Source organism: Mobula birostris, chromosome 5 (assembly GCF_030028105.1).
Source record: "Mobula birostris isolate sMobBir1 chromosome 5, sMobBir1.hap1, whole genome shotgun sequence".
Lineage (NCBI taxonomy): Eukaryota > Metazoa > Chordata > Chondrichthyes > Myliobatiformes > Myliobatidae > Mobula > Mobula birostris.
The window spans coordinates 10473647-10952055 of NC_092374.1; the positions used below are offsets into that span (position 1 = coordinate 10473647).

The following is a 478409-nucleotide window of genomic DNA, read 5'->3' on the forward strand; positions in this document are numbered from 1 at the left end:
ACCATGGAAGGAGAGTATCTCACATAATTTAGACTGTATACTGGCAAGATCATCGGGAAGTAAATTGTGAGGCCAAGAGTCCATCTCTTGAACAGACTTCTTGTATGATAAAATGAACTCCTGGCCTTACAAGCTAGCTCCTAATGATCTTGAATTTGTGCTTTTTCAGAGGCTTTTACAGATTATTTTATTATTGTTTTATCTTATTCTATCACAATGCACTGTGCAATGATTTGATCTGTATAAACAATATGCTTTCTTAATACAGGTGACAATCGTAGACCAATACCAATAAATATTCTAATCCTCCTCTGGCTTTGTAGAGAGATTTTGAGATTGTTTCTGTTGACAGCCATTACTTGATCTGGCCAAACTCTAGGTACCAAACTATTCTAGCACAGCCCTGTTTGGCGTCAGCTCTGGACATCAGTGGAACAGTGGAAGAACAGAAAGCAATCACTTTGCTGGCTGGAATTGCAATTGTCACATGTAACGAGGTGCAGTGAAAAACATGCCTTGCAAACTGTTCATACAGATCAATTCATTACAGCAGCACATTGAGGCAGTACAGGGGAAAACAATCACAGAATGCAGATTAAAGTGTCACGGTTACAGAGAAAGTGCAGTGCAGTCAGACGATAAGGTAAAAGTTCATAACAAGGTACGTGGAAAGTTAAGTGTCCATCTTATCATACTAGGAGATCATTAAATAATGGTGGGGTAGAGAGAGCTTCAAAAAGAGCACTAATCTTTACGCTGTTGATGAAAAATCTGATCATGATGAAAGTGCTACAGGACTTGGCAGCATTAAGATTTACACTGTGAAAACAAACAATAGACAAGCACTATGGCTTACACCAGAAGTGGATGGCAAATTAGTCAAAATGGAATTGGACACAGTCTCAGCTGTTTCAGTCATTCCACAAAATGAGTTTGTATGGCATTTCAGAGATACTGAACTAAAGCCTGCAGATATTCAGTGGTTGCAAAACCAGGACTTGTGATATGCACCAGCTCCTGATGCAAAATCCACCAACTGCACCCATGGCTTCACATCACTCTGATTGGAGGTGAAGCAGGTGCTATTCCTTGCCCAAGGGTGACCTTCAGGCTGGTAGACGGAAGGAGTGCCTTACACCTCCTTTGGTAGAGACGTTATCTCCACCCTATCACCCTGTCTGTGGATTGCCATGTAAATGTGGAGCATGACATAATCTGTTGAAGAAAAGCAATGGTTCAGGCAGCATCTGTGGGAGCAGAGGGTAATTGATGTTTTCCATAAAACACGGGTGCAGAATTAGACCATTTGGCCCGTCAAGTCTGCTCTGCCTTTCTATCAAGGCTGATTTATCTTCCTTCTCAACCCCGTTCTCCTGCCTTCTCCCCGTAACCTTTGATACCCTTACTAATCAAGAACCTATCAACCACTGCTTTGAATATACTCACTGACTTGGTCGACAAAGCTGTCTCTGGCAATGAATTTCACAGATTTGCCACCCTCCGGCTAAAGAAATTCCTCTTCACCTCTGCTCCAAAAGGGACGTCCTTGATTTCTGAATCTGTACCCTGTGGTCCTAGACTGCCCCAGTATAGGAAATGTCCACTTTATCTAGGCCTTCAATATTCGATAGTTATCAATGAGATCTCAACCCCCCCCCCCCACCACCACCGTTCTTTTAAATTCCAGTGTGAACAGACACAAAGCCATGAGATGCTCCTCATACATTAATCATTTCATTCACAGGAGCATTCTCTCCTCTGGACTGTCACGCCTTTTCTCAGACATGGGGCCTAACACTGCTCAGAATCAGTCTAGACAGTGCATCAGAACTGAATGTGCGGAAGGAAGGCAGCCAGTACAGATGAGCCCTGTATTATGGCTGTTCCGGTCATGGAAATTCACCTTTACAGAATTTCCAAAACACCGCACAGAAATATGGGACACGGAATAAAATTTCTCTGATCGAATTTATGTGAAAAATAAGTAAATAAATCAACACAATTTTTATCCAACTCTGTTTCTCATCGAACGTGCAGATGACAAGGTTTCATATTACGGAAAATCACAGTTGGGGCATTTTTCTAGGAGCTCTTTCTGGAGTTGTCTGTGCATAGAATCAGAGGGCGGGGTGCAAGGGAGACTAAATGGTGATTGGTGGGACAAGGTGAGGGAGACGATGGGCAGATGGAAATAAGTGGAGGGGGGAGATAGTGACAGCTTGGTAATTGGTAGAACCAGGTATGTGTGTGTGTGTAGCCTTGAGGTGGAGATTGGTTGGTGGAGCAGGTTGAGCAGGTTGTTGGGGGGGGGAGGTTTGAGACATGGGGTGGGTGGTGACTGGTGGAGCAGGTGAGAGGGGAAGTAGTGTGGAGACAGGGATTGCTATTTGATTGGTGAAACCAGTTACGAGATGGATGAGGTTAGCGGAACCAGTTGGAAAAATCTGGAACAAAATATCAACGGACTTGCCCCCCGCAGACGCTGCCTGACACGTGTTGAGATAGGGTCAGATAGGTGAGGCGGTGGAGGTGTCGTGTGGAGATTGGTGGGGCAGATCAGGGAGAGGGAGGAATTGATGGATAACCTGAGGGGAGGGTAGTGTGCAAGCAGGTGATTGGTGGAGAGTTGAGGGGAGGAGTTGTGTAGAGTCAGAGACTGGGAGGTGATTGGTGGAGCAGATGAGGGGAGGAGGAGTATTGAGAAAGGGACTGGTAGGTGGTTGATGCACCAGATAAAGGGCAAATGGGGCAGAATGAGGATTCTAGCGGGAGAGGTTGGAATTAAAGGTTGACGGAGTTTGCTGCCTGATGCGAGTTCGTTCACCAGTTTACACTTTGCCCTGGGTTCCTGTGTCTGCCCTGCTTTGATATGGAGTTATGTGTGTATTTAACGAATCCATTGGATTGATCTACCAGCTAGCTGTTTTCCACCAGCACCGGTTTCTCACCCCCGACTGAGGGATTTGCCGCCGTCCCTGTGGCTAAGACCCGCGACCGGCAGCCTCGCACACACGGGCGGGGGTAACCTCACTCACCAGGCCGGCCTCGCAGAGGGCAGCGTCCCATCGCAGCGGCGCGACGGTGGCAGAGAGACCGCTCCGCTTTCAAGCTGGGCGAGAGAAACTGTCAGTGAGTCATTGTTTGGTACTGTATTGAGGAAGAGCCGAGAGAGAGAGAGCGCTGGATTAAAGTCAGCAGTCACCTCGAGGACTTCAACTCGATTGCCTGTCCCCTGAAACTAATCGCCTTCCTCTAGGAATTTTGCTCGGGTATGAAAACGCTTGAATTGTTTAACTTACTTTTAGAAATGGAGTTGGATGGGGTTAAATCGGATTACTTGGGGTTGTAAAACCCCTGATGTGTGTGAGTTGAGCCTACACTCGGTGTGAGTGACCCTCGCTACGAGTGGAAAGAGAGCTCATTGCAGGCACGTGTGAGAGTTAGAGTGGGGAGAGGGACTCGGTATTCCCCATTCACCGGGTAAATTTTCGTCCAAGTCTTACTGGTTGCTTTGGCCGACGGCCTTCTGGGTGGGACTTCTACCCCGAACGGTACTTGAGGTGTTTGGCGCCCGAAGAGTGGGGAGGGAGACCGCTGAGAGCAGAGGACATTCAGAAGGTCGAGCACCTAGTGCTTTGGACTTGCGTTCATAGTTTCCGGTGCTGGTAGACTTTATTTTTCGGGTTTGCAGCGGGCGGCAAGTGTCAGTCTATTGTAAGAAAAACGCTTTTGCAGACCTTGCCTTCCATCAAGGTCCACCTCTCAGATCTGCAGTTGTCACTTCAAGGTTTCGTCTTCCCCATGAGAGGGGCCGGGGGCCGCTGCGTTTATTACACTGCCTGGGTTTTTGTGCTTATAAACCCAAGAGGTTCTGCCGGTGCTGGAAGTCCAGAGCAACACACACAAAATGCTGGGGGCTAGAGAGAGAATAAACAGTCTACGCTTCGGGCCGAGACCTTTCAAACGTTGACTGTTCCTTTCCATAGATGTTGCCTGACCTGCTGAGTTCCTCCAGCATTTTGTGTGTGAGTGTGTGTGTGTGTGTGTGTGTTTTGTTTGTATTCCAAGCGTGTCCGATCCAATAGACTCCAGAGGTGTACATATAAAATGGAGGTGGATAGGTTTTTGTTTAGTAAGGGTGTCAAAGGTGACAGGGAGAAGACAAGAGAACGGGCTTGAGAGGGATAATAAATCAGCCATGATGTTGTGGCAGAGCAGACTCGATAGGCCGAATTAGATAATTCTGAGCCCGAGTTTTTATGGTCTAAATCTAATCCTAAAGCCCTGACTCAGATCGAAGTGCCAATTACCATTGAGGTTAATGGTCTCTAGTGATAACAATTACAGCCACAAGGAAAGATCTAAAGGGAATATAAAACAGTCCAGAACAGGCCCTTCAGCCCATCTGTCTGTACTGAGCTTTCCGCCAAATAAAGCTACTCTCTGATGATCATGGGTGGCAAAGTGGAGATATGTACCTACCAAAGGAGGTGTGAGGTGCTCCTTCCTTCCACTAGCCTGCGGGTCACCCTTGGGCAAAGAGCAACACCTTCTTAGCCTTCCCCTCCCCGATCAGGGTCATGGGGTCACGGGCACAAGTGGTGGATGGTCGTATGAGCAGCTGGTGCATATCACAAGTCATGGTTGTGCGACCACTGATGCCAGGCAATCTCTGAGGAGTATTGATAATGGCTGGGGTCACCTGTCTTGTAAAGACACTGCCCAGAAGAAGGCAATGGCAAACCACTTCTGCAGAAAAGGTTGCCAAGAACAATCATGGTCATGAGAGCATGATTGTGCAAGTCACAGGACATGGCAGGTGATCATGATCATCATCATATTCCCTATCCTGTCATTCTCTGGATACTTGCATGTCTAACACAGGTCAGGTCACTTGTCTGAGTGCTACTGGTGCCATGTAACCCAGTACTACCTGTCGCATGGTCGGCGACTAAACCGGCTCCCCCACCAGGCTTGCCTGGTGAGGAGGGTGGCTAGACACCCTGCAGGACAAAAAGCAAGACCTGTCAAAGGGCGGATGAACCCTCTCGTAGGGTCAACGGCCATCTAGCGAACACGTGCTGTGAAGCACGGAAAGGGCATCCCTTGCATCGAAGCTTGGTCTGGCCATTCACTGCAACAGAACTTCCCCCAGCCGTCTTGGACCCCACCACGCCGCTGGATCCGGGAGGGGATGTCGAGAGGGTGGGTCTGGACCTGTGCAACCCACTACTCAACTAAAATCCACTCACGCACATGCTGTTCCTTTCTGAGGAGTGGGGTCAACCCCACTATCTGACTGAAAGGAACCATCATCATCCTATGGGATGGATAGCCAGAGAGAGAGAGAGAGAGAGAGAGCATGTCTAACTAGTGGCTTCTTAAGCACTGCTATTGTATCATAAGAACAAGATTTTGCAGATGCTGGAAATCCAGAGCAACACACACAAAATGCTGGAGGAACTCAGCAGGTCAAGCAGCTTCTACAGAGGAGTAAACGGTCAAAATTTTAGGCGGAGATCGTCCATCAGGACTGGAAAGGAAAGGGACAGAAGCCAGAATATGATGAGGAGGAGGAGCAGTAGTATAAGCTGGCCTGGTTTCACCTCTCACATACAAAACGTTTCGGGCCAAGAAATGTCTTGGGGTGAGAAATGAAGAGTGGCAGGCCAAGACATCAACTGTTTATTCCCCTCCATAAATGCTGCCATATCTGCTGAGCTCTGCCAGTATATCGTATCTGATTCCACCACTTCCCCAGACAATCACCGCTCTTTGTGTAGATCGAAAACAAAAGTTGCCTGGCACATCTTCTCTAAACTTTTCCCCTTTGACCTTAAATGCCCTCTAGTATTTGCTATTTCTAGCCCATGGTGAAAAATTCTGTCGACCCTTTCTATACCTCTTTTATAAACTGAGAATAGATTTATAGGGATATGGGCCAAACAAAGGGTAAATGGCAACTAGGTTGGCATGGGCAAGTTGGGCAAATGGCCTTTTTCATGCTTAGATTTGGAGTGCTGTGCCAGGTGCTGATTGACATATTAATACAGTCCAACCTGGCCTCCCTTATCAGTCACAGAGATGTCGACCAGGAACTGGCCCTTCAGGCCACTCCCCATTTACATTAATCCCAATTTTAAAAAAACTTCAGCCACTATAATTTGCCCTTAAAGTAATTTACCCTCACCTCTCCCTCGAGATTACCACTCACCCGTACCTTAAGGGTACATTGGTGTGGCCAAGTAACCTGCCAATCCATATCCTTTGGAGGAAAGTGGAGCTACTGAGATCTCCTGTCCATGATCCACACAGTTGATAGAGGTCCACAAGATGACAAGAGGCATAGGTGGAGTGGACAGCCAGAGCCTTTTCCCCAGAGTGGAAAAAGCTAATGGGTATAATTTTAAGGTGATTGGAGGAAAGTATAAGGGGTGTCAGAGGTAGAGTTTTTTGAAGAGGGGTGAGTGTGTGGAGCACTTTGTCAGCGGTAGTGGTAGTGCCAGGGACATTTACGAGACTCTTGGGTAGGCATGTAGATGATAGGAAAATGGAGGGCCAAGTGGAAAGGAAGGATTAGATTGATCTTGGAGTAGGGTAAAGGGCTAGCACAGCATCATGGGCTGAAGGGCCTGTCCTGTTCTGATTCCCTCCTTAAAATGTTCTCCCTCCTCTTTAAAACTTTGTCAGTTATGACTTCTACTTGTATGGCCTTGGTGGAATGTTTTATATGGAGGGGACGCTCTGGGTAAAGAACATTCCCTCTATACTCTCCTTCAGTCACCTTAAAATTATGACCCCTAGTACTAGCCATAAATTTGCTTAATAGTGCGGCTGTAAAGCACTTAAAAACACTCAGCCAGATTTATGGCACTTCTGTAAATGGATATTGTCTGGGTATCGATCCCATCATCGTAACCGTTTGGAATTGGTTTATTACTGTTACATGTGCCAAGATACAGTGAAAAGCTTGTCTTGCTTATTATTCATACAGATCAGATCATTGCATAGTGCACTGAGATAGAACAAGGTAACACAATAACTATGCAGAGTAAAGAATTGGTCAATGAACCAATTTACCCTCTTTTATAAAATGTATTTCTTATTATAATTTATAGCCTGTTTTGTGTATTTCTCTGTACTGTCACTGCAAACCAACAATTGTCATAGCGTGCATCACTGATAAACCTGATTCTGATTTAATGGTTCAATTTAATATCAGAAAGTGTATACAGTATACAGCCTGAAATTTTTGCTCTTCACAGACATCCACAAAACAGAATAACCCCAAAGAATGAATGACAGGCAGAAAAATGTTAGGACCCCCAAAGCCCCCCTCGCCCTCATCATCCTTCCCCTCCCCTCCCCTCACCTTCTAAAAGCTACAGAGACAGTGCAGTGCAAGTGAACGTTACACTGTAAGATCATAATGAGCTAGATTGTGAGCCCAAGAGTCTATCTCGTCATACAGGAGGTCCATTCCAGAGCCTGATAACTAGGATGGAAGCTGTCCCCGAGCCAGGTGATATGTGCTTTCAAGCTTTTGTATCTTCTGCCTGATGAGAGAGGGGTGAAGAGAGAATGGGTGCGTGGGGTCTTTGATTACGCTGGTTGCTTTACTGAGACAGTGAGCTGTGTAGACCGTCCATGGAGGGGATTATTACCACTCCACCATCAGGCTCTTGAACCAAAGGGGGATACCTTCACTGCCCCATTATTGAAATATTCCCTCAACCTATGGACACAGTTTTAAGGACTCAGCATCTCATGTTCTCGATATTTATGCTTATTTATCTATTATTTTTTTCCTTTTTGTATTTGTACAGTGTGTTGTCTTTTGCACACTGGTTAAATGCTCAAGTTGATGTGATCTTTCATTGATTCTGTTATGGTTATTATTCTGTAGATTTATTGAGTATGCCTGCAAGAAAATGAATCATCTTTTGTATATGGTGACATGTTTGTACTTTGATAGTAAACTTACCTTGAAATAGAGGCATTCTTGGAGAGACAGCGCAGAAAAAGCCTTCTTGCCCACTTTCATAGTAATCCTATTTTATACCCCCCATCCCCTCCCCACACTCAAGTCAATTTGCCCAGGTTCTCTCTTGCCTATGCATAATGGACTATTTACGGCAGCCTATTAGAGATTTGTTTCAAAGATTATTTTTACTTGTCACATGTACACTGGAATGCGTGGTTTGTGTCAACAACCAACACAGTCTGAGGATGTGCTGGGGGCAGCCAGCAAGTGTTGCCGGGCTTTCAGCACCAACAAAGCATGCCCATCGCTTATTAGCCCCAACACTTTCTTTTTATTAAGTTTCAAAATTAAACATAACAATAATAGTAATGATACTTAGAGATTGGGATTACAATAATAACAATTAACAAGCACAAATTCCAAGTAGCAAATATAGTTTAGCCTCCCAATCTCACAGTAATTGACCATGAAAAAGATATTTTATAAAGAGAGAAAAAGAAAACTCCCTAAACTAAAAAGAAACTAAAACTAAAAAAGAACAAACAAAGCTTGGGCTGTCATATTACTTTGGCTAAAATTATTTGTCGTTAACTCCGCTCCTCTATACATGAACAAAAGAAAATTACTACAAAGGATTCAGAAAGTGTCAACTTGCATCATGAAAATATTGAATAAATGGCCTCCAAGTTTCTTCAAATTTAACCGAAGGATCCATAGTACCGCTCCTAATTTTTTTTCCAAGTTTAGGCATGCTATCGTTTGGGAAAACCATTGAAATGTAGTGGGGGAATTAGAATCTTTTCAATATTAGCCCTAATGCTAACCCACACATCTTTGGAACGTACATTTTGGGAACTTGCAAACTCTTGTCGGCAGCAGGGGGAATTGAATCCCCACCGGTCGTCGCTGACACTGTAAAGCTAGGTGACTGTAGCCAACCAACCCCGTCAACCCACATATTTTTGGGGTGTTGGAGGAAACTGGAGCACTCGGCGAAAGCTATGTGACTACAGGAACATAAACATAGAATAGTACAGCACAGTACAGGCCCTTCGGCCCACAATGTTGTGTCGACCCTCAAACCCTGCCTCCCATATAAGCCCCCACCTTAGATTCCTAAATATACCTGTCTAGTAGTCTCTTAAACTTCACTAGTGTATCTGCCTCCACCACTGACTCAGGAAGAATGTGCAATCTCCACACAGACAGCACCCAAGGTTCAATTTGAACCTGTGTCTCTAGTGTTGAGTGATTGGTACCACTGTGTCCCTCTTGTGTCCTTCCTCCTCCTCCTCAAACATATCGAATCTGTGTTTCTGTTTGCCTGTGCATGTCATTATCCTTGGGTTTTTAAGTATTTGAAATCGTGTAGCTACAACATCATTAATTCTCTGTAAAATGTCTTTGTCTCTTACTGATAAGTGGTGTAGAAAGAGCATTTATTTTATCGAAATCTCTCCTCTTCACGCCAGTTGGAAGCTCTTTTTTTGCATGTTAGTCCTGAGTTTATATAATCAAGGCTGGTTTGCCAAGTAAGGCAGCCTACAATACTGATAGCTTATCTGTTGCTATATAAATATTCACTCCCCCACCCTCCCTCCCTAGCTGCCATAGGGTATACCATTCTCCAAATTGCACTGCAGCAAGTCGCCAACTTCAGAGTTCAAAGTAAATTTATTATCAAAGTATGTACATCACCAAGTACCACCCTGAGATTAATTTTCTTGCTGGCATTTGCAGGAAAGCAAAGAAATACGATAGAATCGATGAGAAATGATACACAGAGACTGGCAAACAACCAATGCCTTAGGCAGCACCTCTCAAACCCATGATCTCCCATTCCCCAAGAAGGTCAATGGCACTGGTGCACTCAATTCAAAGTAAATTTATTGAAGTATGTACATGTTGCCTTGTACTCCATTGAGATTCATTTTCTTGCAAATTTCAAAGGGGCTGAGGAAAATACTTTATAGTCTCCAAACAATAGATACTAGAGCGTACAATCATCACAGTGATACTTGATGAAATGGCAGAGCAGGCCTGATGGGCCGAATGGCCTAATTATACTCCTAGATCGAACAGTCTTAAATTCATTCAAGTGTGCATGTGTCACCTTTGAGATTAATTTTCTTGGGATATTCACAGCAGGTACAAAAAAGCACAATAAGTATTGACAATAGAGCACGGCAATGCAATACAGTCAGTGAAAAACTACACACAAAGAAAGACGGGAGGTCCATTTTATTGAACTGGAAGGAGACCAATCCTCCTGCTACATTTCAATGGTTTTCTCAAACTATATCATGTTTAAATTTAGAAAAAAATCTGAAGTGTCATTTTTGATCCTTTGGTTAAATTTGAAGAGACTTGGAAGCCATTTATTCAACATTTTCATATGATGTAGTTTGACCTTTTCCAAATCCTTTTTATTAACTTAGAATATATGAATAGAGGAGCGGAGTTGACGACATTAATGAATGTATTCGATTTAATATATTGGTTCAACCCTGTTTTGTTCTGTCTGTTTTTTTGGGGGGTTTTCTTTGTGATTTTTAAAATTTTTTTTTCTCTTCATGATTAATTATATCAAGAGTTTGGAAGTTCATTACACTTGTACTATTTGTAGTTTCTCTTGTATATGCTTATTATCAATAATGTAATTCCAATCTCGTTATATCACTGTTGTTTCTTTATATCACTATTGTTATTATGTTTATGAACTTGAAAACTAATAAAAAGATTGAAAAAGAAAGAAAGGAAGACGGGCAAATAACCAAGGCAATCTGTCCAAGTACAACTAATAATAATTAACACTGAGAAAATGAGTTGTAGGGTCTGTGAAAGTGAGTCTGTAGGTTGTGGAATCAGTTTAGAGTTGGGGTGAATGAAGCTATCCACGCTGGTTCAGGAGCCTGATGGTTGTCAGGTAATCACCAGGAAATGTACCTCTGTTTTCTTTTCCTTATTGTTAGGATCAAATTCCTGAGCTCCGCTCTTGTCGGAAATGGTGCAGTACTTTCTGCTGGTTAGAGAGAGCAGCTCTCCACTTCCCCCTTGGCATGTTTGGACAGTAGTAAATATTGGACTTCCCAGCAATGGCTGCATTCTGTTGATGAACAAAAAGCCAGCAGTCAGGAGGAAAGAGTCTTATTTCTGTGGCTCGGGATATCCTCACAGTGAAGTATTTTGGTCAAAATGGAGGCATGGTATCCAGTTTTTATACAACAAGCTCCACAAGCTGATAACAACTAGGTGATTAGCCTTTGATCTGATGGGTAGGGAGTGTATTTTGGCCAGAATACTGTACAATGACTTCTCTGTGATTAATACCATAAACAGGCTGTTCAGCAAACTGTCTGCTGAATACAATGCTGAATTAATCTAAATCACTTCTGCCTATACATGTCCCTCATTCTGTGTGTATTCACATATCTGGCTAACAGCCTCTTAAATGAGCCCCCCCCCCCCAAATCAGGGTCACACAAAGTCATGGGAGCAGGAGGTAGCTGGTTGTATGAGCAGTTAGTGCACATCACAAGTCCTGGTTATGTGACCACTGACACCAGGCAGACAGTCTCTGAAGATATTGATAATAGCTGGGATCTATGGCAACCCACATCTGTAGCAAAATTTGCCAAGAACAATAATGGTCATGGAGGCCATGATCATCCGTGGCACACGATGTCGATGATGATTGTATCTGCGTCCACGAGTACCCCGGCAGACTGTCCCAGACTCTACGTACCTACATACTCTTTAAGCAACCGCTTGCCATCAACACGTGTCCTCTATATGTGACATTTTGCCCTGAGGAGAAAGTTTCTGAATGTCTCCTCTATCTATTATGCTGGCCGGTGGTGTAGTGACATCAGCACCGGACTTCGAGGCGGGTGGTCCCGGGTTTGAATCCGGCCGGCACCTCGCACCTCGCACCTCGCACCTTGCTGGGCTTAGCATCGAGCTAACAACTCAGCCTTGTCTATATTGGAAAAAACAAATTGCTAAAGAAATGGCAAAGTTGCTCCCTGATGTGCCACAAGGTGTGGAGAGAACTAATAACGCTATCTATTCCCCTCATAATGTTATAATCTTCTATCAGTCTTCCTCAGCCTCTCTCTCTCTCCAGAGAAAACAACCCAAGTTTGTCCAAGCGCTCCTTATAGTTCATACTCTCTACTCCAGACAGCATCCTGGTGACCCTCTCCAAAGCCCCCACATCCTTCCTGTAATGGGGCACCCAGAATTGCAGACAGTGGGGTCTTTACATCTTACACTTACATTTCACTGTATGTTTCAACGTATATGTGATAAATAAATCTGAACTTGAAATGTGGCTTGATCATTCCTGAGACTTTACACAGTGCTTGGGTAAGCCTATTGTCTCTCCCTGCTCCTGCCTCACCGAACTCATGTCCTCATACCTCAACTCCGTTCAGTCCCTTCTCATGTTCTCGATCTCAGTAGCTTTCAATTCCCTGGCCCTGACCATCTCACTTTCACCATGGGTGTTCAGTCCCTATACATTTCTATCCCCCACCAAGAAGGCCTTAAAGCTCTCTGCTTCTTTCTCAATAAAAGAACCAACCAGTTCCCTTTCAGCACCACCCTCTTCCACTTGGCAGAACTGGTCCTCGCCCTCAACAATTTTTCCTTCTGCTTCTCCCACTTCCTCCAGACTCCGGGTAGCCATGGGCACCTGCGTGGGCCCCAGTTTTGCCTGCTTCTTCATTGGCTACGTAGAACAGTCCATGTTCCAAGCCCTCCCTGATAATGTTCCCCAACTGTTCCTCCGCTACATTAATGACTGCACTGGTGCTGCTTCATGCACCCATGCTGAGCTCGTCAGTTTCATCAACTTTGCCTCTAACTTCCACCCTGCCCTTGCTGGGTCTGTTTCTGACATCTTCCTTCCCTATTTTGATTTCTCTGTCACTCTTTCTAGACAAACTGTCAACCACTGTCAACTGTCAACTGTCAATCTCTTATAAACCTACCGATTCCCTCAGTTGCCTTGACGATACCTCGTCCCACCCTATCTCTTGTAAAAATGCTATTCCCCCTTCTTAGTTCTTTGCCTCTGTCATCACTATTCCCAGGATGTGGTTTTCCTTTCCAGAAAATCAGAGATGTCTTCCTTCTTCAAAGAACTGGGTTTCTCTTCCTCCACTGTTGACATTGCCCTCATCAACATCTGGTCTACTTCCTGAATACCTGTGCTCACCCCATCTTCCCACCACCTTAATAATACCACCCCAAGAGCCCCCCACATCCAACGTATTGTACTCCGCAACTTCCACCAGCTCCAAAGGGACTTACTGCTTCCCAACCTCCCCTCTCCCCCCGCCACACACTTTCCACAGGAATCGTTCCTTCTGTGATTCCTTTGTCCCTCCCTACTAATCTCAATCCTGGCACTTATCCCTGCAAGTAACCTAACTGCTACGCCTGCCCTCCCCCCCCCCCCCCCCCCCACACCTCCATTCAGGGCCCCAAACAGTCCTTCCGGGTGAGGCAACACTTCACCTGCAATCCATTGTATCCAGTGCTCCCGAAGCAGTCTCCTCTACGTTGGTGGGACCTGTCGTAAATTGGGGGACCGGTTCGTCAGGTGCATTTGCTCCATCCGCCAAAAGTGGAACTTCTCGGTGGCCAAACAGTTTAATTTCCATTCCCAATTCCATTCCAACATGTTGGTCCATGATGATGTGGCCACCCTTCTGTCTGGGTAGCCTCCAACTTGGGGGTGTGAAAATCGATTTCTCTTTCTAGTTTAAAAAAAAAGATCCCTCCCACTCTAGCCCTTTACCTGTTCTCATCTGCCTATCATCTCCCCCTGGGTCCCCTCTTCCTTCCCTCTCCCATCAGGTCCCTCCTTCTCCAACCCATTATCTTTCCCACCCACCTGGCTTCACCTGTCACCTTCGAGCTATCCTCCTTCCTCCCTCCCGACGCCTTTCTTATTCTGGCATCTCCCCCCCTCCCTTTCAGTCCTGAAGAAGGGTCTTGGCCCAAAACAGCGACTGTCTATTCATTTCCGTAGATGCTGCCTGACCTACTGAGTTCCTCCAGCATTTTGTGTGTGTTATTTTATATCATATTATATTGTGTGTTATTTTATACAGGGTATTGTATGTGCTGCCTTTGAAGTGATATGAATAGTGGTGTTGTTGTGCAATATTATCAGTTAGAACATGCTCTTCCTCATTCCTTTGCTTGTGACCAGTCTAAGTGTTCTTCCTTGGTTTTGGAGATTGGTGTTGATGCAGTCTGAGATTTCCAGGTTGTGGTCTGACACACTTATTACTGAACTGAGAGATGAGCTTACTCATTTAGACCTCCAGACCCAACGGGCCAGTCAATGTATTTACTAACTTGTGTTCCAAAACCTCTCATTGAAAATCATCCTCGTCCCCACTCAAATAATGTTCCCATCTAGCTTCTTTGTGGACGTTGTTTCCAATAGTGCGATTGTCCAGGACCAGAGTAGAAGGACACCCCTTTAGAACGGACATGTGGAGGAATTTCTTTAGCCAGAGGGTGGTGAATCTGTGGAATTCATTGCCATAGGTGGCTGTGGAGGTCGAGTCAGTATATTTAAAGCAGAAGTTAATAGATTCTCTATTAGTACGGGAAGAAGAATTGGGTTCTTCTTCCGATAAGAATCTGATAGGAGAGGACAGTTCTGCCCCTCCTCATTCCCTTTCTCCCATGGTCCATTGTTCTAGTTTTAATGAAGATTGCTTAGTTTGAAACACTGACTACCTCTCCCTGCTGTTGTCTGACCTGCTGAGTGCTTTCTGCTGGATTTTCTTGAACATGAACTGGCTGGAGAATTGGGCTGGCAGGGATAAGGGCGGCTAGGGAAGGAGATTCTCTCGCATCCCTGCCTTTTCCTCAGGATAGTGGCCAACTGGAAGTGTCTTCACTCTGGTCCATTTGGTTTTCAAAATTCAAAGGTTATTTTTTTATATCTAAGTATGTATGCAGAATACAACTTTGATACTTATCTTCTCCAGATAGCCATGAAATACAGAAAGACCATGGAAGTCGTTAGGGGGAGAAAAAGGACATCAAACTCCACCCTCCCCTCACATGAAATGAAAAAGAAACAAAAACTCACAAATATAGTTCAAAGTAAATATATAAGCAAAATATGTATATGTCACCTGGAGATTTACTGTCTTGTAGGCATTCACAGGAAAATAAAGAAATACAGCTATACATAAAGTATGACAAATACCCAACATGCAAAAGGCAACTTGTACAAATAAAAAAAAAACTAAATAAATAATACTGAGATTATGAGTTGTAAAGCCCTTGAAAGTGAGCCTATAGGTTTGTTGCGTCAGTGAGGTGAGTGAAGTTATCCACTCTGGTTCAGGAGGCTGATGGTTGTAGGGTAATAACTGTTTCTGAATGTGTGGGACCCAAGTTCCCCTGCAGGTGTCTGCATTAAGTTCTGAGCTGCTGCTTGAGTTCCTTAAATTATAGTAAAGGGGATGATTTGGCCCATCGTGTCTCTACTATGCTGTGAACAAGCAGTACATGCTCAATCTCTTTGTAACTCTGCGAGTTCCCTCACCGTCAATGTTATTTATGGACTGTGTTTCCATCATGGATTTGGTCTGGATGTTCATGTTGTGACAACCTTGAGTGAAAGATATACTAGCTGTGAAGTATTGAAACCCTTTTACGTGAGGACTAACAGAAAAAAAGAAGGCACAAAGGATTCAGGAAGAAAAAATCAACAGGAAACATGGGCTGCTCTTTATTTAAGAGTGCACCTGTTATCTTTTACCCATGGAAAGTGAAATCTCTCTCCGGCACTCTGCTCAAAGCTCAAAGTACATTTCTTATCAAAGTACATATACATTATACAACCTTGAGATTTGTCTCCTTACAGGCAGACACAAAACAAAGAATCACAAAAGAACCTGTTTTTAAAAAAAACTGTCAAACACCCAATATGCAGAGAGGGGAAATAAAAGCAAATAAAATTAAGCAAATAGCACTCAGAGCAAAAGCGAGTCCATGGACACAAAGCCTCAGTTCAGCACAGAGCTGAGTAAGTGTTGTGGAGCAGTGAGTAGAACTGGCCTGACACCCTGCCTTTTCAATCCACCAGCCTGGTGTTTAAATTGTCCAAGCATTGAGTTGTTCTTTGCCCTGGGACCTGGGGCCTGGTACATCAGTACACTCTAGGCCTCAACCCTGCTGCCACATTTTGGCCCATATCTGACCTTTTGCAATCAGCCTGGTGCTTAGGCTGATCAAACTTTGCTCTCGGTTTAGGTGGATGTGCCACGAATGTGCTTCCCCTGTGCTACGACTTTGTTCCGCTCGCCCCAACTTTGCCTAAAATATGTCTCGACTTCGCCTTGCGCTCACATGCTTCGACCCTGGACTTCTCTTGCCTCTCCATTGTGTGTGGTGTTTGTTTACCATAAATTTTACAAGAAAAAGTATTTAGTTGTATTCTTAGTTTTGTTTGCTGCCAGTAAGTCGTCACTGGGCTTCACCAGTGCCATCTTAAACCACCAGTCCAATGTTGGTATCACTCATTGTGGGCTTCCGTGGAATAACCTCAATCCTCAGGCTCTTGAGCCAGAGGAGATAACTTCACTCACCCCAACACTGAACTGGTTCCACAACCTGTGGTCACTAATAACGACTCTGCAACTCTTGTTCTTGGTATATATTGCTTATCATTTTTATTATTGATCTTTATTTCACAGTTTCACCTTTACACATTGGTTATTCGTCCATCTCTGCCATATGAGGTTTTTCATGGATTCTATTGTGTTTCTTCATATTTACTGTGAATGTGCACAAGAAAATGCATGTTAGAGTAGTATACGGTGACAGATATGTACTTCGAGAATAAATTTACTTTGAACTTTTAATGGTTGTTTCATGTTAAATTTGATTAAAAAGAGTTGCTTTTAATGCAGATACTTTCAAAATTTCAGAATACACCAAAGTGTGTTGTTCCTGAGTTAATGTAGCATTTGTGTAAAGCAGGCAGCTGTGAGGTAGAAAATGGAATATTAAGTCAGCGGTGATAATTAAAAACAAAAGTAAAGTCAAAGTCGAGGTTATTGTCATATGCACAAGTGCAATGCAAAAACTTGCAGAAGTACCAAAGACAGACAAGCATCATATAAACAGCATTCGCAAATATTCCATTCCAGATCCCAGATATTTGTTTTCAAACTCATTCCAATTTTTTAAAATTTTGCACTGGAACAGAAGGGCAGCAGGGTGGAGATGCGTCTCTACCAAAGGAAGTATAAGACACCCCTTCCCATCACTAGCCTGCAGGTCACCTTGTGTTTCTCTCCCGCCCTCCCCCCAACTTTTAAATCTACTCCTCAGCTTTTTCTCTCCGAAAATGTTGACTGTACTCTTTTCCATTGATGCTGCCTGGCCTGCTGAGTTCCTCCAGCATTTTGTATGTGGCGCTCGGATTTCGATCTTTCTGTTGTTTGTCCTTGGACTGTGGTTCGTTGACGCAAAGGATGCGTTTCACAGTTTCGATGTACGTGTGACAAATAAAGCTAACCTTTATTTTAAAGGTGACCTTGTTAATCAGAGCCAGGTTCATTATCACCTGCATTAGGGGCATGTATGTACAGGTTGAATTCAAAGCATCTTGCAGCAGCATCACAGGGACAAAGCGTCAGACACACAACATTCACAAGAAATACCTAAATTAAGCAAATTACTGTACATGCTTTTTACAAGAAAACACACAATTCGAACATTAAAAAAATGAAGTCCACTTTAGTGCAAAGTGATCAAATTGTCAGTGTTGCTATACTGAAGTGATTTGTTAGAATGGCCCAGTGCACCATTAGTCATCAAGGTTTGTATGATAGTGCAATACAGCACTCTGCATTGGTGAGTGCTGGAGAGCCATGTTAATTGAAAGCACCTCCATTCATGTGGAACTTTTTGCATCCTGTCCCACCGTATCGTTATTCATGAAATGAGATTGGTGTTCTTCTGAATGGCAGCCTCTTTGCACAGGAATATCCCACCAGTTGTGAGTGAGTCTGCTGATCACACCATACTGCTCTTTAAAATCTGACGTGCTGCCATGGGTTTGACAGTGTGATAGTGCTCTTCCAAAGATGAGGCCCATTGAAGGTGCTGGATCCTGATCCCGAATGAGGCATAAAACTTGTCGCTAACGATAGTTTTACTCAGTGTTACAAGAGCAGAAAATGAACATGAAAGTCGAGATAAAGAATAAAAAAAAGGAAAAAAGTTGTGGTTGCCTCATACTCAGACTAGAGATAATGCAAATGGCAGTGATAACAGTTGGCCTATAAAATGGCCAGATTTAAGTGGCTTAAAACCTAAAAATTAAGTTTCTAAAAACAATACAGAAATAATTATACCATAATACTGAAATTCACTGAATAATTACATGTATTATGATTATATAAAACCACAAATTATATAAAACCACAATTATATTAATTATATAAAACCACAAATAAGCAAGGGAAAGTTAAATTACAAGAAAAATACAATAACATTTATTTATTTAGTGATACAGCGTGGAGTAGCCCTTTGGTCCTTAGCCACGCTGCCCCAACAACCCCAATTAATCCCAACTTAATCATGGGGCAATTTACAATGACCAGTTAGCCTACCTGCTACGTCTTTGGACTGTGGGAGGAAACCTACGCATTCCACCGGAAGGACGTACAGAGACACATTACAAAACAGTACCAGAGCTGAACACTGAACTCCGGACTGGCCAGCTGGTAATAGCATTTATACTCTAATCCCACAAAGGGAAAAGTGAAAGCATATGAATCCTTAGAACTCTCTTTCTTGAAGGACCGTGGAAGAAGACTCTGAAGATCTTTGCTTCCTTAGGAGGTTTGGCTTGGCACTGAACACTAACAAACCTTTACAGATGTACTGCTGAAGTATCTTGCCTGGTTATATAATGATCTGCTATGGCAACTTGAAGTCCTACACCACCAGCTATATCCCATCAACCATTTGTTTTTTGAACCAACCGGCAAAACCCTAATCACTATAATTTAGCTGACCCAATTTCCCATGTGGGCAGGGTCTTTGATTATGTTGGCTGTACTTCTGAGACAGTGAGAATATAGACCAGGGGTTCCTAACCTTTTTATTAATGCCATGGACCAATGCTATTAAGCAAGGGGTCCATGGACCCAGGGTTGGGAACCCCTGGTATAGCCAGTATATGGAGAGCAATGGAGAGTAAAGAAAGTTTTGTATCACTGATGTTCATGTGTTCTGTTAAAGATTCACCTCAAGGGTGCCTAAGGTTCCATCACATAGAACCTTTTCAATGTTTTAAATTTATTCTTGTAGTCTGAAGCGCTGTGTATGTTTGCTGGCAGACTGCTTTGCTATTTACAAATGTTGACTGGGTCATTTGAAATACTGATGGGACCTTGTGCTTTTCGGTGCGTACAGGTTTCGGTAGCTGAGGTCCCTGTCCTCTTAAACGCTTCTGAGAACTGGCATGCCTATAGTAGGTTCCTCAAGGTACTGAAGAAATGCCACCATTCCCTGCAAAATCCTCCCAGTTCACTGGAAGGATGCAGGAGCTCGCATTGTGTGCAGCCCCAGACCAGCATCTTGTGTGTTTGGGGTTCTGGTTGCACTCAACACCACCAGGCAGATCGCATCCTTTGCAGGCTGACACCAGGTTCAAGTCGATTGTCCTAGGCACTCGTACGCAGGGTACAAAGGGTGTGAAAATTGACTTCTTGCAGCATTTGTACATTACAAGCTTAAAGGTGAGACAGTAACAAATAACCATACGTTACAACAATGGTTTGCAGAAGAGCATCTCTGAACACACATTGAGCCTTGAGGTGGATGGTCTACAGCAGCAAGAGACTACAAACATATACTCAGTGGCCACTATTAAGTAGAGGAGGTGCCTAATAAAGTGAACACTGAGTGTGTGCCCTCAGCAATGAAGGCAAATGCCAGGGATATAGACTCAGTGGACCCCCCAGTCAGAACACATTTTTCAGCTGAAAGTTATTGGACCAAGAAAGGCTTCACCACAAGTGGCTTTCCACTTCCTTTCTTAAGACAGAATCAGAATCGGGTTTATTATCACGTGTCATGAAATTTGTTGTTTTATGGCAGCAGTACAGTGCAAAAGACAAAAAAGCTCCAAGTTACAATAACAATGTATCTGAAAAGTAATGCAAAAAGAGAACAAAATAGTGAACTGGGGTTCAGAAAAGTTCTAAACATAAACCAGGAATTTATAGACCAGTGAACCTGATATCAGTTGTGGCAAAGTTATTGGAAGATATTCTAAGGGGCCGGGTATATGAGTATTTGGATAGACATGGACATTAGGGATAGTCAGCATGGATTCATACGTGCTAGGTAGCATTGAACCAATCTTAGAGTTTTTTGAGGAAGTTACCAGGAAAGTTGATGAAGGTTAGGCAATGACATGGACTTTAGCAAAGCATTTGACAATGTCCTGCATGGGAGGCTGTCAAGAGGTTTGGTCGCTCTGTATTCAAGATGAGGCAGTAAATTCAATCAGACATTGGCTGTGTGGGAGAAGCCAGGTAGTGGTAGTAAATGGTTGCCTCTCTGACTGGAGGCCTGTGACTCGTGGAGTGCTGCAAGGATCCATTCTGGAACTATTGTTGTTTGCCGTCTATATCAATGATCTGGATGATAATATGGTTTACTGGATCAGCACATTTGAGGATGGCACCAAGATTGGGGGTGTAGTGGAAAGTGAGGAAGACGATCATGGTTTGGGATGGGATCTTACACAGTGAACAGTAGGGCACTGAGGAGAGTGGTAGAACAAAAGGATCTGGGGATGCAGGTCCATAATTCATTGAAAGTGGTGTCACAAGTAGACAGGGTCATAAAGGAAGCTTTTGGCACGTTGGCCTTCATAAATCAACGTATTGAGTACAGGAGATGGGATGTCATGTTGAAGTTGTATAAGGTGTTGGTGAGGCCTAATTTGGAGTATTGTGCGCAGTTTTGATCACCTACCAACAGGAAAGATGTAAATAAGGTTAAAAGAGTACAGAAAAAATTTACAAGGATGTTGCTGGGACTGGAGGACCTGAGTTATAAGGGAAGATTGAATAGGTTTGGACTTTATTCCTTGGAATAAAGAAGATTGAGGGGAGATTTGATAGAGGTACACAAAATTATGAAGTGTATAGTCAGGGTAAATGCAAAGGCTTTTTCCACCGAGGTTGGGTGGGACTACAACTAGAGGCCATGGATTAAGGGTGAAAGGTGAAATATTTAATGGGAACATGAGTGGAAACTTCTTAACTCAGAAGGTCATGACTGTTGGGTGAGCTGCCAGCACAAATGGTGCATGCAAGCTTGATTTCAATGTTTAAAAGAAGTTTGGATAGGTACATGGATGGTAGGGGTATGGAGGGCTATGGTCTGGGTGCAGGTCAGTGGGAGTAGGCAGTTTAAATGGTTCAGCATGGACTAGATGGGCTGAAGGACATGTTTCGGTGCTGTAATTTTCTATGACTCTACATCTGATAGTGGATGGGAAGAATATGTTTCTAAAGAGCTGTGTGTGTCTTCAGGCTCCTGATTAATGACAGTAATGAGGCCATGTCTCGGATGTTGAGGGTTTGTGATGGATGCTGCCTTCTTGAGTTGAAGTTGTCCTGAAGGATCGGGCTGGCTGAGTCTATAACCTTCTGTAGTGTCTCCTAATTATGTGCATTGGCGTCCTGATGCCTGATGGTGAGGCAATCAGATGCTCTTCACGGTACACCTGTAGAAATTTGCTACAGATCTTCAAATCTGTAGATCTGTGGATATGCCAGATCTGCTCAAACTCCTAATGAAATAAAGCTGCTGGCATGCCTTCTTCATGACTGCATCAAAATGTTGGGCCCAGTGTAGATCTTCAGAGATGTTGACTCCCAGGACCTTGAAGCTACTCACTGCTGATCCCTCGATGAGAACTGGTGTGTGTTCTCCTGATTTCATCATCCTGAAACCCCTAGTCAATTCCTTGGACTTGCTGATGTTGAGTGCAAGGTTGATGTTATGACACCACTCAGTTAACTGATCTATCTGTCTCCTGTACACCTTGCCACCATCTGAGGACGATGCTGAGGGTGTTCTACAAGAAGGGTCAGAGCCGTCTCTATTTCCTGAGGAGACTGAGGTCCCTTAACATCTGCCGGATGATGCTGAGGATGTTCTGCGAGTCTGTGGTGGCCAGTGCTATCACATTTGCTGTTGTGTGTTGGGGCAGCAGGCTGAGGGTAGCAGACACCAACAGAATCAACAAACTCATTCGTAAGGCCAGTGATGTTGTGGGGATGGAACTGGATTCTCTGACGGTGGTGTCTGAAAAGAGGATGCTGTCTAAGTTGCATGCCATCTTGGACAATGTCTCCCATCCACTACATAATGTACTGGTTAGGCACAGGAGTACATTCAGCCAGAGACTCATTCCACCAAGATGCAACACAGAGCATCGTAGGAAGTCATTCCTGTCTGTGGCCATCAAACTTTACAACTCCTCCCTTGGAGGGTCAGACACCCTGAGCCAATAGGCTGGTCCTGGACTTATTTCCTGGCATAACTTACATATTACTATTTAACTATTTATGGTTTTATTATTATTTATGGTGCAACTGTAATGAAAACCAATTTCCCCCGGGATCAATAAAGTATGACTATGACTATGACTACTATGAGATTCTGACAACAAAAGTTGTGTCATCAATGAACTTTGAGATGGTGTTTGAGCTGTGCCTAGCCACACAGTCATGAAAGTAGAGCAGTTAGCATCTTCAGTTTCTTGAGCTGTTAGAACATTGCGAAGTTGTGAAGGTGCGAATTTAAATGCACTTTCTTTTTTGATTCTTCATCTCCAGTAATATTTACGGGAACTTGGTGGACTCTTTGGCCTGACTGATTAAAAGTGAAACATCCCGAACTAACAACTTCTGTATTTACGCATTAGGGGCACATAATGGAAACAGTACTGAATGGAGATGGTATGGCTGTAGAGGTTTCCCACCTGAGGTCTAGGCGCCAGTGGGGAGATCTTTGCTGGGGGGGGTGCAGGGTGCTGTGGGAAAATGGAGGTGTGAATCTGTGAGAAGGGGAAGTGGGCAGAGACTGGGCCGGAGCTGAGTTTATGAGAAGGAAACTGAAGTAAGAAGGCCTCTGATTCTGTCAGTAGCTACTAGTAATTAACAGAGAAAAATTGTATCGGATACTGATGGCTGTGCTCACAGAATACTGTACAGCTGAAGTACTAGGTTACAATGGGACATTGGTGGGATGAAGAGGTGGGCTGAGAAGGGTCAAATGTAAAAGATTTAGCTTTAGTAGAATCAGTTTTTGTGTTACCAGCATATGTTGTGAAATTTGTTGTCCTACAGCAGCAGTACATCACAATACAGAATGAAAAATTCAAATTATCATAAGGAGTATGTTCGAAAATTTCAATTAAATAGTGCAGAAATTGGGGGAAAATACTGAGAAGTGTTGATCATTTCATTATCCATTCAGAGATCTGATGAGAGGAGAAAACATTGAGAGTGTGTCTTCAGGCTCCTGTATCACTTCCTTGATGGTAAGAATGAGAAGAGGACATGTTCTGGGTATTAGGGGTCCTTAATGATGGGCAAAATATCTAATTCTGCTGCTCTTGTCTTGAGGTCTAACTTCACTCACTCCACTTGCCCCGTCATTGAAATGTTCCCACAACCTATGGATTTACTCTCAAGGACTCTTCATCTCATGTTCTTGCGATTTACTGCTTATTTATTATTTTTCTTTTTGGATTTGCACAGTTTGTCGTCTTTTGCACTCTGATTGAACACCCAAGTTGGTGCGGTCTTTCCTTGATTTTGTTATAGTTATTATTCTATTATGGATTTACTGAGTTTGTCTGCAAGAAAATTAATCTCACAGTTGTACATGGTAACGTATGTGTATTGATAATAAATTTACTTTGAACTTTGCAAAGTATAGGAGGGAAATGTCCAACGTAGGTTTTTTTACAGTGGTGGGTACATGGAATGCACTGCCAGGGTTGGTGGTAGAGGCAGATAACTTGGGGAATCATGGTAGCCGCAAGAAGACAGCGTGGCCTGGATGGTGCTGACCTTTTGGATATTGCCTTCTTGAGGCTTTGCCTCTTGTGGGAGCTGTTCCTGTGATGTATTGGACAGAGTCTGTTGCTCTCTGCTGCTTCAAATGTTCCTGTGCATTCATATTGCCTCGTTATTTATTTATATTTTAGTGATACAGTGCAGAACTGGCCCTTCCAGCCCAGTGAGCCACACTGCCCAGCAACCCACCCAACGCTCACCTAATCACAGGACAATTTACTATGGCCAATTAACCTACTAACCCGTATGTCTTTGGACTGTGGGAGGAAACCAGAGTATCTGGGGAAAACCTACATACTCCTGGGAAGGACGTACAAACTTCTTACAGACGGGCCGGACTAGAACTCCAAATTCTGATGCCCTAAGCTGTAAAAGGTTTGCGTTACTATGGTGCCTGTGTGCTTTGAAATGATCCGGATGGCATGCAAAACAGTTTTTCACTGTGTCAATAGTAAACCACATACCAAGTATTTAGTTCATTCTCAGTACAAATCAGACTAGGGAGTAGCACGTATTCAGAGCTGGAGCTACTTACTGTATTGTTGTCGCTGTCTCAACATGGTAACTAACCTGTATGGATTTGCTTAAACTGCAACTGTAGGATTTGTACTCCTGTTTAGAGGTCAATTAATACAAGAGATTCTGCAGATGCTGGAAATTCAGAACAACCTTAAATACATAAGATCAAAAGACATAGGAACAGCATGCGGCCATTCGGCCCATCCAGTCTGCACTGCTCTGCTTTCTCTCTTTAGCCTTTGATGCCCTAACTATTTAAGTATCTATCGACCTCTACTTTAAATATATCCAATGACTGCAGTCCATGGCAATGAATTCCACAGATTCATCACCCTCTGGCTAAAGAAATTCCTCACCTCTCTTCTGAGGTTGTGCTATCTGCTCCTAGGCTTCCCCACTATAGGAAGACTCCTCTTCACGTCCATCCCATCTAGACCTTTCAATATTTGGTATGTTTCAGAGACATTCCCCCCTCATTCTTCTAAACTCCAATGAGTACAGGTTCCTTAAATGCACCTCGTATGTTAACCCTTTCATTCTTGGGATAATTCTCATGAACTGCCTCTGGACCCCCTCCAATGCCAGCACATCTTTTGTTTCTGATACAGGGCTAAAACTGCTCATGATACTCCAAATGTTGTCCGCCCAATGTCTTATAAAGCCTCAGCGTTACATCCTTGCTTCTATGTTCTAGTCCCTGCGAAGTGAATCCAGACGCACCATGGCTTGATGGAATGCTCTGTCTGTGACCACCAGAAACTGCAGAGAGTTGTGGACACTGCTCAGCCCATCATGGAAGCCGGCCTCCCCTCTCCATATTCAGTCTGTATGTCTTGTTGCCTCAGTAAATCAGCCAGTATAATCAAAAACCCCTCGCACCCCAGACAATCTCTGTTCTCCCATTTCTACCTCCTTCTCCCCACCGGGCAGAAGATACCAAAGCTAGAAAGCCTGTACCATCAGGCTTAAGGACAGCTTAGAAACATAGAAAACCTACAGCACAATACAGGCCCTTCAGCCCACAATGCTGTGCCGAACATGTCCTTACTTTAGAAATTACTTGGGGTTACTCATAACCTATGTTCCCTTAAGCTGTGCACATGTGAGCGCGCACACATGTTTTTCAACCAGTGCACAAAGGAAATTAATGTGCACACAAAAGGTTAGTTACCTAAAATAATGTAGTAATTAATAATTATACTTATTGAAAATAATCTTTTAGCTAAATGTTTCTGTTAACTAGTTAGTCGGTTTTTCAAATACCACAATGCACGTCACTAATTCACGTCACCTCACCTTTCTTGTTCTGGTTTATACAGCTGCATCACGGTGGCAGCCATCTTTGGCGGACAGTGTTCATATTGTAAAGTTTACAAAGATCTGTTTCAAATCCTGTAGATAGCTTACTAAGTTTTTATTGGAAAAAGATATTGATTCACTATGTCGAATTCAAAAGAAGCGAAGGGCGTGAAGTGCAAAAGAACTTCACAGGTTTTAAGTAACACACATCAAAGTTGCTGGTGAACGCAGCAGGCCAGGCAGCATCTCTAGGAAGAGGTACAGTCGACGTTTCAGGCCGAGACCCTTCGTCAGGATGTTTTCCAGCATCTGCATGTGTGTTGCTTGAATTTCCAGCACCTGCAGAATTCCTCGTGTTTGCGTTTACAGGTTTTAAGTGATGTCTTTGATGAACTGGCTGCACTGTGCAAGATTCTGCAAAAGAGTGGCCTGACACCGATTGATTCACTTCATTTTGCCCGAGGCAAAATTAACAAGATAAGAAAGCAGTATCTGGGAGACAATGTTTTGTGGAGTGACAAAGTTAAAGTTTTGCTAAGCCAACAACGTGAAGAAAACGTCACAGTAGATACAAGTTTGCTGTTGGCTTTTATAAATTGTCTTTGTGTTCATTTAGAAGAAAGGTTTCCTGAAGATGAGGTACAAGAATGGTCAGCTTTTGATTTCTCCGCAATTGCAGATTGTGACTTGGGTTTTAGCCTAATGAATGAAATCAAAAACAAGCTGAGAAACTATTTAGGTGAATGTCATTTGGATATGTTAATGAGAATCAAAAGCTATCAATTGGATGGAAGTTCTCTTAGTGTAGGTAGAGTTTACAAAGAATGGGTAAATGCCAAAGACGGGAGAGAGAAAAAATAGTTGAGTGACTTAAGTATGTAAGTTATTTTGTTGTTGTTCTGTGCAGTTTTATGTCAAATATTTTGTAAACCTACATAAACTGTGCCACGCGTGCATTCAGTGCACACATACTTTTGTCACCGGGAAAAAATTTGCACAACATAAGATTTTTGCACACACTGACTACTAAAAATTAGAGGGAAGATTGCTCATAGGCCTCTTTTCTAAGCTCCATGTACCAGTTTCTAACACTAAGATAATTAATAACTCCTTATTGTGATAAGATGGGCTCTTGACCTCATAATTTACCTCATTATGATCTTCCACTTTATAGTCTACCTACTCTGCACCTTCTCTGTACTTGTTACACTTTATTCTGCATTCTGCTGTTGTTTTATCTTGCACTGCTTCAATGAACGGTGTAATGAATTGATCTGTGTGTGCAGTATGCTAGACAAAGTTTTCATTACACCTCAGTACATGGAACATTAACGAACCTATTCCAACATGTCTAAGGACTGAAAAGCTTACACAAAGTGGATACAGCCCAACCCATCGCAGGTGAAGCCCTTCCCACAGTTGAGCACATCTATAAGGAGCAATGCCTGCGAAAGGTGGCATCCATCTTTAAGGACCCCCATCACCCAGGACATGCCCTCTTCTCATTGCTACCATCAGGAAGGAGTTACAGGAGCCTGAAGGTACACACTCAATGATTCAGGAACAGCTTCTTCCCCTTTGCTGACATTGAACCCATGAATACTACCTCACCTCTTTTTTCCACTTTTTACATTATTTATTTAATTTAACTTTTTAATATATACTTTATTTTACAGTTTTACTATGTGTTGCAATGTACTGCTTCCACATAACAACAAATTTCACGATTCATGCCAGTGATATTAAACCTGATCCTGATCGATCATCAAGGATTCCACTGTCCAGGCTATTCTCTCTTCTTGCTGCTGTCATTGGGATAAAGAGCACAGGAGCGTTAAGTCCCACACCATCAGGTTCAGGAACAGTTATTATCCTTCAGGCTCCTGAACCAGTATGGATAACTTCACTCACCTCAGTACTGAACTGATCCCTCAACCTGTGCACTCACTTTCAAGGACTGTACAACTCATGTTCTCAGTATTTATTTATTATTGTTATTTTGTATTTGTACAGATTGTCTTTTTGCACATTGGTTGTTTGTCAGGGCTGGTGTACAGTTTTTCATTGATTTGATTGTATTTTTGTGTCTTACCATGAATGCCTGCAAGAAATTGAATCTCAGGGCAGTAGAAGGTGACATGCTTTGATAATAAAATTACTTTGAACTTTTCTGCTGCCTGTAAGATTTTACATTGCGCTGTGCATATGTGTACTACTGTACAGGATGATAAACCTGACCTTGCCTTTAGCATCTGATGAGCATTTGCTCGTCTCCTCCTCCCACAGCAGCTGTGGGACAGGAAATGTTATTTATAATTTGGGTTTGAACTTAAAAGCGTAGGAGGATTGAAAAGGCTATATATATAGAAATCTGTCAACGGTCCTGCACTGACACCTTCTCAGAGACAAGAACGTGGGAGCCCCCAGAGGCCATTTGGCCCATTAACACTTTTTCTTCACTCATCAGTCTCTAAATCTGCATTGATCTTCATCTTGGAACCCATTGCTGCCCCTTGTAGCCAGGTTACTCTTCGAGGAAGGCACAGGAGACTGCAGCTGCTGGAATCTGGAGCAACAAATAATCTGCTGGAGGAACTCAGTGGGTGAATCAGCTGCTGTGGAGGCAATAGTTTCTTGGATGATTCCTCTCCCCATTCCCACAGAGACTGCAGAGAGCTCAGCACATCACAGAAACCAGCCCCTCCACCACGGACTCTGTCTACACTTCTTGCTGCCCTAGTAAAGCAGCCAGCGTAAAGACCCTATCCATCCTGGATGTTCCCTCTTCTTCCCCTGCCTCCTCCACCACATCAATTGGATCATCATCTTCGTCATTATGCGCCGTGTCGTATGATGTGGGTGATTGTGGTCCCATGACCATGATTGTTCTTGGCAAGTTTTTCGACAGAAGTGGTTTGTTATTGCCACCATCTGGACAGTGTTTTTCCAAGACGGGTGACCCCAGCCGTTACCAAAGTTCTTCAGAGATTGTTTGCCTGGTGTCAGTGGTCGCATAACTATCCACCCCCTGCTCCCCTGGCTAGATGTGACCCTGAATGGGGTCGAAGCAGGTACTACACCTTGCCCAAGGGTGACCTGCAGGCCAGCTCCTTCCCTCTGTGCCTTGCACCTCCCTTGGTAGAGATGTATCTCCACCCCGCCACCCAACTGGATTTTCAGTAGGACAAAAGATACAAAAGCCTGCAGCTACCACCAGGCTCAAGGACAGCTTCTACCCCACTATACAAGATTATTAACTGGTTTCCTGGTAGTGTTGGCACGTGGCCCAAGTGGTTAAGGTGTTGGTCTAGTGATCTGAAGGTCGCTAGTTTGAGCCTCAGCTGAGGCAGCGTGTTGTGTCCTTGAGTAAGGCACTTAAGCACACATTGCTCTGCGACGACACCGGTGCCAAGCTGTATCGGCCCCAGTGCCCTTCCCTTGGACAACATCGGTGGCGTGGAGAGGGGAGACTTGCAGCATGGGCAACTGCCGGTCTTCCATACAACCTTGCCCAGGCCTGCACCCTGGAAACCTTCCAAGGCGCAAATCCATTGACTCACGAGACTAACGGATGCCAATTTTTCCTGGTATAATAAGGTGGACTGTTAAGCCCAATTTATACTTCTGCGTCAAATGTGCACCGTAGGGTGACGTGCACCTCCCCAAAAATGTAACTCACATGTCGCAGTGACGCAGACCGCAACAACTGTGATTGGTCGGCTTGGCAGCATCGCATTTCCTCCTACGCATTTCAGTTTGCTTTTCTCCGCCATGTCCGTACACTGATGCGAAATAAACGGTTGGAGACGATCGTCGAATCTACCTGCCAACATCTGAAAATATTTGAAGTGCATTTCCTCGTCCATGCCTCTCACGAAGAAACTCAACACAGTGGCATAGAAACCCCATCGCCAACTAGCGTTTTGGCAGTGAATTGCAGAGCGACACAGACACAACTACGTATGCTCGCTGCGGCGTAGGGCTATGCAAAAGTATAAATCAGGCTTAAGGCGTAGCCCGATTGCACAAGTATAAATCAGCCTTCAGTCTCCCAACTGCCTCATCATGGCCCTTGTACAGTAACCATGACATTTCGTTCTGCGTTCTGTTATTGATTTCTCATGGAATTAGGTTTGTTATCACTGACTTGCAGGTGTTACTTCATGACAGCAGTACATAAAATGGAAATCATAGAACTGGAGGAGTGTTGACAAAAATTGACATGAGTGTAATTACTTCTAAGGTACACTTTATCCCCCACCCCAAACAAAATGGTGGCGTTTTGTGTGTGTGTGTGTGTATATATATATATATATATATATATATATAAAAATTCCGCCCCCAAATCGTAACACGTAACATACACGGTTATCTCAACCCTTAACACTCTGGGTGAATTCAGCCTAATGAAATTAAGGAGTCTCTACAAAACCATGAAATAAAACTATACTGATGGACTGAAATGATCTATATGCATTGCATGCAAAATGCAAAATGACAATAATAAACAAATTTACCAGTCAGCAATGAATGTACTGAATGGTGGATCTGGTTTGATGGGCTGAGTGGCCTCCTGCTGCTCTTATGAACGTTGGATTGGACTGTTTAATTGTTATTTTCCTTGTTTAACTTTTATGCTTGTTTGTTTATTTTATATAACTGTGTACTTGTAATTTTTCAGTGTGTTTTTAGCATATATCACATTGTAATCGTTCAATGTGTTCTTTAGGGGGGTATCACGTGAATAGGGGCTACCTTATTAGTTAATTCAAGCAACTAAGACTCCATTGCTTCTCTCCAATAGAGGCGTTGAGGACAAGAGCAGAGGGCGAGTGGGTGTTCGGTGCCGTCTGCCTGCATTTGACCAATCTTCCTTTCCCTTTCGCTAGCTGCTGTTGGAGGAAAGTGCAGGATTGGGTTCCGTGCTGCATGGATTGACCGGCGAGGCTGTGGACGCGTTTTAAGGGACTTTGAGGTTCGTGGTGCATGTATTTTTGGATTCTGATTACACTTTTTTTTGCTGTTTTTGAGTTGTTTGATCGGGCTGATATATACGGAGGGGGGGGGGGGGGGCGCTTCAGTGAAGACTGGCTTTGCGTGCAGCCTGCAGTGAGCTAGTAGTGTGGCACTGAACTGAACTAAGTTGACCGCCAGACCACGTTGAACCGGTTTCTTTCTCTCCTCTCTCTTCCCCACCCTCACCACCTTCCCTTCCCTCCCCTCCCCCTCTCTCTCTCTACCCTCTTCCCCCTACCCTCTTCCCTCCTCTACCCTCTTGCCCCCCACCCTCTTCTCCCCATCCTTTACCCTCTTCCCCCCCCTCTACCCTCTTCCCCCCCTCCTCTACCCTCTTCCCCCCCCTACCCTCTACCCCACTTCTCTACTAGACTCTGCTGTCATTACTTTTATTCTTTTGTTGTTTTAGTTTGTAATAAAAATGGCCGTAAGCGACAAGTTTTCTTGACTTCTGAAGAACCTTGGATCAAAACCTTCAGGCTCCAATGTGTAGGACCTGTGTCAAGAGCTCTATGTGAACTCTTTACTGGCACATCTCCATTATCTCTGGCTGCACACTGACTTATGGCACTTCCCTGTTTAGTCACTCTTTGTACCCTGATTTCAGTTCTCCATGATCTTCTGCTTCTTTGAGCTCAATGTGAGTTCGTACAGTTTGAGAGGAATCTGAGGGCAGTCTGCAAGTGGTGTTCAGAGGAATTGAGATATTCCAGTGCACAAAGCACAAACAGTTGGAAGGCACATCGAACAAGAAGCTAAGGCAAATGGCATACTGGCCTCATTGGAAAAGGATTGGAATTTAAAAAATATCAGAATCAGGTTTAATATCACCGACATAAGTCTTGAAATTTGTTGTTTTACAGTGCAATGCATAAGAAAACTGTGTTACATAAATAACTCGTGCAAAAAGGGTGTAAAATAGTGAGGTTGTGTTGTGGGTTCATGGACCATTCAGAAGTCTGATGACTGAGGGGAACGTAAGAACATAAGAAATAGGAGCAGGAGTCAGCCATCTGACCCGTCGAGCCTGCTCTGCCTTTCAATACGATCATGGTTGATCTGACCATGGACTCATCTCCACCTACCTGCCTTTTCCCCATAACCCTTAATTCCAACCTAGTCTTAAATATATTTACTGAGGTAGCCTCCACTGCTTCAATGGGCAGAGAATTCCACACATTCACCACTCTCTGGGAAAAGCAGTTCCTTCTCATCTTGGTCCTAAATTTACTCCCCCAAATCTTGAGGCTATATCCCCTAGTTCTAGTCTCACTTACCAGTGGAAACAACGTTGCTGCCTCTATCTTATCTATCCCTTTCATAATTTCTGTGTTTCTATAAGGTCTCCTATCATTCTTCTGAATTCCAGTGAGTACAGTCCCAAGCAACTCAATCTCTCCTCATAGTCTAACCTCCTCATCTCTGGAATCAACCTGGTGAACCTCCTCTGCACTGCCTCCAAAGCCAGTATATCCTTCCTCAAGTAAGGAGACCAGAACTGCACACAGTACTCCAGGAGCGCCCTCACCAGTACCCTGTACAGTTGCAGCCTAACCTCCCTACTCTTAAATCCAATCCCTCTAACAATAAAAAGACAGATAGATAGACATACTTTATTGATCCCGAGGGAAATTGGGTTTCGTTACAGCTGCACCAACCAAGAATAGAGTGTAAATATAGCAATACGAAAACCACAAGCAATCAAACAACAATATGCAAACTATGCCAGATGGAAATAAGTCCAGGACCAGCTTATTGGCTCAGGGTGTCTGACCCTCCACGGGAGGAGCTGCAAAGTTCGATGGCCACAGGCAGGAACAACCTCCCATGATGCCCAGTGTTGTATCTTGGTGGAATATGGCCAGAGTTCAACAGCAAGAAGTTCAATATCTGGGCTACAAACACGTTCCTCAATCGTAATATGACCAGGATTGCACCATCCGTTGTTAACCAGAACAGCAAGCCCCCAACTCCTTTACGCTTACCGCTCTCAGTGCACTTCCGGTCAGCCCGAACGGTCTGGAAACCGTCCATGGAAAAGTTTTGGTCGGGTATGTCCTCGTGCAGCCCTCGAAGGCCAACATCCCATTTGCCTTCTTGATAGCCCACTGCATCTGCAAACCAACCTTTTGTGATTCATGCACAAGCACTCCCAATTCCCTCTGCATAGCAGCATGCTGCAATTTTTTACCATTTAAATAATGACCTGCTCTTCCATTTTTTCTTCCAAAGTGGATGACCTCGCATTTACCAACATTGTACTCCATCTGCCAGACCCGTGCTCACTCACCTAACCTACCTATTTCTCTCTGCAGACTTTCCATGTCCTCTGCACAATTTACTTTTCCAATCAATTTAGTGTCATCGGCAAACTTAGATACTTTACACTTGCTCCCCTCTTCCAAATTGTTAATTTATATCGTGAACAGTTGCAGGCCCAGCACTGACCCCTGTGGCACACCGCTCACCATTGATTGCCAACCAGAGTAACACCCATGTATCTCAACTCTCTGCTATCTATTAGTTAACCAATCCTCTATCCATGCTAATACATCACCCCCAACTCTATGCATCCTTGTGGATAAGTCTTTTATGTGGCAGCTTATTGAACGCCTTCTGGAAATCCAAATAAATAATGTCCATCTGTTCCCCTCTATCCACTGCACTTGTTATATCCTCAAAGAACTGCAGTGAGTTTGTCAAACAGGATCTGCCTTTGCTGAATCCATGCTGCATCTGCCTGATGGATCTATTTCTTTCCAGATGCCTAAACAGAAGAAACTATTCCTAAAATGTTGAGTGTAGTCCTTTAAGCTCCTGTACCTTCTCCCTGATGGTAGCAATAGGAAGAGTGTGTGTCCTGGGTGATGGGGGTCCTCAACAATGGATCCTTCAAGACAGGGATTCCCACCTTTTTTTATGCCACGGAGCCTTCCCATTTACCGACAGGTCCATGGATCCCAGTTGGGAACGCCTGCTCGAAGAGGACCAACAAGCTTGTCGTAGTTTGGAAGCTTGCATGCCTCATTGATCTGGAGAGGTACAGGATGTTGGCTGGAGTCAGGGCTTCATGCTTTGGTTCTTGGTAGGGTTACCTGTGCCAAACAGGTCAAAGGGTAGTGACCAGATTAAGGGTGGTCCACCAGGTCCGGGGGCTCAGCTCAGGGCCATCAACCCTGACTGGTAAAACAAAATTGTTACAGAAACAGCGACGAAGAATCCTTCATCTGAGTGTGACAGTATTCCTGAGTCTCCACCCGGGAGTAGTGAAAACCGAGCTACTGACACAATGAAGGATGCCCTGACCACCATCAGAGATGGAGGACCTTCACAGCACCCCTTAACAACAGTGGCATAGTGGGCAGTAAGAAAGCAATGATGGATGCCACCTTTTTCTGGGGCACTGCCTCTTGAATATCCCCTCGATGATGGCAGTTTGGAATGATGTTCCTTGGAGTAAAGAAAAATGAGGTGCGACCTTATTCAAACGTACAAGGTCCTAAAGGGATGTGATGGAGTGGATGTTTTTATGAGCGGGAGAGACAAAAGGGGCATAGCCACGAAATGTGGAGCAGTCGTTGAAAGCTGAAGTGTGAATCAGAATTGGGTTTTTTTTTATCACTGGTGTAGGTTGAGGGAGGAAACCCACATGGTCATGGGAAGAATGTACACACTCCTTGCAGGCGGCGGAGAGAAGTGAATCCAGGTCACTAGGACTGTGAAGTGCTAACCACTCTGCTACCGTGCTGCCTCGCCTTTTGAAGATGTCCCGGATGTTGGGGATGCTGGTGCCCATGACAGAGCTTTCTACAGTTTTGTAGCAGCCTCTCCGTACCAGACAGTCATGTAACCAGTTTGAATGTTCTCCGTGGTACATCTGTAGGAATTTGAGAGAGTCTTTGGTGACACACCAAATCTCCTCAAACTCCTAATGAAATATAGCCACTTTTGTGCCGCCTTTGTAATTGCATCAATATGTTGGTGAAAATTTCTTCCCTCAGTGGGTGATGAATCTCTGGAATTCTCCGGCCCAGAGGTTAGTGATTGGATCATTAGCGACATACAAGATGGAGGTGAATACATATTAGAAAGACTGGCAGTAATTGGGAACTAGCACAGAGGAGGAATTCAGGCCCGTATAGCTCAGCCATGATCATAGTGAATGCCAGGAAAGGCCTGAAGGGCTGAATGGACTTCTCCTACCTTCTTGTGCTATCTATGGTCCTAACTCTAGATGGTACAATAGCAAAAATTGGATTGGACTTCTGGTAAGATGGCGGTGCTTGCAAATGCAACAGCCTCTCAAAGGCCAACCAAAGGTGCCTTTTTCTTTGTAAAACGTGTTTTTTATGATCCAGAGACAATTCCACTCCAAGAACCTTGAGTACTACAGGGCTACTTAATTAGTGAGCTGTTCGTTGATCGGAGAAACTAGACCGGTGTTGAGAGGGTTGGCTCAGGCGTTGGAGGAGCCGGCCTTGGTACAGAGGAACTGGCCGTGTTGCTGCCTGCTACTTGGAAGCATTGCAGTTGGTGCGGGAGATTGTCTCGAACATGTCACTTGCGATCACAAGATTCTGTTGGATAGGGATGATGTAAGTTGCTGCAGGCATGTTACCCTTGTCTGGTGGAGGAGCAGTGGACATGGGAGCTGTGTAGCTTCGGTTGCAGCGAGAATTAGGCCTCAAGCCTCAGGCTTGCCTGCGGCTGCAGACAAGATGAGAGACGTAGAAGCGCTACAGCGTGGTTGAGCTCGACTGGGGCCTGGCCTGGCCTCGCCCATCGGTGCTGCCTTCCTGTGTTTGAGCAGTGGAATGACAGGCAGAATTGCTTGTGTCTATACACTGCCAGGAGACTGCACCATCGATTGCTGGACATTGTCACTCAGGTTCTTGGGCTATATATGTTTTATTTGAGTGAATATGCTTCTTTGCTCATTATTTTGAATTACATTACTTGCTATTTTTGAATGCTTGCTTGCTATTCTGAATGTTTTGCACCTTGGCCCTGGAGAAACAACTGAACACTGTTTTGTTCAGCTGAAAGATAATTAAACTTGATCTGATAGCAGTTAGCATAACGCCAGTGATCTGGCTTCAATTTCTCCGCTCTCTGTAAAGAGATCGTACATTCTCCCCATGACCACATGGGTTTCCTCTGGATGCTCGAGTTTCCACCCACATCTCAAAAATATACAGGGCAGGTTAATTGGTCACATGCGTGTAATTGGGCAGTGTCGGCTTGTTGGGCTGATAGGGCCTGTTACTGTGCTGTATCTCTAAATGAAATGCTTGTACCTTGAGTTGCCAACTCCCTCATAGCTAGGATTCACTCCTACTCCAGACTTTTAATCTTCCCAATTTCTCTAGGTATGTGTACCCTTCCACAATCCTCACAATAGGTTCCGACTGTAAAGAAAACAAGGCACCAATTTACAAATCAGGTCCACAGCACCGATGGGACAATGTCCAGATAATTAGGACGCCGCTTGAATTAAAGAGCATGCCTTGTGAAGATAGGATGAGTGAGCTGGGACTTTTTGGATTGAAGGAGGATGAGGTGACTTTATAGAGGTGTATAAGATGATAAAGGGCATAGATTGAGAGGGCAGCCAGAGGCTTTTTCGTAGAGCAGAAATAGAAGGGGCATCATTTTAAGGTGATTGGAGGAAAGTATGGGGAGGGGGAATGGAGGGCTATGGGGGAGGGAGGGGTTACTGATTTTGGAGTAGATTAGAAGGTCAGCATAACATTGTGGGCCAAAGGGCCTGTACTGTTCTGTACTAGTGACTTTGGATGAGGAAGATTTACAGCTCTGGGCTGCATTGAATGTAGATCAGTCTTCAGAAACTCCATGGTCCACTTCTGGTGCTTCTCCTCATTAAATCAAATACTGACAATTACCTGAGGTTTGATGAGTGAGGAACAACTAATTGGTGGAGCGGTGACCACAGGCACAAAAAAAAAATCAGTGGAGGTACGAAAAAGTACTTCTTGGGTTCCCCCTCGGTTAGTGGTAGAGGTCTATGGCATAAAAAAGGCTGGGAACCCTGTCTCTAGATTTTACAGAGAATGGTGCGAAAAATGAAAAAACATCCCATGAATGGCAGTTCTGTGGGTGAAAATGCATTGTTAATGAGGGAATCAGAGGAGAATGGCCAGACTGGTTCAAACTGACAGAAAGGCGACAGTAACTCAAATAACCACACGTTCCAACAGTGGTGTGCAGAAGATCATCTCGAACACACAACATGCCAAATCTTGAAGTGAATGGGCAGCTGAAGACCACGAACATACACGAGTGGTTACTTTATTCGGTTATGGGAGGTACCTAATAAACTAGCCACTGAGTGTATGTGTGAGGAAGGTTAGATGTAGTCAGCATGTTATGCTTAACTCTCTTCATATTGGCATGGAAAGACACTGGCCTACACGGTTCCAGGATATGCTGAGGGAAGCCCTTAAGTGTCACCATGTTCCTGATGCCAACGTAGCATGACCACAGCTTAATAACCCTAACTTGTACGTCTTTGGAACGTTGGAGGAAACTGGAGCACACGGAGGAAACCCATGCAGTCATGGGGAGAATGTACAAACTTGTAGACGACAGAGGAAATGAGTGCCCTTAAGCTCACAAACTTTGACCTATAAAGCCTAATTCAGTAGGCACATGTTATTAAATGTTCGCACAAAGCTTTAACCCAGTTACTGGATTTCACAATGGCACGGAGGTGAATTTTGAAGCCTGGTGGTCCCGGGGTGGTGGGGGGGGGGGGTGGGGGGGAGCTTTTACTGTAGTTGGTGGTGCAGTGATTGTTCAATCCTGCTTGGGGGCATCATTGATGTAACGGATAGTCAATCATTTTACTTGTGTTTTTGTTCCAGTACCATGGCCATGAATGTCGAAGAACAGTGGCCGGTGCCGATGCGGGCAATCGGCGCTCAGAACCTCCTTACCATGCCCGGAGGAATAACGCTGTCTGGCTACCTTCATAAGAAAGGGGGTTCCCAGTGGAAGATCATGAAGTGTAAGTTGACCCTTTTTGCCACCTTGTTCCCTGGGTGTCAGGTCTAGAGCCTCATACTTTCCAGCTACAGTCAGCTTTTCAAAATCCTGACTTCTCGTTCCGTTGGCTCCGTCTGCACTTCCACCTGGTTCAGGAAAGCAGCCAACATAATCAAGGACCCCTTCTACCCCAGTCATTCTCTCTTCTCCCCACTCCCATCAGGCTGGATACACAAGTTTGAGAATACATACCTTATGCTCTCCATTCTAAATGCGGCCTCACTGACTCCAACATAACATCACAAGTTCTATACTCGATGCCCTGACTGCTGAAGGCCAGAATGCCAAAAGCCTACTTCACTACCCTGTCTACATGCAACCCCTTACTTTCAGGAATCCATGTACTTGTACTCCTAGGTCCCCCTGTTCCACAACACTCCCGAGGGCCCTGCCGTTCACTATGAATTCCCTTCCCTCATTTGTCTTCCCAAATGCAACACCTCACATTTATCTGAATTAAACTCCATTTGCCATTCCTTGGCCCACTTACCCAGCTTATCAGTAAATCCTGATAATGTCAACGACAGCACCTATCATTTACAGACTTACCCACCATGGCTTATAATATTCTCATCTAATTACTGATATAGACGATGAATAGCAATGGGTCTGAGGATTTTTGTTTGAAAAGTTAGCTTTATTTGTCACATGTAAATTAAACTATACAGTGAAATAACCAACATAGTCTAAGGATTGGGCTGAGTGCAGCCCACAAGTGTCTATGCTTCTGGCACCAACGTAACATGTCCACTACTCACTAACCCTGACGATAACTGGATGTCTTATGAATGTGGGAGGAGCACCTGGAGGTCACGGCGAGAGTGTACAAACTCCTTACAGACAGTGGTGGGAATTGAACCCTGATCGGTGATTGCTGGCACTGTAGAATTATGCGAACTGCGCAGCCCTCAATAAACTTTGGAACAGTGATATCAGAAGGAACAGCAAGCACAGAGCCCTGGGGAGCACCACGCATCACAGGCCTTCAGCCAATAAACAATCTTCCACTGTCACCTTCTGCTTCCTACCTTCAAGCCAACTGTGTATCCAATAAACTTCTCTCCCTGGATCCCATGTGACCCGATCTTTCAGGGAGGCCTACTATGTGGAACCTTCAAAGTTCAAAGTATATTTATTATCAAAGTATGTATACTATATGCAACCTTGAGATTTGTCTCCTTACAGGCAGCCACAAAACAAAGAAACCCAAAAGAACCCATTGGAAAGATCATCAAACACCCATTGTGTAGGGGGAAAAAAAACAAATTGTGCAAACAATAGATGAAAGCAAATAACATTCAAAACTGAAGTTCACAAAGTTGAGTCCACAGCCACAAAGCCAGTCATCACTGCAGTTGATTCAAGAGACTGTTAGTTGCAAACCACAGCCTCAGTCCAGTGCAGATTCGAGTAAATCTCACAGAAGAGTGAGCTGAACAGTGGCCTGGCCCTGACACCCTGACCTTTTCAATCTGGCCCCGGGCCATTCCACCTTAACTCTGCTCGCCTCCATTCTGCTGCATCGAATCGCCTCCAAGTCTGCTCCAGCAATAGCCCTTGGCATTGGCTCTTTCCCCGCTCTCGAGCCAGGCCCTGCTACCTCAATTCAGCCCATACGACCCATGTTGCAACCATCCCGCACCTTCAAGATTTCAGTTCACACCGCAAAAATGCTAGGCTGTATAGGTGATTCTGAAGCTCAACTCCAGATGGGAAATTTCAGGCTATACACTGCAGTGATTGTATCTGAGGAAAAAGTGTGATTAATACAGTAATTTATAGTTTTGTTTGCTACCAGCAAATCATCAATGTGCTTCACCAACGCCACCTTAAACCTTATCAAAAGCCTTACTGGTGCCCATATTAATCACATCTATCACCCCATTGACTTTCTTGATTGCTTCTTCAAAAAAACTCAATTAGGTTTATGGGACGTGATCTCCCACACTCAAGCTGTGCTGACCATCTCTACTCGTACTTCTAGTTTCCTCTGTTCCACAACTCATCTTCCGCCCCCCCCCCCCCACCATCCCCGAGCCCTAAAGAGATAAAAACTCATCTGCTCCGTTAATGGAATACAAACATCTGCAGAATCTTTTGTTTTCATGCTCCATTAAAGCCCGTTCTGGTCTGGTCTGGTCTCCCCATGGCTCCAGAACACACAAGTGTGGAGATACAAGAGACAGCAGATGCTGGAATCTGCAGCAACAAAGCATACCACTATTACTGTGCCAGCAATGGTTCCATTTAATATCAGAATGTATATAGCATACAACCTGAAATTCTTACTCTTCACAGAGATGTCCACAAGCAAGAAACCCCAAAGAATGAATGATAATATCAGAACCCTAAACCCCATGTACAAGCAGGATCAGAAGATCTTGATCTAGAGTCCATCAAAAACCACAGTTCATAACCCAGTGCTTCGATATCTTAGACATGCTCTCGAGGGAGAGAGACATTTCTCCTGCAACAACAACAGCGGGAGACCAGCAGCTCGCTGCTTCAATATTACAATCTTCTGCTTCGCTTCTCCAAGACCCCCAACTCGGGGACTGATGAGCTCTCACTTTCCATCTCTAGAGAGAGGGGTATCGCTTGAGGACAGGGGCCTTCTTCTGACACCTGTGCACACCGCCTGCTGTCTCGATGTTTCTCGATGTCGCGACGTTAAAATCGGCGAAATCAGCAAAGAATTGGGGTGTCTTTGGCCGCTACCCCAAGGACACATGTCTTCCAGGCCGCTCCTGGAGATAGTGAAATGCCAGGGCGCACGGCTGGAGTGAAAACTCTCCAGTTGTGGAGAACAAGTGTTTGAACTGTAGATCACCGGTTCCGACAGAATCCCAGGTGCATAGAAACACAGAAACATAGAAAACCTACAGCACAATACAGGCCCTTCGGCCCACAAAGCTGTGCCAAACATGTACTTACTTTAGAAATTACCTAGGCTTACCCATAGCCCTCTATTTTTCTAAGCTCCATCTACCCATCCAAGAGTCTCTTAAAAGACCCGATTGTATCCGCTTCCACCACCGCTGACATCTCCTCTGTACCGACTTCCAAGCACCTTAAACCTGTTCCCTCTCGTGCTAGCCATTTCAGCCCTGGGAAAAAGAAGACATACAAGTAAGCTGTTTCATGAATGATCTGGAAGAAGTCACCTCGGTCTAGAGAAACCCCTTTGGGTGTTTAATTCCCACCACTGTCTGTAAGAAGTTTGTACATTCTCCCTATGACTGCATGAGTTTCTTCCAGGTGCTCTGGTTTCCTCCTACAGTCCAAAGACGGACGAGTTAGTAGGTTGATTCATCACTAGAGTGTAATTGGGTATTAATTGGGCTTAATTAGGAAGGGGAAAAAAGATTATGAGAGAAAACTGGCAGGGAACATAAAAACGGACTGTAAAAGCTTTTATAGATATGTAAAAAGGAAAAGACTGGTAAAGACAAATGTAGGTCCCCTGCAGACAGAAACAGGTGAATTGATTATGGGGAGCAAGGACATGGCAGACCAATTGAATAATTACTTTGGTTCTGTCTTCACTAAGGAGGACATAAATAATCTTCCAGAAATAGTAGGGGACAGAGGGTCCAGTGAGATGGAGGAACTGAGTGAAATACATGTTAGTAGGGAAGTGGTGTTAGGTAAATTGAAGGGATTGAAGGCAGATAAATCCCCAGGGCCAGATGGTCTGCATCCTAGAGTGCTTAAGGAAGTAGCCCAAGAAATAGTGGATGCATTAGTGATAATTTTTCAAAACTCGTTAGATTCTGGACTAGTTCCTGAGGATTGGAGGGTGGCTAATGTAACTCCACTTTTTAAAAAAGGAGGGAGAGAGAAACCGGGGAATTATAGACCGGTTAGCCTAACGTCGGTGGTGGGGAAACTGCTGGAGTCAGTTATCAAGGATGTGATAACAGCACATTTGGAAAGTGGTGAAATGATCGGCCAAAGTCAGCATGGATTTGTGAAAGGAAAATCATGTCTGACGAATCTCATAGAATTTTTTGAGGGTGTAACTAGTAGAGTGGATAGGGGAGAACTAGTGGATGTGGTATATTTGGATTTTCAAAAGGCTTTTGACAAGGTCCCACACAGGAGATTAGTGTGCAAACTTAAAGCACACGGTATTGGGGGTAAGGTATTGGTGTGGGTGGAGAATTGGTTAGCAGACAGGAAGCAAAGAGTGGGAATAAACGGGACCTTTTCAGAATGGCAGGCAGTGACTAGTGGGGTACCGCAAGGCTCAGTGCTGGGACCCCAGTTGTTTACAATATATATTAATGACTTGGATGAGGGAATTAAATGCAGCATCTCCAAGTTTGCGGATGACACGAAGCTGGGTGGCAGTGTTAGCTGTGAGGAGGATGCTAAGAGGATGCAGGGTGACTTGGATAGGTTGGGTGAGTGGGCAAATTCATGGCAGATGCAATTTAATGTGGATAAATGTGAAGTTATCCACTTTGGTGGCAAAAATAGGAAAACAGATTATTATCTGAATGGTGGCCGATTAGGAAAAGGGGAGGTGCAATGAGACCTGGGTGTCATTATACACCAGTCATTGAAAATGGGCATGCAGGTACAGCAGGTGGTGAAAAAGGCGAATGGTATGCTGGCATTTATAGCGAGAGGATTCGAGTACAGGAGCAGGGAGGTACTACTGCAGTTGTACAAGGCCTTGGTGAGACCACACCTGGAGTATTGTGTGCAGTTTTGGTCCCCTAATCTGAGGAAAGACATCCTTGCCATAGAGTGAGTACAAAGAAGGTTCACCAGATTGATTCCTGGGATGGCAGGACTTTCATATGAAGAAAGACTGGATGAACTGGGCTTGTACTCGTTGGAATTTAGAAGATTGAGGGGGGATCTGATTGAAACGTATAAAATCCTAAAGGGATTGGACAGGCTAGATGCAGGAAGATTGTTCCCAATGTTGGGGAAGTCCAGAACGAGGGGCCACAGTTTGAGGATAGAAGGGAAGCCTTTTAGGACTGAGATTAGGAAAAACTTCTTCACACAGAGAGTGGTGAGTCTGTGAAATTCTCTGCCACAGGAAACAGTTGAGGCCAGATCATTGGCTATATTTAAGAGGGAGTTAGATATGGCCCTTGTGGCTACGGGGGTCAGGGGGTATGGAGGGAAAGCTGGGGCGGGGTTCTGAGTTGGATGATCAGCCATGATCATAATAAATGGCGGTGCAGGCTCGAAGGGCCGAATGGCCTACTCCTGCACCTATTTTCTATGTTTCTATGTTTCTATTATTGTGCCAGAAGGGCCTTTTACTGTGCTGTATCTCTAAATAAGAGAGTGAAAAATAATCAGCTTAGTTTGAAGTATGATCAAGCCGCATCTATGGAGGGAAACATGCCACCGATGTTTACTGTCGAGACCCTTCACCTGGACTGGGTGAAGCAACAGCGGTGTGGCTGAGTCCTAATTGTACAACAACATTGCCTGACTAGTCCCTTTAATCAATGGAGAGTTAGGGAGTGTCAAAAAAGATTAGCTTTTTTTGCCAAACATACATAAAAATATCAAAGCATACAGTGAAATTGCAATGTGCTGAGGACAGTCTGCAAGTGTCACCATGCTTACAGCACCAACACAGCATGCCCTGGATTTACTAATCCATACGTCTTTGAACCCCCATCGCTGGCACTATAAAATGTTATGCTTGTCACTAATGCTATCGTGCTGTCCATGGGTTCAAATAAACTTATTGTAGATTCTCAGGGGTCTGCGTCGGCGTGTAGCGTCATGTTCCATGGTCGGGTTAAATCAGTTCAGTGTGAGGGATAGGTGGGTATAGTGTAGTAACAGACCCTTCCACCCCAATGAGCCCACACTGCCCAATTACACCTTGTGACCAATTAACCTGTACGTCTTTGGAGTGTTGGAGACCCGGAAGAAACCCATGCGGTCCTGGGAAGAACACACAAACTCCTTACTGACAGCAGCACGAATTGAACCCTGATCTTCTGATCGCTGGTGCTGTAAAACACTATTCTACTGTTCCGTCCTCAATCAATATTGAGAGGTGATGTAGGGGTTCACAACCTGGAGTTCATGGACCTCTCGGTTAGTCACAGGGGTCCACGGACCCCTCGGTTAATGGTAGGGGTTCATGGGAACCCTTCCACAGAAGAAACAGAAAGATAGGATGTTATTTTTAATTTATACAGCTTTTCTCTTTGACTCTCACTGTTCACCCAGCTCCTGTATTTCTGCTCTAACACTGACCCTGTTTTACAATTCCAGGGCCTCTACGATACGTGATCATTCACAGGGGCTGCCTATACTACTTCAAATCCAGCACGGCTGCCAACCCGCAGGGGGCTTTCTCCTTGAATGGCTACAACAGGTCAGTACCCAGAAACTACATCTTCATTATGTACTGTGTCATATGATGTAGCAATCATGGTCTCATGACCATGATTGTTCTTGGCAAATTTTTCTACAGAAGTGGTTTGCCATTGCTTTCTTCTGGGCAGTGTCTTTACAAGACGGGTGACCCCAGCCATTATCTTCAGAGATTGTCTGCCTGACGTCAATGGTCATATAACCAGGACTTGTGATGTGCACCATCTGTTCATACGACCATCCAATACCTGCTCCCATGGCATCATGCGACCCTGATCGGGGGGGGCTAACAGGTTCAATGTCTTGCCGAAGGGTGATCCGCAGGCTAGTGGAGAGAAAGAGAGCCTTTAGTGGAGACGTATCTCCACCCCATCACCCTAGCAACATCTGTTGTACCAGACTTTTGGAGAGTGTATGGGGATATCTGTAAGTCTGTTCTGATAGTGGAGACACAGTTGGATTTTTGTTTAGAGTTTCAGAACAGTAACAGGCTCTTCCAGCCCAATGAGCCCATGTGACCAAGTAACCTCCTAACCAAAACAACTTTGGAATGTGGGAAGAAACCAGAGCACCCGGAGGAAACCCACGTGGTCATGGGGAGAGTGTGCAAGCTCCTTAAGATACTGGTGCTGTGGTAGGGTTACGCCAACCGCTATGCTATACAGTAGAGACATAGACACAAGAGGTTCTGCAGATGCTAGAAATCCAAAGTAACACACACACATATACACACACACACACACACACACACACACACACACACACACACACACACACACACACACACACACACACGAAGTTGGAGGAACTCAGCAGGTCAGGCAGCTTCTATGGAAATGAATGACAGTCGACATTTCGGGCTGAGACCCTTCATCAGGACACATAAGTCTGGATCGGCACTCTAGTCCCCCATTCCAACTGTGCTATTGGGACAGCACAGTAACACGACTGTTGTGTTCAGCTTCGCTCACCCTGCTCAATCCCAAGGGAGGATAGTAGAACGGAATGGCTGAGGAGTACAGGTAGATGATTCCCTGAAAGTGGTGACAGTGGCAGATGGAGTGGTGAAGAGGACATTTGACATGCTGACCTTCAAAGTTGAATAATACCAAAGCTGAAATGTTCTGTTGCATTTGTAGGTATACGAAATTATCAGAAGTATAGATCGGGTAAATGTAAGCAGGCTTTTTCCACTAAGGTTGGGTAAGACCACAACTAGAGGTCATAGCTTCAGCGTGAAAGGTGAAATGCTTAAGGGGGAAGCTGAGGGTGAACTACTTCGCTAGTAGTGGTGAGAGTGTGCAATGTGCTGCCAGAGGAAGTGGCGGATGTGGGTCTGAATGCAATACATAAGGGAAGTTTGAATAAGTACATGGATGGGACTCTCCCATCAAAGGAAACATCCTCCCTATAACCATTCTGCTGAGGCCTTTCGGTGTCCGGCAGGTTTCAAAGGGCTCCTCCCTCAATCTTCTGAACTCCAGTGGTTACAGGCCCAGAGGCATCAAATACTCCTTGTACTTTAAGGATCATTCTCGTAAACATCCTCTGGTCCCTCTCCCATGCCAGCACATCTATCCTTAGATGTGGGATCCAAAATTGCTGACAATATTCCAAATGTTGTCTGACCAATGCCTTATTAAACCTCGGCAATACATCCTTGTGTGTTTTTTTTTCTTCAGGTCCTCTCCAAATAAATGCACTTGCCTTTTTTTAATGCTGATGATGTGCGGGTTATATATGTGGTCCATAGGATAATTCAACTCTCAAATAAGAACAGTCTGTTGAGCTTCAGAATTGTACTGGATTCTCCAGGAATTTAGTCAATCATCTCTGCTAGTGTAGTGGTGAAGTAATTGGACTGGTGTTCGGGGCCATGAGTGTGGTTTCCACAAATCAGGAGTTAAAGCTATTATTAATAATAGTAACCTCATTCTGCCTCGCTGTCTGCCTGCACTGCACTTTCTCTGTAGCTGTAACACTTTGTTCTGCATTCCAAAGTTGAAAGTAAACTTATTACCAAAATCCCTATCTACAACTCTGAGATTCATTTTCTTGCAGGCATATTCAATAAACCTATAGAAAAATGACCATAACAGAATCAATGAAAGACTGCCTAACTTGGGTGTTCTACCAGAATGTAGAAGGCAACAATCTGCAAATACAAAAAGAAAGAAATAATATTAAGAACATGAGACAAAGAGTCCTTGAAAGTGAGTCCATAGGTTGTGAGAACATTTCAGTGATGGGGCAAATGAAGTTGAGTGAAGTTATCCCCACTGGTTCAACAGCCTGATGGTGAGGTGTAGGTTGACATCCTGAACCTGGTGGTGTGAGTCCCAAAGCTCCTGTACCATCTTCCTGATGGCAGCAGCAAGAAGAGAGCACATCCTGGATGGTGGGGTTCCTCGATGATGGATGCTGCTTTCCTGCGACCACGTTTTGTGTAGACGTGCTCCATGTTGGGAGGGTTTTACCTGTGATGGACTCCCTTGTACAACCTCAATGTAATGAAAAACAGGTTCTCACTGTACTTTGGTGCATGTGACAATAATAAATTTAGTGACTATGCAAGTACCAGGAAAAGAAGCCTCACACAAGGAAATCTACAGATGCTGGAATTTCAAGCAACACACATAAAAGTTACTGGTGAACACAGCAGCCCAGCAGCATCTCTAGGAAGAGGTACAAAAGCTTGTCAGTTTTACACAATCTGGCCTCTGACTTCAAACCCGATGATACAGTTGAATGGCAAAATAAAGTGGAGGCCAGAGAATGATGGGTTTGCTAGTGTCGACCAAAGTTCAAAGTAAATTTTATTATCAGAGTTCATGTATGTCACCATATACAGCCCTAAGATTCATTTTCCTGAGGGCATACTCAGCAAATCTGTAGAATAGTAACTATAACAGGATCAATGAAAGATCAGCTAGAGTGGAGAAGACAACAAACTCTGCAAATGCAAAAATAAATGAATAGCAACAAATAATGAGAATATGAAATAACAAAATAAAGAGTCCTTAAAGTGAGATCATTGGTTGTGGGAACATCTCAATGAATGGAGCAAGTGAGTGTAGTTATCCCCTTTTTTTTTAAAGAGTCTGATGGTTGTGGGGTATAACCTGGTGGTGTGAGTCCTGAGGCTCCTGTACCTTCTAGCTGCTGGCATCAGCAAGAGGAGAGCATGGCCTGGGTGTGTAGATCTCTGATGATGGATGCTGCTTTCCTATGATGCGTTTCATGTAGATGTGCTCAATGGTTGGGAGGCTTTACCCACAATGTACTGGGCCGAATCCACTACCTTTTGTATGACTTTCTGTTCAAAGGCATTGGTGTTTTCCGTATCAGGCCATGTTGCAGCCAGACAATATATTCTCCACTGCACATCTATTTAGGTTTGTCAACCACATCCTGCAAAAAATAAAAGACATAATAATTTAAAAAAACATATTTTTAAACCATTTTATTTATCAGGTATTATTTGGAGGTAGGTTCAAAATGGCTGCATGACTAAAGATCATGACTAAAGATTAAATTGGATCATTATGTGAACTTAAGCAACACATGCAAAATACCAGACAAATTCAACAGATCAGGTTGTACCAATGCAGGGAAACAGAGTCAAGATTTTGGGCTGAGCCCTTCATCAGGACTGGAAACGGAAGCCAGAATAAGAAGGTGGAGGGAGACAGGTTTGGAGTACAAAGTGGCAGGGTGAGGGGGAAGGTGGGTGGTTTGGATGAAGTTAAGAGCTGGAAGGTGATAGGTGGAAGAGATAAAGGGCTGAAAAAGAAGGAATCTAGTAGGACAGGACAGTAGATCCGGAACGAGAAGCAGTCAATTGAACGCATGGACGTGAGATCCTCACCTGGTCCAAACTTCAAGGACTGGAATTGTAGCTGGAAACCACGAGGAACAGGATGACGGTGGAGACAAGTTCCCAGGAAGGACATGTGGCTGTGTTGTGTCAAGTCTGGGTGAACATGTGGTCAAAAACTACCTGGTTTGCAAGTGGCAGTGAGAAGGCATCACATCACAGAGATAGATGCCTTTAACCTTGAAAGGGAAGCACTTGGCTCTGACTTCTAGGAAGTGTTCAGCCAAAGATGTGCCTCGTGTGGTTAAGGGTAGGTGGTGAAAATCTTTTTCCCATGATTTGACAGTGATGAAATGCTTTGAGAGGTTAACTCCTGCCTCAGCAAGGACCTGGACCCATTGCAATTTGCCGATAGTCACAATAGGTCAATGGTAGATGCAATCCCAATGGCTCTCCACATGGCTTTAGACCACCTGGACAACGTAAACACCTATGTCAGGATGCTCAAGCAACACACATCAAAGTTGCTGGTGAACGCAGCAGGCCAAGGCAGCATCTCTAGGAAGAGGTACAGTTGACGTTTCGGGCCGAGACCCTTCATCGGGACTAACTGAAGGAAGAGCTAGTAAGAGATTTGAGAGGGGGAGGGGGAGATCCAAAATGATAGGAGAAGACAGGAGGGGGAGGGATGGAGCCAAGAGCTGGACAGGTGATTGGCAAAGGTGATATGAGAGGATCATGGGACAGGAGGTCCGGGGAGAAGGAAAGGGGCGGGGGGGAGAAAAAAAACCTAGAGGATGAGTTGATGGATGCAGATACTCAAGATACCAAGTGTTCTGCCCATGACAGCAAGAAACTGTAGGAAGTTGTGGACACATCTCAGCACATCACAGAAACCAGCCTCTCCTCTATGGACTTTTTCTACCCTTCTCCTGACATAGACTGGCATTTGTTAGAGGTAAAAAGGAAAGAAAGATATGAAACAGATTTGGTAAATGCATTTAACTGTCATGTGATGGAAAAGTATAGTGATTATACTCACATTTATACGGATGGTGCGAAGGAACCTGAAACAGGAGTGACAGGGTTTGGGGTGGTCATACCAGCAAAAGAAATTGGAATCAGCAGAAGAACATCTAATAAGTTAGGGGTGTTTACAGTGGAGATGCTGACGGTGTTGGTTGCGTTGCAATGGGTGCAGAAAGGCAGACAAGCCAAAGCATTGATATGTTCAGATTCATCCTCAGTTCTAGCAAGTTTAAGGTCTTTTCACACAAACAGTCGGCAAGATGTACTTTATGAAGTCCTTCAGTTAGTTACAAGAATTGCAAATCAGGGAGGTCAGGTAAAATTTCTATGGGTTCCAGCACAGGTAGGGGTGAAGGGGAATGAGAGGGTGGATGAGTTGGCAAAGAGGGTGTTAAAGAAAGAAAATGTGGAAATGCACATTAGTATCAGTAAAGCAGAGGTTAAGTGTGTAATCTGGGAAAAAGTCAACCGAATGTGGCAAGAAAGATGGGACAGGGAGGGGAAAGGGAGGCATTTATATCAAATACAAAAGAGTGTTGCAGTTACTAGGGTAGGTAGTGGAAACAGAAGAGAGGAAATTGTGTGGACTAGGTTAAGGCTACGGCATTGTGCATTAAACAAAACATTGAAAATGATAGGGAAACACCAGACAGGATTGTGTGAGGAATGTCAGGAAGAGGAGTCAGCAGAACATGTAGTTTTGTGTTGCAGGAAGTATGGGATACAGAGAGAGATAATGAGAAATAAATTAAGGGAGTTGGGGATACAGGAATTCACATTAAAAGGGTTGCTGGGCATGGGTGAGAGAGCACAAGTCCAGGAATTTTTAGCGTTTTTAAGGGGTACAGGGGTTTTTTATAGAATATGACGAATAAACAGGAATAGGATACTAGGATGGTCAAAGATGGGGGGGTGAAGTGTAGGTTTGTATGTGTGTGTGTGTGTGTGTGTGTGTGTGTGTGTGTGTGTGTATATGATATGTGTGTGTGTATATATATATGATATGTGTGTGTGTGTGTGTATATATATATATGATGTGTGTGTGTGTATATATATATATATATGATATGTGTGTGTATATATATATGATGTGTGTGTGTATATATATATGATACGTGTGTGTGTGTATATATATATATGATATGTGTGTGTGTATATATATATGATATGTGTGTGTGTGTATATATATATGATATGTGTGTGTGTATATATATATATATATGATGTGTGTGTGTGTATATATATGTGTGTGTACGTGTGTGTGTATATATATATGTGTGTACGTGTGTGTGTATATATATATGTGTGCGTGTGTGTATATATATATGTGTGCGTGTGTGTATATATATATATGATGTGTGTGTGTGTATATATATATATGATGTGTGTGTGTATATATATATATGATGTGTGTGTATATATATATATATGATGTGTGTGTGTATATATGATGTGTGTGTGTGTGTATATATATGATATGTGTGTGTGTGTGTGTATATATGATATGTGTGTGTGTGTGTATATATAATATGTGTGTGTATGTATATGTGTGTGTGCGCGCGCATATGCGCGCGCGATTGGGTGAAGGAATTTAGAATGTATGTCTAGTGCACATTCTGGAGCAGAGGGTGGCAGTAATGCACCATTAAGCTGGATGCCAACCGCCGTAAAACAAGATACAAACAGACAAGTCCAACTGCTGGTGAGTCAGTATCCTGGCAAAACTAACACCATGAAGACAAAAGAACACTCCATGCAACTCTGTGAAAAGGTTATTGAAAAGCACGACAGGAGACAGAAGCAAGAACACTTCCATGTCAGTGGCTCACAAATAGAGAAATCTTGGAGCCAGCGTGAGAGGGAGGATAGGCAGGTGATACAGAAGGGACGCACTCAGACCAGTGGTTTGAGATGTGTCTATTTTAATGCAATGAGTATTATGAACAAAGCGGATGAGCTTAGAGCGTGGATCAGTACTTGGAGCTATGATGTTGTGGCCATTACAGGGACTTGGATGGCTCAGGGGCAGGAATGGTTACTTAGAGTGCCAGGCTTTAGATGTTTCAGAAAGGACAGGGAGGGAGGCAAAAGAGGTGGGCACGTGGCACTGTTGATCAGAGATAGTGTCACGGCTGCAGAAAAGGGGGAAGTCATAGAAGAATTTTCTATGGAGTCTCTGTGGGTGGACATTAGGAACAGGAAGGGGCCAATAACTCTACTGAGGGTTTTTTATAGACCACCCAATAATAACAGGGACATCGAGGAGCAAACGGGGAGACAGATTCTGGAAAGGTGTAATAATAACAGGGTTGTTATGGTGGGAGATTTTAATTTCCCAAATATTGATTGGCATCTCCCTAGAGCAAGGGGATTAGATGGGGTGGAGTTTGTTAGGTGTGTTCAGGACAGTTTCTTGACATAGTATGTAGATAAGCCTACAAGAGGAGAGGCTGTACTTGATCTGGTATTGGGAAATGAACCTGGTCAGGTGTCAGATCTCTCAGTGGGAGAACATTTTGGAGATAGTGATCACAATTCGATCTCCTTTACCATAGCATTGGAGAGGGATAAGAACAGACAAGTTAGGAAAGTGTTTAATTGGAGTAAGGGAAAATATGAGGCTATCAGGCAGGAACTTGGAAGCATAAATTGGAAACAGATGTTCTCAGAGAAACCTATGGAAGAAATGTGGAAATTTTCAGGGGATATTTACATGGTGTTCTGCATAGGCATGTTCCAATAAGACAGGGAAGGGATGGTAAGGTACAGGAACTGTGGTGTACAAAGTCTGTTGTCAATCTAGTCAAGAAGAAAAGAAGAGCTTATGAAAGTTTCAAAAAACTACGTAATGATAGAGATCTAGAAGATTATAAGGCTATCAGGAAAGAGCTTAAGAATGAAATTAGGAGAGCCAGAAGGGGCCATGAGAGGGCCTTGGCAGACAGGATTAAGGAAACCCCAAGGCATTCTACAAGTACAGTATGTGACAAGCAAGAGGATAAGACATGAGAGAATGGAACCAATCAAGTGTGACAGTGGAAAAGTGTGTGTGGAACCGGCGGAGATAGCAGAGGTACTTAATGAATACTTCAGTATTCACTACGGAAAAAGACCTTGGCGATTGTAGGGATGACTTGCAGTGGACTGAAAAGCTTGAGCATGTAGATATTAAGGAAGAGGATGTGCTGGAGCTTTTGGAAAGCATCTAGTTAGATAAGTCTCTGGGAATGGATGAGATGTATCCCAGGCTATTGTGGGAGGTGAGGGAGGAGGTTGCTGAGTCTCCGGCAATGCTCATTGCATCATCAGTGGGGACAGGAGAGGTTCCGGGGGATTGGAGGGTTGTGGATGTTGTTCCCTTATTCAAGAAAGTGAGTAGAGATAGCCCAGGAAATTATAGACTAGTGAGTGTCACTTCAGTGGTTGGTAAGCTGTTGGAGAACATACTGAGAGGCAGGATTTATGAACATTTAGAGAGGTATAATATGATAAGGAATAGTCAGCCTGGCTTTGTCAAAGGCAGGTTGTGCCTTACGAGCCTGATTGAATTTTTTGAGGATGTGATTAAACAAACACTGATGAAGGTAGAGTTGTACAAGTAGTGTATATGGATTTCAGCAAGGCATTTGAAAAGGTACCCTATGCCAGGCTTATTGAGAAAGTAAGGAGGCATGGGATCCAAGGGGACATTGCTTTGTCGATCCAGAGCTGGCTTGCCCACAGAAGGCAAAGAGTGGTTGTAGACACGTCATATTCAGCATGTAGGTCAGTGACCAGTGGTATGCCTCAGGTATCTGTTCTGGGACCCTTACTCTTTGAGATTTTTATAAATGACCTGGATGAGGAAGTGGAAGGATGGGTCAGTAAATTTGCTGATGACACAAAGGTTGGGGGTGTGTGGTGTTATGTACCCCGTAACTGGGTTGCCAAACCAGCAGAAATGGACCACTCGTTGGAGTCTGGATTACTAGGAACTAATAAAGTTTTATTAAAGAAATAAGTAACACAGTACTCTAATCGTAAGGATATAAATGCAACAGGTTAGCAATGATAATACATGTACACAGAACTAGGGTACTAGGAATCAAACCAAGCTCTATCGCAGTCTAGGGGTAAAATGATCAGTCTTAAGTGACACAGAGTTCAGTTCAGCTTAGTACAGTTCGCAGTAATATCTGTTATGCCGTTTGGGGGGGGGGGCGGATTGCAGTTTGATTCAGGCAAACATTTGATGTCTTCGCAGTTGGTTTTCGGGCGGACCCTTTTATGTCTTCTATCCCGCTGTGGTCACCGACTGTGACCCCTCGGTTCCGGATACGACCATTCTTCCGCGGTGAACCTGGCACCCAGGCAAGGGCGGACACACACACCAGGTTCCCATTGATCGTACCTTTACACCCTGTGAGTCTATGGTCGGTTCCCGCGAACCGGGCCTCCAAACTCTCACCAACTTGTGGGGGCACACTGCTCTTCCAGGGTCTCGTTATCTCGTGATCTCGTGGGGTATAGTGCCTTAGCGAACCTGCTCTTTTTATCCCCCTGCTGGGGTATCGCCTGTCCATCAAACTTCAAACAGTTCAGGTTCAAAGCAACCGGTCTGTCAATATCTTGAATTGTGTCTCTTTTCCGTTAAACTCTCTCTCGCCTCTCTCATTAATATTTTGAACGTTTCTCCATTGTCTCCCTTATCTCTCTCATTAGCATCAATCGTCTGATAACTTGACTTGACGTCACATTGGATAGTGTGGAGAGCTGTCAGAGGTTACAGTGGGACATAGATAGGATGCAAAACTGGGCTGAGAAGTGGCAGGTGGAGTTCAACCCAGATAAGTGTGAGGTGGTTCATTTTGGTAGGTCAAATATGATGGCAGAATGTAGTATTAATGGTAAGACTCTTGGCAGTGTGGAGGATCAGAGGGATCTTGGGGTCTGAGTCCATAGGACACTCAAAGCTGCTGTGCAGGTTCACCCTGTGGATAAGAAGTCATACGGTACATTGGTCTTCATCAACCATGGGATTGAGTTTAAGAGCCGAGAGGAAATGTTATAGCTATATAGGACCCTGATCAGACCCCACTTGGAGTACTGTGCTCAGTTCTGGTCACCTCACTACAAGAAGGATGTGGAAAGTATAGAAAGGGTGCAAAGGAGATTTACAAGTACGTTGCCTGGATTGGGGAGCATGCCTTATGAGAATAGGTTGAGTGAACTTGGCCTTTTCTCCTTGGAGCGATGGAGGATGAGAGGTGGCCTGATAGAGGTGTACAAGATGATGAGAGGCATTGATTGTGTGGATAGTCAGAGACTTTTTCCCAGGGCTGAAATGGCGAGCACGAGAGGGCACAGTTTTAAGTGCTTGGAAGTCTGTACAGAGGAGACGTCAGGGGTATGTTTTTTACGCAGAGAGTGGTGAGTGCGTGGAATGGGCTGCCAGCATCTTTTAAGAGACTCCTGGACAGGTACATGAAGCTTAGAAAAAAATAGTGTGTACAACAGGACAGTCAAAATAACATAAAAATACAATTGTATCAGCGTGAATTGATCAGTCTGATGGCCCGTTCGTCCTGGTTTTCATGCTGCGATGCTATGTCCCAGATGGTAGCAGCTGGGACAGTTTGTGGCTGGGGTGACTCAGATCCCCAATGATCCTTTGGGTCTTTTTTACACACCTGTCTCTGCAAGTGTCCTGAATAGTGGGACGTTCACACACACAGATGAGCTGGGCTGTCCGCACCACTCTCTGCAGAGTCCTGCGATTGAGGGAAGTACAGTTCCCATACCAGGCAGTGATGCAGCCAGTCAGGATGCTCTCATTTGTGCTCTTGTTGAAACTCGTTAGCATTTGGGGACTCATGCCAAACTTCTCCAACTGTCTGAGGTGAAAGAGACGCTGTAGTTCTTTTTTCACCACACAGCCGGTGTGTACAGACCACGTGAGATCCTCGGTGATGAACTTAAAGCTGATCACCCTCTCAACCCCAGATTCATTGATGTCAATAGGGTTGAGCCTGTCTCCATTTCTCCTGTAGTCCACAACCAGCTCCTTTGTTTTTGTGACATTGAGGGAGGGGTTGTTTTCTTGACACCACTGTGTTAGGGTGATGACTTCTCTGTCGGTTGACTTGTTATTATTTGAGATGAGGCCAATCAATGTAGTGTTGTCAGCAAATTTAATTAGCAGATTGGATCTGCAACTTGGGTGTAGATTTGTTTTCTAGCAAGTTAATGACCCCAAGCATAAAGCCAAAGCTACATAGGAATGGCTTAAAAATAACAGAGTGAATGTCCTGGAGTGACCAAGTCACAGTCTAAACCTCAATCCAATTGAGAATTTGTGGCTGGATGTGAAAAGGGCAGAGCTTGAGAAGAATGGGGGGAAAATTGCAGTGTCCAGATGTGCAAAGCTGATTAAGAGACCTATCCCCACTTGCTCCCTAAGGTACACCTACTAAATACTGACATGAAAGGGGTGAAGACTTGTACAATCAACTATTTTGTGTTTTATATTTGTAATTAATTTAGATGACTTTGTAGAGATCTGTTTTCACTTTAAAACAAAAGTCTTTTTCTGTTGATCAGTGTTTAAAAAAAAGCCAAATTAAATCCACTGTGATTCAATGTTGGAAAACAATAAAACATGAAAACTTGGGGGGGGGGGGGTGAATACTTCTTATAGGCACTGTATGGGCATTGGATAGACACAGACTGGTTATGGATAGTCAGCATAGGTTTGCACCTGGTAAGTCATGTCCAGTCAATCTTATGGAGTTTTTCCACGAAGACACCTGGAAAGTTGATGAAGGCAAGACAGTGGATATTGTCTACAGGAACTTTAGCAAGGCCTTTGACAAGGACCCACATGGGAGGTTAGTCAAGAAGGTTCAGTTGCTCGGCATTCAAGATGAGGTAATGAATTGGATTAGACATTGACTTTGTGGAAGAAGCCAGAGAGTGGTTGTAGATGGTTGCTTCTCTGATTGGAGGCCAGTGTCCGGTGGTGTGCCGAAAGGATTGTTGCTGGTTTCATTGTTGTTTGTCATCTGTATCAATGATCTGAATGATAATGTGGTTAACTGGATCAGCAAATTTGTGAATGACACCAAGATAAGGGCGTAGTGGACACTGAGGAAGAATATCAAAGCTTGCAGAGGGATCTGGATCAGCTGGAAAAATGGGCTGAAAAATTGCAGATGGAATTTAATGCAGACAAATGTGAGGTGTGAGTGGGAGGGCCAACCAGGAAAGACAACTGAATGGTAGGCCACTGAAGAGTGCGGTAGAACACAGGGATTTGGGAAAACAGGTCCATAATTCTTTGAAACTGGTGTTATAGGTAGATAGTGTTATAAAGAAAGTTTTTGGCACATTGGCCTTCATAGATCAGTGTATTGAGTACAGGAGTTGGGATGTTATGTTGAAATTGTATCAGATGTTGGTGAGGCTTAACTTGGAGTATTGTGTTCAGTTTTGGTCATTTACTTACAGGAAGGATATAAATAAAATTGAAAGTGCAGAGAAAATTTACAAGGATGTTGTCAGCATCTGATTAGATTAGATTATGAGGACACGCAGTCCTGTTTTATTGTCATTTAGTAATGCATGCATTAAGAAATGATACAATGAGGACCTGAGTTAGAGGGAAAGGTTGAATACAGTCCCAATTCTAGGGACATTCTCCACTGAGGTTGGGTGAGACTATAATTAGAAGTCATGGGTTAAGGGTGAAAGGTGAAATGTTTAAGGGGAACATGAGGGGGAACTTCACTCGAGTACAAATGGTGGATGTGGGGTCTATTTCAACATTTAAAATAAATATGAATAGGTATATGGATGAAAAAGGAATGGAAGGCTATGGCCCAGGTGCTGATCATTAGGATTTGGCCATTTAATGGTTCTGCATGGAATAGATGGGCTGAAGGGCTTATTCCTGTGCTGTAATTCTATGACTCTATGGAAGAAATTCTCACTCCATTTAAGCATCGTCCAAAGGGCCGTAAACTCCAGGACTACAGAGTAGTTTTAATGGCTGCTGTGGACACAATGAGCTGAATGGCCTTCTGTAGCTTGGGTAGCTACAGTGTAGGGGCATTAGATGGGCTTAGATCTGTGGGCTTGGTGTGGTTGGAGGGGAAGCTGTGGTTTGGACACGAAGGAAATCTCTGGACAGTTCCCTGAAAGCCATGGCCCGACAGATGAGACGTGACTATTTCTGAGGGAATGTACTGACTGAGGCTGCCATGACGCTGTTCCTGTGGTATTGGGGGAAAAGTTACATTCTAAAGTTAGCATGTTTTTAATAGAAGCAAAACTGTGGCTTCCCCTTTGTACCTCATCTCCAGATCACATTGAATTCAGAGCACGACTCTCACAAGCTGCAGGACACAAGGCTGAGGGTAAGAGCGACCATATTAAACCCATCACGTCATGTAATTTTAGCAACAGTGACTACATCTTCACCCACCTGCTTTGGGTAAAAATTCCATTCCACTCTCCATCTCCATTCAGCCTCTTCTTATGATGAATCTTTCTGTGCTTCTGAAACATGTTCCTTTTTCCTTAATCGTGGTTTCCCTTCCAGCAATCTCATCTGCTCTGTCGTCTCCTTTTCCACCCTCCTCCTGGACAAGGCAACTTGAAATGCACTTGTACATCACAATCTCAAAAGTCTTAAGGTGGATAAGTCACCTGGACCAGAGACCTGAGAAGAGATAACAGATGCATTGGTCCTGATCTTTCAAGAATCACTTGATACTGGCATGCTCCCAGAGGACTGGAAGATTACAAATGTCACGCCACACTTTAAGAAGGGAGAAAGGCAAAAGAAGGGAAATTATAGGCCAGTTAGCCTAACCTCAGTGGTTGGGAAAGTGTTGGAGTCTATTATTAAGGATGACGTTTTGGGATACGTAGAGACTAATGATTAAATAAAGTCAGCATGGTTTCTGTAAGGGGATAGCTTGCTTGACAAATATGTTAGAGTTCTTCAAGAAAGTAGCAAGCAGGGTGGATAAAGGAGAGACAGTGGATGTTATTACTTGGATTTTCAGAAGGCATTTGATAAGGAGCCACACCTGAGGCTGCTTAACAAGATAAAATCCTATGGCATTACAGGAAAGTTACTGACATGGATAGAGGAATGGCTGATAGGTAGGAGGCAGCGAGTGGGAATTAAAAGTGACCTTTTTTGGTTGGTAGCCAGTGACTAGTTGTGTTCCTCAGAAGTCAGTATTGGGACCAGTACTTTTCACATCGTTTGTCAATAATTTGGATAATGGAATTGATGACTTTGTGGCAAAGTTTGCATATGATACAAAGGTATGTGGAGGGGTAGTGCTGAGGAAGCAATGCAATTGCAGCGGGACTTCAACAAGTTGGAAGAATGGGCAAAAAAGTGGCAAATTTTGGGAAATGTACGATAATGCATTTTGGTAAAAGGAACAATGGTGTGGACTATTATCTAAGTGGGGAGAATGTTCAAACATCAGAGGTACAGAGGGACTTAGGATCCTTCTGCAAAACTCCCAGAAGGTAACTTACGGGGTGAGTCTGTGGTAAAGAAGGCAAATGCAATATTGGCATTTATTTTAAGGGGAATAGGATATAAAAGCAAGGAGATAATGCTGAGGCTTTATAAGATACTAGTCAGGCCACACTTGGAGTATTGTCAACCGTTTTGGGCCCCGTATCTCAAAGGATATGTGGTAATTAGAGAGAGTCCAGAGGAAGTTCACGAGAATGATTCCAGGAATGAAGGGGTTAAGATTTAACATATGAGGAGGGTATGGCAGCTTTGGGCCTGTACTCACTGGACTTTAGAAGAATGCTGGTGGTGGGGTGGGGGGGCTCATTGAAACCTAAGGACTAGATAGGGTGGATGTGAAGAGGATGTTTCCTATGGTGGGCTAGCAAGTGATAGAGAAAGCACTCTCTGTGAATAGGTATATTAATCATTTATTTACAGAAGTAAAAATTCAACCAAACATTCATGTTCCCCAAGTTACAGACACGACAAAGCCAAATACTCAACAGACATCCATACACTCAACAAACATACTTAGTTAAAAGTGCTCGTAGAGCAGACTTTCCCAATGGTCATATCTCAAACATAGACAGCAAGTCCCTTCTACGTGTTATGTACCCCAGGATATTTGGAACTGAACACCAGGCATCTATCCAATGGGAAAAGCAGCTGCATCTTCTAAACTAACTAATCACAACGGAAGCGGCTTTCGATAATCAGAATAAGGCACACCCCCACAGGACCCCACAGCACTCTAAAGTTGTGAATGTGATGATGCAACCCTCAGACTTGTATGACTCCACAAACTCCCAACTAAGTTATACATAAAACACAAAGTACAACACCCAGTCCTGTAAAGCCAGTGGTCACCTCCCAGTATACTATAGTAGTCCACCAGCCTCCCTGTGCCCCAAAAGCCCACTGGCATAGCCAATGAGCTGGTCCTCCACTTAATCTTATACACTGACCCTCGGGTGTGATCAGCCAGGTGAATGATGTCACCTGACCCGTCATGAATGTGGATGCAGCATTCTTAACCAATAACAGTACAAGTGCCACCTTCCTTTGTGAGCAGGTAGTCCAAGGCCATCAAAATCAGTTCCTGGGACAGTCTGGCTGTACCATGCTGAGAAAGGCTATCATTCAAAAAATCCTTCCTTTGTAATAGCCCTGTTACTGACCAGCATGGACTAGGCACTCGTCCAGGGCACTGGGCTGGCATACATACAGCACCACAGATCAACTGCACCACCCTGTGGGAACAATGGCTAAGCCTAGGAGCTACAGCAAGTGCCATTCAGCTTCCCACAGATGCCCAGCCTCACAACACCATTTGGCATAGACTCTGCCATCCCTGGATACTGCTCCTGCTCACACTTGACATCCAACATATACCTCGTACCTGTGCTCAACATACCACCTACACCAATACTGTCAGGTGGGGAAATCACTAGGAGTCGGGACTTTCCAATTATACAAATAGTACGTAGGGAAATACCAGCCCTTAAAGCACTTACTCCACTAGGGCTAGTTAGGCTCAAGTCCTTTAAGGCTGTTACTGTACTGTAGACTAAGGTCGGCTGAAATAGATACTCCCTCCCAGCTCCGCCAAAACAGAAAGCTAAAACCCAAGAACCCAGTTGATTTCCCCCAATGGTCTTTTATTTGTTGTCAAAGGGATCGATATCAGTTGCATCCCTTCTGTGATGTAGTAAGGCGTCTTCATACAAATTCTGTTGGTCGAGTGCAAACTCAAATGCCATCGATGTATGTCAATGACTTGGATTATGGATTAAATGGTTTTGTGGCCAAGTTTGCGGATGACACCAAGATACGTGGAGGAGCAGGAAATGTTGAAGAAACTGAAAGGTTGCAGAGAGACTTAGTCAGTTTAGGAGAGTGGGCAAAGAAATGGCAGAAGAGATACAACGTTGACAAATGTACGGTTGTACATTTAGGAAAAAGAAATAATCGGGCAGATTATTATTTAGATGGGGAGAAAATTCAAAAATCGGAAGTGCAAAGGGACTTGGGGGTCCTCGTGCAGGATACCCTAAAGGTTAACCACCAAGTTGGATTGGCGGTAAGGAAAGCGAATGCTATGTTGGCGTTCATTTCAAGAGGAATATTGTATAAGAGTAAGGAGGTGTTGATGAGGCTGTATGGGGCATTAGTGAGACCTCATTTGGAATACTGTGCAGTTTTGGGCCCCCTATCTTAGAAAGGATATACTGATGTTGGACAGAGTTCAGAGAAGATTTACGAGGATGATTCCTGGAATGCAGGGGCTAACATATGAGGAGCGTCTGTCGGCTCTTGGATTGTATTCATTAGAGTATAGAAGAATGAGAGGGGATCTCATAGAAACGTTTCGAATGTTGAAAGGGCTGGACAGAGTAGATGTGGAAAGATTGTTTCCCTTGGTGGGTGAGTCCAGGACAAGAGGCCATAGTCTTAGAATTAGAGGGTACCCAGTTAAAACAGAGATGAGGAGAAATTTTTTTAGCCAGAGGGTCGTGGATTTGTGGAATTCGTTGCCACATATGGCTGTGGAGGCCCAATCATTGCGGGTGTTTAAGGAGGAGATTGACAGGTATCTAATTAGTCAGGGTATCAAGGGATATGGGGAAAAAGCCGGAAATTGGAACTAGATGGGTGAATAGTTTAGCTCATGGGGGAGCTGCGGAGCAGACTCAATGGGCCGAATGGCCTACTTCTGCTCCTTTGTCTTGTGATCTTGTGATCATCCCCAGGAATGTACAACAGGATCTCCCACCACAAATTAGCATCCACCACTTTGTCATTCTGTAATGCAGTGACCTGAAGGTTGTGAGTTCGAGCTTCAGCCGAGGCAACATGTGTTGTGTCCTTGAGCAAGGCACTTAATCACACATTGCTCTGCGACGACACTGGTGCCAAGCTGTATGGGTCCTAATGCCCTTCCCTTGGACAACATTGGTGTCGTGGAGAGGGGAGACTTGCAGCATGGGCAACTGCTGGTCTTCCATACAACCTTGCCCAGGCCTGCGCCCTGGAGAGCGAAAGCTTTCCAGGCGCAGATCCATGCTGTCGCAAGACTAACGGATGCCTTTATTTAATGTAGGGAGATACAAATGCACTCGTTCCTGATTCGTCACTGGATATTTGGAAAACACAAAAAGTATAGAACTACTGGAATTGCTTCCCAAATGCTCAATTCCCTCTGAAATATGGGCATCTCATATCTGGAATATAGTTGCCCAATTTTTACTCAAATTTCATATGGCCACTATGAAAAATGAGTCATCCCTAAAACCAATTATAAAAACCATTGGGAAAGAAGTAACAAAGTAGCAGATTAAGACACAATAAACACGTAACAGATTTTAAACACGAGAAGCAAAAGTAACAAATTAGAACACAAATCACATCACAAAGCCTGGGATGTAGAGAGAAACATAGAAAACCTACAGCACAATACAGACCCTTTGGCCCACAATGCCGTGCTGAACATGTACTTAATTTAGAAATTACCTAGGGTTACCCAGAGCCCTCTATTTTTCTAAGCTCCATGTACTTATCCAGGAGTCTCTTAAAAGACCCTGTCGTATCCCTCCACCACCGTTGCCAGCAGCCCATTCCACGCACGCACCACTTTCTGCGTAAAAAAAAAACAATTAACCTCTAGTATCTCCTCTCTACCTACTTCCAAGCACCTTAAAACTCTGCCCTCTCCTATTAGCCATTTCAGCCCTGGGAAAAAGCCTCTGACTATCCACACGATCAATACCTCTCATCATTTTATACACCTCTATGAGGTCACCTCTCATCATCTGCCATTCGAAGAAGAAAAGATCGAGTTCACTCAACATATTCTCATAAGGCATGCTCCCCAATCCAGGCAACATCCTTGTATATCTCCTCTGCAGCCTTTCTATAGTTTCCATATTCTTACTGTAGTGAGGTGACCAGATCTGAGCACAGTACTCCAGGTGGGGTCTGACCAGATTCCTATATAGCTGTAACATTACCTCTCGGCTCTTAAACTCAATCCCATAGTTGAAAAAGTATGCATTGTATGCCTTCTTAACCACAAAGTCAACCTGCGCTGCATCTTTGAGTGCCCTATGGACTCAGACCCCAAGATCCCTCTGATCCTCCACACTGCCAAGAGTCTTGGCCATTAATACTATATTCTGCCATCATATTTGACCTACCAAAATGAACCACCTCACACTTATCTGGGTTGAACTCCATCTGCCACTTCTCAACCCAGTTTTGCAGTTGTGCATATTGATGTACTACTCCAAAACTACCCATGGAACTGCAAACTATTTAAAGCAGTTAATTTCTCACAGAAACGAACAACTGATAAGGAAAAAGCAACTGGGCAGGACCTAACACATTCACAGTCTCTTAAAGGCCTCACTCACACACAAAAGCAAACTGGTACGTGTGGCCACACCTTATCACCACACATTTCTCCACATTCTAATCATTCACACTCTATTTACAGGGAAAATGGTTGCAGGGCGAATGATCCCCTCCCTACAACAATGAGGGGTGAATGTACTAAACCCCCCCACCACCCCACTAATACCCTCAACTGGCGAATTTCCACTGATATCCTTTACAGGGAGCCCTGAATGGAATGTGAGGAATCTGGCATAGGACAAAAGGAACCCTTTTTCTGCAGAGGACTTGAAAAATGACCCTCCCTCCTCAGCAGTCTCCCATTTTTGCTCTTCCTGACGGTATTTCCACATTGCATAGAGGGTGAGGGGTTGGAACCCCACTTACCAGCTCCCCCAGAACCCCTGCTTTAAGCAACTCTAAAAGCATTTCTTTAGGTGATATGCAGGATCTTGCATACTTGACTACACAAACTTCTGACAGCCCTCCACACTATCCACAACACCCCTAACCTTTGTGTCATCAGCAAATTTACTAACCCTTCACTTCCTCATCCAGGTCATTTATAAAAATCATTACCTAGCTTTTTAAACCTTTCATAAGCATATACCCAGAATATTTGAAGCTGGGTGTTGGCGCGTGGCCAAGTGGTTAAGGCATTGGTCTAGTGATCTGAAGGTCACTAGTTCGAGCCTCAGCTGAGGCAGCGTGTTGTGTCCTTGAGCAAGGCACTCAACCACACATTGCTCTGCGGCGACACCGGTGCCAAGCTTTATCGGCCCTAATGCCCTTCCCTTGGACAACATCGGTGGCGTGGAGAAGGGAAACTTGCAGCATGGGCAACTGCCGGTCTTCCATACAACCTTGTCTAGGCCTGAGCCCTGGAAACCTTCCAAGGCACAAATCCATGGTCTCACGAGACTAACCGATGCCTAAAATAAATAATAATTTGAAGCTGGACACCAGGCATCTATCCAATGGGAAAAGCAGCTGCACCTTCTAAATTAACCAATCACAACTAAAGCAGCTTTTGACAATCAGAATAAGGCAAGCCCCCACAGGACAGGTATCCAGAACTAGAGGGCACAGCCTCAAAATTGAGGAGCGACCTTTTAGAACAGAGGTAAGGTGGAATTTTTTTTTAGTCAGAGTAGCGAATCTGTGGAATGTCCTGCCACAAACTGTGGTGGAGGCCAAGTCTGTGGGTATATTTACGGTGGAAGTTGATTTGATAGTTTCCTGATTGGTCAGAGCATCAAAGGATATATGGCGAGAAGTCAGGTGTATGGGATTGTGTGGAGTCCAGGATCAGCCATAATGAAATGGCAAAGCAGACTTGATGGGCTGAATGGCCTTAATTCTGCTCCTGTGTCTCATGGTCTTGTAGTTCTTCCCCAGTTCTGATATAGGGTCTGTGACCAGCAGTACTAACTCTGTTTCCCTTTCCCCATATACTGCCTGCCCTGTGTGTTTACAGCATTTTCTGCTTTTATTTCCATCTATTTTAGTTCTAGAATCATGAAACAAGGCAGCAAGGACTCAGGCCCTTCATTACATCCAGTCAGAAGTAGGGTTTTGTTTTACAGAGTGGTGGGGATGTGGATCGTGCTGATGGGTTGGTGGTAGAGGCCGATGCATTCGTTTGTTCACTATGTGCCATGTCGTATGACGTGGGCGATTGTGACCATGGTTATTCTTAGCAAATTTTTCTACAAAAGTGGTTTGCCATTGCTGTCTCCTGGGCGGTGTCTTTACAAGACGGGTGACCCCAGCCATTATCAATACTCTTCAGAGATTGTCTGCCCGGTGTCAGTGGTCACATAACCAGGACTTGTGATATACACTGGCTGCTCATACGACCATCCACCACCTGCTCCCATGGCTTCTCGTGGCCCTGATTGGGGTGGAGGGGGGTGGGGGGTAAGCAGGTATTGCACCTCGCTCAAGCGTGACCTGCGGGCTAGTGGAGGGAAGAAGTGCCTTATACCTCCTTTAGCAGAGACATATCTCCACCTCACCGACCTTGAAGTGTTAAGTGTTACAGACCCAGATCAATTGAGATCCCACTGAATGGTGGAAGAAGCGCACAAAGGGTTAAAATTACTGCCTCCTACTCGGATGTTCCTACTTTCTTCTGTTCTGCATGCACACTGTTGTTACCAGGGAAGTGTTGTGTAGGGAACTGTTCTGACTAACTCACTGGAATGCTGAGAGGAACATGCTAAGGCTATTTCCACACTAGACCGGATAATTTTGAAAACACCGGTTTTGTGTAAAAACGATAATAACCAGGCGATTTTCAAAATATCTCCATCTACATTGGAACGGATATTTGGGCGAATCTCCTCCTACTGGGCATGCGCAGGACACACAGAAAACAAGCAGAGAGGAAACGGTATACTTGGTGCGCGTTTGTCCAGTTACAGACTAGAAAAACTTCAAAGGAATTGCTGTTGGCTCTTAAAACTAAAATTAAAACTAAAAAACTACAAATACTGGAGCGTATGGAGGCAACTGACAGGGAGGTCACGGACAGTATGACCCGGCTGATGACGAACATTGAAAAACTGACTAACTCTGTTGCATTAATAAAGCACTTTGTTAAATGTATAAAACATGTCTGCATCAGAGTTATCTTGTATTTCCATACAATGTTACATTAGGCTGTTACACATCTACTGTCAGAGAAGAACTTGCATAAATAGGTAAACCACCTGCATACAAGCAAGGACAGAAAACAGGGCAAAGTGAATATACTTATTTATTCAGTATTTGGTCAAAGTATTTGGTGAGTACATTTCTAACTCTTCTGGCTTCAGTCTTGTTGTCGTCTGTTCTGAAATTGTTAGGTTGTGTGGGGGGTTGCGTTCAAGAAAACAATGAAATGCCATGCTGCTGCCATCTGTTTGGGCACATCGTGAGAGCGTTTTTAAAAATATCTGTTTACCCCATCCACTCTGCTCTGCACAATCAGCATTTTCAAATTTACACACTCTGGAGTGCATTTTAGAAAATCTCCATTTTCGGGGGAGGAAAACACTGTTTCAGTGTGGACGGAGGGTCAAAACGAAGAGAAAAATCTTCGGTTACGGATTTATCCGGTCTAGAGTGGACGTAGCCTTAGTTCCGCAGATACTGCTTGCCAAGGAGTCACACGGTTTGTGCAATGCACAACAACTGGTCCAGCCCACTGACTCTTGCTGGCATATATGTTTTACTGGACCTTCATGAATCCTTTGATTAAGGGTTCTATTGGAAGAATTTATAATTTATTATTACAATGGGATAAGCATCCTTTATCTAAGATTAAACAGGATTGGGAAAAGGAACCTAATTTGACTTTTATGACGGAGGATTGGATGCGGATATTGAAGTTGGTTAACTCTTCTTCAATTTGTGCTAGCCACTCATTGATTCAATTTAAAATTGTACATCATTATCATTTGACAAAGGAGAGACTTTCTAAAATCTTTTCTAATGTTGATAGTCATTGTGATAGATGTAAAACTGAGATAGCTACACTGGCACATACGTTTTGGTCTTGTTCTATATTGGAACAGTTCTGGAAGTCGGTTTTTTCAACAATTACTAAAGCACTTAAAATTAGTTTACAACCTAATAAATTAACTGTGCTTTTTGGAATAATTCCTCAAAATATTCATGGTATTTCTGTGTCTGACCAACATGTTATTGCATTTGTTACATTGATAGCTAGGAGGGCCATTTTGTTGAAGTGGAAGGATACATCAGCTCCCACTTTGTCACAATGGTTCTCTCAAGTGATGCTATGTCTTAGTTTGGAGAAAATTAGAAGTCGAACCTTTGAACCTTTTTTTGATTTTGAGAAAAGATGGGGCTCATTTGCTCGTTATTATCATTTGAGTTAATTGATATAATTTTTCCACAATCTAATTGTAAATTTTTTAGTATATTTTCTTTTCTTACTGGCGGTTTGATGTTTATTTTTAGAAGCTTTTTGTATGACGCATGGCTCCGGGGTTGTACGCCTAATGGGTTCTTTTTTTTTCTCTTACTTTTCTGCTTAGTAGGTTTTTTGTTATCACAAAATTTTTTTTCAATCTTTAAGATAATGGTTTTTTTGAGGCATTGTAAGTGTTGTTACTTCAATGTACTCATGTTATTTTTCCTGTATAATATAACAATAAAAAGATTTGAAAAGAAAGATATTTTACTGGACCTTCTGTCTTTCATACTGTCACATCAATTCCTCCAACTTCCAGTAATTTCTTCTTCCCCACAACCGCCTTTCTTTTTCCATTCCACATTCTGGTTCCCCGCTCACTCCTTTTCTCCCACTGCATCCCCTCCTCCTTCCTGCATTTCGCTCATGGCTCACTCTCCCCTCCTATTGGATTTCTTCTTCTTCACCCTTCACTTCTTCACTTACATCCCAGTTTGTTACTTCATCCCACCTTCCCCTTCAGCTGGTCTCACCTATCACCTGCCAGCTTGTCCTCCTTCCCCTCCCCACCTTCTTATTCTAGCTCTGCCCCTTTCCGTTCCAATCCTGGTAAAGGGTCTTGGCCTGAAACATCGACTGTTTATTCCCCTCCATGTATGCTGCCGACCTTGATGAGTTCCTTCTGCATTTTGTGTGTGTTACAGTGGACATCTCGGTCAGTACTGTCATTCATGCCTCAGGTTAAACACATCTCTATTATTTACCTCAACTACTTCCTGTGGTAGGTTGTTCTCCATTCTCTGCATACAGAAGGTTCTTAGAACATAGAACATAGAATAGTACAGCACAGTACAGGCCCTTTGGCCCACAATGTTGTGCCGACCCTCAAACCCTGCCTCCCATATAACCCCCCACCTTAAATTCCTCCATATACCTGTCTAGTAGTCTCTTAAACTTCACTAGTGTATCTGCCTCCACCACTGACTCAGGCAGTGCATTCCACGCACCAACCACTCTCTGAGTAAAAAAACCTTCCTCTAATATCCCCCTTGAACTTCCCACCCCTTACCTTAAAGCCATGTCCTCTTGTATTGAGCAGTGGTGCCCTGGGGAAGAGGCGCTGGCTATCCACTCTATCTATTCCTCTTATTATCTTGTATACCTCTATCATGTCTCCTCTCATCCTCCTTCTCTCCAAAGAGTAAAGCCCTAGCTCCCTTAATCTCTGATCATAATGCATACTTTCTAAATCAGGCAGCATCCTGGTAAATCTCCTCTGTACCCTTTCCAATGCTTCCACATGCTTTCTCTGTAACTATCTTGTACTGACTGTATCAACTTTTCCCTGCTTTGGAGCTGGAGACCTCTTCTGTGTTAAAGCCTTTCACTGTGTCATTGGGGTCTAGTGGCATTACGGATAAGTTTTTCTGGATACATGATCTAATGAATCAGGAGAATGATAAAGGATCTGGTGCTTTCCTGGCGTATCTGACAAATAAACTCTTCTCAGGCTTCCAGCTGGGTACAGGTATTCATTTTAACCAATGTTTCAATGACAAACTCTGCTATCTTCATCAGGAATGATGCCAAGGCAAGTCTAGTCTGGTGGTGTATATATACCCCTGTTGTCCATCCCTCTTGATTGGTTAGTCCTCATCCAATCAGGTTTCTGCTGTCCCTCCTTGTTTACAATCATATTCTAGTTCTTTTCCCTGAGTTTTATTTCAATGGCTTCCTTCACGAGTCTGTCCCAAAAACCAGGAGGCTTATTTCAGATCCAACCGCAACAGCAGGGAAATATAAATCCATGGTGGTACATAATTGACTTATTATTGTCACATATGCTGAGATACAGCGAAAAGCTTTTGTTTGCGTGCCATCCGGACAGATCATTCCATATATCAGTGTATTGGTACAGAATATAGTATTACAGCTGATGTATGAGGAGCATTTGATAGTTCTGGGTCTGTACTCACTGGCGGTCAGAAGAATGTGTGGGTGGGTCTCATTGAAACCTATGAAAGGCCTAGATAAAGTGGGTGTGGAGAGGACGTTTCCTATAGTGAGGAGTCCAAGACCAGAGGGTACAGCCTTAGAATGGTAGGACATCCCTTTAGAGCAAAGATGAAGAGGAATTTCTTTAGCTAGAAGGTGGTGAATCTGTGGAATTCATTGCCACCAACGCCTGTGATGGCCAAGTCATTGGATATATTTAAAGCAGAAGCTGTTAGGTTCTTGGTTAGTCAGGGTGTCAAAGAGAAGGGAGGAGAATGGGGATGAGAGGGATAATTAATCAGCCATGATAGAATGATGGATCAGCCTTGATGGGCCAAATAGCCTAATTCTTTCCTGTGTCCTTGCGGAGAAAGTGCATAGCAGGCAGACAGATAATGAGCAGGGGCGAGGACAAGGTGTATTAATAGTGTTTATCATAACATGGTTAGTCTTCGTCATACAAGAAGTCTGTTCAAGAGTCCATGAGACATAGGAGCTGAATGAGGCTCATCAAATCTGCTTCACCATTGACACAAGTGATGCATTTCATTGTATTTGCCAATGTACATATGATAAATAATGTTAATCTTTAATCTTTTAATCTGAATTTCCCAGTCTAAGCATCATAGCCAGTGAGTCCCACAGGCCAGTCCCACGTTTCCCCATCCACGCTCAAACTATTTGTGACCACTTTGTGTTCATATCCTCCTCATCTGCTCTCTTCTACAGACAGAACTGTCTTCTCCATCTGTACCTAACCCAAGCTGCTCATGACCTCTTGTTAGAGCAAATTTACCTTTTGGTAAATTCCTCACTTTACAGAATCTGCAGCAGGGTGTTCAGCCCACCACATCCGTACTGACAATAGTAACCCACTTTTCTAGCATGGCTCTACCCACGACACCTTTGCAATTCAACCCCTTGTTAAAGTATCTCTTAGCTTTACTTACTTTATTTAGAGACACAGACCCTTCTGGCCCAACGAGCCGTGCCTCCTACTATCACTAGCCCAATCACAGGACAATTTACAATGACCAATTAACCTACAAACCAATATGTCTTTTTGGACTGTGGGAGGAAATTGGAGCACCGGAGGAAACCCACATGCTCACAGGGTGAATGGTCAAGCTCCCTACTGGCAACTGAGGGTCTGCCTACACTTCTGTCACAGACAGTGCATTCTACATTCCAGCCTCCCTCTGGGTTTATGATCCCCACTAAACCTTTTGCCCTGATGCTAAACCTATTCTGCAATTTTCTGTTGCCTTTTCTTTGGACTAGCCTGATATCCCTGTGTTTTAAAATTATCTGACTGGATGGTAAAGCTTTTCACTTTATGTGACAATAATAAACCAATATTTACTGATTGAGATACCTCTGCCATGAGTGAAAGTTTCATAAGACATAGGAGCAGAATTAGGCCGTTCAGTCTGCTCCACCATTTCATCACGGCTAATCTACTTTCATCTCTACCCCATTCTCCTGCCTTCTTCCCGCTCTTACTCATCAAGAACCTATCAACCTCCACTTTAAATACACACAGTGATCTGGCCTCCATAGCTGCCTGTGGCAATGAATTCCACAGATTCAGCACCCTCTTGCTAAATAAATTCCTCCTCATCTCCATTCTAAATGGATGTCCCTCTATTCCAGGGGTTCCTAACCTTTTTTATGCCGTGGACCAATACCATTAAGCAAGAGTCCTGAACACCCCAGGCTGGGAACCCCGGCTCTATTCTAAGGCTGTGCCCTCTGATTCTAGACTTCCCCACCATAGGAAACATACTCTTCATATCCACTCTATCTAGGCCTTCCAACATTTGATATGTTTCAATGAGATTCCGCCCACCCCCCCACTCATCTAAGCTCCAGCGATTAAAGGCCCAGAGCCATCAATCACTCCTCATATGATAAGCCTTTCATTCCTGGAATCATTCTCGTGAACCTCCTCTGTTCTCCACCCCCCCCCACCCCCCATGTCAGCAAATCCTTTCTTAAATGAAGGACACAAAACTGCTCACAATACTCCAAGTGAGGCCTCACCAGTGCCTTATAAAGCCTCAGCATTACATCCTTGCTATCTTTCTATCTACCCCATCCATGCCCTTTGTACATTTATACACCCTGTCTGCCCAATCAAAGAAAGCCAGCCTCTCCGTTCTCTCTTCATGAAACCAGGCAATATCCAGAAGTGTCTCCTCTGTGCCCTCTCCGGTATGATTACATTCCATTGTGTGATGTTTGGAACTGGGTGCAACTCCAGCTGTGGCCTAACCAATATTTTAGGAAGTCGTACCTTAACTTCATGGAACATACAACACTACCGCACAGTACATAAGAGAGCAAACCTACTCTGTGATCAATCTAACCCTTCCCTCCAACAAGGCCCCCATTTTTCTATCATCCATGTGCCTATCTAAGAGACTCTTAAATGCCCCAATGCATCTGCCTCTACCACCACCCCTGGCAGAATGTTACACTCTCTGTGTAAAATCTTACCTCTGACATCCCTCTATACTTTCTCCCAGTCACTTTAAAATCATGCCCTCTCGTATTAGCCATTGCCACTCTGGGGAGAAAGGCTGTCCGCTCTATACCTATGCCTCCCTTGGCTAATGAAAGCTAGCATCCCCAAATGTCTTCTTCATCACTTTATCTTTTTCCGCTGGCACCTTGATCCAAAGAAAAGATGAAAGATTACCTTTTGAAACATATAGGAAACACGACATTTTGGTCAGTAGTCAACACAGTCCAAGGATGTGCTGGAGGCAGTCCACAAGGGTCACCACACTTCCAGCACCAAAGTAGCCTGTCTACAATTCACTAACCCTGCCCTCCCCTACCTGCAGATCGTTAGAATGTGGGAGCATCCAGAAGAAACCCACATGGTTAAAGGAGAATGTACAGCCTCCTGACAGCCAGCAGCGGGAGTTGAACCCGGATCACTGGAAAGTGTGGCCCTAACCGCTATGCTACAAGGCTGCCCGTTTGTTCCTCAATACTCCTTTAAAACCCCACTTATTGTGTAAGAATCCCTATCAGACCTCCCAAAGCCACCATCTGCCTTTGTTCTGCCCATCACTCTGGTTACTTCTCCAGTGTTTCCAAAATTGTAAACGTCAACATTTTGTGCATTTTAATTGAGGTTCTGCAAATTTTTTGCAACCTTGCCAACTTTCAGCCCTGTTTGGGTGAACACAGGTGACCCCGGTTCAACCTTGGCCTCTGGAGCTGTGTGAGGGGAGAGGGTTCCCTGTGACTGTGAGGGTTTCCCCTGGACAGAGTTTCCTGTGAATCCCAGCCGTGTGTGGCACGGCGCGGCCCAGGCCCGAGGGTGGAAACAGAACGATGCTCAGCTGACTTAAGGGCCAACTCAGATTTTAAAAATTAAGGTGTCGAAGCTGATGGCGGAGGACAAACCGGTGTTCAGCTCCCTACTCCGTGTCAGCCAGGATCCCCCCCACCTGAGCCCATCCCGTCTGCCTGCGTCTCACCCGTCTCCCTGTCTTCTCACTGCTCCCATTGGGTGCAAGGTGCAGGGGTCTTGACCAGCTGCACTCACATCAGCGCTGAACTGGCTTCGTGGCTGTGGACTCAGTTGCGACATTTACTATTGAGCGCATTTACATGGAGCTCTGCCACAGGAAAGCAGCATCCATCGTCAAAAATCCCCACCATCCATGCCATGCTCTTTTCTCACCACTACCATCAGGCAGGAAGTGTTTAGGTCCCACACCACCTAGGTCAGCAGCAGTTATTACCTTACAACTCTCAGGCTTTGAACCGGTGTGAATAACTTGATTCACCACTGCTCTGAACTGATTCCACAACTGATAGGCTCACTTTCAAGGTTTCTATAATTAGATTATGATAACACTCAGTCCTCTTTTATTGTCATTTAGAAATGCATACATGCATTAAGAAATGATACAATGTTTCTCCAGTGTGATATCACAGAAAACAAGACAGACCAAAGACTAACACTGACAAAATCACATAATTATACCATATAGTTACAGCAGTGCAAAGCAATACCATAATTTGATGAAGAACAGTCCATAGGCACAGTAAAAAAAAGTCTCGAAGTCCCCGAGTTGATCGACTCCCGAGTCCCCGACAGCGGCGGCAAAAGGGAGAAACTCCCTGCCATAAACCTCCAGGCACCGTCAACTTGCCGATACCTTGGAAGCAGCTGACCCTGAGTCCATCCGTCCAAAAACTCCGAGCTTCTGAGCAGCCTCTCCGATACAGCCTCCCGAGCGCCATCCTCTGCCGAGCGCCTTCGACCTCTCCCCAGCCGCTGAAAAACGCGAAGCCAAGGATTTCGAGGCCTACAGCTCTGGAGATTCCGGTTACCACACAGCAGCAGCGGTAGCAAAGCAGACATTTCAGAAGTTTTCCAGATGTTCTGCTATGCACTCATGTCTGTCTCCATCAAATCAGGAATTGTGCACGGTCCCCTACTTGACAGATAACAGATATTCATCACCGGAGAGGCTGCACACGCGCTGTCGTCGCGCTGCCATCTTCTCCCGATAATTCATGTTCTCGGTATTAATTATTTACCTTTTATTTCAACAATTTATCTTTTGCAAATTGGTTGTTGGTCAGTCTTTGTTTATGTATTGTTTTCATAAATTATATCGTATTTCTTTATTTTCCTGTAAATGCCTGCATGAAAATGAATTTCAAGGTAGTGTACACTCAGTGGCCACTTTATTAGATACAGGAGTGTACCTAATAAAGTGACTATAGGAATGAGACCTGGTATGGTCTTCTGCTGTTGTAGACCATCCATTTCAAACTTCTTCTGCACCATCACTGTTGTAACACGTGATTATTTGAATTAATGTCACCTACCTGTCAGCTTGAACCAGTCTGGCCATTCTCCTCTGACCTCTCTCATTAACAAGGTGTTTTCACCTGAACTGCCACAGAGCTGCTCCTCACTGCATGTTTTTAGTTTCTCACACCATTCTCTGTAAACTCTAGAGATGGTTGTGCGTGAAAATCCCAGGAGATCTACAGTTTCTGAGATACTCAAACTGCTCCATCTGGCACCAATAGTCATTTCACGGTCAAAGTCACTTAGGTCACATTTCTTCCCCATTCTCATGTTTGGTCTGAACAGATGAACCTCTTGACCATGTCTGCATGCTTTTATGCATTGAGTTGCTGCCACCTGATTGGCTGATTAAATATTTGTATTAATGAGCAGGTGTACCTAATAAAGTGGCCACTGCTTGTAATGTGGCACTTTGATAATAAATTTACTTTGACTTTGAAAATGCTGGACGTGTGAAATGAGCAGAGATTGCAGACTGCAGCATTAGCTGTTTCAGCTACGTAAGAGGCTATGACTTGGACACTGGCAGCCTGAATGAAGCCGAAGCCACAGGTTGCCTCTTTTCAGAGAATTTGCGTGTATGTGGTTATGAGCTGGAGGCCATCGGAGGACATACTTAGCACCCACTATGCAGAAACAGGATGTGTTAGTGCACAGGATCCTTGCAGAGTTCTGATAGGGGAACACAGTACCCTACTGACCCTGGCCTGTGCACTTTGCAGCTCATGTTCTGTGGATTATTTGTTTACTTTTTTATTATTTGCACGTTTTGTCCTCTTTTTATCTGACTTTCCTGTTCCAAGATGGCGACGCGTTCAGACGCAGCACCACTTAATCTCCAGGTGTAAAAGTTCACCCATGTCCTGTAAGTCTTGATGATCGGAAAATGCTGCTGGCTTTTAAATATTCTGTGCACAGCAATTCCACTCTGCTAGTGAACTGTTGGAGTACAGAGGAGCTCCACAGCTCGGCTTGTTGCACACCGCTCCCCGATACAGATCTCCGTGTGGTGCACAAGGAAACAAAAAAGGAGAAAAGGTGCTGGAATCTGGGAACAACTTGGGCCGAAGCCCTTCAGGCTGACTCTCCCCTTGTTCTTACTGGCAAATGACTCTTCACTTTAAGTCAAGTCAAGCCACTTTTTATTGTCATTTCGACCATAACTGCTGGTACAGTACACAGTAAAAATGAGACAATGTTTTTCAGGACCATGGTGCTACATGAAACAATACAGAAACTACACTGAAATACGTAAAACAACACAAAAACTACACTAGACTACAGACCTACCCAGGACTGCATAAGGTGCACAACACAGTGCAGGCATTACAATAAATAATAAACAAGACAATAGGCACAGTAGAGGGCAGTAAGTTGGTGTCAGTCTAGGCTCTGGGTATTAAGGAGTCTGATGGCTTGGGGGAAGAAACTGTCACATAGTCTGGTCGTGAGAGCCCGAATGCTTTGGTGCCTTTTGCCAGATGGCAGGAGGGAGAAGAGTTTGTATGAGGAGTGTGTGGGGTCCTTCATGGTGCTGTTTGCTTTGCGGATGCAGCGTGTGGTGTAAATGTCTGTAATGGCGGGAAGAGAGACCCCGATGATCTTCTCAGCTGACCTCACTATCCGCTGCAGGGTCTTGCGATCCGAGATGGTGCAATTTCTGAACCAGGCAGTGATGCAGCTGCTCAGGATGCTCTCAATACAACCTCTGTAGAATGTGGTGAGGATGGGGAGTGGGAGATGGACTTTTCTCAGCCTTCGCAGAAAGTAGAGACACTGCTGGGCTTTCTTTGCTATGGAGCTGGTGTTGAGGGACCAGGTGAGATTCTCCGCCAGGTGAACACCAAGAAATTTGGTGCCCTTAACGATCTCTATGGAGGAGTCGTCGATGTTCAGCAGAGAGTGGTCACTCCGCGTCCTCCTGAAGTCAACAACCATCTCTTTTGTTTTGTTCACATTCAGAGACAGGTTGTTGGCTCTGCACCTCCTCTCTGTATGCTGACTCATCATTCTTGCTGATGAGACCCATCACGGTGGTGTCATCGGCGAACTTGATGATGTGGTTCGAGCTGCATGTTGCAGCACAATCGTGAAAACAAATTGGACTATCTATGCCTGAGGCTGAACCAGCAAGAGAAAAACATCTTTGCACTAATTCTCGCAGAATTATAGCTTCATGGATCCATCTCAGACGCTGCCATCTAGTTGGAGGGTTTCCGTGAGCTTCAGGCTGACAGGAATCAGGCAAGTGGCAGTATCTGTAACAGATGCTTTAGCAGTGGCATCCATTGTTCACCGATAATTGAGTTCATTTTTGTGAAGTGCAGACTGTTTTATATACCGGGGAGTTCACTACAGTTGGTAGCTGTATATCCCGCCCAGCCCGCCCCCCTGCTAATGACGACAAGGCATTGCGTGAGCTCTACAGTGCCATCAGTGACTTTCAAACCAAACACCCTGATGGTATCTTCATTATGGCAGGCAGTTTTATCCATTTTGAGCTTAAAGACAGTCTTGCCTAAATTCCACCAACATGTTGATTTTGCTACCAGAGATGAAAATACACTGGGCCTGGTTTACACTAACATACCAGGTGCCTATAAAGCAGTCGCTTGGCTCTACATTGGACTCTCAGATCACTTATCTGCAATGTTAATTCCAGCATACAAACCAGTAATCAAACAGGTCAAACCAGTTCTAAACCAGGTCAACCAGTTTGTGATTGGATTACTACACTACAAAGTCGCTTCCAGGAATGCCTACCCTGCAGACTGTGAGAACCAGGCATCTACCTCAGAGAGTGTGGAAAGTTCAGATGAAGACGTGGAAGACTTGGAAAATTATTATGATTATTACTAGATTATGAAAGTATGGAAAACAAAGTATGGAAAGCAGTCTTTGATTAAATATATTCATTTTACAACCAAATGGGGCCAGGTTATGGCCATGTGGAACCCCACATTTGAATCATTGTACTGTAATTCTATATGCTATGACAGAAGCTTAAGATTGTTTAGATTTGATACAACAATATGGAAAATATGATGACATTGATAAAACTCCAGAAATCTCTCCAGATGAGGTTATTTACCTTTTGGAGGGTGGGGGGGGGGGGTAACATTTTCTGCTGTACTGATGTTAATATGGAATAAATATAAAAAGTGATTACTTATTTGAAGTAATAAAGCTACCACTGGTGCAATGCTATCACATATTTCCTAACTCTAGAGAGTAGAAAATCACTTGCCAAAAATCACTATGAGCATTATTCCCCTCAGAGGGTACAGACATACCCTACTGGCTCATGGACTAATAGCAGTAGCAACAAGGTATTTTTAAAACGAACCCGAGACCAACTTGTTGAAGTGCAGTGAGACGTTCAAACTAAAAAAAAGTGCAATGAATAGATGGTCGAGTTTAAAAAAAAGCAGCACAGCACATGTTCTTCAGAAGGGAAGATGCAATCGAGTGTTTTTTAAGTAAGGGGCAGTGAATGGAAGAATTCAGGGTTCATAAAGAATGAGTACTGGGTGATAATAATCATTAATATAAACAGAAATGGCTGACTACATTGGAAAGATAGATACATTTGATTACACCACAGGTAAATGGATTTTATACACTGACCAAACTGAACAATCTTTTGAAGCAAATGAAATAGCCAATAAGAATTGAATACCAATTTTGCTGAGTGCATCTAGGTTTAAAGACATGCAGTTTGTTTTGAAGTTTGACTGCTACAACCAAGCTGGCAGAAATGAGCTTTGCTGATATTGTAAAAGTAATGCAGAAACATTTAGAACTGAACCCATTGTTAATTGCAGAATGCTTTAGGTTCCATAAGCGAAATCAAGAAAAATGGGAGTCCATTTCAGTGTACGTGGCTGAATTGAAGAGCTTGTCTGAGCATTGTCAATTCACACTGAGAGACCGTTTAGTTTGTGGAATCTTACAAGGGAACATTCAAAAATGGCTCCTAATGGAAACACCAACTTGCATTTAAAAGAGCAGTTGAAATCACTGTTCCAGTGGAAACCACAGACAGAGACACAATTGAGTTGCAGTCAGGATTGAAAGTGAGCATGAACAAAATTGCAATGTCTAAACAGAAACCGGCCTGGCCAAATAAACTGTGTTACCATTGTGGCAGGGGTTCACATCCACCAGATCAATATAGATTTAAAAGCGAAACTTTCAGAAATGGCAACCAAGTAGAATACATGCAAAGCATATGTCAAGCAGACAAAAATATATTGACTGCACAAAGAAGAGAAAAAAATTAAAAGGTCAAAGTAGCAGTTTCAAAAAGAGCACTAATCTGAAAAATATTGATGAAAAATCTGATAATGATGAGAGCGATGCAAGACTTTGTAGCCTTGTGATTTACGATAGACAAGTAGTATGGTTTACACCAGAAGTGAACAGCAAATTAATTAAAATGGAATTGGACACTGGTTCAGCTGCTTCAGTCATTCCACAAAATGGGTTTGAATGGCATAGATACTAAACTGAAGGTTGCAGATATCCAGCTAAGAACTTATATTGGAGGGACAGAAGGTCCCAGAACTGAGATTGTTTCACAGTCACCAGTCTCACCCACCAAGCAGAGTGGACCCCACCCCCCTTGTCTGGTAGGATGTTATCCCACAAGGATAAAAAAAATCACAGCGATTAAATCTTTAGTAACTCACACAAAAGGCTGGAGGGACTCAGCAGGCCAGGAAGCATCTATGGAAAAAAGTACAGTCAATGCTTCAGGCATCCTGCTGAAAGTTCTTGGCCCAAAATGTTGACTGTACTCTTTTCCACAGATGCTGCCTGACCTGAGTTTCTCCAACATTTTCTGCATGTTAACAGTAAAATAAGCCCCTTTCCCATCCACCCAGCCAACCACACACCTACACACCCAGGCATCCAAGCCCGGGGCAGGCTACCTCCGGGCCTCCATCTTCAGATTTCGCCCCACGACTCATCAGTCAAGTGTTTGACCTTTGGGCCTCGACTTCTAGACTGGCATGGACCTTCAGTCCGCATGACCGGGCTATTGTAACTCCGTCAGGCCTCTACTGTAGGTTCTCAACATTTAGGCTTCTACCTCCAGACTTGCTTTATTCTGGGCTCCGACTTTCAGCTTTGCCCTCCAGTATTTGCTGATATCTGGATACCTTCCTGAGGATTTGCTATTCACTAGTTTGAACTACGGGCCTAGATCCTAGGACTTGACAGTCACAAGTTTCACTGTAACAGCCATAATACCTTGTAGCAAAGAACCAGAAGTCAAACAGTGCTGGAGGACTGAGTCTCTTAAGCTTTAATCTTGATTTGCAGACATCATGGAAAGTCCATGTGTTTCCTGTTCATCCCAAGTTCCCCAAAAACAGAACAGCTTCATCAGCAACTTTGAGGAGTAATTATGAGTCAGCCCCATAAGGCAGGAAACAGAAGTTGTATAAATAAAGCTGACTAAATTTGAAGGTACTAAGCTTGTAAAATAATATCTAATGTTTTAGTTTAGATTAGTGACAGGTTCACTTTTATAAATGAACCATAAAATGAAAATTTTTTTTAAAAACCTGAAGAAATGGAAATCTCAGTATCTCAGATGCACATTAGTCACTCTGCTTCATTAGGAGGTTGAAGAGATTTTGGTATTTTGCCAAAGATACTTGAAAATGTCTAAAGATGTATCATGGAAAGCATTCTAACTGATATGGAGGCTTCAATGTGCAAGATTGAAAGAGGCTGCAGAGGACTGTAAACTCAGCCAGCTCCATCACAGGAAAGCCCTCCCCACCCATCAAGGACATCTGTAAGAGGCAGAGTCTCAAGAAGGCAGCATCCATCATTAAAGACCATCCAGGACATACACTCTTCTCGGTTATAAACTTAGTCAGCTCCATCATGGGCACTAGCCTCCCCATCATCAAGGACATCTCAAAAAGTGATGCCTCAGAAAAGATGGCATCCATGATTAAGGACCCTCATCACCCAGGACATATCCCCTTCTCATTGCTGCCATCAGGGAGGAGGTACAGGAGCCTGGAGACTCGTATTCTATATTTTAGAAACAGCTTCTTCCCCTTCTGCCATTAAATTTCTGAACAGCTCGTGAACCCATGAACACTACTTCAATATCTTGCTCTCTTCCTGCACTATTTATTTACTTGGTATCGTAACTTACATTATTTCTGATGTATTGCACTATACTGCCGCCACAAAACAACAAATTTCATGACAAATGTCAGTGGTGATAAATCTGATTCTGATTCTGAAATGAGTTAGCCACACATGGGGATGGGGGGGCGGGAACGGTAGTGTAGCAGTTGGTGTAATCGCCTTACAGCAGTAGCAATCATGGAGAGGGTTCAATTCTGGCCGTTGTCTGAAAGGAGTTTGTACTTTCTCCCTGTTACCACGTGATGTAGTCTCCTCCTACATTCCAAAGCCCTTTGGTTGGGGTTAGTAAGTTGTGGGCATGGTATGTTGGCGCCAGAGGTATGCTAACACTTGCAGGCTGCCCCAGAACAAACCTCACTAGTTCGATTTGACGCAGACAATACATTTCACTGTATGTTTTGGAAAAGCGTACAGTCGACAATTCAAGCCGATTCAGCTGTACGCATTTCCATAGATGCTGCCTGGCCTGCTGAGTTCCTCCAGCATTTTGTGTGTGTTGCTTGGATTTCCAGCATCTGCAGATTTTCTCTTGTTTATCACTGTATGCTTTGATGTTTTTTATATACTGTACAATTGACAAATAAAACTGATATTTAGTTTTTATTTAATAGTTATTTTCCATGTGTACTGCTGATAAAAAAACTGACCTGAACCCTAACACAACTTTAAATTATATTTCTTTCCAGTCTCTTTCAGCTTTCAATAATGTTATATTTAATTTCCAAACATTCGTGTTAAGTTTATATCTTATGTCAGTAATATATGGTGCTGCTGCCCAAAAAGCTATTTTTTATGCTATTTATGACATGAAAATAAATAATTAAAGCAAATGCAATGTCAACGTTCATTTCAAGAGGACTAGAATATAGGAACAAGAATGTGATGCAAAGGTTTTACAAGGTATTGGTCTGACTGTACTTGAAGTATTGTTAGCAATTTTGGGCCCCTCATATCAGAAAAGATGTGTTCACGTTGGAGAGGGTCCAAAGGATGTTTATGAGAATAATTACAGAAATGAAAGGGTTAATATATGAGGAGCATTCAATAGCTCTGCGCCTGTACTCGCTGGAGTTTAGAAGAATGAGGGGGAGATCTCATTGAAACCTGTCGAATACTGAGAGGCCAAGATAGACTGGATGTGGAAAGGATGTATTCTATAATGGCTGAGTCTAGGACCACAGGTCACAGCCATAGAATAGAGGGCCATCTATTCAGGACAGAGGTAGCAGGAATTTCTTTAACCAGAGTCAATAGCTCAAAAATTCCATTTAATATCAGAGAAATGTATACAAAAACTTCCTGAAATTCTTCTTTGCAGCCATCCACAAAAATAGAAGAGTGCCCCAAAAATGACTGGCAGTTATAATGTTAGAACTTGATGCCCCCCATTCTCCCCTGCCATGCACAAGTAGCAGCAAAACAATGACATCCTCCCACCCACTAAGCAAGCAATAACAATGCCCCCAAGAAAGACCATGATCTGCAGTCCAACAAACTAATCATTCACCCATCAATTCGACATACCACAGGCTCTCTCTCTCTTCCTAATAAAGGGAAAAGAGTGATGTCCCCTTTCACTGCGAGAGGGGAGATACAACAAAACATAATGAAGAGGCTGGTGAATCTATGGAATTCAGTGCCATGGACAGCTGTGGAGGCCAAGTCATTGAGTATACTTAAAATGGAAGTTGACAGGTACTTGGTAAGTCAGGGTGTTAAAGGTTACGGGGAGAAGGCAGGAGAGTGGGGTTGAGAGGGATAATAAAGGGCAGCAGACACCAACAGAATCAACAAACTCATTCGTAAGGCCAGTGATGTTGTGGGGATGGAACTGGACTCTGTCACGGTGGTGTCTGAAAAGAGGATGCTGTCTAAGTTGCATGCCATCTTGGTCCATGTCTCCCATCCACTACATAATGTACTGGGTGGGCACAGGAGTACATTCAGCCAGAGACTCATTCCACCAAGATGCAGCACAGAGCGTCATAGGAAGTCATTCCTGCCTGTGGCCATCAAACTTTACAACTCCTCCCTTGGAGGGTCAGACACCCTGAGCCGATAGGCTGGTCCTGGGCTTATTTCATAATTTACTGGCATAATTTACATATTACTATTTAACTATTTATGGTTCTATTACTATTTATTATTTTTGGTGCAACTGTAACAAAAACCAATTTCCCCCGGGATCAATAAAGTATGACTATGACTAAATCAGTCGTGATGGAATAGTGGAGCAGACTTGATGACCTTAGTAACCTAATTCTGCTCCTATGTCTTAAGGTCCTATTTCCTGGGCTTGTATTCTTATGACAATGAACTTAAACTTGATGTCGGGCTGAAGACAAAAGGGACTGCAGACACTGGAATTTCGAACAAAAACAGAACAGATGGATGGAGAAATGAGGGTCTTACCCCGAAACATTGACTGTCTGTTCCCTCCACAGACGCTGCCTGTCTCACTGAGTTCCTCCACCAACGTGTGTGATGTTCTGCTTTTGAAGTTTGCTAACCTTGTATGAGAGCAAAGGGAAAGAGAGGGATTGACTAATGGAGAAGATCAGTTTTATTTGTCACGTACATGAAAACATACTGTGAAATGCGTCGGTTTTGCATCGATGACCAACAGAGTCTGAGAATTTTCTGGGGGCAGCCCACAAGTGTTACTATGCTTCTGACGCCAACATAGTGTGCCCCCAACTTACTAACCTGTATGTCTTTGCAACGCGGGAGGAAAGACGAGCACCTGGAGGAAACCCACGTCGTCACAGGGAGGATGTACCAACTCCTTAGGAATACTGGCTGGAATTGAACCCAGGTCACTGGCACTGTGAAGCATTATGCTAACTGCTATGCCGCTGTGCTGTCTTGGTACACCTGTATTGGGAATATAGATTTAAATACTGTCATGATTGATTTGTAAATTACTGCTGAGTAACCTGCTTATTTAACACTGCCGATAATCCTCTACCCAAGATGCTGAAAATCTAGAGCAACACACAGAAGATGCTGGAGGAACTCAGTAGGTCATGCGGCATCTATGGAAAGCAGTATTGGGCCGAGGTCCTTCTACAGGACCTGTGTTTGTTGCTCTGATAATCCTCTTGTATTTGAAGTTACTTGGTACCACAAGTAACTTGACTTTGCACTCTTTTATCCCTCAGGGTTATGAGGTCGACGGAGGAGACAACATCAAGCAATGTATTCCCCTTCAAAATCATCCACGTTAACAAGAAACACAGGACCTGGTTCTTTTCAGCTGCCTGCGAGGAGGAGAGAAAGGTGAAGCCGGTGTTCTGTTTGTTTGGCTGTTCATTTAGCGTGGTGGGGGAGGGGTGTGGGGAACCACTCTGTCCTGATGCCCTTCAATGAAATCCTCAAATTCAGATTTATTTATCACACATTGAAATGCACACACCTAAGCATGCCTACAATGTTCAGCAAAAGAGCACAGAACACAACAAGGCAGAACAAACAACAGTGAAGCAAGCCCCTTTCTTCCCTCCCACCCACGCATGGACAGTTCTCTAGCTCCAGGGCAAGCCTCTACTCTCCAATCACTGGGCTTTGATTTCCAGATTTCTGATCGATCTCCAGGGTGCTGCTTACATTGAACGTGCTTCAAGCATGCAAGAAAAACCTTAAGGTCATAGAGCATTACAGCACAGAAACAGGCCCTTCAGCCCATCTGGTCCTTGCCAAACTATATTCTACCTAGTCACATCAGCCCAGACGTGGACTATAGCCCTCCATACCTCTCCCATCCATGTACTTGTCTAAACTTCCTTTAAATGTTGCAGTCAACCCCGCATATACCACTTCTTTGAAAAGAACTCTACAAAAGTTTCTAATTAATTTAATGGCCAATCAATGGTCTCCACTGGTCAGAGTCAACTATGAATGTTGCATCCCAGCTGTTGATGTTATACACAAGCCAGGGCAATACAATATGGAGAGAAAGCTGTTGCCCATGTAGCTGTCTCCCCCTCTCCATGCAGCTGATGAATCCAAAAGTGCGGCAGAAACGGCTACAGTTTGGCACGAGTGGTGTCACAGAGGTTGCCAGTCAGGTTGAACTCAACATAGGACTGTATTAGAGACTCCATCTCTGAATCTTCCTTGTGCCTTACTCCCATGAGTAGGTATAGCTGCAAGAGTAAGGTTTGAGATCAGAGTTTTCCTTCTCCTGGATGAGCCACCAACCACAGCTGACGAGCCCCATCATTGGCTACTGCAAAACTCCAATAATCCAGCATTGTTGGGAGTTTGTTAGTGCCGGATGAGCAGATTTTCTGCACAATTGCAGGTTAGTTCCCAACAAGCTTCCATTTTGTTTACAGAATATGGAACAGTACTACATAGTACGGGCTCTTCAGCCAACCTATGTAAACCTTCTCCACGATCAATCTAATCCTTCCATCTGTCTTACATTGATGTGCTTATCAAAGAGAATTTTACATGTTCCTATTATATCAGCCCCTACTACCGCCCCATGCGGTGTGTTCCAGCTTATTTTACACGTTGGACTGTTTAATAATAAACTTCTCTGTAACTACATAAGTTTAAAGGGAATGGAAAACAGAGATCGGTGTCATAGAGAAGTACAGCACAGGAACAGGCCCTTTGGCCCATCTAGTCCATGCTGAACAATTTAAACTGTCTAATCCCATCGACCAGCACCAGGACCATAGTCTTCCATACCCCTACTATCCATGTACCTATCCAAACTTCGCTTAAACGTTGAAATCAAGCTTGCATGCATGACTTGTGCTGGCAGCTCATTCCACACTTTCACACCGTCTGAATGAAGAAGTTTCCCCTCATGATCCCCTTAAACTTTTCACCTTTCACCCTTAACCCATGACCTCTGGTTGTAGTCCCACCCATCTCAGTGGAAAAAGCTTTTTGCATTTACCCTATCCATACCCCTCATAATTTTGTATACCTCTCTTGTTTTTAAAGGGAGTGGGAAACTGTCCTGATGAGTCTAAACTGAGCAGGTAATTGAATCTCAGTGAGTTTACAGGTAACTGTGTCCCCATGTTTTAAAGAGACACAGGTAACTGAGTCTAAGTGAGTTTAAAGGGATCCGGAAGCAGTCTTGGCGAGTTTAGAAGGAGTGGGAAACTGTCCTGATGAGTTTAAACTGAGCGGGTAAAGGTCTCCATGAGTTTAAAGGGAGTAGTAACTGAGTCATAGTGAGCTTAAAGGCAGTGGGAACTGTGTCCCTATGAGTTTAAAGAGGCGTGGGTAACCTGCTGGGGTGGGACTTCAGCCATCTGTACCTCCTGCCTGATGGTAGTAGCCCGTTTCTGGGAGCCTCAGTTCTCTCCTGGTGCTGGCTGAGTGAGGCTGATCAGTATTTAATGCTCTTCCTTTCAGATGTGGATGATGAGTTTACGAAAGGAAATTGATCGTTACCATGAGAAAGCAGACTCACCAGGAAGCCTGAGGTACCCTCACTATGAATTTTTCATGTTATAGAGAAAGATTACTTATATAGAGATTCATTACATTTTTACAGCATCTCTCTCTCTGGCTTAAACGCCTGATTTGGTCTGAGCGATCTCCTGGCTGTGGTGAGATGGGCAAATAGTCAATAAAGTCTAGTGATCTGCAGCAGAAGTAACATTTTCACTGTGTGTTATGTTCCAGATTAATTTCCTTTAACGTTGTGTGTACTGGAGTGTAATGAAGCTTTGCCACATATTGCTCATAGAGTAAACAGTGTACATGGTAACAATACAATAAACAGAGCAGCAAGCACCAGACAACAGGATATTGCAAACTGAAGTATGGCTAGAAGAAATGCTACAATGACAACACAATTACTGAAAGAGTTGGAGTTAATAGTTCCAGAAAGTGGCAGCACCACCGGAAAGGGGTTGTGGAAGAGATTCTTCTTCTTTTGCCCATATTGCCGCTGGCATTTTGGGCAGCAATGAAGGTCCTCCATCTCTGGCAGCATTCACGGCTTCTGTCGTCATGTCAATAGCTTCTCCTCAGTTTACTGTCAGTTATGCAAGTCCCTGGATGGAGACTCAGGAATATCGTCGCACACAGATGTAGAAGGATTCTTCATTGCTGTTTCAGTAACAGTTTTGTTTGACCAGTCAGGGTTGTTAGCCCTGAGCTGAACCCCCGAACATGGAGGACCGGTGGATTACTCTTAGCCTGGCCTCTACCCTTTGACCTTTTTGGCATGGGTGACCTTACCAAGAGCCAAAGCACAAGTCCCTGACTCCAGCCGATATAGCTCTCAGGCCATTGAGGCACGCAAGCCTCCAAACCATAACAAGGTTGTGGTCCTCTTGGAGGTGGGGAGAGATAGTCACAGAGAACTACATCACAGAAACAGGTCTATTCTGCCTCATCCAATTGACCCACTCCCTCCATACCTCTCCCATACGTGTACTTAATCAAACTTCCCCTATGTGTCGAAATTGAATCCACGTCCACTGGCAGCTCATTCCACTCTCTCTCCAGCCTCTGAGTGTAGAAGTTCCCCCCACAGGTTCCCCTTAAATCTGGGTTCCAAACATTTTTTTTATGCCATGGACCCCGGGTCTTAAATATTTCACCTTTTACTCTCGACCTATGACCCCTAGTTGTAGTCTCACCCAACTTCGGTGAAAAAAAGCCTGCTTGCATTTACCGTGTCTATACCCCTTGTAATTTTGTATACCACCATCAGTCTCCTCGGCTCAAGGGAATAAAATCCTAACATATTCAACCTTTCCCTATAACTCAGTTATGGTAATAGCCTTGTACGTTTTTTCTGCACCCTTTCAATCTTATTGATTTCTTGGTAGGTGACCAGAAGTGCACACAATACTCCGAATTTTGCCTTGCCAGTATACAGCATCAACATGACATCCCAACTCTTGTACTCAATACTTTGATTAATGGAGGCCGATGGGACAAAACCTCTTTTAGTGAACCTATCTATCACTTTCAAGGAATTATGGATCTGTATGATTGGTTCAGGAGTATGATGGCAGTGGGGAAGAAGCTGTTCTTTCAAGCTGCTGTATATTTGTCCAGAAGGAGGAAAAGGGAAGAGAGAATGGCCTGGATGGTCAGCATCCTTGATGATCCTTGACCGGAACACCAGTGGAGGTTGCCCTAATTGTCCTCTTTTGAGCAAGTGAGGTATGAGCCCAACTTGTAGAGGTTCCCCAGTGAGGAGCATGAAGTTCAGCCTTGTCTCCAATTCCATCCACAAATGAACAGGCTAGATATTCACAGTGAAGTGGGTGTCTTTTGAGCATCTCAGGAACTGCGCTGTCTGGGATAATATTCACCAAGTCAGGACCATAAGAAGAGGAAGGAGTCTTTGTCATAGTATCCCGAGCACTACAGCACAGGAGCAAGCCTTTCAGCCCTTACATGATGATGGTGAAGTGTTAGGGAAAGAGGAAATGAATACGATTTAATTACAGGTGCAAGGTCAATGCTACAGTGTAGTGTTGATGCAAAAGTGACCTACTAGCTTACGGGCAGAATTATGTATAATTTCAGGAGAACCTCATAACACTTTGCAGTCATAAAATCGTACAGGATGGGAACAAGCCTTTCAGCCCACCAAGTTTGTGTTAACTAGCAAGGGCCCAGTTACTAATTTTGTTTTATTCTCTCCACATTGCCCTCAGTGTACCCCAGATTTTACTGGCCATTTACACGAGGCACTATTTACAGCAGGCAATTAGCCCATAAACCCACACGTCTTTGGGATGTGGGAGGAAACTCGAGCACCCAGTGGAAACCCACGTGGTCACAGGGAGAGTGTACACACTCCTTACAGACAACGCTGGAATTGAACCCTGATCACTGGCACTGTAAAGCTATGCTACCATGCTGTACTATAGAATATAAAATTACAGTGTAACACACAAAGTGCTGGAGGAACTCAGCAGGTCAGGGAGCATCTGTGGAAAGGAATAAAGAGTCGATGTTCTGGGCTAAGGTCCTTCATTAGGACTCACCCCAAAATGTCGACTCTTTATTGATTTCCGTAGATGCTGCCTGAACTGCTGAGTTCCTCCAGCATTTTGGGCCTATCACTCTGGATTTCCAGTGTCTGCAGAATCTCTTGTGTTTATTACAGTTACGGAGAAGCTTCAGGTAGACAAATAAAGTGCAAAGACCTCCAACCGCCACCAGCTAGATTGGGAAGTCAGGAAATTTTAGCATGTACCAAGTCTGCTCAAGGGACTGATAGCAGTTGGGTAGAAGCCTTGAGCCGGATTGTATGTGTTCTCAAACTATTATACTTTCTATTCAACGGAGTGGGGAGGAAGAGAAGAGTGGCTGGGGTGAGTTATTGAACGTGCTGCACATGTGGGGAGAGAAATAGCCAGGCTTCCATCAGAGCCTCTCATCAAATTCATTTGTTTTCCTCTCAGTGACTGCTCGGACACGGAGAGTTTTTATGGTTCAGTTGAACGCCCTGTGGCGATAAACTACAATTTAACAGAACCAGAAACTGGAGGTGAGTAGTTTGCATTTTTTCCTATATTTCTGGGGATTGCGTTTTAACTACCAATGAGGGATTCAACTCACTGGGTTTCATTTCCAATCACATTGCTAATCATGTAAATCTACAAGCCTGTCACCTCCTTATTTCTGTTACATCCAATATGAATGTCCAAAATTCACCACATCCAGTATTCTTCCTGAAAATCAGTTACATCCAATGTTCTTGTCCTTAGAAAAAAAGAGTTTCCTAAGGTTGTTAAACCCTGGCGGGAGTGGGCAGAAGTACATAAAACGTAGAAAATCAACAGCACAATACAGGCCCTTCGGCCCATGAAGTTGTGCCGAACATGTCCCTACCTTAGAAATTACTAGGCTTACCTATAGCCCTCTATTTTACTAAGCTCCATGTACCTATCTAATTGTCTCTTAAAAGACCCTACTGTATCCGATAAACTCCCACTACTTATTAAATGGCGTCCCAAATAGCCGCTGACAACCAAGTCCAGCTACCGGCCTTCATGTGTGTCTTAGTTACTAAGCCCAGTGGAACCATTTCTACTGACAGAAGGGGCAAAGGTGGGTTAATGGTGCTTTAAAACCAGTTGCTCATCAGTCATGGTTGGCAGCTCATCTAGGGGAAGGGAAACTCTGTCCTTGACCCTCTGCTGTCTTGTGGTTCTACCCGCTCATGGGGAAAGCTTTGGGAGTAAACTCCGAGGAAAAATCCAGAGGTGAAGAACCTAAGGCAGACCTACGTTGAGCTCAACACTGACCTGACAATTCCTGTGCCAAACTGTATCGGTCATTGCCGTTCCTTTGGATTCATCAGTTGCGTGGAGAAAGGGAGCCTGCTGCATGGGCAACAGCTTGCTCTCTATAATGTACTGCCTTGGCTTATGTATCAGCTTCGACGCAGACAGCTAGGACACAATATCCATGGTCAACTCTGATCGATGGAGGGCCTACATAAGAAGGATGATCAATTATCAAGTATCAGGCCTTTTCTGGGCAGAGGATTAGGTTAGTGCTAGCTGGGTATAGAGTAGGTGTGAAACATGAGGTCAGAAACTTAATGAGGAAGGAGTCACAAGGCAGAAATGTCTTCATTCAATCATTCACTTCCTTCCACTTTCCCACCATCTTTGTTCAATAACAATTTCCAAAAGTCTTGTTGGCATCGGTAATTGATTTATTATTGTGACAATGGAAAACTTCTGTTTGCATACCATCCAGGCAGATCATTCCATCCGTAAGTACATCAAGGGCAGTAAAAAGAAAACAGAATTCAGAATCTAGTGTTACAGTTACAGACAGAGTGCAGTGCAGGTAGACAAACAAAGTGCCAGAGCCACAGGACTGGGAGATCAAGAGTTCATCTTTTAGCATATGAGGTTTTTTTTCAATAGTGGGATAGAAGCTGTTCTTTGAGTCTGGAGGTTTGTGCTCTCAAATATATTTTCTGTCCAACTGGGGTGGGGAGAAAAGAGAAGAACTAGGGTGTGAGGTTGCCTGCTTTCCTGAGGTAGCAGGAAGTGTAGACCGAGTCAGTGAAGGGGAGGTCAGTTTATGTGACGGACTGGGCTGTATCCACATCATCATTATGTGCTGTGTTGTATGACAAGGGTGATCAGGGTCTTCTCCAGAAGTGGTTTGCCATTGCCTTTCTTCTGAACAGTGTCTTTACTGGACAGGTGACCCCAGCCATTATCAATACACCTCAGAGACTGGCTGCCTGGCATCAGTGGTTGCATAGCCAGGATTTGTGATATGCTCCAGCTGCTCATACGACCATCCAGCACCTGCTCCCAAGGGTGATCTGTCGACTAGCAGAGGGAGGGAGTGCCTGGCAACCCCTTTAGTAGAGATGTATCTCCACCCCGCCATCCACAATTTCTTGAGGTTCTTGGCAGAGCAGTTGCCGTACCTAGCTGTGACGCATCTTGACAGGATGAGATGGTATTGGTGTAGATACAAATGTTTTGGGGCCTGGTGAGCTGACTATTTTTTCCCGATGTTATAATGGAGCATACAGCCAGGAAAAAAATGTATTGATGGAAATTGTAGAGTTCAGTGAATTATTCTTAGTCCCCACGATGGCTGAGTTGTAGAAGTCTTGAATATACTGTATGTCTACTGAATAGTTCAGGTCACATTACCAATACAACAATAAAATGAATAGAGAAGGGGAATATAAAGAGGATGAGTGAATGGGTGTACATATGTCAGATGGTGTGTAATATGAAAAAAAAAAGACTCAAAAGAGTTTGGGTTAGTGCAGTATAATGACACAGCGCTGGAAGATCACCCAAGATCCTGCTGAATGGCAGAGCAGGCACATGGGGCTTTGTTATTCATCTTTTGTACTACTTATTTATTTGTGTAACTCACAATAATTTTTACATATTGCACTGTACTGCTGCTGCAAAATTAGGAGCAGGAGTAGGGCTGCTCTCTCATTCAATAGAATCATGGCTGATTGATTTTGTGTTCAGCTTTGCTTTGTTGTCTGTTCCTCACAACTATTGACTCTCTCTGCAAAACAAAACATTTGTCTACTTCAAATCGATTCATTGATAGAACTTCCACAGCTCCCTGGAGCAAGAGATTTCCAAGAACACATAATCTTCTGGGAGAAGAAACTGGAAGTCGGCATTCTGGGTTGAGACCCTTCACCTGGACTGAAAGATTCAGGTTCATTTATTTATCACTTGTACATTGAAACACACATCTGCATTAAGGATCACCACAACCTCAGCATGTGCTGTGGGCAGCCCACAAGTGTTGCCACACATTCCAGCACCAGTTACTCCTTCATTTGAATTCATTGTGGGACTGGGTGTTACTTAGTATATGGAACAGTAGAGCACAGGAACAAGCCCTTCAGCCCACAATGACTGTGCTGAGCATGACACAAAATTAAACTGAATCTCTTTTGCCTGCATATAATCCATACTCCCCCATTCCCAGCATATTCACATGCTTAACCAAAAGCTTCCAGCACTGCCTCTGGCAGCCCGTTACAGACTCCTGTGTAAAAACAAAACCCTTGTCCCACATATCTTCCTGTTCTGAAATCATTTGGAACCAAGGTCCAAATTTCCCTTCTTACCACAACCAGCCACCTCAAAATCTTATTCTGACATCAGATGTCATTCTGTAAACTCCAGTGAATTTTGACAAACTATTAAACTTTCAAAACTTTCTTTGAACAAACAAACCAGGGGAATCTTTCTCAAACTTCGACTATCTGCTCCTCCTCTGTCCCTTGCCCTTTTTTCTGTCTCCTCCTGTTCCCATTGAGCCCCATCTACCTATCACCGACACGCAGTGGTTACCCTTCCCACCTCCCTCTCTGTCTTCCATGCTTAATTTCCTCTTCTATCAGATTCCATCCTGTTTGGCCATAAGTTCAAAGCAAACTTCTTATCAAAATACATATATGTCACCATATACAACCTTGAGATTTATTTTCTTGGGGGCATTTACACTAAATACAGATAAACCAAAAAAAAAGCAAAATAGAAATAAATAAGCAATAAATATTGAGAACATAAGATGAAGAGTCCATCAGTTGTGGGAATAGATTAGTGTTGGGGTGAGTGACGTTATCCCCTTTCTTCAAGAGTCTGATGGTTGAGGGGTAGTAACTGTTCCTGAACCTGGTGGTGTGGGTCCTGAGGCTCCTGTACCTTCTTCCTGGTGGCAGCGGTGAGAAGAGAGCATGGCCTGGATGGTGGGGACCTTTGATGATGCATGCTGCTTCCCTGAGACAGCGCTCCATCTAGATGTGCTCAATGGTGGGGAGGTCTTTACCTGTGATGACCATAAGGGTTAGAAGCAGAATTAAGTCATTTGGCCCATTGAGCCTGCTCCACTATTCCATTTGGGCTGATTTATTATCACTTTCCACCTTATTCTCCTGCCTTCTCCCCATAACCCTGATTAATCAAGAACCTATCAAACCATTATCATTCCCACTCTCCCCCCTCCCTCACCTACCTATCACCCTCATCACCAGGATCTGCCTACCTCCTGCCACTCCTTCACTCTCTGTCTCTGCACTGGCTGTCTCCTCCCCTCTCTTCTTTCTTTGAAGCCTGAAGGTCGAACCAAAGTTAGCTAGCCCGGAGGTCAGGGCCTGATGCACGAAGCCCCTGGGTCAGTATCTGGAAGTTAAGGGCCTGATGTCTGCAGTAGTGGGGCCAAAGACTCCGGAGGTGGCTTTGACCTAGGTTTTGGAGTCCTGTCTGTGTGTGAGTAGACGGGTGGATGGGAGTAAAGGGGGAAGTTTGCTGTTGCTTTGTTTTGTTGCTGTTTTTGTTGTGGTGTTGTTGTTGCTTGTGTTATTCAGCTGAACATTGTGGACATGCCATGTTGGTGGCAGAATGTGTGGTGACACTTATGGTCTGCCCCCAGCAAGTCCTTAGATACAGCACTGAATAGCCCCTACCAGCCCTTTGAGCACCGCTGCTGCACCAACTCCTGATAACCCTGATTTGATCCTAACCTAAAAACAGGACAATTTACAATGACCAATTAACCTAGCTGGTATGTCTTTGGACTGTCGGAGGAAACTGGAACACCCAGGGAAAACCCACACATTCCGTGAGGAGAACATACAGAGGACGCTGGGATTAAATTCCGAACTCCAAATCACCGGGCTGTAATAGTGCCACACTAACCACTGCACTACTGTGGTCAGTCGGTTTCATTGTTATCACAAGCAACGTATTTCACCATGTGCTTCAGCGTAGATGTGATAACTAAATCTAAATCTGAATCTTTCAGTCTAGGTGAAAAATCTTGACCAGAAACATCCACTGTCCATTTCCTTCCACAGATGCTGCCTGACCTGTTGAGTTTCTGCAGCTCCTTTGCGTGTTGCCGCAGAGGAATCTTTACTCTGTGTGTTGTTTATTCTTACAAACTTTATTGTCTTTTGCAGATTATGTAGAAGACGATGAGGATGATGAAGATGATTACTTGCAACCAGATAGGCTGCAGGAAAGCCCAGGGCCAGAAGGTAGTAAACTATGCCATCCATTTTATTTTGAGTGCCCTTTCACAGGAGGTCAATGAAACTGAATGAAGAATGCTCCAAGGAGAATTGCCCAGTGATAGTTACCAGTGCATGGACATTGCCACATTGACTAAGCTGGAGTGGAATGTCTCTGAAAGCTGCCACATTCATATATATCCTGGCTTTTCAATTAACTAACTGGCTACAGATTCAGCTTCACTTATTTATCACACGCACATGGAAACAGACTGTGAAATGCTAACAACCAACACAGCATTTTGGGCACCAGGGTAGCTTAGCAGTTAGTGCGACACTATTACAGTTCCAGAGTTCAGAGCTCAATTCTGACACCATTCTGTAAGGAGTGTGGAATATGTGGGCTTCCTTCGGGTGGTTCGAGTTTCTCCCGCAGTCCAAAGATGTACCATGATCATTGTAAATTGTTCTGTGATTAGATTTGGGTTAATTAGGGTGTAGTCAGGGTTTGCTGGGGTGACTTGGCTTGAAGGACTGGAAGGACCTATTCTGCACTGTATTGCTAAAATGTTTAAAAAAAGCAAGTTAAGGATGTGCTGGTCATTATAGCACCGACATAGCATGCCCACTGTGTTCAGCATAGGCAACAGCAACTACACAAGTCCATTTCCTCCCTCCCACCCACTCCTACATTTATACACAATTCAAGCATCAAGTTGGGAATGGACAACCCGGGAGATGGAAATGTGAGGCCATCTCTGGGAAGGATAATCAGTTTATTATTGTCACATGGACCAAGGTACAGCTGTAAACTTTGTTCTGCTTGCTGTCCTTACGGATCATTTCATCACTTCATTACATTGAAGGAAGAGTAATACCACAATGCAGAATTAAGTGGTACAGTAGTAAAGAGAGTGTAGTGTATGGAGATTGTGAGGTTAAGAGTGTATTTTACCGCACAAGATGATTGTTCAGTAGTATAACAGCAGGGTAGAAGCTGTCCTTAAGCTTGGAAGTACGTGCTTTGAGGCATTTGATTCTTCTGTCCAACTGGAAGTGGGAGAAGAGAAAATGACCCAGATAGGTGGGGTCTTTGGTTTAAGTCAGGGCATGAGAGCTCATCATTTGGCGTGATGAGTTCCAGGAGGAAGTACTTAAAGCACTGAGCCCTGTGGTTCATCCCTTCACTCAGCTGTAATGGAACGGAAGCATTGTTCATCATAAGACCTGATCAAGGGTCTCAGATCACTCCCCTCCATAGGTGGTGCCTGACCTACTGAGTTCCTCAAGCATTTTGTGTGTATCAAAATGTTCATCATGAACGTGTTGCAGAGTTTGCTGCATGCTAAATGGATGCCTTAATTCATATTTTAAAATGAGTTTAGAAATTGTATATCCTATATAAACTGTGAGCACAATTGTGTTAAAAAGTCATCAAGTACACAGTTACATTCAAAATCCTTCGCAAGAGATGATGTTAGCTATCTATAAAACCATAATAATCAGAAGCAGAATTAGGCCATTCAGCCCATCAAGTCTGCTCCATCATTCAGTTATGGCTCATTTTTCTTCAACCTGATTCTCCTGCCTTCTCCCCATAACCCTTAATTCCATTAACACTCAGTGTGCTATGTGCTATTGTCAGGAATAGAAGAGGCCGCTTTTATAATATAACAAAAAGACTAAGAGAAGGGCGGGATGGAATCTCCCTGTTAGATATTAGTCAAATGAATAGGAGAAAACTTACTTCTTCCTTTATCTGACACAAGAACACAAGGAGTCAGCCACCAGGCTCCATAAGCCTGCTCCACCATTCAATATAATCATGGTTGATCTGTCCCATGTCTTATCTCCTCTCCTCTGTCAGGTTCCTGTAACCCTCAATTCCTCAATATTTCCGATATTTATCTCTCTACGGCTTCAATAATGTTGAATGAACCGACCTCCACCACCCTCTGGGGCAGAGAATTCCATTAATTCACAGCCCTCTGAGTGAAGAAATTTCTATACACCTCAGTTTTAAGTGATGCTCTCATACTGGGATGGCATGGTATCATAGCAGTTAATGCCACATCTTGCAGTACCACCTATTAGACTGGGTTTTGATTTGTGCCTCTGTAAGGAGTTGAAACATTCTCTCTGTGACCACATGGGTTTCCTCCAGGTGCTCTGGTTTCCTCCCACATTCCAAAGACATACAGGTTAGGGTTGGTAAGTTGTGCGCATGCTATGTTGGTACTGAAAGTATGGCCACACTTGTGGGCTGCCCTCAGCAAGTCCTCAGAGTGTGATGGTCATTGATGAAACAATGCATTTCACTGTATTGTAAATCATTTGGAAAATGTGTAGCTCAAGGTGGTGGATGGTTGGGTTGTGTTGTTCTCCGATCTTGGCAATGTTTCGTCACCATATGAAACGTCATCACTGACAATATCTTCTCATATGGTGACGAAATATTTGCAAGTAAATCGCCAAGATTGGAAAACAACTCAACCCAACCATTTCACTGTTTCAATGTACATGTGACAAATAAACAGAATCTTTAAATCAGATCTTTAATCATATTTTATAGCACTGTCCCTTGTTCATGATTCTCCCACTAGTGTAAACATCCTAACCTCTATAACACTTCATCATGGCTGATTTACGGTCTCTCTCAACTCATTTCTCCTGCTATCTCCCTGTAACATTTGACATCCTTGGTAATCAAGAATCTATTAACCTCCACTTTAAGTATATCTAATAACTTGGCCTCCCCATCCATCTGTGGTAATGAATTACACAGAATCACCACCATTTGGCTAAAAAAATTCCTCCTCATCTCCATTCTAAAGGGATGCTCTTCTTTTCAGAGCCTGTGCCATCTGGTCCTAGATTCCTCCACTCTAGAAAATATCCTCTTTGAGTCCACTCTATCTAGGCCTTTCAATATTTGATAGATTTCATTGAGGTCATCCTTTATTCTTCAAAATTCCAGCCAGTACAGGCCCTGAGCCATCAAACTCTCCTTGTACATTAACTTTGACATTGCCAGGATCATTGTCATGATCCTACTCTGCACGCTCTCCAGTGCATTGCACTGGACAGTTTTCAGGGTGGTGGAGAAGACTTGATGGGCCAAATAGCATTTTCTACTCCTATGTCTTATGGTCTTATGAAGCCAGCTTAAGATCTCACAGGCTTGAGTAAGGTTATCCCTCATACTCCAGAACTTCACAGAATCTAGATCTATCCTGTTCAGAGAACTACTCTATCATCCCGGGAATTTGTATGGTGAATCTATATCGCACTGCTTCCAAAGGCATTATGTCCTTTTTTTCAGTAAAAGATGAAATCTGTGTACAGTATTCTGGTCGTGATCTCACTAATACCATGTACAACCGTAGCAAATCGTCCCTATTCTTAAACTCCAGTACCTTCAGAATAAAACCAATATGCCGTTTCTTACTTACTTGCCTGTTAACATTTTGTGATTCACATACCAGAACACCTAGATTCCTGAACTTCTTTTAGTTGCAGTCCCTCTCTAATTAGATAATAATGGCATTTTGATTCCTCTTACCAACGTGTATCAGCTCAAACTTCCCCACGTTATAGCCATAGATCACTACAGCACAGCATCAGGTCTTTTAGCACATCTATCTCGTCCACCAAACTCTCATTTTGCCTAGCTCCATCGACCCATATTGGGACCATTGCCCTCCATACCCCTCCCAACCTTTCGTTTATCCAAAATTCTCTTAAATGTTGTAATTGAACCTGCATCCACCTCTTCTGCTGGCAGCTCATTCCACACTTGCACAACTCTCTGAGTGAAGAAGTTACCCCTCCGGTTCCCGTAAATATTTCACCTTTCACCCATAACCTATGTCTTCTGGTTCTAGTCTCACACAACTTCTGGAAAAGGCCTGCTTGTATTTAACCAAACTATACTCATAATTTTGTATACCACAATAAGATCTACCCTCATTCTCCTACATTCCAGGGAAAAAGTCCTAACCTATTCAACCTTTCCCTATAACTCAGGTCCTCAAGTCCCAGCTACATAATTTTCTCTGTTAAACTCTATTTGCTAGATGTTCAACTTACCTCTCAATCTATCTATAATCCATTGCAGAATTACAACATGTTCAGCACAATAAGCTGATTCCATTTAATTTTGTATATTTTAATGGTTGCATGTTTTATATTAAAAAAACTAATTGGTTTCAACAAGAGATTCTGCAGCTGCTGGAAATCCAAGTAACATCACACACATATTGCTGGTGGAACTCAGCAGATCAGAAAGCATCCACTGAAAGGAATAAAGATTTGATGTTTTGGGCTGAGACCCTTCATCAGGATTCCTGATAAAACTTGTAGAAACCCCAAGTGCTGGTGTTCTGATTAAGGATCTCGGCCTGAAATGTCGACTATTTATTCCTTTCCGTAGATGCTACTCAAAGTATGTGCATGACACCACATACATCCCTAAGAAACACAAAATGCTGGAGGAACTCAGCAGGTCAGGCAGCATTTATGGAAATGAATAATCAGTTGACGTTTCAGGCCCAGACCCTTCTTCAGGACTGGAAAGGAAGGGGGAGGATGCCAGAATAAAAAGGTCTGGGGAGGGGAAAGAGGCAGCTGGAAGATGATAAGTGAAGCCAGGTGGGTAGGCAAGGTAAAAGGCTGGAGAAGAAGTAGTCCAGTAGGAGAGGGGAGCGGACCATTTGAGAAAAGGAAGAAGGAGGGAAACCAGGGGAAAGTGATAGGCAGGTGACTACCCAGGTTGGTGGCTACCCAGACGATTATGTGGTGTTGATCCTCTAACCTGAGAGTGGCCTCATTGTGGCAAAAGAAAAAGCACGGACTGACACTACCCTGAGATTCATTTTCTTGCAGGCATTCCAATAAATCAAAGAAATACAACAGAATCAATGAAAAATTACACACAAAGACTAAAAATCAATGTGCAAAAGAAGACAAACTGTGCAAGTAAAAACAATAATTAAGTAAATATTTATAATTATATCATAAGTAAATACTTATATAATTTTTAAGGGGACTGGACTTGTCAACATTTTGTGGTGAAATGTCAACGACTCCTTTGTCCTGATCCAGGGATTTGTAGACATTTCAGGTCAAAATTTCAACCTGAAACATTGACTATGCCTCCCACCCCTCCACCCCCACCACACAGACTCACACGCTGCTCGACCCACTGAGTTTCTCCACCAACACACACAAAATGATGGAGTATCTCAGAAAGTTGGGCGCATCCAAAGGGGAATAACAGTTGACGTTTTGGGCTTCATCAAGACTGGAAAGGAAGGGGGTAGAAGCTAGAATAAGAAGGTGGATGGAGTAGATTGATACTCTAGATCTGCAGTCTTTATATAACCCTGTTTAATTATATAGTGTAATAATTTGGCTGCTTCACAGTATGTATTTTTTCTCTCTTCCCTGGGTCTAGATTTCCATCCAGTCCAGCCAACAAGAAAGGGTGTGAAGTCATTACCTCCTCTGCCACCTCCCGTTCAGAAGTCAGCACCTCCTCTGCCACCTGCTGTTCAGAAACTTGGGTTAGCGGCTAGGAAAGAGGACTCACAGGACTGTTTGCCGCAGCCCCTACATGATAATAATGCATTTTGCAGACTTGCCTCATGTTGCCCAACCCCTCCTCCAGCTCATTCAAAACCCAAGGCGGAGCCACATCAGAAACTTGTAGAAGCCCTAAAAGCTGGTGTCAAAAGCAAAGACAACTTTGCATTGGACTTAAATAAACGTCTTCAGCAGGCAATTGGAAACACAGAAGCACTCAATGTTCAATCTCCTCAATCGTCTTTGCAGAAAGGAACTACTGCTGGACTCCCTCCGGTGCCTTTACATAAAGGATCTAGTAGTGGAGCTCCTCGAGTGCATCCTCACAAAGGATCTGGTGATGGACCCTCTCCATTGCCTTCACACAAAGGGCCTCCTCCAATGCCTCCCGCTAAAGGATCTACTGGTGGACCTCCTCCACTGCCTTTCCACAAAGGATCTGGTGATGGACCCTCTCTATTGCCTTCACACAAAGGGCCTCCTCCAATGCCTCCCGCTAAAGGATCTACTGGTGGACCTCCTCCACTGCCTTTCCACAAAGGATCTGGACCTCCTCCAGTGCCATCCAACAAAGGATCTGGGCCTCCTTCAGTGCCATCCAAAGGATCTAGGCCTCCTCCAGTGCCACCCAACAAAGGATCTGGTGGTGGACCCTCGCCAGTGCAATCTCACAAAGGATCCAGCCCTTCAGTGCCTGCCAACAAACCAACATTGTCACAAGTTCCAACTCAGACTGAAGAGATCAAACCTAAACTATATAAACCAGAGCCATTACCAAAATCAGCTTCCAAATTTCCAACACCACCACCTGCTTCTGCTAAGCCTAAGACTGAAAAGCACAACACACTTCCCTTGCAGTAAGTACAGTGACTGTGATGGAGGTGTACTTCATACACTATGTTTTTTCATAAGTGAGCTGGCTGTTCTCTCAACAGCCTGCACTGGTATTTATCTTCTGTATAAACGGATCCTTCCATTTACTCTTCCTGTTGTTATAAGCTTTCAAAATATCCATTTACCAAAACCTCGAAACTAAACTTCACATCCTTATAATTTTCTTTATACAAGAAACTCTGTTTGCACCCTGTAATAAATCTCATAATTAATCTTACATTTATGGACATTTGTACTCAGTGGACATTTGATTAGGTACAGTAGTGTGGCCCAGTGTGGTTTTCTGCTGTTTTAGCCCATCCACTTCAAGGTTCAACATGCAGTGCGTTCAGAGATACTCTTCTGCACATCACTGTTATGTGGTTACTGTTGCCTTTCTCTCAGCTGGAACTAATCTGGAAATTCTCCACTGACCTCTCATTAACAAGGCATTTTTGCCACAGAACTGCCATTCACTGGATGTTTTCTGGTTTTCGCACCAGTCTCTGTCAACTCTAGAGACTGTTGTGTGTGAAAATCCCAGGAGATCAGCAGTTTCTGAGATACCCAAACCATCCTGTCTGACACCAACAAACATTCCACAGATAAAGTCACTTAAATCACATTTCTTCCCCATTCTGATATTTGGTCTGAAAAACAACTGAACCTCTTGATCATGTCTGCATGCTTTTATGCATTGAGTGGCTACCACATGATTGACTGATTAAATATTTGTATTAACAAACAGGTGTACCTCATAAAGTGGCCACTGAGTGTATATAATTGATCCCGCATTTTTTCACTTTATATTACTTCATACTAGACCCCCCCAACCAGTGAATTGTCAACATAAACTTTTCAACTTTAATCATTTTATTTGAATTTAATATTTCACAAATTTCTGTACGTGATGTCATACTAAGGTCTAAATTTCTAAGATAAAAAAGGGAAATTCCATTGGTTTAATTAATAATAACCATGTATTCTCTGCACCCCCTCTCTACTTTGACAAAGCACTGAGTTGAATGAAGATAGAGTCATAGAGCTGTACAGTATAGAAAATGGCCCTTTAGCCCATATGTGTAAATGCTGAGCCAGATGTATATTAAAGCTAACCCCATTTCCCAGCACTTGGCACATAACCCCCAAAAATTTTGTCATCCATATACCTGTATGCATACATCTTAGATGTATCTAATGTACCTGCTTCAACCATTTCTTCTGGAATTTGGTTTCATACATCTGCCACCTGCTGTTTGTGGGGTGGCACAATAGCGTAGCCATTAGCGCATCGGTTTACAGTGTCAGTTATAATATCTGGATTCAATTTCTGTAAGGAGTTTGTACGTTCTCCCTGTGACCACGTGGATTTCCTCTGGGTGCTCTGGTCCCCTCCTGCATTCCAAAGGCGTATGGGTTAGGGTTAGGGAGTTGTGGGCGTGCTACTGGTGCTGGATGTATGGTGACAGTTCTGGGCTGGCCCCCAGCACTTCCTCACTGATTTAGTTTGACATAACAACACATTTCACTGTACGTTCCAATTACATGTGACAAACAGTCAGTTTATTATTAAATCTTTCACCTCTAACCTAAAAGCTAAGTCCTCTAGTTTACAGTTCCCCAATCCAGAGAAAAAGACAGCTCATTCTCTCTATGTCTATTATGACTGGCCATCCCTAGTCCAGAGCTCTGTTCAGTTTCTTGCAGTCTTATGCAGAGCAGTTGCATACCAATCCACTATGCATCCAGACAGAATGCTTTCTATGGCACATCAATAAAAATTGGTAGGAGTTGACAGGGACATGGTGAATTTCTTTAGCCTTCTGAGGATGTAGAGCTCTCACCACAATCCAATATAATAGTAGGTCTCACACCAGATCAAGTAAATCAACATTGTGTCTCTTAGTGACATAGTTTTGGGAATTGAAAGCAATGTTGTTGACTGGAAGAATGTGGAGGCTTTAGAGAGAATGTTGCATGCATTGGAGAGTATTGCCTATAAGGAAAAGTTAGGCAAATTTGGGTTGATTTCCCTGGAGCACTGGAGGCTGAGGGATGACCTGATATAGTTAAATAAAATTATGAAACATATAAGAGTTTATAATCAGTCTTTTTGAAATGTCAAATACTAGATGACAAAGCTTTAAGGTGAGAGGGAGAACATTGGAAAATTTATGAGGTAAATCATAAACACAAGTGATTCTGCAGATGTTGTAAATACAGAGCAACACACACAATGCTGGAGGAGCTCAGCAGTTCAGGCAGCATCTGTGGAAAGGAATAAACAATTTGAGTTTTGGGCTGAGACCCTTCACAGACTTATGAGGCAATCTTTTTTATATACAGAAATCAGTAGGTGCCTGGAAGGTGCTGCTGGGGAGGTGGTGAAAGGAGATAGATGGTCTTAATTTTTAATAGGTTCCACTGGGTTTAATGGTTTTCTTTGTTTTGTGGCTGCCAGTAAGGAGACAAATTACAAGGTAGTATATAGTATACATACTTTGATGATAAATGTACTTTGAACTTTAACAACAATAAAGAGACATTTAGACAGGCACATGAACAAACTGGGATGGAAGGATGTAGACCATGTATAGGCAGATGAGATTAATACAGATTAGAATCATGATCGCACAGACATCATGGGCTGCTTCTGTGTTATATTGTTCTACATTTGACTGCAAATCCTTGAATTCACATTTAGATGGGTCAATGAACAATCTATTGAAGGAATTCAGTGGGTCGGGCAGCATCTGTGGAAGGAAAGGGACTGTCAATGTTTTGGATTCCTGCTTGACCTGCTGATTTCCTCCAGTAGATAGTTAGTTGCTCCAGATTGCACCACGTGCAGTCTCTTGTGTTTCACATTTAGCTGGGTGTATGATGAATCGATGTTGTCACCCAATTCTCACTTTATTAGTGTTGTACACATTATTTCTACACCACAATGAATTCTTCATGTGCTGACTTTCTCTCCCCCAAAAGTTTATACCCTGAGGCATGCAAGCACAGGTAATTTGTGTAATTTTGACAAAAGATCATGCATTAGCAATTAAGATACAGTAAATTGTGGTTAGTACATAATAAAAATCCATTAACCATTGTTTTGTGTAGCCGTTCATCTCCCGACGGACAAAGCTTTCGCTCTGCTACAACTGAAAAACCACCCACTCGACCTCGGTCTCAATCCCAGCCAGCAGAGCTGATTCACCAGTCTGATGATGATGATGATGACTATGAGAATGTAAGAGCTTTTTTCAATGCATTCTATCCTGTCATTGGTGTTACTCATGATTTGAGAGATAAGATTTATAGCCTAACTCAAACATTGTTTGAAAACACTGTTAATATTTATAATCATGTCTCATGTTGTAGTTTGTGCAGAAAATGAAATATTTCACTCTTTTGTTTAATCTCTGTGAATCAAACTATTGTTTTTGAAAATTCAGACAGTGGTGTAGAGAAATATGGCCTTATATTTGAAAGTGTCATATTGTCAAAATCAGAGATTTTTGCAATGAATTATGTTGTTCTCACTTGGAAACAGTGCTGAGATGAAGAGCAGTTGTGATGACAATAGCAGAGACAGGAATGAGGCAAAAGCTGCTGGGAAAATAGTAAAATAGCCTCTGGAAGAGTGAGGTGTGATCTCTGTTTAAACTCTTCGACTGAGTTGATATTTTGTTGGCATTACCTCCTCTTCATTTTCACGATACGATATAGGAACAGAACTAGGCTATTTGGTCTATTGAATCTGCTCCACCATTCCATTGTTGCTGTACGTTCATTAAAGCCCATTTTCCCACCTTCTTCCCATAACCCTTAACCAATCAAGAATCTATCAATTTCTGCCTTAAATACACCCAATGTCTTGGCTTCCATAGATTCCTCCTCCTTATGTCTGTTATGAAGGGATGTTCCTTTTTCTGAGGCTGTGCACTTGGATCCAACTAATGGAAACAGTCTCTCCACATCCACTCTATTCAGGCCTTTCAGTATTCAGTAAGTTTTAATAAGATCTCCCCTCATCCTTCTGAACTCCATTAAATACAGGCCCAGACCCAGAGATATCTAAATGTTCTTATGTTGATATCAAGCTTCACATTAGTTATTACAGTCCTTGTGTCCCATCACCCATTAGAATTTTAAAATTCAAAAATATGCATAATTTATAAAATACAATACCATTGGGATGGCTTTCTTTATATGAGTTGTAAAACAAAATCAGTACATACTGTTGTAGAGCATCAATGGTATGGCATGGGACTGCCTGTTACACCATTGGCGTTTTTGGCGGCAATGAAGGTCCTCCATCTCTGGCGGTGTGGGTAAGGGCTTCCTTCGTCATGTCAGTAGCTTCCCCTCAGTTTTCACTACTGTCAGTTATCTAAGTCCCGAGTTGGAGACTCAGGAATACTGTCGTACTCAGATGTAGGAGAATTCTTCATTGCTGTTTCCATAACAGTTTTATTTTACCAGTCAGGGTTGTTAGCCTTGAGCTGAACCCCTGAACCTGGAGGACCAGTAAAGATCACTCTTAGTCTGTCCTTTACCCTTTGACCTGTTTGACATGGGTGACCTTACCAACAGCCAAAACATAAATCCCTGACTACAACCAACATAGCTCTCGGGGTCATTGAGGCACACAAGCCTCCAAAACCATGACAAGGTTGTGGTCCTCTTGGAGCAAAGCATGAATGCCATCTATCTATTCACCTTAAACAGTAGAAGTGTCAAATGTTTAAAAAGCTAAGCCAATATAATATTCTAGCACCTTGAGCTCTGTTGACATCCTCTGCAATTTTAAGTACAGATGAAATAAATTAAGAAAAGTAAGAAAACTAGAAATCTGAATGGTATATAAAAGTACCAGAAGCTGTAAACACCTGGTTTTGGGAATGATGAGTGGACAGCATTTGTAAGGAGTGGATGATTGGGTGAGATCTGTTTTGGAGAAAAATGGTTGTCTGATGGTTCAGTGTCCAATGATAAACACTGCCCTCTTGTGGAATTATAGAGCAATAACAAGGAACCTAAAGTCAGCAAATTCAGGCAGAGGAGGGAGAGGTATCAGTCAATGTTGAGTAATGATATGAGGACCAATATTCTGTTTATCTGCCTATTTATTGATACAGCATGGAACGGGCCTGGCAATTGTCCTGGTTTACAGGAAGTTAACAAATACATTGATCACAAACTAAGCAAAACCACAAAGCTACGATGAGATCTGGAATGCATTGGCCATATTTTCATTGTAATCAATAATTTTTAACAAAGCAAATGCTGGAAACACTCAGTAGGTCAGACAGAATCTGTGAGAGAGAAACAGTTAACATTTAAGGTTATTAATGTTAACTCTGCTTCTCTCTCTACAGCTGGGTCTTACAATAGTTTTCTGGTTATATTGTAGTTGTTATTTAATCTAGCAGCACAACAGCAGACTATTTGGCCTACTTACCAGCTGTTTGAAAGAACTATCCAAATAATCTTCATAATTTGCCTTTCCTATACTTCTGTCTTTTCTGGTCTCTATTGAAAATTAATCTATAACTGTTATTTTTTCAGGACATACATGGTAGAAATTATATGTACTGCATGAAATAATATCTTCCTGGGTTGTTCTTAATTATTTTGCCTCCGGTAATAATGCCAGTGATCACTTTTAATAGAAATACTCAATAAGTCAGGCAGCATCTGCGGAGAGACAAAAAGAGATAATGTTTTCAGTTCATGAATGAATACTTCAGAAATTTTATTTTAGACATACAGTATCTAGAGTTAGATTACACATGCTTCTTTAATGGCCTTTTCAACATCTTGCTGCTTTCAGAGATTTAAGATATTACGGCACAGTACAGGCCCTATGGCCAATGATGTTGTGCCAACCTTAGAACGTACCTTAAGATCAATCTGACACTTTATAATAGCCCTCCATTTTTCTATCATCCATGTGCCTACCTAAGAGTTTCTTAGATTCCCCTAATGTATCAGCCTCTACCATCGCCACTGGCAGGACATTCCATGCACTCAGCACTCCCTGTGTACAAAGAACTTACCTCTGATATCTCCCCATTCCTTCCTCTAATCACTTTAAAATTGAAACACTGATTTCAATTTTCATCATCTTTTTGATTCTGATGCCTCTGCTGATTCTTCCTGTCAAAGTGTGTTACTACAACTTCCTTTATTAAAATATAGCTGCCACATGTCTGACCAATTTAGCATCTCTTAATGCTGTCTTGTTATCATACATATAACTCACCACTTCCCTCTGACCTGTAAACTGAAATTGTGTAATGAATGACCAGATTCACATCATTGGTGTATAATATACAGTCATCCAAATACTAATTCTGTAAGAACTCTTGTTCAAGACCGCAAAATAATACTTTAACTTCCCCAGTCCAACTTTGTATGGATGTTGTCACTGTTCCTTTAATTAATCCCAGTGGCCACACATTTTAATTCCACATCCCATTCCCATTCTGATATGTCTATCCACGGCTTCCTCTACTGTAAAGATGAAGCCACTCTCAGGTTGGAGGAACAACACCTTATATTCCGCCTGGGTAGCCTCCAACCTGATGGCATGAACATTGACTTCTCTAACTTCTGCTAATGCCCCACCTCCCCCTCGTACCCCATCCGTTATTTATTTTTATACACACATTCTTTCTCTCACTCTCCTTTTTCTCCCTCTGTCCCTCTGACTATACCACTTGCCCATCCTCTGGGCTCCCCCACCCTCCCGTCTTTCTCCCTGGGCCTCCTGTCCCATGATCCTCTCATATCCCTTTTGCCAATCAACTGTCCAGCTCTTGGCTCCATCCCTCCCCCTCCTGTCTTCCCCTATCATTTTGGATCTCCCCCTCCCCCTCCCACTTTCAAATCTCTTACTAACTCTTCCTTCAGTTAGTCCTGACAAAGGGTCTCGGCCCAAAACGTCGACTGTACCTCTTCCTAGAGATGCTGCCTGGCCTGCTGCGTTCACCAGCAACTTTGATGTGTGTTGCTTTAATTAATCTGATGGTATTTAAATTTGTTTACAAGTGTACCATGTGATACTTAGATTAGATTAGATTAGATTATGAGGACACGCAGTCCTCTTTTATTGTCATTTAGTAATGCATGCATTAAGAAATGATACAATATTCCTCCGGTGTGATATCACAGAAACACAGGACAGACCAAGACTGAAAAACTGACAAAAACCACATAATTATAACATATAGTTATAACAGTGCAATACCGTAACTTGATGAAGAACAGGCCATTTAGCACGGTAAAATGTTCAAAGTCTCTGGAAAGTCCCACATCTCACGCAGACGGGAGAAGGAAGAAAACTCTCCCTCCCATGCCTGACCACAGTCCGACTCTGAGTCATCCGAAAACTTCGAGCTCCGGTCAGCCCTCCAGCACCGAGCACCATCTCTACCGAACGTTTCGACCCCAACCCCGGCTGCCAGCAGCAGGCAAAGCCGAGAATTTTGGGGCCTTCCCTCCGGAGATTCTCAATAGCACAGTAGCAGCGGCAGCGAACCGGGCATTTCAGAAATTTCTCCAGGTGTTCCTCCGTGCTCTGACGGCTGTCTCCATCAAATCAGAATTGTGCACGGTACCCTATTTAACAAATACGATATAATTTCACCAGAGACCTGCGCATGCTGCGTCACACCGCCATCTTCTCCTCCCACCTTAAAGAATTCATTGTGAAATTCTATACATGCATCAACACGATTACTGATCAAGAACCTATCGACACCTGCTTTAAATATTATCCAATGATGGCCTCCACAGCCATCAATGGCAATGAATTCCACAGATTCCCCACCCTCTGGCTAAAGAAATTCTTTCTCATGTCAGTTCTGAAGGGGTGTCCTTGTATTCTGCGTCTGTTTCCTCTGGTCCTCGACTCCCTCACGATATGAAACATACATTTTTATTGACAAAGTTTTGGGAATGATCCATGAGATGAAAGGAGTTGGTTAAGTTTTCACTTGATTATCAGTGCCAATCATTGCCAGTTCCAGGGTTGGACAACCCTTCTCCCTCTCTCCCTGAGCACAGGGAGAAGTTCCTGCTGAATGAGAGAGGTGGCAATGTATATATCATTGATGTTCAGAAAGAAAACTCTCATGTCTATTTCCCGCATTTTCTTACGACAGTGAAGGAGGCTACTTGGCCCATTGAGTCTGTGTAGGCTATCAGACCAATCTCATCATCCCTTGCCCCACTTCCCTGTAACCTATTCAATAGTAGGTGAATAGGCCATTCAGCCTCTAAAACCTGCCCCTCCGTTCAACTTTAATCATGGCTGATATGTATCATTCTAAAGGAATTACTATCCTCTCTCATATGCCCATCATCTTCCTCCAGATTTCTCAGCACCTCCCTACTCTACAGGTAAATTACAGCGACTAGTGCATTTTGAGGATGTGGAAGGAAACCAGAAAACTGGGGGAATATTCACGTGATTTCCCAATAATCTCACCTGAGGTCAGAATTGAACTTGAGCACCACTATGATGCACCACTGTGTCACCTTTGACATACCAAAGCAGGGCTTTACTGTCATTTTGCAAATGTAGGAACACTGAATATTCACGTGACGATGAGCAGATTATTGGTTTTATTGCTACTAGAAGGATAAGTATGAACTAGCTCCCTCAGGAGAAGTCATAACCTGTCCCTCCTCCAAGTTCAAGTTTATTGTTATTCAGCAGTACACACGTATGCAGCTAAACATCATTCCTCTGGAACCGATGTGCAAAACGCAGCGCATATAGTCCAGCAAAAACAGTCACCAAATAATATAAACACAAGTTCCTGAGTGGCAGGGCTTGAAGATTTTATCAGGTCCTCTCAGGTCCTTTGAATAAAATATTGCACCCCCACCACCAGCCTCCAATCACCCAGTTTTTTTTCTCCACCCCACCTCATCACCATCCTCTCTTCCACTGTGTGCTTAACAGATGCTGAGACTTTATAAGGCACTGGTGAGGCCCTACCTTGAGTATGTGAACAGTTTTGGGCCCCTCATCTTAGAAAAGATGTACTGGCATTGGAGAAGGCCCAGAGGAAGTTCAAAGGATGATTCCAGGAATGAAAGGGTTATCATACGAGGAACGTTTGATGGCTCTGGGTCTGTACTCGCTGGAATTCAGAAGGATGAGGGGGGATCTTATCGAAACCTTTTGAATATTGAAAGGCCTAGACAGAGTAGATGTGGAAAGGATGTTTCCCATGGTGGGAGAGTCAAGGACAAGAGGTCACAGCCTCAGGATAGAGGGGGGCCCTTTCAAAACAGAGATGCGGAGAAATTGCTTTAGCCAGAAAGTGGTGAATTTGTGGAATTTGTTACCACATGCAGCTGTAGAGGCCAGGTTGTTGGGTGTACCTTTCCATCACCCCACCCTACCTGCATCCACTAATTGCTTTCCAGCTTGTGCTCCAATCCCTACCCCTGACCTCTTTATGCTGACTGATTTTCCTCTAAAATCCCATAAAAAGTAGTGGATGCCGCCCAGTCCGTTATAGGCAAAGCCCTCCCAACCACTGAGCACAGCCACACAGAGCACTGTCAGAGAAGAGCAGCATCCATCAGCAGGGACCCCATCACCTATGTCATGCTCTCCTCTCGCTGCTGCCATCGGAAAGAAGGTACAGGAGCCTCAGGACTCACACTACCAGGTTCAGGAACAGTTATTACCCCTCCACCATCAGCCTCTTGAACCAGTGGAGATGACTTCACTCAATTTCATTCGCCCCATCACGGAACTGTTCTCACAACCTATGGACTCATTTTTAAGGACTCTTCGTCTCATGTCCCTGATACTAGTTAGTTGATTGCTCGATTATATATTTGTTTGTTTCTTAATTATTTCTTTGTTCTTTTTGTATTTGCACAGTTTATTGTCTTGTTCACATTGGTCGTTTGTCTGCCCTGTTGGGTGTGGTCTTTCATTGATTGTATTGTGGCTTTTGGATTCACTGAGTATGCTCACAAGAAAAAAAATTGTCAGGGTTGTATATGGTGACATTTATGTACTTTGATAATAACTTTATTTCGAACTTTGAAATTTATTCTTGCAGTCCAGGTATAACGTTGATATCCACTTCCCTCCACAGATGCTGTTTGACCTTACCTCTCTTCTCCTCACCTGCCAATCACCTCCTTATGGTTCCCCTCCTCCTTCCCTTTTTCTCATGGTCCACTTTCTTCTCCTATCAGATTCCTTCTTCAGCCCTTTATCTTTTCTGTCCATCATCTCCCAGTTTCTCACTTCATCTCCCTTCTCCCAACCATCTGCCTTCCCCCTCACCTGGCTTCACCTATCGACTTCCAGGTTGTACTCCTTCCCCAACCCCATCTTCTTATTTATCCTGGCTTCTTCCCCATTCCTTTCCAGTCCTGATGAGCATCCTCAGCCCAAAGTGTCGACTGTTTGTCCCCCCTCAACCCCCCCATGATGCTACCTGACCTGCTGAGTTCCTCCAGCATTTTGTATGTGTTACTCTGGACTACCAGCATCTACAGAATTTCTTGTGTTTACGATTTGCTGCTTGACCTCATGAGTTCCTCTGGCAATTGTTTTATGCGCCAAATTCCAGCACCTGCAGTCTCTTGTCTCTCAGATATTGGCTTTTCTTCAAAATAGTCTGCTTGTGAGAACAGGCAAGGCCTTAGTCTAATAATATTGACCCCCTTGACAGTGTGGCTGAATTCATAGCATTAAGTTTATTAAATTGAACAATTTGATGATAAAATAACAATAGCTCAAAATGCTTGGCAATCAACATACTGAAATGTTAACTCCATTTTGGATGCTGCACGACTTGCTAAGATTTTCAGCGATCTCTGTTTTTATTTTAGGGTTCTATCATCTGCAGTATTCCATTTTCACAGCGTCCCAATTTTAAGTAAGTTACTTATTTCAGTGAACAGGCCTGCCAAGCATTTTGAGAAAATTGTTTTCTTATCATCTGTTTTATATATTATAATAGTCATTGTTTTATAATAGTCAGTGTTTTATATATTATTATAGTCATTATTTCAGTCATGAGGGAGTCTCCATGGAAACATCTTTTAATTGTAACTATTGCCTGTTGGATTAATGACATTATTTTATTGTTATCTGGTTTCATTGTAGGTAGAGCTACCAGCCTCTGTGTTTATCAATACAACAGAATCCAATGATGTTGAGAGGTACTTATTCATTACACTGTTAGATATTTCACACTTCCTTATTGTACAGGAGGAGGCCATTTGGCTCATCAGGCCCATGCTGCTTCCCAGAGCTGACAATGATAGAGAATTGGAGCAGGAGTGGGCCTATGATCAATATTATCATGACTTATCATCCAAATTCAGTCCCCTGTTCCTGCTTTCTCTATCTACCCTTTCCTCTCTTTAGCCATTAGGACATATCTAACTCCTTGAATATATTCAATGACTTAGTCTCAGCTGTCTAGAATCGAGAACTAGAGGGTTTCAAAGGTACATTTAATGTCAGAGAAATGTATACAATATACATCCTGAAATTATTTTTCTTAAGAAGAGTGCCCCAAAGAATGAATGACAGTTAAATGTTTGAACCCCAAAGCCTCCCCTAGCTCCCCCCCCCACGCATAAGCAGCAGCAACGTGACAACCCCCTTCCCCCAACAGCAAAAAAGCATTGGCGGCACCCCACCGCCCACGCTGAGCACTCAAGTGTGCAGCAAGCATCAATAAAGACACAGACTTGCAGTACCCCAACGACTACTCGTTCAGCTGGTAATTCAACATAACCACAGGCTCTCTCTCTCTCTAGTGAGGGAAAAAGAGGTGTCCACATTTCACGGCAAGAGGGGAGACATAACAAAAAACTCACTGATTTACGATGTTAAAAGTCTGTTGCGTCACTTTTTCCATACTCTGTGCCCAAAGAACTTGGTTCTCTGGGTACACAGCCAACAGCCAGCTTGCTACTTTTGATTTTCCATGGACTCCAAACGACACACCAGTTTCCTGCGGAGGCAGCGACCTCGAGCCATGGAGTCCCAGAACCCTGAAGGCACACTAGTCTTCTAGGCCACGTCCTTGGTACGTCGAATAGCGGCCAGTCATGAGACCCAAAGAGCGGGTCCCATTCCCACAAAGAGCCAAAGTCAGTGTGTAACTCAAGGTCAGGGTCTTCAAAAGAACCCTGAAAGGGAAAAATAGAGATACTAAAGATAGAAATAGAGCTCCTTCCAAAGATGCACGCAAAGGAATCGCCATTAGGGCACAGACTTAATGAGAGAGGGGAGAAATGTAAAGATGATCTGAGGGGTAAGTATCTCACACAGAGGGTTCAATGAGCTCTCAGGGGATTTGGTAGAGGCAGATGAAATTACAACAATTTAAAAAGCATTTGAACAGGAAAAGTGTAGAGGGGTACAGACACAATACAAGCAAGTGGGATGAGTATGATGAGGCATCATGGTTGGCATTAACAAGGTGGGCTGAAGATTCATTTTCTCTGCTGTATGGTTATGAATTCTATAGGTTCACCTATCTTTGGGTGAAGGAATTTCTGTCTCAGTCCTGCTCACTATCCTTTGGCTGTGACTCTGGCCATGGACCTCTCCACCATTGTACCCCTGGTCTGCCCATTCCCCTCAGTGTTTTATATATTATAATAAGGATACCTCTTATTCTTCTAAACTGTAGATGAACACTGTCTACTGAATCAACACTGCAGTAAAGATTTTAATGGGAGCATTGAAATAGTGATGAGTGCCCACCAGCTATGAAGCATTTGTAAGATTATGCTCAGGGTCAATTTGGATGATTTTTGTGCTGTAAAACTCAATGACAAGCTGAGACAGCTGAAATATGATATATAGTTCAAGTGAATATTTAACAATAATACTCCCTAGGAGAGGAGGAATAGGCCATTTGGCTCCTTAATGTGATCTGCCTCAATACTCCAATCCCATCACATTTTCACTCCTTGTGTTTCAAATTCTGTCTTCCTCTGTCTTAAACTTAGTCAAAGACACTGCTTCCATTGACCTTTTAAATCAAGGGTTCCCAACCTTTTTTATGCCATGGATTCCTCCCATTAACTGAAGGGTCCGTGGACCCCAGGTTGGAAACCCCTGGTTTAAGTCCTTTCCCTCTCATTTTAAACCGATTCCCTCTAATTTTGCACTCCCCTGCTTTTGAAAAAAAAACTGTAGCTATTCACCTTAGCTATGGCCCTCACAATTTTATAAATCTCTAAGTTCATCCTTCAGCTTCCTTCGCTCTGGGAAAAAGACCCAATCTATCCAGTTTCTCCTTATAACTCACACCCTGCAGTCCTCAAAGAACAACAGACCTATATATCCACAATTCTGTATAGAATTTAATGATTTTGAATTTTTTTTATCAAAGCATGCAGATTAATTAAACAATAATATACAAATCTTTTCTTGTCTACCCATGAAGATTGTTCATATCTACAAGTCCTGGCAACAAACCTCAGCATGGGTTGTACGGCATTAGGAATTCTTCAAAGTCTGGAAAGGTATCAGTATAATAACAAGTCAATGTTTACAATTTGCTACAGTATTAGTAATTTCATCACAGAGAAATGTCAATCTATTTTTTCTCTTTTGCAAAAGGTTTTAGTTGTATGGGACGACATAGAGAAGAAAGTGAGGAACTACAGAATATTTGAAAAGGTCAGTAAATATTTTCAAAGTTTTGCAAGAATATACCTATAGTCATATAGTCTGAAAACAGGCCCTTCTGCCCTTCAATTCAGTACTGACTGTAAAGTCAAGTCAAGTCAAGTTTATTGTCATTTCGACCATAAGCTGCTGGTACAGTACACAGTAAAAACGAAACAATGTTCCTCCAGTGCTACGTGACAGAGATGGTAAGAATTGGAGGAGATGGCAGTTGAATGCGTGGCTGAGGAGTTGGTGCAGGGAGCAGGGTTTTAGATTTTTGGATCATTGGGATCTCTTCTGGGGAAGGTGGGACCTGTACAGATTGGATGGGTTGCACCTGAACTCGAGGGGGAGCAATATCCTTGCAGGTAGGTTTGCTAGCATGGTTCGGGAGGGTTTAAACTAATTTGTAACGGGGATGGGACCCAGACCGATAGAGCAATGGAAGAAGTGCATGGAGCAAAGCCAGATATAACATATAGAGAGGCTTTGAGGAAAGAGAAGCAGAATAAACGGTGTAAAGACAGTAAGGTAGAAGGGCTGAAATGTGTGTACCTCAATGCAAGAAGCATCAGGAACAAAGGTATGTATTCAACTGAGAGCTTGAATACATACATGGAATTATGCTGTAGTGGCCATTACAGAGACTTGGCTGGCACCAGGGCAGGAACGGATTCTCAATATTCCTGGATTTCAGTGCTTTAAAAGGGATAGAGAGGGCGGAAAAAGGGGAGGAGGGGTGGCATTACTGGTCAGGGATACTATTACAGTTGCAGAAGGGGTGGGTAATGTAGCAGGATCCTCTTTTGAGTCAGTATGGGTGGAAGTCAGGAACAGGAAGGGAGCAGTTACTCTATTGGGGGTATTCTATAGGCCCCCTGGTAACAGCAGAGATACAGAGGAGCAGATTGGGAGGCAGATTTTGGAAAGGTGCAAAAATAACAGGGTTGTTATCATGGGTGACTTTAACTTCCCTAATATTGATTGGCATCTGATTAGTTCCAAGGGTTTAGATGGGGCAGAGTTTGTTACGTGTGTCCAGGACGGATTCCTGTCACAATATGTGGACAGGCTGACCAGGGGGAATGCCATACTAGATCTAGTACTAGGTAATGAACCGAGTCAGGTCACAGATCTCTCAGTGGGTGAGCATCTGGGGGACAGTGACCACCACTCCCTGGCCTTTAGCATTATCATGGAAAAGGATAGAATCAGAGAGGACAGGAAAATTTTTAATTGGGGAAGGGCAAATTATGAGGCTATAAGGCTAGAACTTGCGGGTGTGAATTGGGATAATGTTTTTGCAGGGAAATGTACTATGGACATGTGGTCGATGTTTAGAGATCTCTTGCAAAATGTTAGGGATAAATTTTTCCCGGTGAGGAAGATAAAGAATGGTAGGGTGAAGGATCCATGGGTGACAAGTGAGGTGGAAAATCTAGTCAGGTGGAAGAAGGCAGCATACATGAGGTTTAGGAAGCAAGGATCAGTTGGGTCTATTGAGGAATATAGGGAAGCAAGAAAGGAGCTTAAGAAGGGGCTGAGAAGAGCAAGAAGGGGGCATGAGAAGGCCTTGGCGAGTAGGGTAAAGGAAAACCCCAAGGCATTCTTCAATTATGTGAAGAAAAAAAAGGATGACAGGAGTGAAGGTAGGACTGATTAGAGATAAAGGTGGGAAGATGTGCCTGGAGGCTATGGAAGTGAGTGAGGTCCTCAATGAATACTCCTCTTTGGTATTCACCAATGAGAGGGAACTTGATGATGGTGAGGACAATATGAGTGAGGTTGATGTTCTGGAGCATGTTGATATTAAGGGAGAGGTGGTGTTGGAGTTGTTGAAATACATTAGGACAGATAAGTCCCCGGGGCCTGACGGAATATTCCCCAGGCTGCTCCACGAGGCGAGGAAGAGATTGCTGAGCCTCTGGCCAGGATCTTCATGTCCTCGTTGTCCACGGGAATGGTACTGGAGGATTGGAGGGAGGTGAATGTTGTCCCCTTGTTCAAAAAAAGGTAGTAGGGATAGTCCGGGTAATTATAGACCAGTGAGCCTTACGTCTGTGGTAGGAAAGCTGTTGGAAAAGATTCTTAGAGGTAGGATCTCTGGGCATTCAGAGAATTATGGTCTGATCAGGGACAGTCAGCATGGCTTTGTGAAGGGCAGATCGTGTCTAACAAGCCTGCTAGAGTTCGTTGAGGAGGTGACCAGGCATATAGATGAGGGTAGTGCAGTGGATGTGATCTATATGGATTTTAGTAAGGCATTTGACAAGGTTTCACACGGTAGGCTTATTCAGAAAGTCAGAAGGCATGGGATCCAGGGAAGTTTGGCCAGGTGAATTCAGAATTGGCTTACCTGCAGAAGGCAGAGGGTCGTGGTGGAGGGAGTACATTTGGATTGGTGGGTTTTGACTAGTGGTGTCCCACAAGGATCTGTTCTGGGACCTCTACTTTTCGTTATTTTTATTAACAACCTGGATGTGGGGGTAGAAGGGTGGGTTGGCAAGTTTGCAGATGACACAAAGGTTGGTGGTGTTGTAGATAGTGTAGACGATTGTCAAAGATTGCAGAGAGACATTGATAGGATGCAGAAGTGGGCTGAGAAGTGGCAGATGGAGTTCAACCCGGAGAAGTGTGAGGTGGTACACTTTGGAAGGACAAACTCCAAGGCAGAGTACAAAGTAAATGGCAGGATACTTGGTAGTGTGGAGGAGTAGAGGGATCTGGGGGTACATGTCCACAGATCCCTGAAAGTTGCCTCACAGGTGGATAGGGTAGTTAAGAAAGCTTATGGGGTGTTAGCTTTCATAAGTCGAGGGATAGAGTTTAAGAGTCGCGATGTAATGATGCAGCTCTATAAAACTCTGGTTAGGCCACACTTGGAGTACTGTGTCCATTTCTGGTCGCCTCACTAAGGAAGGATGTGGAAGCATTGGAAAGGGTACAGAGGAGATTTACCAGGATGCTGCCTGGTTTAGAGAGTATGCATTATGATCAGAGATTAAGGGAGCTAGGGCTTTACTCTTTGGAGAGAAGGAGGATGAGAGGAGACATGATAGAGGTGTACAAGATGATAAGAGGAATAGATAGAGTGGATAGCCAGCGCCTCTTCCCCAGGGCACCACTGCTCAATACAAGAAGAAAATGGCTTTAAGGTAAAGGGTGGGAAGTTCAAGGGGGATATTAGAGGAAAGTTTTTCACTCAGAGAGTGGTTGGTGCGTGGAATGCGCTGCCTGAGTCAGTGGTGGAGGCAGATACACTAGTGAAGTTTAAGAGACTACTAGACAGGTATATGGAGAAATTTAAGGTGGGGGCTTATATGGGAGGCAGGGTTTGAGGGTCGGCACAACATTGTGGGCCGAAGGGCCTGTACTGTGCTGTACTATTCTATGTTCTATGTTTTAGGACCCTGGTGCTACATGAAACAACACAAAACTACACTAGACTATGTGAGACAACACAAGGCTACATCAGACTATGTAAAACAAACATAAAAACTGTACTAGACTACAGCCCTGCACAGGACTACATAAAGTGCACAAAGCAGTGCAGGGCAGTGCAATAATTAATAAACTAGAGAATAGGCACAGTAGAGGGCAAATTACAATATAATAATAATTGATGTAGATGTCAGTCTAGACTCTGAGTATTGAGGAGTCTGATGGCTTGGGGGAAGAAACTGTTACATAGTCTGGTCGTAAGAGCCCGAATGCTTTGGTGCCTTTTGCCAGATGGCAGGAGAGAGAAGAGTTTGTATGAGGGGTGCTTGGGGTCCTTCACAATACTGTTAGCTTTGCAGATGCAGCGTGTGGTGTAAATGTCTGTAATGGCGGGAAGAGAGACCCCGATAATCTTCTCAGCTGACCTCACTATCCGCTGCAGGGTCCTACGGTCCGAGATGGTGCAATTTCCAAACCAGGCAGTGATGCAGCTGCTCAGGATGCTCTCAATACAACCTCTGTAGAATGTGGTGAGGATGGGGGGTGGGAGATGGACTTTTCTCAGCCTACGCAGAAAGTAGAGACGCTGCTGGGCTTTCTTGGCTATGGAGCTAGTGTTGAGGGACCAGGTGAGATTCTTCGCCAGGTGAGCACCAAGAAATTTGGTGCTCTTAACGATCTCAGCAGAGGAGCCATCAATGTTCAGCAGAGAGCAGCCCTTTTAGACTAATCCTATTTTATTCTCCCCACACTTATCAACTATCCCAATTCATCCAATCACCTCACACTTGAACCAGTGTATAGTGGCCAATTACCCAGCAATGTGCACCTTGTTGGAATATGGGAGGGAACCAGAGCATCTGGGAGAAACCATACAGCCGTGGGGAGAACATGCAAACTCCACACAGCACACATTTTTGGACCTCTGTCCCTGGAGTTAGAGACAGCAGCTTTACCACTTCTTTGTTTAGTGAGCCATATTTATACTGCTTTAAATCCCTGAACAGCTCTGTGCAATGCTGTAGCCGCTCGCCGTAGACAGGTAGTGGGACAAAGATAAGTATCAAAGTTCCAAGTAAATTTATTATCAAAGTACATGAATGTCACCATATACAACCCTGAGATTCATTTTCTTGTGGACACTCACAGTTAATCCAAGAAACACAATAGAATCAATGAAAGACCGCACCCAACAAGACCGACAAACAACTAATGTGAAAAAGACAACACACTGTGCAAACACAAAATAAATATCAAGAACAAGAGATGAGTATCAGTAACAGCATAATTTTTTTTAAATCTCTAACTTATATGTTTTATGGCAGTAGTACAATACTGACATAAAATTGCTATAAATTACAAAACAAGAAAGTGGTAAAAATGAAGACTGGACCATATGGGCCATCTGTTTGCAGTATTATTACTCATTCAGAAAAAAACGTGAGTAAAATCATTAGATGAAAAGCACCATGTGTGTGTTTTTTTAACCATATGTTGTGCATGCTTTAATTCCTTGGTTACCGATTATTAGTTAGGCGCTAAAATTATGTGTAAAAATACCAACCCACAAAAACAGCAGCAAAATCCATTTAGGTACGGGAGCTGTACTCGTGGTCACCTAAGGCAACTGAGATTTGATGGAGTGGATGTGGATTTTAATGATCGAAACAGAAAATATGGAAACACTCAGCAGATCAGGAGGCATCAGTGTAATGAGACTTTATGACCGAATCAGCTAGGATCAGATTAACACCTTTGTCATTGTAATATGTTGCCAGTGGCAAGGCCCAGCTGGCCAGAATATGTGAACAACAGAGACAAAGTAAAAAGTCTAAACAATGAGAAATCACATTTCTGTTACATGAAGTCATCGATTCTCATTCTATAGAAACATTTTTCTTTTTTCTACCCACTCCTATATTCCCAGCTCCCTTAAAAATAGTTTGCTTTCTCTTGTTCCCATTCTGTTGAAGGGTCCCAGACCTGAAATGTTGATTATTTCTCAGTCTACAGATGCTGCCAGACCTGCTGAGTTTTTCCAGTAGTTTATGTTTTTATTTCGGGTTTCTAGCATCTGCAATTTTTTTCATGGATTTTAACAAGGTGCTTCACAAAATCTCATATGGTAGATTGATCATAAAGGTTTAAACCTATGGGATCCAGCAGAAATTGACAATTCTCTTTAAAAATTAGTTCAGTGACAGAAGGCAAAGAGATAAGATTGGATGTGGTGGTGAAAGCAGACACAAATGTTTGAGGTCAGCTGGAAAGGCTGCTAGAGTAAAGCTTTAAACTGAAGCAAAGTTGTGCCAAACCTAAAGTAGCGTACATAGTTCTGGTCGTGAGGTTACGGGAAAGATGTGATAACACCAAAGAGGATGCAGGAGGATGTGCTGGTCAGAGCTGGGGAATTATAGACAGACTGTCCAGCATAAGGTTGTTTTTTAAATAAAGGAGATTGAGAGGAGACTTAATTACATATATACAATTATATAATTCAATTAAACAGAATGGAGTAATTTCTCTTGGCAGAGAAATGAATAAACAATGGACATGAATTTAAATTGGGAAGACAAAAGCTTCATTTAGTGAATGCTGGGGCCCCAGGATTCACTGTCCTGAAAGGGCGGTGAAGGTGGAAACTCCAGCACGAGTACCTGAATGTCCCTTGAAGAGTCATGAACAGGAGGGATTTGAGATTAATCCAATTTTCCTTTAAATTCTGTTTTTCTCCAAAAGTTTCTTTTCCTTCTTTTCTGGTCTCAATTTGACCAGGGCCATAGTGGTGTAATTATAATAAAGAACAGCAGTAAAACACAGGTACAGAACTAACCACAGTAACTCTCTGATGTATTGTTACTTAGGATGATTTAAGTGTAAACTTAATCCAGGATTGTCAAAATACATGATTTTGATGAGTATTTAGAGACTTAAGGCAATGCTTTTGTATAACTGTCAAAACATAGGAGTATATCGGCAAGAACATTCACAAGATGAGGCCAAACACAAAATGGAGGAGCAACACCTCATATTCCATTTGTAGCCTCCAATCTGCTGGTATGAACGTAGAGTTTTCAAACTTCTGGTAATTTCTTCCCACTCCCTCCACTTCACTTTTTTCCACTCTTCATTCTGATCACCCTCTTGCCCCCTCTTCTCTTTAACAGCCCATATATCCCTCTGGTTCCCCTCCTCTATCCCTTGCTTTCATGATCCACTGTCCTCTCCTATCAGATTTCTTCTTCAACACTTTACCTCTTCCATCTATTACTTCTCAGCTTATTTCATCCTCCCTTCCCTACCCACCCACCTTCCACCTCATCAATCACTTGTAATCCTTGCAGGCGTTTTCTTCATTTTGGCTTCTTCCCCCTTCTTATCCAGTTCTGATTAAAGGTCCTGGCCTGAAATATTGGCTGTTTATTCCCTGCCATAAATGCTGCTTGATTTGCTGAGTTCCTCCAGCATTTTGTCGGTGTTGCTCAGGAACAAAAATAGACCACCTGGCCCCTCAAACCTGCCCTTCCATTCGATATGATCATGGCCTCAACACTGTGCCAGTTCTCCACAGTGCAAAATTCCTCAGTCTTTCAAAAATCTATTTACCTAGAAGTTAGTTATGAGGTAGGTGCTTATTATTCTCTTATTTTCTCTTGTGTGTGGAACAGTACAGATGTTAGTTTGCCTCCCGCATCCACGACATCCTGAAGTGGGAAGGTGAACAGCCAGAGGTCATGGTACATATTGGTACCAACGACATAGGTAGGAAAGGGGAGGAGGTCCTGAAAACAGAATACAGGGAGTTAGGAAGGAAGTTGAGAAGCAGGACCTCATAGGTAGTAATCTCAGGATTACATCCTGTGCCACACGATAGTGAGTATAGGAATAGAGTGAGGTGGAGGATAAATACATGGCTGAGGGATTGGAGCAGGGGGCAGGGATTCAGATTTCTGGATTACTGGGACCTCTTTTGGTGTAGGCATCACCTGTACTAAAAGGAGGGGTTGCACTTGAATCCAAGGGAGACCAATATCTTGGCAAGGAGGTTTGATAAGGCTATTGGGAAGAGTTTAAACTAGAATTGCTGGTAGGTGGGAACCGAACTGAAGAGATGGAGGAAGGGAGGAGCTGTTGGCTCACAAATAGGGAAAGCTTGGAGACAGTGTGAGAGGGAGGATAGGCAGGTGATAGAGAAGGGATGCGCTCAGACCGATGGTTTGAGCTGTGTCTATTATAATGCAAGAAGCATCATGAACAAAGCAGATGAGCTTAGAGAGTGGATCAATGGCCATTACAGAGACTTGGATGGTTCAGGGGCAGGAATAGTTACTTAGAATGCCAGGCTATAGATCATTCAGAAAGGACAGGGAGGGAGGCAAAAGAGGTGGGGGAATGGTACTGCTAATCAGAGATAGTGTCATGGCTGCAGAAAAGGTCGAAGTCATGGAGGGATTGTCTACTAAGTCTCTGTGGGTGGAAGTTAGAAACAGGAAGGGGTCAATAACTCGACTGGGTGTTTTTTATAGACCACCCAATAGTAACAAGGACATAGAGGAGCAGCTAGGGGGACTGATTCTGTAAAGGTGTAATAATAACAGGGTTGTCGTGGTGGGAGATTTTAATTTCCCAAATATTGATTGGCATCTCCCTAGAGGAAGGATTTTAGATGGGGTGGAGTTTGTTAGGTGTGTTCAGGAAGGTTTCCTGACACAATATGTAGATAAGCCTACAAGAGCAGAGGCTGTACTTGATCTGGTATTGGGAAATGAACGTGGACAGTGATCACAATTCTATCTCCTTTACCATAGCATTGGAGAGGGATAGGAACAGACAAGTTAGGAAAGCATTTAATTGGAGTAAGGGGAAATATGATGCCATCAGGCAGGAACTTGGAAGCATAAATTGGGAACAGATGTTCTCAGGGAAATGTACAGCAAAAATGTGGCAAATGTTCAGGGGATATTTGCGTGGTGTTCTGCATAGGTATGTTCCAATGAGACAGGGAAAGGATGGCAGGATACAGGAGCCGTGGTGTACAAATGCTGTTGAAAATCTAGTAAAGAAGAAAAGAAAACCTTACGAAAGGTTCAAAAAAACTAGGTGATGATAGAGATCTAGAAGATTATAAGCTAGCAGGAAGGAGCTTAGGAATGAAATTAGGAGAGCCAGAAGGGGCCATGAGAAGGACTTGGACAGCAGGATCAAGGAAAACCCTATTCTACAAGTATGTGAAGAGCAAGAGGATAAGACATGAGAGATTAGGACAAATCAAGTGTGACAGTGGAAAAGTGTGTATGGAACTAGAGGAGATAGCAGAGATACTTAATGAATACTTTGCTTCAGTATTCATTATGGAAAAGGATCTTGGTGATTGTAGGGATGACTTACAGCGGATTGAAAAGCTTGAGCATATAGACATTAAGAAAGAGGATGTGCTGGAGCTTTTGGAAAGCATCAAGTTGGTTAAGTCTCCGAGACTGGATGAGATGTACCCCAGGCTACTGTGGGATGCGAGGGAGGAGATTGCTGAGCCTCTGGCAATAATCTTTGCATCATCAATGAGGACAGGAGAGGTTCCGGAGGATTGGAGGGTTGTAGATGTTGTTCCCTTATTCAAGAAAGGGAGTAGAGATAGCCCAGGAAATTATAGACCAGTGAGTCTTACTTCAGTGGTTGGTAAGTTGTTGGAGAAGATCCTGAGAGGCAGGATTTATGAACATTTGGAGAGACATAATAGGATTAGGAATAGTCAGCATGGCTTTGTCAAAGGCAGGTCGTGCCTTACGAACATGATTGAATTTTTTGAGGATGTGACAAAACACATTGATGAAGGTAGAGCGGTAGGTGTAGTGTGTGTTGGTGCGTGGCCAAGTGGTTAAGGCGTCTGTCTAGTGATCTGAAGGTCGCTAGTTCGAGCCTCAGCTGAGGCAGCGTGTTGTGTCCTTGAGCAAGGCACTTAACCACACATTGCTCTGCGACGACATCAGTGCCAAGCTGTATCGGCCCTAGTGCCCTTCCCTTGGACAACATCGGTGGCATGGAGAGGGGAAACTTGCAGCATGGGCAACTGCTGGTCTTCCATACAACCTTGCCCAGGCCTGCGCCCTGGAAGCCTTCCAAGGCGCAAATCCATGGACTCAAGAGACTAACGGATGCCTATAAAGATGTAGTGTATATGGATTTCAGCAACGCATCTGATAAGGTACCCTATGCAAGGCTTATTGAGAAAGTAAGGAGGCATGGGATCCAAGAGGACCCTGCTTTGTGGGTCCAGAATTGGCTTGCTCACAGTAGGTAAAGAGTGGTTGTAAACAGGTCATATTCTACATAGAGGTCAGTGGCCAGTGGTGTGCCTCAGGGATCTGTTCTGGGACCACCTCTCTTCGCGATGTTTACAAATGACCTGGATGAGGAAGTGGAGGGATGGGTTAGTAAATTTGCTGATGACACAAAGGTTGGGGATGTTGTGGATAGTGTGGAGGGTTGTCAGAGGTTACAGCGGGACACTGATAGGATGCAAAACTGGGCTGAGAAGTGGCAGATGGAGTTCAACCCAGATAAGATTCTCAAGATAATGAGAGGCTTTGATCATGTGGATAGTCAGAGGCTTTTTCCCACGGCTGAAATGGCTAGCACAAGAGGGCATAGTTTTAAGGTGCTTGGAAGTAGGTACAGAGGTGATGTCAGGGTTAAGTTTTTTACGCAGAGAGTGGTGAGTGCGTGGAATGGGCTGCCGGCGGCACTGGTGGCGGCGGAAACAATAGGGTCTTTGAAGAGACTCCTGGATGGATACATGGAGCTTAGAAAAATAGAGGGCTATGGGTAAGCCTAGGTAGTTCTAAGGTAAGGGCATGTTCAGCAAAGCTTTGTGAGCCGAAGGGCCTGTATTGTGCTGTAGGTTTTCTATTTTCTATGTTCTAAGTGTGAGGTGGTTCATTTTGGTAGGTCAAATATGATGGCAGAATATAGTATTAATGGTAAGACTCTTGGGAGTGTGGAGGATCAGAGGGATCTTGGGGTCTGAGTCCATAGGACACTCAAAGCTGCTGTGCAGGTTCACTCTGTGGATAAGAAGTCATACGGTACATTGGCCTTCATCAACCATGGGATTGAGTTTAAGAGCCGAGAGGTAATGTTATAGCTATATAGGACCCTGATCAGACCCCACCTGGAGTACTGTGCTCAGTTCTGGTCACCTCACTACAAGAAGGATGTGGAAACTATAGAAAGGGTGCAAAGGAAATTTACAAGTACGTTGCCTGGATTGGGGAGCATGCCTTATGAGAATAGGTTGAGTAAATTTGGCCTTTTCTCCTTGGAGTGGCGGAGGATGAGAGGTGACCTGATAGAGGTGTATAAGATGATGAGAGGCAGTGATCGTGTGGATAGACAGAGGCTTTTTCCCAGGGCTGAAATGGCTAGCACGAGAGGGCACAGTTTTAAGTTGTTTGGAAGTAGGTACAGAGGATATGTCAGGGGTAAGTTTTTTACGCAGAGAGTAGTGAGTGCGTGGAATGGGCTGGCGGTGATGGTGGTGGAGGCGAATACGATAGGGTCTGGAGAGGTACATGGAGCTTAGAAAAATAGAACAATAGAGGGCTATGGGTAACGTTAGGTAATTTCTAAGTAAGTACATGTTCTGCACAGCATTGTGGGCCAAAGGTTCTGTATTGTGCTGTAGGTTTTCTATGTTTCTGTGATCTAAGTGCCATGTAAAATTTTTTTTCTTGCAGGAATCCAAGTTATTTTTAGAAAGCGAGATAAAGTTCATGAACCTCCCAAGCATGGTTGAATATTATTATGCCAACACGCTCCCGACCCATGAGAATCTATATCTTAAGGTACCTTACAGCTCCTGGAACTTGTCCTGACACCATCACATCAGCTTGGGTGTACACAAAGGAGACATCTGTTGACTTGAAACAAAGTGAAGTGGCTGATGAGAGAATTTAAAAGCTGCACATTCAAAGATTGGAAACTCTTTGACATTTACAAGAAGGGAACAGTAACACATTGCGTTCCTGAAGAGATCTCATTTCATTATTGACACTGATCTATACACTCTAGGTAATCCTTCCCTTTTGTTGTGAAGGACATGATTTCTAATCAACTCAATGATGACTCAACTGAAATAGCTACAAGAGGAATGGGTCAAGCATCCACTTTAGATTATAAAGTAATATTAAGCTGTATCTACCTTAAATTAATTTAAGAGAACTATATCATGGAATAATGTGTAAATATACATATAGATAATTATTTAGAAGATGTACATAGATTGTTTTTTTATGGAAATAGACTATTTTTGAGAAGCACTTGTCTGAAAAAACTTTGTTTATAGTGGTAAATGTATAATTTGTCAAGCACTGAGGATGAAGATCATCGATCCCCCCGGTCAAGGGCTGAGGTTGGCAAGCCCTAAGGTTTAAACTCCATCAGATGCACCTTAGCCCATTTCACCAACACTCAGTGAGACCCAGGGCAGATCAACTATGGTGGAGCAGCCCTGGTAGATTAAGTGGTTCACTCATCATCATCAGGTAATGTTTCCCTCCTTATGAAAGGAAAGCAAACAAAAATGGGACCCTCAGCTAATGTTTCCTTCACATATCCAAAACATTAGGGACAGCATCTGCTACCAAACAGAATTATATCAGGAATCCTGTCTACCTCAGTAGCTAAAAGATCTTCAGAAGAGGCTTTTGTTGTTAGAGATAAAGAGTAATATAGAATGGAACCAGGCCTTTCAGCCCAACTCATCCATGCTAATTATGACGTTTGTCCTATTTGCCTGCATTTGACCCATGTCCCTCTCAACCTTTTCTGTCCATGTAGCTGTTCTAGTGTCTTTAAATGTCATTGGACCTGTCTCAACCTCAATCTGGCAGCTCAATTTATAAATGCACCACCTTCTGTATGAAGTTGCCTTTCTCACCTTAGACCTATGTCCTCCGGTTTTTAATAAGTTAGAAACTCAGACACCAATTAAACCCATGTCCCTGAATCTGTTAAACTGCAGACTCTTAAAGACCATGATCTATAGAGCAGAATCAGGCCATTAGGCCCATCAAGACTGCTCTGCCATCTGATCATGGCTAAAATTATTATCCCTATAAACCCCATTTTCCTGCCTTCCTGTAGTCTTCGATGCCCTTACCAATCAAAAACTTATCGACCTCTGCTTTAATTAAACCCAGTGACTTGACCTCCACAGCTGTCTGTGGCACTGAATTCCATAGATTTACCATCCTCTTGCTTAAGAAATTCCTGCACATCTCCATCTTTCTATGTTGAGGCTGTGCCTTCTGGTCCTAGACTCTCCCACTATTGGAAACGTCCTCTCCACATCCACTCAAACTAGACCTTTCAATATTTGATATGTCCTGGATTAGTTAGGGGCTGTGTCCCTTCTTATTTTTGGTAATCCCTTAAGACTGGGGATGACTTGCTGCTACTCCAGTTCTCTGGGTTCTAACATGGCTGAAGAGACCAAACTTTGATTCTCCTCACTCTGTCACTGGTGAGTTCCTTCAGGATGTAATCCTGATTAAAATAATTCAGGTTCTCACTGTTATCCTGGATGCCCCTTCACTATTCTAACTGGCCACGTACTGTGGATTCCTTTTGTAAAGAAATGTTGATGTGTTTCCTCTGTCTATCTGTTAATCTCTTATGACAAGATCTCAGCCCCTTCCATTATTTATGAAATTCAGTTGTAATTACAACTTCAATCTCAGGGCAGATTGGTCTGAAAGTAGATGCTGAAATTGGTTCATTAAACCTCATTTAACGTTTCAAAGGACTTTGTGAAGTCAGCATCTTTCCTGCCTTTGAACTACCTGTTGTTGGCAATCTGTGTCTGTGCTGGTATGGGAACTGTACTTCCCTCAATCACAGGACTCTGCCGAGTGGTGCGGACAGCCCAGTGCATCTGTAGACATGAACTTCCCACTATTCAAGACATTTACAAGGACAGGTGTGTAAAAAGGGCCCTAAGGATCACTGGGCCCCAATTCACCCCAACCACAAACTGTTTCAGCTGCTACCATCTGGGAAACGTTACCGCAGCATAAAAGCCAGGACCAACAGGCTCCGGGACAGCTTCTTCCACCAGGCCATCAGACTGATTAATTCATGCTGACACAACTGTATTTCTATGATATATTGACTGTCCTGTTGTATATACTATTTATTATAAATTACTATTAATTGCACATTGCACATTTAGACAGAGACGTAATGTAAAGATTTTTACTCGTGTATATGAAGGATGTAAGTAATAAAGTCAATTCATTTCAATTCCCTCAGTATTCTTCAGTGCCGCAGAGAGACCAAGTGCAAATTGGTAGAACGACACCTGAATTCCATTTAGATAGCTCACAACCCAGTGATACAACTGGTGATTTTTCCACACCCCTGGTGTTCTCCACCTACGCACACACACACACCTGCCCACCTAGTTTTCTTCTCTTTCTGTTCACCTCTCCCTCCCCCTGCCCATCCCCCCTCTCTGGTTCCACCTATCACCTACCAGACCCTGTCCCATCTCCATCCACTACCTCATTCTATCTGCCCATCCCCCCCACCTTCTATATGGTTCCTTCTACCGTCTATCAGCCCCTATCCCATCTCCTGCCCCACATGGTTCATTCTGCCTGTCACCCCCAACTATCTATCTTCACCTCTCACCTACTGTCCTATCCCTTAATACACCAGTTTCCATCTGCCCATCACCCCTCCCTCTCAGCCTCTGTTCTCCCTCCCCCAACCCCAGGGCATTCCTTTCATTCCTCTTCCCTCTCAGTTCTGACATGAAACATTGACGCCTTCTGCCTCCAAAGATGCTGCTTGACCCACTGAGTTCTTCCAACATCTGCTTTTCGAGCTGTAGTATTGCTATTCCTGCGCTCATTTTCTCTGGATTTTCAGAGGACAGTTATCAGACTCAGTCTTCATTTCCTGTTTTCAACAAGCCAGGATTCCAACTGTGGTTTTGTGTGGATTTAGGACGTTTAAAAAAATAGAAAAAAATATTCGGCTGTCCCTGCAATTCATTGCTGAACCAGACACCCGCCTGCAGATAGCAATATTTCTTTTGTTAAAACAACAGCATATTGCCAATGGAAAACTTTAATGAAAGGGCTGCCTATTAGCACTGAAAAATACACTGAATGACCACAGGAAATATTGAAAGTGCACAATGATTTAGCTCATAATGGAAAAAGAGATGCGCCAGCATTTGAGAAGGGTTAAAGCTGGGTTGGGACTTCCATTAAAGCATTGAAAAGATTGCTGCAATTCACTGTTGGCGTGATACCATTTCATTCAGCATTTATCTTTAATTTTCACCAAAAACAGTATTTTCATTCTCAGCAAATCGCAGCATTGTACTAAAACTTTTTCTTATCAGAGTCTCTGCTTATTAATTTACAAAGCTCTAAACGAGTGGTTGATATTTTTGTTGAAACTAGCACTGTTTTCCTGACTAATATTGCATGGAATATTAAGTTCGTTCCAATCCTGATCTTGGGCCGTGAGATGCAATACTTGAGGGAACATGTCTGCCTTTTAATCAGTGAAAAAGCCATCAAGGTAAATGCCTTCTGCCTTAATACTTTTATGAGGAATAAGGACAAGTGCAGCTAGATCAACACCCAAGAAGCTTAACAACATCCAGAACAAAGCAGTTCATCTCATCCACTCTCATTTCTTTCACTCCCAGCCCTGGACATTCTTTCTCCCACTCTCATCAGCAGGAGATACAAAAGCCTGAAAGCACACACCACCAGGCACAGTATCTACCCCGCCGATATAAAACTATTGAATGGTTCCCTAGTGTGATAATATGGATTCTTGACGTCGTGATCTGCACTGCACTTTGTAACTGCCACAGTTTTTTTCTGCATTCTGCTATTGTTTTTAATCTTGAACTACCTCAATGTACTGTTGTAATAAAATGGATAGTGTGCAAGACAAGTTTATCAAAGTGCCTTAGTGACAATATTCGACCAATTTACCAATCTACAGGGATGGCATGGTAACCCAGCAGTTAGTGTTACGTTCTTACAGAGCCAGCTACCTGGGTGTAATTCCACCGCTGTTTGTAAGAAGCTTGTACGCTCTCCCCATGACCGATTGGGTTTCATCCAGGTCCTCCAGTTTTCTCCATATTCCAAAGATGGATAGGCTTGTAGGTTAATTGGTCACAGGGGCGTAATTGGGCAGCGTGGACTCATTACACCGGAATGACTTGTTACCATACTATATTTCTAAATTAAAATAAAATACACTATCTGCAATGTGTATCATTTATGAAATGCTCTACATCTACTTCCCGGGTTACTCATACATCTTGACTTGGAAATATATCACCAAGTTGCTCACTAGAGAAGCTGTGCCTTAAATTCCCTGCTTGTATTATGTGCCCTGGCCAAAGAAAGCAAGCAGGGATTTCCAACCTTTTTAATGCCATGGATCCCTACCATTAACCAAAGGGTCCATGGACCCCAGGTTGGGAACCCACGAATGCAATTATCTCATTGCCTTCATCAGTGCTTTACCCACCTGTGCTGCCATCTACAGGAAAACTTTTTATCAAGTTGCATCCATGTTTCTCAATTCTCTGCCCCAGCCATTGAAGGTAGGTATCCTGTATGGCTAGATAAGCTATCTTTGATGATGCCACTATTAATTTTAGTTCCTCGGGTCAAATTAGCACCCTCACAATTTATATCTTGGTCATAATTTTAAATCCAAATTAGTCAAAGTAAAATTTGTCAAAGTATGTATTTTCATTTTGTTGGAAGCATTTACAGGAAAATAGAGAAATACAATAGAGTTAACAAAAAAATCTATACATAAAGACTGACAAACAACAAATGTGAAAGACAAATTCTGCAATAAATAAACAAACAAATAATACTAAGAAAATGAGTTGTGAAGAGTCTTTGAAGGTGAGATTCTAGATTGTAGCGTAATAACTGTTCCCTAACCTGGTGGTGTGAGACCTAAAGCTTCTGTATTTCCTGCCCAATGGTCATAGTGAGAAGAGAGCATGGCCTGGATGGTGGGTGTCTTTGGTGATGGATGTTACTTTCTTGTGGCAGCACTCCATGTAGTGTGCTCAGTGGTAAATGTCCCATTTAGCCGCAACTAGTCACGGGGATGTACCGGTGATCCATCACACAGATGCTGATTTCAAACCTATTACTATAGCAATAAAGAACATGGGAAAGTCTCTACAGGAATGTAGGAACTATCAGAGTTTTGAAAGGACAGCTGCAAATCTGGCTTTAATAGTGCTTCTTACTTTGTTATTTTTTGTTGGCCATCAACAGGAGGTTCAGCAGCATGTTATTCCGACTCATGGGTCAGCTTTGCATAGCTGCAGAGAAGCCCAACACATCTGGCGCTACATGTCTGCCAAGAGCCAAAGGTGAAGTGGATACAGCCCACATCTGGCCCTGTGCCGCAATATGAGTAATGTTAATTTACAGAGATGAAGCCTTACAGCTATTTCTTAGGAGCACCCCTTCTCGCTCTATACTACACAACAGTTAAAAGTATTTCTGAGCTACATTTGTAAAATGCTGCCGTTAGGTAATTGATCATTCTATCGCATTAGAGCTTCCATTTTCTTATCATTTCATGGACAATTTCCAGGACAAGCACAATGGAACTGCAGGATCTTTTCCTGGAATAGATTTTAAAGAAAAGATTTGACAAAACTAAATCAGAGTTCATCTTCTAATTTGAGTGGAACTACCATTTAAAATATCAAATGGAAATAAGTACTGTACTGTGGCAAATAACTATAATGAAATTGTGTAGCCTTTCTTTGACTCAAGCTAGGAGCAAGAGAAATGCAAGGGGTCAATCCAGACATAAACTGATCAAATAACATTGTTTCTTTAATTGAAGGAGTTTGCTTTTAAATCCTGTTATTAGTCAAGGACATTGAAAGGCTTGAATTTCCTGCACTACCCTGAAAAAAAAAGCAAGTAGGTCAAGTCAAGTTTATAGTCATTTAACTGAATAAATGTATATAACGTGTATAACTATTTAATGTATATAGAAACTAGACGTTTCTCGGAACCAGGGTATAAAGCATAGTAGTACACATAACGCACATTACACACAATAACTTATGAAGGAAAGGATAAAATCTACATGCGTTAATAACAAACTAAAGTGTTTAAATTAAATATTGTAAGACATGGAACAGATTACCAGTGGCACTTTGAATACGATGGTGCAGGGAGTTCAGAAGCCTAATGGCCTGAGGGAAGAAGCTGTTTCCCATCTTGACCACTCTTGTTTTTATGCATCAGAGTCTCCTGCTTGATGGTAGAAAGTCAAAGAGGATGCTGGATGGATGGGTGGGATCCTTGAAAATACTAAGGGCCCTGTGTACGCAATGCTCTCCGATGGATGGTTGGGAGACCCCTATGATCCTTTCAGCAATTCTCTTGAGTTATTATAGCACTCACACTATGAGTGCATGCTATGTTGGCAGTGGAACCATGGCAGCACTTGCAGGCTGCTCCCAGTACAATTGTCAATGCGTAATGGTTGTTGATGCGATACAATGAATTTCATTGTATTTTTTAATGTATATGTGACAAATAAAGCTAATCGTTCTCTTTAGGCCCTAGTTGGGAGAAAGAAAATAGCTTTACCAAAAAATAAATTACTGACAGCTTCTCTTTGATTTAATGAAGAGACTTCAGAGGGACAGCAGGTAGTGCAGCTGCCTCATAGCTCATGTGTTTGGTTCTGATCTCCGTGACCAGCTTTGCTTCTGCTGGTGTTCCAGTTTCCTCCCACATCCCCAAAGATGTAAGTTAATCAGCTGCTGTAAATTGCGCCACAGTGTTTTGGTTAATGGAAGGAAAAATCTGGGCAAAGGGGTTGAGAATGAACATGTGCAAAAGAATAGGTTGCAGGGTAATAGATTGTACGGAGAGTCAGCAAGGGGTTAGATTCATATTCAGATTCATGTATTTATCATCATTGTCATCTATATCAATGATCTGGATGATAATGTGGTAAATTGGATCAGCAAATTTGCTGATGATACAAAGATTGGAGGTGTAGTAGACAGTGAGGAAGGTTTTCAGAGCCTGCAAAGGGACTTGGACCAGCTGGCAAAATGGGCTGAAAAATGGCAGATGGAGTTTAATACAGACAAGTGTGAGTATGGTTATACATCGATAACCATACCAAGTTGATAGTCCTGTGTTAACTGTGCCCAGAAATTTAAGAGATGTAATGGAATTTCCATAAGGAATCTGTTTTATCAGCTTAAAAGCTCATACATTGAATACTTTGGTGGGTTGCTTTTTTGGTTGATGAAGGGCCCTGGCAGAGATATTTAAAATGTCGCTGTCTACAGGTGAGGTGCCGGAGGATTGGAGAGTGGCTCATGTTGTTCCATTGTTTAAAAAAGGATCGAAAAGTAATCCGGGAAATTATAGACTAGTAAGTTTCATGTCGGTAGTAGGTAAGTTATTGGAGGGAATACTAAGAGACGGAATCTACAAGCATTTGGATAGACAGGGACTTATTAGGGAGAGTCAACACGGCTTTGTGCGTGGTAGATCATGTTTGACTAATCTATTGGAGTTTTTCGAGGAGGTTACCAGGAAAGTGGATGAAGGGAAGGCAGTGGATATTGTCTACATGGACTTCAGTAAGGCCTTTGACAAGGTCCCGCATGGGAGGTTAGTTAGGAAGATTCAGTCGCTAGGTATACATGGAGAGGTGGTAAATTGGATTAGACATTGGCTCAATGGAAGAAGCCAAAGGGTGGTAGTAGAGAATTGCTTCTCCGAGTGGAGGCCTGTGACTAGTGGTGTGCCACAGGGATCAGTGCTGGGTCCATTGTTACTTGTCATCTATATCAATGATCTGGATGATAATGTGGTAAATTGGATCAGCAAATTTGCTGATGATACAAAGATTGGAGGTGTAGTAGACAGTGAGGAAGGTTTTCAGAGCCTGCAAAGGGACTTGGACCAGCTGGCAAAATGGGCTGAAAAATGGCAGATGGAGTTTAATACAGACAAGTGTGAGGTATTGCACGTTGGAAGGACAAACCAAGGTAGAACATACAGGGTTAATGGTAAGGCACTGAGGAGTGCAGTCGAACAGAGGGATCTGGGAATACAGATACAACATTCTCTAAAAGTGGCGTCACAGGTAGATAGGGTCGTAAAGAGAGCTTTTGGTACATTGGCCTTTATTAATCAAAGTATTGAGTATAAGAGCTGGAATGTTATGATGAGGTTGTATAAGGCATTGGTGAGGCGGAATCTGGAGTATTGTGTTCAGTTTTGGTCACCAAATTACAGGAAGGATATAAATAAGGTTGAAAGAGTACAGAGAAGGTTTACAAGGATGTTGCCAGGACTTGAGAAACTCAGTTACAGATAAAGGTTGAATAGGTTAGGACTTTATTCCCTGGAGCATAGAAGAATGAGGGGAGATTTGATAGAGGTATATAAAATTATGATGGGTATAGATAGAGTGAATGCAAGCAGGCTTTTTCCACTGAGCCAAGGGGAGAACAAAACCAGAGGACATGGTTTAAGGGTGAGGGGGGAAAGTTTAAAGGGAACATTTGGGGGGGGCTTCTTCACACAGAGAGTGGTGGGAGTATGGAATGAGCTGCCAGACGAGGTGGTAAATGCGGGTTCTTTTTTAACATTTAAGAATAAATTGGACAGATACATGGATGGGAGGTGTATGGAGGGATATGGTCCATGTGCAGGTCAGTGGGACTAGGCAGAAAATGGTTCAGCACAGCCAGGAAGGGCCAAAAGGCCTGTTTCTGTGCTGTAGTTTTTCTATGGTTTCTATGGTTTTCTATGGAATGTGTGCAAGTTATTGCTTTTCTTTGGATTGAATTTTAAAGTTCAAAGTAAACTTATCATCTAAGGAGTTAATCGACTAAGGGGCTTTCTAAATGTGTTGCGAGCAGTATCCATCGATAAAACACTGGAACCGCCTTTTTGGGTGAAAAGTGTAAAGAGCTGCAAGAAATTTCTCTTGCATCCTTTAGAAATGGTGTGGGTATTTAACAACACAGCCAGGGCTGCCAATGTTATCATTAGCCCACTGCACATGGGGATTCAGCTATAAAGCATTCGAATCACCACACAGATAATATAGAACAGACTTTGAAGTGCTTTGATAGAAGTTAGGCTGATCAAAGTCTAGCCTACAGATACTTCATTCTCTTTTGTAAATATCGACACACTCCCATGGACTTCTTGGCCCAAGGCTGAGATAGTTGTACAAAAGAAAGGCAATCATTTAAGGAAATGTTTATTTTGTTTATTAGACTGTGGAAGTGAAGAAGACCCAAGAGACTGTAGATGTTGGAATATGTAGCACAAATAACAAACTGCTGGAGTTATTCAGCAGGTCAGGCAGCATCTATGGAACAAGGATATATGGATATATATCGATGCATTAACGCAGAAGGCACTCCAGTTGTAATAATTCATTAGGAGTTTGAGGAGGTATGTCATCAAAGGCTCTAGCAAATTTCTGAATTGTTGCATCACTGTTTGGTAAGGAGGTAGCAATGTACAGGATCAAAAAATGCTGCAAATAGTTGTAAACTCAGCCAGCTCCATCATGGACACTAGCCTCACCACCATCAAGGGCATCTTCAAAAGGCGATGCCCAAGGAGGTGGCATCCATCATTAAGGATACCCACCATCCAGGATATACCCTCTTCTCATTGCTACCATCAGGCTGGAGATAGAAGAGTCTGAACACAGAGACTCAATATTCCTCTGGCATCAGATTTCTTAACATTCCATGAACCCATTCTTTTGCACTATTTATATTTTCTATTTCTTACTGTAACTTATAGTGATTTTTTTGTGTATTGCGTCATACTGTTGCCACAAAACAACAAATTACCTGACTTACATCAGTGATAACAAATCAGATTCTGATTCTGAAGGCAAAGCAATGGTTGACATTTTGGGTCAGGTCCAAACCGACGAACGTGTAAATGAAAAGCTTAGGTAAAATTGGTGGAGCAAGTTAAGATTCCTCACAAGTAAAATGATTATTTAGCTAAATAACCAAATCTTGAAATTTCTTAGCTATTCTTTATATAAGGCAATGCAACCCTCTTACTCAAATTATTTGATGTGCACAAAATAATTAAAAAGGGAGCAAAATAGTTACTAACTCTGCCATGGACAGTCCCATGTCTGGCTGCAAAAGGAGGAGGGTTGGGCACAGTGCTAGCAATCCCCATCCCGCAAAAACTTTGAGCTGCAGAAACATCAACAGAAGCTGCAAGGACCTCATCCCTAGGAGAGGAAGGATCTTTGTAGATGGGCTACATCTGCAGACAATGAAAAACTAGCCCAGAATAGAGGACTCTGGTGAGCGGCCTATGCCCTAGTAAGGGTAAGGGCTTAAAAGAAAAGTAAGCAAAATAGTCACTAAGCCTTCTTAGATCCTCTAACACCATGCAAAAGTGTATATTGGAAATGGCTCATACTTCTGAAGCGCTGAAGAAAATGTCTGGACTCCAGCCACAGAATGTTTCTCTTGGTACAGGTTATCTCTCACCACCCTCCCAGCATGACTTCCCTCCAAGTGAGCTATTCATAGAGGTCTGAGTAAATCTTACTGAGCCTATCATCCTACAATTTCCTCACTGCACTACGAGCAGGAAATGCTGCTTAGCAGTAAAGAGACAGAAGTCTGAGAGGCAAAGACATCAGCTTTGCTGTCTGGACACAATCCAGTCTATATCTGCACAATGAAACATTGCAACATTTCTGAGTTTTATATCACCTGCAGAGTTTGGAACTACATGCTATGATTACATCCATGTATTTCCTATGTGATAAAAAGGACAGCGGTCCTGATGTTGAGCTATGGGGAAGAACCAATGGCTAAGATATACTGTAGGTATTCACTGTCAGCCTTTAATATCTGTTCTTAATTTCTTGTAATCACTATTACTCCCTTTTAATCCCAAGGCAACATTTTCCCAATTTTTGTTTTTAAGTTTTTTGTCAATTTCCTTTTGCAAACTCAACGTACAACATCCACTACAATATTTGCCCTCTCATTTACTCTTGTTTACACTAATCTTGTATTAACTCTGTTTCTTTTCTGTACTCTACAAATTTAACTAATTTCCTCCAGATTCCAACACTCAGCTACACACTAGGGACAATTTACAGTGGCAATTGACCTATGGACCTACATGTTTTTGGAATATAGTAGGAAACGCACATGCAAACCTCACACAAGCAGCACCCAAGGCCTCTGGCACTAAGGCAACAGCTCTATTACTGATACTAAATTGGAACACCGCTTGTCAAGCACTTCTGCTTCATCCGCCAAAAGTAGAACAACCCGGTGGCACATGTTCATTCCCATTCCCATTCCCATTCTGATATGCCAGTCCACGGCCTCCTTTTGTGCCATGATGAAGCCACCCTCAGGGTGGAGGAGCAACACCTTATGTGTGTCTGGACAGTGTCCAACCTGATGGCATGAATATTGATTTCTCAATCCACTAAAAAAATTTCCTTACCACTCCCCTCTTCTTCTGTAAACCACTCTGTTCTCTTACCACTTCTCACAAGTCTATCACATTCCGCTGATGCTCCTACTTCTCCCTTTTCTCCTATAGTCCACTCTCCTTTCCTACCAAATTTCTTCCCTTCCAGCTCTTTATCTTTCCCACACACCTGGCTTCACCTATCACCATCCAGCTATCCTTCTTCCCCTCCCCTCACCTTTTTATTCTGGCGTCTTCTCCCTTTCCAGTCCTGAAGAAGTGTCTCCGCCTGAAACGTCGACCATTAATTTATTTCCATGGACGCTGCCTGACCTGCTGAGTTCATCCAGCATTTTGTGCAGGTTGCTTAACAGCTCAATTAGCTGCTCAGAGCATCCTAGCGATCAGAAACTCAGCCATATAAAAAGAGGCTACTGTGGTAAACCATATATATGTTGTAACTGGGTTAACTGTCTGGACACGCCCCTCTGCTGACTGCCCCTGTGGCTCCTCCCACAGATTCCTTGCCCCTCCCCCTCAGTCCGGGGGCAGACACTCACCATGGAGGTCGTATTGTACAGCAAATAAAAGCCTTTCGGTATTTTAGCTAACCTCAGTCTTTTGGAGTTATTGAAGGTGCTTCAGTTACAAAAGGAGGTTAGAGTCCAGGTATACTGCAGTGAGTGACTCATCTCCTTCCTCACCTCCTTCATGCTGCAAAACTGCAGCATGAAATTTCTTCAAAATGCTCTGCAGTTATTTGTCCAGACTCGTGGTCCCAAACCTGCCACCTACACCAAAAAACAATAAGGGTGGAAAGTGCATGGGAATATCACCACCTACAGGTTACCCTCCAAATTACACAACAGCCTCATCCGGAATGGAGCAAATTCAAAAAAAACTTTAGATATGAAAGATCTGAAATAAAAACAGAAAATATTGCGAATGCTGGCAGATTAGACAACATCTGTAGAAAGAGAAACAAAGTTAATGTTTCAGGCTTAGCTAGCTGTCAACATTCTTAGAAGAATATTAAGTATCAAAAACTTTGAAAACCATTAAAAACATTTTTAAAAAGTTAATTAATGATGCTCTGGTTTTCATTAATTTGCTTTTTTAAGACAAAGCCCCTCATAGTATGAATTATGATGACACATGTCCTTTGTAGTGAGGCACCATGGGAAGCAGTTATAGATATAGGAGACCATGGGAGCAGTTATAGATATAGGAGACATCTTGTGCCTTGCCTTTGGTGATCACTTAGTCTTTGGAGGACTTAAAAATGAAATATGGAAACATTATTATTTGAGGAGGACAAGAAAAGAAAGATTATACATTAGTATTCTTTGTCACATGAACATCTGAACATCGAAAGGTACTGTGAAAGGTACTGTGAATGGATTTGTGAAAGGAAAATCATGTCTGACGAATCTCATAGAATTTTTTGAGGATGTAACTAGTAGAGTGGATAGGGGAGAACCAGTGGATGTGGTATATTTGGATTTTCAGAAGGCTTTTGACAAGGTCCCACACAGGAGATTAGTGTGCAAACTTAAAGCACACGGTATTGCAGGTAAGGTATTGGTGTGGGTGGAGAGTTGGTTAGCAGACAGGAAGCAAAGAGTGGGAATAAACGGGACCTTTTCAGAATGGCAGGCGGTGACTAGTGGGGTACCGCAGGGCTCAGTGCTGGGACCTCAGTTGTTTACAATATATATTAATGACTTGGATGAGGGAATTAAATGCAGCATCTCCAAGTTTGCGGATGACACGAAGCTGGGTGGCAGTGTTAGCTGTGAGGAGGGTGCTAAGAGGATGCAGGGTGACTTGGATAGGTTGGGTGAGTGGGCAAATTCATGGCAGATGCAATTTAATGTGGATAAATGTGAAGTTGTCCACTTTGGTGGCAAAAATAGGAAAACAGATTATTATCTGAATGGTGGCCGATTAGGAAAAGGGGAGGTGCAACGTGACCTGGGTGTCATTATACACCAGTCATTGAAAGTGGGCATGCAGGTACAGCAGGCGGTGAAAAAGGCGAATGGTATGCTGGCATTTATAGCGAGAGGATTTGAGTACAGGAGCAGGGAGGTACTACTGCAGTTGTACAAGGCCTTGGTGAGACCACACCTGGAGTATTGTGTGCAGTTTTGGTCCCCTAATCTGAGGAAAGACATCCTTGCCATAGAGGGAGTACAGAGAAGGTTCACCAGATTGATTCCTGGGATGGCAGGACTTTCATATGAAGAAAGAGTGGATGAACTGGGCTTGTACTCGTTGGAATTTAGAAGATTGAGGGGGGATCTGATTGAAACGTATAAGATCCTAAAGGGATTGGACAGGCTAGATGCAGGAAGATTGTTCCCGATGTTGGGGAAGTCCAGAACGAGGGGTCACAGTTTGAGGATAGAGGGGAAGCCTTTTAGGACCGAGATTAGAAAAAACTTCTTCACACAGAGAGTGGTGAACCTGTGGAATTCTCTGCCACAGGAAACAGTTGAGGCCAGTTCATTGGCTATATTTAAGATGGAGTTAGATATGGCCCTTGTGGCTACGGGGGTCAGGGGGTATGGAGGGAAGGCTGGGGCGGTGTTCTGAGTTGGATGATCAGCCATGATCATAATAAATGGCGGTGCAGGCTCGAAGGGCCGAATGGCCTACTCCTGCACCTATTTTCTATGTTTCTATGTATGAAATATTGTTTTGCATCAATGACCAACACAATCTGTGGATTGTGCAGGAGCAGTCCACGAGTGTCGCTGTGCTTCCAGCACCAACATAGCGTGCCTACAACACACTAACCTGGAAACCAGAGCACCCTGAGGAAAGCCACGTGGTCATGGGGAGAACATACAAACTTCTTAGAGACAGTGGTAGGAATCAAACCCAATCAGCGATCACTAATACTGTAAAATGCTAACCGCTATGCGGCAGTATTTGTTATATTTGATCTCCCTCGAAGTAACAGTTCGTGTGTCCCATAACTGGGTCAGAATCTCAAGAACGTTAAACTGATACTTTCATGTCCTTTTCACTTATTTGTTCAAATACTCAGTCCCACATGAAGAGTGTGGTGCAATGGTGTTGATGTGCTAAGGCAGTTGGCAGCAAGTGTTTCACAGTCTTTCTGCTGGCTGCTTCTCTCCTCTAAAGACCAGATTCAGGACGGTAGCCATAGGCCCAATTGGAGTAAAGTGTGTGTTGACACCTAACTAGGCAGCTTCACTGAGGGAGAGAGACAAGGTAGCGGCCAATGTTCCCTCCTAGGCATGCTGGTGTGCACGCGCATTCATCTTTTGCTACTAGTGCACAAAGGAATTTAAACTGCGCACAAAAAGTTGTCACCCTCTACTTCATTGGCATACTAAGTATATTTCATGATCATACGTAATCACATTTCCTTTTCTGGTTTCTGATGCGAATGGTGTTGACAACATGGATATGTCTGCAGATTTTAGAACTGGCTTATTTATATTGTTTATATTATTTACTCAGCTCTGCGCTCTATGAGGCAGCAGCCCAATGCATCAGCCATAACAGCAGGATCCACCAAGACTGGTTTGATGATAACTCAGACACCATCCACAACTTGCTAAAGGACATGCACAAAGCACACCGGGCAACTTTAGATGACCCGCCATCCACCAGCATCAGACAGCACTGGCAGGCAGCTCGGAGGGAAGTGCAAAAGGCAATACGGGCCATACAAAATGAGTGGTGGACTGAAAAGGCACGTGACATCCAGTCCTTTGCCGATAATAATGACATGTATAATTTTTACAATGCTGTCAAAACCATCTATGGCCCGATAAATCGATGAGTTACTCCCTGAAAACAGCAGATGATCTAACACTTCTGAAGAATCAGAATACCATTCTGCTGAGGTGGGCTGAGCATTTTAACACCCTGCTTATATCAGGACTCTGACGCAGACCCCACCATCCCGGATGAACTGCCTGAACTTCCTCCTGTCCACGACCTCAGTCTACCACCAACCTTCCAGGAGGTTCTATCAGCTGTCCAATCCCTTAAGAACAACAAGTCCCCTGGCACTGACAATATCCCCGCTGAGTTACTGAAGAACGGAGGGTACATGTGTATGCGCACCCTCTACCAGTACATCACCAAGGCCTGGACTGATGAGAACATCCCACAGCAATGGAGAAATTCAAACACTGTTGTCATTTATAAGAACAAGGGTGACAAGGCCATCTGCGGCAATAGTAGGGGCATATCACTCCTTTCTGTTGCTGGAAAGTCCTGGCTAATGTGATGCTTCAGAGACTGATTAGCAAAATCACCGAGTCAATGCTGCCTGAATCGCAGTGTGGATTTAGGAAGAACAGGAGCATGATCAACATGATCTTTACAGCCCAGCAGCTTCAGGAAAAGTGCCGGGAGCAACATCAGGACCTGTTTATGGCCTTTGCTGACCTCTCCAAAGCATTCGACACCGTGCAAAGAGAGCTCTTATGGGATGTCCTCCTTAGGTTTGGCTGTCCCAATAAATTGTTAACATCCTCCGCCAGTTCCACAATGGAATGACTGCTCGGGTGACCATAGGAGGACAAGAGTCCGAGCCCTTCCTTGTATGCACAGGGGTGAGGCAGGGGTGTGTGTACTAGCACCTGTGCTCTTTAACATCTTCCTCTTGTGTGTTACCAAGCTTCTCCACAACGAGATTGAAGACAGCAGCGGTGTGGCAGTGGACGACAGATTAGATGGCAACCTCTTTGACATCAGGAGGCTTCACGCAGCCAGCAAACTCGATAGAGAGCGGGTCCTGGAGCTGCAGTATGCAGGCGACTGTGCTCTGTGGCCCATACTCCGGAGGATCTTCAGACTGTCCTTGCCGTGGCGGTGAGAGCGTACAGCAGGATGGGGCCAACTGTCAATGCCACTAAGACAGAAGTGGTTTGCCAATGGAGTACCAGTGTCCCACCCACTCCACCTGTCTTCACTGTTGGTGATGAAAAGCTGTCAGTAGTGCCATTTTTCAAATATCTGGGGAGCATTCTCTCTGAGAATAGCAGCATTGACAACGACATCCAGAGCTGCATTAAACAGGCATCAGCTGCCTTTGGGAGACTTTGGCGTAGGGTCTTTCAGAACAGGAGCCTTCGTCCCTCCGCAAAGGTCGCCGTATACCAAGCAGTCTGTGTCACCACCCTCCTTTATAGCTGTGAAGCTTGGGTAACCTACAGCCATCACATCAAGTCCTTGGAGCACTTCCACATAAGCTGCCTCCAGCGCATCCTGGGAATTGCCTGGCGTGAGCGGGTGCCTCACACTGAAATACTTGTAAAGACCAACTGCAGAAGTATTGAGGCCATGATCACCCAGCGTCAGCTGCAGTGGCTGGGGTACGTGATATATATGACCCACCTGCAATAGAGCTTGCGGGTCCAGGATAGGACTGTATAGTCATCAAAGATCTCACCGTTAAAGGAGTGGACATCATCATCAGATTTCAATGGACAACCAAAGAAGAGATTTATATTGTTTTTATTGAAGAAATGACTCAGTGTGCACATGTTGTTGTCACTGGGCAAAAAATTGCACAGTAGATTTTTGCACACACTGGCCATTACAAATTAGGGGGAACATTGGTAGCAGCACTTAGATATGATCAATCACAAAGCACCAGAGGAGACTGGATCACTCCCTGCATGGAGGAAATGGGAAGTCAGTTTGCTGATGCTGGTGAACGGATGGGGGCAGAGAAGAAGGAGATCAGCAGCTGGGAGCAACAACATCAGGATTGGGGAATGAAGCTGGAAACAACAGCATAGTGAAGAATGTGGATGAAATGCATACTAGGAAGGTGGGCCAGAAATGGGAGGGATGAGGGGACTACCAATCAGTGAGAGGCAGCAGACAACAAAGTTCCCACTTTAACAGCAATTTTCTCAGGTCAGTGTTTTAAATTAAGAGGCTCAATTCCCATGGCAAAATGACCTCCAAATTCCCTTGTAAGACCTGAGGAGAGTGGAATAAGGAATGACATCATCATGTCAAGGTTGCAAGATGGCTCATAACTGGAAATAATTAAACTTCTGGACTGGCATAGTTTCACTTGGAGCTGGTCTCTAAACAAACTCACCTCTGCTTAAATTGATTTTTTTAAATTAAAGAAAACAGTATCATGTGATTGAATTTCTAAGCAACTGTACATAAGAACTCACATGTACAATTATGTTCCGTTATGTGCCCGAGTGTGTTGAATGTGAATGAAGTTCACAGTTAGCCTCAGAGCCCATAATCAAATGACAAGTTTTATTTTTAAAGTTTTACTTCAGCGATACAGTGCAGAGTAGACCCTACTGGCCCTTTCAGCCACGCCACCCAGCAACCCCCGGATTTAATCCTAGCGTCATCACAGGACCAATTCACCTACCAACCGGTATGTCTTTGGACTATGAGAGGAAACCGGAACACCCGGAGGAAACCCACTCAGTCACCGGGGGGGGGGGGGGGGAGCGGGGAACATATCAAATATTTATAATGATATCCTTCTACAACTACCTTATATGCTAATCACATAAATGGAAACAATCATAAGTTAGAGAGGTTATTTTACACTCCAGGTTCAATAACGACTCAGAAATCTGAAATGTTCGAATCAGTCATACTTCGGAAAGTATTTAAAGACAACTAGTTAAAACTAAATTTTCCAACAGTGTTTGACAGATTTGAAGTGGAAACAAAATCTTTTAGAAAGAGAATTAACTAAATGTAGTCTGCTGATTCTCCCATTTCAGTTTTTGCCTAAGTAGTAGTAACAATCAGACTACTTTGCATTCTTCCACTAATTAAAGCCTTTAGCTGACAGCCTGTTCTAGCCTTACAAAGTAAGTGGAATCATGACTTCCTTTCTGACCCACTCCTTCACGACCCCTTACAGGAAACAAAAGAATGAAACCAAGGGAGTCTGTATCCCCTAACAACTGAGAGTGCAGGAGCAATAAATCCATTATTTCACTCAGCCATATAAGGAAGCACTGTTCAAGCTTGTTATTCAAAATGTAATTAAAATGTGTTAGTGTCTTACTGCTACGGAGGAGACATTAACATATCAGATTTACATCTTGTATGTAAGATTTAATGAAGTGGGGCTTAATATTTCAGGTTAATAATCTTGCATCAGAACACCACAAGTTAGAAATCAAACACGTAAGATGTAGAGAAGTAGGGGAGGAGAATGGTGGTGGATGGAGAGAACTAGGAATGTCTCCATTCATGAAGAAGGGAAACTTGATAACACAAATGGTGGTTGTGGTAATACCTGCTGAGAGAGGGGGGGGTGAAGGTTTGTAAATCTCAGCTAAAGTGTCTAGAGGAGATGTAAGTCAAAGGAAATGAAGTAAAGAAAAAAATAAGACAGTGTTGGAATTGTCCGCTACAAAACACTGCAGATGCTGGAAATCTGAAATAAAAGTATACACAACATGTCAAGCAGCATCTGTGGAGAGAACAAAAAGTTTCAGGATGAAGATGTTAAATCAAACCATGTGCCAATCACTTTAATTTTCTATCCCAGTCCAACACCTGTATTTTCAATCATATTCTACATAAATTTTCTCCAGATGGATTAACAAGCCGTCACTACCCTCAAAGCCGACACCACCAACGCCTCTGCATTACCATAGGCATTCCTTTCCCTTCCCCTTTCAAGTTAAAACATGTATAAGATGATGAGAGGCATTGATCGTGTGGATAGTCAGAGGCTTTTTCCCAGGGCAGAAATGGCTAGCACGAGAGGGCACAGTTTTAAAATGCTTGGAAGTAGGTATAGAGGAGATATCAGCAGTGTTTTTTTTATGCAGAGAGTGGTGAGTGCGTGGAATGGGCTGCCGGCGAAGGTGGTGGAGGCAGATACGATAGGGTCTTTTAAGAGGCTCCTGGACAGGTACATGGAGCTCAGAAAAATAGAGGGCTATGGGTAACCTTAGGTAATTTTTCAGGTTCGGCACAGCTTTGTGGGCCAAAGGGCCTGTATTGTGCTGTAGGTTTTCTATGTTTCTATGTTCAATTTCCATTTTTTCCTAGTCTGATAAAAGGTTATTGATCTGAAACATTAAACCATGAGACCATAAGGTATAGGAATAGAATTAGGCCGTTTAGCCCACCGAGTCTCCCCCGCCATTTCATCATTTTCACTCTTAGCTCTAATCTCCAGCCTTCTCCTGTATCCTTTCATACCCTGGCTAATCAAGAATCTTATCAATCTCCACCTTAAATGAACCCAATGACTTGGTTTGCACCAATGCATGTGGCAAAAATTCCACAGATTCACCTCTCTCTGATTAAAGAAATTCCTCTCATCTCTATTCTAAAAGAACACCCCTCTTTTCTGAAGTTATGTCCTCTGGTCTTAGACACCCCCACCATAGGAAACATATTCTCCACATCCACTCTATCAAGGCCTTCCAACATTCGGTAGGTTTCAATGTGGTCACCCCTCATTCTTCTAAACTCCAGTGAGTACAAATGCTCCTCATATGACAAGCCTTTCAATTCTGGAATCACTTTTGTGAACATTCTTTGAACCCATTAACTATGTTCCTCTTTCCACGCTGTCTGACCCATTATTCACAGTGTCAGAAACAAAAAAAACATAGAAAGTAGTAGAAATAGACCACTTGGCCCTTCGATCTTATTCCATCATTCTACTTAGACATGGCTGATCATCCAGCCTCAGGATCCAATCCAGCTTTCTTTTCATATCCTCCTGATTCCTCCATCCCTATGAATAATACCTAACTCCTTTTTAAACATATCTAATGAGTTACGTTTTAATTGCTTTATATGTGAAAGAGTTCCACAGGTTTACCACCTCTGGGGGAAGAAATGTCTCTTTGTCTCAGTCATAAATAGCTTACTCCCTTTTTTTAGAATATGACCTCAGGTCCTGAACTCTCTCACCATCAGGAACGTCCTTCCTGCATTGAATCTATCAGTCCTGTTAGTATCCTGAAGGTCCCCATCCCAGTCTTCTAAACTCCAGTGAATATAGGCCTAATTGGCCCAGTCTCTCCTCAGCTATCAGTCCTTCCTTCTTTTCTATGAATCAGTCTGGCTCAGCAATCATTCCCTAGATCTACTTCAGATTTCCAACAACTCTCAAGAAGCTCAACAGGTCAAAGCAGCCCACCTGATTAAACCACATTAATCACTCTAATCATTCACACCTTCCACCACCATCTAGAAAATGCACTGTAGCTGCTCACGCAGGCTAATCTGACAGGACCTCCCAAGCCTGTAAAGTCCACCACCAAGAAGGAAAGGGAAGCAATGGGAACACCACCAACTGATTACTCTTTGCCAAGTAACACACCATCTTGATTTGGAAAGAAATCACCAGCCATTCTAGGTCTAAATCCTGTAACTCCCTCTGTTGTTACTGCTACCATCAGGCGGTTGGTGCAGGAGTCTTGGGTCCATGCCACCAGGTTCAGAGGTAGTTGTTGCCCTGCAGCTGTTGGGTTCCTGGACCAGCTTCACCCACCTCAGTGCAGAACGGATGCTGTCAGCTGTGGCCTACAGCCGTCAGGCTCCTGAACTGGCTTCACTCATCTCAGCACTGAACAGGCAGCTTCGTGGCTGTGGACTTAATTGTGGGTACTCTTCCATTCATACTCTGTGTATTTTTGTTTACTTTTATTGTTTGTATGATTTGTTCTTTTTGCATATTAGATTATGAGGACACTCAGTCCTCGTTTATTGTCATTTAGAAATGCATATTGGATGTATGTCAATCTTTGTGGTGTGTGTTTTTTTTTGTGGATTCTATTGTGTTTCTTTGTTTTGTGGTTGCCAGCAAGAAGATGAATCTCAGGGCTGCATTTGGCATACATACTTTGATCATAAATTTACTTTGAATTTTGAACAGCTCTCTGGAAGTACCTGCACAGAAGGACTACAGTGGTCCAAGCAGGAAGCTCACCATCATCTTCTCAAAGTCAATTAAGGATGGACATTAACTACTGGCCTCTTCAGTGTGCCCATATACTGAAAATGAATTTGAAACAGTTGGTCAGCACAATGCACAAGACACACTAGAGGTTTCTGCTGGAACATCTTAAGCCCGTTAGTTTAGTTACCTCTAGGCAGTAAACAGATGGGAACACCACTAGTTTCAAATCCTCTCTCAATTCACACTGTGGGAATATCTTTACCTCAAAGAACACATTTTTTCAGAAGTGACCTTGTTAGCATTAATTATAGAGATGCAATAAATATTGATTGTACACATTTTAATTAATATTTTCAAAAAATTTCTGAAAAAATGCACCTTGAAAATAAAGTTTTGGCTGACAGTTTCTTCTGAAGTGCTGACACTGATACTTTTTAGAGCCACACCCAGATGTGTAATCCTTTCAATGACCTGCCCGCAACTACAATCCACATTAATGAACAGTGTTGGAACTCTTATCCAGCCAGAAGAATATGTTCAGACTCTGTTCAATTGAAGTTCTACCATTTTCTTGTGGATTTATTCCACAAATAGGGCTTGGCTCATTCTCTTGAGTATGAAGTATTATCCAATTTGTATACATACAGCCATACAGCACAGAAATAGATGCTCTCCCACTGACACTTTTTTGAAAACTGATCACACATAAATATATTTTAAAAATTTCTCCACAACCCTTTGATGTCCCTGAAGACCCTATCACTTGCCTCTACTCCATGGGTTGGTTTACCAACCCACACATCTTGAAAGGTTATAATGTTGACCTCATCCTGATAGTCATAGTCATACTTTATTGATCCCAGGGGAAATTGGTTTTCGTTACAGTTGCACCATAAATAATAGATAGTAATAGAACCAAAAATAGTTAACTAGTAATATGTAAATTATGCCAGGAAATTATGAAATAAATCCAGGACCAGCCTATTGGCTCAGGGTGTCTGACCCTCCAAGGGAGGAGTTGTAAAGTCTGATGGCCACAGGCAGGAATGACTTCCTATGATGCTCTGTGCTGCATCTCGGTGGAATGAGTCTCTGGCTGAATGTACTCCTGTGCCCACCCAGTACATTATGTAGTGGATGCGAGACATTGACCAAGATGGCATGCAACTTATACAGCATCCTCTTTTCAGACACCACCGTGAGAGAGTCCAGTTCCATCCCCACAACATCACAGGCCTTATGAATGAGTTTGTTGATTCTGTTGGTGTCTGCTACCATCAGCCTGCTGCCCCAGCACACAACAGCAAACATGATAACCCAAGCATGATGGCCACTTTTGTATGGCTATATCAGTTCATGTGTGGGCCAAATGTGTATAACTAAGTCCTCAATACTAATACAGCACCAGTGATCCAGGTTCAATTCTGCCAAAGTCTGTAAGGAGTATGTATGTTCTCTCCATGACCACATGGATTTCCTCCTGGTGACCTGATGTCTCTCACATCCACAAAAAAAAGTTATATGGGTTAGTAGGTTAATTGGTCACATGGTTGTAATTGGACAGTGTGAACTCACTGGGGCCATTAGAGCCTGTTATTGTGCTGTATCTCTAAATAAAAGTACTGTGAAAGTATGCCTGGGAGTGGACATTGACAGTTTGATTATCCATCCATTGAAAGTGAAATATTATGCAGACGTAGTATTGGTGAAGGATTATCTGTTTAGATTGTAATGTCTGGTAGTTTTTCAATAGCTTGAGGTACCAATTACAGACAATCCTGATCTCAGAAGCATATCAGGGATCACTGCAGCCAATCGATCATAATATTCAGAACTAACAGAAAACTCTACAACCTACTCTCCAGAAATGATGAATGTACCCAAATTACATTAGCAACTATTTAGCAGAATGCAGCTGGTTTGCATTCAATTATTGGCAATGTCTTCTTTCCACAGGATTTTTGTAATCCCAAGAAAATCAGACAGAAACACTAAGTAACAAAGGTTTCATGTTACATCACTGGATAGCCCATTATTTACTCTACAATTGGTTGTTCACTGACAAATAGGCTTTGTAACAGGCCCTTAGAAATGGAGTCAAATTCCACCCTTGCAATTATGTCATCACGAAGGAAATATGTGAGTGTTCTCTTTTGTAGGACTGGATAAATAAAAACAGATTTAAAAAGCAGAGCCATAAATGCACATACACACACACACACACACACACACACACACACACACACACACACACACACACACACACACACAGAGGCACAATCATGCAAAAACACACAAACACATACTCAACAGGCACCAGACTGTTATCAGGTCAAGCAAGTTATTTGTCCTCTTAAACACATTCCAGCTGTCACAGGAAATCCCAACTTCCTGTTGAACTCATTATTGATAACTCAACTAAATTTTATAAAGACCATAACAAAATATAGTATAATGTATTTGAAATGGTTATTATGAAAATCATCATTTTGATTAAGTGACATCAACTTCTGATTTTTGTTTAAATTTGAATCAGAAAATGAGAACACTGTAAATGAATTTCAGTACCACAGTCAGAGACAAAATTTAACTAATGTTAGAGTTAGATAATACTGACTAAAACAATGACCGCAGCTCATACCTTCATCCCAGTTATTTGCTTGAGGTCCTGACTAAATTTCATATCAATCAACACCATCCCTTTAACCCCTACCATTAGACAGAATGTACCATTGCATTAGGACAAGAATTGTTAGGATAGGAAACCATTTTCCCCCAGGCTGTGAAATTACTGAACTCCCTGCCACCTCCGAGGTCTCACCATGTATGAATCATCAGTACTGTTATACTGTCCATTTTTTTTTAAACTTGTGTGTTGTAAATGCACCTTATTATTTGTGGTAATACTACCTTATGGGTTTTGTGTGAGTTATATGTACTGTGTTGTGTACCATGGTCTGGAGGAACATCGTTTTGTTTATACACATACAGTTGAAATGACAATGCACTTGAACTTGAACCATATTCTCCAACATGCTGTGTAAAGATCACAATATATACTCCACAAATTAATTCTTCATTTTCAAAAGGATTGGATAAAATTCCACATAAAAGATGACTGCACAAAGTAAATTAGTGCATAAGAAGTAGAAGCAGGAATAGGCCAGTAGACTCCTCATGCCTGGTATGCCATTCAATAAGATAATGGGGGACCTTTCTGCACTAATCCACATGCCTTGATTCATAGTCATAGTCATACTTCATTAATCCCGGGGGAAATTGGTTTTCGTTACAGTTGCTCCATAAATAATAAATAGTAATAGAACCATAAATAGTTAAATAGTAATATGTAAATTATGCCAGTAAATTATGAAATAAGTCCAGAACCAGCCTATTGGCTCAGGGTGTCTGACCCTCCAAGGGAGGAGTTGTAAAGTTTGATGGCCACAGGCAGGAATGATTTCCTATGACGCTCTGTGTTGCATCTCGGTGGAATGAGCCTCTGGCTGAATGTACTCCTGTGCCCACCCAGTACATTATGTAGTGGATGGGAGACATTGACCAAGATGGCATGCAACTTGGACAGCATCCCCTTTTCAGACACCACCGTGAGAGAGTCCAGTTCCATCCCCACAACATCACTGGCCTTATGAATGAGTTTGTTGTTTCTGTTGGTGTCTGCCACCCTCAGCCTGCTGCCCCAGCACACAACAGCAAACATGATCGCACTGGCCACCACAGACTCGTAGAACATCCTCAGCATCGTCCGGCAGATGTTAAAGGACCTCAGTCTCCTCAGGAAATACAGACAGTTCTGACCCTTCTTGTAGACAGCCTCAGTGTTCTTTGACCAGTCCAGTTTATTGTCAATTCGTATCCCCAGGTATTTGTAATCCTCCACCATGTCCACACTGACGCCCTGGATGGAAACAGGGGTCACCGGTACCTTAGCTCTCCTTAGGTCTACCACCAGCTCCTTAGTCTTTTTCACATTAAGCTGCAGATAATTCTGCTCACACCATGTGACAAAGTTTCCTACCGTAGCCCTGTACTCAGCCTCATCTCCCTTGCTGATGCATCCAACTATGGCAGAGTCATCCGAAAACTTCTGAAGATGACAAGACTCTGTGCAGTAGTTGAAGTCTGAGGTGTAAATAGTGAAGAGAAAGGGAGACAAGACAGTCCCCTGTGGAGCCCCAGTGCTGCTGATCACTCTTTCGGACACACAGTGTTGCAAGCACACGTACTGTGGTCTGCCGGTCAGGTAATCAAGAATCCATGATACCAGGGAAGCATCCACCTGCATCACTGTCAGCTTCTCCCCCCAGCAGAGCAGGGCGGATGGTGTTGAATGCACTGGAGAAGTCAAAAAACATGACCCTCACAGCGCTCGCTGGCTTGTCCAAGTGGGCGTAGACACGGTTCAGCAGGAAGACGATGGCATCTCAACTCCTAGTCGGGGCTGGTAGGCGAACTGGAGGGGATCTAAGTGTGGCCTGACCATAGGCCGGAGCAGCTCCAGAACAAGTCTCTCCAGGGTCTTCATGATGTGGGAGGTCAGTGGCACCGGTCTGTAGTCATTGAGGCCACTGGGGCGCGGCGTCTTCGGAACAAGGACGAGGCAGGACATCTTCCACAGTACAGGAACCCTCCGGAGCCTCAGGCTCAGGTTGAATACATGGCGAAGTACTCCACATAGCTGAGGGGCACAGGCTTTGAGCACCCTGGTACTGACACCATCCGGTCCTGCAGCCTTGCTTGGGTTGAGACGTTTCAGCTGTCTTCTCACCTGTTGAGCTGTGAAGCCCACCATGGTGGTTTCGTGTGGGGAAGGGGTATAGTCATGAGAGCAGGGTGGGGGACTGTGAGGAGGGGTAGGAGGGGAGAGTGGAATATGTGTTGGTTGGGGGCCAACAACAGATGGCTCATGTGGGGGATGGGCAGGTGTCACAATGTCAAATCTGTTAAAGAACAGGTTAAGTTCATTGGCCCTGTCCACACTGCCTTCCGCTCCTCTGTTGCTAGTTTGCCAGAACCCAGTGAAGGTCCTCATCCCCCTCCAGACCTCTCTCATGTTGTTCTACTGGAGTTTCCACTCTAGCTTCCTCCTGTACCTGTCTTTAGCCTCCCTAATCCTGGCTTTCAGGTCACTCTGTATTGCCCTCAGCTCCTCCCTATTTCTATCTCTAAACGCCCTCTTTTTAGCGTTCAGGATGTCCTTAATGTCCTTTGTCACCCATGGCTTGTTATTTGAATAACAAAGGACAGTTCTTGTCGGAACATTGCAGTCCACACAGAAGTTGATGTAATCAGTGATGCACTCTGTGAGCCCATCAATATCCTCTCCATGTGGCTCCCTGAATTAACTCTACCCTGAATATGCTCACCAATTGAAATTCCACAGTCCTCTTAGGTAAATAAATTCCAAAGATTCACTACGTTCTGTGTGAAGAAATTTATCACTATCCTGAAAGGCCAAGCATCTGTTTTAATATGGATCATAGAACAGTACAGCTCAGTGCAGGCTCTTCAGCCCACAATGATCGACCTACCCTACGATTAATCTAATCCTTCCCTTTTACATAGCCTATAACCCTCCATTTTTCTTTCATCCATGTGCCTATCTAAGTGGTTTTTAAATGTCCCCAATGTATCTGCCTCTACCACCACTCCTAACAGTGTATTCCAAGCCCTTACCACTTTGTGTAAAATACCTATCTCTGATTTAACTCCTAAACACTCCTCCATTCCACTTAAAAGCATGTCTTCTACTATTAGCCTTTGCTGCCATAGGTAATCATATACACCTGCTTCCAGTCATCTTTCATTCTCCTTTGCTCCAAAGAGAAAAGCCATAGCAACACACATAAAAGTTGCTGGCGAACGCAGCAGGCCAGGCAGCATCTCTAGGAAGAGGTACAGTCGACGTTTCAGGCCGAGACCCTTCGTCAGGACCCTTCGCCTGCTGCGTTCACCAGCAACTTTGATGTGTGTTGCTTGAATTTCCAGCATCTGCAGAATTCCTGTTGTTTGAGAAAAGCCATAGCTCACTTAACCTTTCCACATAAGACAAGTTTTCTACTCCAGGCAGCATCCTGATAAATCTCCTCTGTACACACTCTCTTAAGATTCCACATCCTTCCTATGATGAGGTGTCCAGAAATGAACAAAATACTCCAAGTGTGGTCTAACCAGGGTTTTATAGAGCTGGACCATTACCTCATGACTCTTGAAAGCAATTCCATCATTAATGAAGGCCAACACACCATACACCTTAACCATTAAATCAAATTGTGCAGCAACTTTGAGGGATTCAGTGGCTCTTTGTGTCCTTATGGTGATGCCTGAGGAAACATTAACATCTCATCCACCTGATCAAGACCCTGTAAGACTTTCATATGCTTTAATCATCACTATTCTAAACAGATTCTAGGATTAACTGACTCATTTTCAAGGACTCTTTACATGTTATATTCTCAGTATTATATTTTATTTGCATGGTTTGTTTTGAACTTTGGTGCTTGTCAGTCTTTGTTTATGTATTTTTTTTGAAAATTTTATTGTAATTCTTTTTTTCCCTGTAAATTTTGGAAGAAAATGAATCTCAAGGTAATAAATGGCAATATTCACACGTGGCCACTTTACTAGCTACCTCCTGTACCTAATAAAGTAGCCACAGAGTGTATGTTTGTGGCCCTCTGCTGCTGTAGCCCATCCAGTTCAAGGTTGGACATGTTGTGCGTTCAGAAATGCTCTTCTGCACACTACAGCTGTAACATGTGGTTGTCTGAATCACTATTGCCTACCCATCAGCTTGCAGCAGTCTGGCCATTCTCGCCCGCCCTCTGTCAATAACAAGGCCTTTTCACTCATAGAACTGCTGCTCTCTGGATGCATTTTGTTTTTTGCACCATTCTTGGTAAACTCTAGAGATGGTTCTGCCTGAAAATAGCCTGCAGATCAGCAGTTTCTGAGATATTCAAACCACCCCGTCTGACACCAACAATCATTCCAAGGTCAAAATCACTTAGATTACATTTCTTCTCCATTCTGATGTTTGGTCTGAACAACAACTGAACTTCGACCACGCCTGCATGTTTTTATGCATCGAGTTGCTATCGCATGTTTCACCAACTAGATATTTGCATTAACGAGCCGGTGTACTGGTGTACCTTATTAAGTGGCCATGGAGTGTTTATGTACTTTGTCAATAAACTTATTTTGAACTTTGCTACCTCCGACTTCCAGAAACAAAGGAACAATGCTGGCTATTTGCCAGCCCTCTGGGACTTTGCCTGCGGTTAAAGTAGATACAATAATCACTATCAAGGCCCCAACACCAGTGCTATATATGTGGTGATGCACGTTCTCCCTGTAATTGCACGGATCTTCCTAAGTGTTGCAATTTCCATCCACATGCCAGAGACATACTGGTTGGTAGAATAATTAGCTGGTAAATTGCCGCTAATGTAGATGGGTGCAGAAGAATTGTAGAGGGGGTTGATAGAGGTGCAAGAAGAAAAAAATATTAATGTAGATGGATGGTTAATGGTTAGTGCTGATATGGTGGGTCCAATCGTCTGTTCAGTGATGTTTGATTCTATGACTAAATCCATCACATTAAATGCCAATACACTCATTGCCTTCCTCATAAATTTCTTAACTAGCACATTAGTTTTCAGAGATTTGTATAAAAGGACATTCAGGTCTCTGAAAACACCAAAACCATTCAGTTGATAACATTTAAAAATATTCTATTTTTTTCTATACAAGTGCATGACATCCATTTTTCCACATTATGCACATGCATGTCCTTGGCTAGTTACTTAGAACATTCAAAATGGAACCAAACAGTCCCTTCAGCCCATAATTTCTGTGCTAACCACAGTACCATCTGTCTGCAATGATCTACATCCCTCCATTCCTTGCCTGTTCACATGCCTGTCTAAAGGCTTTTTAAATGTTGCTGTCATATCTGCTTCCTCCACTTTCTGTGGCAGCACACTCCAGGCACTGTGTCAAATCTTTGCTCAGAAATCTTCTCTCAAACTTGCTCTCTCTTATCTTAAAACTATGCCCTCTAGTATTTGACATATCCAATATGAGAAAAAAGACTCCGGTTAGCTATGCCATCTCTTACAATTTATAATCTCAAAGTTCAAAGTACATATGTGTCTCCATATACAACCCTAAGATTAATTTTCTTGCTAGCATTCACAGTAAATACAAAGAACAGAAAAGAATCAATGAAAAACTCCACACAAGACGGTCAAACAACCAATGTGCAAAAGACAACAAACTGTGCAAATACAAAAAAAACAAACAAAATAATAATAAATAAATATTGAGAACATGAGATGAAGATTCCTTGAAAGTGACTTGCGGAAACAATTCAGGGTTGGGGTGAGTGAACGTTATCTCCTCTGGTTAAAGCGCCTGATGGTTGATAGATAATAACTGTTCCTGAACCTGGTGGTGTAGGTCCTGAGACTCCTATACTTCCCTCCTGATGGTAGTAGTGAGAAGAGAGCATGGCCTAGATGGTGGAGATCTTTGATATGGATACTGCTTTTCTGCAACAGCATGGCCTGGATGATGGAGATCTTTCATATAGATTAGATTAGATTATGAGGACCCGCAGTCCTCTTTTATTGTCATTTAGTAATGCATGCATTAAGAAGTGGTACAATGTTCCTCCAGTGTGATATCACAGAAACACAAGACAGACCAAGACTGAAAAACTGACAAAAAACACATAATTATAACATATAGTTACAACAGTGCAAGCATTACCGTAATTTGATAGAAGAACAGACCATGGACACAGTAAAAAAAGTCTCAAAGTCTCTCGAGAGTCCCAATATCTCACGCAGATGATAGAAGGAAGAAAACTCTCCCTGCCATGAGCTTCCAGCGCTGCAAACTTGCCGATGCAGCATCCTGGAAGCACCCAACCACAGTCCGACTCTCAGTCCGTCCGAAAACTTCGAGCCTCCGACCAGCCCTCCAACACCAAGCACCGAACACCATTTCTGCCGAGTGCTTCGACCCCAGCCCCGGCCGCCAGCAACAGGCAAAGCCGGGGATTTGGGGCCTTCCCTCCGGCAATTCTCGATCGCACAATAGCAGTGGCAGCGAACCGGGCATTTCAGAAGTTTCTCCAGATGTTCCTCCATGCTTCTCACGTCCGTCTCCATCAAATCAGGATTGTGCACGGCCCCTATTTAACAATTACGATAACAGCACATATGAAATTATAAATCTCATTCTTTTATATACTTATATGAGGTCATCCCTCAGCCTCCGATCTTCCAGAGGGAACAATCCTTTCTCTATAGCTAATACTCTTTAACCCAGGCATCATTCTGGTGAACCTCTTCTGTAGCATCTACAAGGCCTTCAGATCCTTCCTATAATGCAGCAACCAGAATCTCACACAATACCCTAAATGTGGTCTGACTGAAGTTTTATACAACTGCAATATGATTTCCCAACTTTTATCCTCAAACTTGCACTGACTCAGACTGATGAAGGAAAATATGTTGTATGTCTTCTTTGCCACATTATCTATTTAGCTGTAATTTTCAAGGAGCTATGGACCTATATCCCAAGATCCCTCTGTACATCAGTGCTCCTAATGGCCTTGCTATTTATTGTATATTTTCCTCTTACATCTGACCTCCCAAAGTGCAATACTTCTGTCATTTCTCTGCCCATATTTCCAACTGGTTTATACTCTGATGAATCCTTTGAGACCTGTACTTCCCATACAATAACATCAATTTGTGTGTTGTAGGAAATTTTCACACCTTTCACTAATCTTCATGTCCTTCTCCTTTCTGAATAGTGATGCAAAGAGGTAATTTAGTATCTTACCCACTTCCTCTGACTTCTGGTCCTATCCTCTACATAGCTGCCTTTACATTTTTAATGTATATATAAAATACCTTAGGATTCTCCTTAATCCAGCCATCAAAGACACTTCATAGTCCCTTTCAGCCCTCCTGATTCTCTCCTGCTTCCTTTATATTCCATTGTGTTCATTAACCTGGTCCTGCCTATCCTTCTTTTCAGATATAGCCTGTCTATATCCTTCTAATACCCTCTACATCTTCAAGCCTTTTAGCACCATTTGTATCATCAACAACTTTGATAGATTATACTTGCTCCCTCGTACAAATCACTGATACAGACTGTGAATAGTGGGGCTCCAGCTCCAGTCCACATGTTATCCCACGAGTCACAGCCTCCCAACCAAAAAATAATGAATTTACTCCTATTCTTCTTTTTCAACTATAAACTAATTCTCATATAAGTAAGCAGGTACAGCAAGCAAATCAGAGACAAAATAGTCAATTTAGGTATATTCCACCTGGTATAGCCTCCTCTACTGCTACAATTCAAGTGTTCAACAAACAGATCAAGACTGAGATTGGAGCAGGAAAAAACTTCTGGTAACTATATTCTCCTGTAAAACTTAACCAAGGCTTAACAAAATGCATGAATATACTATACTCAAAGAATAATTAAAGGCTTAAGGCAATGCTGTGTCATAACATTAGGAGCAAAATCACCGCCATGATGAGGCCAAACTCAAGTTGGAGGAGCAGCACCTCATATTCTATCTGGTTAGCCTCCAACCTGATTGCATGAATATTGATTTCTCTAACTTCCTGTAATTTCTTCCCCTTCCCTCTTTTTCATTTCTATTCCGGTTCGCTTCTCACACCTTCTCTTCTCATCTGCCCATCATTTCCCTCTGGTTTCCCTCCCCTATTCCTTTCTTCCATGGTTCACTGTCCTCGCCTATCGATTTCATACTTCAACCCTTTACCTCTTCCATCTATCACCTCCCAGCTTCATACTTCATACCCTCTCCCACCCACCCACCCACCTTCCCTCTCACTTGGTTTCATCTATCACCTACCATGTACACTCCTTCTCCTCCCCACCTTCATATTCCTACTTTTCCCCCTTCCTTTCCAGTCTTGTAGAAAAGTTTCAGTCCAAAACATCAACTGTTTATTCCTCTCTATAGATGTTGCCTGGTCTGCTGAGTTCCTGCAGCACTTTCTTTGTGATACAACATGGATTGCTCTTTATTGTTACGCAGTATGGAAGTGTTGCTGCAGAGCAGGAATAATTAACACATGCTTAGTGGCTAAGAGATGGTTTGAAGCCAATTTTGTACCTAAGTGGGATGAGTGTAAAGTATTGAATGTAAATATAGTAAAAGATTAGTGGCTTAGTGGGTTTGAAAGTGGATAAGTCACCAACCCTGGGCAATGTATATAACTAGACTGTAAAAAAAAACAAAGAACGGAATTAGGAATGATGTGCTGCAATTTTTGCAGAAGAGATTTCCCAAAAAATTAGTCTGAGGTAAAGGAATATAGATAGTAGCATGTATTTTAATAGGAAAAAAAAATTAGAAAATGTTAGAGAGGTAATACTAATAAAAGAACTAGACTCAGGATCTGTCTTGACCAAACTAGTCTTGCTTGACCAAACCTCTTCCGTAATCATGGTTATGCATAGAGTTATAGATTTTTAATAAATAGTGAAGTTGAGGATTACAAATACTTTAAATAGTTGGTGAAGCATATGTATATATTTTTTGTGCAAGTTCTGCAATGACAACTGAGGAAACTTGCGTGGACTCTTGGATGTCTTAGATATTTATTTCCAGAATACATATGGTCATCTAACATCTGCAAGAAATTAATATTCAGTCTTTAGTGCCAATAGGAAAAAAAGTGTGTTGACAGTCTCTAGGGTGAATTTGCAAAAATTAGAGATAGTCACTGTTCATGATTAAAATGTTTTTAGAGTTTGTTAACTTACTGTGATTACACAGTTTTTACGCACAAGTGGAGGGGAGGGGTATGGTTGAAGGAGAGTGGTGTTGATGATTAATATCTCATAGAAATGCAAGAGACTGAAGATGATGAAATCCGCAGCAAAAGTTCAAACTGCTGGTGACTTCACCGTGTTGATGTTTCAGGCTGAGATGCTGTATCAGAACTTGATGTAGGATGTCTACAGAAAAGTTGACCATTCTTTGGGCTCCAAAGATGCTTGACTTACTGAGTTTTCCCAGCGTTTTGTTTTGCATTATAATCTCCCAAGTCACTCGCCTATACTGAAATTGCTGGTTGCCAATAGCTTTCAATTTTACTTGCTGCCCTGAGAAGATGCATGCCATTTGAGATGCACTAGGGACCAATGAACTAAAGCAATGAAAACCAAGAAACATGGTAAAGCCATGGGACCTGATGGAATTTCAGTGGAAATGATACAAGCCCTAGAAGATCTGGGCATAGATATTCTTTTTGAACTGTTTAATGGCATATATTAGTCTAGTGTATTGCCTGATGATCTCTTGAAATCAGTATTTATAACTCTGCCAAAAATTTCTGGAACTATTGACTGCGAAAATTATGAAACAATCAACCTTATGAGTCACATAACAAAGATTTTGTTGAGAGTTGTTCTGAGTCGAATTAAAAACAAGCTAAGACCAGAAACTTCTAAACTGCAATATGGGTTTATTGAGGATAGAGGAACTACAAACGCAATTTTCATACTACGAATTCTTTCAAAAAGGGCAATTGAATATGTTATGTTTTTATGTTTTCAACAGGAATTCTGCAGATGCTGGAAATTCAAGCAACACACATAAAAGTTGCTGGTGAACGCAGCAGGCCAGGCAGCATCTCTAGGAAGAGGTGCAGTCGACGTTTCAGGCCGAGACCCTTCGTCAGGACTAACATCCCTTACTCACTCTTCCTTCAGTTAGTCCTGACGGAGGGTCTTGGCCCAAAACATCGACTGCACCTCTTCCTAGGCCTGCTGCGTTCACCAGCAACTTTTATCTTTTTATGTTTTATTGATTTTACTAAAGCATTCGACAAAGCACAACATGAAAAATTATTTCAAATTCTCGCTAAACTAAACATTGACGCAAGGGACCAATAACTGCTTCAAAATTTATATTGGAATCAAACGGCAGCAGTAAAAATTGATGATAATATGAAGCAGTTGGACTAAAATTCAAAGAGTTGTTAGACAGGGATGAATTGCCTCACCGGAATTATTTAATATCTATAGTGAAATGATTCTCAGAGAAATAGAAGACCTAGATGGGATAAAAATTGGAGGTGTTAACATCAACAATATAAGATGTGCAGACAATACCAAGTGCTGCAGAAGACCTACAAATACTCCTAGACAAAGTGGTACAAACAAGTGCAAATTTTGGTCTAACCATCAACTATAAAAAAAAAACAAATGTATGGTAATATCAAAACAGCAGGATACTCCCAACTACCAATTGTACATCAGTAACCAAGAGATTGAACAAAAGACCAGCTTTAATTACCTTGGTAGCTTTATAATCACAAGATGTGAGAAGTAAAGTAGAAATAAAAAGAAGAATTGCCATTGCCAAAACCAACTTCCAAAAAATGAAACTCATTTTTACCAACAGACACATTTCTATGACAACAAGGCTTAGGCTACTAAAATGTTACTGTATCTTGCTGTATGCTTCCGAAACATGGACTACAACACCAGAACTCCAAAGAAGCTCAGAAGCAACAGAAATCTGGTTTCTTAGAAGAATACTGAAAATATCATACGGTATAGGGATAGGGTAACTAATGAGACAGTACTCCAACGTGCCCATATAAAAAGATCTTTAATGAGAACATTAAATCAGAGGAAACTTAAATTTCTGGGCCATGTCATCAGAAAGGGAGAAATAGAATGACATACATTACAAGGCTGTATGCCTGGGAAATGCGGAAGAGGAAGGAAAAGAAGAAAATATATAGACACTGTGAAAGAACTAACAGATCTAAGTGTGCGAGATATCATTGACGCTACGAGGGATCGTTTGATGTGGAGAGCCATGATCGCCCAAGTGTGTAACGTGCAAGGCACATGAAGAAGAAGAAGAGGCCAATGGGTCTAATATTTAAATTGTGAATATCACTGAAACATGACCTCATATTTTGCTGGGAGGCCTTGAGTAAATCACAGTCACATTCACAAAGTAGAAGAGGTTCAAAGTTCAAAGTAAATTTATTGTCAAAATATTTATACCATATAAAATCTTGAGATTCATTTTGTTGCAGGCACATACAGAAAAACAGAACCTATGTGTAGTCATCAGGACCTACCAGCACTGGTTTGACTATCCAGGCCTCGAGTGGTGTAAACACCACCCTCATGGTATTATAAGCTATACTTCTCTGTACTGTCCTAGAACACCATTATGTCATATCTAAGAACATTTTCTATTGGGATGGCTCAATCAGAGCATGGTGAGCATAGTCCTGTCTCAATGTAATTTGTTAAGAATTAAGTTCACATGTTGGCACGTGGCCAAGTGGTTAAGGCATTTGACTAGCGATCTGAAGGTTATGAGTTCGAGCCCCAGCCAAGGCAGTGCGTTGTGTCTTTGAGCAAGGCACTTAATCACACATTGCTCTGCGACGACACTGGTGCCAAGCTGTATGAGTCCTAATGCCCTTCCCTTGGACAACATCAGTGTCATGGAGAGGGGAGACTTGCAGCACGGGCAACTGCTAGTCTTCATACAACCTTGCCCAGGCCTGCGCACTGGAGAGCGAAGACTTTCCAGATGCAGATCCATGGTCTTGCAAGACTAACAGATGCCTATATATAAGTTCACATAGAACTCATAGAAAGTTATTATTTACAATTAAGCATCTGTTTCCATTTATTATTGACTCACAGATAAGACCATAAGATATAGGAGCAGAAGTAGGTCATTCAGCCCATTGAGTCTGCTCTGCCATTCAGTCATGGGCCGATCCAATTCTTCCAGTCATCCCCACTCCCCTGCCTTCTCCCATACCCTTTGATGCCCTGGTGAATCAAGAACCCATCTATCTCTGCCTTAAATACACCCAATGACTTGGCCTCCACAGCCACTTGTGGCAACAAATTCCACAGATTTACCACCCTCTGACTAAAGTAATTTCTCTGCATCTCTTCTAAATGGACGTACTTCAATCCTGAAGTCGTGCCCTCTTGTCCCAGACTTCCATATCATGGGAAATAACTTTGCCACATCTAACCTGTTCAGACCTTTTAACATTCGGAATGTTTCTATGAGATCCCCCCTCGTTCTCCTGAACTCCAGGGAACACAGCCCAAGAGCTGCCAGATGTTCCTGATTCCTGGAATCATTCTCATGAACCTTCTCTGAACCCTCTCTAATGTCAGTATATCCCTTCTAAAATAGGGAGCCAAAAACTGCACACAATACGCCAAGTGTGATCTCACAAGTACCTTTTAGGCCCTCAACATCACATCCCTGCACTTATATTTTCTTCCTATAGAAATAAATGCCAACATTGCATTCACCTTCTTCACCATGGACTCAACCTGCAGATTAACCTTTAGGATATCCTGCACAAGGACTTGCAAGTCCCTTTGCATCTCTGCATTTTGAATTCTCTCTCCATCTAAATAATAATCTGTCCGTCTATTTCTTCCACCAAAGTGCATGACCACACACTTTCCAACATTGTATTTAATTTGCCACTTCTTTGCCCATTCCCCTAAACTATCTATGTCTCTCTGTAGGCTGTTTCCTCAACACTACCCACTCCTCCACAAATCTATTAATCCCATCGTAAAAAAGCAGCGGTCCCAACACCGGCCCCTGTGGAACTCCACTAGTAACCGACAGCCAGCCAGAATAGGATCCCTTTATTCCCACTCTCTGCTGTCGATCAGCTGATGCTCCACCCATGCGTGTAACTTCCCTGTAATTCCATCGGCTTTTATTGTGCTAAGCAGCCTCATGTGCAGCACCTTGTTAAAGGCCTTCTGAAAATCCAAGTAAACCACATCTACTACATCTCCTTTGTCCACATTTTGTAGCAGGTGCTGAGATGGTGAGACTGTTGCAAATTATGTGATTAGATAAGGCGGGAGGAGAAGATGGCAGCGCGCCTGTGTGTGCGTAGCCCTCCGGTGAAAAGTGATATTGTATCTGTTAAATAGGGGCGGTGGACAATTCTGATTTGAAGGAGAATGGACGTGAAAGCACAGAGGAACATCTGGAGAAATTTCTGAAACGCCTGTCCGCTGCTGTCGTTACTGTGTGGTCAGGAATCTTTCAGAGGGTAGGCCTCAAAATCCCCGGCCTTGCCTGCTTTTGGTGACCGAGAAGGAGGTCAAATCGTTCCGACAGAGATGGCGCTCAGGACTAGGTGTCAGAGAGCTGATCAGAGCTCGAAGTTTTCAGATGACTCAGAGTCGGATTGTGGTCGGGATGGCAGGGAGAGCTTTTCTTCCTTCTCCCGTCTGCGTGAGATGTGGGACATTTGAGAAACTTTGAACTTTACTGTGCTCACGGACTTCTTCGTCAAGTTATGATATCGTTACACTGTTTGTAACTATATGTTAAAAGTATGTGGTTTTGTCACTTTTTTCAGTCTTGGTTTGTCCTGTGTTTTGTGATATCACACCAGAGGAAATAATGTATCATTTCTTAATGCATGCATTACTAAATAACAATAAAAGAGGACTACGTGTCTTCATAATCATAGATCCAATTAGGCAGAACAACAGCCGTAGTTGAGTACTCTTTAATAAAGTTTCTTTTGTTTTTCAAACTTTAGGAGGAAGCTCAGAGTTGTTTGATTGTTTAAAAATCAACAGAAAATGATGGTCACAGCAGCACATGCTGCGTAGCCTGCTGAGCATTTTGTATTGCTCCAGCACCAGGTCAAACATCCATGGAGGCAGATTTAACAGTTCCGGTCAAAGATAGCAGCATCTGCATTTTAAAGTGTATTTTCACCTTTTGATTGAACATTACAAATTTGTACAAACCTGGTCAGACAGGATAAAAAAATTCTCTCCATACCAATTCAAGTTCAAATTCAAGTTTATTGTCCTTTAACCAAACACATGTATACTACCAAATGAAACGACGTTACTCTGGACCAAGGTGCACAGCACAGTACATATAACTCACACACAACACATAAGGTAGTATTACGACAAATAAATTAACAAATAATTGAATATTGACATTTAGCATAAGGTGTGTTTATGACACAAGTTAAGTAAACAGTATAACACGACTGGCACTTCACGTGTGATGAGAGCTGGGTAGTAGCAGGGAGTTCAGTAGTCTGACATGTGAAAAAAGGAGTTCTTTCCCACAAAGTTCCTTCCCCACCCCCCACCCCCAGCACTTGTTGTTATATTTATGGCACTTTCTCAGGATTACTGCTGATTTTATGCTGAAATTATTGGGTATGTGACAGAAAATTCAAACCAAAAGTCGGCAGGAAAACTACTCTCATGTGTGGTCTTGTCTTCTTAGGTAAACAAACCCTCCCTGCTGAGTAAGCCATCTCATTATTGAAACGGGCATCTTCTTTTCTCCAGCAGAGTACAAGCTAGCATTATTCTCACTGCTGGCTGCAAGATGGTGCATTCCTTCACAACGTAGCACAAATACTTTTGGAACACTTTCCTAATAAAGTTGGAACAAATGATGTTCAATTTCGGCCTGCCAAGTGGGAAAGTACCAATTAGTTTTGACCATTCTTACAATATGAATAGAAACTCCTCTTCCATCTTGTACTGTTTTGGCACTGCTACTAAATGTAAGGCAAGAGGAGAAAGCAGACAACACAAAATGTGCAGAGAAATTAGTAGTACTTCCATGTTCGATACAGGGCAAAAATGATGCAAACCCACAGATAGTAAAGGTTCAAACAAATGGAAGGAGGTCTTATGTTTTACTGTGTCTATGTCAGGTCTTGAGAAGATCTTTTACTCTCAATAGAAATAGGGAAAAGACATTTGGCCCTTCAGTGTTAAAGATTTATTGTCACATACACAGGTGTCAATTGGGTCAGCCTATTTGCAGGGAAAGGAATGAACAGCAAGTGGGAAGCTCTTAACTGTGCGAGATGGAGTCCTGGAGTAGTATGTTTCTATTAGAGTGTTTGATAAACTGGTAAGTTTAAGGAACCTTGGAGATATTGAGGTTCAAGGAGAAGGAGGTAGTATACATTGGGTTTAGGAGGTTGGGAATGGATCAATCTCTAGATGATATAAAATGATTAACTACATTCTTAAGAGAGAAATCAAGAGGGCAAAGAAACAGTGTATAATGGATCTCCATCACTCCATCAAGGCCTTTCACCATTCGATAGCTTTCAATGAGGTCACCTCTGATTCTTCTGAATTCCAGTGAATATAAGCCCAGAGCCATCAAATGCTCTTCATATAACAAGCCATTTAATCCTGGAATCGTGACCATTCTTTGAACCCTCTCCAGTTTCAGCACATCCTTTCTAAGGAGCCCAAAACGGCTCACAGTACTCCAAGTGAGACCTCATCAGTGGTTTATTAAGTCTCAATAGGACATCCTAGCTTTTATATTCTAGCCCTCTTGAAATGAATGCTAACATTGCATTTGCCTTCTTCACCACTGAATCAACCTGCAAATTAACTTTTAAGGAATCCTGGGCAAGGACTCCCAAGTCCCTTTGTGTCTCAGTTTTTTGTATTTTCTCTCCATTTAGAAAATAGTGAACCCTTTTATTTCTTCTACCAAAATGCATGACCGTACACTTCCCACCACTGTATTCCATCTGCAATTTCTTTGTTCATTCTCCTGATCTGTCTAAATCCTTCTGTTTTATCCATTAACAAGAGAAAATCTGCAGGTGCTGGAAATCCAAGCAATACAGACAAGCAGACCAGACCAAGTAATACACACAACTCGGCAGACCAGGGAGCACCAATGAAAAAGAGCACAGTCAGAGCTCTGGGCTGAGACTCTTTATCAGGACTGGAGAAAAAAAGATGAGTGTAGGAGTTAGGTGGGGGGAGAGGAGGAAGAAACACAGGTGATAGATGAAACTGAGGCGGGAGAGGTGAAGTAAAGAGCTAGGAAGTTGATTGGTGAAAAGATAAAGGGCTGGAGAAAGGGGAATCTGATAGGAGAGGACAGAAGCAATGGAAGAAAGAACAGGGGGAGGAGCACCAGTTGGAGGTGATAGTCAGAAAGGAGGTAAGGTGAGAGAAGGAAATGGGAATGGGTAATGGTCAAATTGGTGGGGGGGTGGGGAATAATAGCGGAAGTTTGAGAAATCGATGTGCATGCCATCAGATTGGAGGCTACCCAGACCATATATAAGGTGTTGCTCCTCCAACCTGAGTGTGGCTTCATTGTGACAGTAGAGGAGACCATGGAGTGACATGTCAGAGTGGGAATGGGAAGTCTGGGAGACTCTGCTATTTCTGGGAGACTCTGCTTTTTCTGGGTGCACGGTGAAATGGTTTCCCAACCTACGTCGGATCTCACCGATATACAGTGGACCACACCAGGAGCAGCAGATACAGTAGATGACCATAACAGACTCACAGTGAAGTGTCACCTCACCTGGAAGGACTGCTTGGGGATCTGAATGGCAGTGAGCGAGGACGTAGGGAGGTGTAGCACTTGTTCCGCTTGCAAGGATGAGGGCCAGGAGGGAGATCACTGGGGAGGGACGAATGAACAAGGGAGTCACATAGGAAGTGATCCCTGCAGAAAGTGGAGGGGAGGGGAGAGAAAGATGTGCTTGGTGATGGGATCCCTCAGGAGATGGCAGAAGTTAAGGAGAATTATGTGCTGTGGTGGAGGCTGGTGGGGTGGTCCAGGCGACTTATCTACCTTCAGACCTTTCAATTTCCCAAGAATCTTCTGTTTAGCTATTGTAACTTCACACACTTCATGCCCCCGACACCTGGAACTTCCACCATACTGCTAGTGTCTTCCACAGTGAAGACTGATGCAAAATACTTACTCAATTTGTCCGCTATTTAGTTGTCCCCCATTACTACCTCTCCAGCATTGTTTTCCAGTGGTCCGATATCCACTCTCGCCTTGCTTTTACACTTTATGTATCTGAAGAAACTTTTGATATCCTCTTTAATATTATTGGTTAGCTTACTTTCATATTCCATCTTTACCTTAATGACTTTTTTAGTTGCCTTCTATTGGTTTTCAAAAGTTTCCCAATCCTTTAACTTCCCACTAATCTTTGTTCTATATGCCCTCTTTTTGGCTTTTATGTTGGCGTTGACTTTTCTTGTTAGCCATGGTTGTGCCTTCTTCCTCTTTGGAATGTATATATATGTAACCCTCAGGCTCAGTCAGCACGTGTTCATCTAGGGGAAAACAACTTCTGGCCCCCTAAACTGAGAAACCTTGTTTGTGTGGATGCTATGTGATGTGTTGCCGGTTACAAATCTGCACTGCAAAATATCAGACCAGTACACCATATGCAATTAAATGACTGAACTTTATAAATCTTAATCTGGATAGAAGGTTAGTCAAGAAAATAAAAAGTAGAAGAGCCCATTTTAAGGAAAAAGTCTATTGAGCATCGTTGGAGCTCACAGTTCGTTCATTTGTTCCCGTCGACCTCCAAGCGTAGCCAGCCCTCGGACCCTCGCTCCTCAGTTCACTCCATCTGGTGGTCTTCCGACTCTCTCCATTCACGTCCTCTCTCTCTCCATCGCTCCCCGACGAAAGACTACAGAAAACCCGGCTTAGCTAACCCCTGTATTCCAAAGCCTTGTTATCTCTAGCCATAACCCAAACATTGCTGCTACAGAGAAACCATTACATTAGCAGTGAAACATTACATAGAAGCCATTACATTAGCATAATTTTGCATATGGCAAAGACACAGTGGGCCTGTTCCTCTGTTGTACTATTCTAAGGATCATCATGTCATGGTGGAGAGGCTTGTAAGTTCCTGAGATCACGAGAGCAGTGCCGTCTGGAGTTTAACCAAATGGCACTTAGCTCCTGATAGGCTCACCCGTGGCAGTAAGGTCAAGAGAGAGGCTACAGACAAAGAGCGATCCAACCAAGACCTCAGAGGTGGAGCAGGTGGAAGATGATGACAAATCACAATGGTAGTGAAGATGGAGGAAGGCACAGCAGTGACAGGTCCTCAGTAGTTTTGCATTTCAAGCCATTTGACCCTGACCCCGATCTGTCAAGGACCATGTGGTGCTGCCCGTTCATCAGCCTCCCCATGTTAAACAAAGTCATACACAGGCATTCTCTATTAAGAGAATCCACCCAAACATCACAGATCCAATAGGCAACCTCTTAAGAATGATTGTACTACTTGTCTATGGTCTTGCTAGCTTAAAGATTAACATAATAACATAGAGCAATACATGATGTAATGTATTACCTGGTGAAATGCTTCTGTCTGGCAAACTGTGAACATCTGTACTATATTTAATGGCCCCGGTATGAAATGTCATTCAACAACTGCTGCTGCAGATATGTCAAGGTGGGCAAGCTCATCTGGAGTCCTGTGTGGTCCCCATGCATATAATTTCCAGATACATCCAGACACTTGGATAATGTGAACTCTAAGTACTGGAGAGGAAGCACATCCCAAAAAGCAGGCTTGGCAATAAATTATATTCAAATGTGTCTCAATTTGAAGGTAGGTGCTTGTCGGTTCAAAGTCACATCTTGATTATAAAATTCAGGTAGGTCTAGCAGAAAGAAGCACATTGCTGCTAGTGATGTCATATATTGGATGAGGTGCTGAACCAGATACCCCTGTACTGCACTTTCTGAAGTTGGAGTATTTGGCATGTCACCACAGAATTGCAAATTTCTACACATGTACAGTGGAGAGCATTCTGACTTTGCATTACAACCTTATATGGAAGCTCTAATGCACAGGATTGCAAGATGGTTGTAGATTCAGTCAGTGCCATCACAGGCACAACCCTTCCCACCATTGAGGCAATCTTCAAGAAGTGGTGTCCCAAGAATATGGCATCCATCATTCTGAAGAAAGGTCTCACCCCGAATCATCGACTGTTTATTCATTTCCATAGATGCAGCTGCAGAATCTCTTGTTTTCATCCATCGTTAAAGTCCTTCACTATACAGAACATAACAATATCAAGGTGGATAGAAAAAGCTTTTTCAAGTACATTAAAAATAAAAGAGAGATGACAGTAGACATTGGACTGCTGTAAAATGATGCTGGAGAAATCTTAACGGGGGACAAGGAGATGGCAGATGAACTAAATGAATATTGTGCATCAGTCTTCACTGTGGAAGACACTAGCAGTGTGCCAGATGTTGAAGGGTGTGAGAGAAGAGAAGTGAGTGCAATTACTTTTATAAGGGAGAAGGTGCTCAAAAAGCTGAAAGACCTAGGGGTATATAAGTCACCCAGACCAGATGAACTGCACTCTAGGGTTCTGAAAGAGATAGCGATAGAGATTGTGGAAGCATTAGTAATGATCTTTCAAGAATCATTGGATTCTGGCATGGTTCTGGAGGACCGGAAAATTGCGAATGTCATTTCACTCTTTAAGAAAGGAGGAAAACAGCAGAAAGGAAATTATATACCAGTTAGCCTGACCTCAGTGGTTGGGAAAATGTTGAAGTCAATTGTTAAGAATAAGGTTATGGAGTTCTTGGTGACACAGGATAAGGTAGGACAAAGTCAGCATGGTTTCCTTCAGGAAAAATCTTGCCCAAAGAACCCTGTTGGAATTCTTTGAGGAGATTTCAAGTAGGATTGATAAAGGGGATGCAGTGGATGTTGTATATTTGGATTTTCAGAATACCGTTGACAAGGTGCCACACGAGGCTGCTTACCAAGATAAGAGCCCATGGTATTATAGGAAAGTTACTCGCACGGTGAGAACATTTGGCAGATTGCTAGGAGGCAGTGAATGGGAATAAAAGGATCCTTTTCTGGTTGGCTGCCAGTAACTAGTGGTGTTCCGCAGGGGTCGGTGTGGGACCGCTTTTCTTTTATGCTGTTTATCGATGATTCAGATGATGAAGTAGATGGCTTTGTTGCCAAGTTTGCAGATAATATGAAGATTGGTGGAGGGAAAGGTAGTGTTGAGGAAACAGGAAGGCTGCAGAAAGATAGACAGATGAGGAGAATGGGCAAGAAAGTGGCAAATGAAATACAATGTTGAAAAATGCATGGTCATATACTTCGGTAGATTAAATAAAAGTGTAGACTATTTTCTAAATGGAGAGAAAATCCAAAGATCTGAGATGCAAAGGGACTTGGGAGTACTTGTGCAGAACATCTTAAAAGTTATCTTGCAGGTTGAGTCGTAGTGAGGAAAGCAAATATAATGTTTGCATTCATTTCAAGAGAACTAGAATATAAAAGCAGGGATGTGATGCTGAGGCTTTATAAGGCACTGGTGAGGCCTCACCTTGAGTATTGTGAACGGTTTTGGGCTCCTCATCTAAGGGAAGATGCACTGGCATTGGAGAAGGTTCAGAGGAGGTTCACAAGGATGATTATGAGGAATGTTTGATGGTTCTGGGCCTGTCCTCACTGGAATGTTTGGGGGGGGGAAATCTTATTGAAACCTTCAAATGTTGAAAGGCCTAAACAGAGTAGGTGTGGAAACGATGTTTCCCATAGTGGAGGAGTCTAGGACAAGAGGGCGCAGCCTCAGAAAAGAGGGGTGTCCATTTAAAACAGAGATGTGGAGAAATTTCTTTAGCCAGAGGGTGGTGAATTTGTGGAATTTGTTACCACAGGCAACTGTGGAAGCCAGGTCATTGGTTGTGTTTAAGGCAGAGATGGATAGGTTTTTGATCGGACATGGCATCAAAGTTTACAGGGAAAAGGCCGTGGAGTGGGGCTGTGGAGGGGAAAAAAGGATCAGCTATGATAGAATGGCAGTCAGACTTGATGGGCCAAATGGCCTGATTGTATTACTATGACTTATGGTCTATGCCCTCTTCTTGGTTCTTGATCCTCCAAAGTATTTAAACTGGAGGTGGTGGAAGGTGGGCTTAAGAAGGAGATTTTTGAAAGAGAAAAGCTGCCTTAAATTTAATTGGGTTTGGTTGTGTGACTGTGGTAGGATGAAGATTATTCTATGCTTTAATGGTGCGGGGGAAAAATGATCCTTATTACCATTACGTAGGACGTTCAGGAGTCTGAAGACCCACAGTCAATGTCTTAGGACCAGCTTCTTCCCGTCTGACACTACTTATTTATCTGTTTACTTCTTATCTATTGCACTGTACATCTGCCACAAAACGAACAAATTTCACGACATATGTCAATATTCAACCTGATTATCATTCTATTTTGAAAAGGGGCATACAAGTTTCCTTGGTGCCCTGGGAAATATTAACATTTTAAATGAATATCATATTAATTGAGCATTAGCCGGGCTAAACAAATGGTCCAAACTTTCCTACCGTTTCTTCCCAGTGAAACCAAGGCAATTTTAAGAGCGCCAAATGCAAATTTAAACCCTGAACGGCGCGTGCCCGATGGCCGGCAATGCGGAGCACGCGCCCGATGGCTCGGGACGGCGATGCGCGTGCGCAATAGCGCGTCGTAGCCGGTCCCGCGCGCGCGGATGGAGGGTTGGGTCCTCCGCCCGTCCCTGCCGCGGCCAATGACGCTGGCGCATCAGCCCATTCCCCCTCCCGCCTGCCTTTACTGGTCCAATGAGAGAGCCCTATGCTGCCACGGGCCGTCGTCGCTGCATTTGCCGTCCGCCTAGCTTCTTCGGCTGGAGCCGCGGTGGATGCCGCACCCATGTCATCTTGTGTGTATTAGATAGGCGGGGTTAGAGGAGGAGGGGAGCGAGAGGGTGGAAAAATAATAACCCCACCGCCTTCCTCTATCACCCCATTTAAAACAAAATACGCGCTCACCGGTCACCTCAGATCACGGCGATTTTCACGATAGAAGGTAAGGAGATGCTCCGAGGCCCGAAGGAAGCGAGCGGTCTAAATCTGGCGGTTATTGCACAGGGCTGGTGGCTCCTGCAGATGAGAATATCGGTGTGTTGTTATCGTGACGGCTGTATTTTTCCCTGATCGTGCTTTTATTTGGAGCTTGGTCCTGCTTTATTTTAATTACTCTGCACTGTTGCCATCCATCTTCCCTTCCCCTCCTACTAACGCCGTTTTTCTCCATTGCTCCCACCTTCTGCATTTAGCAGCTCCGCGGTTGCAAGACTCGGTGCCAAAATACATCAATTTTATTTCGTTAAGTTCGTCTCTGTCCTGGACGAATACAACAACCCCAATGCTGTAACCTGGCCGAGTCTTTGTAATGTAGGCGTGTGTCAGTAAATTGGATTACTGCAATGTGAAACATAGCAATGTGTGTTTTATAGATAAACATATCTATGTTTTTTTTTGCAATTGAAGAGAAAAATGGTATCACAGCCATGTCGTTTTATGGTATTTATGAATAGCTAATTAATAGAATGAGCCAGGATGTAGAAAAGTCGAAGTGTCCTTGCATGGTGTTTTACAATGTTGCGATCGGCTTTATTCTGTTTTTGAAGTAGTCATCTGCCCGTGGCAGCTCGTTTGTACGATACGTTTGCCCATGTGATGTATTTCCAGTTAGATATTAAATAAATTCTATTCTTTTTAAACTGAAGATCTCGGTCAATATAACTTGCTGCGTTAGCGCGTGTGTTATAAAGGCTCCCGAGATGAGCATTTTTGTATTTTGTTTTTCATTGCTGAGTTACAGTCCTGACTGGCATTAGACATTGTTAACAATATTAAGAAAATGGGTGGGGACCCACATTTAGGAAGCCTACAGAGTATTTCAAGTGGATGAATCTTTACTAGCCATGAATAATCAGAATGTTTAGTCAAACGTGTGTGAAGTTACGATCAGAGCAACCTGCAATTGAGAAACTAGCCTGTCAGTACTTCTGTAACTTTTCCAATCTGCATTCCTTAATATCTGTAATTCTCTAAAAAAAAAACTTGCTACTCTTTCCATATAAACAACCACAGCTTTGCATCCCACAATAAGTTAACTTGGAGGGCGGGGGGGGGGGAGGGGGAGGGGGTTCATACAGCGTGGAAACGGGGCCTTCGGCCCATCTGGTCTATACGGACAAGTTTCATTCCATTTGCCTGCTCTTTTTGTCTCCTCTCCGCAGTTTTGAAGACAGATACGTGGATAGGAAAGGTTTGGAGAAATTTGGAGCAAACATGGACAAATGAGACATCTACTAATTTACTTAGTCTTGAAATCTAGATTTATTTTGGACTTGTGTTACAGGTCAACTGTTTTTCATTCCACCCACTATCCATAAAATTATGGTTTTTTATATGCTTAATATTGGGTTTCACAATGAAGATTTGTAATAGTTGGCAAGTTGCTTAAGGTATCATTTCAACAGCTCTTATAAGTAGATTGGTAGGTGGTTTGAATTGTTCTACATTGTAAAGGTTAGTCATAAGCCAAAGAGGAGTTTGATATTGTTTGAGATGTGGTCTATATGTAAGTACTGGCTGATAGTTTTTTTTTCTTCCCCCCCCCCCAACCTTCTAGGCATTGCTCCAATTTTCAGTCTTACAAATGGACACCCAATAATCACTTATTCCTTTTGCTGAAACTTTATTCGCAGCATTTCAAATGACTAGATGAATGTCATAGTCACAGATTTGTAAAGCAGAGATACAAGCCTTTGGCCTGACACATGCATTCTGATCATCAAGTACCTAAAATGTATATTAACCACCTTTTTACCACCTTCTATGCCTTGCTAGTCTAAGTGCTCATCTAGATACTTCATAAATGTTGTGAGAGTATATGTTTCCACTACCCATCAAGGCAATATGGTCCAGATTCCACTCAGTCTCCTGGTGAAAATGTTTCCCCACAGATTTTCTCTCCCCTCTCCCTGAAAATGCTTGCCCCTTATCATAAACCTATGTTCTCTACTTTTAAATATCTCTGCTATGGGAAAATTATTGCTGCTGCTACTATGTATTACAATATGTTTCAATGTTATTTCATGTGCAGACTATTTCAACTTTTTCATTCCCTTTTGCCTTTTCCCTGTTCATTAATTTCTCCAGCTTCAAAGAAATTGACCATGTTAATGCATCTGTTGTAATAATAGAACTCTGCTGTAACAAAATTGTTGCTATTACTTTAAATGCTAAAATTGTGAAGTATGTTCAAACTATAAAATCCAAAAGTCCTTGCTTTCAAATGTTGAAAATAATTGATCTATTTTTTAATGACTGAAATTAGGGTAGAGTTACAGTTGCACCCTTGCAGATAATCAAATGATTCAGTCAGTGGTTGACTTTAACAGATGGCTGTTTGGAGTTTTGGGCTTAATCTTTTTAGCTCGGTCAGCCAGAGAATACAGGCTTGTTTAGATTTGCTTCAGATCTCTGCTATTGCCTGCTGCCAAGTTGCCTATCTAACTATTATGTCGTCTGCCCATATAGAATTAATAACTTTTCAAAATATTGGCAAAGATATTTTTGATCTAAATTGATGTTCATGGGCTATGATTATGTTATTTTTATATACAAGGCGTTCGTTATTCTGTAGATTGCTTCATTCATCACCACACCTTGTATCTCTCTGCATTTCCCTGATGGATGGACTTATTACTCCAGCTGTCCTAATATTCTTGCCTTCTCTTTTGTTTATTGCTTTTTTATTGAGTTACACTTTGTTGTACATTGGCCATTTTAAAAATTGAGTATTCTTTTACTTTATCGAGGTTATGACTCATTGTGGGGTTGAAGGGTTTAATACCTAGGGAATGTTGTGAATGATAAAGGTCGAAATTGAAGCTAGGAACTAATGTTGTTACTACTGAATACAAGTTTATCTATGTTTTGGATCTTGCTTTGGATAAAAGTTGTCCTTAAATATTCTCAGATAACTTAACTAAGCAATGAAAATATAGGTATTGATTCCCTTGGCTGCATCCTTAATTGCCAACTATAGCTGAATTCCAGAATATCTCAAAAATCTTTCAGACAGACCTCATTTTATGACTTACTCAGGCTTTAGGGTAAACAATTCCTCTGCTCATTTCATTTTGATTTTTTTGTATCAAAAAGTCCAATTCCTACAATAATTGAATAAGACTTTAAAGCATTGTTTGTTTCCATACTGAGATGGGGAATGTTCAATGCATTGGAAAGAAAGTTTTAATTAAATTGCAGTCAGTAGGGTCGTTCTGTGACTTGACCATCATTTTCTAAAATTGCAAATTATTCCTTCAGGAACTTGGAATGCAAAAACAATATTGGCCTTCTTCCTTTACTAAAGACATGACCATTACAGTGGTCCACAAGCATCTGAGGAATTTTTGGACTTTAAGCTAAGATTGAGTTTATGTTGCTTGCTGTTTCCTCCAGCTTTCAACCGTTGTCAAATTATTCTTGCTTTCTGATCTCCATCTTGCATTCTGTTACACTGATGTCCATGGGACCCACCTCCTGCTATTTTGACCTTGTATCTACTAAACTGCTGACCATGCAGTTTTTTTTTTCTTGGCATTTACATAAGCCAGTGGTCTTTCTCTTGGTTAATGCTGCCCGGCAAAAATTCACAGTCACAACCACTCTTATTTAAGAATTACCATGCCTTCTCTTTCAATGGTATCTTAACTATATTGTTTCTAAAAGGTTGTGGGGGTGGATATTGTGCAAGGGATGACAAAGATTGTTTTCACTTTTCTTCTGCGTGCTCAGTTTCCGAAGATAATCTGAAAACAGCTTGTGTTGTGTGCTGATGCTGTTTAGGTTTACTCATTCTATTTCAATTGACAAAGCTCCATGTAGATTACTAATCAAAATAATAACAGCTCATTGTATCCAAGAAAATATAGCAAATTGAATCAAAATTATCTCAGTGGCAGCAAAGAGTGGTTGAAAGACATCCTCGGGTTTTGGTAGTTAGTCCCTTGCTTTTGGTAATCTATTATAAATTGCACTTAAGTTTAGGGAGTATGATGTTTCAAAGTTCAAAGTAAAATTTATTATCAAAATACATGTCACCATACATAGCCCTGAGTTTCATTTTCTTGCAGGCATACACAGTAAATTCAAGAAACATAATGGAATCGATGAAAGACCACACCCAGCTGGACGGACAAACAATCAATGTGCAAAGACAAAAAACATGCAAATTAAAAATATATATTAAATAAGCAATAAATATCAAGACATGAGATGAAGAGTCCTTGAAAGTGAGTCCATAGGTTGTGGAGTAGTTCAGTAATGGGCGAGTGAAGTTATCCCCACTGGTTCAAGAGCCTGATGGTTGAGGGATAATAACTGTTCCTGAGTCTGGTGGTGTGTGTCCTGAGGCTCATGCACCTTTTTTCCTGATGGCAGCAAGAATAGAAGTGAGAGGTTATGTTGGAATTGAATACCATGCTAGTTAGGTCACAACTTGAGAATGTGTACAGTTCTTATCCCAGAGGAAAAGTGTAATTGCATTGGAAAGGATGCAGGGGAAATTTAGAGATGTGACTAGAGCTGAAACATTTTGTAATCACTTGTGGAAAGATTAGATGAGCTAGGGTAGAATAAAGGAGACTGAGGCAATTGAGGTGTTTCGAACCTAGATCAGTGGGAAGGTCCTACTTGAACTCTTCTGCTGAGGAGAGTACACTTTAATAATTGATAGAAGGAATATTGGGGTTGGTCAGCGATTTGGGGGGGGGGTGGAAATTGTGGTTATAGCAGTAACCCTTGTTTTTTAAAAAGTTCTTAGATATATACCGGAAGAGCTTTCAGAGATCCAGGATTTACTAAGTTCTGCAATATAAGATAAGGGCAGAATTTTTTATTTTGAGCTGGCGCAGACATAATGGGTAAATGATCTTGGTACTTATTTTTAATGATTTGGTTCTTTGTCTAAAATAAGTTGTCACCAACTTATTACAAGTAAGACAACAGCTACTGGCTTTGATACAGTCACAAATTTCATTTCCTTACCCATTGAGACTATTTCTCATCTGTGCAATATTTGAAACTAGAATTTACTTCCGTTTTGGTCTTCAGATCCAGGCTATTACTAAAACCACCTGTTACCATTGTTTTGGTTGCTGAAACACTCATTCATTAGCTCTAAAAGCTTAAAACTTTTCTGAAGCACAGCTGACTGGGCATCCTTTTACTCTTCATTAGCCAAACCTTTGCTTAGGTCCTATTTGGTGCTGTAATTTTCACCCAGTATGTTTACTTTTCACTGACCTACAGTCTCATGGTTAAGTAACAACTTGGTTTTAAAATCTCTCGAAGTCCTGCCTGTACCAATTTCTGCAGTTTACTCCAGCACATAAAACTTGGATATCAATATTCATTTTTGCCCTGTGACACATAACTGAATGTAACAAACTAAGCAAGCAGTAAGTGCAATTGCTTTACAGCACTAGCTATTGCCAATCAGCGTTCAATTCCTGTCGCTGTCTGTAAGGAGTTTGTATGTTCTCCCTGTGACTGTGAGTTTCCTTTGGGTGCTCTGGTTTCCTCCCACATTCTAAACATGTACATTTAGGGTTAGTGACTGTGGGCATGCTATGTCGGTGCCAGAAGTGTGGTGACATACAGCTCCCCTGCCATCTCCTCTCACCAGCACAATTTGACATAAGCAATGAATTTCATTCTGTACATGTGACAAATTACACTAATCTTTATAAATGGGCAATGGGATGTAACTATTTGAGTGCTCTAGGGATTGGTACTTGGCCATTATTTGTTTTATATTAATAACCAGGAGGAAGGAATGAAATAAGGTTTCCAAGTTTGCTGAAGATATGAAAAAAATGTGAAAGGGATAATGTGATAAGGGCATTGTGATAGTATAGTGTAGATTGAGTGAATGTACTAAAATCTGGCAAATGGAGTTTAATCTGGAGAAGTGAGGTTATGCATTTTGGAAAAGAATCAAAGTGAATTATTATCTAACTGGAGAGCGCCTGTAAATTAGCGAGGTTAAAAGGGCTCCAGGTGCACGATTGCAGGAATCACACAAAATTAGCAGGTTAATTTCTGCAGTGATAATGTTGTCTTGTCAAAGAGAATAGACAGTTTGGTCTGAATTCTTTGAAGTTGATAAGAATGAGTGTTGACCTCATTCAAAACGTGTAAGATCTTATATGAACTAGGCAGGGTAGATGTTGAGATGTTTTCATTACTGGGAAAGTCACAAACAAGGAGACGTAGCTACTAAATAAAGCAACAGTCATTTAAAACACTTCAAGTTCAATCGTCATTCAGTCATACATGAATACAGCTGGATGAAACAGTGTTACTTTGGGGCTAAAGTGCAAAACACAGCACAAGGTACATGTAGCACGTATAGCGGTAAAATACAACCACACAAAAAAGGATAGTCTATGAATGTTGTAGCAGTCTGCAGTCAAACTGAATGCAGCTTATCTTCTGCCAAGTGAACACTAAGGGCAGCACCGATCCCAGCATAGATGCTGCGCCACGCCATCTCCGGCACTCTGGTGGAGTGCCTAACTCCGACACCTCCTGTGCAAGCAGGCAACAGCACAGCATGAGGCCCAGTCCTCGCTATGACAGAGGCCACACAGCTCCCCTGCCACCCGCTCTCACCATTCACCAATAAAGTGGACTTGTAGCATTCCACACCACCAATATCCAACAGGGTCTTGCGATCACAAGGAAAGCAACACAGATGATCACTCACTGTTAGATTGCGCACCTCCTTCGTGCACTGACACCTCTGTTGCAAGCAGCAGCATGGGCTAATTCCAGCTCCTCCAGTTTTTCTGCCAGTGAGCAACTTGCTGATGGGCTGGACCTATAGTACTTTAAGGTCTTAAAGTACAGCAAGGTCTTGTGATCGTAAAATAATGTGTTTAAAAGAAAAATACTTTTGGTTGACTCCATAGAAGCCTCTGCATCCAAGTGCACTGGACTGCCACAGTAGCGTAGCAGTTAGCGTGATGCTATTACTGTGTGGGCATGGAAGTTCAATTCTGGTGTCCTCTGTACGAAAGCTTGTATGCTCTTCCTGTGAGTGTATAGGATTCTTCTATGTGCTCAGGTTTCCTCCCACAGTCCAAAGATTTACCAGTTAGTCGGTTAATTGGTCATTGTAAGTTGTCCTGTGATTAAGCTAGGGTTCAATGGGCGTGTTGCTCGAAGGATCTGCTCTACATTCTGCGCTGTGTCTTTAAATAAAAACAAATAAACTGAGGTGGCTTGAAATTTCTTTGAGGGTAGTAAATATCTGGAATTCACTGCCCTCGAGTATTTTGGAGACCTAAATATTTCTTATTCAAGTGGAGATAGGCATTTTAAAGATTACGGAACTGAGGATTTTGGAGAACTGGAATAGAAGAGTTTTAAGGCCAGCAAACTTTTTTAATTTAAAAAAAATACTTCTGATCAAGCTTGTGGGCATCTGCTTTGATTTTGAGCTCATTCATTTGAAGATGCCACTTGGGTGTGCTTGCTATGTGGAAGTTTTTGTTGATCAAATGTTATGTAGGCATTTCTAAAATAAAAATTTAATGACAAAGATTTATAGCTTTGAAAATGGTGTTTGTTTATTTTAATTTGTTTTTAATCAGTGGGTTATAAAGAAATCAAGACTGCTAGAAGAATTAACATTTTTTCCAGACACTGATGCGTTTTATATCATTGGTTTACTGAACTGGAATACAGATTGAATAATTCACTTTAGAATTTAAAAAAAATTCTGCCTTAACCTCATCATCAAAGATACTAAATATTTGTGTATTAGATTGAACATTTTTAAAATTTTGGATTGAGAGTTTAGATGTGTTTTTGAAACTTAAATCCGGATACTCGAGTTTGCCTATCAATTAAGTGTAATATAGAATTGATGAAAATCAGTGACCTGTTCAGCAGAGTTTCCATTGCTTAGTAATGAATAGATTATTTGTCCTTCAAGTTGAAATGCCCTTGTGTACAGTTTTGTTTTCTGCAAGCTGAAAATTCAGTCGTAAAAGCCTTATTTTACTCAACCTCATTGTCTTGTATTGAAGTATGTTCAGTAAATCTAGAAATGAGAATGGAGAAAGTACATAATATTCATATAGGATTGCAGAAACATTGCCTAACATGAGCAGGCAAATGGGATTAGTTTAATTTGTCATCATGTCCAGCATAAATGCATGGGCCAGAGGGCTTGCTCTTACACTGCACTTTTCAATATTTGTATGTGATTTATACTGTGCAGCTGTTTTTGGAAGAAGAATAATAATGGGTGGTGTCACTTTAAGTTTCACTCTTTAAGTGTAACTAGAAATTTTTATTTGTCTGAAACACGAGTTAAAAACTTTTTAAGTAACTATTTCCATAATGTTATTGGTTGTATCAAATAAATAGAAAACAGGATTTGGGCCTTTGTGCTCAGTGTCATTCTGTATCATCAAGGATGTTCTTTTACACCAGACCTACTTTCTTATACACACTTTAGAGTTCTTTGATATCTGTTGATCTCTGCTGTGAGGGACTTGGAAGTCCTTGTGCAGCATTCCCTAAAGGTTAACTTGCAGGTAAGGAAAGCAAGTACAATGTTAGCATTCAGTTTGAGAAGACTGGAATAAGGACACAGACTCAGAATAGAGGGACATCCGTTTAGAATGAAGATGAGGAATTTCTTCAGCCAAAGAAGGGTAAATCTGGAACTTGTTGCCACAGGCAGCTGTGGAGGCCTAGTCATTTGGGTATATTTAAGGCAGAGGTTGGTAGATTTTTGATTAGTCAAGCATCAAGGGATATGGCGAGAAGGCAGGAGATTGGGGCTGAGAGGGAAATGGATTAGCCATGATGAAATAGTGGAGCAGACTCGCTGGGCCAAATGGTTTTATGGTCTTGTGTAATGTTGAAGCTTTATAAGGCATTAGTTAGATCACACTTGGAGGATTGTGAGCAGTTTTGGCCCCCTTATCTAAGAGAGAATGTTTTGGCGTTGGAGAGAGTCCAGAGGAGGTTCACGAGAATGATCACAGAAATGAAAGGGTTAACATATGGGGTGTGCTTGATGGCTTTGGGCCTGTTAAGGCATCTGTTAGTCTTGCGAGACCATGGATCTGTGCCTGGAAAGTCTTCACTCTCTCAAGGTTGTATGGAAGACCAGCAGTTGCCATGCTGCAAGTCTCCCCTCTCCATAACACTGATGTGGTCCAAGGGAAGGGCATTAGGACCCATACAGCTTGGCACCAGTGTCGTTGCAGAGCAATGTGTGATTAAGTGCCTTGCTCAAGGACACAACGCGTTCCCTTGGCTGGAGCTGGAACTCACGACCTTCAGGTCGCTAGGCCAATGCCTTAATCACTTGGCCACGTGCTCACATTTGGGCCTGTACTCACTGGCATTTAGAAGAATGGTGAGGGGGAGAGGGTTTCATTGAAACCTATCAAATATTGTAAAGTTTGGGTAGAGTAGACCTGGAGAGGGTGTTTCCTATAGTTGGGGAGTCTAGAACCAGAGGGCACAGCCTCAGAATTGAGGGACATCAATTTAGAACAGAGAATGAGGAAAAGTCTCTTTAGCCTGAGGGTGGTGAAATTGTGTAATTCTTTGCCATGGATAGGCGTCCAAGCCAAGTAATTGGGTATATTTAAGGTGAGGTTGGTGGTTCTTGATTCATTCGGGTGTCAGAGATTATGGGGATAAAACAAAAAGGGGTTGAGAGGAATAATAAATCCTCTAATAATGGAATGGTAGAGCAGACTGGATGGGCTGAATGGCCTAATTCTGCTTCTAGGTCTCCTGGTCTAAAATAGTCCATAACTGAATGTATACAATTTTCCTGGGTAGTGTTTTCTAAAGTTAAATCCCAAGCATCCAATGATCTCCATCTCAAAGCTTTACAAAGGTGGCTATATTGATGATGGATATTATTTTTTCCTTTCTTCAGATAGAAAAGTAGCAAATAAAAGGAAGGAGAGAGAAAACATGTTAGTATGACCCATTACTCTAAAGCAAATAAAAGGTGAAAAGGTGAAATATGAAGATTATATAAAAAAACAGCATTGAGAGAATGATAATAGAACTGAGCAGAGTCAGCATAAATTAATGAAAGGGCAATCATGTGTGATTAATTTTCCTCTGGTTCACCATTACTGGACTTCTGGTAAAATCTTGGTGTGTTTGAACACAGACTCTCAGGGCCAATCAAAAGTGCACTTTTCTTTTTAAAATGTATTTTTTATGATCGTAAGACTATTCTGGACTCCAAGAACAATGGGTACATCAGGTCTACTGCATCAGTGATATGTTCATTGTTCAGAGCAGTCACCTGGGGTGTTGACAGATGGGCCGGGAGGGTTCGGAGGAGCTGACCTGAGCGCAGGCTGTCTTTGACACCTGCTACTCGAAGACATAAGAGTTAGTGTGTGAAAATAATGTGCAATGTAACCGTGAGTGACTGTTTTGGACCTTTCTTTTGTGATAATGTAACATGCTGCAGGCCTGTTTCCCTTGTTTGGTGATGAGTCAGGCAACGAGGCAGCAGTGTGGCCTTGGTTGTGATGAAGCCTCAAGCCACAGGCTTGCCTGCTGCTGGAGTCCGGGTGAGAAGACACTTGAGGGACTTGGACCATACATGTGCTTTCTCGCTTAACAATGTGTGTGCTTTTTCTTGCTATTTTGAATGTATGTTATGTATCTTTGCCCCGGAGGAATGCTGTCGTATTTAACTGTGTCCATGTACGGTTTGAATAATAATTAAACTTGATTTGATTGGGTGAGGATGGGTCATAGCCTGAAAAATTAACTCTGTTCCGTTCTCCACAGCTGCATGCTGAATCTTTTGAGTTTTTCTTGTATTTTCTGGTTATTTTGTTCAGATTTGCAGCATCTGCAGCTGTTTTATTTTATTAGCATAAATTTCTACAGATATACTGTGGAGAGCATTTTAACTAGTTGTATCACTGTCTGGCATGGAGGGGCCACAGGACAAGATCGGAAAAAGCTGCAGAAAGTTGTAAATTCATGGGCACTAGCCTCCCCAGCATAGAGGACACCTTCAAGAGGCAATCCCTCAAAAAGGAGGCATCCATCGTTAAGGACCCCCATCACCCAGAACATGCCTTCCTCTTATGGCAATCATCAAGGAGAAGGTATAAGAGCCTTCAGGAACGGCTTCTTTCCCTCCACCATTAGAATTCTAAATGGACTATGAACCCATGAACACTACCTCATTATTTTTCCTTTTTTCCCCCCACTACTTTTTAAATTTAATTGTGTTTGTTTTTGTGTGTGTGTGTGTGTGTGTATGTATGTGTATGTGTGTGTGTGTATATATATATATAATATGTGTGTGTGTTATTGTTTATTGCAATGTACTGCTGCCAAAAAACATCAAATTTCATGACACATGCTAATGTTAAATCTCATTCTGATTGTGATATCTGTGCTTGGCGTTTCATTCTCGAACAATATCTCAATAGTATGTTTGAATTTATGCTTATGACAATGTTTAGATCACATGTGGAAGGAATTTTAAATGCTTGGGTCAGGTTTGGATCCGCTATAATCAGATTTGCATATCTAAAATGTTACATCTGGTCAATCTTGCTGTATGCTTCCAAAACATGGACTGTAACACCAGAACTCCAAAGAAACTTAGAAGCAACAGAAATGTGGTTTCTTAGAAGAATGCTGAAAATATCATATAGAGATAGGGTAACTAATGAGACAGTACTCCAATGTGCCCATACAAAAACACACACAAAATGCTGGTGAACGCAGCAGGCCAGACAGCACCCATAGGAAGAAGCACAGTCGACGTTTCGGGCCGAGACCCTTCGTCAGGACTAACTGAAAGAGGAGATCGTAAGAGATTTGAGAGGGGGAGGGGGAGATCTGAAATGATAGGAGAAGACAGGAGGGGGAGGGATAGAGCTAAGAGCTGGAAAGTTGATTGGCAAAAGGATACAAGGCTGGAGAAGGAAGAGGGTCATGGGACAGGAGGCCTAGGGAGAAAGAAAGGGGGAGGGGAGCACCAGAGGAAAATGGAGAGCAGGCAAGGAGTTATTGTGAGAGGGACAGAGAGAGAGAAAAAAAAGAGGGAAAAAAAGGGAAAAAATAAAAAAAATGAAAAATAATAAATAAGGGATGGGGTAAGAACAGGAGGAGGGGCATTAACAGAAGTTACAGAAAGCAATGTTCATGCCATCAGGTTGGAGGCTACCCAGATGGAATATAAGGTGTTGTTCCTCCAACCTGAATGTGGCTTCATCTTGACAGTAGAGGAGGCCATGGATAGACATATCAGAATGGGACGTGGAATTAAAATGTGTGGCCACTGTGATCCTGCTTTCTCTGGCCGACAGAGCGTAGGTGTTCAGAGAAACGGTCTCCCAGTCTGCGTGGGGTCTCGCCAACAAATAGAAGGCTGCATCGGACGCAGTATATCACATCAGCCGACTCACAGGTGAAGTGTTGCCTCACCTGGAAGGACGGTCTGGGACCCTGAATGGTGGTGAGGGAGGAAGTGTAAGGGCATGTGTAGCACTTGTTCCGCTTAGAAGGATAAGTGCTGGGAGGGAGATTGGTGGGAAAGGATGAGAGGGACGAATGGACAAGGGAGTTATGTAGGGAGCAGTCCCTTCGGAAAGCAGAAAGGGGTTGAGGGAAAAATGTGCTTGGTGGTGGGATCCCGTTGGAGGTGGCGGAAGTTATGGAGATTTATATGTTGGACCCGGAGGCTGCTGGGGTGGTAGGTGAGGACAAGGGGAGCCCTATCCCTAGTGGGGTGGTGGGAGGATGGGGTGAGAGCAGATGTGCGTGAAATGGGAGAGATGCGTTTGAGAGCAGAGTTGATGGTGGAGGAAGAGAAGCCCCTTTCTTTAAAAAAGGAAGACATCTCTTTCCGCTTACAAGGATAAATGCCGGGAGGTAAAATCATTACCTAGCTTTTTAAAACTTTCATAAGCATATAGCCAGGATATTTGAAGCTGGACACCAGGCATCTATCCAATGGGAAAAGCAGCTGCACCTTCTAAATTAACCAATCACAACTGAAGAAGCTTTTGACAATCAGAATAAGGCAAGCCCCCACAGGACAGGTATCCAGAACTAGAGGGCACAGCCTCAAAATTGAGGAGCGACCTTTTAGAACAGAGGTAAGGTGGAATTTTTTTTTAGTCAGAGTAGCAAATCTGTGGAATGTCCTGCCACAAACTGCAGTGGAGGCCAAGTCTATGGGTATATTTACGGCGGAAGTTGATTTGATAGTTTCCTGATCGGTCAGAGCATCAAAGGATATATGGCGAGAAGTCAGGTGTATGGGGTTGAGTGGAGTCCAGGATCCCCCTCCCACTTTCAAATCTCTTACTATCACTTCTTTCAGTTAGTCCTGACGAAGGGTCTCGGCCCGAAATGTCGACTGTGCTTCTTCCTATGGATGCTGTCTGGCCTGCTGCGTTCCACCAGCATTTTGTGTGTGTTGCTTGAATTCCCAGCATCTGCAGATTTTCTCGTGTTTGTGTTCTTGAAAATGTTAGGTATCAGAGTTTTCAATCTGAATTTATGGTATTTGTGTAAAACCACTTCTTTCTAACTGAATTTGTAGTTTTGAGATTTTTAGGTAATAATTTGGATTTTTCGAATAGCATTGGAGTTTCTTAGTTTAAGAGCATCGAAAGGTAAAATTTATAATTGTAATAAGACATTCTTACATCCTTGGATGATCAGGAGTTGTGCTTTACTGGTAGGTTTTCCAAGCTTTTGGATGGTTTTCCAATAGTACTCCGAACATATTCTGGATTTCTAAACCAATCTCCATTGATCCTTCACCAACTCTACCCCTTGTAAGCTATTTAAGGTTGAACCAGACGGTTTGCAAACTTGGCATTGACCCTGAGAGAATGGATGCTATTGAGATCTCATTATAAGATTACTTGTCCAATGCTATTCAAGCAAGTTTCTAGCGCTTTAAACTCTGTTTAGAGAAAATAAGAAGTCGGACATTTGATACATCCTTTAAATTTGAGCAAATCTGGCGACCTTTTATCCAATATTTTAATTTAATTTGATTTATAACCATATAACAGCTACAGCACGGAAATAGACTATCTAGTCCCTTCTAGTCCATGCCGAACGCTTACTGTCACTTAGTCCCATCTACCTGCACTCAGCCCATAACCCTCCATTCCTTTCCTGTCCATATAACTATCCAATTTTTTAAAATGACAAATTTATTACTCTTATTTAAATTTATTACTTTTTCAAATCTTTTTTTTTGAAGTTTTAGATTTGATCAGAAAGTCTTCCTTTTTTTTGGTTGTATCCTCAAAATGGATTGCCCAGTCCCTTTTATTTTTTTATATATATAGTGTAGTGGAGTTTTTTCCCTTTCATTTAAAACTCAATGTTTCTTCTTTTCTCCATAAACTGATAAAAGGACAATTGCTGTTTTCATCTTTTATTATACTAGTTTAACAATACCTATGATTTTGACAATGTCTATCTTAATCTCGGTTTGTATTGTTACTGATTTTTTTATATATATATATAAAATTTATTTATTTGAGATAATTCTCCTCTTGATTGTATTTATGCTTTTAAATCAATAAAAAGATTAATAAAGAAAGAAAACTCTGTTAACCCATGGTTAACCACAATTCGTTCATGGGTGTGTCAGAAATGTAAGAAGCAGAGTAGGCTGGTTGACACCCCTTCACCCCACCTTTCAGTATGGTCATGGCTGATGTAATAATTTTCCTGCACTCTCCCCATTCCACCGACACCCTTGTAGTTTAAATGTTTATCAGCCTGTACCTTGAATATATTCACCAACTTTGCTTCAATAGATGTCTGGATTAAAGAATTCCAAAGAGGGGCATAAAGTTCTTCTTCTGAATCTGAGATAACAGGCCCCTGGTTCCGGATACTCTCAATTGGGCAAGCACTTGTCAGCATCTATCTTGTGAATCCCCCTCAAATCCTGTATGTTTCAATTAAGATCACATCTCATTTTTTTCCCAATAGGCCGAACAAATTTTCACAGAAACAAACTCGGATCAAATTCCAGCAAATTTTGTCCATTCTAGACTCCATGGTGTCCTTCCTGACTTACATTAGCTTTGAGTGAATTAGTACTTCAATGTTAAAATTTTCAACCTTGTTTTCGAATGGTCCATGGTATGCCCACTCCATATTAATATGACTTCTGTGATACTTCTGGTCTTTTATTTCAGAAGGCCTTTGACAAGGTGCCACATATGAGTCTGCTTGCCAAGTTAAGAACCCATGGTATTACAGGAAAGTTATTAATATGGTTAGAGCATTGGCTGATAGGAGGCAGCGAGTGGGAATAGAATGATCCTTTTCTGGTTGGCTGCCAATGACTAGTGGTGTTCCGCAGGGATCAGTGTTGGGACCACTTCTTTTTATGTTGTATATAAATGATTTAGAGGACAGAATAGATGGCTTTGTTGCCAAGTTTGCAGATGATACGAAGATTGGTGGAGAGGCAGGTAGTGTTGAGGAAACGGGTAGGATGCTGAAGGACTTAGACAGATTAGGAGAATGGGCAAAAAAAGCAAACAAAATACAATGTTGGAAAATGCATGGTCATGCACTTTGGTAGTAGAAATAAATGTGCAGATTATTTTTTAAAGGGGGAGAAAATACAGGAATCTGAGATGCAAAGGGAATTGGGAGTCCTTATGCAGAACACCCTGAATGTTAACTTGCAGGTTGAGTCAGTGGTGAGGAAGGCAAATGCCATGTTAGCATTGATTTCAAGAGGTCTAGAATACAAGAGCAGGGATGTGATGCTGAGGCTTTATAAGGCACTGGTGAGCCCCCCCCCCCCCCCCTTGAGTATTGCGAACAGTTTTGGAGTCCTCATCTAAGAAAAGTTGTGCTGGCATTGGAGAGGTCCAGAGGAGGTTCACAAGGATGATTATGGGAATGAAAGGGTTATCATATGAGAAACTTTTGATGGCTCTGGGCCTGTACTCACTGGAATTCAGAAGGATGAGGGGGGATCTCATTGAAACCTTTGGAATGTTGAAAGGCCTAGATGGAGTAGATGTGGAAAGGATGTTTCCCATGGTGGAAGAGTCGAGGACAAGAGGGCACAGCCTCAGGATAGAGGGGGTCCCTTTCAAAACAGATGTGAAGAAATTTCTTTAGCCAGGGGGTGGTGAATTTGTGGAAATTGTTGCCACATGCAGCTGTGGAGGCCAGGTCATTGGGTGTATTTAAGAGATTGATAGGTTCTTGATTGGACATGGCATCAAAGTCTACAGGGAGAAGGCCGGGAACTAGGGTTGAGGAGGAGATTTTTTTAAAAATCTGCCATGTTTGAATGGCGGAGCAGACTCAATGGGCCAGATGGCCTAATTCTGCTCCTATGTTTTATGGTCTTATTATGGCCATCTGAACATCTCTAAATACTTGCTAATATGGCTGTGCTGTCTGCTACTTAATCTATGGAACTTGCTCCCAAAATTTTTTTTCCTCATAAGATGCTATTTGATATCTTCTTGTTTGACTAAGCTTTTTTCAACTGCTCAAGTATCTTATGTGGGGCATATATCAGGTGCAAAATTTTAATGTTTTAAGTTCAAAGTGTATCAGTTTACCCTATAATAAAAGGCTTAGGAGCTTGGTCATTTATTGTGAATTTATTGACACATTTCTGCATGGTATAATGTACAATTCCGTCAGTTTTGTTTTACTATTCCATTTTCTTTTAACTTCCTGATTCTGTGTAAATATTAGTTAGATGAGAAAATGTAAATTGTATACTCCCAGGAGTGGAAAATCCTACAAAAAGTAGTGGAGATATATAAAGATATTTGATAATAAATTTACCGAACTTTGGTTTTCTAAATATGAATGCTTGTATCGGTATGGTGTATTTTGATGCCTTTTTGTGAAGGAAATTTGTAGGTTGTCAGGTAAAGTAACAGTGCCATAGTGAATGTATAAATGAGTAATATGTAAGTTAATAGTTTCACTTTAGGGCTTTTTGGCTAAATAATTGGAACAGAGCCTAAAATATGAACAGTTAGCTTAGGACATATAATTCCATAACCCCACATTTAACTGCTAGAAAACTTACTATTTTAAAAAATATTTTAAATGTGAGATTGTATTATTTACAACCTGTTTATTTTAGTGAATATAATCTTTAGGTGAGTTCTACTTGTTAGAATCAATTTAAACTTTATTTGTGATGTTCTTTTTTAAGTAAGCATTTGGGAACTTTATTAGCTTTTCTTTTGTAACCACTGAATTTTATTTTACCTTGGCAATTTAACTTGAAATTTAACTTTTGAATTCTTTGAAGGGTCAGCTTTATATGGAACTTAATTTTTTTCTACATAATAAATATTACAGCTTTTTAATTATGAATAACAGGTGTGGAAAATGCTGCCAGTAAAGTCTGTTGCTAAGTTTATGCACACGTATTTGTTAATTTATTCTTTTCTGGGATATTCTTGCCAAAACGTATGTGCTGTGGATTGTTTAAATTGTTGTTTGGGTCTGTGTTTCTTTCAGTCGTAAAATAGTATTTTTACAAATGGGTGTAAAACATCCACAGTAGTAAGCTGCTATTTAGTATCTCAGTTATAGTAACTGATTTCAAGGCATTTGAATTTGATACGAATGTAGGAAGTTTCCAATGAGGAGAGCAACTATAATCAGCTATTTTTGGATATTGGATGATTCTGGGAGGAATAGACAAGGATGATAGACAAGTTAATAAGTGGCGGTGGTGGGGGGGGTGGTGGTCAGCCATCCTATGACTGAAATTATGAATTCCAGTCTCTAAACAATTTTGGACATGAGCAATAAATTAGGAAAGGTGAGGCATGACATTTGTATATTCAGTCAGAAACTTTAGATATGTAATATAGGTAAGTTAGTGCTCAAATAAATGATCAGCCATGATGTTGTTGAATGTTGGAGATGCATATGGTAATATTATTTCTTGTATTCTTTTATTTTCTTAAGTGGTAAATTAGGCTTGAGAGATGATGCATCATCTTACTCCTATAGCTTTATGGTTAGAGCTACAGTGGTGCTAGGAAGTTTGTGAACCCTGTAGAAAGAGAAAATTCTGTATAAATAGACCTAAAGTGCGACCAGATCTTCACTCAAGTCCTAAAACTAGATAAAGAAAACCTAATTATATAAATAACACAAAACATTATACTTGTTAATTTATTTATTGAGAAAAATGATCCAATATTTTGTGTTTGTTGGAAAATGTATGTGAACCTCTGGAGTCATGCCTTTCTACAAAAGCTGTTTGGAGTCGAATGTTCCAAACAATGAGATGAAATTGGTGGTGTGGGTTGTAGAGGCACCCTGCCTGATTCTTATAAAAGACACACAGTCAGGTTATTGACAGAGCCTGCTCTTCTCAAGAAAGATTTGTTTATGTGCACCATATGTCAATCAAAACAACTTTCAGAGGACCTTAGAAGAAGACTTGTAGATTTGCATGACACTGGAAAAGGCTACAAAAGCATTTCTAGAACCCTGAGTGTTCATCAGTCCACAGTAAGAGAAATTGCCTACAAATGGAGGAAATTCGGTACTGTTGCTACTCTCCCTAGAAGTGGGCACCCTGCAAAGATCACACCAAGAGCTCAACGTGCGTTGCTGAAGGGGGTGTAAAAGAAGCCAAAGGTAACAGCAAAAGACCTGCAGAAATCTCTAGAACTTGCTAAAGTCTCGGTTTGTGTATCCATTATAAGAAAAACTGAACAAGAATGGTGTTCATGGAAAGACACCACGGAGGAAACAATTGCTCTCCAAAAAGAGAAAACATTGCTGCACGTTTCAAGTTTGCAAAAGACCACCTGGATGTTCTACAACACTTCTGGGACAATGTTCTGTGGAGAGATAAGACAGAAGTTGAATATTTTGGCAGAAATGCCCATTGCTGTGTTTTGAGGTAAAAAGGCACTGCACACCAACACCAAAACCTCATTCTAGCTGTGAAGCATGGTGGAAGGAGTATCATGGTTTTGGGCAGCTTTGCTGCCTCAGGGCCTGGACGGCTTGCAATCATGGAGGGAACAATAAATTCAAAGTTGTATCAGAACATTTTACAGGAGAATGTCAGGGTAATAGCGGTCACTTGAAGCTTATTAGAAGTTGGATAATGCAACATGTCAGTGATACGAAAGACAAGAGTAAATCATCCATGGTTTTAAAAAAGAAAATCTGTGTTTTAGAATGGCCAAGTCAAGGTCTTGACAATCCTATGAACTGTTGTGAAAGGACCTGCAAGGAATCCCATCAACATCCTAGAGTTGAAGCAGTTTTGTAAGGAGGAGTGGCCTAAAATTTCTCCAAACTGACGCGCAGGACTAGAAACGTTTGGTTGAAGTTAGTACTGTATAAGGGGGTCACACCAGTTAGTTTTTCCAACAAATGTGTGTAATATTGGATTATTTTTCTCAAGAAATAAATGAACAAGTATAATGTTTTTCGTTATTTAATTGGGTGTTCTATCAAGTTTTAGAACTTGCGTGAAGATCTGATCACATTTTAGCTCGGAGATATTCTACAGGGTTCAGAAACTTTATAGCACCAATGTAAATGGTTCCAAATTTGAAATTTTTGACTGCATTAGACTGAGTAGGCTAATTCTAGAAAGTAGATGTTGCATAACATCTAAGAGTATATACAAAGCTTTTCTCTTAATTCCTGATTTATATTTTTTATTAATGCATGACTTTCTGATGGTTTGTAGACTGTCTCTACTGTATCTTTTTAATTTGCATTTTTTCTGCAGCTAGTTTCATGGGATATGAAAGGAAGTCTGAGGAGGAACTCTTGTGTATTTATACAGAGGATGTATGTGAGAAAGTAGAGGCTTCCTTCCTAATATATAGGGCTAAGGTAAAATGAAACCCAGTTTCACCCAGCCCTGGTATATATTCAATGCTTTTAATCCTTATAAACATTAAGTGTAATTTTTTTTTTACTTTCTCTCTCCTTATTCAATTTGATTCCTCTTCGCTCAGCAAAATGTACCAAAAATTATAGAAATGGACATGCAAAGCACTTTACTGTGTCCATTTCTAAAGTGTGTGTGTTCACACTATTGATCTCGGCCCCTCAAAATTGTATGTACCTTTAATTAAACTACTTTTCGGTCTCCTTTATTCTACCTTAATCCATCTAACCTTTCCATGGTCCTAAAAATGGTTTGGCTCTAGCAACATCTCTGAAATTTCCCCTGCATCCTTTCCAGTGCAATCACACTTTTCCTGTGGGATAAGTAAGCACTCAAGTTATGATGCAACTAGTGAGGCATTCAGTTCCAACGTAACCTCCGACTCTTCTATTGTATGCTTCATCTAATGTAGGAAAGCAACCTATAGGCCAATTTACCAACCTTATTAATCTGTCTTGTCATCATCCATTGAAAGCATTCCAAAATCTACAAGCTGTTCAATACCTTATGTTTATCAGACATTCATTCTTTGAAGATTGAAGTGCCCTATCCTATGGTTCTCAGTTAATTTTCATTTGCTGCTTGTGTGTACTATTGACCAGACCATCTTCATCTTGCTGTGTAATTTTTTTTGCTTCATTATCAACTACATGGCAAACTTCTGTTCCATCTACAAACATTATACTCCCAACTTAAGTGTGTTATTAACAGATTTTTATTAAAAGCAGCTAAGAAAAACTAAAGACTAACTACCAAACCTGAGAATTTCTTCCAACCCTGAGAAAATTTTCCATCCATTCTTTGCTGTCACTAAGACAATTTTGATTCAATTTGCTGTATTTCCTTGGATACTGTGAGTTGATTAGCCATCTACCTGGAGCTTTGTCAAAAGCCGCCTTAAGGATCAATTGAAATCGAATGAGTAAACCTGAGTAGCATCAGCGCAGATTTATAAGCTGTTGTCAGATTATGCTTTGGAAATTTGGCATGCAGAAGAGAAATAAAAACAATCTTTGTCATCCCCAACACAATCTCCCCACTCTCGACAGGAAGCTCAGGGACCTCGGCCTTGACCCTGCCTTGTGCAGCTGGATCTTGGACTTCCTGTCAGATCACCAGCAGGTGGTAAAAGTGGGCTCCCTCACCTCCACCCCTGACTTTTAACACAGGAGTCCCTCAGGGCTGTGTACTCCTTTACTCCCTGTACACCCATGACTGTGCCGTCACCCATAGCTCTAATCTGCTAATTAAATTTGCCAATGATGCTACATTGATTGGCCTAATCTCAAACAATAACAAGATGGCCTACAGGGAAGAAGTCATCTCTCTGACATAGTGAAGAAAATAACCTCTCCCTCAAAGTTGCAAAAACGAAGGAGCTGGTTGTGGATTACAGGAGGGATGGAGACAGCCTAACCCCGATTGACATCAGTGTATCTGGGGTTGAGAAGGTAAACAGCTTTAAGTTCATGGAAACATAGAAAACCTACAGCACAATACACGCCTTTCAGCCCACAATGTTGTGCCGAACATGTACTTTAGAAATTACCTAGGTTTTCCCATAGCCCTCTTTTCTAAGCTCCATGTACCTATCTACACACAAGCAGCAAATGAAAATTAACTGAGAACTCATTATCGTCATCATCGTCTTCGTCTTGTTTTATGGCGGTTGACACCCAGCTTAATGGTGCATTACCGCCACCCTCTGCTCCGGAGTAAGTGATAGACTTACATTCTAAATCCCTTCACCCAATCTCTCTCACACACACACACACACACACACACACACACACACACACACACACACACACACCCACACACACACACACACACACACACCCACACACACACCACACACACACACACACACACACCACACACACACACCACACACACACACACACACACACACACACACACACACACACACACACACACACACACCCTAACCTACACTTTATCCTCCCATCTTTGGCCTTCCTAGGATATTCCTGCCTATCCATCATATCCTATTTAAAAAAAACCCATATCCCTTAAAAACACTAAAAATACCCTGACCTGTGCTCTCTCACCCATGCTCAGCAACCCTTTTAATGTGAATTCCTGCACCCCCAATTCCCTTAGATTAACTCTCATCAACTCTGTATCCCATACTTCCTGCAACTCAGAACTACATGTTCTACTGACTCCCCTTCCTGACGTTCCTCATACAATCCCATCTGGTGTTTCCCTATCATTTTCAATGTTTTGTTTAATGCACAGTGCCCAGCCTTAACCTAGTCCATATAGTTTCCTCTCTTCTGTATCCACTACCTACCCTAGTACCTGCCACACTCTTTTGTATTTGATATAAATGCCTCCCTTTCCCCTCCCTGTCCCATCTTTCTTGCCACATTTCCTTGATTTTTCCCCTAATTACACACTTAACCTCTGCTTTACTGATACTAACGTGCATTTCTATATTTTCTTTCTTTAACGCCCTCTTTGCCAACTCATCCACCCTCTCATTCCCCTTCACCCTGACATGTGCTGGAACCCAGAGAAATTTTACCTGACCTCCCTGATTTGCAATTCTTGTGACTGACTGAAGGACTTCACAAAGTACATCTTGCTGACTATTTGAGTGAAAAGACCTTAAACTTTCTCACCCTGCAAAAGGAGTGTTGCAAGAGTGCTGGGAAAATGGGAGGTTTCAGAGGGATAACTTTAGTCGGGTGGGGAATGATATTGCTAAAGAATGTGGAATGTTTGATCTAAGGATAAGTCCTTCAGTAGTTTATCTGGTTGTAGCTCCATGGAAGATTGTATGGCCTGACATAGACTGGCATATGTTAGAGGTAAAAAGGAAGAGAAAATATAAAACTGATTTGGTAAGTGCATTTAACTGTCATGTGATGGAAAAGTATAGTGATTATACTCAGATTTATATGGATGGTGCTAAGGATCCTGAAACAGGAGTGACAGGGTTTGGGGTGGTTATACCAGCAAAAGAAATTGGAATCAGTAGAAGAACGTCTAATAAGTTAGGGGTGTACACAGTGGAGATGCTGGCAGTGTTAGTTGCGTTGCGATGAGTGGAGAAAGCTAGGCAAATTAAAGTGTTGATATGTTCAGATTCGTCCTCAGTTCGAGTAAGTTTAAGGTCTTTTCACTCAAACAGTCGGCAAGATATCCAGGAGTCTCTTAAAAGACCCTATGTTATCTGCCTCCACCACCGTCGCCGGCAGCCCATTCTACGCACTCACCACTCTCTGCGTATATTAAAAAAAAATCTTGCCTCTGACATCTCCTCTGTACCTACTTCCAAGTACCTTGAACTGTGCCCTCTCGTGTTAGCCATTTCAGCCCTGGGGGAAAAAGCCTCTGACTATCAACACGATGAATGCCTCTCCTCATCTTGTACATAAGTTCCTTGGCATCCACATCACAGAGGACCTCATGTGGTTTGTACACCCCAGCTGTGTGGTGAAAAAGGCACAGTAACGCCTCTTTCACCTCAGACGGTTGAGGAAGTTTGGTATGGGCCCCCAAATCCAAATCCAAATCCTAAGAACTTTCTACAGGGGCACAATTGAGAGCATCCTGACTGACTGCATCACTGCCTGGTATGGGAACTGTGCCTCTCTTAATCGCAGGATTCTGTAGAGAGCTATGTCATCTTCCCATGATTCAGAACATTTACAAAGGCAGGTGTGAAAAAGGGCCCGAAGGATCATTGGGGACCCAAGTCACCCCAACCACAATCTATTACAGCTACTTCCATTCGGGAAACGGTACCATAGCATAAAAGCCAGTACCAACAGACTCTGGGACAGCTACTTCCACCAGGCCATCAGACTGATTAACTCACGCTGATTTGAGTGTATTTCTATGTTACATTGACTGTTCTATTTATTATAAATTACTATAATTGCACATATAGACAGAAACATAATGTAACAATTTTTACTCATGTATGTGAAGGATGTAAGAAATAAAGTCAATTCAATTCAATTCAACTTGGAGAAGAACTCACCTTGTCAAAACCTGGCCATACTCACCTTGGAGACTGTGGGTGGAACTTCTGTCAAGTTCCTCCCTCAATCTTCATGGCTCCAAGAAAGTTCAAAGTACATTTATTATCAGAGTATGTATACAGAATACAACTCTGAGATTTGTCTTCCTGCAGGTAGTCATGAAACAAAGAAACACCATGGAACCCGTTCCTAGAAAAACATCAAACACCCAACACATTTTTTAAAAAAAATGCACAAATGGCAAGAAGTGATGAAACAACACAGAAAATCAACATCAAACTAGGAATATTCAGTTTAGTTCAGTTCAGCACCATTAGCCAACTGCACGCCACAGAGCTTGTCTTCACCAAAGTGCTCCAGTCCTCACCGATCACATGGATCAAACCACTCAAAAACAGCCAAAAAAACCAGTAACCAGAATCCAGTAACACAGTGGTCCCCAATCACTGGGCCGCGAAGAAACGATATGAGTCAACTGCACTTTTCCTCATTCCCTGTCATGCACTGTTGAATTTGAATACACACGAGGTCATTACCCATGCGAGGACATCAGTTGGTCATTAACCTACAACTACTGGATGAGTAAAAAACAAACGTCACTTGAGAGTTTCTTTGGAAGAGATGCTAGAGGACGTAAAAGGCCTAACAATGATGATAACATAGAGACAGCTGAGGCCGAGACTGCCAAAAAAAAGAAAGCTTCCTTCAACAGAAAATATGAATTGTACATAAAATATGGCTTTATTGAGACCGGTGACTCGCACGCTCCAAGCCCCCTGTGTGTGATATGTAGAGACAAGCTGTCTAATGAGGCAATGAAACCCTCAAATCTGCTTCGACACCTTGTTTCCAAACATCCTGCACTAAAGACAAACCCGTTGAGTTTTTTGAGCGTAAAAAAACATGAGCAAGCCAGACAGAAGCAAGTGCTGAGAGCCACCACCTTCACAAATGCTGCTGCTCTGAGAGCGTCGTACTTAGTGGCTAGCCATATTGCTAAGGCTAAGAAGCCTTTCACTGTTGGTGAAGAATTGATTCTGCCTGCTGCCAAGGACATGTGCCGTGAACTGTTGGGAGAAGCTGCAGCTAACAAGATGGCACCGGTTTCTCTTTCAGCTACCACAGTTTCAAGGAGAATCAATGACATAGCGGAGGACATCGCAGCACAGCTATTGGAACTGCTTAATGAGTCTGGTTTCACTACCCGAGTCAAAGAGGTTGCTCCTGAATGCCAGTCTACACACTGTGTCACATACAGGGAAATGCTGGCTAGCCGAAAATTGTCACCTGATGTTAACAGTGACGTTGTTGAAGTTATCAATCACATCAAAGCAAAAGCCCTTAACTCATGTCTGTTTGAGCAGCTTTGCGAGGAAATTGATGCAGAGCACAAACACCTTCTCTTACACACTGAAGTCAGGTGGCTATTAAGGGGGAGAGCCCTGGCCAGGGTTTTTGAGTTAAGAGAGCAGCAACAGAGATTTCTTTCAGGAAAAAAGTCACCACTGGCAGCACACTTCAGTGACGAGGAGTGGATAGCAAAACTCGCTTACCTGTGTGACATCTTCAACCTGCTCAATGAACTCAATTTGTCACTTCAGGGGAGAATGACAACTGTCTTCAAGTTGGCAGGTAAAGTGTCTGTTTTCACAGCCAAACTGGAACCGTGGGGACGGTGAGTGGACAGGGGTATATTTGACATGTTCCCAACATTAGCTGGGAATTTGGGAGAGGCTGAGGCTCACAGCTGGTGCATGAATACCTATCGTCGCTGTCGACAGAATTCAAGCGTTACTTCCCAACCGCAAATGACCAAAGACGTGCAAAGGAATGGGTCTGTGACCCATTTGTGAATGTTCCTGGTGAATCATCCATGTTAGCGTGGGAAGAAGATCAACTCCTCGAGCTTGCAAATGATGGTGGGCTGAAAAGTATGTTTGACATAACATCTCTGCCGGCATTCTGGATCAAAGTCAGGCTGAATATCCTGAGATAGCCACGAAAGCACTGAAAACATTGCTTCCATTTCCAACATCATATCTCTGCAAAGTGGAGTTTTCTGCAATGAGTGCAATGAAAACTAAATTGCGGAATAGACCGGACATAAGGAACCCCCTTATGACTTATAATTGACTTATCACTATATTCATGCGAGGAAAATACGCGCTGTGTGTTTACTATTAAATTTGTTAGATAAACCCTTTTAGAAACAAAATTGAGTGTATTAGCCACTGATAAGTGACTTATAACCCCATGTAACAATTACAGTGCGGAAACAGGCCATCTCGACCCTCCTAGTCCATGCTGAACTATAGTTGACTTATCATCTATATTCCGGTCGTGATTAACGCCCCCCCCCCCCCCCATCATCCAGTCTGCAAGAATATTGTCAATATTAAACCAGTCCGCAGTGCCAAAAAGGTTGGGGACCCCTGCAGTAACACATACAACGTGAACCTTAAAGTCCCCTAAGATGATTCCACAACCACAAACTTTGCCAATCAATCCATGCAATGAACAATCCAAGACTCTTTCACTTTCCCCCAGCAGTAGCTAGCTAGTGGGAGTGCAAGACAGGTCAAATGCAGGCAGATGACGTATGAACACACATCCACATCAACTTCAACCGTGCTCAATGCCTCAATTAGAGATGAGCAATGAATTTGATCATGGGTTCACATCCCGTCTCCAGGCCGCACATTCTGCTGTCAAGCTCGTCGAACTACTTTGGACACAGAAAAATGCCAGTTGCTCAACTGGTCCAAAAACACACCAAGATGTAAATCACAGGTTCCAATTGCACGCAGCTTAGTAGTAGAGTCACATTTGAAAAAAAGTAATAAAAGAAGTTGTTTTGTGAACTGTCTGCAGGACATTGCTGCTGGTTGCGTTGTTCGTTGGCGCCACCTTGAAGAAAACAAGCCTAGTTTGTCCCACCTCTCCATGTTGCTGATGCTCTTGTTCAGGCAACACCCGAGCATCGAGAACTACAGTCAGTACTCCAAATGTGGCCAAACCAAAGATTTGTACATCTACAGCATGACTTCATAACTTTTATGTTCAATGCCCCATCTGATAAAGTATCCCATATGCCTACTTTACCACCTGTTGATAATTAAATCAAATGCAGTGCAGGACAAACCACACCAGGCGATGACTTTGCATGTTAACTATTTATGTATTAAATGCAGTTAGTTCAAACATTTAAAGATTTGCTACAAAGTACCAAATAAATTAATTATTTCTTTGGCTGCACAACTCTTTTGGCAGTTTCACAACCTTCAAAATTCAGATATTACCTGCGCTAGGTGAATCTGGCCAGGGTTTGACTTGGTGAGGTCCTCTTCAAGTCAGACTAGGGTCATCTGGAGTTATTGCTATTGATTTATCTCATGTTGAAGCTTTTCATATATTCCTACATAGACTTTTCAGATATTGCTTTGATGTTGTAGCCTGTTTTATGTCTATACATCAACTCCTTTTCCATTTGCATACTTGTTTGATCAAATCAAATTATTGGTGATTCTCCTAATCCTTTTAGTCACCCAGTCCACAGTAGCATAGCGGTTAGTGCAGTGTTATTACAGCTCAGGGGGCATCAGAATTCAATAGCAGCTCTGCCTTTAAGTAGTTTGTCTGTTCTCTGTGTGAAGTATGGGTTTCTTCCAGGTGCTGATTTCCTCCCATAGTCCAAAGATGTACTGATAAATTGGTGACTGTAAATCGTCCTGTAAATAGGCTAGTGTTAAATAAGTGGGTTGCTAAGTGGTGAGGGTCGTTGAGCTGGAAGGACCTGTTCTGCACTGCATCTTTAAATAAATAAAAATAAGTAAATTGTATAAACACACTGTATTGCTCTGCAGCCACTGGCTGAGGTTAGATTCAGATTAGTTTATTGTCACATACACCAGGGTGCAATGAAATTCCTCATTTGTGTGAAGCTCATTGGCAGCTCTCAATCCCATTGTTGGCAGAAAGAACCACAATAGCAGATACAACTACCAGCCTCCTTTTTTCAATTGTAACGTTTGGCAGACTCCAGGTACAGAATTTTCTTGGTGCTAATCCAAATTACAGGAGGAGATTTTTAATATTGTAATATTTTTTCAATGATATGAGACAAGTAGCTGTGTAAATACAACAGATTTTGCATGTCCACATACACAAATACAAAAAGGTAGTGCACTAATGCAGAGTGATTAAAAAGCTTAATGGATATTGTCTATAATTACAATGGAGATACATTTCAAATACAAGGAAATTGTGCTGCCAGTCAGACACCACAGTAGAAATACTCCTTTGCAACTTGCCAGATCCTAGTTCCCTATGCTTCTTTGGAACCTGCTGGGGCCCCATTCCCTACATTCTTTTGGAGTGCAGCTGGTTCACTGAAATAAAAAAAACTCAAACTGCTGAGTAACATCTTAAACAAAAAAGTGATAGCTTGTTAACAACAGGAATTCTGCAGATGCTGGAAATTCAAGCAACACACATCAAAGTTGCTGGTGAATGCAGCAGGCCAGGCAGCATCTCTAGGAAGAGGTGCAGTCGACGTTTCAGGCCGAGACCCTTCGTCAGGACTAACTGAACTCAGGATAGCTTGTTAATCTGTGTAAGATCCAATTGTAAAGAAATTGTTCCAGGACATCTCAAGTGTCCTCTTTCTTTAAGGATAGTGGTTTCCCTTCTGCCGTCATCAATGATGCCCTCATCCGCATCTCCTCCATTTCCCGCACTTCGGCCCTCACACCATCCTTCTGCCACCACAACAGATCCAGCACATTATCCTCCGCAACTTCCGCCACCTTCAACAGGACCCCACCACTAAGCACACCTTTGCCTCTCCACCCCTCTCCGCTTTCCGCAGGGATCGGTCCCTCCGCGATTCCCTAATCTACACGTCCCTCCCCACGGATCTCCCACCCGGCACTTATCCCTGTAAGCATAAGTGCTACGCCTGTCCCTACACCTCCTCTCTTACCACCATTCAGGGCCCCAAACAGTCCTTCCAGGTGAGGCAAGACTTCACTTGTGAGTCTGTTGGGGTCATCTATTGCATCCGGTGCTCCCGGTGCGGCCTCCTGTACCTCGGTGAAACCCGACGCAGATTGGGGGACCGCTTCGTCGAGCACCTCCACTCCGTCTGCACAACAGACAGGATCTCCCAGTAGCCACCCACTTCAACTCTGCTTCTCATTCTCATTCAGATATGTCCATACATGGCCTCCTCTACTGCCATGATGAGGCTAAACTCGGGTTGGAGGAGCAACACCTCATATACCGTCTAGGTAGTCTCCAGCCCCTTGGTACGAACATAGGATTCTCCAACTTCCGGTAACTCCCTCCCCCTCCCTTCCTCTATCCCTATGTCACTCTGCCCCCTCCCTCATGGTTCCGCCTCCTTCTACTACCCATTGTGTTTTCCCCTATTCCTCCTTCACCTTTCCTGCCTATCCCCTCCCGGCTTCCCCTCCCCCACCCCTTTATCTTTCCCCTTACTGGTTTTTCACCTGGCACCTACCAGCCTTCTCCTTGCCACTCTCCCCCCCACCTTCTTTATAGGGCCTCTGTCCCCTCCCTCTTCAGTCCTGACGAAGGGTTCTGGCCCGAAACATTGACTGATTGTTCCACGGTTGCTGCCCGACCTGCTGAGTTCTTCCAGCGTGTTGTGAGTGTTGCTTTGACCCCAGCATCTGCAGAGTATTTTGTGTTTACAATTGCAAAGAAAACCTATTCCAGCACCACCAGCGTCTCAAGGGGCTGGAAGTTTCAAGGAAGTATACTCAATATTTAACATTCAAACTGTATCTGTGATTCTAGCAACACACACAACATGCTGGTGGAACGCAGCCGGCCAGGCAGCATCTATAGGAAGAAGTACAGTCAATGTTTCGGGCTGAGACCCTTTATCAGGACTAACTGAAAGAAGAGATAGTAAGAGATTTGAAAGTGGGAGGGGGAGTGGGAGATCCGAAATGATAGGAGAAGACAGGAGTGGGAGGGATGAAGCTAAGAGCTGGAAAGTTGATTGGCAGAAGGAATACAAGGCTGGAGAAGGGAGAGGATCATGGGACGGGAATCTGTGATTCTGTTGTTTGTGGTAAAACTTAAGTATTTCTAAAGTTTTCTAAATGATTACTTCTGGTATTTTAACAAGATCCCTGGCTGTTGGCAGTTGTGGTGTCTGAACACAAGGACCGTAAAGGTTTTTCATTTCTTTTAGAGGATAGTACTGGCAATTTGGAAGATTGAAATTGAGCTTGTTGATTTTTTTAAGTTTAATAATGAACATGTGTTATTTATCCATTCTTAAAATTGTAAATGATGGTATAATAACAATTAAGTTCCCAGGGCTGAAATGGCTAACATGTGAGGGCACAGTTCTAAGCTTGGAAGTGGGTACAGAGGAAATGTCAGGGGTAAGTTTTTCCTGCAGAGAGTGGTGAGTGGGTGGAATAGGCTGCCGGCAACAGTGGTGGAGGTAGATACAATAGGGTCTTTTGAGAGACTCCTGGAGAGGTACATGAACTTAGAAAAATAGAGGGCTATGAGTAACCCTATGTAATTTTTAAAGTACGTACATGTTTGGCACAGCATTGTGGGCCAAAGGGCCTGTATTGTGCTGTAGGTTTTTGTGTTTCTAAGCTTGTTCCATGTATTTTGTATTGTAGATAAAACTTTAGGAAGGCTATGAAAGTTCTTGGAAAAGGATCAAGAATGCATTTATTAGAATGGTTCCAAGCTGAGGGATGTCAGCTGCGACCTCAAATGGGGTCGAGGTGAATAGAGGTGATGGCAATATATGAGGTCATGATAGTTTGAGTTCCTACAGTATTTTGTATGTGTTGCTCAATGGGTCAGACGGCATCTATAGGGAGGGATAAGCAATTGAAATTTCGGGCCGAGACCTATCATCATTCCTGATGAAGGATCTTGGCACGAAACGACTTCTGTTCATTTCTTTTGACCTGCTGAGTTCCTCCAGCATTTTGTGTGTGCTACTCCGGATTTTCAGCGTTTGCAGAATCTCTTGTGTTCATGATAGTTGTAGGTATTATAGAATGTAGCTGTTCCTATCACCAGATGGATAATCCATACCGATCCATAATGATGAACAAAAGATATGTGCAGACTGAGGGGAAATATAACTTCAAAGTGTGATGATGGTTCTGAGTATCTGTAGAGTGGGTTACTTAGGTTTTCAAGTGTATGGGGTTGGTACTTGAGAAAATGTTTATCTTTTGAGCCTTGCTTATGATTCCTATTTTTTTTTCCCTATGTCACATTTGAGTGCACAGAAAATTTGTTTTTGTTTATCCTTTTCAAATTTTTAAAGCAACCCCCTGAAGTTGTTCAAATAATCCTAATTTTTATGACTGCAATTCCTTTGCACTTAACACATTTCCTATTTAGCAAGAATTGCTTCCTCCAATCTGTGCTCATCTTTCGTGTAAGATCATGTTTTAATTACACTAATCAGGTTATCACCTAGTATGGCATTAAAATGAATCCTGTGTCTGTCCTTAATATTTCTTGAAAGCTTTTTGTGTTGTAATTGAACAGCTTTGCAATTCTCTTCCTCAGACACTTCTCCACTGTAGTCTAGCCCACCCAGATGCGCCCTACCTGTTTTACTTTTTTACGTATTCAATCATTGCAGAAATATTCAGTGAAATTGTGTTCCTGCTATAGGAAAGATGCCATCAAGCTGGAAAGTGTAGAAAAGATTTGCAATGTTGTTAAGGCTCAAGGGACTGAATAGTAGAGAGAGTTTATTCATTGGCGCATAGGAGAATAAGGGATATAAAAACATGAGGGTAGGGCGAATGCTTAATCTTTATCCCAAGGTTGGGGAGTCGAGAATTTGAGGGCACAAGTTTAAAGTGAGAGGGGAGAGCTTTAAGAACCTGAGGGACATATTTTTCCACTTAGATAGTGGTCAGTATATGGAAAGGGCTGCCAGAGAAAATGGTTGAGGCAGGTATATATGAAAAATATTTACAAGGCACTTTAGGTACAGTGAAAGAAAATGTTTGGAGGGATATTGGACTCACTTAGATGGGCATCTTGGTTGGCATAGACGAGTTGGGATGAAGGGCCTGTTTCTGTGTTCTGACTAAAGCTCCTCTACTGTTGTGAAGTGCTATCTGCTCAAAGCTATTTTGAAACAACCCAACTTCTTTGTGTGGCAGCATAGACTGTTTTGTCAAACATTTTGACTAAATTTTATGGAGCTTGGATGTGACTGCTTTAGATTAGAAGGGTTTTGGTTGCCATGGCAGTTTAAATTTCAATGCAATATTGAGGTGATTTTTTTTGCGCCAGTGATGCTGCCTCCTTATCCATTTTACCGTAAGAAAATTATATAGTGGTTATCTTGTGGGGAGAGTAGCTGTTGTATTTAATGATATAAAATTCTATTTATGTTCCATTGAAAGCTGCAATTCCATGGCAATGACATTAAGTACATATAATCAATAGCATTTATGTCTGAATTCCTTGTTTTGTGACCTGTACTAAATCTACAGATTTGTTATATCTTTCCAATATGGATAATCTGCAGCAGTTTATTACTTCCTTAAAATATTTAGTACAATAACCTAAGGTTAATGAAATGACCAACTGATTTATTAGTCATCGAGTAGTAGAGCACAGAAGCAGGCATTTCGGCCCACCATGTCTATGTTGATCCTTTTGCCTATATCTGTTCATCCCATTTGCCTACATTATGACTGTATACTTCTGTGGCTTGTATTTTTAAATGTCAGTCTAAATGCCTCTTAAATTTAATGCCACCACAGCTGGCAATACATTCTCGATCTCAAAAACTGTGTCTGTGTGTCTTGCTATCCCTGAATCTCCTTTAAAACTCCTTCCTTTTACCATAAACGTGTCCTTGTGGCTTTAATAGCCCTACCCCAGGAGAAGGATTGACTACCCTATCTTTACCCCCCATAATCTTGTATAGTTCTCAGTTCACCCTTTCAGCCTCCTTTATTCTAGGGCAAACAAGCCCTTCCAGTTCCTCCTTATCATGAAACCCTCCAATCTAGGCAACATCCTTGTGGATTTTTACTGTATCCCTTCTAGTGTAGCGACCAGACTGCGCAAGACACAACAAGTGCGGTCTAACCAGCTTTGGTTTTCCAGAGTTGTAACATAGTGTCCCTGTGTATGAAGGAATCATGTCATATGCTAGTTTGGCACCATATGGGCATGTATTGCTTTTTTCAGGGAACAAGGAACCTTGGCCCCCTAGATCTCTCTGTTCTTCAACATTGCTTAGAGCTCCACCATTCACTATATATGTTCTGTGCCTTTTTGATCTCCCACAATGCAAAACCTGCATTTGATGAGGTTAAATTTCTCTACCAGTGCTCCACCCAACTTACTATCTGATGTATCTACTGTTGGAGACTTGGACCTAAAGGAATTATGCTTAGCCCATTGCTCTACTCTCTATACCCATGACTGTGTGGCTAGGCGCAACTGAAATACCATCTATAAATATGCTGACAACACAACTATTGTTGGCAGAACTTCAGATGTTGCCGAGAAAGTGTACAGGAGCTGGTTGAGTGGTGTTTCAACAACAACCTTGCACTCAATGTCAGTAAGTCCAAAGAATTGATTGTAGATTTCAAAAAAGGTAAGACAAGGGAACACACACCAGTCCTCATAAAGGGATCAGAAGTGGAAAGAGAGCAATTTCAAGTTCCTGGGAGGATCGATCCTGGGCCCAACATGTACAAAGAAGCATTTACAAAGGAGGCATGATGGCGGCTATATTTCATTAGGAGTTTGAGGAGAATTGGTTTGTCACCAAAGATGCTCAATTTTCTACAGGTGAGCTGTGGAGAGCATTATAATTGGTTGCATCACTGGAGACACTGCACAGAATCAAAATAAGTTGTAGAAAGTTGTAAACTCAGCTCCATCATGGACATCGTGCATCCAGGGCATCTTCAACAAGTGATGCCTCAAAGGCAGCATCCATCGTTAAGGAACCTCGTCACTCAGGACATTACTGTCATCAGGGAAGAGGTACAGGAGCTTGAAGGCACCCACTCAACATTTCAGGAATAGCTTCTTCTCCTTTGCTGTCAGAGTTCTCAATGAAAATTGAATCCATGAATACTACCTCACTACTTTTTTTGTCTCATTTTGCATTAATTTAACATGTATATAGTGTTAAATGGGTCTCAAACCGTTGGTGAGATAAGGAGTTGTCTATCCCAGCATGCGAAGACAGACTGGCGGATTGAGCGGACAAGACCAATGGAAGATCCAACGGTCAAGAAGGCGGTCTCTGCAAGCGTCGTGGAACACGTAGAGCAGGACAAGACACAGAAGACGTCCTAATCACCCACTGCGCCTAGTCCCATCTCCAGCCGTCTCGAATCTGTCTTGCCACTGGATCCAGCTGGGAATTGGGAAGAGAGAGTGAGGCTGACGCTGCGCAACTCTCCCTCACTTAAATCCAAATCACGCGCTAGTCTCGTCACCATCATTATGGTGTCGAGGTCCTCATCGACATCAATGATGGACGAACACACAGATATAATACTATAATTTAGTTTTTATTATGTATTGTAAAGTACTGCTGCTGTTTAACAACAGATTTCATGAAACCTGATTCTGACAATCTTCCTCACTTTCCACAGCATCAACAGTTTTTGTGGCACAGAAAAATGTACTAATCATACTACATTCACATCAGTTATTGATATTATTATAAACAGCAAAAGTTCTAGCACTAATTCTTGTTGTACACCACAAGTGTACAACCTTCTGCCTTCCATGGAGGATGGGGGGTGGAGGGAGGGTCCTGGTCAACTACTGGGGATGTTTGCAAGTGATTGCATGATGTTCAATTCTATTCACAAATCCCCACCAAACGAATTATCCAGTACCTTAAGGCAGTAAGACCTGCCTGCACAGTTTTCAAGCATTGGTTGATAAGTGGTACTGAAGTGATCTTCTCTAACATGAAGTATAATAATCTAATCTTGACACTCAGTAGCATTACTAATCCCATATTTAATATCCTGGGGTCACTTTAGACAAGAAACTGAACTTGAACAACTATGTAAATATTGAGTCTACGTTATAGCCAAGAGAAAATCTGCAGATGCTGGAAATCTGAGCAACACACACAACATAATTGGAGGAACTCAGCAGGCCAGGCAGCATCTATTGGGGGTGGGAGGAAGTACAGTCGATGTTTTGGGCTGGAAATGTGTGCGTCCTGCTGAACGGCGTGGCCCAAAATGTCAACTGTACTTTTTTCCATAGATGCTGCCTGGCTTGCTGAGTTCCTCCAGCATTGAATATACGTTAGCAGGGCATTATAGAACATAGAACAGTACAGCACAGGAACAGGCCTTTTGGCCCACAATGTTGTGCTAAACCAAACAAATTAATAATCCAGTGGCCAACTAAACAAATCCCTTGTGCCTGCACAATGCCCATATCTCTTACTTTTCCTCTTTCATGTGCCTTATCTAAACATCTGTAAAAAGCACCTAATGTGTCAGCCTCTGCTACCACCCGGCAGCAAATTCTAGGTACCCACCACTCTCTGTAAAAATAAAAAAAACTTTTCTCGTGCATCTCCTTTGATATTACCCCCTCTCACCACAAATGCATTATGTCAGGTATTAGACATGTCAACTCTGGTGAAAAGATTGCGTAACCACCAACTGCGACTCCAGCCTTGAACTCCAGGCCGGGTCTTTATGTGCTGCTATTGTGACTCCTGTCCACCACCACTCTGCAACCCCGTCTCCCTCAGATCCCACCATTAGCTCCTGGGCCCTCAGAGGCTCCATCTTCCTCTCACCCCAACCCTTCCCTCTACACTGACACCTCCAGCCTCCTCCCTCCCCCTTCCCCCCTCTGATCCCAGCTCTCATCCGTGCCAGGTCTTTACCATCCCCTCCGACCTTCAACTGTCTGAGGCAGAACGCTCTGTCCTCAGTAAGGGCCTCACCTTTGTCCCCCTTTGCCCACACCTCAGCGAGTTCCGCGTTCGCCATGATGAGGAACTCTTCTTCCGCCGTCTCCGAGCCTACTTCTTCAGCAAGGACTCTTCCACCCCCACCGATGACCCCTTCTCCCGTCATCAACCCTCCTCCTCTTCGTGGACATCCCGCTCTGGTCTGCTGCCTACTCTGGATCTCTTTATTGCTAACTGCCGACAGGACATCAACCGTCTCAACTTCACCGCACCTTGTTCCCATTCCAACCTTACTCCTTCCGAACGCTTTGCTCTCCACTCCCTCCGCACTAATCCTAACCTTACTATTAAACCCGCCGATAAGGGAGGTGCTGTTGTAGTCTGGCGTACTGACCTCTACCTTGCCGAGGCACAGCGACAACTCGCGGATACCTCCACTTATTTACTTCTCGAACGTGACCCCACTAAGGAGCACCAGGCCATTGTCTCCCACACCATCACCGACTTTATCCGCTCAGGGGATCTCCCATCCACTGCTACCAACCTTATAGTTCCCACACCTCGCACTTCCTGTTTCTACCTCCTACCCAAGATCCACAAACCTGCCTGTCCTGGCAGACCTATTGTCTCAGCTTGCTCCTGCCCCACCGAACTCGTTTCTGCATACCTGGACACGGTTTTATTCCCCCTTGTTCAATCCTTTCCTACCTATGTTTGTGACACTTCTCACGCTCTTAAACTTTTCGATGATTTTATGTTCCCTGGCCCCCACCGCTTTATTTTCACCATGGATGTCCAGTCCCTGTACACTTCCATCTCTCATTAAGAAGGTCTCAAAGCTCTCTGCTACTTTTTGGATTCCAGACCTAATCAGTTCCCCCCCCTACCACCACTCTGCTCCGTCTAGCGGAATTAGTCCTTACTCTTAATAATTTCTCCTTTGGCTCCTCCCACTTCCTCCAAACTAAAGGTGTAGCTATGGGCACCCGTATGGGTCCTAGCTATGCCTGTCTTTTTGTTGGCTTTGTAGAATGATTTATGTTCCAAACCTATTCTGGTATCTGTCCCCCACTTTTCCTTCGCTACATCAATGACTGCATTGGCGCTGCTTCCTGCACGCAGGCTGAGCTCGTTGACCTCATTAACTTTGCCTCCAACTTTCACCCTGCCCTCAAGTTTACCTGGTCCATTTCCGACACCTCCCTCTCCTTTCTAGATCTTTCTGTCTCTATCTCTGGAGACAGCTTATCTACTGATGTCTACTTTAAGCCTACTGACTCTCACAGCTATCTGGATTATTCCTCTTCTCACCCTGTCTCTTGCAAAAATGCCATCCCTTCTTGCAATTCCTCCATCTCTGCCACATCTGCTCTCAGGATGAGGCTTTTCATTCCAGGATGAGGGAAATGTCCTCCTTTTTTAAAGAAAGGGGCTTCCCTTCCTCCACCATCAACTCTGCTCTCAAACGCATCTCCCCCATTTCACGCACATCTGCTCTCACTCCATCCTCCCATCACCCCACTAGGAATAGGGTTCCCCTGGTCCTCACCTACCACCCCACCAGCCTCCGGGTCCAACATATTATTCTCCGTAACTTCCGCCACCTCCAATGGGATCCCACCACTAAGCAAATCTTTCCCTCCCCCCCCCCCCCCGCTTTCCGCAGGGATTGCTCCCTACGCGACTCCCTTGTCCATTTGTCCCCCCCCATCCCTCCCCACTGATCTCCCTCCTGGCACTTATCCTTGTAAGCGGAACAAGTGCTACACATGCCCTTACACTTCCTCCCTGACCACCATTCAGGGCCCCAGACAGTCCTTTCAGGTGAGGCGACACTTAACCTGTAAGGCGGCTGGGGTGATGTACTGCGTCCGGTGCTCCCGATGCGGCCTCCTATATATTGGTGAGACCCGACGCAGGCTGGGAGACCGCTTCTCTGAACACCTACGCTCTGTCTGCCAGAGAAAGCAGGATCTCCCTGTGGCCACACATTTTAATTCCATGTCCCATTCCCCTTCTGATATCTCTATCCACAGCCTCCTCTACTGTCAAGATGAAGCCACACTCAGGTTGGAGGAACAACACGTTATATTCCATCTAGGTAGCCTCCAACCTGATGGCATGAGCATTGACTTCTCTAACTTCTGTTAATGTCCCACCTCCCCTTCGTACCCCATCGGTTATTTATTTATTTATTGTTATTAATTTTTTTTCTCTCTCTCCTTTTTCTCCCTCTGTCCCTCTCACTATTACTCCTTGCCCATCCTCTGAGCTCTCCCCCCCCTTTCTTTCTCCCTAGGCCTCCCGTCCCATGATCCTCTCATATCCCTTCTGCCGATCAACTTTCCAGCTCTTGGCTCCATCCCTCCCCCTCCTGTCTTCTCCTATCATTTCGGATCTCTCACTCCCACTCCCACTTTCAAATCTCTTACTATCTCTTCTTTCAGTTAGTCCTGATGAAGGGTCTTGGCCCGAAATGTCAGCTGTACTTCTTCCTATAGATGCTGCCTGGCCGGCTGTGTTCCACCAGCATGTTGTGTGTGTTGCTTGAAATTCCAGCATCTGCAGATTTCCTCATGTTTGTGTTTTTAATTCTGTTTGTTATTGTTTTATCAATGCATTTTACATAAAGAAAAAAGAACCATTTCCTGGATTTTTAAGCCAACTGCTGTTGTTTTTGATGTACAAGAAGCTGGTTGCCACTTTCCTCCTTTTTAATTTGATTGAAATATTTGTTTCCAACTGCCTCTTTCCATCTGCAATTCTGAAGAAGGATCCATCTTTAAATATTGGTCTGATTTTATTTTCTCTCAACGGATGTTTTTTTTCCAGCTTTTTATTTGTATTTTGTTTTCCTTCAGATGCCGAGAACTATGCTGTGTAATTTCTTCCTTGAACTCCTCTGTCCACTTATCTCCTTCAAATCAGTGTAAAATCAACAAATTGCAGAATTTTCAGTTTGGTTTACTGATTTTACATAATTGATAAACTAATACTTAGGATTCCATAAATTCATTCCTTTGGAGGTTTAAGGATTCAAATTGATCTACAATCTAGCTCTTGAATTGTAATTTATAATATAGTATATTCATATTTTCATAGGATCTGAGGGAGTCATTTGGCCTATGAAACCTGTACTTGCTTTGAGTATTTCCATCAATCCCATTTCCACAGACCCCCAACTTTCCCCATAACTTATTCTTTCATATGTCCATAAACTCCCCTTTGATTCTCTTGCTTTACCTACACTAGAGGAAATTCACGGCAGATAATTTTTCTGACTTTTAATGGCGATTGGCAGTCCATCAACATCTTTTAGGATGTGCAAAGAAACCTGCTTAGACTGAAGTTCACATAAACAGCAGCCAAGATTACGACTGAGCTTGGGTGTCTAAAGCTTTGCAGCAGTGCAATTATACCAGCCTTGATAGTGCTGTTAAGAGAGAAACTTGAGGTATGATTTTAAAATAGACTGATTGTTGAGCCCAGCAAAGAAAATTTTAAATTTTGATGGAATTGGGCTGTAGAGAGTTCTTGAGGTGAAAAGTTTCTGCTAAACTAGTAATCAAAAATACTATTGCAAAATGAGGAAATTTATAATTGCAACATGCCTGTTGGGCTGATGGAATTGTGGGGTAAAACTAAGTGAAGCTTTAATGTTATCAAGACTAGAAACATGAAGTGATCATTACATACAGCAATACACACAACCCAAACCTTCATGATCATCATCAGGTGCCATGCCCAGTATGAGCTTTGACTGCCATGGCCCACACACTCCTGTTTTGGGTCATGTGGGTCAATTCATCGGTATTCATTTCCAGTTCTCTGGCTGCTGTCTCCATCATCATTTGTCTTTGTCTTCCTCTTTCTTCCCTTCAGTCTTTCCCATAATTACCATGCATTCTAACTCCTCTTTCCTAATCACATGTCCAATGAAGTTACGTTGCCTTTTCGTGATCTCATATATTACTTCTCTTTTTGTGCTTGCTCTGTTCATGACATCCTTATTAGATATTTGTTTCGTCCATGATATTCTGTGCATCCTCCTCAAAAACCACATCGCTGCTGCTTTAATTTGTTTCCTCATGTTACTTGCTATTGTCCAGCATTCTAACATAACTGGATAAACGTAACATTTCAGTACTCTGAGGCGGGTTGTCATGCCTAGTTTAATGTTGGTCAGTATATTCTTCATTCTTGTAAAGGTGTCTTTTGCCATCCCTATCTTTCTTTTGATGCCCATGTCGCACCTGCCATCTGATGTCACCCAGCTTTCTAAGTAGCAAAAGTTCTGTACTTGTTTTATGTCTTCACCCAAACTTTACCATGGCAATATTGATTTACCACTTTGGTATTATTGGCATAAGTTCCACTGTGATTTTCATATAACTGGTTAATTGGATTATCCCATCAAATCTATTGCAGTTTGAAAAAATTTGGAGCTTTCTTTGACTGCTTTAGAAATGAGTAGGGTTTGCAATCATGATCTAATTGAAGTCTGTATAATTTGTCAACTCAATTTGTTTGGAGATGCAGCATGGTAAATTAGACAAATTTCTAGACTGAATGTCTGGTGATGTACCATCCTGAGATCTAGAGCATAGTGAAAGAATCAGTTCTGTAAAGCAGAGGCCTCTGATGTCCAGATTGAAAGGCCTAGAATGGAGTGGAAGAGAGGTTTCCAATAGGAGATTCGAGAACCAGAGGGTACAGCCTCAGAATAGAAGGATGTTCTCTTAGATGAGGAATTTCTTTAACCCCCCCCCCGGCTAATCTGTGGAATTCATTTCCTCAGACGGTTGAGGAAGCCAAATCATTATGTATATTTAAAGCTGAGATTGATAGGTGCTTGATTAACAAAGGTGTTAAAGGTTACAGGGAGAAGGCAGCAGATTGGGGTTGAGAGGGATAATAAATCAGCCATGATGGAATGGTAGAGTAGAGTCTATAGAGCTGAATGGCCTAATTCTGCTCATATAGTCTTAAAAGAAATTATGTCCTTTTTGTGCAAGATGTCTTCTGGTGTGGTTGCTTGACAAGTTATCAATAACTTTCTTATCCTTCAGTAACAATGATGAATGTTTTGTATTAATCATAAATAGTATATTTGCTCTGTTTTGCCATTCACAAACTTCTGATGGCTAAAATTAACCTGTTACTGATGAATAACTGCAAAATTTGCTTCAAACAATTGAACAATGGATGACTGTCTTCAGTTTGTGTATGAATAGCTTTAACAGTTTAGCTGTGTGTGATCTCAGAAATAGCATGTGGACTTTTATGGGCCTTTGGAGGGATTCTTCGGAACTAGCTTTTGTTGCTACAGTCTTTTTTAAAAGCAGTGAACTTGCCTTTTACTATTGTGAAATTGAAATTTAAACTAGATCCAGCATAGATTCATTGCTCAGAACTTTATTTCAGGAAGTCCAAATATAATTGATAATAAATCAGCTATGGCACAAGCAACTGAAAATTTTCCAGATTTTGCAAAATGTTCTTCTGAGTTGTATGTAGGAGCATACCATGCTGTTTGTATTGGAATTAGTGTACAATGTCACTATTCTGTTTAAACCTGCACAAGAATTTCAGGTGTTTAAATGTGTGCCTACCTCCCAAAAACATGGTTAGAAATGATGGTTGAGGATAGAGGGCAGTATCATTCTTATTTAATTGGAACGGCCGATATTTTAAAAGTGGGTTCATGTGCTCTGTTTAATTATTTAAGTAGGTTAGATTGTGCAGCTGTCAAAGAAGCAAATCTGATAAGCCAAAAAGTCTCCTTGTAAATATATAGCTTGTTAATCATTCCACTTGCCCATTCCCACACCCATGCACAAATGGGATTGAAACTGCCACACACAATGGGACATTCTCTCTCTTTCTTACACAATAATGTTACTTAATTTAGAGAGTGACATGGAACATTTCTCTCTAATTTCACCTCACCTAAGCAAAACATGTTTTAATAAAACAATGTCTTCAAAACATCTGTGATCACTTAACCAGTTCAGTTAGGTTAGGGCTTTTAAAATTGTATACTTGTCTACTTATCTGTGGGGAAAAAATAAAAATACTTTTTTTTGCGGGAGTGAATTGAGGCTTAATTGAAGATGTGAACTTTTAAATAGATTCTATACTCTGAATTTGTTTTTGTTCATCCTCTTCATTATTCATCTTTGCTTCTGCGCCTTTCTATCCAAGCAAACAATGTTCTCCTTTTAGGCAAATGTGCATATTGGCATAAGATTAGTGTGAGTTCTTTCTTCCTTTATGTACTCCCTTTATTCAAACTGTTCTCTTCAAAAGAGTTGAAGCGGTTGATTCATAGGCTTCCGATAATCTTAGAAGGAAACGAAAATCTACAGATGCTAGAAATCTGAAATGCTGGGGACATGCTTCAGGTTATTTCAGAACATTTTGGGTTGATGAGGCTTCATCAGAACCCACTAACCAGGCTTTGTAATCAGGCAGGGGATATGGGTTGCTCTGTAAGTTAGCTTGTAATATTTCTCTTTTGCAGAGAAGTTCATCATATAAATTGTTGTCACTTTTGGAATTTGTAAATGGTGGAACAACCCGTCTTTTCCTGTTAGTCATCTATCACATGTACGGCACAAGCTATACAGGATGACTCCTGCTAATCCCTCTAGCCTTTCACAGAAGTTCCTGGTATGAAGACGTTTAGCAAGATTCATCTCTGCTCTAATTTTGCATATTTACCTTTTTGTAGTTGATGTGATGTTGAAATTCATCTGTTATGATTGATTTATAAGAGTTCACTGTTGAATATTTGCAATCAGCTGTTTCTCAATGCGTAGCATTTTTTATGAATTTCATCCTTATGTGACCATCGAACTTAGTCCTGTAGTTTGATATTTTCTTATAGTATTAATGTATGGATTATCATACCAATTCTTTATGTTGAATTTAAAATTCAAAACATTTGTGATCACTTAACCAGTTAGTTCAGTTAGGTTAGGGCTTTTAAAATTATATACTTCTCTATTTATCTGTGGGGAAAAAATAAAAATACTTTTATTTACAGAATCAAATATCGCTGTGATGATTGTACGTTCTAGTACCAATTGTTTGGTGACAATAAAGTATATTAAGTAAAGTAAATATTTTTCTTTTAGTGAAGTGCCTACAGTCCTGCCCAGGTTGTGATTATTTGACTCATGTATATCCTGTATATAGAAATGAGCTTGGGGGATATTGGTGGGATGGATCTGCCAGCATCTTATGCTGCCTGGAAACTTTGTTCATAGCCTCATTTCTGACTTACGAAAGTTCAGGTTATGAACCATTCATAGCAATGGAACTCTGCCATATTCTAGGGAGTTGAATATAGCGCGTTACCTAAAATAGCACTACCTTGCTATTTTCCTCATTGTCTCTCACACTGGCAGAGTGAGTGTCATCTGGATACTCTAAAATTTTATTTTGCATTTCAACTGATCACTTGGGACACCATTGTCTACTGTACTCCAGTTGAAATGACAACCATTTGTCAAGATTCTCTACTGCTTGTATGTGCAGGTAATTTATTAACCTAGCTGCCAATGATAGTTTTATTAAGTTGGATTTGAATTTAATTATGCCGGAGGCAGCCCGCAAGTGTCACTACACATTCAGATGCCAACAAAGCATACCCACAATGTAGCTACCCAGCATTTTAAGATGAACCTCAGTGTTGCTACCCAGCATTCCAGGAAAAGCTTTATCAAATGCATTATGAAAATTCAATTCAATAAAATAATATAACCTGCATTTTCTTAGGACAATATTCAGTTGCTTCTTCAAGAATTAAAACTGGTTATCAATTTTTGTTTACAAATGTATTGCGGCTCTCCTTCATGAACTCAAGCCCATCAAAGTAAATATTCTGTACTTTTTCTCGATTTGCTAAGAATTTTTATTACTGGCCTCTGGTTTTCTGGTTGTCAGGAATGTTGCTGCAACTTATTTTGAATAATCTTGTCCTATTTGCAATTTTCGTGTCCCCTGTGTTTGAGAGCTGAGATTATGGCAAGTCCTTTTCTTCCCTCACTTTTCTCAATAACTTGGGATACATCTTGTTTGGATCTGATAGAGTTGCTAAAGATTTTTAGCCTTAGAAAACAAATGCAGCTTATTGAGAAGACATATGTCCACTATTGAAAGAGGATTTCTGTAGGTGTAAAGAATTGTAAGGTGTAACCCTTACTACAATTACAGTGCCTATAAAAAGTATTCACCTCCTTGGAATCTTTCATGTTTTATTGTTTTACAACAATGAATCACAGTGGGTTTAATTTGGCCGATCAACAGAAAAGACTTCATGTCAAAGTGAAAACAAAATGCTACAAATTGGTCTAAATATATTAGAATTATTAAACACAAAATAATTGATTGCATAATTATTCAACCCCTTCAAGTAAGTGTTTAGTCGATGCACCTTTGGTAGCAGTTGTAGCCCTGAGTCTGTGTGGAAAGGTCTCTCAGCTTTGTCCATCTAGACATTGTAATTTTTCCCCATTCTTTTTTACAAAACTGCTCAAGCTCTGTCAGATTGCATAAGAATCTTGAGTGAACAGCCTTTTCAAGTCCAGCCACAAATTCTCAATTGGAATGAGGTCCGGACTCTGACTTGGCTACTCCAGGACGTTCACTTTGTTTTTAAGCCATTCCTGTGTAGCTTTGGCTTTATGCTTGGGGTTATTGTCTTGTTGAAAAACAAATCTCCCAAGTTGCAGTTCTCTTGCAGACAGCATCAGGTTTTCCTCCAGGATTTTGCTGTGTTTTGCTGCATTCATTTTACCCACTACCTTCACAAGCCTTCACTACAGCAGGCCCTGGGAGGACCCCCACAGCATGATGCAGCCACCACAATGCTTCACAGTAGGGATGGTGGCCTTTTGCTGTACAATGTTTGGCTTGTGCCAAACATAGTATTTAGTCTGATGCCAAAAAGCTCAATTTTGGTTTCATCAGACCATAGAACCTTCTTCCAGCTGACTTCAGAGTCTCCCACATGGCTTCTGGTAAACTCTAGCTGAGATTCCATGTGAGGTTTTTTTTTCAACAGTGGCTTTCTCTTTGCCACTCCCATAAAGCTGTAGCTGGTGAAGCACCTGGGGAACAGTTGTTGTATGCGCAGTCTCTTCCATCTCGGCCACTGAAACTTGTAACTTCTCCAGAGCTGTCATAGGTCTCTTGAAGGCCTTCCTCACTAGTCCTCTTTTTGCACAGTTACTCTGTTTTTGAGGATGGCCTGCTTGAGGCACATTTATAACTGTGCCATATTCTTTCCATTTCTTGATGACTGACTTAACTGTATTCACTGTAATTGCAGCAAGAGTTACACCTTACAATTCTTTACACCTACAGAAATCCTTTTTCAATAGTGGTCATATGTCTTCTCAATAAGCTGTATTTGCTTTCTAGGATATTCAGTGACTTGGAAATTTTCTTGCTCCTATCTCTTGACTTGTGCTTTTCAGTAACCTTTTCGCAGAGTTGCTTGGCATGTTCTTTTGTCTTCATGGCGTAGTTTTTGCCAGGATACTACTCACCAGCAGTTGGACCTTCTAGTTACAGGTTTATTTTTACTACAATCAATTGAAACACCTTGACTGCACATACGCGATCTCCATTTAACTAATTATGTGACTTCTAAAACCAATTGACTGCACCAGTGATGATTTGATGTGTCATATTCAAGTGGGTGAATGCCAATGCAATCAATTATTTTGTGTTTAATTAGGATCACTTTGTAGAGAACTGTTTTCACTTTCACATGAAAGTGTCTTTTTCTGTTGATCACTGTGGGGCGGGGGGTGGGGGGAGCCAAATTAAATCACTGTGATTCAATGTTGTAAAACGAAACATGAAAATTTCCCGGGGGGGGGGGAGGGAGGAGGAGGTGAATAGTTTTTATAAGCACCTGAAGAATTGTACACAGTTTTGGTCTGCTTGTGTATAAAAGAATATGTTTACCAAAGGGGGACGTTTGCCAAAATTCTTGGGATAGTGGGTCAGTCAAGTGAGAAAAATCAGTAAGCTATTTTCTCTAGAGTGTAAAGGAACCTCACGGAACTCACTAGTAATGCCCGATATTTCAATGGGGTGGAAGCGGGAAGGATTACTCTACTAACCTTTCCGACTGAAATAGAGGAGAAAGTTCTTCAGAGGCGGTGAATCTTCGATTTTATATACTGAAATGCTGGGGAGAATTGGTCATTGATTGCATCCAAAGCACGGATTGGTAAATTGGTTTATTATTGTCACATGTACTGAGCTACAGTGAAAAGCTAGGACTTGTATGCCATCCATATGAACTATTTCATCATGTCAGTGCACTGAGGTAGTCCAAGGGGAAACAGTAACAGAATGCAGAATAAAGTGTTACAGTTACAGAGAAAAGTGCAGCGCAGGCTGACAATAAAGTGGAAGGCCTTGACAAGGTGGTTTGTGAAGTCAATAATCCATTTTGTCATACCATTGCCATTTAATAGCCTTGTAACAACGGGATAGAAGCTGTTCTTGAGCTTGGCGGAATGTGCTTTCTCGCTTTAATGTATCTGATGGGTGGGGTGTGGAGGATGTAGAGAAGACAATTTAGAATGGAGTTAAGGGAAAACTTTTTCACACAGAGGGCTGTGGTTCTGTGGAATGCTCTGCCTCAGAAGGCAGTGGAGGCCAATTCTCTGGATTCTTTCAAAAAAGAGTTAGATAGAGCTCTTAAAGATAGCAGAGTGAAGGGATATGGGGAGAAGGCAAGAAAAGGGTACTGAGTGTGGATGGTGAGCCATGATCACAGTGGATGGTGGTGCTGGCTCGAAGGGCTGAATGGCCTACTCTTGCACCTATTGTCTATTGTCTAAGTGAGAATGTCTGGTGGGTAGATCAATATTTTTTTGAAAATTAAAAGAATGGGGTATAGGACAGAAAAATACCGTTTCGGCAGGTCATTAGTAATTGTTGAATCGCAGCGCAGGCTTGAGGGGCAAATAGTTTACTTTTTTTTTGTTCTTGCATTCTTATTTTGTGATTGTAAAGATACCGACTGAGGTTTTGACAGCATTCTCATGTTAAGGCTTGATGCAAAGTTGGGCATAGCCCTTAATCTCACCTTTCTTCCTTCAACACACATCAAAGTTGCCCTAGCTCTTCCTTCAGTTAGTCCTGGCGAAGGGTCTCGGCCCGAAACGTCGACTGTACCTATTCCTAGAGATGCTGCCTGGCCTGCTGCGTTCACCAGCAACTTTGATGTGTGTTGCTTGAATTTCCAGCATTTGGAATTCCTTGTGTTTGCACTTTTCTTCCTTGCCCGGTGCTTCCGATTTACCTGATTCAAGACTACTTTTTTCAGCTCCCATACTATGCTCTGTCATTCTGTTCTTGTGGCCCTTCTTTTCCTGATGACCTTTTCACCTCCAAAGAGTTTAATATATTAACTTGCTTATTTCTGAGATACAGGTCTTTCTCAAGCAATGCAGCCCCAACATAAACAGCAGATTTAGTTTGAAATTTATTTCTGATATCTTAAGTTCCCTAGGGACCTGCAGGCTGAAATTGGATAGAATAGTTTGTCAAAGGAAAGTCAGTAGTAGATGCATGGCACTAGAACAAGTTTAGGAATTTCAAATTGCTATAAGATAATGGTAACAGAAATCTTAGTGTTACAACTTTCATTTCAAAATGATATCTATAAACTATTGCTTTAACATGACAAACACTGCAATTCAGATTTAAATGTTAAGAGATTTTTATCATAATTTGACCAATAACAGAAGCCAGAAATATAGTGCAAATGCAAATTTATCTCTATTATAAGCACTGTGGGTTTGGGTGTTGTACCTTCTGTCTACAAGGAATCAGTGAAATGAACCGAACTAGCTATAAGACAACTTATTTTTCTCATTTTCATTGCATGATCTATTAATAGCAGACCTCTAGTATTAGTATGCTGAATGCTTCCAAAATACTAATTTTGGCTTTTGAGTCTACTAGAAAATGTTTTCTGAATATTCATGAAGATAGCTGGCACTAAAGGTTGTTAAAGTGACAGTGGGGAATTACTGTAATTAGTGTGCAAGTGAGCCAGTACTTCAACATTCCATGATGGTCACTGACTTGAAACTCTGCATTAAGAAAAGGTTCAACAATGAAAGGAAAAGGAAGATGATGTTCATGCTTTAAAATAATTTGAATATGATTGATATTGTTAAAAAATTTAAATCTTTAGTTTGAAATTTGGTAAACTATTGTTTCAAAGCACCAGCAACCTGAGTTTAGATCTACCGCAGTTTGTAAGGAGCATACGTGTTCTTCCTCTGACCATGTGAGTTTCTTCTGGGTGCTCTGGTTTCTGCCCACATTCCGAAGACCTACATGTTTGTAGATTAATTGGTCACATTGGTGTAGCATGAACTCGTTTGGCCGAAGGGCCTGTTGCTGTGTACCCCCAAATCTAAATAAGTTAACTTCCAGTATGAGATCTTAGTCATTTGTCCATTGCACTCATTTGATGATCAAGTCTTTGACATAGCTGGATTATTCTTCCGGTCACCCCTCAAAGTAATAGTCCCAGGGACACCCATCTAATGGAACCACCATCTCTGCAAAGTTCTGTCAATTTCCGTTGAAGAGTGTACCAATGTTTTCGTAATAACTAATTTGTAGGTTTTTTAAAATGTACTAAAGTGTAAAGCAGCAACCATTTATTGATTTGATTTGGACTTGCCAGTTTTAAGTAGATATCTGTATATAACTTTTCATTTTTTAAAAATGTCTTTATAAACATTTTCATTTGAACAATTTAGTGTTGCTTTATAAATTCATTTGAGATTGAAACACAGTGGAAGATGAAAATATAAATACTTGTTTAAAGGCAAACCTTGCAAATGGATTGGTGTTCTTCACAATATTACAAACATTAAACATAAAATGAGATAAAGTTGAGTATTTGGTTCATATTGACTGTACTTTATTAGTTATTTATAATGGAGTGGCATTTCAATGTCTTCCTTGCAGGAGCCTAGAATACCTTGCCATGAATGGTGACTCTGGTGTAGGGGTGGTTACTTCCCCACCCCCATCTACTGCTCCACACAAGGAGAAATACTTCGACCGAGTTGATGAAAACAATCCTGACTACCTCAGAGAGCGGAATATGCCACCTGATTTGCGACAGGATTTCAACATGATGGAACAGCGGAAGAGGGTTTCCATGATTCTGCAGAGTCCGGTAACCTCAAAATTTTAATTAGATTTCCACAAGTATGTTATCACTTGTATTGATGCTGTTAAACTAGGCTTAATGTATTTTCACATTTAAATTTGTTGTCATTTGACTGTACGTATACAACCAAATGAAACCGCGTTCCTCCGGACCATGGTGCACCTACAAAATATAGATTTCACACAGCACATAAAACAAAATATTACCATAAATAAGTTAATGTAAGTCAACTTATTTGTAAAATGCAAGTCAAAATGCATGTAGTGTGCAGCACAAGTAAACAGCTCATTGTCCTAGTGACGAGACCTCAATGATGGCTGGGTATTCATTAATCTCGTGGCCTGAGAGAAGAAGTGTTACCCAGTCTGGCAGTCTTAGTCCGTGCTTCTGTACCTCCTTCCTGACAGTGGATCAAAAAATTTGTGGGATTTGTAGTAGGGTTCCTCAACAATGCTTCATGCCCTTCTACAACATTCCTGGTAAATGTCTTAAATAGGGGGAAGGGAGACCCCAGTGATGCCTTGCAACTTCTGTACCACACAATGATGCAGCCAGTCAGGGCACTCTGTGACGCTGTTGTAGGAAGATTTCAGAATGGGGCAGGGAGCCTTGCGTGCCTCAATCTCCTTTGTAAGTGTAGATGCTGCTATGTTTTCTTGACTTTTTAAAGACCAGGTTGAAAACCAGATTGTAATCATTTCATCATTTTGAATGGCGCTTTGATATAAATGCCTCATTTTATTGCTACTTATGCAAATTCCTTTCCAAGTACACTCCTGTATTAAGACCCTAAGCGTGTTGTAAAAGCAAGCCTGAAGTCTTTGTGTGTCAATGCGAGGAGCATTTGTAACAAGGTGGATGAATTGAATGTGCAGATAGTTATTAATGAATATGATATAGTTGGGATCACAGCGACATGGCTCCAGGGTAACCAAGGATGGGAGCTCAACATTCAGGAGGGATAGACATGAAAGAAAAGGAGGTGGGGTGGCATTGCTGGTTAGAGAGGAGATTAACGCAATAGAAAGGAAGGATATTAGCCGGGAGGATGTGGAATCGATATAGGTAGAGCTGCATAACACTAAGGGACAGAAAATGCTGGTGGGAGTTGTGTACAGGCCACCTAACAGTAGTAGTGAGGTTGGGGATGGCATTAAACAGGAAATTAGAAATGCGTGCAATAAAGGACCAGCAGTTACAATGGGTGACTTCAATCTACATATAGATTGGGTGAACCAAATTGGTAAGGGTGCTGAGGAAGAGGATTTCTTGGAATGTATGCGAGATAGTTTTCTGAACCAACATGTCGAGGAACCAACTAGAGAGCAGGCCATTCTGGACTGGGTATTGAGCAATGAGGAAGGATTAGTTAGCAATCTTGTCGTGCGAGGTCCCTTGGGTAAGAGTGACCATAATATGGTGGAGTTCTTCATTAAGATGGAGAATGACACAGTTAATTCAGAAACAAAGGTTCTGAACTTAAAGGAGGGTAGCTTTGAAGGTATGAGACGTGAATTAGGTAAGATAGACTGGCAAATGATACTTAAATGTTTGACTGTGGATATGCAATGGCAAGCATTTAAAGATCGCATGGATGAACTACAACAATTGTTCATCCCAGTTTGGTAAAAGAATAAACCAGGGAAGGTAGTGCACCTGTGGCTGACAAGGGAAATTAGGGATAGTATCAATTCCAAAGAAGAAACAAACAAATTAACCAGAAAAAGTGGCACACCTGAGGACTGGGAGAAATTCAGAGTCCAGCAGAGGAGGACAAAGGGCTCAATTAGGAAGGGGGAAAAAGATTATGAGGGAAAACTGGCAGGGAACTTAAAAACTGACTGTAAAAGCTTTTATAGATATGTGAAAAGAAAAAGATTGGTTAAGACAAATGCAGGTCCCTTACAGTCAGAAACAGGTAAATTGATCATGGGGAACAAGGACATGGCAGACCAATTGAATAACTACTTTGGTTCTGTCTTCACTAAGGAGGACATAAATAATCTTCCAGAAATAGTAGGGGACCGAGGGTCTAGTGAGGTGGAGGAACTGAGGGAAATATATGTTAGTAGGGAAGTGGTGTTAGGTAAATTGAAGGGATTGAAGGCAGATAAATCCCCAGGGCCAGATGGTCTGCATCCCCGAGTGCTTAAAGAAGTAGCCCAAGAAATAGTGGACACATTAGTGATAATTTTTCAAAACTCTTTAGGTTCTGGATTAGTTCCTGAGGATTGGAGGGTGGCTAATGTAACCCTGCTTTTTAAAAAAGGAGGGAGAGAGAAACCAGGGAATTATAGACCGGTAAGCCTGACATTGGTGGTGGGGAAAATGCTGGAGTCAGTTATCAAAGATGTGATAACAGCACATTTGGAAAGCGGTGAAATTATCGGACAAAGTCAGCATGGATTTGTGAAAGGAAAATCATGTCTGACGAATCTCATAGAATTTTTTGAGGATGTAACTAGTAGAGTGGATAGGGGAGAACCAGTGGATGTGGTGTATTTGGATTTTCAAAAGGCTTTTAACAAGGTCCCACACAGGAGATTAGTGTGCAAACTTAAAGCACACGGTATTGGGGGTATGGTATTGATGTGAATAGAGAATTGGTTGGCAGACAGGAAGCAAAGAGTGGGAATAAACGGGACCTTTTCAGAATGGCAGGGAGTGACTAGTGGGGTACCACAAGGCTCAGTGCTGGGACCCCAGTTGTTTACAATATATATTAATGACTTAGATGAGGGAATTAAATGCAGCATCTCCAAGTTTGCGGATGACACGAAGCTGGGCGGCAGTGTTAGCTGTGAGGAGGATGCTGAGAAGATGCAGGGTGACTTGGATAGGTTAGGTGAGTGGGCAAATTCATGGCAGATGCAATTTAATGTGGATAAATGTGAGGTTATCCACTTTGGTGGAAAGAACAGGAAAACAGATTATTATCTGAATGGTGGCCGATTAGGAAAAGGGGAGGTGCAATGAGACCTGGGTGTCATTATACACCAGTCATTGAAAGTGGGCATACAGGTACAGCAGGTGGTGAAAAAGGCGGATGGTATGCTGGCATTCATAGCAAGAGGATTCGAGTACAGGAGCAGGGAGGTACTACTGCAGTTGTACAAGGCCTTGGTGAGACCACACCTAGAGTATTGTGTGCAGTTTTGGTCCCCTAATCTGAGGAAAGACATTCTTGCCATAGAGGGAGTACAAGGAAGGTTCACCAGATTGATTCCTGGGATGGCAGGACTTTCATATGATGAAAGACTGGATCGACTAGGCTTATACTCTCTGGAATTTAGAAGATTGAGGGGGGGATCTGATTGAAACATATAAAATTCTAAAGGGATTGGACAGGCTAGATGCAGGAAAATTGTTCCCAATGTTGGGGAAGTCCAGAATGAGGGGTCACAGTTTGAGGATAAAGGGGAAGCCTCTTAGGAACGAGATGAGGAAATACTACTTCACACAGAGAATGGTGAATCTGTGGACTTCTCTGCTCCAGGAAACAGTTGAGGCCAGTTCATTGGCTATATTTAAGAGGGAGTTAGATAAGGCCCTTGTGACCAAAGGGATCAGGGGGTATGGAGAGAAGACAGGTATAGGGTTCTGAGCTGGATGATCAGCCATGATCGTACTGAATGGCGGTGCAGGCTTGAAGGGCCAAATGGCCTACTCCTGCACCTATTTTCTATGTTTCTGTGTGACCCGAAGATGAATATATCATAGTGTAGGAATTGAGAAGCAACAGATAATAGATAGCTGAAGCCACTTGATTGGTAAATTAGTGAAGTAAATTGGTTTAGTATTATCACACATACTGGGATATGGTGAAAATCTTTGTTTTACATGCTATCTACACAGATCATTTCACTACATCAGTGCATAGTTGTAGTACAAAGGAAAATAGTAATGCAAAAAAGTGTTACAGTTACAGAGAAAGTACAGTGCAAGCATAACGCAAGGTGCAAGCCCATAACAAGGTTAATGTTGAGGTTGAGAGTTCATCTTATTGTACTGGGGGTCTTAGAGCAGCAGGATAGAAGCTGGCCTTATGCTTGTGTTAGATGTTGGGGTGGGAAGTGACAGTTTTAAATGTATTAGCCCAGCAACATTCTATATCTAAGCATATTCAGAAACTAAATATATTTGAATCACTGAGGGGTTGTTATCTGTGTCTCGTTCCATAGACTTGAACTCCTGTTTAACTTAATAATCTCTGGATCTGCCCATGGATGCAAAATTCAGTGCTTTGTACCCACTTCAGTGGAATGTTGAGTACGGAGAAAAATCTAAGTTAGTGTCAGTAAGAATAATAGTATTAGGTTTTTCCAATACTGCTATGTTTAGGTCAGGGACCTCTCCGTCAGCAAGTTTTTTCTTGGTCAGAATTTCTAAGCCAGACAAACAAAGAAACCAGAGGTACCAGCTTCTCTCTGACAGTGGTGTCTGAAAAGAGGATCCTGTCCAAGTTGCATGCCATCTTGGACAATGTCTCCCATTCACTACATAGTGTACTGGTTGGGCACAGGAGTACATTCAGCCAGAGACTCATTCCACCGAGATGCAACACAGAGCGTCATAGGAAGTTATTCCTGCCTGTGGCCATCAAACTTTACAACTCCTCCCTTGGAGGGTCAGACACCCTGAGCTAGTAGGCTGGTCCTGGACTTATTTCCTGGCATAATTTACATATTACTATTTAATTATTTATGGTTTTATATTGCTTTATTTATACTCTATTCTTGGTTGGTGCAGCTGTAATGAAAACCAATTTCCCTCGGGATTAATAAAGTATGACTATGATATCCAGCAGGTTGCATATCTAGCAAGAGGGGCTGTAGAATATGCATGAAAAGTGTAACCAGCCCCCAGGCATATTCTGCACACACTTTTTTCCAAGTTGATGGCTTAATTGACCACTTGTATTGTCCTAAGTGTAAATTTGTGTGGTAGAATTTGGAGGGATTGAAGATGTGAGAAGAATAAAATTGGATTACTGTAGGTTTGGTGTTAATATGTGCTTGATTGTCAGCAGCTTGGTAGCGACATGGTGAGTATAATATTTTACAGCGCCAGCTGTAAGACCTGGGTTTGATTTCTGCCGCTGTCTGTGAGGGTGCTCCAATTTCCTCCCATATTCCAAAGACTTATTCGGATTAGTAATTTGTGGGTATGCTATGTTGGTGCTGGAAGGATGGAGGCACTTGTGGGCTGCTCCCAGCACATCCTCAACCCAAATAACACATTTCTTTGGATGTTTCAATGTACATATGATAAAGCTAATCTTACTACTTTATTTTGCCATAGCTACACTGATCGCCTTGACCCAATGTCTGTTTCACAGCAGACTTTCCACATTCAAGCAATACAAAATGCTAGAGGAACTCAGCTGGTCAGGCAGTATCATAAACCGATTCTAGCATTCTAATATGTTAAGTGATTTAGTTTGATTAGTTTCAGCAGCAATGACTTTCCATGTTGCTGGATTTGCACCTGCTTCCCAGCTTGGCAGTGTGTATTAGCAGGAAGAATAAGATCGTGTGCCAGATTCCCAGCATGATAGTTTTATCAGCATCACACTCTTCACAAATAATGCTATGTGTCAAATTTTAGTGTTGAGTCAATGAGTGTTTTCAGTTTTGGAGATGCATTTGGAGGAGATTAAAGGGATTAGCTTTATTTGTTACATGTATATCGAAACATACAGTTCTGTTCAAGGTATTAGTAGATATTATTACTTTTAATTTCAACTTAATGTATTTTCCTTATTGGATTTCATTCTAATGTGTTGTGATTTAATTTGATTAGTTTCAGCAGGCTCTTTCACAGTGTGAGTTATTACGTTTGACTCACCAGCCAAGCTCAAAGATTCTTAGAATAAGGTTTAAATGAATAGTGAAGTTCATGATTCATTTGACTTTTATGGCACTGCTTCTTCCACCCCATTATTAAAACAGTTGTTCTAAAGTGGTACCCATTGATTTCCACTTGAGGTCAACTTACCTGACACACATTTGCTTTAATACCCTAGATTAGCTAATTGTGTTGCTTCATAAGTTTGTGTAGAAGCTGAAAAATCAAAATTTACTTGGCTAAGTCACTTTTCTTCCTCTAGAATTTCATTTTTAACTGAAAGGTATATTAACCATTTTCATTTAAAGCTGTTGAATTCTGGCTTTCACTGTTTTAATTGGCTCTCAGTTGTGCCGTTTAAGAGTGAAAATGGAGCTGCATTTAAGAAACCCGATTGAAGTGTGTCTTGGGAAAAGAAATAGCAGCTGTAGGACATTTGGCCTTTCGAGTCTCCTGTAAGATCATGGCAAATCTTTAACCTTTAATTGCAGAATCTCTTATTCAGATTTATATTTATTTATCACATGTACGTTGAAACATACAATGAAATGTATCATTTTTGTTAACAATAAACACAATCTAAGTTGGGGGCAGTCCTCAAGTGTCATCACACGTCCATTGCCAACATAGCATGCCCATAATGTTCAGCAGAACAACACAAGCAGCAGCAGCAAAACAAACCCCCTTTCCCCCTCCCACTCACACACATTGACAGCCTTCCAGCTCCAGAACAGACTGCTTCTGCATTTTCTTCATTAATTTTGTAAAAATCAGAATCACTGGCATGTGTTGTGAAATTTGTTAACTTAGCAGCAGCAGTTTAATGCAATAAATAATATAGAAGAAAAATAAATTACAGTATATGTATATTGAATAGATTAAAAATTGTGTAAAAATAATACGTATTAAAAATAGTGAGATAGTGTTCACGGGTTCACTGTCCACTTAAGAATCGAATGGCAGAGGGGAAGAAGCTGTTCCTGAATCGCTGAGTGCGTGCCTTCAGGCTTTTGTACCTCCTACCAGTGAGAAAAGGGCATGCCCTGGATGCTGGAGATCCTTAATGGACGCTGCCTTTCTGAGACACTGCTCCTTGAAGATGTTCTGGGTACTTTGTAAGCCAGTGCCCAAGATGGAGCCAACTAAATTTACAACCCTCTGCAGCTTCTTTTGGTCCTGTGCAATACAGCCCCCCAAACCAGACAGTGATGCAATCTACACACACAAAATGCTGGTGGAACACAGCAGGCCAGGCAGCATCTATAGGAAGAAGTACAGTCAACATTTCAGGTCAAGACCCTTTGTTAGGATGCAATCTGTCAGAATGCTGTCCATGATACATCTCTAGAAGTTTTTGAGCGTATTGATGTACCAGACCTTTTCAAACTCTTGACGAAGTATAGTCGCTGTCTTGCCTTCTTTATAACTACATTGATATGTTGGGACCAGGTTAGGGTCCTCAGAGATCTTGACACCCAGAATCTTGAAGCTGCTCCACTTCTGATCCCTCTGAGGATTGGTGTGTGTTCCTTCGTCTTACCCTTTCTGAAGTCCACAATCAGCTCTTTTGTCTTACTGCCGTTGAGTGCAAGGTTGTTCCTGTGACACCACTCCACTAGTTGGCATAGCTTGCTCCTGTGCGCCCTCTTGTCACAATCTGAGATTCTACCAACAATGGTTGTATCATCAACAAATTTATAGATGTTATTTGAGCCTAGCCACATAGTCATGGGTATAGAGAGAGTAGAGCAGTGGGCTAAGCACACACCCTTGAGGTGCACCAGTGTTGATCGTCAATGAGGAGGATATGTTATCACCAATCTGCACAGATTGTGGTCTTCCGGTTAGAAAACATAGAAACGTAGAAAACCTACAGAACAATAGAGGCCCTTTGGCCCACGAAGTTGTGCCGAACATGTCCCTACCTTAGAAATTACTAGGCTTACCTATAGCCCTCTATTTTTCTAAGCTCCATGTACCTATTCAAAAGTCTCTTCAAAGATCCTATCATATACGCCTCCACCACCGTTGCCGGCAGCCCATTCCACGCACTCACCACTCTCTGTGTAAAGAACTTACCCCTAACCTCTCCTCTGTACCTACTCCCCAGCACATTAAAACTGTGTCCTCTTGTGGCAACCACTTCAGCCTGGGAAAAAGCCTCTGACTATCCACACGATCAATGACTCTCATCATCTTATACACAGGATCAAGGATCCAATTGCAGAGGGAGGTACAGAGGCCGAGGTTCTGTAACTTCTCAATTAGGATTGTGGGAATGATGGTGTTAAATGCTGAGGTATCGTCAATGAACAGCATCCTGACATAAGTGTTTGCATTGTCCAGGTGGTCTTAAGGCCGTGTGAAGAGCTATTGAGATTGCATCTGCCATTGACCTATTGTGGCGATAGTCAAATTGCAGTGGGTCCAGATCCTTGCTAAGGCAGGAGTTCAGTCTAGTCATGACCAGTTTCTCACAGCATTTCATCACTGTAGATGTTAGTGCTACCGGGCGTTAGTTTTTAAGGCAGCTCACATTATTCTTCTTGGGCACTGGTATAATTGTTGTCTTTTTGAAGCAAGTGGGAACTTCTGCATGTAACAGTGAGAGGTTGAAAATGTCCTTGAATACTCCTGCCAGTTGGTTGGCACAAGTTTTCAAAGCCTTACCAGGTACTCCATCGGGACCTTCCACCTTGTGAGGGTTCGCCCTCTTTTAGATCAACCTAATATTGGCCTCTGAGACAGAGATCACAGGGTCACTGGATGCAGCAGGAATCTTCACAGCTGTAATATATGGAAATCTACCTATCTTTTCTTTAACGTACTCAACAGCTGAGCTTTGTCAGTGGCCTTGGATAGACAAAATTACTTCTGAACTCAGTCCTGTATGGTCAGCCACTTTTTTGGAGAATGTAGCCCATGGTTTTGGGCACCCCAGGCAAGGAATCACTGAATCCAGCCTGCTAAGCCTTATAAATTTTTTGATTAGTGTCAAGAAGATCTCCTATCATTTTTAAAGTTCAAAGTAAATTTATTATACAAGTATTTATGTGTCACCGTATACTACTGAGATTCATTTTCTTGCAGACATTCACAGTAAATACAACGGAATACAGTATAATCGATGAAAAACCACACAACAAGACAGATAAACAATGAATGTGTAAAAGAGAACAAACTTTTTCTTTTTGTGTTTGAACAAAGAAATCAGAATATCTGGAACATGAGATCAGGAGTCCTTGAAAGGGAGTCCATAGATGGTGATACTAGACAATACAGGCTTAGACAAAGTTATTTTCCTCTCATACAGTAATTTCATTATCTCTAAAACCACTCTACTGAACCTTTGCTATATACCCTTCATGGAAAACATCATTTTCTTAAGGTTAGGAATCCAAAATTTTACATAGTACATAGAACATTGGTAAAGTACAGCACAGGAACCGGGGCTGTGGCCTGCCATATCTCAGTCAACCATAATGCCAAATGAAACTAGTCTTCATCTGTCTGCACTTGCCCTGTACCCACCTACTACCTGTTCATGCGTCTTTCTAAATGTCTCTTCAACATTGCTACTGTGTCAGCTTCTGCTACATGCCCTGGCAGTGCATTCCAAGCATGTATTACTTTGGTCCTTTAAAAAAAATTGTCTTGAAAATCTCTTTTAAATATTGCTCACTCTCACTTAAACCTGTGCCCACCCTGTGGGGTGAAAATCTAACAATTTTGTCCATCTGCACCGCTTATAATTTTATGTACTTGTATTAGCTTCCCCCGTCAGCTTCTGTTGCTCCAGGGAAACTGTTGTCTGAACTCACCTACCTAATGCCCTCCAATTCAGGCAATGTCCTGGTGAATTTCTTCTGCGCGCTCTCTAAAGCCCCCCCCCCCCCCCATATCCTTGAACACAGGAATCAGAACTACCTACAGTACTCTAAATGTGGCTGAATTGAATGAAGCCAATGTGAGAAGTGTGGATTTTTTCACCAAGAGAGCAAGAGAGTAGATAGAGAGACGGTGCATCATTCTACAACTTGAACATGAGTTGTATGTATACAGCTGTACCATGACTTCCTATCTCTTGGTGCAAACTATGAATGCGAGCATGCCGTCTTTATCACTATATTAAGTTGTGTAGTCACTTTCAGGGAACTTGCACCCCAAGATCTGTCAGTTTGTCAATTTAATATATTGAGGTAAAGATGCATGAATGTCCCACAGGCTGCATTCCCATTGCCTCCTTGGAAGCTCCTCATCCATACTGCTAAAAGTAGAGAACGAGTATCTAGAGTGATATGGAGAATTTCAGGACTATGTATCAAGGGCACACACAACCCATGTTTAAGTGGTAGAAGGATGCACCGTCTTCTCTAACTGCTCTCCTGCTCTATTGGTGGAAAAATCCACACTTCTCACATTGGCTTCATTAGTTACTTTTGAACCAACAACATTCAAGCAAAAGCAAGTTATCTTCTGTCCTGAGGGACTGTTACGTGAATTCTCATACTGACAATATTCACTGCAGGAGCAATGTTAATGTTGACCTTTAAGCAATCATTCCATGCATCAGCAGAACCTGGTTAATGTTGTACATTTAACCCTTTGCCGAAGGGCTGTTTTTGGCCTCTAACCATTTAAAGCTAGCTAGTTAACTGCTATCTGTAACTTATTAATTAACACCATAAAAATACTAAAATTCTACATGATGCCCATGTTTAATATCAAAATAAGTCCGTTTGAAATCATTCCCTTGCCTAATCCCTCAGGTTAAATTTCTAACTAGAAGTTAGAAGTTCCATTCCATTCAGAGTTATTCTGTTGTAATTGCACTTGAATGGTAGATCCTCTCAAGTAGCCAGAATAAAGTTGGTATTGCCCCATATTGACTCTAATAGCAATTACGACTGGAAAGGGGTAACCAATCAAAAAAAAAATCAGTTTTGTCAGAAATAATCCTGTTGCTGACTTGTAAAACTAGAATGGGGGAAAAAAATCAGCCTCGACAGAGTTGGCAAGTAGGAGATTATGGGGAAATAAAGGAAGGCCTGTGGCAACCCACTTTCCAGCACACACGAACCGGCTGACGAAACGGCGCACACTGGCAGAGAGGCCAGCCCCAAAAAGGGTGCCAGGCCATCTTCACCAGCAGGGGGAAAATCCCATGCGCGGGAAGGGTCTGGGAATATGCATTTCCCCACAGCAGTCCCACCCGGGGAGGGCGGGAACGGGAAGGCTTTAAAGGAGGCCGCAAAGTTTGAATGAGTCTCTTTTATCGCAACTTCAACTCACCGACAATGTGTCGTTATTCTAGCGCTGTGTGTAGCACTCCGCTACAGGCTGCTGGTTTCAGAATCTACATGTAAGAGATGTTGTCTTTAGTCAACCGTCCATGCACTCCCACTCCTACCCCCAGACCACTGAGGGAAGAGCTAAATTAATTCCTGTTGGGGTGTATGTTACTTGAAAAATAAGAAAGGGAATGTAATTATTGTTGCAGTATGTGTAGCATGGAACATAATCTCCCTGTGCTTGATAAATTGTGATATTGTTAGTACTTCAGAGTTCAGCAGCATATAGCTTATTTTGCAAGTAAATTTGAAAAGAAAATCGTATGGATACACCTGAAATAGCAAACTGAGTCATACCCATTTTTTTTCCCTTGAATTATTTGTGCTGCTGCTTTTAAGTGTTTGGATTAATTCCACAATACAATCTTGATAAGCCATACTTTTGGAACTTTTGTATGAAGGTTTTCAGACATCAATTAAGCTCTAAATGAATTCAAATACTGGGTCTTTTACTGAAGGTAGAAGTTCATTGCCGACAGAAGTGTGATGTGACTAAGATGCTGATTGTCGCATTCTATCTGAAACTGAAGCCAATGACGTGGAAGCATTGGCTATTACCATTAGCTCCAAATATGAATAGAGAGAATAGCACTTGGATGAAAACAGCACATCTGATTGGGGTAAACCAAAGAGAGTGAATTTGTTGAATGCCTACCAGATGGCTTTTTAGAGCAGCTTGCGCTTCAGCCTACTTGGGGAAATGCTATCTTAAATTGGATGTTGTGTAATAACCCAGATCTTATGAGGGAGCTTAATGTAAAGAAACCCTTTGGAGACAGTGATCATAATATGATTGAATTCGTACTGCAGTTTGAGAGGGAGAAGCATAACTTGCATGTATCAGTATTGCAATGGGAATAAAGGGAATTACATAGGCATGAGAAAAGAGCTTGCCTAGATGGATTGGAAAAGGTCACTAGCAGGGATGATGGCAGAGTAGAGATGGCTGAAAATTCTGGGAGTAGTTCACAAGGCACAGGATAGATCTGTCCCACAGAAGTTGTTCTCAAATGACAGGGGTAGGCAACTGTGGCTAACAAGGGAAGTTGAGGACTACATAAAAGCCAAGGAAAGGGTGTAAAAGGCAGCAAAAGTGAGTGGGAAGTTGAATGTGTAACACTCAGGAGTGTTAGGGAGCAGGAGTGAGTGCCATTGCTGTTAGAAAAGAAAAGAGTGCTAGGCATACTGAAAGGTCTTAAGGGTAGATAAGTCACCTGGACCAGATGGACTACATCCTGGAGTCCTGAGAGAGCTTGCTGACGAGATAATGGATGCATTGGTCATGATCTTTCAAGAATCACTTGATTCTGGCATGGTCCCGGAGGACTGGAAGATTGCAAATTTCACTCCACCCTTCAAGAAAGGAAGAAGGCAAAAGAAAGAAAAGAAAGGTCATCCTAACCTCAATGGTTGGGAAAGTGTTGGAGTCTATTATTAAGGATGAGGTTTTGGGGTACTTGGAGACTGATGATAAAATAAGTCAGTCAGCATGGTTTCTGTAAAGGAAAATCTTGTCTGACAAATCTGTTAGTTCTTCAAGGAAGTAAAAAGTAGGGTGGACAAAGGAGAGGCAGTGGATGTCATTTACTTACATTTTCAGAAGGCATTTGATAAGGTGCCACGCATGAGGCTGCTTAACAAGAAAAAAATCCTATGGCATTATAGGAAAGATACTGGCATGGACAGAGGAATGGCTGACAGGCAAGAGGCAGTGAGTGGGAATAAAAAGGGCCTTTTCTCGTTGGCTGCCAGTGACTAGTGGTATTCCTCGGGGTTCAGTAGTAGGACTGCTACTTTTCACATTTTGTCATTGATTTGGATAATGCAATTGATGGTTTTGTGGCAAAGTTTGCGGATGATATGAAGATAGGTGGAGGGGTAGGTAGTGCTGGGGAAGCAATGTGATTGCAGCAAGACTTAAATTGGAAGAATGGGCAAAAAAGTGGCAAATGGAATACAGTGTTGGGAAATGTAAGGTAATGCATTTTGATAAAAAGAACAATAGTGCAGACTATTGTCTAAATAGTGCGCATGCGCCGGTCGTGCATGCAGCCTGGTACAGCCATTCTGATCTATTCTTACTTTCTAATTTACGTTATTTTTTGTATTTTTTTTCTCACGGTAATACGTCGAAGCTGCACCCTCTCTAACATGCTGGAAGAGAGAGTTTTATTTGGGTTTTCTTTAGCGCTGGAAATGGTTACAACCCGACATGCAGGACAGAAGCAAGGTCGCATTGTGTATTCCACAGACCAGCAAATACCGGCTGGTTTAGCGAGCAGAGCGGTGGACACCCCTGCTGAAATCCGGAGGAAAACACACAGAGGATGCAGAGGGGGATCACAAAGCCGAGGAAAGAGGACCGGGTCGAGACAACAGAGACTATTGGAGAAGAGGAGTTCAGTGGGTAATACCGTTTCGGCTGACCGGAAGTGCACTGAGAGTGGTAAGCGTGAAGGAGTTGGGTGCTTACTGATCTGGGTAACAACAGATGGTGCAAGCTGGGGTATATTACGATCGAGGAACGTGTTTGCAGACCGGATATTGAACTTTTTACTGTTGGACTTTGGCCACATTCCACCGTGATACAACACTTGGCGGCACGGGAGGTCATTCCTGCCTGTGGCCATCGAACGTGCAGCTCCTCCCGTGGAGGGTCAGACACCCTGAGCTAATAGACTGGTCCTGAACTTATTTTCCATCTGGTATAGTTTGCATTTTGTTGTTTGATTGTTGGGGGTTTTTGTATTGCTATATTTACACTCTGTTCTTGGTTGGTGAGGCTGTAACGAAACCAAATTTCCCTCAGGATTAATAAAGTATATCTATCTATCTATCTAAATGGGGAGAAGGTTCAAACATGAGAGGTGCAGAGGGACTTGGGAGTCTTTATACAAGACTCCCAGAAGGTTAATTTAGAGGTAGTCTGTGATAAAGAAGGAAAATGCAATGTTGGCATTTATTTCAAGGGGAATAGAATATAAAAGCAAGGAGATAATGCTGAGGCCGTACAAGACTATTGCTAACAGTTTTGGGCCCCTTATCTCAAAAGATGTATTGTAATTGAAGAGAGTCTAGAGGAAGTTCACGAAGATAATTCCAGGAATGAAGGGATTAATATATGAGGAGCATTTGGCAGCTTTGAGCCTGTAGTCACTGAGATTTAGAAGAATGCGAGGGGATCTCATTGAAACCTACAGAATGTTGAAAGGACCAGATAGGGTGGATGTGGAGGGGATGTTTCCTATGGTGGGGGGTATTCAGAGCTAGAGAGCATAGCCTCAAAACTGAGGGGCAACCTTTTAGAACAGAGGTAAGGAGGAATTATTTTAGCCAGATAGTAGTGAATCTGTGGAATGCTCTACCACAGAATGTGGTGGAGGCCAAGTCCATAGGTATCTTTAAGGCGGAAGTTAATAGTTTCCTGATTGGTCAGGGCTTGAAAGGATATGGCGAGAAGGCATGTGCGTGGGGTTGAGTGGGATCCAGGATCAGCCATGATGGAATGGCAGAGCAGCCCACTCGATGGGCTGAATGGCCTAATCCTGCTCCTATGTCTGATGGTCTTCACTGTGTGAAATATAGCATGCTTTAAAGCAATATTTTCAAACAGCTTGGAGTCATAGAGCATTACAGCACAGAAACAGGCCTTTTAGTCCATCTTGCCTGTGCCAACCATGGTCTTATACTTATTTCCTTCTAACTGCACCTGGACCATAGCCCTCCATACCTCTCCCATCAATGTACCTATCCACACTTTTCTTAAATGTTACAATTGATCTTGCAGCTACCGCTCCTGCTGACAGCTTGTTCCACACTCGCACCACCCTCTAAGTGAAGCTATTCTTCTTTTGATTCTCATTTAATGTGTAACGACCTGAGAAGAGTTTCCCTGCTAATGTATTGGTTTCTCTATAGCACAGTGTTTGGGTTATGACTAGAGATAACGAGGGCTTTAGAATGTGCGCTGGCCAATGAGGGGAAATGTTTTTCTTTCTTGTGTGCCTGAGAGAAGGTTTTGCGGTCTTCTGTTCGGTGGAAGATAGAGAGAGGAGATGCCAGAATGAGGACGTCGTAGACTGCAGGATGGAGTGGACTTGGAATGGGGTTGGGAGTCGACGCCCGAAATCGATGGAGAATGAACAGATGGGAAATCAGTGAACTCCAACGTTGTGCATTAGACTTTTTCATGAGAATGGACCCTTTTTCTTTTTGTTTTCTTTACTAACCCTATAGTCAAATTAAGAATTCTAAAGCTCATTCGTTTAATTGCATATTGTGTACTGTTTGCTATTTTGTGATACTGATTTGTAACGGGAACGCATCACGCAGCATCTACCCAAATAAGGTTTCTTAAGTTTGGCTGGACCAGAGGCTGTCTCCCCCTAGATTAAGCAGCTAGCTGAACCTGAGGGTTACAAATATATCATCTTTCACTCTTAAACCTCTGACCTTTCATTCAAGTCTCACCCCACTTTAGGCGGCAAAGCCCGCTTTATGTGTACCTCTAAGATCTCTCCTCATTCTCTTGCAATTCAGTGAATAAAGTCCTAACCTATTCAACCTTTCCTTATACCTTGGGATCTCAAGTCCCAGCTACACCTTTTTCTCAGCATGTCTAAGAAAGTTGAAGGAAATTTGTTCATAGCCAAAGGAGAATGTATGTGGACATTGAAGCCAAGACCAACATTGATTACACATCTCTAATTGCCTTTGAAGACGGTGATGAGCCATACTAGGAGCTGGTGAGGAGTTCAGTTTTTTCCCCAAGGGGCTTTCAGAATATCCTTGAGCAGTTTTCTCAGTCACCTTTTGGCAGGTCAAAATAGTGTTTGTTCAAGAGTGTGGAGTTGGGCATACAAGCATTTTTGCTTGTTGATGTAGCCAGTTGAGGACTTCATTGCTGGTGGTGTTATCCTAGGAGAAGATGTTAGCAGTCGGTCATTTATGTGCATCTTTGAAACAGTGATTGTATCTTTCCAGTATCTTGAGGCACCTGCATATAAGATGGCAGTTATCACTGTTTTGTTCCAGGTTTGACATCTTAATCTTCAACTGGACTGTGCTGGCATATTGAAAATGATGGTATATTCCATCCTTGTCTTCCTTCAGCCTTAAGATATGTGTGTTGCTTGAATTTCCAGCATCTGCAGAATTCCTGTTGTTTGCGTTATAAGATATGTGTAGTTGTTCACATTTTACAGGTTCTTGTGTGAACTTTATTTGAGAGCAGTATTTATTCAATGAGCTGGAGGGCCTTCATATTATGAGTTTTGAGTGCAAGGGCCATCCTGGTATGCTTTGAGTGGATGAGAGATGGCTCTGAGTGGGTACAAATACATAAAACAACGAGACCAATGAAGCTGGGTGTCCTTTGGTCCTGATGTGTAATCAGGTCCTGCATGATGTGGCACCATGCTACTTAGCACAACCTCTGGATTGGTATTGTAATTGAGAACTGTTTCATCAGTGAAAAGGCACAGAAAATACATGCAATTATAACAATAGGACGAGAGAAGAAATATTGGACAGGTTTCATCAGCCATGAGTCACTGAAAAGGAATTATGACTTGGTAATAGTTCAACACTCTTGTTCTTTCATTTAGTAAGTGCTAATGGAACCAAGTAACAGAGGCCAAATGATAATGTAATTGTGATTTTTCCTAGGAAGTTTGAAGAATGTTATTGCAAGGGGAATAATAATAAATTCTATTTTTGGTTACCTTAGGATATGACTTTGCAAAGTAGTAGCTTGGCATCCCATCTTCCACCCACAGAGCTCTGATGCCATGTCCTTTTTTTTACCCACTACGCTGTGCTTACTGACCTCCATTAGCTCCTGGTTAAATACCTGTATGCCTTTTCGTTGTTTTTAAATCCCTTCATGGCTTTGCTCATATCTCCAGTATCTCTAAATCCTTAGAAATACTTAGAGTGCTAGAAACTCTTGAGGTAAATGCACACTTCCAATTCTGTTCCCTTAATATTCTTATCCTGTTGGCAATTGAAACACAGAAGTGAAGGGATCTTGACTGGATGCAGAGAAAATATTTCTTCTTGGAGGAATCTAGACATTGGAGTGAGGGCTGAAGGGTTTATGCCTGTGAACTTTCTTGAGGCTTTTTCTTTGAGATATCTTACTCATTCCATGTTCTGTTTAATTACCACAGTAACGGGTCTGGATCCACAGCACTATGACTGAGATGTGTGAATTGTGCATCTGAGTAAAACTGGTGAAGGAATTCATGTTTTAGTTGCTGCCTGGCTTGTTGAGCAGAGGCAGAGAGTTTAAAACATTAGGATTACAACGAATTGAAATGTCATGATCTTATGATCAGTTTTTAGGACCTAAAGGGTTGAGGTTGACTATCCTAATTAAAGTGATGACAGTTCAGTAAGATTATTGGTAGTAGGCCCTGTGCGAACTGTGCATACTTGCACAGAATTGCCAGGACCTTGGCTTCCAATCAACAAGAGTTGGAGATGCACAAGACACTATTTTGAGATACGAATTAAATTGTTTCCTTTCATTTCATTTTGAAATTTCTGAAAACTATTTTACCATAGCGTTATGAGCTGTTTCTCTAGTCAATTTCTCAAACTGCAACTCATCAAAACGACAGTTAAAATATAAGCAAAGTGTTGGACTTCAGGTTCAATTAACTTTTGTTCTCCAGGGTCAAGCTTGAAGTATTTTTGTTTTGCCTTGTTTGTAGATGCTCCCATTTACTGTTAGTTAATATACTACGAGTCAGATTGTTGAGAGTGTACCACCTGCATTTGGATTAGAATTCTGAGTTGGTTCTGAAATGAATATAATACTGAGAGGCTGCTTAATTGTTGTAGATGATAAACCAATGCTGTTATTTCAGAACAGAAATGAGGGAAATTTTGGAAGTCAGCAGGTATGGTCGGGCCTCTAGAGGACCTCTGGGTTGAGCAGAATCTGTGGTGACAGAGGGATACCTTGTTTCAGGATTGATACATCAAGTCATGATTCAAAATGCCAACTAATCCTTCATCACAGACGCTGACCTATTGAGTTCCTCCTTAGTAATTCTTTGCTTGATTTAAGCATCTGCAATCTCATATTTCTCCATGGTAGAATTTCACCCGGTTCACTTTCTCTTTCTACAGATGTTGCCAGACCTATTGAATTTACTGTTTCTATTTCAATTTCCAGCATCTACATTTTTTTTTTAACTTTGTGCTTCTGAATACTTCAGTAGACATTAAACACCCTGTCTTGCTGTTTAACCAACACAAGAAGTTCCATTTTTGGTATTGACCAACTTTTCTCTTTAAGCAAATGGTACAAATAAAAGAAACTGGAATTCCTCTCATTGTTATTGTGGAGAATTGGAAAAGACGTTGGTTACTATCTGAAACAGACCTTCCTTTAGATTAATTGAATGTGAAGCACTTGGAAACTTTAACATGTAATGGCACTGTAAAATTCCAGTTGTTTATCTTGCAAGCTGATGCTGAGTGCCCTCATTTCTTTAGCAGTGGTTCATTTCAATATAATTGTAATATGTCCTAGTCCTCCACTTTCTATTGTGAATCTGTCCTTTATAGTTGGCACAAATTAAATGTGGTTGTTTTGGTGAATTTATTGTTTCCATATCTTTATTTACTTGGTATTGTGAGTGTTTCAGACTTTTCAGATTTTGTCCAACTCTTTCGCTGCTAGTTTCTGTTTTAATTTTGATTTGCAAAATGTGGTTTCACAGGTTTGGTGAGCAAGGTGATCAAGTGACCAATGATAGCGTGTTGGATACAGCTCACAAAACTACTAAATACTCATCTTCTAGGTATACTTCTAAACTGTGATCACTGCAGTCTGCAACCTGTAATTTCCCTTTTATAGATGTACTTTTGAGCCAGCAAAACAATCTGGCCCTTTTGTAATATCCTGGGACATTCAATGAACTGGACTCTCTAGAGTACAGGTATGGCCAGGGTGGTTGTTGCTGGGGTGGATGCTGTGTCGATGCTGATTGTGGAACACAAACTCGCGCTCAGCCCATTTACTCTGTACGATTAGAGCATTGACAACGATTGCAACTGTCGAGGATGAGAGAGAAAAGTGAACAGGTGTTCAGTGCTGTCTGCTTGCGTTTGACCGTTCTCCCTCTCTTCTTGCTACTGTCATCAGGCGTGAGGTGCAGGAGTCTTGGGTCCGACACCGTCATGTTTGGGAGCAGTTGTTGTCCTGCAGCCATCGGGCTCCTGGAAGGGCATCACTCACTTTTGGAAATGCTGCCGTTCATGTTCTATGTTTTTGATAACTTTATTTTTTAACTATTTGCCCAATGTGATCTAAGTCAGGGGTCCCCAACCTCTCTTGCACGGCGGACTGGTTTAATATTGACGATATTCTTGCGGACCAGTCGACAGCGGGGTGGGGGGTGTTCAAGTTCAACAGTGCATGACAGAGAATGAGGAAAGGTGCAGCTGACTCGTATTGTTTCATATGGCCAAATCATATCGTTTCCGCGCGGCCTGGTAGCACATCTTTACGGCCTGGTGGCTAGGGACCACTGAGTGACTTCGACAGTGGAATGATTGTTTGTGCCATACTGGTTGGTTTGAAACTGCTAATCTCCTGGGATTTTCAAGCACAACAATCTCTAAAATTTACAGAGAATGATGCAAAAAAATCAAGTGAGTGGTAGTTCTGAAGGCAAAAATGTCTTGTTAATGAGAGAGAGGTCTGAGGAGAATGGACAGACTGGTTCAAGCTGATGGGAAAGTAACTAACTTACAAACCCCATTTCCAGAAAAGTTGGGATTTTTCCAAAATGCAATAAAAACAAAAATCTGTGATATGTTAATTCACGTGAACCTTTATTTAACTGACAAAAGTACAAAGAAAAGATTTTCAATAGTTTTACTGACCAACTTAATTGTATTTTGTAAACATACACAAATTTAGAATTTGATGGCTGCAACACACTCAACAAAAGTTGGGGCAGAGTTAAAATAAGATTGAAAAGCGCACAGAATGTTCAAGTATCAGTTCAAAAGGAACATTTCTCAATGCAAGATTGCAGTGAATTTAGGTCTTTCAACATCTACAGTACATAATATTCTGAAAAGATTCAGAAAATTCAGAGACATCTCAGTGCGTAAAGGGCAAGGTCGGAAACCACTGTTGAATGTGCGTGATTTTCGAGTCCTCAGGCGGCACTGCCTAAGAAACCGTCATGCTACTGTGACAATTATAGCCACCTGGGCTCGGGAGTACTTCAGAAAACCATTGTCACTCAACACAGTCCGTCGCTGCATCCAGAAATGCAACTTGAAACTGTATTACGCAAGGAGGAAGCCATATATCAACTCTACGCAGAAACGCCGGCGAGTTCTCTGGGCCCGAGCTCATCTCAGATGGACCGAAAGACTGTGGAATCGTGTGCTGTGGTCAGATGAGTCCACATTTCAGCTAGTTTTCAGAAAAAATGGGCGTCGAGTTCTCTGTGCCAAAGATGAAAACGACCATCCATATTGTTATCAGCGAAAGGTGCAAAAGCCAGCATCTATGATGGTATGGGGGTGCATCAGTGCCCACAGCATGGGTGAGTTGCATATATGTGAAGGTACCATTGACTCTGAGGTGTATATTAGGATTTTAGAGAGACATATGTTGCCATCAAGGCGACGTCTCTTCCCGAGACGCCCATGCTTATTTCAGCAGGACAATGCCAGACCACATTTTGCACGGGCTACAACAGCGTGGCGTTGTAGACCCAGAGTGCGTGTGCTTGACTGGCCTGCTGCCAGTCCAGATCTATCTCCTATTGAAAATGTATGGCACATCATGAAGAGGAGAATCAGCCAATGGAGACCACGGACTGCTGAGCAGCTGAAGTCTTATATCAAGCAAGAATGGACAAAATTTCCAATTGCAAATCTACTACAATTAGTATCCTCAGTTCTAAAACGATTAAAAAGTGTTATTAAAAGGAAAGGTGATGTAACACGATGGTGAACATGCCTCTGTCCCAACTTTTGTTGAGTGTGTTGCAGCCATCAAATTCTAAATTTGTGTATATTTACAAAATACAATTAAGTTGGTCAGTAAAACTATTGAAAATCTTTTCTTTGTACTTTTGTCAGTTAAATAAAGGTTCATGTGAATTAACATAACACAGATTTTTGTTCTTATTGCATTTTGGAAAATATTCCAACTTTTCTGGAAATGGGGTTTGTAAATAACTACACGTTACAACAGTGGTATGTGGAAGAGTATCTCTCAAGACACATGTTGAATCCTGAAATGGATGGACTACAGTAGCAGAAGACCAGGGGCAAACATACACTCAGTGGCCACTTTATTAGGTACAGAAAGTACGAACGTTTGTACTTAATATATCTACATTCAGTGGCCACTTTATTGTGTTTTAATTGGACTTTCATTTGTAACCATCAGTATCTGCTGTTTTTCTTATGTTGTTTCCATTGATAGTTAATTCCTCATGTTTGCATTCCTCAGGTATTGTTGTGTTGCAGCTTTCTCCAGCATAAGCTTCAGAAACAAAAAAACCCCACATGATTCTTGCTGTAAAGTAGTCTGAAAGTGCTTGGTTTTCCCTAAGAACTTAAGCTTTATTGATTAGCTATTAACCCTTTGGTCCTAAGAAATGAATTTCATTTGTATGAATTGTAATCTCACATCACATATTTTAAGAAATAACAAATGTTGCATATAGACCATAAACTTGAGAGTTCAACTTCTACCTAAATTCCTTGAGCTTTCTTGTAGTTGTCCAATGGTCTGGCTCATGCAGAGAATTCCAGAGATTTCCTGCTCCTAAACCATTCTACCCCACACCTCCATCCCCCGAAGACATTTCTACACACCTCAGATTTTAAAGTACAGTACCCTTATTTTATTGCTATGCCCTCTTGATTGTAACTCCTCCACCAGCATAAACATAACTAATATCTACACTGACATCTACTGTCGTGATGAGGCCACTCTAGTTGGAGGAACAGCATCTTGTATTCCGTCTGGGTTGCCTCCAACCTGTTGGCATGAACGTCGATATCTTGAACTTCTGCTAACGCCCCCCTCTTCTTCACCATTCCCCATCCCCTTTTCTCTCTCTCACACTTTCTTGCCTGCCTATCGCCTCCCTGAGGTGCTCCTCCCCCTTTTTCTTCCTTCCATAGCCTCTGTCCTCTCCTATTAGATTCCCTCTGTTCCAGCTCTGTATCTCTTTCACCAATCAACTTTCCAGCTCTTTACTTCACCCCCCCCCCCCCCCCGGGTTTCACCAATCACCTTGTGTTTCTCCCTCTCCTCTCTTCTCTCCCCCCCCCCCCCCCACCACCTACCTTTTAACTCTACTCGTCTTTTTTCTCCAGTCCTGCTGAAGGGTCTTGGCCCGAAACATCAACTGTACTCTGCCTGGCCTGCTGAGTTCCTCCAGCACTTTGTGCGTGTTGCTTAGATTTCCGGCATCTGCGGATTTTCTCTTGTTTGTGATTGGATCTACTCTGTCAAGCTCCCTGAGGATCTTGCATGTGTGAATAAGTTTACCTCTCATTCTTTTGAACAACATGGAATATGGACCAGAACTGTCCAGCATCTATTGACAACATATGTTTTTGTCCCTGGAATTGGTCTGATGATTCTCCTTTGCACTACCTCTAATACCAGTAGATGCCATTTTAAGCAAGAGGACCAGAGTTGTTCCATGTTTAGCCTCATTAACATGCTGTACCACAATAACAAAAGCTCCCTAATCTTAAACACCAACCTTTTCACAGTACAATATGCCATTTGCTGCCTCAACTACTTGTGGACCTGCCTGCTAACTTTTTGTTATTCATGCACTAGAATGCCTAGATCCCCTGAACTTAAATCATTTGCCATCCCACTCCATTTAGATGATCACCTTTTTGATCTTACTGAAGAGCATCACCTCACATTCTTTTCCCTACCCACTCCCCACATTAAACTGCATTTGCCAGGTTTTCACCTTTTTCACTCAATCGATCTGTATAAGAACATAAGAAATAGGAGCAGGAGTAGGCCATCCGGCCCATCAAGCCTGCCCCGCCATTCAATAAGATCATGGTTGATCTGTCCATAAACTAGCTCCATCTACCTGCCTTTTCCCCATAACCCTTAATTCCCCTACTGTGTAAAATCTATCTAACTGTTCCTTAAATATATTTAATGAGGAAGCCTCAACTGCTTCCCTGGGCAGAGAATTCCACAGATTCACCACTCTCTGGGGAAAAAGTTCCTCCTCATCTCTGTCCTAAATCTTCTCCCCTGAATCTTGAGGCAACGTCCCCTAGTTCTAGTCTCACCTACCAATGGAAACAACTTTCCCACTTCTGTTTTATCTATCCCTTTCAAAATTTTGTATGTTTTTATAAGATCCCCTTTCATTCTTCTGAATTCCAGAGAGTATAGTCCCAGGCAACTCAGTCTCTACTCGTAGGTTAACCCCTTCATCCCTAGAATCAACCTGGTGAACCTCCTCTGCACTGCCTCCAAAGCCAGAATATCCTTCCTCAAGTATGGAGACCAGAACTGCACACAGTACTCCAGGTACGGCCTCACCAGAACCCTGTATAGTTGCAGTATGACCCCCCTGCTCTTGAATTCAATCCCTCTAGCAATGAAGGGCAGCATTCTGTTTGCCTTCTTAATAACCTGTTGCACCTGCAAGCCAACTTCTTGCGATTCATGAACAAGCACTCCCAAGTCCCTCTGCACAACAGCATGCTGCAATCTTTCACAATTTAAATAATAATCTGCTCCTCTATTATTCCTTCCAAAGTGGATGATCTCGCATTTATCATCGTTGTATTCCATCTGCCAGACTTTGGCCCACTCACTTAACCTGTCTATATCCCTCTGCAGACTCCACATCCTCTGTACAATTTGCTTTTCCACTGAGTTTAGTCTCAACAGCAAATTCTGCTACACTCTTAGTCCCCTCTTTCAAATCATCAATATAAAATGGTAAACAGCTGCAGGCCCAGCACCGACCCCTGCGGCACCCCACTCACCACTGACTGCCAACCGGAGAAACACCCATTTATACCAACTCTGCCTTCTGTTGGTTAACCAATCCACTATCCATGCCAATACACTTCCTCTGACTCCATGCATCCGTATCTTATTTATAAGTCTCTTGTGCGGCACCTTATCGAACGCCTTCTGGAAATCCAAGTATACAACATCCATCTGTTCCCCTCTATCCACTGCACTGATTATGTCCTCAAAGAACTCCAGTAAGTTTGTCAAACAGGACCTGCCCTTTCTGAATCCGTGCTGCGTCTGTCTAATGGAACTATTCCTTTCTAAATGCTTTGCTGTTACTTCCTTAAATGACAGCTTCAAGCATTTTCCTGACTACAGATGTTGCTAACTGGCCTATAGTTGCCCATCTTTTGCCTACATCGTTCTTTAAAAAGTGGCGTGACATTTGCTGTCTTCTAATCCACCAGGACCTGCCCAGAGTCTAGAGAGTTTTGATAAACGATTACCAACGCGTCCACTATAACCTCCGCCAATTCCTTCAGCACCCTGGGATGCATCCCATCAGGACCAGGGGACTTATCTACCTTCAGGCCCTCTAGTTTGCTCATCACTATCTCTTCAGTGTCAGTGATTTTGTCAAGGTCCTCACCACCCATTTTGTCCATAACATCCTTCTTCGGCATATTAGACGTGTCCTCCACCGTGAAGACCGACGCAAAACAGTCGTTCAATGCCTCAGCCATTTCCTTGTTGAAATCAGTAACCTATACACATACCATGTGGGTGCCATTATAGCATAGTGGTTAGCACTACGCAGTTACAGCTCAGGGTGTTTGGAGTACAATTCCAGTGCCACCTGTAAGGTGTTTACACATTATCACCGTGACCACATGGGTTTCTACCGTGTGCTCCAGTTTCCACCCACAGTCCAAAGATATATTAGGGTAATTAGTTGTTGTAAATTGTCCTGTGATTCGGCTAGTATTAAATAGGTGGGTTGCTGGGTGGTGCAGCTGGTTTGTTCTGCGCTATATCTCTAATAAATGTATAACCCACCTACCTATTTTCATATCTTTAGGGAAACTTGGAAACCTCATATTTCCTCTCCTCCTGTAGGTCATTAATGTAAACAGTAATCAATTGAAACCAATAATTTCTGGGATACTCCACTAGTTACGGTGCATCCCATCAGTATGAAAAGAGCCTTTTATTGTAATACTTTTATTTCTTGTGTGGCAGCCAGTTTTCAATCCATGTTGACTTATTCTTCCAATACCTTGGGATCTTACTTTATGCAGCAGCCTCTTTGTGAAAAGTTGTTAAATGCTTTTTGGAAATTTAAATGCACTACAACAACAGGTTTCCCTCTGTTACACCAAAGACCTTGTCAAACATTATTTACTTTTCATAAAGCCCTGCTCACTAGGTTTGATTATATTCAACTCTTCTAAATGAGCAGTTGCTTTCTCTTTGATTATTGTTTCCAATTTCTTTCTAATGATAGATGTTAAACTAACTGGCCTGTAGTTACATGCCTTCAATCTTCCTCCCTTGAACAAGAGAGTCACACTGGCTGTTTTCCAAATCTCTGGTACCCTTCTGGAATTTAGCAAATTTTGGAAAATTTCAAACAGCAAGTCCACAATCTCAGCAGCTACTTCCTTTAAAACCTTCAGATAGGGTTGGCACGGTAGCATAGCAGTTAGCATAATGCTGTTACAGTGTCGGCTCGAACATTGGGGTTTGATTCCTGTTGCTGTCTCGCAGGGGTTTGTGTTCTCCCGGTGGCCATGTGGGTTTCCTCTGGGTGCTTCAGTTTCTTCCCACATTCCAAACTCAAAGCAAATGAAAATGCTGAATTCGTGAGCAATTTTATTTTGGCCAGAGTTGAGACCTTTCACTATACTGCTGGTAATGAAATTCAGACCATTAATTGAGCTGAATTTTGTGGTTAAGTTCATGTTGTGATAAAGCTTAAATCTAGCATATTTTATTGTTTGGAAAATACTCCTTTTGCCACTTGTTGTTGAGGAATTTCGATTTATAGCATACTGTGTTAGCACCAGTTATTATTGCTATAAACTCTGCTGGGCTGCTCTGCAGATGCACAGGCACACTTCCTGCAGTTGACAATGTTTTCATCTCCTTAATAAAAGGAATTAAATTTTAAAAACAAATACCAAATTTCAGGTGAGTTTGCGAATTTCACTTGAGAAAAATAGAAAAGCACTCTTTGGGGGGGGCGGGGTGAGTGGGAGGAATACAATGCTTTGCTTTTCCTACCAGGTTTTGGGACCCACTCTAGTATTTAGGAATGTAATAGTTGCCTTATTGCCAAAGTTCGTTAGTGGGAGGAAAACTTAGTCTGGTTTATTATAGTTTCATTCCCCACACCCAACAGCCAAATAATATTTTATTAATTTAAAAATAATGGAATATTTTCAATGCTGCATGTTATCTTTTTAGCAAGTGGATTGCTGTCAGTTTTCTGGTTAGTGTTTGACAGTATGCTCTTTATATACCTGCTAGTAGTAAAAGTATCCTTGGAGAGAAATAATATTCCTGCCTTTATCACTGTGAAAAAGATGTCTGTTCATTTCTAGGCTTTCTGTGAAGAATTGGAATCAATGATTCAAGAGCAGCTGAAGAAAGGAAAGACTCCAACTAGTCTACTTGCATTGCAACAGATTGCTGACTTCATGACAACAAATGTGCCTAGTATGTATCCTGCTGCACCACAAGGAGGAATGGCTGCATTAAACATGAGTAAGTATAACTATTTTGTACACTTGAGAAAGCTTCAGTTGAGGCACAACTGCACAGGAGTGTGGACATCAGCGAGTTAGACTGGCGGGAAGAATCTAAAAAGAAGACAGCTTTGTTGATAGAATGGGTGATTGAATAGAGGGATTCAGAGTAGGAGGTCTTTGGCTTGACGGGGCTTCAGCGATAACTGGTCAAGGCGAGGTAAGTTATTTGTGAAGAATAGGAATAGGATGTATGTCTGTGAGGCCGCTGTTCTGTACTGGGTGTCAGATGTGGGATGTCCGGGGAGATTCCCAGCCTCCCGGACGGCCACATCTGTGCCAGGTGTGTCGAGCTGCAGCTTGATGACCTTCAACTGGTCAGGGAAAGTGAGGAGGTAATAGAGGAGCTACAGGCAAGTAGCCAACCCAGGGCCTTAGGAGACAGATAAGTGGGTAACAGTCAGGAGATGAAAGGGCAAAAGTCAGTTACTAGAGAGTACCCCTGTGGCTGTTCCTCTTAATGAGTACTCCTGTTTGAGTACTGTTGGGGAGGATGACCTACCTGGGGAAAGCAACAGTGGCCACGCCTCTGGCACAGAGTCTGGTACTGTGGCTCAGAAGGGTAGGAAAAGGAAGAGGATGACAGCAGTGACAGGGGACGCTATAGTTAGGGGGGCAGGCAGGTGATTCTATGGGCGCAGGAAAGAAACACGGATGGTAGTTTGCCTCCCAGGTGCCAGGGTCCGGGATGTTTCTGAGTGCGTCCACGATATCCTGAAGTGGGAAGGTGAACAGCCAGAGGTCGTGGTTCGTGTTGGTACCAACGACATAGGTAGGGAAAGGGAGGAGGTCCTGAAAACAGACTACAGGGAGTTGGGAAAGAAGCTGAGAAACAGGACCTCAAAGCTAGTTATCTCGGGATTACTGCCTGCGCCACGTGACAGTGAATATAGGAATAGAGTGAGGTGGAGGATAACTGCATGGCTGAGGGATTGGAGCAAGGGGCAGGGATTCAGATTTCTAGATCACTGAGACCTCTTTTGGGGCAGGCGTGACCTGTATAAAAAGGACAGGTTACACTTGAATCTGAGGGGGGACTAGAATCCTGGCACAGAGGTTTGGGGAGAGTTTAAACTAGAATTGCTGAGGGGTGGGAACCGAACTAAAGAGATGGAGGAAGGGGCAGTTGGCTCACAAATAGAGAAAGCTTGTAGACAGTAGGAGAGGGAGGATAGGCTGGTGATAGAGAAGAGATATGCTCAGACTGATGGTTTGAGATGTGACTATTTTAATGCAAGGAGTATCATGAACAAAGCGGATGAGCTTAGAACGTGGATCAGTGATTGGAGCGATAATGTTGTGGCCATTACAGAGACTTGGATGGCTCAGGGCAGGAGTGATTACTGAGAGTTCCAGGCTTCAGATGTTTCAGAAAGGACAGGGAGGGAGGTAAAAGAGGTGTGGGCGTGGCACTGCTGATCAGAGATAATGTCACGGCTGCAGAAAAGGAGGAAGTCATGGAGTAATTGTCTGCTGAGTCTCTGTGGGTGGAAGTTCGAAACAGGAAGGGGTCAATAACTCTACTGGGTGTTTTTTATAGACTACCCAATAGTAACAGGGACATTGAGGAGCAGATAGGGAGACAGATTCTGGAATGGTGCAGTAATAACAGGGTTGTTGTGAGGGGAATTTTAATTTCCCAAATGACGATTGGCATCTCCCTAGAGCAAGGGGTTTAGATGGGGTGGAGTTTGTTAGGTATGTTGAGGAAGGTTTCTTGACACAATATGTAGGTAAGCCTACAAGAGGAGAGGCCACACTTGATCTGGTTTTGGGAAATGAACCTTGTCAGGTCTCAGGTCTCTCAGTGGGAGAGCATTTTGGAGGTAGTGATCACAATTCTATCTCCTTTATCATAGCATTGCAGAGGGATAAGAACAAACATTAGAACATAGAATATTACAGCCCCTTCGGCCCACAATGTTGTGCCGACCCTCAAACCCTGCCTCCCATATAACCCCCCACCTTAAATTCCCCCAAGTACCTGTCTGGTAGTCTCTTAAACTTCACGAGTGTATCTGCCTCCACCACTGACTCAGGCAGTGCATTCCACGCACGAACCACTCTCTGAGTAAAAAACCTTCCTCTAATATCCCCCTTGAACTTCCCACCCCTTACCTTAAAGCCATGTCCTCTTGTATTGAGCAGTGGTGCCCTGGGGAAGAGGCGCTGGCTATCCACTCTATCTATTCCTCTTATTATCTTGTCAGAGTTAAGTTTTTTATGCAGAGAGTGGTGAGTGTGTGGAATGGGCTGCCGGTGATGGTGGTGGAGGCGGAATAAATAGGGTCTTTTAAGATGCTCCTGGATAGGTACATGGAGCTTAGAAAAATAGAGGGCCATGGGTAACCTTAGGTAATTTCTAAAGTACATATTCGGCACTGCATTGCGGACCCAAGGGCCTGTATTGTGTTGCAGGTTTTTTTCTATGTTTCTAAAAGACTTATGTAAATTACTTGCTGGAGACAGCTGAGTTCCCAGTATTCCTTTGGATATGAATAAGTTTTTATGTCACAGATCATGGGTTGCTTTGGGTGACATTTTCCCCCCTCTAATAGTTACAGTACTCGGGAAAAGCCTGGAAAATGAACCAAGCCCACTCACTTCTAGTTTTAAATAAGGAAGGAAATGTGAAGGTGGGAACCAGGTGGTTAATTTACAAATTTGGCATCTTTAAATAGGAGGAGGTTAAAGGAGTAGAAGCCAGCAGGTGATAGGTAAGACCAGGTCAGGGAAAAGGTCCTGATGCCAGTGCTTTCCAGTCCTCATGAATGGTCTTGGCCCAAAATGGCAGCTGTTTATTCCCCTCCAAAGGAGCTACCTGACCTGATGAGTTTCTCCTGTGTGTTACTTGATGGTCAGGGTGGGCCAAGGACCTTGTTTTTATACTCGTGACAATGTTTCCACCATCAGACACACATTCCTCTCCTCCCTCCCTTCAGCATTTAGAAGGAATTGCTGACTTCACAACATCCTGGTCTGCTCTTCTTTGCGACTTTCCATCTATAGCATTTTTCTATGCAATTGCTGTATTTGCAACAGCTGTCCTTTTACCCCTACCGTAACTCAGAGGCCTGGTCTTTCCAAGTAAAGAAGTGATTCACTCGCACTTCCATCTTGTCTACTGCATCGTGTTCACAAGGTGGTCTCCTCAACAATGGAGAAATGAAATTCAGATTAGGCTGCAGGAGTTGGTATTGAATTTTCCATGAAACATAGGAGCAAAATTAGGCCATTTAGCCCATTGAGTATGCTCCACTTGATCATGACCGATTTATTTTCCCCCTCAACCATATTCTCCTGACTTCTCTCTTAACCTTTGATTCCCTTATTAATCAAAAACCTCTTGCTTTAAATACACCCTATAATTTGGCTTCCACAGCATCCATGGCAATGAATTCTGCGGATTTACTACCCTCTGGCTAAGGAAATGTCTCCATCTCTTTTCTAAAAGGATGTCCTCCTATTGAGACTGAGCATTCTGGTTCTAGACTCCCCCACTATAGGAAACATGCTCTCCACATCCACTCTATCTAGGCCTTTCAATATTCAATATGTTTAAAATAAGATTCCACTTCCCACCTCACTCTTCTAAATTCCAGCAAGTATAGGGCCAGAGCCATCAAATGGTCCTCATCTTTGGGCATTTCTTCACCTGTCTGCTAGAACTGGTAGTTTCTGACAGTTATCTATCTGTCATTTTGCCTTAATTTTTCCTCATTTCATTAATGTGAGCTAGCCTATTGGGCATAAACCAGAGCCCAACTATTGATTGCCCATCACACATTACTCTGATAAAGAAGTATAATCTGCCTTAAACTGACACCTTAACTTATTCCCTTTGTTTGTATTCATCTCTCTCCCTCATTCTCTGTAGCTGAAAACTACCTTGTCTGTCAAAACTGAACATTAACTCTTGTTTCTTTGTCTACAGATGCTGCCAAATCTGCTAAACTTTTTGAGCATTTTCTGTTTTATATCTGATTCTACAATTTCATTTGTAGTGACTCTTTTCTGTCTGTTCAGATACAATTTCATGTTTAATCTAAATTATTTTATTTATGTACAAAATCTTTATTTCAACATCACCATAGAATTATCAATTGGTCTGAGCAGGAAAATAGGTTGGTGGTTTTGACTGATGACTGCAATGCTAGGAGCGTGTCTCAGCTGAAGGTACGCTGATAACCTTTGTAAAATATGTATATTGTACGCAAGCACATGGGCTAGTTAGAATTTATTAAACTCTTGCTGTTTTCTGCTGTTTCTGTATGAGAACAATACACATGTACAAAAAATAAATATTAGAAATTCTGCAAATGCTGGAAATCCAAAGCAACACACACAAAATGCAAGAGGAACTCAGCAGGTCAGGCAGCATCTGCAAATAGTTTGGATTATAATTCTCCTCTGGGAGGTAACTTTGTACAGGAAGAGAAAGAACTACTGCTTGTATAACATCTTTTGTAGAATCCAAAAGCATTTAAAGATAAATTATAGCCATATTTTGTTTATTACGGGCACCATTTATGGGAATGTTCAAGTTTAATTGTCATTTATCCATACACATGTATACAACTAAATGAAACTGTGATCCTCTGGGACCAAGATGCAAAACGCAGTACATACAGTCACACACAGCACATATAGCTATGATAGCACGTACAGTCACAAATAATAGCTCAGGTCCCTGAATGGCATGGCCTGAAGATTTGACGGTGAATGGGATGTTGTTCAAAAGCTACTTTCTGTAAGTATGCAGCAGTTCCCTATCTCACACTGAATCTCCCAAGAGAGAGAACGCTGGAGAGCAGCACTGACAGGACAGCTGACCTGCAGGGGTCAGCCCTTAATTAGTTAATTGTTGATTAGTTTTGATGTGCATGTTGGCTACAATACTTGATATTTTCTTTCTTTCCCTGTACCCCTGCCACCTCCCCTCAAAACAAAGTTCTAAAAGACACTCACTGCTTTATTTTTCACAATGGCAATGTGTCAGGGTCATAGTTAATTTCATTAACATCCAGACTGTAAAGTTGATGGTTTGGAAGTCTTCATTTCAACTTAGAATGCTTATAGCAATAAAACTGAGCCTACCAGTCCAGAGCATGACCTGGGCATTAAAAAACTTGGGCTGATGTGTGACCAGTATGTGTTGGGAAATTGGTTGCCTTAAATAACAGAAAACCCCTCTGTGACCTTTGACCACTATTTTTGGTTACTCCATCATTGACATTTTAAAACTTAGTGATATACTGTCTAAGTTAATAGCTGGAGTTCTTGTTCAAAAATATCAGGCCTTACTGTTGAGTATTGGACTGAAATGTTAGCTTATCATTGTCCTCAAATCAAGAGCCATTTTTGAACCCACAAACAACACACACAAAAAATGCTGGTGGAACACAGCAGGCCAGACAGCATCTATAGGAAGAAGCACAATCGACGTTTCAGGCCAGGACCCTTTGACAGGACTCAACTGTGGATGAGGGGGGTGCAACAAGCGACTCTCCTACACGAGCGTGTGCTAGCAAGGCTGACGTTGGGCCTCGTTCAGGCGAAGCAGCAAAATTAATAAAAATTCTGGAAGAGATACGGGAATTCCAAAAAGACGTAAAACAGCAACCAAATGATATCAAGTCAGAGCTCACCAACGTTAATCAAAAAATAGAGGTGGCAGAGACAGGAATTGAAAAGGTGGAAGATCGCGTTCAAAACATGGAACAGATGCTAAGTAAGATGATAAAAGTGTAAAAAATCAACAAGAAAATAAACTATTCAACCAAGGTCACAATGGAAGAATATCCGGATATATTATGTTCCTGAAGGAGCGGAGGAATTGTCTATGGTGGAGTTTGTAGAAAAGTTACTACGGGACACGCTGGAGATTCCCTCGACTATGGAACTTGACATTGAGAGAGCACACCGTGCGCTCGTCCTGAGGCCTTCTGGAGACAGGGAAGATAAGCCATGGTCAACAGTAATTAGATTCCTTCGGTACAAAACCAAAGCAGAGATTCTGCGCAAGGCCTGGGGAAAGAAGAAAGTATTTTTGAGCAGGAAATTAATATATTTTGATCAAGATTACCCCCCCCTCCCTTCCCCAGCGGTCCTGCAGAAATGTAAGGAGTACTCTGAAGCGAGTATTGAAGCAAAGAAAGATTAGCTTCCAGACTCCGTAGCCTGCTAAACTGCGAGCGTTTTATGAATACATATTACAATGTGAATTTTATATTACTCAATTATTTTATTTTTTATTCATTAATTCACTCCTTTTTCCCCACCTAAATGAGAATACATACATGGGAGGAATACACAGGGAAATCTCTTCTGAGTAATGGACGTTGATTTTTATGGGTACTGCAATTCACAGGTAGGAGAGGCTATCCCCCACGTCTAGACATTTCCTCCAACTCAACCCAGAGCCATCTACTAGAGACCTCAGCCTTGGAATCACACCTTCGTTACCTTTTTTTAAATTTGCGTTTCTTGGTTCTTATTTGTTCAGGGAGTAGATTGATTAAGTTTTATTCTGCTAATTTCAATGAGATACTGACAGATAAATGCACATGGCTAAGGACAAAGTAAAATTCATTTCTCTTAATATCCATGGGCTGTTAAATCCAATTAAACGCAGTAAAATTCTATCAAAAATGAATAAAGAACAAGCCCTTGTAGTATATTTACAGGAAACTCACTTAAGTGATAATGAGCATGGAAAACTAAAGAGAATGGGCTTCACAAATTTGTTTTTCTCCTCATATAAATGAAGACATAGGAGAGGAGTTGCTATTCTCATCTCAAGCAAGCTAAATTATGAAAAAGTATTCGAAATGGGAGATAAGGAGGGCAGATATATTCTGGTAAGGGGGAATATAGACGGAAATTCAGTTACTCTATTGAATATATACGCACTCCCAGGAAGTGATATTAGTTCCTTCCAATAAATTACTAATATTATGCTAACAGAAGCAGTAGGTCTCTTGATATGTGGGGGAGACTTAAATTTACAATTACAACCAAAGTTAGACTCTTCCAGTAGAAAAACCCATGAAACAAAGTCCTTACATAAGAAAGTTAACACACTTTTTGAGGATGTTGGCCTTTTCCCCCACTGAAGGGATTACACTCATTACTCTTCCCCCCATTCTGTATATACAAGAATAGACTATTTTATAACATTTGGAAAAGATAAAGACAAAATAAGCACCTGTGGAATTGGGACAATAGATGTAAGTGACCATGCACCTATATATTTATCTGTTGATTTTGATCTACAACCAAGGAATACTATTTGGAAACTAAATTCAAGTCTACTCAATGATCCCTATTTTAAGGAACAAATTAAAAAAAGAAATTGGGGTTTACTTAGAATTCAATGATAATGGAGAGGTTTCACCTCCCATTCTGTGGGATACTCTGAAGGCGGTCTTAAGGGGGAAGATTATAGCGATATCTTCATATAAGAAAAAAAAAGGAATAAAACATTAGAGGAATTACAAAATAAGCTGAAGGAATTAGAGAAAAAAAACACGAATTGAGTTTGGCACAGGGTACATTAGAGGAAATTAAAAACATTTGGAATGAAATTAATAGTTTGACTACACAAGAAATCAGGGAAAATTTAATGTTTCTGAAACAGACCCTATGAAAGTGGATCTAAATCTATGAAAATACTGGCGTGGAAACTGATTTAAAAAAAGATAGAAAACACAATTCATAGAATTAGGGATCCAAGAACGAAAGTGATTTTTAAAAAAAAGCTAAGTGAAATTCAAGAAGCTTTTGAAGTGTTTTGCAAAACTCTATATTCCAAAGTTCCAGGGGAAGCATAACCCAAATTGACACCTTCCTGAATTCTCTAGAATTACCCACTTCAAGCGAAGAACAAAATAGAATGATGATTGCTGACATAACTGAAGCTGAACTAAAAACTGCAATTAGTAGGCTTAAATTAAGCAAGTCACCAAGATCAGATGGATATATGGCAGAGTGGTATAAAGAATTTAAAAATGAGTTAATTCCTGTTTTACTCCCCATACTGAACTGGGCTCTAAAAAAGACATAAATGCCACCCAGCTGGAAGGAGGCGATAATCTCAGCTATACCGAAAAAAGGCAAGGATAAAATGGAATGTGGGTCATTTAGACCAATATCTGTTCTTAATGTGGATTATAGATTATTTACCACCATCATGGTCAAACGATTAGAAGAGTCTCCACCCACATAATGATCAGACAGGTTTTATACAACAATGCCAAACACAAGACAATATACGAATGACGCTTCACATTATGGATCATATACAAAAAAAAAACAAAATTGAAGCAATAGTGATACGTGTGGACGCTGAAAAGGCATTTGATTCAGTTAATTGGAATTTTCTTTACAGAGTTGGTTTACATGACACAATTCTTTGCATTTCTGGTTGGATGCTAACTGCATTTCATTGGCTTTGTATCTGTACTCAGCACAATGACAATAAAGTTGAATCTAATCTAAACAATTATTAAAACTATACAGGCACTATATGACAATCCTACTGCTAGGATTAAAATCAATGGATATTTATCAAATAGTTTTACCCTAGAAAGGGGCACGAGACAGGGTTGTGAATGATCACTGCTACTCTTTGCATTATATCTGGAACCATTAGCTCAATACATCAGACAAAATGAAGATATCAAGGGAATTACTATTAAAGGGACAGAGCATAAATTGGCCTGTTATGCAGATAACATTTTGATCTATCTAGGGCAACCAACATACTCTTTACCTAAATTGATGCAATCCGTTGAATAATATGGTCAATTATCACGATACAAGATCAACATAGATAAAACCCTATTACTTTCATATAACTATAGCCCACCAAGAGAAATTGAAAGTAGATATCCCTGGGCATGGCAAACAGAGTCCTTCAAATACTTGGGCATCATCAAAAATTTGGCAAAATTATCAGAATGCAATTATTAGCCTATATATAAAAAAAATAAGGAAGATATAACAAGATGGAACCTAACTCCTTTTTTTAGTCTCAGTTCAAGGATTGAATCCATTAAAATGAATACATTTCCCAGACTATTATATCTCTTTCAGACCCTACCAATAGAGATGAACCAAAATCAATTCAATGAATGGAACAAATTGTTATCAAGATATATATGGCAAGGTAAAAGGCCAAGAGTTCGTCTCAAAACTTGCAATTAGCCAAGGAAAAGGGGAGATGGGGCATACCTTCTCTTAGAGATCATTATTTTGCAACACAGTTTAGAGCTGTGATATGCTGGTGCGACCCATCATACGACACTCAATGGAAAAACGTTGAAGAGAGGATACTTTCCATCCCCATACAGGCAATTTTGGCTGATAACAACCTACAAAGTTACATAAATGCTATTGATAACCCATGGGTGAAATGGACTCTTAAAATATGGAAAACTATTTTGAAAGAATATAGAGGGAGATATTTGCAATTCTTAAATGGTGTGCATATGAATTGGATTTTACACCGAATAAACTAGATGCTAGATTTAAGGACTGGACAGCTAAAGGAATAACAGTTCTTTGCAATATAATGAAAGAAGGAACACTGTTCAGTTTTGAAATGCTTAAAGAGAAACACTTATTAGAAAAAGAAGACTTGTTCCCGAATTTGAATGAGTTTTCATTGACCTGGGGCGGAGATCTTAATACCTGTTTATCTCCAGCTTTGGACCGTTCGGGTCCTCTACGGACCTTACCTAATAAATCTGCAACTTTGATTAATTCATTCCTCTCTGATTCTGGGTCGACGGACATTTGGCGTTTTTTGCATCCTCAGGAAAAAGATTTTTCTTTTTTCTCACATGTTCACCATTCCTATTCAAGAATTGATTATTTCTTTATTGACTCTTGTCTTATTTCTTCAGTGATTAAATGTGATTATGACTCTATAACCATTTCGGATCATGCTCCACTTAAGCTTTCTATTAAAATTCAGGCCAATACACAAAATAATAGACAATGGTGTTTTAATTTGCTGTTGCTTCAGGACTCGGACTTTGTTAACTTTAAGAATGAACAGATTGATCTTTTTTTTACAATCAACTATACAGAGGATATTTCTGTGAACATTCTTTGGGATACTTTTAAAGTTTATATTCGTGGTCAGATTATCTGGTATTCTGCTGCTTTGAGGAAGAAACTGAAGCAGGAGGAGTTGGTAATTGTGGACAAGATTAAGGAAATTGATAAGAAAAATGTTATAGCTCCCTCTGAGGAGTTATATAAGCAAGGAACTGAACTTCAAATGGAACACAGTTTATTACTTTCGTCCTCGATTGTAAATCAATTAAAAAAAACAAGAAGTGAATTTTATGTACACAGTGATAAAATTGGCAAACTGCTGGCTAATCAATTGAAGTCTAACTATACTAAATCTCAAATTAATCAGATTTATAACCAAAATGACCGACTGATACTTGATCATGCGAGGATTAATCAAACCTTCTGTGATTTTTATTCTTCCTTATATCAATCAGTCTCCTCGAGACTCTAAATTATGAATGATTTTTTAGATAACCTAGATTTCCCTGAGATTTCACAGGATATGTCTTCTATGCTAGATACTCCCATTACCACTGATGAGATTAAGAATGTTTTTTCCTCTATGAATTTGGGGAAAGCCCCTGGCCCTGATGGGTTTACCGTAGAATTTTATAAATGTTTTGCACCTTCATTAATCCCTTGGTTCTGTAGGGTTTTTGAGGCTTCATTAAAACTTGGTAAACTTCCCGAATCTTTCAATAGAGCGTCAATTTCTTTAATATTAAAGAAGGATAAAGATCCTGCTCAATGTGCATCTTATAGACCAATATCTTTATTAAATGTTGATTCTAAAGTGTTTTCTAAGTTATTAGCAAACAGATTAGAAAAAGTGCTTCCTTTTATTATTTCGGAAGACCAAACGGGTTTTATTAAAGGTCGTTACTCTTTTTATAATATTCGCACACTGTTAAATATTGTTTATACCCCCTCACAAAATGTTCCTGAATGTGTTATCTCTTTAGATGCTGAGAAAGCTTTTGATAGAGTAGAATGGCCTTATTTATTTAAGGTGCTTGAAATGTTTAATTTTAGCTCAAAATTTATATCCTGGATCAAACTGTTATATCATTCTCCTGTGGCCTCGGTCCGTACTAACTCTCTAAGTTCACCTTTTTTTCCTCTTTTTCGAGGTACTCGACAAGGTTGTCCTCTTAGTTCTTTATTATTTGATATTGCATTAGAACCTCTTGCAATTGCCATTCGAGGATCTCCAAATATTACAGGGATAACTCGGGGCTTAAAGTCCCATAAAATATCACTCTATGCTGATGACTTACTTTTATATATTTCTAATCCTCAAAAATCCATCCCTGCTGTCTTAGAGTTATTAGCACAATTTAGTCTCTTTTCAGGTTATAAATTAAATCTTAGTAAGAGTGAACTTTTCCCGATTAATAAACAACTTCCCTTATATCATAACTTTCCATTTAAATTGATTAATAATTATTTTTCATATCTTGGGATTAAAATTACTTGTAAATACAAAGATTTATTTAAGATTAACTTTTTACCTTTAATTGACCATATTATTCAACTTTCATCTAAATGGTTTCCTTTATTGATTGGTCGTATTAATGCAGTTAAGATGTTTTTTTTGCCAAAATTTTTATATATATTTCAGGCATTACCAATCTTTGTCCCAAAATCTTTTTTTGATAAAGTTGACTCAAAAATTTCTTCATTTATTTGGCAAAATAAAAACCCGAGGCTGGGTAAAATACATTTACAGAAAGCTAAGAGAGATGGAGGTTTAGCATTACCTAACTTTAGATTCTATTATTGGGCAATTAATATTCGACATATGAAATTTTGGTTACTTGACCAGGATATACTATCTATTCCTAAATGGGTAGCATTGGAATTACAATCTGTTCAGGGTTATACACTTGGCTCTATTTTAGGTTCCTCTCTTCCTTTTGATTTGAAACGCCTCAAACAGGTATCTAACCCGATAGTTAAATATACCTTACGTATTTGGTTTCAATTCAGAAAATTTTTTGATCTTAACCAATTTGGGCTAGCGATTCCTATTTTAGGTAATATATTTTTTCCTCCCTCTTTTACGGATCGTGCTTTTCAAATTTGGAAGACTAAGGGTATTTCACGGTTTTTGGATTTATTTTTAGATGGTTCCCTTATGTCTTTTGAACAGTTATCTAATAAATATAATTTATCAAGAATACATTTTTTTAGATATCTACAAGTTAGAAATTTCCTAAGTACTATACTTTCTTCTTTTCCTATGCTTCCTCCTACATATATTTTACTATAATTAACCTTAATCCATGTCAGAAAGGTGCATCAGCTATGATTTATAATATTATTATGAAACTTAGGAAAGCTCCATTTGATAAGATTAGGGTAGATTGGGAACAGGAATTGGGGTCTATCATTTCCGTGGATGACTGGGGGCAGATTTTACAATTAGTCAATACTTCCTCTATATGTGCTAAACATTCCCTAATTCAATTTAAAGTTGTTCATAGAGCACATTCCAAAGATAAGTTAGCTCGCTTTTATTCTCATATTAATCCTTTTTGTGATAGATTTCCGGGGCAGATAGCCTCCTTAACTCATATGTTTTGGTCTTGTCCTACTCTGGAAACTTTTTGGAGAGACATTTTTAATATTATTTCCAAGGTATTAAGTATAGATATCTCTCCTCACCCTATTACTGCTATCTTTGGACTACCCAAAATTTCCAGTAATCTTTCTCCTTCAGCCCGTAGAATGATTGCATTTCTCACTTTAATGGCGAAAAGATGTATCTTACAACATTGGAAAGAGCTTAATGCTCCAACTACCTTTTTTTGGTTTTCTCAGACGATATTATGCTTGAATTTGGAGAAAATTAGAAGCAATCTTTATGATTCTTCACTTAAATTTGAACAGACCTGGAGATCTTTTATTCAATATTTTCATTTAATGTAATTTTTTTTCTCCCCTTTTTTTTTGCTCCATATTTGTATACCCTTCTTGTTTCTTTTTACTGTTTTTAATGGAGGTCGGGATTGAGGACGTGATTTTAAGTTTTTTTTTTAACCCTGCTTGGTTCCAAGTTAGCCCATTGCTTTGCTTTGCTTTTAGTTAGTTGCACGGTGGTTTTATTTGGGTTTTTTTTCTTTTTCTCTATTGATATATATATAAAAATTAGTATACTATTATGTTACCTTAGTAGGTTATGTTTAAATTACATTGTTTGTATTTTTTTTTGTATTAATATCTCCTGTAATTTTATTATATTCTAACAGTGTATTAGTGCTTATATGGCTTACCTTTTTGTATACTAATTCAATAAAAAGATTTAAAAAGAAAGAAAGAAAAAGAAGACTTTTCAGTATTTACAGATGTGACAGTATGTTAATAGAAGGGTTAAAAATGTAACCAAGGCAAGTACATGTTTGATAGAACTACAGTATTTAGAAAAGCATATAATTCAGGTAATGCTAGTAGAATCATTTCAAGCGTGTATAAGCGTTTGTCAAATCTTAAAACACATTCGACTTCATACATTAAAACAAAATGGGAGAAGGAAGGAGGGATAATTATATCTGAGGAAGAATGGACAATAATATGGAGGTATCAATGGAAGTGTACCAATTCACAGAAATGGAGGGAGTTCGGATGGAAAAACTTATAAGATATTTTATTACACCCTCTCAGAAATCCCATTATGATAGTAACCTCCCTGTTTGCTGGAGAAATTGTGGAAATCAAAATGCAAACCATTTTCATATTTTCTGGGAATGCCCAGTTATCAAAGACTATTGGAGTGGGATACACAATGCCCTACAAGTTGTCTTTAAATGTGAAATACCCTTAGAATGTAACACCCTATATTTTGGGTATATACCTCAAGAATGGTTGAAAAGAGATAAATATTTAATGAATATACTGCTGGTGGCTGGTAAAAAGACTCATACCAGGAAATCGTTATCACAGGAGAGCCCAGCTTTAAACGCATGGATGGAAATTACAATGGACATTTACAAAATGGAGCAGATAACAGCATCTGTTAATCATAAGTTAGAACAATGTGATTCATACTCTAAAAAATGGTTTAGCTACGTAACACCTCATAGGCCTGATTTTATTCTCACAAATCAATGAATATGTTGTAAAAAAAAAATCACTCCCTACTTGTACATAGTTTTCTCCTTTTGTTTGTTCTTTCTTTCCTCTCTTTTCTATAAGTGTATACCTCAGATAAATATTATGTGGAGATTTGTGGCAAATATGACTATATGATATATATGAACAGTATCTGAAATACATCTTATGGAAATGTTTGATGAACTTCAATCAAAAATAAATTACAAAATAAAAGATTCTGATCTGAATGACTTGCAAGAAAGGTCAACGAAGTGTGAGTGTTCCAATGTTTTAGTAAGCATAACTGAATTAATTTTGGTGAATCTGAAGAATCATTTATAAAACATCTCATGGCTTTTGCATTTAGTTTTGTGTGTAATTGATCTGTGCTGAATAAATATATTTAACTAAATATTATAAGATTGTTAACTGTATGCATACTGTAAACTTTCATATATTCCTATTTAAGGTCTAGGAATGGTTACCCCAGTGAATGATCTCCGTGGATCTGAATCTGTTGCATATGAGAAAGGAGAGAAATTGCTGCGATGTAAGCTGGCTGCTTTCCACAGATTAGCAGACCTCTTTGGATGGTCACAGCTTATCTATAACCACATAACAGTAAGTCAAGCTCCATCAAACTTTACAACTCCTCCCTTGGAGGGTCAGACACCCTGAGCCAATAGTCTGGTCCTGGACTTATTTCCTGGCATAATTTACATATTACTATTTAATTATTTATGGTTTTATTACTATTTAATTATTTATGGTGCAACTGTAACGAAAACCAATTTCCCCCGGGATCAATAAAGTATGACTATAATATTTGTTGTCTTAAAGTACCTTTCAATAGTTGAGTTATCTACAGGTTTATGACAATGAACCTGTTCAGGTCATCTTTAACAACAAATATGTGTTCTTGTTTTCCCAAATCTATCAATCTTTTGAATGCAATTACTGAATGTGCTAGAATTCTAAAGATTCATTGCAGTCTGAAGAATTGTCCCTTCCCATCAGTCCAAAGTGGCCTACTCCTTTTAAGGCTTTGTGTCTTTCAGTGAGGTCATTTTTCATTGATGGCTTGTTGAACCCAAGGAGATAGCAAAAGGGACTGTCTTGCAGAATAAGAGTGAGAAGTTTCCCCTGTTATTTGATTTCCATGGCTGAGGATATGTCCATAAATTGGCAAGACAAGGCTAATAAGTATTTAAGGCCCAAGAATAAAAAACTATAAGTTGAGAACTTGCTACCAGATTCCAATATGATGGGTTAATGGAAGGACTGAAATTTACGCGAGATTCAAATTTATTTATCGTATGTACATCAAAACATAGAGCGAAGTGCACCATTTGCATTAACTAACACACAAGAATGTTTTGGGAGCAGTCCGCAAGTGTCGCCACACATTCCAGCACCAACATAGCATGCCCATAATGTTCTGAACAGCACAGCACAACAAGCCCAGTTTCTCCCTCCAGTGCACATACACGGTCCTTTAACCCCAGAACAAATCTCCAGCCTCCAGCAGACTTACCCCAGGGCATGTTGATCACTGTACACTAGGCCTCAACCTCACAGTCCCTGAATAGTAGGCCTCAATCTCTGCTCTCACCAATTCATGAACCGAGAGGATCATTTCTCCTATCCATGTGGAACTCTAAATTTGGAACCTCTAAACTTGGTGCCCTCATCCACTTTCTGCCAGTCTGACATCTGAAAACGGATGTTCCACATCCGCGTTGCTGGCATTTGAATGTGTAGTGGAGACTTAGGTTCCGACCTAACGCCTAACTCTCCTCTCTGTTCACAAAACCATCCTTACGAACTTTAAAAAGGAGCAGTTAAAAATACATCTAAATCTGAAATGCAGCCCAATGGAGTTTACGGCTTGGTGTCATCTTGGGAGGCTAGTGCAAGGATGGAAGTCTATTTAGAAGAATGTTAGAGTTTGAACAACATATGGGTTCTTTATAGCATCTTTGAAAGTGAGTTTACTGACTTTCTTTGGCAAGTAATTTCTCAGTTAGTACTTTACTCCTTTCCTGATGCGTACTTCCTAGTTGTTTGCAACTGAATTGTCAATATTTTTGTATCCTGGGTTTTAAAATTGCAGAACTATCTTGTGTAATTGAATGAACTTTTAACAGTAATCAAAGATGCTAGTATCCTGTCCCACATAAATGGAAGTACAGTCATAGATCCATATGCAAAATATAATTGTGTTAATTTGACTCATTGTGCTTATTAATATATAATGATTCAATGTGTTTATATTATGAAGCATAAAGTGATTCATTCTGCCACATCATAAATAATAGAATGGCATATATACTAAATGTCCTGGATAGAGAAGACATCCCACTTTAAATATGTTCACAGTACAGATAAAAACATAGAATATAAGACATTGTTGTGCTATTTGTGCTTCAGTCTTCTATTATTTGGGAAAATAATTTCCACTCCTATCCCCATTCCCCTTGATCTATGTTGATATCCAGAAACGTACACTCATCAGTAACTGAGTATCCACAGAGCTGCAGGGTAGAGAATTCCAGATACAGTATTTACTGATTCTGAATAGGTGGAGCCAAAGCATTCCGTGGTAAACCATTAATCATAGTCTACTAACAGAAGGAGTTGTTTATTTCTATTCTATCTGTTTACCAGTTCTGCCTTTATTGGTATATTACCCCCAATTCTATATGCTCTACCTTGTTAGAAGCTTTCTGAGATGGAAAGTTGATTGATAAAAGAGACGAAGGGTTGGAAGGAGGGGGTGGAATCTGATAGAGGGTAGGAGGGTAAAACACCATGGAAGAAAGAGGAGGTGCTCCAGAGGGATGTGATGGGCAGGTACCGAGATGAGGTGAGAGAGGGAGCCAGAAATGGGGAATGGTGAAAGACTGGGGCATTACTTAGATTTTGAAGCTTTTTGATCAGTACTGTTGAGGGGATGATGGTGTTTGAATGGCGTGTTGTAATCAATAAACGCCTGTCTCCCCACCGTTGAGCACATATTCAAAAGGCAATGCCTCAATGCGGCATCCATCATTAAGGAGTCTAGTCATCCAAGATGTACTCTCTAATCATTACTACCATCAGGGAGGAGGTGCTGGAGCCAGAAGGCACACAACTCAACATTTTAGGAATAGTTTCTTCCCGTCCACCATCAGATTTCGGAATGGTCCGTGAACACAACCTCACTATTTTCCTCTCATTTTGCACTGCATATTTATTTTTTATTTCTAATGCAACTTAAATAGTAATTTGTTGTTTTGCACTGTACTGCTGCCACAAAACAACAAATTTCATGACATGTCAGTGATGATAAACCTGATTCTGAGAATTAATAAATTCTTAAAAAATGATAGAGCATTCATTCTCTCCATAAGAATCTTCTTTAAAAGGTCTGAGATGTAACTCATTTAAGTCATTTGAGTTCTATTAGCTTTCAGGTTCATTAACTTCTCACTTATTTTCTTACTCAAGCTCATTCATATTTCCAGATCATGCATATGCTGAATTGAACAAATTAACATAGGGTAGAATCATGACCCAGTGCTCTTGAGAAGATCACAAGTTATCAGCTACTAAGAGCAAAATCTCAATTTAAGTTGGCTACTTCTGTCTCCTTAAAAACAAGTGTTTTTTTTAAACATGTTTTGAGAATCAAAGCTATGTTCAATCAGAGTTACTGATTTTGATTTTGGTTGTTTTGCCAATTAGTAATATTTAAATGCAGGGTATTGATCTTTTGCATAGGTGCGAGTCAGCTCGGAGCAGGAACGTTTTCTCATTGTCCCTTTTGGCCTTCTTTACAGTGAGGCCACAGCATCAAGTTTGGTGAGTATTGGCACATATTCAAGTTTTGCTTGCATTTAATTTATCAACTTGAGTGTTGCATTTTTTTTCTTACTTCATCTATAAAGCTATAAAACTTGTGGCGCATTCTGTAGTAAACCTCAATCATATTCCAAATAAGCATCTGCTAAAAGCAACCTCTTCAACGCCCCCCCCCCCCAACATCCCTACAGAATTCATAGATCGCGACCTAAAGGTCCAAAATATGGAATGAACTAGTTCTTTAAATTTATGTGGGGGTGAAATATTAAATAAATAAAAAGAAAACAGTTTTTTTAAATTAGTGTTTCCAGAAGCAGGCACAGACTATGCAGCTGCAGTCGTGATCATTACTTTTGAGGGGGAAAAATATCCTGCAGGAATGCATTTCCGCTTAAAACATGGGATTCATTGGGGAAATAGAGTTTAATGACTCGGAAAATCTTGATTTATAGATTGGTTTTCTTGCAGCTCGACTCCTCCGTGATGCTGGGGTCAGGGATCACCTTTACTGGATGACCAGCACCATCAATGGGTATTGACATGAAAAAAATACCTGAGTTTTTAACATATCCAGTCTTGAGAAAATCTGCAGGTGCTGGAAATCAAAGTAGCACACATAAATTGCTGGAGGAACTCAGCAGGCCAGGCAGCATCTATGGAAAAGAGTAAACAGTTGATGTCTCGGCCCGAATTGTTGATTGTTTACTCTTTGCCATAGATGCTGCCTGGCCTGCTGAATTCCTCCAGCATTTTGTGTGTCTTTCCTTGAGAAAAGTTCAGTTTAAGGTAATGATGTTTAACATTGACTGTCCGTAAAAGCAATTTAAATTGGTCTTTGTTTTACAGGTTAAAGTTAATCTTCAAGGTGATGTAATTGATCGTGGTTGTACCAATTTGGGAATAAACCAGGCTGGCTTTACTTTGCACTCTGCCATCTATGCAACTCGTCCAGACATCCGCTGCATCGTACACATTCACACACCAGCTGGGGCTGCAGTAGGTTCTCATTTGTTTTCATATCTTTCAGAATACATGAATTTGCATTGAGCTTTCAGTTTGGAAGTATTTTCTAATCAGTTCAATATGATATTTTCCACCATTTAACCTCCTTAGTGCAACTGTCCTTGTGGAATCGTAAACTTTATTTTAATATCATTTATTTGTTCACAGTATGTGAACAACACTTGTAATTGTTCTATTTACTGTTGGATGATGGCCCTTTTGTGAGAAACATGCTTCAGAAGGTCACTGTTTATGATGCAAATGGAGGATTTAGAGACTGTAGGGGTGCAAGTAGCATCATCAGCACTGTTCTCTTTACAAACAGTCTCCTGAAAGTAATTAAACATCAGGTTTTCAGTCAAATTTATTGTTGCAGGAGAATCGGGATATTTAGTATTAGTCTGGTAAAATCTGATAATTTCATTAGTCAGTATAAATTCTTCAGATTCCAATGTAATTTATTTTATAAAACAATTGTTGCAATTATTTTTGTAATGTTTCAAAGTATAGTTTTGTTGGGGAAAGAAGTAATCACAAACTAAATTTTTTTATAGATTAGATTATGAGGACACGCAGTCTGCTTTTATTGTCATTTAGTAATGCATGGGTTAAGAAATGATACAATGTTCCTCCGGTGCGATATCACAGAAACACAAGACAGACCAAGACTGAAAAACTGACAAAAACCACATAATTATAACATATAGTTACAACAGTGCAAGCAATACCCTAATTTGATAAATTTTATTTCTAAATTAGTTTTCATTTAGACCAGATTGTATAGAGGATTAAAATAAATCCATGCCTTACAAAGTTCAAAGTAAATTTATTATCAAGGTACATATGTTTCCATATGCTACCTTGAGATTTATTTGCTTACAGGAAAATAAAGAAATAAATAAAGTTTGTGGAAAACTACGTAACAAAGACTGACAAACATCCAATGTGCAAAAGAGGATAAAGTGTGCCAAAAAAATTAAAATAAAATTAGAGAACGAGTTGTAGTTCTTGATAGTGAGCCAGTAGGTTGTGGAGACAGTTTGGCGTTGAGGTGAGTGAAGTTATCTTCATTGGTTCGGGAGCCCGATGGCTGTGGGGTAACAACTGTTTCTGACCATGCTGGTGTGAGACTCCTGTTGTTGAAATAGCTAAATTATTTTATTAACTGCAAGGCTGATCATTGACATCTGTTAAGAGTTAATTGTAATTGGGTTTTTAAATGTTATTTTGTGTAGAAATTATTTTAATTGATTTTAAGATTTTGGCCCCAAGAAGGGCCAAAAGGCCTGTTTCTATGCTGTTTCTGTGTTTTTTTTTAAGATAAATATTTAAATTTGTTTTTGATGTTCAAGTACTGGCTTTTTGATTAAATGTTATAATAACTATTTTGTTTTTGCCAGGTGTCCGCAATGAAGTGTGGCCTGCTACCAATCTCCCCAGAAGCATTGACCCTTGGAGAGATATCTTACCATGATTACCATGGAATCCTTGTGGATGAAGGAGAAAAGCTACTAATACAGAAAAATTTGGGCCCCAAAAACAAGGTGAGCATTTTCCCTGCAGTAGTACTTACATTTTCCAAGTTTGTAAAGGAAACTGCTAGCATATTTTTGAACCTTTCCAAATCGTTTCTCGAATTGATGGAGATGAACATTGACGATTTGTTTGATGGTGACATATCACTGCAACTTCTTTAAAATACGGTCGATATTGCAAAGAATGTTTTCCTTGCTTGTGTCCCAAGAAAGGTTGGTAATCATCATTCACGTCAATTCATGGAGTACGATTCTGTCTGACTTGAAAGCAGACCTGAAAGCCTTTCCTTTCAGGTAGTGAAAATGCTAATACCAATTGAGTATTCTGCTTCATTGATCTCGATCGCAAATTAGTCAGCATTGTTTGGACTGGGGATATGTAATCCAATTTCATTCTATAAATACATCTTAATTTCTCATCAATATACAATCCTCTTTGAAAGATTGTAGAAGGTCTGAAGGAGGTTCACGAATAATCCTGGGAATGGAAGAGTTAACGTATGAAAAGTGTATGGTCGCTCCAAGCCTTTACTTGCTAGGGTGTAGAAGAATTAAGGGGGGGATCTCATTGAAACATATCAAATATTGAAGGCCCTAATTAGAGTGGATGTTGAGAGTCTGGGATAGAGATGGAAGAATTCTTTAGCCAGGGATGGTGAATCTGAATTCCACAGATTCAAATTCATTGCCAAAGATCTCTGGAGGCCAAGTCATTGGATATATTTAGAGAGGAGGTTGATAGCTTCTTGATTAGTGAGGGTGTCAAAAGTTGTGGGGAGAAGGCAGGAGAATGGAGTTGAGAGGGATAATAACTCAACCATAAGATGTAGGAGCAGAAGCAGGCCATTTGGCCCATCGAGTCTGCGCCACCATTCAATCATAGGCTGATCCAATTCTTCCAGTCATCCTACTCCCCTGCCTTCTCCCCATTTCTTTTGATGCCCTGGCTAATCAAGAACCTATCTATTTGCTTTAAATGCACCCAATGACTTGGCCTCCACAGCTGCTTGTGGCAACAAATTCCTCAGATTTACCACCCTCTGATTAAAGTAATTTCTCCGCATCTCTGTTCTTTAATCCTGAAGTCATGCCCTCTTGTCCTAGACTCCCCTGCCATGGGAAATAACTTTGCCATATCTTATCTGTTCAGGACTTTTAACGTACGGAATATTTCTGAGATCCCCCCTCATTCTCCTAAACTCCAGGGAGTACAGCCCAAGAGCTGCCAGACGTTCCTCATTCGGTAACCCTTTCATTCCTGGAATCATTCTCATGAATCTTCTCTGAACCCTCTTCCAAAGTCAGTATCAGTATCATCATCATCATCATCAGGTGCCATGCCCAGTTTGAGCTTTGACTGCCATGGCCCACACACTCCTGTTTCGGGTTAAGTGAATCAATCCATTGGTATTCACTTCCAGTTCTCTGGCTGCTGTCTCCATCATCATTTGTCTTTGTCTTCCTCTTGATTTCTTCCCTTCAATCTTTCCCATAATAAACGTGCATTCTAACTCCTCTTTCCTAATTACATGTCCAATGAAGTTACGTTGCCTTTTCATGATCTCATACATTATTTCTCTTTTTGTGTTTGCTCTGTTCATGACATCTTCGTTAGATATTCGTTTCCTCCATGATATTCTTTGCATCCTCCTCAAAAGCCACATCTCTGCTGCTTCAGTTCACCATATGATGTCACCCAGCTTCCTAAGTAGCAAAAGTTCTGTACTTGTTTTATGTCTTCCCCATTTGTTCTCAGCCTGCAGATATCACCTTCTTTTTGGATATCACCATACATTCTGTCTTTTTGCAATTGATAGACCCATTTTTGCACTTTTTTCAACAACTATATCAATTAAGTTTTGTAGTTCTTCCTCCGTACTTGCAATTAACGCAATGTCATCTGCATATCTGAAATTATTAATGTTTTCACTGCCAACTTTGATTTCCAAGATGTCTTTTATTTTTTGTGATATTGTTTCACTGTACACATTAAATAAATCAGGAGAGAAAACACACCCTTTTCTAACACCCCTCTTGATTTTCGTAAACTGACTCACTTCTCCATCTATTCTTACAGCAGCAGTTTGTTCCCAGTACAGATTTCTGATTAGGCGGAGGTCTTTCAAATCTAGATCTAGAGTTTCCTGTAATATTTCAAATAACTTATTGTGCTTCACTTTATCAAATGCTTTTGTGTAGTTGATAAACAAAACAAATTTTTTTGCACTTGAATAGCTCGTTCTGATAGTATCCTTAACATCAATATTGCGTTTCTTGTACCTTTGTCTTTCACAAATCCACATTGTTCTTTACCTATTTCAGCTTGTATCTTTCTTTTAGCTCTTGTCATCAAAATTCTTAGAAGTATCTTGGGGATATGACTCATTAAACTTATGGTCCTATGTAATTCACATTCTATTGCTCCAGGTTTCTTAGGAAGAGTGATAAATATTGACTTTTTTTTTCATCTCTTCTGGTATTATTCCAGTCTCATAAATGTCATTGATTAAATCAGTAAGTTTTTCAATTGCATAATCTTCAAGGGCAATAATTTGTTCTATTACTAATTCATCAGGACCTGCTGCCTTTCCTTTCCTTCATCTTATTTATTGCATTACGAACTTCAGATTTTAAAATACTTGGACCTTCAATGTCTTTCTTAATTTCTGGTTTTCCGCCTCGATTGTCTTCAAACAATTCCTGAATATACTTAGTCCATCTGTTCATAATCTCATCTTTTTCCATGATAATGGTAACGTCTTTTGATAATGTCCTTTGCTTTCAAACATCCACCTGAAGAACAGAGGAGTTTTTTACCAGTGATATTCTTGATTTGTTGATGTAACCTTTTGGGATCAGTAATAGGGAATCTTTCTATTTGCTCACATTCCTGGTTTAACCATTCTTCTTTGGCTTTTTGACATAAGCTTTTAACTTTTTTATCTAAGGACTTATATTCTATAGGATTTGCTTTCTTCCATCTCCTTTCTTCCATTAGATTTCATCTGTCATCCATTTATTCCTTGTGCTTTTTTCTTTTTTTAGAAATCACTGACTTTGCTGATTCTACCAAGAGGCATCCTTTGCAGAGTTAAATTTCATTTCTACATGATTGCTATCATCTTCAACAGATTCTATTTCTAGACTTTGAAATCTATTCCTTACTTCAATTGTAAATGTCAGTATATCCTTTCTAAAATAAAGAGCCCAAAACTGCACACAATACTCCACGTGTGGTCTCATGAGTGCCTTATAGAACCTCAACATCACATTCCTGCTCTTATATTCTATACCTCTAGAAATGAATGCCAACATTGCATTCGCCGCCTTCACCACCGACTTGACCCGGAGGTTAGCCTTTAGGGTATCTTGCACAAGGACCCCCAAGTCCCTTTGCATCTCTGCATTTTGAATTCTCTTCCCATCTAAATAATAGTCTGCCCATTTATTTCTTACAGCAAAATGCATGACTGTACACTTTCCAGCATTGTATTTCATTTGCCACTTCTTTGCCCATTCCCCTAAACTATCCAAGTCTCTCGACAGGCTCTGTTTCCTTGGCCAGTTCCCCTGTCATGCCATTGTAATTTCCTTTATTCCACTGAAATACTGACACATTGGAATTTAGTTTCTCCCTTTCAAATTTCAAAGTGAACTTAAGTCATATTGTTCCCTAGGGGTTCCTTAACCTTAAGTTCTCTTATCACCTATGGATCATTGCACAACACCCAGTCCAGCACAGCCGATCCCCTAGTGGGCTCAACAACAAGTTGTTCTAAAAAGCCATCCCTTAGACATTCTACAAATTCTCTCTCCTGAGGTCCGTACTGGCCTGGTTTTCCCAATCCACTTTCATGTTAAAATCCCCAACAATTACCATGACATTTCCCTTCTGACATACCTTTTCTATCTCCTGCTGTAATTTGTAATCCACATCCCAGCTGCTGCCATGATGGATTGGCAGCAAAGGTTCAATGGTCTGAATTATCTAATTTTACACCTATGTCTTATGGTCTAAAGAAATGATCATGCACTTTATTACTTTAATCTTAGAGGAGATTTTAATTTTGAGAGTCTTCATAATTGAGCTTCAAAGTGCAGTATGAATTGTATGTACACACCTAAATGAAAAGACCTAAATGAATTTACTTAATGTTAAACTTACTACAAAGTAACAAATTTAAAGGTGTACAATAGAGCCTACCCCTATCAATGGCTTCACATTGAAGTTGAGCAGTTTCATTTTATTAGATTTGGAGATGATTAATCTACTCCTACAGAGTAATGTTCTCCCTAATTTGTAATGACCATCAAAAATCCTGTACTGTGCAATTTTTTTGCCCAGTGACGACAATATGAACACACTGAATTTTTAAGTGGAAGCAAACCTGAAGATATTCTAAGGATAATAAGACCAGTTTGTTTGTTGTTTAAAAGAAATAAAATAAATCCTGACCTCATGAGCTTTTGGTGTAACAGTTTCTACTGTTTCATTAAGCCATTCTGCTTTAATTGGACCAGTAGTTCTTTTGCACTTCACGCCCTTTGCTTCTTTGCAATTCGACATAGTGAATCAATAATTTCTTCAGTTAAAAATGGTATAAATAAACCAGTTCTGAAATTTGCTAACAAATCATTGCAAACTCCGCATTGTCAATGCCATCAGCATCAGAAATGTGATTGTGTGTGATTGTGAAATAAACTTAACATGCCATTGAAGCAGAGGGTGACAACCTTTAGTGTGCAATTTAAATTTCTTTGTGTACTAATAGCGAAAAATGTGTGCATGTGGAAGCTTTAGAAGGAACATTGCTACAGAGGTTGATGTACAATTCATTACTTCCATTGAGTTCTGCACTATAATCATTGTGATTATGATACTGGGCTAGCACATCACATTACAAAATCAGTTAGAAAGTCAACTTTCATTTCATTTGAAGCATGTGCATCAGGTGACTGTAGATATCATTCCTGTGTTACTAGTAAGGTGTATGAAATTTTTGTCCTGATGAAATCTTTGAGATCAATTCCAGTGATGGTATCTGTCACTGTCAGCAGAAAGGAATCAATGCAAATTAGGCAGCTTCAGTCAATTTCTACCATAGCAATTTTGCTTTCTTTAAATGCAAAATTGGTAGTATTAGCGCAAAATGGGGGAAAATGTTCAAAGTAAATTTATTATGAAAGTTTGTAAACCATATACAACCTTGAAATTCATCATCTTGCAAGCACTTACCAAACAAAGAAACACAAGAATCCACGAAAAATCACACACAGAGAAGAACAACAAACATCTAATGTTCAAAAAGATACATTATATTAGTACATTTTAGCATGACCTGGAAGGCTACAAGCCGGATGTGGTACAATGGCTACTTAATGATCAGTATGGATGTGGTAGGCCGAAGGGGATGTTTCTGTGCTGAATGGCTCTGACTATACTGTTGGCATGCACCTTTGCAGATGTTGACTGGTGTCCAGATGCTTTTCTTAACATTTCCATTCTTGTTCAGGGCCACACATGTTCATTTTCTACTATGTTTCCAAAGCTTGGCTGAGTTTAGAACTGGAGACCCTTGGTTAGGGTGAAAGGCGAAATATTTAAGGAGAATATGAGGGGGAACTTCACTTGAAGTGTGGCATGAGCTGCCAGTGGATGTGGATTCAGCTGCAACATTTAAGAGAAGTTTGGATAAGTACATTGATTGGATGGGTACGAAACACTGCAGTGCAGGTCACTGGGACTAGGCAGAATAACAGTTCGGCACAGACTAGGTGGGCAGAAGGGTCTGTTTCTGTGCTATAGTGCTCTGACTCTGTGACCTAAGGCTCCAATTCTTTAAATAAAAACTGAACTGCTGGAAACATTCAGCAGATTTGGCAACAACTATGGAAAGACAAAGAGTTAATGTTTCAAGTCAGAGACCTTCCTCAATATTCTGAGGATGGATCTCCAGAACTGGAAACTCTGAGGCTGCACAACTGTACTGAACGCAAATACATTTGTTTGTATTTGTAGGTCTCTTATGTCATCCAAATTATACCGTGTGAAATAAAACCTAATTCATTATATTGTATTGATTTATTTCATATGAAAATGATGGTAGCCTTATTAAAAGCAACATCTAGTGGCAACGGCTTGCTATTTCAAAGGTTTCAAAGGTACATTTAATGTCAGAGAAATGTATACAATATGCATCCTGAAATTCTAAATTACTAAGTTAGTTATTTACTTATTTACTAAGCAACTCATATTAGTAGATGTCATTAATTGTCATTGTTGCTTGTTTACATTTTGTTCATTCTGTTAGGTGCTTGTTCTGAGGAACCATGGTCTTGTTGCCATTGGAGAAACCATTGAGGAAGCTTTCTATTACATTCACAACCTGGTTGTTGCCTGTGAAATTCAGGTAAGAAAACTAACAAATTGTCTTCATTAAATACTGTAGATGCTAAATTGGTAGTGTTTTTCTCCACCTATCTTGTCGGGATTCATCCTCTTTGTTGGAATATTTCTGTTTTTACATCAATTTTTACCCTTTTTTTGTGAAGCTGAACTTTGTTTTCTGTGGTCATGAGTCCCAAGATGCTTCCTGTTCCATCTTCTCTACAGGACCCACTTCAACCCTTTGAGAATAGATCCATCACAGGCTACTTCCTGCTAACTAATCAGAAAATTCTTCTCAATTTAAATAAAAATTTTCAAAATACAACTCTTTTTTAAAAAAAATAAATATAACAGTAAATTTGGCTACAAGTGCAAAGCAGTAAAATATAGTGAAGATTGATACCATCTTTGAAGATTCTAATTTGAAGCATTGGACCAGTGACAATCAAGGCTGGTGTTAACAGTGGGCTGAAAGGTTTGCATGATAGAAGTTGAGAAATGGCTTAGTTGGTCTGATGAAATGTAGATGTTCCTGCAGTGATGAGTGATATTGTTGAGAACAGTGTGAGCTAATTGCCCAGCAGTTCTAGTGCAGGGATATAGCTGGAGATACATCGGGATATGTACAGTTGAATATCAGAGCGATGCAAAATGACCTAGAAATAGTGTGGCGCAGAGCTGGTGTTTAATCTGCTTTCAGGTTCTTTTACTTTTGCAAAGCTTTTGTAGTTATAATGGGACAATTGTTTTGAAAGTGGATTTAGATTGGCTGAAGATGCTGTCACTGCTGTTTCATTTAAGCCAATAATTATTCAGAAAACTAATTGATGCAGTAAAATTGAAAGTATTCCTGAGAATGATCTATAACTGTATTTTAACTCTTTTTTTCTGTTTGAACATGATTACACCTGAATGTGGCTATCAGCCCAAGTCCTACCAAACAACCTAATCTCAGATATCACTAATACATGACTGAGATCAGGCACTTCCTGTGCAACCTATTCATTGATGCTGAGTTTGGGTTTCACCAGGGTCATCCAACTCCCAAGATTTATCACAGCCGTGTTCCAGAGAAGGACCACCCATCTTAATTCTGAAATAAGACAAAAATAGCTATCATTAACAGCAAGGCAACTTTTGACATGCACTAGCATCAAAAAGCCATGGTAATATTGAAGTCATTGGCATCGTCGTCAAAGCATGGAGTTGGAGCTTTCCCCTCACAGAAAGGTGATTATATTTATTGAAGGTCAGTCCCTTTGACACCACTGCAGGGGTTTCTTGAGGCATCACCTCGGACTCCACCTGAAGTAGCTCCATCTTGAGCTACTTCATCAATCATAAAACCTTACTGCCTCAGTTCAGCAGCAGTCAGGATGAGCAGTAAATGCTGGCATTCCCAGCATTGCACGTCCTGTAATTTTCAAAAAATAATATAGTTACATCTGGTTAAATTCAACATTTGCTGCTTATTTATTCAGTTGGCTAATTAATTGATTTGTCAAGCAACTTCTATGCAATTTTGTTTTGGCCAAATTTTGTTTTATTGGCCATACTGTTGGTTAAACTTACAAAAATAAATTTTAAATTTATTTTGTCAGTGCTATCTGATGTGGACAAAAGAGGCAGATAAGGCAAGAAGTTCCATTATTAAAACCTAAATGCTTTTCTGTTTTCAGGTTCGTACAATGGCTAGTGCTGGAGGCCCTGACAATTTGGTTCTCTTGGATCCTGTAAAGTACAAAGCCAAATCTCGCTGTCCTGAGTCATCAGGGGATGAAAATAGTTCACATCCTAAATGGCTGATTGGGGAGCAAGAATTTGAAGCCTTGATGCGAATGTTGGATAATCTGGTAAGAGCTTAGGGGGTGGCTCTTTTATTTTTACAAGGAAGTAGTATAATGAATAGTGGTAGATAACTAATCCTTCCCTAAACCTCTTCATCTCAATAACTTCATCTTAAATAAGCACTTTCCAACCTGGCTTTTCTGCCCCATATCAGGAAAATGTGTTCAAGAAAAATTCTTTTCTGGAATAATTATGAGAAGGCACAATGTTTCTATGGGTATGTGAGATCTGAAACTTTAAAAGCAGTCCCTTTTCACCTTTCTCCATGCATGAAGCACTGCGGAGGTTGTTTCTTTCAAAGAGTGAAAAAAACTGTGTTTAAAAAATAAAAAAGCTTAGAGATTAAAAGTTAGCTTTATTTGTCTCATGTACAGTGACATACAGTAAAGTGTGTTGTTTTGTATCAGTGACCAACACAGTCCACAGATTGTGCTGGAGGTAGCCCAAGAGGGTCACCACGCTTCCGGCGCCAACATAACATGCCTACAACTCACTAACATGAACCCTCAATCTTAGGAATATGGGAGAAAATCGAAGCACTCAGAGGAAACCCATGCAGTCACAGGGAGAACATACAAAATCCTTACATCCTTACAGTGAGAGTTGAACCCCAGTTGGTGATCACCGGCATTGTAAAGTGATTGTGCTAACTGCTTTGGTGGTAATGAACACAAACACGAGGAATTCTGCAGATGCTGAAAATTCAAGCAACACACATCAAAGTTGCTGGTGAACACAACATCACCAAGGGTCCTGATGAAGGGTCTTGGCCTGAAACATCGACTGTACCTCTCCCTAGAGATGTTGCCTGGCCTGCTGCGTTCACCAGCAACTTTGATGTGTGTTAGTGGTAATGAATATATGCTGAATACAACTCTTGGAATTTAATTGCAGTGACTTTAAGGATTTGTATTCAGAAGTTGAGTTCAATGCATTGTTAAACTCTTTACAGCACGTATGGAGGACAAGTTTTTATTTTATATTTATTTATTTAGAGGAACAGGCCCTTCCTGCCCAATGAGCCGCACCACTCAACAACCCATCCATTTAACCCCAGCCTAATTGCAGGGCAATTAACAGTGACCAGTTAACCTACTAACCAGTGCGTCTTTGGAACATAGGAGGAAACTGGAGCTCCCGGAGGCAACACAGGCATTCATAGGGAGGCCATACAGGCCACTTACTGATGGCATTGGAATTGAATTTTGAACTCCAATGCCCTGAGCTGTAATAGTGTTGCACTAACTGCTACACTACTGTGGTGTCTAAAGGGTTACTTTGTATTTTTTTTTAAAAGTCAGAATAGTATGGTGTGTTGCAAAAGGACTAACAGTTGGGTAAATGAAAGTTTTCAGATATTTTGAAACTCTGTATTTCACTGTTTCAACATAAACCAAAAGCAGGTTCTTAATGCTACAACCTTTTATTGTGTCTTACAGGGTTACAGGACTGGTTATCCTTACCGTTGCCCAGCTCTGCGAGAAAAAAATAAGAATCGCAGTGACGTTGAGATCCCACCCTCTGCCACAGGTTTTACCTTTCCAGAGGACAGTGACTCTAGCTCTCGCTCCCCTCTCAAGCAAAGTTCTCAGAAACAGCAGCGAGAGAAGACGAGATGGCTGAATGCAGGCAGCACAGGCAGAGTTGATGAAGTGCCTGAAGAGTCTAGGAATGGTGGCAGCCCCAAATCGAAGACTAAGGTGTGGACGAACATTACACACGATCACGTGAAACCCTTGCTGCAGTCTCTCTCGTCCGGTGTCTGCGTGCCAAGCTGTATTTCCAACTGCTTGGTCTGTGCCTACCTTACTGTTCATAGTTAGATCACGTACAGCTACCTGAGGCAGATGGCACTAGATGCTTTGGGGCAGAAGAGGAACAGTGAAACTAAATTGCTTTTCTAGAAAGTTCTTATTACAACCAATTACTAACTGCATGGGTTCAATTCTTAAAATATATGTATATAATTAATAGTCTAATACCCCCGGACTCGGAATGAATCTGGGTGGGCTGCCTTCTATGTAGCATGCACTATATCTGTCTGCAAGCTATCTGTAAAACTGCTTGAGGCTAGCTATGTTGAATTATTTTTAAAGAAAGTCAACACTTCCATAATTTTTGAGGATTTCAGTCTGTTGGTCCACGTGCTATAGTTTTGTGCTGTGCTGGCTTATTTTCTCATCACTTAGTTTGTCACAGTCTTGACTCTTTTTTATGTGTGTATCTATATAACACACATCGTAATTACATTAGGTATGGAACACAGCACATGATTAAGAACATTTACTCTTCTGTTTCTGTTGTGGGATTTTATTATTAGCTGATGCATGGAATCAGTTGGTTTTTAAGAATCTTTAGGGTGGCCTGCTAATCTGTCCCCTGTCTATAGCTATAAAAACCCTTCATATTTAACTTAATATATTTCAGAATGTTACTATACCGATGACCAAGTCTAAATACAATTAATTCCATCCTGCTGTATTGTGAAAGGACTTGTTGAGTATTTTTGCTATTTCATAGGTTGCAACTTGTAATTGTAATATTAAAATATTTTGAGGGGAAGCATAGAGGTAACCTTTTCTAAAAGTTCAGTGACAAATACATTACAAATATTGGTTAGTGTAGGATGATAGAAGTGGTAAATGCTTCAAACCTTTAAGCAGTTTTCTCTTGCTGTCTGAAATCAGTGCTTTATATTCAAACCTAATCTGTTTATAAAATACTTTTTACTGATCTCTCTTTTTTTTCCCAAGTTGCCCTAAAGCCTCTAAATGCTGAAATTTTGCTGCCTTCTGCATGGAATATTGCATGCAACTAGTTGGCTATAGTGTATAATCCTTTCCTCCTGCACCAGTAGGGTGTGGCATGACTGAAGTAGAGCAGGACTTGATGCAAATAGACCTTCGTTCAGAATAATTTTAATAGACGTTTTCCTTTTATTCTAACTTGTGCTTCTCAGCATGTGGTTTTCTCCTAAAGATAGCTATTTTGAGAGGGGTCAAAGGATTACCAGCAATGATTGGAGTGATAACCATTTTAATATTTACTTTTAAAATGCTTTCTTTTACCGTCACTTGATCTTGTATATTCTGACTGCATAAAAATCGCCAGATGCATAATATATTTAAGAAGCTTTCCTTGTACTCATTGGCATTCCTTTGCACCAATAGTTTTTAATAAAGGTTGTAAAATCCATGTACCTCAAATTAATACCACAATTCCATCGGGGGGGGGAGGGGGCGAGATCCAGCTTCTTCATAGAGATGCCATGTATTACCCAGGGCCATATCCAACAATCCCAAAGAATCATGCCAAAGGCAGGTCCTTATAGAGTAGCAGTAGTCCTTTTTATCAGTTTCTGGAATGGGGAACTGACATTTCAGTTGAAATGAGAGTTTTTCATTCCTTGAGGGATGTTAAACTTATTTTAAGTTTAAGCATCTTCAGATGTTTAACTATATTATGAGCACAAGAGTGGCTCATGATGAAAGACTACAGCTGTAAAAACCTCAATTAAGTACCAATGCAGACTTGTACAGAGATGGTTTATTCTATTAAGTGTTTCAGTTAAAATGACCCTACTGGTAATGTAAAAAAAAGTTACAAATACAAAATGCATGCTTTAGACAATGCTATTAAGAATATACATGAGTTGAGGACTGCAGTTGTAAATGTGAAACCAGGTATAGCTAACTTTCCAAGCTAATTCTTAAAAGCACTATAAAACTTCGGTGGTGTAGGTGTTTTTTTTTACTAATTCAGTAAACTGAAGAATGAAGTTGTAGACTTAGAACAATAAGAAACAAACACAATTGCTTAGCATTGTATGAACTTTCCAATTTGATTTCTGCAGCTATGTAAGACATTCAAAAGTAATGAATTAGCATATTGAAGTTCATCTTTTTTATAGGATTAACTTTAATATATAAAATAAATGTAACTAAAGCTAGTCCTGAGTAACATTAAATCGTTACATCTGAGATTTGTTCTTGAACCACTGCAGTCATACATGATATAAGAAAGCATTTCATGACTTTTCTATTGCAATTAGATGTGAGAAATCTTTGCTGGCCCACATCCTTGCCCATATTTAAATTTTATTTTAAAATCTTGTACTTAACCAGATTTGTGATTCCAGGAGATTGGTGATCCAAATAATTCATGTCTTTTCCTGATCACAAGTTGATACCACCTCAAATTGAACTTTATTTTAATTGCAGATCTCAAAAGATTGGTTACACAAGAATATCAGACTAACATGAAGTTGCTGCTAGTTGGAGAGTTGGAATAATCAGTATAGCTGCCTGTAGCTGTTATAATTCTTTGTTCCAAACTAAATTGCGCTTTTTATATTGTAACTGATTGCTTAAGATTTCCATCAAAAATTTGTAAAATACAGCAAATTATGCAATTACAATTTTTCAAATGCTCATGTGTTTTTTTAAGAGCTTTTGGTGAGTTCACATGTATGAACATTCTGTTTGGTCTGTCTTGTCCATCTATAACCAGAAGTTTGGCGTGGTCTCAACAGAGTGATGGCTGTATCATAGCCCTGATTGGTTTGCTATCATTTTTTACGTAAGATTTCTTAAGACTAAATAGTCCTTTAAATTTCTTTTGAATGTCATGTCCTTTATCAAACGACAGGGTTTTTTTATTCTACTGTGGTGGTCTCTATATCGTATTAGTCGTGGTATTTTTGTTTTGACTGTGTTAAAATTATTTCTGGTGAAAAGGTGCTGTAATTTTTTGTCAGAAGAATGGTTATGAGTGAGTATTCATTCTTCCATGCCCATCCCAATTCCTTTTATTTTTTAAAAAGAATGATGAACATCTGAAGCTTTTTTTATTTTCTGCATAAACAATAAATGCATTGTTTTTAAAGAGGAATAAAGAAGTTCGTGATGTTCACGAACTCAGGCGGTTCATGCTCATTCTCTCTGCACATTATTTATATGCTTGTTGGTTCTGATGAACTGGTCAAAGCTGCAGTTTAATACATTAAAATCTAGAAAATTAACTGTTGTCTGTGTTGGCTGCAAGTTATGATCAACTAGTCAGACCCATCACTTTACAGAAAGTATGCATGGAGGATAGGATCCAGCCTTTAAAAGAAAAAAAAAGCATAAAATCTTTAGTTTGCTTGTGGTTATGTTATGGGGGTGGTTTTGAAAATGTATTTTCAGAAGTGATCAGTAATACTAGAAGTCACTAAATTAATGGGGCATATTGTGGAATCGGGGTTGTGAATTTTAGAGTTAATGTCCTCAGCTGTAGAAGTTCAAAAGATTAATTAGCATTGAGGTTTCCAGGTTTTGGTACAGAACTTTGGTGATGCCCACTCATGACTTGCACCCAAAAACTCCTTCACCAAGCTTCTGGACTACGGATATCACACCACCACCCCATCCTTCCTCTCTATTAGTCATTTTGTGCTTTAATTTGCTTTTGTGTAAATGTTGCAGAGCAATGAATCAATGGTGTGAACATATTTTAGACCACCTTTTTAAAAACATTTAGTTTTATTAGTCTCTGGTCCATCTTCCACTTATTTTGTTTGCCCTTAAATGTAACAAAGGCACTAGGATTAGCCCCATAATCATAATGCTCTCATTGCAGAGGATTCACTGTACAAAATCCATCTGTAATTCTCAGGGGCATAAAGATAACTGTAATTTTAAATTGAAGTATTATTATACAATAATAAACCAGTGCACTAATACAAAAATCCTAATGACATACCAACCAAAGTGCAAGATGATTTAAAATATTTATTTAAGCTGTTTCAGGTCTCGGTGTGGCTGATAATTAGATTTGCTATTTTTAAACAGGTTGTAGTGGAAGCAATATTTTTTTCTAAGGCTGTATTTTAAGATCTTTAGAAAAAGATGCCAATTTAAATAATTCCCCACACTAAAGTTATTGGCCTAATCTGTCATATTGGCTAATCACTGCAATTGCAAAGAAATAAGGAATTTCTTTAGCCTGGGGATGTTGAATCTGTGGAATTCATTCCCATAGATAGCTGTAGAAGCCAAGTCATTGGGTATGTTTAAATCAGAGGTGGTTAGGTTTTTGATTAGTAAGGGTGTCGAAGGTTATGTACAGGGAGAAGTCGGAATGGGCTTGAGGGGGATAATAAATTAGCCATGATTGAATGGTGGAGCAGACTTAATTCTGCTTCTGTCTCATGATCTAAGGTCTAAAATAATTTTTGTAGAAATTAACCCTTTACTGACAAGAACATTAATACAATCTGTGCATTCCATAAGATAAAGCACACCCACAGAGTAAAGGGGCGCCCTTTTAAAATGGAGATGAGGAATTTCTTTAGCCAGAGAGTAGTGCATCTGTGGAATTTGTTGCCACAAGCACCTGTGGAGGCCAGGTCTTTATGTATACTTAAGGCAGAGGTTGATAAATTCTTGATTGGTCAGGGCATGAAGGGATATGGGGAGAAGCCAGGAGATTAGGACTGAGAGGAAAATGGATCAGGCATGATGAAAAGGCAGAGCAGACTCGATGGGCTAAATAACCTAATTCTGCTCTTATATCTTACAGTCTTATATCAGGGCGATAGCGCTCGAGATTTAGGAAGAATTATTTGTTCAAAATGTATGGTCATGCTTTAGTTAATTATATAACCTGGATCATTACTGGTTAAATGTCTTCTCAACCAGATAGAATTTTTAAAGTCCTGATAGTTAGTTGCTGTGGTGATTTAAATCTTTTACTGAGCACCATCTGTATGTATGAACAAGCACACGATTGATAAGAATTGTGAATGATCTTGTTCAATTGGTCTTAATTCCCAAGGGACACCGTACCATCATTGATTCAGTGCTCTTGCTGCAGTCCATGTTTAAGCACTGAATGTTTTTAGTCAACTGCATGATTTATTTCACACTACTGTGTTGTTTGTTCTGCATTTATCTTAGCTGTCTTGGATACTGACTATTTGGTATTCTTAATGTTTATAGTGGACAAAAGATGGTGCTGGTCCAATTCCCAATCAGTTTGTGCCACTAAACACTGATCCACGTGAGTTCAAAGAGATGAGGAATAAGGTAGGAAAAATGCGTCACTAGATGTGTTTTATTCTAACTAAATGCTGTATTGGGGTCGGTTGGGACATTTATTGTACTTCAGCAGTTTTGGATCATCATTTAAAAAAATCAGCTAGTTTTTGGTTCTGCATTGGAAGAAAGTTTGCAACTTCTATTGATCACTTGCAGTAGCATATCGGTGTTTGAAATGTTAAAGTCTTCTCTCTCGGATGTCTTTTTAATCAAATACTTTCAGCTTTTCATGGTTATATGTAAGAAAAGCTCCCTCCCCCCTCCCCCCTTCCCTCCTGACCTCCATTCTGGCCTTTTACCTCTTCTCATCTGCCTGTCACCTCTCCCTGGGTCCTCTCCTCCTTCCCCTTCTTACATGATCAACTCTCCTCTTCTATCCGGTTCCTCCTCCTCCAGCCCTCGACTTTCTCCACCCACTTGGTTTCAGCTATCACTTTCCAGCTAGCCTCCTTCCCCTCGCCCCAGCTTTTTATCGTGGTGTCTTCCCCCTTCCTTCTCAGTCTTGAAGAAGGGTCTCAGCCCAAAATGTTGACTGTTTATTCATTTCCAGAGATGCTGCATGACCTCCTGAGCTCCTCTAGCATTTTAAGTGTGTCGTCAAGGTGAATTTTCCTTGCACTGTTAGAGGAAGTTAGAAAGTGAGATAGTGAAAGATTTATATTGTATTGGATCATAGTTTAAAAATTCCATTTTGTGAATGCTGCTTTTTTTTTTGTCTATTTAACACACACAAGCCACCTTGCATTGATAATTCCCTGACAAAAATTGTTTACTTGTTAGTTTTTGATTCTGAATTAAGAGCAGACATGGTCTGATACTTTTGTTTTTCCTCCCTTGACATGCATCTTTATAGAATATCATTATATCTTTATAAAAAGTTACCGAAATCTCACTTTCTCTAGTATTTGTTATCTGCAGTTTCACCTTGTACTAGTGATCCAAAAATGGATTGACAAGGGATAGGTTTGAGCAATTAAAACATATCTGCCGTTTAAAAAGGAATGGTAATCATGAAAGTACTTGATTGTCATAAGTAAACATCTAACATAATTTGGGGAAGAGATTAGCCTCTTTGCCTTGTGTAGCTCATTCAAACTGGTACTTGTAATAGCCTAGCAAGCCTCTCAATTAAGAATGTTTAATAAAGCAGTGACATTCTTAATTGCTGCTGTATTTAAATTACTGGCAACTTGGAGACCGGGACTAAAAATCTGGAGACCTAAACTCAAATCCCATTGTGGAGCTGCAAAGGTAAATTTAATTCATAATCTGGAATTTTTAAAAAACTGGTCGTTGTAAAAGGTCATCTAATTCATTGTCCTTCAGGGGACAAAGTTTAGCTTTCTTATCTAGTTTACGTACAGTAGCTCTGGATCAAGGGCAAGGTGCTTGATTCTTAAACGTCCTCTGAAATGTCTTAGCATGACACTGAGGAATGTATTATTGCTGGCTTCTCCAGCAAGGATTACACCCAGGACTGCAAATGAATAATAAAAATACCAGGAGGAAGTAAATTAGGTAATTGTCCCTAACCTTAGGATGACTTTCATTAAACCACCCTATTCTCACCCTCTCTTTACTTTTACAACACAGCATAAAATCCGTGTCCTTAATCAAGTTGTATCATCTGTCCATAAACTAGAGTACCCCTGAGTTACAGCAGTTCAGGTCATGGAAATTAGTCCTTATGAAATTCACAAGTCACTACCAAAAAAAAAGCCTGAGACACAGAATAAAAATTTTCAACTAGAGAAACACAATGTGTAAGAAACAACAAATTTGTCAATTTTTGTCAAGTAAATTGCAGTACAAGTAGTTTTCTGGGAACATAACCCCTCTGTTACATAAGGGTGTATATGTCTTTGTGTGATTCATTATCAAATTTTGGCTCGTGGAATGGCTCTGCAGCATTTTTCACTTGAGGTGGGATTATGATACAAGGGGTGCAAGTCCTAGAGCTTGTATTTATTTAATTTCCTGTCTTTAACAAAAAATAGCTACAGGCTCTTGAAACTTATAGTAGTTTAGCACAGTATCGGAACAAGCCTTTCGGCCTTACAATCTTGTGCTGAACTTAAATGCTTAACTAAACTTGTTCCTTCTGTCTACACAATGTCCATATCCCTCCATTCTGTAACAAACACAAAGTGCTAGAGGAACTCAGCAGGCCAGGCGGCATCTATGGAAAAGAGTAAGTAGTTGATGTTTTGGGCCAAGACCCTTCATCAGGACTGGGGAAGAAATGAAAAGTCAGACTAAGAAAGTGGGGGAGACTGGTTGGGGGGTGGGAATCAAATTGAAGAGACTAGGAGAGAGGATGTTAGTTCACAAATAGAGGAAGTTAGTAAGCAGTGGGAGAGGGAGGATAGGCAGGGGACAGAACAGGAGCACTCAGACCAAAGATGCAGGGGAGAAGGAAGAAAAAGATAACAAAGTTGTTTGCCCCATTAGGGATAAACAGAGAGTAAGAGGTGGAGAGTTTCTTAAATGCATCTATTTTAATGCTACTAGGAGCATTGTAAGAAAGGTGGATGAGCTTAGAGCATGGATTGATACCTGGAAATATGATGTTGTAGCTATTAGTGAAACATGGTTGCAGGAGGGGTGTGATTGGCAACTAAGTATTCCTGGATTTCGTTGCTTCAGGTGTGATAGAATCAGAGGGGCAAGGGGGGAGGTGTTGTATTGCTTATCAGAGAAAATATTACAGCGGTGCTTTGGCAGGATAGATTAGAGGACTCGTCTAGGGAGGCTATTTGGGTGGAATTGAGGAATGGGAAAGATGTAGTAACGCTTATGGGGGTGTATTATAGACTACCTAATGGGCAGTGAGAATTGGAGGAACAAATTTGTAAGGAGATAGCAGATATTTGTAGTAAACACAAGGTTGTGATTGTGGGAGATTTTAATTTTCCACACATAGACTGGGAAACCCATTCTGTAAACAGGCTGGATGGTTTGGAGTTTGTAAAATGTGTGCAAGGTAGTTTTTTGCAGCAGTACATAGAGGTACCAACTAGAGAAAGGGCAGTGTTGGATCTCCTGTTAGGGAATGAGGTAGGACAGGTGACAGAGGTATGTGTTGGGGAGCACTTAAGGTCCAGTGATCACAATGCCATTAGTTTCAATATAATTATGGAGAAGGATAGAACTGGACCCAGGGTTGAGATTTTTGATTGGAGAAAGGCTAACTTTAAGGAGATGCAAAAGGATTTAGAAGGAGTGGATTGGGACAATTTGTTTTATGGGAAGGATGTAATAGAGAAATGGAGGTCATTTAAAGGTGAAATTTTGAGGGTACAGAATCTTTATGTTCCTGTTAGGTTGAAAGGAGAGGTTAAAAGTTTGAGAGAGCCATGGTTTTCAAGGGATATTGGAAACTTGGTTTGGGAAAAGAGAGATATCTACAATAAGTATAGGCAGCTTGAAGTAAATGAGGTGCTTGAGGAATATAAAAAATGTAAAAAGAATCTTAAGAAAGAAATTAGAGAAGCTAAAAGAAGATATGAGGTTGCTTTGGCAAGTAAGGTGAAAATAAATCCAAAGGGTTTCTACAGTTATATTAATAGCAAAAGGACAGTGAGGGATAAAATTGATACCTTAAAGAATCAGAGTGGACTGCTATGTGCGGAGCCAAAAGAGACGGGGGAGATTTTGAACAATTTTTTTCTTCAGTATTCATGATGGAGAAAGATATTGAATTGTGTAGTGTAAGGGAAACAAGTAGGGTAGTTATGGAAACTATGATGATTAAAGAAGAGGAAGTACTGGCGTTTTTAAGGAATATAAAAGTGGATAAGTCTGTGGGTCCTGACAGGATATTCCTTAGGACCTTGAGGGAAGTTAGTGTGGAAATAGCAGGGGCTCTGACAGAAATATTTCAAATGTCATTAGAAACGGGGATGGTGCCCGAAGATTGGCGTATTGCTCATGTTGTTCCATTGTTTAAAAAGAGTTCTAAGAGTAAACCTAGCAATCATCGGCCTGTGAGTTTGATGTCACTGGTGGGTAAATTGATGGAAAGTATTCTTAGAGATGGTATATATAATTACCTGGATAGACAGGGTCTGATTACGAACAGTCAACATGAATTTGTGCGTGGAAAGGCATGTTTGACAAATCTTACTGAATTTTTTGAAGCGGTTACTAAGAAAGTTGATGAGGGTAAAGCGGTGGATGTTGTCGATATGGACTTCAGTAAGGCTTTTGACAAGGTTCCACACGGGAGGTTAGTTAGGAAGGTTCAATCATTAGGTATTAATATTGAAGTAGTAAAATAGATTCAACAGTGGCTGGATGGGAGACGCCAGAGAGTAGTGGTGGATGACTGTTTGTCAGATTGGAGGCCGGTGACTAGTGGTGTGCCTCAGGGGTCCAATGTTGTTTGTCATATATATTAATGATCTGGATAATGGGGTGGTAAATTGGATTAGTAAGTATTCGGATGATACTAAGATAGGTGGAGTTGTGGATAATGAAGTAGGTTTTCAAAGCTTGCAGAGAGATTTAGGGCAGTTAGAAGAGTGGGCTGAAAGAAGGCAGACGGAGTTTAATGCTGATAAATATGAGATGCTATATTTTGGTAGGACTAATCAAAATAGGACATACATGGTAAATGGTAGGACATTGAAGAATGCAGTAGAACAGAGGGATCTAGGAATAATGGTGCATAGTTCCCTGAAGGTGGAATTTCATGTGGATAGGGTAGTGAAGAAAGCTTTTGGTATGCTGGCCTTTATAAATCAGAGCATTGAGTACAGGAATTGGGATGTAACGTTGAAATTGTACAAGGCATTGGTAAGGCCAAATTTGGAGTATTGTGTACAGTTCTGGTCACCGAATTATAGGAAAGATGTCAACAAAATTGAGAGAGTACAGAGAAGATTTACTAGAATGTTAACACAAGGAAATCTGTAGATGCTGGAATTTCAAGCAACACACACAACAGTTGCTGGTGAATGCAGCAGGCCAGGCAGCATCTCTAGGAAGAGGTACAGTCGACGTTTCGGGTTGAGACTGGGTCCTGAGGAAGGGTCTCAGCCTGAAACGTCGACTGTACCTCTTCCTAGAGATGCTGCCTGGCCTGCTGCGTTCACCAGCAACTTTTATGTGTGTTACTAGAATGTTACTTGGGTTTCATCTCCTAAGTTACAGAGAAAGGTTGAACAAGTTGGGTCTTTATTCTTTGGAGCGTAGAAGGTTGAGGGGTGACTTGATAGAGGTATTTAAAATTATGTGGGGACAGATGGAGTTTACATGGATAGGCTTTTTCCAATGAGAGTGGGGGAGATTCAAACAAGAGGACATGAGTTGAGAGTTAAAGGGCAAAAGTTTAGAGGTAACATGAGGGGGAACTTCTTTACTCAGAGAGTGGTAGCTGTGTGGAACGAGCTTCCAGCAGAAGTGGTTGAGGCAGGTTCAATGTTGTCATTTAAAGTTAAATTCGATAGATATATGGACAGCAAAGGAATGGAGGGTTATGGGCTGAGTGTAGGTCGGTGGGACTAGGAGAGAGTAAGAGTTCGGCACGGACTGGAAGGGCCGGGATGGCCTGTTTCCGTGCTGTAATTGTTATATGGTTATATGAAGAAGTACAACATGGTAGGTGATAGGTGAAACTGGGAGTTGGGAAGGAGTGACGTAAAGAGCTGGGAATTTGATTGGTGGAAGAGATAAAGGGCTGGAGAAGGGGAATCTGATAGAGTGTAGAAAACCATGGGGGGAAAAAGGAAAGGGGAGGAACACCAGAGGAAGGTGCTGAGCAGGTAAGGAGATAAGTTGAGAAAGGGAAATGGGAATGAGGGAATGAAGGGGGTGGGGGTGGAACTACCAGAAGTTTGAGAAATTGATGTTCATGCCATCAGGTTGGAAGCTACCCAGATGGAATACAATGTGTTGCTCCTCAACCTGAGTGTGGCCTCATTGTGGCAGTAGAGGAGGCCATGGACTGACATATGGGAATGGGAAGTAGAATTGAAATGGGTGGCCACCGGGAGATCCCACTTTTTCTTGCAAACATATAACCAACATGTAAAAGACAACAGACTATGCAAATCCAAAAAGAAAAAAATAAATAATAAGCAATAAAAATCGAGAACATGAGATGAAGAGTCCTTGAAAGTGAGTCCATAGATAGGGGAAACAATTTAGTGTTGTGATAAGTAAAGTTATCCACTCTGGTTCAAGAGCCTGATTGCTGATAGGTAATAATGGTTCATAAACCTGGTGGTGTGGGTCCTGAATGTCCTGTACCACCTTTCTGATGGCAGCAGAGAGAAGAGAGCATGACCTGGGTGGTGGGGGTACTTGGTGATGGATGCTGCTTTCCTATGACAGTGCTTCAAGTTGATGTGCTCAGTGGTGGGGAAGGCTTTACCCATAATGAACTGAGCTAATCCATTATTTTTTTGTTGGATGTTGTACATGTTTATAGTTCTATTATTGATCACTTTAAATTTTTAACTATTATATGTAATAACCTAAGTTTTAAATGGGGGGACAGGAGGTTGGGACATGGATTTATAAATTTGTGCAAAGGAGGTTCATGATGTAGCAGCTTGGCAGTGATAAAGAGAATGACAGAGACCATGAGCCTTAACACTATAGTAGCAATTTTAGCCAAAATATGATGTCAAGGTTAAAGGCTCTTTGTGCAAATGAACAAAGCATTTATATTAAGATGAATGCATTAATGGCACAAAGATTAATGGGTTTGATCAAAATGCAAATTCTGAAGCATGATTGCGAGATGTGCAAAGCTAAAAGCTAAATAGCCATGGTAGCGTAGCAGTTATCACAATGCTATTACAGATCGGGTTGTTGGAGTTCAATTCTAGTTTTCTCAAAAAAAGTTTTTATACTCTTCCCAAGTGCACATATGTTTCCTTTGGGTTCTCCAGTTTCCACCCATAGTTAACATTTAGTAGGTTAATTGGTCATTGTAACTTTCCTGTGATCAGGCTAGTGTTAGGTAGGTGGGTTGCTGGGTGGTGTGGCGTGTTGGGCTGGAAGAGCCTGTTCCATGCTGTCTCTCTATATAAACTGTTTTTAAAGATTTTTGACAGACAAGTGGGATGGAAGTTTTGATTTTCTTTTATATAAAATATATAATAAATATAAAATTTATGACATTAGAGTGTTAAGAATATAGGTTTGCAACTCTGAAGATCAGTATGGCCAGTAGAATGAGTTTGGATGGAAAAGGGACAAAAAAGCACTGGAGGGAGCAGTCAATACACACCCTAAATAGTAGATACACTGTTACACATATCATTGGAGAATAATTGGTTGTTTGTAACAAATATATTGTGATAATTGTTGGGGAACTTCAGTTTTGATAATATTTGGAAAAATCAACAGAGAACTCTTAATGGAATACGTTAATGGAATATTTTTCTTTCTCTTTTTTTTTGGAATAATTTTATGGATTCAACCGAAAGAACAGGTTACTTTGGATCTACCTTGTAGTGAGATAGAATTAATTAGTAATTTCATGATCAACCATCTTAGAAACATAGAAAAACCTACAGCACAATACAGGCCCTTCAGCCCACAAAGCTGTGTGAAGATGTCCTTACCTTAGAAATTACCTAGGGTTACCCATTATAGGCATCCATTAGTCTCATGAGACCATGGATTTGCGCCTTGGAAGGTTTCCAGGGTGCAGGCCTGGGCAAGGTTGTATGGAAGACCGAGAGTTGCCCATGCTGCAAGTCTCCCCTCTCCACGGCACCGATGTTGTCCAAGGGATGGGCATTAGGACCCATACAGCTTGGCACCGATGTCATCACAGAGCAATGTGTTGTTAAGTGCCTTGCTCAAGGACACAACATGCTGCCTCAGCCAAGGCTCGAGTAGCGACCTTCAGCTCGCTAGACGAACGCCGTAACCACTTGGCCACGCGCCAACACAGGGTTACCCATAGCCCTCTATTTTTCTAAACTCAATATACTCATCCAGGAGTCTCTTAAAAGATCCTGTCTTTTCTGCCTCTACCACCATTGCCAGCAGCCCATTCCACGCACTCACCACTCTCTGCATAAAAAATCTTAACCCCTGACATCTCCTCTGTACCTACTTCCAAGCACCTTAAAACTGTGCCCTCTTGTGCTAGCCATTTCAGCCCTGGGAAAAAGCCTCTGATTATCCACATGGCCATTGCCTGTCATCATCTTGTACACCTCTATCAGGTCACCTCTCATCTTCCGTCGTTCCAAAGAGAAAAGGCCGAGTTCACTCAACCTATTCTCATAAGGCATGCTCCCCAAACCAGGCAACATCCTTGTGAATCTCCTCTGCACCCTTTCTATGGTTTCCACATCCTCCTTGTAGTGAGGCAACCAGAACTAGGCACAGTACTCCCAAGTGGGGTCTGACCAGGGTCCAATATAGCTGCAACATTACCTCTCAGCTCCTAAACTCAATACCACGATTGATGAAGGCTAATGCACCATATGCTTTCTTAACCACAGAGTCAACCTGCACAGCAGCTTTGAGTGTCGTTTGGACTCGGACCCCAAGATCCTTCTGATCCTCCACACTGCCAAGAGTCTTACCACTAATACTATATTCTGCCATCATATTTAACCTACCAAACTGAACCACTTCACACTTATCTGGGTTGAACTCCATCTGCCACTTCTCAGCCCAATTTTGCATCCTATTGATGTCCTGCTGGAACCTCTGACAGCCCTCCACACTATCCACAACACCCCCAACCTTTGTGTCATCAGCAAGCTTACTAACCCATCCCTCCACTTCCTCATCCAGGTCATTTATAAAAATCACGAAGAGAAGGGGCCCCAGAACAGATCCCTGAGGCACACCTGGTCACCAACCTGGAGAAATTTCCCTGATCTTCTGGGGAAACTTGATCATCCTACCTTTCCTTATGACCCCGTTGATCTCTTTCCTTTCAATTATATATTTAATTCCCTTTTCAATTCAATTTTTAAGTGGCATTTAACCATTCATGAATATTCATGAATACAGCCAAACAAGACAGTGCAACTATGGGGTCAAGGTGCAAAGACACATTACCAACAGTCTCACACAGTTAAGCACACACATAATTGCAATCCCAAGGCCCACCTCCACTCCCGCAAGACACTGCAGCTTGCTGCATACAACAAAATCCGTATAGAATATCAGTAAAAATACAACAACATAAAATATGCGTGTGCGCGCGTGTGTGTGTGTATTTATAATATGTGTGTTTTATTTTATATATATATATATATATATATATATATATATTCGTCCATCGTACGTTGATGAGGACCTCAACACCATTATTGATGGTGTCGAGACTAGCGCGTGACTTGGATTTAAGTGAGGGAGAGTTGCGCAGCGTCAGCCTCACTCTCTCTTCCCAATTCCCATCTGGATCCAGTGGCAAGACAGAGTCGAGATGGCTGGAGATGGGACTAGGCGCAGTGGATGACCAGGACGTCTTCTGTGTCTTGTCCTGCTCTACACGTTCCACGACGCTTGCAGAGACCGCCTTCTTGACCGTTGGACCTTCCATTGGTCTCATCCGCTCAATCCGCGGGAGTCTGTCTTCACATGCTGGGATAGACAACTCCCTATCTCACTGAGGGTTTGAGACCCGTCAGCTACCCTCACCTGGTTTAGCCGGCTTGTCGAAGCCGTTGCCCGGGGTGTGGCCGCTGTCGCATGCAAACAGCTACGGGGAGCCACAGGTGAGAGCTGAGTGCCAGGTGGGGACCAAAGGTGGACTAACCACCTTGAAAAGGACACGACATGTTACCCCACCAGAGGTGCTACCCCTCCCTGACACACACACATATATATAGCGTGTGTGCATATATCTGGTTGTGGTTTTACTAATATTCTATATAAATACACACACACACACACACCACAGTCCAGACACCACCACCACCACCCCCCCACTGCCCCCCGGCCACCTGCTGGGCCACGCTGTAGCTTTGAGTCCCACATATACAAGCAGATATAGAATATTAGTAAAACCACAACCAGTCAAATATATATGTGTATAGTCCAGACCTCTCAGTCCATTTTAAGTCTTCAGTTGCCACCACTGCACTGCTCCAGTAGGGTACGATAGCTTGGATGCCTCTACCCGCAGCTGAAAAGCAAGTGACCTCACAGCTTGAGCCCTGACACTATTAAACCTGCTTCCACTACCTACCTTTGCCATTGCTTCCTCACAACCTAGTGGCTTGCTCACTTAAAAATAAATCTACTGTGTTTCTTTTACCACTTACCTTTATTCATGATCCTTTACATCAATGGCAAAAACCCTTTTCCTGTGTACTTTCACTGGACTCTCATGGCTTTAGAATTCTGCTTAGTTGCCTCTGTCTAATCAGAAGTATCCCAGCTTTCCTGTCTGTTTTTGTAACTAAGTTTCCTGATCTCTGGAATCATTGTAGTGAATTTCTTCTACGTCTTCTCAGAGGCCTTCATAGTTTTCCTCAAAACTCCGCTCTTCCAACTTTTGCATTTTTCTGAGATTAGTTTAAGGGCTTTCATCTTGGGTTCTAGGAGAGATTCCTGTAGAGATTTGTGTGATCCAAAATGATGATGATGAGTCTGGAAAAAAAAAAAAAATTGGATTGGGGCAAATTTAACACTTGATCTAGAACGGCAAGAATGAAAAAATAATTAGTCTAATCATAGTTTGAGGAGCATTATCATGATTAATAGCCTATTTGTTCTTTGGGACTAATTTAATGCAGTAGAGGAAATCCAGTGATTCTGGTATATTTGGAATCCCTCAATACTTCTAATAAGCTACCAATGAACAGTTACTGTCCAATTTATGGGCATATGGGGTTGACTGCGACATGGGTGGACAACTCTAACAGGCAGAAAGCTGAGCAGAGGCTAAATAATGTGATCAGGTTCTCCATCTGTAACCAGTGGTATGCTTTTGAAATCGGTCCTGGGCCCAAGTTGTTTACAGTCTTAAATTTGGAACACAGCATAAAATATCCATGTTTTCTGATACAGAGGTGGGAAGTAGTTGTGACAAGGACAGCAAAAGGATATAAACAAGTTATGTAAATGAGCAGAAGGATTACAGCTAGAGGTTTAGTCTTATTCACCTTGGTAAGACCATGAGATATAGGGGCAGAATTAGGCCATTTGGCCCATCGAAACTGCTCCACCATTTCATCATTGGCTCATCCAATTTTACTTTCAGACCCAAACTCTTGCCTTCCTCCTGTATCCTTTCATGCCCTGACCAATCAAGAGTCTTATCAACCTCTGCCTTAAATATACATAAAGACTTGGCCTTCACAGCTGCAGCTCCACAGATTCACCATCCTCTGGCTAAAACAATTCCACCTCATCTCCATTCCAAAAGGTCACCCCTCTATTCTGAATGAGAAAACGATGCTTAAATGTTAGTGTTTAGTGAAGTTCGGGAGACCAAAGCTGTGTTCGATATTCCTGATGTGGATTCACCAAGCCCCCCCCCCCCCAAATCCTTGTGCACTAAAGATCGACATACTGTTTGCTTTCCAAACTGATTGTTATACTTGCATGTTTATTTTGTAATTTATGACACCCAATTCCCTCTGTATACCAACACCAAGTAGTTCAGCAAAGCAGATTATCTCACATTTTTACTTATTATATTACATTGGTCACGTCTTGCCTATTCATTTAATCTATCCATATCCCCTGAAGTGTTTTCCATCTTTCTAGCAGCATGCATTTCTACCTCCCTTTAAAGAATTAGCAAACCTGGATATATTGTACTTAGTACCCTTCTCCCTCCTTCAATTTATTGATAAAGATTGTGATCAGCTGAGGCTCAAGCACGAATCCTTTTGGCTCTCCACTTTTAGACTATAAAACATGAGAGCAGTATTAGACCTTTGGGCTCATCGAGTCTGCTCTGCCATTCAATCATGGATGATTTATTGTCCCTTTCAAGCTGATTCTCCTGCCTTCTCCCCATAACCTTTTGTGATGGTATGGATCAAAGCAGTTTTTGTACTGGGTTGATTGACAGCCACAGATTTTGATTAAAGAAGCGAGTAATTTATCATTGGCAGGAATTTGTATTTTGAATCCTCAATTTGTTCATTGATATTTTGGGGGGAAGTGAGCATACCATGCTGACACTAGTGCAGCAGTAATCACAGCTTCAAAGTAAATTGTTGACCTGCATTTCATGCTTTCATTTTTAGTATGGGTTTAACTACCACAGATTGAACTATAAAGATCTTGTCCAGTGCTGGGAAAAAGTGGAGTTAGAAATAAAAGTTCTCTGCTATTATGATGAAGGAAATTTCAGAACCTGCATGCATAGATGTTGCTTTGTTTCTGCTTGAAATATGCTGCTGTTGTTCTGCTGAATGTTGTGGACATACATTGTTGGCGCCAGAATGTGTGGCAACACTTGCAGGTTGTCACCAGCACATTCTTGGGTTGTGTTGTTAACACAAACAATGCATTTCACAATATGTTTTGATGTACATGTGATAAATGAATCTGCACAATATTAAGGGAGAATGAACAAATTCATGTACCAATTTTATATTTGTGTTTAAACAATGCCAGGACTGTTGAAATTCATGTGTTCATAACCTCCCAACCAAATGATCTTGAATGTTTGTATTCCTCTACTCCAGAGATAATGGGAGTAAGCAAATGTGTTCAAGTTTTGGACTGTAGTTAAAGTAGGAATGATCAGGCTTGGGTAAGAATTTAATTTTTAAATCCAAAGATCAAGTTGCCCATGATCTTAGTGAATGACAGAACAGGTTCAAAGGGTCACATGTTTATACATACATACACATGTATGCGTGTGGGTGTGTATATAGTCTGTCTATTAAATAGGTTAAAAATAAGTAGTGCAAAATAATAGGAATTTTAAAAAAGTGAGGTAGTGTCCATGGGTTCAATGTCTGTTTAGAAATCAGATGGCAGAGGGGAAGAAGCTGTTCCTGAATTGCTGAGGGTGTGCCTCCAAGCTTCTGTACCTCCTTCCCAATGGCAACAGTGTAAAAAGGGCATGTCCAGGGTGGTGGGGCCCTTAATGATGGACACTTCTTTCCTAAGGCACCACTCCTTGAAGGTGCTTTGGATACCTCGGAGCAAGTACCCATGACTAATTTGGCCAGTTTCTGCAACTTATTTCGATCTTGTGTCGTAGAACACGAACACACACACACACAGACACACATACACAACACTGATGCAGCCAGTCAGAATGCTCTCCACAGTGCATTTGTAGTTTTCGAGTGTCTTAGTTGACAAACCAAATCTTCTAAAACTGCCGATTAAATGTAGCCATTGTCTTGCCACCTTTACAGCTGCAAGAATATGTTGTCAGGTTAGGTCTTCATCAATATTGACACCCAGGAACTTGAAATTGCTCACTTGTTCCACGTCTGATCTCTCTGAGGGTTGATTTGTGTTCCCTTCTCTTCCTGAAGTATGCAATCAGCTCTTTGGTCTTGCTGACACTGAGTGCAAGGTTGTTGCTGTGACACCACCCAACTAACCGGTGTATCTTGCTCCTGTACACCCTTTCATCACCACCTGAAATTCTGCCAGCAATGGGGATATCATCAGCAAATGTGTACTGTAGATGCAGCCACTTAAGTCATGGGTGTAGAGAGAGTAGAGCAGTGGGCTGAGCACATATCCCTGTGGAACGCCGGTGTTAATTGTGTTACTGTGATTGTTTTTGCTGTTAAGTGAGTGTTTGTGATTAGTTCTAGTTGCTTCATCTTTTGAATTATTTTCAAAAGATCAAAACCTTTGAAATACTACATTATTTGAGAAATTTCAGTCAGTCTTGGTATCATTTTCTCACATTCTTTCATCAATACTAAAACAGCCAGCTTTCCTCTTTTGTGGTTGATTAACTTCTACTATAATTTTGTAGTCTTAGTGCACTTTCTTTCCACTGAGTTGAAGTTGAAATGTTGCATATAGTCTCCCAGTAACGTTTCATCATTTCAAGTGCCCCTTAAATGTGCTTCTCTTGTATTCCAAGGGGTTTTTTAAGCATTGCAACGTCAATTAAGTGCTAAGCTGCTTAAGGTTTGGGGAGGTGTGGTGCTGAAACCTAGAATGAAGTCTGGCTACTTGAGGGTGAAAGTAAAAAATATTTCACACAAACGATAGTGTAATTTTTTCAACGCGCACTTCAAAGGGTGTAGCAAACACTCAGTGATAAATCTTAATGAAGCTGAGGATATAGAGAGATGAGGCAGCCATTACCTAATTAAAAGGCTGAGAAAAATGTTTGCATGGCCACCGGTCTTCCAATTGGCAGGTTGTGTCTGAATGCAGAGTGGCAGCTGGTGCAGAAGATGTGATGTGAATGTAATAATCTTTATGCAGTGGTGAGATAGAAACTGTACCTTTCCATCCATAAAAATGTTCTTTTCTTTCCATAATCTGAATTGGAGTGTAATCCTAGTGTTCCAATTGAGCCATTTTGGGTTATTTTGCAGAAAATTGCCATAGTCCCTTATTTTGTCACTGAGCTGGGTACCAGTTGGAGTGAAAAGTTTAGTAATTTGTAATTCAAACAACAGTCCATGAATCTGATAGACAAATGAAGTATGATCCTTGTCCGTGAAGACAAAAGTAATGGTTTTCTTGCTTTATCTTTAGATTCGGGAACAAAATTTGCAAGATATAAAGACAGCCGGGCCTCAGTCTCAGTTGTTATGCGGTGTTGTGCTGGATAGGTCTTTTACTCAGGTGAGTATAGAATTGAAAGATACTACAGAATTACCTGTTGTCAGCATCTGGTTTGCATATCTGTCATTATCATTGCCTAATGTTTTGTAAACACTGTTCTTTAAATGGCAGAATTTATCTATATGGGAGGTAAGTGCAAGTGATATTCTGTCCATTTGTATTTAAATATTCAAACAAAGATGCAGATAAATTAGAGTAAGAATAATATTGACATTGGGTTAATTAGCATGTCTATGAGAGCCCCTGCGAATCATTGGTGAATGCAGTCATCAATGCATGTTCTGTAATGATTTTAAGAGATGACACAGTAGATATCATACTTTGATGTCATAAGCATGCTGAAAATACTGGTCAGGCTTTCAAAACCTCATTTATTGGAATGTTGTATTATAATTAAATTCGAGATCATTAAACTTTCATTAGACCTCTAGTTCTTGGTAGTGTTTTTTTAGACTCCAGTACACTATCATGATATAAGGTAACAATTCTGTATTTCCGAAGAGTTTTTTTTAAGGTAACCTAGAATTTAATTTGGAAAACATTGAAAAATATTGATCTAATAGAATTGTATGGAATCTGTTTGCAGGTTGCTGAAAATGTCTGATGTGATTATAGTCAATGTCTTGTTTATTTTCAACAACTATTGTTGCTCTTGATGTATTTCCATATGATTTAAAACGTGCCTTCAGATTTAATGTTTTTAAAAATGAGTTAATTGACTAACACAAGTTGTTTGAAGTACCTTCTATAATCTGCTTTAACCTTTTGAGATTTTACCTGGCTCTTTCTTACACCAGGGGAAAAATAATTCCAGTAAAAGTGGTTCAAGGGGCTCGTAGTCTGTTGTATTTGTATGAAATGATCCAATTGCTGCTGGTAGAACAAGAAATTCGGACACCTGTAACAGTGGCATTTTTGGTATATTGGTCCTTTGTCAGGAAAACTGTAGCTTACATGAATTGGAGTAAATGTTCCACAATTTTTAATTTAAAGTTATTAACAAACCAGAACTAAAAATTCAACATTTTAACACGCACCCCAAAAGGAAGTGGTAGTTTTGACTGTGGCACTCAGTAAGTACAGTTATTATATTTCTTTAAAGCTTCTGGTAAACTTACTAAAATTTATGTATGAGATTATGAAAGTTTGACTGGTTAGAATCCCTTGTGTTCATCATTCAGTATTGGGGTGTAGTCTGCATGCCATCCTCTTACCATCCTGCTGCTGTCAAACGTAAGCTGCATGGAAAGTAACATGAGTTATCCAGTCTTTGAGAGGGTTTGGTTTGCACTTTTTACTCAATTTACTGTTGCAGGATGCACCACTTTCAGACTGTACGGAATTTATTGATGGTCTCGATCTCTCAGAGCAAGCCTTAAATCGCACTAACCCTGTTAGAAAGGTACTTTACTGACCTGTTGTTGTTGAACTCTGCACTCACTATTGCTTTTACTTGCGCAGTAGTTCTGCTCTAATCTATAGCACGTGTTTGATACCCAGCATTAACTTCTCATCTATTTTGTTTCATGAATATGAGTAAAGATTAACACAAGGCAGATGCTTATGGTTGGAGGGTGATGACATTTCCCAGACTATTAGAGATCGGTGTTTGTATTCAGTGCAGAGCTGCAATACTTTGTAAAAAAAAAAAGAAAGAAAGAAAGAAAGAAATAAAATTACTAACCTTTTCCAACATTTTCCCACCATCCAGGATAAAATTTTAGAGTGGATCTTCCTTAAAAAAAAAAGTAAGGGGGTGTGGTTCAGTTAATTCCTGAGTGCTATTGCAGAACAGTCTTTCACTTTTAGTGTTTTATATGTTCTGTAAAATTTATTTGTTTTAAGAGACGAGCTTTTTCATCATGGCAGGGCAAAGGGAAGTAGGGTGTGTTCGCAGCCAAAGTTAGACTAAATGTCAGTGTTACAGATATGGAGGCTGCATGGAGTAGATAGGTTTATATTGAGGAACACTTCCATATATGCCTCTTGTCACCTAAATCCTCTGCATAATCACTGACAGAGATGATGTATCTCTCCTTTTCCTTGATATTGACATAGGTTTTTAATCTACAAAGTAATGTTGCTATATGCTACATAGAGATACATTTTCTTGCAGGTGTTTACAGGAAAAGGGAAACAGTGAAATTTTATATAAAACTGCGTAATCATGCAAAGATTGACAAACAACCAAGGTGCAAAAGACTAACTGCAAATAAAATCATACTGAGAACATGAGTTGTAAAAAGTCCTCAAAAGTGAGTCTAGGTTGTAGAATTGTTTGAGTTGCAGTAAACACTGAATTTTATATATAAAACGAAACATACTTCATTTAATGCTGTATTCTTTGTCTTTCTCAGCAAAGATAGTGACTGGGAGATTGTAGCTGGGTCACTAGCAGTATTTTCAGAGAACGTAGAACATGACAGCACAGTGCAGGCCCTTTGATTCATAATGTGCAGACCTTTTAACCTACTCCAAGATCAATCAAGTCCTTCCCTCTCACAAACCCTCCATTTTTCTTTCATAGAACAGAGAAACATAGAAAAACTGCAGCACAATACAGGCTCTTTGGCCCACAGTGCTGTGCCAAACATGTCCTTACTTTTGAAATTACCTAGGGTTACCCAGAGCCCTCTGTTTTTCCAAGCTCCATGTACTTATCCAGGAGTCTCCAAAAGAACCTATCGTATCCATCGCCACCACCATCACCGACAGCCCATTCCACGCACTCACCACTCTTTGCATAAAAACAACAACAACTTGCCCCTGACATCTCCTCTGTACCTACTTCCAAGCACTTGAAAACTGTGCCCTCTCATGTTAGCCATTCCAGCCCTGGGAAAAAGCTTCTGACTATCTACATGATCAATACCTCTCATCATCTTGTACACCTCTATCAGGCCACCTCCCATCCTCTGTTGCTCCAGGGAGAGAAGGTCAGGTTCACTTAACCTACTCTCATAAGATACGCTCCCCAATCCAGGCAACATCCTTGTAAAACTCCTCTGCACCCTATCTATAGTTTGACATCCTTCCTATAGTGAGGTGACCAGAAGTGAGCACAGTACTCCAAGTGGGATCTGACCAGGGTTCTGTATAGCTGTAATATTACCTCTTGGCTCTGAAACTCAATCCCACGGTTGATGAAGGCCAATGCACCGTATGTCGCCTTAACCACAGAGTCAACCTGCTCAGCAGCTTTGAGTGTCCTCTGGACTAGGACCCCAAGATCCCTCTGAACCTCCACACTGCCGAGAGTCTGACCATTAATACTATATTCTGCCATCATATTTGACCTACCAAAATGAACCACCTCACACTTACCTGGGTTGAACTCCATCTGCCACTTCTCTGCCCAGTTTTGCATCCTGTCGATGTCCCGCTGTAACCTCTGACAGCCCTCCACACTATCCACAACACACCCAACCTTTGTGTTATCAGTATATTTACTAACCCATCCCTCCACTTCCTTATCCATATCATTTATAAAAATCACAAGAGAAGAGGTCCCAGAACAGATTCCTGAGACACACCACTGGTCACCGACCTCCATGCAGAATATGGTCCGTCTACAACCATTCTTTGCCTTCTGTGGGCAAGCCAGTTCTGGATCCACAAAGCAATGTCCCCTTGGATCTCATGCCTTACTTTCTCAATAAGCCTTGCATGGGATATCTTATCAAATGCCTTGCTGAAATCCATATACACTACATCTACTGCTCTACCTTCATCAATGTGTTTAGTCACATTCTCAAAAAATTCAGTCAGGCTCATAAGGCACAACCTCCCTTTGACAAAGCCATGCTGACTATTCCTAATTGTATTATGCCTCTCAAATGTTCATAAATCCTGCTTCTCAAGATCTTTTCCATCAACTTAACCACTGAAGTGAGACTCACTGGTCTATAATTTTCTGGGCTATCTCTACTCCCTTTCTTGAATAAGGGAGCAACATCTACAACCTTCCAATCCTCTGGAACCTCTCCCGTCCCCATTGATGATACAAAGATCATCGCCAGAGGCTCAGCAATCTCCTCCCTTGCCTTCCACGGTAGCCTGGGGTACATCTTGCCCGATCCTGGAGCCTTATCCAACTTGATGCTTTCTAAAAGCTCCAGCACATCCTCTTAATGTCTATATGCTCAAGCTTTTCAATCTGCTGTAAGTCATCCCTACAATTGCCAAGATCCTCCGTTTCCATACACACTTTTCCAGTGTCACACTTGATTGGTCCTATTCTCCCACGTCTTATCCTCTTGCTCTTCACATACTTGTAGAATGCCTTGTGGTTTTCTTCAATCCTGCTTGCTGAGGCCTTCTCATGGCCACTTCTGGCTCTCCTAATTTCTTCCTGCTAGCCTTATAATCTTTTAGATCTCTATCATTACCTAGTTTTTTGAACCTTTTGTAATTTTTTCTTTTCTTCTTGACTAGATTTTCAACCACATTTGTACACCATGGTTCCTGTACTCTACCATCCTTTCCCTGTCTCATTGGAACTTACCTATGCAGAATGCCTCACAAATATCCCCTGAACATTTGCCACAGTTATGCCATACATTTCCCTGAGAACATCTGTTCCCAATTTATGCTTCCAAGTTCCTGCTTGATAGCATCGTATTTCCCCTTATTCCAATTAAATGTTTTCCTAACTTGTTTGTTCCTATCCCTCTCCAATACTGTGGTAAAGGAGATAGAATTGTGATCACTATCCCAAAATGCTCTCCCGCTGAGAAACCTGACACCTGACCAGGTTCATTTCCCAATACCAGATCAAGTATAGCCTCTCCTCTTGTAGGCTTATCTATATATTGTGTCAGGAAAACTTCCTGAATGCGCCTAACAAACTCCACCCCATCTAAATCCCTCGCTCTAGGGAGATGCCAATCAATATTTGGGAAACTAAAATCTCCCACCAAGACAACCCTGTTATTATTACACCTTTCCAAAATCTGTCTCCCTATCTGCTCTTTGATGTCCCTGTTACCATTGGGTAGTCTATGTAAAAAAAAAGAAACACTCAGTAGAGTTATTGACCTCTTCCTGTTTCTAACTTTTACCCACAGAGACTCAGTAGACAATTCCTCCATGACTTCCTCCTTTTCTGCAGCCGTGACTCTTTTATCAGCAGTCCCATGCGCCCACCTCTTTTGCCTCCCTGCCTGTCCTTTCTGAAACATCTAAAGTCTGGCAATCGAAGTAACCATTCCTGCTCCTGAGCCATCCAGGTTTCTGAAATGGCAACATCATCATAGCTGCAAGTACTGATCCAGGCTCTAAACTCATCCGCTTTGTTCATGATGCTTCTTGCATTAAAATAGACACATCTCAAACCATCAGTCTGAGCACATCCCTTCTCAATCACCTGCCTATCCTGCCTCTCGCACTGCCTCCAAGCTTTCTCTAAATGTGAGTCAACCGCCCCTTCTTCTGTCTCTTCAGTTCGGTTCCCACCCACCAGCAATTCTAGTTTAAATTCTCCCCAAAACCCTTAACAAACCTCCCTGCCAGGATATTGGTTCCCCCTTGGATTCAAATGCAACCCGTCCTTTTTGTACAGGTCATGCCTGTCCCAAAAGAGGTCCTCATGATCCAGAAATGTGAATCCCTGCCCCTGCTCCAATCCCTCAGCCACGTATTTATCCTCCACCTCACTCTATTCCTATACTCACTGTCGCGTGGCACAGGCAGTAATCCTGACATTACTACGTTTTGAGGTCCTGCTTCTCAACTTCCTTCCTAACTCCCTGTATTCTGTTTTCAGGACCTCTTCCCTTTTCCTATCTATGTCGTTGGTACCAATATGTACCATGACCTCTGGCTGTTCACCTTCCCATTTCAGGATATCATGTACAAATCATCCATGTACAAAACTAAAAGTCTTGCAAATATGCCTAATCTGTCAGCTTCTACTAACATCCCCGCCAGGGCTTTCCAGGCACACACCGCTCTTTTTTTTATATATAAACTACCTCTGACATATTCCCTACAATTTTCTCCACTCAACTTAAAAGAATGTTCTCTGGTATTAGCCATTGCCACTCAGTGGGGTGGGGGGTGGGGAGAGTGGGGTGGAGACGGAGATGAAATGTTGTTCATTCTACTTCAGGCTCTTATTATCTTGTACACCTCTATCAAGTGACTTCATCCTCCACTTCAAAGAGAAAAGCCTTCGATCACTCAACTTTTTCTCATAAAATGTACTCTTTCAACATTTTCATATGATGTAATTTGACCTTTCGGAATCCTTCTTATTAACTTAAAATATGTGAATAGAGGAGCGGAGTTGACGACATTATTGAACGTGTTCGATTTAAGATAATGGTCTAGCCTTGTTCTGTTTGATTTTTTTTGGGTTTAGTATTCACTTTTTTTTTGTTTCTTTTTGGGGTTTTTCTTTGTATTTTTTTTCTTTTTATCTCTTTTTTCTCTATGATTAATTATATCAAGAGTTTGGAAGTCTATTATACTTGAATTATTTGAAATCTTTTTTGTATATGCTTATCAACAATAAGATTACTCCAATCTCTCTATCAACATTGTAATTCTGTTTATAATTTTGGAAAATTAATAAAAAAATTTAAAAAGAAAGAAAGACGTACTCTAATCCAGGCAACATCCTGCTAAATCTCCTCTGCAGTCTCACCCTTTCTATAATGAGGTGACCAGAACTGTGCCCAATATTCCAAGTCTTGGCCCAAAACATCAACTCTTTATTACTCTTTTTCCAGCAACTGCAAGAGTCTCTTGTGTACACAATACTCTAAGTGTGGTCTTACCAGAGTTCTGCAGAACTGCAGCATTACTTTACGGTTCTGTTTTGGTTTCCCTGCTTCAGTCTGAGCTTTGCTTTAAGAAGACCGCTCACCCTGGTACCTAAGAAAAATGCAATAATGTGCCTAAGTAAGTACCAGCAGGTCACTCTAACATTCAGTATCATGAAGGGCTTCAGGTGTCTGGTCACGGTGAAAGTAGTCGGTAACTGCTGAACATCTCCATTGTCTGCAGGAGTGACCATGAGCTTCCTGTCACCTATGACTTTGATTCGGCATAACTCCCACTCTGTCTTTGACCTTGTGTACTATGGTAATGATGCCCATTGTAAACCTGAGGAACAGCTGCACATCTTCTAACCAGATATGTTGCAGCCCATGGGTGGTGCATTATCTGTTAGGTATCTCCCTCCTTCTCTTTGGTTTGATTTCCAGCAGGTGTCGTGTTCTGCTTCTTGCAATTCCAACATGTTCTTTTGTTTCTTTTCTAAGTTGCCTTTTCATCTATTATTTAAACAACAAGGCAATTGTGTTAACTGGTCTCTGCTCTATCAGCTTGGTTTCCACTCTATCACAGACTTTATTCATTCCTTCCTGTCAAGATTACAACACTTTTTATCAATTTTCTAAATTTGTTATAAACGCTTCTAGGCATTTGGCCAAATCTAAGTATAACACAGTATAAAGGCAAAATACACAAGAGATTCTGCAGCTAGAGAAACTCAGCAGGTCAGGTAGCATCTACGGAGAGGAATAAACAGTTAATGATTTGGGCCAAGACTCTTCATCAGGATTCATAAGGTCCTGAAGAAGGTTTTTGTTTGGAAATGTCAACATTCCAAATTGTTGCCTGACCTGAGTTCCTCCAGCATTCTGTGTTGGTATCTATGCAGTCATTTCTAGTGGTGTCCCACAAGGATTGGGTCTGGGACCTCTACTTTTCGTGATTTTTATTAACGACCTAGATGTGGGAGTAGAAGAGTGGGTTGGCAAATTTGAAGACGACACAAAGGTTGGTGGTGTTGTAGATAGTGTAGAGGATTGTCAAAGATTGCAGAGAGACATTGATAGGATGCAGAAATGGGCTGAGAAGTGGCAGATGGAGTTCAACCCGGTGAAGTGTGAAGTGGTACACTTTGGAAGGACAAACTCCAAGGCAGAGTACAAAGTAAGTGGCAGGATACTTGGTAGTGTGGAGGAGCAGAGGGATCTGGGGGTACATGTCCCCAGATTCCTGAAAATTGCCTCACAGGTAGATAGGGTAGTTAAGAAAGCTTATGGGGTGTTAGCTTTCATAAGTCGAGGGATAGAGTTTAAGAGTTGTGATGTAATGATGCAGCTCTATAAAACTCTGGTTAGGCCACACTTGGAGTACTGTGTCCAGTTCTGGTTGCCTCACTATAGGAAGAATGTGGAAGCATTGGAAAGGGTACAGAGGAGATTTACCAGGATGCTGCCTGGTTTAGAGAGTATGCATTATGATCAGAGATTAAGGGAGCTAGGGCTTTACTCTTTGGAGAGGAGGATGATGACAGGAGACATGATCGAGGTATACAAGATATTAAGAGGAATAGATAAAGTGGATAGCCAGTGCCTCTTCCCCAGGGCACCACTGCTCAATACAAGAGGACATGGCTTTAAGATAAGGGGTGGGAAGTTCAAGGGGGATATTAGAGGAAGGTTTTTTTTACTCAGAGAATGGTTGGTGCGTGGAATGCACTGCCTGAGTCAGTGGTGGAGGCAGATACACTAGTGAAGTTTAAGAGACTACTAGACAGGTATATGGAGGAACTTAAGGTGGGGGGTTATATGGGAGGCAGGGTTTGAGGGTCGGCACAACATTGTGGGCCGAAGGGCCTGTACTGTGCTGTACTGTTCTATAAGAATTCCATTTCTAGAAAAAAAGGGCTGCTGAAGGGTTTCAGCCTGAAACGTCAACTGTACTCTTTCTTATAAATACTGCCTGGCCTACTGAGTTCCTTCAGCATTTTGTGTTTTTAAGCATTCTAGTTTTCTCCGGTATTTCATATTGCATGCTTCTTCAGTTATGTCTTAAAATTCCATGCATAAAATTTAAAGCTGCATAGATTGCTGAAACAATTTCTTAGACAAAACCAGCTACTGCAGAGATGAGAGAAAATGTAATCTAAATGGTACAATTCTTAAATGATCAGAGAAATACAAGATGGGTGTAAAAGAAGTGCTAGAGAAAGCAGGTTAAGTAGCCTCTTTGGAAAGAAATGGAATCAGAATCGGGTTTAATATCACCAGCATATGTCAAGAAATTTGTTGTTTTGTGGTAGCAATATATAATAAAAAAACAATTTATAATATCTATACATACAAAGTAAATGAAATAATTAGTGCAAAAAGAGCAAAAAATTGAGGTGGTGTGCATGGATTTGTTGCCCATTTGGAAATCTGATGGTGGAGGGAAAGAAGCTGTTTCTGAAACATTGAGTAAGTTCTTCTGGCTCCAGCACCTCTTTGATGCGAGGAGAGGGCATGTCCTAGGTGGTGGAAGTCCTTAATGCTGCCTTTTGAGGCAATAGTCAAGGTTAATGACATTTCATCAGATAATGATGAAAGGTTACAGCATTTCCTGATTTTTAATTAGAAATTTGTTCGTGTTGAACTTCTATATGCTGAAATGAATTTTAAAAATTATTGCCTTGTTTTTTTCCTTGCAGAGAAATATGTATTTAGTTTAGTAAAAACTCAATCTGTAATTTGGAATAACACTTATTTTTCTAACGTATTCTGTAAATTATATAGTGGTCCTAATGTTGTTGGATGTTTTGGATGCTGTATGTTACACTATTTATTTTTTCTCAGAGTAATGTTGCAACATAGTCTGGAATTTCACTTTCTTCATCATCCACATCTCACCACATCCAGTTTATTTAGGCTTGTTGTATATTAGTGTCACGGATGAAAATATCATCAAAAGTTGTGTTATTTAATTAAGTTTGACATTGCAGTTCAGTTTAGTTTGTGATCATTTGTTCTTTTTGAGGTATGTTTTATCGATGAGAAGTTAGAGCACTTTGGGTGCCCAGTGGATCATGTTTTCTTGATTTGCTGCTGCAGACATTGACAAAGCATGAATACTACAGCTAAAAGCTGGGACAACAAATCAGGCACTAAGTTGAATTAATGATGATGCAAAATCACCTCAAATAGTTTTGGTAACTTGGTCATGTTGAAGCATGATTGCTGAACAAAAGGTGAAAATAATGCCTCCAGTCCACAGTCCATCTTAATGAAAAGAATGTCTCAAGTAGACACTAGTGAGGTCGTTATTGAATTCAGCTCTAATGCCTTTCCTAGGTGAAACTGAACCAAATTTTCTCTCAGTTGAATATTTTGACTAAGCTGGTGACTTGGACTTTGGATCCATTTCTCAGCTGATGTCAGCCCCTTAAAGATATTTTTAATGGGAAGTTTTATGGAGAAGTATGATTTTTTTTTATGCATTTCTCGATAAATTGGCTTAACCCCAACTGAATTTGTGCTTGAAGGATGACAATTGTTTCCCTTATTGTAAAGACTGCATGGAGCTGCATCTGCAATTTTCCCAATTGCTGAGTTTGTTAGTTAAATAATATACTTCTGTGGAGAATTGCCTAGTTTGGGTGATAGTCAAAAACATGGGCTGCTAAAATCAGTGTATGTATGGACAGTTACAATAGGAATTGACTGAAGGCATGAGGTTATACTTGCAGAGCGTACAAATTGTGATGCTGGAGGTAGATGTGGTGTAATTTTAAAAGACTGACAGTTCTTTTAGTTCAATTTTAATAGGGCTTATGGAAATTGGGATAAGTGTTCCTAAAATCATTTTTTTGCTGATGGACAGTTCTAGCCTGGTTAATACACCACAGCTGTCTAAGTATGTCTAGAGTCTCCAAGGCGCATGAAGCAGTAATTCTGTCGCCACGGGTAAAGTGGAGGCAGACTTGAAGTGACCTTTGGGGCGCATTTCGCCATCTGATTCCACTTTGGAATGTAGTCTTTGTGCACAAGATAACTTACTGATGCAAAAATTTCTCTCCAGAGTATGAAATTTATTTCACACAGCCTCCCAAGTGATTAACATTTCTTATTTGACTGTCATCTGAGTAGCTTTCTCACACTATGTACTGAGACATTTAATAGCAGTTTGTTTTGCTTACTCAGGGAGAGCTAGTGACGGCATCAAAGGCAATCATTGAAAAGGAATACCAGCCACGAGTAATTGTGAGCACTGCACCCAATCCCTTTAATAAGTTGACGGACCGTGAACTCGATGAGTATCGCAAAGAAGTTGAACGCAAGCAGAAGGGACCGGAAGGCAAGTTTCTAATCAGTGATTTATGAAGAGACTTTTTCAAGAATTCTTTTTTAAAAAAAATACATCATTACAATCAAATCTGTTTTATTCCATTATAATTCTATGCCTTATTCAAGCTAAATCATGAATCATTTTTAATGAGAAAAAATAAATAAGCAATCTTTCCTTTCATTGTCCTGTAAAACGGTGCACATGCACTCCACCCAGTTAACTATGCCTTAACTGCCACTTTAAATATATCCAATAACTGTGGAGGTCAAGTCATTAGGAATATTTAAAGCAGAGGTTGATAGGTTCTTGATTTTCAAAGGTTATGGGGAGAAAGCAGGTGAATGGGGTTAAGAGGGATAATAAATCAGCCATGATCGAATAGCACTGCAGATTCAAGGGGCAGAATAGCCTAATTCTGTTTCTTTGTCTGGTGATCAATGGTCTTAATTCTGAATAAGAAAAATAGATTTGTTTTGAAAAGTTCTGTTTTCGGTTGATCTCCTTGTGATGTGGTTCCAATGTTAGGTGTTTCCTGTTTTTGCAAACATCAGTTACAGTTAACCTTGCAGCTTTCTGAGAAGCAATTTCAGTTTTAAAGTGAACCTTTGAGGAGGGATGCAATTAGTGGACCTACCTACAACTGGAAGAGTCCTTGATGCATTGGGACATGCGTCAAATGTTTAGGACAACCCACCCAGTTTGAAATGTTGAAAATAAAACCTTTTGAACTGAGCAATTTGATTGTTCTAACAGTTTTATATCATAAATGTATTGTTAAAATTATGAAAGGAAGGAGGTTCAATGCACCTAAAATCAAGTTCAAAACTTGATACCAAACGGAAAGTCTGCCCTCTGAAACTTGTTTAGCTGTGAGTTTTCTTCCAGTGAACAGCAGAGAGGCTGGAAGAACAGTAAGTGCAGGGGTAACACCAGCCATCCTACCTTTAAAAATTGGTTTGACCTTATTTGGGATTGCAGGAGATGAGTTGAAATTTCAAACATATTCCTATGGTGCCCACTGTATAACAAGTGGCTGTTTATTTCAACTTTAATTAAACTAGAACATATGAAAAATCAGAAATGTGGAAACTACCAGTTGAGTGATAAAACAGCAACCTTCGGTGTTAAGTTTTTAAGTCAAGAAGACCACAGAAAACAATGGTACATGGGTGGCCAGGTTTGGAAGGATAGAACCTAAAGGTAAGGTCTGCTAAGAGGTGGAAAGTAAATGATTGAAAGAGGTGATAGTGACAGACAAAGGAGGATGCTAATCATGCAAATATTGAAACAAGAAATAGTGCAGCAGACACTAGCGTCTAGGCAAGTGGTCGTAGCAGTTTTGATCAGAAATATTTGATCTGTGTTTAGGGAGAAAAGCTAACAAGAATCAGGTCGAAGGATAATTTATCCCTTGAGCCTGTGTTGAGCTTCATTGGTAAAACTGAGGGAAACAAAATTAATGCTTCAAGTCATTTGCCTTTCTATCTCTTGATGCTGCCTGACGTGAATATTTCCAGCATTTTATTTTTAATCAAGGGAGTTGGCCATGAGAGCGAAGTGCAGTCTGTTACTGCTTCCAGAAACCAGAAATCAATCTGATTTGTTTTATTTAGTGGGTAGACTGGCATGGAGCTGACAGTTTAATCTCTATATTCAGCATTGTTGCCCATATGCCCTCTTGACCCATTCAACACTTAAAGCAGAGTTTTCTGATAATTCACTGAGAGCAAAAATTTACTTCACATGTGATAGCAAAGATAGTGTGACTGTTCTCTGTCAAACTCAAAATTCTGCCGGTTTCATAGAGAGGCAAGGGTGCTATTAAACAGATGAGCAGATCATTTTATTCAGTATGGAGCTGGACATCTAAATCTTTTAGTTCCTGAGGTGGAAGAAGGAAGACCGCTCTTTGCTGTTTTGTCCAGTCTCAGATCACTTGTTTGCTTTCAGGGCCTTTTCCATACTCTCTCTCTCGACAGAGTGGGCTAACTAAGGCTGAGATGTCCAAAGATCATCCTGGAAAGAGAACAATATTCTGGTTGGGAACAAAATTCGGGGCTGCTGGGAACCTGTATGAAACTGCTGGGCCAAATGGTCTCTAGTCTATCTCAGACTAAGTAACATAACATATCAGCATGACAGCCAAATTTGAAAATCCTAATCCATAACAAAACGCTTGAGCATGTAGACATTAAGAAAGATATAGCCCAGGCTACTGTGGGAAGTGAGGGAGGAGATTGCTGAGCCTCTGGCAATGATCTTTGCATCATCAATGGGGACGGGAGAGGTTCAGGAGGATTGGAGGGTTGCGGATGTTGTTCTCTTATTCAGGAAAGGGAGTAGAGGTAGCCCAGGAAATTGCAGACCAGTGAGTCTTACTTCAGTGGTTGGTAAGTTGATGGAAAAGATCCTGAGAGGCGAGATTTATGAACATTTGGAGAGGCTTAATATGATTTGGAATGATCTGCATGGCTCTATCAAAGGCAGATTGTGCCTTACAAGCCTGATTGAATTTATTGATGATGTGACTGAACACATTGATGAAGGTAGAGCGGTAGATGTAGTGTTTATCAATTTCTGTAAGGCATTTGATAAGGTACTCTATGCAAGGCTTATTGAGAAAGTAAGGAGGCATGTGATCCAAGGGGACCTTGCTTTCTGGATCCAGAACTGGCTTGCCCACAGAAGGCAAAGAATGGTTGTAGATGGGTCATATCCTGCATGGAGGTCAGTGACCAGTGGTGTGCTCCACGGATCTGTTCTGGGACCCCCCCTTTTTAGGGAATGGCGAGAAGGTGAAAAATGTATCAGTTCTTTAGGACATCAACTGATTTAGCTGAAGAACTAACCTTTTGTTATCTCAACAAATATTGAGGGATGTTTTCTATCTACAAAGAATAGATATAGTGATGCGTCATTTCAGGAGCCAGGTGCTTAATGGGAATAAAGTTTAGTTTATCATTGGCAAAGCTTTATCTGCATCTTGTCTCATCTAGTTGAGAATGACGAGATCTCGAAAGTTGGGTCCACTGGAATGCATCCTGAAGGCAAGCCAGATAATGTGGCAAGTACACCACAAATACACCCTGTTCTGCAGGAACTATCTGCTACAGAAATTGATCAAATGCAAAGTCAGTCTTCCATGTATGAATTTGTAGATAATCAAGACATCACAACTGAAGTACAATCTTGCACCAACCAAGAATGTTCCGTAGAGGCTAAGAGTCCATGCAGTTACAGGCAGACCTCTGGACAGACACCACCTTCCAGTATAGGCCACACCTCCAAGCAGTTCAAGCCGGGAGACGAAGATGCAAAAGAATCTCTACACAGCCAGCTACACAGTGCCATTGTCAAGGCGCTTGGCACTTCTGGTGACCGTATTCCTTCATCTGACCCCTTGAGCATTGGCCAGCAGGGTAAGACCCAGAATGTTTGAATAAAGAAGCACAACTCTATCCAATCAAAACTTCAGATTACTTGATTTACCTTCATGACTTGATGTGTTGAATCTTCACTATCACTGATCTATAGCTCCATATTTTGATTAGTCTACCATTCTGGTTGCTCAGTGGTGATTGAAATTTGCTCACAATGAATCAGGGCTTCCTCTTGCTCTTGGTGGCTACACAACTGAATTCTTATCTCTGCCTGAGACTGTGACTGTTTACAAACACTTTTGGTTTCCTTCTACATTAGGTGTTTTCACCTTCTATCTACTCTTTGCATGAAGCAGATTTTTACAAACAAAATGTGACAGTGGCATTATTCTTCGTTGTGCTGGGATTTCTGTGCTTTCCAGGTAATGTTTGCAGCAAAGTCAAATAAGTTTGACCACTTGATTTCAGTAACATTTTTTTAAAACGCTATGCTAAATAATTTGCTTGGTGTATGTTCCTGTAAAAATGTTAAGAAAGGACGCAAAAGTTCTTGTGATGTGTCCTTGGTAGAAGTTTCATGCCTCACTTTTCCAAATGAATATTGTCACACAGATTTGAAAATAGCAAAATGAGTACAGTTAGTCTGTTTAATTTTGCTGGTGAGTACAATGCAATCGGCGGCAGGTTTCCTATTTTAATTTCTAGGAATAGATTTGTACATGTAGATAATTCCAGTGAGGTTTGTATTCTGGAATGTATTGGAGTCAAAGTAAATTTATCATCAAACTATGTCTATGTCACCATACACTACTTTGAGATTTATTTTCTTGCAGGCATTTACAGGAAAATAAATGTAATAAAATTTATGAAAAACTATACATAAACAATGAGACAAACGACCGACGTGCAAAAGAAAACCAAAAAAAAACTGGAAACATGAGATGTTAAGTCCTTGAAAGTGAATCTGTAGATTGTGGAATCATTTCAAAGCTGACATGAGTGAAGTTATCCAGCTAGTTTCAAAAGCCTGATGGCTGTAGGGTAGTAACTGTTCCTGAATCTGGTGGTGTGGGGCCTAAGGCTTCAGTACCTCCTTACCAATGGTAGTAGCATGAAGAGAAAATGGCATGGATAGCAGAGGTGCTTGATGATGGATGAAGAGGATCACTAACAAAGGAGAGTACACTCTTATTTGAGGCAAGGAGTCCATAGCATGCCTTAGTGATTATCGTCCAGTAACAATTAAATCCACAGTGGTGAAATGTTTTGAGGGGTTGGTGATGAACCATATCAACACCTGCCTGAGATGCAACTTGGACTGCTTCAATTTGCCTGCTGGCACAACAGGTCCACAGCAAATACCATTTCATTCGCTCTTCACTCAACTCGAACGTCTGGACAGCAAAGGTGCATACATCGGGATGTTCTTTATCAACTACAGTTCAGCATTCAGTGTCATCAACCCCACAAAACTAATCAATAAGCTTCAAGACCTTGGCTTCAATACCTCCTTGATTCTTGATTTCCTTATTTGCAGAGCCCAGTTTGGATTTGCAACATCTCCTCCACAATCTCCATTAGCACAGGTGCACCACAGGACTGTGTGCTTAGCCCCCTGTTCTATTCGCTTTACGATTATGGAGCTAAGCATAGCTCCAATGCCATATTTATGTTTTCTGAAGACACCACTGTTGTAGGCTGAATCAAAGGTAGTGCCAAGTCAGCGTATAGGACAGAGGTTGAAAATCTTCCTGAGTGGTACCATTATAACAACTTTTCACTCAATGTCAGCAAGGTGATGGAGCTGGTTATTGACTTCAGGAGGACGTAACGGAGGTCCACTAGCCAGCCCTCATCAGGGGATCAGAGGTGGAGAGGGTCAGCAACTTTAAACTCTTCAGTGTTGTCATTTCAGAGAACCTGTCCTGGGCCCTACACTAGTACAATTATGAAGAAAGCATGACAGTGTCTCTATTTCCTTGGAAATTTGTGAAGATTTGGTATGACATCTAAAACTTTGTCAAACGTCTATAGGTGTATGGTGGAGAGTGTATTGACTGGATGCATCACAGCCTGGTATGAAAACTCCAGTGCTTTGAATGGAAAATTCTACAAAAAGTAGTGGCTATGGTCCAGTCCATCATGGGTAAAGCCCCTGCCCCCCCCTTCCCCACCATTGAGCACATCTAGATGAAGTGTTGTCACAGGAAAGTACCATCCATCATCAGGGACGTCCACCACCTAGGACATGCACTCTGCTCGCTGCTGCCATCAGGAAAGTAGTACTGGAGCCTCAGGACTCACATCACTAGCTTCAGGAACAGTCCCCAACTATCAGCCTCTTGCCCCCAGCCATCAGGCTCTTAAACCAGAGAAGATGATTTCACTTGCCACATCACTGAACTGTTGCACACCTATTGACTCACTTTCAAGGACACTTCGTCTCATGTTCTCGATATTTATTTATTTATTGCTTGCATACGTATGTATACATTTTGTTGTCTTTTGCACACTAGTTGTCCGCCCCGTTGGTGTGGTCTTTCATTGATTCTGTTATGCTTATTGGATTTATTGCGTACTGCATGCATTCAAGAAAATGAATCGCAGGATTGGAAATGGTGATATGTACTTCGATAATAAATTTACTTTGAACTTTGAAATTTCTGTTCATCCAGCAAGTTAGTTGGCAATTTGGTGAATCACTCTGCCACCAAATGAATGATTAATTTCACATCTAATACACCAGAGCCGTGGAGGGGAATGCTGTTGGTGAATCTGGATTAACCAGACTGCTATTCATCATAGTGGATGACAGATTCAGCTGCAGCTCAAGGTTTGAGTAAGAATTGAAAGGTGACCATAATAATCAATGCCTGTCCATAGCAAAATACTTTGCAAATGTCCCTTTTTTGTGTGTGCTGTGACAGGATAGAAATGTGCCTGCCATGTTCAGATTGTACTCTTCTTGAACTTTTTGTTTTGTTTCCCTCTTTCAGAGCTTCCAGAGCCCCAGACAGAGGAGGTGAAAGTCAACGACCAGCAGAGTCCTGCAGACCACACCCCCACCTGCACACCCCCCAGTACACCCACAAAAGTAGATGATGGTAAGGTGTTTCAGGCAGTTGAATGCAAGCCCACAAAACACGATGGTCTGTGATAATGAAGAAATTATTTGACTGTGTGTTGGTATAAGGTCATTCAAGAACTTGTCTGCTTTGCCTTTTAGTCGAGCAATAATATACAAGACAGTGTGCATATGATGACTACAACTATTGGGAAAATAGCAAATGATTGTGAAACTGGTTACAAATTTAACAATTAGTTGCATAAATTTCAACATGTTGGCAATGATGACTTCAGAATGGCCAGCATGTTGTAGGATTGTCATTTTTAAATACAAATTCAAGCCATAGTCTTTATTTAAAAAAAAATCTTAATATCTTTATAGTATAAATTGCACATCCTCTTGTTTGTTGCTGCTATTGGATTACACCCCTCACTCTCCAATTCACCAAAAGCAGTTGACACTGTCCACAGTTGGGAGGGTGCACTGAGGGAAACAGGTGAAAATGCTAGAATAAATATGATTAAGAACAAAAACTTAGTTCCAGATTGTATAGGTAACTGTTCCCCCTTGATTCGAAAAAAGGCTGAAAGAGATAAAATACTGGAGATGTAAGACTGAATGAATAATCTAGAGCAGGGGCTCCCAACCTTTTTTTTTAATGCCATGGACCGCTACGTTAAACACACAAAATGCTGAAGGAACTCAGCAGGTCAGGCAGCATCCATGGAAAAGAATTAAGAGTTGACTTTTTGGCCCAAGACCCTTCATGAGTCCCGATGAAGGGTCTCGGCCTGAAACAGCGACTCTTTATTCTTTTCAATAGGTGCTGCCCGACCTGCTGATTTCCTCCAGCATTTCTATTTGTACGTTACTCTGGGTTTCCAGCATCTGCAGAATCTCCTGTGAATGAATAGTTTCAGAAACATATCATGCATCTGATAAATATATTCCATTACAATGGCATTAAGACACCTCCAGGCATCCTGCATTGGGAATTCGTTATGTGATTAGAGAATAGGTGACTTTAAATTTAAAGTTCCTAGAGCTCTCTGCCTAAAGAGCACAGTGGTTTTCCTCACTGTCTGGGCATATTAAACAGCAGCCTTTTACAAAAAGAATCTAAAGATTTGGATAAGGGAAGGAAAAATCTCCAGGTTCTAAATTTTATTGTAATGGAAACTGCCCAAAGTTTTAAACATTATTTTTGAAATAGAACAAATATTTTCATTATTCTGGCCTGAAGGTAGGACTGTATAGTGTTGACAGCAATTTGATCTAGTGTTTGGAATGGTGTAATCTGATTTATAATCTGTGTATCTTCTGTCACATTAGGATCGCTGTTATGTTGTAGTTTTTTTCATTTACTGATCTCATCTGATTTCACTGTCCTGTACAAATTGTATATTCTGTTACTTTTTTTTGGTTTAACACAATTGGCTGTTATGAATGCATAGATTTTTCTACTTGTGCTTTTTTTCTTCCACCCGCCTTCCTGTGGCTGCATTACAAACAGGAGCTGGATGTGCTAAAGAGTACCTGTTACCATAGTAAGTATTGTGCATTCATGTATAGAGCTGCTTCAATTAACCCTGCAAGACCTATGTGCACGGCTTTCAGCTTTCATGTTCCTGTTTACGCTTCCATTTCCTCTGGGTTCATAGGCTCCATTAAAATGCCTTTCTAAAACTTAAGAAATCTGTTGTACTTCACCCTTGGAAAGCCACAGTTTCTCCCATGGACCAGCATACGTATTATTGGGAAGGAATCGCACATCTTAATTTTTGGAGTTTTTTCCATGTTTAGACACGTATTCTGATGGTAAGAATATACCTCGAGTGTGTTAATATGGTTTAATTTAAATTTATTAGATTTTTTGGATCATTGGGATCTCTTCTGGGGAAGGTGGGACCTGTACAGATTGGATGGGTTGCACATGAACTCGAGGGGGAGCAATATCTCTGCAGGTAGGTTTGCTAGCATGGTTCGGGAGGGTTTAAACTAATTTGCAAGGGGGATGGGATCCAGAGCGATAGAGCAGTGAAAGAAGTGCATGGAGTAAAGCCAGATCTAACATACAGAGAGGCTTTAGGAAAGAGAAGCAGAATAAACGGTGTAAAGGTAGGAAGGTAGAAGGGCTGAAGAGCGTGTACTTCAATGCAAGAAGCATCAGGAACAAAGGTGATGAACTGAGAGCTTGGATACATACATGGAATTATGATGTAGTGGCCATTACAGAGACTTGGCTGGCACCAGGGCAGGAATGGATTCTCAATATTCTTGGATTTCAGTGCTTTAAAAGGGATGGGGGGGGGTAAAAGGGGAGGAGGGGTGGCATTACTGGTCAGGGATACTATTACAGCTACAGAAAGGGTGGGTAATGTAGCAAGATCCTCTTTTGAGTCAGTATGGGTGGAAGTCAGGAACAGGAAAGGGAGCAGTTACTCTATTGGGAGTATTCTATCGGCCCCCTGGTAGCAGCAGAGATACCGAGGAGCAGATTGGGAGACAGATTTTGGAAGGGTGCAAAAATAACAGGGTTGTTATCATGGGTGACTTTAGCTTCCCTAATATTGAATGGCACCTGATTAGTTCCAAGGGTTTGGTCGGGGCAGTGTTGTTAAGTGTGTCCAGGATGGATTCCTGTCACAGTATGTTGACAGGCCGACTCAGGGGAATGCCATACTAGATCTAGTATTAGGTAATGAACTGGGTCAGGTCACAGATCTCTCAGTGGGTGAGCATCTGGGGGACAGTGACTACTGCTCTCTGGCCTTCAGCATTATCATGGAAAGGGATAGAAGCAGAGAGGACAGGAAATTTTTTAATTGGGGAAGGGCAAATTATGAGGCTATAAGGCTAGAACTTGCGGGTGTGAATTGGGATGATGTTTTTGCAGGGAAATGTACTATGGACATGTGGTCGGTGTTTAGAGATCTCTTGTGGGATGTTAGGGAAAAAATTTGTCCCAGTGAGGAAGATAAAGAATGGTAGGGTGAAGGATCCATGGGTGACAAGTGAGGTGGAAAATCTAGTCAGGTGGAAGAAGGCAGCATACATGAGGTTTAGGAAGCAAGGATCAGATGGGTCTATTGAGAAATATAGGGTAGCAAGAAAGGAGCTTAAGAAGGGGCTGAGAAGAGCAAGAAGGTGACATAAGAAGGCCTTGGCGAGTAGGGTAAAGGAAAACCCCAAGGCATTCTGCAGTTATGTGAAAAACAAAAGGATGACAGGAGTGAAGGTAGGACCAATTAGAGATAAAGGTGGGAAGATGTGCCTGGAGGCTGTGGAAATGAGCGAGATCCTCAGTGACTACTTCTCTTCGGTATTCACCAATGAGAGGGAACTTGATGATGGTGAGGACAATATAAGTGAGGTTGATGTTCTGGAGCATGTTGATGTTAAGGGAGAGGAGGTGTTGGAGATGTTAAAATACATTAGGACAGATAGGTCCCCAGGGCCTGACGGAATATTCCCCAGGCTGCTCCACGAGGCGAGGGAAGAGATTGCTGAGATCTTTATGTCCTCGTTGTCTACCGGAATGGTACCGGAGGATTGGAGGGAGGCAAATGTTGTCCCCTTGTTCAAAAAAGGTAGTAGGGATGGTCCGGGTAATTATAGACCAGTAAGCCTTACGTCTGTGATGGGAAAGCTGTTAGAAAAGATTCCTACAGGTAGGATCTATGGGCATTTAGAGAATTATGATCTGATCAGGGACAGTCAGCATGGCTTTGTGAAGGGCAGATCGTGTCTAACAAGCCTGATAGAGTCCTTTGAGGAGGTGACCAGGCATATAGATGAGGGTAGTGCAGTGGATGTGATCTACATGGATTTTAGTAAGGCATTTGACAAGGTTCCACACAGGTTTATTCAGAAAGTCAGAAGGCATGGGATCAAGGGAAGTTTGGCCAGGTGGATTCAGAATTGGCTTGTGGTGGAGGGAGTACATTTGGATTGGAGGGTTTTGACTAGTGGTGTCCCACAAGGATTGGTTCTGAGACCTCTACTTTTCGTGATTTTTTTTATTAACGACCTGGATGTAGGGGTAGAAGGGTGGATTGGCAAGTTTGCAGATGACACAAAGGTTGGTTGTGTTGTAGATAGTGTAGAGGATTGTCAAAGATTGCAGAGAGACATTGATAGGATGCAGAAGTGGGCTGAGAAGTGGCAGATGGAGTTCAACCCGGAGAAGTGTGAGGTGGTACACTTTGGAAGGACAAACTCCAAGGCAGAGTACAAAGTAAATGGCAGGATACTTGGTAGTGTGGAGGAGCAGAGGGATCTGGGGGTACATGTCCACAGATCCCTGAAAGTTGCCTCACAGGTAGATACGGTAGTTAAGAAAGCTTATGGGGTGTTAGCTTTCATAAGTCGAGGGATAGAGTTTAAGAGTTACAAGGTAATGATGCAGCTCTATAAAACTCTGGTTAGGCCACACTTGGAGTACTGTGCCCAGTTCTGGTTGCCTCACTATAGGAAGGATGTGGAAACATTGGAAAGGGTACAGAAGAGACTTACCAGGATGCTGCCTGGTTTAGAGAGTATGCATTATGATCAGAGGTTAAGGGAGCTAGGGCTTTACTCTTTGGAGAGAAGGAGGATGAGAGAAGACATAATAGAGGTATACAAGATATTAAGAGGAATAGATAGAGTGGATAGCCAGCGCCTCTTCCCCAGGGCACCACTGCTCAATACAAGAGGACATGACTTTAAGGTAAGGAGTGGGAAGTTAAAGGGGGATATTAGAGGAAGGTTTTTTTACTCAAGAGAGTGGTCGGTGCATTGAATACCCTGCCTGAGTCAGTGGTGGAGGCAGATACACTAGTGAAATTTAAGAGACTACTAGACAGGTATATGGAGGAATTTAAGGTCGGGAGTTAATATGGGAGGCAGGGTTTGAGAGTCGGCACAACAATGTGGGTCAAAGGGCCTGTACTGTACTATTCTATGTTCTAACTTGATGTTTGCTTATGAAAAAACAAAGACAGACTTGCAAATCCCAGAAGCCCCATACAATGTTTGAAGTGTAGTCACTATAGTAGGAAGCACTCCAAACAGTTTGCAAAAGATCACAAGAAGGCAAAATGATTTCTACCACCTCTAATTTTGGGATGACATTTGAAGGATAAATGTTGATGTGATAGTCCGTGCTTTTCAAAATCTCATGGGAAATTTTCCCACTTAACAGTACAAGTGTTTCATTTGAAGATGGCACTTTGACTGTCATGGAAAATCAACCTAGATTTTCATGTTCGGGTTTTTCAAATGTCAAATGGCTTGAGATAGTGACCCACTTGATCATAGCGGACATCTAGTATGGTCATAATTCCTATCCTTTACCGAAAGCTCAGAGTTAACAAAACGCACTGATGGTTTTGCTACATCTATTCCATTTCATTCAATGTATTTTGCTGTGTACTTTTAAAATAACATATACAGTAAGTAAATTACAGCAATATGAAGAAAATAATCTTCCTTGAATTGCCCCAACTCTTTAAAATACATAATGGGGAAATGGTCGCAAAGCAAAGCTGTCTAACCCATCCAAGCAGTGAAATAACTTGCCAGTGTCCAACGTTAAATATTTCATGTATTCAGATGATATTCCTTTGTCTATCATTTTCACAAGAGACGGATCATTGAAAATGTTTATTAACCTCGTTAACATGGTGGACACAGGAAAATGTTTATTCACATGGCTTATGAGAACTAAAATTGCAATAACTGTACATTTAATGTATAAGAGATGTTATATTCAGTACGATGCATTTAGTAAATTTGCCACTGGTGTACGCCAGAGCTGCTGCTCCCTGTGTTTTGATCCCGTTTTGTTCTTTGGTGGAGCAATGCTTCAAACAATCTTTTACTGTATGCAAATGCTGAGAGCAGGGTTCTGAAGAATATACATTGCTTAAATGCTGAGGTTAGAATATTCTCTGTACATGACATTGTGACAGGGGCCCAAGTAGAGTCAGATGTTTGGTCAGGAACCAAGGGGAGCTGGTAAACTGAGCCAGCAGACACATTCAGCCTCTATGTTATGGAATTCCTCCATAAAAATTGAAGACAAAGTTGGAGTCTGGTTTTCATCAGTGTAATTTGGCCTTCTAATGTTGTGATTAGTTGTATTCTTGTGAACGCAATTTAGGTTACAACAGTTTTATCCTTATAAAACTGCTTTATATTGTGTTGAAGTGGAACCTCGGCCTAAGCAAATACTCAGCAAGTGAAAATATTTAAAAACAATGTGTATAGAAAGATAAAAAGCATATAGATTGACTAAAATATCCTTTTCATTCATAAATTGGCTGGGTACTGCAGCTTATGATTTATGGACTGATTTATTTGCCACAATTGAGTTTGCAAATGACCCAAAGATTTGTGGCATTGTGGGTTTGCAGAGAAGGTTGCCAAAGGATTCAGTGGGTTGTAGATTAGCGGCAGATATGAACAGAGAAGTGGCAATCTCCAAGCATGTGAGGTGCTTTTCTTTAGAAGATCCAACATGAAGGAAGAGTACCCAGCAATGATGAACAGAGGGATCTTGGTGTCCAGGTATATGACTCCCTAAAAATGGCACCCATCATGAGGGTGGTAAAGAATGTGTATGGACTTGATTAGCCAAGGCATTGAGTTCAAGAACCAGCAAGTGGTGTTACAACTTAAAACTCTGGATAGGCCACATTTGGAGTATCTCGTTCAATTCCGGGTGTCTCATTATAGGAAGCACATGAAGGCTTTGGATAGGGTGCAGAAAGGGTTTATCAGAATGCTGCTTGGTTTAGAGGATATGTGCTGTGAGAAGAGGTTGATATAACAAGAGGTGGTTTTCTCCATAGCAGCAGAGACTGAGAGGAGATTTGATAAAAGTTTATAAAATTATGCAGGGTATAAATAGTATCTTTTACTTAGGTGTGAAATGTCTGGTAGTAGGGTGAGAGAGAAAATACAAAGGAGATGTGTGGAGTAAGTTCTTTTAACACTGTGGAATGCACTGCCAGGGATGGTTAGAGGTAGATAGCAGAGGAGCATTTAAGAGACAGTTAGGCATATAAATATGCAGAGAAGGGAGGAATTAGATTAATTAGTACTCATTGGTTTAATTAGCTCAGCACAACATCGTAGACCAAAGAGCCTGTGCTGTACTGTGTGTTTATTTATTAATTTAGAGAGAGCGTGGAACAGGTCCTTCCAGCCCAGCAACCCTAGCCTAACCACAGGATAACTTACAATGACCAATTAACTTACTAACTGGTGCGTCTTTGGACTATGGGAGGGAATCGAGGCACCTGGAGGAAACCCACATGGTCAGAAGGGAGAACATACAAACTCTTTACAAATGGCACAGGAATTGAACCCTGAACTCTGCCCTGAGCAGTAACAGCATCATGACAACAGCTATGTTACAGTGGCTGTATGCTCAGTGTTTCATCTTCATAGAATTAAAGCAAGCAGCTGTGTAGAAATATAGCAGTGCATGACTAGGTAATAAATTGAGGTCCTTAAATATATATTGGTATCAGTTTATTCTTGTTATATTACCAAGATAGTGAAAAGCTTGCATACTGTTTATACAATTCATTACATAGTGTATTGGGCTAGAATAAGGTAAAACAGTAACAATGCAGAATAAAGTGAAAAAGCTACTGAAAGAGTGTAATGCAGGTAAACAATAAAGTGCAAGATCATAATGAGGTAGTTTGTGAAGCTAAGAGTTCATTTTAACATACAAGAGGACCGTTCAAGAGTCTGATAACAGTGACCTACTGCAGTGGTATCATCTGCAAACTTGTAGATGGAGTTAGAGCAGAATCTGGCCACCCAGTCATGAATGTTCAGGGAGTACCAGTGTTTAGAATAATCATGGTGGAGCTATTGCTGCCTTTCCTTACTGATTGCCATCTGTTAGTGTGGAAGTCAATGATCAAGTTGTAGAGGGAGCCATTAACTTCGAAGGTCCAGAGTTTGGTGATGAGTTTCCTTAGAATAATAACATACAAGGCAAAACTATAGTCGATAAACAATTTGGTCTTTACTATCCAAATGCTCCAGAGATAAGTGTAGGGCCAGGCAGATGGTATCTGCCATAAACCTGTTTCTGCAGTAGGCAAATTGCAGTGGATCGAGGTTGCCTGAAAAGTTGGAGTTGATGCGTGCCATGATCAGCTTCTTGAAGCACTTCATGAATACAGGCGTTAGAGCCATTGAGCAGTAGTCATTAAGGCAAGTTACATTATATACCCTAAAGATTCACAAGAATGTTATTAGGAAATTGGAGTGAATAAACATTGAATACAAAGTTGGTGTCTGGTTTTTATTAGTGTAATTTGCCTTATGTTATTTGTGGGTATTCTTGTGAAGACAATTTAAATCATGGCTATTCTCTCTCCTTTTAAAAAAAAATGTTTTTTTATCTTGTGCTGAATTTGCACCTGAGCCAGGGTAATACTTGAGATTTTTTTAAAATGTCGCATGCAAATAAAAAAAAAGCAACAGATGCTGCAAATCTGTAATAAAAACAAAGTATGAAAACACTCAGCAACATCTGTTAACATTTTCGGTCCAGAAAGCTTCATTAGAACTGGAAGACGATGAGGGTTAGCTTTAGATAGCAAAGAAGTTGAGGTGTAGGGTAGGGGGAAGTAAGGGGAAATTTTTTAAAAACCTGCAGACATAAGGAATTTAGAATAGAAACAGAAAATGCTGGAAATACTCAGCAGGTCAGGCTGCAGCTTTGGACCAAGATGCAGAGTTAATGTTTCACGCTGAAGACCTTCATCGGAACTGAGAATGAGGGAAGTTAGCCAATTTGATCAGTTAGAGGGTGAGACCATAGACAAGAAAATGTAGGAGTTAGAAATGTAGAGCAGGAAGACTGGCAGGTGAAGAACAGGCATGTCCTTCAGTCCTAGAAGAAAAAAAGGAAAGTACACACCATTAGATGAACAATGATGACTAGGAACAATGTACAAATGAAAATTTGACAAAAGTGCTACTGCAGAAGTCCCTAAGGGGATGGATTCAGACAGGTTATGCTGTCTAAGGAATATCTTCTTCTGTCGGACTGTCAGAGGTCCAACAAGAAGGAATAGGGAACTTGTAGAATTTAATATTAAGTCCAGAAAGCTGCAACATACCCAGATGAAAGATGAGGTGCTGTTCCACAGTCTCGCATTGGACCTTATTGTAGGGTAGGAGTGGGTTTGGGAGTTGAGAATCAGGTTCGGTCAACCGTGATGATTCACCCGAAAGACTCTTCGGGGGCCCCTGGATGATGGGGAGGGAAGAGATGAATGAACATAGAAAGGGTGCAGAGGAGATTTACAAGGATGTTGCCTGGATTGGGGAGCATGACTTATGAGAATAGGTTGAGTGAACTTGGTCTTTTCTCCTTGTAGCGACGGAGGATGAGAGGTGACCTGATAGAGGTGTATAAGATGATGAGAGGCATTGATCGTGTGGATAGTCAGAGGCTTTTTCCCCAGGGCTGAAATGGTTGACCACAAGAGGACACAGGTTTAAGGTGCTAGGGAGTAGGTACATAGGAGATGTAAGTGGTAAATTTTTTTATGCAGAGTGTGGTGTGTGCGTGGAATGGGTTGCCGGCAGCGGTGGTGGGGGCAGATACGATAGGGTCTTTTAACAGACTTTTGGATGGGTACATGGAGCTTAGAAAAATAGTGGGCTATAGGTAAGCCCAGTAATTTCTAAGGTTAGGGACATGTTCGGCACAACTTTGTGGGCCAAAGGGCCTGTATTGTGCTGTAGATTTTCTATGTTTCTATGTAACAAACATTGCATTGCCTTTGGTTGCAAGGCAATGTGTTGCAAGAAATGGGGTAATTGGTAAGAATTGAAGAATGAATCAGTCATGAAAGGAATAGTGGCTGTGAAATGCTGAAAGGGAAGGAGAGGGCTGATGTGTCTGTCTGCTGGTGAAATCCCTCTGAAGGTAATGGAAATTGCGCGGTTCAGTTAAATGTGGAGGGCAGGGGAGCGGAAAGTCTAGGGGGACTGTATCCTTGTTCTGTCTTGGACTAGAGGAAAGAGAAATGAATGATATGCGGTCAAGGCCTTTGAAATGTCTTGTTACTGAACCATGGCTTCTCCTGTGTCATTATTAGCAGAGGCCCCTGCATGGAAGAAACATTTAAAGATTAACTTTATTTGTCTCGTGCACACATCAAAACATGCAAATAACACATTTTGCTGTGCTAACGTCCAACATAGTCCAAGGATTGTGCTGAGGCCAGTGTACAAGTGTCGCTGTGCTTTTGGCATCAAAATGGCATACCCACAACTTACTAAGCCTAAACATAAGTTTTCTGAATGTGGGAGGAAACCCACATGGTCATGGAGAGAATGTACAAACTCTCCTAATAGCAGTAGGAACTTAATCCCCTTTGGTGATTGCTAGTGCTGTAAAGTGTTCTGCTGACTGCTGCAAAGGAACTGGGAGAATCCCATAAAGTCCTTGTGGGTGACAAGGTGGAACAACAAATAGACAAGATATACAGTGCCTTGAAGAAGTATTTGATCCCCGCAACTATTTTCACATTTTAGTCTCATTTTCCAAACTTAAAAGATATTGAAGTAGGAGTTTTGAACTAATCTACAAAACATTGTGCATCATGTCAAATCAAGAGGAAAATTCCAAAATGTGTCAACAATTAACTAAAAATTATAAATCAAAATTAAGGCTGAAAAATATTCGTCCCCTTTGTAATTACTATGCTAATATTCCTCAGATGCAATATACATATTAGCTTACCAACTCACCCAATTTGTTGATGTAGAAAATTGGAGGGTCGCCTGTTTTCAATGAATTCATAAGTATAAACACCCCCTCTCCATAAGGTCCAACAGTATGGTAGATTTTTAACAGACCAAACCAAAATGAAGGCAAAAGAGCATTCAAGACAAGTCAGGGAAATGATAATGGAGAAGGATCAGGACCAAAGATACTTCGGTGTTCAGTACAGTCCATCATGAAAAAATGGAAAAAATATGAAACTGCCTGGAGAAGAATGGCACTTGGAAGAGAAGCCAACAGTCACTGTGAGTGAGCTGCAGAAGTCGGTGGCTGCAAGTTCATGGCTCCACAATCTCTAAGACCTTGCACAAAAAGGGCCTTTATGGAAGAGTGGCAAGTAAGAAGCCTTGGCTTTTTTAAAAAAAAAAGCTATCCTTGCCTGTAAAGACTTGTCAAAGTGTCACTTAGAAGATACTGTAAAAGATGTGGAAGAAGGCCTTGTGGGCAGATGAGACTAAAGTGGAATTTTTTGGCCTCAACACCAGGGAAAAGTTCAAAGTACATATATTATCAATGTAACACACATCAAAGTTGCTGGTGAACACAGCAGGCCAGGCAGCATCTCTAGGAAGAGGTACAGTCGACGTTTCGGACCGAGACCCTTTGTCAGGACTAACTGAAAGAAGAGCTAGTAATAGAGATTTGAAGGGGGGAGGGGGAGATCCAAAATGATAGGAGAAGACAGGAAGGGAAGGGATGGAGCCAAGAGCTGGACAGGTGATTGGCAAAAGGGATATGAGAGGATCATGGGACAGGAGGCTCAGGGAGAAGGAAAAGGGGGAGGGGGGAAAACCCAGAGGATGGGCAAGGCATATAGTCAGAGGGACAGAGGGAGAAAAAGGAGAGAGAAAGAATGTGTATATAAATAAATAATGGATGGAGTACGAGGGGGAGGTGGGGCATCAGTGGAAGTCAGAGAAGTCAATGTTCATGCCATCAGGTTGGAGGCTACCCAGACGGAATATAAGATGTTGTTCCTCCAACCTGAGTGTGGCTTCATCTTTACAGTAGAGGGGGCCGTGGATAGACGTATCAGAATGGGATGTGGAATTAAAATGTGTGGCCACTGGGAGATCCTGCTTTCTCTGGCGGACAGAGCGTAGGTGTTCAGCAAAACGATCTCCAAGTCTGCGTCGGGTCTCGCCAATATATAGAAGGCCACATCGGGAGCACCAGACGCAGTATTGTGTTGCTTGAATTTCCAGCATCTGCAGAATTCCTCGTGTTTATATTATCAATGTATACATGATACATCCTTGGGATTCGTCTCCTTGCAAGCAGGCACTATACAAGAAATCCTCCCACCCACCAAAAAGAAGCAATATGTGTGGCATGAATCTAATACAGCACATCAGCCAGGTAATGCTATGTCTTCTGTAAAGTATGGTGTAAGGATCAGATGCAGAATGCTTTAAGGAAGTGCAACATCAGACCCGAGGACCTAGAGGAGGTTGCTGCTGACCGTACCACGTGGCGACAGCTGTGTAGGGAGGGGGTTCGTATTCTGGAGATGGAAAGAACAACCAGAAGACAGCAGAAGAGAGCCAGGAGAAATGCAGCCATGGTTGCCACCACTACCACATATATATGTCCCATCTGCAATAGAGCTTGTGGGTCCAGGATAGGATTGTATAGTCATCAAAGATCTCACTGTTAAAGGAGCGGACGTCGTCATCGGATTTCGATGGACAACCGAAAAAGAAGAATGGTAGAGGTAGCATCATGCTATTGGCGGGGGGGGGGGGGTGCTTTTCAGCAGCAGGGACTGGAAATCTGGTCAGGATTGATAAGAAGATGAATACAGCTAAATAGATCCTGGATTTAAAAACATGCTAGCATTTGCCATTAAGCTTAAACTGGGGAGGAAGTTCATTTTTCAGCAGGACAATGACCCAAAGTACACTGCCAGAGCAATCATGGAGTCACTTCAAATGAAGAAAATTGATGTCCTTAAGTGTCTCAGTCAGAGTCCTGCCCTTAACCCGATTGGAACATCTCTGGCAAAATCTCAAGATTGCTAACCACCGCCACTCCCCAACTAACCTGGCATAGCTTGAGAAATTTTGCAAGGAAGAATGGGAAAATCTTGCTCCATTACATTGTGCAAAGCTAATAGGTACTTGTCCTAAAAGCCTGTAATAACTGTGAAAGGTGGTTCAACACCTATCTGGTGACAGGCGACATCACCTATATGACATGGCCTGTCAGCGGTGTCAACAGAGCTTTACCAAGAGGGATTTCTCACAGGTCGGCAGTGGTTATTTAAAAAGGGAGCTTTGTGAGTGTTTGTCCATTGTATGTGGCCTATCAGCGACTTTTACCAGAGCACGAATCATGAGATAAATAGGGAAGGTTCAGGCATAAAAGGGAGACACTGCCTACCAGACCGATCATCAATGGAGTGATCTGAGGCAGAGTAGTACAGCTTTGGCTCATACGGGATTTGGCGATATCAGGTCGGGGTGAAGTAAGTTACCTGTAAAGGATGGAAACGGGAAGTATGTCGGCGAGGCCGGTGTTCCGTACTGAGTGTTGGATGTGGGAAGTCTGGGAGACTCCCAGCCTCCTGGACAGCCACATCTGTGCCAGGTTTGTCGAGATGCAGCTTGATGACCTTCGTCTGGTCAGGGAAAGTGAGAAGGTGATAGAGAGGTGCTACAGGCAAGTAGTCACACCAGGGCTTCAGGAGACAGATAAGTGGGTAACAGTCAGGAGAGGGAAGGGCAAGAAGCAGGTGCTAGAGAGTACCCCTGTGGCTGTCCCCCTTAACAATAGGTACTCCTGTTTGAGTACTGTTTGGCGGGGGGTGGAGAACAGCCTACCTGGGGAAAGCAACAGTGACTGTGCCTCTGGCACAGAGTCTGGCCCTGTGGCTCAGAAGGATAGGGAAAGGAAGAAGGCAGCAGTAATAGGGGACTCTATGGTTAGGGGATTAGACAGGCAATTCTGTGGACGCAGGAAAGAAACACGGTTGGTAGTTTGCTTCCCAGGTGCCTGGGTCTGGGATGTTTCTGATCACCTCCATGATATCCTGAAGTGGGAAGGTGAACAGCCAGAGGTCGTGGTACATATTGTACCAATGACATAGGTAGGAAAAGGGAGGAGATCCTATAAACAGAATACAGGGAGTTAGGAAGTTGAGAAGCAGTACCTCAAAGGTAGTAATCTCAGGATTACTGCCTGTGCCACGCGACAATGAGCGTAGGAATAGAGTGAGGTGGAGGATAAATGTGTGGCTGAGGGATTAGAGCAGGGGGCAGGGATTCAGATTTCTGGATCATTGTGATCTCTTTTGGATAAGTCTCCAGGACCAGATGAGATATACCCCAGGCTATATACTCCTTTTACAGAGCACTGTAGGGATCCCAAGTCCTTACCCCTCTGAAAGTAACTATGCAAGTTGCTAGGGTGGTAAAGAAGGTTGGCATGCCTCCTGTCATCACTGGGGGTATATAGTATGAGAGTCAGGAATGAATGTTGTATAAAATTTTGATGAGATTGTTCTTGTAATATTGCACGCCATGCTGGATGTTCCATTACAGGAAAGATGTGGAAGCTTTGGAGAGGGTGCAGAGTTTTACAAGGATTCTGCCTGGATGAGAGAGTACAAGCTGTAAGGAGAGGTTAGATAAACCAGTGTGGTTTTCTCTGGAGTGTCAGAAGGAGGAAGGACCTGATGGATGTTTATAAAATTGAGATATAAATAGAGTAGACAGCCATAATCTTTTTCCCAAGGCAGAACTGTCAAATTACAGAGGGCATAGCTTAACAGTGAGAAGGATAATGTTTTTAAAGGGCAACACACACAAAATGCTGGGGGAACTCAGCAGGCCAGGCAGCTTCCACTAGGGGGAAAAAAGTTCAATTGTCGATCTGGGCCGCAACCCTTTGGTAGGACTAGAGAAAAAAGCCGAGGAGTAGATTTAAAATGTGGGGGCAAGGGAGAAAGAGACGCCAGGTGATAGGTGAAACTTGGAGGAGGAGGGATGAAGCAAAGAGCTAGGAAGTTGATTGGTGAAAGAGACGGAAGGCCATGGAAGAACGAAAAGGAGGAGGAGCACCAGAGGGAGGCAATGGGTGGTCAAGGAGATAACATGAGAGAGGGAGAAGGGGATGGGAAATGGTGAAGTAGGGGTGGAGGGGAGGCATTACTGGAAGTTTGAGAAATCGATGTTCATGCCATCATGTTGGAGGCTACCCAAACAGAATATAAGGAGTTGTTCCTCCAACCTGAGTGTGGCCTTATCCCAACAGTACAGGAGGCCATAGATGGACATGTCGGAATGGGAATGGGGAGTGGAATTTAAATGGATGGCTACTGGGAGATCCCGCTTGTTCTGGTGGATGGAGCATAGATGCTCAGCAAAGCAGTTTCCCAATCTACATTGGGACTCACCAATATGCAAGAGGCCACACCGGGAACACCGAACACTGAATATGACCCCAACGGACTTGCAGGTGAAGTGTCACCTCACCTGGGAGGAGGTGTAGGGGCAGGTGAAGCACTTGTTCTGCTTGCAAGGATAAGTGCCAGGAGGGAGATCAGTGGGGAGGGACCAGTGGACAAGGGAGACCCATAGGGAGCGATCCCTGCAGAAAGCAGAAAGTTGGGGGGGGGGGAGGGAGGGAAAGATGTGTTTGGTGGTGGGATCCAGTTAGAGATGCAGAAGTTTCGGAGAATTATGCGCTGGATGCGGAGGCTGGTGAGGTGGTAGGTGTGGACAAGAGGAACCCTAATCCTGGTAGCGTGGTGGGAGGATGGGGTAACAGCAGACGTGCTTGAAGTAGAAGGGGTGTGATTGAGGGCAGCTTTGATGGTGGAGGAAGGGAAGCCCCTTTCTTCGGAAAAGGAAGACAACTCCTTCATTCTAGAATGAAAAGCCTCATTCTGAGAGCAGGTGCAGTGGAGACTGAGGAATTGAGAGAAGGGGATGGCATTTTTACAAGTAGCAGTGTGGGACAAGGTATAGTCCAGGTAGCAGTGAGGGTCCATTGGTTTATAATAGATATCAGTGGATAAGCTGTTTCCGGAGATGGAGACAGTGAGACCAAGCAAGGGAAGGGAAGTGTCAGAAATGGACCAGGTGAATTTGAGGGTAGGGGTGGAAGTTGGAGGCAAAGTGGATGAGAATCCAGCATCTGCATATTTTCTCATGTTTGTTTTTTAAAGGGGATCTGTAGGGCAATTTTTTTTTAATACAGTGGTAGGTGGGAAGCGATTAAACCAGAGGAAAAAGCAGGGTAGGTAAAAAAATAAGTTCAATGTAGCATGAGCAGGCTGGAACAATGGGTTTGCCCAGCAGTTCTTGTGTATTTTGGGCAGAAGATAAAACCAGACAGTGCAAGGCTGGGAGACTGAGGGAAGAATGATAGGCAAAATTGGTCGGTTCTGATACCAGCAAGGAAAAAGTGAGCTGCCTGAAGTTGGGAAAACTAGAAATCAAGTCTGGAACGCTGCTATGTGCCCAGGCAGATATCGAGATGTTGTTCCACAGCAATACACAAAATGCTGGAGGGACTTAGCAAGTCAGGCAGCATCTGTGGAGAAGAATATAAACAATTGATGTTTTGGACCAAGACCCTTCATCAGGACTGGAAAGGAAGGGGGAAGAAGTCAGAATAAGGTGGTGGGAGGGGATAGAGTACAAGTTGGCAGGTGATGGGTGAAAGCAAGTGAGGGGGAAGTTGGGTGGGTGGGGGAGGAGAGATGAAGTAAGTTGGGAAGTGGGAGAGGTAAAGGGCTGAAGAAAGAAGCTGATGTGTGAGAGAACAGTGGAGGTGAACGGAAAGAAGGAGGGGCACCAGAGGAAAGTGAGGAGTAAAGAAGGGGTAAAAGGTGCCAGAATGGAAAAAGATGAAAAGAGGGTGGGGAGTAATCACTGGAAGTTGCAGATATCGACATTCATGCTACCAAGTTGGAGGTTACCCAGAGGCCTTGCTTCTCTAAACTAAGTATGGTCTCACTGTGGTGGTAGAGGCGGCCATGGACCGATATGTTGGAATGAAAAGTCGAATTGAAGTGGGTGCCCACTGGAAAATCCTGCCTTTTGTGGCGGAGGAGCGAAGGTGCTTGGCGAAGTGATCCCCTAATCTAGTTGTGAATGAGTGGAGTCTACTGTTCACAACTGGATATAGCAGGACCAGAGCTTCGATTTGATCTGTTGGCTGTGGAATCACTTCCCTCCCTCAAGGAAATTGTGGTCTGCTACCTATTCTGTATCTGATCAGCTGATTGATCTGGTATCATAGAAAATATACAAAAAAATAGTAAAAGTGACATAACAAAATAAGATTCCTCATGGATAGAGGAACAAACTAACCCTGAAGTGTTTGACTTTATCAGTTATGTTTGTGGTCTAACCAAAGTCTTCAGCTATTGTGATTATTTTTTTCCTTGCTCAAGAATGGATTGTCATTTTCTTAAAAAAAAAGGTGAGTAACTGACCAGGTGCATTTTGATTCAGATCAAATTCGTATTAGTTATGAGATGTACATTGAAGCATACAGTGAAATGTGTCGTCTGCATTAACAACCAACACACCTAAGGATGTGCTGATGTCAGCCCGCACACATTCCAGCACCAACATAGCATGCCCACAATGTTTGGCAGAACAAAACAAGCAGCAACAATTTTCACAGGAAGAGAAGACCCACATTGTATATCCTCTAATGCAAGTAGACAAAACTTGCACATTTCGAGGCCTTTGCACAGAAATCTTGCCCAAAAAAAAGAGGCACTTGGGAAAGTTTGGTGAGGGGATTCCAGAGCTCAGTCTGGACAGATGGTACGATCGCCATCAGTGTTGGCCTGAACAAAATAGGAAACTGACCAGGGTTGTGGGGAGAAGTGTCTTAACTCAAGATGAGAATTTTCAATTTGAGATGCTGATGGATTGGGAACCAGTGTATGTCAAAGAGCATAGGGCTATGGGTGAATGGAACATCAAATGGGTTCAAACTTCAGAGCTTTAAGAAACTAGCTGGGAAAAAAATTGGAATAATTACTTAGCTTTAAAGATGTGGAGTAAAGCTGGTTTCTGAAAGAAACAAAAGCTTCAATCTTTAGGAATTGACTATTTGATATCTTGATAAAAGAGAATAATGGAGCTTTGCAGCAGGGACACAGATTCTTTCACCAAAATTTATTCTCACTCACTTATTCTGACCTCTTCTATAAATTCTTCAGAATCGCAAATGGAACAGACACGCAAGGATGACAGTGCTGCAACTTTCCAACAGTCTCCACCTGAACTCGCCCCTGATGAGCCCTCGGAAACACCGACCGTCCAGACCCCTGCAAAAGAGGAGTCGGACAGCCCAAGCAAAGACCTGAGTAGGAAGCTTGAGGAGCTGACCACCACTGAGCAGCAGGAGGAGCCCTCCTCGCCCCCTCCTGAGCAGGTGCCTTCATCACCCGTTGAGGAGGTGGCTGACGCGGCCAGCGACGAGTCTCCCAGCAAGTCACCCTCAAAGAAGAAGAAAAAGTTCCGCACCCCTTCCTTCTTGAAAAAGAATAAGAAGAAAAGTGAATCCTAAAGAACCCCCCCCCCCCACCCTTTTTTTTAAGCAGGAAAGGCATAATGCCCTTGATTCTAATTCATTTCTAGAATGTACAAGGTTGTATTGTCTAGTGTTATATCTTAAACAAAAACATCCATGTAACGGAATGCAATGAAATGTCTAGTATAGCTCAAATGATCTCGAAAGTAACAGGACATCTTTTGACACAAAACAGAGGTGCTAACCTTTTCAGTACAGTAGGTGCAAGCCTTCAAGTGTTTAATCTCAGCATGGTTTACCACTTCGAGATAGAGTTAGAACAATGAAACCAGAAGAAACCTTTATAATGAGATTATGTCGTAATGATGAATTAATTGCTTTGTTGTAATATGCAGCTGTTATAGTGGAGATATACATTTTAACATGTGTATGAGAGACATCCTGCGCATGACTCTTTAATACCAGCCAATTGTGATGCTGCACACCTTTTTAGCCAGCAATGTTTAAAGGAAGATTACTACATGTAGATGGCACAGATTATGAGTTGCTTACTTCAGAAAATGAGAAATGATCTGGGTTTTGCCGAATCATGAATACTGTTATTTTTTTCCCCTTCTACACCCCTTAAGGAAACTTACTGCTATTGCCTGTTGCGAATAGTTTCCTTTGGGTGCTTTGACCAATGCTCCTGCCATGTAACCCTCTGCCACTTGTTCAAGAGCATAACGAAGTTATTGGAGTCTGGTGACTCGCTTCCCAACATTTTGTCACTGCATCATTTGTCTGATACTCTTCTGTTTGTGAAATACTGCTTAGATTAAAGTGAAGGAAAAGTTGTGGTTCTATACAGGATGAAACAAGTTGCTTGTATTTATACAGTGCTTTATCACATTCATGAACCCTCCTTATTTTGCAGTTCAGTGATTGTACAGTCAAATGTGTCATTTAAAATATGTCTTGAGTAGAAATTCAAGAGCCCTTTCCAGTGGGCAGTGCTGTTTGGAACTTATCATCTCTTCTCATCCCATCTCCAGCATTCTTTGATGTACAACCCTCCACCACATCCTCATCCACAATGACTTGATCAGGAGGTGGAGCAAGTTTCTGCTGAACTCAGCCCCTCCCTTCTGCTCCCACAGCAGAATATTATGGTACCCCATGCTGACCAAAGTTCTTCTCTCACTGCCCCCCCCAACCTGGATTCTAATTAACCAAGTAACCTTCGTAAATAGACAGATTCCTTTACATTGTTTATTTTAAACGGGATTGATGGAAATTCTACCAGTGCGACATAACACTGCACTAAAACTGATAGTTTTCTTTGAACTTCAAACCCTTCTCATTACAGGCAGCATTGCTCGCCGCCCCTAGTGGAAACTCTTCCATTCCCGTAGGAGGGCTGGGTTGTTGTATAGCATTACATTTGCAACAAACTTGGAACAGTGATGAAACCATCGCTGTGCTGATGTACAGCTGCTGCATTCCCCTCTCACAGTAAGTCTGCAGGTGGATTGAGGTGGGGCCGTGGTGGAAATGGCCGCAAAAGTATAATGCAGGAGTACAATTTGCGTACAGGTGTGTAATGAGGACTGCATGGCATCACTGGCTTTATGCTTGTATTTTACCCTTGTATAACTTCTGTACTCTAAACAATTTTAAGTTTTCTTTTAATTTGTTAGAATTGCCAGACTTAACAATGTCACTTATGTTTAGATTCTCATTTCGTTAATTATCCTCTACAAAACATTTCTAGACTTTGATTTTTATCCTACGTTTTCAATTCTTTGTATGAAAACAAAGAATTCTAAGTAAAAAAATATTACTTATGAAAAGAATCATATCTAATTTTTTTTAAGTTTCATTGTAACATTTTTTTGAAGTTACTTAAATAAAATCCTTTCTTTAAACCCCACAAGTGTTTAGTTTATTCAAGGAGGCAGCCCTACTCATTGCAGGCTGTCTATTTCTTCTCGTGTCATACAGACACTATCGGCTTTCCACTGTCACACCTTTGCTGCATTTAGAACATAGAACACTACAGCATAATATAGTACAGCCCACTGTGTATATCACTCTAAAAATTTGCACTGAAACGTGGTGACTGAAGGGGGAAGTAGTTCTGGCTTTAACTTTTATACTTTATTAAAGTGAGCAGCTATCTGTTGGAGGAATTCAATGGGTGGAATGGCATTAGTTGAGAGGAGGGTGGGGTAGAAGAAATTGTCTGTTTCTGATCAAATCCTTGCATCAGGACCTCAGCTCCTTTATTTTCCTTGGGGCATCACTGGTGTAGCAGTTAGTGCTACACTTTTGCAGTTCAGGACACAAGTTCAGTTCTGACCTTTTCTGGCAGGAGTCTGTATGTCCTCCCCATGGAATGCCTGTGTTTTCTCTGGGGGCTCCAGTTTCCTCCCACGGTCCAAAGATGTTCCAGTTAGTAGATTAATAGGTTAGTGTAAGTTGTCTTGCGATTGGGCAAGGGTTAAATCAGGTGTTGGGTTACATGGCTCGAAGGACCCGAAGTGCCTATTCTGTGCTGTATCTCTAAATAAATTAAGAGTTCAGTCTAAAATGGAAGTCTGAAATTAATAGAATGCAGTGATCTCTTCCATTTTTTGGCGTTACACTTAAATGTAGCAAGTGTGTAAGGTTGGAGATCAGGCAGGATAAACTGGCTCCTGACCTGTTTCATTCTGGATGTTTCCACAGCAATTTGCCAATCAGTACCATGTCTAATGCAATTTCCCAAGGCTCCTGAAGGTATCATACGAAAAGCGCTAGAGAAACTGGGCAGGTCCAACAGCATCTTGGAGAGGAATGAAGTAGTTTCAGGCCAAGAGCCTACAGCAGGACCCTTTTCAGCTGTGATTAGTGAGCAGGAAGGACCAAAATTTGTATGGCTGAAGTAGGATAGTTCCTGAAGGTAGTTGTCTTGTCCATAAAGTAAAATGGATGTTTATTTGAAATTCTGTACAAAACATTTGATTTCAGGATAGAACAACACTATTAGAGTATCTTAATGTGTCAACAGTTTTAAGTAAACATTTCATCAAATATGGACGTGTTAATAGGAGGTCCCACTAGGTTAAAGTAAAATGACAAGACAAGTGACATATTTTCACCAGAAAACTACCTTCTTTTGGCTCCAGGGAAAACCTGCTGGATAGGGCCTTGCCAGATTAAGGCGAAGTTCCACACCCATGAGCTGTTCGTAACCTGAGCACTTCACAAGTCAGAACCATACGGCAAGAAAGGCAAGAATTTGTGAAATCCATCCTGCCGGTTTCCCAGACACTTGTTTGTGTGTGCCGGCTGTACATAAGTTGCAGATTCCCAAAGCATAAGAGAACCTGTACTCTGAAATTCAGCAGATTTATTGCATATGTGAAATCACTTGCCTTTTATTTTTTTTTAAGTGGTATTGATTTCACCGCACACACACTTGAAAAGCAAAAATTTGCATTGACAGAGCAATTTTCAAGGTATTTCCACGGATATAAAATTGGGTCAAAAGAGGAGTGACTGTAGTACTGGCTAGAGATTGATAATGAAGGCAAAAAGAGTTCAAGCACACAGGCATCTGAAGGCACAGCTACCACTCAGTGATGGAAGTTGGTGGTGATTATGGTAGTGGGGGAAGGTGACACCTGGTTTTGCTGTCAAGGCTAGCACTTAGGATTCATCCAGAATCACCTTTGAACAGAATTTAAAGATCTGAAGTTGTGTACTGGTCTCAGACTAAGAGCAGATTTCTTTCCCTGTAGTCTTTATGACAATATAGTTGCTGGAGAATTGCCATTACTAGTGTTCCCGAATGCAATTTCTCTACCTATCACAAGAGATTTGAACTTATCTCTAGTGTTAGGCTGAACTCGTGTTCTAAAAAGTGGTAAATAAGAGAAAAATCCTGCAAGTGTTTAATTTTCTAATTCCAAATTAGAACAGTTTTCCTTTTGACCATTACTTTACCTTCCTCGGACATTATATCAGTAGCTGGATGTTGAGTATATCTCATTCCAACTTAGGCAATGTGATAGCCAAAAGGGTCCAGGTGTAAGGAAACACTTAATGACCCACTGATTATTAACCACCCAAATCCAACAATTAACCTCCAGATGGGATAATGCAAATTTCCAGTGTGGCACTTTTCCACCCAAGGAGGGGACGTAGACCACCCACCCATGCACAACCAGACCATACACGTAGACCACATCCATAAATGCACCCAATAGGAAGGAGAAAGAAAGAGCCCCATAACAAGTTACTTTCCTGAAGTCCTCTGTACTCCACCTAATAAACACAACATTTCTACTTTAGGCAGTTTCCTGAGCCTCATTTGCTGTGATATTCTCAGCTGGAGATGTTGAAGATCAACCACCAGAATTTGCTTTAAACACAGCCTGCGGTTGCTTGAAGGGAATCCGTACTGTCCTCTCGACCTCTACATATCCATCCTCTGGTCCTCCTCACTCTGTTTTCTTTGCTTTGGGAACTGAAATAAGTGCGAGGGGGAGGAGGAAGCCAGCGGCTGCCATGGTGAAACACAGCTCGGCACCTCCCAGCCAGTAGACTGCAAGAGAAAAACAACATTCAATCCCTCCACCACCTCCCTTGTCCATTAGCTGCAGCACACAGGCAGGTATCAAACTTCTCAACCAGCTCCATCTAGAACAGTACAGGCCATTCAGCCCACCATGTTGTGCCATCTTTTTAACCTACTCTAAAATCATCCTACATGGACTTTGTCCCTGGTGGAGATGGCATAATTTTAAAGTGATTGGAGGAAAATATAAAGGGGATGTCAGAAGTAAGTTCTTTACACAGAAGGTACATGGAAAACCCTGCCAGGAGTGGTGATAATGGCAGATTCATTAGGGACATTTAAGAGACTCTTAGATTGGCACATAAATAAAGGAACAAAATGGTGGGCTGTGTAGGAGGGAAGAGTTAGATTAATCTTGGAGTAAGTTATAAGGTCAGCACAACATCATGGGCCAAGGAGCCTGTACTGTTATATGTTCTACAAACTTTGTTCTGGGAGAAACTAGTCTTAAGGTCAATTATAATAGTGATTGGCAGTAGAAGAAAATTTCTTACTAAGTTAGTGTTTAAATTTTGGAATATACTGCCTTAAAGGTCAGTAAAAGATTAAATATTTAACTTTATGAAGAAAATGAGATAAATGCCCTTCTCCCTCCACTCCACACAAAGCAAAAATGGAAGAATATGAGGCAACAGTCTGTTTGAGGAACTCATCCAGCTGGTAGGAAAAGAATCGTCGACTTTTCCTTCTACAGATTGTTTGTGCTCCAGATTCCAGCATCAGTAGTCTCTTATCCCTCCACATTGGAAATTAATGCACTCCTCCAAAGTTACATGGTGATACAGAGTACAAGAGAATTGCTAAATCCTTCAACATCTAATTACTTTCATAAATCCCTCCACCCCTTTCATAAATCCAAGCTTTGAGTCATGTCCTTTGTCAATCCATAGCAAATTTTGCTTTGCAATTTTTCTTTGTGAAGTGTATTGGGAACTACTTCAAGTTCATTGTCATTCAACCATACGTATGTATACAGCTAAAGAAAACAACATTCCTCTGAGACCACGGTGAAAAGCACAGCACATACTGTATATCACATACAGCGCACAATATTTACAGATAAAATCTGTAGCTGTACAAGTTGACATAAAGTGCATACATGACATATAATTAAATGTAAAATTCAGATCTCTCCAAGTTCTTCAATTAAATGCAATTCTCACTACTGGAGCAGAGACTCCCATGAGCTAATGAAGAAATCATTGTCCTGCCATTAACTGAACATAATCAGGAATCTCACTCCTGAAACCCATGAAAGCAGCAAATGAAGCTGAATAATTTCTCACCTGCAGCTGCCAAGGTTGGTCCCAAGGCTCGGGCTAGAGCCCCCAGACTACGAAGTATTCCCATTATTGTTCCTTTTTGATTGGCTGCACCTTTTAAAAAAAGTTCCATTTAAAACAATTTTTTTTCACACCCTTCTCTAACAATCTTCCCCACTGCTAGCAAAGGATACTTATTTATTATAGGTCATGTGTTAAGGATGAAAGGTAAAATGTTCAAGGGGAGCATGAAGAAAAGCTTCTTCACTTAGAGGGTGGTGAGAGTGCGGAGCAAGTTGCCTGTGGACATAGAGGATGTGGGTTGGATTGCAACATTTAAGAGAAGTTTGCTTAAGTACATGAAGGGGAGGAGTATGGACAATGGGACTAGGCAGATTAACAGTTCAGTATGGACTAGATGGGCCAACGGGCCTATATCTTGTGCTCTATGACTAAGTCTTGACTCAATTTGTAACCCTCTTGAGCCAGAATCATAAGACCTATGAGCAAAGATGTCCTTACAGCTTCATATTAATCCCATTGTTCAATATAACATCTGTTCCACAATCACATTCATTACTTCTATCACCTCATTTGATAAATGCTTGGATACTATTAAGGGTGACATGGTAGTGTAGCAGTTAGCATAACTCCATTACAGCGCCAGCAACCCTGGTTCAATTCCACCTCTGTATGTTCTCCCTATAACTGCATGGGTTTCTTCCAAGTGCTCACATTTCCTCCTATGTTCCAAATATGTACGGGTTAGTAGGTTAACTGGTCAGATGTGTGTAACTGGGTGGCATGGGCTCACTGGGCAGAAAGGGTCTGTACCATATTGTACAGGGCATCAATCATACCTTTAACATCTATTTGGCAATGTAATCTGCAGTCCCCTCAGACACAGCATTTCTAAAATTCACAATCATTGGAACAACTTTCTACCTAAGTGCCTGACCTGCTCCCTCACTCCTCAATTCTATGCCTGTCATTCTAAATTCTCCAGCCTGAACTGATAGATGAAGGTATCCTCGCTGTCTGCTGTGTCCTGCGCACACATCAACAACAACTGACGTCCTGATACAAGGTTTAGACCTTACATGTTGACAATTCCTTCCCCTGCCCCCTTCAGATGCTGCTGGGTTCTTCCAGCACATTGTTTGCAGCTAAGTTATCAACCACCTCTGGCAACGCATTCCATGCACCCACCACTCTCTGTGTAAACGAACCTGCATCTTAAATCTCCCCTATAAAACTATGTCTCCTCTTATTAGCCATTTCCACCCTGGGGAAAACGCACTGGCTGTCTACTCTAACTATGCTTCTTATCATCTTGTACACACAGTTCTATCAAGTCACCTCTCATCCTCTGTCGCTCCAAAGAGAAAAGCTCTAGCTCGTTCAACATTCCTCTTACAACATGCTCTTTAATCCAGGCAGCATCCTGGTATATCTCCTCTGCACCCTCTCTATAGCTTCCACGTCTTTATAAAGAGGTGTCCAAACACAATACTTTGTGGGCTAACCTGGGCTTTATAGAGCTGCAGCATTATCCAGTGGCTCTTGAACAGGTAGGTGAATTTTATCTATTCCTCTTATCATCCTGTACACAGTTTTACACAAACTACGGTCTCTGTGTTGTGTGTTCGGTTCCAACATTTAGTAGAAGTTTGGATAAGTACATGGACAGTGGTGGGGGGGGGTGGTATGGAGGGCTATGATCTAGGTATGGGTCAATGGGATTAGGCAGAACAACAGTTTGGTATGGACGATGGGCTGAAGGGCCTATTTCTGTGCTATAGTGGCTCTATGACCCAATGCTCTTTAACTACTCCATCAGTGACTTCCCCTCATTACAGGAGTGTGGATGTTAACGATTGCGGAGAGTTCGGTTTCCATTACTGCTGCTCAACATTCAGCGAGGATCTGGCAGATAACATTATCCAAGGCAATGACCACCCCCAATAAAAGCAAGACCCCTTAATGCCATCATTAAATTGCCACCATTGAACATCACAGAGTGACCAGTAACAGGAATCTTGCCTGTACTATCAGCTGTAAATACTCTTTTGTTGGGATACTTTTTTAAAAATTCAAAATTAAAACATTTCAAAACATTAATCTTTAAAAATTACAAAAAACTATGCAATGCGTTTTCATTCTTACACTCATAGTCAATGCTTTAAGTAGTGTACAATTATATGCCTTAAAATCAATAGGAACGTTGCCACTCATGTGGCCTCCTTTGTGGTGCACGACTACAATAATTGAGGAGCCTCCTCACCCAATCTGGCCCCTCCATCTTCAGTAGCAGAAGAACCCTGCACTGTGGTCCTTTCCCACTGAGCCCTTGCAGAGGATGAACCAAGCTCCAATGCATCCCTCAGCACATACTCCTGCAGCCTGGAATGGTACCATTCAGCACCATTCCTTCAAAGATATCTCGATGTGCCGGCAGACCAAAGGGAGTCCTTCACTGACTTGATGATCTGGCCCCAGCACTTGAAGTTCATTTCCCTGTGTGTCCCTGGGAACAGCCTGTAGATCAAGGAGTGCTTTGTCACACAGCTGTTGGGGATGAACCATGAAACAGGCCCTTGCATCATTGGGATATTTAATACCCATCATCAAATAAGGTTAAGATGATGAAGATGAACTACTCTGAAGACACTGTACTGCATGGGAGGAAGATATTTACAGAACACAAGGTAACAATGCAACAATGAAAGGATACACTTCCAAATGGAGCATCATCATCAATTGCCATGTTGTATGACCATGATTGTTCCTGACAAATTTTTCTACAGAAATGGTTTGCCACTGCCTTCTTCTGGGCAGTGTCTTTACAAGATGGGTGACCCCAGCCATTATCAATAGTCTTCAGAGATTGTCTGCCTGGCGTCAGTGATCACATAACCAGGACTTGTGATATGCCCCAGCTGCTCATACAACCATCCACCACCAGCTTCCATGGCTTCACATGACCCTGACCGGGGGTAAACAGGTGCTACACTTTGCCCAAGGGTGACCTGCAAGCTAGCGGAGGGAAGGAGCGCTTTACACTCCCTTTGGTAGAGATGCATCTCCACCCCACCACCCACCAAATGGAGCAATGTTAGAGATAAAGAGATTAGCTTTATTTGTCACATGCACATCGAAACATAGAGATTGAATGGCAGAGCAGATTCGATGGGCCGAATGGCCTAGCCCTGCTCCTTTGTCTCGTTGTCTTACCATCCAAAACAGTCCAAATATATGCCGAAGACAGCCCACAAGTTTTGCTGTGCTTCCAGCACCAACATCGTATGTAAACTTACTAAACTACTAATCCATACGTCTTTGGAATGAGGGAGGAAACCAGAGCACCCAAAGGAAACACATGCAGTCATGGGGAGAAAGTGCAAACCCCTTACACAGTGATGGGAAATTGAACTCTGATCGCTGGCACTGCAGAGCATTATGTTTACCACTATGCTCCAATGCCACCCAAAATGGGAACCTGAAGGTGATACAACTTTCCTAAACACTTGCTGCCCTAGTCTTCGTATGAGGTAAAGCTATGTGGGTATTAAACTTTATGGTGTTCCAGGGAAATGAGTGTTGTCCCTTCTGAACCTCTCTATTCCCATGTTGAAAGCAGTAGAGTAGAAGATACTGGTGCTTTGAACAAGCCAAGAGCACCAAGACATTCCCAACACTTACCATATCCGGCTACCAGCGCAGATAGGCAGGGAACGACAACAGCAGCAGCTGGAGGGGAAGCAAAAATCAGACCATGGTTATAAACACAAGAGATCCTGCAGATGCTGGAAATTCAAAATTGTGAAGGAACTCAGCAGATCAGGCACCATCTATGGAGATAAACAGACAGTCAACCCTTTGGGCCAAGACCCTTCAAACATCAGTTGCATCTCTATCTGGTGTGGAACGGCCATTGTACAGGATAGGAAAAAGCGAAAGGGAATTGTAAACTCAACCGGATCTATCATGGGCATTAGCCTCCCCAGCATTGAGGTCATCTTCAAAAGGGAACACACTCCAAAAAGGCGACATCCATCACTAAGGATCCCCATCACCCAGGCATGCCCTCTTCTCATTCAGGAGCCTGAAGCCACACACTCAACATTTCAGGAACAGTTTCTCCCTTTGCCATCAGATTTCCGAATGGACAATGAACCTATGAATACTACCTCACTGTTTTTTACTCTCTTTTTGCTCTATTTGTAATATACATTTCTTATTGTAACTTCTACATTTTTTATTATTATGTATTGCAAAATACTGCTGCTGCAAAACCACAAATTTCATGACAATATGCCAGTGACGTTAAACCTAATTCTAATTCCTCCACTGAAGCTTCCTTCCCCTGCAAGATGTCAAGGTTTAAGGATCAATTCAGGAAGAAAAATAATTGGCGTGGTTTGTGTTGAAATTCCTGAGTTTAGGCCCTTAGAACACAGAACAGTTCAGCCCAGGCACTTCAGCCCACAATGTTATGCTGACCCTTTAACCTACTCCAAGATCAATCTACATAGCCCTCCATTTTACTTTCACCCATGTGCCTGTCAAAGAGCCCCTTAAATGTTCCTAATGTATCGCATCTAACACCACCCCTAGCAGGGCATTCCACACACTCGCCACTCTCTGTTATCCCTCCCTATACTTTCTTCCAAATACCTTAAAGTTATGCCCTTTTGTGCCCCTACACCTCCTCCCTCACTACCATTCAGGGCCCCAAACAGGCCTTCCAGGAGAGATGACACTTCACCTATGAGTCTGCTGGGGTCATATACTGTGCCCAGTGCTTCTGTATAGTCGTGAGAGCTGACGTAGACTGGGAGACGGCTTCGCCGAGCATCTACACTCCGTCCGCCAGAAAAAGCAGGATCTCCCAGTTGCCACCCATTTTAATTCCACTTCCTGTTCCCATTCTGATATGTCTCTCCACGGTCTCCTTTACTGTCATGATGAGGCCACACTGAGACTGGAGGAGCAGTACCTTATATTCCGTCTGGGTAGCCTCCAACCTGATGGCACAAACATCGATTTCTCGAATTTCTGGTAATGCTGCACCCCCACCATTCCCCATCCCCCTTTCCCTCTCTCACCGTATTATAACGTTAACGATGCTATGCTAAATTGATATACTATTATCAAAAGTACCAAGGTACCGTGAAAAACTTTGTTTTGCATCATCCATGCAGATCATTTCATTACAACAGTGCATTGAGATAATACAAATGAAAAGGCTAACAATTCAGAATAAAGTGTTACAGAGAAAGTGCAGTTCAGGTAGACTATGAGGTGCAAGGCCATAACAAGGTATATTGTGAGGGGAGAAGTTCATCTTATTGTACCGAGGGGTCCATTTATTAGTCCTATGACAGTGGCATAGAAGCTGTCATTGAACCTGGTGGTATGTGCTTCCAGGCTTTTGTATCTTCTGCCCAATGGAAAGGAGGAGAAGAGATTATCTGGAGTGGGTGGGGTCTTTGATTATGCTGACTGCTTTACTGAGGCAGCGAGAAGAGGGGAGGCTAGTTTCCATGATGTGCTGAGCCTTGTAAGAGCAAGTTTGGTGAGTAACATCTGAGGTAGCCTACCACACGAGTAAAAGAGGAGTCCGATATACAGGAACATCACTGAACTGGTCCAGCCGATGATGAGGAAACCCGGGATCAGAAGAGATATCGCCTGTACGGGAAAGATACAGTGAGTAAAATAAGTTATTTTTGCTATTATGCTGTTGTTTTTGTTCCACCCATCGCTGTTTCCCACACGTAAAAGGAGTCTGATGTACAGAACCATTCCTGAACTGGTTAAGGAAGTGGATGAGAGAGACACACACACACACAGAGACACCACTGGGATCATCTTCAAAAGGTGATGCCCAGAAGGTGGTTTTCATCATTGAAGCCCTCACCAACCAGGACCATCTCTTCTCATTACTACCATTGCAGAGGAGGTACAGAGGCCTGAGGGCACACAATCAAAGTTTTAGGAAAAGCTTCTTCTCCTCTGTCATCGGGTTTACGGAGGGTCCTATCTACTCTATCCATGCCCCTCAAAACTTCATCAAATTCTATCACATCTCCTCCCAGCCTCCAACCCTCCACACACAACAACTTAAGTATGTCCAACTGCTCCTTATGCCTCATACACATCAGGGTCACCATAGTTTTGGGTGCCACAGCAGCATAGCCATTTGTGTGACACTATTACAGCTTAGACGGAGTTCGGAGTTCAATTCTGACGTCATATTGTACAGTTTTTAAAGTTTACTGACGACGCCACAGTCATGGGCCCAATCAACAGTGATGACAAATCAGCATATAGGAGGGAGATTTAAAATCTGGCTGAGTGGTGCCACAACAAAAACCTCCGATTTGCCTTTGTGAGCTCAGTGTTTATTTTACTGGAAATGTTCCAGTTTCAGCACACTCGCCAGTGTGGTTAACGCTCTTCCCATAATGTTCCTTCATCACTTACCCCCTTCACCGCTTTGACCTCATTTCCAGGTTTAATCCTCCGAGCATATCCTCCCTGGACTATTGCCATCGTAATTCCCACGAAGAAGAACATCTTCCCTTGTTGCATGCTGGAAGCAATAGCAATTAAAAACAAAAATCACACCAGTAGCCAGCTTTCATTCAAGAAGGCAGTCACAGAGTAGAAAGCATCCATCTCTGCTTTGTTCTGTGTTGGCTTTGGGATTGCCTGGATGTCAGTAGTATGACGGAAACATGGGGCATAATTTTGAGGTAATTGGAGGAAAGTACAGGGGATGTCAGAGGTAGTTTTTTTTAAACACACAGTGGTGTGCACTGCCAGGGTGGTGGTAGAAGCAGATACATTAGGGAAATTTAAGAAACTCTTACATAGCTAAATGGATGAAGAAGAACAACAGAGGGCTATGGAGGAGGGAATGATTAGATTGATCTTGGAGTAGGTTAAAAGGTCAGCACAACTTTGTGGGTCGAAGGGATTGTACTGTGCTGTGCTGTTCTGTGTGAAGCAACTTACATGGATTTCAAACGTTGCCAGGATTCGAGGGACAGAGTTATTGGGAGAGGTTCGACAGGCTGGAACTTTTCTTTGGAAAATAGGAGACTCTAGGGCTGGGGATCCCAACCTGAGGTCTGTGGACCCACAAGTAACGGTGGGGGTCCATGGCATAAAAGAGGTTGGGAACCCCTGCTCCAGGGTAACCTATAGAGCTGAATAATTATTCAATGTGCAGAAGAAGACAAACTGTGCAAATAAACAATAATGAGAAAATGAATTATAAAGAGCCCTTGAACGTGAGTTTGTAGGTCATAAAGTCAGTTCAGAGTTATGGTGAGTGAAGTTATCTACACCGGTACAGAAGCTGCATATAGGAACACTGGTACAGGATTGTTGTAGGGTAATAATTGTTCCTGAACCTGGTGGTGTGGGACCGAAGGCTCTGGTACCTCCTGCCTGATGGTAGCAGTGTCCGTGTGCTGGATGTCTTAGTTTTATTTTTTAATGTAGAGATGCAACACAGTAACAGGCCTTTCGGCCTAACAAGGCCACTCTGCCCATTTGCACCCATTAACCTTCTAACCTTTGGAATGTGGGAGGAAACCGGAGCACCCACAGGAAACCCATGCAATACAAGTTTAAGTTGAGAGTGGAAAGAATTAAAAGGTTCAGTTGGGCAACAACTTTAAAAAAAAAACAGAGGGCGGTGGGTATATTGAATGAGCTGCCAGAGGAAGCGTTTGAGGTCGGTATCAAAACTCTATTTAAAAGACAGTTAGACAGGTACATGAAGAGGAAAGGTTTGGATATGGGCCAATTGTGGGTAAATGGGACTAGCTTGGATGGGCATCTTGGTTGGCATGGACAAGTTGCCCATAGCATGGGACTGATTCTGACTATAAACCAGCCGGTCAGATTGGAATTGGTTTACTACTGCCACATGTACCAAGCTACAGCGAAAGGCTTGTCTTCTGTACATCCATACAGATCAGACCATTGCACAGCGTGTAGAGCTAGAACAAGGTAACGGAATAACAACGCAGAATGGAGTGCAACAGTAACAGAGAAAGTGCAGTGTGGGTAAATAAGGCGCAAGCTCGTAACAAGGTAGATTGTGAGCTCAAGAAACCAACTTATCTGACTAGGAACCATTTAATAGTCTTGGAGTTGTCCTTGAGCCTGGTATTATGTACTTTCAGGTTTCTGTATCTTCTGCCCAATAGGAAAAGGTACTGTTTGTCTGGGGTGGGTGTGGTCTTTAATTATAATTGATAGAGGGAGGCTGGTTCCTGGATTGTTACTCATCAACCAGACCCCATGGGGACCTGCAGTCACCAAAGCATTCTCTGGGTAAGGACAACTGACTGGCTTCTTCAAGAGGCAACTAATCCCATGACAGTAGTTTTCAGAAATAAAAAGCTCACACTAACCAAATCTGGCCATAGAACAAAAGGATTGTCGTAAAAAATCCACACAGTCAGGGCAGGAGATTCTGTACTGCTTCCTACCCAGCACAACAGATCCACAAAGCCCCATTTTCTCAAGCGTCAATACACTTGCACTAAATGCAGCCTTGCCACTGGTGAGTAAACCTTGAAATATACAAACTACACATGACTTAAAAAAATAAATTTCAAAAAGATCCAAAATTAAAACCATAAACTGCTCAGCAGGTCAGGCAGCATCCACAGGAGAAAAAGCAGTATTAATGTTTCAGCTCAAAGACCCTTCATCAGAACTGTTATGTCCTCTGACCTGAAAAGTTAACTCTTCTTCTCTCCCCATAGATGCTGCCAGACCTACTACTGGCCACTTCCAACATTGCTTTGTTTTAATTCATGTTTCCAGTGTCACCAGTTTGTCCAAACAAGGAGTTATTGAAGGCACGCTGGGAGACCAGACAAAACTGATCCACCCAAACACAATTTTCGAACAGCCTTATACATCTCTTTGCATATGTGATTACACAGAAAAACTAATTAAGTTTTGATTGTTACATTTCTCTGATAACATTATACAGACTTAATTACAGTAAAACTAGGTTTTCATTACAGTCTAAAAAACTTAATTACACATAAAACTAACTTAGTTTTCCAGATTGTGAGACTAGGCAAAGAAGTGGCAGATGGAATACAGTGTGTAGGGAAGTGTATGGTCATGTACTTTGGAGAAGGAACAAGGGTGTAGACTGTTTTCTAAACATGGATACAATTCAAAAATCAGAGGTGCAAAGGGACTCAGGAATCCTTGTGCAGTATTCCCTAAAAGTTAATTTGTAGGTTGAGTTGCTGGTAAGGAAAGCAAACACAGTATTTGCATTCATTTTGAGAGGATTAAAATATAAAAGTAAGGGTGTAATACTGAGGCTTTATAAGACGTCGGTCAGACCACGTTTGGAGTATTGTGAGCAGTTTTGGATCCCTTAACTAAGAAAGAATGTGTTGTCATTGGAGAGGGTCCAGAGGAGATTCACTACAATGATCCCAGGAATGAAAGGATTAACGTATGAGGAGTGTGTGATGGTTCTGGTTCCGTAGCGACTGCAGTTTAGAAGAATGAGGAGGGGATCTCATTGAGACCTACCAAATATTAAAGGCCTAGATAGAGTGGATATGCAAAGGATGTTCCCAATAGTGGGACAGTCTAGAACCAGAGGGCATAGCCTCAGAATGGAAGGAGGCACTGGTATTTCCTTACCAGGCTGAGATGCAGCTAATCGATAAACACTTCACTACACATCTATAGAAGTTTGTCAAAGTTTTAGATGTCATGCCACCAATAGCAGAGGTACTTAATGAATACTTTACTTCAGTGTTCACTATGGAAAAGGATCTTTGTGATTGTAGTGATGACTTGCAGCGGACTGAAAAGCTTGAGCATGTAGATATTAAAGAGGATGTGCTGGAGCTTTTGGAAAGCATCAAATTGGATAAGTCGCCGGGACCGGATGAGATGTACCCCAGGCTACTGTGGGAGGTGTGGGAGGAGATTGCTGAGCCTCTGGCGATGATCTTTGCATCATCAATGGGGATGGGAGAGGTTCCGGAGGATTGGAGGGTTGTGGATGTTGTTCCTTGTTCAAGAAAGGGAGTAGAAATAGCCCAGGAAATTATAGACCAGTGAGTCTTACTTCAGTGGTTGGTAAGTTGATGGAGAAGATTCTGAGAGGCAGGATTTATGAACATTTGAAGATGTATAATATGATTAGGAATAGTCAGCATGGCTTTGTCAAGGGCAGGTCATGCCTTACGAGCCTGAATGAATTTTTTGAGGATGTGACTAAACACATTGATGAAGGAACAGCAGTAGATGTAGTGTATATGGATTTCAGCAAGGCATTTGATAAGGTACCCCATGCCAGGCTTATTGAGAAAGTAAGGAGGCTGATGACACAAAGGTTGGGGGTGTTGTGGATAGTGTGGAGGGCTGTCAGAGGTTATAGCGGGACATTGATAGGATACAAAACTGGGCAGAGAAGTGGCAGATGGAGTTCAATCCAAATAAGTGTGAAGTGGTTCATTTTGGAAGGTCAAATATGATGGCAGAATATAGTATTAATGGTAAGACTCTTGGCAGTGTGAAGGATCAGAGGGATCTTGGGGTCCGGGCCCATAGGACGCTCAAAGCAGCTGCGCAGGTTGACTCTGTGGTTAAGAAGGTGTATGGTGTATTGGCCTTCATCAATCGTGGAATTGAATTTAGGAGCCGAGAGGTAATGTTGCAGCTATATAGGTCCCTGGTCAGACCCCATTTGGAGTACTGCGCTCAGTTCTGGTCGCCTCACTACAGGAAGGATGTGGAAACTATAGAAAGGATGCAGAGGAGATTTACAAGGATGTTGCTTGGATTGGGGAGCATGTCTTATGAGAATACGTTGAGTGAACTCGGCCTTTTCTTCTTGGAGCGATGGAGGACGAGAGGTGACCTGATAGAGGTGTATAAGATGATGAGAGGCACTGATCGTGTGGATAGTCAGAGGCTTTTTCCCAGGGCTGAAATGGCTGCCACAAGAGGACACAGGTTTAAGGTGCTGGGGAGTAGGTACAGAGGAGATGTCAGGGGTAAAGTTTTTTACGCAGAGAGTGGTGAGTGCGTGGAATGGGCTGCCGGCAAAGAGACTTTTAAGAGACTTTTGGATAGGTACATGGAGCTTAGAAAGGTAGAGTGCTATGGGTAACTCTAGTAATTTCTAAGGTAGGGACATGTTCAGCACAACTTTGTGGGCCGAAGGGCCTGTATTGTGCTGTAGGTTTTTTACGTTTCTATGTTCTATAATTGCACAGACGTGCTGGACCCAGAGAGATCCTCTGATCTAATAATACCGAGGAATTTAAAGTTGCTGACCCTCTCCACCTCTGACCCCCTGATGAGGACGGGCGCATGGACCTCTGGTTTCCTTCCTTCTTGGTTTTGCTGACATTAAGAGGTTGGTGTTGTGACCTCACCTTGCCAGATTTTCAATCTCCCTCCTATAAACTGATTCATCGCCACCTTTGATCCACCCAATGACAGTGCTGTCTTCAGCAAACTTAAACTTGCAATTTAGCATTTGAGCTGTGCTTGGCCTCACAGTCATAAGTGTAAAGTGAGTAGAGCAGGAGGCTAAGCTCACTGCCTTGTGGTGCACCTGTGCAGATGGAGATTGTGGAGATGTTGTTGCCAATTTGAACTGACTGGGGTCTGCAAGTGAGGAAATCAAGGATCCAGTTGCACAAGGAGCTATTGAGGTCAAGGACTTGATTAGTTTTGAGTGGATGATGATGTTGAATGCTGAGCTGTAGTCGATAAAGAACATTCCGACGTATGCATCGTTGTTGTCCAGATGTTCCAGGGTTGAGTGAAGAGCCAATGAAATGGCATTGAAACAGTAGACAAACTGAAGCAGGTCCAAGTCGATTCTCAGGCAGGAGTTGATACGTTTTCATCAGCAACCTCTCAAAATACTTCATCTCAATAGATGTCAGTGCTACTGGATGATAGTCATTGAGACAGGTTACCAGGTTCTTCTTAGGCACCGATGTAATTAAAGCCTGCTTGAAGCAGGTAGGTACCTCAGACTGCCAAAATGTTGAACAATATTGGCACATTATAATGTAATCTTCAAACTTCTGTACCTTGGTGCAATGACAACTGCATCCCATCTCTCTACTCTGGAACCTTATTTTTTTGGATATTCAATAAGATCCAAATAGATAAATAAAGGCCTTACCTGTCAAAGTGGAAGCGTTGATGAGTGAGGAAGCTGAGGGTGTACTCCAAGCCAGAGAACAGGAAGAGGTACAGGAAGTAAACCAGCCCCAGGACTTTCAGAGCCTGCATACCTGGATTGTTATAGAAAACAAAAAAGAAGAAGAATTATCCTAAACACTGAATAATTATCCCGAGAATAAATATCCTGCTTGTGGATTACAGGAGGAAGAGAGACTGGCTCACCCGATCAACATCAATGGGACTGCAGTTGAGAAGGTGAGTAGTTTCCAGTTCCTTGGTATACACATCACCGAAGATCTCACCTGGACTGTACACACCAGCTGTGTGGCAAAATAGCGTGTCTTCCACTTCAGGCAACTGAAGTTCAGCATGAGCACTGAAATCCTAAAGACCTTCTACAGCGGCACAATTGAGAGCATCCTGACTGGCTGTATCATCACCCACCCCCCAGCATAGGAACTGCACCAACCTTGACCACTGGGCACTGCAGAGAGTGGTACGGACAGCCCAGCACGTCTGTGGGACATGAACCTCCCTCTATTGAGGAAGTTTACAGCAGCAGGTGCATAAAGAAGGCCTGGAAGATCATTGGGGACACCAGTCGCACCAACCATAAACTGTGTCGGCTGCTTCCGTCTGGCAAACGGTATCGCAGCATTAAAGCCCGGACCAACAGGCTTCTTTCTGCAACATCTCCTCCACTACCTCCATCAGCACAGGTGCACCACAAGGCTGTGTGCTTAGCCCCCTGTTTACTCGCTTTACACTTGTGAAGCTCCAATGTCAGTCTTAAGTTTGCCGATGACACCACTGTCAGTGGCTGAATCGAAGGTGGTGGTGAATCAGCGTACAGGAGGGAGATTGAAAACCTATCCGAGTGGTGTCACAACACCTCTCACTCAATGTCAGCAAGACCAAGGAGCTGATTATTGACTACCGGAGGAAGAAAACACTCACTCACTCCATCACTGAATGGTTCCCACAACCTATGGACTCACTTTCAAGGACTCTTCATCTTACGTTCTCGATATTTATTGTTTATTTAATATAATTATTTTATGTGTCTTTGTATTTACTGTGAATGCCCACAAGAAAATGAATCTCAGGGTTGTATACAGCGGTCGTGGAGCATACAGATCCCTTCTTTGTAGAGGTTGGTGTCTTGGACCTCCAGAAAGTGCTCCACAGCAGGGGTGACTGATAAGTTTGTGGCCTAATGCAGAAGAAGATGAGGAGAAACTTCAAACTTTCTGCATTTTCACTCAAAGAGTTGAGCTGCACGTTCATGTAACGAGAGCTGTATAACACATCTCCTTCTACCCTAGGCCACAAACTTCTCAATCACCCCTGCTGTGGACCACCTGGAGGTCCAAGACGCTCTCATTACATGCACGTGCAGTTCAACTCTTTGAGCGATAATGCAGAAAGTTTGAAGATAATAACTCATCTCCTTCTACCCTAGGCCACAAACTTATCAATCACCCCTCATATATGTACTTTGAAGTTTGTATCTGCCTCATTCTACATACCCATCATTCTGTGCAAAAACCTACCTCTGACATTCCCCTGGACTTTCCTCCAATCACCTGAAAATTATGCCCCCGAGAATTAGCCATTTCTGCCCTGGGGAAAAGGTCCCTGGCTATCCCTGTGATCTATGCTTTTTGTAATCTTATACATCTCTATCAAGTCACCCCTCATCTTGTGTCACTCCAAACAGAAAAGCCCCCACTCGCTCAACCTATCCTCATAAGACTTATTCTCCAATCCAAGCAGCATCCTGGTAAATTTCCTCTGCACCCTCCCGAAAGCTTCCACAGCTTTCCTACAATGAGGCGACCAGAACTGAGCATAATACTCCGACTGTGGTCTAACCAGAATTTTGTAGACTACAATATAGAGCTTGGAGATACCTTGCCATTCATTCATTGTCGCCACAGTCTTCAAATGCCAAAACTCCCTTCCCAAATACACTTTAATAACTTCACCAGAATGACTGCCACAGCTCACTACCTTCTTTCCAAGGGCAATTTGCGAAAGGCGACCCAATGCCCAGATCTGTGCAATAGAAATAATGCACCGAAACATTCAAACTCCACCATGGATACAAAAGGAGGAGGGTTAGGCATTTGGCTAGCAACCCCATCCTGTAAAAACCCAGAGCTACAGAAACTCCAAAGACCTCAGGACCTGGGAAAGGAAGGAGCTTCGCCTAAAAGATGTATGAAGTTGTGTGGTGAGAGCAGATCAACCTTCAGCCCAGGACAGAGTACTTTGGCAGCTGGACAACAGAAATGGCTCAATGGAAAACAGAATCTAATTCTCTGATTTATTATTTATTCATTCATGGGAAGCTAGGCCGGCATTGATCATCTATCCCCAAATTCCCCAAACAGAAGAGGCAATTAACAGTCAATCCATTAATGGTTCTGGAGTCTCATAGAGGAGTCTCAGGCAGCAATGGCAGATTTCATTCTTTGAAGCACATTAATGAACCAGGTGGAATTTTTTTAAATATCAGCTTTACGTGGGAAATACATCTCTACCAAAGGAGGTGTAAGGCACTCCTTCCCTCCGCTAGCCTGCAGGTCACCCTGGGGCAAGGTGTAGCACCTGCTTAGCCCCCTGATCAGGGTCATGTGAAGCCACGGGAGCAGGTGATGGATGGTCATATGAGCAGCTGGTGCTCACCACTTGTCTTGGTTATGCCAGGCAGACAATCTCTGAATAGTATTGATAATAACTGGGTTCATCTATCTTATAGAGACACCACCCAGAAAAAGGCAAGGGCAAACCATTTCTGTCGAAAAATTTGCCGATAATGGGCCATGATCGCCAACGTCATATGACACAGCACACAATGATGATGATGATGAGTTTCACAGCTTTTTGTACAAGAAGTCTGATAACAGTAGAATGGAAGCTGCCCTCGAGCCTGGTGGTACGTGTTTTCATGCTTTTGTATCTTCTGCCCAATGGGCAAGGGAGAAGAGAGAATGTCTGGGATGAGAGGAGGAGAGAATATTCGGAGTGGCAGAGGGAAGTGTAGATGAGTCAATTGGAGGGGTGACTGGTTTGCATATATACACTCTTATTAATTTTTATAATTAGTTAACTAATCCACTATCATTGTAACATGTTTCTACCAGGGTTAGTATATGGTGAACTCTCAAGATAATTGGTTATTGCTTAAAACCAATAAATAACCTTCCAAAACAACCCACAAAGGATCACTGACTTACTGTCACTGATGGAGCAGACTTAATGTGTAGGAGACAGAAGAAGAGAGGAGATTCCTGGGAGAGTCATCGGATATTCACCCACCTTCTGGAGAGGGAGAGTCCTTCCTTTGCTGGATGGCGGAGAATCGGAACAGTGCCACAGGGCTGAGTAGGTTCACGGCATTCTGGAAGGTGGACGAGACCGAGGAGATCTATGTGGAGAGTCAGAGTCGAATGTCAGCACATACAATGTTAGCATTAAAACAGATCGTCGTCGAGATATCCAGCAAGTCAGGCAGCATCCGCAGAGAGAGATAGAGAGAGAGATAGAGAGAGAGAGAGAGAGAAAATGTTTCCTGTCCAAGACCTTGCATCAGAATTGAGAAATAAAGAAAACAAGTTAGTTTTTGAGTTACAGGGAAGCTGGAACAGTTAAATAAATGAAATATATCAGACTTCACAGTGGAAAAAGATTTAAACTTCTTCGGGGGTGACATACTGTACCTGGAAGAGACTTCACAGTGAAGAAATCTCTGGCTATCCACTCAATCTATCCCTCTTATCAATTTGTACCCCTCCATCAAGTTTAGAGGGATATAGGCCACAGGTGGGAAAATGGGAATAACTTCCATGGACACCATGGCTGGCATGGACCAGTTGGGCCAAAGGGCCTGACTTCATGCTGTATGATTCTACAGTTCTATGGCTGGTCAGTGAAACAATGCAAGATGCTACACTTTGAACGTGATATTCACCCTTCATTAAACCCACAAGACAACAACAGCAGAAGAAAGAACAAACTTGGATTTCCGTAACAACTTTTACCACCTGGCTCGCCACGGTAGCCTAACAGCGTGACGACACTACAGCTCAGAGTGCCAGAGTTCAATTCTGGTGACCTCTGTAAGAAAGTTTGTACATTCTCCCCATGGCTGCATGGGTTTCCTCTGGGGGCACCGCTTTTCCACCACAGTCCAAAAATGTACCGGTTAGTAGGTTAATTGGTGATTGCATTTATTTATTTATCTGTTTATTTATTTTATTTCTTACATCCAAGGGAGTAAAAATCTTTATGTTGCATCTCCATTGCAATGTACAAGCAATAAAGAGGGGAAATGTGGGAAGATATTGCCCCAACACTAAAATTGTATACACAATTGAGGTTAAGAGCCGAGAGGTAATGTTACAGCTATATAGGACCCTGGTCTGACCCCACTTGAAGTACTGTGCTCAATTCTGGTCACCTCACTACAGGAAGGATTTGGAAGTCATAGAAAGGATGCAGAGGAGACTTACAAGGATGTTGCCTGGATTGTGGAGCATGCCTTATGAGAATAGGTTGAGTGAACTTGGCCCTTTCTCTTTGGAGCGATGGAGGATGAGAGGTGACTTGATAGAGGTGTGCAAGATAATGAGAGGCATTGATTGTGTGGATAGTCAGAGGCTTTTCCCCAGGGCTGAAATGGCTAGCACGAGAGGGCATAGTTTTAAGGGTGCTTGGAAGTAGGTACAGAGGAGATGTCAGAGTTAAGTTTTTTTACGCAGAGAGTAGTGAGTGCGTGGAATGGGCTGCCGGTGACGGAAACAAAAGGGTCTTTTAAGAGACTCCTGGATGGCTACATGGAGCTTAGAAAAATAAAGGGCTATGGGTAAAGCCTAGGTAGTTCTAAGGTAGGGACATGTTCGGCACAGCTTTGTTGGCCGAAGGGCCTGTATTGTGCTGTATGCTTTCTATGTTTCTGTAATTGTTTTGTACACATTTATGTACAGTCAGATACACAATCAGATCAATGTGTATTGATAAATCTGATGGCCTGGTAAATCATCCTGTCATTCGGCTCGGGGTCAAACAGGTGGTTTGCTGGGTGACACGACTCCTGGGGCCAGAAAGGCCTGTTCCGCACCCTATCTCTAAATAAATACATACATAGCATGCCCCAGATCGGTGAAGGATCCCGATGAGTGGACTCCATGGTAATGTAGCCATGGCAACTGATTAGCACAGCACGATCCCACAAGCACCAGTTTGTTTTGGAGAATCAATGTCTGGAACCATGGGGTTTGAACCTGCAGTCAGAAGAGTCCACTCCCTACTAAGCCATGGTGAAGACCCCTTGGGGCACGTTCAACTGGGTTAGTAGCAATAAGTGTGGGCGTTTAAGGATAAAAAGATAAGTTCTGTTGCTTATTTCTGTATTTCATTGTCTTACTGTTAAAATATAACAGAGACATTGAAATAAATGAAGCATTTTAGAAAACCTATTCAAAAATTAAGAATATTAATCTTTTAAAAACACAATTGAAAAATAACATCCATCTTAATAGTATTGTATTTGTAACCATGTACTATCGAAGTACTGATGTGTACAGCAGGTCTGTGAGGATTTCAAAATGTATTATCCATCGTCACATGCTCTCACAACCATCCAGCTGATGCCAAGCTGGAGAGAGTCATTTCCTGTGAAAACATCTCACTATTTTTGGGTAAGAAATTGGTATTCGCCGCTTCATTTGACAGTAAAAATAATCATTTTTTTTTATTATGGATGGGGTTTAAATGCTGCATGCCAACAAAATTTGTGTGCGTGCCATAGATTTGCCACCCCCACCCTACCAAGCCGCAAATTGTTATCAGGACATACAAGATTTACCAAGATGCTGCCTGGATTAGAAAGCACGTCTTATGAGGATAGATTGAGCAAGCTAGGGTTTGTCTCTTTGGAGTGAAGGAGGATGAGAGGTGACTTGATAGAGGTGTACAAGATGCATATGGCCAAGTGGTTAAGGCATCGGTCTAGAGATCTGAAGGTCGCTAGTTCGAGCCTCAGCTGAGACAGCGCATTGTGTCCTTGAGCAAGGCACTTAACCGCACATTGCTCTGCGACGACACTGGTGCCAAGCTGTATCGGCCCTAGTGCCCTTCCCTTGGACAACATCGGTGGCATGGAGAGGGGAGACCTGCAGTATGGGCAACTGCCGGTCTTCCATACAACCTTGCCCAGGCCTGCGCCCTGGAAACCTTCCAAGGCGCAAATCCATGGTCTCACGAGACTAACAGATGCCTATTACAAGATGATAACAGGCATAGATAGAGTGGACAGTCAGAGACTTTTACCTAGGGCAGAATAGGCTGATATGAGTGGGCATAGTTTTAAGGTGACTGGAGGAAAGTATAGATGGGATGTCATGGATAGATTTTATTTTAAAATAGAGAGTGGTAGTTGCACGGACTGCCCTGCCAGAAGTGGTGGAGATACATTAGGGACATTTAAGAGACTCTTAGATAGGCACATGGATGACAGGAAAATGGATGAAATATGTGGGAAGGAAGGGATAGATTGATCTTGAAGTAGGTTGAAAAGTGGGCACAATATGTGGGCCGAAAGGCCTGTACTGTTCCATATTCAAAATCCACACAAGCAGTACCAGAGGGAAAGATTGAACCTAAATCCCTGGTCTGAGGTGTTAACTCTCCCATCTGCCCCGTCGTGACAACCTTTAAACCTCTCTACATTCCCTCCCTCCCCCCAAACCCCTCTGAACCTTGGTTTCTCCCCAACCCTGCGCCACCTCAGCCCCACAGACCGTGCCCTCCAAATCCCGGCACACCCTTCCTCCCAGCATACCCGCTTCTCCCTCGGGAGGGTCTCTGGGAGGAAGAAGAAGACAAAGAGCAGGTCCGACACCACGAGGGCCATGGCCAGCAGTGCGGGTTGGAGGTAGAAGGCTTCGTCTTTGCCAGCCCGCGTCCCGAGGAAGGCTCCGATCATGGGTCCAACGGTGAAGCCCAGGGAGAAAGCCACGCCAACCATTGCCTGGGGGGGAAGAGAGACACAGGAGGGTCAGGAGGAGAAGCTGAGAAACACAAACAGCCCGCGAACCTCGTACGTACGTGGATTAGAGGGAAATGGGAGTATGGTGGCGTAGCGCAGGTCAGCACGGTGGCAAAGTGGTTAGCACAACGCTTCACTGTACCAGTGATCCGGGTTCAATTCCTGCCGCCGTCTATAAGTTCTCCTCATAACCACACGGGTTTCTTCCAGGTCCTCCAGTTCTCTCGCACAGTTTAAAGACCAACAGGTTCGTAGATTAATCGTGTATTGTCCTGTGCTGGGCAGAGCGATACATTGGGCCAGAAGGGCCTGTTCCAAGCTGCATCTCTAAATTAAATAAGTAAACAGGGCGATAGAAGGATACGGGGCAAGCCAAGGGTGATAAGTCATATAGCACAGTAACAGGCCCTTGAGCCCAACCAGTCCATGCTGACCAAAGTTCCCATCTCTGCTGGTCCCATTTACCTTCGTTTGGCCCGTACCCTCCTCGACCTTTTCTACCCATGTGTGTTTTAAATGCTACTAATGTACCGACGTTGGGACTGGATGAGGTAGGAGATGGCCTGCATGAATGCGTTGGGCTGAAGGGCCTGCTTCCATGCTGCATACCCTCTAGAACTGCCTCTGCACGTCAATGGGCGCCACAGTAGCACAGCAGTTTGCGCAATGCTAATATAGTTTGGGGCACCACAGTTCAATCCAGCAAGGGATTTCTATGTCCTCCCTGTGGGATACCCGGGTTTCCCCCGGGTGCTCTGGTTTCCTCTCACAGTCAATTGTAAATAGTCCCATGATTAGGCTAGGATTAAACTGGAGGTTGCTGGGTGGCGAGGCTTGAAGGGTGAGAAGAGCTTATCTCTAAATTTAAAAACATAATAATAATGATAATAATAAAACTCCACCAGCGGCCCACAAGAACACACCCCCCTCTCAGCCACTTACCATGCCTTTGCTGCGTGCCTGGGGAGACGGAAGGTCAGCAATGATTGCCGTGGACAAGCTGACATTCCCTTTGCTGATCCCACCCACCACTCGGGACAGGAGGAAGATCCCAAAGTTCCTTGAGAGAGCCCAGAGTGCATATGAAACTAGCAGACCAGCCTGGAATTTGGGAGAGAAAACTGGTGAGACAAGGTTCAGGAACCCTCTTCCCACCTGCCCACAACACCTCCCCTATCTGCAGCCATTAATCACCTTGCTTTCCCATCACCTCCAACCCTCTGCTGCCTTCACCTATCACCTCCAAGACTCTGTTGCTATCTCCACCTCTCCCCCCTTCCTCACTCTTCCTCACTCGCATCCACCTATCACCTTGCAGTAACAACTTCATCCCTTCGTTTCATCCTATCTCCCCTCTATTCTCCCAGTCCAGGTGAAAAACCTCGATTTGAAACATCAACTATCTATTTCCCTCCACAGATGCTGCCTGACCTGCTGAGTTCCTCCAGCATTTTGTGTGTTGCTCCAGATCCCAGTATTGCAGTCCCATGTCTCCTGTGTGCCCAGGATAATTTCAACATAGTACAGTAAAGCACAGTACAGGGGCCATTCAGCCCACAATATTGTACCACCCTTTTAACCTGCTCTGAGATCAATCCTACCCATCCCTCCTTCATAACCCTCCATTGTTCTTTCATCCTTGTGCCCCTAATGTACCTGCTTCCACCACCAGCCCTGGCTGTGCCACACACCCACCACTCTCCCTGTGAAAGATTTACCTCTGACATCCCCCCTACACTTTCTTCCTATCAACTTAAAATTATGCCCCCTTGTATTGCCCATTTCCCCCCTGGGAAAAAGTTTCTGGATGTTCATTCGATCTGTGCCTCCTATCATCTTGTACATCTCTGTCATGAATCTGCTAATCCTCCTTCGCTCCAAAGGGAGCTTGCTCAACTCACATACATAAATCATGCTCTTCAATCCAGACAGTATCCTGGTAAATCTCCTCCACACCCTCTATCAAGCTTCCACATCCTTCCTATAATGACGGCACCAGAACACAACACAACACCCCAAGTGTGGTCTAACTAGGATTTCATAGAGATGCAACATTACCTCGTGACTCTTGAACTCAATCCCCAGTTAATATAGACTGGGCACCTTAACCACTCAACTTTGAGGGACCTCTTTCTAACTACCCCATTACAGGAAGGATGTGGAGGCTTTGGAGAGGGTGCAGAAGAGGTTCACCAGTCTACTGCCTGGATTAGAGGGCACTGCACTGCAAGGTTAGACAAACCTGGGTTGTTTTTACTGGAGTGCCGCAGGGTGATGGGAAACCTGACAGAACTTTAGAAAATTATGAGAGGTACAGGCCATAAGACACAGGAACAGTATTAGTCCATGTGGCCCATAAAGTCTGTTTCATTGTTCCATCGTAACTGATTTACTTTCTCTGTCAAACCCATTTCCTGCCTTCTTCCCATAACCTTTGACACTTACTGATTAAGAACCTATCAACCTCCACTTTAAATATACCCAATGACTTGGCCTCCACAGCGTCTGTGTCAATGAATTCCACAGGTTCACCACCCTCTAGCTAAAGAAATTCCTCCTCATCTCTGTTCTAACATACGTCCTGTTATTCTGAGGTTGTGCCTTTGGTCCTAGACTCTCCCACTACTGGAAATATCTTCTATCCAGGCCCTTCAATATTTGATAGGTTTCAATGAGATTCCACCCATTCTTCTAAACTCTAGCGAGTACAGGCCCAGAGCCACCAAATGCATATGTTAACCATTGTATTCCCGGGATAATTTTCATTAATCCTCTCTAATGCGAAGAGAGGGACAGAAACATGATAATGGAAAATAGCCACAGTTTACCTGATGTTGAAAGTTTCAGTGTTTCAATACGCCCATTTAGAAAGTAAGTTTTCCACCAGGTGGAAGATAAGATGTTCTTCCAGTTTACATTGAGTCTCACTATGGAAACGAGGAGACTCAGGCAGACAGGCTGGAACAGGAATGGGATTGGGAATTGGAGTCTTTGGGTTGTGGTGGGGCGGGAAAACAACTGTGGCCGATTGGGTGGCATGGTAGTGTAGCGGTTAGTGTGATACTTTACAGCACCAGCAATCACCGATCGGGGTTCATTTCCACCACTGTTTGTACGTACTCACTGTGACCGCATTGGTTTTCTCACACATTCCAAAAGGCATATGGGTTAGTAAGTTGTGAGCATGCTAAGTTGGCACTGGAAGGATGGCAACACTTGTGGGCTGCCCCCAGCACATCCTCAGACTAAGTTGGTCATTGACGCAAACGACGCATGCATGTTTCGATGTACATGTGACAAATAAAATTAATCTTCAATCTTCTTCATCTCCACACAGACAGGATCATCGATTGAACAGCATGATTGAACCTACCATGGTCACCATCATCAGTATCCTGCGGCCAAAGTAGTCCGAGGCAGCGCCAGTTACAGGAGACACCAGGAACTGTAGCACTGAGAAGATGGATCCAATGAGTCCTGGACAGAAAGGAAATAGGCACATGGATGAAAGAAATAAGGGGCTATCTAAGAGTTTCATAAATGCCCCTGTTGTATTTGGTTCTCCTACCACCCCTGGTAGGACACTCATATCCCCCTATATTTTCCTCCAATTACCTTAAAATTATGCCCCCTCGTATTAGCTACTTCCATGTTGAGAAGAGTCTCCAGCTGTCTGCTTGATATGCCTCTTATCATCTTGTACACCTCCATCAAGTCACCTCTCATCTTGCTTCGGTCCAAAAAGGAAAGCCCTAATGCGCCCTACCCTCATGAGACATGAGATATGCTCTCTAATCCGGGTAGCATTTTGGTAAATCTCCTCCGAACTCTGTAATAATCTGAAGGAGGAGAAGATGGCGGCACGACGGTAGCGCGTGCGGCCACTTCAGTGGTGATGTCTGTAATCTGTCAAGTAGGGGACCGTGCACAATCCTGATTTGATGGAGACAGACGTAAGAGCACGGAGGAACATCTGGAAAACTTCTGAAATGCCCGCTTCACTGCCGCTGCTACTGTGTGGTAACCGGAATCTCCGGAGCTGAAGGCCCCAAGATCCTCGGCTTTGCTTGTTTCAGCGGGCAGGGAGAGGTCGAAGGCGCTCGGCAGAGGATGGCGCTCGGGAGGCTGTATCTGAAAGGCTGGTCAGGAGCTCAAAGTTTTCGGACGGATGGACTCAGTGTCGGCTGTGGTCGACTGCGTCTAAGGTATCAGCAAGTTGGTGGTGCCTGGAGGTTTATGGCAGGGAGTTTCTCCCTTTTGCCGCCGCTATCAGGGACTCTGGGAGTCGATCGACTCAGGGACTTTTGAGACTTTATTTACTGTGCCCATGGTTTGTTCTTCATCAAATTACAGTATTGCTTTGCACTGCTGTAACTATATGTTATAATTATGTGGTTCTGTCAGTGTTAATCTTTGGTTTATCCTGTTTTCTGTGATATCACTCCGGAGAAACATTGTATCATTTCTTAATGCATGTATGCATTTCTAAATGACAATAGAAGAGGACTGAGTGTTCTCATAATCTAAAAAAATCTAAAACTCTCTCTAAAGCCTCTACATCCTTCCACAGTGACCAGAACTGAACTCAATTTTCCAAGTGTGATCTAACCACGGTTTTATAGAGTTGCAACATTACCTCACATCGTAACTTCCTACACTGACCCATGCTCTAAATTCATTACATTTGTTCCTGATACACCTTGCATCAAAATAGACACACTTCAACCCATCCCACTTTCAGCAATTTTGCCCCATCCTTCCTCACAGTCCTTCCACATGCTGCATTTACCCCGTTACCAAATGCCCCATCCAGCACTCTGGTTCCCATCCCCCTGCCAAACTAGTTTAAGCCCTCCCCAACAGCACCAGCAAACCTGCCTGCAAGGATATTGGTACCCCATGTTCCGGTATAATGGTGGGATAGCTTTGAAGGGCTGAATGACCTACTGTAGTTCATGTTTTCTTCTATTCAACAAATCCCTCCTGATCCTACCCATTGCCAAGATCATATTGTGCTACACTGCCACATACTACATTATGTCACAGGCTCATACAGTAAATATTATTAGGAGTTACACACTCAGTGACCTGTCAGCTTGAATCAGTCTGGCTATTCTCCACTGACCTCTCATTAACAAGGCATTTTTGCCCACAGAACTGCTGTTCACCGGATGTTTTCTGGTTTTTGCATTTCTCTGTAAACCATAGAGACTGTTGTGTGTGAAAATCCTAGGAGATCAGCAGTTTCTTGGATCGCATTTCTTCCCCATTCTGATGTTTGGTCTGAACAACAACTGAACCTCTTGACCATGTCTGCATGCTTTTATGCATTGAGTGGCTGCCACATGATTGGCTGATTAGATATTTGCATGAACAAAGTGCACAGATATACCTAATAAACTGGCCACTGTGTGTATACAGTCAATAATGTACCACCATTGGACCAAGTTAAACTAGTGCGTTCTTGCAAAAGTTTTCAGCACGTTGTACAGCACAGCCACCTGCAAAGAAGCGGTTATACTCACCCCCAAAGAGGACTGTGTTATATTTTCTTACACTGGGAACTCCAATTACATCGGCAAACCAGTCCACTGAACGTTGCAGCGATCGATAAGTGCCGTCCTGTCAATTACAGGTGGAGTAGTTATATTTTGTTTTTTCTTATATATAGAGATACAGTGTGGAACAGGCCAATGAACTGCAGTGCACAGTAACCTGTGTTATGCTTTTGGACTGTGGGCAGAAACAGGAGCATTCAAAGGAAACCCACATGTATCATGGGAGAACGTGCAAGTACCTTACAGATGGCCACAAACACCAGGAAATCTGCAGGTGCCGGAAATTCCAACAACACACACAAAATGCCGGAGGAACTCTGCAGGCCAGGCAGCATCTATGGAAAAGAGTAAATAGTCGAAGTTTTGGTCCTGATAAAGGGTCTGTTTTCTCTTTTCCATGGATGCTGCCTGGCCTGCTGAGCTCCTCCATACAGATGGTGTTGGAATTGAACACAGAACTCCAATGCCCCAATCTGTAATAGTGTTGCACTAACCACTATGCTACTGTTGTACCCCCATAGTTATACCAAGACAAGTCTTACATCTGTTGATTTTTTGAGTCAAGACCCATCATCAGGTCATCATGAAGGGTCTTAGCCCAAAACGTTGTCTGTTTATTCCCCTCCGTGGATGCTGCCTGACCTGCTGAGTTCCTCCAGCATTTTGTGTGTTACTCAGGATTTTAGCATCTGCAGAGTCCCCAGCACTTTTGTCTTACTTCTGTGTTGTGTTCTTAAAATGACACAATATTAATCCCATCCTTTTCTCTTTGCCTTCAGAATCTGCCTATGTAAATTTAACATGATGCAGTTAACAGCTTCCTGCTGGCTGGGATTTCGTACCCTCAGTCCAGACTGATACCGCACAGTACAAATTTAAAAAAACAAAGCTGTCCCCACATTGAAATTTCATGTTTTATTGATTAGCATCACAATGAGAATCCGAGATTAGAAACCTCCCTCCCACCCCACCCTCAAGTGAAAGGCTGTGGGTGTTGGAGACAGTTGAATATTGACAGATCTTCTACAGATGCACAGAGTGACGTACCCTGATTGGTTGTATCACAGCCTGACATGGAAACACTAACAAGGAATGGAAAAGACTACACAAAGTAGTGGTGGACACAACGTAGCCCTCCCCACCATTGAACACGTCTACAAGGAGCACTGCCACGAGAAAGCAGTATCCTTCACCAATAGCCCTCGCCACCCTAGTCCATGCTCTCTTCTCGCTGCTGCCATCGGGAAGGTGGTACAGGGGCGTCAGGACTCACACCACCAGGTTCGGGGACAGTTATCACCCCTCAGACATCAGGCTCCTGAACCAATGTGGGTAACTTCACTCATCTCAACACTGAACAGACTCTACAACCTATGGACTCGCTTTCGAGGACTCTACAACTCGTTCTTGGTATTATTTGTTTTTTATCTGCACAAATTGTATTCTACATATTTCTCAGTCTTTGTTTCTGTATAGTTTTTTATTCATAAATTATATTGTATTTCTTTATTTTCCTGTAAATCTGACAAATCTGTTGGAATTATTTGAGGAAATAACAGGCAAAGTAGAAAGGAGAATCAGTGGGTGTTCAGAAGGCCTTTGACAGGATGCTGCACACAACCAAGCATTTTGTATGTGTTGTTATTGAGTATTTGAATTGGGGTGATATGTGATGTTATACAAGATGTTGGTGAGGCCAAATTTGGAATATTGTGTACTGTTCTGGTCACCTACCTACAGGAGAAACATCAAAGAGTGTGGAGAGAATTGACAAGGATATTGCCAGGACTTGAGGAGCTGAGTTATTGGAAAAGATTGAATAGGCTATGACTTTATTCCCTGGAGCGTAGGAGAATGAGGGGAGATCTTATATAAAATTGTGCAGGTAGAGATAGGGTGAATGGTTGTAGGCTTTTACCCCACAGGTGAGACTAGAACTAGAGGTCATAGGTTTAAAGTGAGAAGTGAAATATTTAAGGAGAATCTGAGAGAAAACAGTTTCTCTCAGTATGTGGTGTCGTGCGGAACAAGCTGCCAGTGGAAGTTGTGGAGGTGAGGTCAATTTTAACATTTAAGAGAAGTTTGGATAAGTACATGGACAGGAACGGCATGAAGGGTTATAGTCCAAGTGTAGGCAGGTGGGACTAGGCAGAAGACAGGCTGGTATGGACTAGATGGGCCAAAGGGCTTTTTTTTTTGCTGTAGTACTCTACGGTTCTAAACATGTCATTTTACACAAGTGCAACATTCGGAGCCTGGGTAGGGCCTGAGGTCTTGTGCCTCTGCTGTGGGAGTGCTGACTTTCTCCAGCACATCCATCATCACAGAACTAGCCCTGAAGAACAGCACCCCACCCCCCACCCGAGGTCCAGGGTATCCATCCTCACACAGCGTAGCAAGCATAGTGAAGCCTTCTGCTATTCATTAGCAACACATACACACCCACTCTTCAGAGTTTTGGCAAGGTACCCAGCACTCTCCTGTGGGTATACTCCCACCCACAGCTCATTGCAAGTTTGACTCATGGGTTTCCTGAAACAACAATTTCAACACAGCCAGTTTGCTGGGAGATCAAAACAGATGGAAGAGAAGTTAAGTTCAGTGACTTGGGAAACAGTGCACAAAATCTGAAGGCCTCAAAACCATCAGCAGGGTTTGTAGCGTATTAACTATCAGACAAGTAATCGGTGATGTTGGAGTAGGTCTAAGTTGCCATTTTTCTTGCAGTTTAACTTTCTTTATCATTCCTTTTACATTTGTATAATCACCTCTTTAAATGTTTTGAGGATTTGTAAATACATTGTACTTTAGCTGGTTCTATATTTTTTGTGTATGGAGTGTCCAGGGAGGGGCAGTACCTCCGGTGAAGGGGCTTGTTGTGCCCATTCCCGGGCAGCTCACTCACCTGGGGTCCCCACCGGACACTCAGCTCTCATCTGTGGCTCCAAGTAGCTGCTTGCTTGCGACAGCGGCCACACCCCGGTACACCGCGTCGACAGGCGGGGTAAACCAGGTGAGGGTAGCCAGTGGCCTCATAACCCAAGTGAGATAGGGATACACCAGTCCTAGCATGCAGAGTCATCTCCGGCAAACTGGGCGAATGAGATCCACAGTGAGATCCAACAGCCAAGGCGGTTCTGCCACGCTCTGTGGTGTTTGAAGGGCACGACAAGACACAGGTTGTGGTCATCCTCTCCTGGAGACCCTATGGATAGTGTAGTTGTCCATGGGGGATTTTGTGGCCAGATACGGAGTGTCTCCCGCGCAGGTACTGCTGCTGCCCAAATCGGGACCTGGCCAGATTCAAATTCACCTCAAAGTCCAGTGGTGATGCCACTACACCACTGGCCGGCCCATAGCCCATAATCCTCCATTTATCCTTCATCTATATGCCTATCGTGTTGGCGCGTGGCCAAGTGGTTAAGGCGTCAGTCTAGTGATCTGAAGGTCGCTAGTTCGAGCCTTGGCTGAGCCAGTGTGTTGTGTCCTTGAGCAAGGCACTTAACCACACATTGCTCTGCAACGACACTGGTGCCAAGCTGTATGGGTCCTAATGCCCTTCCCCTGGACAACATTGGTGGCGTGGAGAGGGGAGATTTGCAGCAAGGGTAACTGCTGGTCTTCCATACAACCTTGCCCAGGCCTGAGCCCTGGAAACCTTCCAAGGCACAAATCCATGGTCTCATGAGACTAACGGATGCCTATATGCCTATCTAAAAATCTATTTCATTCTTATCGCAGCATTTTCTTATGTTTAGTTTGAATTAGTTTTCAGTATAAGATGACCACAACTTCCTTGTTTGTGTCTTTTCCTTTTCTTCTTACAGTAAAGAGATTTGGTAAGTGTAACTAATAAAGTGATTGTAGCCACAAGATCCACATCTCATTCTTCACTTCTGAAAAACCTTCTGGACAGAATCGTCTCTGGATTCAGCAGTAATTATTTTATCAAAGGTCAAATTTATTATCAAAGTACATATATGTCACCATATACAACTTTGAGATTCATTTCTTTGCATAATAAATAAATAAATCTAAGGAATAATTACCATAACAGAGTCAGTGAAAGACTGCTCAACTAGGGTGTTCAACCAGAGTGCAGAGGACAATAAACTGTGCATATACAAAAAGAAAAAATTAATAATAATAATGATCAATAACGTGATGAAGAGTTGTGGAAACATTTCAGTGATGGGGCAAGTGAAGTTGAGTGAAGTTATCCCCTCTGGTTCAAGAGCCTGATGGTTGAGGATAGTAACTGTTCCTGAACCTGGTGGTGTGGGTTCTGAGGCTCCTGTATCTTCTTCCTGATGACAGCAGTGAGAAGAGAGCACACCTTCTCTTGATGGGGGTCTCTGATGATGGATGCTGCTTTCCCACAACAATGTTTCATCTTGAAGTGCTCAATGGTTGGATGGGCTTCACCCACGATGGACTGGCTGATTGTCAGTGTCATAGGCATCTGTTAGTCTCGTGAGACCATGGATTTGCACCTTGGAAGGTTTCCAGGGTGCAGGCCTGGGCAAGGTTGTATGGAAGACCAGCAGTTGCCCTTGCTGCAAGTCTCCCCTCTCCACGCCACTGATGTTGTCCAAGGGAAGGGCACTAGGTCCGATACAGCTTGGCACCGGTGTCGTCGCAGAGCAATATGTGGTTAAGTTCCTTGCTCAAGGACACAACACGCTGCCTCAGCTGAGGCTCAAACTAGCGACCTTTAGATCACTAGATCGACGCCTTAACCACTTGGCCACGGATTTGACCATATGGATATCCTATCCATATACTTACGGAACATAGGAATACCTAAATGCGTTTTAAATGTTGTTACTGTGCCTGCCTCAACCTGTTCATCTGGCAGCTCATTCTATGCAGAGAGTGGTGAGTAGGTGAAGAAGTTGTGCCTCAGATCATTTTCAAACAAAGTTTTTCACTGTACCTCAGTACACCACGACAACAATAAACCAATGATATTCTGTTTCCTTTTAGAAGAAAGTTTAGACCAGGGGTTCCCAACTTTTTTTATGCCATGGACCCTTACCATTTACTGAGGGGTTTGTGGACCCCCAAGTTGGGATCCCCTGGTTTAGAAGGACATGGGGCCAAATCAAGAAAATGAATTTAGTTAAGGCAGCCATCTTGGTTGTTGAGGTCAAATTAGGCTATATAATATGAATCTTGTCACTTTAACATTTCTTTTTTCCCCCCATATCTCAGATATAGAAAGAAATGAGTGTTTTGCATTAATTATTGTATTTATTGTTGTGTAGTTTTTACTCAGAGAGCTTCAGGCAAGCAAGAAATGACATTGCACCCTGGTGTATATTGACAATAAACTAATCTGAATTTACACTAATTAATGTTGCAATATACTCAGAGATACAGTTCCTAGAACGTCTCTCCAACTCTCTGCGGTGAGGAAGCTTGTTACAATTGGATGATAGAAAGATGGAGGGGTAAGTGGGAGGGAAGGATTAGATTGATTTTAAAGTAGGTTAAGGGGTTGGCACAACATCATGGGCTGATTGGCCTGTACTGTATTGTATTTTTCTGTGTTCTTAATTAATGACTATGTATTGTTTAAGAATTAGAACGGAGGCTGAGAGGAGATCAGATAAAGGTTTATAAGCTTATGAGAGGCACAGACACACGGTATCTTTTTCCCAGGGTTGAAATGTCTAAGACCGGATATGCACTTAAGGTGAGAGGGGGTCATTTCAAAGGAGATGTGAGGGGCAAGTTTTTTTTAAAACACAGAGATTAATGGCAGCCTGGAATGTGGTGATAGAGGCAGTCACATTCAGAACTTTTAAGAGACACTTAGACAGACGTATGAATGTGAGGAAATTGGAGGGATTAATCAAGTTGGGCATTGAATTGGGCCAGCATGACATTGTGGGCTGAAGGGCCTGTTCCTGTGATGTACTGGTGTATGAGTGTGCAGACTACTTTGTGATGTTACCACTTATTTGGTGTACTCACTTGGTCAGTCTTTCCATAGTAATCCAAAATGGAGGGGAGAAGTGGTAGGATGAGAGTGAACCCAAGCAGGTCGATGAGGAGCATCAGGAAGACCACATTAATGACTCGAGAGGAGCCGTCGTGTGAACTGGCCACGGTCTTGGCCTCACTGCTTTCTCTGCCGTAGCCGCACTGCTCCCTTCTCTCCATATCTCCAGGTGCTGAGAGGAAGCCCAAAAATTCTTAAATCCTCTGCTTCAGGTTTCTGGTTTCACAATCCTTGACAACAGGGAAGGAATTGAAACCATTTAGCTGAGTCATCCTGTTGCGGGAAGCTTCCACTAAAGATTCCACTGCCACATTGATCACAGGTTAAAAGATTTAAAAGGTAAAATATTAGCTTTATTTGTGAGACATACATTGAGACATACAGTGAAGTGCACCATTTGCATCAAGGTTCAAAGTAATTTTATTATCAAAGTACATGGATGGCACCATATGCAACCCTGAGATTCATTTTCTTGTGGGCATTCACAGTAAGGACAAAGAAACACGATAGAATCACTGCAGGAAAACAATGACAGACACAGTCCGAGGATGTTCTGTCAGCGTCGCCCTACTTCCAGCACCAATGTAGCATGCTCACAACTCACTAACCCTAACCGGTACGTCTTTGGACTGTGGGAGGAAACCAGAGCACCCAGAGGAAACTCACATGGTCACGGAGTGAACGTACAAACTCCTTGCAGTCAGTGGCAGGAATTGAACCCGAGTTGTTGATTACTGAGAACAGAACTGCATCCCTTTAGACAGAGCATGCCCATACCTACTGCTTACTGATCCAGACTACCACAGCTGCTACTTCTATAAAAGCCTTTTGGGCAGGGACCACCCTAGCAACCATTGCCTACAGTATGCAACTCAGAGTGGACATTGCATGAGGGATCTCATTGAAACCTACCCAATATTGAAAGAGTGGATGTGGAATGGATGTTTCCCCTGCTGGGCGGAGTCTAGGATCAGAGGGCACAGCCTCAGAATACAAGGCCATCCCTTTAGAACAGAGATGAGGAGGAATTTCTTTAGCCAGCAGGAAATAAATCTGAAATTCATTGCCAGAGACAGCTGTGGAGGCCAAATCGTTTGGTATATTTAAAGCAGAGGCGGACAGGCTTTTGTTTAGTAAGGGTGTCAAGATTACAGGGAGAAAGCAGGAGAATGGAGTTGACAGGGATAATAAATCAGCCATGATGGAATGGTGGAACAGACTCAATGGGCGGAATGGCCACATTCCTCTCCTAAATCTTGCGGTTTATTGAATGGGCTGAGTGGCCTAGTTCGGCTTTTATGTCATATGGACTCCGCTCCTCTCTCTACAGATGTTGTCTGACTTGCTGAGTGTTTCCAGCGTCTTCTGTATTTTTAAATATTAGGGATGTCATATATAAAACTTATTTTTCCAAACAAAGCAATGATGAAATTGATGCTGCCCTGGGGATTGAACTCACAACTCCAGGCAGCTCCGCCGGGACAAAGAAACTTCACATTTCGACAGCCCCTTCCCGACCACAGGAAGTCCCAAACTGTGCTCAGTTTGTAAACTGCTTGGAGGCGCCCGCTGGTGCGGGAAGTTTGCAAATGAAGCCATTTGTGGTCAGGCGCTCAATATTCTCAAAGATGCTGATTTTAAAAAAACTCCAGACGCAAGAAAGGCTGCGGATATGCGTGTTACCTTTTCGTTGCAACGTGATGCTAGCTGCTTGTTGCAGTTCTCGGGAGAGAGGACGAACTCTCTCACCCTCCCGCAGCTGGAACACTTGGCTGTACCGCTCTCGCTTTCTCAACCAGACTGGAAAAATCCCTGCTCGGTTTCGCCCTCTTCCCCACCCCTCCCTCGGCTTCTCTCGCTGTAGAACCAGGAAGCAGTGTCGTATTTCACATCCCCCACCCCCTTTTTGAAGACAAATGAGGGGGAAAAAGTCCTTCCAAAGACTACGTTTTCCTGCCCAATTCTGAACGCGTAGTATTCGATGATAGTTTCTGCTTTTGAAAGGACGGTGCTGGTACTGTGTTCTGAGTGTATTTGTCCGTCTCGGTGTGTGTGCGTGCACGCACGCAGAGGACGTGAACCAGTCACCCACTGAAGGAATCGACCAGATCTGGAGGGTGCATTTACAACGCCTAAATTAATGACGTCGCTCCGCAAGATAAAGGGGCCGAATTAAGCCATTCAGCCCATCGAGTCTGCTCCACCGTGACAGGAGAACGGAGACAGAAATAGATTGGCCAGAGACTTCCGAAATCAGAATCAGGTTTAATATAACCAACACATGTCATGAAATATGTCATAGTCATACTTTATTGATCCCGGGGGAAATTGGATTTTCATTACAGTTACTCCATAAATAATAAATAGTAATAAAACCGTAAATAGTTAAATAGTAATATGTAAATTATGCCAGTAAATAAGTCCAGGACTAGCCTATTGGCTCAGGGTGTCTGACCCTTCAAGGGAGGAGTTGTAAGGTTTGATGGCCACAGGCAAGAATGACTTCCTATGATGCTCTGTGCTGCACCTCGGTGGAATGAGTCTCTGGCTGAATGTACTCCTGTGCCCACCCAGTACATTATGTAGTGGATGGGAGACATTGTCCAAGATGGCATGCAACTTGGACAGCACCCTCTTTTCAGACACCACCGTCAGAGAGTCCAGTTCCATCCCCACAACATCACTGGCCTTACGAATGAGTTTGTTGATTCTGTTGATGTCTGCTACCTTCAGCCTGCTGCCCCAGCACACAACAGCAAACATGATCACATTGGCCACCACAGACTCGTAGAACATCCTCAGCATCGTCCGACAGATGTTAAAGGACCTCAGTCTCCTCAGGAAAATAGAGACGGCTCTGACCCTTCTTGTAGACAGCCTCAGTGTTCTTTGACCAGATCATTTAGATATATCTCTTCCCAGGGCAGAGATGACTAATACAAGCATTATGGTTTTAAGGTGACTGGAGGGAAGTACAGGGGTGGATGTCAGAGTTTTTACAGAGAGTGATGGGAGCAGGGTACGCGTTGCCAGGGGTGATGGTGGAGGCAGATACTTTAGGAACATTTAAGAGACTTTTAGATAGGCAGATGGATGAAAGAAAAATGGGGGTAAGGGATAGATTGATCTTAGTGTAGATTAAAGGTAAGCACAACATTGTGGGCTGAAGGGCCTGTACTGTGTTCTACTATTCAATTTTGTTTTTTTCTCTCACCCTATTCTCCCAGTAACTTTTAAACACCAAACTGATCAAGAATCTATCATCTCTGCCCTAAGCAAGAGCCCATGGTGTTAGGAGGAAGGTGCTAAGATGGATAGAAGACTGGCTAACTGTCTAAAACATGTTCTTGTAAAACCTGACTGTGCATTGTCTCTGCCTGCTCCTGCACCGCTGAACTCATGCCCACATACCTCGACTCCATTCTATCCCCTTTGGTTCTGTCCCTTCCCACCTACATCTGCGACACTTCACACACTCTCATACTCCACAATTTCCGTATCTCTGGCCCTGACTGCCTCATTTTCACCATGGATGTCCAGTCCCCATACACTTCTATCCCCCATCAAGAATGTTTAAAGCTTTCCAATTTTTTCTCAACAAAAGACCCAACCCATTCCCCGCCACCCCCAAACTCTTCCATCTTGTGGAACTGTCCTCACCCGCAACAATTTCTACCTTTGGCTTCTCCCACTTTCTCCAAACTCAAGGGGTAGCATTGGGCACCCACGTGGGCCCAGGCTATGCCTTCGTTTTCATTGGCTATGTGGAACAGTTCATGTTCCCAGCATTCCTTGGTAACGCTCCCCAACTCCTCCTCTGCTGATGACTGCATTGGTGCTGCTTCATGCACCCATACTGGGCTGGTCAATTACATCACCTTTGCCTCCAACTTCCACCCAGCCCTTAAATTCACTTGGTCCATTTCTGACACCTCCCTCCCCTTTCTCAATCTCCCTGCCTTCATTTCTGGAGACAAACTGTCTACCAACATTTTTTATAAACCTATCGATTCCAATGGCTATCTTGGCTGTACACCTTCCCACTCTGTCTCCTGTAAAAATGCTATTCCCTTTTCTCTTTTTCTTGGTCTCCGCGCATCTGTTCCCAGGATGAGGCTTTCATTTCCAGGGCATCAGAGATGTCCTCCTTCTTCAAAGAACAGGGTTTTCCTTCCTCCACTGTTGATGCTGCCCTCACCTGCACCTGTCCCTCAACACCAGCTCCTCAGCAAAGAAAGCCCAGCAGCATCTCTACTTTCTGCGAAGGCTGAGAAAAGTCCATCTTCCACCCCCCACCCTCACCACATTCTACAGAGGATGTATTGAGAGCATCCTGAGCAGCTGCATCACTGCCTGGTTCAGAAATTGCACCATGTCGGATCACAAGACCCTGCAGTAGATAGTGAGGTCAGCTGAGAAGATCATCGGGGTCTCTCTTCCCGCCATAACAGACATTTACACCACACGCTGCATCGGCAAAGCAAACAGCATTATGAAGGACCCTACGCACCCCTCATACAAACTCTTCTCCCTCCTGCCATCTGGCAAAAGACACCGAAGTATTCAGGCTCTCACGACCAGACTATGTAACAGTTTCTTCCCCCAAGCCATCAAACTCCTCAATACCCAGAGCCTGGACTGACACCAACCTACTGCCCTCTACTGTGCCTATTATCTTGTTTATTATTTATTGTAATGCCTGCACTGTTTTGTGCACTTTGTGCAGTCCTGGGTAGGTCTGTAGTCTAGTGTAGTTTTTGTCATAGTCATAGTCATACTTTATTGCTCCTGGAGGAAATTGGTTTTCGTTACTGTTGCACCATAAATAATTAAATAGTAATAAAACCATAAATAATTGAATAGTAATATGTAAATTATGCCAGGAAATAAGTCCAGGACCAGTCTATTGTGTTGTTTTATGTATTGTTTCATGTAGCACCATGGTCCTGAAAAACGTCGTCTCATTTTTACTGCGTAATGTACCAGCAGTTATGGTCGAAATGACAGTAAAAAGTGACTTGGCTTCTGTTTCTTGGACACCCACCGGAGTAGAGTTCCTCTTGTCTTCATCTACTGCCTCTGGATCCAGCACGTCATTTTCCACATTGTCCACCATCTTAAACGGGATCCTACCACCAAACACACATTTAACCACCCCCCCAAATCTCTGCTTTCCACAGGGATGGCTCTTGTCCATTGTCCCTCCCTATTAATCACCTCCTGGCGTGTTTCCCTGCAAGTGACAGAAACGTTACACCTCCTCCGTCAGTTCCATTCAAACAGACCTTCTAGATGAGGGAACACTTCACCAGAGAATCTGTTGGGGTCATCTGTTGTATCCAGTACCTCTGATGAGGCCTCCTCTATATTGCTGAGACCCGCTGTAAATTGGGAGAAGTGCTTTGTGGAACACCTCTGCTCCCCTGCCAAAAGCAGAATTTCCCAATGGCCAGGGTGGCTAACTTTGGGTCCACGGACTCCTTGCTTAAGGCATTGGTTGATGGCATAAAAAAGGTTTGGAACTCCTGTTGGTGGCTAACTTTTTAAATTCCTATCCCCATTCCTGATTTGACATGTCAGTCTATGGCCTCCTCTTCTGCCATGATGAGGCCACCCTCATCGAGGTGGCCACCAACCTGATGGCATGAACATGGGTTTCCCTCCCTCTCCTTTCCCCTTCCAGTCCCCACTCTGGCCTCTTACTCTTCTGCTCACCTGCCCATCCTCCCCCCTGATGCCCCTCCTCCTTCCCTTTCTCCCACGGTCCACTCTGCTCTCCTATCAGATTCCTCCCTCTCCAGCCCTTTACCTTTCCCACCCATCACCTCCCCCTGGTGTCCCTCCTCCTTCCCTTTCTCCCACGGTCCACTCTCCTCTCCTATCAGATTCCTCCCTCTCCAGCCACCTGGCACCACCCATCACCTTCCCCTCCTTCACACTTCATTTCTGGTTTCTTCCCCCTTCCCTTCCAGTCCTGATGAAGAATCTTGGCATGAAGCATCAACTGTTTATTTATTTCCATAAACGCTACCTGACCTGCTGAGTTCCTCCAGCACTGTGTGTGTTACTCTTGTAAAACTTGTGTAATTCATGTTTTTCTTGTGAGTGCTGCTTATCCAATGCTATGTTGCCCATGTTGCTGCTGCAAGTAAGATTTTTCATTGCACCTGTGCATACGTGTGCTCGTGTGTGTGACAACAGACTGGATGACTTTCACCGGAAGAAGTCAGAAAGTTGAGGATAAAGGTGACTACTTATCTATGATTTTATTGTTAACTTGTAGTAATATTTATGTCTTGCACTGTACTATTGCCAGAAAACAACACATTTCATTTCATATGTCAGTGATTCTGACTCCACAGGGGTACCTATCCAAGGAAGGATGTGCTGGCCCTGGAGAGGGTCCAGAGGAGGTTCACAATAATGAGCCCAGGAATGAAAGGGTTAATGTATGAGGAGCATTTGATGGCTCTGAGCCTGTACTCTCTGGAGTTTACAAGATTGAGGGAAGATTGCATTGAAAACTGCAGGACACCGAATAGCCTAGATAGAGTGGACATGGAGAAGATGTTTCCTACAGCGGGGGAGTATAGGACCAGAGGAATAGAGGGACATCAATTTAGAACAGAGATGAAGAGGAATTTCTTCAGCTAGAGGGTGGTGAATCTGTAGAATTCATTGCTGAGAGCCCTCCTGGCAGCTGATGGGGTAACATCTTTTTGAACTTGATCCTACCTTACCTATCTTTTTGTTTCCTACCAGTTTTTTGAAACCTTAAAATAAATCTCAATATTGCTCTATTATGTCTTTGAAAAAGACTAAAGCCTCTGCAAGAGAAAAAGATGATTCTCCAACCACTTTGGAATCAATTGGAGAAGCAAAGAACAGAACTCTCTGAGGAATTTCAACATCTTAGTGTCAAGTTGGACATTATTCAACAAAATCTAATCGAACATGAAAAGCGAATTAAGGAGAATAAAGAAACTTTGTTGACACTGGAAGCAGACTTAGAAGACATGAGTAAGCTCTGCAAAAAATTATCATTACCTAATGAAAAATTAACAAAGATTACCAACCTGGAAAGCAGAAACAGAAGGAAAAATCTACGTATTCTGGGTCTTGAAGAATCAATTGAAGGTGCCTGTTAGAGTGGATTTCTTTTTGGGTAGATGATTTGTTTACACTTAAATGACTTTGGCCACCAGACTTCTATTTTAACTGTTTGACAAAGGACTGGGATTGAGTCCACCACAATGGGCTTCCTAAAAGGTGTAAATACCAGATGCTTCTGGTGCCTGATGCTGTAGTTTCAAAGACAGTCTTATCTATACACTATAAATATTAATTGTCTTCTATGTTAGCACATAAAATGCCAAATAAATGTATTGTGGATTGAACTAGAGGCTGTGGATACCAACCCAGACATGTTGGCGTCAGAAGGAAAGGATGAAATCCGAAGGTGTGATGTTTGTATGTCACTTCAAAAGGAAGCATTGACTAGGTGTTGTCTGTAACTTTTTAAGTAGCGATTGCCTTTGTGTTTAGCATATAAAGATCGAGCACACATTTTAGCTAGCAGACCTTTCTGCGGAAAGCATCTCCATCCGTTAAGATGCCTTGTTGTGTCAAATAAAGAAGCTGCTTTGTATCTACCAGTGACTCTGTCTCTCCGGTAATTTCATCCACGTTACAACAGTGCCCACCCCATGGAGTTCTTTGCAAGCTTTCTGAAGCAGCTATTCTCTGATTTATTGCCGTCTGTGCCTAAGTTGGACCATGCCCACCAGTCGCTGGTCCCCAAACCAAAGTTGGGAGAGTGACCTAGGTTGGTTATTTTATGTTTTTATGAATTTCATACCAAGGAGTTTTTAATCCATCATACCTATTGAGTTGGAATGATCGATTACAACTGGAAGATGATCAGACGTGGAAGATTATACACCAGAGGTTATGGCTGAACGTGCTAAGTATAAAGAGGTCATATTGCTGCTTTATAATAAAGGGTTTAAGCCCTCCCTTTGCTTCCTCGCACATCTTAGAATCATTTGGAAAAATGGTGTGCAGAAATGGCTGGGATCGGTCAAACATGCACAGAAGTTTTTGAAAGCAGAAGATTAATTGCGTTACATCTCTTACAAGAGCAATTATCTTTTTAATGTTGGATAAAATAAAGTTTTAATAAACTTACGTTTTGACCATTTATATACCTTGTTTTTTGATATTTTCTTTGATAAGTTTTACTACTTTATTCTTTTTTTTTGAGGTTTTTCTATATATTTTTTGAAATAGTTAAAATGAATCCTCTTATGTTTTGGATTTCTGATCTAAGTTTTTTTTGTCTTGGTAGGAACATAATAACCTTGAATGATTGGAGTTTTGCCAGCAGGATTTCTTTGGGAGGGTTGTCTTTAGGGTTTAGCATGCTGACTGTCCTTTGGCCGGCTTTCTGGCTTTGGGAGGGGGAGGGGGTGGGGTCTCTTTTTTCCTTTTTACTCTGGAAGCTGGGTTGGGCCAGCATCCAAATTTTCTGTTTGAGTTCTGTTTTCTTATGGTTCGTTCTCTGGTTCTAATAACTTATGGTCAGATCTTTTAACTCTTCTGTTAATTAGTATTTAAAATGGATCGAAATATTAATTTACTTAGATTTAATGTGAAAGGGTTAAATCATCCTGTGAAATGGAGTAAGATTTTTGCTTATATTAAAAAGTTAAGGGCCCGCATTATTTTTCTACAAGAAACGCATGTACGTAGTTGTGACAACGCACACCTTTTTAATCAGTGGAGGGGTCAATTTCATTCTTCATTCAGAGCAAAATCTCGAGGGGTCTCAATTTTTATAGACAATACAATTTCTTTTGTTCAACATAAAGTTGTCTCTGACCCTAATGGGCGATTTGTCATAGTGTCAGGGAAACTAGATAATAAATTAATTATATTTGCTAATGTGTACACCCCCAATGTGGATGACACAGGATTTTTTGAGCGTTTCTTTTCATTCCTGCCAGATTTGAGTCTTTATTCTTTAGTGATGGGAGGAGATTTTAATTGTTGTCTAGACCCAGTATTAGATCGTTCTTCTCTTAAATCAGCCACAACTAATAAATCAGCTTTATTTATTCAATCCTTTCTAACGAAATATGATATTGTTGATGCCTGGTGTTTTTTTCACCCAGCAGAAAGGGATTATTCATTCTCCTTTCACGTCCATCATTCCTAAACCAGGATTGATCTTTTTAATTGATTGTCAAATGGTTCCATTAGTTCGATCCATTGAATATAAAGAAATAGCTGTATACGACCATTCTCCTGTATTTCTATCTTTAAATCTTCCTGGTTTCACTCATATGAACAGATCCTGGCATTTTAATTTAACTTTGTTAACTGATAAGGACTTACTAAAATTTCTGGAGAATCAAATTACTCTTTTTTTTGAAGAAAACGCATTGGAAGAGACTTCTAGTCTTACCATTTGGGATGCTTTTAAGGCATATATTAGAGGACAAATTATCTCCTATACTGCATATATTAAGGAAAAAGCTAATAAAGCTAGAACTGATTTAGTTAATCAATTAAAACAAGTAGACCAGAAATATGCTTTGGCACCAGACCCTGAACTATACAAAATATGTATTGAAATTAAAACTAAATATGATCTTCTTATAACGTATCCAATTGAAAGCCAACTTTTAAAAGATAGAAGCCAATTCTATATACATGGAGAAAAAACTGGTAAACTATTGGCTAATCAATTGAAGACCTTTATAGCTAAACGGCAAATTAAAGAAATTCGCAAAACCAATGGTGATATGACAACTGACCATTTTGAAATAAATGACACTTTCAGAGAATTTTATTCTAAACTGTATAGTTCTGATCTTGTTAATGCAATGGACAATTTTTTAGACCAATTAAATATTCCTGGACTTCTGGTTGATAATCAAAAGCAGTTGGATCAACCTATTTCTCAGGAGGAAATCACTGAGGCTATACGTTCATTGCATTCTGGGAAATCTCCAGGATCTGACGGATTCTCTGGAGAATTTTATAAGGCTTTTTCTTCATTGCTTATACCTTATTTATGTTCTACCCTTACTGATTCCTTCAAGATGCGTAGGTTGCCACAGTCTTTTTATACAGCTTCTGTTTCACTTATTCTTAAAAAGAATAAGAATCCCACTGAATGCTCTTCATATAGACCAATCTCTTTACTCAATGTTGATACTAAGATCCTATCTAAAGTTTTGGCCTGCAGACTCGAAAATATTATACCTTTTATAATATCTGATGATCAGGCAAGATTTATTAAAAATCGATATTCTCATTTTAATATATGGTGACTGTTAAATGTTATGCATTCTCCATCCAAGGAAATATTGGAATGTGTGATTTCTCTGGATGCGGAGAAGGCTTTTGACCGAGTTGAATGGAATACCTATTTAAAAACTTAGAAAAATTTAATTTTGGGCCCAATTTTATTCATTGGATTAAATTACTTTACTTATCTCCCTCCACTCGGGTCCTTACTAACTTTCAGAATTCTAAACCAATTAAATTCCAACGTGGAACCAGACAAGGATGTCCGTTGAGCCCTTTGCTTTTTGATTTGGTATTAGAACCTTTAACAATTGCCTTTCGAGATTCTAAAGATATCACCAGTATCTTAAGGAAAGGTACTATTCATAAAGTCTTGCTTTATGCTGATGACCTATTGCTTTTTATATCTAATGTTACAACTTTTTTACCCTCTATGTTTCTTTTACTGACTAATTTTAGTCAGTTTTCAGGATATAAATTGAATTTACATACGAGTGAATTGTTTCCTTTAAATAATTTGATACCAAACGATATTAATCTTCCTTTTAAAATTGTAAGAAAACAATTTACATATTTGAGTGTAACAATCACTAAGAATATTCAAAGAATATTTTCTAACCTTAATAAATTATGTGAAAAAGACACTTTCTAATTGGTCGCCTGTCTCTTCATCATTGATTGGTCAAATTAATTCTATTAAAATTAATATTTTACCTAAATTTATATACCTTTTTCAAGCCATACCCATTTTTATTCCTGTCTTTTTTTGATTCTTTAGATTCGATTCTTTCTTCCTATATATGGAAGAACAGAAAACCCCAATTAAATAAAGCCCACCTTCAAAAAATTAAAAATGGAGGCCTTGCTCTACCGAATTTTAAGTTATATTAACATACGAAATCTTATGTACTGGTTATATTATATTAATCGTGAGGATTGTCCAATATGGGTCTTTTTGGAAGCCAACTCTGTTACGAAATTTTCTATTATTTCTCTTCTTGGATCATCTCTTCCATTATCTTTAAGTAAATTAACTGACAGTTTGGTGGTTAAACACACTTTGGGGAGCTAGCTGCAGTTTAGAAAACATTTCAGTTTATTGAGATTTTCCCTTTCTAGTCCTATTTTTTCTAATTTTTTAAAATCCATCTACGACCAATCTGTCTTTTAGAGAATGGGATAGATTAGGCATTAAACGATTTCAGGATCTGTTTGTTAGAGGGTTTCTTTCTTCTTCTGAGCAGCTCTCAGTGAAATATAACCTATCAAATATAAACCTTTTTCGACAGCTACAGATTAGAGATTTTTTAAGATTTAAATTACATACATTTCCTATCAGCCTGGATAAGAACATAATAGATGTAATTTTTAATTTGAAACCTTTTGATAATGGTTCAATATCTTATATTTATAGTCTGTTGTTGGGACTGAGAATGGCTCCTTTAGACAAAGTTTAAAAAGATTGGGAAAAGGATTTACAGACTTCATTATCTGATGAGACCTGGAGGGCTATTTTCAAAATGGTTAATTCTTCATCATTACGTGCTCGTCATTCCCTCCTACAATTTAAAGTGGTACATAGGGCTCGTATGTCTAAAGACAAGCTCTCTCGGTTTTTTTGCAGATGTATCTCCTTATTGTGACAGATGTAATAATGGAAAGGTTCATTAATCCATATGTTTTGGTCATGTTCAAGCCTTGAAAAATATTGGAAAGATGTTCCAAACTTTTTTTTGTACTTTTTAAAGTTAATTTTAAGCCCAATCCTTTGACTGCCTTATTTGGTATTGTTGAGGAAAGAGCTATAATTTTGGAGCCTTCTCATTTGTGGGTACTGGCTTTTATTTCTCTTATATCTAGGAGGGTGATCTTGCTTAAATGGAAGGAGGTTGCCCCCCCACACATACTCAATGGTTATGCGATGTTATGTCATGTTTAAATTTAGAGAAGATTCGTTGTTCAATTTCTGATTCTAATCAAGATTTTCAAACGCTATGGGGACCCTTTCTGAACTATTTTATAAATCTTTGAATTTTTATTGTTATTAAAATATAGATCTGGGCTATTATTATAAAACACCATATGATAAGGTACTTTTTTTTCCTGCAACACACATCAAAGTTGCTGGTGAACACAGCAGGCCAGGCAGCATCTCTAGGAAGAGGTACAGTCGACGTTTCGGGCCGAGACCCTTCAACTTTGATGTGCCTTGCTTGAATTTCCAGCATCTGCAGAATTCCTCGTGTTTACTTTTTTTTCCTCTTGTTTTTTTACCAACCAGCTTTGTCTTGGTAGTGGGTGTAGAGTTTTTTAATAATATAATTAACCATATTATTGTATTTCATGAATATGGGATACCGTGATTGTATCAGTGTGATTTATATACAATAAAGTGCATTTTGTGCTGTTTCATTTTGATTTATAATAAGTATTCTTATGAATTCTTGTGTATATGAACTGTAATAAAAATATTGGAAAAAAGAATTCATTGCCACAGACGGCCGTGGAGGCCAAGTCATTGGGCATATTTAAAGCAGACGTTGATAGGTTCTTAATTTGTGGGGGGGGGCAAGGGAAAAGGGGAGCAAGCAGGACTATGGGGTTTAAAAAATCCATGATCGAATGACAGATCAGACCAGGTGGGCGAAACTGCTTAATTCTACTCTTACGGTCTGAAGTACACCCAATGACTTGGCTTCCACAGCTCTCCGTGGCAACTGTTACAGATGTACTGTCGAAAGTATTCTGACTTCCTGCATATTGAGAACGTAAGGAGGCATGGGATCCAAGGGGATCCAGAACTTTGTGGATCCAGAACTGGCTTGCCCACAGAAGGCAAAGAATGGTTGTAAACAGGTCATATTCTGCATGGAGGTCAGTGGCCAGTGGTGTGCCTCAGGGATCTGTGGAATGGGCTGCCGGCGGCGGTGGTGGAGGTGGATACGATAGGGTCTTTTAAGAGACTCCTGGATGGCTACATGGAGCTTAGAAAAATAGAGGGCCATGGGTAAAGCCTGGGTAGTTCTGAGGTAGGGACATGTTTGCCACAGCTTTGTGGGCTGAAGGGCCTGTATTGTGTTGTACGTTTTCTATGTTTCTATCATGGTCTGGTACTGCAGTTTGTAGGAACATAAGAAGCTGCAGAAAGAAGTGCACAATATTACAGGCATATCCTTCCCCACATTCGCTAATATCTCCATGAGGTGCTGCTTCAAGAAGGTAGAATGTGTCATCAATAATCCCAACCGTCCCGCTTATGTCATCTTCAATCAAGCTACGATCAAGCAGGAGATGTGGAAACCTGATGTCCCCCCACCGCAGTGACGAGGTACAGTGGAGTAGTATTAAGTGCAATAATTGTCAGCATCAGTGATCACTGATTGGATTTCAATTCTGACCGCCGTCTGTAAGGAGTCTGTACTTTCTTCTTGTGATTGCCTAGGTTTCCTCCAGGTGCTCCGGTTTCCTCCCAAATTCCAAAGATTAGGGTTAGGGTTAGTGAGTTGTGAGCTTGCTATGTTGGTGCTGGGTGTTGTTGCAAACAACACGTTTTATTGTGTTTCAATGATTTGATGTACATATGACAATAAAGCTAATTTTTATTCATCTCTTAATCTCTGATTCAAGAACAGCTGCTTCCCTTTAACCATTCGGTTCTTAAGCCAACCTGCAAAACCCTTATTGCTGCCTTAGTCTAGCCACACTATGACCACTTGGCACAATAATGGACTTCTTTTTGTTCCAATTGTTTTGCATAATTTTGTATATTTAAAAAAAATTATATTTAAGCTTGTTTGCCTCATGCTGTATTCCTGCAAAGCTGCAAAGTAAGTTTTTCACTGAAGCACAAGATCCAAGGAAACTTGGCAGTGTGGACTCAAAACTGGCCTGCCCATGGACGTAGATGACGAAATAAAGGGTGGATTAGTAAATCTGCAGAGAGAGCTACAAATCAATGCCCATGAGTAAGTTATCAGTCAATAATCAGTGATAAAAGAAATAGATCTGTACACTACACTTCCTTAACCTTTAGATTAAATGTAATATGAAACTGTATAAGTAACAAAACATTCAATTTCCCTTTAACAGACCATGCTCAAATAAACATGCTTCCATAATAACTGTGCTTGCTGGATTTTTTTCCTTTTTTTTAAGATAACAATCCATATCTAACTTCACAGTTCTGAAGTTCAGTCTTTTGGGTGGCACTCTGTCTCTTTCAGGATGGCACCTCCGGACCTGTGGAGTGGCATCAGGTTTGGCAGGTGTCTTGTCAAAGACAACCTTCTCCGCTGCAGGTGTCACATTGCTGTTAGTGACGTGATCATCACAGAGAGGCAAGTCTGGTGGATGCAATGTGTCCGTCTTGTTGGACACAGACGGCCCAAATGTGTTCTTTGGCTGAGCATCCAGTATCTGGTTCACATGACATCTCCATGTCAGATCTCCAACATCCAACAGTGGTCCAGTTCTTGTAGCTATCCCACCAGGTGTCCACTTGTCTTCTCAATATTCACACATGAGGACTTCCTGTCCAACCTCAAAGCTCGTTGCCGTTTTACCTGGGACCTGACTGAACCAGATTATGAGGACGCGCAGTCCTCTTTTATTGTCATTTAGTAATGCATACATTAAGAAATGATACAATATTCCTCCAGTGTGATATCACAGAAACACAGGACAGGCCAAGACTGAAAAACTAACAAAAACCACATAATTATAACATATAGTTACAACAGTGCAACAATACCATAACTTGATGAAGAACAGGCCATGGGCACGGCAAAAAAGTTCAAGGTCTCTCGAAAGTCCCACATCTCACGCAGATGGGAGAAGGAAGAAAACTCTCCCTGCCATGTCCAACTCGGAGTCGTCCGAAAACTTCGAGCTCTGATCAGCCCTCCGACACCGAGTACCAAGCACCATCTCTGCCAAATGCTTCGACCTCAGTCTCGGTCGCCAGCAGCAGGCAAAGCTGGGGATTTTGGGGCCTTCCCTCCGGAGATTCTCGATCGCACAGTAGCGGCGGCAGCAAACCAGGCATTTCAGAAATTTCTCCAGATGTTCCTCTGTGCTTCTCACATCTGTCTCCATCAAATCAGAATTGTGCACAGCATCCTATTTACAAATACGATATCATTTCACCGGAGAGCTGCGCGCACTGCGTCGCGCCGCCATCTGCACTTCCTTCTGTAGATCTGGTTTCAGGAGGTCTATGCGAGATCTCAGATCCCTGCTCATGAACAGCACTACAGGTGTTTGATTTGTCGTTGCATGAACAGAGTTCCGATACACAAAAAGGAAGTTGTCCACCTTGTTCATCACTTTAGTGGACTTGTTGAAGGTTTGGACAAACCTTTCAGCTGACCGAATCATTGCCGGGTGTTGAGGAACTGACTTGAATTTTTTTTTGCCATTTTTCTTCATGAATAGGCTGAGCTCTTCTGATGTGTATTGTGATATGTTGTCACTCACAATTTGGGTAAGCTATTTCTGGAGAAGATAGATCTCAGGGTGGAGACAGTCTTTGCTGAGGTGGTTGACTTCATTGGTGTAACCTGTGGCCACTTTGAATGAGTATCCACAGCAATCAGGAACATGAAGTCCATGAACGGCCCAGCAAAGTCAGTATGTTCCCTTTGCCATGGTGGTGACCACTCCCACAGGTATAAAGGTGCTAAGATCCACACTGAACAGCTTTTGGGGAAGTATTCAATTTATTTATCTATTCCCAACCACCACATGTAGTTCCAGGTGAGACTCTTAATCTTGACACTGTGCCCAGGTGTCCTTCATGCCAATTTTTTTTAGATTATGAGGACACGCAGTCCTCTTTTATTGTCATTTAGTAATGTATGCATTAAGAAATGATACAATTTGTTCCTCCAGAATGATATCACAGAAACACAAGACGAACCAGGACTAAAAAAACTGACAAAAACCACATAATTGTAACATATAGTTACAACAGTGCAAAGCAATACTGTAATTTGATAGAAGAACAGACCATGGGCACGGCATAAAAAAAGTCTCTCGAAAGTCCCATCATCTCACGCAGACGGTAGAAGGAAGAAAACTCTTCCTGCCATGAGCTTCCAGCGCCACAAACTTGCCGATGCAGCACCCTGGAAGCACCCGACCACAGTCTGACTCTGAGTCCGTCCGAAAACTTCGAGCCTCCGACCAGCCCTCCGACATGGAGCATCATCTCTGCCGAGCGCTTCGACCCCGGCCCTGGCAACAGGCAATAGGCAAAACCGAGGATTTAGGGCCTTCCCCTCCAGAGATTCTCTAACACTTTGGTGCGCTGTTTAGAGAGAACCACAACATAAGATCCACACATCAGTGTTCTTAGGCAGACAGACAGTTGATCTCATCTCACTGAGAACTCTGGAAACAGAGGGTTACCATGTGCTGGCCTTCCTTGCAAGGTGATGTCACAGACTTTTGACAAAGTTGGGTCATTCCTCGTTTCCCTTTGCATTTCAGAATTTGTTACTGGCAACTGGTCCACCAATGCAGTGCGGAACACTTCTGCTGGGTCACAGAGTGAATACTTTTCTTCTTCAGTTGTCAACAGTGGAAGATGTGACAAGCCGTCAGTGTTGCTGTGTTGCCCTTGAACTCTATGTCATAGAAGTGGGTTCCTTGGAAAAGTGCCCAACGTTGTAACCAGGTGGCAGTCATCACTGGAATTGAAAATGGACGCAAGGAGGTTGGTGGTCTGTCACTAGAGTAAACTTTTGTCTGTCGAGGTCATGATGGAACTTCTTTACTCCCCATACTGAACTAAGAGCCTCTCAGTTGCTCTGTGTATAGTTGTGTTCTGCGTTCATCAAGCAAATGCTATCAGACATTCAGATCCATCTTCCATAGTGTGACAAAACTGCTCCAATGTCATAAAGGGACGTATCGCACGTCAGTCTGAAGGGCAGAGATGGGTCATAATGTGAGCAGTTCATCTGATGTTATTAGTCTCTTTGTTTCCTTAAACACTCTTTCACATCTTTCTGACTGTTCCCAGTTTGCTCCTGTCTGTAACAGTGTGTTCAATGGGTGCAGCACTGTAGCAATGTTTGGGAGAAACCGGTGGTAGTAGTTTACCGGGCCCAAGTATGACCTCAGTTGTGAAACACTTTCCAGTTTGGGTGCCTGCAGCACTGCTTCAATCGTCTCTTGTGACCTATGTAAGCCATGCTTGTCAATGACATGTCCACAATATGAGATTTCATTCTTGAAAAACTCACATTTCTCTCTCTTTGCACACAGACCATATTCACTCAGCCTGGTAAGCACTTTACCAAGGTTCTGGAGGTGCTCTTCATCATTCTTGCCAGTCACAATGATATCATCAAGGTAACATTGTGTTTCTGGGATATCTTGGAGCACATGGTCCATTGCTCTTTGCCAAAATGTTAGAGCTGATGCAATGCCAAAGATGAGATGATTATACTGGAACAGTCCCTTGTGAGTGTTGATTGTGAGGAACTTCCTGCTTGACTCCTCAATCTCCATTTGCAGATATGCTTGTGACAAGTCAATCTTTGAAAACCTCTCCCTGCCTGCCAAGGATGCAAAAGTGTCTTCTATTTGCGGCTGGGGACACTGTGCAGTACGCAGCACTGGGCTGATACTCACTTTGAAGTCCCCGCATATGCAAACAGCTCCAGCCTTTCCTTACTTGATCACTGGGACAATGGGCATGGCCCAATCGCTCCACTCAACCTTGGAGAGAATTCCAGATGCCTCCAAGCTCTTAAGTTCAGTATCCACTTTAGGACATGGTACATAAGGCACTGGACTTACTATATGGAATCTTGGTGTTCCTGTTTCATGCAGTCCAATTCTGGCCTTCATGTCCTTGAGTTTACCAATCTACTCCTCAAACACCTTCTGATTAGCTTTAAGCAGTTGTGACAGTCTCTGGTTAGTGCTACTATTTGGGCTGTAGTTGCCTGCTGATGCCACACTGAGAGCTTTGATTGAGTGCCAATCTAGTTGGATTTTTCTGAACCAGTCACATCAGAAAAGTGCTGGCCCTCCACTTTCCAATACGTAAAGCTCTAACTGCTGTATTTTGCTTCCATACATCATGTTCAGTTTGTTTGCCTTTGGGAGAAACTTTTTTTGCCTGTGTAGGTCTTCAGCATCACTGAGGTATTTTCTAATGGTAGCTTAGAAAACAATCTGTTGTAGTCAACCTTGGAAATTACAGACAAAACTGACCATGTATCCAGCTCCATTTTCAATTTTACACCAGACACATCTGTTGTGATCTATATGATTTTGTGATCTTCTTCAGTTATACCAAGCAGTTCCTGCCATGGCAGCTCACTTCTGTCAGACTCTGTGTTTTCCAATTCAGTTTCACATTCAGTCACTTTATGCATTTGTTTAGTTTTGTATTTCAAACTTTTCACTGTGTGGTTTTTCTCTTTGGTTGTGCTTTTTGTCAGACTTGCACACACTCTATATGTGGTTTTATCTCTGATACTGCAAACTTTTTCTATGAACCGACAGTTATTTGCATCATGAGAAGATTTGCCACAACAATAAGCATTTTTGGCTTTTTACACCATTCAGGGACACTTTGTGTGTTTCACATTCTAAACTCTTTTTCCATTGTTCTGACACATCCTATGGTGCTGTCTCCATTGATATTGCAATGGCCAATGTCCATTCTAAGGTTAGGTCTCTTTTTGCAATAGCCTTTTTTGAGTGCTTTGATTATGCATGCCACATACATGCCTATCCCTTCATGCATCAGAAAGTCCAACTCCAAAGTCACAGTATTGTGAAAGTTTGTGCAGATCTGCAACGTATTCAGAAATGCTTTCATTCCTTGGTTCCTTTTGTGAAATCTAAATCTCTTAGCTATTATTAGCAGTTATGGGATCATGATTTTGTAGAATTTCAACAATTTCATTGAATATCTTGCTTGTTCGCCTTTTAGCAGTTATTAAGTTGAGTAAGAGACTACGTTTTAGCACTCATTAAGCTAAGAAGCGTGGAGACTTTTTTTTAAATAATCCACCTCGTTAGTATTACAACACAGTTCAACCCTCTCGATATACGGTTCCCAGTCCTCAGTAGCACCCTTTCCCATCGTCACGTTATATTCACTCAGGTTTGCTAGATGTGCATCTCTCACTGTGTAACGTGCACTGCTACTCACGCATTCGTCCTGATACACTCTTTCCTCCCGCTGTCTCTCTCCCTTCCTCCGAATTTTGTCGTCTCGCAACTGTCGGTGCCGTGGTTAATATTCGTTGACATTCAGGTTCCTACTCGTCGCCAATGTGTTGTGTCTGTACACCTACATATTAAATCAGTGCACGCACTCAGAGCTTGTATATTCACTTTGCAGAGAAAGCTAAGAGTGAGTAGGTTATCAGTCAATAATTAGTGATAAGGGGCATCATTGCGCTAAAAGAAATACATCGTATACTGCACCCAGCTCTCCCGCAAGCTCCACTTGCCCCTAACAAAAATGGCGGGGCAGAGCCTGCCAGATAGGCGGAAGCGGAAGCTCTGGATCGGAAGGGCGCACTGGGCCGCGACCTTTAACCTTCGCCGCACTGGTTGGGGACAACGTGTGGCAGGAGAGCGGTGGTCGCCGAGGTAACGAGGGAGACGGCGGATTGTCCCGCTTCATGGTCACTGGCGGGAGTGTGGGGCTCACCGGGAGACCGAGGGAGCGTGTTGGTTACGACGGTGGTTTAAATAGTCAGATTCTGCTCTTCCAGTAGGTCCAGATTCCAGCATCTGCGTCCTCTTGTGTGTGGAGGAGTTAATCTGATGGTAATATGTGGATGAGAAAACATTGGGTTTAGTATTGGATGAGTGCAAAGGGTGTTTGGTGGTCAGTATAGACTTGGTGGGCTGAATGGCCTGTTTCTGTGACTTTTTGCCTTTCAATTTCTTATATGAACTCCAGAGGGGAAAATGTTGGATCTCAAGGATTATGTGAGCTTACTCTTCACGTGGCTGGGAAAGTAGCATGCTGTAAGGAGTTTTTGTCATCTAACTGTACATATATACAGCCAAATGAAATTACACACACTACATAAAACAGGTTTAATGTCACTGGCATGTGTTGTGAAATCTGTTGTCTTTGTGGCAGCAGTAGAGTGCAATACATAATAATCAAATAAACTTAAATTACAGTATTACGCACACATATATATTGCCCTTCCCTTGGACTACATCAGTGATGTTGAGAGGGGGAACCCGCTACATGGGCAACAACTGGTTCTTCAAATATTCCTGTCCAGGCTTGCACCCTGGAGAGGACACAGTCCGCTAGAGGTGCAAACGCATGATCCCCTGGGATCAACGGCTGCCTACTACTATATATGATACAATCACACACTCACAGTCCATTCAGAAATCAGGTGGCAGAATACTACTACAAATAATTTAATAAAATATAATTCAATATGCATGTAGTGCATAGTAGCCAGGTAAACAGTAAACAGCTCATTGTCCTGGTGATGAGACCTCAGCGATGGCAGGGTATTCATTAGTCTCTCAGCCTGAAGGAAGAAGCTGTTACCCAGTCCGGCAGTCCTGGTCCTGATGCTCCTGTACCTCCTTCCTGACAGTAGTGGGTCAAAGAGACTGTGGGATGGGTGGTCGGGATCCTCAACAATGCATCGGGCCCTGCAGTGACAGGTGCAGTATCTATCAGAAGTGTGGAATCAGGTAGTTTGCCAATTATGAAACATCTTGGAACCCACCAAACCTAATTTGGGAACCTAAAGTTGTGGTAGCTTATCCAAGCTTGATGTAACTTTACACAATATTTAAAAGCATTGGCTCCCAAGTTTCTTCTTGCGTTGGGCACTGACGTGTAAGATATGAAGGCCAACGTTTGTGTTGAAAAGTATTCTTTCTTTCTACCATTTATTCAGGTCTGTAAAAGATGGGGAAAGCACAGAAGAAGGCTGCTTCTGATAAAGTACGGAAGAACAAGTCCACACGAGACATCAAGTCCAATCCGTTTGAGGTGAAGATAAACAAACAGAAGTTCGATATCCTCGGCCGAAAGACGAAGCATGATCGTGGTCTGCCTGGAGTGTCTCGATCCAAATCCATCAAAAAAGTGAGAGTTTATATTTTTATACAAGATGTATATTGTGCAGTTTAATGCTGATTATGGAGCATAGGTGTGGTTGGGGGGGGATTTGTGTTGGTGGTGATGATGACGCATTGAATTTGTAGGCTCATTGCAGGAGCTGTCTTATTAGTTCTCTGCTCCCTGCTGTTTTCCTGCAGCTTGCAAATTGCTAACTCATCCAGGTTGACACAAAAGCTGATACGCACCTCTACTTCCTCAGAAGGCTAAAGAAATTTGGCACCTGCCTCTCAACCTCACCATTTTTTTATAGATGTACAGTTGAAAGCATCCTATCTGGACTGTCTGCCCGAGGCTACGTGAAAACTGCAGAGAGTTGTGGGCACAGCTTAGCACGTCGCGGAAACCAGCCTCCCCTCTGTGGATGCTGTCTGCATTCCCCACTGGCTCAGTAAGGCAGCTAGCACAAACAAGGACCCCTGCCACCCCAGACGTTCAACCACCATTGAGAACATATTCAAAAGCTGATGCGTCAAGAGGGTGGCACCCTCACAATCCAGGACATTCCCCCTTCTCATTGCGACCATCAGGGAGGAGGTGCAGGAGTCTGAAGCCGTACACTCAATGTTTCAAGAATAGCTTCTTCCCCTCTGCCATCAGATCTCCGAATGGTTCATTAGGACCATAAGACAAAGGAGCAGAAGTCGGCCATTCAGCCCATCAAGTCTGCTGCGCCATTTTATCATGAGCTGATCCATTCTCCCATTTAGTCCCATTCCCCTGCCCTGGCTACTCAGATACCTATCAATCTCTGCCTTTAAACACCCAATGACTTGGCCTCCACTGCTGCCCATGGCAACAAATTCCATAGATTCACCACCCTCTGGCTAAAAAAATTTCTTTGCATCTCTGTTCTGAATGGGCGCCCTTCAATCCTTAAGTCATGCCCTCTCGTACTGGACTCCCCCATCATGGGAAACAACTTTGCCACATCCACTCTGTCCATGCCTTTCAACATTGGAAATGTTTCTATGAGGTCTCCCCTCAGAGTTCTCCTGAACTCCAAGGAATACAGTCCAAGAGCGGGCAAACATTCCTCATATGTTAACCCTCTCATTCCCGGAATCATTCTAGTGAATCTTCTCTGTACCCTCTCCAATGTCAGCACATCCTTTCTTAAATAAGGAGACCACTATTAACCCACTATTTTGCTCTGTTTTGCATGACTTATTTGTTTTTTTAATATTTCTTATTATAACTTAGTGATTTTAATTTATTGCACTGTACTGCTGCCACAAACAAATTTCACAACATCTATATGTCAGTGATAACAAATAGATTCTGATTTTCTCTTCTGCCCTCTTCCATGGAAACACATGCTACCAGGCTCAAGGACAGCTTCCACCCTGCTGTCCACAATTAGTATGATAAGATGGACTGTTGACCTCACAGTAAACTTCGTAATGACCCTGCACTTTCTCTGTAACTGTCACATTTTATTCAATACTCTATTATTGTTTTACTGTGTGCGACCTTAATTCGTATACAAGACAGGTTTTTCACTGTACCTTGGCCAAAAATACATATATTTGTACTTCTACATCTGCCAAAATTACACTAATTCCAAGTAGTGGTTTCAACATCGTGACTATGATGCCTGGCTTATGCTGGATCTTATTCCCATCATCAAATCTCCATGCCAACCTACTGCTCAGCACCAAGAAAACGGATGATTTCCTGTCAGAATCTTTTTCTATTAATTGGTGAGGTTGTAGGGCTTGGAAGAAGTCTGCACGGATGTGGGAGTGCCGAAAGAGTTTGATCAGCTTAACCAGGACAGTCCCCCCCCGTAAGCGATGGAGCAGTCACTCTCACAGACCAAGAGTGAAAGGTGAAAGGTTGCATGGTAGCGTGATGGTTGGCATAACACTTACAGTGCCAGCGACCTGGGTTCAATTCCTGCTGCTCCCCGTGACCGTGTGGGTTTCCTCAACATTTCAAAAAGTATGCATTAGTAGGTTTAATTGGGCAATGTGGGCTCGTTGGGCTGGAAGAGAATGTTCCTGTGCTGTATCTCTAAATACAATAAATGCCAGTCTGAGCTAATGTCACAAGGGGTATATCAGAATAGTATCCTAGTTAACATATTAGAGAGCCGAATGCGAATGCTCTTGTCCATCGTTGCAGGACACTTGCTATGCCCTCCTCCCTGTTTTCCTAAAGGAGAACAGGGACCCCTTAGACCAGTGGTAGCCTGGGATATTCCTCCTTGTCTGATCAAACCCCCTGTGCCATTCCCATGTTTCAGTTTACAGTTGGATTGCCTTACGGGAGTGAAGTCCCAGTTAGTTAATTAATCAACTCTTTATCTCCTGGTCAGGAGTAGGTTGACCACAAGTCCTCAGCTACACACTATAGCCTTTCAGTTTTTGTGAATTATCATTGGGTAGGAGGTACAGGAGCCTTCAGTCTCACAGCACCAGGTTCAGGAACAGGTATCCCCTACAACCATCAGACTCCTGGACTAACGTGGATAACTTTACCCACCAACACTGAACTGATTCCACAACCTGCACACTCACGTTCAGGGATTCTGTATGTATTTTTTTATTTGCAGTTTGTCTTCCTTTGCACTTTAGTTGTTTGTCTTTATTTATGTGTAGTTTTTCACAAATTCTATTGTATTTCTTTATTTTCCTGTAAATGTCTGGAAGAGAAAATGAACACTGGGGGCAGCACTGACTTCAGATTGCCAGAGCGCACCAGCTCCAATGCCTCTCTTCTGGGTAGCTGTAAACAGACAACACCGTAGGTTGAGACCTAGTCCTCGCTAACTGAGGCCACGCATTTGCCAATAACGTGAAGCTGCTCACCCTTTCCACTGCTGACCCTCGATGAGGATTGGTGTGTGTTCTCCCAACTTATCCTTCCTGAAGTCCTTAATCAGTTCCTTGGTTTTGCTGACGTTGAGTACAATGTTGTTGTGACACCACTCAGCCAGTTGATCTGACTCACTCCTGTATGCCATCTGAGAAGGGTAACTTAAACATTTGCACTGACAAATTTTGAGCTATAATTTTTGTCTTTCAAAAACTAAGTTTGTTCTGCATGTTGTCACTTATAATCGACTCCCAGTGAATCAAAAAAAAAACTGGGTGCAGTATCAAAGAGATTTATTTTGTTTGAAAATAGATGGCTAAGAGATTTGGGTTTATTCAGGCTGGATGTCAATAAATAGCCGAACATTGGGCTGTCTATTTTTACTGGTAACATTTATGTTGCATTTATTATTCTCATTTTCCAGCGTACAGAGACTCTGCTGAAAGAGTACCAGACCCAGGGGAAGACCAACACATTTATAGATAAAAGGTTTGGTGAATATGATACAGAATTAACAGAAGATGAGAAGATGGCAAAGAGATTCTCCCTGGAGCGGCAGGTAAAACTCTTTTAAAACAAAGAAAATGAAACAGCTTGGCGAAAGTGGTCCCAATTTGAATGGTTGAGTTCTTTCTTCACTGGGTACTCAGCTCTCCTGAGCCTGGTTTACAGCTTTCCATTGGAAGACCTGTAACTTTAGGTCTACTCTTAGCTGACATCAGGAAGGAGGTACAGGAGCCACTGGGTTCAGTAGCAGTTATTACCCCTCAACCATCAGGTTCTTGAACTAGAGGGGATAACTTCAATTACCCCAACATTGAACTGTTCCCACAACCTATGGACTCACTTTCAAGGACTCATCATCTCTTGTTCTCTATTCATTGTTTATTTTTTATTATTATATTTGTTTAATTTTTTGTTTTTGGACGTTAGTTTGTCCATCTTTTTGTGTGTGGTTTTTCATTGATTCTATTGTGTTTCTTTGTATTTACTGTGAACGTCCACAAGGAAATGAATTTCAAGATAGTATGGCGGATTCTGGTTAATTGGGACACATTGGGACCAGTGTATTTTAGCCTAGTTAAGCAGCAGTCTCAATTAGCCAAAGTTAGATAGAAATAGTTAAACGGTATATAATAAAAACACGAACTGCCATCTAACTGAGTAACAATTTCTGTATGTTAATGAAATACAGAATAAATTAGAACATGACTATTGCTACTGCAGTGTTACATTTCATCCTGCATTGTATTATTTACTGTGTTCTACTTCAATGATCATGATCTGATCTGTTGACAACTATGCAAGGCAAACTTTTCAATGTATCTTGGTACATGTTGCAATAATAAACCAATTCTTTGTAGCTGTACAAGCTTCTTTTGATTCATTTTTGGTTCCGAGTTAACCTGAAACATTAATTCTTCACCCTATACTTCTTCCATCTATCTCCTTCCAGCTTCTCATTTCATTCTCCCCTCCCACACCTACCCACCTGACCTCTCATCTGGTTTCACCTTGTCCCTTACCAGCTGGTGCTCCTTCGCATCCACCCATCAACTTGTGTTTGCCCTATTCTGGCTTCTTCCTTTCCAGTCTTGATGGAAGGGGTCTCGGCCTGAAACATCGACTATTCACTTCCGTAGATGCTGTCTGACCTGCTGAGTTCCTCCAGCATTTTGTGTGTGTTGCTCAGGATTTCCAGCAACTGCAGAATCTCTTGTGATTATGATTCTGATTTCATTCCCACTCATTCCACAAGGGGAAATGAAACCTTTCTGTCTAACTGTTTGCTCAATAATTTCAGTCCGTTGCAGATATTAGGGCACCACGGTAGCGAAGTGGTTAGCGCGCCACTATTACAACTTGCTCCATGTGACAGAGTTCAGAGTTCAATTCCAATGTCATCTGTAAGAGGTTTATATGTCCTTCCTGTGACCTCATGGGTTTCCTCTGGGTGCTTCATATTCCAAAGACATGCTATGTTGGCACGGGATGAGTGGCAACACTTGTGGGCTGCTCCCAGCACATCCTCAGACTGTGTTGGTCATTGATGCAAACAACACATTTCACTGTAAAGGGGCGGCATAGTAACGTAGTGGTTAATGTAATGACTTGCAGTGCAAGTGACCCGTTGCTGTCTGTAAAAAGGTTTGTACTTTCTCCCAGTGATTGTGTGGAGTTTCTTCAGATGCTCTGGTTTCCACTCACATTCCAAAAACATACGGGTTAAGCCTGGTTTATACTTCTGCGTTAACTGGATGCCGTAACCTACGCAAGTGGCTTACGCACGTTGTGAGCATTTATACTTATGTGTTGGTGTGTCTGCGTCGCTCTGCAATTCGTGCAGGTCACGCATGCGCACTCACCTGCCCACGCAAGGCTTCATGGTCATGGTAGTCTTTCTCAGGGTAAGCAAGAAGCGAGCGTCTTTTTTCATAAAAATGAAATGTGTCCTCCATAATTTCGGAGGTCTGTAAATCTTTATGGAAAGCATTGCAGCCAGAGTTCCTTCCCTGCCCTTCAGTTGCCCAATGGGAAGCTATTGCAGCGTAGGATGAAATACAATGCTACCAAGCGGACCAATCACAGCTGTTGCGTTCTGCGTTGCCGCTATGCGTGGTTACATTTTGGGAGAGATGCGTGTCGCAGCAATGCAGGCTTTCGCGTAGGGTTCCGCGTCGGCTTTGTGTAGGGTTTGCGGCGACGCAGACCTCACGGCGATGCGTTGACGCAGAAGTATAAACCAGGCTTTAGTAGGTTAATTGGTCATGTGGGTGGCTCGTTAGGCCTGGAAGGGCAATTGCCATGATTGCACAATCATCAGCAAAGTTGTGTGATTGAGATGATGTATTTATTTATTCACCCTTTGTTAACTTACCTATCCTGAATTGATTGCACTTCAGTCCCATTTAGATTCTTAATTGTTGTTGATATTGTTTTAGCGCCTCCACACGAAGAAGAGCATCTACAACCTGAACGAGGATGAGGATCTGACCCATTATGGGCAGTCTTTGGCAGACATTGAGAACTTCAATGACAGACCAGACAGTGACAGTGACACGGAAGAAAAAGGCAAACTCTCTGGTGAGTATGGGAACTGGCACAAATGCTGATCAGTTACACTGCTTTGGAAAGCACTTTGGTAAAGAAATCCTGAGGAAAGTATCACAATTTACCCTCTCCTATAATATATAGAAGGAAACATCAACTCAGACCATGAGAGGCCTGCGTCGGGCATTTTCATACCTTACAAGGCGCAGATTGGAAGTCTGTGTGGGGCACCACTCCTTGCACAGACACTAGAGCAATGTGTGATTAAATGCCTTGCTCAAGGACACAAACACGCTGCCACAGCTGAGGCTCGAACTAGCAACCTTGAGATCACTAGACGAACGCCTTAACCACTTGGCCACGTGCCCACACAATAATATATAGAAGCGTACTGAAAATGGTGGAAAGTGGTTGTCCATCACAGAAAAAGCCCTTTCCACCACGAACACACTTGTTTGGAGCGATGCCACAAGAAAGCAGCATCCATCATTATAGACCCCCACCATCCAGGCCATGCCCTCTTGTCGTTACTACCATTGGGCAGGAAGTACAGGAGCCTTAGGTCCCATACCACTGGATTCAGGAGCAGTTATTATCCTCCAGCCATCGGGCTACTGAACTGATGTGGATAATTTCACTCTACTAAACTCTGATCTGATTCTGCAACCTACAGCAGACTCACATTCGAGGACTCTTTACAACCCTCATTCTCAGTATTATTTTTTATTTGTACACTGTTGCCTGTCAGTCTTTATTTATGTGTAGTTTTTCATCATTTCTGTGGTATTTCTTTATTTTCCCGTGGATACCTGCAAGAAAATGGATCTCAAGGTAGTATATGGTAACATATATATATTTTGATAATAAATTTTGCTTTGAACTTTGGATCTATGATCTACGGTGCCCTCAGTTTCTATTAAATCTTTACCCTTACCTATTGAGCAAAGGTAAAACAGTTAGGAAACATGGGAGCAGAATTAAGTCATTTGGCCTGTCGAGTCCGCTGCACAATTCCATCATGGCTGATTTATTTTCCCTCTCAACCCTGTTCTTCTGCCTTCTCTCCATAACTTTTGACAACCATACAAACTGAGAAACTATCAATCTTCACTTGTGTGGGCACGTGGCCAAGTGGTTAGGGCATTGGACTAACAACCTGAAGGTGGTGAGTTCGAGCCCCAGCCGAGGCAACGTGTTGTGTCCTTGAGCAAGGCACTTACCGATCACACATTGCTCTGTGACGACACTGGTGCGAAGCTGTATGGGTCCTAATGCCCTTCCCTTGGACAACATTGGTGTCGTGGAGAGAGGAGACTTGCAGCATGGGCAACTGCTGGTCTTCCATACAACTTTGCCCAGGCCTGCGCCCTGGAGAGTGAAGACTTTCCAGGTGCAGATCCATGGTCTCGCAAGACTAACGGATGCCTTCTCTTTCTTAACCTTCACTTTAAATATACTCAATGACTTGGCTTCCATAGTCATCTTTGGCACTGAATTCCACAGATTCACCACCCTCTGGCTAAAGAAATTCCTTCTTATCTCTAAGCTAAAGGGACGCCCTTCTATTCTGAGGCTGTGCCCTCTGGTCCTGGATTCCCCCACTATAGGAAACATCCCTTTCATGTCCACTATACCGAGGCCTTTCAATGAAATCCTCCCTCATTCTTCTAAACTCCAGCGAATACAGACCCAGAGCCATCGAGCTCTCTTCATATGTTAACTGTTTGTTTCCTGTGATTATTCTTTTAACTTCCTCTGGACCCTCTCCCAGACCAGCACATCCTTAGATAAGAGACCCACAAGTATGGTCTGACCAATGCCTTAGCTAACTGGCCTATAAATTCTGACTTTGCCTCCTTCCTTTAGAGTGGACTGATATTTGTAGTTATATTGGCCAGGGCCGGAAGATTATATTTAATACCTTTGCAATTCTAATCCTCGCTCAGCATACTTGGAAGGATCTTTACACTGATTTATCTACCTAACTTGAATATTGCCAAGATTACAAAAATTAAGAACAGCAACTCCAGGTGCCAGTGGGTTTTGTTTTAAGTAATGGATTCTGCTGATTCCTGAGTAACATGTTGTCTCATTGCCCACAGCGGAGTTCACAGCTGCCGCGCACTTTGGAGGTGGTGGCTTATTGCAGAAGAAAGCATCTTCTAAGGCGGATGAAGAAGAGCAGAAGCCCAAATCCCGCAGAGAGTTCATTGAAGAACTTATCATTAAATCCAAAAAGGAGAAGGTACACTTTGCAGGACACTGGGGGTAGGATAGAGTGGGGAATTGTAACACAACAGTTCAGTCTACCACACCATCTGCCTTTAGCCACATGAACTCTGTCTGTAGCTGTGGGTTGTGAATATTGATGATGTTTAATGTTAGAACACTTACTTCCTCTCATGCTAACTTTACATAATAGGATGCCTCAGAGAGCTTCATGGGGCATTGGAGACTAAACGTTTACTGGGGATTAAACTACAAAGGACGTGGCCTTCAGGAGGTACATAAACACCAGTGGCTCTGAAGGTGAAGCAGAATTGGAACAAAGGTTAGGGGTGTGCATGTTGGGGTGTTAGATGGATGAGTCCGGAGTGACAGTGAACAAGTGACACAGTGGAGGCGGTTTAGCGACATTCATACTGAATGTACCAAGATATCTTGACAAACTGATAGAGGTGTGTAAGATGATGAGAGGCATTAATTGTGTGGATAGTCAGAGGCTTTTTCCCAGGGCTGAAATGGCTGCCACAAGAGGGCACAGGTTTAAGGTGCTGGGGAGTAGGTACAGAGGAGATGTCAGGGGTAAGTTTTTTACGCAGAGAGTGGTGAGTGTGTGGAATGGGCTGCTAGCGGTGGTGGTGAAGGCGAATACGATAGGGTCTTTTAAGAGACTTTTGGATAGGTACATGGAACTTAGAAAAATAGAGAGCTATGGGTAACCCTAGTAACTTCTAAGGTAGGGACATGTTAGGCACAACTTTGTGGGCTGAAGGGCCTGTACTGTGCTGAAGGTTTTCTATGTTTCTAAAATCTGACATCAAGTGACACAGGGAGATATTGCAAGACGTGACCTTGGTTTTAAGGGGCATCTTGAAAGGAGAGAGAGCAGGACCTGTGAGAAAATCCGAGTGGCAGGAGCAAGTATCCAAAGGCATTCAGAGTACTTAAGCAGCAAAGGGCCGATATCACTGATGGTTATGCGGTTTCAGAGTTTAGAGTCAGTAAAGGCATGACGATATGGATATCAGAAGTACACAAAATTATGAGGGGTATAGCAAGGGTAATGCAAGCGGGCTTTTTCTGCTGAGGTTAGGTGAGACTAGAACTGGAGGTCATAGAGTGCAAGCTGAAGTATTTAAGGGGAAACTTCACTCAGAGGGTGATGCAAGTATGGAACAAGCTGCCAGAAGAAGTAATGGTTGTGGGTTTGAGAAGTTTGGATAGATACATGGATGAGAGGGTATGGAGGGCTGTGGTGTGGTCCAGTTATGAGTCAGTAGGACTGGGCAGAATAGCAGTTTGGCAGGGACTAGATGGGCCAAAGGGCCTGTTTCTGTGCTATAGTGCTCTATGACTAATAAATTTAAGATGTCGCTTGTGCAGAGGCAGTGGATGGACTGGACTTGCTACGTGTTTGAACGGATTAGATTGAGATTGGTTTATTGTCCGAATCAGCGGGGTGCAATGAACTTCCTTGTTCGCATGAAGCTCACAGAGGAGACACTATATATGCTACAGCAGAGTGCTGGATAAGGGCTTTTAACCCCTCCGTCCTGCACATTGAAAACCAAGGGTGAGGTTCAGAATAAGGGCAGTTAATGGGGAAATATTAACAGATCCAACATAATGGTAGCTTCCATTAGTTTCGTGAGACCATGGATCTGCACCTGGAAAGCTTGGCCTCTCCAGGGCACAGGCCTGGGCGAGGTTGTATGGAAGACCGGCAGTTGCCCATGCTGCAAGTCTCCCCTCTCCACGACACCGATATTGTCCAAGGGAAAGGCAAGGGCCGATACAGCTTGGCACCAGTGTCATCGCAGGAGTTGCCAGAGCGAGGTTGAAGGCAACGTCGGACTGCCTTAGAGAATCCAGCTCTGGATTTGTCCTCAGGGTTTACTCCTGAAACCTTTCCCATGAGTGAGTATGGCCACAAGGCAGCAGAGGTTTGAAATCAGAGTTTTCCCTCTCTTAGATGGACTGCCTTCCCAGGCTGACGAGCTCCATCTACCTGAAGCACTGGTTTTAAGGCGCCAGGACCCGCCTTCGCCCCTTCTCCTGTCAGTCAAAACAGTTCCGCCGGGCTTCGAGGCTAAGCCACACGAGAAGGACAGGAGTTGGACTTGGTTGTCAGAGGCTATTTGAGGCACATACCATGAGGAGCACTTTTAGGTAGTGGGAGCTTCTCCCCACTACCACTCCTCAGCTTGACAACCTTGGAACCAAAAATCCAACATAAGGGAGGTGGAAATAGCGAGTTTGGTGGGTTTCAGCAGTGGGGCAGGAGGAGGGGTGACAATGCTGATAGAATGTAGTGTACCTTTTATAAAAAAGAGTGGGTAATCGTTAGGTAAATGTATTTATTGGCTTCAAGACTCCACACCTTTGGACACACTCAGGATAAAACTTTGGGTGGAGAAAAATTCAAGTCCTGGAGTGTGAATTCATTATCAACAACCAAGAGAAGCTCCTTCCTTAAGCCCATCAGCCCTACTGGGGCATAGACTGCCGACAGAGGCTCACCAGGGTCCTCTCTCCTGGGCCTGCCTTCCAGATTGTCCCCAGGTGAAGCCATCTTCGAAGATCCTTCCTTTCTCAGGAATGAGGTCAATGGAGTGTTGGTGTTTCTGTAACTTTGGGTTTTTACAGGATGGGATTGCTAGCCCCACATCCAACCCTCCTCCTATCACAGCTCAGCCTGGGACTGTCCATGGCAGAGTTCAGGTGAAGCTCCAGGGTGTCGTTTTCATTTTTTAAGTCTTTTTATTGATATATAATCTGCTACAGCGTTAAAATACAAAAGTTCAACAAGTTAGTATATATATAATTAATAAAGATGGAAAAAAAAACATATGCTAATGAAAAAGAATTTATATAAGAAAAAGAAGGAAAAAGGAGAACCCCAACTAACTAAAAAAAACCCACTAACTAGAAAAGAAAAAAAACACCATTAGGAACCAACTCCCAGAGCAATACGTCTTACAATCATCTATATATATAAAAGAAGAAAAAGCAACAACTGCCAAAATCACATTTATATAACATAAAATTGGAAGGAAACCATATAAATTAATTCAAATTAAATGATAATTGACAAAAGAGCCCTACCTTCTCTCAAAATCGAATTGGGGATCAAAAGTTCTACTTCTAATTTTTTCCAAACTAAGGCATAACATTACTTGGGAAAACCACTGAATTAGTGTAGGAACAAAAGTATCTTTTCACTTCAATAAAATAGCCCTTCTTGCCAACAATATAACGAATGCAATTACATGTTGGTTTGAAAATGAAGTACCCTGAATATGATGCAGAACTATTCCATATTTATGAGTGTCATAACCCATCCCAGTTATTAGGATCTCAGAAACCGAGTTTAAATGTACCTTTTAATGCCATACATCTTTAAGAATAATGTTGATATCAAAGGTTCAATTTGTAAAAGTGCAGTTATTCATGCCATCAGGTTGGAGGCTACCCAGACGGAATATAAGGTGCTGCTCCTCCACCCCGAGGCTGGCCTCATCTTGGCACAAGATGGACTGACACATCGGAATAGGAATTGCATTTAGAATGTTTGGCCACAGGGAAGTTCTGCTTTTGGCCGTGGAGGTGTCCGATGAAGCAATCCCTCAATTTATAAACAGTCCATGTTTTGGTCCAAGACTCTTAACTCCCTCATACATGTCACCATTGGAGTTGTGAATATTGGTTGTTTCAACCTTTCTGTCTTGTCCTTGAACTATCAACATGAACAATTTATGAATGAAAATTTTCATTGTAGATCAGTGTAAGATAAGGAAGAGAAGATTAATTTCTGAAGAGGTTGATTATTTCAATTTAATGTGCTGGGCACGTATTGTTTTAAATTCCATATTGAATTATGGAGAAAGGCTGAGCTGGTTGGGACTGTTTTTTTGGAGTCTATGAGAATGAGGAATGATCTTTTTAGAAATGTATAAATCACAAGGGGTACAGATCGAGCCTATACACAGTATACACAGGGCTGGGGAATCAATAACTGGAGGGTGCAGGTTTAAGGTAAGAGGGGTGAGATTTAAAAGCAACCTTGGGAGCAACACTTTCACCCAGAAGGTGGTCAGTATGTGGAATGAGCTGCCAGAGGATTAAAAATATTTAAAAGAATTTTAAAACAAGACCAAGTAGAATGTAAGAAAGTACCAATTTCTTGATTACACCAAAAGCATTTATCGGATAGATTTGAATTTAATCTATTTATTTTTTTGTGGTGTAATATACCGTCTTGGATACATTTAAGAGTTTTATTGGAACAAATTACTGGAACTCAACTTCGACATAACCCTGTATTATTTCTATTAGGTGATATTGAAGGGATAAAGCTGAAACTTAAATTGAATAAATATCAGAAAGAATTTATAAAAATTGCACTGGCAGTAGCTAAGAAGACTATAGCAGTTACTTGGAAATCTGATATGTATTTAAGTATGAATCGTTGGAACAATGAAATGGCTAGTTCTATTCCACTCGAAAAAATTACTTATAATTTAAGAGATAAATATGAAACATTTTTGAATATTTGGCACCCTTATTTACAAAAGATAGGATGGCATATTTAGTTGCTCCGATAAAGATCTTGGTCCCTTGGGGAAAGTAACGAATAAGTATACTAAATTTATTTTGAATCCCATGGAGCATGTGGAAACCTTCCAATACCCAGGCGGTTCTTCTTTTCTTTCTTTCTTTTCTTTTTTAGGTAGGACTATATATGGGGGGGGGGGGGGTAGATATTATCTTTACATGTATTCATTTTGAAAACAATAAAAATTATATTAAAAAAATTTTTAAAGTTTTTGGATGGATACTTGGAAAGGAAGCATTTAGGGGGATTTGAGCCACTTGCAGGCAAATGGGATCAATTTAGATGGGAATCTTGGTTGACATGGATTAATGGGGATGAAGGTCTTTCCATATTGTGTAACTCTGACTAAGGCAGTGCTGTGTTCAAAAAGAAAAGTACAATTGAAGGGCTTGACTGTTTTATTTTTAAGAACAAAAGTAGGGGCAGGAGAAAGACAAAGGACCTTCTAGCCTGTATAACCATTGGGTAAGATCATGGTTGATCTAATATTGGCCTCAACTGCACTTCCCTACCAGTCCCTCGAATTCCCCTTGTAACAGCCTTTACTGTATTCAGTGCCTCCACCTCCTCAGCTCATTTGGAGAATTCTAAAGGTAATTACTTGAGAAACAAAATTCCTCCTCCTAGAGTAGTACGGTTTGGCCCAACTCATCCTTGCTGACTGGTACAGTTCCCAAGCTTTTCCTATTTGCCTGGGTTTGGTCCATATCCCACTAAATCCCATGCAGTGCTTGGCTAAAAACTCATTATGAGCTTTTCTTTAGATCAAGAATCCCCCTACTGGGGAAGTATTTCCTCAGTAGCTGCTGTACCAAATTCCCTCAGAATCGTATCATTCTCAACCTCTCATTTTCCTTAAAAAATCTCCAGTGAGTGTAGGAAAAATCTCCCCAAACTTTTCAGCCCAAGGCAGCCAATTCATCTGAGGAATTAACCTTGTGAACCTTCCCTCACTTGCCTCCAATGCAAGGATATCTCCCCTTGAATAAGATGATAAGACACTGGAGCAGAATTAGACCATTCACCAATTGAGTCTGCTCAGCCGTTCAATCATGGCTGATTTACTATCCTTCTCAAACCCACTCTCCTGCCTTCTCCCCAAACCTTTGACAGACACCCTTACAAATCAAGAACCTATCAACCTCCACTTTAAATATGCATAATCGGCCTCCACAGCAGTCTGTGACAATGAATTCTATACATTCACTAGTCTTTGGCTAAAGAAATTGCTCCTCATCTCTGTCCTATTCTGAGGCTGTGCCCCCTGGTCCTAGACTCTCCCACTAAAGGGTGGCACGGTAGCATAGTGGTTAGCGTCACACTTTACAGCACCACTGATTGAAGGGTCAGGGTCCTGACGTTGTCTGCAAGGAGCTTGTACAGTCACCCCGTGACTGCATTGGTTTTATCTGGGTGCTCCAGTTTGCTCCCATGTTCCAAAAGGTGTCTGGGTTAATAAGTTGTGGACGTGCTATGTTGCCACCACTTATGGGCTGCACACAGTGCACCCTCAGGCTGTGTTGGTTGTTAATGCAAAAACAATGCCTTTCACTGTACGTGTCGATGTATATGTGACAAATAAATTTAATCTTTAATGGAAACATTATCTCCAAATCTATTCTGGTTAGGCCTTCAAATATTGGGTTAGGGATAAGGAGATAAAAGCTGTAAACACATCTCTGACAGCAGCCTCAGTAATGCCTTGTTAGTTCATATTCCTATTTTGCATTCAACCCCCTTCTAAAACTATCCTTGTTTATGAAAGCTTGTTCTTATTTGAGCAGCACGAGCGACAAGTGCAGCGGGACAAGGCGCAGGAGCTGACTGAGAAACTGGACAAAGACTGGAAGGAGATCCATTCCCTGTTGGCTCAAAAAGGTCCTAAAATTGAGCCAGTGGAGGAAAAGCCCAAGGTGAGTGACCTTGGACACCTCAGCCATTCCTGCCATCAATTTAAACTGATTACTCGGATACAGGGGAAAGGAAGAGCATCTGGATACCACATCCCCCATTCATCCACTTCTCTTCCATTTCTCATAGTCCTTTCTTACTTTGTTATTGATGGGAGATCTTTATCCTGAATCTCCTTATCCAGATGCAGCCTCACTTGCTGAGGATTCACAATTTTTAAAAAATTAATCGCAGCCATTTTACACATTTTCTGGTCATTTGAGTTAAAAGCTGTAACAGTATGGAGATGTTTGAGTTCAGGAGCCACGAGGTAATGTTACAGCTCTACAAAACTCTGGTTTAGACCATATTTGGAATATTGTATTCCATTCTGGTTGTTTCATTATCAGAAGAATGTAGAATCTTTAGAGTGGGTGCAGAGGAGACTTATCAACATGCTTTTCTCTTTAAAGCAAAGGAGAACGAGAGGTGACTTAGCAGAGATGGCTAATACAAGGGGGATCTTTTTAAGGTGATTGGAGGAAGTACAGGGGGGATGTTAGAGGTCGGTTTGAGTGGTAGGTGCGTGGAATGCTCTGCCAGGGATTATGGAAATGGCAGATACATTAGAGGCATTTACAAAACTCTTAGATAGGCACATGGATGATAGAAAAATGGAGGACCATGTGGGATGGAAGGGGTAGATTGATCTTGGAGTAGGTTATAAGATCGGCACAAAATTATGCGCAGTGAGTGACAAGGAGAAGACTGGTAGGTTGCGACTGTTTTCTCTGATGAGCTATTTAAAATCATAAAGGGCATAGATATGATGCACAGTCTTTGCAGGAAGGGGTATATAAAACTAGAGACATAACTTTAAGGTGAGAAGGGAAAGTTTTACGAAGGATCTGAAAGGCAGCTTTTTCCAAAGAGAAGCTGGTGGAGGTGGGTGCAGTTACAATGTTTTAAACATATCTGGACAGGTTTGTGGATAGGAAAGGTTTAGAGAGGGCTGAACTTGGGCCAGTAGGCATAGCTCAGGAAGACAATTAGGTCCACATGAACAAATTGGTATGAAAGGCCTTTTTCTGTGCTGCATGACCTTATGACTCATGCTTTGAAAAATTTGCATAATTTTCTTTTAATTTTTGGGTCTTCTTTCGATTATTCTATTTTTTCTTTTTTTTAACTCCTTTTGCACTACTTGTGTAATTGTTTATATATATTGTTGTAATTTGTTGTTTTTAAAATGTGTATTGCTCCCGCAAAACAACATATTTCACTGCAAATGCCAGTGGTATTAAACCTGATTCTGATTCTGATATTAGGCTGGAGATTACGATATAATTGTGCGAGAGTTGTTCTTCGATGCGAAGGCACCGGCTTCTGACCGACTGAAGACCAAGGAAGAACTGGCTAAAGAGGAACAAGAACAACTGCAGAAACTTGAGGTATTCACTCTACAGAACTCTTCAGGAACCTAGATGTGTGAAACACTTACAGCGTATAAGTACTTCCATAGTAATTGAGCCCAAGTTCAAGTTTATCATCAATCAACTATATACGTGTACACCACCAAACGAAACAATGCTCCTCCAGATCAAGGTGCACAGCACAGTACATATAACTCATATACAACACATAAAATAATACTACTACAAATAAATTAACAAATAATTATTTGATATTTAGTCCAATGGACAACTTGAAATTGTGAATTTGCAATGAAGTGCAAGGGATGTTCTGAAAGGACATGAATAATGTATTCCATCTCTGAATTCCAGATGGAGCGATTACGTCGGATGCGTGGAGACTTTGAAGATAAGACTAGTAAGACACCAAAACACATGTCTGCAGATGACTTGAATGATGGTTTTATCCTAGACAAGGTCGATAAGCCTTGTCTTGTTTACAAGGTAAGGCTTGAGAAGCTTAAGTTTAAAGCCTGTTGTTGGCTGAATAGAGAAAAGTTCAAAAAGACCACAAGAGCTGTGATGTTCATGATGCCGGTGGTAATTTGTTCCACAATCTCCAATGAGTAATTTTACTTATTGAAACAGAGTCTGAAGTTAAATTTGACGCAGTAGCATAAGGGTTAGCATAATGCTATTGCAGCACCAGCGATCTGGGTCCAATCCCCGCAGCTGTCTGTAAAGAGTTTGTACGTTCTCCCCATGGCTATCTGGGTTTCCTTTGGATGCTGTGGCTTCCTCTCATATCCCAAAGACATAATGGAAACATGGGTGTAATTGGGCAGCGTGGGTTTGTTGGGCCATGTGGGATGGTTACTGTGCTATATCTATGTAAAAAAATATATAAATTTAAAACTTGCCTCATGACTGAACTCTTGCAGTTGGAAAAATATGTACTTTAAGTACGTAATTAAATGAATATTGCTTAGATGAATGATTTCCGTTGTTCATGTATGTCTTTTTAACATACAAGGTCTAAGATAGTAACTAGAGATTAACCTTAACTTTTGTTTTATTAAAAGGATGGGAAGTTAGAGCAGCCAGAGGAGGAAGAAGAGGAGCAGGGTGATGAAAATGATCAGGAAAACAGAGAGGACGGAGACAGTGATGACGCAGAAGATGAGGAAGATGGAGAGGATGTAGACAGTGATGAGGATGAAGATGAGGAAGAGAACAAAAGTGATGAAGATGAGGAAAAGAATGAAAGTGATGAAGATGACTATTCTGACCTTGGGGATGAAGATCAATCAGAATTAGACTCTGAGTCTGAAAGTGAACAGGGTAAGGGGGAAGGAGAGGGAGTAGCTGCCAAATCCATCCCGAGGAAAGAAAGAGCGCCAAGTGAAGAAGCAAGGAAAGCCATGATGGAGGCAGCCAAGGCAGAACTCCCTTTTACTTTTTCTGGTAAGTGATGGGCACCCACTGTACCAGTCTGTGTCGACTAAGATTCTTATCTCAGTTAGTCTCATGTCCCTCTAAATCTTTCCTACCTGCATGGAATGGAAAATTGGCCTTCATTGCAAAATTCAGTGAGTTTAAGAGTGGGGAGGTTATGCTGCAACTGTACAGGATAGGGGTGAGGCTTCACCTGGAGTACTGTGTGCAGTTCTGGGGTCTTTACTTGAGGAAAGATATACTGGCTTTTAGGAGGCAGTGCAGAAGAGGTTCACCAGGTGGATTCTGAAGATGAGAGGGTTAATTTGTAAGGAGAGCTTGAGTCACCTGGGACTCATTGGAATTCAGAAGGGATTGTGAGGGGATGTTATAGAACTCTGTAAAATTATGAAAGGGATGGATAAGACAGAGGCAGGAAAGTTGTTTCCACTGGTAAGTGAAATGAGAATGAGGGGACATAGCCTCAAGATTTGGGGCGATAGATTTAGGGTGGAAATGAGGAGAAACTGCTTTTGCCAGAGAGTAGTGAATCTGTGGAATTCTCTTCCGGGGGGAAGCAGTAGCAATTACCTCATTAAACATTTTTAAGACATATCGAGATTGATTTTACATTATAGTGGTATTAATGGTTATGGGGAAAATGCAGGTAGGTGGAGCTGAGCCCATGGCTGGATCAACCATGATTTTACTGAATAGTAGAGCAGGTTTGATGGGCTAGATAGCCGACTCCTGTTGCTATTTCTTATGATACAGAATTAGTGCTGGTAAATGGGATTCGTACAGATAGTCGACTTAACCATAGTCAACTATGCTGTGAGACTTTATAATGGCCAGATGGTCTACTCCTGTTCCTATTTTTTATGCTTTTAAGTTCTGTTAATGGTTTTTGGAGCTGTTTTGGATCGAGGCCTGAGATAGTCCCTCCCCAGCAACCCCAAGTTCTCCCAATACCATCCATAAACACTTGGGTCATTGGGGATCGGCCTGTGAGTTAGTAGGAGTGGCTGTGAATGTCTTTCTCTGAACTGTCCATACTTTCAAACACTGGATCTGACCTGTTGGAGGTGGTGTGACATACATGTGCTGCAGGAATTAGCATGGGCCATGTATGTGGTTTTTAAATTCATTCACAAAATGTTGGTATCACTGACAAGAGCTGCATTTAATACTCATCCCTTAGTCATCAATTCACTTGATCAGCTTGCTAGACCACTTAGGTTCTAGGTTCACCAGACAAGGATGGTCTATATTTTGTGACAGATATTAAAGAGCCAGATGATTTTTTAATGAGTCCTGACGAAGGGTCTCGGCCTGAAACGTCGACTGCACCTCTTCCTACAGATGCTACCTGGCCTGCTGCGTTCACCAGCAACTTTGATGTGTGTTGCTTGAATTTCCAGCATCTGCAGAATTCCTGTTGTTTGTTTGATTTTTTAATGGCCCAATTGGATTGTAGTGGTTTAGAGGACTATTATCTCAGTGGCCACTTTATTAGGTACACCTGCTTGTGAATGCAAATATCTTATCAGCCAATCACGTGGTAGCAACTCAGTCCATAAAAGCTTGTAGACAGGGCCAAAAGGTTCAGTTGTTGTTCAGACCAAACATCAGGATGAGGAACAAATGTGATCTAAGTGACTTTGACTGTGGAATCACAAACGAGAAGATCTGCAGATGCTGGTAATCAGAGCAACACACGCAAAATGCTGGAGTGATTGTTGGTGTCAGAAGGAGTGGTTTGAGTATCTCAGAAGCTGCTGATCTGGCGTTTTTACACACAACAGTCTCTACAGTTTACAGAGAATGGTGTGAGAAACAAAAAAAACATCCAGTGAGTGTCAGTTCTGTGGGCAAAAACATCTTGTTAATGAGAGAGGTCAGAGGAGAATGGCCAGACTGATCATGCTGTCGGGAAGGTGACAGTAACTCAAGTAAGTACGCGTTATAACAGTGGTGTGCAGATCTTTCAGTGCACATCATGTCAAATCTTGAAGTGGATAGGCTGCAGCAGCAGAAGACCATGAGCATACAGAAATAAACTCAGTGGCCACTTTATTAGGTCATATAGGGGCAAAAAGCACTAGCTTAGGTGGACATCTTGGTTGGCACGGACGTGTTGGGCCAAAGGGCCTATTTCTGTGCTGTTTCTCTATGAGCCTCCACTAAGTAATTGTAGGTCCATTCTCCTAGGCTGCTCCTTGCAGAGACAAGGCATAGGAGGCAAGTTTCATTTCTGATCCTTATCTGATGGGTTTTATTTTCACAGTCCCCAAATCATATGAAGATTTGAAGTCCCTGTTGACAGGACAGGACGCAGAGAAGCAGTGCCTGATTGTGGAGCGCATTCGGAAGTGCAACCACCCCAGTGTTGCAGCAGAAAACAAAGCCAAGTTAGAGGTGAGCTTCTTTCGTATATGCTCCAATTTGAAGTAAAACATAAAGACCATAAAACAGAGGAACACAGTTAGGCCTTTCAGCCCATTGAGTTTACTCCACAATTCAATTATGACTGATTTATTTTCCCTCTCAACTCCATTCTCCTACTTCTCCCTGTAATCTTTGACACCCTGACTAATCAAGAACTGTCCACAAGGGGGAGGATTGAATATCCCTAGGCAAGCTGCCCTGAGTTCAACTTAAATTCACCCAAGGACTTGGCCTCTAGAGTTGTTTGTGGTAATGAATTCCAGATTCACCACCCTTTGGCTATAGAAATTCCTTCTTACCTCTGTTGTAAATTGATGTCCCTCTGCACTGAGGCTGTGCCATCTGGTCCTGGTCTGAGATCCCCACTACAGGAAATATCCTCTCCATTTCTGCTCCTGTCAAGGCCTTTCACTATTCGATTGGTTTCAGTAAGAACCCCTCCCTCTCAAATTACCACTTTGTCTTTAAATTTGTATTATTCAGCACAATCAGACAGCTAAAGCTCTACACAATGTAGGACTGACTCCACACTGCAACTGTGTTGTCTTAACTCCTGTGCTCTTGAGGGTGGGCAATGTTGACATCACATAACAACACACAAAATGCTGGAGAAACTCAGCAGGTCAGGTGATATTTTGGGTCAAGACCCTTCATCAAGTCTGGAAATTAAGGGTGAGAAGCCAGTATTCGTCTTCGTCTACACTCCATCATTACCTAAGTGATCGACTGTGCTATCAAACAGCCTGTACTCTCTCTCCCCATCTCCCCCCCTCCCATTTCTTTCTACCTCTTCTCTGCATCCCACCCCTGTCAGTCACATACCTTTGTTCCCCTCTCCCACTTCACCCACTTCACACACAGTTGGGCTACAGGCTTCCCACACCCCCATCTTGCTCTGCTTCCGTCTGCCATCACCTCTCTCCTGTTGGTTCCCCTTATTGCCTCTGTATTGGTAACCCTTTTTGTTCCTCTTTATCTCCCTATAGAACCTGTCTCCAAACCTTCCCACTCCTCTCACTGCACCTCACGTCGTAATCCTCTTATTTTTTCCCCTTGCTCTTTGTTTTCCTGCATCTCTCCAACTCCATCACTATTTCCCTCCCCTCCACTACCTGACACAACCTGCCCACCAGCTTTAACCTTTCATTAATCCACCAATCACCTCACATTCTATTTCACCACTCTCCTTCTTACATAGAAACATAGAAAATAGGTGCAGAAGTAGGCCATTCGGCCCTTCGAGCCTGCACCACCATTCAGTATGATCATGGCTGATCGTCCAACTCAGAACCCTGTACCAGCCTTCCTTCCATACCCCCGATCCCTTTAGCCACAAGAGCCATATCTAACTCCCTCTTAAATATAGCCAATGAACTGGCCTCAACTGTTTCCTGTGGCAGAGAATTCCACAGATTCACCACTCTCTGTGTGAAGAAGTTTTTCCTAATCTCGGTCCTAAAAGGCTTCCCCTTTATCCTCAAACTGTGACCCCTCGTTCTGGACTTCCCCAACATCGGGAACAATCTTCCTGCATCTAGCCTGTCCAAACCCTTTAGGATTTTATACGTTTCAATCAGATCCCCCCTCAATCTTCTAAATTCCAACGAGTATAAGCCTAGTTCATCCAGTCTTTCATCATATGAAAGTCCTGCCATCCCAGGAATCGATCTGGTGAACCTTCTTTGTACTCCCTCTATGGCAAGGATGTCTTTCCTCAGATTAGGGGACCAAAACTGCACACAATACTCCAGGTGTGGTCTCACCCAGGCCTTGTACAACTGCAGTAGTACCTCCATGCTCCTGTACTTGAATCCTCTTGCTATAAATGCCAGCATACCATTCGCCTTTTTCACCGCCTGCTGTACCTGCATGCCCACTTTCAATGACCGGTGTATAATGACACCCAGGTCTCATTGCACCTCCCCTTTTCCTAATCGGCCACCATTCAGATAATAATCTGTTTTCCTGTTTTTGCCACCAAAGTGGATATCTTCACATTTATCCACATTAAATTGCATCTGCCATGAATTTGCCCACTCACCTAACCTATCCAAGTCACCCTGCATCCTCTTAGCATCCTCCTCACAGCTAACACTGCCGCCCAGCTTCGTGTCATCCACAAACTTGGAGATGCTGCATTTAATTCCCTCATCCAAGTCGTTAAGATATATTGTAAACAATTGGGGTCCCAGCACTGAGCCTTGCGGTACCCCACTAGCCACTGCCTGCCATTCTGAAAAGGTCCCGTTTATTCCCACTCTTTGCTTCCTGTCTGCCAACCAATTCTCTATCCATATCAATACCTTACCCCCAATACCGTGTGTTTTAAGTTTGCACACTAATCTCCTGTGTGAGACCTTGCCAAAAGCCTTTTGAAAATCCAAATATACCACATCCACTGGTTCTCCCCTATCCACTCTACTAGTTACATCCTCAAAAAATTCTATGAGATTCGTCAGACATGATTTTCCTTTCACAAATCCATGCTGACTTTGTCCGATGATTTCACCACTTTCCAAATGTGCTGTTATCACATCTTTGATAACTGACTCTAGCAGTTTCCCCACCACCAATGTTAGGCTAACCGGTCTATAATTCCCTGGTTTCTCTCTCCCTCCTTTTTTAAAAAGTGGGGTTACATTAGCCACCCTCCAATCCTCAGGAACTAGTCCAGAATCTAGCGAGTTTTGAAAAATTATCACTAATGCATCCACTATTTCTTGGGCTACTTCCTTAAGCCCTCTGGGATGTAGACCATCTGGCCCTGGGGATTTATCTGCCTTTAATACCTTCAATTTACCTAACACCACTTCCCTACTAACATGTATTTCCCTCAGTTCCTCCATCTCACTGGACCCTCTGTCCCCTACTATTTCCGGAAGATTATTTAGGTCCTCCTTAGTGAAGACAGAACCAAAGTAATTATTCAATTGGTCTGCCATGTCCTTGCTCCCCATAATCAATTCACCTGTTTCTGTCTGTAGGGGAACTACATTTGTCTTAACCAATCTTATTCTTTTCACATATCTATAAAAGCTTTTACAGTCAGTTTTTATGTTCTCTGCCAGTTTTCTCTCATAATCTTCCTAATTAAGCCCTTTGTCCTTCTCTGCTGAACTCTGAATTTCTCCCAGTCCTCAGGTGAGCCACTTTTTCTGGCTAATTTGTATGCTTCTTCTTTGGAATTGATACTATCCCTAATTTCTCTTGTCAGCCACGGGTGCACTACCTTCCTTGATTTATTCTTTTGCCAAACTGGGATGAACATTTGTTGTAGTTCATCCATGCGATCTTTAAATGCTTGCCATTGCATATCCACCGTCAACCCTTTAAGTGTCATTTGCCAGTCTATCTTAGCTAATTCACGTCTCATACCTTCAAAGTTACCCTTCTTTAAGTTCAGAACCTTTGTTTCTGGATTAACTATGTCACTCTCCACCTTAATGAAGAATTCCACCATATTATGGTCACTCTTACCCAAGGGGCCTCTCATGACAAGATTGCTAATTAACCCTTCCTCATTGCTCAATACCCAGTCTAGAATAGCCTGCTCTCTAGTTGGTTCCTCGACATGTTGGTTCAAAAAACCATCCTGCATACATTCCAAGAAATCCTTTTCCTCAGCACCCTTACCAATTTGGTTCACCCAATCTACATGTAGATTGAAGTCACCCATTATAACTGCTGTTCCTTTATTCCTTTGTTCCTTTCTTCTCTTTATATTGGCCATCTCCCCTCTCAATCGTAATGCAGGTTTTCAATGTAAGATGTCATCAATTCCTTACCTCAAACATCTCCCCTGATCTTGTCCGCTTGCACGGTCCCATTTTTATTCTACCAATACCAGTGGTGACCGTGCTTCAGCTGTCTGCACATAAAGCTGAGGAGTGTCTTCTCTAACTTGATTGGCTCCCCAATCCACAAGTTTGATGGTGGTGTGGATAGTGTAGAAGGTTGTCATAGGTTGCAATGTGTGTCTGTATGTGCTGTGTGTGACTTTATGTACTGTATTTTGTACCTTGGCCCCAGAGGAAAGCTTGGTTCTTTCATGTCCTGACCAATCAAGAATCTGTCAACCTCTGCCTTAAATATACATAAATACTTGGCCTTCACAGCTGCCTGTGGCAAAGACTTCCACGGATTCACCACACTCTAGCTAAAGAAATTCCTCCTCATCTCCATTCTAAAAGGATGCCCCTCTATTCTGAGGCTGTGCCTTCTGATTCTAGACTATCCCACCATAGGAATCAACCTTCTCCACATCCACACTATCAAGGCCTTTCAACATTCAATAGATTTCAATGAGGTCATCCCTCATTCTTCTGAATTCTAGTGAATACAGGTCCAGAGCTACCAGACCTCTTCATATGACAAGTCTTTTAATCCTGGAATCATCTTTGTGAATCTCCTTTGAACCCTCCAGTTTCAGCACATCCTTTTTAAGATAAGGGGCCCAAACCTACTCACAATATTCCAAGTGAGGCCTCACCAGTGCTTTATAAAGTTTCAACTTTACATCCTTGCTTTTATATTCTAGTCCTCTTGAAATGAATTCTAACATTGCATTTGCCTTCCTCACCACAGACTCAACCTGCAAATTAACCTTTAGGGAATCCTGCACAAGGACTCGCAAGACCCTTTGCACCTCACTTTTTTGTGTTTTTTTCTCCATTTAGAAAATAGTCAACCCTTTCATTTCTTATGTATGACCATACACTTCCCGACATTACTCCATCCACCATTTCTTTGCCTATTCTTCTAATTTGTGTTAGTCCTTCTGTAGCCTCTCTACTTCCACAAAACTACCTGCCCTTCCAGCTGTCTTCATATTGTCTGCAAACTTTGCTACAAAGCCATCAATTCCATCATCCAAATCATTGACATAGAACATAAAAAGAACTGGTCCCAACACACACCCCTGTGAAACACCACTAGTCACCGGCAGCCAGTCAGAAAAGTCTCCCTTTATTCCCACTCTTTGCCTCCTGCCAGTCAGCCACTCCTTTAACCATGCTAAAATCTGTCCTGTAATTCAATGGGCTTGTAGCTTGTTAAGCAGCTCATGTGGCACCTTGTCAAAGGCCTTCTGAAAATCTCAGTAAACTACATCAACTGATTCTCCTTTGTCCTTCCTGCTTGTTACTTCAAAGAATAACAACAGATTTGTCAGGCAAAATTTTCCCTTAAGGAAACCATGTTGACCACGGCCTACTTTATCATGTGCCTCTATGTACAAATGCTCCGGATGGCTCTTGATGTGAGTTGCCAACAGAACATGATGAACATCGAGCTCTATGACGACCTACCGATGTTCACCACTAAAATCGAGGTGAGAAGACTGCAACTAGCGGGGCACTGTCTACGCCACCCCGAGCTACCTGCCAGCCTAGTCATCATATGGGAGCCCAAGCCTGGGAGGAATAACCCTGGGCGCCCTCCCAAGACTATGGTCAACACACTCCTAGAAGACAGGGGCACAGCTAATGTAGATGAACTGAACATACTGATGAGGGAGAGGGAGAAGTGGCGAGTCTGTCATCGTGCCCGACACCGGCCCCCCCAGGCCTGAGTCGACGTAGTAGTGGTCTATGTATCCTGAGACCTCATCCATAATAATCGACTCCAACATCTTCCTAACCACTGAGGTCGGACTAACTGGCTTATAGTTTCCTTTCTTCTGCCTTTCTCCTTTCTTGAAGAGTGAAGTGACGTTTGCAATTTTCCAGTCTTCCGGAACCATTCCAGAATCTAGTGATTCTTAAAAGATCATTACTAATATCTCCACAATCTCTTCAGCCGCAGTGTACTTATCTACCTTCAGACTTTTCAGTTTCCCAAGAACCTTCTCTCGAGTTATGGTAATTTTACACACTTCGTGACCCCTGACACCTGGAACTTCCACCACGCTGCTAGTGTCTTTCACAGTGAAGGCTGATGCAAAATACTTATTCAGTTTGTCCGCTATATTGTTGTCCCCCATTATTACCTCTTCAGCATCGTTTTCCAGAGGTCCGATATCCACTCTCACCTATCTTTTACACTTTATATATCTGAAGAAACTGTTGGTATCCTCTTTAATATTATTGGCTAGCTTACTTTCATATTCCATTGTTACCTTCTTAATGACTGTTTTAGTTGCCTTCTGTTGGAATTTGAAAGCTTCCCAATCCTCTAACTTCCTACCAATCTTTGTTCTATTACATGCTCCCTCTTTGGCTTTTATGTTGGCTTTGACTTCTCTTGTTAACCACAGTTGTGTCATCTTACCTTTAGAATACTTCTTCCTCTTTGGGATGTATATACCCAGTGCCTTCCAAATTGCTTCCAGAAATTCTAGCCATTGGTTTTCTGCCATCATCCCTGCCAGTGTTCTTTTCCAATCAATTCAGGCCAACTGCTCTCTCCTGCCTCTGTAATTCCCTTTAAACCACTGTAATACTGATATATTTGACTTTCGCTCCTCTTTCTCAAAGTTCAGGGCGAATTCAATCATAATCTCTTTCCCCTAAGGATTCTTGTACCTTAAACTCTCTAATTAATTATATATCATTGAATAACACCCAATCCAGAATAGCTGATTCCCTGGTGGGCTTAACCACAAGTTGCTTGAAAAAGGCATCTCATAGGCATTCTGGAAATTCCCCTACTGGAATTCAGCAACAACCTGATTTTCCCAATCTAACTGCATATTGAAATTCCCTCGTAACTATTAAAACATTGCCCTTTGGGAATGCATTTTCTATCTCCCTTTAATCTATAGACCACATCTTTACTGCTGTTTGGAGTCTGTATATAATGCCCATCAGGGTCTTTTTACCCTTGCAATTCCTTAGCTCTATGCACAATGATTCAACACCTTCCAACCCTATGTCACCTCTTTCTAATGATTTGATTTCATTTCTTTTACCAGCAGAGCAACACCACTCCCTTTGCCTTCTTGCCTGTCCTTTTGATGCAATGTGTATCCTTGGATGTTAAGCTCTCAGTTGTAATCTTTTCAGCCATGATTCAGTGATGCCTATGATATCATACATACCAATCTGTAACTGCACTATAAGTTCATCTACTTTATTCCGTATACCGTGCACATTCAAACATAACAACTTCAGTCCTGTATTCACACTTTTTGATTTTGTCCGCCTTTTACTGCAACTCATCCTGTTGACTGCAGTTTTGCCCGATCATCAGCCTCTCCTTGCTAGAGGTCTCACTACACATTGCCTGTGTTTGTAAACCAACTACCTCATCTTTTGCATTATTACTTCTGTTTCCGTCCCCCTGCCAAATTAGTTTAAACCCACCCAAACAATGCTAGCCAATCTGCCCACAAGTATATTGGTACCCCTCAGGTTCAGGTGTAACCCAACCTTTTGTAGAGGTCATACCTTCCCCAGAAGAGATCTCAATGATCTGTAATCTGAATCCTTGCCCCCTGCACCAGTTCCTCAGCCACACGTTCACCTGCCAAATCATTCTCTTCTTACCCTCTCTGGCACGTGGCGGAGGCAGCAGTCCAGAGTTTACTACCCTGGCAGTCCTGTTTCTCAGCTTTCTACCTAGCTCCCCAAAATCTTTCTTCAAGACCTCCTGATCTTGTCTACCTATGTCATTGGTGCCAGTATGCATCAAGACTACTGGCTGCTCACCCTCGCCCTTGAGAATGTCATGGACCCGATCTGAGACATCTCTGATCCTGGTGCTAAGGAGGCAACATATCATCTGGATGTGTCTATTGCGTCCACAGAACCTCATCTGTTCCTCTGACTAAAGAATCTCCTATCAGTTCTGTTTGCTTCTCTTCTGAGCCACAGCACCAGACTAGGTCAGAGACCTGGTCATTGTGACTCCCCTGGGTAGGTCACCCCCTCAAAGGTATCTAAAGTTGTATGCTTATTATTGAGGGGAACGGCCACAGGTATACTCTTCACTGGCTCTGCATTTCTCCTCCTTTTCCTGACAATCACTCAGTTACCTGTCTCCTGCAAGCTAGGGATGACTACCTCCTTGTAGCTCATGTCTATCACCTCCTCAACAATGGAGGGCTATGTGGGAGGGAAGGTATAGGTTGATTTTGGAATAGATTGAAGGGTTAGCACAGCGTTGTGGGCTGAAGAGCCTGTACTGTTCTATGCTCAATGTCGGACCACGGCAATTCAGGAAACCGATTCACTACTCATTTCCCTCATCCATTTAGGACAGACAATATAAATACGGGGGAAGGTGTTGAGGGGAAGGTTTTCCCCACACAGAATGTTGTTGATATCAGAAACAAGTTGCTTGAGGAGATGGTGGAGGCAGATAATATCACAACATTTAAGGGGAAGCTGGACAGACACTTGAATAGACAGGGCACACAAGGCTATGAATCTAATTCCTTTGGTATTACCATGAAGTACAATGGTCAGCATAGACGTAATGGGCCAAATACCTCCTTGCTGTGCACTGCAATTCTGTGTCCAAAAGCTGACCTTGCCAGCAGTATTCAGATCCCATCAAATAAATACATAAACATTAATTGTTACTTTAGTGTAGTGTATGTACACAAAGGCTCATTCATAGCAGAATTACATAATACATCATGTTACATTGCTGTTTAAATAAGCACTTCAATGCTCTATTAAAGTTGCAGTAATATATAAATTTTAAACTTTATTGTGCACAAAGCCATCTGTGATTATTTGCAAGAAATTATTGTGAAAATGCATTTCACATTGTAAAACTGCTGGTGCAATTTACCTGCCTGCACAGTTGTGAAAATTCTCTGTACCTTCCTTAAAACATTTCATCCAGTGACTATCATTTTGGAGTGAGAAAATTCTCGGTCCCTCCTTAAAGCACTTCACACAGTGACTATTATTCTGGAGTGTGTTGACCAGGGATGTGGCTACTGTTCTATGCTGCAGGTTCCTTCAACAAGAACTTACAATTTTGGAAAGTATGAAGTGATAAAGGTTGTTGTTGGGAACCCCATTATAAGTGTGGGCTTAATTTTTGTTTCAATCAAGTGCATGAGAGAGAGAGAGAGAGTGAATGACTGAAATTATTAGGTAGAGAGTGTGCAGAAAAGTTTGACAAGGACGTTCACCAGACTGGAGGGCTTGAGATACAAGGAGAGATTGGATAGGCTGAGACTGTTTTCCCTGATGGAAGAAGTCGGGGGGGGGGGGGGGCGGGATTGGTGACTTTGTAGAATTATGAGGAGTTAGATAATCACGGTCATTTTCCCATGGTAGAGGAATATGAAACTAGAGGCCATAGAACATCTAAGAAAAACTCCTATTAAAAATTCTTAGAATTCTATCTAAGAGTTTCTTAAATACGCCTTGTATATCTGCCTTTTCTCTAATCTTTGATGTCCTTACTAATCAAGAACATATCAACATCCGCTTCTACTATACCCAGTGACTTTTACCATCTGCTTTACCTATGTCCCTTGCAATTTTATAAATCCCTATAAGGTCACCCCTCATTCTTCTACACTTCAATGAGTGAAGACCAAGCTGGAAGATATAAATATTTTACTGACACTGAAATGAACTGCATCAACTTAAAAATATCAAGAGATTGAGGAGAAGGTTTAGGAGCAATTTTCTTGAGGTAACTGCTGCAATGAAATTATTTATCATAGGAAGTGAATGTCATGGAAATCGTTTCATGTTTAAAGGAAAATTAGATAAACACTTGAAAAATCAATTGGTAAGGCTGTGTGGAGAATGGGTCTCAGCAAGATGCAATGATCTTTGCTCTAGAATTGTGTTGCTTCATCCATCTTGATGTAACTCTTAATATGTTTACAGAATTTCTTTGGTTTCCTGTGGGGTTATGTTGGAGAGCTGGCAACCAGGCTGCCAGCTGAACTGAAAGTAATTGATGGGATGGTGCCGTAAGTACAAGACAACCCTTAGAGCATTTTAGTGCTTCCTCAATGGTGTATGTGTGTGTAGTCTGCTTATTGAAATAGAGAACTTCCTAATCTCAGATAGCCTTGAATGCATTTCTGATACTGATTGCTGTAAAAGTGTTGTGATAACCACTACACCACCATATCACCAAGGCCTCTCTTTTCCTTAATAGTCTTTAGAGCACCACCATTAATGGTTTATGTACAACTCTTAATGGACCTTCCAAAATACATCACATACCGGTATTTAAATCCACCTGCCCAGTTTTCCAGCTAATCAATAATGTAACCATATTATCCTCCTCAATATCAACACTACAATTAATTTTCGTGTCATCTGCGAATTTACAGCATGGCACAGTCGCATTAAGGTTAGAGTACGGGTTCCCAACCGTGGAATAATACCATTAAGCAAGGAGTCAGTGGGCCCCAGGTGGGGAAGCCCTGGGTTAGAGTAACTATCAACTGTAAGATTGGGGTTCTGCAGGGAATTTGTACGTTTTCCCCATGGCCGCATGGGCTTCCTCTGGGTGTTTTGGTTTCCTTTCCATAAGTCCATAAGATATAGGAGCAGAAGTAGGCCTTTTGACCTATCGAGTCTGCTCTGCCATTCAATCATGGGCTGATCCAATTTTTCCAGTCCTCCCCACTCCCCTAACTTCTCCCCATACCCTTTGATGCCCTGGCTAATCAAGAACCTATCTATCTCTGCCTTAAATTCACCCAATGACTTGGCTTTCACAGCCGCTCGTGACAGCAAATTCCACAGATTTACCACCCTCTGATTACAGTAATTTCTCCGCATCTCTGTTCCAAATGGACGTCTTTCAATCCTGAAGTTGTGCCCTCTTGTCCTGGACTCCCCTACCATGGGAAATAACTTTGCCATATCTAATCTGCTCAGGCCTTTTAACATTCAGAATGTTTCTATGAGATTCCCCCCCCCCTCCCCCACCTCCATTCTCCTGAACTCCAGGGAATACAGCCTAAAGGCAGCCAGACGTTCCTCATACGGTAACCCTTTCATTTCTGGAATCATTCTGGTGAATCTTTTCTGAACCCTTTCCATTTCAGTATGTCCTTTCTAAAATAAGGAGCCCAAAACTGCACACAATACTCCAAGTGTGGTCTCACGAGTGCCTTATGGAGCCTCAACATCACGTCCCTGCTCTTATATTCTATACCTCTAGAAATTAATGCCAACATTGCATTCGCCTTATTCACCGCCAGCTCAACCTGGAGGTTAACGTTTTGGGTATCCTGCACGAGGACTCCCAAGTCCCTTGGCACCTCTGCATTTTGAATTCCTTCCCCATCTAAATAATAGTCTGCCCGTTTATTTCTTCCACCAAAGTGACCGTACACTTTCCAACATTGTATTTCATTTGCCACTTCTTTGCCCATTTCCCTAAAATACCTAAGTCACTCTTCAGGCTCTCTGTTTCCTCAACACTACCTGCTCCACCACTTATCTTTGTATCATTGGCATATTTAGCTACAAATCCATTAATCCCCTAGTCCAAATCATTGACATACATCGTAAAAAGCAGTGGTCCCAGCACTGACCCCTGTGGAACTCCACTGGTAACTGGCACCCAGCCAAGATAGGATCCCTTTATTCCCACTCTCTGTTTTCTGCCGATCAGCCAATGCTCCACCCATGCTAGTAACTCCTCTGTAATTCCATGGGCTCTTATCTTGCTAAGCAGCCTCATGTGCTGCATCTCGTCAAAGGCCTTCTGTAAATCCAAGTACACCACATCTACTGCATCTCCTTTGTGTACCCTGCTTGTAATTTCCTCAAAAGATTGCAATAGGTTAGGCAGGATTTTCCTTTCAGGAAACCGTGCTGGCTTTGGCCTATCTTATCATGTGCCTCCGTAACCTCACCCCTAACAATCGATTCCAATAACTTCCCAACCACTGATGTCAGGCTAACAGGTCTATAGTTTCCTTGCTGCTGTCTCCCGCCCTTCTTAAATAGCAGAGTTACATTTGCAATTTTCCAGTCACCCAGCACAGCCAGAATCACATCCCAAAGACATATAGGTTGGGGTTAGTAAGTTGTGGCCATGTTATGTTGGTGCCAGAAGCAGCCGATACTTGCTGCCTGCCCCCAGCACATCATTGGATGTGTTGGTCATGTATACAAATCGTGCATTTCACTGTATGTACATGTGACAAATAAAGCCAATCTCTTTAATCTTTAAAATTTACTAATCATAAGCAACAGCTGTTCCAGCAGTAATCCCTGGGAAACATCACTGGTAACAGACTTCCAAACAGAAAAGCAACCAACCCTGCACAAAGATTACCCCTTATCTGCTAATAACAAGCCAACTTTGAATTCCATTTGCTTTTGACCCCATGAGCTCTAACCTTTTGAACCAGCCTCGCATGTGGGTCTTTGTCAAATTTCTTACTAATGTCCGCATAAACAACACTAATCACACATTTCTTCTTAAGCCCATTATCCCTACTGGGGCACAGGCTGCCGACAGCTGCTGGCCAGAGTCCCCTGTCCTGGGCCGAAGGTTGACTGGACCCTGGCTTCCACTTTCACCACCCGACTTCATATGTCTTCTAGGCGAAGGTCCTTCCTTTTCCAGGGATGAGCTCTTTGGAGCTTCTGCTGGCGTTTCTGTAGCTTTGGGTTTTTTATGGAATGTGGTTGCTCGCCCCATGCCCAACCCTCTTCCTTCCGCAGCCGGGCTTGAGACGTTATTAACCACATACTGCTCTCGTCAATATTCAAAAAAAAAACCTCAATCAAACTGTACAGATGAGATCAGTCATGTAGGATCTCCCACCCACAAAACTTTGTTAACTATCCCATACTAACCTCTGCCTTTTCAAGTGTGCATTATTCCTGCTCCAATCGTTTCCCTACCACGAGCGTTAGACTTACTGGTCTATTATTACCTATCTCATGCCTGCTGCCCTTTTTTGAAGTGAGATGCCATCCAGTCACCTGGAACCACCCCAGTGGCCAGTATAGATTTAAAGATGGGCTCTAGCAATCTCTTCCATGACCTCCCATGCCATTCTGTGATGCATCTCTGAATGAACACTGTTGGTCTGTCCACCATTATGCCTGCTAAGGCATCGATTCAGGTGAATTTATTGTCCTATACATCAGGGTGCGCTGTAATTCCATGCTCGTGTGAAGCCCGCAGGGTAAAAGATATACAGTACATGATCATAATAAATACAGCAATAAGGGCAAAGCAACAGAGTGGTGCTTTCCTTTTTAAAACCATAATAAACTAGGGGTGGAATTAGGCCACTCGGCCCATCAAGTCTACTCTGCTGTTCGGTCCATTGGGTCTGCTCTGCCATTCAACTATTGCTGATTAAGTATCCCTCTCAACCCCGCTGAAATGAAAGCATGCTGTCGAATATCCCTGTTCCCCTCCATCCTAGAATCTGCAATTGCAGTGTTGTTCTCCTCAGTAAGTACACATGTGGGTGGCAGGGTGGAGATAAGTCTGTACCAAAGGAGGCGAAAGGCACTCCTTCACTCCTCTAGTTTGCAGGTCACCCTAGGGCAAGGTGTGGCACCTGCTTAGGCCCCCAATCAGGGTCACGTGAAGCCTTGGGAGCAGGTGGTGGATGTTTATGTGACTACAGACGCCAGGCAGGCAACCTCTGAAGAGTATTGATAAGGCTGGGATCACCCATCCTATAAAGGCAATGGTGAACCACCCCTGGAGAAAATCTGCCAAGTACATTCATAGTTATGAGACTTTGATGGCTCACATCATGCGACATGGCGCACATGACCCAGGTCCCCTAGCACTCCGTACAGATCACACTTTGGTCCCTAATAGGCCCTACTCTTTCCCTCGTCAACCTCTTGCTCTCAATATACTTGCTGTGTTCATGTTGTTTTAATAAACATCACTAATAGCCTGTCCTGGTCCAATCACGTAGACATCATGACTGAGAAACGCTCACCAGCATCTCTGCTTCCATGGGAGCCTAAAGAAATCTGGCACGTCCAACCCTCACCAATTTTTATTGATGCATCATTAAAGCATCCTGTCTGGATGCACCATGGCTTAGTATGGCAACTGCTCTGCCTGTGACTGTAAGAAACTGCAGAGAGTTGTTCAGCACATCATGGAAATCAGCCTCCCCTTCATGGGCTCTGTCTGCACCAAGGAGGTGGAAGATCACTAAATGTCACATCTTGAGATATTCCTGGTCAATACTGTGCGCTGTACTGACCGGTGGTCACTACTATAAGTCTCCCCACTGTGGACTCTAAAGTTCTCTCTGCCTTGGTAAAGCAGCCAGCATAATCAAAGACCCCACCCACCCAAGACAATTTGGATCTCCCCTCTCCTATCGACCGAGATTTAAAAGGACGTACCACCAAGCTCAAGAACAGTTCTATTCCACTGTTCCCGTAGGCTCTTGACCTCACAGTCTACTTCATTATGGCCTTGCACTTTATTGTGTAACTACACTTTCTCTGTAATTGTAACACTTTATTCTGCATTCTGTTACTGTCTTCCTTTTACTGCCTCAATTAATGCTGTAATGAATGAATTTTACAAATGGAATGCAAGATAAGCTATATGTCATTACATGTAACTGCTGTAAATCAATTTGCACTGTACTTTTTTTGTAGCCAGTTGTATGATCTATCCCAGATGTTCCCTGAAGCTGCATGCAGTTTAGCTCAGTCTACCCTGAGGCAAAGTATGCAGGAACTAGAGGATCAACTGCGAGCTAAAGGTCGGGCATGGTTTCCGAAATTGGACAAGGTAACTAGGGTTGGCTGCACACCTGTTTGAATGCTCATCCTGAATATGTATGTCCAGGGCCTTTACTAACCAAGTATTAGACAGGAGAACACAGAGTAAGAAAACAACCAAAAGAACTCTGTAGGTCAGGCAGTACTTGTAGGGGGAAATGGACAATTGGCATTTCAGGCCAAGACCCTTCATCTGGACTATTGACTGATCTAACTTGGAGTTCACCCATCGCACCAACTGGTTCTTGCATGAGTTCATGTTGTGTTGCCTTCTATATTGATGTCACCTCTTTATTTGTCAAAGTCAAAGTATGAAGTATGTTTACAGTATACAACCCTGAGATTCATCTTCCCACAGACAGTCACAAACCCATTTACAGAAAACAGCAAACATTCAACACATTAAAAAGACATGAAGCTCTAGAAAAAAAAAGGTTCTGGAGTATCTTCAAAAACTTCATGGTCAGCACAACATTGTGGGCCAAAGGGCCTGTAGTGTGCTGTAGATTTTCTATGTTCTATAACAGGTCACGCAAATGGCAAAAAAAATGAGTAAAAAAACACAGAATATAAAACGTCAAACCACAAAGTCATTGAAACAATCTCAGACTGTTCAGTTCAGTTCAATTTAGCACTGTTCATTGACTGCTGGCTACAGTTCCAGTCCGTTCAGTTCAAAATCGCACAAAATAGCAATGCAAAAAGGAATAACCAGAAATACATCATAATATGAACTACAGTGTCCAATCCACAAACCACGTCAATTAAACCTTACCCAAGACTCAGGCAGCATTGAGTGAGAGGGAGAGAGAGACCAGTCTAACACAGGCATCTTTTTGGAACAGTGACCTGCTGTTACCTTTACCTAGTTTCTACCCATATCCCAAAAAGTCTCTTGTCATTCAAGCCTCCTCTGTCCAACATGGAATAGTGCAGAGCAGGAACAGGCCTGTAATGTCTGGGACGACTATGATCCCAATTTAAACTGTACATCTGCATGCATGTGGTCCATATCCCTCCCTTCCCTGCCTGTTCATTTGTCTATCAATCTGTTTCTTTTCCACCTCCTTCTGTGGCAGCACATTCCAGGCACCCAACATTGTGTTTAAAAAGAAAACCTTGCCTCGTAAATCTTTTTTAAACTTCTCTCCTTTCACTTTAAAGATTTATATATTTTTTTAAAGGTTCAACACAGTAACAAGCCGTTCCAGCCCAGTGAGCCCGTGCCACCCAATTAACCTACTAACATTGAATCATACAGTGAAATGAGTCACTTACATCAAGTCAAATCAATGAGGATTGTGCTGGGGAGCCCACAAGTGTCAACATGCTTCCGGCACCAACATAGCATGCCCATGTCTTCCTAACCCTAACCCTAACCGGAACGTCTTTGGAATGTGGGAGGAAACCGGAGCATGCAGAGGAAACCCACATGGTCATGTACCGGCATACAGACTCTGGTTGCCAGTACTATAAACGGCTAACTGCTATGCGGTACCATGCTGCCCTTAAAGAAGGCTCATTTCTGAGATGTGGAAAAATTGGCTGCAATGAATTTGATGCAGCTCACTCAGAGCATTGAGTTCCTTTCATTAGAGCAACACACAAATTTAACCAGAATCACCACTTGCGGTCCCAGTGAAGGGTTTTGACTCCAAACATTGACTGTTCACTTCCCTCCATAGCTGACGCCCGACCCGCTGAGTTCCTCCAGCATCTTGATGTTGCTCACCATTTGAAGCCATTGCTGTAACTTTTGGTATTTTTTCTAATGAATATTATTTTTCCTCTTTGGAAGGCAGCCAGACATTGCAGGCAGTACCTTCTTGCTCTCAGCACAAAATTTGCAATAACTCTCCAGACATGCTGTATTTTGAGTGAGACATTAACCCTATATTCACCCTTTAGTTTTGTAATAGGTCTCGTGGCCCTCTTTGATCGACCGGGGGGGATCTCCCTGGGGTCCTACAAAACGCCTCTGAACCTCTGTAACTAAAGTAGATTATCTGGTCTTTGTAGCAATTGCTGTTTGAGAGAGAATGCTGAGAAGCATTTTCCATAGCACTAAAGTGACTTGATGTTATAAATAATCAATAAATTAGAAAGCATTTTGAAGCATCCCTGAACTGACGGGTGCCATGGAACCTCTTTCCTTCTGATTTCTGATGTTACTGTCTTTCTGGATGTACGGATTACTGGATGTGTGGCTCATTGACAGGATGCAGTACTTTGATCTTCAGATAGGCATAGGTGACCTGACAGTCTGCCACAGCCCATTCCATGCTTGTATTCATCAACAAGAAAAGTGGCCCAACCTAAAATGTCAACCATCCGTTTCCCTCCACAGAAGCTGAGTACTTCCGCAAGTACTTAGATGTGCCGAAGGGCCTGTTTCTGTGCTTTAGTGCTCTATGACTCTTTGCTTTTAGCTTCAGATTCCAGGATCTGCAGTCTCCAACAAGAAGCTGTTTGGCACTGGAGAGCTTTGAGAGGCCATTATATACAGGAGCAGAACTAGTTCATTCAGACCATCGAGTGTGCTCACTATTCAGTCACGACAGCTTTTCTTCAAAACTACTGTCCTGTTTTCTCCCCAGGGAAAGAGTCTAAAACCTTCCACACTAATTCCCCACTCATTTATAGTTAACTGTAGCAGATGGAGAAACCTCTGCTTCTGCCCATATTTAGCCAGGATTCCCACCTGGAAGATTCCTGGTCAGTGTGGATCCCGGGGCACTACTTCACGAAACAGCTCCCTCTATTTTGCAACCCAGTACGCATCCTTCAGCTAGCAGATTGGTTGGTATCACAGGAGTTGATATTGTGCTTAAATGAGAACATGGAGTAATACTGCACAGTACAGGCCCTTCGGCCCACAATGTTGTGCCAACCAACTCTGAGAACAATCCTACCCCAAGCCTCCCACATAGTCCTCCATTTTACTTGTATCTGTGTGCCTATCTAAGAATCTCTTAAATGTCCGAAATGTGTCTGACTCTACCACCACTCTTGGCATAGTGTGCCACGAGAAATTCTGTAGATACTGGAAATCAAGTTGCTGGTAAAATGTTGTTGGCTGTCCACTCAAGCAATGCACCTTCACATCTTGTACACCTCTATCAAGTCACCTTCCTTCCTCCTTCGTTCTAAAGAGACAGATCCTCGCTGGCTCAATGTATCCTCGTAAACATGCTCTACAATCCAGCTAAATCTCCTCTGCACCCTCTCTGAAGCATCCACATCCTTCCTATAATGAGGCGACCAGAACTGAACACAATATGCCAAGTATGGTCTAACCAGGGTTTTACAGAGCTGCAACATTACCTTGCAACTCCTGAACTCAATCCCCCAATTAACGAAGGCCAACGTACCATATGCCTTCTTAACCACCCTATCAACTTGCATGGCTATTTGATACCGTATTTCACAACTAATAATTTGAACTTAACTCCTTGAAAATTACTTCAGTGACTGTGAAGTGTTCTGTGATGTCTTGCAGGTTCTGACAGGTGCTGTGTAAATGTACATCTGTTCAATATTTCATGATTCAAATGCTTTCGCCACAAGTCAGCCAAACCACCTGGGGAGTTCACTGTCCTTTCCAAGAAGCGCAGTGGTGCAAACTCTAGTGCTGTGTAGAATGGAATCGTTTAGATGTGTGGGTCCACAAAGGTTCGAAGTTACACCTCCCAAATATTGAAAGGCCTACATAGAGTACACGTGTAGAGAATGTTTCCAGTAGTGGGAGGGTCTAGGACCAGAGGGTGCAGCCTCAGAATAGACAGACATCCCTTTAGAACAGAGATGAGGAGGGATTTCTTTAGCCAGAGTGTGGTGAGTCTGTGGAAGTTATTGCTACAGACAGCTGTGGAGGCCAAGTCTTTGGGTATATTTAAAGCGGAAGTTGATGGGTTCCTTATTAGTAAGGGTGTCAAAGATTATGGGGAGAAGGCAGGAGAATGGGGTTGAGAGGGAAAATAATTCAGACATGATGGAATGGCAGAGCAGACTCGATGGGCCAAATGGCCTAATTCTGCTCTTGTATCTTATGGTCTTATATTGCACTCCTGATGTTGAAGGTTCATGTCAGTACCACTAATGGTTCAGTGGGTTATCCTGCAAGTCCCTGAGGTCAAAGCTGACAGAAGAGAAACAACGTTTGATTTCAGGATCCTTGTTGAGAGAGGCTGACAGCACAGATGTTCCTTGCTCCAGGTCGCCATCGAGCAACTCCTATGACGTGCTGTATGGTAATGGTCCTGCAAAAGACACGTACATTTACACAGCACCCATCGCAACCTCTGAGACACCACAGAGTGCTTCAAAGACGATTAGTTAACCTTTTTTTAAGATAAGATTAGCTTTATTTGTCACATGTATGTCATAGCATTCTGTGTAATGTGTCATTTACATCAAAGATCAACACAGTCCACGTTGTGCTGGGGACAGCCTGCAAGTGTCACCATGCTTCATGCTTTTAAGGACTTTACAACTCATTTTCTTAATACTTATTGCTTGCTTATTTATTTAATTATTATTACCTTTTTTTTTTGTTTTTTGTATTTGCACAGTTTGTTGATTTTTGCACATTGGTTTGTTTGTCCGTATTTGTTGTGTGTGGCTTTTCATTGATTCTATCGTATTTCTTTGTCTTTGGTTCAAAGTTGAAGTAAATTTATTATCAATCTACATTTATGTCATATTATACAACCCTGAGATTCATTTTCTTGTGGCATACTCAATAAATCCAATAACCATAATAGAATCAATGATAGACCACACCAACTGGGCAGAAGACGACAAGCTGTGCAAGTTTAAAAAAAAGAAAGTACTTGTAACTATAATAAATAAGCAATAAATATCAAGAACATGAAACGAAGAATCCTTGAAAGAGAGTCCGTAGGTTGTGGGAACATTTCAGTGATGGGGCAAGTGAAGTTGTGATGGTTGAGGGGTAATAACTGTTCCTGAACCTGGTGGAGTGGATCCTGAGGATCCTGTACCACCTTCCTGATGGCAGCAGTGAGAAGAGAGCATGGTTTGGGTGCTGGGGGTCCTTGATGATGGATGCTGCTTTCCTATGACAGCTCTCTGTGTTGATTTGCTCAATAGTGGGAAGAGCTTTACGTGCAATGAACTGGGCCATATCCACTACTTATTGTAGGGTGTTCTGTTCAAGGGCATTGGTGTTCCCATACCAGGCTGTGATGCAGCCAGTCAATATACTCTCCACACCACACATCTACAGAAGTTTGTCAAGATTTTAGATACCATGCCAGTTCTTCACAAACTCCTAACACGTACTCTGATAGTAAATTAACTTTGAACGTAGCATGCCAACAACCCTTATGTCTTTGGAATGTGGGGGGAAACTAGAGCAGTGGGAGGGTGCTGTAAGGTATTACGCTACTATGCTGTACTGTTTGAAGAGTGGTCATTTACAGAGGAAATATGGTATCAGTTTATGTGCAGTTAAACCTACAAGAGCAGATCATCATCGCTGTGACTGTGTCCAATTAGCAAGGAAATTGCTTCAGGAAAGGAGCAAACTGGTAATTGAAATGAGTTGTGAGATCACCAAATGACTTATGGTTGTTGGTAGTAATCAGGTCAACTGGTCCCTTTGGACAAATGCGGCAAGTATTCCATTGAAGCTTTCAGTCACTCATGCAGTATGTGTTCCCTTTCAGCTAATTTACCTCAAAATTACGGGGGCTCTCTTCCCAACCTCTGATTTCCGACATCCTGTGGTGACCCCTGCACTGGTACATTTGAGTCAAATACTCACTAAGGTAGGTAGAACTCCCACGTTTATACTGTACGTAGAGTCGACAGTACCATAAAAGGCAAACCTTAAGATTCAAAATTGTCAGTTGTCATTCTTCAGTACACCAGTGTAAAGGAGAACAAAATTATTGTGCTCCAGATCTGATACAGCATTAAAAAAAACGAAAGCATAAAGAACATATGTATTCAATCCTACAAAACACAATGCACAAGTTACTCTTCTATACATTGACTGATTGTATATACATAAAGTGACGCTAAGTGATGTGTATGTGGTGATGGAGGGGGTGGTGTGTGTGTGTGTGTGTATATGGGTGGTGTGAGTGTTAATGGATGGATGGGGTGGTGTATGTGTTAATGGGTGGATGGGGGTGGTGGGTTGTGTGTGTTAATCAGTGGATAGGGGTGGTGGTGTGTGTGTGTTAATGAGTGGATGGGGAAGGTGGTGTGTGTGTGTTAATGAGTGGAAGGGTTTGGTGAGGTGTGTGTTAATCAGTGGATGGGGGTGGTGTGTGTGTTAATGAGTGGATGGGGGGTGGTGTGTGTGTTAATGAGTGGATAGGGGTGGTGGTGTGTGTGTTAATGAGTGGATGGGGGGTGGTGTGTGTGTTATCAGTGGATGGGGGTGGTGTGTGTGTTAATGAGTGGATAGGGGTGGTGGTGTGTGTGTTAATCAGTGGATGGGGGTGATGTGTGTGTTAATGAGTGGATAGGGGTGGTGGTGTGTGTGTGTTAATGAGTGGATGGGGAAGGTGGTGTGTGTGTGTTAATGAGTGGAAGGGTTTGGTGAGGTGTGTGTGTTAATCAGTGGACGGGGGTGGTGTGTTTGTTAATGAGTGGATGGGGGGTGGTGTGTGTGTTAATCAGTGGATGGGGGTGGTGTGTGTGTTAATCAGTGGATGGGGGTGGTGTGTGTGTTAATGAGTGGATAGGGGTGGTGGTGTGTGTGTTAATGAGTGGATGGGGGTGGTGTGTTTGTTAATGAGTGGATGGGGGTGGTGTGTGTGTGTTAATAAGTGGATGGGTTTGGTGAGGTGTGTGTGTGTGTGTTAATCAGTGGATAGGGGTGGTGGGGTGTGTGTGTTAATAGATGGAGGTGTTGGTCCTCCTAAATTCCAACAGCCCAAATGAAACATTTGACTTACTAGTGTCTTTCTAATTAAAATGTCTGATTGGATGGATTGCAAGATGTGGATTTTTGCTCATCTGTCTTTCCTGTTAGTTTGACTTCTTTGAAGATTTCTGTCCCATTGCTACTCAACTATCTCTTATCTAGAAAAATAAAACTGCAACTATATACCTTTTGCTCATAGTTATAAACCCAGTATTATGGTCATAACCCAGTAATTTTGTAAATCATTGGTTTACCATATCCTAATGAGTATCCTTTATAAAATGGTCAAAACTTTTGTAGCATTGTCTGAAAACTGACCAAAGGCTTAATATGACTACATTTAATTTTGTCTCCAGAAGTGAATTCCATTGCTGTTAATTGTGCCATAAAATGACTTCATTTCTCTGTTATATGAACAATTCCAGCTGGCCTGGTTAACAGAGTTTCAGAGCAGCTCTTCAGCAGTATCTTTGAATGAAGCAAGACTTTAATCAGATAAAAATGTATTGAGCACATTTGGAATGATAAATGTTCAGCCTGCTTGTTCTCTGTACATTCCCTGCCTTACAATCCACTGACATCTTTTACGGACAAGATTGTTGGTAGCTGGTTTGATAAGCACATTTTTGGAATAGGCAATTATCTGGAATACATTGCCTCAAATGGTATTAGAAACAGACTCAGTAAAAGCTTCTACACAGGAATTAGTAAGTAATTGTGGGGTGTCACAGTAATGTAACAGTGCGACCCTATTACAACTCCGGGTGTCGGAGTTAAGAGCTTCCGACGTCATCTGTAAGGAATCTGTACGTTCTCCCTACAGAACTTTGTAGGTTTTCTCTGGATGCTCTGGTTTCCTCCCCAGGTGAATTGGTCTTTGTAAATTGTCCCATGATTAGGCTGGGATTAAATCAGAAGATGCTGGTGGTCTGGCCTAGCTCAAAGGACTACTCATTGCTGTATCTCAATAAGTAAGTGTGACTTCGAGGCAGTGGGAAAGTGCAGGCATGTAGATTAGCACAAAATAAGAACAGGAGTAGGCCACTCAGCCCCTTAAGCCTATCCCAGAATTCAATATGATAATGGATGATCTACCACAATGCCTCAACCCCTTCTCTGGGGCCCCATCCCAATAGCCCAATGTCCCCTGCCACACATTGACCTCCACTTTAAATACTTACAATGATCTAACCTCTACAACTCTCAGAGGTAGCAAATTCTAGAGATTCATTGCCCTCTGTAAGGAGAAATTTCTGAGTACCTTGGTTTTAATTGACCGTACCTCCCCCACCTTATCTTGAAACTACGTCCCCTCATTTAAGTTTCTGCCATGAGTAGGAACATCTCGATGTTTACCATCATGTTCCATTGAGGATCTTGTATGCTCTCAGAGAGCTATACATCATGCAAACAGGCTCTTCATCCCATCTCATCCATACTGACCGAGATGTCTATCCAATCTCATTCCATTTGCCTATATTTGGCTCATATTCCTCTGAGTCTTTTCTAACCATGTACCTCTCCCAATGTTGTTTAGGCATTGTTGTTATACCTGATTTTTTCAATTTCCTCTGCCAGCTCATTCCATGCACTCGTGTGAAACTCTGTCCTCTCATCTCCCCTTTAAATCTTTCCCCACTTATCTTAAACCTATCATTCGTTTGTTCATTATGTGCCCTGTCTTTCCATGACCATGATTTTTCCTGACATTTTTTTCTACAGAAGTGGTTTGCCATTGCTGCCTTCTGGGCAGTGTCTTTACAAGACAGGTGACCCCAGTTATTAACCATAGTCTTCAGAGATTATCAGCTTGGGAGTCAGTGGTCACATAACCAGGACTTGTGATATACACCAGCTGCTTGTATGACCATCCATCACCTGCCCCTGTGGCTTCACGTGACCCTAATCCAGGGGCTACACCTTGCCCAAAGATGACCTGCAAGCAACTCCTCCTTTGCTGGAGACGTTTCTCCAACCTACCACCTATGCCCTATAGTTTTAGATTCTGCTGCCCTGGGCAAAGGACTTGGATCACCATGATTTTGTTTACCTCCCTAAGGTCACCCCTCAACCTTGGGCGCCAGGGAGATGTCGTCCCAGGGTATCTGACCACTACTTATAAGTCAGGCCCTCCAGTCCGAGTAACATCCTTTTGAATCTTTTCTGCACCATTTTCAGCTTATTGATGTTCTTCTTATGTTTGAATGATATTAATTTTAGTTACATTATATCATCTTTACACCATCAAGTTAGCCCTTAGAAACCATCTTCCCCTGTATCTCTTTTTATTTGTTTTGAGATAGAGGTGGTAATGAGCCCACACTGCCCAGATATAAAATTAACCTACTATGTCTTTAGAATGTGGGAGGAACTGGGCACCTGGAGAGAACCCATGTGGTCACAGAGAGAACGCACAGGCTCCTTGCAGACAGCGGGGAATTGAACCTGGGTTGCTAGCACTGTAATGTTACTCTAACTGCTACAATACCTTGCCAGCCCAGTTTTCCCATTTTCCATGCTCACTTTTTGCTTTTAACCCCACTTAAAACTTTTGCTTGTGGGGTAAGAGGATATTGGTGCATCTACAACTTCAGAGCTGTCCTTGAACTTGTCAAGTTGTAAATAGTTTTTTTTCTGTGCCCCAGTGTTCGGTCACCTCGCTGCGGGAAGTGGCTGCTGGACTATTCGTGTGTTGTCTCTTCCTGGACTTTGTTTCCTTCTCGAAGAGATTTATTCCTGAGGTAATCAGCTTCCTTCTAGGAATTCTTCACCTGGCCGTTCCAAGTAAAGATAACCTGGGTGAGTTAAAGGAAGATTAAAACATAAGAACAGTACAGGCCATTTGGTCCATGATGTTGTGCCGCCCTTTTAATCTACTCCAACATCGATCTAACCCTGCCCTCCCAGATAGCCGTCCATTTTTCTTTCAGAGTCTCTTAAGTGTCCCTTTTGTATCTGCCTCTTTCACCACCTCTGGCAACACGTTCCACTCTTCTGTATATTTAAAAAAAATACCTCTGACATTCTCCTGTAGCGATCACCTTAAAATCATCCCACCCCATATTAGCCATTTCTGCCCTGGGTCATCTATATCAAGTTACCTCTCATGTTCCTTTGCTCCAAAGAAAAAAGCCCTAGCTCACTCAACCTATCCTCTTAAGACATGTTCCCTTATCCAGGCAGCATCCTGGTAAATCTCCACTGCACCCTTTCTTAAGCATCCACATCCTTCCTATAATGATGCGACCGGAACTGAACACAATATTCCCAGTTCAAGGAAAGAAACTAAAATAAAATTAGAAAATTCAGCAAATCAGACGATATGAACAGACAAAGTTTCAGGTTAAAGACTCTTCATTCAAAAACACTTGATAACTATCTCACCACGCCATGTGTATGTATCCTGTAGTGAGTATTTACATATTGCCCCAAACCAGCGGCAAAACATTTATTTTAATATTCATTCCAGGGATGTAGGCTTCACAGGCTGAACAACTATTTAACCACCTGTTCCTGATTACAAAGAAATTAGCTTGATTTGTCACATGTACAGTACATCAAAATATATAGTGTCATTTGTGTCAATGACCAGCACAGTCCGTGGATGTCTGGAGGCAGCCCCAAATGTCGCCGAGCTTCCAGCGCCAATATAACATGCCCAGAAGTTACTAGGCTGTACATCTTTGGACTGCGGAAGGAAACTGGAGCACTCGGAGGAAACCCACACGGTCACAGAGTGAATGTACAAACTTTACAGGAGCAGTGGTAATTGTACACTAGATCACTGTCGATGTAAAGTCTCACTTTATGCTGTCCTTTTTTCTTCTCATAATTAGTACTCTTGTTGTACCAGAAATACTGAAATAGCTCATTTTTAGAGTTCTGGGTATATAGGCAAAAATGTCCAGTCTGGTAAATAGAAAGAAAGATTAAGTTCTGGAAAGTTGAAGAGTTTGGTATAGGGTCCCACAAGCTGCAACGTGCTCAGGTGAAAGATGAGGATGAGAAAGATTTACCATACATAGAACAGACCAGCACAGTAACGGGCCCTTTGAGTTCCTATTCAACCTTTCCCCGTCTCCTGAAACTTGTGCCCTCATGTTCCTGATATAGCAACCTTGGGGGGGGGGGAGATTATCTGCATTCACCCTATCCATGCCCCTCGTGTTTGTGTGTGGTAGTTTTCTGTAACACTGTGGTTAGTGCAACGCTTATCAGCACCAGTGATCGGAGTTCAATTCCCACCACTGCCTGTAAGGAGTAACTGTGTGGGGTTCCTGCGGATGCTCCAGTTTCCACCCACACTCCAAAGACATGCAGGTTAGGGTTAGTAAATTTTGGGGCTGGAAGTGTGACGATGCTTCAAGATTTTAAGATTGTTTGTATTTAATGTCATTTCCATTACACAAGTGTAAAGGAGAACAAAATGATTGTTACTCCAGATCTGATCGTGCGCTAAAACAAGTGCAATTAAAATAAAGCACACAATAATAAAAAGAAACACAATAAATATAAAGACATCAGATAGCTTATATACATAGATTGATTGTATGTGCATAAAGTGACGCTAGGCACTGGAGTATCTGTACATAAGGGTGACTGACAAGAAATGATAAAGTAGTGGTGTTTGGGGGTGCGAAGGGGTGGGTTGGTGGGTGCAGGTGTTGATCAGCCTTGCTGCTTGTGGAAAGTAACTGTTTTTTGAGTCTGATGGTCCTGGCGTGTATGCTACGTAACCTCTTCCTTGATGGGAGCGGGCTACCCCAGCATATTGTTGGTCATTGGTACATATGACACATTTCACTGTTTGTTTCAATGTACATGTGACAAATAAAATCTAATCTATTCTGATTTTTGTATGTCTGTTGCAGAATACACAGTAATCCCGCCTTTCAAAGCGGTTGGAAAATCCTCTGATCTGTTGGTGCAGAAGGATGAAAAAGCTGCCGAATCATGGGAAATGAAACCGTTACCGATGAGCTGGATGCACGGGGTGAGACCGCACGATGAATTGCAAGCAGCGCACTTCAGGTGAGTGACAGCCTGCGTGAAGTTGCCCACTTGCTTATGGCTGAGTGGCAGGAAGGTCACCGGACACGTTTGTTGGAAATGGCTGGAGGGCCAGGGAGTTCTTGTTTGAAAGCTATGTGTGGGTTGAGGCAGGCTCAGTCGCAACTTTTAAAAAGGAGCTGAATGAATACTTGAATGGGTACATTTTACAGAGGCTAAAGAAGAGTGCAGGTATAACATATTGTAACCTTTCAGACCAGAAGATTCAGAAGCAGAATTAGGCCATTCGGTCCATCGAGTCTGCATTGCTGTTCCATAATGGCTCATTTATTATCCTTCTTAATTTCACTCTCCTGCCTTCTCCCCATAACCTTTGCCACACTTGTAATGAAGGACCTATCCACCCAATGATTTCACATCCGCAGCTGTCTGTAGCAATGAACTCTGCAGATTCACCACCCTCTGCTAAAGGAATGTCCTTGTATTCTGAGTTTGTCCCTCTGGTCCTAGACTCCTACACCATAGGAAACATCCTTTGCACATCCACTCTATCTAGGCCTTTCAATATTTGGTAGATTTCAATGAGATCCCCCTTAAGATATCTGCTTTGAGTTGCAAGGTGTAGGTACTGGTTACTAAGGTTGTCCCTGCCTGAATGGCTGTTATTGAAATGCCAACTTTGGTAGTCTGGATCAGTAAGCAGTAGACGTGGGCATGCTATGTTGGCATTGGAAGTGTGGCAGGTGCCCCAGCACATCCTCAGACTTTGTAGGTTGTTGACACAATGATGCATTTCACTGTATGTTTCAATGTGCGTGGTACAAATGAAGCTAAACTTTGTAGATGTCACTATAGTAAATTATTTGTGGTCTCCTGAGCCGGGAGAAACACTCAGTTTACACAGCCTTTGTAGAAACGCTGCAAGAAATCCAAAGCAGATTGTGTCTCGGTACAGAACAGCAAATGTAATGGGGTTAGGACGGTGGTTCAATGCTGTACATCATTTGTATCTCCTCCCAAATCTGATCTTCTGATCCTCTGGCTAAAGGTTCACCTGTGTGGCCATGTGCTTCAATCTGTGCAAGAAGTGCTGCTCCTTGTACAGGACACTACCGGCTTTTCAGGAGATAATTCAACCGCTGGAAAAGCTTCTCACCTCCCACCTGCCCGTGAATGATTACCCAGCTCAGCTCCAGGTAAGGGCCTGTTTCAATTTCTCTCCAGTGCTTACTGCCCAAGTTGTTGATTGTATGCTATTATATTGCATTTAACACAGAACAGTCCCGCACAGTATGTGACCTCTTAAACTATTTTAAGATCAATTTAACTTACCCCTCCCGCATAACCCTCCATTTTTCTTTTATCCATGTGCCTATCTCCAGAGTCTCTTAAATCTGCCCCTACCACCACCCCTGGCAGCATATTCCAGGCACTCACCACCCTATGTAGTTTTTTTTAAAAAAACTTACCCCTCGCATCTCCTTTAAAATTACCCTCTTTCACCTTAAATGTATTGCTTGTGGTATTAGACATTTCAACACCTGGGACTGGGGCAGATGAGATACTGTCTATCTATTTCATGTATGCCTCTCCTATTCTTACAAACCTCTATCAGAACTCCACTCAGCTTCTGCTGCTCCGGAGAAAACAACCCAAGTTTCTTCACCCTCTCGTTATAGCACTTGCAGACAGCATCCTGGATCATCTGCACCCTCTTCAAAGCCTCGACATTCTCCCTACGATGCAATCAGAACTGCATACTATCTCCATTTCTAAACACTTCGCATTCTGTTTTCATCACCAGGTCACTGAGCACTGTTCCTCCTAGTTCCCTGAGCCCAAAGCTCTGCAGCTTGCTCCTTAAATCATCCTTCTCTCCGGATTTTTGGACATACCTTGAAACCCAATTGTGATCATTTTTACAGAGAGAGATTGCCTTTTATTTGTCACATGTACTTTGAAACATAGAGTAAAATGAGTCATTTGTGATGTGCTGGGAGCAGCCCCCTAGTGTTGCTATGCTTTTGGTGCAAGCATAGCATGCCCGTAACTCATTAACCCTAATCCATACGTCTTGGAATGTGGGAGGAAACCGGAGCACCCGGAGGAAACCCACGCAGTCATGGGGAGAACGCACAAACTCCTTTCAAACAGCTGGGGAGTTGAACCCTGATCACTGACCCTGTGAAGTGTTACTCTTAACGTGCTGCCTGCGGTCATCTCTCGATGTTCTCATGTGGCTTGTTAGATCTTGTCTGATTTTGGTCTTGTGGAACAACTGGGGATATTTTACAGTGTTAAACCGTGTGAGTGAAATTTGTTTTATTCTGAATCTGCAGGAATTGTATCATGAGGTCCTGAGGGAAATAAGAGACAGGCCATCCTGCTATCAGCCACTCACGTTCGAAAAGAAGAAGCCTGTCCCCTTAAGATTCTTCACACCTAAAATAGTTGAAGTGTAAGTATGTAGGGTCACGCGTCATGTTGCAATGAGCAGTGGCTGAATGATAGCTGTACTGAAGACCTCAACACAATTCAACTGAACTATTCACAGAGTTATAAAAGTATTCGGCACATAGTTTCAGTGCTGACAAAAAATAGACTTTGTATTAATCCTTTCTCTTTGCACTCAACATATCTGCAGAGCAAGAGCTGCAATGGAGTAGCATGGTTAAATATTTTTATTGAGTAATGTTGTTAACTATACATGCTGGGAAATGTGTAGTAAGAGAGCAACAAACCGGGCCTGCCAAGATGAAACTCGCTCACTTGCCACATTTTCACAACGATCTGATACAGTAGACTACGTCCTTCACTGTAATCATCAGGTATATTTTTAGTCTGCCTCCCCCATCCCTTTATGCACTGGGTTCTGGAACCCAGTTGCTTTGTTGGGTAAAATGTGCTTTACTCAAATCTCTGCCAATTCAATTACCAATCAACGTAAATCTGTGCCCCTAGTTCCTGACTTCCCTGCAGTGGAAATGGGTCATTTTAACTTGCCCTGCCTGGGCACCTTGCATTTTTATTTGTATATCTTTGCAGCCTTTGGAACAACATTTAGTGCTTTCCAAGAAGCTGTAATCGTGAAGCAATGAACAGACAGTAGAGCTGAGTGCCCCAGGAGATGAATTTCGATTCAGATATTTCTTTTGAAATAGAAACTTGGTGGGCAGGGGTTCCCAGCCTGGGGCCCACGGACTCCACGGTTAATGGTAGTTGTCCACGGCATAAAAAGATTGGGAACCCCTAATCATGGGGGGAAAAGTGCATGAGTAATTTGAAATGTGAAGTCAGAGACGAGGTTGCTGTCACATGCACAGGTGAGATGAAAACCTAACTTGCAGCCTCATCACAGGCACAGAGCATCAGATAAGCAGCATTCACAAGAAAAACATCAATTAAACATAAAATGTACACAGTTTTTACTGGAAAGAATTAGAACAAATAAGAACCACAGAGATTCTACAGGTGCTGCAACACAGTTGAAGCACTTATTAAGTCAGGCAGCTTCTGTAGAAGAAAATAAACAGTTGCCATTGCCAGCGAAGGGCCTCAGCCCAAGATATTTATTATTTATTCCCCTCCATAGCTGCTGTTTGACTTGTTGAGTCCCTTCACCACTTTGTGTGTGTTGCTCAAATAAAACACAAAGTCCATTTTAGTGCAAAATTGTAACTGGCTTGCTAAACTGTATTGATTAGAGTTGTGCTGGTTAGTTCAAGAACTGAATGATTGAAAGGAAGTAGCTATTCTTGAACCTGGTGGTGTGGGACTTCAGACTTATTTACCTGCTGCTTGAGGGTAGCTACAAGGAGATGACATGGCTCGGATGGTGGGGATCTTTGATGATGGATGTCACCTTCTTGAGGCAAGACCTCCTATAGGTATTCCCGGTGGTGGGGAGAGGTGTGCCGGTGATGAGTTTGGCTGAGTCCACTGCTCTCTGCAGCCTCTTCTGTTTCTGTGCATTTGAATTGTACAGGTGAGGTTGTAGGAAAGGAGCCTCAATCTACCTAATAACCTGAGGTTATCCAACCCTAGTTGAGGCCCATTGTGAGAGTACTACCTGGTTTGAAGATCTTGAGAGTTCATTTGTGAGCACCACGGACTCTTGGTTAATGGTAGGGGCCCACAATATAAAAAAAGTTAGAAACCCCTGATCTAGTGCCTGGTGTTTTGGAGAAGGAACTCTATTTGGATGCTTAGGATTATAACAGACTATAAAACCTTTGATTCCAGCACGGACTACGGGAGAAAGCGAGGCAGCACCCAGCAAGAGAGAGAGCGGATGAGACTTATCCACAAGCACAAGCGGGAATTCAAAGGAGCCATCCGGGAAATCCGCAAGGACACACAGTTTCTGGCCAGGCAGAAGCTTTCGGATATAATGCAAAGGTAAGGATTCTGCAACATTGCTGTACACTCAGAACAGAGGAAAGTCCTGTATTTTTCAGTGGGGTCTTCCACGACCTTGTCTTGCCTCAGAGTTTCTCACAGCCAATTATGTGCTTTTTGATTTGCAATTCGGTTCACCCCGTTAGGGGAAGGGCCTGCATTAGTTGGTTTAACACTGTCGCATGTTTCGAGGTACAGTGAAGAACCTTGTTTTGCATGCCGTGCATATAGATAGATCTATGTTGTGGAGAAGCAAAACTCTCATGTATCAGTATCACAGTGGAATAAAGGGAATGACAGAGGCATGAGAGAGAAACTTGCCCGGGATACTGGCGGGGATGACAGCTGAGTAGAGATGGCTGAAGTTTCTGGGAATACTCACAAGGCGCAGGATACCTACGTCCCACAGAGAAAGAAGTTCTCAACTGGCAGGGTAGGCAACTGTGGCAGTCAAGGAAGTTAAGGATTATATAAAGGCCAAGGAAGGGGCATATAAGGTAGCAAAAGTGAGTGGGAAGTTGCATGTTTGGGAAGCTTTTAAAATCCAACAAAAAGCAACTAAAAAAGCTAAAAGAAGGGAAAAGATTAAATATGAGGGCAGACTAGCCAATAATATAAAGCAGGATACCAAAAGTTTTTTCAGTTATATAAAGAGTAAAAAGGAGGTGAGAGTTGATATTGGACCACTGGATGATGACGCTGGTGAGGTAATAATGGGGGACAAAGAAATAGCAGATGAACTTTATGGGTACTTTGCATCTGTGTTCACTGTGGAAGACACTAGCAGTGTGGCAGAGCTCTGTGAGTGTCAGGGAGCAAGAGTGAGTGCCATTGCTATTACAAAGGAAAAAGTGCGAGGCAAACTGAAAGGTCTTAAGGTGGATAAGTCACCTGGACCAGATGGACTACATCCCAGAATCCACAGAGAGGTTGCTGAAGAGATAACAGATGTACAGTATTGGTCATGATCTTTCATGGTCCTGGAGGACTAGAAAATTGCAAATGTCACTCCACTCTTTAAGAAGGGAGGAAGGCAAAAGAAGGGAAATTATAGGCCAGTTAGCCGAATCTCAGTGGTTGGTAAAGTATTGGTGTCTATTATTAAGGATGAGGTTTCGAGGTACTTGACTAATGCTAAAATAGTCTCCAAGTTTGGTTCCTGTAAAGGGAAATCTTGCCTGACAAATCTGTTGGAGCTCTTTGAGGAAGTAACAAGCAGGGTGACAAAGGAGAGGCAGTAGATGTCATTTACTTGGATTTTCAAAAGGCATTTGATAAGGTGCCACACCTGAGGCTGCTTAACAAGATAAAATCCTATGGCATTACAAGAAAGTTACTGGCATGAATAGAGGAATAGCTGACAGGCAGGAGGCAGCGAGTGGGAATAAAGGGGCCTTTTCTAGTTGGCTGCTGGTGACTAGTGGTGTTCCTCAGGGGTCAGTATTGGGACACTATTTTTCACATTGTTTGTCAGTGATTTGGATAATGGAATAGATGGCTTTGTGGCAAAGTTTGCAGATGATATGAAGATGGGTGGAGGGTAGGTAGTGCTGAGGAAGCAATGCGATTGCAGCAGGACTTAGACAAATTGGAAGAATGGGCAAAAGAGTGGCAGAGGGAATACAGGGTTGGGAAATGTATGGTAATGCATTTTGGTAAAAGGAACAATAGTGCGGACCATTACCTAAACGGGGAGAAAGTTCAAACATCAGAGGTGCAGAGAGACTTAGGAGTCCTCGTGCAAGACTCTCAGAAGGCTAACTTAGAGCTCGAGTCTGTGGCAAAGAAGACAAATGCAATATTAGCATTTATTTCAAGGGGAATAGAATATAAAAGCAAGGAGATAATGCTGAGGATTTATAAGACACTGGTCAGGCGGCACTTGGAATATTTCCAAGAGTTTTGGGCTCCATACCTCAGAAAGGATGTGTTATCATTGGAGAGAGTCCAGAGGAAGTTCAAAAGGATGATTCCGGGAATGAAGGGGTTAACACATAAAGGAGCATTTGGCAGCTTTGGGCCTGTACTCACTGGAATTTAGAAGAATGCAGGGCGATCTCATTGAAATCTACTGAATGTTGAAAGGACTAGAGAGGGTGGATGTGGAGAGGATGTTTCCTATGGTGGGGCATCCAGAACCGGAGGGCACAGCCTCAAAATTAAGGGGTGACCCTCTAGTGCAGAGGTAAGGAGGATTTTTTTTTTAGTCAGAGAGTAGTGAATCTGCGTAATGCTCTGCCACAGAGAGCTGTGGAGTCCAAGTCTATGAGCATATTTAAGGCGTAAGTGGATAGTTTCCTGATCGGTCAGGGCATCAAAGGATATGGAGAGAAGACAAGTGTATGGGGTTGAGTGGGATCCAGGATCAGCCATGATGGAATGGCGGAGCACTTGATGGGCTGAATGGCCTAATTCTGCTTCTATCTCTTATGGTCTTATAATTTCATCACAACCATACATTGCATTTATTTATGTAAAGTTGCAGAACAGACCCTTCCAGCTTACTGAGCCACACTGCCCAGCATCTGCCTATTTAATCCTAACCTAGTCACAGGACAATTTACAATGACCAATTAACCTACTAACTGGTACATCTTTGGACTGTGAGAGAAAACCTAGGCGTTCACAGGGAAGGATGTACAAACTCCTTCCAGACATCGAGCTCCAATGCCGTCTATATTTATGTGCTGTAAAGGCATTGCTACTCTACTGTAGTACAGTTGGAAAAACAGTAACAATGCAAAGTGTCACCACTGCAGAGAAAGTGCAGTACAGGCAGACAAGGCATGACGTGGTGGAAACTGGCCTTGACCCTGGTGGTACATGCTCCAAGGCTTTTGTGTCTACTGCCTGATGGGAGGAGCGGAGAAGAGAGAATGACCAGGGTGGGTGGTGTCTTTGGTTACGTTGACTGCTTTACTGAGGCAGTGAGAAGTGTGGGCAAAGTCCATGGAGGGGAGATAGTTTCTGTGGTGTGCTGAGCTGTGTTCACAACTCCCGCAGTGTCGTGCAGTCATGGGCAGATCAGATGCCATACCAAACTGTGATGCAACTGGCTAGGAAGCTTTCTTTTTTTTTTGTAATATAATTTTTATTGAGTTTTCAAAAAGAATACAGGAAAAGATAAAGATAAAATCTACCCTCCCCCATCCCCTTAACTCTCCCACCCCCATATATAGTCCTACCTAAAAAGAAAGAAGAAGAAAGAAAAAAAAGAGCTGCCTGGGTATTGGAAGGTTTCCACGTGCTCCATGGGATTCAAAATAAATTTGGTATAATTATTCGTTACTTCCCCCAAGGGACCATGATCTTTATCGGAGCACTTAAATATGCCATCCTATCTTTTGTAAATAAGGGTGCCAAATATTCAAAAATGTTACATATTTATCTCTTAAATTATAAGTAATTTTTTCGAGTGGAATAGAACTAGCCATTTCATTGTTCCAACGATCCATACTTAAATACGAATCAGATTTCCAAGTAACTGCTATAGTCTTCTTAGCTACTGCCAATGCAATTTTTATAAATTCTTTCTGATATTTATTCAATTTAAGTTGCGGTTTTATCCCTTCAATATCACCTAATAGAAATAATACAGGGTTATGTGGAAGTTGAGTTCCAGTAATTTGTTCCAATAAAACTCTTAAATTTATCCAAAAGGGTTGAATTTTAAAACAAGACCAAGTAGAATGTAAAAAAGTACCAATTTCTTGATTACACCGAAAGCATTTATTGGATAGATTTGAATTTAATCTATTTATTTTTTGTGGTGTAATATATAATTGGTGTAAAAAATTATATTGTACTAATCTAAGTCGAACATTTATTGTATTTGTCATACTGTCAAGACAGAGTCTTGACCAATTTGTTTCATCAATGTTAATATTCAGATCTGTTTCCCATTTTTGCTTTGACTTATGGGTTCCTTGTTTAATTGTCTGTTCTTGAATCAAATTATACATACAAGAAATAAATTTTTTAATTTTCCCTTTTTGAATTAAAATTTCAATTTCATTAGGTTTTGGCAAAAACATTGTTTGATCCAGCTTACCTTTTAAGTAAGCCCTTAATTGAAGGTAACAAAAGAAAGTATTATTTGATATTTTATGTTTATTCTTTAATTGTTCAAATGACATCAATATACCTCGTTCATAACAATCTCCTATAAATTTAATCCCTTTTTGGTACCAATTATATAAAAGTTGATTGTCCATTGTAAAAGGAATAACTCTGTTTTGGAACAAAGGTCTCCTTGCTAATAGAGATTTCTGTGTTACATTATCAACATTTATCTTATTCCATAGATCAATCAAAGGTGTTAATATAGGAGATTCTTTCTTTTCCCGTATCCATTTAGTTTCCCACTTATATATAAAATCTTCAGGTCTATTTTCTCCTATCTTGTCTAATTCTATTTTAATCCATGCTGGTTTTCGATCATCGAAGAAAGATGCAATACATCGAAGTTGATTTGCTTTATAATAGTTTTTAAAGTTTGAAAGTTGTAACCCTCCTAACCCAAATTTACATGTCAATTTTTCCAATGATTTTCTTGACATTTTACCTTTCCAAAGAAATTTTCTCGCACGTTTATTTAACTCTTGAAAAAATTTCTGTGGCAATTGTATTGGTAATGTTTGAAACCAATACTGTAATCTAGGAAATATATTCATTTTTACAACATTGACTCTGCCTACTAATGTTATTGGTAGTATCATCCATTTGTCAAAATCTTCTTGAATTTTTTTCAATAGTGGTAAATAATTAAATTTATATAAATTCTTTACATCATTATCAAGTCTTATACCTAAATACTTTATACCATTTACCGGCCATCTAAATTGGGTTACTAATCGACATTGACTATAGTCTCCTTTAGTAAGAGGTAAAATTTCACTTTTATCCCAATTTATTTTGTAACCTGATACCTTCCCATATTCATCCAATCTAGAAGATAATTTATGTAACGAATGTTGTGGGTTTGTTAAGTAGATCAAAACATCATCGGCAAAAAGATTAATTTTATATTCCTCCTGATTAACTCTAAAACCCATAATATCTGGATCAATTCTGATTAGTTCTGCTAATGGCTCTATCGCCAGTACAAATAAAGCAGGTGATAATGGACAACCTTGTCTAGTTGACCTTTTTAACTGGAATGGTGTTGAAATTTGAGAGTTTGTCACTACTTTAGCCTTAGGGTTAGAATTTAAAGTTTTAATCCAATTTATAAAAGATGTTCCTAACCCATATTTTTCTAATACTTTAAATAAAAAATCCCATTCTAATCTATCAAATGCTTTTTCTGCATCCAAGGCTACTACTATACTCTTCTCATCCCTTTTTTGTGCCAAATGAATTATACTGAGTAGCCGAGTTACATTATCTGCCAATTGTCTATTTTTAATAAATCCTGTTTGATCCATATGTATTAATTTTGGTAAATATTTAGATAATCTATTCAATAAAATTTTTGCTATTATTTTATAATCCGTATTCAATAAAGAAATAGGCCTGTATGATGTTGGTTTCATAGGGTCTCTGTCTCTTTTTGGCAATACTATTACAATCGCTGTTGAAAAAGATTCTGGGAGTTTATGTGTTTTTTCTGCTTGACGTATTAGTTCCATAAAGAGAGGAAATAATAAATCTTTAAATTTTTTATAAAATTCAGGTGGAAAACCATCTTCTCCTGGAGATTTATTACTTTGGAGTGATCCTAAAGCTTCTTTAACTTCTTTTAATGTAAAAGGCATATCTAATCCTTTCTGTTCTTCCAAATTCAACTTTGGAAGAGATACTTGTGATAAAAACCTTTCTATCTTATTAACATCATTTTGTGATTCTGATTGATATAATTCAGAATAGAAACTTTTAAAGGTTTCATTTATTTCAAGAGGTTTATAAGATATTTTATTTGCCCTTGTTCTAATTGCATTTATTGTTTTGGAAGCTTGTTCTGTTTTCAACTGCCAGACAAGAATTTTATGTGCTCTCTCACCTAACTCATAATACCTTTGTTTAGTTCTTATAATTGCTTTTTCCATTCTATATGTCTGAAGCATATTATACTGTAACTTCTTATTGACAAGTTGCCTTCATTTTTCTTCTGACATATATCTTTGAGATTCTTTTTCTAATTTTGTAATCTTTTTTTCCAATTGATCTAGTTCTGCCATATATTCTTTCTTAATTTTAGACGTATAACTTATTATCTGGCCCCTAAGATATGCTTTCATCGCATCCCATAGTATAAATTTATCATCCACTGAATGAAAATTTGTATCCAAAAAAAATTGAATCTGCCTTTTCATAAAATCACAAAACTCTTGACGTTTTAATAATGTTGAATTAAATCTCTATCTGTAAGCCACTTCTTCCTTATCAGCCATTATTATTGTCATTAATAAAGGAGAATGATCTGATAATATTCTTGCTTTATATTCCATATTTTTCACTCTGTGTTGAATATGCATTGATGATAGAAAAAAATCTATCCTTGAGTAAGTTTTATGTCTATGAGAATAGAACGAATAGTCTCTTTCTTTAGGATTGATTCTTCTCCATATATCAATCAAATTTAAATCTTTCATCAATGATAAAGTTAAATTTACTACCTTCGATTTTATAACAACCTTGGTTGATCTATCTAAGACTGGGTCTAAGCAAAAATTAAAGTCTCCTCCAATTAATATTTTTTCATGTGCATCCGCCAAATTCAAAAAAGCTTCTTGTATGAATTTTGCGTCATTTTCGTTTGGTGCATAAATATTCATAAAAGTCCATAGTTCAGAAAAAAGTTGACAATGTATAATCACATATCTCCCCGCAGAATCAGTTATTACATTTTGTATTCTAATTGGTAACATTTTATTGATCAAAATTGCTACTCCCCTCGCTTTTGAATTAAATGAAGCCGCAACAACACTACCCACCCAATCTCTCTTTAGTTTCTGATGTTCTGTTTCTGTTAGGTGCGTTTCCTGTAAAAAAGCTAAATCTATCTTCATTTTTTTAATATGTGTTAAGATTCTTTTTCTTTTCACTGGTCCATTAAGCCCGTTAACATTAAAACTCAAAAAATTCAATAAATTAGTCCTTATTCTTAACAAAGTTACTCCAATCTAAAACATTACTTATCTTCTCAACTCTCATAGTTCCTTGGGGAATCTCTTTAAACTTCACCATGTTGCTATGTGTTTCCCTCCCAACCCTCCAGGCAAAAAGAAAAAAAAAGATAGAAAGGATACAAAAAAAGAAAAAACAAAATACCCCCCCACTAATGTTGTGAATGAAAAGATACACAACACTACCCCCCTCCATTTTACGGGTCGTGGCTAAAGCCACGCTTGCACACATGATTAGCGTAGCAATTGGTCAGTGCTTCTCCCAGCTCCCCGTTACAAAAAAAATTATATATATATATATATATATATATAGACAAAATTAATGTTACTATTCCCAACTAATATTCTTCCAATTTTAACCTTTCTTACCCCCCTCGTATAATTAATAATATATTTATATATTCATCCACCTTCAAAAATCCAACAAGTCCATTCTTTGACCCAATCTTCATCTTCAATCTATCTCGCTCCCCTGGATTTGTTCTTGTATCTGGTGAATATTCAGAGAATCTCGCACAAACTGCTCCGCTTTCCGGTAGCCATCAAAAAATCTTTTTTCTCCACCAGGCAAAAAAAGTCTTCAAGGTTGCAGGATAACGCAATATAAATTGATAACCGTGGTCCCATAGAGTTTTTTTTACTGGATTAAATTTCTTCCTTCTCTTCAAAAGTTCATAACTTATATCAGGGTAGAAAAAAACTTTGTTCCCTTGAATCACCAATGGCCTTTTTCTATCCTTGGCAGCTCGAGCAGCTGCCTGTAGAATCCTTTCCTTGTCTTGAAATCTTAAGAATTTTATTAAAATCGATCGTGGATATTGGTCATCTTTTGGTTTTGGTCTTAGAGCTCTATGTGCCCGCTCAATTTCAATTGGTCGAACCTCCTCTTCCATTTGCAAAACTTCCGGGATCCATCTTTGAAAAAAATTCTATTGGTTTTTCTCCCTCCATACCTTCTCTAAGACCAACAATTTTAATATTATTACGCCTACTGAAATTTTCCAACATGTCCACTTTCTCCAAGAGTCGATTTCTTTCCGAGTTCCAGACAAGCAGATCATTTTCTGTTTTTTCCACTCTATCATTCATATGCCCCATTGCTCTTTCCATCTTCTGAAGCTTCTTATCCATTTTGTCCTGTCTTTCCATAGCTTTATTATAGGACATCTTCACATCTCTAAGCTCTTCTCTTACTTTTCTTAGTTCAGCTGTTAATTGCAATATAGCCTCTCTTATGTTTCCATCGTCTCCTTTACTTCCAATCGCTTCCAATTTTTCCTCCTCTTCTTCATCTGTGTTCTCTGCAGAATCCAATTCTGACTCTGAGTCATTTTCAATTGCAGTGGCTGTCGGTTCTTGTAGTTTGAGTTGTGTCGATTTGCACATGCGCATTTCCGGCATCTTCTTCGGAGAAACCGCTACCGCCGCCATTGCTCCCTATTCTATCGAAGGAGATCCAACCTGAGTCCGAGGCTCCATCGTTGCAGTAGGCCCTTTTTTCTTCCCCTCTCGTGGCTGCTTCGCAACAGCAGATTTCTTTTGTTGCGGTTTAGGAGGCATATCGTAAAGTAGTCTTGCAAAGTTTATAAATAGTTTCCAGAAAGTATTTATTAACTTTGTTTTGTTTAAACGGTACTTTGCTAATTTTTTACGGGAGAGCTGGATTTACACGTCTCAATCCCACGTCATCACGTGATGCCCCCCCCCCCCCCCACTAGGAAGCTTTCTGTGGTGCATCAATAAAATTGATGAGGTCCTGAGGAGGTGGAGGCACGGGAGAGCTTTCTTGACCATGATAGCAGCATGTTTGGACTAGGACAAGCTGTTGTAATGTTCACTCCTAGGAGGTTGAAGCTAGGGACTCTTTCAGCCTCACGTCATTGATGTAGATGACCTCTATCATGTGCACCATCTTTCTGAAGTCAATAACCAGCTCTTTTGTTCTGCTGACAATGAGGAAAAGCTTATTGTCGTGACACTATGTTGCTAAACTCTCTATCTCCTTCCTGTAATCTGACTCCTCATCTCATGAGATGAGACTAATAGATAATCTGCTCCTTTCCTGATGAAGGATCTTGGACCGAAATGTTGACTATATTCCTCCATAAATGCTGCCTGACCTGCTGAGTTCCTCCAACACTTTGTGCATATGTGTGCGCGTGCATGCGCTGTTCTAGATTTTCAGCATCTGAAGCATGTTCTGCATTCTGTTTTTCTTCTTACTGTCTCAGAGTACTGATATATGGCATGACCTATCCGAATAGCATGCAAACACATTCTTCATTGTATGCCTGTACATGTGACCATAATGAATCGATTCCAGTTTGCAGATCTAGTGGATTCTGCAGATACTGAAATCTTGAGCAGTGTGCACAAAATTCTGGAGGAATTCAGCAAGACAGGCAGCACCTGTGAAGGGAAATGAACTGTCAGTGTTTTGAGCGGAGACCCTTCATCAGGATTGGAAGGGAAGGGGGCAGAAGCCAGAAGGAGTTGAAGTTGGCAGGTGAGGGAGAGGGGGAGGATATGAGAAGCTGGCAGGTGACGTGTACAAGAAGTAAAACGCTGAGAAGAAGGAATCTGATAGAAGAGAGTGGACCGTGGAATAAATGGAAGGGGGGTCAGACCAGAGGGAGGTGACTAGCAGGTCACGAGAATGGGGGAGTGGGGCACCAGAATGAGGGAAAGCTAAAAGGGGGAGGGCAGATGAGGGAACAGAGCGAGTAGTTCCCAGAAATTAGAGTAATCAATGTTCCTGCCATCATGTTGAAGTAGGGTGGAATATGAGGATTTTTCTTTTCCTCCAACCCGTGTTTGGCCTCATTGTGACAAAAGAGGATTATCAACAATTAAAACTGGTTTGATTTTAATTGTTGATGATTCTGCTGTTGTTGTTAACACCTCCAAGCTGTCTAGTTTTAAAGAGTGATTAAGGATTAGCTTTATTTCTCACATGTACATTGAAATGCATCATCTGTGTCAATGACTAACACAGTCCAAGGAGGTGCTGGGGCAGCCTACAAGTGTCGTCATGCTTCTGGTGCCAACATAGCATGCCCACAACTCTCTCTCCCTAACCCGGACCGCTTTAGAATGTGGGAGGAAACTGCAGCACCAGAGGAAATCCACACAGTCACAGATGGAACATACAGGCTCCTTGTAGACAACAGTGGAATTGAACCCAGGTCACTGGCACTGTAAAGCGTTACACAAACTACTTGTCGTGCTGCCATTTCCACTCTTGTCATTTCATCCCTCCCCTCATCCCTTTGATGTTTGTTCTTCCATCTAAATTTTCCATTTCTATACTTGAAATCTATTACCTCTAACTTTTACAGTTCCTATGAAGTCAAATGCGAGTTTATTGCAACTTGTGTCTCATAACAAAGAGCAATTTTATGACCTGCATTGTACTGCTGCCATGAAACAACATATTTCACCACATATGTTAGTGATAATAAACCTGATTCTGATTCTTATAACTTAATCTTATTAACTTCCTTGCCAGTGGAAATTTTACATATGTGGCGAATGTGGCTAATTTTTTTATTTACTTTTGGCACATTTTGCCTTCCTTGCAGACAGGTCGTTTGCCAGTCTTTGTATATAATTTTTCATCAACTCTTATTGTATTTCTCAATTTTCCTTTAAGTGCCCACAAGATATTGAATGTCAGGGTAGTAATATGGTGACATGTATGTACTTCGATAATAAATTTATTTTTGAACTTTGAATTGGATCACTTAATTGGATCTGGGCTCAGAAATACCTCATGTGGGGTATCAGTAAAGTCAAAGTTTAGATTATTGGTGGATATTCAAGTACATGAATCAACGTCGTGATGCAGCAGGCATGCTGAGTATCATTGTTAACTGGGTCTCAACTGAAGCTGCCTGCCTGAGTGCTCCCTCCTTTTTGCCTTGCTTCTGTTCTTTCGTTCTATTGAGATACGGCACAGAATGGGCCCTTACGGCCCTTCGAGCCGCGGCGCCCAGCAACGCAGGTCTTTGGACTGTGGGAGGAAACTGGAGCATCCGGAAGAAACCCACACAGTGTCGGGGAGAACGTTCAAACTCCTTACGGGCAGCAGCGGGAATTGAACCCGGGTCGCCTGTGCTGTAGAGCGTCGTGCTAACCACTACGCTACCGTACTGTCCTGGGGTGTCCAGTGTCTGGGGGAGTAGTGCCTCCATTTGTGAACTCAGTTCTGTTTGCGTCACGGTCAGCTGATGGCCTTGTTTGCTGTTACCTTGCAGGGATTCGGAAAGGAAGAGGAAGGTTCAGATGCTGATGGGCAGTCTGGCGACTCAGGAGGGCGAGTGGAAAGCCATGAAGAGGATGAAGAAGAAGCTCTGAAAGTGCTGCTGGAGGAACGGCCCAGGATTGATATTCAGCCTTGCTGCCACTGCTTTCATTTAGTTAACAGAGCAGCGTGTCCCAAGGCACTTTGCGGGAGTGTTCGACCATGCGAGTCCAATAATGCAAGGTTATTAAGTAACTTTTCTGTCATCTAACCCCAGCTAAAGCCCTTATGTGGATGTTGTGGGTATCAACACATTTTATAGCTCTCTGGTTAGTGTCAGCAGGGGGCTGGGGGGTGCCAGACACCTCAGCCCTGCTGAACAGCTGTCTTACATCACGGAGGGGAAGCCTTGTTGTTCTTAGAACTTGTACAAACCAGGAATAAAGACCAAAGGGGTATAAATTCCACAGCAGATAAAGGCGAGCTCAGAACAGTCTGCTGTTGAGCTAGATTTATCTTTTCCAGATGTTGCTTCGCCAGCAGATACACACACGGGATTCTGCAGATGCTGGAAATCTTGATCAGCACACATAAAATGCTGGAGGGACTCTACAGATCAGGCCACACCTACAGAGGGGAAAAAACAGGCAACTTTTCGGGCCAGGATCCTTCTTCTGGAATGCTGAAGCTAGCTGTCAGAGTCCTGATGAAAGGTTTTGGCCAGAAATGTCGACTGTTTTTATTCCTCAAATGCTACCTGTCCTGCTGAGCTCCTCCAGCACTTTGTGAGTGTTGCCCCAGCGGATACAGTTTTATTTCACAAGCTGTCACTGAGGATTAATCACTGTTTCCTTTTCCTTAAATCATCTGGCTCATCTCATTAAGATAACCCATGGTAGATATTTAACCAGACGCAGGAATGCTATGGACGTCACAGGGTGAGTGAGCTCCCTTGTGCAGCTCTGCAGTACACATAGAGAAGGTAACAGCAAAAACAAGTAATGCTCAGAATGCATAGGGAAATAGGGTGCATTTATTGTTTGTTTTGGGCCAGCTGTCGCAGATAATCTGTTGTAAATGTGGGGTCCAAAGAGAACTTAAGAAATAGAAGCAAAAGAGTAAATCATCGGTATTGTGGTGGTCAGTGTGACACTATTACAGCTCGCGGCGTCAGAGTTCGATTCCAACGCCTTCTGTAAGAAATTTGTGTATCCTTCCCGTGAGCGTGTGAATTTCTCCTGGTGCTCCAGTTTCCTCCCACAGCCCAACAACGTACTGGTTAGTAGTCATTGTAAATTGTCCAGTGATTAGGCTAGGCTAAAACAGGTGGGTTGCTGGGTAGCGTGGCTCATTGGACCAGAAAGGTCTGTTTTGCACTGTATCTCGATTAAGTAGAATAAATATGACCCCTTAATTTTGCTCTGCTATCGGGCACCTTTTGCCTTATCCTTCACTTCTCCTGATAACCAAAACTCTGTCAGTCCCAGTCCTGAATACACACAGTGATTATCCAAAAAACTGCACCACCCTGAATAAAAGTCCTCTTCATCTCCGTCCTGTTTAGTTGACATGTTATCCTCAACTGCATGTACACGTCCACGCTACACTCTCCACATACGTTTCTGGTTTCTCCATGCTAAGGAGCCCACCTCTTGACCTCTACAGTAACAATCCCCCCTCAGAACCTCCACATTTCAATGAAGTCACCTCTCATTCCTCTAAACTCCAGGGACTTTACGTCAATCTTACTCATTTCTGAAAGTTCATCCCCATCATTGCTGGATGCATCTTCTGCACTGATTCCACAGCACATGTAACTTCACTTGGGTCTAGAGACCCAAATCTCAGTGTAATTGAGCCTGTGAGAAAGTCTTGAAATGAGGCACCCATTTCCAATTGAACATTCTGGCTGATAAGTTGAGACAGCTTCACCACAAACCATCTCTTCCAATAATTATTGTTTATTAATCATTGTTATAAAGCCATCAATTGATTACAGTTGTAAGATAATTGAAGTTCTGCAGTGTTCTACAGTTCTACAGTTCTTCACTGTGTAACATAGAAATTGAACAGCAAAACTTATCACTTATTTTTGTAAAAATATAAATAAATGTGACTGATGGAATTAATCTCTCTATTGCATTTTCTTTAATTCATATTTCAAAAACATTTAAACCACACTCAGAGTGCATGTTCGTGGTCTTCTGCTGCTGTAGCCCATCAATTCAAGGTTTGGCGTGTTGCGCGTTCAGAGACGCTCTTCTGCACACCACTGTTGTAACACGTGGTTGTTTGAGTTACTGTCACCTTCCTGTCAACTTGAACCAGCCTGGCCATTCCTCTTCGAGTGCTGCAGGTTCTTCCCACATCCCAAGTACATGCAGGCCAGTAAGTTCCTTGGCCAATGGCCACTGTCCATAACGTGTGGGGAGAGGTAGAACACAGGAGTGTTGCTGAGAAAGTGGGAAGAATAACAAAAAGGGGATTAGTGTAAATAGATGGTTGGCATAGACTCAAAGAGCTGAAGGGTCTCTTTCTATCTTGTACCTCACTCTGGCTCCAACGCCTTGAGGCACTGGTGTTGGCCTTGGCAGTGATAGGGGAATCAAGGGTTATGGGGACAAGGCAGGAACCGGGTATTGATAGTAGATGATCAGCCATGATCTCAGAATGGCGGTACAGGCTCAAAGGGCCGAATGGTCTACTTCTGCACCTATTGTCTATTGACATCTACATCCTGTTAACGAATAGTAAAAACGAACCATGGTCTAACTGCAAGACAGGACAAACTTGAAGGGATGAATGGCCTACTGTCCTTCTGTTCATGACTGGAAAATTCATACATCTAAGATCAACAACTGGTGGCCTTTTAGATTGGGTAGAGACTAGGGCCTTAAAACTGAATCCATTTGGCTGTAGACTTGGGGCTGAGGTGGCCCAGGGTTGAGTCAGGGATCAGACATGATTTCGTTTAGCTGGCTGCCAGGACTGAGCCCATTCCTGCACTCGAGTACTTGAATAGCTTCACTTTCGCTCTCTCCCCCCCACCCCCACAAGTCTTCATTAGATTTCTGAATTCTGCAAGAATTACCACAAAGCCCGAATAGTTTTGACCTAAAAACTCTCGATTCCTGATGCAATGACTGTATCTAATTCTCAAGACTTGAAAGGAGAATGAATCAGTATAGAATTGTGCTTTATTCATGCAGCTATTGGCTTTCCTGTTAATTACCACTGCATTTATTTAATCAGAATCAGAATCAGGTTTAATATCACTGTATATGGTGGCATGCAAAGTTTGGGCACCTCTGGTCAAAATTTATGTTACTGTGAATAGTTAAATGAGTAGAAAATGAACTGATCTCCAAAAGACATAAAGTTAAAGATGAAACATTCTTTTCAGCATTTTAAGCAAGATTAGTGTATTTTTGTTTTGTACAATTTTAGAGTGAAGAAAAGGAAAGGAGCATCATGCAAAAGTTTGGGCACCATGCAAGAGATTTGAGCTCTCAGATAACTTTTACCAAGGTCTCAGACCTTAATTAGCTTGTTAGGGCTATGGCTTGTTCACAATTATCGTTAGGAAAGGCCAGGTGATGCAAATTTCAAAGCTTTATAAATACCCTGACTCCTCAAATTTTGTCCCAACAATCAGCAGCCATGGGATCCTCTAAGCAGCTGCCTAGCACTCTGAAAATTAAAATAAATGATGCCCACAAAGCAGGAGAAGGCTATAAGAAGATAGCAAAGCGGTTTCAGGTAGCTGTTTCCTCAGCTCGTAATGTAATTAAGAAATGGCAGTTAACAGGAATGGTGGAGGTCAAGTTGAGGTCTGGAAGACCAAGAAAACTTTCAGAGAGAACTGCTCATAGGATTGCTAGAAAGGCAAATCAAAACCCCCGTTTGACTGCAAAAGACCTTCAGGAAGATTTAGACTCTAGAGCACTGTTCTACTCACGGAAGAGTCATCAGAGGAAAACCTTTCCTGTGTCCTCACCACAAAATTCAGCATCAGAAGTTTGCAAATGAACTTATAAACTAGCCTGATGCATTTTGGAAACAAGTCCTGTGGACTGATGAAGTTAAAATAGAACTTTTTGGCCGCAATGAGCAAAGGAATGTTTGAAGAAAAAGGGTACAGAATTTCATGAAAAGAACACCTCTCCAACTGTTAAGCACGAGGGTGGGTCAATCATGCTTTGGGCTTGTGTTGCAGCCAGTGGCAAGGGGAACATTTACTGGTAGAGGGAAGAATGAATTCAATTAAATACCAGCAAATTCTGGAAGCAAACATCACACCATCTGTAAAAAAGCTGAAGATGAAAAGAGGATGGCTTCTACAACAGGATAATGATCCTAAACACACCTCAAAATCCACAATGGACTACCTCAAGAGGCGCAAGCTGAAGGTTTTGCCATGGCCCTCACAGTCCCCTGACCTAAACATCATCGAAAATCTGTGGATAGACCTCAAAAGAGCAGTGCATGCAAGACGGCCCAAGAATCTCACAGAAGTAGAAGCCTTTTGCAAGGAAGAATGGGTGAAACTCCCCCAAACAAGAATTGAAAGACTCTCTGCTGGCTACAGAAAGCATTTACAAGCAGTGATTCTTGCCAAAGAGGGTGTTACTAAGTACTGACCACGCAGGGTGCCCAGACTTTTGCTTCAGGTCCTTTTCCTTTTTTGTTATTTTGAAACTGTAAAAGATGGAAATAAAAAAGTAATCTTGCTTAAAATATTAAAGAAATGTGTCATCTTTAAATTTATGCCTTTTGGAAATCAGTTCATCTTTTACTCATTTAACTATTCACAGTAACAACTTTTGACCGGGGTGCCCAAATTTTTGCATACCACGTCATGAAATGTGTTGTCTTTGCGGGAGAAGTACATTCCAATACATAATAAAAGAAAAAATATAAGTTACATAAATATCTATCTATATATATATAAATAAGTAGTGCAAAAATAGAAATTTAAAAAGTAGTGAGGTAGTATTCATGGGTTCAATGTCCATTTAGGAATCGGATGGCAGAGGGGAAGAAGCTGTTCCTGAATCACTGAGTGTGCGCCTTCAGACTTCTGTATCTCCTACCTGATGGTAACAGTGAGAAAAGGGCATGACCTTAATGATGGACGACACCTTTTTGAGACATCACTCCTTGAAGGTGTCCTGGATCTTACAGAGCTTAGTGCCCATGATGGCGCTGACTAAGTTTACAACTCCCTGCATCTTATTTCGATCCTGGGTGGACTCCCCCCACCACCCCCCATACCAGGCAGTGATCCAGCCAGTTAGGATGCTCTCCACAGTGTACCTGTCTTTTAGGTGACGTACCGAATTTCCTCAAACACCAAATGAAGTAGAGCTGTTGGGTCCAGGATAGATGTTTATCGAGATATTAGCACCCAGAAGCTTGACCTTGCTCACTCGGATATAAAAGCACGGTATCCTGGTACACATGAGAGTGACAAGCCAGTAACAATACAACATGGAGTTACTGGTGTCTATAATTCACCAGTCAAGCACTGCTACAGGAAAACCTCATCGTCTGTTAACACTTAACATTTAAGACGGGCTTAGAGAGCACCTCTTATGAGGATAGGTTGAGCAAGCTTGGGTTTGTCTCTTTGGAGCGAAGGAGGACGAGAGGTGACTTGGTAGAGGTGTATGAGATGATAAAGAGACAGAAAAAGTGGACAGCCAGAGATGATTTTTCCCCAGGTGAAAAAGGCTAATATGATCAGGCATAATTTTAAGGTGACTGGAGGAAAGTATAGGGGGATGTCAGAGGTAGGTTTTTGAACAGAGAGTGGGATGCCCTGCCAGAGGTGGTGGTAGAAGCAGATATATTTGGGACATCTAAGAGACTCTTAAATAGACACGTGAATGAAAGAAAAATGAAAGTTTATATGGGTGGGAAGGGTTACGCTGATTTTGGAGTAGGTTCAGAGGTCAGCACAAAGGGCCTGTACTGTTCAATGTTTTGTGTTCTAAAACCTAAAGTTGTTTTTTGAGTTATTAACGCAGCATGCACTCCAATAATAATTCAGTGGACGATGGTGATGTGCCTCATGATTCCTCCATCTTAGGCTGCTACCTTGTTGGCTGTATGGCTCCCCACATTACAAACGAAGGATTCCATTCTCTCCTCTCTCACAACAGAGGAAGCACCTGCTTAAAAATAATGGAAATGGAATGTCAGTGGCAGGTCCCAGTAATGTGCCAAACCTTGTTTGTATTTCATTTCTCTAACTTCTGGTAATTTCTCTCTTTTTACATTACCCCCTCTAGCTCCTCTCTTACCCCTTCTCTCCTCACCTACCCATCACTTCCCTCTGGTGCCCCTCTGCTCTTCTCTCCTATCAGATTCCTTCTTCTTCAGCCCTTTACCTTTTCTACCTATCACCTCCCAGCTTCTCACTTCATCCCCTCCCCTTCACCTGGCCTCATCTACCATCTGCAGACTTGTACTCCAACCTTCTTATTCTTCACCCTTCCTTTCCAGTCCAGATGAAGGGTCTCAGCCTGAACGTTGACTCTACTCTTTTCCAAAGATGCTGCCTGACCTGCTGAGTTCCTCCAGTACTTTGTGTGTGTTGCTCTGGATTTCCAGCAAACTGCAGAATCTCTTGTGATTCTGATTCTGATTTCATTCCCACTCATTCCACAAGGGGAAGTTAAATTTCCCCTTTATATCTGACTATTCTTTAAGCAGAGGCAGTTGAACCCAGGTTGTCTGTACTGTAAACTGTTGTACGCTATCATACTGCCCTCATTTCTGCCCGGACTGACCTCAGGACAGCCCAGAGTTCAGCTGAGCAGAACTGAGTTCCACTGAGGCCCTGGACTCCCCGATGTTGTGGGTCTGGTCAGTCACCTCGTCCTCGTGAAGCTTCTTCAGAAAGCCATCACAACCTCAATATTCCTCTGCGGCTCGGCTTTCTCCAGGGTGGCGTCATCCAGGTCTTCCAGAATTCTCACAGAATCATCTTGGATGGGAAAAGCAAACAGCTTATTTGACAGTGAACTCCAGTGTCTTTCATGTGGTAGGAATATACACAAACACACACACACACACTCACTCACACACTCTCTCACACACACACACTCAGACACACTCAGACACACTCACACACACACACACACACACTCAGACACACTCACTCACACACACACACACACACACTCTCTCTCACACACACACACACACTCATACACACTGACACACACACACTCAGACACACACACACACACACACACACACTCTCTCTCTCACACACACACATACACACTGTCACACACACACACACTCATACACACTGTCACACACACACTCATACACACTCAGACACACTCACACTCACTCACACACACACACACTCATACACACTGTCACACACACACACACACACATCACAAAAACTTGTTTCACAAGTACTGCACTGGAGACTGCATTATATTACACCTTACAACAAGTCACAACTGTACAGAGAGGGACTCAGAATAGAAGGAAATCCCCTTTAGAACAGGTATGATTCACATTCAGATTTATTTGTCGCCTGTACACTGAAACATCAGAGCCACGGCTGGCACCCAGCAGCCGGAAGGGGAAGCAGCCCAGGAAGTCAACAACCCCCCCGGGCCCAGAACCAGAACGGCCACACCCGGGGGAGTACTACCAGCAGTACCTGAGCCCACAGAAGGTGGAAAACTTCACAAAGGCGGTGGGAATGAAGGCTCAGGATGGCAAGGGTGAGGACGGAGAGCAGCCAAAATAAAAGACTTACAATGATGGCAGACCTTAAATTGGCGTGCCTGAACGTGCGAAGTTTGAAGAGTACTGGGCGATGCGTCAGTGCGCTCCAGTACCTGGACACTGTAAAGACCGACGTGACCTTCCTCCGGGAGTGCGGACTACCACATCTCCGTAACTACCGGAGGTGGTCACGGTGGTGGAAAAAAGGTTTGTCGGTGTGGTCGGGGGGCAACGATTGTCGCGCTTCCGGCCTGGGGATTCTGCTGCGGGGAGGCAGCTTCTCAATCACCCAAGTTAAAGAGGTGGTTGCGGGGCGCCTCCTGGTAGCAGACGTCAAATACCGGGGCACTCCGCTCCGGCTGGTCAACGTGTACGCCTCCCCCGTGCGGAGCGAGCGGCTGGCCGTCCTCGAGTGGCTCCCACAGCTGCTGGCGACGTCCCAGCCGGTCGTTCTGGCCGGAGACTTCAACTGCACTATTGATACGGCTGGAGGACCCGGCAGGCTGGACAGTACCTCTAGACTCCTGAGGGAAACGGTGAAGACAGCCAAGCTGCGCGACGCCTTTGGCACCCCCACAGGTGGAGCACAGCCGCAAGCCACCTGGACACGGTCGGACGGCTCAGCCGCTCCCGGATCGACTTCCTCTTCCTCTCAGAGTCCCTCACGGTCAGGTCCACCGATGTCACGCCGGTGTTCTTCTCTGACCACTGCCTCCTGAGAGCCACCTGTCGCTTACGGGAGGACCAGAAGGCAGGCAGGGGGACGTGGAAGCTGCACGTAAAGCTGCTGACCCCAGAGAACATCGAGGAACTAGAGAGGGAGTACACAGGTTGGAGAACCTTGAAAGCCTTCTTTGATTCTCCGGTTCACTGGTGGGAAGCCACCAAGGAGAACATTAAGAGGTTCTTCATCCGCAAGGGTATCCAGAAGGCAAGGCAGGAGCAGAAGGAACTGCGTAAACTCCAGACAGAGTTGCAGCAACTTCTTCTGCAGTCGAAGGGGGTGGATGTCAGGGAGGAAATGCGAGAGGTGAAGGGCCGGCAAGCCCAGCACCTCGCCGCTGAATCCTCCAAGATCATCTTCCGATCAAGGGTCCAAACCGTGGAGCAGGATGAGACGTGCTCACGCTGCTTCTTCCAAAAGGTGCACAGGGGGAGCTCTGTGATCCACAACCTTAAGGAAGAGGACGGCTCAGTCGCGTCCTCGCAGACCGACATACTGAGGATCTGCAAGTCCTTCTATGCCGGTCTGTACGACGAAAAGGCCACAGAATCCACAGCATCCCGCAGCTTCCTTTCGTCTATCACGCAGGTCTTAGACGACGGCAAGCGGGAGAGTCTGGATCAGCCACTGACCCTGAACGAGCTGACAGGCTCCATCCGTTCCTTTGGGTCGGGTAAGACTCCCGGAAGCGACGGCTTACCGGCTGAGTTGTACTCGGCTCTGTGGAACTGGATGGGCCCAGACCTGCTGGAAGTGTACAACGCTATGCTTCTGGCCGGCAGTATGTCTGAGTCCATGAGGAAGGGCATCATCACCCTCATCTACAAGCAGAAGGGGGAAAGGGAGGACATTAGAAATTGGAGACCCATCTCTCTCCTGAATATCGATTACAAGATCCTGTCCAAGGCTATCGCCAACAGGGTCAAGTCTGCTCTGGGACAGGTGATCCACCCGGACCAAACCTGTGCTGTACTGGGCAGGAAGATCTCAGGCAGTCTTGCGCTGCTGAGGGACACCATCGCCTACGTGCAGGACAGGGGGGTGAACGCCTGCCTGGCCAGCTTGGACCAGGAGAAAGCCTTCGACAGGATATCGCACACGTACATGGCGGACGTGCTCTCCAAAATGGGATTTGGGGAGGGAATCCGGAATTGGATTAGACTGCTCTACACAGACATCCGTAGTGCAGTCCAGGTCAACGGGTGGGAAACAGACAGCTTCCCCATCAGGTCTGGAGTCAGGCAGGGCTGTCCCCTCTCCCCTGTCTTGTTTGTCTGCTGCATAGAACCCTTTGCCGAAGCCGTCAGGAGGGATGAGGGCATAAGAGGGGTGACGCTGCCAGGCAGTGGAGGGACCCAAGTGAAAACCTCCCTGTACATGGACGACGTCACCGTCTTCTGCTCTGATCCAAGGTCAGTTCGCAGGTTGATTGGCACCTGCGAACAGTTCGAGCTAGCGTCGGGGGCCAGGGTCAACCGCACAAAGAGCGAAGCCATGCTCTTTGGCAACTGGCCCGACCGATCCAGCGTCCCCTTCACCATCAGGTCTGACCACGTGAAGGTGTTGGGGATCTGGTTCGGAGGGGCTGAGGCGTGCAACAAGAACTGGCAGGAGCGGACTGCCAAGGTGAAACAGAAACTGGGACTGTGGGGAGGGCGCTCCCTGTCGATAACGGGCAAGAACCTGGTCATCAGGTGTGAGGTGCTCTCAGGGCTGCTGTACTTGGCGCAGGTCTGGCCCGTCCCCCGCTCCTACAGCTCGGAAATCACCCGGGCTGTCTTCAGATTCGTCTGGGGATCCAAGATGGAGCGGGTGAGACGGACCGTCATGCACAAGTCCCTGGACAACGGGGGCAAGAACGTCCCCAATGTCGCCCTCACCCTGATGGCCAGCTTCGTATGTGGCTGCATCAGGTTGTGTGTGGAATCCAGGTATGTGGGCACCAAGTACCACTATGTTCCCAGGTTCTACCTGTCGCCCTGGCTACGAAGGATGGGTCTGGCCCCACTCCCGCGCAACGCCCCAGTCAGCTGGTCGTTGCCGGCATACCTGTCCTACGTAGCAAAGTTCTTCCAGGAGAACACCTTTGACCACAGGGCCATCAGCCAGTGGTCGGCACGAAGCGTCCTGCAGGCACTGCAGGAGAAGGACGTGATGGACACAGTGGGGTGGTTCCCTGAGCAGACTGTCCAGTTCAGCTGGCAAAATGCCTCATCGCCAGATCTCACCAACAGGCACCAAGACCTCGCCTGGCTGGCGGTGAGAGGGGCCCTCCCAGTCAGAGCCCTCCTGTACGCCCGGAATGTCGTCCCTGCACCCCACTGCCCACGGGAGGACTGCAGTGAGGAGGAGTCTGTGACCCACCTCTTTGCACACTGCCAGTTCGCAAGGAGAGTGTGGAGGAGGATGGACGGGCTAGTGTCACGTTTTATCCCCAGCAGCTGCGTAACAGAGGACTCTCTGATCTACGGGCTGTTCCCGGGGACGCACACGGAGACCAACATCCGGTGCTGCTGGCAGATCATCAACTCGGTGAAAGACGCTCTTTGGTCAGCCCGAAACTTGTTGATCTACCAGCACATGGAGATGTCCGTGGGAGAATGCTGCCGACTGGCACATTCTCGGCTGCAGGAGTACGTGCTGAGGGACGCACTGAAACTCGGTGCAGCCACCGCAAGGGCCCGGTGGGGAAGGACCACAGTATAGGTTTCTCCACCTGTGGGAGTGGGAGGGGTCGGGGGCAGGGAGTATACCCCTCAACAATGATATGCTAAACTGAACTACTGGAGTGCCACGTGGGTGGCTATAAATACGGATATGTACTGAGTATAATGGAAACGTATGTAAAGGATGAAAAGTTATTGAATGGTTTATTGTATATATTTATTTTTGAATAAAGTATATTTTGAAATTTTAAAAAAATCAAAACATACACTGAAATATGCCCTCTAATTCCCCCACGTCCCTGTCCCTAAACCCTAACAGCCCTCTCTGTCTCCAAAACTATCCATACAAACCTCAAAAAATAGCAACGCCTGAGCCGCGACCTCAGCAGAGACCGCTGCTTAGCCATCTGGTGAGCCCCGTGCTGGGGAGGAGTTTATTTATTCACACGGTGAATCTATGGAATTTGTTGCCACAGATGGTTGTGAAGGCCAAGACACTGGGCCAGAAAAATCTATTCTGCACTGTGTCTGTAAACAAATGAATATATATAGATATATTTAAAACGGAGGCTGATAGGTTCTTGATTATTCAGGGTGCCAAAGGTTACGAGGAGAAGGCAGGAGAATGGGGTTGGGACGGATAATGAATTAGCCACGATGGGATGGTAGAGATGACACAATGGGCCGAATGGCCTAATTCTGCTGTCTTACGGATCATGAAGAACTTCAGCCAGCGATGGAGAAGGTGATCGGGGCAGGGAGGGGATGGTATGACCGCTGATATGCATTCCTCCCCCACCCACCTCTCCCGAATTAGTGATATTTGGAAGTTCACCCTTCCTGTTGAGTGAAGGCCAGAAGATTGTCGTTTGGAGCAGAAACATAATCTCATTACTGGGGATAGTGATCCCATTCTTTCTGGTGCTCTCCACATTGTTATTGCGGCCTTTATGAAAACCAGAACAATGTCTGTTTTGCATTACAGTTAATGAGTCACAACTGCAAAAATCACTCTACAAAGCTGCACATTCACACACTTGGTGACTGGGTTGTTAACTTGGCAGCTGCCTGCATCCCAAATCCACAAATTCTCCCTGAGGCTCAGCACCGTGCAAAAGTCTTTCGGTACAGATATACAATATCTAGCGAGTTTGCCTAAGACTTTTGCACAGTACTGTATTTGTCAACATGGAGCAGAGAGCGAATTTGTTAATCTGACGGGAACAAAGATGTTGGGAATGGTGAGGATGGAGTGCCGCGGGAGGGGCGTGGGACAGGTGGCAGAGAAGGAGAGCCAGGCGCAGGGTTTGGCATGGGTACACCCATCCCTGAGATACCAGGGAAGATAATCTGATTCTAAACAAATGGTTTATTAATTATTACAGAATATCTTTCTGGTCCTTCCTGCTCCCTCTCCTCTCTCTTCCCCTTGATTCCCAACCATGATTCCCCTCTCCCTGTCCCCTTCCCACTCACAATAGAGACTCATATCAGAATCAGGTTTATCTTCACTCACATATGTCATGAAATTCACTTCTTTTGCAGCAGCAGCGGTACAGTGCAATACATAAAATTACTACAGTACTGTGCAGAAGTCTTCAGCACCCTAGCTATATATATGTGCTTAAGGCCTAACCAAATGGCTCCCGACCCCGTTCTGGCTACTAGAATAAAGCAGGGGCTCGGAGGAGTGGGAGAAGGGGTGGGATAGGACAGGACGGAGAGGAGCTCCGCAGCCTTGTGGTGTGGTCTCGCGGCTGTAGGAAGAGCTTCTCATCCTCGCCGCTCCAGGTGACCATCTCCCCAGCCCACCCAGCTCCCGCTGGAGCTTTTATAGGCGTCTGTGAGAACGTTACAACCACACTGAAACTGTCCAGGCATTTCTTAAAGTTATTGCTTGTGATGACTGGGCCCGGGTCAACACCCCAGACGGAGACTCACCGGTCTGCTACATTTCTCAGGCTGCTCTTACCCCCACCATCTTGCTGACCAGACTCACCCACGGCCCCAGTTCTGCAACTCCCCATCTTACAGGTGACAGATTGCTAATGAATTCACATTTCCTGAGGTTAATACCCATTTGCCCTCTCTCTATTAGTGGATTGCCTCTGGGACAGGTCAAGAAATTTTTTTTCTCCCCTCCAAGGGACTCCTCCTCTGTTCTTTCCTGTGTCACCCACACAAAGCAGCCTTCCCTCCATGGACTCCACTGTCTTGAGAAAGAAGTTAACACAATCAAAGAATTACGGCTTTGTGGCAAAGTTTGTGGATGATACAAAGATAGGAGGAGGGGTAGGTAGTGCTGACGAAGCAATGTGATTGCAACAGGACTCGGAGAATTGGAAGAATGGGCAAAAAAAGTGGCAGATGGAATACAGTGTTGGGAAATGCATGATAATTCATTTTGGTAAAAGGAACAACAGTGCGGACTATTATCTAAATGGGGAGAAGGTTCAAACACCAGAGGTGCAGATGGACTTAGGAGTCCTTGTGCAAGACTCCCAGAAGGTTAATTTACAGGTTGACTCTGGTAAAGAAGGCAAATGCAATGTTGGCATTTATTTCAAGGAGAATAAAATATAAATGCAAGGAGAGAATGCTGAGGCTTTATAAGACACAGGTCAGGCTGCACTTGGAGTATTGTCAACAGTTTTGGGCCCCATATCTCAGAAAGGATGTGTTGTCATTGGAGAGAGTCCAGGGGAGGTTCACGAGGATGATTTTGGGAGTGAAGGGGTTAACATAAAGAGGAGTGTTTGTCAGCTTTGGGCCTGTTCTCACAGGAATTTAGAAGAATGTAGGGGGATCTCATTGAAACCTACTGAATGTTGAAAGGACTAGATAGGGTGGATGTGGAGAGGATGTTTCCTATGGTGGGGGTTACCAGAACTAGAGGGCATGGCCTCAAAATTGAGGGGCGACCTTTTAGAACAGAGATAAAGAGGATTTTTTAAAGCCAGAGAGTAGTGAACCTGTGGAATACTCTGCCACAGACTGCTGTGGAGGTCGAGTCTGTTGGTATATTTAAGGCAGAAGTTGATTGTTCTTGATTGGTCAGGGCATCCAAAGATATGGCAAGAAGGCATGTATACGGGGTTGAATGGGATCAGAGATCAGCCATGATGGAGTGGCAGAGCTGACTTGATGGGCTAAATGGCCTAATTCTGCTCTTATGGTCTAAAGAGCCCCTTTGCCATGTGATATTTCTCAGACAACGGTGGAGTCTCAATGTCAGTGGCGTTCTGGGCTGTTGTGGTCTACTGAGTTTACTGGAGCGACACGCAAACAAGGCTATTTAACACCTATATTAACTGAGGTGGAGAAAGAGAGAGAGAGAATGACAAGGTGCAGAAGTGAATGCGGGGTTAGGCAAAGGGAGTCTTCCCTGCAATACTTGCACCTGAAGGTTTAAAAGGGACCTGAGGAGTAACTTTTTGTCAAGGATTAACGATCGACTTTATTCACCATACACATTTTATTAGGAGTTTGCTGTGGTGAGGTAATCAGGGAGAAACATGCAACAACAAATGGCAACATTCAACAATTACAAAGAACTAAAAGGAAAGGTACATCGCATCTGGAGTTTCTCTGGTTAGCGGACGATTTCCCTCCACGCCTCTCCGACGTAGTGGGGAGCCGCGTACGAGGCACGTTACAACAATGGTTTGCCATTGCCTTCTGCCGGGTGAGTTTCCAAAGAGATCACCAGCTCGTAACCCAGCACAGATGGAAAGCATGCAGGGGAGCCGGCTGGATTCAAACTCCGGACCTTTCGTCCCGAAGTCCGGCACTGATGCCACTACGCCACCAGCCGGGTCACAAAGAACTAAGAATTATAAAAAATAAAGTTACAGGTTAAAGTACAAATACAGTGCAGTGCAGGGACAGGGGTAATGGAAAGAGGGGGTGTGGGTGGCACTAACAAGAATTATGGGTCAGATTAACTGCCTGGGGAAAGAAACTTTTAAGGTTGTGTGAATTTTTTTTTGTTTTAGCAGCCCTCAAATGCTTTCCAGAGGGGCACTTTGGGAAAAGGCAGCTTGCTGGGTGTGTAATGTCCACAATGATTTTTGCTGGCTGCTTCTTTGGCTTGGACAAGTTCAAGTTTGTAGCCAATGGTCTGTGCACATGTACACAGCTAAATGTACACATCTATACAGCTAAATGTACACATGTATACAGCTAAATGTACACATCTATACAGCTAAATGAAACAAAGTTCCTCAGGGGCCAAGGTGTAAAACACAGTACATACACATACAACACATAAATTAATATTAACAGATGAAAAAAATATTCTGTAGATATACAAGTTGGCATTAAGCGCATATAAGGAGATTCAGGGCAGGAGTTTCAGGGCAGGAGATTCAGGGCAGCAGTTTCAGGGCAGGAGTTTCAATGCAGCAGTTTCAGGGCATGAGATTCAAGGCAGGACTATCAGGGCAGGAGATTTGGGGCAGGAGTTTTGGGGCTGGAGTTTCAGGGCAGGAGATTCAGGGCAGGAGTTTCAGGGCAGGAGATTCACAGCAGGAGTTTCAGGGCATGAGATTCAGGGCAGGACTATCAGGGCAGGAGTTTCAGGGCAGGACTATCAGGGCAGGAGTTTCAGGGCAGGAGATTTGAGGCAGGAGTTTTGGGGCTGGAGTTTCAGGGCAGGAGATTCAGGGCAGGAGTTTCAGGGCAGGAGATTCACAGCAGGAGTTTCAGGGCATGAGATTCAGGGCAGGAGTTTCAGGGTAGGAGTTTTGGGGAACTGAGTTTCAGGGCAGGAGATTCAGCCCAGTCTCCTAAAACCCTCACTAATTTTTATAGATGCACCGTAGAAAGCATTCTTCTAGGGTGCATCACAACCTGGTATGGAAGTTGTCCTGTCCAAGACCGAAAGAAGCTGCAGAAGATGGTGAACACGGTGCAGCACATCACACAAACCAATCTTCCATCCATGGACTCACTTTACCCCACACGCCGTTGGAGCAGTGCTGCCAGGATAATCAAGGACACGACCCACCCAGCCAACAGACTTTTCGTCCCTCTTCCCTCTGGGAGAAGGCTCAGGAGCTTGAAGACTTGTATGGCCAGGTTTGGGAACAGCTTCTTTCCAACTGTGATAAGACTGCTGAAAGGGTCCTGATCTGGATCTGGGCCGTACCCTCCAAATATCTGGACCTGCCTCTCAGTTTTTTTGCACTACCTTACTTCCCATTTTTCTATTTTCTATTTATGATTTATAATTTAAAGTTTTAATATTTACTAATTTTAACTATTTTAAATATTTTTAATATTTAATATTTGTAATCCAGGGAGTGGGAAGTGCAGAATCAAATATCGCTGTGATGTTTGTACGACAATAAAGTATAAAGTATATGGCATATAGTTAAATATACGACTGTATTACTGTTACCGGTGCTGTGATAAATAATGTGTATTGGGTGGTAACAGTGTTCAGAGGACACATACACACATCTACAGACACATACAATTCTTGCAGTGATGGAAGACTGCAGCCAATGACCATTAGAATCAGAATCAGGTTTATTATCACTGGCATATGTTGTGTGGTTTGTTAACTTTCCAGCAGCAGTTCAATGTAATATATGGTAATATAGAAAGAGAAAATAAGTAAGTAAATCAATTACAGTAAGTATGTATATGTATATTAAATAGATGAAAAATAGTGCAAAACAGAAATTACATATATATATGGGTTCACTGTCCATTTAGGAATCGGACGGCAGAGGGGAAGAAGCTGTTACTGAATCACTGAGTGTGTGCCTTCAGGCTTCTGTATCTCCTACCTGATGGTAACAATGAGAAGAGGACAGGCCCTGGGAGGTGGGGATCCTTAATACAGGACACTGTCTTTCTGAGGCACTGCTCCTTGAAGATGTCTTGGATATGATGGAGGCTGGTACCCAAGATGGAGCTGACTAATTTTACAGCATTCTGTAGGTTCTTTTGGTCCTGTGCAGTAGCTCCCCTCCCAACACCAGACAGTGATACAGCAACTCAGAATGCTCTCCATGGTACATCTGTAGAAGTTTTTGAGTGTTTTAGGTAACAAACCAAATCTCTTCAAACTCTTAATGCAGTATAGCCACCGTCTTGCTTTCTTTATAATTACATCAATATGTTGGGACCAGGTTAGATCCTCGGAGATCTTGACATTTGAAAACCTTAAATTGTTTACTCTCTCTTCTGATCCCTCTCTGAGGATTGGTTCGTGTTCACTCACCTTACCCTCCCTGAGGTCCACAGTCAGCTCTTTCGACTTCCTGACATTGACTGCAAGCTTGTTGCTGTGACACCACTCAACAAACAGATGTATCTCGGTCCTGTTCGTTCTCTCGTCTCCATCTGTGGTTCTACCAACAATGGTTGTATCATCAGCAAATTTATAGAGGGTATTTGAGCTATGCCTAGCCACACAGTCATGGGTATAGGAGGGAGTAGAACGGTAGACTAAGCACACACCCCTGAGATGCGCCAATATCGATATTGTTGGTAGAACCACAGATGGAGACGAGAGGACGAACAGGACCGAGATACATCAAGCTCTATATACCCATGGCTGTGCGGCTAAGCATAGCTCAAATACCATCTATGACTTTGCTGATGATGCAATCATTGTTGGTAGAATCTCAGGTGGTGACGAGAGGGCGTACAGGAGTGAGATATGCCAACTACTGGAGTGGTGCTGCGGCAACAACCTGGCACTCAACGTCAGTAAGATGAAAGAGCTGATTGTGGACTTCAGGAAGGGTAAGACAAAGGAACACATACCAATCCTCACAGAGGGATCAGAATTGGAGAGAGTGAGCAGTTTCAAGTTCCTGGGTGTCAAGATCTCTAACGATCTAACCTGGTCCCAAAATACCGATGCAGTTATAAAGAAGGGAAGACGGTGGCTATACTTTATTAGGAGTTTGAAGAGATTTGGCATGTCAACAAATACACTCAAAAACTTCTATAGTTGTACCATGGAGAGCATTCTGACAGGCTGCATCACTGTCTGGTATGGAGGGGCTACTGCACAGGACCGAAAGAAGCTGCAGAAGGTTGTAAATCTAGTCGGTTCCATCTTGGGCACTAGCCTACAAAGTACCCAGGACGTCTTCAGGGAGCAGTGTCTCAGAAAGGCAGTGTCCATTATCAAGGACCTCCAGCACCCAGGGCATGCCCTTTTCTCACTGTTACCATCAGGTAGGAGATACAGAAGCCTGAAGGCACACACTCAACGATTCAGGAACAGCTTCTTCCCCTCTGCCATCCGGTTCCTAAATGGACATTGAATCTTTGGACACTACCTCACTTTTTTAATATACAGTATTTCTGTTTTTGCACTTTTTAAAAATCTATTCAACATATGTAATTGATTTACTTGTTTATTTATTATTATGTTTTATTTTATTTATTATTGTTTTTTCTCTCTGCTAGATTATGTATTGCATTGAACTGCTGCTGCTAAATTAACAAATTTCACGTCACATGCTGGTGATAATAAACCTGATTCTGATTCCGATCGTCAGTGAGGAGGAGATTTATCACCAATTGCATGGATTGTGGTCTTTCTGGTTAGGAAGTCATGGATCCAGTTGCAGAGGGAGGTACAGAGGCCCAGGTTCTGCAACTTCTCGATCAGGATTGTGGGAATGATGGTGTTAAATGCTGAGCTATAGTCAATGAACAGCATTCTGACGTAGGTGTTTGCGTTGTCCCGGTGGTCCAAGACCGTATGAAGAGCCAACTGAGATTGTATCAGTTGTAGACCTATTGTGGTGATAGGCAAATTACGGTGGGTCCAGGTCCTTGCTGAGGCAGGAATTCAGTCTAGTCATGACCAGTTTCTCACAGCATTTCATCACTGTAGATGTGAGTGCTGCTACCGGACGACAGTCATTAAAGTAATGGTTGTAACTGTAGCAGTGAGAGATTGAAAATGTCCTTGAATACACCCACCTGCCAGCTGGTTGGCACAAGTTGTCAGAGCCTTACCAGGTACTCCATTGGGGCCTGCCACCTTGCAAGGGTTCACCCTCCTTAAAGACAGCCTGACATCGGCCTCGGAGATCACAGGGTCACCAGGTGCAGCAGGGATCTTCACAGCTGTAGTTGTGTTCTCCCTTTCAAAGCGGCTACAGAAGGCATTGAGCTCATTTGGCAGTGAATCATCGCTGCCATTCATGCAATTGGGTTTCACTTTGTAGGAAGTAAAGTCCTGCAAAGCCTGCCAGAGTTGATGTGCACCCGATGTCGCCTCCAACCTCACTTGGAGTTGAGGAAGGAGTATCATAGAGGGTGTTTGGAATCTGGAACACACTGATGGACGAGTTTTGGATCAAAGGCGTCAGGCGTGTGACGGGCAGGGCTGTCCAACAAAGCTCATGTATTGGAGATGAGGGTTTCACATCCTGGAGGGGAATTCCCCCGGTTCGACAGCAGGTGGCGATAAAGTTCACCTTGTGTGCCACGGTTTCCCACGTCGCATTAACAAGAGATTCTGCAGATGCTGGAAATCCAGACTAACACGTAAAATGCTGCAGGGACTCAACAGGTCAGGCAGCATCTATGGAGAGGAATAAAGGGTTGATAAGGCCCATCAGGACTGGAAAGGAAGGAGGAAGAAGGTGGGGAGGGGGGAAGTGAGGACAAGGAGAACAAGCTGGAAGGTGACCAGAGGAAGCCAGACCTGCTGCGTTCCTCCGGCATTTTGTGCATGTCGTTCTGGATGTCCAGCATCTGGAGAATCTCTTGTGTTTGTGATTTTTATAATGGACTTTGCTTTGAGGAGTTTACTGAAGAAGAGCCAGCACGGGAGTGATGGGTGTTTGTGTTTGGGACAAGGTTTGGATGAACATATCAGTGGAGGGTGGAAGACGAGCTGGCTGTCAGGAGAGCACTGGAAAGTTTTTCCCTGTATCTCATAACAAACCAAAACCAATAGCAAAGGAAAACTGACGATTACAACTCCCAAATGATTTCCATAGCTGTGATTATAAAATAACAACAGACCTTAGTCGTTACATCATCTGTTTACAATACTAGTTTACTGAAAATAGTTACCAAACCTTTTTAAACGTATGAGCAATACACTCCTCTAAAAAAGCTATGAGAACCTTCATCAGGTTTTTTGGAAGGGGAAAAGAAAGATGATGAAGGTGGGGAGAGGAGAATGAGTATAAACTAGAAAGTGGCTTTTTCCCCCTTCCTTTCCATCCTGATGAAGAGCCTCAGCCTGAAACGTCAACTCCTTATACATCTCCATAGGTGCTGCCTGACCTGCTGTGTTCTTCCAGCACTTTGTATCTATAGAAAGCAATAAAGAGTCTACATTTTGGGCTGAGACCCTTCAACAAGAATTAAATGTATACCTAGTTTTCACAAGAAAGAACACAATTAGAACCAAAACAGAGTCCACTTTAGTGCAAAATGATACAAATGGTCATAATGCTGCTAACTTGTAATGATTAGAGGTGTGTGCAAACCAAATGGGTGAAGGGACGTAGTTATTTCTGAGCCTGGTGGTGTTGGGCTACAGGCTTCTGTACCTTCTGCCCGATGGGAGTGGTTAGAAGGTGGCACGGCCAGGATGGTGGGCATCTCCGATGATGGATGTTGCCTTCTTCAGATGGCATCTCCTGTAGATGTTACCGTTTAGGTTTAAGCCTTAACAATTCAAGTTCAAGTTTGTTGTCGTTCAGCGCCAAGGGAAACGACGTTCCTCCGGACCAAGGTGCACAGCACAGCACATGTAATTCACACTTAACATGTGCAGTAAAATTACTGCAAAGGAATTATCAAATAATAAAATATATTCCAGAAGATTGACATTTATCATAATGTGCATTTACAACACAAGATAAAATGTAATTAGTAAATGTAAATGCAAACAAGGGAGATTCTGCAGATGCTGGAAATCCAAAGCAACACATACAAAATGCTGGAGAAACTCAGCAGGCAAGGCAGCATCTATGGAGAAGAGTAAACGGTCGGCTTTTTGGGCCGAGACCCTTCACCAGGAGGACTGGTGAAGGGTCAAGGCCCGAAACGTCGACTGTTGTACTCTTTTCCATAGATGCTGCCTGGCCTGTTGAGTTCCTCCAGCATTTTGTGAGTATAATGCTACTGGCGCTTCATACATAATGACATCTGGTGGCAGGGAGTTCAGTAGCCTCATGGCCAGTGGAAGAAGCTGCTTCCTATCCAAAGAGTCTTTGTCCTAATGCCTGATGGTAAGGGATCAAAGAGATTGCTGGACTGACGAGAGGAACCATTGACAATGCTAAGGGCCCTGCGTATGCAGTGCTCTGATAAATGGGTGGAAGAGAGACCCCGATGATCCTGTCAGCAGTGCTTGCTATCCTTTGTAGGGTCTTGCCATCAGATGCCTTGCAATTCCCATACCAGACAGTGACATGGTGGGTCAAAATACTCTCGATGGTGGTCCTGTAAAAATTGGTTAGCATGGATGTGGGTGAAGCCTCACTCACCTCAACCTCCTCAGGAAGTTGAGATCCCGCTATGCCTTTTTGACCAAAGAGATAGTGTTGTGGGACCAGGTGAGATTGTCCATTATGTGCACTCCCAGAGCTCTCTCCACAGACGAGCCATGTAGGTGCAGTCAGGAGTGGTTAAATCATTTAAGTGGTTTAATAGTTAAACAAGCTTTATTGTAATCTCTGTTTTTATAAGCATTGGAGATTAAAGAACATAAAATCTCACGTTTCCATAACTCTCCCCTACAGTTTATCCCTCTAACGGATTGTCATTGTGTTTTCCTTGCTCAGCTTTTAACTCCTGGGGTCCCAAGATCGCTTTGGGGCTTTTTGTTCTGAGGTAGTGTTCCTATTAAGTTCACCTACAGGGAGTAACCAGTTGGAAAATTGTCGATGACACCGTGATAGAATTGTTGACGGAGAACTCCCAGTCGGAAAAATTCAACCCCAGGACTCATTGAGAAAGGTAATTGCAGAGTTTAGAAAGATGTCTGTGTGCTTATTGACGTGACAAGTGAGTTTCTGTGTTTGTCAAAATGGAAAACACGTGTTTATAGAATAGTACAGGCCCTTTGGCCCACAGTATTGTGCTGCCCTTTTAACCTTCTGTAACGTGAATCTAACCCTTCCCTCTTACATAGCCCTCCAAGTATCTCGACCCAAAATGTCGACTGTCCATTTCCCTCCATATTTTCTCCAGCTCTTTGTTGCTTTCATGTTTTTGTTTGTTCTGATTGTGTTCCTTCTAAAAATGATGCTTATCTGATGCTCTGTACCTGTGATGCTCTTGCAAGCAAATTTTTCATTACACCCGTACATACATATGAGTACAGGGCCCTGGTGGAGGACTTTGTCAAATGGTGCAAGCTGAATCATCTGCGGCTCAACGTCAGTAAGACAAAGGAGATGGTGATGGACTTTAGGAAGACTAAGCCCTCTTACAATTGATGGTGAGAATGTGGATGTGGCGAGGACCTACAAGTACCTGGGGACGCACCTGGATGACAGACTTGAGTGGAGTACCAACACAGAGGCTGTGTACAAGGAGGGCCAGAGTTGCTTCTACTTCCTGAGGAGACTGAGGCCCTTTGGAGTGTGCTGACCTCTCCTTCACATTTTCTACCAGTCTGTTGTCACCAGTACAATCTTCTATGCGGTGGTGTGCTGGGGCAACGGCATCAACACGGGTGATGCCAACAGGCTCAGTAAACTGATTAGAAAAGCTGGCTCTGTTAAAGGAGTCAAACTGGACACACGGGAGACTGTGGTAGAACAAAGGACCCTATGGAAAATCCTGACAATTCTGGATAATGTTTCTCACCCTCTGCATGCCTCCTTGGCTGAACAGAGGAGCAGTTCTAAGACAACTGTGCTGCTCCAAAAAAGTGCTATATAAGGTCATTCTTACCCTCAGCCATTAGGCTCTATAAAGAGTCAACGTACAGCCGGGGAAGTGATGACCCCCTCCTGTTAGACTGTTTGAGGTAACTCATTTTTTATTCTTTCTACTTCTCTTCTGATATTTATATCTGTGCACTTTTATTGCTACTGTGACACTGTAATTTCCTTTGGGATCAATAAAGCATCTATCTCTATATATAAATAAGTAATAAGTAATAAATAATATTGATAACATGAGTTGTAGGGTCCTACAGGTTGTGGAATGAGTTCAGTGCTAGGGTGAGAACTGTTCCTGGACCTGGTGACGTGAGAAGAATCAAAGGAGGCGGAGGGGCGGGGCATAGGTGAGTGATTGATAGGAATGAGGCGGGGCCTCTGGCGATGACGAAAAGATCAGGGGTGGGGGCTCAAGCAGTGACTTTGTGGGCCCTTTACCGGGGGCGGGGTTTCAGGCAACGACGGGCGGAGCTTCAGACGATGACGGGGGGGGCCGTGGCAGGGTCTGGGGGCGGAGCTTCAGACGATGACGGGGGGGGCCGTGGCAGGGTCCGGGGGCGGAGCTTCAGACGATGACCGGGGGGGGGGCCGTGGCAGGGTCCGGAGGCGGAGCTTCAGACGATGACGGAGTGGGCCGGGCCGGGCCGGGCCGGGCCGGGGCTGGGGGCGGGCCTTCAGCCGATGACGGAGTGGGCCGGGCCGGGGCTGGGGGCGGGCCTTCAGCCGATGACGGAGTGGGCCGGGCCGGGGCTGGGGGCGGGCCTTCAGCCGATGACGGAGTGGGCCGGGCCGGGGCTGGGGGCGGGCCTTCAGCCGATGACGGAGTGGGCCGGGCCGGGCCGGGGCTGGGGGCGGGCCTTCAGCCGATGACGGAGTGGGCCGGGCCGGGCCGGGGCTGGGGGCGGGCCTTCAGCCGATGACGG

General features: G+C 42.3%; 4 protein-coding genes, 1 long non-coding RNA gene and 1 other non-coding gene across 18 annotated transcripts; 4 read left to right on the forward strand and 2 right to left on the reverse strand.

Moving 5' to 3' along the window:
* Positions 1 to 2742: 2742 nt before the first annotated feature.
* On the forward strand, positions 2743 to 127460 carry sh3bp2 (SH3-domain binding protein 2). 2 transcript variants are annotated; one of them, XM_072257600.1, is made up of 14 exons: positions 2743 to 3269; positions 30770 to 30940; positions 37866 to 38008; positions 44308 to 44410; positions 83269 to 83386; positions 85487 to 85557; positions 88510 to 88595; positions 93528 to 93605; positions 99034 to 100018; positions 103149 to 103278; positions 111184 to 111239; positions 113489 to 113567; positions 113665 to 113724; positions 124890 to 127460. In XM_072257600.1, the coding sequence occupies exons 3-14, from the start codon at positions 37870 to 37872 to the stop codon at positions 125025 to 125027; spliced, it is 2043 nt and encodes a 680-aa protein (XP_072113701.1). In that variant the 5' UTR covers positions 2743 to 3269; positions 30770 to 30940; positions 37866 to 37869; the 3' UTR covers positions 125028 to 127460. The 2 variants fall into 2 exon arrangements, with proteins under 2 accessions (XP_072113701.1, XP_072113702.1); XM_072257601.1 differs by having other exon boundaries at positions 30855 to 30940.
* A 43708-nt stretch (positions 127461 to 171168) lies between these two features.
* On the forward strand, positions 171169 to 335972 carry add1 (adducin 1 (alpha)). Of its 6 annotated transcripts, none has more exons than XM_072257602.1 (16): positions 171169 to 171410; positions 220395 to 220608; positions 247410 to 247572; positions 262261 to 262412; positions 265554 to 265634; positions 266481 to 266630; positions 268037 to 268180; positions 274483 to 274581; positions 276239 to 276412; positions 277847 to 278200; positions 283388 to 283474; positions 298118 to 298207; positions 309160 to 309313; positions 312301 to 312723; positions 315681 to 315788; positions 333748 to 335972. In XM_072257602.1, exons 2-16 carry the CDS (start codon positions 220414 to 220416, stop codon positions 334095 to 334097), a joined length of 2724 nt encoding a protein of 907 aa, XP_072113703.1. In that variant the 5' UTR covers positions 171169 to 171410; positions 220395 to 220413; the 3' UTR covers positions 334098 to 335972. The 6 variants fall into 6 exon arrangements, with proteins under 6 accessions (XP_072113703.1, XP_072113706.1, XP_072113709.1 ...); XM_072257605.1 differs by having other exon boundaries at positions 171171 to 171410; positions 312463 to 312723; positions 333748 to 335971; XM_072257606.1 differs by having other exon boundaries at positions 171173 to 171410; positions 277847 to 278107; positions 312463 to 312723; positions 333748 to 335969.
* Positions 335973 to 337001: 1029 nt separating this feature from the next.
* On the reverse strand, positions 337002 to 390549 carry mfsd10 (major facilitator superfamily domain containing 10). 2 transcript variants are annotated; one of them, XM_072257612.1, is made up of 13 exons: positions 390251 to 390549; positions 370734 to 370991; positions 364722 to 364818; positions 362570 to 362673; positions 360139 to 360297; positions 358990 to 359178; positions 355467 to 355575; positions 352141 to 352252; positions 346416 to 346524; positions 345530 to 345620; positions 343629 to 343676; positions 339951 to 340040; positions 337002 to 338631 (listed from the first exon to the last, which is right to left on the reverse strand). In XM_072257612.1, exons 2-13 carry the CDS (start codon positions 370920 to 370922, stop codon positions 338528 to 338530), a joined length of 1401 nt encoding a protein of 466 aa, XP_072113713.1. In that variant the 5' UTR covers positions 370923 to 370991; positions 390251 to 390549; the 3' UTR covers positions 337002 to 338527. The 2 variants fall into 2 exon arrangements, with proteins under 2 accessions (XP_072113713.1, XP_072113712.1); XM_072257611.1 differs by lacking the exon at positions 390251 to 390549 and adding an exon at positions 372445 to 372864.
* trnat-agu (transfer RNA threonine (anticodon AGU)) lies at positions 368157 to 368230 on the forward strand. Its single transcript has one exon. It is a non-coding gene; the product is annotated as a tRNA-Thr (tRNA).
* An 82-nt stretch (positions 390550 to 390631) lies between the features above and the next one.
* Positions 390632 to 456566, forward strand: nop14 (NOP14 nucleolar protein homolog (yeast)). 2 transcript variants are annotated; one of them, XM_072257609.1, is made up of 19 exons: positions 390632 to 390696; positions 391989 to 392179; positions 395457 to 395591; positions 397975 to 398116; positions 400186 to 400328; positions 406706 to 406834; positions 408140 to 408262; positions 408596 to 408727; positions 409306 to 409687; positions 411945 to 412075; positions 421903 to 421988; positions 426643 to 426778; positions 432459 to 432560; positions 436315 to 436468; positions 438541 to 438700; positions 439728 to 439875; positions 441019 to 441137; positions 442922 to 443077; positions 454461 to 456566. In XM_072257609.1, exons 2-19 carry the CDS (start codon positions 392000 to 392002, stop codon positions 454558 to 454560), a joined length of 2658 nt encoding a protein of 885 aa, XP_072113710.1. In that variant the 5' UTR covers positions 390632 to 390696; positions 391989 to 391999; the 3' UTR covers positions 454561 to 456566. The 2 variants fall into 2 exon arrangements, with proteins under 2 accessions (XP_072113710.1, XP_072113711.1); XM_072257610.1 differs by having other exon boundaries at positions 390638 to 390876.
* On the reverse strand, positions 456423 to 463338 carry LOC140197543 (uncharacterized). Of its 5 annotated transcripts, none has more exons than XR_011885960.1 (4): positions 462720 to 463338; positions 461327 to 461438; positions 460547 to 460620; positions 456423 to 456900 (listed from the first exon to the last, which is right to left on the reverse strand). It is a non-coding gene; the product is annotated as an uncharacterized lncRNA (long non-coding RNA). The 5 variants fall into 5 exon arrangements; XR_011885961.1 differs by having other exon boundaries at positions 460547 to 460623; XR_011885959.1 differs by having other exon boundaries at positions 461242 to 461438.
* Positions 463339 to 478409: the final 15071 nt, after the last annotated feature.

Bases quoted from the DNA above. Each gene is read 5' to 3' on its own strand.
- add1 (XM_072257602.1), top strand. From the start codon at position 220,414: ATGAATGGTGACTCTGGTGTAGGGGTGGTTACTTCCCCACCCCCATCT. The intron at 266,631-268,036 runs GTAGGTTCTCAT...TGTTTTTGCCAG, and splicing joins ACACACCAGCTGGGGCTGCA to GTGTCCGCAATGAAGTGTGG. The intron at 312,724-315,680 runs GTAAGACCCAGA...TCCCTCTTTCAG, and splicing joins CTTGAGCATTGGCCAGCAGG to AGCTTCCAGAGCCCCAGACA.
- mfsd10 (XM_072257612.1), bottom strand. From the start codon at position 370,922: ATGGAGAGAAGGGAGCAGTGCGGCTACGGCAGAGAAAGCAGTGAGGCC. The intron at 352,253-355,466 runs GTGGGTGAATAT...ATAACAATCCAG, and splicing joins GGACTCTCCCTCTCCAGAAG to GTATGCAGGCTCTGAAAGTC. The intron at 343,677-345,529 runs GTAGGCTACCTC...CTTCCCCTCCAG, and splicing joins ACTCCTCTTTTACTCGTGTG to CTGCTGCTGTTGTCGTTCCC.
- sh3bp2 (XM_072257600.1), top strand. From the start codon at position 37,870: ATGGCCATGAATGTCGAAGAACAGTGGCCGGTGCCGATGCGGGCAATC. The intron at 85,558-88,509 runs GTACCCTCACTA...TTTTCCTCTCAG, and splicing joins GACTCACCAGGAAGCCTGAG to TGACTGCTCGGACACGGAGA. The intron at 113,725-124,889 runs GTCAGTAAATAT...TTTTTCTTGCAG, and splicing joins ACTACAGAATATTTGAAAAG to GAATCCAAGTTATTTTTAGA.
- nop14 (XM_072257609.1), top strand. From the start codon at position 392,000: ATGGGGAAAGCACAGAAGAAGGCTGCTTCTGATAAAGTACGGAAGAAC. The intron at 398,117-400,185 runs GTGAGTATGGGA...CATTGCCCACAG, and splicing joins AGAAAAAGGCAAACTCTCTG to CGGAGTTCACAGCTGCCGCG. The intron at 412,076-421,902 runs GTGAGCTTCTTT...ATATGTTTACAG, and splicing joins AAAACAAAGCCAAGTTAGAG to AATTTCTTTGGTTTCCTGTG.